The following is a 485565-nucleotide window of genomic DNA, read 5'->3' on the forward strand; positions in this document are numbered from 1 at the left end:
TCTTCCCCATTTAGCTGCCCCAGGACATCATCCTTAAGGGCTCCCAACAGCTCATCCTTTTGTCCTCAACACCCGTGCTCCCAGAATCCTGACCCTTCTTTTCCAAGACTCCCTGTTCCCCATCACACATGGGTTTCTCCAACCAAACGCCTAAGTCCACTGACACCTGGGACGTCCTACTTGTCTCTTTCCTCCGCTCTCATCCCCAGGGGTGCTTTCCAACTGGCCCCATGTGGGGCATGGGTAAAGCATCCTTCTCACCTCAGGACACTTCACTCTGAACAAAAAAAGGCCCCCTAATGGCCCAGTGGTCCAGCAGGTGTAGCCCGCCCCCTGGTGGTCCCTGTGTTGTGAGGTCCTTTTCATGTGCCCAAATGGATACAAAAGCTGGCCTCTGTCCCCTGCAAAGCAGCTCCTTGGGGCATATACTGCAGCCAGAGGGCTGGGCCCACTCTGGCTGTGGTATATGCAGTTTACCGCAGTTTGGCTTTCCCCAGAGTATTAGCAGAAGAGCCCCCCAGGAATGGGAGGGCCTGCGTGCTTGTCTGGGGTAGGGGGGGAGAGAATGTGCCCCGCTTGGCAGCCGGCCTTGAAGTAGAGATGGAACGGCAGAGTGGACGCGGGCTGCTGGTGATGGAGAGAAGGGCAGTCAGCCCGTGGTCTGGAGGACAGAGAGGAAGGGACACCTGGTCTAAAGGTGGTGGTCAGGAAGGACTAGGGAAATCTGAAAGCAAGACACAGCCTGGTCTGAGACAGACTCTGGGGTGCCCAGGAATCCAAGACACTTTCCTAGAGGAAGACACCCCAGTGACTTCCCCCTACCTCCGAAATCCCAGACCCGTCGGGCCCAGGGAACTTGGGTGGAATTAGGGAACACGTGGCTGTGCACAGGCCCTCCCTGGGAGCCCTGGGCGGGGGGAGGGCAGGGCGCTGCCCTGAAACCCATTACAGAGGAACAGCCACCGAAGCAGAGTGGGCAGGGCAGACCTGTGTGCCCTCAGCCCTTTGGCAGGAGTGGCTTTGGCTCCTGAAGGGGTAGAGAGTCACAGAGTCCCAAGTGGACCTGGGGACTCAAGCCAATAAGCCCCTGGAGGTGGGACCCCCCCCCCACTTCTAACCCCCACAGGGATTGCTCCTTTGATGCCTCTCCTATGTCCCAGGGCACATGGTATCACCTGGCCCGGCTGGTGGGGCTGCTCCTGCCTCGCTGCTGGCGTCTGGCCTCTCCCCCAGGTTTCCCCGGCCCCTGGGCTCGGGCCCAGCCACAGGTGCTCGCTTTATTCCCTGACCCGGGCTTGCAGAGCTCAGGCGGACAGACCCAGACATGCCCACGGTCTGTGACGTGAGATGTTTCGCAGGCAGGTCTGGTCACAGATGTGCATCTTGGCACACACGGCTACAGGCTAACTTGTGCACAGGTTCAAATACATGCTGGGACACGGTGTGCACGTGACAGGGTTGCCTCTGCTCTGGCTGGTTTCTCCCACCTTGGCACCGCATGGTTCTCCCTCCCTCCCCCACCCTTCGGTATCTGCGTGCCAGCACTGCCAAGCACTACCCTACCCCTTCATTCCCCTCGAACCCCGCCTCCGACCGTTCTGGTCCTCTCTGACCATCCCTCGTATATACGTGATCACAGTGAGAGCAAAGGAGCGTCTGCTGGCAGCTTCTATTTTTCACACAAACTTCCCCAGAGGCCTGGGAGGAGAGAGCGCTGGGCTATCTCCTTTGGAACTGGGAGAGGGGAGAATACAGGGAGAAAAAATAATCAATAAATCAGCCTTTCTGTCCTTCTCCACGCCCCGCCCCCAACGATCTCACTGGTCTGCACCCACTGTGCTTTGTCCTACACAGATGGCCCAGGGGCACCGATAAGCGGATTCTCAGATGGAGTTTTAGCCCCAGTGGCCCACCGCTGTCTACGCAGTCCTGCTCCGGTGCCGACATGGCCCTGTGCTCCACATCTGACTGCCGGGCTGGGGCCGGTGGAGAAGGAGGCGTGTGGGGACCCAGGGCTGAGGAGGCCCCATCTCCACCGGAACAGGCCAAGGGCACCTGCTTCCCCTCCCTAGGCCTTGCTTTTCCGGGCGGGAACATGCAGACAGAGGGTGGCTCTGGCCCTGGACTAAGTGCAAACCAGAAGGGGGCACCTCTCCCAGTCCCAGCTTGGAGATGGACAGAGGAAGTACAAGTTTTGGACATTTGGAACCATCAAAATGGTGTTTAAAATACTAAAAGTAAAATGTGTTTGAGAACTGAAGTTACCTGCCACATGGATTCGGCAAGACCTAGAGAAGGCACAAAGCTCCTTAATATTTACTGTTGCTGCAAGTGCCTGACAGCTCTCACCTGTCAGGTGGTCTCACCTGTCCTGCTTGCTTGCTGTACGCCAGCCTCTGACGGGGTGCCATACGTCCCCAAGGGTGAGAAGCTCCCGTGGATGCAAGGAATGGAGACTTTCATAGAAAAGAATCAGCACAATTATGTCTCAGCTCTTTCTCCCATCATTGCTTCTCTTTGGGCCTAACCACCCTTCCTCCTGCTTGCAACTTGCTAATTTTCATAAGCCTCACTTTCAGCTCTGGGGAGAGAGAGAAAAATCTGTTTGGCTCAGTTCATTACCATTGTTCAAGTTTCGATGGTTGTATAAAACAGTACTCTAAAACTTAGTGACTTTTAAGAAATAACACAAATACGTGCGTAGGACCTCAGGACACGGTAGGAATGGCTCATCTCTGCTTTACACGGTGTCCCTTGAACCCCTTGAAGACGTGGCAGGGGGGCTGGGCTCATCTGAAGACTCACCTCCTCATGTCCCTGCTGATACTGGCCGTGGGTCCAGACCGTCAGGCTGCTGGCTGGAAAACCCACCCATGGCTGTAGCAACCGTGCCTTTTATTTACTGTCCTCCGATGTTTCGATATCTCGGGGCCTCGCCGACTCTCGAGTGGCTGCCCCGCATTCGTAGAGACGGCATGCCTTTCCTGCGCAGACCAGCCGACCCCTCACCCCTCCTCTGCAAGGCTCTCCCACCACAGGCCGCTGTTCCCTTTCCCTAATCCCCTCCCGGCCAGCTGCCCGACAACTAGGGGCAGTCCCTGCAGCCCAGAGGGCGCTGAAATTATTCAAACTGGGCAGTCTCAGACCTGCTCACCCTGCTCACCAGCTCCTTTCCATGGAAACCACAAGAAAGCCTCTCGACACAGTTTCCCGTCTTCCCTCTGCCTCCTGACCAACACTGGGGCTTCCCCATGTGCACCTGGCCCCCACCACCATGGCAGGGTGTGCCCCCTCCTCTTGGGAACTCTGAGTATAACAGACTGTCTTTTTGGTGGCAGCTGTCTCCTGTCTGTTGGCCTTACTGCTCCTGAATAATAATAAAATCCATATTGTAAAACTTTGGTCTCTCCGGGGGCTTGGGCTTCCTCACATTATGGTGGCTGGCTGGCCAGGGTGTGTCTTCTGAGCAGGAGCAAGCCCCAAGGGAAACTGTAACACATTTTATGACCTAATCTCGGAAGTGACTCAGTGCCAGGCTACCGCAATCCGTTCACCAAGGCAATGACACAGTCCCATCTAGGGACAGGGGAGGAGAAGTCTCCGCCTCTTGATGGGACCCGGCAAGGCAGGAGCAGAACATGTAACTGGAAATACTGTGGTGACCAGTTTTGGGGAAGTAGCTTCCCAAATTACCGTCTTTGGCCTGAAGAGAATGCCAGGCCACGTTCTAGGTTAGGCTGCTCGTAGCTCAGATGTCCCACCCCAGCACTGGCCTTGGGCCTGAGCGTGAGGAGCCTTGGCCCTGGGCCTGGCACGTTAGAGCCCCTTGTCCAGCTTTCACTTCTCTCTGGGATGAGGAATTTGCAGAACAACAGGACCTGGGACTACCCGAAGTCCATGCACCCACTGACCCTGTTTTATTTTTGTAACTATTTAAAACATGTCTAATCTTTAGTGTGTTTTTTCTATTGCCATTTAGCCCCTTACTCCCTCCCCCCAGCAATCACCACACTGGAAAGTTTTATTGTTTAATGACAGTTTACATTCCATGTTGTTCTGTTTCAGTTTCAGGGGTACAGCCTCGTGGTTAGACAATCACCCACTTTACAGAGTGGTTCCCCTGGTATTCCAGCACCCACCTGGCACCGTGCACAGCTATCACAACATTACTGGCTATATTCCCTATGCTGCACTTTTACTTCCCCACGGCTGCTTTGGAACTACCCCACTGGCCCTGTTTTACAACATACTTGGGGACACCCACGACCCTGGAATTTCTCCCCAAACAGTTCTGAACCCACTTCTAAGGTTGGCATATATTTCATCACTGGGTCCTTTTCTTCAGGGCTGACCTCATCCTGGGGGAGGAATGGCCTGTTTGCAGGGTGAGGGTGGGACGGTGAGGATGCAGCTGGACTGCACGGGTAGAGGACAGTCCACATGCCCAGGCCTCGTGGGCCTGGGGGAGGAGGGAGGCAGGCTGTGCACCTGGGCCCTGGGCTGGATCATGTTCCAGGGCAGAATTTCAGGGACTCGGATTATTTTAAATGCAACCTGGTCTTCCAGTCTTACGTTTCTTTGCCGTTTCCTGGTCTGGATTGGATGACGTGGAGAAACCGCCCACAGCCCAGAACCTGGGCTTCCCCTGTTCTTGTGATCTGCAAATGTCAGACGTGGGCCTGCCCCGGTCTGGTGGGCTGTGAGGGGCAGAGGTGTGTCCGGGAGAGTGAAAGACCGGCCTCACTCCGGCCTCCCTGTTGCGGAGAGTCTGATGCAGCGGGAGGCACGTCAGGCACGGTCGTGGGGCTCTGTCTTCACCAGTGCTCACGACCACTCCCTCTCCGTGGGTCAGAAATCAAAGAGGGCAGCCTCCGGCCGGGAAACCAGGCTCACAGGGGTGAAGAGGCTTGCTCAGTCCCACGGCTGGGGCGCAGAGCTGAGACGGCTCCGGATGTCTTCACGTCTGGGGCTCCTTTCTGTCCGGGAAGCAGTGGCTCGAGATTACACTTCAAGTCATCGGCTGGGATTACTTCCAGGTCTTGCCTCTGAGTTCCCGCCATTGTTGCGCCACTGTGTGTAAAGTAGGCGGCTCAGAAGATGACTGTAACTGGGTTTATTTGAAGGGATGGCAATGGCAGAAATCTAGATAAACACTGGGATAAACACAGTGATTACTAAAACCTCCTTGGTCTGAGTGCAGACATGTTTGTGGGGGGTGAGTAGGAGGTGACCTGGGGCTGAGATGGGCACTTTTTCTGTGCTCTGGTTATGAGGCCTGAGACCCACAATCTATTAGATCTGTGCCCGGTAGGCCCTTCTGTCCTCAGGAAGCTACACTCATAACTCTAGGTTGCTTGTCTCTTGGCCTGTTCCCAGAGAGAAATGAGGATGGGGAAATGGCAAGAGAGTAGTAAGACACAGCCCCAAAGTGATGTCGTATCCGCCCTGACTCTCTTTTGCATATGCTGTTGTCTCTGTCCCCCACTCTTTATTCACCTGGAGTAATCTCTCCGCCTCCCAAGGTCTGCTCCTCAGGCAGCTTCCTCCCCTGGGATCGGTGCTCCTGGGCTGTGCTCCCTTTGGCTTTTGGACTTATTAACTGGGAAAGAGCAGCTGCAGGGTGAGGAGGGAGAGGACGGAAACATGCCCCTGGATCAGTCTGCAAACTGATTTAACACATCCCGTCTCTGGCCGGTTGGGCTGCACCCTCAGATGAGACCACCCCATATGCTGCGTGGGACCCCTGAAGGGGGGCCCTGCTGCTCACCTGGTGTCCCCTTCCTACGTAGAAAACCTGGACGCGCCGAGAACATCTCCCTGTCCAGTGTTGAAACACCTGCTTCTCCCTTCATAACTGAATTCAACTTTAAAATGCCTTTGCCCCCTTTGTTTGTGCAAACAGATCGTCTCCTACAGTGGGGTTCTGAAAGACTGTTAGATGCCCCTCTAGTGCTGTGCATGGCTGAGATCAGAAACCAGGAGGCCAGATGGCTGCACTTTCGCCAGAGGCAGCTAAGGAAATGCAGGGCGTCTGCAGGGGAAGACGGTCCTAATTTTTCTTGCTCTCTGAGGACCGGGGCTGCATTCGGATGTAACCTGCTTTATTATCAAGTCGGGCATTCATATCAGGGCTGGCTCTGCAGCTTCCTGGTTGGTGCTGAGCTGGTTTAGAAGTTCCAGACGCGGCGCCGGTAGGGGTTGTCAGCAGCAACACCTTGCTCAAAATCAAGAAACTGGGTCTCAACCGGGTCATGCAAGCTGGCAGCCCAGGGGTGAAACCCAGCCCATGGGCCCATGCTAGCGGCAAACACGGGTGGTTGTTGTCCCTGTGGTTGGCTTCTAAAAGTGTTTGTGTGTCCAGGGCAAGCTCACAATGTTTTTTTAAAGTTATAGACTTATAGAAACAATGCAAGAATAAAGAATTCCCATGCACCCTTCAACTACAGTCCCCAGTACAATTTTGTGAAACGGCTTTGTATCTGCTTGTTCATTCCTGCATCGCCAGGGCCTAAGGAGAGGGCTTGGGGCATTGTTGGCATTTGGTAATATTTGGTCAATGAATGAGTATTTATAGACAGGAAGTGAGAAGTGATCAAAATGTTTCTGTCTCCAGAAAACCACTGAAAACACATCAAGGTGAACCAGCACATCATGGGTGGGAGTAAGATGGTACAACCCTCACAGAATACAATCTGACCATCTTTGTCAAAAATCACAAATGCATAGATCCACTGTCCTCCCAGTTTTACTCCTAAAAACTTGTGCCAGAGAATGCCCACATGCAGGCAAAATGATGAAGTGCAGGGTCACCTATTGTGGCACTAATCAAAGACTGGAAAGCAATTAAATCTCCTTCAAAAGGGGAGCTGACTATATAAATCATGGTTCATCCATACACATCAGAACAATGGAAGACACAGTAATAAGACAAGGGTGCCTTCTACGAACAGAGGGAAAAACACAATTGCAGAATGGAGAATACAGCAGGCTACCTTTGTAAGAAGAAAAAACAAAGATCCTTATTTATATTTGTTTGTAACTTCATAAAGGCAATCTGAATGGACTCCGAAAAAGCAAGTAACAGTGGTTAGTTGGTGGTAGAGGAAGTACGGTGAAGAAACTGGGCCGAAGAAATTTCCCTCTCTCTGTCTCTCTCTGTCTCTTTTCATAACTCTGAGGAGCAGGTTTTAAACCAAATGCTTATATATGCATATATAATATAGAAATACATACATGTGTAGATACACACATGTAAAAAAACCCTGTTAAACCAAAGAGACAGTAGAGGAAGCCGTCGGACCCTGAAGACCACAGCTATCCAGCCAGGACTCTCTGTACAGACAACCCTGGGGCGGGGACTCTGGGTCACTCACGGGAATTGCATCCACTCTTGCTAGATAATGATGAATTGTGAGCGGTAATTCTATTTGGACAGGAAAGGCAATGAAATATGTTTCCATCCTTGCTGTCTTGCGCGCAGATAATCCCAGAGGGGACTTTACAAATTGACAGCCGATAAACCACTTCGCCCAGCGGGGAAACGGAGGAAGTTCCAGGGCGGAATGATAACACGCACAGCACGGAGGCTTCACGATAAAAAAAGAGGCGAAATGTTCCAGCCAAGGAAATTGGGAATTTTGCAGAGAAAGAATTTTGGGGGTAATGTTGTTCTAGACTGACAGAAAGCAAGATCTTTTAAATGATTAAAAAGCAAACTCAGAAAACATTCAGAGAATAACACAGATCTTATATATCACACAGGGTCTGGCACATGGCATATGATCAATGTGAAATGAATTTTTAAAAAGAAAATGTATTAAGTTGAGTGCTGCTTCTCAAATAAAGTAAATGGATGAATCAGTATCCGTCACAGCACTTATCAAACTCTTCAACTGGGGAGCCCAGAGAATAATTAGAACTAATACTGTGGTGGATAATATTTTGGATGGATGGATGACTCAGTACTTTTTTGGTTGATCATTTTTTTTCTGAAATTGCCACTGTTTCCTTAGCATTACTAGCTTCCTTAAAAACAACAACAACAACAACTTCAACAGCAAGCCATCCCATTTTACATCCTTGCAGATATCTGTCGAATAACAAATGTTCCCATTTCCAGCAGGCAAAATGCTGGTGTTTTCATTCGGTCTGCCATGGCTCCAGGTCATATATTCAAAGTAGAACAATACTAATTTTCAGAAAACTTTAAATAAACCACCTGCGTAAAGAGGCTTAAGTACCCCTGGCTGGCGTAGCTCAGTGGATTGAGCGTGGGCTGCAAACCAAAGTGTCGCAGGTTCGATTCCCAGTCAGGGCACATGCCTGGGTTGCAGGCCACGACCCCCAGCAACTGCACATTGATGTTCCTGTTTCTCTCTCTCTCTCTCTCTTCCCTCTCTAAAAATAAATAAATAAAATCTTTTAAAAAAGATCACTTCATATACTACAAAAAAAAGAGACTTCAGTACAATGAAAAGCATTTTCAACTCGGGCTCAGAGCATACACTGAAGCATTCACACAGACACACATGAACACAGCCATGGAAAATAATCTACATTAAACAGCCCAAGATATAAACAGCTGAGAATTAAAAGTATAGCCCTGTTTTCTTTATCAGATGTACTTATAATGAGCATTTTCTTTGTAACGGCAATGACATTGCAGGGAACACATGGCCAAGGGAGACTCACTGACTTAACAGCATTTCGCCCGTGGTCACATGGTGGGAAGAGTGACTCTCCTTGACAGTGACACAGTTCAGGAAAGCTGAGAGAACGGCCCCCTCTCACTATGCTCACGTTCTATGCTTCATCATGATTCTCGGTCTTTCCACAATTCTGCAACTTGCAATGAGTGCCCCGTGAAAACACTGCTTTGATAAACTATGGTGGAGGTAGTTCTTGTGTTTTTTTAAAAAAACATTTTATTTATTTATTTTTAGAGAGGGAAGGGAGGGAGAAAGGGAGAGAGAGGGAAGGGAGGGAGAAAGGGAGAGAGAGAGAAAAACATCAATGTGCAGTTGCTGGGGGCCGTGGCCTGCAACGCAGGCATGTGTCCTGACTGGGAATCGAACCTGCGACACTTTGGTTCACAGCCTGAGCTCAATCCACTGAGCTACACCATCCAGGGCTCTTGTTCTTTTAAAAGAGGCTTTTTTCCCCCACCATTCCCACTGATTGCAGAACTTAATTTCTTGATTATTGTTGCCTCTCAGCATGACTTCACTGATGTTTTAGGAAGTTAAATGTTCTGTTCCCATAAATAGCCAAAAAATACTCACACACTTTTAAAGCAGCTGTGAGGAGGAACGCTGCCCGGCATGTCCTGACCACCAGGGCACAGCCAGCAGCTGATTATCTGATTCCTTCCGGAGTGATTCCGACTCCCCATGGCTGGCCGGCGGCTGCCCTCGCCTCGGGCCTTCCCCTCCAGCATCCGAGCTGGCCGTGGGCTGCTATCGCTCCGGCCGCCGGCTGGTGGAGTCCCTGGCTCTCCTGGCCTTGCCTCACCTCAGCCCTGTGCCCCTTGGCTCCTGCACTCTGGCCGCTGCTGGGCTATTCTCAGTTTCTTGAACAATCTAGGCTCCCACCCGCCCTGAGGTTTTGCACAGGCTGTTCTCTCTGCCTGGAATGCTTTCCCCTCCTTTTTCATCTACTTATTTCTTCTTCTCAAGTTCCTTAGGGAAGCCTTCCCTGACCTCCCAGGACAGGTAACATTCTGTATGATTTCTTGACCTCATAACACTCTCTGTAGGAGGATCTGCATGGTTATATGTGTGGTTATTGTTAGTAACCCTTGTTACACTGCCTTGTGGCAGTTTGCTGAGACGGGGGGGTGTGACCCTGGAAGGCCCCATGTAGGGCCTTGGGCAGATGCATCCCACACCCAAACTCACAGCAAACTTAAGGGCTGATTTAGGACGCTTCACAGTGAGAGCTGGGACTACCAGTAGTTTCTTCAGCAACCACGAAAGCTGGAGGTGGGGGTGACTGGAGGCCAGATGCATCTGTTTCCATTTGTTGTTCAGTTTGTTTCCCCTGAAATGAGTAACTGTCTTTTCCCCCTTTTACATGGTTTTCTGACCTATTCGCCCCCAAACTTGACTCGGGCTGTATGTATCTCCTGCCCTTGTGCCCTGACACATTAGGTGCTTTTCAGCATTGACCTGTCGACCCAGCAACATCTCCCAGGGCCTTCCAACCTGCTCCGTGGGGCTGGGCCCTGCCCAGTGCCCACCACACAGCTGAGCTGGGCCCTGGTCCTTCCTGACCCTGCGGCCTTTCCTGATGGCTAAAGCCTTCTCTTCTATGGTTTGACAGTGTGACTGACCCCCAAGAGGGTCGCACTTTTCCTATACATCTGAAGGTATTGAAGGGGCGTGGGGGTCGTATAGAAAACAGGCTTCTCCATCAAGGCGATTACATTGTTATTTTGGGGTCTTGAGCAGGGCAGCAACGGCCTCATTAGACAGAAGCAGAGGGGGCTCGTGGCACCTCCCACACGTCCCCACTGCAATTCTTGGGTTCCATGCGTTTCCTCGTGTGTGCCTCTTCAACGCCCTGCATTTCACACCAGGATCTGATAATCCGAATGTAATGGATTTTACAATTTGACAACCCACAGGATTTCAGGCCTGACTTTTGGCAACCTCGGCCCTGCGGCTGCATGAACTGGAAATTCTTTTGGCCTCATCATCAATTCCCTTGTTCCCCGATCAAGACTTTAGAATTTGGGCTGCTTGTTCTTTTTCAGGAAGTTGTCCAGGGTGGTAGAAGTAACCGGCAGGCTCCACAGCCCTTCCTCTAGCGCTGAAATCTCTCCCCAAACCTTGCCTTCATTCTGGGAGGCCCGAGCTGTGAGACCCTGCGTGGGGCTGCTGGGGCGTCATCCCCCAACCCCCCACAGCTCCTCACTGCCTTCTGGCTTCACTGGATGGGATAACAAGCCCAGATCCTATCTCGGGAGGGTCTGTTGCTTGCAGTCACTCCCCAGGCCAGTGTAGATCAGATAGGGGGGTCTCAGTTGCAACACACCAGAACACACTTTGGCTAGTTGAAGCCCAGAATAACTAGAGAGACCTAGAGAATGAGGCTTGGCTGTTCCACAGCCAGGAACGGGATCACGGAAGCTCCCTTTTAGGATTTTTTTCAATTATAGAAGCATCCTGTCAGATAAAGTATAAAGTGGTCTAGACGAGACTTTGAGGCAAAGCGGAGACTCGGCAGCAGGCTTGGGTCAGCGCAGGGCTGGTGATACCTTGTTATACCCACTCTAGTGGGACGTGTGCGTTGAGTGAATGAACACGACCTCAGGGACTCAGGGCTTTGCTGATGGACAGCTGCCAGTCGGGCTGATGGTGTACACAGGGATCTAAGTAAGCACTTAGATTAATTTTATTACTAAGCACAGTAACCTGGCGAATAGACAGACTTCCAGGAGCAGAAGTAATCTGGTGGACTGAAAAACCCCTGGTTGAATAGAGGAAGACTTCGCTTCGCTAACTGGTGATTTTTCTTCCTCTTAAATTTGTGTCTTTCAATTCCTCTGAGTTTGCCAGGGCCTTTTCTGGCTTAGGGAAACAGGTTGAGCAAGCTTAGAGAAGTGCATTTAATTAGCACCAGTAATGGTGGCGGGTTTTGTTAAGCCAGGAAGCATCTGGGATTGAAATGCTTGGAATTACTTGCTGGCCCGCTGGCCCCTGTGTCAGGCTCCCCCTGTGCTCTCTGCTGCAAACAGATCTCTTCCTTTCTAGACTTACAGTTTGGAATCTTTCTCGGCTTAGTCATTCCTGCTCTCCCAGATGTATCTTTATTTAAAAAATACTTTGCATATGCTTCATTGTTACAAAAGAAATACAAGCTCCCTGGTACAATTCAGGCTAGGGAAAACAAAACTAAACAAACAGCAAGGCAAAAACATGGTCAATTCCATCTACTAAAGCCTTTTTAACCCCTTGGTGTGTATCTTTTCATATCCCCTCTCTACGATGTGGTGTGGATGTATATGAATTTTAACCATAGGGGAGTACCATAAATTTTAATAGGATCAGTAGTAGTTAATGAAATAGAAAGCAAAACCCAGAAGACTCGATTGGTACAGCCAAAGGCTTATTCTTGAAGAAGAGCAATAAAAGAGGTGTGTCTTCATTGGTCTCATCTAGGAAAAAAAGAGAAAAACACAGAAGTGAACAGCATTTGAGATAACAGCAGGGACGTAAGGAAAGGGATACTGGAGATGGAGATGAGAATTCTAAGAGAACGCAATGTTTGTAAATGTGTGAAAATGTGACCCAAAAAGGGGAATGCGTAGTGACCGCCTGATGGACGCGTGTGAAAGCGGCCTACCAGCACTGAGGAGTGTAGTCTATTTAATTTACCTTCAGGTCAAGGTCTCAGGTGTGGCCCTGGGCAGGTAGGCGGTACACAGAGCAGGTGATGGCCATGAGTGGAGGCCAAAGGTCAGGAACAGGTCAGCCACAATTAGTGGGTTGTTCATGAACGATTACATGGACCTGCACATTCCCGTCTTCAACACCCTCTCGCAGGCAGGAATGTCCAACCTTTCAGCGGCTCTGGGCCACACTGGAAGAAGAAGAGTTGTCTTGGGCCACATAGTAAATATGGCGACAGGTAATCACAAAAAAATCTCATCATGTTCTAAGTAAATTCATGATTTTGTGTTGGGTTGCATTCCTAGCCATCCTGAGCCATGAGCAGCCCATAGGCTGTTAGCAAAGAAATTTCAGACCAAACTCCCGAATCATTTGCAGCCATTTTTTTTTATTCCAAATGCATTTTTGTAAACCTGCATTCTCCAAACAGTGCAAGTGAATTAGAAGTGACTGCATAGATTTTTTTAAAACACGTGACTCCGTGAGGAGGAACATTCCTCCTGCCAAAACTCCTCCGTGGAAATGTACATGAATGTATCAGTCAAGTTCCGGAAGTGAAGTTAGCGTGGGCGCCTGCCATGCAAGTAATCACTCTTAAAGCTTTGAAACTCACTCTTCCAGTCACACCGTGCACATTAGAAAAAGAAAACCAAAACCTTAACAAACTTGGAAATCTAGATCGTTGTGCTGTAAAGCATTGCACCGCGTGGGAGGTTTGTTCATTATTCCCCCAATGTGCTGAAAATCAGAAGGACATGGATGGACGACGACCCCGTACATTAGAGCATTTCCAAAAGGACACTCGTTTTCTGCCTTTTGTCTGCTAAAGGGCCACTTCACTCAAGTTATAATCCTTCACAGTGCCTGTACATTTGGGGCAGTTTGAATCAGGTTATGTAGGTTTCACTAGATGTATGTTTCATATGTATCCTATGCATAACTGCGTTCACCTGGGCATAATGCCTTACCAAAAAAAGAAAAAGTAAAATAACCTTGTAAAACATTACTCTGCCAGGGACGAACAGGCAGTGTACAACGCATGCATCACTTGGAGGATCCACTATGCTTCGTATTGAAAACGGGCCCCAAACGTTCCCAGGAGGCCTGAAAGTTTTGTTTCTGACCTCTTTGCCTTTGGCTCAAGGATTAGGCCTCCCATGGCTTGCTTGGTGCAGGACTTCCTACTGGATTTTCTACATTTACTAGACTCCGGAATACTCCTGCTGATGTTGATGGAGTTTTCCTGAAGGACTGACTGGGAGAGCCTCAGGGGCCTCAGGGGTAAGTGGTTCCAGGTGTGTGCCTGTCCGCCATCACAAAGCCAGGGGGCCCACTCACTTCTTCTAGTGCCTTCTGGCTCCTAAACTTCATCATTTCTTCTTTGTGACAGGTTTGGGGGTCAATCTGGGGATATTCCGAACTCTTGAGTCCCAGGTAAACTGAGCATAAGCAAATCATTTTTGAAAGCGGGGAGGGGCGTGTGCTAACCTTATGCTGGACTTCTCTCTCTAGCACTGCTGTGCGGAGTGGTTACCTCCCCCGTCCCTGCAGCCCCACCTGCTCCTTGGCATGCTCAGACAAGCAGAGATACCATCTTTCACAAACAGGTTCCTGGAATGGCTGCTAGTATTTGCTCCTGCCAGTGCCAAGCATGATTTTCTCAGAACTGCCTTGTGAAGTTGTAGTGATCTCCTGGGACTGTAACTACTCATGTGGGTCTACTACCCTGAAGCAAATGGATCTGGCTCTGACATTGCCCCCAGGAGCACTCCACCCCTTGGAATGAGGCTTGACCCTCTGGCTGGCCGAACTAGGAGCCTGCGAGTCACCCTTCCACACTGTCACAAATGTGTCTGCACCCCTTCCAAGAGGCTGGTTAGTGGCTATAAAAGCATTTGGCCAAACTGCTGGTGGAGCTGGCCCAGGACTACCACCTGAGAATTTTAAGTGATTTATTAAAGGACAACATGACACAATGAACAAAAGCCCATTGAAAGAATACTGCAAGTGGGGCTTCATTTAAAAAAATCCAATCTGTCCTCCGCTTGTTTAACTTCCATTTGACTGTACCTGGGGTCGGAGCAGGCTCTAGTAAGTCATGAAGGACTCTTTGTCAGACCTTGCTCTGAGCCACATGTTTCTGCCTTATCAGATGGTTATTCAGCAGTGGTAACAGCAGCCATAGCTGCTAACAGGTATTGAGCATTCACTGTGGGGCCAGGTACAGTGCTGAGCATGCTACAGCCACCCTCTCATTGCCCTTTTAGAAAGTCACAATGCACTCAAAACTGGGCAGCACTGTGCATTGCTAACAAACACCATCAGATAGAATGCTTGGATACTGAAGGCCATCACTGAACAGTCAACCATGCAGGGAGCAGGGAAAGAGGTTGCGGCTATGCCCAAATCCCCGTGCATCATTTCTGTATGCCTCCCAAGGTGGGGGGTGCACCTGTGGCTCTCCTTGAACAGACGTACCCTGCACTATTGGGCCATTTTGCCAGTAGGAACCGAGACTGTAAAATTTACATCTCTCCAGGGTGCAAGAATGTGAAGGCTCAGCTCCCTTGCCTCAGGCTGGGACCACTCTGAGATGCATCCCACTCTCCAGAGCTCCCCTGCAGGGTCAGGCTGAAGCTACTCTCCAAGGGACCTTCCCTGACAATGGCACCCTTCCCTGGCTTCCTCCCCTCCTCTGTCCTGCTTCCCTCACTCCCATACTGCTGCCCCCTGGGAACACTTCCTTAATAAGTTACTTGCATGCAGATCCTTGCCTTGGGGTCTGCTTCTTGGGAACCCCACCAAAGACACTATTTTTAAAAGTAAGAACAGGTTGAGAGGTCACCTCTGGGAAGGAATCTACAATTACCATTAGCTGGGACAGCAGAAGTGACGGGAAAACGGAGACCTCTAAACTCAAATGACCATGCACAGGCAACACATACGACATTCAGACACAAGTCTTTGCTCGGTTGTCACTGATTAGTCCTTGTGATGCATAGACTCTGATGCATGACGTCCAGGATGAGATGCCATTCTGAGGTTTACCAGATGACCGAATGGCGTCGCTCCAAGCCTTCTTCTACTAACCCAATTGGAAGGAGGGCGAGATGTCTGCTGCGTGGAGGTGATGCAGAGCAGACTTGTCGCTGGAACCAAGCTTTCCATCCACATTCCTGTTGGGAATCTTACAGTGACAGGTACACGTGAAAAAAGCCAGTTCTTTAGCATGTGACTTGCAACTTGACTCCAGGCCATGAGGATGGGCAATGCCGGAGGGGGCCTGCCACAGCCACAGCTCACACGCAGCACTGCAAGTGTGGTGGGTTCGTGGCGTGAGGTTCCCTCACATTATTTTATCTGCAAGTCCATTCGAACAGCGAGTCCCACAGAACAATGCGATTTTTATCCTTTCAAATGTATATGAATGTACATGTGTTTCCAGGCCAGATATCAGTGCTTGAGTGAACTATATAGCTATTTAATAGAAATAATAAAACATTGATACAAATATAAAGACATAATCAGTATAAAAGGCTTATATTTATAAAAATACTTTTAGGTAACAGTTTTCCCCTGAGGGTCGACCACGCACGTTGCATCCATAAATATTGCTCGGCTCTGCAGCTCGCTTTCCCAAGTTCAGAGTTCATCTTTCAAAGGAAGTGGTGGGCTCCAGTCATGTGACCTGGCCAAGGTTGGCTGCCTCAGGTTGGCACCCAGGCTTGACAGAATGACGAGAACAGCATCAGTGGGGCCTCCGAAAAATCTGGAGAAGAATCTTTCTTCCAAATATGGAAGATACAAAGACCAAGGGCGACAGGCGAAGTGGCTGGGTCACGTGACTGGCGTGGCAGGTCACTGGTTTTTCTGGACCCAGTCCCAACTGTCTTCGTTCTCTTTCCGGTTCTTCTCAGCCTCAATGATTTCTTTGTACCTTCGGCGGAAGAAGCCCATCTGAAAGGCAGACAGAGGAGGGGCCGGGTTAGAAATGCTGAGGGATCAGCCGTTTGCGCTGCAAGGCAGCCTGGCTGAGGCAGTGGCCTGACCTATACTCACGGGTCCTGGGAGGGCCTGGAAAACTCCGCAGGTTCGCTGCATTAGAAAGGGCGTGGTGTGCAGCCGCTGTTCAAAGGGCACGGGCTCCCTGCAGGCTGTCTTAGGAGCGGGTGTTCCCCAAACTGTGTGCCGGGGAACACCAGGTACAGAGAGTGATTCCAAGGTGTCTGGGAGTAAAATGGGCTTCCTGATCAGGGGAGTTTGGGAAACGCTGCATTCTTTCTTTCTTTAAGAGACTGGCAACGTGCAAGAGAACAGTAAAGGATCTAATAAACCCTTAGAAAAGGATCTCAGCAACCCAGGCAGGGGCTGGACATTTCCTGAGCTTATTTGGCTTTGAGTAAGCCTATTAGTATCCTGAGAGGTATCAGCCACTGTGGAATAATTTAGTAATTGCTGCTCTCACATAACAGGCTTTTGACAGTGTCTGTGGCTCTGCCTTCTGCGGTGCTGTCCTCGGGTTCGCTCTCTCTCAAGCCTGTGGAACTCATGCTGTGAGTGCACCCCTGCGACCCGGCACCTCTTCCTGACCCGGGGCGGTGGTGGGGGGGCAGCTCCCTCTAGCCTGGTTCTGAGAAGACCTTCCCCTCTGAGGTTCTGGGGCTTTGCACATATGGTAAAGTAAGTTTTTGTTTTTCCCAGGCAGTCACTGCAGGTGCTATACTGCCCAATATTTAAGCAACTTTTTGTGGCCCAAAGCTGACCTCTTCTCCCACGCTCAGGGTGACCTTGCATCCCTTGTCCTTTGTCACCAGCATTAGTGGCATCTGTTTCTGAAGTCAGACATCCCTGCTGCAGGGCGACCTGGACAGGGTGCACCCAGCTCCCTCTGCCCTTGGGAGCGGCAACCCTGAGGTGCACGTCCCGCAGAGTCACCCGGTGGAACTTGCCTGCAGGGCTAACCGGCGTGACACATCCTCTCTTGGATTCCTTCTCTTCCCTGTCTCGCTTCCCTGCTCAGGTCAGTGCTTCCTGAGGCCACCTTCCAAGTCATCGACCTGCCCTCAACTCCTCCTTTCAACCCCCTTGAAGACAGGAAGTCAGACAGATGCACCCGCTTGGTTGGCAGCTCTGCGGGCCTGTGGCACCACGCTGTCATTGGCTGATAGTTCCCGTGGTCATATCTGAAAACGCTCAAGACCAGCAATCTCTACAGTCTGCTGCCAACAGCGGATGCCCAGATAAACCTGCCCTAAGCGAATCATCAAGCAAACCCAGCTCCCCGCCCACCCCGGGCACGTCTAACTTCCTTGTGGTCTGCGCATTAGTCTTCCTCCTCCTTTATGAGCCAAGTACCCGCAATCACCTGATGGGGTGAGCTCCCCAAGGAAGGGAGAGCACCTGGGGTCAGGGACTGTCTTTCTACCATCTTCCTCCCCCAGGAGGGGGCTTAGTGGTCCAGCCAAAGTTGAGAACTATTAATAGAGCTGCCAGGAAACATCTCCACCCAAGTCACCAAGGAATTCCCGAGGCCTCACTGGGTGGAGTCAGTGAGGCGGTTGCCATTTGAATGGCTGGGAAGGAACAGAAGTCTCCTGAACACAACTGCCAGGGGGCCTGTGTTGCGAGCTTCTCTCCTCAAGGTCAGGGTGGTGAGCTGATGCTGAGTTCCTGGTGTTTTGGGCCAGGGAGGCTTCCTCTCAGCGGCATCGGAACACACCGGTCAGATGTGCACTTCTCTGTCCTCCAATCCCTACCGCCGTCCCCCCTCTGCAAGGGAAGTGGAAGGGGGGCTTGGCCTGAAGGTCCTGGGCAACTAGAAAGGGTCCTTGTCACGGCCCGCCAAGCACGGCCACAGAAGGCCAGAGAAACAACCCAAGAGGCAATGGACATGTCTGACTGAGAAGTTACTGCTTGAAGTATTATTTAAAGACAAAGACGGTGGATGGGGAAAAATGTCCCGTGCCTTTTCCGCACTGAAGAGGACATAATCGTGAAAATAAGTCTGGATGCAACACGGAAATGAGACTCCTCGGCCCAGCACTCCGCCTGCCGACGGTGTCACGTTTCGGTGATCCCAGGTTACTCACTCTCAGTTCCAGCCCAGGAACGTATTTCTGCTGCCGCACTAACCAAGCACAGTTCTAACTGCCTGCTGCTCCCTTCTCGTCTTTCGCGTTTGTCTCAGAACTCCTTGAAGGCAGGCCTTGTGTGTTCTGTCCCCGGAGCTCAGCGCCTCACCTGTATGTGGCATCGGCGACGAACCGCAGTGGTGCCCACCATCCCCCGTTCCCCCCGGAACCAAGCCCTCGGCCACGTGACTCAACTCTGCAGATCTGCACTGTGACCTGCTTTGACAACCGGATGCCGTGGACGAGGTGCCGTGTCGGTTCCACGCTTAGGCCTCGAGAGGCCTTGCACACACTGCTGCTTGCTCTCTCGGGATCCTGCCGGGCCACGCAAATGAGTTTGGTCCAGCCCACTGGGGCCCCCTTCTGCCAGCCAATGGGAGATGGCCTGCAGGTGTGGGCTCACTCACCCTGTTAAACTCAGTCCAGCCCACAGAGTTGTGAGCTATGTAGGTGGTTGCTGCTTTTGAGCCACTGGAGTTCGGGGTGGCTTATTGTGCAGCGTGAGTTAAGTGAGGCAGGGCCCCAGTCGGATGCACTGAGCGCATGAACAGCCACAGGAAGGGTGGCGGAGTGGCGGCCGATAGGGTTCTAGACATAAAAGGCACCACCGTGCCTTGTCCTGCTGCACAGACTTCCCTTGTTCATCTCTAGGAATTCTGGACAGATGGAAGGACAAAGCCGGCTCACTTTCTCCTAGCTATGCTGGTATGAAGATTTGATGTGGAGTGTGCAAAAAAATCTCGCGAGGGTTTAGAGCACCTGGACACACTCTCACGTGTGCTCACGCTCTACGTGTGTCATCTTTGTTGCCAGAAAGGGAAGGGGCCGTCATCTCCCGCCGGCGCCCAGAAGCAACTTTCTTTCATGCGGAGCGATGTCGGCATTGGTCCTACAGTCGCCTCCTCCCCACCTTGGCAGTGACCATCCAGCCCCTTCTGGACATAGCCTGGCCAGCTCTGTGCCCCGCTCTGGCACTGCAGGGGTTCGAGCACCCTGTTCCCAGCACAGCCTCGGTGTGGTCTCCAGTGGAAAGACTGGAGCTGCCACTGACATTTGAACTTCTTTGGATCCAAACGCCATTTCTTAAAACACAGTCCGAGCTCAAAGTTAGGGGCTGCTGGGTGCAGTGGCGTGGGCTGTGCCCTGCATTAAGTTTGTGTTGGGTGGGGGCTGCCGCTTACATCGAAGATATACGCACGTAAATTTATTTCAACTATTTTCCAGCAGATGTCAGTAGAACGTCTCTTTTTCTGAGGAAATCAGCAGATTCTCTGAATTCGGAACAGATGGAAGTCAAGCTTCTGGAGGAAGGGGCGCTGTGTACTGGTTTGCACGGAGGTGCCGGGTAATCTAGTGGTATCTCTCAAACCCACTTTGCTTCTTACGTGACCAAACTAACTCTATTTCAGAAAAAGAGACGATCACCTTTGTGCTTTTGTTTAGAGCCTGGTTTTCGCTTTCGTTACAGAACCCAGAGCCCAGGCTCTGAGCTGACCGAACAAGGGCCCCCATGCAGCTGTGTCATGCTGGGCCTGCTCCGTGCCCCAGGAACTACGGGGAAGAGCTGTGCAGGCAAGAGACGTGGCGTGGGGGTCCCAGAGTCCTGATCAGTCAGTGCTCACGCGCCAGTAACTACCCCTTGGGCCACGGCACAGGTCGTTGGCTGGCTCTGACCCTCAGTGTCTGTGTGTCTGCCTCAGAGACCAATGACATTCTTAGAGCTCTTCCAGCCGTGAAACACAATGGCGGCTTTTCTGCTGGCTCCCAAAACCGACTCAGGATGGCAGCCCGTGGGACATGTGTGCCGCTGTGCACCCGGGACGCACACTAAGAAGGAAGGGACAGGCACAGAGTCCTTGCCCGGTATCAGCTGTCCTCCAACAGATTTTGGAAGTTTTTTTGAAAATGGAATTTTCAACTTTTCTTTTAAAGTATGAATATACTGCAAAGACTTATACAATTTTTAAAGATTAAGATAAATCGAGACTGCAAAGACACTTCTCGCCTGCAGCAGCCTTCCTTCAGCACCCGCTCCGGCTCTTGTTCCTGCGTGTGGTCACACTGCGGAGGACCCTTGAGGAATGCTGGGTGCCCACAATCCTCCCGTGTTTCTGCCGCTAGCGGGGCTCCCACTGAACATGCTGGGAAATGATTAGCGCCGAGTGTAAGCTGGACCCTCAGCAGCCCCACAATTCCAATCCAGTGGAGTCACTGTTTTCCTGTACTTTTTCTGGAACCTTCCAGAGATTCCTTTGCCACTTGAGGGGCAAAAGGCTCTGTTTATAACTGTGTTCTCTCTGTAGCAGAGAAAACGCTCATGGAAACCCTGGAGGAGGACAGACGCAAGCCGAGCGTTGCTCAACTAAATAAAAGGCTTTTCGTCTGTGAAGGTCCTGCAGCCCCCGAAAGCAAGAGCTCCCTGAGGCTCTTGACAGACTCGCCCCGTTGTCTGATAAACTTGTATCCAAAAGCTGCCAGAAAACTTCTAGAGAAACAGCAGATTCCCTCTGAGTAGCCCCAATTAGGGAGGCATGGGGCCTAGGAGGAAATCAGGCCTGACGGAGCTCTGGGGTCTGCAGCCTGCAGCCCCAGCCTTTTCCTTCCCAGCGTATTTCGGGGTGAGTGGGAGACTGGCCTGGACTCCATGGCATCTGGGCTCCTGGGAGAGCCCCGCCCCCACCTCCCCTGGCCTCCGGGCTGCGTCCAGGGCAGCTGTTCCAAGGACTTCATGCACACTCCTTCTTGGGATGAGCTCAGGGCCTCGTGTTTACGGGTCTCTTCAGTTTCTTCACTATTTACACAGTGTGTCTCTGTCTTGAGATGTCAACCATGCAGCATCAGCCCAATATTTACTTCCAAACATAAATAAGCCCCCACCAAGTGTCTCTGGCACATGGTTTTAATTGAGACAGTGTGATGGGTGTGTGTGTGTGTGTGTGTGTATGTGTGTCTGTGCTTTCCCCCCTTTCTTTGGAGAAGCAAGGGTGGCTTCCCTGGCCTAGCTGGGGAAAAGGTGATAACCCCAGTGACCCCCGGAGCGGCTGCCCAACTTTGCACATTCTCTGAGCCCTTTCAAAGATTAATTTTTCTAAGAGTTTCTGCTGGAGGTCAGCAGTAATGCTCTCAAATAAAAACCAGGAGCCCAAAGCCAGCTTGAAAGCAGCAGGCTCTTGGAGCAGCTCCAGCTGAGGTTTGAGGCAGTGCTGGTTCCGAGGGCAGCCAACAGGCTCTGCAGCCCACCTCCCCTCTGCGGGCGCAAGGGAGGAGCCAGCAGGTCCCGGGCACCAGAGGCGCAGGGAGGGACTGGTCACAGGGCTGGTGAGGCTGTGGCACTGCCCTCTGCTCCCAGGCTTCTCTGCTGGCACGGGACAGGGGGCAAACAGGGGAGAGGAGAATGGTTCCTCGGCTGAAAGCAGTACAGGCGGATGCCTTGTTTCTCTCCCTCTCTGAGTGGTGGGCTGTGGGTTTTGGCAAACTGCACAGCCGGCCGGGGAGGGAGAGAGCTGCCCGGGGCCCCTAACAAGGCTTTTTCTTCTCAATGAGAGACATCCCAGCATCCTCATTCCCTTACCACTCCACTCAGAGGCTGGCTTACTGGGCTGAAAGCCCTTCTGAAAGGTGCACGTCCCCCACGAAGCTGTCGTCCCTACTGTGCCCCTGAACAGTGAAACTTTCTCCTAGGAACAGGCCTTGACGATTTTCTGGAAGAGGCACCAGGCCCCGGCTGCGGCAGGAGACCCCGTGGGGAGCTAAGGGGAGGGAGTGGGGACTCGTTGGGGTTTTTCTCCCTTAAAAGAGTTTCACATTTCAAAGTGTTCTTCCTGCACGGTGGTTTGGCAGACTACTGAAATCCTCGTGCATGAAGTTTAAATTACGGCTCCCGGTGTCTGCGACCATCCCGCCTTGGGGCAAGCTCATTGGGATCCATTTCGGCATTTGGAGGAGGGTCTGGTTAGCTCCAGGCCCTTGTTGTGGGTTTTGTGCTGGGGTCAGGGCCTGCTGCTGCCAGGCATGAGAGACGGGCTGAGATGCCAGTGGGGGGACCTTCTGGAAGACTCCGGGATCTGACCCGAGTCAGAGGGAGAGGAGGCAGGGGGCCTGGAGTTCCTCTCCGGGAGAGGCATTGCTGACCCCAGAAGGGGTTTCTATCTTCGATAAACAGTGGACGACGGACGGGTCAGTAACACCGCAGTGACATTAGGAAGGGCCGGCAGCTGGCGGCTCAGGCTCCTCACCCTCCAAGTCCTGCTCACCTCTCAGGGTTTAGCCATCATCTCTGTTCACTTAACCGCTTTTCCCAGATGTCTGCAAGACAGAGTGAGGGCTGTGTGGTCTGCCTCTGTCCCTTTGCCCAGAGCCTGCCCCCTACTAGGGACGCAATACTATTTGCTGAATGAAGGCACCTGCCATCTTGTAAGTGTAAAGCGTGCTGGCCTGCAGGCCGGCGTGGCACAGAGAATGCACTGGCTCAGTGGGCGGCTCTGCTGTGCTTGCAGCTCATCCCAGAATTTGTGCATCTGGGACATAGTTTGGGGAACAATCGTTTTTGGCTTGTGAGCTCTCAAGGAGGTAGCAAGCGACCACAGGCAGCAATGTCAGAGCCACTGTACAGGGAACTCCAGGAGATGGGGCTCAGTGGAAGGGGAGAGGACTTGAGACTGCCCGCCTGTCTTCAGAGGCCCTAGGGGATGAAGAGTGTCCCGGTCAGCAGTGGCAACGGGGCACCACCCACTGCTTCCCTCTTGAAAGGATCTGAGGGAATTATGCATGAAATATGGTGAGAAGCCAGAATTACTAAAGCCTCCCATATAAGTCTGTAACAGGTTAGACTTCAGGCCCATAATCAACAGGTTTCCATGCATGGGGCTGTCCATGCGATGTTGGATCTCCAGTCCAGAATAATGCGTCCTTTTTAGGTTCCAGACACAGAAATCAGAGTTGACAAGAGGTCTGTAGTGGAAGTTTTAGAAATAGGTAGGTCTTCCGAGGAATCCTACATTTCACGGGCCCTCTTCCACCTCCTCTAAAGTCATCATCGTTCATGAGCCGTTTAAGAAAGAGTTTTTCCCAAGGCAACTGCCTCCGCCAACCAAGCCCCTAGGCATCGCTGCTTTGCCTGCAGAGACGGCCCACTCTGAAGGGTGAGTGCGTTCTTGGACGCGGTGCCAGGGCTTACTCTTTCGGTTTCTTTACCCTGAAGGAGCTCAGCTGTGGTTTTATCTATGATGTTATGGAAGAGGGATGAGGTTTTGTGTACTTTCAGACAACAACAGTGACCTTTAAAGAAAAGATTAGGCTTTTGCTTGTATTTCCAAAGAGCATAAATGGGCAGATAAAAGATGGTCACAAACCCTTTGCCACTCCTCCCACTGACAGGCAGAGTCTGTTTCCCCTTCCTTGACTCCAGGCTGGCAGGGCACCACTCTGACCAGCAGAGACTGGGGGAATGATGCCACGCCAGTTCTGGGCTGGTCTTTGAGAGAACTGGCAGCGTTTACCATGTAAAAAGTCAGCCCGCTCTGCTGGGAGGGCTACAGGGAGGGGCCCTGAGTTTACATGATGAGCCAGAGGGGCTCAGCTGAGCCCAGCCTCCCTGCCGTCCCCACGAAGGTGCCGGGTATGTGAGCGAAGCTGTCTCAAGACTCCTCAGACCAGACCAGCTACCTGGTAAGTGCCACGGAGTGACCACTCAGTGTCACATGGAATGGAAGCATCGGCCAGCCAAATGCTTCCTGAATTCCTGACCTACACATTTGTAAGATATGATGTAACGGTTGTTTAAAGTCAATTTGGGGGCAGTTTGTTACGCAGCCATAGCCAACTGGTGCGATCTGAAAGCCTGAAATGCCGGCCTCAGCACCACTAACTGCCAGGAAACCATGCTGCAGTGAATCTCTTTGGAGTATCTGCCTAATTCCTTCTTTCTGGGATTTGCCCGCACCCCGCCATCACCCTAAAATCGCTATCTTGCAACTCTCTCCTACCCCAGCCTCTGCTGTTTGGATTAGTGGGAGACAGGGGGCCCAAAGTGGCCCAGCCAGAGTCTCTCCCAGCCAACTCCCTGCCCTCCGCCACACGGGACAAGAGTAGACATTTGACTTGAGCTAGACAATCAGGTTCTCTCTCCCAGACTTGTAGAACTGGGGATCAGAGGTGGCCAGAGCAACCGTCTCCTCCTGTGTGTCTGCAAGCGAGGAGCAAGCTCGCTGCCACGGAGAAGAACATGCCGGCACGTAGGGCCACGGGAGCGAGGGGAGGAGGGAGAAAGCCTGCTTCGGTTCGTGGACATGTTCCGGGTCTGAACACACACATTCTCTCTCTTGCCTAAGGGGTTATGAGTCACTTTCTGTTTTTGTTTTGCTTTGTTTTGTTTTCTTGCAACTGGAAAAATGATGCCCGATAGAAGCACGTTCAGTCCCAGAAACTACAGAGAACGCTGCCCGGGCTAGAGGGGCGGCAGGAATGCCCTTCTGCCGACCTCCCCTCTGTGAGGTGAGGATGACCGGGGTGAGTCAAGCCTCGTCAAGTCTCCTGGCGGTAACCCCACTCAGAAAGCCCAACACTAATCTCCTCCTGTTCCAAAACAACTTCCAACTCCGCCTTCCTCACCCTGGTTAGGGGAAACCATTCACTGTCTAATCTAAAAACAGCAAGAGACTGATACTTTTTTCCTTCCTGACCCCTCAAGACCACCCAGTCAACCAATCCTGCCTCTTCTAACTCGGTCTCCTCCTTTGCACCCATGGAGATGGCCCTCGTCCCCAGCTGTCCCCAGCTGTCCCTTGTCAAACAGATGTGGCCGTGCCACTGCTCTGTTGACAGACCACCTTGTTCCTGGGCAGGAGGCCCCGTCACAGCCAAGGAAGGTGATCTCACTGCGGGTCATTGACTGCCACCTCACCAGGTGGCCCCCACAAAGCCTGCTGATTTTCTCACTCCCTCCGTACAGAAAGTCCACCTGGCTGTCCTTCCTTGCTTGGAACAGTCAGACCAAACCCGAGGTCAGACTCGCATGACACCTCATCTGTGGAACGTCCTCTGACTTTCACAGGCGGCGTCCACGTGTCACGTGCACTGCTGAGAATTCCGCCTGCATTACCTCCTCTACACTTCAAACCGGCGGTCACGGTCTCCCTTTCACAGAGGAGGAAACCTAGGGTTGCAGAGGGTAAGCCGTTCTCCCAAGGCCACGCAGCCGGCAGGTGCGAGAGCCAGGACGCCAGCCTGCGGCGGCCCGCCAGCACAGCCTGCGTCTCCCTGACTCTACTCAGAGGCCTCTTCACTGCCCCGGGGCCGGGCAGGTTGATGGGGTCTTATTCTCAGCATCCAGAAAAGCTGCTGCACAGCCCTCAGTTTTACGTTTACAGGTGTACGTGCTTGATGGGGAGGCATTCCAGGGCAGGAAGGGCCGAGATCACGATGCATCAGGTGCCTGCGTAGGGTTTGGTTCAAGGCAAGTGTTCAGTAAATGGGAGTTGAAATGAGCTGCTCCTGGACGTTGAGCAAAGCTCTGTGACCCACACAGCGTCATTCAACAGCCTTCTCAAAGCGGTTTCAGACCCTTTTACTCTACCTCTTCAGGCACAGCAAGGCCTTGCCTGGGCTCAGGCCCCCTGCCTGCCCCACTCTGCTTTCTCCCCCAGTGCCTCGCAGGAGGTGATGCCGGCCCTTGTGGGTCCTGGCTCTCCGCATCACACACAGCTGGGTGACCCCAGGGTCCTGGCTACCCCACGACAGCCACCTCCAGCAACCCCATTCTTTGATCAAACACAATAAAAGCAAAGCTAAGCAGATGGCGGGTGAAAGCATGTTCTGGGGAGACAGGACACCCCCCCACTGAGGGCACAGCCCAGTGGGGTGGCCAGAAGGAGGGATTCATGTCACGACAGACAGTGGGGCATGGCCACCACGCTCCCTACTCTGTGTCCCTGTCTCGTCTCGCACACCCAATCGCAGAGGATGGCATTTCCTCTCATCGCAAAGGCAGAAGGAAGGAAGGCACACACACACACACACACACACACTCCCAAAAGCCCTTACTGTCTTTTCAGATCTCAGACACTGAGCTGGCTTTGTTCTCCACCCACAGACCAGAGGTTGTCTCAGCAGGAAGGCGTCGGAAAAAACGGGAATTAAGAATCTATCTGGCCACGCTGATTAAACAAACAACAAATTGGCAGACTATTATTATTTTTTTGAAAGGTAGTATCCATTCCCGGCAAATACACAGGAAATTGGGTGCTTTCCATACCTGCTCGAGGGAGGGCATGTTGGTGCGACCTTTCTGGAGGGCAACTGGCAGTGTGCAATCCAGGGCTTAAACTATGCCTTTCTTTTGACTCGGTAATTCCATTGCTGGGATTTCACCTTAAGCACATAATGAGGGACTTGTGCAAATATTTGGCTCCAAGGATGTTCACTGTGGCTGCTGAAAGAAGTGTGAACCCTGAAGCTGTCTAAATCCCAATGTCAGACGACCGGATGGGTAATCTGCAGCCCTCTGCAGCCTTAGGCAGCGCTGGAAACTGGTCCTGCACTACATGGGAAGACCGGCTGCCACACAGCACACGGGGTGTCCGAAATGCACGGGACATAAGGGCACTTATTTTCAGGAAGGCGCTCAACATGCTTTTCTTTAATTTCCAGACACTTTTTCAGGTGAAGTATCTCTAAATTTAAAGCAATCAGTCCAACTGTCAATCTGAAAAATGTGCAAGAGAAACACTCATTTTTCTGTGTTTCTAGATTTCTTGGATAAAAATGTATTTATTATACCTTTTTCAGATGAATAAGTAAAACAATGCTTTAATTTTAGAGGTACTACACCTGGAAATATATCAAGTATGTTACCAGAAAAGCGAACATACTACTCAAAAATAAGTAAATGCCAGGAGGGTGCCTGGTCTGTGTCTATTTTGCAGAAAAAAAGGTCAAGAGGAGACGACCCTGTGCTCCCCGTGATTATTTCTGGGATGTGGACTCCTGAGCATCCCACAACTCTTTTCCCCTTATTGATATGTTACAACGTTTTATCAATAAATACAAATTACTTTGTAATCCCAAAGGAACTAATTAGATCTAAAGCATCTATTCGTGATAACGTGAGAAGCTGTTGCCACCTGCGCCCAAAAGCTGGAACACTGGGAAAGCAGGGTGTCGGTGTCGGGAGGTCCCAGCGAGGGTGCCAGGAGCTGTCCTGGGCGCTGGGACACCGTGGGAACAAGAACAGACATGGCCCCACTCAGCAGGGACACCACTATCCAGTGGGGGAGGCGGCCCTTCAACAGACACGGAATGCCTGGACGCCATTGCTGATGAATACAGAGGCTCTGAAGTATTGGGTTGGTCAGAAAGCTCATTTAGTTGTTTCCATACAATGGCTCTAGCAGTGTTTACTCGTCTTTAACGTCATTCGAAACAACTGTGTTAGACTGTATTGTGACAGCTGTCATATCAGCGGGCATTAAAAAAACTTATCAAAATTGGCGAATTTTTGTGCAGCCATTTTAACATTGAAGATGGAAGAAGATATGCAACATTTTTGGCATGTTACGCTTTATTATATCAAGAAAGAAAAACGCAACTGAAACGCAGAAAAGACTTGTGCAGTGGATGGGGAAGGTGCTGTGATGGATGGAATGTGTCAAAAGTGGTTTGTGAAGTCTTGGTATTATTGACATTTTGGGCAAATAATTCTTTGCTGTGGGGCTGTCTTATGCACTGGAAGATGTTTAGCAGCACCCTGGCCTCGACCCGCTAGAAGCCAATAGTGGGAGAGAGCCGACACACTCAAAATATCCAAATCCATAAAGTTATTGGTGAAAATGAAAAGGTGTCTTTTAGTTTCCAGAAAAAAAAAAGTCATAGATTTTTGGCCAACCCAATACAAGGACTTCAGACCTCTGAGAGGAGAGTGTGAGGCAGTGAAAGCATCCTAGACTTGGGAGCGAGGACACCCCTTTCTCCTCGAGGAAGTGACAAGAAGCAAGACACAAAGGGTGAGAAGGTATTCCTGGTCCCATGATGCACTGCTGTGGGGGCAGAGGACTTACGATGCAGCTGCCCAGGCAGGACTTGGGACTTGTAGCCCATCTCAGTCACCAAGTCGTCTGGGCAGAAATCCTTCTCTTATTCCACGTGGGAAAGGAACCATGAGTCTCTCCGTAGTTTCTTTTCTTGTTTCTTCCTCCCCTCCCCCTCCCCCTCCCCCGAGGAAATGGTAAACCACCTGAGTCCCAGCTGGTACTCCCCATGCTCCTGTTCTGGAGTTAGGTTCCCACCATCCTACCTTAGGACTGGTGGGAAGGCAAGAAAAAAGGAGAGTAAGCTTTTTGCTCTTTCTTTTAAGTGGTCTAATCCCTAGTTATAAATGACCTCAAAAGGAGCCGGGATTCCGTTCGCTGCCGGAAGGGGGCACTGCCGTCCCCCTGCTGTACCTGCACCAGGAAGGAAGTTCCAACAGGAATCCTCTCCAAGGGGCTCTGGCCCTGTTGACACAGGAGGGCTGGGCAGCCGCAGGTGGGGACCTCCTGGGGACCTGCGATCGCCACACTCACCTTCCAGAGCAGCACAGCCAGCAGCAGGAAGATGAGGATCCCCACCAGCAAACTGATGGCGATGATCCAGCCCACGACGTAGCCGCGGGGCTCCAGGTTGTGCAAGGCCTCGAAGACCACCTAGGAGGCAAAGCGAAAATGAGGACGTTTCCCACTGGGAGTGTCCGGGCCTGACGGAGCCCAGCCTGGACTTGACATTTGGGGTGGATCAGAGCAGAAACCATTCCTCCCCACCTGGAGACAAGTGAAAGAAAACTGCCTGCAAAACACAGTGGTCGCTCTGGGAATGGAAATGAGGCCTCTTGGCAACATGGGTTCACTAGCTGTGTGACCTTGGGCAAGGTCCTTCACCTCTCTGAGCCTCATTTTCCTGATCTGCAAAGCAGGGATAGAACAGCACCTCCCCAGAGAGTTTGAGGGGATAACGCAGGTAGATCCCCAGCACAGCACCTGGCAGAGCTTACCCTTGATCAGTGGACGTGCTTCTCTTAGCACTTAGCAGCAGCGTTGCTGGCAGGGAGATTTAAAACAAAACAAAAAAATTCCTCACCTGAGGATATATTTATTGATTTGAGAGAGAGAGGAAGGGGAAGAGATAGAGAAACACTGATGTGAGAGAGAAACACTGATTGGTTGCCCCATATGTACCCCGACTGGGGATTGAACCCGCAACCTTTTGGTATATGGGACAACACTCCAACCCACTTATCCCTCCAGCCAGGGCAGGAGATTTTTTTGAGGTTGTCCATGGTTGGCTGCTTTTTAATTTTTTAAAACTATTTATTGACATTTAAGATGCATAGAGAAAAATATACCTAACCTATGTGTGCAGGTCACCGAATTTTCACAAACTGAATGCTAAACACATCTGCGGAACCAGTACCGAGACCGCAAACCTGCATGTGACCAGCCCCCAAGAGGCCCCTCCCTCTCCTTTGCAGTCAGGACTCCCACTGAGGGCCACACTACCCTGACTTCTAAGAGCCTGGGTTAGCTTCACCTGCTTTTGTCCTCAGTGTAACTGGAATCCAACACGATGCTTGGGAGACTCAACCAGGTTGGGGCGTGTCTATTCTCATTGCTGTGTATTATTGACAGTATCCCCCTGTGTGGATACCAGTTCATTTATCCAGCCTGCCCACTTAGGGGCTTTTACAAAGAGTGATTTTCAGGCAGTAGGCTGTGCCTAAGGAGGAATACTTGGGGGTCGGGGGTGGTGGGACAGAAATGGGCTCTAAGATCTGTCATCATAAGCCCGCTGCTTTCTGTCTCGTTCAGAGGAGAGACTCCTGTCTTCAAAGTCAGATTCAGGCCTTTGGGTTCTTGCCCCTAAAGAGCTCCGAGTGGCATCATCTCCCGTGTGGTGTCTTGTACAGATGAACCATGGGACCCTATTGGCCAAGAAGCGTGACCTCAGGCAACCAAGATGCCACTCTCAGTTTCCTCCTCCTTGTAATGGTGGTCTGAGAGGGGAAATACGGTAGTTTATCTGAGATCCTGGTGCACGGCCATGCAATGAATCTGCTGAAGCTCCTCGTTGACAATGAAGCGCTGAGGCAGGCTGTGAGCTCAGAGGGGTCAGCTGCAAAGCCCAGCCCTTCGGGTCACCCTGGTGGCTTCTTCCCAGGGTCACTGACTGCCCCTTGGTGTCAGAAATCGGCATCCCAGCAAAGCCACGCTGGAGGCCTGGTTTTGTGGACGCAGACACAGTGAGAGCCCGCTACAGTTTAGTCTGGCAAATTCCATAAGAATGCCCCGTCACTTCCCCGGAATGCGTGCTTAATCTTTTATTATTTTTAGTGCCGCCACTCAGCTTCTTGGACGCGTGCTAGATGCTTTGGCAGAGCTGGTTCCTGCACATCGAGGCTCGAATAAACTCATCTGTGGGTGAAGATTGGAGCGCCCTTTGGTTCTAAGAAGTCACATCTTAGCTGCAAACCCAAAGGAAGGAACTGCAGCAAGGACCAAGGGGGCAGACAAGGTGGACAGCTCTTGTCTCCACCATGATAAGCTGGCAATGCTGGACAAGCCCCTACACCTGTCCCCAAATATCTTTTCTCTCTGTCCTCTTGTTCCCGTCCCCAGTGAGCTGCCCCAGTCTGGGTCTGGTCCTCTCCCGCCAGCAGTGCTCCAGAAGCCTCGGGGAGGCCTTCCGCAGTTGTCTTTTCTGAAACACAGTCTCATCATGTTGCTTCTCGGCTTCCATGACCGATGGCTTCTCTTTGTGCCGAACACATATTATAATTCAGGGTACCAGGCTCTGCACAACCAGCCTCCTTCCTACCTTTTCAGCCCCTCTCGGGATGTGTGTTCGTGACTCTCCTGTCAATTAGAGTCATCTCCCCGGGGGACCTGGCTTTCTGTCACCCTCAGTGCTCTTCTGCTCTTGTTGTCCCTTTGACAGACTCCAACATTGCTCATCTTCCAACCGTTCTTACCTTTGAGGCATTAATTCTGCACTTAAAAATTTACCCTAAAGTCTGCCCTGGCTGGCGTAGCTCAGTGGATTGAGTGCAGGCTGTGAATCAAAGTGTCGCAGGTTCGATTCCCAGTCAGGGCACATGTGTGGGTTGCAGGCCATGGCCCCCAGCAACCACACATTGATGTTTCCCTCTTTCTCCCTCCCTCCCTTCTCTAAAACTAAATAAAATATTTTAAAAAAAAATTTACCCTAAAGAAACATAAAGTACAGAAAAAGTTTTATATTCAAAGATGTTCACGGCAGGATTATTTCTATTGGTGCAGAGGGAGAAATATTCTAAATGTCCAACCACAGGCCGATGGAGAAGTTATGAGCACTCACACAGTGGAATACCACAGAGCTGATAAAACACACGGTGGTAATAAATCAGGCTGTTGAAGTAAGCTTTGCAAAAAATTAAAACGTGACTCTCACACAAAAATACAGCAAATGCGTGTCAAAGACTTATTTAATTCACTACTGAGGGAATCAGCAGGATGGTGAAGCCAGTTCAAAGTAGGGTCGGAGTGCATGTGCAATCACAGAAAAAACAAATTCTGACACTGGACACAAAACTGGTTGGTACCAGAGAGGGCAATGAACGACATTTCCTGCCAGCCAGAAATCATTCCCATCTTTTCTGGCAAAAGCCGCGTATAACTTATCAGTCTTCCATGGGTTGAGAGGGGACTTCATCACAGAAGCTGGGCTGTGGAGAGCTAGGCCAGCCTGGGACACTAGGCAGTGCTGTTCCCACACTTCAGGGTGCACGAGGAGCACGGGAGGCACCTGGAGGCCGTGCAGACTCTGAACCCGCCCATCAGAGTTGGCGCCTGCTATTCAACACGGCAAAGGAGCTCCCCGGTGACACCAGCGCTGCTGGTCTGTGACCACACTAAGATGGCAGGGGGCAGAGGATGCTCTGAGATGCCTTTGGAAGCATGTCATCTTTTTTCCCGGTTTCCAAGTTTTTCACATGATAACAATATGTGAAAAACAATAACTGTTATCATGTTAAGTGTAAAAACCAGGATATCGATTTAATACATAGAAGACTTCAGCTTTGCAGAAGAATGGTAGAAAACTTAAAAGTAAAAAGGTGCTTTCTGAGATTATAGGTGTTTTTCCCTTATTTCTAACTTTTTACTACTTAAAAAACATCTTTTTCACTTAGCATTTAAAGCCAACTTAAAAATATTAAAAAGATGTACTGCTCCAACACCTCTTCTTCCAAGAAGCCTGCCTGCTCTCCTCTTCTCAGCAGAACCAATCACTCTCTGAGCTTCTGGAAACATGAAAGAAACTTCCAATCTCTTTTTAGCAGAGAAAACCGACAGCAGCGCCCCAGTGTATAACACAGAAAAATGTGGGTTTGCTGGCTGTGAAGAAGAAGGGCAGCCAGAGCTCTGTCTGCTCAGCCCCCTCCCCAAGCCTGCCCCCCACCAATCTCCACCCCAGCCCCAGCAGCCTCTGAGCCAACTCAAGGGAACCCCCAGCCCCACAAAACTTCATTTTAAAACCACAGTGATCGGGTCGTGGTCCCAGTTTGAAGTCCTTCTCACTCTGAAAGGTAATGATGTATCTTCCTGTCTACAGGCTCAAGCAAATTGAATTCTTATAGAATGAGGATTCCAATGCCTGCCCTCCTGCCATCTAATCCATGGTAGTGATTCATTATGTGGTTCGTGAATGCATGAATTAATACAGTCAGGATTTGCTACCATAACATGAGATGAGGCACAGATATGATTCAGTCAGCAACAGAAGAGAAGACGGGATTTGAAGCTGCAGGCTCTGGCTGTACTTTTCTCTACTTCCAAAATATATCTGCAAAAGTTCTTTCTTTGGGGGGAGTCCTGGCCACCCATTTATCCATCTGCCCATCTACCGACCCATCTTTTGGTCCATCCATCTACCATTTGTTTGTTCATCCATTTGACAAATGTACATGCAGCACCTGCTATTGCCAAGAACTGTGGGGACTCACTGATGAATGAAACAGGGAGTCTATGCTCTTATGGAGCTTTCTGCTTGCCAAATAGACACACAAATGCAAAATTATAACTCTGGAGAGTGCCCCAGGGGAGGGGTTCTCGGTTATAAGAGACTGAGACGGGCATGGCAGTCAGAAGAGTTCCTCGATGAACTGCCTGAGTTGAGAGTTAAAGGGTAAGCAGGAGTTAACTACATAGTCCAGGAGGGGAGGGAACATCATTCCAAGGAGAAGGGACAGCATGTGCAAAGTCCCTGTGGCAGGAGCGAGCTTGGCAGGGGCAAGACACCGCCAGCAGACAGCAAGGTTGGAGCAAACAGACTGAACCAGAAGCCAGAGGAGGATGTGCAAGGTGGGGCTGGAGAGAGAGGAAAGGCTGGAGCCACATTAAGAACTACAGGCATCCCTGACCGGTGTGGCTCAGCCGACTGGGCATCGTATCACAAAGTGAAGGGTCTCTGGTTCAATTCCCGGTCAGGGCACATGCCTGGGTTGGGGGTTCAGTCTCCGGTCCCTGGTCAAGGTGCATGAGAGAGACAACCGATTGATGTTTCTCTCACATTGATGTTTCTCTCCCTCTTTCTCCTTCCTTTCCCATCTCTCTAAAAACAAATTAATAACATTTTTTTAAAAAAGAACGATATGTCTTAAGGGAAATGGGAAGCCAGTGCAGGGTTTTCCCCAGGGCAGCGACAAAGTTGCCGAGAGAAGTAGAAGGGAGAACGTCACGCGGGCCTTCAAGGAACAAACAGCCCCGTGAGAGAGTTGTGGGGGAAGAAGTGGTTTCCCCAGGGGAGATCCAAGCTGCTGATATGGAGAGAGAAACAAGGCTGAGTTTGGGGGTGCCTGTGTGCTGGTTTTGGAGGGTGGTGGTGGGGGGCAGAGAGCCGGGGGAGGCAGAGGTTCTAACTAGCCGAGGGGTGGAAGGCGGCAGGCCTGTGGGCTGCAGCGGGAGGGCTTAGGTGCTGGATGCCAGCTCCTAAACCCAGGAAACGAGGAGCATGGGGCTTTGCCTCAACAGCGCCTTTGAGGAGGGCAGACACCAGCCGGGGGCGATGGCGCGGCCCTGACACGGGGCATCCTGCCCGCCGCTGTGCAGCTGAATGCACCTGAAGTCGGCAAGCCGGCATCAGGAAATGACCGGGAGCCAACTTCCCGTCTGAGGCAGCTGGTGAACCTAAGCCACAGGGCTTGCTTGACTCGCTTCTGTGTTTCTGGAAGCTTCCACATGGCGACCATTGCAAATGTGCCTCATGTCACAGCTGGAAATGCTTAGGCCCCTTGCACAAGGGCTGAGGACTTGACCACGACAGGGCACCCCTGGCCTGGGGCCAAGCCGGCCCGAGGGCTTCCAGTGCTGGGGAGGGCTGCTCAGGCAGCACCGCCCACCACCCGGCCTGGGGAGCTGCAGCCGGCGGAGGCCGGTGACAACAGCAGGCTGCTCTCTGCAGTCCACGGTGCCCACGCCTCACGGAGGGGAGGACTTTCCATAAAATGAAAAGTAGAAAGAGAAGCGCATCTGGGACAATGAAAGGACATTTCCACCTTCTTCTTATCATACCTAGTAGCCTGTGGGGGTGTGAGGGAGGGGCACGGGGCCGGGAGAAACGTTCTCAGCCGAACCAAGTCGTAAACTGCTCTCAGAACATAGACTCCAGAAAGCACCATCAGCTCGGGGGAGCAGGGAGGCTTCCGGAGAAGACATCGGCGAACAGAACATAAACTGTGCGTTTGGCAAGATCAGTGCTGTGAGCCCGGGCTGTGATAAACAGAGACGTGAACCACGCCCATGCCCGCCGGGCGCTGGCTTCCAGAAATCCCTTGCTCTGTTGGAATCTGCACAGCAATAGACTGGGCCGGTGCTGATTCCTTTGTGGTTAATAATGGGTCACGTTTGTTCAGAACTTGCTATGTGCCAGACCCTGTGCCAAGAAAGAGAATGCAGCTCATGTACCTTGAGCTATCCATCCAGGGCTCTCTGCAGGAGTCCTGGTTCTCCCCTTGAGGAGTAGGTTGCATGTGCTTAGGGACCTGGCCGCAAAGGGAAGGGTTCCAGAACCAACAGACACCTAAGTCTGAACACCATGTGCTTCTGAAGCTAGCAGAGCCAAGGGTCACTCCTGTGACAGAGGACCAGCTGTCTACCACCCAGGACTGTGACTACTACCTCCCGCTCGGAATGGTGCTCCCCCTGCATGTGGGTGCGGGGCAATGGGACAGCACAGGTCGGAGGGAGGGAGGATTAGGGGAGACTTGGGGCTCGCCAGTGGGTAGACCTGGTGGCCAGTCTTGGCTCTTCCACTGGGGAGCTGCGGCACCTCAGGCTGAGTTTCCTCGCCTCCCAGAGCCTCAGTTTCCCCAAGAGAAAATGGGAGTAATGATGCTGGGTTCACAAGGGTGACGTGAGAGGGACAGGAGATCATCACATCAAACGGCCCATCCTGTCCTGGCCATCTCTTCCTGCAGGGAGAGCCACCAGTAACTGCACAGTGGGCGTACCAGGCAAGGGGCTTTGCATCAAGATGTGATTTGGTATCTCCTAGCCTTTCAGGACAGATATTCCCTGCATGTGCCTAGTACAGACTATCGCATCTCCACTCACATACATCTACCTGTCCACTTCCATCTTCCCTGCCACCAGCATCTCTCGCCAGGTGACAGTCACAACCTTCTAATTAGCTTCCTTATCTCTACCTTTCACCCCTATAATCCACTGTCCGCACAGGAGCCCGTGATATTTAAAGACTATACATTGAAACATGCCATTCCCTGCTCAAACTAGAAGCATTCAGTGGCTTCCCTGTGTAACTGCCCCCTTGGGTACAGGGCCTGGGCCCTGCCTATGTCTTCCATCGTGGGTGTCTTCACTGCCCCCCAGGTTCCTGCCACCCTGGTCTGTCGGCCTTGAATACGGCAAGCTGTTTGTGTCTTCTTACTGCTCTCCCCCCACCGCCACCGGGACACTTCCCCTGCTGGGCGAGCCCCTTCCCTCTCCTTCTCTAGGTCTCCGTTTCCTTGGAGAAACATTCCTTGACCCCCAACCAAAGCAGGTAACTCCCATAACACTAGCCTCGGTTTAAAATAAAACCCTAGCGGCCCTGGCTGGAAGGTTCAGTTGCTTAGAGCATCGTCCCAATACAGCAACGTTGTGGATTTGATTGCCAGTCAGGGTATATACAATAATCAATGAATGAATGCATAAATAAGTAGAACAACATGGAGATGTTTTTCTTTCTTTTTCTCTCAATGAAAAAATAAAATAGAACCTTTGCTTGCTTCCTTCTTTACTGTCTGTCGTCCCCTCAGTCAGCTCTGGGAGGGCAGGGACCACGTCCGTGTTGTTCCCTGTTGCGTCCCCAGTGCCTAGTACAGTGCCTGGCCCTTAGCAAGCCCTCAGTAAATAGTCAAGCAATGAATAAGCAAATGGTGACCATTAGGAAATATGACGCAGGAACTGTGGTGAACGGTGCTGGGCTTTTTCTCAGTTCTTCATGGTTACAGTTTAATTCTCACACGTGGCAGTGGTGGGAGAGGACAGGAGGACCACCACAGGAAGATCACCTTTTGATGATGGTACTGGATGGGGGTGGCGACCCTCCCGTGACCCTCTTCTTCATCCTACATCTCAGTGCAACTTGGGGCTCAAGGGGGAAATCACTCTTTCTCTGTGGAATGTAGTTTTAACTGCAGTCAGCCACATACAAGGTAAAAGACAAGTCACAATCTACCTGGTGACGGTGAAAATGGTAAGGTCTGCGTCAAGAAGCACTAGGACAACAGGACTGTGGGGGCATCACTGGGAGTCATCTTTGCTCACTGCGCTAGCTGGTGTCCCTCTGGCTGGGGTCCCCTGGCTTGCGTCTTTGGTGAGGGGCCGTGGTAGGGGACAGAAGGAGAGGGAAGCCTCCAGGAAACAGACAGCAGCTTTCCCACGAGGAAACCGAGGCTCAAGGAGCTGGCCTGATGCCCAGAGTCCAGCATCCGAACCAGAGAGGGATGCACTTGAACCCATGGTGCTCCCTATGCACAGAGGGAAGGTCAACCCAGAAGTGCCGACTTCCCAAAAGGGCCAAGCCTGGGAACCGAACCTAACTGGTTTCAGGGGAAACACGCCTGAGACTTGCAGGTGAGTCGGAAGTGAAAGCGTGGCTGCGGTCACGAGGCTTCCTTCTGGGGGCTGAGGGGGACCGAGAAGGGGAGGCCCCAGCCGGGCTAACGAGAGCCAGGTCCCATCTCAAGGAGCCGGCTGCGCTCCAAGGGCACCTGGGCAGTTCCAACAGAGATCCTTTAAAACGAGCGATTAGTTCTATTCCACGCTGGGGGCTTTGCATTGGTACACGCCCCTCTATCCTCCAAGGCTCTGTGCCTTCCTGTGGGGCTGAGTGGCTGCAGGGGAGTCACCACCGGAGAGGGAGGTTCCCATGCACCACGGCTGAAGGGCTCCAAACATTTACCCCGTGAAATCAGCAGGGAAGCAGCGCTCGTTCACGCACATCAGTTCTTACAACAAAACAAAGCAGGAAGCACCAATGCTCCCCAACCAGAAAGCCAGTACTAATCGGTGGTTTAAATGGTTGGATGAGGACTCCAGCTCACATGGGAGCTCTGAGGAGAGCCGGAGGTGGGCTGGCCAAATACCAACCCCCAGTATTAGAGAAGCCCGTGGGAAGGACAACTGTCACTTTTTAGCAGCCTAGTCCTGAACCCACTTCCAGTGCTGGGGAATCCTCTGTGTGAGTCTTAGGGTGAGGGGGAGGCTATGCTACAAAAGTGCCAAAAATGCCAGAGAGCTGCTCTCCCTGGCTTCCCGGTGCCCCAGTGCCAGGGACCTAACCTCAGCCGGGGAGAGGCTCTGGCCGGACTCCAGAGCGAGAAGCTCAGAGCATCCAGGGACGCCTACGTCCAGCGCACCATCCCAGGCTCCTCCAGGCCTCCCTGAGCCTGTGGCCCGGGTGCTCAGATTTCTTCACACCTCTCGTACCCCTGGCTCGGGTTCTCCAGCGTCTGGGCAATCCTGCAACCTGCCAGATCCCCTTCTCACCCACCTGGTCCTGCCAAAAGGAGACAGAGCCGGCCCCCAGAAGGGACAAAGTCCCGCCCCTGCTCGCACCCAAGACCTCAGCCTGGTGCACACACTGCACGTGGCAATGACTTACTCCTTTGCCTGTGGGTTTCTGTGTTTCTCACACATTCTGCTATTTCAAAATATCAAGAAAATGCATTTGCTCTGGACTTCCTATAAGCTTCTCCTGCAGCCCGAGAGGCAAGTATGGGGGTGGCAGCTCGAGGTTGGCAGAGCTGATTCCACAGATTCTTGGGTTGCCCTGGGGAAAGTTCTAACCTCAGCCGCTGGCAACCCTCCCTGCAAAGGAACAAGGCTGGAATTCTCAGGTGTGGATCTGTCCCAAGCCAAGCAAGGCCGGTGTGGCTGGTTTTGGACCCAAGCTCACACCCTACCTGGGAAGCACCCCAAGATCTATTTGTGAATAAACAGGGCGAATGCCTTCGAGACCTATTTCTAGGTACTCACCGAATTGCTCGACAGAGCACTGCTCATTCCACGGCCTAACAGGGAGAGACACAAGGAGCCACAGCGAAATTATCTGATTTCCCTCTCAGTGAAGTTGACCGCCATGTAGACTCGACGTGGTTAGGAGTCTGTTTTCCTCTTCTCGCCCCCACCCTGCCCCACACCAGCCGCGAGGACACTTCCCGCTCGTTCCAAGGCCGTAAAAATGTGGCGCCTCCTCTAAAATCCCGAGCCATCTCGCCTGATTTAAATTCGGTGGCTGCCCTCTATGGAAGTTTCCCCTTGGAGGCACGGCCGACGAAGAGCCAGGTGTTCAGAAGAATCACACAGGAGGGAACGTGTTTGTTCTAAAAAGGCAAATCTTCCTTCTCAGAAAAGATTATTTTTTTTTCCCTGCCAAAAACCTTGAGAACAGATTGCAGAACTTCATCGGAGCTCATGGATTAAAAAAGGCAAAGTCAGGGGAAGGAGGGGGCAGGGGGCGCTGTGGGGTGACGATGGGTGTTACTTTTTTCTTGTGAGTACTGACAAAAAAAAATCAGTGGAAACGAGAGCTTCTTCCAAAGAACTCTTGATAGTGAAAATATTACCACAGTGCTCCGAATGGAACCGTAATTAATGGAAGTGGCATTTGGGGGGCGTGCAGATGACTCAGAACCCAGCAATGGGAAGTTGGGTAATGCCTCCTGGATCCCACACACAGCTCAGTGTCTTAATCAGAGACAACATTGTCCATGATAGATTTTTTAAAAATCTACACAAGGGGCCCTGGCTGGTGTGGCTCAGTGAACCGAGTGCTGGTCTGTGAACCAAAGGGTCACCGGTGCAATTCCAGTCAGGGCACATGCCTGGGTTGTGGGCCAGGTCCCCATAGGGGGAGTGCACGAGAGGCAACCACACATTGATGTGTCTCTCTCTTTCTTTCTCCCTCCCTTCCCCTCCGTCTAAAAATTAATAAATAAATAACTCTTAAGAAAATAAATCTACACAAGGGATTCCACCTGTAGGAAACTCATCAATTACTTCCATTAGATCCTGATTGGGAATGCTGTGGTCCACCGGAACACACCAAGCCTCTCATGCTGGGCGTGTGTTTCTCTAGAACTTTCCAACCGGAGCTATGACGATGAGCAGTGAATCACCATCCTCCTTCACTTCCCAGGTGAAGGTCGGAATTGGCAGTGAAAGGGCCACGAAAGACCAAAGCCAACCTGAACCATCTGACCTGCCAGGAAAACTGGCCATGGGTCACGGAGGACTCCAGCATCCTTCCGCTTCATCCCTTGAGTATCTGTGAGTAAAGTGACCGCAGGGGCAATTTCTCAGTGTGACCAGAGGAGGACAGCTGTACACCTGACCATCCGTCCCGCATGAGTCTGGGAAGGCCCGGTCCCGCTGCGGCTCTGACGCCCTCACCCTCTTGCGGGCTCACACGGTGTTCATCCCGCCCCAGCCGATGGCCTCGTCTCCTGCTCACCGCCAACCGGAGCGGCACGGAGGTCTCCCTGGGGTCCCCAGAGACTCTTTTTCTACATGAACCTTCCCAACCAGGGTCTTGTAAGAGTGGGCTTGGGTCCAAGCCCATCCTAACATTTAGACACGCGGGGCCTCCATGGCCACCAGAAAATACATGAACAATCTCTTTTTGTAAGTCCGTAATCTTCATGAGCATATCCCTTCTGTGAATCTGTCACAGCAACACTGACTCTTCTGAGAGAAGGTGACGTCTCCCTTGAGACGAGGCAAACCCCAGGGAAGGAGATGCAAAAAGGCAGTCCCATCTACAACTCATTGGAAAACTGGTCACAGGCTGCTGTCTCCCCTTTCCATTTGCCTGGGACCTGAGTGTGTGTGTGTGTGTGCTTGAGGGGAGGGGGCAGTCAAAGGATGAGCTCCCCCCGTCCCCGACCCCACTAAAAGCCAGTACAATTCCAAGGCCGCCCTTTTCCTCCAGCCTCGCCGCAACCAAGTGTCCCAGTCGCCGCCACTTCCCACGTCTCTGAGGTCTGTGTGCCAATTGGGTTTGAGTCCGTGGAAAACCAGGCAGCAGGGAGAGAATGAAAGAGGTTCTAGGACTTGGCCATTTGGACGTGACCTCTTTAACTTATCCAAACAGCTTGTTTTTACCCAGTGTTTATCCACGGAGCAATTCCATTGGAAAGGCAGATGAGGTTTCAGGGAAAGGTCTGGGGAAGATAAAAATAGCCTTGGCTCCAGGGGGGAAATCCAAGCCCTGTCAAGGGCCCTTCCAGACTGTTTTCCTCTGGCCGGCCGTAGCAGGGAGCTTTCACATCGCGATGGCATCCTGGAGGACGACGCTATCACAACACGAGCAGACCGCATAAGCTCCCCGGGGGGTCTGGGAGCCAAGGCGGGCCTCCCACAAAGCTGGCGTCGTGCCTCAGAAACCATCTTTACCCCCAAATTCCGGCACTGAGTCTCCCAGATTCCCTCCCCTCTGAGACGGGCCGTCCCAGGGGTGGCTGACTCACCATCATCTCCTCCAGGTTCCCACTGGCTATCTCCACCACTCTGAGGGCAGGGTCCGCCTTCACCTTGGCGCGGGTCATGAACTGGATGACAGATGAACTGTCCTGTGGAGGAAGCGACACAGCTCACCGTAAGATCTTTCAGTGGCAGTGGCTGGGGACCAGGCTGAATGGAAATCCCAAGACTCCACGTGGACCAGACAAAGATCGTATCACCGAGGGAGCTCCCTTCCCATCTCAGGCACCCAGCGCAACAGGGAGCCCCAGCCTCTCTCTCTCGAGAATTCTCCCGTCACGGCGGCGGGTGCTGAGAAACTATGGAGCGTGCTAATCACCAACACATGCGAGCGTGTGTGCTGTGGTTTCCGAGTGGAGAGAGCCAGATATTGGGATCCTGATGCTGACAGAGTCACAAGGGGTAGAGAATAAATAAAGCTGTTTAATTGTGTAAAGCAAATCCAGGCCTGGCATTCCATAGAAGGCATTTGATTGACACCCTCAAACGTCTCCCTACCCTGACCGCAGCCCTCAAACCCTTCCCACGAGTTACTTTTAACTCTTTCCTGGCTCTTACACGAAGGCGTTTGGGGTCCAAGGCCATTTCACATGGAAAGAGGGCACCTGATGGAGACCTGGGAAAGCAGGAAGCATCTGGCTTATACATTTGGCGCGGGCACCTCCGAGCCTCGGGAAGAGCCCACCAGCCAGGCGCAGTCAGAAGCCTTGGTGTGGGCTCACACAGCCAGAGCCACCGATCCAGAAAATGAGAAAACAGCTCCAAGGCTGGGGTGGAGAAGGAATGTGGAAAAAGGCAGGGGCTGGCAAAATATGGCTTAGGAAAGGGCCAGCGCCTCGGGCCAGTGGTGTGGATGAACCACGGAGCAGAGAGGCAGCCTGGCTTCGGTCGTGGAAACAGAGGACAGACAGCCGGAGCAGTCAGCATCCCGCCTGTGGGGGTGGGGAGCTGGGGCGCTGCCATCCAGGCATCATGTAGAGCAATGCACCCACCCACACCTGCCCGGCTCGCCCGCATGCAAGGAGGCCCACTTTGGTTAAACCTGCCAGCAACAATGAAGAGTGGAGAACTCTCTTTACAGGAAACAGGTCCGAGGGGCCCTCTGTTCGTCGCTGACAGAGAAATCAGCAAGGCCTTCCTGGGAAGATGCACGGGATGTCGCTTTATGTACCTCACCTGGGCGTTATGCACTGATTATTTGCTCTTTTTTAGAACAGTAATTGCCCTGACCGGTGTGGCTCAGTGGACTGGGCACCGGTCCTGTGAACTGAGAGGTCGCTGGTTGGAGTCCCAGTCAGGGCACGTGCCTGGGTTGCAGGCCAGGTCCCCAGTGGGGGCGTGTAAGAGGCAACCGATCAACGTGTCTCTTGCACGTGGTATTTTTCTCCCTCTCTTTCTCCCTCCCTTCCCCTCTCTCTAAAAATAAATAAAATCTTAAAAAAAAAGAACAGTAACAAAACATCTTTTGAATGCTCTGGGAAGCTTGTCTCTCCAAGGTACTGCTTCAGTTAACTCCCATGAAGCAGTGAATAACTATGTGTGCAAACAACGTTTTACCGGCTTTAATAGTTTTACAAATGTGTGGTTTTACGTGTCAGGACATACTGTGTTTGCAATCTAGGATGATAACAATTATCATCATGCCAGGTGTTAATCACGGCAATAACAATCACCATAATAATGATGCTAAGTGTCAAAGTTCAAGGCTGAGCAGACGAGGAACCTGCCATGGTGCACAGGCCTTGGTGGCAGCAGCAGAACACTTTCAAAGAAATCTAAATCCTCTGATAATTAAAAAAAAATCAGATCCTACATTTCAAATGAAAACTTGTTAAGGTCAAAACAATAAGACGGCAAATTCCCTTGTCTGGGGCCGGAACCTGAGGTCAGAGGAAAATAAACACGCCAGCGGCCCAGTCAAACCAAGAGGCTGGCGCCAGTCCACGTCCTTGGGGAGGCGGCAGGGCTCTCGGAGCTGCCTCCTGCTCTGCCTCCTGCTCCGCCCCCCAAGGGAGGTCGGGGCTGGCTTCAGGGGACCGACACTTGGCGTTTCAAGCTCCGGGGGCAGCTGGGGCCCCACCTGGCCTCCCGGTCGGCCTGAAATTTCTGCTGGTTTCTGCCGAAAAGGCACTTTCGGGGAGAAGGACCCTCCAACACCCGCATAAGACACCCCATGGTTCTCTGCTCTCTTGGGTGCCGACTGGAGTGGATGGCCCACAGGGACAGCAGTGAGTGGGACGTGCTGTGATCACGGGGCTGTGCCCCAGGAAGGCGTGAGGCCTTGAGAGTGAATCAAGCAGCCGTCCGTCCGGGTTCAGGGTGAAGGGGAAATCAGATGGGTTCCCCGCCATCAGCACCAGCACCAGGGCTTGGTCGACAGGGGGGAATCAATCTGTCACCAGGGCCACTTGTCAAGAGCACAGGCAGGCTGAGTGAGCCTGCACAGTCACAGTCCTTCAGCTGACGCAGGGGCCCCCGCCAGGAGGGTGCTCGCTGTGACGTGGGGCCTCCAGCTCTCTTCTGGACCCGTAGGGTGGTCAGGGGTGCTCTAACTCACGCCCGGTCCTGTCACGACACTGTCCTTTTTCAAGGGACGAGGACGACAGGGAAGCTCTGCTGCATGAGCCCACTGTGCCCCAAACCCGCTCCCTCCCAGGACTCCAGAGGACGCAGGACTGAGCACACCCCTCTGTGGAAAGTGGGGGAAACGCCCATCTTCCCGGGTACCCGGGACTTCTCAGGCCAGCACACGGCTGCCGTGCCGAATTCAGGAAACGACACTGGAGCGACTTCGCTGAGGATATTCACTCACACACTGACAGGCTTACACGGGCTGGCACGTTCAGTTTTCCCAAAGGAAAACAAATAGCATCTCTGTGGCTAACATGCATATTTAGCTTTATCTTCACATGGGGTTATTTTGGAAGCATCTTGTTGGAGGTGGCCTTTCCTACTCGGCAGCTCTTCCGTAGAAATAAATCACAGTGAACTTGTATGATTTTTTTTAGGGCCACCGAGTCACTGACTGAGGTGTGTTTTTTTTTTTTATGACCCACTTTTGATAAACTCACAATAGCACAGTGACCTGAGGTTCAAAAGCTGGACTTCTCTGAAACAAGGGGCCACCTGAACAAGGGGTGGCCAACTACGAGCCACAGGTTCCTGTCCGGCCCGTGGCCTGTTTTTGTAATAAAAGTCCTGTAGGAACACAGCCTCCCCTGTGTGTCGGGGCCTGGCCCGTGGCCGCCTCACAACACAATGGCAGAGCGGAGCAGAGGCCAGACACGGGGCCCCACGTCTGCGACGTCCACACTGCTCGTTCGGACAGAAAAGGGTTGCCAACCCCTCGTCTAAAGCGTGGTCCCCGGACCAGCAGTCCTGGCATCACCTGGGAGCTTGTCAGCAATGCAGCATCTCAGACTCCGCCCCCAGGAACCTGCATCTTAACAGGGTCTCCAGGTGATGCTGACGCAAGCCGATGTTGGAGAAAACTGTGCAAACCAAACAGCTGGTGAACATGGACGGGCTGACGCGGCAGGTCTGGGGCGGAGTCCAAGACCCAGTGGTTCTAACGAGCTCCTGGGTGAGGCTGCTGTTGCCGGTCACACTCGGATCACACCCTGCACCACACTCGGAACCGCGAGGGTCTCGCATTTTTCCCTGGCCTCCCCCAGGGGAATCCCCAGCGGCACCGGCCAAGAACGTTTTAAAAGGGGCAGGCAGCGTTTCATGCGAAACCATGTCAAATGCTTTGAAACGCACCTCCAGGGCGCAGGTGCTCAGGACTTACCTTCTTCAATATTTCTGTGTTCAGCAGCATGTAAATGTCGATGGTACGACTTTCTTCTTTAGCAAGTGCACTCAGGTTACAGTGCATTGTTAAGCAAGAGATTCCTGGTTTTTCACAGTCCTGGGAAGGAAAATCAGAGAGCTGACAAGCGGTTTTAAGAACAAAGACAGACGCACAGCCATTTATGGAGCTGAAGGCTCCATGGGCTTCTATTCTGGAGACTTAAGACAACGGCAGGCCTAGGAACTGCATCGAAAGATGCGATCACTCCTTCTCACCACCAGAGGGCAGTGGAGGGATTTCCCACCCAGTGGGCACCAGAACCTGCCTTCAAGTCAAGCAACTGGATTTTGCAAGGAGAAATAATTATTTTTTAAAAGCAGCCCATTTACCTACACTGAAAGCATTTTTCTTATGAGTTCTGAACATAAGGTGTCTTCTTTACATTGCGTGATTTCTGCCCGTGCGGTGGCAAAATACACTTTTATGCCCACTTTGCCAGTAGGGCGGATTAGAGGACTAAGGAGTCCTAAGACTCAAGAAAACACAGAAGAAAAACACATGTTGGGTCGAGAAAATACGTGTGCATTTCAAGTTTATGTCACACAAGAGGAGTTCCCTTTTGTATTGCGGGACCAAACGTGTACACGCATACCCTCACGATGCTTCACACGTGGGGAACAAGTTGTGGCCGATACAGAGTTGTGTCTGTCAGACAACCAGACGGCGCCACACCTCCCAATTCTGAGGGCTCTTGACAATGGTTGTAGCATCAGCATTATGTAGGTAAGAAAAAAACAACACCCAACATTCCACGTGGCAAACAGCCCTACGCTTTCTAAAAAAGAATTAAGTGTGAGATGTGCCTTAAGCCAAAATAAAAAGCTAAAGAGATGGAACCAAAGATATGGGGAAAGGAGGCTTTGGAAAAACATGATTCCACCTTCAGTAACTGCACTTGAAAAAAACCGGGTAGCCCTGACCAGGTAGCTCAGCGGGTTAGAGCATCGTCCCAATACGTCAAGGTTGAGGGTTCAATCCCCAGTCAGGGCACATACAAGAATCAACCAATGGGCGCATAAATGAGTGGACTAACAAATTGACGTTTCTCTCTCAAATAAATAAATAAATAAATTGGGGTACAACCTACACAGAGAAAACAGATGAAATCTGAAGAGTCCATCTCGATGTGTTTTTACACGTGTTCATACTCGATGAAGGCGCAGAGCCTGTCCAGTACCTAAGTGGGCTCTCTCACGTCCCCTCCTGTTGACATCCCTCCAGAAGTAACCACTATCCCGACCTCCGTTGCCATGGATAGTTTTGCTGTTTCTGAACTTCATATAAGGGCAATATTATAGTGTAATATGTATCCTTTTGTCTCTAGCTCTGCCACCCAAATGTTAGGTCTAGGAGATGTATTCGTGTGGTCCTGGGGAGCAGTTTTCTAGTGCTCTGTAATATTCCAGTGTATGGCTACACCATAATTGTTTATAACAATGGATGGGTGTTTGAATTGTTCCCAGCTTTTGGCTATAATGACTGTGATTCTTGTCCCTGTCTTTTGGTGGATGCAAGTACTCATTTCTTTCAGGGACATACTGGGGAGTGGAATTCCTGGGTCATAGGGTACAAATATCTTTAGTTTTAATAGATGCCGCCCAGCAGTTTCCCAAAGTGGTTGTATGAGGAGCATCACTATTGATTAGACTCCCATTCCTTGGAGAGATGTTCTACTACTTTGTGCTCAGTGGGTTGCAAAGGTTTTTTTCCTCTTTGCCAGGCAACAGAACTTGAAATGTCAATTTAACACTTTGATTGAAACCTCAGGCTGAAAAATAGGAGCTGACCACAGTCCTTGTACCTTTCTAAGCCAATTGATTAAAACCAGGTTTGGGAAACAATCAACGCCAAGTAGAAAACTGGCCTCTCATCTCTGACTTGCCTTCCTAGGGAGGACCACCCATGGTGACCCAACTGGAAAACAAGTTCTTACCAAGACTTTTCTTCCGGACTTGGTGAAAAAAGCAAATATAGTATGGAAGATATTTTCTTGTTCTTGAGGGATGATGCAAGGGGTCGGGTTCTTCTGGAAGGAGCAGTTTCCCTTCTCTTGGCCCACCTGGAAACGAAAGGAAAGCTGTCAGAGTGGTGCACCTGGGAATGGATCGTGAGCACGGAACCTCGCACTGTGTCGGCTGTAGTGGTCAGGCCCGAGGTCGACTCTCCCGCTTGTTCCTTCTCCAGGGGGCAGTAATGGCTGCAAAGCTGAAAGGCAGAAGCATCAACAGAAAGGCCAAACAACAGAAAATGTGGACCCTCGGTCCCTAAGTAATTGAGAGGAGATGGCACGCAACACACGAATGAGATGTGTCCAGTCCAGGACACGGTAACATTTCAGGAACGAACCCAACCTATACGTCACAGTTTCTGAAGCACATTTACAAGCATCTCACAAGCGTCTGAGATAAGCCTTCATGCTCTCTCTCTGGGAGAGGAAACCCAGACTCGGGTTCAGTCACCTGCCGACCATCACTGAGTCCGAAACTCGGGTTTTGAAAGCAGGTCTTAGGAGACCTAACCTTTATGCAGGGCCCACCGTCAGAGGTTTTCCAGCTGTGTCCCACGGGACCCCCAGAGTGCTGTAAAACCCCTCGTAGTCTCCTGAGAGAGAAGAGGCACCCAATAGGCCTGCTCCAGGCCCCTGTCTCCTCTGCTCCAGCTGGAGCTCCAGTCACATATAGTGTCATTTAAAGCCAGGGTTCTGTCTCTCTCTCACACGCACACACAAAAAAGAAAGAAAGAAAAAAGGTTGGGCAGTCATACAGGAGATGATAAGCCCAGTGAACTCTGGGTGAGCTACCTGATTTTTTGCTTCTGACAGCGATAGCAATGGTGCTGAGCTACAGCAACATCAAAGAAGCCAAAAATAACGGTGGAGTGTTTTGCACATTGATTTCTTTAAAAACATTATTCTTAATGCCTCCATGGGGGAACTGTTATAAAAAACAAGATCCTCTTTATATATTATCATATCACCCTGGTTGAAGCTGGAGACTCAGAAACGACTTAAGGTCAAGTCTCAGAATTGATCATTAGTAATTTGTAGCTTAGGATTGTATTTATACTTCCATTTCCAACCAGAAGCATCTGCTTAAACCCTCCTATCTTTCAAGTCCTTGACTAAGAGACAGTGTATAGTTTGAATTTGTTGGGAAAAAAAATTCAAATTTTCATTCCTGGTAGGTTTAGTTTAAAATTTTTACATAAAGAAACTTCTAACTTAAGCTAAAAATGTTCATCTTTTAAGAATGAACTACAGAAAGTAAGAACAAATGGACAGTAACCAGAGGAGAGGTGGGAGGGAATAATGGGGGCAAGGGGGAAGGGTTGTCAGGACCGTGTATGAAGGACACAGGGACAAAGCCAAAGGGGGTAGGATCGAGGGTGGGAGGTGGGGATGGTGGGAGTGATGGGGGGGAAATGGAGACAACTGTACTTGAACAACAATTAAAAAACTAAAAAAAAATAATGAACTATAAAACAAGACCCCCCAAAATTTCCTAAATTAATCTCATTTTATCTTTGGTTTGAACCTATGTCAGGATTTACTACATAATATATACCTGAAAATAAACAAGATGAAGACCTATTTCCTCAAATTGATTATTAGAAAGGAGTGTTGCCTTTATAAATCTCTCATAGTTTATGACTTATTATTCTTTAAAAGGATCTCATAATTCGGCCTTTTCTCAATTACTTTGTTTGAACCACAAAGTCTGGGAAGACACCCAGCCTGAGAAGGTCTCAGTCCGATGGTTTGGATGCTTTTCGAGGTCGCTAGAGAGAATTGATGGGAAGGAGGCAATTAGATTTAACACATATCTGGTGATTATTCCCAGGGTGCAATTGTTGTAGGTTGTGACAAATATTTTAGGTCATTTCAGAAAGCAAAACATCGGTTGCTTATGTAGTGAAGATTGTTGAGTGATTCCCTATCAGACAAATAATACAATTGCTGCAATGTTGTACAAATGGGTATTTGTGTCTTTCAATAAAATTTCAGCATTAAATATGGATTCAAAATGTCCTGCACTTCAAATAAATTGGACGAATTGAAGATGATATGCTCTGGGAAACTGCTGACTAAAAAGTGGCTTAGTAATGATGTACACTGATCCTGAAAGATGTACATTTGCATAACATCATTTTGTGAAATGCCTGAACGGGAAGAGGGATCTAAATTAATATATTATTCTTCCATCATTTTAAGCATGGCAGTCCCTCTTTATCCATGGGGGACATGTTGCAGGATCCCCAGCAGATGCCTGAAGCTGCGGATGGTACGAATCCTACTTGTACTGTTTTTCCTGACATGCACACTTTTTCACTGAAGGGAGCACGGCTTCTCTCTGCCTTGTCTGAATCGCCAGTGTCACAAACCACTCTTACACTTCTGGGCGGTTGTTAAAGAAGGTGGACTTGAGAATAAGCACCGAAACATCAGGACAGTCGATCTGATGACCCCGATGGCTAACAGTGACTAACAGGCAGGTGACACTCAGTGGGGACACGCTGGACGAAGGGAAGACGCATGTCCCGGGTGGGAGGGAGCTGCACGGCTCGAGATTTCATTGCGCTATTCAGAACAGTGTGCAATTTCAAACGTACGAACTGTTTATTCCTGAAGTTTCCCAGTTAGTAGTTTTGGACCATGGTTGACCATGGGTAACTGAGGCCGTGGAAAGTGAACAAGCACAGAGAAGGGGCGACCACTGTGTGCAACCACCTGATGAGGTTAAATATAAGTAGATATTGTTTAATTCATCGTTATAACTTTTTATCAAGGAAAAATTTACATTCACTAAAGGGCACAGCCCTTAGGAGTCAGTGTGATGAATTTTTGACAAATGAAATCGCCCGCACAACTACCACCGCGATGAAAGTGCAGGACACGCCCATCATTCCATGAAGTTCCCGCTGGCCCCTTTCCAAAGTCAATTCCCATCTCCCCTCTCAAAGGCAGCCACAGTTTGGATTTCTATTAAGTTGGCCAAACAAGTCTGTTAAGCGTACCTCTTTGGGAAGTGGGGGGTTGGGCTATTTGGGGGTTGGTCTCTATTCAGACACAGATAGCGCCCTGCAGATGGGAAACACTTTGCTGCTGGAGCATTTGAGAATGTGGACGTGTGATCACGTTCTTAATTCAATCACCTGCCACTCTGAAGCCGATGGGTCTCCTCCATGCTCCCATTGGTCTTTGGGAGTGGACGTTTGTGGAGAGGCCACTGGAAAATGGTCCTTCTGCAGCCCCATGGCGCCCAGTCCTCTGCCGAGAGGGTCGGGCCTGGCCACCCGAACACACTCGGTCTGGGTTTGGGAAAGCAGAACCTCTGAGCCTTACAGGATGCATCCATCCTGGTTCCAATCAGGGATGAGCGCCGAGTTCCTCCTGGCTCTGCAAAATGGCACTCTGGGCTTCTAGGCCAGGACAGAAAGTGTGGGAGCAGAGCCCCGCATCAGCCAGTTGCACTCACAGGCTTTGGGGGTGAGGCCTGGTGCCGTCACCCCCACAAGACCCCAGCACAGAGGGCAGGGCAGGGCGGTGAGAAACCACCGAATCCTCACCCCGAGACGGCATGGCAGAGACCTGGCTCAGAACTTCCTTTTCCCTCCTCCTGCCGCCTCCCACCCCCGGGAGTCTCTAGGGTGGCCCGTGAACAGGGTGGTGACGGTGACATGATGTGATCGGTGTGACATCTGATCAGCCCCCATGGAGTCTGGAGACGGGGAGCGGAGACCGTTTGTGGCGAATGAAAATCTCAGCCAGTCGTGCTCCCGACTGTGGTTACATGGGAATCACTTCAATCGGGAAGGCGACGTTTTTTTCCGAGAGGCTCGGGGTGGTCCTCTTTTAAAGGGAGGTGGAAGGCAGCTTGGTGCTGCTCGGGTCTGACTCAGACCGGCCGATCCCGTTGCAGACGCTCTCTCCGCTAAACCTGAGCCCCACGGTCGCTGGCCAGGGCCGTCAGAGGGGAGCGTTTTTCCGGGTGGGTTAGACGGGCACGGATGCGGCAGGCTCAGCAACGCCCAGCACTTGTGCAGCCCTCCCTGTGTGCCTGGCTCTGAGTGCTTCACACAAATGAACTCAGCCAGTCCTCACCCCCGAGAGGTGAGGGCTATCGGGACCCCCATCTCACAGACGGAGAAAGTGAGAGGCAAGGGGAGGCCAGATGACTGCCAGAGGTCCCCCAATGGCAGGTGGCCGAGCGGGACTGGAAGGCAAGCCATCTTGCTCCGGAGACCTGCCTGTCACCACTTTTCTGCCTCTCAGATGTGGAGGATGAGGATGGGGCCGGGGCGGAAGTCGCCAAGCGGTAGGGGCGGAGGGAGGAATTTCATTCCTTTTGACAGGAAGGAATGGCTTTTGACCTTGACCTTGGCCAAAAGGAAGGAACCAGTAATCTAGAAGCCTGACAATCTGAGTCCTCCATCGTGACCCTGTTCTGCTGCTGTGGCAGAAAAAAACACTCTTGCTCAGACCACGGGAGACAAAGGTGCCTGCCGGTTGGGAGGTTCTGAGATCATGCGTTCCCGTGGTCTCGGCCGTCAGATAAGGAACCAGAGGCCCCAGATTCCGTGACTCGTCTGAGGTCGTGTGACACCAATGACAGAATCCTGTGGCACAGATGGTCGTGATGACCCTGGGCCTCAGCCTCCTAACAGCTGTGCCAATGAACGTTTCTAGGGCCTCAGTGTCCTCACGTGTAAAAGGAGGGTGGTGGCCTGTGTGGTCACTGAGGTAGGCCTCAGTTGCTAACTCAACACTTCGAGGAGTATTTGCACATTTTAACTAGACCGTGGGGTTACCTAGTCTCACATTAAATAGACAGGCAATGGCTGACCACCCCCACCCCAGGCACAACTTGGTTCTAACCACCCTCTTGGCTCAAAATCAGCGGGGAGGGACGCTTTCCTCCTGCACTGCAGCCAGCCCGAGCACCACAGCACTCATGGCCAGCAGCTTCGCTTTCTTGGCTGGCCAGGGACTTGGTGGTCACTGCCCCTGGCTCCTCTCTGCCCACTCACTTCCCATCCATTCTCCAGCCTGTGCAGGACCAAGCACTTCTCACGACATGGCTGCTTATCCTCCGCAACCTCTGGGGGCTGGCAGAGGTCCACGTCTACTGGAATGCGACTAGAAGGACTTCCCCAAACACACAGCCAAGGACAAGAGGGCGCAGGACGCGGTGTCCAGGCTGAGTGTGGCGAGGGAGGCTCTTGAGGGTTTTCTGCTGGCATTTGGTTCCCTCCCCTCTTCCCTCATCCCAACCCCAGAGAAAACATTGCGCAAGTTGGAGCCAAGCGATAGCAGTGGCTCGGGAGACTGTCGGGAGCCCCAGGAGAATGTGGATGGTGCTGAGTGGCACGTTCCCAGCCGGCCCCGGTCGGGGGAGCCTTTACGGTGAGAACTCCCGAGGGCCCGGGCCTGCCTACGAATGAAGCGTCCCCGCTAGGTGTCCTGGCAGGACCTCGCTGCGTGAAATACTGGGCTCGGAGAATGAATCAGGGCCTGTTCCATGGGCGTGGCCCCAAAAGGAGAATCCTTGCTTCATTGGCACTGTGATCACTTGAAGGGCCATCTAGCAGGGGTGTCCAACCTGTTGGCGTCTCTGGGCCACGCCGGAAGAAGAAGAGTTGTCTTGGGCCACACGTGAAATACATTGTGACATGTGTATGCAAAAAAATTTCATAACATTTTAAGTAAATTTAAGATTTTGTGTTGGGCCACATTCATAGCCATGCTGGGCTGCATGCGGCCCGAGGGCCATGGGTTGGGCGCCTCTGGCAGAGGAAACTGGGCATTTCCACATTGTAGCCTCCGGGGAGGAGGCTGCATCAGATACTGAGAGTCGTTTGCTGACCTAAAGTGAGACAGAGGACACAGGTCTTCCCCGGGGTCCCAGAACAGAGCAGTCCCCACACGATCTCTGTCCCTGTACCTGAAGACAGGAGGGACCTAAAAGTCCTTCAATCTAAGTCTCCTGTCCCAAGTGCATCATCCCGGAAACAAATTTTCCCTGTTTAAGGCCCCATCTCCCATCCCTATACTAAGTTCGAGCATAAATGGAATAATATTAGCTAGCGTTAGGGGCTATGCTAAGTGCTATGGCATACACTGAATCTGTAAAACACCCGTGTGCAGAGGGTACGGCTCGCAGTAGGAAGACCATGTAATTTATTGTCCAAACTGGACATTTCTGGGAGGTGGGGGAGTCAACCAGATGGAACAGCACGGTAGAGACACACATCAGCGATGTGCCCGGCAAACTGGAACATGTGGTCTACCTAGTTTCACCCCCAATGCAGAGATGAGTAAACTGAGGCCCAGAGAGGTTCAGTAACCTGTCTTTCACCTAGATAAGCTTTGAATCTGGTATGAGCGTCATCTCCAAAATCCCCACCAGGATGCTCCCCATCCTGTTGCAGCTCCCTGGCACCCCAGCTGCACAACCTCTGCCCCGCACACGCCTGGACCACCCTCTTATTGTCTCTCCCTCCACAGACCTCAGAGCAGGGCTCCTATTGTGATTGTAAATCTCGTCTACAAATTTCTCCCTCGGCCAGCAAGTCAACCCCTGTCACGATCTGCATTCCTGGCTGGGAGGCGGCACTTTGGGTGGATCTTGGAGGATAAAGGAACTTCTAGAGTCAAGCGAGAAGGGGGAAGGCAGTTCCAGGCAGAGAGGAACAGCACACGTAAAACCACGGAGGTGCAAACAGGAGACTAGAGTCTCCAGAGCCTGGCAGTTCCACGTGGTGCAAGCATCGGATGAACGTTGGGTTGGGGTGGCCGCAAACGAGGCGGGAGGGGTGGGCCTGGACACGGAGGGGGTGGCCACGCAGAAGGTGGTGAATGTGACTTGACTGCAGGAACCCCCTTTTACCTGGGGCATGTGCTATTACTGGTGTATCTGAAAGAAGCTAAGGCACAGATGTCCTCTTTCTGCCAGCGCTGGCCCCATTCCTTGACGGTACTCTGGCTGGTAGGGTCCTGGGGATGGGACAAGTCACCCACGTGTCCTGCCTTGAACGCAGTACGTAAATGAAAGAGAAATGGAACATGAAACTAGTGGGGGAGCCAACTCAACCACCACAGTGCTTTCCACGTGCCAGTCCCGGAGTCTTTACCAGTGTAGGTCTTGGGAGAAGCTCGATCTAGACACTTTGAATTGACTTGGATGAAAGGGGGCATAGGTTCATGTCTGAATAACACGTGTTTCATGTTAACTGACATTTCTCTGTTAATCGCTGACTGTCTGTTCTCTGTTACATCCTTGGGCCACTTTTCTGTCTCGTGTTACACCAGTCCCAGCTGATGGCAACTGGGTAAACATGACCCATCCCCGGACTCGCCACCTGTCCCTCTGAATCCTCATGCCCCGTGACTCGGAAAACCCCGAGAATGCTTTGAATGCCTGCTATGCTAATTTAATTATCTGTTGCGTACTCTCAGGACCAAGGTGTCAGAAGGAATAAGTTCCCTCTCTGCTGTGTGAGGCTGAACACTGGCCACAGTGGCTTTGGGGATATTAATTTTAGGATTCCAAGGTTTGAAGCAAAAGTAGGATTCACAAAAGGATCGAGAAATGATACCAACTGGTTAATTAGGCCGACCTAAGATATTCTCGAAGAGAGAGAAGAACTACATATTTTTCAGTCAACAAAATGTAAACTGTGATAAAGTGCTACTAAGCCTTTTATATTGTGCCTTATGTTCAATCATGTTGCCGTGATTTACTATGGAATGTTTCTTCGTATTGACTGAAGAGCACGGAGAGATGACGACAGTTTCATTACAAATGCTAAGATAAGTATTTTCATGTCGTCACCATTCATTTCAAGCCTTGACAATGACCGAGAATAACCTAGAAAGGGTGGGTCCATTCATGGGCCCTAACTTTTCAATATCAATGACATGATTTAATTAAAGGCGGAGAAACAGTGATAATAGTTTGGGTAGTTCCTCCTAATAAATAACTCTGCTCAGCTTTATGTTGCTAATGGATTCTATTCACCGGGCTGACAACACATTTTGTGTGTGTGTGTGTGTGTGTGTGTGTATCCTCTCGTTTTAAGGAAGCAGCTCTCAAAAGCATCCTTGGGGGGGACCCTTCTGAAGAGTTATAGATTCTTTCACTTTATGAAAAGGGCCCCCTTGTTTATGAGTTTCAGGAAGCTCTGATTTTCTGATATTTACCTCTGTGTGTAGCTAGAGACTCAAAAGTGTTCCTACAGATGGACAGAAAGAAAAGAATACTTGCATGAACAAAATACCAAGGCCAGTTAATATGAGGCTCGAGGTGTGGACAGCCCTCCGGGCCTTGACCCTCCAATGCAGAGCCGCATCCCCTTCTGAACTGAAGAGGGTGACCAAGGGTACCAGCCAACCGTACCACTACCGTCCATACCACCCGCGGCCGAACCTTCAGAGTCAGGGCTGGACTGGGAGGGGCAAGACGTTCACGAATGACCTTGTGTCGTGTAATTTCCAGGAAGGGAAAGACAGTAGCCTTCAAAAGCCGGAAAAGATCAGCACTTGAGATGCCTTCTCTCTTTCCAGTTGCAAATTATCTTCTAAATTAACATAGAAAGGCTTCCCTCACCCCTTACGGCCAGCACCGCTGTGAAAAGGCGTACTAGACACAGAAGGTCAGGGTGTTACTGAGACCAAAACTGGAACAGAAAATGAAGGGACCAAGCCTCAAAACCATTACGTTCCAGAGCAGTGGGAGGGCACAGTGCACTGTATAGTTCTGACCTCTGTGTGAGTCTGTCATTATTTCACTGAAAAAAAATCTCACTGCTTAGGATAAAAGCTAATGACTATAAGGACCCCCACCCCCTGCCAGCTCTAGGGTTTGGCTAAAACAATGTGGTTGCCTCCCCATGGCCCACACCCTTTTCCTCTGGGTGTGACAGGCCAACACCCTGCAAACTCAAGGGCAGGCCACACCACCGGGCTGCCGGGCTGCAGAACTCATCTATCTGCATGCGCCCAGAGAAAGACACGCCTCCCAGAGGAGGCCCACTTCGCAGGCATGGGACGCAGGCCTTTTAACCGAGTTAAAGTGATACAGATGCGATGTAGTTTCGGAGAAGCAGTGACACACAAGAATTTCCAGATGCGGTCAGATTCTCTTGAGCGAAAAAGTGAGACATAAATATGTTATCTGAGCACTTGACAGGCATGCCAAAAATGCTGGCCTTCCACAGATAATGAAACATTTGGAAGCAGACCCGTCTGTTGATTTGGATAATAAATGAGTCAGTAGCCACCCCCAGCCTCCCGTGGGACCCGACGCCGCAGTCCTTGGAATTGTACTGGTCTCTTTAAATTCTAGTTCTAGCTCTGGGAGGCATCTTAGGGTAAAGGATAAAGTAGCACACCTACCAATTCACCAATTTATCTCTGCATTTCCTCGACGGAACACTTTGCGATCACCCCTTTATCAAAAGGCAAACAGTCGTGTTCTGGACGGCTTGTTCCCTGGGTACCCAGCTGCCTAGCCTCTCACAGTGCTTTCCGAGAGCGCATCCATCGGAGCAGTGGAGAGAGGAACACAGATGCCATTGATGAAGTCTGAAGTGTCAAAGCTTCCTGGGAGGCCTGAAACACGCTTCAGGCCATCAGCTGAGATGATTACGGAGCAGGGAGAGGAGCTGGCTCGCGCACAGCTGGGGAGGGAATCGCTGCTCCGTGTCTAACAATGCTACCAGAGTTCCTTTTGGAAGAAACTTGGTGTGTCTGTCAAAGGGAGGTTTCCTGTTTTGGGGCTTCCGAAGCGCACGCAATTAGTCCTCGGCAGGTTAAATGAGAACCATGTGTTTCTCGGCACTGACCGATGAGCTCTGTTTAGCCTCAGGGCCGTTTCCCGGTATTGACTTCGGTGACAACCCCTCGCCCCTGCAATGACAGGGCTCTGTGTCGTGTTGCTTGTAAGGAACAACAACGACAACAACAACAAGGAAAGAAGGAAAGCGAACTGCGTGATCACCATCTTTCAAGGCCAGAAAACACCAGGCACCTAAGCCGGGGCCTTCCAACTGGGAAACACACCACAAGGAAGCAGTAATGCTTCCAGATGTCGCTGCTGCTGCCGCCGCCGCCGGAGCGCAGCCCCTGGGCTCCTTGATAAGGCTGGCGCCCTCTGTCAGCGCTGAATTCATGTGCTCTGTCCACACGGGTCAAAGGGCACCCTGTGGCCCGCACTGTGCGCGCACACAGCCCTGGCGGAAGCTCCTTCCCACCCCCGCCCCCCGGAACACACTCTTTCTCCCGCTCGCCAGAACTCAAATTGACCCAAGAGCCCAGGAACGTAACTCTCACTCCAGGATTCTGTCAGCCATCTCCCGCCCCTCTTTTTCAGTGTTTGGCTTCTGTTGAGAGAGAAAAAAAAAAACATGGAAGCCAACCTAATCCTGACCCATTGCAGGAACTTGACTATTCGGCTCACACTCAGACATGTGCAGAAGGAAAAAAAAATGATTTGAATCTATTGCTGAGATCAGCAGACGTGTGTGTGTGTGTGTGTGTGTGTGTGTGTGTGTGTGTATGTAGGGAGGGAGGGAGGGAGGAAGGTGGGGAGGAGCAAAAGGGGAAAGATGGAAAGAGGGAGAGAAAGAAAGGGAGAGAGAGATTTTCATGATCTCTGACCAAAACGTTTGGAGTTTAAATTTCGTCTTGGAGGCCCTTTCATTCTGATAGGTGATCCCTTATTTCGGCTTTACCGTCTTTCTTACTCCTACATTAAAATTAATGCAGCCTCTGCTGCGGGTTAAGGGAAGTTGTCAAAACATCTCCACTGCAGTTCAGGGCCAGTTACCCGAGCTCCTAGAGCACACGGGGCACTTGCTGGCTGGGCTGCCATGTGCACAGATGCCTAAGGGCTCGCCCCGGTCCTAAGGCAGAAAGTCTCCACTTGTGATGGCGGTACCCCCCGGCGGGGGTGGCCAGCCCCTTCATTTAAATGAGCACATTTTGTGGTGTAGGCACAAAACTCAGGGGAAACACAGGGAACGAGGCAGCCATGACCTTCGTTGTCACGTGTTTTGAATCTTGTGGAAGACAACAGGCGAGGAGAAGTAGTAATTTCAGGTAGTGGCCAGTGACATGAAGAAAGGAACACGCAGGGAAATGGGACGAAGAGTTGGCGGGGGCTTGCAACGTCAGCTAATGTGCGCAGGGAAGACCTGCCTACGAAGATGAGCTCTGGGCTTGGACCTGCGTCGCGAGAAGGGGCCAGCCCTGCAAATATCTTGGGGAAGAGTGTTCTCAGCAGAGGACGTGTGAGCTGGGGCTGGAGGAATGAGTGGGCGTCCCACAGCCAGAGGGCAGGGAGAGGCCATTAAGGCAGGAGGCCCGGGGAGGTGCACGGTGGGCGGTGCAGCAGCCCTCACAGTCCAGAGTGGCTGGAGGACAAGGTCGGGGATGAGGTTGGAGACAGAGGACACCGGCCTGGAAGGTGGATGGGAGGTCATGCAGAGTTTTGGACCTCGTGGCTCTGGCCATTAAGATCTCCTTGTTGATTTTTTTTTTTTTTTTATACAGAGAACCTCAGGGTGTCTCTGAGAGTTACACAGAGAAATAACTAGGAGTGGAAGTCGGCAAGTTCTCAAATGGTAAACCGGGTCCTACCTGCCTGAGTAATTACAGCTCGTGTGGAGAGGTGGGGTAAAGAGGTGTATGTAGCTGGCGCTCAGTTTTGAATTTTTATTTATTTGGACAATATGGAGAGAGCAAAGAGAGTGGCTTAGGATGGAAAACAGAGAATTAAATGAATTGTGATTTTTTTTGTGGGAGAAAAGTGGGAAAAACGACCAAGTAATAGCTCAACTTCTCCACAGAGGGAGCTAGGCAACTGTTTTCCATTTTAGCTCAGAAAAGGTCCGAGAGGGCCCTGGCCAGCAATCTCAGTTGGTTCGAGGTCATCCCTAAACCCCAAAGTGGTGGGTTCGATTCCCCCATCAGGGCACATACAAGAAACCACCAATGGATGCATCAATAAGTGGAACAGCAAAGCGATGTTTCTCTCTCTCTAAAATTAATCAATAAAAATTTTTAAAAATTAGAGCATTAAGACCTGAGGGTAGTCATAAAAAACGGACTTCCAGTGGTACCAGAATGGCTCAACTATGGCACTCACTGGCAACACGGTTCTGTTGTACTGGGGAGGTGTCCTGACCGTATTCCGTCAGAAGGCAGAGGGTTAGATCACATAATCCCCAAATCTACCCCAGGGCTAGAAGTCCACCTCCCCCTTTCTTCTCTTATTCCCTCCTCATCAGACCTAAGCTGTATTATTATCAGCTCACTTTACATGACGTCACTTAGCAACAGGATATCAAGGAAAAGCCTGCAGGTCATCCAAGGACTTTGTTTGCATGCTGGGGACAGTTTCTAAGCCTTGATTTCTGGTCTACAGGAACCTCCCACCCAGGATAAGTGCTGAGTTCGTAGAGGGTGAGTCCTGAATTTCTATAGGAAAGATGGAGGGTTGAGGAGGAGGGGGAAAGAACACGTGTTCACCCTGGGGGAGAGTAGCAGGCGTTGCGGGGGAGAAAGGGAGTTGTTGGGTTTTGCTTTGGGTTATTCGCCGGGCTGCTTCCAAGCGCCAGGCCTGGCTCGCGTACATGTTAAACCTTGGCCTCCGGCAAGCTGGCTGCAGGGGAGACTTCTTGTTGAACTGTCCTCTGTGCACAACCAAGTCATGAAACCCAGGGTGTTTCTCGTGCAAAATGGGCCTCACAACCAAGCCGCTTTGAACATCGGTGCTACTGTGCAGGGCTGCTGCCAGCAGAGTCAGGGATTCCCTTGGAGGCAGAAAGCTCCCCGGAGTCAGCCTTGATGAAGACACACACCGAGACTCCTGGATGTCCACACGGGACCCGGCGTGCGGGCAGCGTGGAGGCGGCATTGCCCAGGACACAAACCGTGCAGGGCTAAAACCGAGGGGAGGAATTTCTCAGGAAACACTGACTTGGCGAGGCCTTCATATGCAAAGAAGGTCACCTTAGGAACTCCTGAGACAGCTCTGCCCCTCTCCCCCGCCCCCTCCCTCCCCAGAGAAGGTCTCCGCGGGACCTGCCTGATTACTTAAGACTGCAGCTCTCCCACGCTTGAGCCCTTGCCTCCTCTATTTCCCCCTCCCATTTACCATCACGCATTAAGACTATGCGTTTTATGTATTTATATATTACTGGTCTCTGTCTACTTGAATGTACATGAGGCCTGGAAATTGTGACGATCTTGTCTGTTTTGTTCCCCACAGTGAGCCGGCATTGGCATGTGCTGAGTGTGACGTATTGGCTGAATTCAGCGCAGACTGGACACAAAGCCCCGGGTCTGGGGGAGCTGAGACCTGAGTGTAGAAAAAAGGAGACCCCAGGCCCTGCAGCAGTTGGGGAGATGGGAAAAGCCTGTGAGAAAGGAGAAACCGAGGGCCTGTGATGTCAAGGAGGAAGGTAGGAGCGACCTCGTGCTAGCTATCAAGCTTTTGTCGAGACAAAACCATCTACAGCTGACCTAGGACCCGGTGGAACTGCATATTCTGCATAACCTTGAGTTTCAACCGCGGCTATGTTTCATGAACCAGGGCTTCACCCTCCAGGCATCAGTGGCCCTCTGGGGGTCTGTATGAACGCTGCGGCCCTTTCCTCCAGAGCAACGCATCCAGACACGCACCGGACTGCAGGCAGCGGCTGGGGGTTCCCAGACTCAGTCAAGTTAGACCATCCCAGAGGTCAGGTTCACAGCCAACCCTCATCTCTCCCCAGAGAGCTCTTCTTAACGGCATCAATCAAACTGTCTCGATGTAGGACTTCGGGCATGGCAGGTCTCTGGGCTTCTGTGGCTGTTTCCTAAGGTTAGAACCGGTTACCTTCCCGGGCCCCCGGGGAGCGTCTAAAACGTGACTGAGCTGGTTTGGGCCCGAAAGCAACAGTGAAATGAAGGAGAACTCACCACCATCTCCTGGATGTGAAACATCTCTGCGCCTCCAGGCGACAGGCGGTTGGGGAAAGAGATACTGACGGATGACCCGGGAAGGGTGCTCGGCCCCGTGTTGTAGACCTGGTGGGCGGGGGTGGGGGACACACACGGTGAGTTTTAGCAGAAATGCACACCTCCCTTTCACGTCGTGCAACACACCCGCTGAAGCTCTTGGAAGCGGCACACAGAGGGTCTAGGGCTTTAAGTGAAATATCAACTGATGGGAGATTCCAATGGTCTTGTCTTCTTTCTGCTAAAAATTATTTTTCTGTACATGCCCAGAAATTCACTTGTCAATTTGTGGGAATTCAGACGTAATCTAGTTCAGCGGTTCTCAAATTTGAGCGTACGGCAGAATAACCAGATGGGGTGGTGGGGGTGGGGTCATGCCCGCAGTTTCTGAAGTTGTAGGGGTGGGGTGTAGGGGTGGGCTGAAGGATTTGCATTTCTAAGAAGCTCCCGGGAACCACAGTCTGAGAACCACTGACCTGGTCAGACTCTTTTCATCTTACAGTTTGAGGTAGTGGAGACCCTCATAGACAAAGCAGGTTGTCTCCAAACCAACCATTTTCTGTACTGTTTTCAGTACACTCTCCAGCTGGCTGGGTTTCTCCAAAACGTGGAGGTGATCCCTGGCTTACATTGTTCAATGTCATCAGTGCCTCTCTTTCCTGCGCCAGCATTTGGTCCTGACGACTTAGCCCTCTCACCCCCGCCCCTCACGGTCCTCCCCATTTCTGTCTCCAGCAGCCCATCATCTCCTGGGAAACGAGAGAAAAGACGGCAGCCTCCAGGAGACCGGTAAGCGAAAAGGGGCCGAGCAAAGGCTGAGCATGAAACTCAAGCTAAAAATGGGACACGAAGAAGAGAAAAGACGGGCAGATGTGCAGGACAGATGGCGGGTGAGCAGCTGCCGAGGGCTGGGGCGTGGGGAAGATGGGGAGTGTGCCGGACGGAAGAATGCCCCCCAAGACACCCGTGACCTCCACTGTGAAACCTGTGAATGTGTTCTGTCATGTGGCAAAGGGCGATTAAGGCTGCTAATCAGCTGACCTTAAAAATAAAGAGATTATCTTGGGTCATCCAGGGGGAGTGTAATGTGATCCCAAGGGTCCTTAGTAGGGAAGAGGGAAACAGGGTCAGGATCAGGGAGATGTGAGGGAGACTCTGCCAGCCGCTGCTGGCTTGGAGGACCAAGGGGACACTGAGCCAACAAAGCAGGGAGAAGCTGCAAAGGGTGAGAAGACCGATTCTCCCCTAGAGGCTCCAGAAAGGGACACGGCCCTGCTGACACCGCGATCTCAGCCAGGGAGACCCACTTCGAGCTCCTGAGCTGCAGCAATGTCAGATAATACATTCGAGTCATTAGGGACGGGGCTGGCAGTGAGCCACTAAGTTTGCGGTAATTAGTTGCAGGGACCGCCTAGCGATACGGAGATTCTTTTGGGGTGGTGGGTGATGAAATGTTCCACAATTAGATTACGGCAATCGTTGCCCAGGTCAGTTCTGCAAATGTGCTAAAAATCAGTGAACTGTACACTTGCAGTGGGTGAACATTAAGGTATGTGAATGGTACCTCAATAAAGAAGGTATTTATTTATTTATTAAAAGGTGGGTTAGGAGCATGAGAGAGGAAGAAGGGAGATGCTGCTCTGAAGCTTGGGGACTAGGGAGAGTCCAGGGACTCGGGGCATCTCGGCAGTTCAGGTCAGAAGGGCACAGCCAGGAGACCGGCTGGGAGTCTGAGCAGGTCTTCACACATGACAGAGGGCGTCGGGGTCTGGCTCCAGCCAGCCCTTCCCTAAAAAAACTGTGTCTTCATTTTTTTTTTTTTTTTTTGCAATAGTAGGTTCTGCTTCAAAGAGTAGACCAAAAAAAAAAAAAAAAAAAAGAAGACAGAGCAGATGAGCTGTCACTGCCAACTGCCCCGATTCAAAAGGAAAGACATTCACCAAGAACCACCAGCCTAAGACACAAGGACAGGAAGGAATAGCCAACCACAATCGCGGTAAGTAATTTGAAGTGAAACGTGAGAGCCCAGGCCTGAGAGGAAACCGACTGGCGTGTCTGGGGAATCCCAATTAGAGCCCGCGTCGGGGAAGGAGAGAAGAAAGGGATTCTGATTTGCATGAGTTCACCACCAGGGCCAGACAGATGGGAGAGCTTGTATTACAACATTAATTTATTTTAAACAAATGTCTTAACATTTGATTCTCTGCAAATGTTCCTGTGCAACATCTGCATCATTTTTCAGGTGAGGGGGAACGATCGACTCTTGATGCAAAAGGAAAAGAACAGGCTACGGTTGGTCAACAAATTCTTTGTCTCAGTTAAAAAAACTTAGTATGTCTGCCTTTCTGCCAGCTACATTTGCAGTGGAGTCTTCAAACAATTATGTAGCTTATTGAATAATAGCTTTTAAAAGACACAGAAACATCTCTTGGTATAAAAAGTCTCTAGTCCTGGCTGATGTGGCTCAGTGGATTGAGTGTCAGACTGCAAACCAAAGAGTTACCAGCTCAATTCTGAGTCAGGACACATGCCTGGGTTGCAGCCAAGGTCCCCAGTAGGGGGGCGCATGAGAGGCACACAGTGATGTTTCTCTCCCTCCCTTTCTCCCTCTCTTCCCCTCTCTAAAAATAAATAAATAAAATCTTTTTTTAAAAAAGTCTCTTTCTATAAAAGTCTTGTGCGCTTCAGGAGTGATGCTGCCAGGAGGAGGAAAAGCAGAAGTGATTTATCCGTACTCCTGACCCTGTGCTCCCCCATTATGTCTACCTCTCAGTCGTTATCATCATCAATGCGGTCAGCGGCCTTCCTGCAAGATGGTCATAATCACAACAATTACACGAGAAAACGAGCCACCCAGAGAATGCTCAAGGAAGCTGTCAGCTTTGCTAACACAGGACCATCTCCTAATTAATGACCCGCACCATCCATCTTGCACTCCCGGTCACCTCGCTTAATCCTGGCGGAATGGCATGTTCTTCCTCAGGCAACTGACAATCAAGGGGTTTATCTAAGGGATGTGGCGACCGCTCACTCCTTCCGGGGGCCCCCAATTCTCTGGCCTGTGTCCTCTGTCAGGTCAGGTGTCTAGAAAGCTCTTTGCCTGAACACCAAACTTCAAGCTCCCTGTGAAAATGCCTTCTGAGAAATATGACTTAACCATGGGCCCTCTGAGTTCTTTCTTTTTTTTTTTTAGCGGGTGATCAGAACAATTTTAGGGTCTTTTGTATAACTGCTCTTCCTTCTTGCTTTCTCCTCTCCAAGCCTGTATTCTCTTCATTCCGTGGCATGTGTCTAAGTAATTTTTGTGACTCTGTCTTTTGTTGTATGACACCTAAAATCTCTAAGAGTCAGTAAGTAATTAAAACTAAAGCGATTTAAGGAAAATGAAGTAGCTGGTCTTTACCCGTTTTCTATCCCATTGCAAAAAGCAATGGAGAAAAACAAATGAATTCCGAGAAGTCATTCAGAAACACAGAGATCCTATCCTGTTCGCGGCAATCCCTCCATGGCCTCAAGAGCAGATCTAACCCCATTCCCCCCTCTCCCCTGTAAATCAAGCATGGGGGCAGGAGACAGCTGGGCTTGGCTGGCCGGGAGGCGTGCTGCCTCCGAGCCGGGGACAAGCGCTATCCATCATGGCTGCTGAGGCCTCTTGCCTGGGAGAACATTTTGGAGAGAGAAAGACCATTGTTTGTGTGACCCCACAAATGTTTTACTGCCTCATTCTCTGGACCCTCACCCCATCATTATTCGTCACCCCCTTGGTCCACCTAGGAGTGGCCACAGGGAAGGAAAATAAAAATTACTTGGCCACAGTGGTGAGAGCCAGACCAGGAAACCACCTTCTCCATGGGGAAGGGTAGGGTGGAGGTGGGGAGAGCTCTGGGCGATGTGGGGTGTAGATTACAATAGAGTGCACTGAGGTGGGGGGCAGCCATCTCCTCCTCCTTCCCTCCATCCCTGCCTCCTGGCAGGGCCGGGCCAGTCCTGGCCCCAGGCCACCTTTCCCAGCTCTGGGCCTTGCAGCCTGTCTTTTCCCGGGTGGGCCTACATTTCCATGTTCCTCAATTGAGGAGAATGGACTGGACGAGGCTGAGGCCCCTGGACCCTCTGGGTTTACATTCAAAGAGTCTCATGTTGGCCCTGGCCGGGTTGCTCGGTTGCCTGGAGCATTGTCCCATACACCGAAAGGTTGCGGGTTTGATCCCTGGCCAGGGCGCACAAAGCAGGCAACCACTCGATGTCTGTCTGTCTGTCTCTGTCTCTCCTTCCCTTCCCCTCTCTCTCTCTCTCAAATCAATAAACATGTCTTTAGGTGAGGAAACAAAAGTCTCAGGTTGCACAGTGCTGGCCGGAGAATCTGTATGTTAGAGCAGGGTCATCACGCTCGGCCTGCCGGTTAGAGCTGGCCTCCTGCCTGTTTTCATACAGCCCGAGAGCCAGGAGTGGTTTTACATTTTTAAATGGTTGGAGGAAAAATGAAAAAGAAAGGGCACCAACTCATGACATGTGAACATGCTATAAAACTCAGACGTCAGTGTCCACCATGACAGTTTTGCATCTGTGCTGCCTAGGGTGGGTGGCTTTGGTGCTGCCGCAGTAGCTCATTAGTTGCTACAAAGACTGTATGGCGTGCTGAGCTTGAAATTCTTACCCAGTGGCCCTTTCAGAAAAGAGTTTCCCACCGTTGGCTTAGAGAAGGAACGGTGCCCTTCATGGTGGCCACGGTCCTCAGCAGGTGTGACAGGGAGGGCCAGCCCTGCTCTGTGAGGGGGCCGCACGTGTCTCCCCCCCACCCCCCAGGGAGCGGACATGGGCAGGCACTGCTCTGCCCTTGTAAAACTGCATGGCTGGAAGGTTGCCCTCTGTTGGGGCAGTGGGCTCCTGGCTGAGGCAGCACGGAGAACCCAGGAGGGAAGGGACGTGGCCAGTCCTCGAGGCTGCCCTGCCCAAAATGTGAAGACTGATGGAGAACAGAAAGAGGTTTTTTGGGGCCATCTGGGCTGGGCCACTGGCCTCGGCCTCAGCACCTAGAGGCCTTCTGGAAGAAAGCGGCTGGTACTCATCATGCCGCTCTCCTGCCACATGCTGGAAGGCAGAGGGGTCTACACAGAGAAGTACCGGACAGGGAAGGAATCGATTCTGGGTGTGGTCACAGAAAACGCACACGCACACCACAGTCCAGCCAACCACGCTGGGGCCAGTTTCTCTGGGACGGAGCCTGGCCCTTCTGTTGCCTTTCAGAAGACACGCCCCAGGAGCCCTCCCGTCGGTCCCCCGGGACAGAGACCATCTGCAAGGGCTGTACCTGGAGGGTGACATTGAGGGGCTGGAAATGACACTCCAGGTCATCCAGCTGAATGAAGTTGGACGCGTCCACAGACTCGCCGTACACAAAGGAGGTTGGAGACATGATTCTGGAAGAGAAACCGTGACATCCATCATCCCAACCCCTGGTCACGCAACCCACGGTCATGCCCAGCCCGAGAAACCTAAACGTCTGTCTCTGGGACCTGGCTGTCCCCGGTGCCTGCCGCCAATCGCTTTCCTTCCAGAGCTGTTACTTCTCTCTCCTGTAAACGGACACAGCCAGATCTACGCTTTCTAAACCAACCTTTCCAATAATGACATGTCCCCTTGGGTCAAATCAATGAGCGACAGCACAACTATGTACTGGGGTCACGCTGCTGAAATGAACAGCAAGGCTATGTGTGGTAGCTTTGACGTCAGTTCCTTTTAACTGGACTAGAAAACTGTACACGTCCTGTGTTGTAAAAAACTTCCTGCAGAGCGAGAAAGGAAATAAATGCATAGGAATTACATATTCGGCGCCCTACATCCCACACGGTGACAGATTCACGTCAAACTCTAAATTTGTCAAACTACCAAAACTATTAGAAATGAGGTCTTAAAAGTGGAATCCACTTGATGGCAGCATTTTTCTTCAGATTTCCAACAGTGGCTACGTGACATGTCTGTCACTGAGAGGTCAAGGTCGGCTTGCAGCGTGCTTTCCAGGTGGCCCGTACCAACCAGCCCTGAGATGAGATGAAGCTGGGACTCGCTCAAATCCCCAGATAAGTAATGGATTCTCGATGAGACCCCAGCAGCCGCTCACTCGCCTGAACGCTAATAATGTAACATTTGGGGCACCGGGTCTGAACAGACAGCAAACCATCTATTTTCGACGTCAGTGTATTCCTTCGGCAATGTGGCGAGTCCCAGCGTTATCGAACGGCAGGAACACGCCCCTGTAATTATGCTCGCCCTGTTCCGTGTTCCTGGGGAGATCAGAGGCTGGGCGGTTTGTTTAACCCAGGGCTTCATCAGGGGCTGTTCGCACCTCGCCGTGAGGCCTCCCTGGGCCCGACCACAGGATGGAGGGAGCCAGTTTTCTCTCTGGTCCCCAAGGACAGGGCCTGGTTCAGGGCACATTCTCACTGTGCCTCTGATGAGACGAGTAAATAAACTCCATGGTTAAAAACAGAGCCACGAACAAGGGCAAATCTATGCTAATTTGCAAGTAATATTCCACCGATGTCTCATGTCTGAAGACCATGAGGGAAAATGCTGAGCGTGCAGGCCTGCCCGTTCCCGGCACCCCGCAGGGCACGAGCTATCACCGAGAGGGCCCCTTCTGTGACGCATTAGCATCTCTGCTTCCAGCCAGGGCCAGGGCCCAGAGCTCTCGAAAACTGAAAAATGAGAAACTCCAGAAAGCTCAGCTTGTATCTGGGGCAAGGGTTCAATGGATCCTCATGCAATCTAAACAGATTGAGCTAAGCCTGTTCCCACTCTCCAAGAGGGACATGCTGGGTCTTCTGAAGCTGGAAGCAGGAACTGAGCTCTCAGGTTTCCAGGCCTGGGCTTTGGCTGAAAACCACCGAGTTTATTTGGGTCTGCAGCCCTGCTTTCCAACAATGCCAGCAGCACCGCGTGGCCCGGACTTTACCCGGCAGGCGGTGGGCCTGGCCTGGTGGTTCCCAGCCCACTGCAGACCAGCACCGACACTGGGCAGAGACGCTGCAGGCTCTGTGTAAGGGGTTAACAGAGCCACACAAAGCCGGTGCCAAGTGCGAGCCACCCAGAGCACCACGACCCCTCTGGCTGCGACCTCTGGCCCAGCAGCCTCTGGCTGAGAGTCTAAGTCCAGGAATCACGCTGCCTGCTACCATCTGGCACTCTGGCGGGGAGGGTGCTGGGAAAACACGCACACAAAGGTGTACAGAATGTTCAACGAAATTAAGGGGCTTCAACTTGTCATCACACTTCTTGTGTTACCCACCAGGTGGGTGGGTGGCGGGGAAAGAGGAGAAAATCAGGAGGGAAGAGGGCGTGAGTCACTGCCGCTGAAGCTCTTCCCGCATTTCAGAGCTGGGAGGACTCCAGACTACGCGTGCAACTTCAGGAAAGGCACACAGTTCCCTGCAGGGCACCTCTGTGTCCTGGCAACCTCAGCCCAGGCCACTCACCCAGTGATGGACGTGTCCACTTCGTGCATCAGCGGCACCACCAGCGTGAGGCTGTTGTCGTGCAGGGACCCCGCGCGCTCCACGTTGCCGCTGTGTGGGAAGAGGGGAGGGAACCCTGGTCAGCACCAGGTCTCGGGTGGCTGCAGCCTCCTGGGCTCCGTGTTAGAGCTCCACCTACATTCCCCAAGGGCTGGCTCGGCACCTTATCGGTCCTCCGTTCTGTTCTGCTGTTGGTCCCTGGCAGAGTCACGGTGGGCACTCAACTGTCTAAGCTGTGTTCCCCTCACAAAGACGTGAGCGCGAGTGGCAGCGTATTGGGGAGCTGACCCCGTGAAATGCCAGTTGGGAGTGGAGAGGGGACACAGGAAAGGGGAGGAAGGCCATGAAGGCGTGTGATCCAGGAGGCTTGGGCTGTGGGCACCGGGCTCAGGGACACTGAGAGGCAGTCTTCCCAACTCAGGGCACTGGAGCTGGGCCTTTGTCCACTGGTTCCTGAGTGCTGCTGCTGGGCAAGGTGGCGGAGGGGGGGCATTAAATCCCTGGCCCCTGCCCTAGGGCATGCACTCAGGGCAGCGGGCTCCGGACAGAGAAAGCCTTGTGGGGAGTGGCAGGTGCTGGGAGCTATGTGGTGGTGCGTGGGGAGGGCAATGCCGCGGGCTGTGTGTGTATGGGCACTGCCAGCACACGCTGCTTCTACACGCGCTTGCACTGTGAATAACAGACCAGCAAGACTGGGGCGCTGCAGCTGGGAAGGAACCTGCTGGACTCCACAGCTATTTCCCATCTGTAGGCCTCACCCACCCTCCAGGGACAGGCAGGCTCTGGAGAGAGGCTCTGACTGACCCTGTCGCCACAAATAACACGGGAACTCCCACCATGCACTTTGACTGCAGTATGTCCATATATAGGCATCCCCTTTGGGGCAAGAAAGCACAGGACTGGGATTCTTGGGAGGTCATCCTGGAAGGACAAAAGCAAGGGAGCTGGAGGCTATTGAGTGGCCGCTATGTGACAGACACATTTCACAGCATGACTGCCCTGGTCCTCAGAATGACCCCAGGAGGGAGGGGTCACCCACCTCCGACAGGCAAGAAGCAGCTCGGATAGATTAGGTAGCTGGCCCCGAGGACCCAGAGCAAGCCAGGTCAGTCCGACTCCAAAAGCAGGACTTCTCCTCTGTGATTCCCTCTCCTGGGGGAACCTTCCCTAGATCTGGGGGCTGGGGGGAGAGATGAGAAGAAGGGAGAAGAGAAAAGAAGAACAGAGGAGGAGGAAGAGGAGGGAGAAGACCCAGCTTCCCTTTACTATCTAATTAAATTCCAAATGCGAACTGTGATTGTTGTCCCAGGGAAGCAACCGCCATGGCAAAAGGCAGGGCTGTTGGGTGCGTGTCACTGCACCTGGGTTTACAGTTGGTTCTACCACACAGCGTGACTATGGGGTCCCAGCAGAAAGCCAAGTTCACCCTCCAGGGTGGAGTGTGAGAGTCTCCAAGACCTGCTGAGGCGCGGGCACAGCTCATTGGCATCACTTGCGTCTCACCATTCCCCAACCATGTGCAGAGTTCCTACCTGCCCCTCCTGCCTGCTCCCTGCCCTCCCTCTTCCTGACTCTTCCTCTCCCACCCGGCAACTGCTGAATGCAACAATACTTAAATAGCACTCACATCCCCTCTCCTTCTCTCCTATTGTTCTGAAACAATGGCACTCTGTGACTCTGGCCCCTGCTCCTCATCTGCCTTCCGCATGTGGGGTGACACCCATCACTCAGAGGGCAGCCAGTTTGCAGAAGCAGCAGGATCAGGTGCCCACCTGGCCTGGCTTCCTTGCCCTTCCTTTCCCAGGGGGTTAGTGAAAGCCGGAGCATCGCTGCCAGGGGCAGACAGACAGGGGAGGAGTCCCGCACGTACATGGAGAGGACCCCGGGCCAGTGCCCTTCCCCCATGGAGCGCCCTGCCGGGTCTTTGGAACTGGAATCAGTTCCTGATGGAAGCACCACCCCTTGCCCTGCCCTTTGTCCAGCCACCTGTGGCCGCTGGCAGCTCGGGCCCAACAGTGTCATCTGTCAGCAGATGACCGCTCCAGACGGAGCTAAGTTGAAAAGTTGAGATAAAGAGGCCAGACATCAAAAGGCTCCCGGTCACTCTGTAAGCGCGTGACTCGCGATGCTTTCACGAGGTTGGCGAAGCCGGGCTGCTGAGAGGGGGGCTCTTGAGGAGCTGTTTACTCTCAACAGGACGAGCTCCTAAATCCACACTGGGCAAGAGCTCTTCAAAGGGTGGTGACGGGAAGGAAGGCAGGGTTGCTAGCTTTCGAGATAAGGAGCTTTGAGGATCTTTCCCTCACGGCAGGAAGTCCAGTGCTGTGGGTGCCCTCCCGGAGAGTAAGACCAGATTTTCACCCAAGTCTGGGGAGAAACCAGTGCCTGAAAACTCTGCTGCGCATTCCACAGATAACACAGCTCCCTTGACGTCTGCGATTCAGAGAATTAGAAGGGCTGCTATTTAATAGTGGAGCTACCATGGCTAGGTTTTCCCTGACGCTATGTGGCAACAGTAATGTATAGAAGAAAATGTTCTTTAAAATTTGTTTTCTATTTATTGATTTTAGATAGAGAGAAGAGGAGGGATGGAGGGAGGGGGAGAGAGAGGGAAGCATCACTTTTTTGTTCCATTTACTGATGCAGTCATTGGTTCATTCTTGTGTGTGCCCTGACCGGGGATCAAACCCACAAACTTGGTGTATTGGAGCAATGCTCTAACCAAACTGAGCTACCTGGCCAGCGCCTAAAAGGGCGATTTCTGGAATTAAGTCATTAGCATTTTTCCTATGTGCCCTGCATTGCATCTGGTAAACAGTAGGTGCTTAATGGACATCTGCTGAGTGAAAATGCACCTGGTATAGCGTAAGGGGCTACAGACGGTGGTTCTCTCTGTGGCTGCTTGTTACCATCACTGAACAAGCCTTTTCAGAACTCCCAAAGCCCAGATCTCATCCCAGACATGAGATCACATCTCTTAGGGATGAGCCAGGCGTGGGCAGTTTTTAAAGCTCCCCAGTGGGTTCCACTGGACACCTCAGGCCAGGGCACCACTGGGCTTCATCTATTAGTGCCATTCTAATGGATGAAGCTCCCTCTGTCCTGTGTTGGCCAGCCCTCCTTCCACACCTCTGACTGGCCCTGAGTGGGGTGGGGAGGCAGGTGGTGCTTCCTCCATTGGACAAGAGAAATCTCTTCCCTATCCTATTTCCTGCTCAGATGTTCCTTCCCAGGAGTACTCGCTGCCCCAGGGGTTGAGGGACCAAGAGGTCATGTCGATAGACCTGCCCAACACTGGTGAGTCTTCGGTGGACCCAAGAAACAGCAGAAGAATGAGAATTTTCACGTTTCAATGGATGCCTGCCTCCCTTGGTTAAATTTGACAATCTCGTGCTCCGCGAGCAAACTGTTGCATTGCGTCACTCCCCTCTTCGAGAACATTCAGGGGCTCCCCGCTGCCTTTGGGATGTAGTTCAGACGTTCTGGGCCTACGTGGGCCCTCACGGCCGAGCCCAGCCTCTTCTTTCAGCCCATCTTCCGCTGCCGTGGCTTGTCACCCACCCTTCCTCCGAGATGGCTCCCGATGCCCCATTCACTCCACGGCCCGCCACCCCCATGGGTGTAACATAGCGGGATGTCCCGTGCACATTGTCACCACTGCGCCTGTGTTTCTTCACCCTGAACCCAGACAACGGTTTGAATGCAGCTCCCCAGGGAGGCCCCTCTGCACTTCAGCAGTCGGAGTGAAGCTTACCCTTTGTGTGTGTCTCATGTGTTTGTATTTCACCGCAGTCACATTTCATGTGGACGTGAATCATGTGATCTTGAAAAGAGTGTGAATTAAAAACAACAAAACCTTGCATGACTTTGAAGTCTGCAAGCCCAGTGGCTGCAGTCTGTGCTGAAATGCTCTCCCCCCGGCAGGGGCGCCGGGGCAGTGGGAGCCACATTGTGCTGGAAGGTTGCACGGGAGCTCCGGGATGGCTGGGCTACACTTTCACAGGCACTGTTGTTACCAGTTACATCTACGCTGTGGGCCCTAGAACACATATAGGATGCACTTAGCGTTCATGTGCATTAGGTCCGGCTGGCACTGAACTAAAGGCTGGCAAGTGGTCAGCTTTGCAGGGCGAATCGGACACAACACATGGCAAAGAAGGTCAGGAGACCCCTGAGACCTGCTGTGCTCGTACTGTTAGGAGAGGACGCACTCCAGACCACTGGAGGTGAGGCTGACAAGGGCAGAGAGCAGCACTAAAATCAAGCAGATGCTACGGTGGCTGCGGGCTGAGGGGCCCTGACAATGTATGCCTCCACCTGCACAGTCATTCCTTGGGGGGGGGATCATCTTAATTCCATGGATTTTAAATAGTGTTGGGGTGGAGGAAGGCCTCACATGGAAATAAGATTCAAGGGGAGTGGGAGAAGAAAATTGAGCCTGCTTGCACCTGCACCCCACGAGTCCTGCCTCTGTCCACTGCTGGGCTACGTCTGTGGGGCCCTCAGCCCGGCTTCCCAGATGCCCACTCTACGCATGGAGACCCAGGCCCTAAGGGCAAAGCCACTAGTGAGACTGTGGACAAGACTGAAAGATTCAGGGCTTGCGAAGTATCCTAGTCTAATCTTTGAGTAGTTGGTGTTTTTCTGAAAATTCAAGAATCCCTCGGGCTGAGGTGTTATAGAGGCCAAAATTCAGAGAAAAACACAGGACCAGGATTTACTACGTCTGGAAGCAAAGATCCAAGATATGACGTCAAGAATAACATGGACTCACAAGAGGAAGATTTCTGCGGACAGTTTTTGGAGAAGATTGTTTGCGATGGTGGGGAGGGTGTCCGCCTTTTAAATCAAGCGTCAAACAGTGTGGTTCTTGCCCGGGAACTATAAGGGGAGTGGGCCGCTGGCTCCCCCTCCAGTGGCAGAGTGAAAGAGAAGTGACCGCCCAAGAGTCACCCACGTTTCCAGAGCCTGGGCGAAGACGGTTGAATGGGGGCTCTATGGGGAAAGGCAGTGTGGGGTCCCCTTTGGTCCTGTGCCAAGGGTACGGTCTCAGCAGCAGAAGCTGAAGGTATTTCTGGCTGCCTAGGAGCTGAGGTTGGAAACGGGTTTCCCTTTTCCAAAGGGTAAGAGTCAGCTCTGAATACCTGCATGGCCCCGTGAGTGCGTACAACCACACCTGTTCACCTAGACCTCTCTCTTCCATGTCCCCGCTGTGCACCCGGGTGCTCAGACGGCGCTCTCGGGGAAAGAGGAGAGGGCCGGTACAGGTGGGGTCAGCCCCCCAGGTGCTTTTCCACGGAGACTCTGACTATGGGTTTGTGAACTTGCTTGGAGACGTGAAGTGGCTGTGGGACGTTGCATCCCCCAAGAGTGACCTGAGAATGCACAGGACGGTCCCAGATGTGCTCCAAGGACAGGGAAAGGGAGACAGGGTAGCAGCACAGGCAGAACCAGACAAGCACTGTCCCTGAGAGATCCGACTCCGCCCAGCGCTGTGGGGCTTCATCACTTTGATATCCTCAGCCCCCTGGGCATGGTTGAAGGGTGACCAGGGTGTGTCTCATCTGATTCCATCAGTACCTTATGTTTGGGGAAGAAAAGTTTAAATCCTTCTCACCTTTGGGCAGTAATGATGAAGCTCAGAACTTCCTCCTCCCCAGACAGATGGCTTGTATCAAAGATCACACTGAATTCATACTAGGAAAAAAAAAAAAGAAAAAGAAAGTGACATTTGGCATCAGCAGGGACTCCAAATTAAACTGCTAGCAACACTCTTCCCCAGTTTATGACTTCTGGAAACTCATTTGCATGACAGGCTTTACTTGCATGCATATCCCTGTGGCTGCCGGGCCAGGGACACAGCTGGGACGGGAAAAGCGCCCGGCCGAGAGGCACCACTCTGTCCTCCTCAACGACTGAGGCTCTTCAGGAAGTGACACGCTTGTCTCTGGAAGCGGGACTTTCTCAGTTTCACTCACGCACCAGCTTCCCAACTGCTTGCCGCGTCGGCACACCCTATCACCTGTGATATGTATTTCATATTTTTATCGCCTCATTCTTTTTGCTGAGAGACCATTTTAAAAGGAAAGTGTATGCCACTCTCACAGCCGGGACTCCAGGATCGCTTGCCATAAAAAGAAGGAAGTCACAAAAATAAGTACAGTGAAAGCAAAGCAATGCTGAGTCCTGCTGAGGGCTCCGGGCCCAAGGCCTACTCCCTTAAGGTACGAGGGAGACCAGCAAGCGATGGGGAGGTGGCAAAGATGGGCTCACCCCAGCACAGACCTTGTCTGCACGCGCTCAGCACTGAAAGGGTGTTGGAAAGGGAATGCCTTTCCCGCTGTGAGAGTCCCTGTTGGTCAGTGCTGAGGCCATATATCACCCACCGTCATCTCGGGGACCCACGGTGGTGAGCCTCCTGTGATCTGGGGAACACTGCCCTAAGCAAATGTGCGTTTCACCACGCAGATATCGGGCATGTGTGGGAGTGTGGGAGGAGCCCTTGGCTGGGGTTACAGAACCAGACCCGACCACACACTGACTACGTGATCTTCGTCAAGACACTGGATCTGCCTGCATTTCAATAAAAAGAAGAGGCCTTGGCTGGGTGGTCCAGTGGGTGGAGCATCATCCTGTAAAGCAGAAGGTTGTGGGATCGATTCCTGGTCAGGGCACATGCCTAGGTTGGAGGTTCGGTCCCTGGTTGGGGCATGTATGGGAGGCAACTGTCGATGTTTCTCTCTCACACTGATGTCTCTCTCTCCCCCTCCCTCTAAGCATGTCCTTGGGTGAAGATGAAAAAACAAACAAACAAATAAATAAACGGAAGAGGGTGGACAAAATAATTCTTAAATTCCATCAAGCTCTGAGAGGCTACGACTTATTTAATATCTAAACATTGGGGTTCCTTTATGACTAGTTCTAGGCCACGGTCTAACTTCGAGAGACTGGAATCTACTGAACTGAGCGCTGCCTGCAAGTGTGAACACCAGACCCTCACACTGGCCCATCCTCTACAGTGGCCACCAAACTTCCCTTTCTACACAGAGTTTCTGTTGCTGTGGGGCTGTCAGCCTACAGAGAGGGTGAGGCGTGGAGACAGGACAGGAAGCAAAGCTGGAAGAGACAAAGGAAGGAAAGTCAAGGGTCCTGTCCCAGCAAAGAGTCAGAACTGGCAGGAGATCTGCATCACACACACTAGAGATCCAGGTGAGGCGAGAAGCGGAAGAGTTGGGCAAGAAGCCAGAATTGGAGGTGGCGGCCCGGGAGGTGAGGTCAGACACGCACACGGCTAACCCGAGTGAGCCCACAGTGTGGACAGCATGGACAGCTGGCAGCTCGGCACGCGGTCTGGAGCCCAGTGATGCACAGGGTCCAAGAAACTGGGGAGGGCCAGCCAGGCTGTGGTAGAGAGAGCCCCCGTCCCTAACCGAGTCACCTCCTGGGCCTTCTCCAGGGAACGTGCCCCAAGACCCCCGTCTCCAGGTTTCCTCTGGTTACAAGCCGTAACCTCTGTATGTAGGAGGAAGGTATGACTATGACTATTTTGAAGGTAGATGAATTCTGACAAACTGTAATGCCCCAGATTCCAACACTGCTTTGTTTTCCTTGATTCATTTTAATGACCACCTTCTCTGTATGGCAAGGGAGCCCGGGTCTACCTGTGACAGTGATATAAATTCTCCCTTTAAACTTCAGACTCAAACTCGTAAGACCTACCTTGGGTCTGATTTGGGATGTGGACTGAATTTTATAATGAAACGGCAACTGTACAACATTGTCAATTGGGTCTGTTTTTTGTTGCTCAGTGGATTTCAATGACGTTTGTGTGTGGTGTGCCACCTATGTTACGACAGGCAGTGATGTCCCAGGTCGGGGTCTTCCTCCTTTCCCCTCACCCTCCCTAGAGTCTCGCGGGACTTGTGACCCTTTTCTAAGGGCGGCCACCCTGAGGGTTCCCTCCTCCCGGGAACGTGGGCAGACGAGAAAGAGAACCAGGAAAAGGCTCGGGAGTCACGGATGGAAGGGCCACAGTGGCTTGGAGCAAGTCCATTCAATGAGGCTGATGGGTTCGAGCAATTTTTAAGAAGTGAGCAAATCGTCTTTCTCATGAGAACATTCTCAAAATTGGTTTATATATCCAACAGCTACTACGCGCCGGGACCAGAAAGTCTCTGAGACGAAAGTGATCCGATTCTCTGACACGGGCGGGAGAGAAGGGTTAAGCTTTCACTTACTCTAGGGGGACAAGGAAGGTGGACAAAGGCATGTGAACTCCCTTCAAATCATAGCAGGGAAAATAGCTTCCATTTCTTTTCCTTTTTTAAAAGATTTTATTTATTTATTTTTAGAGAGAGGGGAAGGGAGGGCGAGAGAGAGAAACATTGATGGGAGAGAGAAAGAGCAATCAGGTGCTTCCTGGATGGGCCCCAGCTGGGGACAGAAGCTGCACACTAGGCATGTGCCCTGACCGGGAATCGAACTGGTGACCTCTCGCTTTGCGGGATGACACCCAGCCAACGGAGCCCCCCGGTCAGGGCACTAGCTTCCATTTCGTAAGGCAGACCTGGTCTTTCAGATTCTAGTTCTGCCTCCAAAAATCACATTTTTACATATCTTTGCATCTCCTCGCAATGACGGCATACGCTAGAATGCTCCGTGAACGCCTGAACGTGCTGGGCCATGTTATTGTTTGAGCTTAGAAAATTTGGCTCCTTCTACATGTCAAAGTGACTGATTTCTTTTGCTTAAAGAAAATGAAGTACGATATAATTACTTACATTTTAAGAATGTTAAGAAGTCTCTCAAGAAAATTGTGAGTGCCCAGGGGAGTCAGGACTGTAGGTCCCTAGCCCAGACCACCCACATCTTCTCCCATGTAGTCTCAGGGACTCGAAGTGGCATGCAATGTCCCAGAAAAAAAACACACAAACATTTCTAGAAGACCAGATGCTGCTTGCCCAAATGCCAAGGTCACGTTGCATCTCTCACATTTGGGACACGGCATGCAGCTCAAAGACAAGGGCTGTGTGACCACGGCCCCTCTGGAGTGTATTCAGAGCAGACTGCCGTGGGCAGGAGAGTGGCCATACCCGGCCGTGGCCACCCCAGCCCATGCAGGAGGAAACCCCAGGGGAGGCAGCTGGTAGAGTCAGAGGCTAGCAGGAAGGTCTGGGGGGCTGCCTCCCAAGGAAGTGCCCCCTCTCTGCCCCTTACCTTCGACTTGGACCTCATGAAAGGAAATCCCACACTGCACTTGAGGAAGTCCGATTCCAGCAGTTCACAGGAAATGCCCATTTCCTCCTGAAAGAGAAAGAGAAAAAAAAACCACCTACAGATGGGCCGGCCGCAGGAAGACAGATGTGTGGAAGTGACCTCCGGGGGTCGGATCAGGACGTCAGCAGACACGGCCTGTCTTTGGGGCAGTGCTCAGACAGCGGCCGCTGTGGGCTGGGGTGCAGTGAGGAATCTCGGACCAGGGCGAGTCCAAGACCCCCTCTGGCTGCCCACTCTTCCCATGGGCTCCCTGGGAAGACAGGTGCAGAGGACAAAACCACTCTTGACTGTTAACTAACACCTGGGCTCTGAACCCCGTGCTCTCCCGGGAACCTGGTCCGGGCCACAAGTGAGCAACCAAGTCGTCTTTCTGGGCCCTGTCTCCTAAGCCCACACCCTAACCTGCCTTTCAAGACCCTGCTGGTGCAGCAAAGTCAAACTCTAAGAAAATCACACCAAGGAAAATACAGGGATTCTTCCCACAGCCTAAAGAGGCAAGGGGGACTGAATTCCCCTGCAAGCCTCCCAGGGTGGGGGGTGGGTCAAAGGCACGGAGAGGTTTCCCCGTGTAGCCGGCCTACGCCAGACTATGTTCAGCAGCACGAGAGAACCAGGAGAAGGGCACAGGGAGCTGCCATCTTTCCATGGGAGCACGCGGTGTACAGCCAAGGTCAAGGGAAAGCCAGGAGGCTCTTCAAAACCCTCACAGCTTCTCCGTGGCACTGAAGCATATGGAGACTTCCAAGGGGAGCCAGCGTGCCTGCCGATCTTGGAGAAGGAGACACGGGACGGGACTCGCACTCACTGAGTGCCTCTGGGAGCCGAACATTGAAGTTCAGCGAGGCAGCGTGACTTCCCCAGGGCCATTCTTGGGTGACTCTACATCCTGTCTCCTTCCCTGTTCCACACAGTGGCGACCAAAAGGAACCAATTTGTGTGGATCTGGCTCTGAAACGCTGCCCGTGCTTCCTGCTCCAATGTCCACGACCCACGCCTCTGCTCGGACCAACTGTTCTAGTGCTGTAGACAAGTAAAATGGAAATTTTCTATTGTGTCCAGTCAGGGGGAAAAATGTGAGCATTTACTATGATAAACCTACATGAATATATTATGAACGTTATCGAACACACAAAAAGCACCAACGATAAAAGGTAACGGACCCATGGCACGAGAAGCCGCAGCAGCGACCGGGAGGCAGTAAGTGGAAGGGGTTACCGGAGCGCTGGGATGTTTTCGGGTGTGACCCCTGTGAAAATTCAATGTGCTGGGCACTTCATGATGTGCGTGCTTTGATCTGCTTGTTACATATCAATAAAACTTTACTTAAAAAATAGCAAAACGACAAAAATCCCTCCAAAATACAATGAAACAAAAAAATAGGAGACGTAGAAATAGAAAAGGAAGCTCTAGTTTATCTTTTTAGCATCCAAGCTCAGACAAAACTGATCATAGTGACTACAAAACTTCTAATGGCTCTTCGTGACCTTGGCCAGCATGCCTCCCAGGGACCTGGGACCCCTGGCATTAGAGTCAGCTTGGGAGCATCTTGAAAACCACAGATTCCTGGGCTACCCCCCAGGCGTCCCTGAGTACACAACCGAGTAGATTCCGAGATTGCAGGGCCTGGGAAAAACACTTTCAATGAATGAGTACGGATAATAAAGTGAGCGGTTCTGCTGTACAATGTCTGGGAGCCCCTGCTCCCAGCCTTCCTTTCTTTGGCCCACCTAAGGCTGCCTGAGGAACCTTCTTACAACATGCACACAGAATAAAGCATAAAATCCTGATGCTGTTGTCCATTTTGGCCCGTATTTTCTGAAACTGCCCCCCTGCCCCATGGAGCACATACATTACTGTTGTACACACACCCTTTCCCGGTATCATTTCCACACCTTCGTGTAAGCCGTTCCCACAGTTGGGGACACTTTCCCTCAGTCCTGCCTCCCAGGTTTTCTCCATCCACCTGGGTATGTGGTGTGGGATTCACGGGCCCAGTGCACCCCCGGGGGGGTGGAGTCATCACCTACCATGATCAGCGTGGAGGACACAGGTCTGAGAGATGCTGGCCCCTGCACATGAAGAGCTCAGGGAGTAGGAGGGGAAGGTCTCCCAGCAAAGAAACAGACACTTAACGTGGCAGCGTGAGGGCTGCTCTTGGAACCTAGGGGGCTCGTGCTGGCCGGTTCAATACAGAAAACCAGAGAACAACTTCCCCAATGTCTCAAGACCTGCATCCCAAAGAATGGTCCTAATGATTCATTTCGGTGGCCTTTATCACCGTCCTCTTCCTCATTCCTCACCCCAGAAGCAATCTCCACAATTGGCCCAAGTAGAAGCTACTCTAAATCCTAGCTAATTGGCCTGCGGGGCTCAGGGGCAGCGAGCCCAAGCCTAGGGTGACCCTAGCTCCTGGTTTCCCTGGGACAGTCCTGGTTCATACCTGTCATGCGGGTGTAATTACTCTCAAGAGCATCCCTGCATTTATGTGTGTGTGTGTGTGCATGCATACACACACACACACACACACACACACACACATAAACAGGGTTAGTCAACCCAGTTCTGAACTCCTTTTGGAAAGCTCGGTAACTCACCGGAAACCCCTCTCCAGCCAGCAGAGGGGTTTCCGACTTAAGTCAAAGGCTAATCTGTCCTTGAAGATTCGCTGCCTCAGACGCTTCTTCAGGTTCCGCCTGTGTGCGAAGGAACGGCTGCGGCTTCACGAGTTTACTCTGGAACCTGACGGGACCTCAGTTTACTTAGCTCTGGCTAAGGCTGCTTTGGGTTATTCAAGAGCTGCTGAATGATCTTATTTTTGCTAATTCCAAAATATGAGAAAATAACACAGAAACCAGCATTTACAGTGTTATTACAAGTCTCTCTTCCACTCGGTCTAATAGAAATAACAAAATCCTGGATGGATCTTTTGCAATACCCAAGAAGAGTGTAAAGCAAATACATCTCTCAGAATGCATGCGCTTGCTCAGCAGCTGGTCCCTGACTCATGTGATCCTGGACGATACTACAGATTGGCTGTCGTGGGTCACCGTTCTGCCACCTGTCGGCATCAGTGTAGCCCTCCTGCGGTTGTTTAAACTGCCCTGACCAAAAGACTTTAAAATTCCAAGCCCTGCTCTCCCACCACAGTCTTCTTGGAGACATTACGACGCCCTCCCCCACAAGCATTCCGCAGCCTATGACATGAGGGGGCTGGGGTGGGGGTGGCGGAGGGACAGAAGGCTGCCCCTTTGCCTCAAGGTGAGAGACCGACTCTGCTGTGGAACTCACATCCAGAGCCCCCAGGGGAAGTGGCTGAGCAGACTCTGGCTGCACGTGCAGCCCCGTGGGGCGCCTTCCTCCGCCTCAGCCTGCTCCCTCCCTCCCTCTTCTCCCAAGAGCATCACCGCAGGAAACCACTTGCTCAGGCAACCCGTCTCAGGTTCTGCTTCTGATGACTCTGTTCAGAGAGGACTTGTCACAGGCAAGGCCCCCAGAATGAGGGCCGCTGGAAAGTTCTGGGCATTTGCCCCCAGGTCGGGGGAGAACAGAAGGGGACACTCACATATTAAGAGCTCTTGTTTAAATCCATCCTAGCCAAGAGGAAGCTTTCTTAACGGTAGTTTATAAAGTGTGCAGAGCTTTCCCATCAGGGGCCACCTGCCCTCAGAGACGCTTCTGCACCCTCTTTGTTCTGCTTTCAGATCATGCCCAGGTATAACCTTAGAGACCAGGGTCAGGATGGAGCCATGTACCGCCCCCCCCCCCCCCGGGGGTCAGGCAGGCATGCCGTAGGCACAGAAAGACCCAGAGAAGCTTTCAAAAGTGAATTCTGGGAAGTGTGGCTAAACTCAGCTGCCCCCCTGCTTTAGGCAATATCTGTAGATCACACTCTTTCGGGAGGTGCTTATTACTTCTGCCAGGCAACTGGTGCCCAGCCCACCAGGTGGTATATGGGGGGGGGTGCGATCCTAGGGACCAGGCTTCTCCTCGGCTCTGGTTCCTTCCCTGTGTCAGTCACTGCTGACACTGACGTCAGCCTGGGGAACTTGACTGGAGCATTGTTGCAGAGTTTAGGATTATCTGCTCTCAGCCCTCTGGAACGAGGGCCAGTGAACACATTGCCTCTCCTTTGTCTCTGGCTGCCAGACAGGGCAGACATCTGATCGCCCAATTCGAGTACAGTGCAACTCGACCTCAGAGTAAGTCTAAAACCTCACTGCAGAAGATCCAGGCTTTCGTGAAATCACCGAAAGGCAGGTTGGGAAACTGCTCACACCACTGAGAGCCCCTGATCAATCTGGATCTGGCAGCGGCGTTAGATCAGTTCACTGTTGGAGAAACCAAAGTTTCCCTGGACGCTAGCAAGTTAAGCTGCTTCAGAAGATAAGGATTTAAGTAGGAAAGATTCAACAGAGCCTGGGGGAGAAACACACCATTGTAAAGGCGACCCTTTGGTGGGTAATGGTGCTTAAACAAATATGAAGAAAAAAGAAAAAGGTAACTTCATGACAGAGTAGGATATTCACCTCGGAAAGCTGTTCAGTTCTTCCTTCGTTTCAGAAACTGATGCACTGTTGTTTTAAAGACATTAATAAAGCAAGCATGCTCTTGCCTTGGGTCTAGGATATCCTAGACAATTATAATCACCATGTTACAAAAGCTGTTAAATGGAGGATAACATAAACTTATCTTCATAATTTTTAGTTTCGTGTTTCAAGTCAAGTTCCAATCAAAACTTAAACAAAAATTTTACTACGGAACTTTGGAGCCTACTTTGAGAAGATGCACACAGCTGGCGTTTTCCCCAGTCCCACTTTGGCTTGGCCGGCGAGGACAGCCAGCCCTATAAAAGGCTATCAGGGTTTTCCTTGGGAGATTATGTGATTCAATTAAAATATCGGGTTTTTTTTTCCTCCCAGTTTTTAACACACATTATTCTCAGGATCAGGAAAGCCTCAGTTAACATTTTGGAGAACACGGTCATGAAAAGCTTGGCGTGCACATTCACCTCTGCATCCTCACGCCTGGCATTGCGCCGGGCACTTAGTCGACCCGGAGTTTGCAATTATTACCCGAATGGGCCTTGGCTCATCAGGGATTCAGATGAAAGGGCCGCAAGGAGCAGCTCGTTTGCTGGTCTGCCTGGCATGGGAGATGCTTGCCTTGGCAAAGTCCCTCTCTTTTCCAGACATACCTCGGCTGTCCTGGCCCCAGGAGCGCGGCCGGTGGAGCCAAGCTCCGGCCCCGTTTGCAGCGTGCGGTGGTTGGCGGGAAGAACCAGATAATGAGGTTAGCGAGCCTCTGCGGCCTCCGGGATCCTTCCTCCCGATCACGCAGCGCTGGGTTGCGTGGAGGAGGGGGGCTCTGTCTGACCACCAACGCAGGGCTGCTCTGTGGGGAGCCTCGAAGTCTGGCCGTGGGCTTACGCTCAGCGCTAGGCCAAGTCTGAAATCTGACTTCCCACTTTCCACACGGGCTTGACAAGCTGAAGATGACCCTGATGTCTCCGTGTCCACTGCCAGGTGACCCCGTGAGCTGGGAAGAGCTGCCTCCCTGTGAAGTCAGCTGATACAGAATCCAGGTGAATTTTGGAAGCATTTTAGCCAAGTTCCCTGATCGACTGAGGAGTCAAGAGGTGAGCAGGGCTTCCCAACAACCTGGCCCAATCAGTGAACAGACAGAGAGTTTATTCCTAGGAAATACTTTATTGGCCCGACTCAACGATGAGTCAGCCTGAGCCTCACCAGAAAAAAAAAACAAAAAAACAGACCTGTTCCCAGAGGGGAACCCTTTGGGACAAGGCCCATGAAATTCCTACCCGTAAAGAAAAGCACATGAGCTCACAGTGCAGAAAGTGCACACGCTTTGGCATCAGTGTCCCGACTTCTGATTGCTGGCGCAGACACTAACAGCTGTGTGTCGTCGGGCGCACTCACCACGCTTTCTACGAGCCCCCATCTTCTCACCTGCAGAATGAAGGCCTAGCACCTGCCCCACGGGACCGCTGCTGTCCTGGAAGTGCCGATGGTTACAAAGGTGGGACGCACAGGTGGCCCCTACGCAGTAATGCTGACGCCGTGCCAGGCAGCCCCTCGATGGTGGCTTCTCTTTTTATGCCCATTTTTCCCAGGACGGAAGGGGAACACAAAGAATTATGTCACTTGCCCAGGGCTTCCTGGCTGGCAGTAGAAGAATGGCTCAGAGGGGGTTTGGGGTTGGGGACACCAAAGCAGGAACAACAAGGTTCCCTTTCCCCCTCTTCCCCAAAGAATCCATGGCAACGGAGATGGACCAGGCCAGGAGCAGGACCCCATGAATCTGGAGCACAGCATGACTCTAGTACAGATGTCGAGGGTGGCTGGGTGGCCCAGGCAGGCTGGGGCAGCGGTTACAGACCTTCCGCTGGTTAGGAGCTGGTGACTGAACAGTCCGGGTTCGGGGGCCGAGGGGACCAGAGGTGACTAGCCAGAGGCGTGGGGGATTTGGAGGAGCAGGGCAAAGGAAGTGCTACGAAGCAGGTTCTTCTCTTAACTTTCATCAAAACCTCCATTCGGAAGCCAAGGCCCAGATGATGCTAGGTGTGTTCTTTCCAAGTCTGAAAAGTGAAGCAAGTGTTGGACAGAGAGAGAAACCACGGAGGTGTTACAGCAGAATCCCCTCCAGAGCCAAGCATGAGGGTGGAGAGAGCCCACTCTACACAACCCGCACCCATCACAGGCTGGGGGGATGGGCCTGGCCCTGGGCTGAGAGGGTCTGATCGCCATGGTGACAGGGGAGTCTCCCTAACCGCCCTCTTGACTGAGGAAAAAAGTGGTTTGGAAACTTTAAAATAAAATCAATAAAAATCATCTTACCCTTTAAAAGCCAGTACAAATTAGGAACGACTTGAATAAATTGTCTTATTCCTGTAACATGCCTGTCTCTGGTGCATTCCATCAACCCTGTTTAGAGCTGATCTTTATACTTTACCAAATGCTGGTGTTTGCCCCTTCTGGGACCATAGGAATACGAACTTTAGAATCTAAGCAAAGACACAGAAATCAATCAACCAACCCTAATGGAAGAGCCAAAAGGGAAAAGACCAGCAAGCCGTGCCTTTGGAGGCTTGAGTATTTGACTTGCATCCAGAAAGTTCTTCCTTCTGTTAAATAGAGGCAATTAGCTTATTTTTAGATGTTTAAAAAATGGTTTCTATTCTAAGATGAAAAAATATGTATTGATGTTTCCCAGAGCCTGCAAATTCTTGATCAACAAACTAAGGATTCAAAGCTGGATTCCATCTCATGAATCAAATGGTCTTGGTTCTCTATCACTCTTCTCCTTTGCCCTGCGGGCTTGGCTGAAGAAAAGAAGGTGGGGACCTCTCCCGAGATGACTGGGAAGAATTTAACATTGTGGCACAGAGACAATTTGGGAGTGTGTTTGGATGAAAGGGATCTGTAGGAGTCAAGTGTGTGCGGGGCGCTTATGAAAGTCTTGGCCAGGGGAGCCCTGGCTGATTAGCTCAGTAGGTTAGAGCATCATCTGACACACCAAGGTTGCGGGTTCGATCCCTGGTCAGGGCACACACAAGAATCACCAAGGAATGCACGAATGGGTAGAACAACAAAAAGCAATGTTTCTCTCTCTCTTTCTCTAAAAGTCAACCCCCAAAAATAAATGTCTTGGCCGGGAAACTCCATACTAGAAATGTACTCACAGTGAGGAGTTCCAAACTACCTACAGACCCACGTATGCGCCTGTCCACTCAAAACTCACTTGTGAAGAGTCTTGCTGCTTTGGGTCTTGTCACTCGAAGCATGGTCCCTTGGACCAGCAGCATCAGCGTCACTTGGGAGCTTGCATCAATGCAGATTCTCAGGTCCCACCCCAGACCCGGGAAACGACCATTTGAGAAGCACTGCTCTGCATCACTGAGCCCACCCACACAGGAAGCTGGATGCCAGCCATGGAGACGCCCTTCCTCGCGCTCTCTGCCCTCCAGGGCAATATGTCCACACCTGAGGCTATTGGAGGGCTAGTGTCTATGTGAGGACAAACTTCTATGGAGACGGGGACCCGCCCACTCCCATGATCCTTATCTTGGCAGGCTCTGGGACAAAGATAGGGGTGCAAGTAGTTTGGAAGGTGACCTCAGGGCCCTCCATGAGGAAGTGGGGAAGTGCACCCCCAACTGGGGAGGAAGGTGGGCATCTATCCTTCAATACCTGCCACTTTTTGGCCAAAAGTTGTTCAGGGGAAGCTGCCTATCCTGTGCTTCGGGTCCCCTGGGTGCTTGAGTGCAGCACACCCCTGTTGCCAAGAGAGACACCGGCAGGCCTCAGCCTGCAGAGGGACTGTGACGGGGGGTCTCCAGGGAGGGTGGAGAGAACACAAGGGCATTGACAGTACCTCTCCCCATCCCCTCCCCTCTGCACAAGCAACTGGGGTGGCGAAGCTGTGGGCTGAGAACAGAGGCTGGAGGCGGCTCCTGATGACCCTGCCCTGGGCACAGGTGAAGACACCTCCCCCAGGTCCAGCACCCTGGAGCGGGTCTCCAGTGAGCACACTGTGGGTTCGCGGTGCCCTGTCTCAGCGGGCGGGTGCCTCGGAGCTCTTCACTCGGGTGGCACATCCACTTTGCCACTTCTGGACACATCTTGGGACTCCCCTTAAAGAACTGGGGTCCTCTTTGGGGATCATCCCTCCCTCCTTTCTCTTTCCGTGCTGCCATGACAGATCAGCTCCAGTCTCTCCCCACCCAGACCAGTGCAGAACAGCCTCTCGGTGGAAGCTCTGCCCCCGCCTGCCCCGCGGTCCATTCTGCAAGCGGCCCTGGTGAATCCTAACACACTACAGCACGTCTTCACTTAGCATCATTGACTGAAAGCAAAGCACACAACAAAACTGGCTATACTGTAGGCTGACTGACATAAACAAGGGTTCTGTTCCTACGCCACTTCAACGTTATAAGGAAATGTTGAGTGAAATGACGATGTTACTTAAAGATCTGCTGGACTATGTTCATTTTTGCTCAAAAGACTTCAAGGATTATTAACAATGAAGCCCCTTCATGGAGTCCTAGCTGGGGGTGAGTACAAAAACCACCTGGGATCCAGGGCTACCACGCTCAGCTTTGCCGGCTGCTCGCTGCACAGGAGACCTGGCTGGGGGTGGAGAGAGAGGGGCTGATGCCCAGCTCAGGCAGCTCTCGCCAAGCCCTGCACCCTGGCGGAAGGCTCTGGACCACCAGAGGGGGCACTTCTCTCCGGTTTGTACGGTGGTACCAGCAAGACTGTGACGGCTCTGTGTGGGAAGTTTCGTTAAAAAGACCCAGATGGAAGCCCCACTGTGGACCCACTGAATCAAAGCACACAGCATGGGCCAGCATTTGCTGAAAGCTCCCTGGGTGGTTCCCGAGTTAGGAACCCTGGAACGTTAGGCTGCATTGAAATCATCATTGAAGGAGCAGATCGCGTGGCCCACCCTCCAGAGGACAGCGTCCATGAGAGCAGACGCTGGGTCAGGAAACCTGGATTTTTGAATTATCTGAGGCACGTGTTCTGCAGCCAGGCTTTGAAGCACTGGTCCCCAGAGCTGGCACCGCCACTGTCACGTTGGACAGTGAGAGGCCGAGACCCAGAGTGCACAGGAAGTGCCTTCCCGGGGTTCTAACTCGGGTGACGGCAGGATACCTGCCGTGGCAGCCCCGCCTGCCTTGGAGTCCTCAGACTCCAGCCTGTGTGCTGTGCCTGCCCGCGGTCCCGCCCCACCCCTGGGGCAGTGACACAGAGAGCTGAACTCTGGAGAGCAGGGCTGGCCCCAGCACCGGAGGACGCGCATCCATTCATTCAGCAGGTGTTTCTTATTTTGCCTCAAATGGGAAACAGCTCCCATAGAAGACCTCTTATGTACGAGACACGTATGTTTTCTGTTACGTCGTACATTCCTTTGTTCATTCCCCCGGTTAATAATAATTTATTGAGCAGCCTCGATGTCCTTCATTGGGCCACATGCCTTTATAGTAGAGTCCCTGCTGTCTCCAGGGGGTGTTCCCAGCCTGGGAAGAGGGGGAAGGACCAAGCTGTTGGAGGGATGACTTCTGTCTACTGCTGTGTGAGGACAGCATGGGCACGACAGCTCAAAGGGCTGAAACCCATCTCCCTTTAAAAGAGCTTAGCTTCCCACCAACCACAGCCCTGTGGCTGGAATGTAATAGCCCTGTGGCTATTTCATAACTCATTATTACTACTACTGCCTCACCTTTCCTTTTTTAAAAAAAGAATTTATTCATTGATTTTAAAGAGAGGGGAGAGAGAGGGAGAGAGAGAGAGGGAGACAGGAAGAGAGTGGGGGAGAGAGGGAGGGATGGGGGAGGAGAGAGGAGAGATTTGTTGTTCCTCTTATTTACGCATTCACTGGTTGCTTCTTGTATGTGCCCCGACTGGGGATTGAACCCACCGCCTTGGCATATTGGGATGATGCTCCAACCAAACTGACCTACCCAGCCAAGGTCACCTTTAAATTATGGAATCTAAGACCGGACAGAGTACATGGTACATGATGTATCAGAGTCACCCCAGTGCTGACTTTGGTGGGAAAATTTAGATCATTATTCGAACACACTGATCAAAAGCTAAATGACAACAACAACAAAAAAAATACCGTCCATAATATGGCCAGGCTAGCTGGGGGCGCTCTTACTCAGAACAGTAAGTAGCAGATGAACAGGCCAAGAACAGCTCCCTGAGGCCAGCACACGACTTGTGCTCTGTCGTTATCTTACTCAACAGACACTGCTGGACGTGCCAGGCATGGAAGTACACAGGCATCTCCTGGTCCTAAGCAAGCGCTTCTGTTAAGTATCAGACACAGAGAAATGCAGAGCAGTGAGCCTGAGCCTTAGGAAGCCAAACGTGAGGCGGGCAGACAAGGCAGCACAGGCTGGTCCTTAGGATGTTCAGGTTGCGTACGCAGCAAGGGCAAGCCTGATGCACAGAACCTGGAGGGTCGATACATAGTGAGAACACCTGCAAGGCAGTGGCACAGCCCTCGATGCAGAAGGACCCGCTGACGTGACTCAATGCCAAAGGTGGTGTCCTTTCTGCATTTTCAAGAACAATATTGGGAGATCAGTTTGGTGTTCTCAGCTTACACTTGGTTTTCTCCATATTTGGTTTCAACATTTTCAGTGAATTGGCCAGTTGTTCGAAATGACTTACACCCACAGGGAGCAGGGGCTGCTTTTGGTTGTTTTAATAGTTCGGCTTTAAGTTCAATCTTGCTCGAGTTTTGGGGGAAAAATTTATGATTTTTTTTTCATGGTTCTTTACAGAGAGCCGCAGACTCGTCAGACTGCCTGGGCCCCGGTCTGTTCGTCCGGAGTGCGCTGGAATATACGGGATTTATGGCTGTGTCAGCTGCTGGCTTGGCTGTGCGGGGGAGAGGAACGGACTGACCGATTTATTACTTCCCATGCCCCGACCTGCAGAAGCAATCAATCGGTCAGCATTTTCTGGGTCTCCATCTGTCATCTGCTAGGTGTCATGTCTCTCCCTCACAGGACAGTTTTGTTCATTCTTTGTTCTGCCTTTGGAAATGTTTTCGCTTGTCTTGCTCTCCACGTTTTCTTTTTAACGAGGTTACTGACTGCTCCCGCTGCCGTGCATCACGCCCTCATGACTTACTGTAACTGGAAGTCTGTACGTCTTCATCCCCTCCCCCTTTTCTGCCCGTCCCCACGTTGGTCATAGTTTTCCTTCACATGGCTAGGTGGGCCGCACGCCACGTCCCGCACAGAGGGGCGCGGGAAGGATGGGCACAGAATGCTGGGGGCCCCGCCATGACCCCTGGGTCTCACCCACGGCCATGCACGGTGTCTTCCCAGCTACTAGCTGCACCTGTGTGTCTTCTACTGGAGGTGGGGCCCTGGGCTGCTGGAACCCTCTCTGTCTGTGAACGTGGAGGGATGGAGGAGCTTGGGAATTCATGTCTCCTTGGGGGGGACTGTTAACCAAGCTCCTTGTCCCTGATTGGGACACTCTGAGGTAGGACCTGTCCGTTGGACTGTGCCCAAGTTACCCGCCTTCTGCCCCAACCAAGGACTCCGCCTCCTTCCCCAGGCCCCTGGTGGTTTCCGTTGGGAACGCTCCCTAGTAAGTCCCTTTTACGTGGTGTCTCCCCATCTCAGGGTTTCATTCTAGGAAACTCGGACTGGGACAGTGGAAAGAGACCATCATAGACACACCCAGCTTCCCTCCTGCCTCCGTGCCTCAGGTGGGAGGGGGCCAACCTGGCACCCGTGGGAGAAGTTCAGGTGCAAGCCAATGGAAGCCGCTGGTCCTCGCTAACGCACAGAGCAGGGAAGGGTGGGGGCGGCCCATTCCAAGCCAACCAGGATCTTTTAAAACAAAGAATTCCACCCACCGAACATGAAGGATGCGGCTAGGGTGGCTGGGCAGACGTACACATTGATTTTTAATCCACTTAAGTGCCTCCGAAACATGGCCTCATTTAATTACCGGTCCTCAGCGTTTCCTCTCTGTCCACTCTGGGAAGGATGCCGCCGGCGCTGTCTGCACCGGGCTCCAGACTGGGGCTCGGAACAAAGGTTAAAGCCACTGGACTCTTCGCAGAGCTTCCCGGGGGAAGGAACTGGGACCCTGGAAAAGTCTCGGCTTGTCATTGCACATGATTTTTTTCACACTTACTTGGGTTCAAATCTTAGTTCTCTCACTTACCAGGTACCTCCCTGCAAACCCAGACTGTAGGGATTCCCATCCCACAGCCTTGCTATAAGGAAGTAACCAGTTGCTATGGCAACAGCCACTGCGCTGGTGCTTGTCACTATCAGGCTCCACAGAGGGACTTCTCAAGTGTTTCCTTTGCTCTGCCTCCCACAGTAGCCGGCAAATCCTCAGGCTGTTCAAAGCCACCCCCTCCACCTCCACAGTAAGACCCACAGCCTGGCGGGGCTGACAGAGAACTAAGAAGGCAGAGTGAAGTGTCCTGAGCTTTGACCACACAGCGGATGTTGCTCGAAGCACTCTGTTTGGGTGAACGGAAGTATGCTTCTCAACAGCCCTCCAAGGTCGGTATCAGGTCGCCCGGGCTGCAGGTGAGGGTGCAGAGGCCCAGGGAGTGCAGGAGTTTTGTCCGAGGCCACACAGCAGCCGCACGGGAGAGCTAGGACGTGAGGCTGGTGGTCTAACCCCGGGGCCCACACTGTCCCCCCAGACTCCAGTCTGCGAAAGGGGCCTTCGGGGTGAGCGGGGCACAGCAGGTTGCCCTCCTCTGCCCTGTGATGGCCTGCCTATGGCACAGCGGTTCCCAGACTCTGCCGCCCACCAGAGCCCGCTGGAGGGATGCTGAAGCGCACAGTGCTGGGCTCACCCCGGAGTTTCTGACGGCACGTTCGCCTTTCCAATCAGGTCCAGGGCGATGTGGATGCTGCTGTCAGGGGACCCCACACGGAGGGGGCACTGACCTTGATGCTTAGCAGCACATGGTCGCGGCCAGGACACACAGTGGAGGGCAGTCTCCCGGAGGGAGCGGACTGGTCTGCTGAGCCAGTGGACGCCTGGGCGGCCCTGCCAGGGATGCTGGGTAGTCTGCAGGGCTCTGCGCTGATATGTGGGAGCCTTTCACAGGCCACCCACTGTCACTGTGACACCCAGATGTCACCCTTCTCCAGGCTGCCTCCCACCTCCCTTTAAAAAATGGAGCTAGGGAACCACCTTTATAACCGGGCTGCGGTGAGGATGTGCTGAAGAGGAACTGAAAGAGGGAAGGAGGGAATGCATAAATGTACAAGAATGCCTTCTCCTGTCTGGCCCTGGAAGTGCCATTAATCCTGAGGCAGGTCCCAAGATCCCCATTTCACAGACGGGGAAAATGAGGCTCTGAGAAGTTGGGCAACTTTCTGGGATCCACGCAGCTATTAAGTGGTTGGAGTGGGATTCAAACTCAGGCCGGTTTGGCCCCACTGCCCCCGAACTTCCTCTACCCCCCGCTGCGCCCCTGCAACCACCTGGGGGGTGGACACCCTGCCTCAGACACACCTAGACAGACTGCAGAGAGAGGCCTGTGTCCCCGTGGGGTGTTTCTACGGGGAAGGTAACGTGTCACATGCAGCATTTAAAGCCACGTGACAGACTCTGTTCCCTGTGGGGTTTCCCAAGCAGAAAGAAGGAACCCAAACAGCGTCTCATCTGCTGGGATGCAGGAATCCATGTGAAGGGATCCATGGTTTGTCCTCAGCACAAACCAAAACAAAAGCGTGACTGCAGGCGGAGTGGCCGAGGGCCTCCAGAAATGGCCAGAAGACCCTCTGCCGGCAGCCCATGTGCCCACCCACGAGTCCCACGCAGCTGCTCCTTTGTGGAGGAGGCTCAACAGGCTTTTTATGAAGAGCCCAAGAGTCGTCCCTGGCACGAGGTTCTGACTTCCTGCCCTGTTCCAATGACCGCATGGAGGAGTGTGGACGCACCCAGCCCCTCCCCAGTGCCAGCAATCTCGGCTTCACATTCAGACTTTCTGATGATGTGGGGACAGAGCCTGCTTCTTGTCGTCTTAATCTGAGGCCCTCCTCCATCTGTGGCTCGATCCACTGCCCTCCTCTGTATTTGAAGACCAAAGGCCGCCCCTTTGAATGGAACCTTCCAGAAGAGGGGCCCTGGAGGAGAGAGGCTTCTCTGTCATGAACACCAATTCTGTATCTCTTCAGCTGATGCATTTTAAACTGCTGCTGAATGACACGCAGGAAGTGCTCCACATTTAACCCTTAACCATTAGGCAGCACGGAGGGGTGGGAGGAAAAGCCACGTGGACTTGGAGACAACCAAAGCTCCCCCTTGCACGTGTCAATGCTGGGAGGCTGAGTTCTTTCGGGGGTTTCTGAGAAGGGGTTCTCCTAACTGGAAATGCCGCCTGCTCCGGTCAGCGGGTCAGCACCCCGTGCCACTGTCTCCAGCCAACGGTGTTTGAACCCAGTCTCTTCTAGAGCCACTGGCCACATCCTTGAGTTTTAGATGAGCACCTCACATGGCCTCAGAGCGCTCTGAAGTCAGGGCTGGTGGACGGATGGCGAGAACCTCCTCCTTCCTTACCACGAGCAGGGCAGGAGACTGGGATTCCTCGACTCCTGGCCACGCCTGCTCTGAGCCCCGTTCCTGCCTTGGGGAACGGGGATAACAATGCCCCAGAAGACATTCGTTTCCTGCCACCCACATCCGTCCAGCTTTCTGAGACCCACCTCCACCAATCCCCTCCCTCCCCTCCCCCCACTTAGCCCCTGGGTGGCAGGCGCTCGCCAGACTCCCAGTCTGCCCAGAGGCCAGGCGTGGGACCCTGGCGTAAGCCGATTAGACCAATGAGACTTCTGCTAGGACTTCAATGAGATGAGGACTTCTGTGAGTGACCGGAGGCCACTCTGCCACCCCGCAGGGACAGCCTGTCTGAGAGTGAAGCCGAAACGAGACAGAGAAGCTGACAGATGGAGAGGGAGATACCGTGACAGTTTTCTGAGGCCCAACAGAAAGCTGTGGCTGGAGCCAACCCCAGGTGTGGGCAGTCTGCAAAACAACACGTTCTCTCTGCACCCTCGCCAGTCTGGGTTGAGTTTTCAGTGGCTTGCCACAAAAAAGCAATCAGCTGTGATACAAATCAAGAAAGATACAAATACTGAATACCTATCTCCCGGGGTTCCGAGAACCAAATAGCAGAGAAGTCCTTGAAAGAACCTAGCAGAGGGCGGGCCGGGGAACAGCCCGCGGAACAGGCCTCTGTGCTGTGGCTCCGGGGCCCGGTTCCCCGGAGTGGGAGGGAGGCTCAGCCACGAGGGCTCCCAGCACCCGGGGGCAGGGGTGCAGCGGGGAGTTTCTCATCGGGAGTTTTTGGGAGCATACACGTGAAAGTCCAAGCCCAACCCAAGCGGAATCCTCTGGCCATCTGGACCCCACAGAGGAATGAATGACTTGCATCTGAAGAAGCCTCCAGCCCTCAATCGTAAAGGTGACTCGGCTCCTCCTAGTCTGGCGGGGGTGCTCAGGCCTGCGGGACATTTGGGTCCCAGGTCCCTGGTCCCTGGTCTCTGGAGGCCCAAGATTCTTTCTGATGTTAACAAGTGCCGAGTTCCTCGCAGGCACTTTCCGTATGTACCTATCCTGTGAGTCTGTAACATCCACCCTGCGTAGGCACAGCGGCTTTCAAACATGGCCAGGGATTATCTGGTGCTCCTCCCTTCAAAAGGCAGGGCCTATTGGCCCTCCCCTAGATGGCGGGCCAGACTGGGATGTGGATGGAAGAGACGTGAGGCCGACTGACGGCCACCACCCACTCCCTGGCCGTGGGAGAAGCTACCGTGGAAGCAGGTCCTGCAGCCCCAGTCAAGCCTTTTGTCAACGGCAGCCCCAGCCAACATCCTGACTGCAACCTCACGAACGAACCTGAGCTAGAACCACACCCTGCCCCAAAAATTCCCCACCCACCGTGAGGGATAAGTGTTTTGTTTAAGCTACTAGGTTTTGAGGGGATTTGTTACGTAACAGATCGCTCATACATGAAGTGTTGTTAGGGCTGCTATGGCGATGAGGAAGCTTAGACCCAGAGTCAGACACGGGGGAGACGGGGGTAGAGTAAGAAAGACCCAGCTCTCCTGGCCCCACCGCTGGAGTCTGCCCCCCATGCCCATTTCAGGGAGCCTGGAGAGTCACCGAGCCTTCCTCATACTTTGGCCTTAAGCAGGGCAACCACGCATTCAATTTGGCTGGGACAGTCCCAATTTACACCTGTTTTCGTGGGGCTAAGTATTAGTAACGCTCACGTTAAGTCCCCAAAGTGTCCCAGTTTGGTAGCTTATATATATGGTCACCCCCGACATAAGGACACCATCTTCAACGTCCAGGCCTCCGAGTCCCTCTTGGAGGTCACCCTGAGGCCAGAAGGAGTCTGTCCAGTGTGCAGGTGAGGACCCTGCTCGCCAGGATCCACAGCACCACACCTGCGAGCGCACCCTCCAGAGGTTTCTTGTTCTCCGTGTATTTGGGAGGGAGGGCATTATTCATGTCTTCCCTGGTGTGGGGATCAGGCCCTGCCCTTCATTCTGAGGCGGAACGGCAAAGGGGACGCTCTGTCATCAGACGACAGCGTCCCACTCTCAGCACTGCCACTCACTAGCTCTGGGACCTGGGGCGAGCGGCAATTCTTCTGAGCTCAGTTCCCATTTCCGTGGAATGGAGCCGAGCACTCCAGCTCCGCGGGGTTACCGTGAGGCTCCCCTGAGATGACACGAGTGCCTGTGCCTAATACGATCCCCCTCACGCCGGGCTGTGTTCCTCCCCTCCCAGCACAGTTCTGTGCCGAATATTTGTGAAAAGTCAACCTGGAACAGTAAGTACCATGCTGTACTTGCTCTCACATCTCTATCCCAAGGAAGATCAGATGGAATCCGTGCGTCCTCCCTGTGTCGGAATGGAACTTTCATCCGGAGAGTTCCCTGGAAGCACTGGATCCCTGCTCTCTAGCCCGGACTTCCCAAAACCTCCCAGCGGTGCACTCCCCTCCCTCCCCGTAGGAGCCTCCCTTTCAGGATGCAGAGGGGAGATGATGCTGTCTCCCCACCCCCGCATTCGCCACCTGCCCCTGTATCCACACCTCTTGGCAGTTGGACCGTGCAGCGCCTCGCATCACCAGGTGGGCTTTATTCTTCCACCTTGAATCGGGGCGGGGCCTGTCGCTCAGCCCACAGAACGCAGCAGCAGTGATGCAATTATGCCTCTTCCCGCCCTCCTCTCCAGAGGCCTTGGAGCTTCTATTCACTCTCTTGGAACCTTGCCGACGCCATGTGGGCCTGGGCTGGCCTGCTGGCGGACGAGGACCACACAGCTCTGTCTCTACCTCTGCCCCAGACAACAGCTGGACCCCGGCTGCCCTGCCAGCTAACCACAGACGCCTGCGCGAGGTCAGCCAAGGGGGGCGAGCTGGGCCCACAGCTGAAAAACTACTCCGAGTCCGGAGCAATACTCAGTGGCTGTTGTATTAAGCCACTAAGCTTGGGGACAGTGTGTTACAGCAGTGGGTACATACTTGTTGTGAAGAGCACACGAGGGCACCAGGGAGGGACCTCAGGCCCGCCCAGCCACCAGGAAGCGCTCAGGAAGGGGTGGCCACGATGGTGCGGTCTCCCACCCGCTCCCGTGCCACCTGTCAAGCGAAGCTCCAGCCTGTCCACACTCCATTTTCTGAGAAGCCCAGGCTGACTCTGCCTTCTTGGTTAAACCCTAAGAAGCGGGAGAACTGATAGGCACAGGTGAAAACAGACAAAAAATCAGAGAGTAGGAAGATCATCGCAGACAGCGGTGTGGGTCTTCTGAGGCTGTGAGTGGGGAGAGGGCAGGGCAGATCTACTGGGCGGAGGGGAAGGCGGGGTCTGGGTAGGTGTGCGAGAAACCGGGACATTGGCCTGATGCAGTTCACACATGCGTGCCCTGGGGGCTGAGGAATGACCTTCTGAACACAGGAAGACATGCCCCAACTCAGGCGAATGACAAAAAACGGCCATCGATTTTTTGTCACTGCGAGGGCACTGCGAATAGGAAGAAATATAAGACCATAAACACAGTAGAAACGAGAAAGGTGTTTCATAAGCTCCTTCAGAGAACCTGGTTTCCTCACCTGCCGAAGGTGGGCCACGCAGAGAGCCTGCTCCACAGCGCACAGCTCCCTGGTCTCCTGGCTCCTCGGCTAGATATTGATCCTGATACTTATACCTCTCTAGATACTAGACACTTACTGTTCAGGCACATTTCGCTTTTCATTTGAATGGCACTGGCCTCTGTTAAGATGCTTTAGTTTTCCAGTATTAATCCTTTGGCAAAAAGAGGACACTTAACGATTAAAGTAGTCAATCCCTTATTTACCTTTTTTAAGATCTGGAGTTTATTCGTTTGGCTTAAAATAAGGTCTCTGCCTTTTCACAGTATAGTTTAAATGCCATAACTTTTCAGGCATTTTCACATTTAAATTTTTTCAATTTTACCCAGTGTCGAGAGCAGTGGTCAAGGAGAGAGCCAAGGTGTGGACTCGAACCCCCGTCCCCCTCCCCCTGGAAGACAGACTCTTACAGGCCGGGCTGTGGGAAATCTCAGCAAACTGATGGCGGCCGGGAGAAGAGCTGCCTCGGGATGCAAACAGCAGAAGGCACTGACGCCTTGAACTCGGGCTGTGGGAGCCTGCACTGGGACCGGGGTCAGAAATGGGTTTAGCATGTGACTCAGGCGCCCCGTGTCACCTCCTCCCCACCCAACTCCGATTCTGCTTGGGCGTGGCAGGCAGTCCCCTGGGCACTCCCCATTGACTGTACCCCTGCCGGAGCAGGGCGACCTCCTCCTCCAGAGGGAGCCCTCCTGTGCCCGGGGACGGGAGCTGGTGAAGAAATGCCGCAGTCTCCTGTCTGGTAGGCGAGCATTTCTGGCTGTCTGCTTCTCAAGAGGTCCAGGCCCTCCCTCCCAGCAGGGACCTCAAAAACACACCCTCAAGCTGGCTTTTCTCCCTGCCTTCCTGGGACCCGGCCCCAACAAGACACCTGCACTCCCTCTCTCCGTTCAGGCTTTGCGCAGGGCGGCAAATCTCCAGAAAGGGCCTGTCTGTAAAGAAACGCTTCAAAGGGAAAAGGTGAATCAAAATGCCCAGCAGTCCAACTGAGGCTGAGAGGAAAGATTCTGAGAAGGAATTCGTGGGCAGGGCTCACAGGCAACGTTCTCAGGGATGAATGGCCCTTCTAGAATCGGCCAGTGTGTGTGCGCCCGGTGGGGGGGTTGGAGGGCAGAGCACGTCACGTCAGTCGCCTTGAGGAAGAGGATGAACAGACGACTTCGGAAAAGGAAGGCTCCGCGTAGGACCGGGCCCTGCTGTAACACTCCTTTCTTGCACAGCGGGCCAGGTCCTAGAAAGCTGGGTGAATTGTGCCTTTTACAAAGCCCAGCTACTCAGTATGCAGACTCTCTCCTCCCGTTGCCCAATTAATGCAGGAGGCGCGAGCAAAATAAAATGGTTGCTGTATGCTTCCAGCCAAGGAAAAGAAACCCATCTCCCAAAGCCAAAACTAATACTGCGCGCTGAGACGGACTGAAAGCCCACGCAGAGAGCAGGCAGGGCATTTCGCGGAACACACATCGTAACCCTGAGCCGGGAAGCGAGCTGGGGGTCTCGGCGCCCCCCCACCCCCCACCCCCCACCCCGCGCCGGGCTCCACTTTCAGAGAGGCTGAAGAAAGGAGCAATTATTCTGAGCCTAGATTTGGTTTTCTTAAGCGAGGCCCCCCAAAACTGATAGGCCGTTTGGCTTTGTGACTTATAACAGACCGTTCCCTTTTCCAGGGGCTTGTCCCATCTGTAAAACGAAACCTTTTATAGCCTTTGCTTCTGCCCTTCGAGGATGGGGTTCAGATGTAAAGCTTGGGCTTTTTTTGTTGTTTGTTTTTCCCCTCCCCAGCAGCTGGAAGGTCGGCCGCCATCGTGAATGACACAGTAACTCTCAGACCGGGAAGTTCATGGCCAGTAGACGACTTCCGAGGAAACAAATGGTCATCGGTGTCCTTCACCCTGGGGAGACGACAGCACCCGAGACAGACATTTGGGAAAAACTAGCCAAAATGTGCGAGGCCACGCCAGAGGTCATCTTTGCGTTTGGACTCGGAACCCGTTTGGGGGATGGCAAGATGGCTTTGGCGTGACTTAGGATCCTTTGGATTGTGAAGAAACTCGAACCCAGACACAGGCTGGTCGGGCGCGGCTGCAGGAGGAGAAGAGCTCGAGGACACAGAGAGAGGAGCGCGGGGTCAGGATGGGGGAAGGTGGGGGACTGCCAAGGCCAGTGTTGGTGCTGCGAGAAGTCAGCTGGAGATGGACCGCGGGAGGAGTGAGGATTCCTCAGTGACTTCATCGGCGGTGGCTGGCAGATTTTCCATGAGAGGGTGACAGAACTAAGAACTTTATACAAAAAATTTATGCCTGGATCCATCAATCAGCTAATGACCATGTGTAAATAGTTCTTTTATGATGATAATTCTGGCATCAGTTAAAAAGTTGCTATTTTCATTAAGGGCAGCTTTTTTTGGAGGGGGCATCTTCTAAAGTAAGGAAAAAAATGATATCTGTGTACCCTCTCTTCCCCAGACTTCATTGTTAGACTAGAGCTTTATTATAAACAAGTACGCAAACGCTTCTATAGCATTTTATAAACATATTTGGAGGCGCCAACATGAAGGCCAAACTCAAGTTGAGCCGAACACACACTGTCTCGCCCTCCAGTTGGCGTGGAGACTTCCTGCTGTGGGCTCCCCACGGGGCCTGGGTCGCCTGGCCTCACCTCGTCCTCTGCCTCATTCAGGCCTCTCCTCTCCCTTCCTCTCCCCCTCCGTCTCAGCCACCCTGGCCTTCCCTGCAGTGGCCTGGGTTCCTTCCCGCCCCAGCATCTTTGCTCTTCCTGGAAACTGCCCCCAGAGTCTCAAGATAATCTTCACGGCACCCAAGCACGCTGTACCTTCCACAGCCACACCCGCCTCCTGACCAGTTCTTCAGACACCCACTTGCCTGTTGGACAGTGAGCAGGTCGAGCACAGGGCCTATGTCTGTTTGGCTCCTGCATCTCCTATGCCTAATACATTAATTAATTTCTATTTGCTGAATGAATGGGATTGTGGTCTTACTCATGATCGAGCCATTTACGTCATTCTAAGCATCCACGTTCCCATCTGTAAGTGCAGGGCTTGGAGGAGAAGTAATTCCTTTAGACCTTCAGGATATACATTAAGGGCCCTGGCTGGTGTAGCTCGATGGATTGAGCATGGGCTGCGAACCAAAGCATCGCAGGTTTGATTCCCAGTCAGGGCACATGCCTGGGCTGCAGGCCACAGCCCCCAGCAACCCCACATTGATGTTTCTCTCTCTCTCTCTCTCTCTCTCCCTCCCTTCCCTCTCTAAAAATAAATAAATAAATCTTAAAAAAAAAGATATACATTAAGGGCTCTCTCTCCAAGGGCCAGTTCTAAATCATGCGAGCAAGGGGCTCTACGTGATTCATTAAGCCTCTTGTGGATAGAACTGGACTTTGACTTATTCAGAGTAAGGTGAAACAAAACTAAGAGCTTTTGTCCCAGGGAAACTGCAGCTGTCTCTACCACCCAGCCTCGCTCCCTTGCCCACCGCTCACTAGGAAATCTGAACGTGTCACAGGGTTCCGGCAGCTCCGTGATATGGTCAGTCATTCAACGACCTACCAATTTGCTCGGTGTCTATAAAAACGTCAGACCCACTGTGCCAAAAACACAAAACCACTGGCATCTGCCAACTGCCCAACGTTCAACGGGTTAAGTGTCAAAACAGGAAGGACTGTGCTATTTCCACCGTGCCAGTCCCCCTTAAAGAACAAAGCTTTCATGTGCGATCTTCCTTTTGAGTTCACTTGGGGACAGATGAACTCCGGAGAGGCAAACCCCAGGGTGAGCCCGCTGCTAAGCTTTCCAGGATCCAGTGCGGAGACACACGGGCACCGCGGAAAAGTGCGCTCCGGGAGGAACTGGTTGGGAGCGAGGGCTGCGTGCCAGCATCCTGGGGTTACTGAAGAGAGCCTTGTTCAGACAAATTGCAGCTGTCCCTGAAAATTCATCAGTGCTTCCTTGCCCGTTGCCTCCCGCACAAGAAAACTGGTCATGATGTAATAAGAAAGATCTAATTCATGAAGCACCTGGCACTCCGGAGGGTAACAGCCGCAGAGCCACGGGGGCAGCAGCACTCCGCATCAGACAAGTCACTAAGCCTCTGTACGCGGAGGAGATGCACGAGGGCGCCCTGGAGTCGGCCAGTCTGCGCCTGAGTCCTCGCTCTGGCGCTGACCAGCTGCGGCTCTTCCGTAATGTTGCTGGAGGTGGGTTTCCTTATCAGGAAAGTGGGGATCATAATTGGACACAGCTCCCTGGGTGGTTGTGAGGGTTAAATAAACACATTGGTAGAAGTTAAGTCCTAAGCGTAGGGCCTGGCAAGTGCTCCAGTAAGGGTTAGATGCTGCTGCCTGTCAGGTATTTCCAGGGTGCAGAGAAAGAACAGAAGTTTTCTGCTTGGTCTTTGCAGATACCAGCAAAAGCCTGATACCAGCCTGACAAAGGCCACACAAGAAAGAAAACTGCAGACAAACCTTGCTTATGAAAATAGATACAACAATACTACATAAAATATTAGTGAATTGAATCTAGCAACATATTAAAAGAATGATACACAATGACCAAGTAGAGGCTAGAGCTTTTAAAATAAAATTGATCTTATTAAAAGGTCAAAAAAGGAAGCATTATGAATAGCTTAATATAGCAATACTGTAAGTCTTAATAGCTAATTCCCAAAAGTTGTAATTTCAGTGTCCCAATGGATCAAAAACTTTAGATTTAACTGAAATCGACTGGCCCTCACTCAGAACAAAATTATTCAGAACAAAATCACTCAGCATGAACACTTACAAAGTAGATTTATGGTACGCTGGGTCACAAAGGTAAGGCACTCCAACACGGTTATTTGAGGGAAAAGATTGTGGACACACACACACACACACACACACACACAATCAAAACAAATCTGACTGGTCAGATCAGTAATTTGGGAAGTTTCCCCTGTAATAATAACAAAGCCTAGTCACGAAAAAGGGGGCCTGTCTGTTTTAGGTCTGGGTGCCCAGAGATGGGGATTTACATGAAAAGATTCTTAAGAAGTATGTTCCCAGGAGACCGTTGAGTGAGTGGGGCAAGCAGGATAGTGGTGGGGAGGAAGCTCAGGCCGAATCCCACAGAGGGAGGACTCACCTGACCCCGGAGGGCAGCTCTGGAGTGTGCCACACCGAGAACTGTCCCCACCTGGGGTGGGGGGGTGCTCACTTTCATGCATCTGCACCAGCGATCGGTCAGGTGCTGCCCAGCTCGGGGCACTGTGGTTCTTCATAGTGACGGGTAAAGCGGCTCTAGTAGCCTGAGGTCAGTCTTTCCAAGAAAAGTCACAGATACTGGGTGTGAAAAGCAAACCAGAGTGGGGTGTGTGGGCAGGAGGAGGGGCGAACAAGGCAGGAAGGGTTTGGAGGGGGTCAGGGTGGAACATTGATGCTGTTGGCCACACCGGCCAACTTGGAGAACGGACTAGACAGAGTAGAAGCCTCACGTCCCTGGGGCCGAATCTCCCCCAGGCAACCCTGGTCCGTGCCCCGGGCTTGAGAAGGCAACCCTACCTCTTCTGGGAAAGTCATTACAAGTGTAGCTCCAGGGGGAAATCAGACCCAAGGTCCAAATCAGAATCAGACTAGTGACAAAAAAGAAATTTCAGTCTTCGATAGCAGCACTTGTGCACTTGGTTTTTAGCGTCAGCCTATTGATCGGCGAATCATGGGTTTGCTCTTTAAGGCATCGAAAGCATTTAAGAGAGTCTGAGAAACTTCAAGTGATTTGGCTGGTGTTCAAAGCTAAGTGGGAAAGTCTATTAGGCTGAACCGTATAAAACTGTCAATATTCCACTGTCTGACCTACAACAACACCAGTTTAATATGATTCAATATGAACCTCGTATGTTTATGTTTTTAATGGAGAAGTTAGACGAGTAGTGTGTAGATATTTGTAAAATGGTAGTTGTTTCAAGATCAGTGAACTGGCTATCAGACAACATGCCAATAAAAGTGACCACTCCTTTGCGTGTGTAACAGCTCTTCGGATTTGAAAGCATCTTGCAGGCAGACTGAGGGCCTATCTGACAAGACGTCAGCATCCATCACGTTAATGCACTTCCTTAATATGATTAATACGATACGGAACTCAGGTCGACGCCACCACCAGGCCCCGTCACAGTGGAGGAGGAGGAGAATGCTCCCTGAGCCTGCCGCTGCTCACAGCACCTTAAAGTGAGAGGCAGAGAACTACTCCCGGAGGAGCAGTGAGGTTTTAATGTTAGAAAGGAGGGAGCAACCTCATTATCTGCGTACAACAGGATTTCCACCTCTAGAAGGCCTGGCTTAATCAAACTGAAAAACGAAGGTACGAGTTCAATAAAGTCACCAGTTCAACTTATACCAAACTTGAAAGCTTTCTTTATATACATGTAATACCCAGCTATAAAACAGAATGGGAAAGGGCCCCATTTACAGCAGCAGGTACCCAGCAGTAGCCAGAACATGCAGGAGCTAAGTGGAGGAAATGATCGTACTCCTCTGAGGAACAGAAAAGAGAGTTAACAGACAGCAGATTCTTGAACAAAAGACCCTGAGAACTGAACAATGTATATATATTTTTCAAAAATCAAAGTACATATTTAAAATAATTCCTGCCCTGGATGGTGTGGCTCAGTGGATTGAATGCTTGCCTGTAAACCAAAGGGTCACCAGTTCAATTCCCAGTCAGGGCACATGCCTGCGTTGCAGGCCAGGTCCCCAGGAGGGGGAGCTCAAGAGGCAACCACACATTGATGTTTCTTTCCTTCTCTTTCTCCCTCCCTCCCCCCTCTCTAAAAATAAATTTAAAAAATCTTAATAAAAAATTAAAAATAATTCCAATCACATGCAATGGAATTTTTCTGAACTTGAAAGAATGTTTTGTTTGAAAGAATAAGCATGTGACTGTAGGCAGAAAAAGCCAAAAAGGCTGCCCACTAGGGGAGAAACTTCTTCCAGATACTAAGCTGCCACATAAAGTCTCAGCAATTCAAGTTCATGGTATGACCCTGAGGTAGACAGATCAGGAGACAGAACAGAGTAATCCAGAAGCAGATCCAAATGCAAAGAGAAACTCAGAATATGAGGAAGATGGTAACTTCAGGTCAGTGGCGGTGCAGTGAGTGCTGGGGTGTTTAATAAATCTTTTGAAGACATCTGACTATTTGGAAATACAAAGGTGGATCTCTACATGTTTTCCCCTTCTCCCAGAGTAAGGAAAATCCATTCCACCAAAAATGGATTGAAAATTTAAATGTTTAAAAAATGAAACTATGAAGTACTGATATGCTTGGGTAGATATCTGGAGATGGGGAGAATTTCTAAGCCGGCACCAAAGTCAGGCACCTATGCAAAAAGGAATAGACGGATGAATTTGACTATGTGAGTTAAAGGCTTCTGTTGGATGAAGTATCACAAATAAAGTTAAAAGACAAAGAATGAATTGGGGACAAATGACACAGGCAAAAGGTTACTATTTCTGGTATGACATGCATAAAATACTCCACATGTCCCTTCGTATAACAGGTATTCCAATATGTAAAATAAGTAAATAAAAAATATGAGAAGAAATTTTGGATGAACTTATGCCAACATTTCCGTGTGGTTACCACTGGGCTGTGGGGCAGGGCAGATCTTTGTGCTTCGCAGAACGGACACTTCTCCCAGGCAGGGGGCGTTGGGGGCGGGGGGAGTGACAGGACCTCCTCCTCCCATCCCAACACCTGGAACTTTCTGGGAGACGAGGCTCCGCTGTGTGCTCTCCAGGGGCAGGGCCAACATCTGCCCCATCTTTGGGTCTCCTGGTCCCTTATCACATCTCTGTGCAGAGGAGGCCTGCGCCGCACTAAGAAAGGCCGGGCTTTCATAATGGAGAGAGGAGGCACCGGGACAGGACACATTTCCAGCCGTGACTTTCACGAATGTGGCATGCTGAGGAGGGGCATCAGCCACTCCTCCAACCCCCACCCCCAGCGGTCTGCATGGTAAGGTCTGCAACAGTTCTCACACTTCCAGTGCAGCCCCATCTCTCCTGCCCAGAGAGTCTCTCTGCTCAACCCCAAACACCAGGAGCCCCAGTTTTCTTCCATCCCTGCTGGCAAAGCTTTGGAGAACTGCATTTGCCTGTTGGGGCGAGTCCATGCAAACAGGACAGAGCTTGCTGCTCTGCAAGGCCCTCCTACACCTCCTACACTGGAGGAAAACTGAAACCTGGGGGAGACCTCTCAATGCACAGCCCTGACCGCCTCGCCACCACAGGGACCCATGCACAGCTGTCACTGTCTCACACTGACACCTCCGTGCGTGAAGGCAAACCTTCACTTGCGAGACACTCATGCGCAGTGGACAAAACACAGGCATGGCCTCGTGACAGACCAGGCTCAAATCCCAGCAATGCTCTTTCCTAGCCGCCTCATCCTGGAGCAGCAGGATCCTCCTGGTGCCTCAGTTTCCTCCTTTGTAAAATGGGTTGTAGTGGGTGATTATAACTACTCTCATCCCCACAGGCAGGTCTGCATTTTCACCACAGAGTTCCTGTCAATGAGCTCATGCAGGTTGGAAGTCTTTGCTAAAAATTAGGCCCCTCAAGTACCGGAAACTCACCCCCCTCATCTCCCCTCCCAAATTCGCCCCAGGCCCTGAGCCATGCCTGTAGTGGGCCATGTGCATGTGAGGCTCCGCCACCTGTCCCACAGACCCTGGGAGCTCCTTGAAAGCAGAGGTGGCCTTGCTGTGTCCCCCCACATGCGGCCAAAGCTTCCAGATGGCTGTGTGCTTCGATGCCTGCCTTCACTGTAATCTCCCTGTATCGTCCAGCCAGTGGACCGCTGCTCTCCATCTCCCTTCTGTCCCAGGGAAGACCAGAAAGGAGCAAGTGCAGAAGAAAGGAGGGCGGCTAGTGACCCATGAGTCGCAGGCCAAGCTGGCCTGGGAGGTTTCCTTTCTCAGTTGCTTTCTCTTCTCTCTTTCCCATTCCCCTGCCCTTACCCTCCCACACTATTTCATCTGAATTCTTGTCTCAGGGTTTACTTCTGGGAAAAACCTACCCAGACACGGGTGTCACCCTGGGTTCATTTAAAGAACCCCCAGTGGAGAAGATTTTCAAGTCCCTGCGGTTACAGCTCACATTCTCAGCCCTCCCCAGGGCCTGTCTGCGATCCCGGGGCCACGGCAGACACCCACGAGGACAGAAGATGCTCTAGCAGGACAGAGCGTCTGGCTTCTAAGGTAGAGGGCGTACAAGGAGCCCTGTGGGCGGGCATGGCCTGGTCCATCGGCTGCCACCCCTGAAAGGTGCCGACACAAAGCTGCCCCATCAGGGATGAGCTTCAGCACCCGAGGACTGAAGTCACACCTCAGGTCAGGCCTGATCCCACAGAGAAGACTCTGTCACCAGGTGGGGGTAGCATTTCTCCACTTCTCTGGTTCTTGCTGGTTTGCCGTTCTAGGGAGATAAGAAGTGAGCATACCTCTCTAAATCTCTACACTGTTTAAAAAGAGCATTCAGGCCCTAGCTGGCGTAGCTCAGTGGATTGTCCCCCGGCTGTGAACCAAAGTGTCACAGGTTCGATTCCCAGTGAGGGTACATGCCTGGGTTGCAGGCCATGACCCCCAGCAACAGCACATTGATGTGTTTTTTTCCTCTCTCTCTCCCTTCCCTCTCTAAAAATAAATAAAATAAAATCTTAAAAAAATAAAAAAAAATAAAAAGAGCACTCAGCTCTGTAACACTACCAGTGTGATACAAAGTTCAACATAACGGACACGGGAACCATAAAGAACACAGAAAGACAGCACCATTCTCCATCTACCTACATGTCCGTTCTGCATCCATTGGTTCCCCCAACGATTTTGAGATCTGACTACATCCCAGGCAGTGAGCTGTAGGTGTCAGGGACCAACCGGTGAACACGAAGTTGCTCCATGCCACAGGGAGGACCAAGGCAATCAGCAACGAACAAAGAGCATATGGGAGTGTAGTAAATTTTATGAACACATTTTATGAAGGGTAAAGGAATTAGATGGGTGTTTGGAACAGGGTAGGGTATTTCTAATCAGGGGACGTTTGAGCTGAGACAAGAAAGGCCTGAGGAAGTGGGCCACATGCATATCTGGGGGAAGAGCCAGTGCAAAGGCCCTGAGGTAGGAACGAGCTTCGTGCATTGCACGGAGCAGCAAGGAGGCCACTGTGGCTTCCGTGGAGAGGACGGGGGAGAGTGGTAGGTGACGTGTTCAGTGTGGCAGCAATTGTGTCAGGTCTTGCAGAGCCTCACAGCACTTGTAAAGAATAAGGCTTTACGATGAGATGGGAAGCCACGGGAGGGTGCTGAGCAAGGGAGTGTCAGGCACAAGGGTGGAAATGCAGAGACCAGCTGTGAAGGAAGCTACCGCAGTCAGTGCACAGGCAGGTGGAAGCAGGGGTGCTGGTGAAAGGCGGCTGGGTTACGGATACACTCTGCGGATTCTCCCAGCAGGCCACGTGTGGAACTGACGTGGTGTGTGAGAGAAAGACAGAAGCCGAGAAGGACAGAGCTGCTACTTCCTGCCAATGGAATGGGTTTGCCGGGATCAGGACCCCATGTTTGGACTTGACAGGAATGTTCTCATTCAGGCGCACGTAAAAATTATTAATCCATATATTTAAGATGTAGGCATGTAACTCCATGCCAATTATACCTCGATTTAAAACACATGCTATTAAAGATCTTTTACAAACAAACGAAGAGGGGAAGCAATCAGCTGTGCTAATAGCTGGAGAGCTGGGGATAAGCCCAGAAAGACAACAATGGAGAAATGACCACTGGCTTCAGACAGGGGGAAGTTACACCCGTCTAGTTCATGTTAGTGACGCAGCTGGTCTCCACAGGGCCCGCCTCCGGCCTGGGACATCTCTTTCCTCTTCCTTGCTGCGGACGGAGGGGCGCACTTTCTGTATCTCAGTCCTAGTCCCTGGCAGCTGTGCTCGTGGCTCTGCGTGACCCTCTCCGCCCTGGGAAGAGAGCCCTCTGACCACTCGGAGCTGTCCCGAGACTTTCTTTGGGATCCTAGCTGTGCATTTCTGTCTTCTCCAGCACACACGTACTGGTTGGCTCCTTGCTTCCTGTGCCGGGAGCTCCCAGGTGACTGTCATTTTTAAATGGAACACTAGGGAGAAGCAGTATTCCCTCCAGTCATGGAGGCAGAGGCTGATTTCTCAGGTCAGACAATGAGTCTCTCAGCAAAGCCGCCGAGAGATTTCCTGGCAGACAAGACAATGAAAGCTGGGCCAGAAGGTGACGCTCACACCAACTCAGCCAGTTGTGTGAGCTCAGACTCCTTAACCTTTAAGAGTCTTGAGCATAAGATGATTGTGTTCCCTGAGCCTTGTGAGTCTCCGTTGCCTCCTCTACACATGGGGGATAAGAGCGCCCATCTCACCGGGCTGCAGGGAGGGTTCAGCCGGATAAAGTGCCTAGCACAGGGCTTGAAGGATGCTCCCGAAACCCCTGCTTCCCTGCCAGCCCACTCAGTGAGCGGCTCCGTGTCTGCCCAGGGGGAACACAAGCACCACCAGCCCCTTGCTTCAAGTGCATTTCGGGTCCTCTTCAATGTCTTGGTGAGTCACCAAGTTAGAGGACCTCAAGTCGGGACCTACAGCCTCCCTCAGATTTCGCTTTGCACACCAATTCCCTAGTATCTTGTTAACAAGCCAAGGTCTGGGGTCTTCGGGTCTGAGATCTAACAAACTCCTAGGCGAACGCCACGCTGCTGGTCCATGGACCGTATTCCGAGGGGCAAGGCCACACATGACACAAAGAGCAGGAATGACAAGCAGAGCAAATGCATCACGAATAAACCTAATTGCGCCGTGGCTGCCACCTCAACAGACATCTGACGTTTAGGCCTGGGGCAATAATAATTCTGCACCGGACTCATGGAGCAGCAGCTCAGGCCCGGGCTCCACATTCTAAGAAGGAAGATGCTAACCTGGAGACAGAAGAGAGGTGCATGAACCTAACAAGGAAGAAGGGGCTGGGAATACATGCCCCGCACAGCCAGAAGGACAGGGGGACTGCACCCGGCCTTCCACGAGCAGACTGGCCGAGATACAGAGCTGGGGTATCTCTGGTGGAGCCCACCGCCCAACAACACTGACATTATCATTGGACTGGCTTCATCTTGTGAAAATAAGCGCATGTGTCAATAAAGACAGGTAAGGGGGACGGGTAAGATCACCTTATACTTTATCAGGGCCTGACGTCTACAGAAGGAGCAGCCTTGCGGGGCCCTGACTGCTCGGAAACACAGGCCTGGGTCGCATCACCTGCTGGTCCACACCAGGTGTGGGCTACACCGGATGTGGCGAAACCAGATCTCCCCAACAGGTATCCCTTGAGGAAGACTTTTAAAAAATCCTAAATGCAGTCATGCAGAGCCTGAAGAACTTTGGCAATATGAAAATAAGAGAGTAATTAATCGTGCTGATCATTTTCCTGTTTTTGATCCATCTTCCCCCTGTCCCTCTTTCTGCTACGCATCTCAGAGATACACACTTGCCCAAGACCTCTTCTCCCAGACTCCTGCTGTGGCTGGCTCTGCTGATCCCTCCCTAGTAACAGGGCCTGACCGAGTCTCGGGTAGCAATGTGCCCTGCTAAGAAAACTCATCTCCCAGCCTCCCTGGAGGCCAGGGGTGGCCGTGTGACATGGTTCTAGCCAATGAGACGTACATGGAAAATGCCAAATCTCCAGGAAAGCTCTTTAAAAGGGAACAAGCCTGGTCCTGGTCTTTCTTGCTACCTGAATGCAGCTGTGGTACTGGATGTGTAAACCAAGAAGCATCATGTAGGAAGAAAGACTGAGTGGGAGACAGAGGAACTGGGTTCCTGATGGCCTCATGCACCTGCTCACCTGTCTTCCAATGTCCAATTCTAGATTTATTTTTACAAAAGAAAAAATCAAAATCTCAGTAGGATCCGCTGCTAAAAGTTAGCTCTTTTGTCCCATCCCGCCAAACACACTCCTAACTGAGTTTTAAAACCAGCTGCTGAATTCGCTTGCTTAGGAGACCAGGGAGGGCTGGCTGGTGAGCCTCAGGTGCCGGGGCAAGGACAATGCCAGTGGCCATCATACAGCAGGGGCTACAGAGCCCTCGGCTCTGTGCGAGCCTGGCTTCAGAGGGATGGGATGCCAGCTCTGCCAGCTGGGTTGCAATGGGCTGCCGCTGTGCACTCGTGTTCTCTGTGAAACTCTGCGCTGCGCTGGGCATCTGCGCTGCGTCCGGAATTCAGAGGCAGCAGAAATATCCCGTGGGCCACTGACACTCAGAACACCACACAAACGCCCCAAGAGCTCAAAGGTCTCGGTCAATATGCTCACAGCATGCCCTTTGGAACACAGAAGGAACCAGTGGATGGGAACTGCACTGTAGCAAACACTTTCAGTGGCCCCCAGGCCCCCTTGGGCCCCCTTTACATGCCCCCTCTCTCTAGCTTCAGTTTGCGTTGGCTTCCAACAGCGGCACCTGCGGACCTCCTTTGGTGGCCCGCCTTCTCGCTGCCAGGGCCGCTCTGTCCGAACCTCACCCTCAGAGGGTGGAGAGTGCCGGGGACAGAACAGACATTTATTCCCCTGTAAGTGGCCCTTGAGGGAGAACAAAAGCCCAGCTTCTAGGCCTTGAGATGGGGCGGAGCTGGGGTGGGCACTGCAGAGCCCCGCTTGCAGGCAGGGGCTGAGGCCGCCCTCTAGGGTCCTCTGCCTGCCACGGCGCCCCGCCCCGTCCTGCTCCACCATCCCCTCCACATCTCTCCCTGGGGAACCTGGCATGCATCCTCACCTCAGGATCTGCTTCGGGGAAACCGACCTGAGACACCTACCGACATCTTGATTTTTTTTTTAAAGTTTTCTTTTATTTGCCTTAGCTTAGCAGGCCATTTTCATGGCTTTCTTTTTAAGAGGTGCGATGCTGCTTTATGAAAACGACTGAAAATCCAAGACTCCCCTTTCCCCCTTAGAAGAGGAAATTATTGAATTGCCGTTGTGCAGTCAGTTCATTCGGGAAAAAAAAACACCCCGAGATTTAACACGTGTTTTCTAAACTCCCCCCACTGCGGATGTGCCCAAGTGCCACGCAGCTCTGGGAAACGTCCTTCTTAATTGATCCTTGTCACAGCTACAGTTCTGTTGACATTTCTAGAGCCAAACGCAGCCTTTCCTTCCAAAAGCAGTGAATACACAAACGGAGCTTTTCATATATGTGAAAACTGAACCCCGCCGTGGAACACTGGGGCCACGCTGTGACTGCAAACGGGCATCTGGGTTTCTCCGCCACTTCCTCGCTGCCGACGGCCGCAGGAAGGGCCCGCCCTTCTCCCGGGCACAGCTACCCTCCGGGGTCAGGATCTCTCTGACTGCGGGCCAGAGGATGCTAATTCAATGGCCACAGGTAATGCCAGGTGAGGAACTAAGAACCTGGCGTGGCCGGGGTTTGTGGTCTTGACCACCCACGCCTCTCCTCCTGAGGAAGGTCAAGGCCAGTAGAAGCAACTCAGAAATGCCACAGGTCTCTTGGGAGCGTGGGGTTTACCTTTGACAGGCCAGATGGGAAGACCCACCTTGCAAGAGGAAGGGCTGGCTGCCGTTACAGCCTCACATGGGCCAGGAGCCAGGTGAGGTTTTTCTTGCCTGGCATGAGGCAGGAAGTTCAAGGTAAAGTCACCGCGGGGTTTGGGGCACTGGATTAAAAACAGGAAGGGGGCGGAAAAGGCTTATTATTTTCTGAGTATTGATATCCACCCTTAGGGTTCCCTTACAAGGGCAAGCAGCAAGTTCATTCATCATCTTAATGGCCCGGCTGAGATGACTATAAACATGTAAGGGCTGCATTTTACTCGCGGCTACTATTAAACTTGACGAGAGACACCGGAGAAAGCAGAACACAATGGAAATCGGTTCCTGCCGTGAACAAGACCGGTGGCAGAGGGAGCAAAGGCTCTTTGAAATCTGCTTGCACAAGGGAGGGTGAGGCGCGCCCACCGCTGCAGCCGACCCCCCTCCCTCCCCTGGCTGTGCGAGCCATGTTTGACTTCCGGGCCTCCCTGAATACAATTCATTTTGTTCCCGACCCTCTTCTACCAGCCCTGACCTTCCTCAGGAGGAGAGGAGTGGGTGGTGGGGACCACACACCCCGGCCAGGCCAGGCTTTCAGTTCCGCACCTGGCATTACCTGTGCGTGGATGCGGCTTCTGCGGGGACTCTTCTGTCTGAGAACAGGCCAGGGCGCTCCCCGCAATACAAAGGAAGACAAACACACAAGTGTCTCTCTCTCCCGCTCTGTCCAGGTTAGAAACGGGATAGGTTTTATCGCCTGGCGCCATCCTGTGCTGTGCGCTTTGAAAGTGAGAAGAGAGAAACCTGGGAGAGAAGGGGCCGCCCTTGCTGCGGTCCAGGTAGACAGATACAGGCTGGGAGAGTCACTTTACAAGGAAAACAAACTTACAGGCCCCCTGTGCCTCGTGCCATGGAGAACAAGCCGCCTAAAAGCGGCCAAAGCTGACCTGGTGCTTTTCGGCTCCCAAGTCAACTCGGAGGCCGAGTTTTAGTTCAGGGCTCAAAGCGCTCACTCCTCAGAAAGAGCATAACTGAGCTTTCCTTCCAGCAACTTCTAACATCGTCACCCCCCGCCCCCCACAGGAGGCCCTGTCACGGGAGAAAATGAAGGAACACAGGGCCCGTCCCTCCATCTCCGTCTCTCAAGGAGATGAGACGGTGGTGTAACACGTCACCAGCCGGATTCAGTGGCTTACAACCACCGGAAGCTGAACGTGTTTGGAAGGCAGGCCTCTTCCCCACCCCCCTGCAACCCCAAGATGACTCTCGCCTCCTGACATCTCCTGTTTCCTCTCTTTGCTCTTCCTCCGGGACGTCTCCAGCCTCTGTCCCTCTGTTTCCTCAGGCCAGACCCTCAGTCAAAACACAGATGGCCCAGCCCTGCCCAGCTGATAAAGAACGTGACTTTCTCCGCCAGGCTGCGTGGGCCCTGCCACGCTCCCCGAGACTTTTGGGCTGGTCGACCCCCTGCCCCACCTTCAAGATGCGGGACCCCGCCCTACCATTGTTTCTGGAGTACGCCATCCTCCTCACTCTCTAAACCCTGACATTGTTTATTGCATGCATCACATATTTGAACAATTACGTATCTGGGATTTTAAAAAGTCAACATCCCCAAACCAGAAATTCCAATATTCCAGCAAAAAGCCAATGGGAAAAAAAAAATCAACAAGCCTAATTAAAAACAAACAAATAAGAACCACAAAAGCTAACACAAACATTTATGGAACTGATATACTTGGCTATTTATGTTTTACATTAATTTTCATGTAATTTTATTTTTTGAAACAAAAGTCATTCGTCAAATATAAAATATGTCCACTTTAACACGATCTCTGTTTTCTGACAGCACAAACGCATATACACACACGTGTGTGTACACACACACACACATGATCTTTTGTTAAGACCAGGGCTCTTGATTTTTTATTTGAAGAAGAGCCAACACCCTTGGATGTACAGGCTTTGCCTTATATTCTTGCTCTTTTTCCTCGCCCCCCTCAGCACTTAATCTTGGTCTGGAGTAGAGGACCGATGTACGCTTCCTGGGTCGATGAATTAAGTACACAGCACGTGCCAATGCGTACCAATAATTCAGCTCAGGCCTCATTTCATTCTCAGCACATCCCACTTTACAGAGGCAAAAACTGAGTCACAGAGAGAAAACCCTTGGTCTGAGGGTTCCACCTGAATATAGTTTTCGAACCATCACTAACTCCAAAAATTCCATGGACGTCTTTTGGGTTGACCCTCTGTAATCACCTCCGCCCGCCCCCCCAAATACACTCACACCTGAGGCCCTCAAATGCCAGATCTCTTGGGCTCGCTTATCTGCCAGCCAGGGATGCACAGGAGACACAGTCAAGGCTGCAGGCGGACTAGGTTTATGGGATGCACCGAGCCACGTGACAAACAGGCAGGCCAGTGAACGCGACTGGAACATATGGAAAACAGCTAAGCTGGGGGTCACAAATTGGTGGCCTACAGGCTGGATGCGGTCCGTCCACATGTTTTGTTTGGCCCATACAATGTTCAAAGAACATTTTAATTAGCTGCCAAAGTCATAACTTTTCACATAAAAATGTGGATTTCTGGCTTTTATTGAAAAATAGGAAGTCTGGCGGCACGGGCCTGTGACTCCCACCTGACTACCAGCAACTCTGCGGAGAGTCAGATGAGGCTGGAGTCCTCCTCTTTCCCAGGCTCCCCCGCTCCCTGGTGTCCCACACCTGGCCCCTTATCCCGCGTCCCACACCTGCTCTGCCCCGCCCCCACAGACTGTGAGGTGTGCGTCTCTAGGTCTCACGTTGGAACCGCAGTGAAGTTCTATTAGGCTGATTTACAACCTCTAGAGGTCTAGAAAGTGAGGTGCTCACGCTGGAGGTGTTTCCGATGCTGCGGGCATTTCCAGCAGGTGCTGGTGAGCCCTGCCCCTCTGAGGGCGCTCCAGCCCGTGGCTGCATCTCTGCCCCTGAGGGCATGTTCCAGAACCCTGTGGGCCGCCCTGTTCTTGCCCACGATAAGACGGAAGTACTGGGAAGGCACACCCCTAGAAGGCCTTGAGCATGGGCTCTTTGGGAGAGGGTGTAAACTCCCCAGCTCCCTCCCCCTGGAGGTTTGCAGTTTGCTCTGCTTCCCTTTGGGATTGAGCCCCATCGCACACTTCATTAGCTGCCTCCGCCTCCCTCCCAGTGTTCTCTGCACCTCCTAAATAAGCTAATTGCCCTCAGTTCCTTCCTTCCAGGTCAACATCTGGGACCAACATCGGAGACCCAACCCAAGAGAGCACTCACGGTGGAGAAGAGCCCGGGCCAAGGACTGTCGCTGTTGTCCCTTCTCTCCCAAGGGCCTGCTCTGTAACTCCACGACAAGCTGCTGTGCCCCCTTTGCACCCAAAGGCCAGCTGGGAGCTCTCTTGCACTTGACTCGAAGCTTATGCTCTGTCCACGTCTGTTTCCAAGTGCATCACAACAGTCAGTGCCCTGACGATGCACTCGGGAACCCAGGGCCCTCTTTGAGTTTCTCTCGTTCCCGGTCACAGGAACCATTCAGGAGTGCAGGAGTGCAAGGTTCTGAACGGACAAGCAACTTGAGCACCAGTGCTCCTAAAATCTCCTGAGGCCACCCACCGACAGGACTGACACTAGCCCTTTGTCCCACGTGGGCAGCCTCCTGCTGGACTCCCCCTGTCTTTCCTCCTCTGCTCGCCCCTGGCCTCTCACCCCTGCGCCAGCCCAGCTCTCTCCTTCACTACCCAAATAAACTGACCCCCACCCCCACCCACCTGCCTTAGCTCTTCGCCGCTGACACTAGCTGATACCAACTTTTCAGAGGTCCGAGCATCAACCCTAAGCCTTTAATCTAAGGATCTGGTCCAACCCAAGGCAAGCAGCCCCAATGATGACTTGCTTCACCTTGTCACACCTGCGCTTCAGAGCAGCGTTTGGAGCCTCTGCAGAGTGGGTGGCATGTCTGTGTTTTCTTGACTCTTTCTTATTCTCCCTTTCAACTGTGTGCCCCTCCCCTGCCCCTCAGAGATCCCAGTCACTGCTCCACGGGAGACTACTGTGTGACTGTTACATGCTGTGCTCTGGCCACACGGCACACGCCAGCCGGCCCATCAGCCAGCCGGGTAGCCACCAACAAACAAAGTCCCGCTTTACAGAGTGTGTTCAAGTTAGCGTTACACAGGCGAGAGCGGAGCCCGCAGATGGTCCTCCAGGTGCACACCACACCTTTACAAGCAGCCCGCCCCTGCAGGGGTGGCCAACCTTTTGGCGTCTCCGGGCCACACTGGAAGAAGAGTTGTGGGCCTCATATTAAATATATTGCGACATGCAATCACACACACACAAAAAATCTCATTGTGTTTAAATAAATGAATGATTTTGTGTTGGGCCGCATTCCCAGCCAGGTCGGACAGCCCTGCTGCCTTCAAGGAAAGAATCGGGAGAGCAGCCTGGCGTTAGGATAGAAAAACCCATCTCAGCAGGTATTTTTTCTCCCGTCTCAGAAACTAGTGTGTCCCTAACTGTGTGAATGATGACAGAGGAGACTGGAGACCCTGGAGGCCTGTGCTCTGAGCTGCTCCGTGACATTGGACGGGAGGGATGTCCATCCACCAGCCACCCACCCACACCACCTGGGCAGCCAAGGGAGGCACTGCCCAGGTGGCACCTGGGCTGAGATGGGCGGGCAGAGCCGTTCATTGAACGCAATGGGGGTGAGGGGCTTCCAGGGTAAGGGCAGCTCCTGCAATAAATTATGACTGGCTTCCAGTGTGGATGTGGGGGGCGATGAAACAAGGAGGCTGGGTGGGGGAGGCAGGGAGGTCCAGGTTCAGCACGGCCTCTTGTGGGCAGCTGCGGAGTCTGGCCTCCATCCTGAAGAATGTGAAGCAGAAGGAGTGGCAAGAGTAAGCTTCTTCTTGAATGTTTACGGTATAATTGATATTAGCAGCTTATTCTTAATCTTTTAAATTATGTTCTTTACTGTGGCAATGGTTTTCTAATATTTGCTTCATATTTTAAATATTTATAAAAATTGTTCTTGCTTATTTCTATGTTTCTTTGGCTCTGACACAGTTTTCATTCAATAATTTCTTGAGGACTTATCTGTAACAGTGTATCAGGAACAGTTTCATGGTGATTAAAGCTTCTATGGTTATTGTAGCAGATGGTGCCGGCACCTTGCCCACATTCTCCAGAGCCAACCAGAGGGCGGGTCACCTGAAGCCAGTGCCCTCCCAGGCCGATGGCTTCCCACATCCCCCTGCCTGAGCTGTTTGCTCGCCCCAGGGTGTGTGGCTCACAGCCAGAGAAGGCTCAGAGTGCTGGAGAGTTGAGACGTGGAGCGATTCTCTGTGGATGAGTGATGGGAGCTGGTGGGTCAGCCCTCACCCCTCAGGAGAACGGCTGTGAGCTGTGGTCCAGAGTCTGTCTCTCTGGGGACCTGCAGCAGGACTGAGCCCGAGCTGCCTGCAGCGGTCCCCTGCTCATCCGTGTACACTGCCCTGCCTTTTCATCCATCCCTTCCCTGTCCAAACTCACCACTCCACCCAGGGCTTCCTGAGATCACTGCCCGGGAAACTACCTGCACCTCAGTCACTGTGTCGGGGTTGGCTTTTGGGGGGATCCAGACTAGGAAAGTTAATAGACTCTATGCGTGCTGGTGCATCTGAGGATATCTTTCTTTTGCCTTCACCACAGAGGGCCAGTGGGCTGGGTGCAGAAGTCTTAATTCACAACGGAACATACTCTAATTTTTGATGTTAATGTTATAGAAAAGAAGTCTGTAGAAAACTGATGTCTTTGTTTTCTGTTAGACAGTAGTAGCACTAGTCTCGTATCCTTAAAATAAAAAAATCTCATAAAGCTATGTGTACACCTTACACTGTTCTCAACATTTTTTTTTGCCTGGAACCTGCGGCACCCGTTCAGGAAAACAGAGATCCTGCTTCACCCCCGTCTTCCATCTGCGGCGGTCCTGGAGCCCGCTCTCACGGCCGATTCTCCGGCCTCCACCTCCGCACCTGTGTTCCTCCCTGTTCCCCCTCCTCCGTTACTGTGTTCTTCCCTCCGGATCCTCAGACCTTCCCAAACATGCCCTGTGCAATAACAAATCAGCTTCCCCTACTGCTAAGTCTGCTCTTGCCCGGTTATAACCCGCATTTTCATTCTGCCTTTGCTTCCTTGGTTTCATGACCACGTTTCCTTATCCCTCCCACAACCTTGATGTTTGCTTCCCTCTCCGTTTATTCCATTCCATCCCATTCTGTTGTTCTGCTCTCTGATCTTTTGTGGTGCTCATTTTTTTTCTTGAATTTCTCCAAGAACAAAAGTGAAGGCTATGTAAAATTCACTTTTGTTTCCTATTACTAATCTTCTGAAAAGGTATGCCTTCCTTTATATCTCGAGTTGCACTTTTCCTGGTTTTCCTCTTAGAACCCTTTCGCAGGGCCCACACTGGTTCTGTTCAGGTCTGCGCAGGGGTGGGCGGGCTCTCTTGGTTTCCCTTCGCCTCGGCCTGAGTGCGGTTGGTTCTGTGCTCTGGGCTGAGCAATGCCATTTACACCCCAGTCACAGTCCGGGTTGTGGTCGTGGGAGGGGACCCTTTTGTTCCTTTCCCTTCTCCCGCCGCACGGAGGGTCACCTTGCCCATCTGCTTTTCCAGTTGGTCCGGGCTCCACAGCTGCTCTGTGACGTCTCTGCACCCTGCCACCCCCTCACACGAATGCTCACCACACCCCGAAGAGCCCCCGATGCCTTGTCAACTTTCCGCCGAAGGGAAGCCTAGGGTTCCCTGCGCCAAAGGTTTTACTGGTTGTTGAAACTCAATGGCAAAAATATAGCAGGGATATGTTCTCATTTTCTCCATAATCAGCTACGGTGGCTAATGACCTCCCCGTGTCCTCCTCAGGTACATTGTCCTTGGCTGACCAGAGCGCCGTCGCCCAGAATGCCTGGGAGCTGGCTAACCCAACTTCACGACAGTGGCCAGTGATGACAGAGGGGCAGAAGGGATGCTCCCCGCCAGCTCAAGAGAGGGCGATTCTGCTGAGTGATGTGTGTTCTACAGCAGCGGTCCCCAACCTTTTTGTCTGGCACCAGGGGCCAGTTTTGGGGAAGATGATTTTTCCACGGCTGGGTGGGGGCTAAGGAGACAGGAGGCAGAACTCAGGCAGTAATGGGAGCGCAGCTTCCTTCATTCGCCCATGAGGCCTGGTTCCTAATAGGCCATGGACCAGTACCAGTACGAGGCCCGGGGATTGGGGACCCCTGCTCTAGAGCACCCCTCTCTCTCTACCCTGTAAATCAGACCAAGGCTAGCTTTTATGACAGCGCATCTCTACTCAGCCCTGCCCCCCCCCCCCCCCGCCCTGCTTCTCTTCTCCGGGAGCATGCCTCCCATAAAGCAGCGCCCCAGGACCGCAAGCAGTGAGGGGGGAACGGGAAAATGTATGCAAACCCCCCGTGTATAGTAGGTGGTTAATAAATGCGACCTCCCTCGAATAGTTTTAAGGCTAAAAAATATAAACATTTGCTCTGTTGAAGACACTCATCACAATATTATTTAATAGAGAATAAAACTGGAAGTAATGAAATGTCTAATAACAGGAATTTGTAGGTGATCCATAGTATATCTTATGATAGGATTTTACACAGTCTCCAAGCTAGAGAGAAAGCCGTGGTGAAGGGAAGTTAAGTAAGACAGAGAAAGCTATTTAGTTTAGGAAGTAATACTGCCCGGTCCTATATCCTGACATGGTGAGGCCGGCTCTGAACATTCTAGCAGACAACAGACAGAACGAGGCCTAGTCACAAGGATGACCGTGTCCACAGGTAAAAATATGACCGTTGTTCAGAAAAAGCACAGCTATTCCTAATTCTGAGGCCAGAGAGAAATTTCTCCCATGGGCCCTGAGTGAGAGAAATCTGTGCAATATAATGACCCGGTCACCAACCACAACCTCTCAGTTACCATAGAAATGAGTTTCACAGGTCTGGTCCCTGAGCAAACCCTTCTCCCCCCTCCCACCCCTGACAGGAAGATGGCATCACAGCTCAAGAAATTTTGTAAAAGGGATTCTGTGTGTAGGCAGAGATACCGAAACCCTACAGATGTGTGGTTCATTCTTGATGGGGCGGGGCCTGAACCAGGGACAATTCTTAGGGTGTAGAAGGTGAATGGAAAGCATGCCCTTCCTGCAGTCCTTCTTAATTATTTTGGGGGCCCCTCCTAACCTTGGAGCTCCCCAAACCTATTAAGCAGCAGAAAGTTGGAGATGATCTCCTGGGAAGTCCTCAGAGCACCGCCCCTCTAGATGGCTCTACACGCTTTGGCTGCCTCCTAAACTGGGCAAGATCGGCATGGTCCTGTCAGAGCTATGGAGCCTGGCCAGAGATGCGCCTGAGCAGCAGTAAGGCTGCCAGCAGGTTTGAGGGTGCATCTGGTGCTCATCTGAGGGCAGGGCGACAGCTCTTGGAAAGTGACTTTGGTTCCATTGTAACACAGACATCAAGGCACTGCAGTTCAAGGCCACAAACACCAGGAGAAGCTGCAAGAAGTACCCAGCAGGACAACTGGTGCAATCACGGGGTAGAGAGAGGTCTGTTCCAGGCCCCCGTTCTGCCTGTTGCCCACCAAGAAGGCCTGTCCTGTCCCCCCAGAGGTGGTTCCTGGAGGCAGACCCCAAGACAAGAGGGAGCTCCGGCGCCTGTTTCCTTCCCGAGCCATGCAATCTAAACTCCCATTCAGTCAAACAAATTAATTCACTCTAAAAAGCTCACTCAATTCATGGAAATAATTTAATTTCCTCCATTCACTCAAGTGTGTCAGGAATAAATAAACACGCCAAAGTGTGGGATGATGAACATGACCCTCTAATGGAATGAAAGCATCAAGTGCGTCGCTGGCGGTAACAGGCATGATTAGCTGCAATCTGCCCTCGTCTGCTGTTGCTCACGGCTACCGACCTAACACCGGAACTCTCTGGAACGTGCGCGTGCTGGAGACAGTGACCGTGTATCACCTTAGAGAAGGGGCCGGACCTGAAACCGCATGGGGTGGGCTTCATGAGAGAGACTGGGTGGGAGACAATGGAAGACATCGATGCTGCCCTGACACTCTTCTCTGGCTGTACCAACATACCTTCTACGTCCGGGAGGAAAAAAATTCTAACAGTCCCAAATGGAGCCGTGATCGGTGCGGCTCCATTGGTTGGGCATCATCCCAAATGGTCCTCTACAGAACAAAACCATCTTTGCAGAATCCCTGCACGTTCTGAGCTATGATGAAAGTCAACATACGCACCAGCTGGACCAGAGGCTCTCTTTCGGGGCACCCCCCTTACCTTCTGCCACATGTTGATGAAGAAGAGCTCCCGGGAAACATTGAAGGACACGTTGGCATCATAGGCATCGTCGCCGAGGTTGGAGATGGAGATGTTCAGGGAGATATTCTTCACAGCCCCCAGAGCCAGATACGGGGTTTTCTCATCAATGCTGCAATGAAAAATAAACTGCAGTGAACGCCCCAAAAGCTTTCAGCTTTCACTAGTACAACACGAGCCATTGTGGGGTAGGTGAGGGTAGGGGGCAGAAACTCCTCTCGGACCAGAACTACAAGTCCCAGGAACCCCGTGAAGCAGCCGTACATCCTTCGATCCCATGAGCCTCGGTGTCTCCATCTAAGCCCAGCAGGGGTCTGGGTCGCCTATCTCACTAGGCCATTCGGGGGCTCACATGAAATCTTGTACATCAAACCTGTAAAATCATAAGACATTTAATAACCTAGACATGGAATGCGGTCAGACACTCATTCGCATATTTCTGAGTACCTCCTGACTGCCCGTGACTGCTATTTTAAGTGCTAGAAAAAGAACAGCAAACAAAACAGAGTTCTTGCCCCCTTGTAGCTTCGGGGACAGCAAACACGGACACAAAGAAGCAAACACACTGGTCAGATTGTGGTAAGAGCTGCAGCGATAACTTACCAAGGGGCAAGAAGCACAGAGAGCGCCAGACTGGCGGAAGAGTGGGATGCGGTATTAAATAGGGTGGTGGTCAGGGAAGCCTCACCGACGAGGTGACCTTAGCGGAAGGAAGCCAAGGAGCAAGATATGAAGGGATCTGGGAACGAGCCAAGGAGAAGTGGTGCCCGGAATGTTCAGAGACTGGCAAGGAGGCCGGTGTGGCTGAGACGCATGGGTGAAGGGGAGAGCAGGAGGAAATGGGCTTAGGGAGGCAAAGGCATTAGGGGCAAGCAGATCTTGTAGGGCATTGCCGCGCGTCACAAGGGCCTTGGTTTGACCCCGAGATGGAGCCCCTGCAGAGCTCCCATTGGAGGACCCACGGGACCTGACCTCCATACTGAAAGGCTCACACTGGCTGTGATGAGAGCAGTCTGCGGAGTGAGTGGTCGGGGGGAGCAGGAAGCATGGTTAGGGAGCGCTTGTAGTGATCTAGGGGTGAGAAGATGACAGACCAGACCGTGGTGGTGGAAACTGAGGCAGCGATGAGTCACTCTGGATGTTTCGAAGGTTATGCCAACAGATTTTGCTCATGGCTGGATGAGGGGTATCAGGGATCTTAGCAGGGGAGTCAAGGATGGCTTCAAGGATTTTAGATTCTACAAGTAGAAGGGGACAGTTGTCATTTATTGAGATGGGAAAGACGGTGGCTACAGAAGGTTTAGCAGAGAAAACCCAAACACCTATTGGATTTTTCAGAAGAGACTGGAGACGGTTGGGTGCATAAGTCTGGAGTTGAAGGAGGAGTCTGGGCTGGAGATATACGCCTGGGATGGACCGGCTCTGACCAGCGGGGGCACGTGTGGGTAGATGAGAGGTCTCACACTTGGGAGCTGAAGACGAGGAGGAGCCAGCAAAGGAGACGGAAAAAGAGTGGCGAGGGAGACAGGAGGAGAACCAAGTGAGAGGGTATCTAAGCGGCCACAGGAGACAGGCTGCAAGGAAGGAATAATCAATTTTGTCAAACACGGCCTATAGGCCAGAATAACATGAATGAGAACTGGCCCCTGGAACGAGCCATCCAGAGGTCACTGGTGATCTTGCTAAGAAGGATCAAGTGGAGTGTCTGGGAAGAAGGCTTGACTGGAATGGGTTTAAGAGCTGCAGGAAGAGAATAAGTGGAAACAGCGAGTACAGTCCACTCTCTGGAGGAGTTTTTCTACAAAGGGGAGGGGAGAAAGAGGATGATAGCTGCTAGGGGATGAGTGCTCAAGGGCATTTTTTTAAGATGGAAATTATCACAGTGTATTTACATGGTGACAGGTAGGGTCTACTAGAGAGAGAACAATGAATGATGGCATGACAGGGGACAGTGCTGGATGGCCTCTGAATGAATGAGGGGCCGGCCTCGGCTGGTTCGAGGTGAGAAGGAGGCGCACATGGCACAGGCAGGCACATTAATAGATGGGTCTTAGGGACAAGAAGAGATTCCTTTACGATGGCTTCCATTTTGCAGTGAAATAAAAGCAGAGTCAGATTGGGATGGGAGAGGAGGAGGAGGGAATATTGGAGGGGTGAGGGGGAGGAGGGAAACAGCAGCCCAGGAGAGTCGGGGGGTGAACAGGACACCAATGGGATGATGGTGGGGAAGAGCGTGATGGGAAGGAGGAGAAAGACAGTGATGATGTACCTGACATTGACAATTCTAACATGAGCCTTGGACAAAATAAATTCACATGGGTGGCCAACCTTTGACTGGCCAACCAGTTAATGGAAGATGTGGTTAAGCATATACATGTTTGTGTAACGGACAGTTGATACCTTTGGCCACTCAGCATCCTGACACCTCCTATCTGGGGGAAATCTCAAGATAAGTGGGAGGGGCACATCAGCAAACAGGGGTTGGGTTAGAGTTGGTTGCTAAAGTGTAGGCACCTACGTGGAGCCAGGCGATCTAAGGGTGGTCAGGTGGCCTTGGCGTGGTGAGCAGACAGGTGCTCCTAACCGAGGCCATGAATTTTGAGGGCTGCCCAAAGGCCCCAGGATGCTCTGAGGTCATCCGAGGGGGCCACAGAGGACTAAGAGCCCAGGGGTGGCATCCTGAACTAAGCTTTGCCTGCTCTGTTTCCTGTAATGACGGTTCTCCAGCCGTCCCGGCTAAGCTCCGGACCCGCCCCTATCCTTCCAATAAATCCCTCTTGTGTTTAAATGAACCAGCACATGTTCGTCGTCATTTGCAACCATGGATATAGCCATAGCAGAGCAGGGATGACAAACTATGCAAAATCTCAGGAGGCTAACATACTTTGAAATACAGATTTTAGGGGGAGGAACCCTCACTGCCCATCCAGGAAGAGAAGACCTCCCTTTGCTGCGTGACTCGCATGCCAACAATAACAACATGTGAAGGAGCGATCTGATGGTCTTGTTTTTGGAAACAAGAGCCCTAAGGATCCAAACAAGATGTGAAAAATTAACTTAGAGGAAAGTTTCGGATTCTTGAATGGCCTCCAGTAAATGACGACCCTGACCTCAAGCTATGTGGCAATTATTTATTATTCTTGGCCACTTTAATTTTCAACAATTGATGTGTTATTTCTGTCCTCTTGTTTGCTTTTGTAAGATTAAAGGAGCAATCCTCAGGCTTTGAGGAGTTATGAGAGGGAGGGTGCTAACCTTGCCTTATCTTGAGGGATTGCGTAAGGACTCACAAGTAGCCCGGTAGTCTCCAAGAATACCCATCGTTTCCAAATGGAATATTAAACAGAGGGACGATATAAAAAAAAGCACAGGACCACGGAGCAGGGAGATGCCTCTCCGCTCCAGTTTTGTTATTCATGATCAGCCACATTTCCCTGTGTACAAATGGCAAGGGATCAGGCCAGGGGTGTGTAACCTCCTGCCACCCCCACAGCCTAGACCTCTGTCACTTAATCATGCAGTGCGGTCGTCCCTGGGGCTTCAAAGTCAAGTGATTCCAACATGGCTCCGTGATTAAGGGAAGCCAGGCACCTTTCAGAACAGACCTTGAACTTGGCCTTTTTAAAAAAAGAGGCCTCAAAGCTGTTTCACTCCTCCTCCACAGCTAACACTCTGGTATAAAATAGAACATCTCTGTTTCCAAAGCTATTCTTAGACATGAAGTGCAATGTCATTTGCCTGGTGCCGGGTGCTTTTAATCATGCCGTCCTTCTGAAACCTTACAATGCCATGAGGGGCCCCTGATGCTAGTTCCGTTTTTAGATGGGAGGAAGCTGAGATGCAGAGAGACGAGGGGACTGGCCGAGGGGTGGTGCTGGGCTTAGGACGCAGTGCCTCCCGTGCCTTCGAGGCCCACTCACCCCTCACCCTCGCAGCCTGTGTTCTCCAGCCGCTCGCCTGTGCGCCCTCCTCCAGCCCCATGTGCTCCGCCGTCTTTCACAGCACTTACCCAGGTGGTGAAGACACATGGATTCATGCACATGTTTAGGAACTGTCTCTCCCCCCTATTAGGGTCAAAGCACCAGGGCACAAGGATGCCTGTCTGGTTTTGCACATCCCTGAACGCCCACTGACAGAGCTGTGTGCCTGGCACACAGGAGGTGGTCAACACACCCTTGTGGGACGGATGAATGAACACGCATACCACCCCCACAACAGATCATCAGCTCCGCCTTCGCGTCTCACGGCTGAAGGAGCTGAGCCCCCAGAAGGAGGAGCGCTCTGATCCAGGTCTGTCCGTGCCGGGGGCTGAGCTGTGGCCCGTGCCGCACTTCCATCGGCACGAGGGCCGCCCGAGCGGCAGCACTCATGTAAATGCCGTCTCAGCCGGGAAGGGCTTTGGCAAGAAATACCCGAAAAGAAGAGGACTCCGTGAAGACCGGCCTCTGACAGGGCTGTGGAAAGAGCGAAATGCCCAGGCACAGGGTTTTGGTGCCCAACATTCCCCGGGTGCTTACTTATTCCGTAAAGAACAATCCTAATTTTTGAGAAATTTCATTTCCTGAAAAAAAAATGTCCCATTAACTTTAATTGGCTTGTGCAGTCTTTTACGTGAATCACGCTACTTGGAACATCTACCACTCTGATGTACTTTTATAAGAAAAGCACTATTAATAGTTAAAATAAGAACCAAACCGCACAGCTTCCATAAAGCTTACCTTACCACACATCTACAGCCTGCTGGAAACATGTGGCTCATTTCTTATCAAAAATAACAACCGTAGCCCTGGCAGGGTAGCTCAGTTGGTTAGAGCATCGTCTCGACACGCCAAGGTTGTGGGTTCGATCCCTGGTCAGGGCACGTATAAGAATCAACCAATGAATGCATCAATAAGTGGAACAGAAAATCTGTATTTCTCTCTCTCTGTCTCTTTTTTCTCTCCCCCTTTCTCTCTAAAATCAATCAATAAAAATATAACTGTCCTAATATATCTTACAGCAGCCGTTTTGACTATGTCAGGTTTATCTTGAATTTGGCACCGTTCACTCAGGACTCCAAATGCCAGCGGTTACTGCCACCATGTTGGTGGCCTGAGGGTCACCATCGAACCTGCTGTGTGACCTCACTCATCACCTTACATTAGGAGCACACATGCTCCAAAGCTCCTTGTTGGGAGAATGCAGTGCATTCCCGTATCCGTCATCACCTGCTGAACCCCTCAGGCCACCGGGCTGGATTCTTCCCCTTCTGCCATCACAGAAACGACTTCATGCAGGTGATTTTTTGTGAAGATGCTAAGGGAAGAAACTAAAGTATCACTGTCCCTCCCTCTGGGTCCACAGTTCTTCAAGTACAGGAAAAGACAACAAAACTGTATAAAATTCACACAGAGCTTATTTGGCTATAAGAAGAAGAAAAGTAAAATTGTGCTTGTCTTCTTAGCACTTCCAATGTTTCGAATACTGGAGGGTGTCATCTCTTTACAAAGCTCTCTGAGGTGCTTACTTTTCCTCTGGACAAGTTTCCTTGGAACTGGTGGGGGCTGTTCAGGACGGTCCCAGGTGCCTTCAGCACGGTTCCAGGTGCCTTCAGCACCCGCTGGGAATCTCCTGGGTGCTTTGTTGGCAACTATCAGTTTTTCAACTATGAGTGCTTAAACTTACAAACATGGAAAACTCCACAAAACCACCATTTCTCGTGGGATGTCTTCCCACGAGGGACACGAACACCAAGTGCCAAATACACCAATCACGACATGAGGAAAATACACAGCAAAGGGAATGCAAGTCCTGCTGAAGAACAGGTGCAGAACGAGGTGCGAGAGAGACCCAGGGGGAAGAAATCCCTGTAGACCGAAGTTATCCCGAGAAGTTCCCCGGGAGGGGGAGGAGTCGAGCCACATCTTAAAGGATGAGGAACACATGGGAGGGCAGAGGAACAGGAAGTGCATTCCAGGCAGGGAAAACAATGACCAACAGATCAAGAAATGGGGGTGACTCAGAAATAAAGTGGCAAGGAGCAGGAAAAGGACATCCTTAGCAGTGAGATCAAGGGGAGGCCAGGAGGATGCGCAGAGTGCGTGCAGATTCCCACGGACTTCAGATATCAGCGTTTTGAGTGGATCCTCTAGGCCCATGAACTTAACCGTGTTACCTTGAGTCACCAACACCAGGGGTGTTGGATGTAATTTGTTCGTAAATAACAAGGCACTACAGTGAGGGTATTATAAAACCTAGTAGGCTACAGGGGGGTTGCGCCCCCGTCCCCTGGGGTTTATTTATCCTATCAGTGCAGCCTGCACAGGCTGCCACTGCATCTGCCAGCACCCCCATCTTTTGCTGAAGGACTTCTCTCTGCAGGCCAGCACAGTGCCCAAGAAGCAAGCCCCCACAGCCCCTGTAGCAGCCCGCAGTCAGTGACTGACGGCAACGGGTGTAGCATGACCTCAGCTCCCTCGCCTATTGGGTGAGACAACGCAGAAGCCCATGTTCTAGGTCTAAGCCTGGGCTGTCCAGTGTCACAGCCACGGGTCACACGTGGCTTTGAGCGCTTGAAACGTGGCAGGTCTGCACTGGAGTGCAAAATACACGTCAGGTTTCTAGGACTTAGCACAATAAAATAAAAAGGATTTTTAAAAATCTCAAGCACTGTTTAAATACTAATTCCATATTTAAGTGATTTTTGCTATACTAAATAAAATTTGTTTTACGGGTTCCAGTTTAATTTTTCAGTGTGGCTACCATGAATTTTAAATGGCCTATGTGGTTTGGATTATATTTCTATTGGTCAGGACCATTCAAGACTCCCAGTAAATTCTATGTATTTTGCTTTCAACAATATAGTATGTTTGATTTGTGATTCCTCTTCAATGGTACCTATTTGCTCATGTTACTTGCAAAGTGGAGGTCTAGGAAAAATAAAACAAATTTGGGTAAAAATAAAACTGAGTCTTTTTGAAAATGAAACTGAAAATATTTATCTTCTAAAATGCACTGGCTTGCAGAAATGATGTAATGGATATTGTGAAATGTCACAAAAGAAAAAGCAAACCACATGTGTGCTTCTGTGCCCCATGGAGTAGTTTTGAGTTTCACCCAGATCCGACCCCCAAAGCTGTACACTGGGCCCACACCTCACTGGTGAGGGAAGGATTTGTGCGCTGCCCCCAGTCAGGGGCTGAGGGCTGCTGCGGGGGGCGGGAAGGGCGCCCATTCCCAGCACCTCCGGCCTGGTGGGTGGAGCCGGCAGAGACACAGATCCCAAGCTGACTGCCAGGGTGGAAGGGATGCAGACCCGCAGACAGCAACTGCTGCAGGGCCCTCTGAACTGGAGATGGGGGTCAGGGGTCGCAGCTTTATGAATGCGAGGCAGAGCCAGCCAGCAAAGCCCGGTTGCCTCTGAACGTCTTCACCTCTGAACGGCTGGAAGGGGCCCAGGCCCTGGAGACACCCCACCGCCCCTTGTGAGCCACATCCTGGTCGCTCTCCTTCTTTAGCAACTGTCACAAAGACCCATCTCAGGTGCCACAGTCTCCATGTCTCCCAATGGTTCCAGCCCACACAGGTCTCACATTCCTGCCATATGTCATGGCGGGTAACCAAACACAGCCCTTACTCAGGGCTGACCGCCAATGCGTTATCCCTTGGGGGGGCGCTGTACTGGCTGTCCATGGCTGGCAAGTGCAGTTAAAGGCAGGTATGCCTGGGCCGTGAAGGTCGTTAATTATTTTTAACATTATCCCTGCCCTAAACTGGGGCACCACGAGGTAAGACGCACAGGACAGTACCCTTGCAGAGTCTGAGGGGTATGTAGTTTGAGCTTCCCCAGTGCAATCTGCTTGGAGAGGATAACTAGGGATAAATTGAGGAAGATACTGATGGCAGCGAACACAATTTCTGAGTCCATCTCTGCAGGGTATGAGACCTAGGGGGGCAGCTGTCCATCCCTCCACGCACACAGTGTTCATGCCATTGTGTCCCCAAACATTATTATGGTATGTCCTCCTCAGCTTCTGTTCGCCCCGACAGGCTGAGAGGTTTCACAGTCAAGCCTGCTGCTCGCATCTGGGAGGTGCTCCCAAGCCCCCGGGAGTCCTTACAGCAGCCTTCGTGTCCCAAGAGCCGGACCAGAAGCCTCTCCTCTGTGATGCCGCTAACTCTGCTACAGAAAGTCAGTGACCTAGGCCAGCAACACACACACCCATTCTCAGAACCCCAGCATTTCTGTGTCCCCAGAGAAGAAAGCCGCCAGTGTCAGCCTTCAGCAGTAAGGGGCCAGGGCGAAAGCCCTCATCAAATTCTGCACATGTTGAGTGTGACACCCCAGGTTTTCAGGTTCTTAGTCCCTTCCCCTCAGCTAGTGATGAGCTGGAGAAGCTGTCCTGTCCCCAAGACACAGACGTTCGCATGTGACAGAACTCTGGTCAAGGAATCCTTAAGGTACAGCTGGAGACTCCAGAGGCGTCAGTGCTCATGGAACGCTCCAGTGTCAGCTCTGGGATGTCTCTTTCCTGCAGTGGGGGAGGACTGCTTTGTGTTGCTGGCTCATTCAAGTGGATGGGTGCCTGTTCCTCTCCATGCCTGCAGATCTTATTGATAGGTGAAATTGTTTAGAATCCAGATGCCTATTTTCACTGCTATAAAAAAAATCACTAAAGTTTCCTGATTTATAAGGTTCTAGCTATTGTGGCAAATATTTAGGGACTTTTTAAAAAGATTTTATTTATTTATTTTTAGATTAGAGAGGGAAGGGAGGAAGAAAGAGAGAGAGAGAGAAACATCAATGTGCAGTTGCTGGGGGCCGTGGCCTGCAACCCAGGCATGTGCCCTGACTGGGAATCGAACCCACGATGCTTTGGTTTGCAGCCTACGCTCAATCCACTGAGCTACACCAGCCAGGGCTATATTTACGGACTTTTTTTCGCTAACCAAGAGCACAAAAAAAGATAGAACTTCTATCTTTTAAATAAAAACATTTCTTGGTTAAAAAAAGCACCAAGAAATATCCGGAAAGGATATTGTACCAAAAGGTGCAATTCTAAAGATACATTAAGAAATCAAATAGAATCTCATTGTATCTTTGAGTACCCTCTAGAGCGCTGGGAGTTATTACTTCCGCCCAGCTCTTAGTCCTACGGCCGCACATAAAGCCTGGCCTCGGGCAGCCTCCTGTGGTTCCCAGCCTCAGCCCAGAGCCCCCTGCTGCCTGGCCCAGGATCCTCTTGTTTTACGCCCTGCAACATGGTCCACTGTGTTTGTTCGGTGCTTGGTGCCACATCTGGGACAGTGTGTTTCTCAGGTGTTCCCGCCCCGCCTCGGCCACCACGCGGCTCCCCTTCCAGCGGTCCCACCTTTGCGTTCCCTGCTCCCCCTCCCCCTTCCCCGGTCTGGCTGGACTTCCGCCGAATCCCTGGGGTCGACGCGCTCATATGGCTCGTCCCAGACCTCCACCGGCACCTCCTGGATATGTGTCTGCTTTCAAACACACTTCTAAAACAATCTCAAGAGCAATGGTTTACATGAATGGATCTCTGCTTTTGTTTTGAGCCTGTAATTTTAAGCAGCTTTAATGTTCATACTGTTCAGGTCCTTGGATACTGCCTAAATCAATCACTGAACTATGTCCCATAGAAGGAGGTTTTCGTTTTTTCCACCCGTGGGTCATTGGCCATGCGGTTGGAGATGGGCTTCACATCTCACCGTGCTTCATAAACCCCTTCTAATCACGCCGAGCAGAGACCCACATGGCTGGTAACTCCAGATAGGGATCCTGAGGCACTTCTGTGAGGCATGGCCATTAAAGTTTATAGCGGATCAGGGAAATGATGCCTGGGACCGAGTTTCTGGTTGGAAAAAGCACTTACGCGAAGCCAGAAATACCTCCATCTCCCTCATATGTACCCACCTGGGCCAGCTTTATGGTCCTAAAGCCAGAAAGGTATTTACTAAGGTGATCTGAGCCAAAAGAGTGGTTGCCCTGGCAACATGCAGGGAATTAACGTATATTACTTTAAAGAGTCCTAGGCCTACATCCTCTCTGACGTCATCAGCCTTGATCCGGCCCCAGGTCTGACTCGTTTAATAGCTCGTGCGGGGACAGACCGGTACTTGCTTCGAAGGCCTCCTCTTTCTAACGAGGCCAACGTGAGAGGCCGGAGGGCCCTCCAGATCCCTCCAAGCGGCTCAGGCTCCTTCCCCCGGCCCTGATTGTTTCATCGTGAAAGGAATTGCTGGTTCCCAGCTAACAGAGGAATTCAGATCCTCATCAGCCTTTCCTTTAGGAGTGTTTCCGGAATCACTAAATCTCAGCACATCTGGAACGAATCAGTGAGGTTCACTCACTGTAACAACTGGATTAAAGGCAAAGAATACTTCAGGGGGCAGAGGAATTCCCAGGCTCTGCGGGCTGCCCGGGGGCCTGACGTCATCAGACAGGGATGGCGTGCAGTGATGTATGGCCTGACCCAGCAATGGCACGGTGCCACCTTATGTCACACACGAGCCGCCTGCTGAACCGAGCCACTTAACACACTCAAAATGCAAGGAGCCGACGCGCAGGTCACAGAAGCTGGCAGGCCAACGACTCGAGAGGACCGAGTCAGCACAGCCACCGGGGTTCCCTGGCTGTCGTGGTCCTAACTCTCTCCCCCACCACCGATTCTAGTTCAAGAGCCAAACGGGGGATGTAAATGGTCACAGACAACAAAACACGTTGAAATGACCAGCCTCCCTGGATTTGGAACCATTTTTTCCTGTGAGGTGAGCAGCCACAGGGGCAAGGAGAAAGGAGCTCTTTCCTCCTGGGTCCTCTGGATCTCTGGAGGCCTTGAGGGTAGAAATAAGGACGCACAGACCACGTCACCTCAAGCCACCACGAATGGGCCCACTGGTCCGTAAACTGGCTGCCGCATTTACCACCTGGCCCAGTTTCTCTGCTTGGGGCCTGAAGCACTAGATTTCTTGAGCTCATCAAAGCTCTGAAGAACAGTTACCTGCGCCTTTAATAAATAATAAACCAAGAACAAGAAATGAATGGTTACTTCCTAATCCGCATATTGATTAGGAAGCCACAGAGACAGGAGAACATGACGACAGCTTTATAATGAAGTCCAAGTTCAGAATATTATAACGAAAATCTTTCATCCACTCCATAAGCAAAGCAAAACATTTGTTTCTCCAGTAGGTATCTTTCCCCAGACTCAGGGAAAACTTCTGGAACAGGGGTTTTTAACCTGTTTTTATGCCACCAGATACTCCTGGCAGTCTAGTGAAGTGATTGGACCCTTCTCAAAATACTGTTCTTATTTTTAGAGAGAGGGGAAGGGAGGGAGAGAAGTATCAACGTGCAGTTGCTTCTTGTGCACCCCCCACTGAGGACCTGGCCCATAACCCAGGCATGTGCCCTGGCTGGGAATCGAACCTGCAACCCTTGAGTTTGCACGCCGGTGCTCAATCCACTGAGCCACACCAGCCAGGGCTCAAAATACTCTTTTTAAATGCATAAAATAAAAAAATAGGATTACAAAGAAACCAATTACAAAAAAATACAATGATCATTATATTTGAAAATGTGTGGTTTACTAATGTGTGTTATTTTTTTAATGACACTAGTAAGACTGAGAGGTAGATCTAAAACCTATGGTACCTGTGAAGTTGGGATGAATGTAAATCATATTCTGAAGTGTCTGCAGTACCGTAGCTCGGTATGAAAATGCCAGAGTCTATGTGTGACAGTCACAGGTCCTGCTGACATCCCCATGCTTTGCTGTCTACACTTGTAACTGAATAGAACGCTCCGTTCCAATCCGAAGTCAGTGAAAATAAACACGCAATCATTGTCCTATCCAGGTCCACAGGCCCCATGAGCTCTATGCACAGATCGCCGAGGGCACACGGACCCCGGTTAAGAACCTCTGTCCTACGGGAAGGTGACAGTGGGGGACTTGGTGCGGTGAGGGGAAGGAGAGGCCATGTGGACGAAGGGGGAGGGAGAGACAGTGTGCTCAGACGGCGACACTAGGAGGAAAGGCGTGTAAGGAGGTATCTGTGGGTGCTTTGGTTTCATTCATCTCAATCCCACTATCCTGGGACTGAAAACGAGTCATCTTTAAAACTGGGGAAATTGGTCAGGGAGGAGCAAAAAAATGAGAATCTTCTCCTTCTTGGCTTAGGAGGTTAAACTGTGCTCTTCCATACCAGAAAAAGAAATGAGAAATTTAAAAATCTGTCTTTCCTTGGTTTCTTAAAGAAACAGGACTGTGGACCAACACAGTGGCGTTCCCCTCTTGGCTCAAGTCTCATTATCAGACAAAACATTCTCAAAAGAGAGCCCGGTGTTCCTGGTGAGGAGGATCTGACAGCTCCGCCTGCGTATCATGCATTCCCTTGGTTCCCTCTGGGGAGGACCTTCTGCCCTGAAAGCCGTCTCACACACCGCCACCCCCTCGCCCGTCTTCCACTGGGTGGGGGTAGTCCTCTTTAAAAACGAAGTCCCAGGGACGAGCAACCAGCAGTAAACTTAGACGACCCAAAGTCTCCCTCGCCACCTGAAGGGACCTCCTACACATCACTCCAAGGCGTGGTTTTTAAGAAGCTCGAACCCTACCCTGGCTGGTGTGGCTCAGTTGGTTGGGCATCATTCCACAAACCGAAGGGTGGTGGGTTCAATTCCCGGTCAGGGCACATGCCTGGGTTGCAGGCTTGGTCCTCGGTCGGGGAGCCTATGAAAGGCAACCAATCAATGTTTCTCTCCCTCTCTTTCTCCCTCCCGTCCCCTCTCTCCAAAATCAATAAGTATGTCCCTGAGAAAGGATAAATAAACAAACAAATAAATAAATAAATACATACATAAATACATAAAATGAAATAAAAAATCCAAACCCTTCCAATTCCAAGAGAGCAGATAAAAAACCCACCAGCAACTGTTTCTCTCCATTAATACCTGAAAAATACATCAGATTTGGTTTCCTTTTGGAACTCAGTCCTAAAAAGGAACGAGACTGCCTGGCCAGGAGATCTGAGAACAAACGAACAAAACGTGAGGTCCCAGTTCGACAGGGTCTCAGGTCGGGTCCGCTGGCAGCCGTCTGTGTCAGGGATCGGTCGGATGGGACACTGGGAGATGTCACGAGGAACAGGGGGCGAGGGCAGCAGGCGGGGTGCGGGAAGCAGGCGGGGTGGGGCAGGAGCTGCTCAGGGCCGTGGTCTCAGGCAGAGTCCAGCCCCGGCCTGACTCCCACCAGGGCTCTGGAGCACCAACCACTGCATGGAATTATCCGCACTTGACACAGCGGGGGCTGGCTTTTGGTGCCTCAAATCAGTCAGTCACCGGCGAGGGCTGCCCCAGGGTGGGGGCCACCTCCCAGCACGGACTCCCGTGACGCAAGGGCCGTTCTCCAGACCAGAGGCAGAACAGCTGGGAGCCTGAGCAGCCAACAGCTGGGAACATGGCACCTGCACCGTCAAGAGACCCGGGCAGGGCTCCAGCAGCATCCACCCGGCCTCGTCATCTGTGGATCAGGGTCGCCTGGAATGGAGTCAGGGGAGAAGGCTCCTGGTAGCTGCAAGTTCTTTACACGGTACCTCCCATCTCACTGCAACATCAGTGCGCGGTGACTCCTGGGCAGTTTGCGTTATTTCAGAGTCTGCCCCCTTTGTCTGGGGGGCGGGACCAGTGACCATGGGGGGGGGGGGGACAAAGGAGAAGGCTCCTCAGCCACAGCTGTCCCCAGGTTTTCCTCTGTGAAGAGCAGCGGGGCCACCTCCCTGTTCGCCCGTGGTGACGTCAGGCGGCTCTGAACACCCTTGGGAGAGAAGCTGAGAGGAGAGGGTGCGTGCACGACAAGGAGAAAAGCTCCAGTGGAGGAAGGGTCACCTCGGAAGACAAACCTACTGCGTGTCTTCGGAACTTGGCTCTCCTTACAGTAACGCAGGCTGTTGTGGGTGGGTGAGGCCAGTGTCCGTGGCAAGAGACCAACAACACGGTCGCACGGGACAAACTGCAGGAGTCTCAGCAAAGGCGCAGCACCGGGCTCCCCGCCTGCTCTCAGTTTGAGAGGAGGGAGCAATCCAGTTGCTACATTCTCTGGATGGGTCCTTAGGGTGCGGGACCAGTGAGAAGGAAATAACAGCCATATCATTTTGACCCTGCTGGAGAGATGCTTACACATAAAACCTCCGATGGTTGGCTATATTTGGGAGCCAAGGAAAATACTACCGAATAAAATTTTATTAGGTACACCTGTGAGGTAGACCCAGACTTCCCAGGTCGCTTGGGAGGGAGGCCAGCTATGAACATGTTCCCAGCTTCTTCTGTGGTTGCCATGGTTACTCAGCCTGCCTTCCAGGCTCCTCTATGGATTCTCCACACTCTCACCATCCACATGGAAAACCTCCATCAGTGTCTGCTCGACAGGAGGAGGGGCTGTCCCTGAAATCCAGTGTGTGTTGGGATAGACTGCTGCTGCTCATGTGGGAGGTCCCCTAAAAGTGAGGTGACTTCCCCAAGGGAAAAGGGTCAGTTCCTAGGGTGGTGGCCCACTGTCCCGGCCTCGCCCTGTGGCCGGTAGGCTGCTGAGGAAATCAGATCATCCCTGAGAAAGGAGGGAATTTCCTAAATTGGACAGCAGCACATCTGCGTGGGAGCAAGAGACAGGCTGGGTTCTCCAAGCTGCCACGGCTATTTAAGGAGCGAGACCGTGGGTCTCAGGGCTGGAACACTGCACTTGCACTCAGGAACCTCCCAGCAGGTGTTTTTCCTGCCGCTGCCATTTAACTTCCTTTCTGACCTCGGATAAGTGACTCAAATCCCTGCCTGTCAGCTTCCTATTCTGTCCTCGAAATGCCACGGCTCCAAGGACGGACATGAAAACTGCCAGCCACGAAGAACGTGTGAGCTGGGCTCGTTTCCATCGGCCTGAGTTACTCTCTAGGACAATGGAGGGGGCGTCTCAGGGTCACAGAGTCACCATCTGTGCTCCTCCCAGGGCTGAGCTGGAGCCAGGCCTCCAAAGAAACACAGCTGTGTGGCCCTGCTCCACCCAGGTCCCTCGCAGGATGACGGAGGGGTCGGAGGTCTTATCCTCTCTGCCTCGGGTGTGCTGCGGACACGTCGTTCATCTGCTGTCCCCAGGGGAGTGGGAACAAAGCGCCCAGCCCTGTCCTTGGCTCATGGGTGTGCTCTGAAGTCAAACGCCCTTCAGCAGGCGGGCACGACTTGGCTGTGCTTGGGAAAGCAGCGGAAAAGGAACGAGATTCGGACAAGTGTGGTAGGAGGACGTTGGGTGTTTGGCAAAACCAGGAAAGAAAGCACTGCCAGGAAGTTCACCGGAAGAAGTCTCGGTGTCCAAAGGTGATCCTTGCTGGAAATTCCAGTGCAGACTCGTCAGCTGAGACTCCCTGAGAAAGCAGCTGTAGCAGACGCCGCACGTGCCCCGCCACCCCGCTCTGGCTGTTTCAAATGCTCTCGCTGACTCTGACCTGCTGGTGTCTGCGTCTCTGTACATCAGGGCCTTTCCCCAGAACCAGACAAGGCTGCTCGCTTAGCTTGGAAGCCAAGGGAATTAAAGGTCCCTACCCACCCAACTCCGGGGTGGTCCTCACCTAGTGACTCTGTAGTTGCCCCTTCACCCCTCAGAAGCAATAATTTTGAGGTGTGGTTTCCACCATCCCCAGCGTGTCCCTGTGGTAGCTGCGTCTGATGAGCTGACGGACAGCCTGTCTCTACTCGTATCCTTTGTCATGTGACACGTAGCTCACCCCATCAGGAAGCAGAGTTTATTTCCCTATTCCTTGAATCTGATTGGCCCTGTGACTTTGCTTTGGCCAATAGAATGTGGCAAAAGTGACAAGACAGCAGTTCAAAACTAGGCCTCAGGAGGCATTATTCACTGCTGTTCCAGTTTCTGGACCCCACCTCCCCATCTCACGCACTATAAGAGGGTAAAGGGGGTCAAATAGATGGTGACAAAAGGAGACTAGACTTTGGGTGGTGAGCACACGATGGAATACACAGATGATAAAGTTGTACCCCTGAAAATGTATACAATGTTATTAACCAATGTTACCCTAATATATTAAAAAAAAAAAAAAAAGCAGCAGCAGCAGCCTGGGCTTGCCTGCTACAGGATGAGAAACCACGTGGCAGACAGAGGCAGAACCCAAGCCAGCAATGAGCTCACCATCACAAACAGAGGCACCTAGCCAACCTGAATTTGGCTGCAGACCATGCGGGAGACCAGAGGACCCAAGCAGCTGAGCCGGACCTAAACAGCTGACCCATAGGATCTGCAGCTAAATAAATGGTGGTTGTTCCACTCAGGAGGCATGATGTTCTGGGGTGGCTTGTTACACAGCAGTAAGTAACCGATACACTGGTGTTACGCTGCACCCTTATGGGCAGGCTTCCCTGTATCCTCCTCTACCCCCTTCCTTTGCTCCCTGCACTTCTCAATGAAATCGTATAACCTCAGATCCTCGTCTCAGGGTCTGGGAGAGCCCCAACTCAGACAGCGTGGGGTGTTTCTTCTCTCTGCTTCCAGGGATCACAGAGAATTTTAGTTACTGTTTTCACGTGTGTTTCCCCTTCTAGACAAATAACACTGCAGTGCAGTACTTTGTATTTGTTCCTACCAAGCCTGGTACACACATAGCAAACACTCCATCCCCATTTGTCAGACAAATGAACACATTAGCATCACGTAACTTCTTGCTAGGTGAGTAGAGAGGGGCACCGTACCCTTCGGTACCTCTTCCAGTGTTCCAACGACTCTTTGCCTGCCTTCCTCTGCTGATCACCTTCCCAGGGCCTACATCTCACCCTCTGCCTGGGTAATGCCCAGAGGAGACCCCCGATGGACACCTGCTGCCTCCTGTAGGGAACCCGCATCAGAGCAAACGCTTATCCCACGAGGACATGAGGACGAGCGGAGCGTCATCTCCCGTTCAGGGAGTTCTCTTCACGGGAGCATCTCACCTTTCCCTCAGGGACACGCCATGGAGAGAACCGTTCCCGTGCCCAGAGATTCCGGGAACAGCAACTACAAAGGCCAGCTGCTCCCGATCAACAGATTTCTTTTATTTTTTCCTACAGATCTGGGGTAGCAAGTGAAGGCGTGAAGAAACAGAGAAATCACATGGCTAACATTCTGGCCAGGGCAGTAGTTTTCGAGGTTTCTGATCAGTTCCCACTCATCTTCCTTCTTTCCTTCAATAATAGTAGTAATAGTAATAATAATAACAATAATGGTGATGATGATGTTGTTACATTTGAGGGAACTCTTGAGAGGCCAGCCCCACAAGCTCACGGTCAAATCTGAGGCCCTCCAAGGAGAGAGCATTCCACCGACACGGGTGAAGAACGTGACGACTCCTGCAGGGACTGCTCCCAACCCAGCAGGGCGGGGCCTAGCGTCCGCGGAGTGAAAAGCTGCAAACAGGGCCCCACGGGTTGGACGGCCAGTAGGGAGCACGAGTGGGGTGGGTGGGAGGCATCTTTGATCATGGATTTTTTATCCATCAACCTCCTTTCTGAATTGGGGCTATTCACACAGAGGGGGACCTCCCCCCAAGGTCCCCAGCCTTGGTCTAGCTGGTAACAGACCCCAAAAGCAGTGGGGCCTATGGACACGCAGAGAGAAGGACGCAGAGTCGGACACTTCCAGCTTTAATTCCCCACCACCACCACCTCGAGCCCTTGAGCAAGCAATCCGGCCTCCCCGAGCCTCCGCACCCTCCCTACTAAAACAAGTGTAATAACATTTACTCCTCAGTGTTGCTGAGTGGGCTCGATGAAACGACATTAGCTCTCATCTCCTGAAGGCTTACTAAACGCCAAGCACTTTTGGAAGCACTTCAATACATTTTAATGCATTAAAAATGCTCAAAATGATTGTATAAGGGGTTGCTCTTATTTCTCCCATTTTACAGATGAGAAAGCAGAGGCCCAGAGATGTTAAGGAGCTTGCCCAAGGTTGCACAGCTAGTAAGGCTCTACAGTGTGGTTATGTATACTGAAGACTCTGTCGGGTACCTAGTGCATGTAGATACTCAATAACCAGGGGTCTCTTCCCCTTCGTACAACAAGATGTTAAATCTACCCTATACTGCAGAGTTAATGATTCTGGCCAGTTTGCCACTTTTGAGAAGGAGAACCATTTATTTCACACTCTAAATAGCTCTCTGGGTGCCGTGAGCCTCCTCTTGAAGGCTGATCCTTCATGGATAAAGCTACCCATCTCCCAGCCGAGGGTTTTGGGAATTTCACTGGGCTCCCCGCCCCGACCGTGATAACAGCATTAGTAAGGCTATAACCATAGAACCATTATGTGCGGTCACTAGATGGTTCTTCTAACTTCATAAATATTCTACCGTGCTTTTCACCTCCCTTAAGAGTTCTTTCACTATTGCAGTTGGCTGGCCAGGAGGCACCGAAATGTTCCACTGGGCTCCTATGGGATACATCAAAAAATATTTTTTTTAGCTCAGCTGCCACAGTCTATATTTCTCTTTCTTTATCCTAATAACCTGTGATACATTCTTAGGTACAGTGAGTATTTGGACAGACAAAACAAAATGTAGTTGCATCATTTTACAAACGGAATTTTCAGTCCTGTTTCACAGAAACTATCTATACAGCTTCATCCCCATTCCTGGACATTTTTGGAAATGGCATGTTTTGGAACTAGCCTCAAGACCATTAACAACTGTGGACTTCTCATTGAAGAGTTGACTGTTTTAGGAGACAACAGGCCTGCCAGAATTCGTGCTCTCTGGAGAGAAAAATAAAAACATGCATGAGTCCCAGTCACAGAGAGCATGTCCTGGCTCATTCCCTGGTCACTCGGGGTGACCCAATCACTCCCAGATGTCTTCCCCTCTTGTATTCTCCAGACAGCGGCCCCTCAGTCTGGTGGGAACTTAGCTGCTCCCAGCCACAGTTCCTTGTACCACACCACCTACCAGTCCTTGGAGGGATCTTTCTCCGTTACCTCTTTGCCTCAACTTTTCAGTACAATGAGTCACAGCCAACAGGAGAGCTAGGCTCTAAGGACGGCACGAAAGGCAAACACTGTGTCCAAACAGCCCCCGAGAAGCCCTTGGGGAGGCACCACGGTGGAGATCCACACAACATCTCTCGTAAGTCCAGCCCTGCCGAGGGTGCTCCTGCACCAGGGCCAAGGCCACTCCTCGGACCCGCGCCGGGGAGGTCGGAACTAAGGTGGATGGGGAGAACAGCTGACGCGGAGCTCCAGCGGGAACACACTTTCACTGAGTGGAACAGAGGACCAGATGACCCACACCATTCTCTCATTCTCTCCACCCTCCTCCCCACGCCTGCGCTCCATCTTCTCGTCTCTCACTATGTTCTCCTGACCACCTCCATCACCCTGCAGATCTTCATGGGAACCCAGCTCTCCACACCTCCAGTACTCTGCTCCCGTTTGCTCTCTACCCAGGTGCCTGGACCCTCCTTATGCCCCTTAGTTCCTCTGCTGGGAAGCTGCTCCATGGCCCTGTAATGGCCCATCCACCTCCCTTAAGCACTGAGTGTGTGGTGCCACCTCCCACACATGCCATACACATTGAGAGAGGGGCCCCGTGCCCAGAACTCCCCTGGCTTCAACAGTGAAGGAATGTGCATCCCACCCCAGGCAGGAATGAACCAAGGGAACTAAATAATAACCAAAGAAGCTTACTTCCAGTTCGAGCCACTGTGCCTTGGCCAATCAAATCCAGATCTTGGCTACACTACCAGGTTACTGACCACATGTACCTCCCTCCACTTTGTGCCTGGCGCAGCATGAAGGTCTGGGAAATCCAATGTGACGGAAACCACAGGTTTGGTTTTGTATCTCTACCTATCCAATTACCAAGTGGCATTTCTCTGGTAGCTCCTCTGAGGACAGCTACGGGCCCAAGAGTGTAAGGAAGGTTTTAATGGGGGATACAGCCAAGAGGCTATTTTGAGAGACCCATGGGCCTCCTTGGAAATAACATCCTAAGGAGAGACTCAGAGCTTTGCTCCAAGGACATGGCTGCCTAAGATTCAGAAAGTCTCCACACCATGTCTCTAGGTCTCCTGTCTGAGTTCTCGAAAGATGGTTTTGCAGGAAAGGCTAAAATAGGCCTGAAAACGAAAAGGCATCAGAAAAGAGGCAGAGCTACCCTGTTCTGTATGTGGGAGGGGTAGACAGCATTACTGTCCCAATTTGCCACCCTCTCTATGCTTATGCCAGGGCTGCGTGCCTTTTCAGTTCCTCTTGCTGAAGGGCCAGAGCATGTTTTCCTGTCCCTTGATTTCGGGTCTGCCCATGGATATGTTGTGAACAAGGCTGAAGTAAGAATGCATAGTTCTTGTCCTGACTGGCGTAGCTCAGTGGATTGAGCGTGGGCTGCGAACCAAAGTGTCGCAGGTTCGATTCCCAGTCAGGGCACATGCCTGGGTTGTAGGCCACGGCCCCCAGCAACCACACATTGATGTTTCTCTCTCTCCCTCCCTTCCCTCTCTAAAAATAAATAAATAAAATCGTAAAAAAAAAAAGAATGCATAGTTCTGAGCCCAGGCCTTCAGAGATGGTACATGTTTCTCCCTTCCCTCTTACACCGTTGCCAGGCCAGGAGGAGAGTACGCCCAGGCCACAGCCCATTGGTTCCAGCAGGACAATGAAAGACACGTGAAGCAGAGATGAACTGGGTCACCCACACCTGAGATCAACCCACCACCTGCTGAAGCCCAGATGCATGAGCAAGTCAACCAAGACCCAGTTGAACCCAGCCTGGACTGGCCAACACGCAGCTGACATGCAGATCCTTGAGTGATTGCTGTTTTTAACCATGGAGTTTTGAAGTGGTTTGTTACGCAGCATATTTGGTGGCTACCGCTAGCTGATACATATGAGGGTCTGGGCCCTGACCACCCCACAAGTTCTCATGTTACTGATCACTGGGCCCACAGAGCAGAACTGCTTCTGAACAACACTCTTAAGAGGCAAAGTTGTGGCAGTAGAGTCAGCTGTAGGCATAAGGCACCTCACTGATCATGAGTCTTGGGTTTCACATTTTAGTATATGAAAAGCACAATTCAATAGAGTTACATTTGGCCATCCATCACTAGGCAGCAAAAACATCAGGACTTTCCTAACCCAATATTTAACCTTGGAACAAGTGGGCATTTTCCCACCACATGAACTTATCTAGAATCCAAAATAAATTGCCAACATTTGCAGTCTGCCTCAAGACAAAACAAGTCCATATATTTTCTTTCAAGTTACTTTTTCCCTGAAACACTTCTTTTTTGGGAAGACCTATTTAAAACTAAAAGTAATGGCCTGATCATGTAGAAATCTTCTTTAGATTTGGTGTCTTCAATAGCTCCAGGAGGTCCTTCTTGCCAATGTTAAAAGTGCCCCGTATCCACTTCATCGGTCTGAAGTGATTTTTCTCAGTTTGGCAAAATGTGCAGTACTTTAATCTACCACTCTTGTCCCGGGTAAAAGTAAAGCTAATTAATATTTAAGCGGTTCAGAGGAATATTTGTGTGTGGGTGTCGGGGGATTACATCACCTTTCCCCCAATAAATGCAAACAAAAGAAAAAGAATCTCCGGATTACTTCCCTTTGATGAATAATACATTTATCATCATAAGTGTCCTGGGGTAGTCACTGGTTCATGAGGGGGGATTTCTTTCACTCCCCACAAACTGAACTTTTCACAAGTGCAAATAAGAGTATAGCACTTTGGAGAATAACTATCAAGAGGGATGACTGTTTTTGAGAAATGGTAATAAATCATATGGAAGGGCTTCCTGGCCCCGAGGCTCAAACGATCTTTCAGAAGGAATTGTCTGGAAAGGAAACCGTTCTCTGAGGTGTGGCTAAATGCTTTGGGGCCAGCGCCTGCACCCTAAAAGAAGCCGGAAATACAAGGCTGACAAAAGGGAGACAGGAGGCCTCCGTGTGTGCGTGGGGCTCACCATTAGCCTGGGGGATTCTCGTACTGGGGGGAGGGAGCCCTGAAACAATAGGGCCTGTCTGCTCACTGGGATCAGGGCAGCCTGCCCCTGCTGCGCTCCCTCCTGCCACAGGACAATTACCTGTTGTTAAAGCAGATGCACTGCTGGGCGCGGGGGGGAAAAACAAAAAGAACCTTTATGCAATGATCAGTCCGATCATGTATATTGTCCTTGAATTGTCCCGAACAGTTAAATATTGGCCACTTTATACAGTTCAACTTAATACAGTGAGGAAACAAGAAGTACACCTCCACAACATACACAAACACAAACCCTCACAGAAATTAGAAATAGAGACTAAATTGTGAGATGTGCGGAATTGCAAACAAAAACCAAACTATCCCCCCGAATATAACAGCCGTTGTTAAAATTATTGTATAATACACATTTTTTAAAAGCACAAAGTATCAGTGTAGCCCACCAACTTTACCCTCTTCACTGGAGAAATCTGCACATTCAGGCTTTGAGCTTGGAGACAAGACAGAGGAACTTTCCAGAACACTGTTGCGAAAGGGTCACTGACTCACCTGGACAGCAGCAGTTGCCCCTGAAGCTGCAGGTCGGCAGCACAGTCCTCGGAACGGCAGTTCCTTTCGAAAACAGTCTGCGAGAGAGACAACAGTAGGGTTGGCACAGGCTTTAATGAGTGAACAGCAGCCAAACATTTTCCTCCAAATCAGCAGGAACCCCCTCTCCATGAGCCCTCCAGGCCCTCGACCCCCCAGAAGCCGGCTCCCCGGCACGGCTGGGGGTCCTTCGCAGGCTCCAAGGGAACCCAGATCCACACCGGTCCCCGCTGCAGAGTGCACTCCTCCCTCGGCCCATTTTTCAGCCTGTTCAAGTGCTTCTTCGAGTGTTTTTTTCAAGAAGGGCACAGGGTAGGTCTCCTTTCCACCTCTGAGAATATCTTTCGATGCCCTCAGACAGGAGCGCATAATAATCAGTGGAGTAAAGAATTCTTAAGACTACTGCCTGGTCATTTCCCTCTGCCTGCTGCCTTGGGGAGGCAGACCATCTATGTTTGAGACAGACTCTGCCTGAGCCATGGGATCATGTTCTGATTTGTAGCTCCTGAGGGAAAAGTCAGTGGCAATCAGACAATCACACTGAGGACGCCGGAGAGGGCCGAGGGGATCCTTTCTCTCCGGAAGCGAACACAGTGCCCTTTTCTAACTAACGCTGGACCTGGAGGCCCTGGCCGGACAGCTCAGCTGATCGGGGCGTCATCCCATGCACCACCGAGGTTTCAGGTTTGACCCCTGGTCAGAGCACATACAAGAATCAACTGGTGGACACATAAATAAGTGGAAAAACAAAGTGATGTCTCTCTCTCCCGCTCTCTCTTTCTCTCTCCTTCCCTCCCTCTCTTCCTCCCTTTCTCTATCTAAACTCAATCAGTCAATCACAAGACTAGGCCAAGACAGCCAAAGCCCCGCCCAGTGCTGGAGCCTAAGGCTCTGTGTGCCAAACCAAAGTCTTTCCAGGGGCTCGTGTAGTGGCCCGAGCTGCGCCTATCTGTGGGGGTTGGCCGGGGGAAACAGCCTTTTGGGAGGAGTCACAGCTGTCTTCCCTCTCTGGCACCCAGTGGGCTTGTCTCGCCCTCCCTCAGTCTGGTGTCACCCTCTCTGGCATCTCCCATCCAGGGCCCACAGGCTCCCTGTGTCTCCGACCGACAGAGTCTCTTCACTATCATTCATCGCCTTTGAGGGTTTCAGTGCGATTCTGAAGGGAAGAGCCTGTTGCCATTTTTTAGTTGTAATTTATTCACTAGTAAACTTCTTCATCATCCCTCCCTCCAGCCCCAAACACAGTTCCAGGCGATTGATGCCATCCCACAGGGTAAGTCCAGGTGGCATCTCAGAGCGCCAACTCGGACTCCAGCAAACTCGCTGGCCAACGGGCGGTCTAGCCCTGGCCAGATGGAGCAATGCTGCCTATGGAAATTCGTATTCCTGTGTCATATTTCCAAAAGAATAAAGTGTCCCAGCCAACATTCCCTGCTTTGATTGTGGGGGAGAGCTCACGGAAGTCTCAGGCAAATGGAGAAAATTCCCATGTTCTTCTGGACGCTGCCGGGGGCAAGGAGAGTGCCAACTTTCCAGGAGATTTCAAGTTAAGATGCTGGTGCTTTCTCTGCCCCCTCAACCAAGGAAGAAACAGGAGAAAGTGGATGTGAAGATGGCACAAATATCTTCTGCCAGTGAAGACGGCTTTTTGAGGTCAGGTAAAAGTAGCTTTCCCACCACGCGAGTGAAGTGGGAGTCCAAAGGCCCCTCACAGACATGCCTTCTTGCCCCTACATTTGTATGCACAACTCTACTTTTTCTTCAAGAGCATCTCTGCACCCAGATGGTTGACCCTCAGGCCCCAAAAACCCAGCTCTGCCCCTGGCGGCAGGCTCCCCCTTGCACGTGTCTTTTCCACTCTGCAGGCGAGACAGACAGTCTGACCTGCTCACGGGGTGCAGGCCTCGGAGCCGCCATTTCTCCGACCCAAACCTGCACTGGGAAGAAATCTTCCTTCCTGACCCAATAGGGAGCGGGATTCTTCCCCTATTCCAGCGGGCATGTCCAGAAAAGGACCAGTTTCTTGGACTTGGTGATAGTAGCTTTCTTTCTTACAAAATTGCTATTGATTAGTCCCAAGGGGCAGAACACAGAACCGACAAGTTCCAATGAAGGGGCTGGTGCTGCCAGAGTAAGGGGAAGCTATGCCAGCGGCCAGGCGAACAGCTGTGGAGCCAGAGAGAGTCCAGTGATGGTGAGAAAGATGGTCCTAAGGACAAAGAGCAGGCCAGCGAGACTTCTCCCCACCACCTGCAGGAACACCCCCTCGGTGGGGCCGCAGGTATTACTTGGGTATCGGTGCCTTGTGTTTGATTTCCAAAAAACATCTCAGAAGAAAACAAGGGAGAGGCTTGTGTTTCTCCCCCAGCTAGAGACTGTCCACCGGGTGTGAGCCCTTGTTCACACACACGCTAACACTCACACACACTTGTTTGTAGACCAGGTTTTCAGTAAGGCAGGGTAGTGCAGAAGGAAACCCAATGGGCTTGAAGATTTGGCAGGAAAATAAATTCTTCTTCTAAAAAGGGTTTGTGGGGAGTGGGCAGAACACACCTTCCCCATCAATTGCAAAGGTAAAGCCTCACACTGAAGAAGAAATTTTGCAAACTCGACGGGTCCCTGTAGGATACAGCCCGACCTCTGAGAGGCAGGGGTCCTCTCTCCTTTGCTCTCGGGGTGAGCCTTGGAGGGGGAGCCTCAGACACACAGACGAGCCCCCTCTGGTCAGCGAGGAGGCCGAACTGCTTGTTTCCCTCGCGAGTACTTGAAAGTAGATGCTTTTACTGCATATCCCACCACGGTGCCCTTTCTGAGAGGTTACCCAGAAGCTGATGCCAGTAAAAGTAGGGTTGAGATGGGAGGGGGCGGGAACTTCTTCCTTGAACACCGCTTCTCCTCCTGCACAGGGCCAAACCGCTCCCCCGAATCCAGGTGCGCAGTCTGGATTCCCCAGACTGGACGAGCTCCGACACCTGTCTGGCTTGGGCGCCTAGAGTCACTCTGCTCTCTCCTCTTCCACCCCTCCCAACACCCCCTGGCTTTTCCATCCTGGGGCAGAGACTGTATATGTGATCACGAAAATAAACCTCAAAGCTGTAAATGACAGCATTTCAAGCTGGCCGGACACTTCAGCCCGGGAAGTACTACCTCCCCTCCAGGCTGAGCGAACAGTGGGTTTTTACAGGCAACGGGCTATATGCCCACGTTCCAGGCACGAAGGGGTTTGGGGTGCAAGGGACAGATGGTGGCAACTTCTAGCATGATGGGGGTCCAAAGGTTATGGCTTCAACATAGTTCAAAAACAGCTCACTTTGCACTTGAAAGATGGTAAAGGGAGTATTCTCTACCTAGCCAATGGCTCTTTTTCACTAGCTGTATTTCCTCCATCTGTTTTTATTTTTTGAAAAGAGATTCATACATGCACACGTGTACTGTCACATAGGTAAGTCCTCCTGTATCCCACGCCACGCTCTCCTGGCTGGGAGGAGTTCCTGGCAAGCTCGTGGAACACAGGTCTGCAAATTAAAGAGCTTGCTGCATCTGCTAGGGAAGAAACTCAGCTACGATGTCCAACCTTTGAAGGATGACCCAGATAACCTGGGTGCTTTCGGAAGGGCTCTTTCCCCTGAGACTGACCGAGCATCTGCCAGGCACCGTGCTGGGCTCTGGGGCTGAACAGCAAATAAGATAAAATAAATCCCTGCCCTCACGGGGCTCCCTTAGTAAGGGAGGCAGAAAAGCAGTTAGACAAAACTACGACAAACTGTGACAGATGTCATAAGGAAATCAAAAGGCCAGGAAATACAGGGTCGTTGGGGGATGGTTCTCTGAGCAGGTAATATTGAGGCTGAGACTTAAAGAACGAAGAACTGGCTGTGAGGGAAGCATGGCCAGAGCTTTATAGAAGCGGTGCCAGCCTGTGCAAAGGGCCTGAGGCAAGGAAGAACTTGGTGAGTTTGGGGGTGGTTGAAGCACAGTATGCGGTTAGCACTGAATGACGCTGGAGAGGCCAAAGCCTCCATGTGCAGGGTTTTATGGGCCTTAGCGAGAGTCCAGATTTTCTTCTAAGGGCAGAAGGAAGCTACTGGGAGGAGGGGAGCTTGTGAGGAGACATGACCTGGTCCAAGTGAGATACGATGGTGGCTTAAACTGCAGTGATGGCCGTGGAGACGAAGGGGAGGAATTTACGTATCATTTGAGTTTGTAGTGGAACAGCTGGCTCTCAGGAAAATGTGGTGATCCTCTACAGGGTCAAGTCCAATGCCTCAGCCAGGGAACAAGCAGCCTTAGACTGTATGACTGTATCTCCAGTTCCGCTGGCCCCTCTCCTTCCCTTCACTAGATATTCAGCCACGTGGGAGACCGTTAGCACCCATCAGTCCCTCCTTCCCTGCTAGTCCGTCAGACCCCTTTGGCCCTGAGCATCCAAATCCTACGTCTTCCTTTAAACTCTGGCCAATCCTCCCTTTCTCCACAGAACATCTTCCCCTCAGCGGAAGTGGTCTCTGGAGTGAAACACACACACGCTAATCTGAATCTTACCTTCTGCTCTGTACACCTCATTCCTCTATTGTCTGTACATCCACTAAAGCAGCAATGTTTTATTTATTTTTTTATCAAGGTCTTAGGTGTAGTGAACACTCAAATGATTGAGTTGCTCTTGGATTTATAGTCCTTTTAGATATTATTCTGGTTAAGACAAAATAAGGTTTGTTTTTCTACCAGATATCCCCCAAGGAGAAAGAGATGGGTCTCTGCTTTTCTTAAAATTTCCGGTGGAAAGATGCTCCTCAGGCTGTGTGTCCTACAGGAGGCTGAAGTGCTGGTGTTCCGTCACCCCCACAACACCCAGAATCCTAATCTACTCTCGGCAGTGGTAGCAACCCCGCCATTCACTCACACAGCCGAGCACTGACCCCAGAGTCCGCTGTCCCAAGACCGTTTCTTCACCCTGCAGAGGGAAGGCTTGGCCTCCTGCCCGGCTCGCTCACCACCACTCACTGCACAAAGCCTGGGGCCCATCAGTCAGCCTGTACTTCACACGCTCTCATCACTGTCTCCATGCTATACGCACTGTCTGTGCAGCTACCCCACCTGGACAAGACCACCAGTGGGGGCGGACCCTGACTCTACAGGACCGCCATGACTTCATCCACTCCATGGTACAGTGTTGTGCACCAACATGGGCTCAGTGCCTTTCCGCTGAAGAAATGAAGGCATGTAAGGCTACCAGTGCTACCTGGCCACATGCCTTAAAGAGCTCCAATGAAAGAGGCGAGATGCGATTTGTGGAGTTATCCTAGATGCACACAAAGGGTGGACATCAGCTCTGCTTCCTCGGCTGGGCCTCCCTCTCCCTCTCAGAATCTTTCTTCCCCTCAAACTGAGCCAACATCTGGAAGACATATGGAGGAAGGTAATTAAATTATCTTTTTTTTTTTTTTAAATTGTTAATTAGGAAAAGGAGAATAAGCAAGGATCACTTTCCCAGATTTTTTTCTCAGGCTCTTGGACAATCTTCCCAACCTCAGGACAGTATTTGCCTTGCATTTTAATTTCAACTGAAGAATCACACGGTCAAAGCAAAAATAATGACACCCTCTCCCCTGCCCCCACCACACACTTCCCTACTGCGTCCTGGTCTCCGGGGCAACCACTATTACCCATGTCCACTCCATGTTTCTCCTGATGATTATTTCCATATCTCTAAAAAATATGCTGATACTACTACTTCTCGATTCAACAGATTTAGACATTATCTTACAGAATTCCTGCCATGATGGACAGGAATTTATGTTGCTTCCACACTGGCCCCCTCCCATCAACCTTCCTAACTTGAACCAGTAAATTATTACTCTTCGCTCCTCTACTGCAGCGATTCTCAAATATCAGCTGCATTCAGATCACCTGGTCGGCTGGTTAAAACAGACTGCTGAGACATAGCCCCTGAACATCTCATTCAAAGGGTCTGGGGCGGTCCCGAGAACTTCCATTTCTCCTAAGATCCCAGGAGAGGCTGACCCTGCTGACTCAGTGACCACACTTTGAGCAGCGCTGCTCCACTGGTGACCTCTGCAATTTCAAGTAACAAACAGCTATTTCTTATTTCATCGAATTTCATCATATCTCTTGGCTCACCAACTTCAAAGATTAAGATATTGAGAGAACCTCTTTGATTCTATTTTTACCTCTATGCAATCATGGTTCATGGCATTTACAGTTTATACTAGAACCACAGTACGTGGGACGGATTGTAAATACTGAAAACCAACACACAGTGCCATTGTTTCTGTGGCTACATGATTACTGCTCACAGCAGAGCCAATAGGAGCGTCATGATTACAATTCCTCCTCTATAGGTTCAAAGCTCAACTCCTAGAATGCTCACCCCTTACTTAAAGGAGAATACTTTTAGTGTCAAGGTTCTTCTCTTCCTTGTACTCTTCCTCTTGCTTAAAATTCCACCATATTTTAATTTGTTTTATATTTGGACTATGACATATTGATCATGTTTCTATTTTTTTCTGGGAGTTTTTGATTGCCTTTGTTTTTTAGCCATAAAAAATATATTTCATGATTAACACGGTACCTGAATATTTTCTACTTTCTTGTCAGTCTGTCTATTGCTGACTTTGCTCTTCTTGAAGTTCGTTGACCCACTGTTCTAAATGGATTGACTGTTCTTTAGACTGGCTGCACAGCTGTAATCCTGATTTTTTTTTGTCAGTAGACTCCTGGGGGGTAGTTCCACAGTTTCTTGTATCCCACATCTTGCTCCTTCTACTTGCCCCCCTTGTTCTGTTACAGCACATCTCGGGTGATTTCCTTGGAAGGGTTACTGGAGAGGTAACCTTTCTGGGTCCTTGCTTGTCTGAAAAATTATTTCAACCTCATACTCGACTGTTAGGCTGTGTATAAAATTCTAGTGGCAAAATCACTTTCAGAAAAACACTTTCAGACTGTGAAGCCCTTATTGAACCATAATCTAGCTTCCAATCTTGCTAACAAGGAGTCTAATGGACTACACAGTGCGACTCTAACTCCGTTGTAAGCTGACGTATGTCCCCAGTATCATCATCCTGGAAGCATTCAGAATTCTCCTTACATTTTAGGAGTAGTGATGTTTCAAAATGATGTCTCTATGTTATTTTTGGTTTATCTTGCTTGTAAGTCAGTGGGCTCTTCAAATTAAAAAAAAAAACAACAAAAACTCCTTAACACTGAAAAATTTTTATTCCATTATCTGTCTTATAATTTTTTCTTCATTTTCTCTTTTCCTGATATTCAAATTACTTGGATAAAGGACCTTGTCAATTAATCCTTTGCTCTCTTTTCTATTTTTTATTTGTCTCTGTTTTCTTACCATTATCTTCTAATCTTTCTACTAAATTTTTGGCTCTGTGACCACATTATTAATTTTGGGGAATGCTTTCCTTATTCACTGATTCTTCTCTTTAAAAAGAAATAGAATTTCAATCATTTTATAATGGACTATATTCTTAAATCTCATGTTTATTACATAGAGCTTGTTGGTTTTACATTTTTATAATCACGTCTATTCCCTGAACAGTCTGTTTCCTTCTAATCAGTTCTTCTGTAGGTTTATATATTATTTTTATCATGAACCACACTTCCCCCCAGTCTCAGGTTTCCTTGATTGTTCATTCATACTCAAGACGAGGTAAAAGAGCTGATTGGAAAATCTGTGGGAGTGTTTGGGTGGGTGGTGGGAGTGGAAGTTAGCTCTTGCAAATTTGGAGAAATGCCAGAAGGCAGGCTTTCCTCTGGGGAGCCACCCTACCCCACACTATCTCTCAGGCAGTTTATTCAGTTCTTTGGAGAAGAAATGCCTGGTTGCTTGCTATTCTGCCTGCCTGCAGCAGGTAGGGGTAGGGGAAGGGGTGGAGAGTCAACTCTTCCACACACCAACCTTCTTAACCACCGGCCCCATTTCACCCTCTGTAACTAAGTGCTGATCAGGCCGTGGCTGCAGCCTCTCTGGGGTTGTGGGTAGACAGGCACCCAGACTGTGTATGGGCCAGGTCCACCCCCCAACACTCTTCCACCTTCTTTACTCACTCCAGAAAACTACCAGAACTTCTCACTGCCTGATGCCCCTTCCCCCACAGTATTCACCTTCCTGTTCAGGTTTACTCATTCCTACCCATTCCAGTGGGGTTTCAGAAAGCACAGACATAAATAGTTATGCTTGGTCAGCCATCTTGAACCAGAAGTAACCAAGAATAATGTTTTCATATTGATCTCTCAGTAAAGGCTGCGAGATGCTCTTCACTAAAGAAGGCCTACTCTGGGCCTCTGATGGATATGGAGACGGGAAGCCGGGTTCACTGCGGAAGGTGTGCCCAGGAGCAAGATGCTCAACAGAGCAGACGGCCACCTCCCTAGGGTCACTTCAGAGATACAACAAGCACCCGGGCACCCTGAAATGCCTCCCCTGAGTTTGGACCACTCATATAACCCAAGTCGATTAGGCCAGCAAGAGTCCACCTTGGAGAGCAGAATAATGCTAACACGAAGGGACTAGTTTACCTGGAAATTTACCGAGTCTGCAGCCTGATCTCTGTACCTGGCTTCACTGTTGGGAGATGACACTCACTTCTACTTCTCAGTCAAGAAAGAAGTCATCCACTTCCTGCCCAGCCTCTTCATCTTATCTTCCTTCCTCTCCCCTTCACGCCAACTCCTCCACTCACCCCCACACCCCTGCTTATTCCCCAGTGTTCTCCTGGTCTCTTTCCTCACTCCCCCAGAGCCTGCTCCCAGTATCAGTGACCAGTAGGACATACTGGCCACCTTCAAAGCACTTGTGTTTTGAAAGAGATTCATTCCAAAAGTCAGTGTTGCCAGTAGGCTGTGTGTATATGCATAGCGGGCACTGTTAGCCCTGCCCAGGTCCCTTCACAGCAGCTGCCCCATCCCCACATCTGATGTGCATGTAGGCAGCGAACAGCTCCCATGTGCATCTTTCAGACAAAGAGGGTCTCCGTCAAGAGGGTCACAGTCCACTACCACACCCTGCAGCCGGCCGATGGCTGGCTAATACAGGGTATGAAAGGCCAGCCCTGTACTTCAAGCAGAGGACAACTCTGGTGTAATTAATGCTCCAGAATTCCCCACCTCAGGCCAAGGCTAGACCTGAGCTGAGACCACATCCTGGCTCAGCCCCTTCCCCTTCCCTGTCCCTCGTTCCCTCACAGGTTTCTCCCAAGCCCACAGTCTCACAAGACCAGGTGCTCCCAGACTCCTGTCTCAGGCTCTGTTTCTGGGGAACCCAACCCAAGACCCCATGGGCAAGGCTTTGGGGAAAAACAGATATGCCTTTAAAAAAAAATCACCACTTAATTGAACATCTGGCTGGACACCTTGAACCCCAAACACCTCTCAGTGGTTCTGTTTACAACCCTAACGTGCAAGGTGTGGGCCACTGACCTGCTTGCTTCCCCTTAGGCTCAGAAGAGTGGGAAGAACTGTGGAGGGTGGGGCCGGCGGGCAATTCTGCACTTTGCCCCCACCCTGCACTGGAGTCTGGTTTAGCCAAAAGGACAGTTCTGTCTGACCTTCCCCAGGGTTCTGGACCTGTGGCGATCCTGGGTGCTAAGGAAAGATTTAACACAGGCCTGGGAGCAGAGATGCCTTGCATTTCCTGATTGGTAGTCAGCACCACACATGTCCAAATGGTTCAGGGCAGACAGGCCAGTGTGGCTGCCCAGAATCAGCTCACAGGCTCACTCTGGCCTCGTGTGGCTTGTTCCTACACCCAACCTCACTCTGAAGCTCTTCACACAACAGCACATCACCGAATCTGATGAGTTGCATGGGGTGGGTGGCCCAACGGACTGACAGTACTCCGGCTGCCAGAGACATTTAGACTGAGCATCTTTAATTCAGCAATTCTAGCAAGATGAACTTCTCAGTTCTCCATTCCACTCACTCCCCCACCAACAAAACACTGATTGAGCACCTACAGTGTGCTGATCTAAGCTCTGGAAACAGTCTAGGACTAAGGCGCAAGTTCAGGGGCCAGGTGGTCGGCTCATGACCTCCAACGGATTATAATTTCCTAACTGCCTAGAATAGCCTCAGTGTATTCAAATCACGCAGTGGTTAGAAGCAACACCCAAAGTCATCAAATTCATCATTTTGCCGATCGGGAAGGGGAGGGCCCCAGAGAGGGTGTGCCTTGGCCTCGGCCCTCCAGGCAGCTAGGGCTATGACTCCCGCCATGTATATACCTGCCCCACTTGGGTCCCGATTGAGGGCTTTAAGGTTCTGACCTGATTCTTCTGGGCAATCTTTTGTCCCTTCTTCCAGCGGAGCACTGGTGTCAGAGCCGGCAGCTCCCTCTCCTCCTCGCCAGTCACGTGCTCAGCCAGGCTATAGGCGGCCTCAAACACGATGGGACTGATGACGTCCTGCACCCTCCGCTGCAACGATAAACAGACACACATGAACTGCTGATGCTGGCTGATGTTTGCAGAGCGTTCCCCCATGAGCAGAGACCTTCCATGAGAACTGCCTCACGTGACCCTCACAGCTGCCCCTGGGAGGCAGGAGTGTATTATTTTCGAGGAGGTCACGGAGGCCAAGGACAACTAAGACCTTGTCCAGGGTCACTCTGCTAGCGACTGGGGGGCTCCTCTAGTCCACCTTGCATGGTGCTAAATCATCTTCTCTTTAGCATATGGAAGACATTACCTGACTCATCTTCCAAATATGCTTATGAGCTCGCTGGCGGGCAGGAGAGCATCTGCACGCACCCTGCGGTGTGAGCCCTTCGCGCTCGTGCTGTTGGGGTGATCAAAGCTCCTCTGCGTGGAGATAAATATGGATTTCGTGTTGGGAAAGGGCAGTGAGGGGCTCGGCGTCCTCCCGGAGCTAGTCGGCGGTGGGGCTGCAATAAAAGGCTGACTCCTAGCCCTCTGTTCTTTCCTTTGGAACCCGAGCACTTTCAGACCCAAGGGAATGATATAGGTTGATAGTCACGTCAGGAAAGCAGAGGAAGGGAAGGGAGGAAAGCAAATCTACGAAGAACACCTTTGAGATGCCGAGCACGGTGCCAGGTGCTCTAGAGAGATGAGAAACATGCCCAAACCTCGTGAGCTGGGGCTTGTTGCTCTCCACTGTCCTGTCAAGGGAAAGAAAGGAGCACAGCTAAGTGCTCCAGGGCACAAGGCTCACAGGGATTTTGAGTCCCATCTGTTCAATCCTGGAGTTCTTGGCCTTTCTGTACAAGGTGTCACGGTCTCCCAGGGACGGTGGGTCCCCCAGGCTCACAAGTTAGAGGCAGAGGAGAAGTGAAGGGGAGGGAGTCCTGCATTCCAGGCCAGGACGCTCTGTGGGAGGTAGGCTTCCAGCTGGAGCAGAGCAAGTCTGAGAAGTGACACCAACGAGCCAGGTCCCCATTGCTTCTGTCACAGGACAGATGGGGGTTGGGGAGGGTGCCAGCAGGAAAGCAGGAGTGGCCCGGTCAGGGCAAGAGAGAAGCTGGGTGGGCAGGCAGAGGCCAAGCCCAGGGCAAGGACCTTGCACTGCTCTGTGGGAGACGCTGGGAGCAGGTCAGCACTGTGTTCCAAACAACAGAAAGTTCTCAAGTTCCAGGAAGCACACAGTGAGGAGTGTGCTCCCACGCCCCCCTCCCGACACACAGCGCCCCCTCCTGGGCAGACCGGCCTGCCAGGTTCTGGGTATTCGCCCAGATGGAGCACACGTGGGCAATCGATCGGTACCTCCTCACACCCCCTGCTTTCTCAGTGCGGCACAAGTCCTGCAGATGGTTCTGCGACGGGCCAAGAGCTGTGACAGCTCCTGTTTAACGGCACACAGCGCGTCACTATGGATGTCCTCACCCACCAAGGTGCAGACTCGGAGCTGCTCTAACAAGCAGAGCGGTGGCCACCTATGCGCATCCTCCGAGATGGGTTCTATGACCCTCAGTACCCCAGGAGGACGTAAATAAAAGGGCCTGTGATCAACTAAGTTGGGGTGGGGACAACACCGGGTTAAACAAAGTTAAAGGTGGGGGTGGGGGGGCTCATCTGTTTTTACTGCAATTGCCTTTGAGAAAGAGTAGGCTGAGCCCAAGTTCATTGGGTCCAGAACTCTGTTTGCTCAGAGCCCCGGGCAGGGGTGGGGCACAGGTGTGGAGTAGAACACACTCAGGGGCACTGGAGGGCGGAGCAGGAACCTCCAGCAGCAGCTCAGGAGAGGAGAGCGGGCAGAGCCAGGGTGGTGGCAGGGGGAGACAGAGGTGGCCGCAACTGTGGCTGCCGAGCTGTGGAACATGGGGGGCAGGGCGAAGGGGCACCCATGACTTCAGGGTGACCAGCAGATGACGCACATTTGGGTTCAGAAAAGCAATTATTCAACAAAATATAAGACAGGACTTCCTCAGGGAAGTGAGCGGGGAGCTCTGGGTAAACTGCTTCTAGAAAATTCTCTTGAACCTCAGATTTTAGGAACAGATCTTTAGTACCCATGCCTGGACCCAGAACAAAGCACACACCTGGGATCCTGACCCCTACGTCTGCTGACTCCACTCTGCAGGACTAAAAGACGGTCGGGCGTGGAGAAGAACAACTAAGTTCGGTCTTCATGTTTTTACAAATAAATGCTTTAGTGTTCTCTAAGGTGGGTTATTTAAAATGTTTGCATTTAAATCATTCTTCTTGAGTGCTGGCCAGGTGGCTCAGCTAGTTGGAACATTATCCATGCACCAAAAGGTTGCAGATTCGATCCCCAGTCAGGGCACTTAGCTAGGCTGTGGGTTCGATTCCCGGTCAGGGCACATATGGGAGGCAAGTAATAGATGTTTCTCTCCTACATGGATGTTTCTCTTGCTCTTTCTGTCCCTTCCTTCCTCTCTCTAAAATCAATAAACATATCCTCAGTGAGATTAAATCCATCATGTTGAATTCAGTCAGTTGTGATGTTGTTATTCCTTTTTAAAAATTTTTTTAAAGTGTTTATTGATTTTAGAGAGAGAGGAAGAAAGATAGAGAGAAACATCAATGTGATAGAGAAACATCAACTGGTTGCCTTCCACTCGTGCCTGACCGGGAACTGAACCTGCAACCTAGGTATGCGCCCTGATGGGGAATCAAACCCCCACCCTTTTGGTGTATGAGACATTGCTCCAACCAGCTGAGCCACACACACTGGCCAAGGTGTGATGTTGTTATTCGTGGGGGAAAGCTTGATTATGGGGGTGGGGGAGACAGAAGTAACTTAATATGTCCTGGCTACCTAACGTATGCCGGAGATGTTTTCTGACTGAATCCACCTGAGCTGGTGGATCACTGCCCCAATTTTATGGATGACGTCACAGAGACCCAGGAGCTCAAATACTAAGTGCACTTCACCCTGAAGCTGGTGAGTGGTGGAGCCAGACTTGTTCTTAGAACCTGAAGCAAAACAGCTTTCCGTGAAGTCCACAGAACACTACTTAAAAATGATGCCAACCACTTTAGTCTGTAACATCACCCTTAAAAATCACCTGTTTACTTAAGAGGCTGCAGAAGGAGGTTCGCGTGGGGAACGTCTCTCCCATAAGCATGAATGTGCGTAAGTGACAACTAAGAAACAGGAGCCGGAAGCGAGGGCTGTTCCTCACTGTGCAGCCCACTCCGGCCGTGACCGCCCAGGAGGGAAACCTTGGGCACAGCGTCACCCACTCGGGATGCATCTGGATGTCGGGGGGTACAGATGCCAGGCTCTGGTCCTGAGCGCGTGAACCTGTTTTAAGTCAGCGCTTGAAAAACAGCTTCTTGTTCCGTGTCCCAGTAGCTCTGGGCAGCAGGGATCCAAACCACACTGAGCCGTGGGTGGAGGCAGAGCAGGGGGCGGCCGTTGGACACAAACCCACACCCCACAGGACAGCCCCTCCTTCCCACGCCGTTACCCCAGCTACAAAGGAAAAGCAGTGGCCACACTGCACGGTTTCCGTCTCGTCTCTGCAAGGGCGCTGCAGTTCCGTGGGGGAACTCCTGAGGGTGAGGAAGGAGGCTCAGGGTTCTGGCGCAGGTCGCAATTGCTGAGATTTTATTGCCGGTGAAAAAGAAAAAAAAAAATCACCACGACAAACTGAAGCTTCCACAGTTGAATAAACACGTATCCCATCGGGCTGAAAGGCAACAATTTTCCTTTTCCTGCTGGAAATCTACGGGGGTCTCCTGTTGTGGAACCCGGAGGAGCCCTCCCAGAGAACACCCAGGCTGGCGGCGGAACGTGCGGCGGCTGAGGTTTTATAGGGAACTTAACGTGCGCGCCGACTGGAGTTTATTGGGTGCTTACTTTATGCCAGGCGACGCGCTGGGCCCGAGGGACACCGAGATGAAAGGCTTCCAGGGGGAACAGGCAAGCAGTGACAATGCAGTGACCCAGGCCCAAGGACAGAGGCGGCTTGGGGGACACGAATGAGGGGTGCCTGATTCAGACTGCGGGTGGGTGGGCTTCCCAGAGGAAGTGTCCTAGGCTCAGTCATGAGATGGGAGATTAGACAGAGAGCAGGTGGGAGACATGGGAGGGGAGCCTCTAGCAGGGTAGCAGGGGCAGGGGGGTGGCCAGGGGAATGCATGTGATTCCCAAAGGTGGGGGAGTTGGGCTTGTGGGTTGGAATGAGGGGAGAGGAGGCTGAGCAGAGACCAGATCTCAGGGCGACTTACGCGTTGGGGTGACTGCATCCTAAAATCTAGGGAAAGGTGGGGAGGGGGTCAGGTGGTGCTAGAGGCTATGTTAGAGAAACATTTCTTTGGTTTCTTGAGCCGACAGGGGTGAGCCTGATGGCAGAGAGGCCAGGCAGGAAGCTGGAGGGGGCCGTGCTCTACAGAGACCCCTCTAGCACTAGCATGGGAATGCAGGGAGGAGGGCAGGCCTGGGGACAAGCAGGCTAGGGAGGGGGCTGCCACTGGGGCGCAGGGGACAGAGTGTGAGGGCCTGAGCCAGGACCCAGCGGTAGGGATGGAGAGAGCAGGAGAGCGGGGAGATTTAAGAGGAAGAGAGGACAGGAGTCGGTAACTGGATGTGGGAGATGAGAAAGGGTCATGAAAGATACACCCTGGTTTGGCTTAGGGTGACTCAACGCCATGGGGCACCGGGAGGAGGGACAGGTGTGCCAGGAGTTAAGGTGTGTACACGTTGAGCTTTGTGACAATACGGAAATCCCCTTCCTGTCTCCAAACTCTAACACCCTAAGAAACGTCCTCGCATACACAGATTTGGGCCTGGAATTCCATGCTTCCTTTTCTGCTCCACAAAGTAGTCCCCTGCCCCCATGCGCAGGGTCAGCCTTCCCCAGGGCTGGCTCTGACTGTGGGTCCTGCAGCTGTACCACGAGCGGGTCCGCCCCTCTTTCCAGGGACAGACTTTGCCCTCCTCTGGACCGCATCCCCCTGCTTCCTCAGCTCACCTCTCCTGCAGACGTACTCTCCCGGGGCCCTTAGAAAGGACTCCAGGACCTTTCTGCAGACTCGAGGCCTCAGGCTTTCCCTCCTCATTAATCACCTCGCTCTGAAAATGAGACAGAGGGGACTCAGATAGAAGCCCACGACGGGCAGGTGCCACCCATGCAAGGGTTTCTGCTGGAGGAAGGGCCACTCCGCCCCATTACCCTGGGCATCGAGGCAGGTGTCAGAATCAGAAGCCCCCAAAGTCTTTCATCTCCTGTTTCACTTCGTGGAGCCAGGGAACTTTTGCTGGTGAGTCTAAGTAGCATCAAATCACAAGACCCCACCTACCTGGTGGAAGCACTGCCTACTATCTGGGGAAACACCCAGGATGACGGTACACCTGAGTGGGCAGAGCTGAGCACCGTGCACCCCGACCAGCCACGGGAATTAGAAACCTGCCTCCCAGCCGCTTTTCTCCAAGAAACGAAGGGTCTTCCTCTTCCCGAGCTAACTAGCAACCACAGCGCTAAATGGAACAAAAACAGGAAGGGTTGACTTCACTGTAAGCTGGCACACAGCACAGAACGCGGGCAAATAAGCCACTGGCATTCGGCCAGATCATTGGTTTCGAGGGAAAAAAACTAAGTATTTTTTTAAGAGACCTCAGTATTTTTTCTTTTTCCAATGTGATTTTTTTTTTTTAGGCCCCTTCCATCCTGTATCACACTATTTCTCTGCTCTCCACACCCGATGCTGCTTCTGCCTACGATCCTCTTGCTGGTGCACCTAGAAACGAGACATCTTCAAAAGGGAAACGCCTCTTCTCTTATCTCTCTGATCATATCGATTAGAATGGCAGTTAACATGCTATAGATGCGTTTAACGGCCATTCTCATCAGCCTGAAGATTTGTGAAGAGCGGACTGAGGATTCTCTATCTCTGGTAATAACAGAGCAACGCTGAAGACCTGCCCTCCCAGAATGACTTGCAGAACTGGACCGAATGCACGCACACACACTTGTTTAAAGGTATCTGGGAACCTGACTCTCAAGGCCACCAGCACTGCAGAGTCTGGGGTCTCAAAGAGAAGGAACGACCACTGAAGTGACCCCAGCACGGAACGGCACTCCCCCCACCCCCTGAGCTATTTAAAGATTCCTCAGCGGTGTGGGATGGGAGGCGCACACGCTGAACGTGAAGTCCTGGCTAAAAGGCCACGTTTTCATGTTTCTGAGCTGAGTTTCTGGCAGTCTTGCGAGGGTGTGAAGACAAAACTTAAAGCTCAGGGCCAGGGCAGCCAGGACTCGAGGGCCAAGACCCCGAAGGCAGGGGGAGCACGCGGGGGCGAGCCTGACACTGAACGCCACGTTCGCTGTGGAGGCCTTCACTCATTGCACGGCAGCGCGGCGGGTGGGACTCGGCAGCCAGGCCGAGGCAGTGGCCAGGCTGCTGAGAAGAGATGATGCGGGCATTTAACTGTCGCCTGCCGGCAGCCGGACAGAAGACCAGCGATCCCCAGGGTCAGCAGAAAACACCCAGATTGAAGCATGGGGAGGAAGAAGGACGGAAAATTCAGAAATAGACATAACAGACACACAGACCACAGTGAAAGGAATAATTTACTCGTAGTGTTACAGAATAAAAAATATTTATAGTTACACAAAACACCCAGGGCAATGACTAGTACGCTAGGTAAGCAATGAATGGTGCTACTATGATTTTTCCATGATTTTAAAAATGCCAACTTTGATACGAAAATCAGTGAAAACTGCCCTATTGCAAAACGAATCCTTACTATGCACTGCATTGTGTCACGAGAAACTACTTCCCATTTTCAAGAGAGTAAACTTAGGTGGTTTCATTTAGAGTCCTGTCAATGAAAAAAGAAACAAAGAAAATTCAAACTAAAACCAAGGAAGAAAATCCTAGAAATAACTTTGTTAGGAGCTCTATGGAAAGCCCCAGTGATGGCAAGAGCCTTTAGAGACAGGAATGACACCGGGAAGAGACAAAGCTTTATGTTTGGATGAGTTCAGTTGTAGACACTGACCAGACAGAGCTCTGAAACCCAGCCAGGCTCAGAAACTTCGGAAACTCTCTCATGAGAGCAGGAAATAAGCAGCGAGCAAAGAGTGTATCTTGTTTCTGGAGGTTTCTCGATGAGGCTAGAGATTTTAATTATGACAACAAAGCACTTTAAATGCAATACCTTGTTATGCAAATGGATTTCACGATTGGTCTAAAATGCATGACCCTCGGGCAAGCACCCGTTCTCAGAACCAGAAAGAAAGCCACAATGACTCCTTAATGGACACAGCTGCATAAATTATCTACGAAAATTACATAACCTCATTGATGCTTTTCCCTCTTCAAAGACAAGGTGACATCTAGCTGGACATCTGGAAAGTGGTTTGCATGTGGGTTTGAGTTTGTGTGGGGGGTGGGGTTGTTTACACTTATGTGTCTGTATGTTTTGTGATATTTGTTTCATTTCTCTTCCTCTGACCCAGTCCAATGGGAGATCAGACCTTTTGACAGTTTGGAAATAATTGGCTAACAGCACACCACATACTTGCATAACGTTCTTTGCAATGATACATGTTGATTACACATGCATCGTTTGACAGCTACATGACATCAGCTGGAACGAGCCCAACACGGTTATCCAGCCCAGGGAAAATCTGGTGCTCCACCCTTTCTCTCTTACTTCTTTCTTCCCATCTCCCATCCTCAGTGCCCAAGGTGGCTTTGGTAAAAACATGCAGATGAGTAAGAGACTAACACAGAAGAAAGTGACCGGAGCTGTCCAGGCCAGTGTTCCCGCTCCCGCGCCTTCCCCACTGTGGTCCCGCCAGCAGTCCTGCATCCAGTGGGCGCGTCTGCATCAACCCTCGCACTAATTAGGACAAGTGCTCTGGGAGGGACCAGCGGCCTCTCTGCGGCCACTCAGTGTGATCTCCGCCTGTCAGCTGAAGGATGAGTGGAAGAATGAGACAGGGCCTGATGTGGCTCGGCCCGCATGTGAAATCCCTGGAGTGCACATCTCCTCTCCCTGCAGCCTGGCCTACTGCAGCTACCTGTGGAGGAAGGGCGCGCCACTGAGCCAAGTGCACATGCTCAGGTCCGACTGCTGGCCCCACCAGGGCCTCTGCTCACACGGTTCCCACAGCTGGAATGCCCTCCCCCCTGCAAAACACGATCCACCGTCAGGGCCCCGCCACAGGCCGCCCCTTCTGTGAGACTTCCCAGAGGACGCCAGCCCTCTAGCCACAGCCCCCCAACTCCGAGCCCCGGGGTCCTCGTGACACAATTTGGCACTTAATTATTTTCTGCCTTTTATGGCTTTCTTTCCTTGACACTAAGGACTTCTCCAGCTGCAGGAACTAGATGATTTCACTCATATATGGGACAAGTAAAAACTCAAAGCAACAAATGAGCAAACAAGAGAAACACACAACAACTCACAGATACATGTAACAGTCCAGTGGTTACCCAGAGGGAAGAGGGGGCTTGGGGATGGAAAAGGGGGTCAAATATATGATGACAGTAGATGAGTTAGTTGACTCTGGGTGGTGGGCACACAGCAACATACAGACGACGTATCGAAGAACTGTTCACTTGAAACCTGTATAATTTCATTAACCAGTGCTACCCCGATACATTTAATTCAAAAAAATAAAAAAGTTTCTGAAGCTGGGCTACATCTTAGCGTCCAATAATCCATTTATCTCGAGAATGGTTCCCACCCTCCATCCCTGCCTGAACCTCTGTCATTACAGGGTCAGCAGTGTGGGAGGTGAGGGAAGGTGGTGCTCGCCTCGGGGTGAGCCGGCTCGCTGGCGGTCAGTGGCCACAGGGCCGGACCTCAGCTCTGCCCTGAGCTGCCCGTGTCTGCTGGAAAATACTGAGCACACTCGTCTGAGAGAGGGGACTGCCGCAGCAGGGGCCGGCTCACAGCACTCAGGGGAGGGCCCAGGATGACAGGTATGTGGGGGCGGGGGAGGTGGGAGGAGGAGTGGGTGACCCTCCAGAGGAAATGCACCTGCGTTGCCTTCAATCAGCACTCAGCTGCTGTGGGCCTGTGCCAGGTACCGCGTTGGGCAGAGGGAAGCAGAGAGGAGGGACGTAGGTGAGGGGTGGGGGGGAGGTGAGCGAAAAGATGCTGAGAAGGAGCCCGTTCAAGAACGGAGTGAACCTCATGAGAGGGAACTGCTTCCGACCCAGAGTGGTCTGGGACTGGGGTGGCCAGTCCTTGGAGAGCAGGTGACCCTGGGAGGAAAACTAGAAGTTCAGTCGTCTGACAGGGGGATAGGACGAGGAGGGCCACTGTGCCCATCGGTGGCGATGATACGGTGATACGGAGGCTGAACAGTCAACCGCCTGCCTGAGGCATGGGGGCCACAGACAAGGTGGAGAGCGAGGACGGCAACACCGGACAGTCCTAGGCCTGAGGGAGCCCCAGTGCGCTCTCTTACAGACCGGGTGACGCTGCTCACGTCACTGCCTGGGACCGGCTTTCTGGGATGTAAAACGGGCTGACAGAGACAGTCGTGCATGACTACCGTAAAGATTAGAGAGGACAGATGTCAAGCACCTTGGAGAGCTCCAGGACTTGGCCAAAGTTAGCTGCATCATCCTCCTCACCACCCGCCCGCCAGGAGTGTGTGGGGGGCAGAATCACGGTGGGGAGGGGCCGGGAGGGGCTGCAGACAGGGCCAGAAAGCAGGCTGGAACCGGGCGGCAGGACCTCGGAAACCAGGGGAAGGCCCTGATTCATTTGGTGGGCAAGAGAGGCTGTCACGAAGTTTTAAAGTCAGCTTTAGGATAAGGGTCCCCGTGGTGATCTGGAGGACAGACTAGGGGTGGAAAGGGGACACAGGGCAGGACCTGGAAGTGGCTGGTGCACCCATTCCCCAGCGGCACGTCAGCTGCCGTCAGCTCCCAAGTGCCTCTCCTACAGAAAACTGTCCTTGGTTAAATGGGAGCCACGTCACCTGGGGGGTTTTATGCCCCGCTCCATCCCTTCCCAAGAGCAAAGACTTACTGCCATGGGGGTACAAAAGGGGTGCCCCTTGCCTCTAGGTGGGACAACTGTGCAGTGCACTTCATGCCCCGGAGCGCCCCAGGAGCTCCAGCTGACACACCATCCTTTCTGGGTTCCTCTCCTGCCCCTTCCTGCTCCCCTCATTCCCTTCTCCCGAGAGCACCCCTCAAAATGTCCTGTGCTAGCGAATCCCCGTCTCGAGCTCTGCATCCAGGGAGCCTGACCTCATGGTGACTGATACCAGAAATCACGGCAGCAGAAATCCATATTCCTATAGACGTACAACATGTGAATAAAATACGGACTCGGAGGCAGGGAGAGACAGGGCCCCCACTTGCTCAACATCTCACCGAAACCCTTTGGCATACCCAAGGGGACTCCCCTGTGACCACCTGGAAAAGCTTCCTGATAGAGATGAAAACACTGGGCACCGAAGAGACTCCCAAGGTCACAGAGCCAGCGTCCTGCTTCCCCCTCCCCCCCTAGACACTGTGGAGGGGGGAGAATACAGCAGGGAGCAGAGGGATGCTGCAGCCAGGGACGTCTGAACCGAGGTGAGGAGGGACACCTCCCACAGCCCCGTGGATCCCGGGAACCCCACCCCACCCCCAATGGGAAGGAAATCTGGCATAGAAGGCAGTACTCTGAGCGATGCAAATGCTCTCGAAAGTGACCAATCAGGCTCCGGGAGCACCTGGGTGGTGCTGGTCTGCAGGCGACAATCCCTCCCGTTCGGACTCTGAGATATGTGACCAGCGCTGAGTGCATGGTGTATTGTGCAGTGACCTGTTCTTGTGCCTGTCTCGCCCCCCAAACTGTGAGATCACAGAGGCATGAGGGGCAGATACCTGACTCTCTGTGGAAGGCAGCTTATTCCGCATCAGCTTTGACCTCTATGTTTAAAGCTATAGCTTCAGTCCTGGCTGGTGTGGTTCAGTGGATTGAGTGTCAGCCTGCAAGCCTCAAGATCGCAGGTTTGATCCCCAGTCAGAACACATACCTGGGTTGCAGGCCAGGTCCCCAGTTGGGGGCATGCACGAGGCAATCAGCCAGTGTTTCTCTCCTTCTCTTTCTCCCTCCCTTCCAAAAGCTATAGCTTCAGGAGAGTCCCATCGGTGGTGGTCTTGTTTGTTCCCTGCCCTAAATGCCCTTTGCCATGACCTTCCCCTAGCTGCTGCAGGCACTGGCTGCTAACAGCTCACATCTACAGCCTTCTCAGGAGGACTGCCCTTGGCTGAGCGAGGCCATCTCCTCCAGGCGTGCCTGCCAGGTGATGCCCTGGGACAGGCAGAAATCGAAGATGAGCGCCAATGGCCCAGGCCCTTGGATAACCCACCCCGCCCCTCGAGTGTGGGAAGGACTGTAGACACGATTATGTTACACTGTCTGGCAATGGTGAAGGGAATCTGCAGATGTAGGTAAGGTCCCAAATCAGTTGAATTTGAGTTCATCAAAAGGGGCCTTATCTGATGGGGGGGGGTCTACTCAGGCAGAAGAGGACTGAGGTCTTCTCTAAGTGAAGGGATTTGATGCAGGAGGGACACCCTCCTATTGACCTTGAAGGAGCAAGTCACCCTGGGCTCTTGAAAGCAGTAAAGCCATGAATTCCACTACCAACCACGTAAGCCTCGAAGATGACCCCAAGCCTTAGATGAGATCCAGCTGACACCTGGACTGTAGCTTTCAGGCCCCGAGCAGGTACTCTGTGTCCAGACTTCTGACCCACAGAAGCTGTGAGATGATAGACGTATGCTGTTTTAAGCAGCTGAATTTGCCTTTTTTTCATGTTGCACAGAGAACTAATGTGTGCCCCCTCCCCAGTTGGCTGACACGGCGGACTAACAGCCTGGCCCGCCGGCCTCTGGGCGGATAAGCTCTGCGGTACCGCAGCCCCCAGGGCACCCTCCTGGGATCAGGCTGAGGAGAGACTCCCCCCCACTCCACGACCACATCCTTTCTCAGTTTTTCCTCTGCCCCATTCTGTTTCCCTCGCTTCGGCGAGCCTTCCCCCAATAAATCTCTGGCAGAAATCCCCCACTCCGACTCTTGCTTCTGGGGAAGCGATGCACGGTACCGCGTCATAAATTCCACGCCGACTCGGTTGCCATGTCCCTGAAGAAGTGAGAAGCGCTAGATAAAGGGCCAGGGGCGACCCAGCACTCGTGAATGACCGAAATGCGAGCAGGCCCGCGTCAGCACTGGGCAAGTGTGGGAATTACACCAGGCTATCATGTTAACCATTAGTCTCCATTACTTTCAACTCAGGGCTTTACGCTGCCCTTCTTTTATTTATGTTCAGAAAGAACAGAGCCAGCGCTCCATGAGTAAGTCTTAGGGCTCAGGGGTGGATTACAGATACAGATCAGCCACAGGCCTCCTCAAGGAAAATCTTTTACTTTTTCGCTGTTTTAGAGTTGCTCAGGGAGCACCTTTGTCTCCGGTGCACGAGGCACTGAGTTTTACGAAGGACAGAGTGCGGAGAGAAAGGGGCCGGGACTTGACAATCGCAAAATTAATAACGAGCTTCTCAGCCCTGAAGGGTTGATAATCCATTGCTGCTGTCATATGGACTAGAGAATTTTTTGTTTGATACTTCACTACTTCTGATCAAAATCATATCTTAGCCCTGGCCGGTGTGGCTCAGTGGCTTGAGCTCCAGCCTGCGAATCAAAGGGTTGCTGGTTCGACTCCCAGTCGTGCCTGGGTTGCATGGGCCAGGTCCCTAGTGGGGGGTACGCGAGAGGCAACCACACATGGATGTTTCTCTCCCTCTCTTAAAAAGAAAAAAATCATATCTTAAACTAGCAGGTATGAATCTGGAATCCAGTGGTCTGTAAACTTGGATGGAGAGAAAAAATGAATCTCTTTATTTTTAGAGTCTCTTTATTTTTAACCTCTAACTGAAATTTAGCATTTCCTTTCATTATAAATGCAGACAGCAAACCACAGAACTATTAGAAATACCTGTGACTATCTTTATTAGTCCAAATCTGAGATATTTTCATATCATATTATAGTTGTAGAATCCTTGAACCATAAACATATGGTTTATGTTCATCAGTACTTCAAAATTCTAGATCTCATTACTTACTGCATTAATAAAAAGCAGGTATGTTACTATATCACAAATGTGAGTTTTCTTTTTAACATTCTGATAGCTGAATTTCAATATAATTGGTTTCTGTATAGTTTTATGTGTTTTATCACATGCCCTTAAAAATATCCAGAGACCCCTTCTCCCAACTGCCAAAGGGGTCAACATGCAAAAATGGTCAAGAGCTCTTGTCTTAGTGGTCAATGACTCATGAACTTGGACAACAGTGTGGTGACTGCTGGGGGGAGGAGGGTATAAGGGGACTAAAAGGTAATATAAAAAAATACAGTAAAGATGAATTTTTTTCCAATGGTGATACAATGAGAGGGCCCATCCTGTGGTTTCTGAAATGCTTCAAGACGTGCTTCAGAAACATCAAAAAGAATCATTATGTTGTTTCAGTCTTCATCATCATATGAACTCACTGGTCTCAGCAGTTAAAAATATACCATCCATTACATTTTATGACAGGTTCAAGGCCTGGGCTCACGATCACCCCAGAGCCCCTGGGGTTTTAAGAATTTGGTTCTGGGTAGACATTTCAGGCTGACAGTTATATGAAAGCATCTGTTTCCCTGTGTGAGCCCTGAGGAGGGGAAGGCTGGAGGGCCTGGGCTCTCCGGGCGACACGCGGAGTTCACTGCTTTTACAACACGAAGCCCGACCTTCCCAGGGCAGGCCTGCGGCTTCACAAGCCCCGAGAGGGTATCTGGAAAGCTGAGACGCTTGCCCTGGACCTTGGTGCTGTGTGAAAACCCTGAACCGTGACTGAAATGAAGGAGAGAGTCAAAATACCAACCCCGTGAGACTTCCAAGTGACTCCAAGCACCGCGGCCGAGCTGCTCAGCCCGGGGACCAGCTGAACCGGCACAATTGCTCTGACTGCTTTGCTGCTTGGCCAGTGAAGGAAGCAGCTGCCCTCAAACCAGTCATAAAACAAGGTCATTGAATTTCCTGTGGCTTCCACCAAAACTTGGTTGCTCTCGGGTCTGTCTCTTCTATTCTCCGTCCTGACACGGTTCCGCTGGTTTTGACGAGATCACCAACGGCCACTGTCTTGATAGCTTCAGTGGGTGCCCTCTCTCTGTGCCCATCTTTCTTAATGCCCCCCCCCCCAGTCATTCTTTCTAGTTGCATCTCTTCCTGCAGCTCATCCTTGACCCTCCCAGGGGATAGCTCACTCCTCCCGTTCCCACTGTTCCAGGTCCTACACGTAGAGCGAGTGCACGGTGTACATGTGAACGTCTTACCAAACGTCTACCTAGAGCATCATTTCTTTGCTCTGCCATCACTGCCTTTCCGTGTATGTACCTTACACCTCTTCACTGCTTTTCTTTCCGAATCTTTCCTCCTGCTCAACCTTGGCTATTTTAAACATCCGTAAGCTCCCAAGAAGCAAGGTCATGACTATCCACAAAAAGCCTTACTAGACCGCTTAATAAATAGCATTTATTTACCTCTCAGCTAGGGCTTCGGGTTTACTGGGTACTGTGGGATCCTAATCCGATGAAAAGACACAGACGCTGGGTTCTTACTGACGGCAAATGGACCCTCTGCGTGACCTCTGCTTTCTCTTTGCTCCTTCAGCACCAGCACCTGCCACACCTGAATCAAACTAACACTGGTGAATCATCAACGCTCAGGAGTGTGTCACATGCTTTTATCGATTATCCGGCAAAATAGGTATTTCTTTTTCCCCAAGTGGCGAAACTCAGGCTTTAACAAATTAGGTCTGTATATGTGTCATTTCAGAGTTTGCTGATATGATCCCAAGAAACTGTTAAAGTTGTAGGGAATCGCAGCAGAATACTCTGAACCATCGCCACATTTCGGGAATCTTTGCAAGTAGATAACAAAAAGAACAGTTATCATAGCTCCTCCTCACTTCTTCCTCTTCTGTCTGGGTAAGTCTTTTTTCCTTTCCCACCTGGCCGTTAGATGGAGACCAGGTACAAATTTAAGATGACTTATGAGTTTTAACTAAACAATTCAGAGAATAAAAAATGTCATCTTCCCATTGAGTAAACATAAGATTAAACAGCCCTGCCTGGAAGAATTTGAAATCTATCTGAAAAAGAAATAAGGAAAACACTATCATTTAAAACAGCATAAAAACAATATAATACTTAGGAATAAATTTAGCCAAGGAGATTAAAGATCTAAGATATTAATGAAAAAACTGAAGATGACATAAATATCCTATGTTCATAGATTGGAAGAATGAATATTGTTAGAATGTCCATACTACCCAAAACCATCTATAGCTTTGATGTAGTCTCTATCAAAATTCCAATGGCATTTTCTGAAAAATGGAAAAAACAATCCTAAAATTTCTATGGAGCCACAAAAGACCCTGAACAGCCAAAGCAATCTGACAATAAACAAAGCTAAATGTATCACACTTGCTGATTTCAAACTATACTACAAAGCTATAGTAATCAAAACCATTTGGTACTGGCATGAAAACAGGTACCAGGCAGAGGGAAATAAAGGGGAGAAAAAAATGGGACAACTGTAATAGCATAATCAATAAAATGTACTTTTTTAAAAAAAGAAAATAGACAGATAGATCAAGGAAACAGAGTTAAGAGCCTAGAAATAAACCCTTGCATATATGACCAACTAGTATTTGACTTGAATCCAAGAATACTCAGTGGGAAAAGACAGTCTCCCCAATCTGTGGGTTGGGATCGCTAGCTATCCACATGCAAGAAAAGAAAACCAGATCCTTATCCCACATCACTCATAAAAATTAACTCTAAGTGGATTAATGACTCAAATGTAAGGTCTAAAATAGTAAAACTCCCAGAGGAAATCACAGGAGGAAAGCTCCTTGACACTGATCTTGGCAATGATTTTTGGGGATTTCACACCTAAAACACAAGCAACGAAAGCAAAAATAAACAGGTAAACTACATCAAATTAAAAAGCTTCTGCACAGCAAAAAAAAAAAAATCAACAAAATGAAAAGGCAACCTATGGATTGAGAGAAAATATTTGCAAATAATATAGAGAATAAGGGGTTTATATCCAAAATATGTAAGAAATTCATACAACTCAAAAGCAAAAAAACAAAGTGAGAGATATAAAGAGATAAGCCTCTCCTAATGTTCCCTGTCCCAATTCCTCGCCCATAGAAACCAGGGGCACAACAAAATGGCTGTTGTTTTGTACTATTTAGTTTAGGGGGTCTGCTACACAAGAGTGAATAACCAAAACACCCACATTTTGTGATCATAATCATTTACAAGTGTCATGGGGGGGGACCCATGCCATTCTTTGGTAAATCCTCTACAAGAATTTTTTACTTGGCACAAGAATATGCACATGGGTATGAATTCTCATTCAGTCATTCAACAAACGCGTATTCTGAATGCCCTCTGTGCCAGGCAGAGGGCAGTAGGGATCGCAAAGATGAATAAGTTATCCTTTTACCTCGTAAGGAAGCTTACAAATATTCCTTTGACGGAGACAAGAACTGTTTACAAATACTTCTCACACAAACCTAAAGAGACACAAAGTGCTGTGGAAACTCGTGAAAGAAGAAACCCCCATGGAATGGGGGAAGGAGCGGAGTGTTTGATAGGGGCGAGTGCGTGAGTGGGCAGGAAACGAGATTGGGCTGTGTGAGAGAGGCTGGTTGTTGTGTGGACAAGCCAGATGCGACGGAGGCAGAAAAGCCCAGCGCAGGTCCCACCTCTCAGGAAGGGCGGGGAGAGGAGTGATCACGGGATCCCAGTCAAGAAGTTTTTGTTCAGTGGCTAAAAATGAAGGTTAATGCCATTTACTAGGGGATAGTCACAAATGTAGGGGACGCTGACCTACCCCCTAGTGCAACATGACCCAGAGGGCAGAGCCAGCCTCTGGGCCCAGGAACTCGAATACCCGGGAGCCCATTTCTCTGCCCAGCCCTCCAGCCCACCCCTAAGTGGAGACTGACAGACTCCACTTCCAGGACTACCCTCAGCTGAGGTTCCCAAGAAAACCTCAAACAAGCAAACAAATCCTCTAGACTTCTAAAACACACCATAAAAGAGTTGGTCCCACTAACTACACACATAAAACAGTACTTATGTCTTCAATGGGGCGTCACTGGAAAGTCCAGCAAAGGTCTTCTAACGGAGCAGGGAGGTGTCTCCAGGAACTGTAAATGCAGCACCACTTGCACCAAGGACAAGGTGGTGGGAAATGATTCCTAAGGACAGCTGGACCCTCCGGGGCCCCAAGGACAAACCTGTCCAAAATGATGCACACAGTTCTGTGAATTATCTGGAGTCTGAGAACTGCAATCTTGATATAATGAGAGCCAAAGAAGAGGAAGGTTTTTTGTTTGTATGTTTTCGTATGTCTTAGCTGGTGGAGCCATTTCCCACGACACCTCAGTCTATCTGCCTTGATATTCCATACAGTCGGTTACAACATAAATGAAACAAGGAGCAAAGAGAAACTAGTTAACACTTTTTGGTGTTCCCCTCCAAACACATTATTCCAAACCCTTCCCGTGAATAGAGAGCTGAATTTTATGTTCCTGAAACAGCACTCGTGCTGCCTTTACGATGCCTTTGATCTTGACGTTTGCAGTGGGCAAGTGAACCACACGTCTTATACGGGAAAGGGAAACGTAAGTGACTGAGCCTCCCCATCAAAGGAAATTTGGCCATAATCTTTAAAAGCGAATTTTGGAAATACAGCCATAAAGAGCCCAAAGATATCCGCCCCCCCCCCATACACACACCCAAACCACCTGTTTATAAGCAGAGCGGCTCAAACACGGGGTGTGAACAAAGATGTGACCAGTAGCAAAAGCCACAGCGGCCACCGGGATAATTACCTGCCATGGGAAACCCCTTCCCAGGGCTGGCTGTGCCGACAGGAGTGGGAACAGCTCTCAAGAGGGATCACCTGTGGTGAGAACGGGGCTATCCCCAAGTTAAAAAACGTCCCTGCAAACCTGAATTTTTAAAAAAGAACCAGCTGACCTTGCACAGGACCGTGTCTGTGAGGGCCCCGGCCCCGCCGATGTCGGGCTGGTTCTGGGCCACGCTGCTGTTTCAGCCCTGTGCTTTCTGCCCCCGTCGGTGGGCTCTGCCTGCCTCATTGCTACAGTAGAAGGCACCAGTTTTAATCTTATTCTTTCCTGGAGAAGTTGTATTCTAACTCTACAGCATGTAAAACACAAAGCTGCTCTCCACAGAACACCCCTCTGCCACCTTTCAAGCATCTGGCGCTGCATGGACTATACATGAACCCCCATATGCTGAAGGCTGATATCTTGAGGGGCAGGACATGCCCAGATGTCAGGTTCCAGAATGGGTGAGCACTGATGCCATCCACAGTGACACCCAGTCTCCCGTCACAGCCATTGTCTCCTGTCTTCCCCTCCACACCTACCGACCGAAAAGAACATTGTTGGGACATTTTGTTTTTTTGTCCAAACCCTGTTTCCCCACCTGCACCAGATTACCTTCAATGTCTCTAAGGACGGGTGAGCTCCCTGAATCCAGGTGTCCGCGGGTGCACGGCCAGCTCAGCCACCCACCCGCTCACCTGCCTTGGAGCAGCGACCTCCTGAGAACACGTTCCTAAGGATGTGGCAAACACTGAGGTTCATCTGGGCCCTGCACTGCAGTCATTAGGCCCCAGAGATCTCTCACACGGGCCAAGAAGTGGGCATGTGCCAAAAAAACCACTGACTTCCCAGCGTCTATGCTGTTGGGGACAATATTACACAAATGTCCTCCCCAAAACTGGCTGTCCTTCACAGCCACTGCTGGGGACCCAAAGAGACCAAACAGGAGAAGGCCAGAGCTTGGAACAGCACTCAGTGTGGGGGACACATTCCTGTCTGTTTATAGATTTTTTTTCAGAGAGAGAGAGAGGAAGTGGCAGGGCAGGGTAGGGGGAAGACAGAGTGAGGGGGAAGAGAGGGAAAGTGGGGGGGAAGAGGGGGAGAGGGGGAGGGAGGGGGAGAGAGAGAGAGATTTGTTGTTCCACTTATTTATGCATTCATTGGTTGTTTCTTGTATGTGCCCTGACCAGGGATTGAACCAGGGATACGCAACGGGGGATTGGCTTATTGAGACAACACTCCAACCAACTGAGCTACCTGGCCAGGGCTTCAACATCACTTTAATGTCACCAAACAGACTGTGGGGAAACACTGAGATGCCCATACCATCCCCTGTATCTAACAGGTACGTGTGCCAGCAGCCCCCAAACACAGGAGATTCAAACGCTGGTGAGGGTCTTGGAGGGCGTGGGTGGAGTCTGTGAGCTCGTAGATTCACAGAACCCTCGGGGCTCAGAGAAGGGCATTCCATGAGGGAAAAAAAAATTCCTCCAGAACTGCACCGTCCAATACAGTAGCCACGAGCCACATGAGGCCACCTAAATTTTAGCTAACTAAAATACAGTACAGTTTACAATTCAGTTCTTCAGCCACCCCCCGAGTGCTCAGCAACGGGGCACGTGGAGGACGTCTCCACCGCTGCAGAGCCTTGCAGCGAACATTTTGAAATGGGTCTCTCTGGGAACCCGAGACCCTCCTGGATGACAGGGCGGCAGATCTCAGCATCTGCCCGCGGCCGTAACGGAAAATTGCACTTGAAACAGGATACTTCCTTGTAACTTAAGGATTCCGAACGGCCCAAGCTGATGATGAAAAATCGGCTTGCTGTGTTCAAAGCCACAAGAAGCATTATGTGACTTTACCCTAAGAACACTGAGGGTCTTGGGTGCGGAGGCGGGGGTGGGGGGGTGGGCAACAGCGTAGCAATCCAGCGGACTAGGGGACAGGGATGGTCCACCAGCATGAACTGGGTGCTAGAAGCATGTGTGGTCTTCTGCCAGTGGGAGAGGGACCTCGGGAGGTTTGAGGGACCCTCGTCAGGCAGTCTCACATTCAGAGCACGTCACACCTACACGTTTTATCACACTCCCACGTCGCCCACATGAAACCAGACACCAGAGACATGAAACTAAAAGAAAAAAGGCTCAGCCATTCCAGGTTATTATTACCCCAGTAAATGGCTGTGCACCGACGACCACACCGTGGGATGTTTAACCAGTCGCCCTCCCTGGGAGAGACACTGACGGCAGTCCAGAAACAAAAGCATCTTTCTCGCCTCGGGCTGCAATAAAACGGTGCTCACGGCGGGCAGCTGAGCGATTTTTCCAACTTTGCAGGGGTCCACCTCCTTTCACTATGAATCATATTATAGCTCAGATAAGCATATGGTCCAGGTTTATAGAGGACTTTATGAATACTTATTCCTTCCAGAAACCACATGAGAAAATACTTACCCCTCTTTTATTAGGGGTGAATGCCAGAGACATTAGGAGAGCTGCCCGAAACTGCACAGTAACGAAGTGGCAGAGGCAGCGCCCGAGTTCGCCGCGGCTCCCTGGGAAGCACCGTGGTTTCTTGCCTGGCCTACCACACGCGTCTCCCCTCTGGCCCCCTGCTTGTTCTCCCGTCCGTTCTCCACACAAGAGCCAGGGCCGTCTCCCAAAACCCCAGTGGAACCACATACCCCTTGCCCAAAAGTGCTCCCAGTGCTCATCCACTGTAAACCCACTCACTGAGCCGGGCCCGCCACCCTCTTGGGAACTGGCTGCAGGGACTGCTCCACCATCACCCTCTCCAACCTCCCCCTCGCCCACCACACCCAACCGGGCTGGCCCTTTGATGCCCCTCTGAACACCATCCCTGCCTCCAGAGCAACCCACTGGCTGTTCCCTCTGCCTCCAATGCTTTTCTCCCAACATTTCGAGTGGCTGACCCCTTCTCAAACATGTCACCCTGGCCCCCTCACAGCACCTATCAACAATCAATTTCTACCATTTAGTTAATTCGTGTTTGCTTTCTAGCATCTCTACCAGACAGGAAGCACAGCGAAGAGCGATTATGTCCATTTCTTTGGCCTCTGAACACCCAGCCCAGAAAGACTCAGTCCATGAGCTGAATAAAGGGGCGAACAGGAGAGATGACCGAGTGCTGGCCCACGTCCTGCCAAGGGGCCTCGGCGCTTTCGCGCACAGGACGAGGACACCTCTCCAGACGTCTGGGAACCGCTACACAATTTCCCTCGGCTTTCTGAAACTCTCCTTTCAGGGCTGGAAAGGGGTGGGGTGGGAAATCCGGAACTCCACCAAGGACATCGGCCAACAACCACATCTGCCAGGTTGCTGTCTCACAGCGAGTAGAGAAAAGAGGAGATATTGAGGAAAGGTGGATTGTAATTAAAGGCCGAGCAGAACTGGCGTCACGCGTGATTTCTACACCCTGCCCAAACGCCGCTGCACAAAGCCCTCAGTGTGGAAACCCTCTGACTGAACGCTTGCTTCTCTGAGCAAGGTTTGCCTAGACATTGAACTCGTGCTTCTGATCCTTACAAGGGGCCACTTTTTGCTACCTTCTGGGTATACACGATAGGAAATGATATAGATTTCCATGCATTCCTTTTGAAATACACAAAGATAAGGGTGTGGGTCTAATAAATCTGCTTCTAGAGTTTGTCTGATGACTGAAATTCTCTCTCTCTCTGTAAACTGAGTATAACACGAAGTGGAAGGAAGTACAGGACACTAGCAAAGACTGCCTGGCTACAGGGAGACTCAGGTCGTCATCATTTAGTTAGCGTCTCGCTAAGCCTGACTCTTGGATTGGCCCAAAAGTGCACATGGTTTTCTTCTGTAAAATAAAAGTCACAGCTTGCATTTTCAACAATAACTTTATTGATTTGGATATTTGGAGGATGTGGGCTATCTCCTGCATGATATAATGCTGACTGTTCTCAATTAATGTCTCCATTTGATCGCCACCAACTTCAACTGCTCTACCCAACCATGGGGCATCGTACAGTGAGAAATCTCCAGCACAAAACTTCACAAACCACTTTTGACGTGTTTGATCTGTCACAGCACCTCTCCATACACCACACACATCTTTTTCTGCATTTCAGTTGCATTTTTACCTGTCTTGAAGTAATAAAGCATAATACGCTGAAAATGTTGCAAACTGTCTTCCATCTTCAATATTAAAACGGCTACAACCAAAATTCACCAATTTTGATGGTTTTTTAAAAACTTCACGCTGACATGACAGCTGTCATAATACAGTCTAACAAAATTGTTTCGGATGAAGTTAAAGACGACTAAGCATTACGAGAGCCATCTTACAGAAAGAACCAAACAAACGTTTCAGCAGCCCAAAGTTACCTACACCCAGCTGTCACCTTCTCCCCATTCCTTCTCTATTGAGGTCTCAGAGACTTAAGTGACCCCAGATGTCTCAGAAAACAAGCACAACAGAGGGCATGTGATCCGGTAGAAATGTTTGCCCATCGCTAGTCTCTGCCCATTTCCTGTCTAACTAGCCTGCTTTTCGGTTCCAGCCCAAACCTCAGGAAACCCCAGCAGTCAGGACATGGCTCACATACACTTCGAAATGGGCAAGTTCCTGATCTTTTATCCAGCACTGAGCTAGCTCCCTTGTTGCCCTGCCCCATCCTGACAAGATAAAATGATGGAGGCATGGTGCGGTGGGGAGAAGCCCCAGGTCTGACGTCTACCCTCTCCGAGCCTCAGCGCCCTCCTCCGTCCAAGGAAGAGAAATGCGCACAGATTTGACCTCATGGCGTCTGGCACCCCGGGTGAAGAAGAACTGTCACAACAGATTTAGCGAAGCAGAATCTCCCGTCACATGATCCTTCATCAGTTACGGAGAGAATCACAGGCGTTTCCAAGGAGAAAACTTAGAGATGCCCCCGCTAAGCCTCATAGCACCCCTTAATTCTCAGGCGGCAACATCACACATCACTTTCTGCTATAATCACATAGCTGGAGCCTGGCACTAGGTAGGGGAAATACTGAGCAACATAAACCCTGGTTGACAAGGCCCAGAACCTCAAAGATACCGAGCGCCTGGAATATGTGATTCTCCATGAAGTCATGGGGGAACTGGAAGGCTGGGTCAAGCTGGAGAGTGCTTTACTGACTTTGCATCCAAACCATCACATCACGGGTCCAGAGCGACACACCGCCATGGGGAGTGGGTGACCCACAGAGAAATTCTAAGCTGGGTGTTTCACCCTCACTGAAGGACATCAGAGAATGGCTGAAATGACAGCCTATGAAGTAATCTGACCCTTTGCCCCAGCTCTGCCAAAAAACAGCTGTGTGGACTGGCACAAATTATTTACCCTCTCAACCTCAGTTTCCTCCTTCGCAAAATTATGGCGATGGTGGTACCATGACACAGAGTGTTGGCTTAGCTTCACTGAGATAATGCATGCAAAACACCCGACCTCAAGCCGTTGTCAGAGAGAAACTGTTATTCGCAGTGACAGCTTGAATCCATTGACTCTGGAACTGACCTCACTTGGAAATGGCCAAGAAACGCACAAAACTAGAAAAGCATGCCTGACTTAATAAGAACAAATGAAAGAATTCAAATAGAAGGGAATCTAAGTCTTAATACAAAATTCTTCATCTCGTGAAAGAAGATAGCATTGCAAGGGAGCCAGGGACTTACTTTGAACTACATTTTTAACAAACAAACAAAAAAAGATGATAGATAGATGGGTGATCAAGTAAATATAGTAAAGTGTTCATTATAGACTCAAAGTGATGAGTACAGTTGACCTGGTAACATGAGACTTAGGGACACTGACCACCCCCCCACCTGTGTAGTTGGGGGAGAAAAATGAGTATAACTTTTGACTGCCCCCAAAACTTAACTCCCAATGGCCTACTGTTAACTAAATCCTTACCGATAATATAAACAGTTGATGAATACATTTTGTATATTATATGTATATACTGTATTCTTATAATAAAGAAAGCTAGTGCAAAGAAAATGTTAAGAAAATCATAAGAGAAAAATGCATTTACAGTATTTTTAAAAAGTACATTAGTATTGAAAAAGACTGCATGTAAGAGGACCCCACAGTTCAAACGTGGGTTGTTTAAGGATCAGCTGTATATGGGTACTCACTGTGAAAAATCTTCCAACTTTTCTGATTGTATGAAATCATTTAGAATAAAATATGGGGAAAAATAATAGAGGTAGGCAGTGGGAATCCTAGTTTAAAATTCTCGACTTATCCAAAAGAAGGTTATAACCCTTGAAGGAACTCCAATTTGTCCTTTAAGACCGTCTTGAAGTGCCACCACCTCCTCCCCGGGCCCCTTCACCGTGCTCCCACAGCGCCTGGAGAGAGTGGGAGAGTGCACTTGTGTGCGAATCCACGACTGTGTGCTTGTAATAGAAGATCAACTCTCTTCTTCGCCCTTCTCAGTCTCTGCCCCACACATGGTCGTCACGGTCAGCCTTCCAGGACTTTAAGTGTGCATTTCACACAGATACGTACATAAGGAAGTACGGGCACACTTCGTTTTACCAAGCATCACTTGACTGTGGCAATCTGGAACTGAACCCGCGACACCTTCAGAGTACGCCTACATCCGGCACTGTGAGGGCTACTTTATTGTAAATGGTATCAACTGTGTCTACGGTTCTACAACGCGACTGCCACAGCCTGGGATCTGGGGAAGCCAACTCTGAGATGGTGACTGGCATGCATGAGAGTGACAAGGGACCGCCCCTGGGATCAACACTCATGGAGGGGAAGGGACAAGAAACGCTGGGCAGGTGGAGAAGGTGAGCTGTGATGTGGTCTCAATGGAAGGCTTAGCCAAAGCTATCAATTACTCAAGAGGTCATTGATAATGATTAGTATTACATATTAGTTATTATGATTCTAGAATTCTAAATACAGAAGGTCCTCTCATGGTTTTTCCAAGTTGGGCCAAGAGACCCAGGCCTGTACTCCTCTGTGAGGAGAAGCCACTGGATGCAGGGGGCTCCAGAGAGAGGGTGTGACCTTGGACAAGGTCAGCTGAAGGGGATGCACAAAGGGAGGTGACAGCAGAAGGCCTCCCCTGGAGGAAGAAGTCCCTCATTTTTGGAGCAAGACCTGAGCTGTGAGCTATGTGTCTCAGCTTCCACCACACTGCTTTCTTCATTTCTCTTTTTTTCAATTGTAAAGTAGGATCTCTGAGAGCTTTCTGTGTTGGTGTACATAGATACCCTCATTCCTCCTACCTGCTGCAGGTCAGATTCCGTCATATTTACCACAGCTCATCTAACCATCTCCCTACGTGCAAATGTCTGGGTGGTTTCCATTCCTCCCCCACCAGAGACAACGCTGTAGCAAGAACCCCTGCTTTGAGCACGTGTGCATACATTTCTGTAGAGAGGCTGTCAAAAGCTGGCGTGAAAGTCGAAGGATATGAACAATGAAGACATTTTAGGGAAAGGCAAATTACACTCCATCACTAGTAAATGCCAATGGCTGGTTCCCTATTGTTACCAACATTTGACAGTGTTAATCTTTGATTTTTTTTGCCAATATGATGGGTGAAAAATGTTATTTTATTATTTTATGTTTCCTTGATCACAAGTGAGAATAAATTGTTTTGTTTGTTTTTTGCATTTCCTAGACTGTTTCTTACTGGTGATAAATGTTTTTCTTTATCGTTTTTTAAGAAGTTCTTTATGTAGTCTGATTAGAAATCCTTTGCCTACTATACATATATACAGGGTTGGGCAAAAGTAGGTTTATAGTTGTTCATATGGAAAATAATACAATAATTAACAAATAATAATTTAAGAATAAACTCTGCATTTCACGTACTCACAATTGTAAACCTACTTTTGCCCCACCCTGTATTTTATACTAGTGATTTTACCTTATTGACGGTATAATTGTCATACAAAAGGAGTTTAATAAAATGTACCATCTATTCTTTATAGTATTGACATTGTGTATCTTAAGAAGGCCACCCTTATTCCAATCTTGTGAATACAGTTTTCTTTTTAAATTTCTCCTATAGTCTTGCTTTTTACACTTAACTCTTTATATAATGTATAATGTATAAGTTATTTTTGTGAATGGCATGTAGTTGGCTACAAATGGATAGCTATTTCTAATATTTAATGAATAGTTTAGCCTTTCCCCCAAGATTTGAAACATAATTTCTATCACCTACTAAAATCTCATATATTGATATTTATGTCTGTTTCTAAATGCTGTATTCTCTTCCACTGATATATTTTTCTACTTTTTACAAATTCTATATAGTTTTAATACTTTTCATGCTATAGTTTGCTACATGGCTGAGAAAGTTTCTCCTTCCACTATTTTTTTCTTTTAAAGCAAGTTTGGTTCTTTTTCACACATTTTATTCTACATATAAATTATAGATCAGCCTGTCAAATTCCATGAAAAAGTCTTTGTCTAATAGTGTTTGGAGACAACTGATAGATTTGTGTGGTATATCTCTTTATTTGGTATATCTCTCTATTTAAGATCTTGTAAAAATTTTTTATAGTATTTCTTATTTAGGTCTTATAGATTTTTTCATTGGGTTCATTCTTAGATACTTTATAATTTATTGCTTTTGTGAATTGTGATCTTTTAAATGATATATTCTCACTAAGCACAGAAAAGCTAGTGACTTTTATTTATGGATCCAGCTAAATTACTGAAACCTATTAATCTAACAGTTCATCAGCTATCCTGTTAGTTGTAGGTAGTAGTGTCATCTGTAAATGGTGACAGCACTATCTTTGACCTTCCGCTATTTATACCTACTTTTCTTGCCATATTACATTGGCAAGAACCTTCACTAGACAATAACAATGATAGCAAGCATTCTTGCCTACAGTTCCTACTGTTATGCAGATTATTTTTACATTTCACCATTAAATATGATGCTTGCTGTGGGTTTCTGGTTGCTACACTTTTTTAAATTAATGAAGTTGACTTCACTCCCTGAGGTTCGTTATCTGTCTTTTAGCTCTATGATGTGTGCCCCTCTATTATTATAATACAATGGGCAGGGACTCCACAGATTCACTCGGTCTTGTATCTAATTCCTAAAACATTACTGGTGCATAAAGGGTCCATAATTAATGTTAGTTGAATAAATTGATGAGATAAAAGAACAAAGGTGTTTTTTCTATTGCTTAGTTTTTTTTTAAAGTACTTTAGAGATACTTTTTCATTTTTAGAAAAATAAAGCCATCCATTTTGACTTCAAGATTCTGATTAAAGGAAGAAAGGCAGGCTCTGATATGTGTGTGGGGATTTCATCAAAGCCTGTGCTAGTGGAGTTCAAGTCTGTTTAATATCAGAGAAAAAGCCTCTGATTGCCTATGTTGATGGTTAGCCGAAGCCATGGTATCGGCAAATCACCAATTTTCTATCTGGAGTCCTTAGGAAAATTCCTCAACGTAAGTAGCTTCTGGAGAGTGTATGAAGTTACCTCAGCAATACGCTGCTTCTGGAAATTACCAAGTCGACTCATGTCAATGAAGTGTTAAAATGTGAATTCCGACAGCGATACCCCATCACCACGTCCCCTTCATGCTTCCTGGGAGCAGCACCCGACTGGTTGACAAAGGAACCTCGGCTCTTCTGCTTCCCATGATCTGTACTCCTCTTGGCCTCCGAGTTCTCACAGGCTGAGGGAGCTTTCTTTTCCAGAGAGCTGCTGTTTCTGTTCTCATTGCATCCTCTTTTCCCCTTCAAACCCTGTTCCTCACCCTCCATGGGGCAGTTAACGCCTGGTTAAAAGTTCTTCTGCTCAGCAAACATGCCACAGAGGGAACATGGAAGCGTCCAAGGGAGGAGGGAGTCACGGCAGAAAGCAAGGAAGGAAGCATGACTCCCTGTCTCCCCTCAATAAAGCGAGGAGGTATGTGGGAAGGAATCTGAACTCTCACCAAGTTGCTGGTGCTCCTGAGAAGGGCTGGGAACTCGAAGGAGAGGGATCCCTGAGCCGTACCATGGGTCTGGGGGAAGCCATGCTTAAAGTCACCCTTCCACAGCCACGTGTGTAGTGCCCACGGACAAGTTCAACTTCCTTATGTCGTTTATTGAACTAGCATTTGTATTGTGCTACATCCTACTCTTCTCATCCAATAACTGCAAGTTCAGCAAGAAGAAGCTGGGGCAGGCTATGTGGCCACCCATTCCCTCAGATATTCACAGCAATAAGTATATATGGGTATGTGCCTGGGGTGAGGGGTGCCTGTCACTGCCTGTGCAGTTCCTAGGGAGGGGTGCACTGTCCATGGGAGGACACTGCAGGCAGAAGAGAAAGACAGTGTTTCTGCCCAGGGAGGTCCTAACAGGGTTCAGACTGGTCCACAGACTGCTTCCAGGTGGACCCTGAGGAGTGGCTGATCACAGCAACTTATGAAGGTTAGGGACATCAGTAAGGGCCTCTTGAGGTGGAGGTAACAATGTCATGTCTATGGGCTCTGAACCCCACAAAGCCATGTGCTGGTCCAGGGTCCCTACAACCAGCCCAGGTGTCCCACTCAGCCTGGCTGCTCTCCACCACTGACCCTGCCGTGCGGAGTCCATTCCTGCTCTGGTCTGCTGGGAGGAATGCAAAAGCATGGGGCACGTGCAGAACACGGGGAAGAGTCCACTCTGCGCTGAGTACAGAGCAAGAACAGGACACAGAAGGAGACCAGCATAAACTGAGACCTAAATTGAGACCATATTGTGAAGGATCTTGAATGTCTAGCTTGAGAATCTACAACGACAGAGGCAATGGTGGTCCTGAGTTTTCTGGGGAGGCAATGAAACCGAAATCCTTCAGCACAGGCGGAATGCCTGAATGCCTCATTCCTTCGTGTCTCTGGCACGTAGCACAGAGTCTAGTATATATTAAGTACTTGTGCTTGTTTTTATTCACTAAATAAATGAATGATTAGAATTACCGTGTTTATAATGTTAGGGTGTTAAGGGAGTCTTCAGGAAGGCTGAGTAATGACCACGAATAAAATGATCTTCTCCTGTTTACCTGAAAGCCTCATTTCACAGAGTCTCCAGCAAAGATGAGCCCACTTCTCGCCCCAGTCTAGTTTTCCAGATTTCCAGAGTGGGTGAATATCCATCCCTCATTGCTTTCCAAGTCTGAACTCCTGAGCTCACAGTACACCACAACACCCACTACTGCCTCTGGGAAGGGAAAATCTACAGAGACATTTTCCAAACAAAAAAAAATGAGGATATAGAATCTGTTATGAGGAAAATGCAAAATGCATAAAATGCTTTTTTTAACTGAATATTTACTATTCATGAGGTATATACATTAACTAATCCTCAGAATGATCTTTTGATCTTTTGACTTAGATACTGTTAGTGTTCCCATTTCATAGATGAGGATCGGGGATAAGTAGGGAATCCTGGGTTGACGGTTCCATGTGATTCCAGAGCCCACATGCTCTGTCCATGGCACATGGCTACAAGTTTTCACATGTCCCTACAGATATGTCCTGAAAATATGACATGGTGGCTCCTTCCATCAACAGGCAGAGTTTATTTCCCCATCCCTTGAATTTAATTTCACCAACAGAATTTATCAGAAATGACACTCGCTACTTTCAAGCCCAGGCCTCAAAGGGCCTTGACTGCTTCCATTCTCACTGTTACAACCTCCCACTCCAACTACTATGTAAAAGTCCCAGGCTAGCCTGCTGGATGATGAGAGACAGTGGCCCACTTATGCTTGTCACCCTAGCCAACTACAGGACATCTGAGCGAGCCCGTCCCCCCAGCTGACCTGCAGGTTGAACTCTAACACAGGAGTGAGTCCTGCTAAGATCAGCCAAGCCTGGCCCAGATCAGCAGAACTGACCAGCTGACCTAGAGACTCACTCACACACAATAATAAATGGCTGTTGTTTTAAGCCGTTAACTTCAGGCGGTGATTTGTTACTCAGCAAAAGCTAACTGATACACTATGCCATGCCCACACACTTCTACTGCTCAGGGAAAGAACCGAATTCATCCTACAAGAATAACGTTCTTAGTAGCAGCCATGCCTGGGGCCCATCAATGTCAACTCATCTGCCTTCTCACTGTATTGGTCATGAAAAATGAAATTTGTAAGCAGAGGGGGCTTTGCATACTTGGGGTCTCAGAGCAGGTACTCTGCTTGAGGGTGAGGGGCAAACCCCCATATAGTAGCAGCACATCTCAGGGGTAGAACTCCTCCTGGCCAACCAGTCTCTCTCTTTCTGATCTCCTCCTGTACCAAGATCTTCCTGCCCACCCTCTCTGGCCTTCCTGCTGGACTACAATTAATGACTGTTGTATCCCCAGCACCTAAAAGAAAATGTTGCACATAACAGGGGCCAACGGATGCTATTGAATGAAATAGTCACCCTTTCCTATAGTATCTTCCATGGCTTCCTAGGGCCAGCAAAATAAGATGAAAACTCTCTGGCACCACACCCCTGGAGCAGAAAGAGGGTGCAATACTGCTCCCACCCTCTTGCACTTCCCAGGCCCTTCCGTGTCTAGGTTGGCCCCCTTCTCCCTGGCCCACCTCCCCACACACCCTCTTGCCTCTTCATTCACACAGTCTTTGCACACGCTATTCCTTCAGCCTGCAATTAATTCCCTAGCCTCCCTTTGAGCTCTGTTTCATCTTTTAAAAGTCTTTTCTTCTTCTATACTCGTGCCATAGGTGGAATGATTTACCCCTCATGACAGTATAGTGGGAAGGAGACGTGGTTGCTGTTATTTCATCCTTGCTGCCCATGGAGATAGATTTTCTTGGCCCACTTTATAGATGAAGACGTTCAGGCACAAAGTGTAAATAACTCACTGAAGGTCCCGTGACTAGTGAGTGTTGCTGGTGGGATTCAAACCTATGTCTGTCTGTGGCAGAACGATTGCATAATGGTCCCGATTCTGCTTTCCTGTGCCGCTTCCACCTCCAGAAGAAGGCTCCCGCGCTGGCCTGGGGGAGGATGGGGTACGCGCAGAACAGAGCTGAGCTGCCACCGCCGCCCAGCCGAGGCCAGTCCAGACGGCCAGCAGCCAGCTGACTCCCGGCTACGTGAACAAGCCCCGCCAAAAGCAGCAGAGCTGTCAGGCCAAGCCACTGCTGACCCCAAACTTGTGGATGATGTGCTTATTATTACTTGAATTTTTTATGCAGCATTATTGTTGTAACAGATAAACGAAACAAACTCCAATGCTCATTCTTCTCACCGTATCTTATTTAAGAAATACATATTTGCTCACCTATAATGCACTGCGCACCTACCGTAGACAGCTGTAACGTATAGTGGGTCCTGGGAGGGAGAGGGGGAGCTCAATCAGACCCTGAGTTCCTCACACCATAGCATGGGGTTGGACGGCACTGTGCCCAGCCTCCTCTGCAGCGGCCCTCTTCTCCTCACCTCCACCACCAGACCACCACAAACCTCCTGGTTTCCCCACATCCACGCTGACCGTCTAATGGCCCCTCCCTAGACTGCAGCCAAAACGATCGTTCTAAAATCCAACGCTGCTTGCATCCTCCTGCGCTCCTTAAGCCCTTAGGTGCCCAGGTTGGCCCCTTTGTCCCCAGGCCCCTGGGTTAAACCTTGGGCAGGTCCCACTGTCTCTGATCACAAAAAGCCTTCCGGTCAGTTTCACCTCCAGAATAATCTCATGCAGGATTACAATGAGCGGTCTTATGTCACAGTTAAAGAGTCCAGCGTTTATTTAAACCTAAGCTTTCCTGTATCCTATTTCAGGCTCAAAGGCCGCGGCGAAGTGGGAACAGAGGATGGAAAAGCTGTGGTCACTTCCTCTGTTTTCTCCCACCTCCCAGCAGCTGCCCAGGACACACCTTTTGGAGGGGAGGGGGAAGAGGAAGGCACACCTGTCTGGAATGGCTATCGTCGGAGGTTGGTTTTCCCAGGTCACTGTAGATATTTAAAGCTGACTCCCTGGACACATCCGTGGGGTGGCAGCATTGCATGCTGACCTCTCTTGGCTTGGGGGGTCCTGGTTGACCTTTTCTCGGGCACATTTGAGGGAGCTCCTGTAGCTCTGGGACCCTTCCCTGCAGCTCTTGACTGGTTACAGTCCCGCTGCCCCTCCCTGGGGTCCTCTAAGGGAAAAATCCCTTTTAAATGGCTCAGGATGCTACGGTGGGCCACCTCTCTCCCCACGGCACACTCCCACAGCCGTCTCTAGGATGGGAGGACACTCTCTCTCTGGGGTCCACTAACTCTTCTTCACGCTGCATGTCCAACTTTCCCCGGTGTGCCCCGAGACTGTGGGAGACACCAGGGCAAGACCTCTGCGTGGTCGCCTCCTTTCCCTTGGCCTGAGGGATATACCCCGTTCTCTCCTTCAAGGGGCTCAGGTGAGAAACCAGCTCCTCAACCTCCTCTTGCCAGTGTCAACAGCTGGGCCTCCCAAGCGGCAATCCTTTGTGCGCCAGTGTCGGTGAGGGGTCAGGGGCCCAACACTGAGTGGCAGCCTTACGTTTTCCAAATCTCTATGCATCGTCGAGCATCCCAGTTGAGGATGTGGAAAGACTTGCAACCTTTTGAGGCTCAGTGGAAGCTGACCAGAGAATGTCCCATGTAAATACCCAGCTACACATGTGTCTCTACGACAGTGTCACAGCCAAAGGAGACACTGATTCACAGAGGAAACTTCGGCAGGGCAAGCACCACGTCTGCTTTTCCTCATAACTGTATCCATAGCACCACGCGCAAGGCTAACCCACGGGGCAGGGGGTGGGGGCTGTGCTCCATAAATGCTCATTGATGGACCAAATGGATCAATGAATGAATGGAAGAAAAAAACCATCTGTAACCAGAAAGCAGGAGCTCAACCTTCCTGCCACCATGCGACAAGTGGATGGAGCTTCGGATGGCCTCTCGGGCCTGGGCACAGCGACAGACCGAAACCCATAAGACAAGAAGTCCTGGCTGAGGGCCCAATCATCATCCACCACCGCGCACAGGGACCAAGGGAACACTCTTAAAAAACAGGTGGCAGGAAGTCACCCTGGAGCTTTCTCCATGCGTACATGGCCATCTCGCCGACAAAACAAACACCGAGCCAGGAAAGGAATGGAATGGAGAAGCCGACTTAACACGTTGTTCAAACACAGAGGAAAAGCCAAGTGAGGCCAGGGGGATCTGAGTCAAACTCTGCTCTTACCAGCCTTCCCAGTGCCACCTCCGATGACTCGAGTAGAGAGACTAAGTGGCCGAATTGGTTTTTCCAGTGCTTCTGTTTCTCTGCCACCCTCTGAACTGTGCACTTCAGATGCGCAGACCGAGGCTCTCAGCTCTGAGACTGCTTGCTCGTCATTTGGTTGGTTTCTTTTTCCCCTGCAATTTTGGGACTCTGATCTGGTCGCAAGCCATCAGAATTCACTGACACCTGCATGCACTTCTTGTTTTTGTGGCCCTTTCTCACCGTGTTTTCTTCTTCCCCTTAGCTTGGCCCTTGGGCCCCAAGGGTACTTACTGTCTGGCCTGGAGGGGGAACCAGCTGTAGGATGACTGTCGAGCCTGGTCTGGGGGGAACAGGCCTGCCCCCTGGCGCAGCCTGGGCCCTCTGGGGTCTGCCACCCACCGTCACCCAAAACTCGGGCATGTCTAGAAAACCAGTTGCCTCCCTCTTTCTACCCAGCTCTCTCTCAACCAGGGTACTGAAGCTGCTCTTCCTCACGTCAAAAGTCCTCCCGATTTCCAATAAGGCAAAGATATTATGGTGCCTTCTCAATGCTCATACGTTGGCTTTTCCATGCCCTACACTCATATGATGTCTTTTCAATGCCACAGAGTAGACTACCTATAGGTCACGGGGTTCCCTTTAGCAAAAGACATCTTGGTCTTCTTTATTATTTATTCTTGAGTAAGGCCCGAACTACTGAAGGCTAGGTGCTGATTTCTGGACCAGTGATAATCTGAGGACAGTTTCTGTCTGGTGGAAAGATCCCCCCAAAGGTTTCTGTTTTCTTGCCCGATAGGACACTGGCCAGTGTTAAATCCAACTTTGCGATCTTGTTCTGGCATTCCTGTTCCCTCTGACGACAGAGACCTGGGTCTCCCCTGTTCCTCGCCCCTTCTCCCTGTGCTCCGAGGGCCTCCCCTTCCTACAGCCTTGCTCAGCCTTCAAGGCACAGCCTGCACCGCATCTTCTGTTCGGGAAACTTCCGCCGTGTGGCCTTGGCCTGCGGCACTGCGGGGGAGGAACCACCCTTCATCACAAGTGGGTCCTTCTTCAATGGATTCCTGGAACCTCTTGCACCTCAATCGCTGCCTAATCCATAGCTACCTCTTTGTTTCCCTATTGTACTCGACATCCAGCAGGAGCTCAATAAACACTGAGGACAGATCATTTGAGTTCAGCTGAAGGAGAACACACAACCAAACGTCAACTGCAACAGCGTTTCCAGGGAAAGGGGGGAAATAAGTGTGGCTCTGCAGGAAGGTCAGGGCCTCCCACAAACTGGGGCATGAGGTGACAGCAGTGGGAGAACTCAGCTGGAAGGTCCAGCTGGAAACTGCCCCCTTTCGGGCCACAGCATGGAGAGAGACAGAGGCTGGGGCAAAGAGCGGGCTTTCTACCATCTCCCGAGGTCGGGGTGAGGGAGGACAGACAGGGCTGCGCCCCCTCCTCACGCCACCCCCACCTGCCCCGACTGGGCCTCTTCACAGCCACACTAAGTTCAGGGCTCCAAATCCCCACTCCATGCCTTCACCATGTTTTAAAATTCAGGATCAGATTAAACTTCCAGCCCCTCCAAACTCAGGACAACACCTGTTCCCTGTAGCCTGTCAAAGTACCTCCATGTAGGCCCAGCCCAGGTTTCAGAGTAGAAAGCAAGGCCTCTTGGGCTGGGGACGGACGAAAGTGTGGAGATAGATTCCACAGACGACTCGGGAAGGAACACGCCAGAAACAGTTCCCGAACCCCGCCAGGGCTCAGGCGGAGCCGGTGCTTACACTTTCTGCTGAGGTCAAGAGGCAGCCTGATGGAGGGGCCCCCCTGGGGTTTGTACACAGGGAGGGTCTACAGCTGAGGGGGGCAGAGGGCAGCCCAGGGAAGGTCTAAGAACTCAGCAAGCCCCCAAGTCCTCCTCCTGACTCCAGCAGCTCACAGAAGCAACTTGCACATGCCGGTGCGTGAGGTGCGTGCGGTGCGTGGGGTGCGGGGGGTGGGGCGGGGGGAGGCTCACGCCCTCACAGAACTGGCGAAGGGTGGGGGGTGGTCCCCAGATGCCAGCGGGCCTTGTTCCGCCCCAGGTTACATAACCTCCCAGCTGCAGCCAAGGTCTGAACTAAATATGAAAATGGAAAATGCTCCAGCAAATAAATTCCAGGGGCATTAGGCAAATGGCCCTTTTAAATAAACAATAGCTTTCCTTTTCACACAGACACGATGAAAGGGAGGTGGGGAGGACAATGGAGAAAAACTGATCTTCCCCCGATCACAGAGGTTACCCTACAAGCCGGGGGCCTCCGTTTACCCCCCCGGAACCCGGGGCCCTGAAGCCAGGGGGAGCCGGGTGAGCTGCGCTGCCCAGGGGAAGCCAGGCTCGGCTGCGGGCAGGGCCCCTCTCCGCAGGGCAGGGCAGGGCGAGGCAGAACAGGACAGCAGGGCGAGGACTTCCTCAATCTGAGCAACCGTGACAACCCCCGGGGCTGCGCAGAGGGGGTTGCTGTTTCCACTGGCAGAGTCTGTTCTCCCAGAAAGAGAGCTACAAGCATCCTCTGCATTTACTCAGAGCAGAGGTGGGAGGGGGTGAGCACATCAGCAGGAGGTTGGGGGGAAAAGAGGGGTGACCCAGGGCCACCCCTCACCTCCACTGCTGGGAGCAGCGAGGGAGGCGGGCCTGGCTCACCCCCGTGCGCTGTCCCCCCAGGGACCACCCACAGAGCTGTGAAGAAGGACATCTGCACCTTGGCACTGGTCCCAGAGAGAGCCTTCCAGCCCCCTGCAAGTCTGTCCGGGCCGAGGCCAAGGGCCAGGCAGATACTCCTGGAGGGTGTCTGGACGGGTGTCTGTGCCACAGCCACAGGCCGAACAAGGGCTGGCGTGGCCGTGGCTGTTTGGGCCCGACTGCACCACCCACAGGAACAATGCTTCCTCAGACTGAGCCCGAAACCCACAGGACAACCACGGCTAGGGGACGGGTCAGAGAACAAAACCCCGCCCCGCTCCCCGCAGGCTCCCTGACGCACCCACCCTCACCCGGCCGCCCCTCCACCCAGCCCTGGGAGCTCTTCTTCTCGTCTTCCTGTCCTCTATCACTGCTCACCGGACAAAGTCAGCCAGGAGATCAGGGGCCTAGGGTGGTCTGGGCACAGGCCCCAGGGTCCGAGGGGAGTCGGGAGAGCCCAGGGAAAGAAGGGTGGCCACACTGGCGCTCCTCAGAAATGAAATGAGCAGCCACGACCAGCCCCACACTGGAATTCCCACCAGTTATGTCACCCCCTTTAAAGAGGGCACCCAGAGGACAATGCGTCAGATCACTGGTGACTCCAGTCCAGCATCTTGAGGGAATGGGACCCAGGGTCACTGTGGCTGGGGATGGAGAAGGGCATGCAACACGGACCGGAAGTAGTGAGTCTGGAACAGGAGTCTGGAGCTTTGGGGGCCCAGAGTGACGATACAGACTCAGGCAGAGGGCCAGAGTCATGGGGAGGAGGTGCTGAAGGTTATGACACTGCCCTCCCTGAATACCCCCTACGATGGCCCCACCTCCCTCAGAGTAAAGGCCACGCCCTTTCAGTGGTCTTTCAGGCCCTATGTGACCTGGCCCCATCACTTCTCTGACCTCATCTATTACATTATGTGCCTGAATGTGCAGACACCCTCTTATTCGGCTCCAGCCTCTATTGGCCTCCAGCCTGTCCCTGGAGCTACGAGCGCCTCTGCCTCAGGGCCTTTGCACTGGCTGCTCCTGCTGCCTGGAGTGCTCTTCCCCCAGATCTCCCCACGTGGCTCCCTCCCCCAACTCCTTCAAGTCTTTGCTCGAATGTCCTCTCATGAGGCCTGTCCTGACTACCCTCTCTAAAATTACAGCCCACCTTAGCATGATCAAATCCCCTTCCCCTGTCAACCCTTTTTCTTCCAGGATGGAAGGATGGATAGATGGATGGATAGATAGATGGCAGTCCCTTCTCAGTCCAGGCTCTTGGAAAATAATAGCAGTAACAGCCACCATCACAGTCACGGCAGCTCACTGCGCGCGGTGTGGCACAGTCATATTCTGTGTGTAGATCTCTACAAATGTTTCATTTCCCGCCTACTCAGCTCTACCAGCAGATTCCATTCTATCCCCAATTTGCAGATGAGGAAACCAAGTCTCAAAGAGTGTAAAATATCACAAAGCTAAAAATTGGGACTATCATTGAACAATAAAAAATAAAAAATAAATTTTAAATCACAAAGCTGGCCAGGGGTACCACTGAGATGTGTCCACAGAAACCTACCCCCAAAGTGGACAGCTCTGCATGAACTGTGTTCTGAAATCACACCTCTGCAGCAGGGCCCCTATAAGATGCAGCCACCCATTCAGACCCAGCCTCAGACTCTCCCATCCACAACGCCGCCAGGACAACGTTTGGAAAAGCTCAGCCTTCGCAAACTGCATGCGAGTGGCAGGCTTCCTCTTCAAGATGCGAACAGGACACTGGCTGGGGCACCGGGGAACAGGGCAGAGCCAGCTCTGAGGTTTCCTAGCTGGGCTCGTCTCTGTAAAGTGACATGAGTGGGTCACGGGAGCTCTGCAGCCCCTTCCACCCTCTGACTTGGCAGAACTGGTATTGTCTAAGCCCCGAGCAAGAGGGGCCCTTGCCTTGAACCCCACATTCCTGAGAAACCTCCTCTAGCCACACATCTCCCCCAGGAGTGAGGACTTTGCCAGGCCAGAAGCAGAGCCCATGTTCCCCTCTGTCTGGGGTCTCCAGAATTTCTTGCCTGAACAGGCCTGAGTCTAACTTCAGGGTCTATGTTGGGTTCTTCCCCAGGGTCCATCCCCTCAGCTGAAGCTTGCACCCCTGTGCGTGTCCCTCCACACCCAAGGGTAGCCTCTGGTGGGGAGTGGGTGGATGGAGCCCGGAGCAAGTCCTGGCTGGGCTGTCCCCACGCGTGCACAGGAGGCCCACTGTGACATGGATGAAGCCGGATAGAAAGGGAGGTGGGAGGATGGGCTGGGGACCAGCTCTCCTCAAATGATCGACTTCACTAAACTCTGAGCCTGAGAAATCTGGACTTGATCTTGGACTCCCAGGTTGTTGTAAAGGTACATTTGCCAAGGTAGGAGGGTAGAACAGAATGTACTTAAGAACTACCTTGACTTACCTTTGCAATATTTAGACATTTGCTACATAGACCTCCATTTGTACTCTTGTACCCTCAACTGGCAGGGTGAGTCTGGACAGAACCCCAAGCCTCCAAGAGAATATAAAGGGCAAAGCCAAGAAACGAGAGTTAATGGGCCTCCCAGGGGCTCTGTCCTGTGTACATCGCTCTCCCTGTTTCGCTGAGAGCAGGAAGACACCCGAAGAAGAGACAATGTGACGGATGAGAGACTGTTCCAGCTCTGAGCCTGCCTGGGAAGGCTCACTCCACGCTCTGAGGGGAGCCAGGGCCCAGGCAGAAAGAAGAGTCCATTGGACGTGAAAGGGGAAAAGGCTGCTCTGGTGCTAGCATCCCAAGGATGCACCCTTGCTGTACCGTGACTGACAGGGTGCTCCAGGTAACAGACATTACCTCCTGCTCTCTCATGAAATGGAGACACAATTCTTCCCTCACAAAGATGCTTTCAACATTGGAGACTGTCTGGCAATAGGTTTTCAATAAAAGGTGCTTTATCATGCAGACACAGAGCCAGGCACCTTGTAGGAACTGGTAGATGCTGAGATGGGTGGATGGATGGACAAATGGACAGTGGACAGGTGGGTAGATTCTTGGTTGGAATCAGGAAAGGGATGTTACAAAGGACCCAGTATTCATAAAACTCCCCACCCAATAATCATTCATCCAACATTGCCCTTGAACTGAACTTCAAATACCAGGGCATAAAACTCCTTTTGTCTTTCAGAAAGAAAAACAGTAGCAAAAAGCTTGGAAGTCATCACTGGAGTTAGGACTTGGCCCTTTCTGCCTTCTTCTAAGCAGGGGTGTCCAACCCACAGCCCGCAGGCCACGTGCAGCCCAGGATGGCTGTGAATGTGGCCCAACACAAAATCACAAACTTACTTAGAACGTTATGAGAATTTTTTTTGTGTGATTATGTGTCACAATGTATTTAATGTGTGGCCAAAGACAACTTTTCTTCTTCCAGTGTGGCCCAAAGATACCAAAAGGTTGCACACCCCTGTAAAGCATGTGCTGTTAAGGTCAAGTGCGTAGGTCATAGGCTCAGTTCTAGAAGATGCACATTTCGGGGTTCATGGCTCCAAGGGTCTCAATATCTACCATGGTCTATTCTCTGCCCTTGGACATAGAGACCACTTTTAATATCACAATGATTGGTTCAATTAATTGAGCCTCAAATCTCGGTCAATGCTACGCAGAAGGAGAAAACAGATGCCATGCTGTTTTCCCATATATACAATGCAATATGTGCAAAACCAGGGATGCTGATAAATCAGCTTCAATCCAAGGTATCGGCATGAATGAGGGAACTATGTGAACACTAAAGCACGTGGGCATCACAGGTCCCTGAACCTCTGAGCTGGTGGGCTTCTATTATTCATTCAACACTGTCACAGATTTTGCAGAAGGCAGAAGAAAGGGTGTGGACTGGGGATGGAAAGGAAGTGGGGTAGCTAAGTGCTATAAACAGCATGGACAGAAACATGGAACGGTCAAAACCCTGCCCTTTGCCAGTGAGACAGTTCTTTCTCCAGTGGGTCACAGAAGAAATAACCACATGAGCGGTAAGTTAACAGGGGGCCTGGGCGGCCCGGGATCTCTAATTAAAAGTAAATAATAAGATAGTTCCCCAAATGTGTTAACTCAGAGTTTGAAGTCCCCCCGCCCCCAAATCTCAGCGTGCAATCACAACGCATTTGATACTGATGGCTGCAAAGTCATCCGACATGTGAGTGACTCTTAGTTTCACAGATATGGCTTTCTGCAGAACTGTTACAGAAACGTGAATGGCAAGGGGAGGGGAGGGGAGGAAAACACACAAAACAAAACAAAACACAACCAGCCCACCCTGTCCTTTGGAGGAGGAAACATCTGTGCTCCTCTGCAGACAGTGGTCACTCGGGATGCCCCCTTGCCTAGTGACATCTGTCTGCAGGAAAACCCTCTGCAGAGCTTTCTAGAAACTTCTCTAGCATGATCCAGGCACGGGGTAAGGTTGAAAGATCTTATCAAGAGGTCCTGCCATGGCTCTCCAAGGATGGACTAAAGGTTGTTTGCTTGTATCTTTCATTTGTATACCATGACAATTGCTGTATCTTTGCTCCTGGATTCAGCATAGTTAACAAAAACCTGCTGGTACCACTCTTTCCATTCCATTCTGCTAAAATAGTGTTGGGATGAGCAATACTAGACAAGAACGAGTCCTCAGGGAGAATATCTGTAAAATCTGGCAAACTGTACGTGATTTCTAAGTGTTACATATTCTTGAATACTATCATCCCCCCCCATCAGACTTCTCCTTTAGTTAACCGACCAAAACCTGCCAGGATCGTTAGCAGGACCCCGTGCTTCCCGCGTTTGGTTGGTATGACTCACCAGGATGCATGCTGAAAACAAATTCCTAGGCCCACCCCAGGCCCAGTGAATCTGAATCACTGGAAATCCAAATTTTTAACAGCACATTATCTTGACCAGGGAAGTTTGGGAAATATCCAGTGGTTCTCTAACTCATTTGGAAAATTGCAATTTGGGGCCTTTTTTTTTCTTGCTTTAAAAAAAAAGCAAACCCGAAACTCATTGCTGTGTTGAGTCAGGCACAGTGGTATTAATTACCCCTCCCGAATTATTATTGGTTGTTTTTACATATAGTCTCCTTATGCCGAGACTTCTTTAGCCACAGACATTCCCTGCATTCCCTTCTTGGAACGTGATATGGCACATCTGGGAAATAAAACCTCCACAATTTATGGAGAAAATGTTGAACTTGAAAGAATCCCTAATTATCCCACAGGGCATGCCAAAAATCCTTAGAGGGAAAAAAAAAAGGAGAAAGGAAAACCTTATCTTCCAAATTCGTTCTGATGAATTTGCTCTGTCTGGTTCTTACGAGAAGGGATGGTGGCCGGACAAGCAACAGGGAGAGAGGGAGGGTGCTCTGACCTGAAACCCCGCGGGGTTTTTGGGCGGAAGAATTCAGTGACCAGTTAGACGGCAACAGCTGAGTGATTGAGAAAAGCAGAGCCCCGAGAAAATGATGGTATATGAAACCAGAGTCTACAAACCAAATGCACACCCTGGAGTCATGTCTCCCAACTAGACATGAGCTGCAAAGTTGCCTCTGAGCTTCGCAGCAGCTAAGGCAAAAACAGAAACAAGATTCATAGCATAGATGAGCCAGGAGGAACTCAGCAGAAGGACCACCTTTTCCTCGGACTGAGATCTGATAGATGTGTCCCTCCTGGGACCCCGAAAGTGCCTGGGTTATATAATGAACAAGGTTCTCGAGAGAATCCTCACCAAAAAAACACCCTGAACACCACAATGATGATGATGATGATGATGATGATGATGACGACGACGAACACAACAGTTAATGCTTGCCATGCACATGTAGGTTTTCAGGTGCCCAACATACAACTAATTTAACTCCCTTCTTACTATCCTCAAAGAAACAGCAGTGGTCTTTCCTCACAATGACCCACAGGACAGCTACCTTTGAGAGGACAGGGAGCTATACAAGGGCACTCTGGGGCTTCCCTCTCAAAAGAAGTCAGCTCAACCAAAGACGTATCCCCTGGAGAGCATCCACGAGAATCCAGAAATGAAGGTTTGAAGTGAAACATTCCACTAAGCTTTAAATAACGGCAAATGTACAGGTCGACGTGGCGCAGGGCAAGAAAAACAGGCCTGGAGCAAGAGCCGGTCTGCAGGTGAGCAGTTTCGAACCTCTGGCCTCGGAACGCAGGGACGGCAGACCCTCCAGGCACCCCACTGCAAAGACAGCTCATTTCAGCCAAGGTTTCAACAGATGGGGAAGGCAGGCAGTGTGAAGTCCTACTGATTGACACTTCTGTGGGCACAGCCATTCCGTAATGTTGTTAAGTACAGAGGCCTGAGGATAACCTAGGCCGGGGGTGGGGCAGACCCCTTCCTTGGAGGGTTGTGGGACGGGGTGAAGACACCGTCCCTGCCCAGAAATGGGATAAGGAAGGTCCAGAAACCAGCCGGTCAGTCTTGGAGAGGTCACACCATCATTCCTTCAACGATGCATTTATTTCATCAACTCCGCAGGGGTGTGTGGAACCCGGGAAGACCAGCTAGGGAGACTGCCAACCCCACTCCCGAGACTGGCCACCATCAAACGTGCCATCCACACGCCACAGCTGACACCCTTCAAAATCCCGCCACCCGGGCGGCTCCCACTTTACAGAGAAAACCAAACTCTCCTGCCTTTTCTTAAGGGGAGGGTCAGAGCGATGCAGGAGGTAGGAAGGGTGAGAGAAGAAAACAAGAAATACTGTATATATTCAGCCATCTTCCTCCCATTAAAAATCAGTCCCTATTTGGAAATGTTCGCTGCCCCTTCTTAAACAAGACAAGTGACCTCAGGGCCAGAGAAATAAAATCCCCTGCCTGTCTGAACTCAACAGGTTCCCTGACAAGCTAAACACAGCTGCACTGCGGTGGTTATTTTTAGACCCTATAAATTCTGGTCTTTTTCTCTCTGAAATATTCCCTACAGATCTGCCAAGGCCTTTTATCTGAACTCTAACTCCGTGACAATAATTTCATAAGTACAAAGTCCTCACTGTGCGTACTTGTTTGCTGCCACTGCCATTGTTTTAGGAATAATCTCATAAAACACACGAAGGGGTTCTGCCTCCTCGGAGGGGGGCTGCCTGCCTCCAATTAGCCATGCCAAAAGTTGGAATTATGAACAGGATGAGGAAACACTGTCACCAAACTGATCTCCTTCCCCAAAAAAGCGGAAGGCAAAGAACCAGAGCAAGACTCATCTGGGACCCCCACCCCCGAGGACAGTGTTTCTCAAAGTGGCTCAAAACCCCAATTTCCAAGCAACGCCCTCCATCCCTCCAGAGATGCGCCATGGGGGAGGGGCCCTGCCCCACCCATAACAGCCACAGCACTGGAGCACCCAGTTTTTGAGAATGGTGCTCAGATGCCAAGGCCCTTCCGAATCCAACTCCGGATAGGTTCCCCTTTGTTCTGCCTCCGTGTGAGAGCAGACAGCCGCAGGGAGGGGACCAGTGTCGTCTAAGGTGGTATCCAGGTGCATGGAGGGGTCCTTCAAGATTGCAGGAGACTGTGTAGTGACACAGTCACTGAACTCTTCAGGCCTTGCCTCAGTACTGCCCAACTTGGTTCTAGAAGCAGCCATCTAAATGGGTGGGTGGTTGGAGCACAACGGCTTCAAAGCCGGAGCGGAAGTGGGTGTCAGCCTATCCTGCTGTGTCTGTCACCCACCTGGCCCAATCACACGCACGCCCTCTTTCCTCCAGGCACTCAAGGATCCTGCCATCCAAGCAACGCAGTGTGGCTGTCGCCCACACACACAGCCCTCTGCTAGGCTCTGTGATAGGTGCCACCATCCCCAGACCTAGGATTCCTGCTTGACTGTTCTTTTTTGCTCCCTTTTCCACATGTAAGAATTTAGCTATTCCTACCCTCTTTCTGTCTAAGAGGTTCTCAGACCTGTCCGCTCCTTCTAGCCTCACTATGACCCAACTGGTCCAGATGCCTCGCCCACCGCTCTGGCCTCTGAGCTGGGCTGCATGCTTCTGCTCCTGGTCCCCCCACCCCAATCCACTCTCTCTCCACAGAGCCAGAGGGGTCTTCTGGAAACATCTCTCACATCATGTCACTGCCCTGCTTCCCAGAGCACTTAAGTAAAATCCCAACTCTCAGCCCAACGCAATCTGGTCTCCTTCCACCTCCCTGGACTTTTATCTCATTCAACCCTCTCAACGACTCTCTGGAGCAGGAATTAGCCTCAGTTTACAGATGAGACCTGGGAGATTCAGAGAGGTGAAGTTACCCGCCCAAGTCACATGGCCAATAAAGGTCGGGCCAGAATCCACACCTGTGTCTTTCAGACACCAAACTTCATGCTTTCCCCTCGACCTCTTAGCCCCTGTCAACCAGACTCGAAAAGGGAAACACGGCGGGTGGCCTGCATGGCTTGTGGTTTATGTATTTCCAAAGATCAGAGACCTGAGTTCATTTGGGGAGAGCTGAATGGCCATACATAGAAGCCCGACTGGAATAAAAAGGAGAATAGGGAAGAGAGAGAAAGAGAAGGAAGGGAAGAAGAAAAAAATGAGGAACAGGGCAAAAAAGATGCTATGCCCAACATTTAAAACAGAATTACAAAACGTAGCTACACCACTTCATCTGCTCTTGGCCAAAGCTCCGCTGAGTTCCTAGTGCCAGAGGGCTGGGCCGACAGTGCCGTGCCCCCTCCAGAGGAGCTGCAGCCCCTGGTTACGTCACCTCTCCTGGGACCCAGCAGACAAAGTGAATCAGCCGGTCACATGGGGGGGGGGGCGGGGAGGGCTCACCGAAGACGCCCTCCAACTGAGATGCCGGCACAGTCAGAGTTTCCTTCCCGCCCCTTCCCGCCCCTTCCCGCCACCCCGGGAGCCAAAGGAAAGTCCTTCCTTACAACCATGCTGATTTTTCCAGACGCTTATTTTTTTTTTATGTGGTGGAACATCCATGTACGTCACTAGATTTTTAGAAGGATTCCCTGCCCTTTTACAAATAGGAAGCACAGGCTTGCATTTTCTCTGCAGACTCCTATCTCCCTGGGTTGTTAGCTCAGACGCAAAGAGTCAAAAGGGACATTATTTTTAAATAAAGATTTCTCCCTAATTGTCTTTTAATACTGACTAGTAGTAAAACTTGTGTTTCTTGTATCTGGAATCAGACAGTGTAATTACATATTTACTGATGCAGCCAATTTTCATGACCTGGATTTTTCCAAAATATTGCTCATTATTAGCACCTTTATCATCATGATGTATTAAACTGATACTTATATAAAAGCTCTCTGGGAAGAAGTTACTTTTTTAAAAAATGTGCCCAAGTGATTTTTTGTTAGCTGTAGACCCAGCAGGAGGGGCAGGGGCTGCATCTGATTCAATTCAAAAAAGATGCATGAGAACCCACCAGGCAGGCCCCGGGGGCGGTAGCTATGAACAGTCCAAAGATGAGGGGGATCCGGTCGGGGCTTCCAAACAACTTACCTTCTCTTTTCCCTCCCACCATAAGGAGACTTCCTCCTGCAGCTCTCTAGGGAATCTGGACACAGAAATAGGTGGAGACACGCCAGGAAGAAATATTCTTGAGATTATGAATTATGGGAGGCAGTTTCCTCTCGTCTTTCTTGCTCTCTCTCTAAGGACAGAAGGATGCCAAACAAAATCCTTGGCAGGTGAGTCTCTCTTGTCTGAACTGGCAGATACGAGTCAACAGGCCGCGGAAGCCCCAGGGACCACGGTGGGGCGGGATGGGTGAGAACGGAGCGACCCCCAAGGGCACGCCACGTCAGGGCGGAAGAGGGGCGGCTGCAGGTTTGCAAATGCATCCCAAGTAGACTGGCCTTTCTATCTGCTGCCCCCCACCCCCAAAAGTAGCAGGTCAGCCACCTCCCTCCAAGAGCACAGTCCCTTTTGAAGGAGGAAAGCTTCCCCACCCCCTTCCCTACGCGGGCTCTAAAAACACATAAATCCTGACCAAATGATCTCACCCAAGATTTCCCAGCAATGAATTAAAATTTAGCAACACCAAGCAAGTACCCTTAAAAGTTCCACAATCAAACCTGTTTTCCCCACCACAGGAAACACAAGTTTTTAAAGAGCAAAAGAAACAGGAGTCAGAGTGTCTCCCCTTCACTAAACATTTTTTCCACCTTTTAGATGCATCCCTTCCCCTTATTCTCCCCCTCCACCCTTCACAAAAAAAAAAAAAAATCCTTTCTGGAACTAAAAATACCAAGCTTTATTAACTATCTTTTCCTCACAAGAAACCATGTTTGGACTTGAGATCAAATACCAAGAATTCCCTAAAACTACATTATTTTTTATTATGGAAAGTTAAACAGAAAAACTACATTATTTTTAAGAAGTAAAGGATGACCAAGGGAAAAAGAATCCCAGATTTTTCCAATACAGCATAAAGATGACAGCACAAGATAACACCGAAGGCCCTATTTTTACTGCAAGTGACACTCGCGACTAAATTAAAACATGTTTGTGTTTCCACAAATCTATTTAGACTTCACATTCTGCTCACTCCGCCGCCATCGCTCACAGGAAGGACTTCCAAAGCTCCGAGGCAGACGTATAAGAAATGGAAGGCTTTCTTAATTGTTCCTCTTGCACTGCAACCTAATTAAAGACAGACCTGAGCAAGACAGTGCAGGAGAAGCTCCTAGTGGACAGGAGTGGGGAAAAGAGGGTTGCTTATTCCAACCATCATCGATGCCACTTCTTTATGCCTTTTAAGGAGACGATAGAAGTGAAGACAGACTGGGCTGGGGAAGAAAGAATTAAACATTTGGATCCTACAAGCAAGGCAGAAACAGTTGGTCCCACGGTTGCTCCCGGGGCTGCTTGGGGGGAGCCCAAGTCCACCCTTTCCCCCAAGGACACAAGCAGGCCATCACTCTCACAACTCGTCGGCCAAGAGGGCGCGAGCACCACCCTCAGCTCTGATGGGGCCCAAGCTGTCACTTCGTTTTTATAATTGCAGTCACCTCGGGGGCAGCCAGGACAGGTACTCCAGCCTCCCACACACCAGAACACTGAACAACTAGCTGAGGCGTGAGGGCCTCCCATCTACGGAGGATACGGAGAGCAAGGGCAGTGAGGTCGAAGGGCTCCGCCACGTGGGTCCACCGGCCACGGGAACATTCGCCTCGCCCCCAGGTCAGCGGGGCAGGCGCCCCCACGGGGAGTCAGTGAGCTCTCTGGACGTGGCCCTCGCCCCTCTGCTTTTCCCAGGAACAGAGCCCAGGGATCTACCGGCCCCCGGGAAGCGGGCCTGAGGGGCAGGGGTCAGCCTCTGCCAGACTGGCCCGCAGGGCGTCCCCAGCACCTTGGCCAGCTCTGGTGCTGAGCGACCACACTGACTTTAGGTCGGTAAGTTCCGCTTTACCTCTGTTTCTGAAAACAGGAGTGGTGGCCACGCTCCAGCCGGCCCTCCCCTTGACTCTCCTCCCACCTCCGCCTCGCGACAGGCAGGGCCTTTCCTGATGGAACGTCATCCCGAGTAGAACTTCCGACCTCCCTCGCTGTTGTGTCTGAAATCTCCTGTGACCAAACGAGCACCTTGGCGCTGGGGGCGGAGCTTCGTTAAAAGACTGCTTTCATGCCCTGGCTGCACCAACAGGAGTAAAGATTCTTCAGTGACTTTAACTCTAGTGACTGTGCAGGTTTTTCGTGAGATTAATAAACCAAGGACTTTAAAAAAAAGATTTCACCCTGGCCGGTGTGGCTCAGTTGGTTGGAGTGTTGTCCCGTAGCCGAAGGGTAGCGGGTTCAGTTCCCAGTCAGGGCATACACCTGAGTTGTAGGTTTGGTCCCTGACTGGGAGCAACCGATTGATGCTTCTCTTTCTCTCTCATCAATGGAAACATGTCATCAGGTGAGGACTACAAAAAACAGCCTACTTTCTCCATTCACAGGAAGTGCACTGCAGGAAGGTTATGAGTATTTCTGTTAAAAGACATTAAGAGGCTGCCTCAGATCAAAGCCAAGTTCATCCTCTTCTCCTCTCTGCTTCCCTAGGCCTGTGTGCGCATCACACTTTTTCACAGTCAGCTGTGTCCTCCCTGGAGGGTGAGGGCCTTGAGGACAAGGTCATGGTTTGTCCAAGTCCCTGGAGGCCAGCGGAACTCAGGCAGGTGCTCCACAAACCACAGCGGAATGAAAGCCCCCGGGGGGTCCCGGGCTCTGGGCCGCCGGGCAGTTGGGCCTTCCCCAAGGACAGAGCTGTCCCTTTCATCACTTCTTCTGAGAAACAATGATTCCAAGAGAGTCTTTCTACTTGACTCCACGTTTTGTTTCTTGAGACAGCTTTTTCAGATAGTCTAAATTTAGCACCCTACCCCCCAAACTCAATGATGAAAACCTTGACCTTTGATTAGAATTTAAAAAAATCCATTGGTGTCAGTGACTTGCTTCCACAGTGCTCAAAGCTCTTTCCAGTTAGCCCCTCTTTTGGGGAGCAGACTCAAGGGGCAGAGCGGTCTCCGTGGGGCTTGTCTGCAGCCGAGTTTTGTCACGAGGGTCAGTGCCCACCCTGTACTGGGATAGCCCCCAGAGCAGGAGTACGGGCTCCAGAGTCCAACAAATCAGGCCTGGAGCCTGCCCGCCTCACTGCTCTCTGCCTAGAAGAGTTGGAGCAAAGTCCCTCAGCTCTCTGGCCCCTTGTCCTCACGGGTAAAAGGGGAGACGGTAGCGGGCACATCACAGGGCTGTGTAAGGACCAGCGGGCAACATTGGGTAATGAGCTTCAAAAAGCACCTGGGTGTGGCAAGCATTCAGTAAATAGTAGCCATGCTCTTCCATGTTATTTTTATGACTCCTGCTCCCTTTTATTTATTCTTAAATTGGAGGCAGCAGATAACATCAAATGAAATAGCAGCCTGAGCAGAAAAGTAGCAGGTGTGGGGCTGGTGGGCTATTTGTTAAACATCTGGGGCCTCCCTCCTCCTCCCAGTGCTCTGAGCCCCCTCTCCACGAGCAAGCAGGACACCCCAGGACCTACTGCTGCTGCTGAAAATCAGGGACGCACGAGGGTGAGCTACCCCAGGGGCATGGAGTGTGGTGGGTACCTCGGTGACAGCAGTCTGTTCTTCCATCAACTTCCTCGCCAACAAGATCTCCGCCAGCAGAGGTCCTTTTTTCAGCAAATGTCCCAGTGCAACCGTGTACAGCTGCCTGTCACCCTCTCTATGAGTCCTGACTCAAGGCTCCCTTTAGGGGAGCTGAATTCAAGGAAACAGGCTCTGTGCAAAAAGACCCTGGAAGGCGATTCCAGGGTGAGGTCCTCTGGAAGGTTCTGAGAATGTGCTCCAGCTCCAAAAGGATCTCTAAGCCCGGACCAAGTGGCTCAGGTTCCACTAGGGCTCCAGTGCCAACACACGCTCCCTTCCCAACGCGACCTCAGACCTGCGCCACGAGGCAGCGCCAAGCGGAGCCCCACCAGGGGAAGCTCTCCCTCTGCATTCAAGGGACGAGGCTGCAAAGCCTGTGGCCTGGAGAGGCCTGTGAGTTAAGAGTCCCCATTCTGATGGGAACCGGCAGGGAAACATCAGGGATCTTTCCAAAGGCTCGATAAGAAATCAACTCTGAGGCTAAGAGGAGACAACTCAGGAAGTTTAGGAAAAGGTAACCACATCCCAGTGGGAGTTCAGCGGCTTTATGGTTTATTGGTTAAAACACTAAGTTTTAATTTCAGATTGGATCTTAATGTAACAATTCTTGGCTGCAAGAGCTGGATGAATATGGAATAACAGGAAAGAATAATAGGAAAAAATCAGCAAAGGTGACTCTTGGGGCTGATATTTTATTACACCACACTTGATCCTCACCCAAAGGTCAAAAAGCAATACGATTTTACTCTCTACTTAACCTGGAGTGTCTCCAACCATTATTTAAAGTTTGATGTTCTGAGGACACAAAGATGATTCAAAAATAAGAGAGAGCTTATTTTGGTGGGGAGTGGCAAATGAAGAGGAAATAGACTATTAACAGTCTTAAAAGAAATACCTACCCTATGAAGAATACCAGGACCCAAAATAAACTTCACATAAATGTAAAATAAACTTTTACAAGCAATCTTCTCCTGGTGCCGATTTTTTTCTTCCCATTTGACTTAAATATAAGCAAGACAGGACGCTGACTGAGATGAACTTTTCACTTTTTAAAAGAGCAAATGGAACTTTGTAGGTCTTGTGCTAATATAAATAAATCTTGTAATGGGCTTCAATAACGTCAAATTCTCAACAGGATGAGACTGTACTACAGGAGTCCTAGGCTTCCCATACGAAGGGACTTTCCAAAAGCCCTACTCACTCTGCCCGGCCCCAAGATAATCTGAACAAACATTCGGGAGGTGAAGGATGAGCCGGCGCCCCCTTTCTTCCTCCACTCCCTGCCGTGGCTGAACTGCCCTGACCCCCTACTCAGGATCTTCACCTGAGGCTCACTGTGCCTAGAACACATCAGCTCATATCCTCCACTTCGGCATAAACGTGTACTTCCGTCCTTGAAGTCATCTGCGTTTCCATGATGCAACCTTGGTACCCCTCCCACTGAGTGCCAAGGTCTATGTGCCTTCTCCTTGAACTCGGGAAATCCGTGACTACTTGGAACCCCAGGAGAGATGCTCTGTGACTTGGACGGGAGACCGTAAAAATGCCAGGCACTCCCACTCTGCTGTCCTGAGACTCCCACTAGGAACACCGTCGCCATGGTGGGAGGAAACCCAGGTCTGCCCACACACAGAGAGCACGTGAGAGGCCCCACGCAGGTGTCCTGGCCAACAGCCCACCTGGGGCCCCGGCCCCAGCACGGCACCTGACGGACCTGGGAGGGAAGCTAACCCACAGGATAGCAGCCCCAGCATGTGCATCTCCCAGCTGAGGCTCCACACGTCATGGAGTACCCCGTCCCTCTGTGCCCAACCCGAATGACCCTCGGAATCCACGAGCAAAATTCAATGGTTGCCTTACACCCCCAGGCTTTGGGAGTGGTTTGTTACAGAGCAAGAGTCACTGGGGCATCGACCCTCAATGAACAGAGTCACACATGTGAGTGAGAACCCACCGTGATGAACGAGCCGGGTGTCGCACCCACTGGGAAGAGGGTGGTCCCCGACTTGGAGGAGGTGGTTCAGGACCCCAGGTGCCGTTAACCACCTGTGGAGCCCGGACCAGTCACTTCTCTGCAGTCTGCGCTGTACGAATTGTAAAATGGTATTAACGGAGCCTGGTAAGACCACGGTGAGCATTAATGGAGACACCATACGAAGACCCTTTGGAAGGAGGGAAGCGTGAGCATTGCTTATGAATACCATGTATTGTATGAGGCAGCATCACTATCACACTACAGTGACATCTTCATTTCAGAGCCACAGATGTCATGGCCCTGTAATGCCTAGGAGGCCCTGCTTGAACAGTGGAATGAGAGGTGGCAAGGAAAGCAGCAGCAGGAAAAACCTGGGTGGTTTGCCCCTGCACCATTTCTCCTCCCTCCAGCTGCTCTTCTCTAGAAAGCATGCTGCAAGCTTCTGTAAAACACAACCGTGGGAAGGTGGGAAAACCAAGCATTCCATTCCTAAACGGGCATGTGCACACACAGCTTGCGTGACGGGTTTTTTGACGGCTCAGGGCTTACAGGAACAGCTAGAGTGTGTCGGCTTTTTCTGTAAGTGCGATCCTCACTGCATGGCACGTGCTACCTTATGTAGTCCTCGCAGCCCTCCCGCCCACAGGTTCTGGTGGAATGTCGGTTTGACGGGTGAGGAAACCGAAGCACAGGGCGGCCGCTTCATGCTGATGAAGTACCGACACCAGAAGTTAAACCTGGGCATTCTGAGGCAGGGCCACCCCTGAACCACTGCACTGGGCTTCCCAAAAAATGTTCTTGAGGGTGAACTATCAACTCACATTCAGTTCATTTCCTATCCAGTGACGGGGAACTTGAAAGGTGCTCTTAATAATATTCTGCCACTCAAGCTCTCTTGCAGAAACACAAGGGAAAAAACAAAAAGGACTTTCGTCAGAACAGCGGAGAAATGTTTTCTGTTCCACCCCCAACTGCCTTGGTGCATGAACTCCGCGCTCCCGTCCTCACAGTGGACATGCTTACACAGCAGGACCCAGCAGGTTCCAGATGAACATTAATGGGCCATGCCATGTGGCTCGGTCCTGATGAAACTCTGAGACAGAACTCATCAGACTACTAAAATAATTCACAAAACCACACAGTTCTCTCAAGCCCAGACCCCATCTGGCAAACAGTTCAGTTCTCTTCTTTCTTTAAAAATGCAGGGTCATAAGCCACCCTTTTGAATTTCTAAGACTAAAGGACACGTGGAAAGAGAGAATGAATGCAAGAGTGGATGGTGAGAAGTGGTGGGGACAGACAGGACACTCCTGATCACTGCACCTTCCAGCCCTGGGTGTCAACTTGGCTCCCTGGTGCCCAAGCAAATACAAAGCGGACTCCCTCCCAGGGTCCAGACCTCCCATGCTGTCTTGATCGATGGATCCCTGAGCGCGGCCCCAGAACCAGCAGCGTCAATATCTCCAGGAAGTGGTCCTGGCTCCCACCCCAGACCCACTGAATCGGACACCCTAGGATGGGGTCCAGCAATCTTTTTCAAAAAATCCTCCAGCTGACTCCGATACTCAGTACAATCTGAGAACCTCTCTTCTCAAATGAGAGCTGTGGACCCGAATTATAGGACCACGAGAGGGCCCTAGTTCATGAGGTCTGAGTCACGCCTCCGGCTAATGTCTAGGCCACGCTACTGGCCACTTGATCACTTCACATCCAAGGCCCCTCTGCGTTTGCAGGGTGGGCTCAGCCTTTTTGTCTGTCTTCTCTTTTTTTTTAATGTTAACTTTTTTTTTATATTTAGAGAGAGGGAATGGGAGGGAGAAAGAGAGGGAGAGAAACATCAGTGTGTGGTTGCCTCTCACACATTCCCAAATGGGGACCTAGCCGGCAACTCAGGCATGTGCCCTGACTGGGAATTGAACCGGTGACCCTTTGGTTCACAGGCCAGCACTCAATCCACTGAGCCACAGCAGCCAGGGCGTAACTGTCTTGCTCTTGATCAAACATCCTTTCATTCATCGACCCATGAGCAGCACAGATGTAGGACAGCTCATGCTTTGCGCATATTCTCAGTCTCTTAGGTAACACGTGTGTGACACGCCACCTGCAGCTGCTCGCCCTGCCCTGGGCTGACGACCCCCAGCCAGGGAGCAGCCACTCCGGGTACTCAGCCTTACCATGCGTCCCCTTTCACCCTTCACAAATGCCTTCGATGTGAGGCTTCCCATCACCCAGCCTTCCCAGGATCTCTTCCCTGGGCTTGCTCTTCTGTTTTAAATGATCACGTCTACATGAAGAGTCAATGTGTTTGACAAAGGTTCACCAAATTCTTGCTATCAAACGGACACATTATTATTGATAAATCAAGCTTGATGAAGTGATCACTGTCTAGGGTGGTTCGACTTACAAGTGAAGGGGAAAGCTTTTACACTGCTGATAACATCAAAATAAAGCCTTCAACACATCATCATCCCAAAGTCTGCATTTCCTTCTCAGAAAAACAAGGAAATCTTTTCCTTCTCAGAAAAGGTGCATCAAGGTTTCCGGCCTGAAGAGCCCCAGTTTCTTAGGAAACTGGAGAGCGATGGGTCCGATATACAAAAGGCCCATGGCTGCCGCACCGGTGCATCCCAGCACCCAGCACAAACCGCTCCATCTGGTCCGTACTTGAATCTTATTTCTGTCCACCTCTCATCAGTGGGCTCTCATAACTTGAATTCTCATCCAGCGTGACTTCTGGCCTATTTTTTCCTAATATTATCTCCTCTCTACTCTCTGCAGTTGTTCTGTTCCATTCTTGTTTCCCTGCTGCAATTAAAAAATAAAAATAAAATAAAATTTAAAAAAAACAGGACTAACACAAGAACATCTTTTCAGCATCTAATGGAAACTCTCACACGCCAAAGTCTGCCATGGTGAAAAGGTACAAATGTTCCCAGTGGTCCTCACCCAGGTCACCTGCAGGTCACCCTCCTCCGGGAACCCCGCATGGTTTTTGGATTAGACTTACAGTGAAACGCCCTAAAGTGAGTCTGACAGACGATGCCATGGGGCAACAGAATGGAGAAGGGAGCCACCTGCTAGAAGCAACCCAGACCTCTGCACTGCTGGAAATACAAAGCCTTTATGTGGTTTAGAAGAAACCTGTAAAACAATCTTGTTCCCAAACTGCTCGTTGCCATTCACAGCTGCATCACTCCCCCACCCCTGTCTCAAAGGGTCCCACCCAGCTGAGGTTGAGTTTGTGAATCCTTGGGATGCTCAGCATGTAAGAATAGCGATGGCCGGAATAGTCCACAGAACTCTAACGCTGTCCAGAAAAAGCCGCCAAGCACTTGAGAGGTGCATCCTGTGGGGTCTCTGCTGCACCCCGGAGCAGGAGGTCAGCCAAGGGCAGGGGTGGCCGAGCCCAGGGAAGAAATGCCGGAACTCTGCGGGGGGAATCAGGGCAGTGCTTTGGGGTTCGGCAAAAGTCGCTGACCAAGCCCACTACGGGGGAGCTGGTTTCTCACAACTTCATGGGAGTTTGAAACCTCCTGCCGGCGTGACTCAATACACATTCTCAGAGCAGCGCCCAGTGGTACCAACATTTTGTCATCACCATAAACAAGAGGCCACATCTAATCTGGCTCCGTGCTCAGCCACTGCTTTGCCCCTGGAACCTCCAATCTGTCACACACAAGTTTCTCAACATCTCCCTCGCCAACAAAAGACCTTTGCACGTGCTATTTCCTCTCCCTGGGGCAGCTTTGCTTCCCTTGATGATACCCTCACTTCCTCATCAATCAACAAACTCCAAGCCATCTGCTCTGGTCCAGCTCCTCTCTCAAACTTGTACCCTCCTGGCCTTGCAGATCCTTCTAAAACTAACCCCCTCCTCTGAGTCTCTCAGCACTTCACACCTGCATGCCCTATGCACTTACTTATATCAGAGTTGTGGGTGCGTATCCACCTTCCCCACTAGACGCTGCCCTGTACTCACAATGTCTTATTCCCCTTTGTACCCCAAGGCCTAGAACAACGCCTGGTGTTCGGGGCACCAGGATTTAATTCACATGAGCTAATTACAGCAGAAGGTGATCATTTTGGCAACTGCATCCACAGGGAGCATTGCCTGATTCACAGTCTAATCGATGTTAGCTGCAAACTCTGCAATTGAGAGAATCACGGGATGTCCGAGGAGTTAGACACTCAAGGAACATCTGGCCCATGCTCCCTCTCAGTGCTAGGGGCAGGGATTATACGGTTCACACTTGAATATCTCTGCTGATGAAAGGCTCACTCCCTCACCAGACAGTCAGTTCCATAGAATAAGCTGGATCGGCCAGGAGCACACAGGTGATGAACACCTGAGACGCGTCTGGCCCAGGTCTCTCTCCTCTGCGGCCAAGTTTTGCTGAGGACCGTGGCTAACCCAGCCCAGGACCCCTACTTACCTCTCCAAAGTGGAGCTACAATGGGAGACTCAAATGATTGTGCTGAGAATAGATCAATTCCTTTTCTTGAGCTAAGCGCTCTTTTTAAAAAATGTATGGTACTGTATTGGTGTCAGGTTCCAAGTTTTGATAATACACCAAAGGTATGTAATGTTATTGGGTAAAGAATACATGAGAAATTTCTATGCCATTTTTGCCATTTTTTATAAATAAACTATTTCAAACTAGAAAATTGTTTTAAAACACATATGTAGGAGAGAGAATTATGGGAAAAGACAGGACCCAGGGCTCACCGCCCTGAGTGTTAACTGCCATAGTGAATGCTTTGGGCAAGGACACAGTGCGATTACTCTGAGGTTCTTACCATTGACCAGCACTAAAAGACATGGGAAATTCCATCACGGCCATGGCCTGGTCCTCTCACCCACTGCTTTGTACCTGTCTTGAGACGAGGGCTGTCTGGCCAGTTTATCATGAGGCACGCCCTCACCTGTATTCATCAACCCACCTTTTGACCAGCAGCCAAGGTGACACTCAGGCTCACCAGGAAACCAGGGAAGGGAGGGGAAATGGATCCAGCCCTGGCCGGTGTGGCTCAGTTGGTTGGAGCACCATCTCCTCAACCAGGGTGTCAAACTCATTTCCAGCAGGGGCCACATCAGCCTCGCGGTTGCCTTCAAAAGGCTGAAATAATTTTAGGACTGTATAAATGTAACTTACTCCTTAACTGTTAAGGAGTTGAAATTACAGTCGGCCCTTTGAAGGCAACCACCAGGCTGATGTGGCCCCTGGTGAAAATGAGTCTGACCCCCCCCACCCCCGTAAACCAGACGGCTGTGGGTGCAATTCCCGTTCTCGGCAGGTGCCTAGGTCTCAGGTTCGGTTCCTGGTCAGAGAGCATGCGGGAGGGAACCAGTTGATGTGTCTCTCTCGTACTGGTGTTTCTCTCCCTCTCTCTTTCCCTCCCTTCCCCTCTCTCTGAAATCAGTGAGCATGCCCTTGGGTGAGGATAAAAACAAAACAAAATAAAATAAAGAAATAAGTGGATCCATAAGGAGCACCCACTACGTCGTCCTACGTGCTCTGCATACATTATCCCCATCAGTCCTCACTACCATCCACGACGTGGCCATCCCGCAGAACCCGGGAGGCAGGAACCACGCTTCAGGCCGGTTAGCGCGGAGCTGCCAGTCGCACTCCAGCTCCGTCCCTGCTCACCTGCAGCTCCCTGCAGGGGAACACTGACCCTGGGTCAGCAGTTTCACTGGACAGGTTCTCAGAAGGCCAGCGTTCAGCCTGTTGTGTTCAAACCCTTTAACTTCACTTATGCCTTGAACCCCACCACCCAGCCCTCCTCCTCTCTAGGGGTGGTGCTTTGGAATGTCCGTTAATCCCACGGGCAGATCCTTTGAGCCCCTTTCTCCCTGTTAGGTCTGGGCGGGGATGGGTGTGGCTGGACAATCAGGCCTGGGGATTTGGCTCTGGGCTCCAAGGCCCTCCAGTGGAGCTCCAGGGCCCCAGGCCTGCCCCGAGTCCACCCCCCTGGGCCTTCAACAGATGCCTGTTGAAGTAAAGGGACAAGTATATCCATCTTGGCGGTATGTCACGGTTTCAAAAAAGATACCCACTAATCCAGTAGCTGCTTCCTCTGATCATAAATCAATAATAATTTAATGACAGGGAGGAGGAGAGAGGATCGCATTTTCTTCCATTAAAGACCAGCCATCAGTCAAGCCTGCTGAAAGTCCTGCTAAATTTAGCGTGAGATATGGGCTTTCGGAAAGTCCTCCACAGGGTGGGGGGCCGCTAAAAATAAGAGAAAACTATTAAGTCCCCACAGGACCGAGAGAGGTCTGTAAATGGGTGGGGGGGCCTTGAGATTGGTACTAGGGCCCTTTAAATAGATAGGTCTTACTGATGAGAAACCCTTGGAGAGGAAAATCTCTAGATGTGAAACAAGTTCTTTCCTGATTGAAAGGGAATGCTCAAGAGCATCTGAGTCAGGGAGGAGAAAAGGAACAGGTGCACATTTGCACTATTTAGTGGAAAGTGACCTACGTTGTAGCAATATTGCCCAAACTTTAGGGGGAAAAGTGTTTGTGGTTAAATACGAGGGGAGGACCAAAGGAAATTAGAATTTACTTACAAAGCCCTGGCTGGTGTAGCTCAGTGGATTGAGTGCAGGCTGTGAACCAAAGCACTGCGGGTTCGATTCCCAGTCAGGACACATGCCTGGGTTGAAGGCCATGGCCCCCAGCAACCACACATTGATGTTTCTCTTTCTTTCTCCCTCCCTTCCCTCTCTAAAAATAAATAAATAAATAAAAATCTTTTTAAAAATTTAAAAAGAAATTTTACTTATAGAAAATTGTGTATTTATTCCTACATGTTTAAACTTCATTCACCTTCAAAGTGCTCTCCATTTGGTGCCATACACCTATCAAGATGCCTTCCCCACGGCTCACAACAGTTTTTGAACTTGATGTTGATGCCTTTCAGTGCTTTTGCCGTTTTTTGTTTCGCCTGTTCTACATCAGCAAAACGCTTCCCTTGGAGGACTTTTTTCCTCTGGGGAAACCAAAAAAAATTAACTTGGGGTAAGATCAGGTGAATAGGGAGGGTTGGTCACAAGGGTCATGCCATTTTTGGTCAAAAACTGCTCAACACTCAGCACAGTGTGGGCAGGTGCAGTTGTAAATCACCCATCACAAAATGGGCAAATGCATTTAGTCTTCCAAAAAATTCGCTGAAGCCAAATGCAGCCTCTCACAACAATGCCAGCTGGTACACTGATGCAGAGGGTTCCCAGAACACGCACGGAGTGGGGGAAGCCTGTGCTATAAGGGGCCCGCCCTCCAGAAGATAGTTCCCAGTTTCTTTTGGGTCCCCACTCACACATTTGGCAAACACAGAAAACTGTCTCCCCTCTGTGTGCACTGGCTCCTAAAGTTCTGGGAGGTCCTACCATACAGAAACCTGTCTGATATTAAATTCACTGTTTTCCAAAAGTTATCTGAACACAGAACTTTGCTGATTGAAAGGGCTGATTGAAAACGCACTGCCTCAGCCCAAGGCTGTGCCGTGACAATCCCACGTTCGGTGGCAGGGGCGGGGAGCTGCTGGCTCCACACTCCCTGGAACCGAACTTCAAATGTAGGAGCTCTCCGGTGACCATATTCTGTGCTATCAGGCCATGTGAAGGGACAGGTCTCACTTACTTATAATGACAATCAAACAACTATTTTTATTCACGTCTATTCAGTCATATCTCGGACAACACACAGATTAACTCAAAAATAGATCACTGACTTAATGCAAAAGCTGACGCTGTAAACTTCTAATAGAATACCTTGGGCATATGTTCCGCTTGGACCTAGTCCAGCTTCTTCTAACACTCAGTGAACATTTATTGAGCAATGAGTTAGTGTCACTTCCTCTGCCCAGTGCTGGGGATACGGCGGGAAATGACAGTCCCTCGTGCCAAATGTCTCACTGACGATCTTTTAGGAGCTCTCTATGGCCTTGTCATTAATAACATTATCCCAACCTCATTGAACCCCTGTTTATTTCTTGCCAGTTACAACCTTGGTTGTAACCTGAGTAGGTGGAACTTTCTGGATCATTAATTGGTCGAGCAAGGACATCGTCTGCTATGTGTGAACATAAACCACGCAGATGGGAAGAAGGACAGCAAGCTCAGGGAAGTCCAGGATGAAGGAGGAACAAATGTCAGGTTCAGGAGAGGCCCACGGATAAGCACCAGTGTCCAATCCAGGCCCACGCACCCTGGCAATGTGGTGGAGGCGTGGAGCCAGCTGCGGTTCCAGGTGGTAGGGTTTCCTCAGCCAGCCCGAGGGAACTGGCCCACAGGAAGGAATTAACACACGCATTGAACCCGCCATTGCAGGCATCTTCCCACACCGAGGTTGATAAGGAGCAAACTTGGCTGGTTTGAATTTCTTCTCCTTTACTTTCCCTGACCTTTGGGGAGGGGGTGGCTAAAAGGTCAGATACAGAGGAAGGAAGGAATGAAAACAAAGAGTGTGGGTATTTCACCACTGGAATAACAAACTGGTGACCCAAAGGAACTGGGCCGCCTGGCGCCTGGGAGGGAACAGGAAGTGGGGGGCTGGGAGGACAGACAGACAGATGCCTATGGCTGCTCAGGAGGGGGTGTGATTACACAAGGTGGACTCAGGTTCAGCACAAGGATGGACTTTCAGGTTACCTGTACCACCCAGCCCTGGACAGGCTGCCCAACACAGTGGCATCTACCCTCACCCATGGTGGCCAAAGCTACAGAATGCATGTAGTCGCCCCTGGGGCCCTATTCACGGGTCTCTGCTCCAGAACAGGGAGAATCCCACCAGCAGAGCAGCTGCTGGCAGAGGTGCTGCAGGAAGGGCCAAGATGCACTTCCCAGGCATCGCACGCAGGTGAAGAGTGTTACCTGTGGCACACAGGAAATGCTCACACCCTGGCTTCGACACAGGAAGCTCTCAGGCAGTAAGTGCTCCCTTACTTCATCCACCTGTGTACCCTCCAAGCCTCTGAGTGATGTTAACAGGGTTGACTAACGAGTCTCAGGAAGGTCTGTACCTGCATCCGTGGGTGAGGACACAGACACCAGAAACGTGGGCTTCTCCAGCCCCAAGCACCTCTGCACCCACTCATGTGGCCTCACCCCCTCTAGCAGGATCCCAGGAATCCCTACAATGTCATCAAAAGCTACGCAGAAAGTCTGACCAGCACGGGCTCACCAGCAAGCTGCCCTGATGCGCTAGCAGAAAGCAGTAATGCTGACACTGTCAGCAGCTGGGAGGCCATCACTGTGACCCGTGCAAGGCTTTCCAAAAGGCTGAATGATTGGACATGCCCTCCTCACCACGTTTACAGACACTCGGGCTCCAGGGGGGAAATTCAGAGACACGTTTCCCAATCTAAGTATGAAGACAACCTTCATAATACTAAATGGTCCTCAGAGCCTCAGGTGATAGCAGCTGTACTTCTATTACGAGTTGATTCAGGAAATGCATTTGCATATATGAATTCACGCTCCAGTCCCCCCACCCCTGCTGCCATCCCAAGGTCCCCCAAAGTGATCAGGAGGTTTGACTATAGACTGGCGCTGCCCAGTGGGGTACCCCCCACCCACATGTGCCTGGTGAGCACGTTAAACGTGACTAAAACACACACTGGGGTTGAAAGACCTAGTCCAAAAAAAGAACATAACTATCTCATGAATAATATTTATAAATTAAGTACATGTTCAAATGATAATATTTTGCATATAGACGGTTAAATAGTAGATCTTATTCAAATTAATCTTACTGGTGTAACTTTTTTAATATAGCAACTAGATACACTTCATGTGTGGCCTGCGTGGCCATTCTGTTGGACGGTGATGCTCCACTCCAGGGACAGCGCCCCTCCCTGGGACAAGTAAGGGGGCACCACTGCCCTCCCTGGGACCCAGGCATGGCTCCCCTCCACCTACTTCTGGCCACTGAGCCTCCCAGCGAGCCGCAGGCTGACTACCTGCACCAGGCGAGTGTTCTTCGTGGTTTTCTTAAAGACGATGTAGCCTTGGACCACTTCCTGAACGAGTTTGGGTCCTTCCTTCGCTCCTACCAAGGCAGGTTAAGTAACCCGGGAAGGCACATGAGACACAGAGTGTACCCGAGCTCCCCAGTCACCAGCAGGGGGGCTTTAGGTTTTAAACGGAAAAAAAAAATCACAAAGGGCTAAAAAGAGGCAGGGAGGACAACCGCCTGGAAATTCCAGCTCAGTGGACGTACAGGGGACTCTCAGGCATGTGTTTGCATATTTTCCAGGGTGCCCCAGGAAAAAGGCAAAGGTGGGCCCCAGGTCTCATTTCATTCACCCTCACACCAGCACTACGGGGTAGACATCTAGACTTTGCCTTTTCTCTGTAGCATCATATTTATGCCCAAAGAGAGAGACTATCTAGAAAGCAATTCCTTTTTTAAAAAAAAATAAATGTATGTGTGTGTGTTCATATGGTCTTATCCACCAAAATCTTTCCAAGATCAGGCACGTTTGATTCATTACATCAGGAAAATAACTCTCCTTTGAAGTTCAGTCCATTAGCTCCACTCGTCCTTTGACATGGACAGAGAGGAAGGAAAGGCACCAGGACCTAATCTGGCAAGCGTCCTGGGGGTCCTCTTCCATGTTAGGCGTGGCCCGGGGTGAGCACCGAATGCCATAAGCTCCCTGCCCTAAAAGAGCAGATAATCTAACACAAGAGTCAAAAAGCCAGTACCGGCCCTGGCTGCCGTAGCTCAGTGGATGGAGCGCGGGCTGCGAACCAAAGTGTCGCAGGTTCGATTCCCAGTCAGGGCACATGCCTGGATTGCAGGCCATGATCCCCCAGCAACCGCACATTGATGTTTCTCTCTTTCTCTCTCTCTCTCTCTTTCTCCCTCCCTTCCCTGTCTAAAAATAAAATAAAATCTTAAAAAAAAAAGCCAGTACCAAAGTGTTAGAGGCTGGGTTGTGTCCTCTGAAAACTCATGGGCTGAAGCCCCAACCCCCAGCACCTCGGAATGTGACTGCCTTTAAAGACAGGGTAATTAAGTGGTCATTAGTTAAAGTGGGGTCAGTGAGGGTGGGCCCTAATGCGGTATGAGGGGTGTCCTTATAAGAACAGGAGATGTGCACACACACGAGGGCAGAGGGAAGGCCACGGGCAGACACAGGAGAAAGCAGTCAATCCATAAGCCACGGAGAGAGGCCTCAGAAGCGACCAAACCTGCCGACATCTTGATCTTGAACCTGTAGTCTCAGGACTGTGAGGAGTACAGGTCTGTCGTTTAAGTCACCCAGTGCATGGCGCTTTGTCGTGATGGCCCGAGCAGAATGACACCCAGCAACCCAGGAGGGAGGAAGGCCTGAAGCCCGCCTGGGGACAGGGGGGAGAGGAGAGGGCGGGGAGATGAAACGGGGTGGCGGGCCGTCATTCTGGAGAGGCAGTGAGGTTTGCACAGGTGGAGCTGGCGGCAAGGGGGCAACGACAGCCAAAGCCAGGAGTCGGAAAGGCATGAGGCCACCAGACTCGCCAAGTCAGGGCTTTCAGAACAGAGGGCCACCGGGCCAACAGCTCCTTGGACCCACTGTTCGCCACCTCTGCAGGGCTGGGCACCGTGTCTGGCACGCGGTGGGTTTTCAATAAACGGAGTGCATATATAATTTGCCATCCAAATTAGAATGCTTTGAGAGTGAAAGGGTAACTATAACGGTGAACTGGGTCAACAGGTGTAACCCAGGCCTGTCCCAGGCACGCCTGGGCATGGGTCACTCCATCAGTGAAGCGTGTAGATGTGAAGTGAAAACAGAGAAGCACGAGGTGGGAGGGGCAGAGTGAGGACTGGCCGGGCCCCAGCGCAGGTGCGGCGCGATCTGAACTTCTCGGAGGCGGGCCCTGGTCGTCTTCATCTCTGTTTCCTTGGACCCAGCAGAGCCTGGCACCCGGCGTGGACTTGTACTCGACACATACTTGGGGGCAGAATGCAGGAACTGGACTTCAACGGCCTCAAAAGAGGATTACATGACATTTACTTTTTTTAAGTGGTCGGGGCCAAAGACGGGACAAAAAGACCAAAGAGAAGGAAAGGGAAGCTCCGCTCCCCCGGGCCCCTCCCTGCCCTGAGCTCGCCGACCCGCACCTGAGCTTTCCTCTCGCCACACAGCACGGCAGACACAAACACACGTGTGCAGCAGCTGTGAGTCCAGTTCTCCAACTGACACGGGAAACCAAGAACCAACTGGCCCGAAGACAGACTTCCCAGAGCCAGTGCTTGCTCGTCCTCGGACGGACTTGAAAATTGTAATTACAGTAACCACCATTTCTCGTGGGCCACGGCATCACGATTACGTTATGTACTCGAGGCTGCAGGACTAGTAAGTTCTGCCAAGTGGGATTCAAACCCAAGACTCGGCTGCTGATCAGAGGTGAGATCTTGAGTAAACGAAAGGCTCTCAGTCTCAGATTCGTCAACTCCAAAATGGGATTCTATCTTACTTTATTTATGTATGGATAGAATTACATAATACATGTCATTCTGTGTTTATAGTAATAATGTCACTGGGCTCTTATAATGACTAAACGTGCACATAAAACCAGACAGCAAATGTTCAGTGAAAGAGCTATTACCACCGTTATTAGTACTAGTTATTGTTCCTAAGTGTGTCAGAAAAAGAAGCAGTTTTATGTCACCCTCTTCACACAAAACTTCCAGGACACACATGAATAATTCTTCCCTTCTGCCCACCACTATTCCATTCCTCATGACCCAGGGCCACGCCACCTGCAGACAGCTACTTGGAACGGGCAGGGTTCTTCCCCGTGGGGGCTTCTGTGGCTGTATAAGTGCCCCCCACACTCACTACAACCAGCAAATTCCCCATTCTTATAAACAGTCGTCGCCCAAGAGGCTGGTGCCTGCCAGTAGCCTGCCGGGGAAGAAAATCACGTGACCACCATTTGCTCACGAGACCGCAGAAGCCTCACCATCTCTAAGTTGGTTTCTCATTCTCTGTTTGCCACTGCAGAGCAGACCCCAGGAAAAGAGAAGGAAAAAGACACTTCAAATTATTCTGCTTAATGAGAGCTTGCACTTCAAGGAGTTCCTAAGTCTTTGGAGAGAAAAAATAGATTTCTGACATGATCTGTCCAAGACACTCCCGGGAAATGGACCAGAGCTGGGGAAGAAGTCACGCTAAGGAAGTCGATGCCTAGCAACACCATCCTTCACGCAACAGGCAGCAAATGAGTGTAGGAGTTGCGGCCACGCCAGCCTCCTGTGAGGTGCACGCCCTCTATTACCTACCACCAAGCACCAGCATGGGCCAGCCATGGCACAAGGTCACAGCGAAGCCAGTGTCACTAGGAGCACTATGGCTCCACGGCACTGACGAGGAGCTCTCGCCATCAGTATGTGGGGAGGCGCATCTGGACAACTGTCACCTGAGGGTCTCTGTCCTTTGACTCTTGCCCAGTGACTCCTAGTACCTATGCTCCTGGCTCCTTGCTCTGCAGAGGGGGTCCATGGACCAGCAGCCTCGGCCTCAGCAGGGAACCACTTAGAAACTCACCCCAGACCTGCGGCATCAGGGTCTGCAGGGAAGCAGGTCCCCAGGTGACTGGTGTGCACGTGAAAGCTGGAAGAGCCCTTGTAAACCGGCTCATGGAGACAACGCAGCAACCCTGACTCGCTCTGTTCCAGGGGAAGGAAGGTGTCCCTTAGGAGGGTCATTACCATTTTCCCTCCTCTCATCTCACACATATTTCTTGTTTGCACACTTCCCATTTTCTATTCACCGTCTGTTTCTAATCACTGAAACAAAAATATCCCCCAAACACCTGTGAAAGGAGTCTCGCCCTAGTCCAGAGGCAGAGGAGGCCGGGTGGAGTGACAGATTTACGGGGTACAGAAGAGAAAAGGGGCCCAACGTTCCCTAGACCCCTATACTATGCAGTTGATGTTCTCCCCACTTTCAGCTGAGGGATCTCAAGTTCAGCAATAGGTGACGCAACTTGCAGAAGACCGCGCGGCAGCCCACAGGCAGCCCTGCCTGGCCCGCGCCACACCCAGTGGGAAGAGCGCTTCAATCCGGGCGCTTCATTCGTGACTGCTGAGTTGGAAAGGAATCCCCCCAGCAGTACGACAGGAAGGACGGTCTTTATATGCTAAAAGGCACTTCTGCTCGTAGGTCTCAAACCTTAAAGTGCTCTCCCTTTTGACCCAGCAATTCCATCTCCGTCCTCTATACCGCCCCGTGTACAGAGCCTCATGCCAGAGGAGAGAACGGAAAACAGGAGATCGAAGATCGTGACATCCCTTAAAAGATCGACTCGGGATGAGCCATCCAACTTCCTTACCTTCCAACCCTGCTCCCCTCCCCGCACTGTCTATGGCCTATGGATAACTGTGAAAATAGGGGGGTGTGTGTGTGTGTGCGCGTGCGCACGTGCACATGCTCCAAAAGAACCCTAGAGAGAGACTATGTTCTCTGGCATTCTTGAAACTCAGGTTTTAATCAGCGCACATAAGTGCAAAGTGAAATGGCCAGTTTGACTTCAGCCCAGTTATTTGCATTTGGCTTGTGAGGTTGACTTGTGAGACCCATACCCATGTTTTATTGCAGCAGCATCTGCCTACCCAGTACCCATCTCTCCTCTTTTAATAATCAGACTTCAGTATCTGCACTGTCCAACGTGGTACCCACCAGCCACATGCAGTTAGGTTTAAATGTAAATGAATTAAAATTAAAGTAAATTCTCCAGTGCCTACATTTCAAGTTCCCAATTGTCATCTATGGGTAGTGGACACCGTACTAACCAGTGCAGATATAGCACATTTCCACCGTTCCAGAAAGTTCTACTGGACAGTGAAGTTCTATACTGTTAGGGTTTATAGGATGTCCAGCTAAAACTGATTATCTCCTAACTTTCTTTAAGGTGAGGATGGTCAGTGAGTTGTTAGTAGAAGTCACTGGAGGCTCTTTCAAGGCATGCCTCAGCTTGGATGACAAGAGCCTTTTGCTCTTCCCTCTTCTTTCTGCATGGAAAGCAGACACAGTGGCTGCAAGTCAGCAGCTGCATTGGGGCCATGAGGAAAAAGTTCTCCTAGTGGCCTTGGAGCATCCTTGGTCCCCGTCTCTCTCTCTACCACTACCTTGGTGCCCTCGTTAAATCTCATGGTTTTAAATGCAATATATCTGCTGACAACTCCCAAACTTATACCTCCAAGCTCAGTGTGCATAAAAATAAACTCCAGACCTTCCCCCCAAATTGTGGTCTGCTCGCAACCTTCCCTATTCAAGTTGAGGACAACACCCCTGACAACGAAGACCTTAGAGTCAACTTTGCCACTTCCGTCCCTCATACCTGACAATCAAACCCTCAAGATCCACCTTCAAAATGCAGGCAGAACTCATTTCCCCGCCTCCACAGCCACCACCCTAGGCAGAGCCCCAGTCTCTCTTCCCGGGACACTCCAGTTGTCTTCTGTGTCCCTGCTGCTCCCCCACCTCCTACAGTGCCTCTCAACACAGCAGCCAGAAGCATCCTTTCGAAGTCAGGACCCTTTGCGTGGAAAGTAAGACCACGCCACTGCTCTGCACAGACCCCGTCTCACTCAGAGTAAAGGCCAAGTTCTTCCCATGGCCAGTGTGGCCTGATCTGCCCCACCCCCACCACTGCCACGTGGGCCCCATACCCCCGTCCCAGTCTGCTCCCACCCCAGCCTTGCTGCCCCTCCTGAAACACTGCAAAGCCTCGTCTGGATATGTCCTCCAGGAGTCCACTTTGCTAACGCCCCCACTTCCTTCCAAGTCTTTGCTCAAATCCCACCTTCTCAGTAAGGTCACCCTACCTGCCACCTGTACCCCCAATCTGCTCTGCCTTGCTCTGTGTGTTTTCTTGTTTCCACAGCCGACACCACCTAACACGCTTCAAGTTACTTCTTTATTGTATCTATTGTCTGCCTCCCTCCGCTGGCATGTAAGCTCCCACAGGGCAGAGACCTCTGTCCGCAGATGGAGCTGAGGGCCACAGAGCCTCGGAGGCACTGGGCACTCCGTACATATTTGCTGAATAAGTGGAAGGTCCAGGGAGTTGCACCCTCGAGCCAGTGGAATCACACCAGCAACCTCTCTTCCCCCAAGAGCCTTGTTATGTGAGAAAGGGTCATCCTGACATGCTCACACCCCTGGGGTCAGGCCTCAATTCCTGGCAGCTGAGTGGAGGTCCTAGCTGACACCTCTGGGAAATTATGTCGTATTTGCAGGCTGCAGTGAGCACTCAGAGCTCCTTCCAGACCCCGTGGTCCTGGAAGCCCCACTAACGACCCCACTTATCACCTTCCCACCAGCTGGAACGTGCCTATGCTCCAGGGAGCAGAGGAGAGAGGTGATGGAGCAAGTTATCCTATCATTAGAATCACTTCCTTCAAAGACTTAGCTGACTCAGAATCTTTCTGCAACCCCAACCCCGCCCAGTGCCACCCTACATCTGATATGGTCATCACCCTCTAACGCATATTTTTATCTCCGTCCTATCTTCACCTGCCTCACTGCACGAAGGGGAGCTCTCCCTCCCCCTACTTCCCCTTCTTGCAGTCAGTTCCTACCCAAACACAGAACTTCCATTATCAGGCTAGACTCGACTCGCCGCCCCCTCCAGCCTGCTGCCCTAGAGACAGCGCTGATGTCCGTCTGGCAAGCTGGCCCCACGGTCCAGCGCCTCTGCAGGGGAACATTGGGGTGGAGTCCCTTCTGCTCATCTGTCTTCATTTAGAGGCCATCATGAGCCCTTCCTCATGGAGCTGGAGGTGTCTCGGACACAAATGCTACACTTGGGAGGACAGACAGCAAGGGCTGTGTAGCATGGGCCGAGGCAGCCTGGGGGCTGGCTGGGGGACTCTGAGGCCTGCTGCTCCCTGAATGACGTGAGGCTCACTTATCAGGCCAGAGAAAACTCTACAAATGGCTTGGGGAATCCACGTCTCAGGAGGGAGCAAAGATGACAAGGAAAAGAGCACTAGTAGAATTTGGGCCTCCTTGATATGCTGATTCTGAGGACAGCAATTGGCAAGGAAAGGGTAGGACCAGCCCTTGGGTTCTACTGGGTCAAGTCACCAAGCAAGAAAGCCAAAGAGCTAGAGAGTGACTCCAGGAAGCTAGGTCATCCCGCACCAACCAGGACTGGGTCAGACTCAGTCTCAGCAGGCGAGGAGATCCTCAGGGACCAGACAGTCCTGTGCGAGGTAACCTCTCCTTCACCGGGGCCCTCCCCTCCTCCGCACAACTCAGCAATCAGCTCCGCATTACCCGCTGGTGTGCAGAGGGCTCCCGGACAGCATCCCAGCATGTAAAGGGGTGAGGAATGGTGAGCTTGATCAATCTAAATAAACTCTTCTCCATGATTTGAAATGGAAACTATTAAACCATCTAGTAATTTCAGTCAAAATTCAGAGTGCCTCTGAACCAAAAGTACAAATAAAAAGAGCCATGGCCCGGTGGTAAAACTGGCCTCACAAACCAACTTTCCTATTTGTCAATTTAAAAAGCCACAGGAAACAAGAAGAAAAGGGCTTCGACAACCAAACATCTGTGTGTACGGCGTGACTTGAGTGATACGACCAACTTAGGAACAAACACAACGGATACCATGGTTACTGCCAGCGGAGGAGCTGCTGTGGCTGGCTTGCAAGAGCCAACTGTTACATTTTCAGAAAGTTTACGAGCCCATGATTAAAGACAGCCATTATTAAAGTTAAATTGCACTTATGATACATGAAATAAGTCAAAGATGGACAAGTACTGTGTGATCTCACATATGTGTGAAATAAAAACAAACAAGCAAGCAAAACCAAACTCATAGATAATGAAAAAAAAAATAAACTGGTGCTTGCTGGAGGAGGGGGCTGGGAAGACGAGAAAAAGTGGTCAAAGGTATACAAACTTCCAGTTACAGAGTCAGTCCATCCTGGGGGTGTCAGGTACAGCAGGGCGACTGTGGTTGGTAACACTATATTGTATATTTGAAAGTTGCCAAGAAAGTAGGTATTTTATACTTTTAATCCTCACTCAAGGATCTGTTCTCACCCAAGGAGAGAGATGTTTAAAGGGGGGGGGGGCGGGGTTGGAGGGGGAAGAGAGAGAGGGAGAGACATGGATGCGAGAGAAATATCAATCAGTTGCAACCAGGGATCAAACCCGCAACCTGGGTATGTGCCCTGACTGGGAATCAAACCCGCAACCTTTTGGTGTACAGAATGACACTCCAACCGACTGAACCACATGGCTGGGGTGACAGTAGATCTTAAAAGTTCTCACCATAAGACACGGTGGCCAGTGTGATGCCCTAACCTTTGCCACAAAGCAGCTGTAGCAACTTAAGTTTCAAACTCCCTTGAAAATTCCTCCAGCAACATGAAAGCACAGCCTTAGCAACATCTGCAGCTACTCAGAAAGCCACTGAGCTTTTATATTCCCTTGTCCAACGCAGAGTGGCTCTTTCCCCTTGTTACATTAATCCTTGTTATTGGCTCCCTTTGACAGTGGCTGACACATGGTTTTGCTCACCAAAGGTTTTCTAACAGCCTCTAGATAGGGTGTCACTGACCCTCACAGTTGGCAAGGCACTGACCCCATCTTCGGCCTTGCCTGGGTTTCTCCACTGTCCCTGTATAGCCTCGAAACTGTCACCCCAGTTTCCTGGCTCCTGAGGAGACTCCCAGTTTACCCATCAGACACAAGCACCTCGCTTCGCAAAGCGCTGGCTTTCTCGGGTCCTGTGCAGAACTGGAGGATGGGCTCAGTTACCCCCCAGGCAAAAACGGGGCAGCAACGACAAGACACTTATGTTCGCTCTTCAGCGTGGACCACGCATCCAAAACTCTCCGCTTCACCACCTCACACCATCACTCCCCAGCTGCAGGTCCACAGAGAGGGGAGCAGGCCCCACCCTGCCCGAATGGTGACCGTGACCTCACACTCCAGCTGACCTGATTAGTCACTTCGCCAGGTTTCAGTTTGACCAACATTTATCGCGTGCCTCTCATCCTCCAGACAGGAGTCGGGCGGTTCTGAGAAGACAGGAAGCTGACAAGGGCAGCGGCTGGCCTCAGGACAGTTAAGACCTACCGACTGCCTGAGCCTTGGGGAACAGACAAACCTCCAGCGGGCAAAAGGGGTGAAGCACAGCCAGCCACAGCAGGACTTGGGACCAGGGCCAGGGCTGCCAGCAGGCTTCCAGCAGGAAGTCCTCAGGACCAGCAGGACCAGCAGGACCAGGACTTAGTGTTGCCCCAGTGGGGCCCGGGACGTGGTTTCCCACGGCACATGGGCACTGCCCTGTAAGAGGACTAACACGCGTGCAAGTTAATCCGCTGCAGTGCTTCCGACTGCATGGGGGAGGAGGGGGGAGCTCCAGAGCGGTGCCAGCGTGTCCCCGGGACTCCCCCGACACTCCAGAGTTGGCCCTCCCAGCACACCAGAGCAGGCCGCTTCTGCAGACACTTTGGCAGACCCTGAAACCCAGGCAGAATTCAATGACGTGGTTGTGTCTTCACTGTTCTTTATTTTTACAGTTACTTTCTGTTTTGGCACGCGATAACTAGTTTTCTGCTTACAGGCGGTTCGAAGTTTCTGTTTTAAATTACTTTATTTGAGGCCAAAAGGCAGCTGATTGGAAGAAGAAAGTAGGAAATAAAGTACTGCAGGCAGTATGTATTTCAGACAAAAAAAAAAAAAAAAAGCAAAAACCAGGCAGGTGGCACGTGCCTATACATGGATATGACTAAAACTGGGCCTCTGGGGCCTGGGGTGAGCGCAGGAACCAAGGTGGGAAAGCACAGGGATGCGTTCCAGGAGGGGAAAAAACAGCCAGTTGACCTTGACCAGAGCCCAGGGCACATGTGATACACTAGATGAGGCTAGGAAGGTAAACTGAGGCCAAGTGCTGGAGAGCCTTGAGGTTGAGGGGAGGCATGCGGGCCTGTGACTACGGGGATCCACAGAGATGCCCAACCCACTCTGAGCGTGGAAGCGGCCTATCCCTAAAACTGGGGCAGGAGAGGAGGGAAGTGAGGTGTGGGGGCTGTGAGGTGGCAGCAGGAACAGCCTCAGCTCCGATGTCCACAGGGAGGCCCTGAGAGTGGGCCTGGCACCCCCCCCCCCCCAGCCCGGGAAGGATGGGGCCCACCACAAAGCCTGTACATCCTGGAGGCCCCACCAGGGCATGAACAGAACAAAGCAGGGGACAAGCAGCTAGCCTGGGAGGCAGGTGTGAGGCCCGGCTGTCCTCTAGGAGAGAGATACTTACCACCATATAAGGAATAAAAACTAGGGAAAGGGAGGAAGGGGGGAAAAGAATTGGAATAAGCTTAAAGGAAAAAATACCTAAAGATAGCCTAAACAAAACACTCCCGGCCCCTAGTGCCTGCCTCACTGTCTGCTAGCCATATGGTGTGCGATAAGCCAGAACGCTTTTATTTATCTTCCTCCGCTGTCTATAAAGCCCCACTGACAAGGCCCCACTTGAGGCAAAGGCTGCGCCGTGCTCTCGGGCTGTGACCAGCGGCTCCCAGCCCTGGCTCCAGGAGGCGGCCAGGCTGTGATCTCCCCCCACCCCCCGCCACCCCGGCCTTGCTGCCTGTCTGGGCCCCACTAGAGCCATGGCCTCCACAGCTGTTCTCCCACATCTGGAGGAACGACAGGCCAGGCCAGCTGGGCCACACCGCAGACAGCCAGCCCCCTCATTAGCGTTCACCCTCGCTGGCTCCCTGGCCACTCACCGGGGTCCTCTGCTACGACCCAGACAATACCTAGTCGGGATGGGGCGGGTCGGAGTTGGGGGGGACCTCTCCTTGTGGCTGTAAGTTATCAGCCACCTCCGGTAGTGGTGGCTTCACAGGGGTGCTGCCTCTGCAACCGTAAACGTTTCGGGGCTTGTGCCTTCCTGACACAGCCAACCACCCCCATTTCCCTGCATGAGAAACGGTCAAGCGATATCTGAATTTTGCCAGGTCCAAGCTCTCTGCGCTTCCCCACCATGGCCCCAGTAACCACACACAGGTCTGTGCGTGATGGGCCCTCCTGAGCCCCAACCTCAGCCTCCGCGTGGTCTGACCACCTCCTGCCAGCCATGCGTTGGCGGAACAGGGTCCTGCGTGTGTGCGTGCGTGTGGCGCCCGGGGACTGACCAGGTGACTCTTCCACCTGTCACCAGGTTAAATGTGAATTCAGATAAACAAAATTTTTTTAATTTTTAGTTTTATGTTTTGATTACAGTTGACATTAAGTATTATTAGTGTCAGGTGGACAGCACAGTGGTTAAACACGCACACACTTCGCAGAGTGGCTCCTGATAGCCCCAGTCCCCACCTGGCACCACACGTACTTGTTACGCCATCACGGACTGTATTCCCTGTGCTGTACTTTACATCCCCGTGACTATTTCAACAAATAAATGTTTAGTATGGATATGTCACATGCACTATTTGGGATAGACAGAGTCCAGAACAAATGATGCCCCTTTTTTTATTATAAAACCTTTTATTATAAAATTATTAAGCATGTAATTCTGTAACATAACAATATCACACGCAAGCACACTGTCATTTTAGGTGAAGTGTTCAAATTAAAACTATGAATTACTACACCCATATTCTTACCCTACCAACCCACACTCAAGCAGGTGTTACTTCTGCTAGACCCTACACAGATACTAAAAAAATATTTGCTGTTTATCTGAAATTCAGCTTTAACCAGAAATGCATTGGTTTTACTTGCCACATCTGGCAGCCCTGGACAGCAGGGAGTGGCAGGACGGAGGCCTCCGCCACCCTACTCTTCACCGCTTCACCCTGCAGAGGCAGCACCGGCTTGCGCCTCTGGGTTGTGCCCCCTGAGGGCGCTCTGCAAAGGCCTTGCAGGCTCTGTGTGGTCCTAGCTTGTGTCCAGGACCCGAGGGAGCTACCTACACGTGAAGACCAATCTCAGCCAAAGCTGGAGTCACAGAGAGCCCTGAAGGAAAGCATCTGTGGAAGACCCAGCGTGACGGAGCCCAAGGGAAGATGCCCCCCACCTGCCCAGGGAGCACGGAGACCCCAAGCACAAGCACTTAAAGGCCTGGCCGTGTTTCGACAAGAGCCTGCCCTGGGCGGCCTCACACTGCCAAAGGCACCCCTAAGCCAACATAAAGGTAGTACCTACAGGGGTGGGCGGCTGGCTGGTGTACCAGGAGCATGAACTGTTATAAATGGCCTTTACCCGGGTCCCAGGGCAGTGGGTCTGGGCAGGTCCCAGCATGAGTCCTGGCAGGAGATGTGACCCAGCCCCAGCGCAGTGCTTCTCGGGAGCATGGACTCGCGGGCTCTGGGCCAGGCCAAGTGCCATGGGTGTGTGGGGCATGTCTCTGCACACAACCCAGAAACATCGAGAAGCAGCTGTCGTTCCCCTGCCCTGGCACTCAAGGCAATAATAGAATGACACTTCACCCTACTCTGGGGTCTATTTTTTGCAATCATCCAGTAAGCCACTGGCTAATAATATGAGGTTGAATGACATGAAATTGCCATTTTTGTAAGTCAAGAATGTTAAGAATACAGACCATTACATACAACCCAACCAAACAGTAATAATAATGCTTAACCCCGACTGTGTGTCGGGCTCCATGCAAGATCTCCGAAGTATATTCATCATGTAATGTTTAATTCTTACAACCACCTTCCAAGGTAAGCATTACTGTGCCCGTTTTAGAGATGCAGAAACCGAGACACAGAGAAGTCAGCGTGTTCATTCAACTGGACACCGGCTGGGTCTGCGTGACTCCCAAACCCACATTCATGGCCTGGGCCATGGGGGTCCTTCCACATCTTGTGCTCTTTGCCCGTGGGCCAGTGGCTGGTCATTCCTGTGGCACTGGGCGCTGCCAAGACTCCCACCCTGCCATCGCCTGCCTGTGCAGGGGCCCCTCTGTAGCTAACCGAATCTGGCCTCCGGAATTAGCAGCAAAGTGTATTTAACAAACAATTTCAAGAGGAGAGAAACATCTGAGCATTTATTTAGAGTGAGAGGGGAAAGAAGCCAAGACATGCACTCCTAAAATAAACAGAAAGTAATCAAGGCAGAAAAATCTAGCCCAACCAGTTTTAAAACATTGTAACCACAACTACGAGCTAACATGTAGTGGACTGCTGAGAAGGCATCAGGTGCAGTGCGATCCAGCATCACTGCAGACCCAGGGGCATGTGTTCTGCGGCTCTCCTCTGAGATCACTGAGCCTCATAGAGGACAGAGGAAGAGAAACTTCTCAAAAGAACACGTGAAAGACAGAGAGGGTCACTGGTCCCCTGGCCCACCGTAACCCTCCTCAGGGGCTGAGATCAGCATAGTAATCTAAATAAAGGGCTGTCAGACTCCAACTTCAAAATAAGAAGAAGAAAGGAATGTTCCCCTCCTTGTGAAGTAAGATTCTGGAAGTCAGAGCACACATAATGCACAATAAAAGTAGTTTGCCCAGTTCCAAGCGAACATGTGTGGACATCAAAGGTGGAGGATGAAAAGGAACACCGACCTTCACGTGGGCCACGTAGTGATGACACGTCTCCTCCATGTGGACCAGCTGCAGCTTCTCCGCGACCTGACCCACGGACTCTCCCAGCACCACGAAGTAGACCCTGGGCAACTGGCTCTTTTCCTTTTTGGCCACATCAGCCGTCAGAACGTAATTCAGGCCTGCCAATAAATAAGGTCAAAGTGTCAGCGAAACAGACACACAGGGACAAGGCCACCTCTGCTGCTCCTCACAGGATCACAAGTGTGTGTCACACGACACTGAACCCTCCACTGCACAGGGGCCTGCAGCCCCAGGTCAACACGTTCTCAGGGAGGAGCCGGCAGTCGGGTGCCAGCAGAGCTGCGAGAGAACCGAGTACCCCCCGCCTTCCCGCTGATGCTTTGTGCATCACACACGTGCCCTCCCCACGATTTCCACCTCATGAGGTGTCAACTGAGCCACCAATGCACACACTGACCCTCAGCTGTACCCGGCACAGTTCGTGTCCTGGAAAGCAGACACCACATCGAACCTAGAGAGCATCACTAGGAGCTGCAGACATGACCGGGGCCGCATGTAATTCTGACTTCTATACAGCACTGGGACGTGTGCCCAGCACAAGGGGGAAGCAATCCAGTAATTCTGACTCACATTGCAGATGTTGGGCTGTGCTCTGCAACCACTACATCGACCGGACCGTCCGGGGTCCACAGGGAGCAGATAACTCACCAGGCAGTGCGCAGGCGCAGGGGCTACATCGGCAAAACCCGAGGGCCGAACACCCTGTCCCCGCAGAACTGACACCCACGGAAAGTCAGACGAAGACAGAGGCTCTGCCCCCAGGCAGCCAGGTGTGCAGCCCACGCGTTTTGTAGCACCTGCCACTTTAACAAGGCCGTGACCACCATGGGCCGCACTGCGGTGCCCTCCTGAAAAGCACCTCTACGAGTAACCCTCACCTCTACGAGTAACACCGGAGGGCAGAACTTACTGTGACACAGCCTGGCTTTTTATTTTTCAAAAAGAGTTCTCACAATAGCCCTGACCCCCGTGTGGCTCAGTTGGTTGGACACTGTCCTACAAGGCAAAGAAGGGTTGCCGGTTTGAATCCCAGTCAGGGCACATGACTGCATTGCCGGTTCAGTCCCCAGGTGAGACGCATTTGAGAGGCAGCTGATTGATGTTTCTCTCCCTCTCTTTCGCCCTCTTTCTCCCTCCCTTCCCCTCTCTCAAAAGATAGATAAAATCATTTTTTAAAAGAACGGTCACGCTATAGAAGGCATGTTGGACAAACCCAAAAAGTTCCGCCTCCATTATATGAGTCTATTTGTGAATGTAGAACAATGTGTTTTACTAATTAGGTAAATATGGCTTTGGCATGAACAGTCCTATTTCACTACTTGTCTGGACTAAAGAACCTTGTTTCAGAGGCCAGCCCCTTTGGAACGCTTTATTATTTTTTAGCTGCTTTGTAGGTTCAGGGGGATGCACCATTTTTCAAGTGAGAGGAAAGGAACTGACTATCCAGAAAACAGTCCTAAGAGACTGCTGAGCACTGAGAACACAGACACCCCTGCCCCTGCCCCTGCCCCTGCCCCAACGCCACACCCCCGCCTCTTCGAAGCCGGGCTCTGGCAGCAACAAGCAGCAACCCCATACCTGCCAGCACTGAAGGTCGGCAAGCCGGGCCCTGGGCACGGCTCTGAATAACATCGCAGGGCTTGGCCGCCAGGGGAGGCATGAACCGGGAGAGAGGAAAGTGACCTGGACAGGCACCCCGCAGCTGCCACAGGGCGTGCTCTCGATGCATTTAATGGTTCTTCTGGGCTTCTGCCATCTCGGGCATCCTGCCCTGTCAAGCCGGTGGATTCTTGGTTAGCAAGGGCGAGTCTGCCCCAACTTGTTTATTTCAGCAAACAGCTGATTTCCAAGGCAAGGCTGGGTCACTGGGAGGGACCTGGGACCTGGATCATCCCAGGAGGTACTGTTAAGAAGAAAAGAATGCTCGCGGGAAAGCGCCTCAACAGAGAAACCACGGGAGCCTGGGCAAACACTGCTCACCAGCTCCCGTGCCGACCACAGCGGGAAAGGGGGGCCACGTGGCGATGGCAAGTCGTTACGGCCATCTCATCCAAAGCCCTCGCCTTGCAGATGAAGAGCTGGGGTCTCCTCAGGGAACACAGCTTGTTCCAGGCCAGAGAGCCACCCACCACAGAGCAGAATCTAGCACTCTCCTAATCTGCAGTGCGGCTTATTCCTCCCACCCTGGCTCTTGGTGCTTTTTTTTTTTTTCACATTATCTGACCAAAAAAACAAAAAACCTCCCATTTTTTGAATGCACCAACCACAGAAACAAACAAGTGCAAAGATCTAGAACTGAACTCTGGCCAATTGACTTTCAATCGATCACGACTGCTGTAAGCCAAACAGTAAGAAAGGGTAAGGATAAGTGAAGCGAGTTTCCGAGTTCCGTTTACCAACATCAGAGCTAGAGAGGGACACTGCTGGACGACGAGCCAGAGGCCTCAGTACCCCACTGCAGTGGTGGTGGCTGCTACGCAGGGCCTCCTCTACAGCCCCCGGCTTGGCCTCCCCCCACCAGGTGAGAATGTCACGGCTACTCTTCCTCGGGAAGGTGACCACGGAGAGAACTCAGGGTCGGAACCATCTGGCTGAGCTCCGAGAAAGCCTGGGTGGAAACGAACACAGGAAGGCAGAGCGGATGACAGCAGAGCCCCACCCGTATCCTCTTGGCTTTGCCGCTCCTCTGATGTCCAGCCCAACTTGCACCGCCAGCACCTGCATCCCCTTTCCCAGGGGCTTTCTCCGGTGGCTGTGCCCACACGCGTGACAGGCCGCAAGTGCCCAAGACTCAAGCCCCCGGGGCAGCCCTCAGTACTGCAGGAGCCCTGCTCCCTCGCCCCTTGGGTGGGGTAACGCTATAGGGTGTCCCACCCTGACTCCTAGGGTCCCTGCAGGGCTCACCTCCAACCACCCACAGTGGTGACCTGCTCAGTCACACACCTTCTAAAAACCACCTGTGAGGGTCTTTTTATGTGTCAACCTGACTAGGCCACAGCACCCAGGTGTCTGACCGAACACCAGTCTGGATGTCACTGCCAGGGTATTTTTTAGATGAGATTAATATTTAAAACAGCACAATTAGTTGGTGTTTTTTTCTTTAAATCCTCACCCAAGGACATTTTTTTCATTGCTTTAGGAAGAGATGGAGGGAGAGACAGAGAAACATCAACAGGTTGCCTTACCCACCCTGACTGGGTGGGGATCAAATCCACAACCTAGGTAAGCGCCCTGACCTAAAATCTAACCGGCAACCTCTTGGTCTATGGGACAACACCCTAGCCACTGAGCCACGGCTAATCAGTACAATTTGATAAAAGCAGATTACCCTCCTTGGTGTGGTGGGCCCCATCTAATCAGTTGGAAAAAAATCTGAATAAGAAAAAGACTAAAGTCTCCCCAAAAAGAAGGCATTCTTTCTGCTCCCAGACTGCCTCCCAGCCACCCTATCAACACACACACCTCCCCCTGTTCGGTTTCCCTGAAGAGCCCTGACCCAGGCAGCTCCCTTCCCTTCCTGTCTCAATGTCCCATTGTCCTGCTGGTGCTCCCTGGGGTCACCTCCTGCATCAACAGCGTGCCCTTGAATCCTCGACTCAGGCTCTGCTTCTGGGAGAATCTGAATTAAAATGGGGCAGCTCAGGAAAAGGGAATCGAGTTCAGCTTTCATTATGTGCCAAGCACCACGCTGGGTCCTTGACAAACACCACCTTCAGTCCTCCTAAGCCCCGCCCCACAGTGGAATCACCAACCACACGCATCCCCGTTGCGATGTCAGGGGGCGGGGGCAAGAAACAGCTTCATTACCGGAAGTTGAGCCGAGGACCTCAAGGGCGCCCTGCTCCAGGCGGCGGGTGGGCACAACAGCGCGCTCCCTGATCGGACTTTTCTAAAACTTTAAAGTGCACAGTAACCGCAGACAGACCGCATTACCCAATTCGCCGAGCACAATCGTTTGGGAAGCTTTTCATCTTTGGAGCTGCCTACTTAGTGCCTCTCCTTGGTTCCAAATTTACTTTGACATTTTAACTTGCACAAAAGGAAGCGTGCTCCCTACCGAACTCCCTCTTGTAGAAGAAAGCAGCCCCAGGGATACCAGAGAGGGCAAACCCAGCCTGAGGGAGGAGGGTCTGGGAGCTGCCGGGGTGGCACGAAGTGCAGACAGTTTTAAACGGCACCCACCTGAGTGTGTCTGAACGAAGGCCCCCATGATGGGGAGGAAGTGTCAGAGAAGCAGCTAATCGGCCTGCCTGGTAAGGACGGCTGGCCCCCGTGGGAGGGCGCCCCTAGTGCAAGCCGCCCGCCAGCCCTGTCCCAGGAGGGTGCTGGTTCTGATTAGGGCCCTCTCCAACAGCCCATTTCGCATCTCCAGGTTCTCCTCCAGCAGCTTGTGTCCATGCCATGTCGAATGATGTCACACTGATGGAAAAGCTGATCAGCCCCGAGTAACGCTTCCAGCTGCTGCCTTCCCCTGCCCCCAGCTGGTTCCCCAGGGCCCCCCCAGGCTGGGAGGGGGCCAGCTGTCTTGCATCAACTCCTGCTCTGGTGTCTCCCAGAGAGTTGATTCATTCCCTTTCCCCATCAGAACATGATTTCAGCGGTGAGATTCTACTAATAAATTCTCCTTCCAGAGTTACTCTGAGTTCCCTTAGAGTTTCCCAGAAGAAAGGAGGTGGAGGATATTTCCATTTCCATTTGATGAGCTTTCCTGAGTTTTCTCCCCGCACCACTCAAGGAACAAGTGCTAATTATCAGACCAGGTCACCTCCTCTCTCACACAACGTGGATCTGCCTCATCTCCACGCTTCTCCAGGAGCCAGCAGGAGCTAAGAGACGTGCACCCTGAACACCGGAGGGAGGGTCAGGGCTCCAGTCACCTGGTCGCAGCCCTACTTCTGTGCTGACGTGGATGACCTTGGCCTGGCCACTTCTCGGGACGCGGGCTCAGCGGCTGGTGCGGAGGAAGGGCAGGCACCTGTGCTCACTCATGGCTTTGCCAGGCTGACTGTGCGCCCTGGAAACATGGGGATGCAGAGCCGACACACACAAACACAACCACTCAGGGCTTCTCCCTTCCTGGTTCTCACCGAGGACTCTAGTGAGAGCCCGGAACTGCTGGCTGCTTCTCAGCCTCCAGAGACTGACAGGCACGTGGAGGCTTCAGCGTGGCCAGCAGGTAGGTGGAGGCCCGGCCCATGGGCCAGGGTCAGAGCCTTCGGGGGCCAAGCATTCACCACCCTTACTCATGGCATCTAGAAGGCTCCAAGGAGCCGCTCCCCAAGCCAAGAATGAAGTGATGAATGAGCCTTGGGATGGGCAGAACTCTTGCTTGATGAAATACATTACAAACTGGTTCCTGAGGCTGTTGGAGCTCAACACTGGGTCTGCCCTCCAACAGTGAGCAAAGGGCCTGCCCCACAAGGAGCTTAGACACATCCCAAAGCAGCAGCAGCAGCAGCAGCAGCGTCAGTGGTTCTGTCTGGATCATCTGCCACCTCCCCCTAGACTGAGAGCTCAGTGAGGACAAGGACTTCGCCTGGCCTGTTCTCCGCTCTGAGCCCAGGACCAAGCACTGTACCTGGCACTTTAAAGAACTTAAGAACGCTTGGCTGGCTGACCCAACAGGTGCTTCGGTAATGCCACGTGACTGGGTACTTGCTGCACTGATTTTTAAAGCTTCTGTCTCTCAGTTCCAAACCCGCCCTTCTCTCCCTGCGATGCTGATGCTGGGATGGGACTCTGCAGCCCCGCTTCTGCTGTGCCGGTGGCTCCCTGCGTGGCTCTGCCTCGAGGGAGCAGGAGGGAGGCGGCCAGGCTGGAGGACAGACAACTAAGGGGCTCGCTGCTTCCTGCTTGCTTCCCATTCCTGTCAGCCGAACCCAGCACCAGCTTTTCACGGCAGCTGGCTCCACCGGCGGTTCATTCACGTTTCAGTTCCCCCCCATGCCCCCCAGAGCCAGCTTCAGTGCACCCCTGCAGAAACACCAGCAGCAGGAGCTAGCAGCCCCTCCTCCAAGCAGGTCTCTTCTCTCGGCTTCCAGGTTCCAATAACCCCGAGGACGTGGTCCACCCCTAGTGTCACATTTTCCTTCTGCTGCCGTGGCCAGAGGTTCTCCTATCCGAGCCACCTGGAAGCCTGTTAAAACGCAGGCTGCTGGGCCCCACCGTCAGTTTCTAATTCAGTTCAAATTTGCATTTCTAACAAAACCCCATGTGCTGGTGCTGCCGCTGCACCTGGTCCGGTACAACACCTGGTGCAGACCAAGAAGCGGTGGCTGCTTCCTGTAGGAACTACCAGGTCCCCTGGGACAGGCTGTGCTGACCCCCAGCGTTAAATTCCCTTTGTTGAAATAGCTGGTGTGGTTTCTGTTTTCCTGACTGGGCCTTCCCTGCGGGGCCAGAGTCACCCCTCGAGTCTCCTCGCTGTTGCCAGAAGCCAAAGCAGCCCCTCCAGGGGCTTGGCTGACCAGCTGGCCCTGAATACTCCTGTGACCACGTGGGAACTATGGTTTTCCACTGCCAAAGCAGAACATGAAGAGCCGAAGGGGGCCCTTCCCTGCAGTCCCCTCTCCGTGTATGTTTGAGCCCCGGCAGCTCCCACGGGAGAGAAGAAACCAGAGACAAGACAGTATCATCGACTGCTCATGGCTCCCAAAGCATCCCCAGAGAGGCGCTGTGGCTAAAGGCGCCAGCAGGTTGACACCACTGAAGATACCTCTCCTGACGGCTGTTCGGAAGTCCCAGCACACAGCTGGTGCCGCCTTATTGCACTGCCCAAACACAGCCATTCCGCAGATGCTCATTTGCCAGCCATTCATGGCCAAAACCACCACCACCGTGGTTCCTCCGCAGCAATGAGCACGAGGAAGGCTCACAGTCGGAGTCGCAGCCCTGGGCTCCCCGTGCAGAGGCCGGGGTGATGGCCCTGAGCCAGCCTGCAGCACCGAGTGCTGGGCTCTGAGGAGAGTGGAGGGTGTCTATGCCCGGGACCTGCCCCGACCCCTCCTCCATCTGGAAGCCCAGGAGCTGAGCTGCCTTCCATGCCCAACTCCAGAATGTTCCATGCAGAGCTGCACTCACACAGCTCCCCAACACGCTGCCTGTCACCCCCACCTGATTCCTATCCCATCGCCACAAAGACTGCCTGCCTCCCCTTCTCAGCCTCTCCACAAGGCCACCGCCAGCTCATCTGGGGGCAGATTTCTGCACTGCCCCCTCTGCTGGGAGCTCCTTTTCCTGAATACCAGGGGAAGAGACAGAAAATGCCAGGGATGGATAGTTCTCTGCCTTGCCCTGCCAAAAGTCTTGAGTTACTACCCTCTATAAACCTGAATCTTAAAAAACTGAGACTAAAAAGAAATGCTTGATGGCATCAATGAACACTTGTGGTAGACGGAGGGGAAGGAAGTGACCTGCTGCCCAGGAGGCACCACTACCCGTCCCGCAAGCCCACCTCTGCGTTATACCCCAACACTCAAGAACCCTGACTACGCCCAGACCTTCATGACAGTCCTGCCTCCTGGTCAGTGTCCGCCTTGCTCGGCTCCTGAATTTGCAAGTTGGTTTGTTCTACCACTGTCCCGTGCTCTAAAAGCCCTCTTGCTCAAAACTCGCATCTTGGTTTCCTACCCCCTTGTTCCACCTACACCAGCTTAGCGTCACCTGTGCCACAACGGCCAGCACAGATAAGAACCTGAAAGTTGTGTGCACCGCTTCAGGATCAAAATCGTAAAACTCTGTTGTTCCCACGAGCAGCTCCACGGGGACGTGCCTGCCCCAGGTAGGTGCCTGATGAATACCTGTCAAATGAACACGCATGAACCAGTAGCCGCTCGCTTCTTTTTTTAGAGTTCTAGAATAGTTCTGCTTGTTTTTACGCACATGAAAATGGAACCTCAACGATTCCTTCAAGTGTTTCTGAATGGAGCCTGACTACTTCACGAGCTGGCGTTTGATAGAAGAACACACCCTCTAGTTACGCGGGAGACGTGGGAGTCCCAGGACCGCCAGAATCGGTTTCCCTGGAGACTGCAGTGCCTTCAACAATGAGGGAGGTGGCAGGAGATAGTTTGGGGAAAGCAAAACTAAGTACCATGAAGCCAGAAATCAACCCCTGGCTTTTACCAAAAGATCCGTGATCCTGAACCAGTCTGTTTTTCTCACCGGGCTGGCTGCTCACGAAAAAGTGTAACCCTCTCTTCCTAACCAAGCCCCAAGTTCATGCATTGTAGGTCTACGTCCAATTTTGACATTTTTAAATCCTTTAAAAAACATCTGTATTAAAAAGTACAAGGTTTAATTGTTGAGCTTACTCAATCCACCTGGAAGGCAAGACAGAGAGCCCATGACACAGTCAGCCCAGAAGGGTCGGAATGCTGTCACCTATGGTGCAGCCAAGAAACGGACCAGCACGTGGAGGTGTGCTTCTGCATGGCGGGGCGTGGGGGGGGGGGTGTGCGTGCACACATGTGCGCCAGCACAGCGCTTCTCAACATTAACTGCACGCACGGGTCTCGCAGGGATCTCGCTGAAATGTGGATTCAGGTTCAGAGGCGCCGAGGGAGGCCTGGGAGTCTGCATCTCTAACAAGCTCCCAGGGGCCAGCACTGTAAGTGGGTGGGGGGACATTCGTGACACTAAGAATGTCTAAGAAAGCCAGTGAGCCTGATCCTCATCATTATTCCTTCCCCTGAAACTTTACTCTCCATTACTCAATCAGCCCTTCAAGAAAAAAAGAAAAGCACCTATTAACCGGCTCAACTGCTCCACATGTGCTTCCTGCAGGGGATCACACGCACGCTGAACTCTAATCCGCCCTGACCCCAGCTTGTTCTGGGGCTGGACCTGGTCCCTGGAGCGGGACGAGCAGGTCGACCTGCCCCAATCAGAGAAACGGCAGGACAAACGGCAAGGCATCTGCCTCTTTTCAACTGTCTGAAACCGACAGAGCGAGGGGGCCCCCTCCTTGGAATCCGAGGCCATTGTAAAAGTCAGCATCCCTGTCCTGCCAGCTGTCCTGGGTCTCCGATCCCACGACAGAGGGCGTAAGGCGCGCACATCTGGCTGATGCTGCAAGATCGGGAAGGGGGAGCCTCCGCAACCCCACTGCTCTGTTTTTCTAACTGCTCCGAGTGTTCCACAGGACCGGCTCCGGGCACTGCATCTCCACAAGCCCCCCAGGCCTGTGCCTCCCACGACCCAGTGAGGTTTCAGTCTGGCCCTCGTACACTGGGGGACAGGGCACCCGGCCTGTGGGCCTGCTGCCGGCGAGACCAGCCGCGACGCACAGCACGTGGGAACCCAGAAGCACCCCAGGGCTGCCCTCAACTCCACGAGCCCCCTCCGGCCAAGATGGCCCCCCTGAGCCCCGACACCGTGGCTCATTACCGATCTCTCCGGGGACATGCCTGCCGCGGAAGCTGAAGCAGGCAGTGACGTTCAGGCAGTTCACAGGCTGCTGGCCGTCGTGACACTGAGGCGCTGTGATGTTGATGGAGACTGGGAGGAAGATGGACACGTCCACCGTGATGACCGGTCTCGCCCTACAGGTCGGGAGAGGAAGGCGACTTAGTCGTGTGGAGAAGCAGCTCCCAGAGCCCAACGGGAACCCAGCCGACGGGACAAACCCCAAGCCTCCAGCCCCGCGCTGAACTGAAGTGTGAAACACAGCCCAAGAGAACAGGGCCAGGATGCTCTGCACACACTTTTTTTTTCTGCTCCTTCAGCTTATTTCCTAATAAGTTCATGGTTAGCTTCCCAATAATACAGGCGGGTTAGCTGTTAATAAAACCCATCTGATCGAAGCCATAAATGAGCCCCCAGATGTTAAGTGATTATTCGGAATTTCACCAACTATGTGCCGACTTCCATTTCGTTAAAAAGACATGAAAATACTTCAGAGGAGCTGGACAGCAGAACTATGACCCAAGAAACAGCAGCCGCCCCCCACCCCCGGGCCCCCCACAGCCTTTGCTCCACCTGAAGCACAAACGTCGGAATTCCGGTCCCATCCAGTGGGTCCACCCCCACCCCCCGCGCCCCCCCAGGCCCCCCACCACCTTCTGTTACCCTCATCAATTCATTAAGTATTTTTCTCAAAGCACTTGACTAATGGCGTCCCAGCTGGAAACAGCAAAGTACTTCAGAGCTGATGGAATCAAACGGCCTGGCCTCAGGACCAAGGGAAACCCAAAGGACATCCACACTCCGCACGCTGCTGTGGATGGCCCCCGCCAGGGCTTGATGGATGAGCGTCGTTGGTTGCTGTGATTCCCCAGAGGGGCCGGACAGAAGCCCCGAGTGAGTCGCACCGTTCTGCTCTCATGGCAAACATCTGCTCGGGGACCATTCACCTAAGCCGGGGCTTAATCTTCCCCCAACCAGGCCTCACAAAGAGATCTTTTTACCTCTGGCCCTCATGCACTGGGGTGACATAACAGGATTAAGGGGCATTCACAGCTTGAGAACAATGACCTTACTTGTGTACAATGACCCCTCAAAGGGTGTCCTGGGTGACAAGACAGATGGGGACAATGGCCAACACCAACTCCAATGGATGAAAGCATTCAGGAAAACCTCGGAGAAGAAAGGAAGTGAGGGGACAAGGGGCACAGATGGGGCTGGTTAGGGTTCACTGAAGCCTCCACTGCCATGAGACAAGGGTCAAGAGAGAAACAGTGTGACCAGCACCAGGGGATTGTGGGAACCCCGGGGCAGATCCAGCTGTAGGACCAATGGAAGGCAGGCAACAGCAGAGCCTAAAAGAAATCTAGTATCTTGGTCTTCTGATTTTCTCCTGGGTTCATCCTTGGAAGGTGGTATAAACAAACAGTGACTCCTGGTCACTGTGATTGTGCGGACACCAGTGGACACTCTCTAAGCTGCACTGGCCCTTCCATAACCAGCTCAGGTGTCCCCCCTACAGGAAGCCTTCCATGGCGACCCTGGCAGTGGGATGTCCACCCCTGCTGGGGTCTCTGTGTCCCCTTACTAATTAGTGTCACTGTCTACAGGGTCTGTCCAGAAGGTATCCAGCCATGGAATATGAAAAAGAGAGGTGTATTGAAGAAGATACAAGAAACATTGCACACAGGACAATGATGCTTCAGTCTCCTTCAAGGGCGGCACCTTGGGACCTCACACAGTTCTCCCAGTCTTCACCAACTGCCCCGCTGTATTTTCCTGAATCTCGTCAGCGGCCTGAAACCTCTTCCCTTTCAAGGTGATTCAGGGCTGGGGAAAAGCCAGAAGTCACAAGGCACCAAATCTGGACTGTAGGGGGGCTGAGTCACCTGGGTGATTTGATGTTTTGCCAAAAATACTCTGCATGAGATGCGATGCATGAGTGGGCACATTGTCGTGATGAAGCTGCCAATCACCAGTTGCCCATAGCTGCGGCCTTCTGGGTCATCAGAATAGTTTCCATGGAGGAATGTTCAAGCTTAATGCACAATCTGATGCAGATTCGTTGCTCTACTCACTCAGTCATTGTGAATGTGATGTCCACACAGCACACATGCTCACTCAACATCATCTACCGCCCCCACTGACTAGCACAGTGAAGTCGTCATTGTTCATACATGCGGATTCCAGTCCACTCTCCTTCACTGTCAGGTTACACTGATATCACACAAACTGTACTCATTACATTAACAATGGCTGGACTTTTCCCGGACAGACCTCATATTTCCAAACCTGCCCCACTAGTCTGCAGACCCCCAGTGACTGGGATCCTGGCAAATTCGTCCTCATGTTCTCAGAACAGTAACTTTTCAAAAGCCCCTGTTAAACAGGTGCCAACTTCACCACAAGCCAATGGATTAAAAACCACAGGGAAGCCCCGGCCAGTGTGGCTCAGCTGGTTGGAGCATCACCCCATAAACCAAAGGGTCACAGGATCGATTCCCAGTCAGGGCACTTGCCTCGGCTGCAGGGGTTTGCTCCCAGTCAGAGTGCCATCAATATTTCTCTCCCACATCAATATTTCGCTCCCCCTCTCTCCCTCCTCCCCTACACCTTCCTCTAAAATCAATGGGCATGTCCTTGGGTGGGGATAAAAATTAACTAACTAATTAATTAAAAAATAAAAACCAAAGGAAAGCCCAAAGTTTCACCAAACAGACAAAGAGGTACCAGGGAGAGCGGGTCACCCCCTGGGAGAGCCCCGCCCTGCCCAGTGCAGGTCCTGCATCCTGGTCATTGTACCGAAGACAAGCCTGGCCCCTGCCATCATCCCAGGGGCCACCTGGGACGCCTGGTCGCTCCTCTCGGGGCAGAGGTCTGCAGAAGGCGAGGCGCACAGGAAGCAGCAGAGAGAGGCCCAGACACAGCGATGAGGGCTGTGCAAACAGAACCCCCTGACACGACCCACCAGGACCTTCCCAGGCACATCTCCCTCCAACATCAGTTCCCTCAAACGTTTTTGTTCCAACTCCAAGTATTGTTTTCGGACCAGGAAAAGCCCAGAAATCTTTCACAGGCCTCTCGGACCACTTCCTCTGCCTTTCAATGGCATCGCACCAGGCGCCTATCACCCCAGCGCAGGACCTGCCCCCTGGGCTAATCTGCGGGAACAAACTTCCTGAGGGCAGAGCCGGCCCGACCCACCCTCCTGGCAGGCGGGAGGCCAGCTTTCACGGTGCCACCTGCAAAGGTGCCAGCCTCCGAGATGGAAGCAGAGGGGCGCCTCAGGACAGCCACGTACACGTTTCCAAGTTTGCATGCATTCTGAAGAAGCGGGTGGCTGGTGCACTTCTTTCTGATGGCAGACAGGGCAAATCCAGGTGAGCGAGGAAACCAGCCAGGCTGCACTCTGACTCGGTGCTGCTCCCCTCACCCTGGGCTTTTTCAGGGTCGGCGCCGCTCACGGGGCAGTGATGCATGGGCAGATAGAGAGCCTGAAGCCCCAGGGCAGATGCTCGCCTACCGAACCTGCCCTGAAGCCACCTGCTCCACTGTCAGTAAGGTTTCCCCGGAGCTCAGGTTTAACCCGCACCCCTGCGGACTCTTCACATGAGGATATTTAAGAACAAGGAGTTGCCCTGACTGCTGTGGCTCAGGGGGTTGGGCATCATCCAGCAAACCGAAAGGTCACCGGTTCGATTCCTGGTCAGAGCATATACCCGGGTTGTGGGCTAGGTCCCCAGTTGGGGACATGCGAGAGGCAACCCATCAGTGTTTTACACATTGATGTTTCTCTCCCTTTCTGTCTCCCTCCATTCCCCTCTCTAAAAATAAGTTAATAGAATCTTTAAAAAAAAGATAGAAAAAGAATGAGGAGCCTGATGTGTTTTTTTTAAATCCTCACCAAAGGACATGCTTATTGATTTTACAGAGAGGGGAAGGGAGTGGAGGAGAGAGGAAGAGAAACATCGATGCCAGAGACAAACAAACATCGATCAGTTGCCTCTCATACATGCCCCGACCGGAGAGCAAACCCACAACCTAGGCATGTGCCCTGACCAGGGATCGAACCCGTGTCCTTTTGGTGTACAGGACAATGCCCCAACCAATGGAGCCACCTGACCAGGGCGAGCAAGGTGTGTTTCAAGTGCATGTATAGTTGTGGTGGTCCCTGGCCCTCCTCCCTTTTCCAGTCTGCCTAGCTTCCTGTCAGCTAGGGCATGATGAGGATGCAATTTCAGATTTGAGGGCTGCTACGTAGAAGGCAGGGGACCAAGAAACAGAATTTGAGGGAGGCAAGTTGAACCTAGTTCACATCAGAATGACTTGCCTTCTTTGGGCACTTAAGTCAGGCTCTGTTCTCCGCATTTTACATGGACTAATTCACTGAGTTCTCCTGAGCCCCCCATGAGGTCGGCACCATGGCCTTGTTTAACAGGAGGGACTCCTGAAACACATTACGACACTCACATCATCTAAGGGCAGAGTCAGGCTTGCAGCCCAGGCCACCGGCCCCAGGGTTTACTCTCTTAACCTGCAGCATGTTCTGCCTCCTCAACAACTGAACGTCGGGAGTTCCCCGGGGGGTTAACCGGCCCCCTCAGCGGCCACTGAGCCCCGCCCCATGGGGCCCTATCGGCTCGAAGAGACCAGTGGCCCTGCCACCGAGACTGGGAGAAAGGCACTGCTGCAAGAGAAGCACCCAGGGTGTGGAGCTACATGGCCTCTGGGATCCCTGCCAGCTCTGAGGTCCTACTAGCCTATTTTAGAAAGCCCTGCCATCAGATTATTAACAAAACCTAAGAGTTGGCTCCCACTCCAAAGTGTAATTCTGCCTCCTCTGACTCATACGGACAGAAATAGTTGGAGATGGTTCCTGGGTGGGATGGCAGCCCACTGGCCTTTGTAGGAGATCCAGGCTGCTGGGCTCCAGTGAGCCCTGGGCCCAAGCACCCTCAGCTCCACTGTCATCAGGGAGAGACGGGCCGCCCCAGGGGCAGAAGGCTCTCAGTCTCTGGGGAGCGGGGACTGACGAGGTGGGGAGGGGAGGATGCAGGGTGTGGGGGGAAGATATGGGGCAGGACAGGGCTCCCCAGGCCCCTTGAGTGCCATGGCACCCACAGAAAATGACAGTATGTGTACAGCACATTAATTAAAGGGGTTGTTCATGGCAGAAAGCAAGAACCCCTAGGGCCCAGGACACCCAAACTCTGCTCAGAAGCTCCAAGGATGCTATCATCTCACACCCGTAAGCCACTGGAGGCCCACCAGCTGGAAACTCTGGGATAGAGAATAATACAAAAGGTAGCATTGGCCTTGGCCAGGTAGTATATAGTTGGTTAGAGCAGCATCCCTATACGTCAAGGTTGTGGGTTCAATTCCTGGTCAGGGCACATACAAAAATCAACCAATGAATGATAAATAAGTGGAACAACAAATCAATGTTTCTCTCTCTCTCTCTCTCTCTCTCTCTCTCAAATTAATACATAAAAAGAGCAAGAAGGGCCCTGGCTGGCGTAGTTCAGTGGATTGAGCTCGGGCTGTGAACCAAAGTGTCACAGGTTCGATTCCCAGTCAGCACACATGCCTGGGTTGCAGGCCAGGTCCCCAGAAGGGGTCCATGAGAGCCAACCACACACAGATTTTTCTTTCCTTCTTTCTCCCTCCCTTCCTCTCTAAAAATAAATAAAATCTTCTAAAAAATAATTTTAAGAAGACAGGTAGCATTCCCACTTATTAAGCACCTCAGCCTGCAAGGGATGGGACAGAGGGAACTGCTGACCAACAGTAAATGATTCCCCTCTTTCCCCCCCACCAAATCCCACCCCTCCCCCATAAAGAAAGTAATCCAAGAGGCAAGAGAGACGCATCTCACCTTAGAAGAACCACACTGTCGGACATGAAGGCTCCAATAGTCACATCTGAAAACCAGAAGTGTACAGATTCAGAAACGGGCTGAAGCCCATCTCCCCTCCCCAAAGGTACTCCAAAGCCACGGTCAGGGGCCCGACAGCCACCCTCTGGGCTGCACCATGATGCTGTGAGAGTCCGAGCCACACGGTCCCACGTGGCAGCCAATCACATCACCAGGTGTGGCCACTGCGCCCCTGCAGTGTGGCTGCTCTGAACTGAAATGTGCTGTGCGTGTAAAAAATACAGACCGATCTCAAAGACCCAGCACAACGGAACATGAGCTATTATCTCCTTCATGTTTATATTGATTTTAGGTTAAAATGACAATATATTTGGATATACTGGGCTAAATAAAACACTGTTAAAATGAATTTCACCTGCCTTTTTTTTTTCTATGCAGTTACTAGAATGTTTTCAATGACATACGGGGCTCACATTGTACTTCTTTTGGACACCAGTGAACGAGAGAGAGGGATGCTCTCGGACAAAGTCCCGAGTTCTGTGGAACTTGCGCATCACAGTCTCCCCTGCGCCCCTCGCTCTCTGGGACCTCAGAGTCGCCCAGCGTCCTTGTCTGTACGGGTGGGAGGGAAGGGGGGATGGGGACAAGAATCCCGTGTCCTCTTCAAAAGCCAGTAACATTTCATAATATTTAAATCAGAAAATATTTATTCGGTATGTATTAAACTATTATTAAATGTGTTAAATATGCATTAAATATCATACAGCAAATCAGATATTTCATTCAGAAGGTACTTGGTAAACTACAAACCGAAACACAAGTGTTAGCTGGCAATGTTTATTCTAAATAACTGGAATTTCGAAGTATTCACTCACCCAATAGCTCTCTGCCTTTCTTCCTGTGTAACATAAGCCCCTTAGCCCTGGGGTGCCCATTACTACTTGGCAGAACCCAGCACCTAAATCCAAGAGAGTCTGAATTTCTACGTTTATATGACACCCTCCTTAGGGGAAAACAAAGAGCAAATCCGTGAACAGTAGGTATTGTAACGCTGCTACAATTCCTGCACTCGGACACGCTTGCTCATTTTGTTACTTTCCAACAGTCTTTGTGAATTAACTGAATGTTTGAAAATAAAAGCACCTGATAAAGTTGTCATTTCTTTTATGAAAAAATGTGAAATAAATTCAGATTCATCAGGAAGTATTACCGTACCTGCTCACCCTGCATTTACAGAGAAGCAGCCCGGGTCCTCGTGCACCCCAGTGTGGTCTCTGGCCCGTCCCTGAAGTTCTCTGAGGCTCAATATCCTTGGCTATAAAGTGGGAGGGGGGCTGGGAGGGTGGGGAACACCCCCATTCCACCCACCTACGGGGGTTACTATGCCCAGTGCACGTGGAAGCATGTTTTTTTTTTTTTGCATATATTCTAGTGCTAAACCAACGTTAGGTATTATTTAGGAATGGCCACAAATTGCCAGGGACAAGGAAAACTGCTTTCTCCAACTAAAAAAGACCCGTGAGGGTCTATAGGGACAAAACGTCCACACTGACCCTTTTTTATTCCCATTCCTCCCAGCTCTGTAAAGTTAAAGGGATGCTCAAAACTCCTCTGTGTACAAGAAACTACAGCATTTGGTGCCCTCCTACAGCACTTCGTTAGTTTTCCCAAATCTTCCCAAGGCATCTTAAGTGGGAAGAAATGTTTTCTCACCATAGATAGCAAGATGACCCACAGCTGCAAGAACATTTTTTCTGAACTCTGCGGATGATTGTGGCGTTTTACAATTCTTATCTTTATGTCCTTTCCTCTTTCCACTCCATCCCCTTCAAAAGCACCTGAACCGCTTGATATCGAGGTTTGACATCGTACATTTCTATTCAGCCAGCCTCACCCAACACCGGGTATCAACCCTGAAGATCAGCCAGCCAGCCAGCCTTGCACCGTGAAGGGCTGCTTTGTCCGCCAGTGGCTTCCTTTTTGCTCACAATGTTTCAATAAGTTTTGTGCAGGGCAGGGAGGCTACTTGGCTCCTTCTTCCCTCTCTAGCATAAGAAGCACCTCTGACTGTGGTTAAATAGTATCAAGAGAACATAAGGTTTCGCTCTTTATCATTTTAAATGTGGACAGCGCTTCTTTCCTTCATTAGAAAGACTTGCCGACACAGACATCGCTGTCAAATCCACCCACCTGGTGCTTCCACCCTTCAGAGCAGATCATTTAAAAAAACCCAAAAAGAAACTTCCGCATTTTTACCTTAAGACCAAACACCAGGCAAAATTCTCCGTGCTACTGTCTGAATTTTCCTAACCCTGAACAGACTGGCAACGACTCTGCCTCCTGCGTTTTCCTTCCTGTACCTCGTCTGCCTCCGAAGAGAAGCAGCTTACCCGGATAGCCGTTCCCATCCATGTCGACGCCCCCTGATACGGACTGCCCGAACATCCGCAGCACCGGGCTGATCTTCCGCCCCGACAGTTTCTGAAACAGACAGTGGGGAAACCGAGTCACCAGAAAGGAACACAGTCGTCAGTAAGAACCCGTGACTGCCTGAGCCCAGCTTCCGTAGGACAATGGGTCTTGACTTTGTTGAAAGGGGAAAAAAAATGTAGTCCTCCTTGGATTGGGGGGAGCAGGGGTGGGGGGATCTTGAGCAGGCAGCTGAAGACCACACACTCCTTTCTTATCACTTGCCTCAGCCACACGCCATCGTTTAAAACTTTTCTCAGTTCAGCACTGACGAGAAGCCTCCCTGGACTGGGGTGCTCACGTTCGGACATGTTGAATAAAGTCTGAAGTGGATAGAGTTTATCTTCCATTTCTAATGAAAGCTTGGTTTTGTTTTGGCACAGGTATAGCCGGCTGAAATTCTAAGAACATGCTTTCCCTTACATCACCCTCCCCAAATACGTACTAAACACGTATCTCTCCACTCCTAAGGGGCACACGTGAGAGCCTTTCCCTAGGTCACAGGTGGCAAACACCAGGCCCGTGGGCCGAACACGGCCCTCCACCTTGTTTCTACCCGCCTGCAGCACCGAGCTCCTTGCCCCTAGTTAAGGAGCAGTTACATTTATACAGTCCTAAAGTTACATTTGGCCCTTGGAAGGCGACCGCGAGGCTGATGTGGCCCCCGGTGAAAATGAGTTTGACAGCCCTGCCCTGGGCGGGGAGGCAGTCAGCATTCCCGGATGGACAAGACGGCCCCGGGTAAGAGCCTCCCACTGTCGGTCCAGCCAGAAGATCTACAGGCCCCTGAGCGTCGTGGACAGGATGCAACAGTTTGACCTTGTAAATCTAGACCTCCACGGTCCTGAGCCTTCCACGCACTGTAGGAAACCCCCCAAAATGAGCTGAAGCCACCGCCCTGCAAAGGGCAGCTCTCAACCAGCCACTCGGAGTTCGCAGCCCGGCCGTCACGGGCACACAAGCATCTGTGCTCTTATTCATCATCACGTTCAACAGATGTGAACGCATGCCACGTGGGTTCCAGACCGTCTATCTCCTTTACCAGCAACAGCCTTCCTCGTGCATCGGCGTTTGGGCGGCTCAGCTCCTCACAAACACGCCGAGCTCCCTGCACCGGCAAGTCCTGTCTTTGGGGACTGGACCTGTTCCTCCCTCCCTTTTGCCCACACGGGCTCCTCAAGGAGGAAGCTCGGCCGGTGACACCCTCGCCGTGGATGATAAGAGAAATGCTTTGTTTGCAGGCCATACAGCGAAATCCTTGACAGCACCGAGTGTACAGACCGCCGGGGGCTGTCTTTGGGCTGCCTTTCCCTCTCCTTTCCCTCGCTAAATCATCCTCCAGGGAAGTCACGAGGCTGGGGAGGGGAAGTTTCCACAGGGATCTACAGACGGAGATGCCAGGGACACTCAGAGCCCCCAGCAGCCGGTGACTACAAATCACCCTCCGCTCTGGCGTCTTCGGTGAAGCCATCCAACAGGAAATGTGCGAGCCCCGACAAACACAGCGGAACCCTGTAGGAAACACTAGGAAATGCTGCTTGCTAACAGGCAGAGCCCACGTCCCACATGGCTCTGTCTAAATAAGCGTGCGTGCGTGCCTGCGTATTTCGTAAAAGCCACATCTTGAAGCAGACCCTCTCGGCTCTGAGGTCCAACCATGCTGGTGGCGGCTTGCCCTGGGTTTGCATTTCTAAGGCCTGCTGTGGCTGGGGCGGAGGGGAAGAGCGGAGGGGTGGTCCATCTGGGGGTGGCAAGGCAGGCTTAAGTGATCCCACAGACATCTGCAGGCCATTATGCCATAAAGCCTGGCAGATAAGTCTGCTCGGTACTAATAACTCTAAATGAAAACCAGGAGCCTTGGAAAACCTCCGCTCGACCAGGTTTATTGGCGGTGTCCTCACGGCGAGGGAGAGATCACAGGGGCCGCCGGGACGCGCCCAGAGGGCTCTCCCATCGAGGGAGGCACGCGGGGGCTCCTAAAATCAACACTTCTCCCGGTGAGCTGGAGAAAGAGGAACGAGTTAAAGAGCAACGTGGAAGAACTTGACTCCGATCTCACAATTTATCCAGTAGAAATAATACCAACCCCGGGCCAAAGAAAAGCAATCCCCTTGCCCGGAGTTGTTTCTGGTTTCCGCCTGGAGTTCACCCACACAATGCCCGCTCTGTGCCGACCTGGGCCCTGAACGATTGGTCATGAAAGGATTTTTCCCCCCTTTTAAATCTCTGACCTTATCACATCCATATTAGCAGCTTGGAAAAGCACAATCATCGTTATTTTGTTTTAGGAGCCCCCAAACTACTTCTCTTTGTCCAAGCTAACGAGCCAGCCTGCTGACAAGGGCCGGGCGGGTCCCGCTGCTAAGCCCGGCTTCCTACTGAAGACACCACGCTAACCACAGGATTTATACTCCGGCTGCCGGCAGGATTCCACCCAGCAACAAAACAAAAAACACTGCAGGGCTGAGGGAGGGAGAGAGGGCGGGAGGCGGGGGCCCTCACAGGTTGCCTCCCTGTGTGATTAGCTTCCTGTCCGAGAACAAGCTTCCAGGAGGATGCGTGGAGAGCGACCCCATCGGGCGCCCCAGGACCGGCTGGGCAGGAGAAAGATCACAGCCCCGCCCCACCCCACCCCCCCAGCCCCGCGATATGCCCTGAGCCTGAGGGCTCTCAAACTGGGAAAGACACACAAGGATCTTAGATCAACACTTTCCGCGGGGAACTCAAGAGGAATGGGTTCAAAGGTAATGCAGAAGAACTGCCACTTGTCGCACAGACCAGAGCAGCAGCCCTAGTGACATGGATGCGACCCCCAACTGTGACTGAAGCCCTCTTCCTCCTGCGGCCACATCAGCCGAGCCACCCAAGAGCTTACTCCCACCACTGACTGTTCATTTCCCATGAAAAGGGGCGGGTCCGTGGAGACAGAGGCCCCTGGGAGTATGTACGTGTCCCCGCAGAGAAGTTTCCAGATTCCAAGTTTTCCGGCGGGGCTTCCCCGCGTGTTCTCCTCCCCAACGTGCAGCTGAGGACGGTGGTTACGAACAACGGTTTGGGAGTCAGGCTGGCAGTTGGATGGCCCCAGTGCGACGTACTGGCCGGTGACCTTGAGCAAGTTAAATCTGCTTGGGCCACAGCCACCTCATGAATAAACGGTGGGTAATGGAAGCACCCATCTCACACGGCCTTATGAGGATTAAAGGTCAGAAGAGGGCAGAGCAGGCTCTTAAGAAGCACTCCCTCCAATCAGCAGGTGCCCCCTAGAGTCACTCGGCTAAGCAGGACGCCCGGCACCGAGGGGACCCGAACCTCTGCTGGCAATGACCCTCAACCCCTAATTAGCCAGCTTCTATCTGCAGCAGCAGATCCACTATGAACACATCAACTGAACTTTATGGACTGCCTCTGAAAATCAATTTATAACGTCTTTTTTTTTCCTTACCTTGAAACATGAACAGGTATTGGTGCTTGACTGCTATTTCATTTTATAGAACATTCAGAAAATGTTCCATTTAGAAAACACTTTACAAGAACAAGACACAGTTAAACATGGTGTCTCCTCAGCAATAATCCAGACGGGAGGCACGCACGACTAGGAAGTAGGCGGCACATACTAAGTGCCTCATAAATCAATACCTGCTGCAGAGAAACGTCTCCACGTGTGCTCTGTCCCTGTCTGTCACTGACCCGCTGGGGGAAAGACGTAGGCCTGTGCCACTCGACACACAGACACCCACGAATGTCCTGACGGTGCTTCTGCTGAGAGTGTGACTTCCTTTTTTCCCAGGGGCTGGGCTCGGCACCATCAGCAAGTTTGAACACCAAGCTGATGTGACAAAAAACTGAACTCACCACTTCCACGTCCCAAGTCTGGGGCACAGGGCCAGAGCTTAATCAACTTCTCGTTTCAGTGCCAAACGCGACAATGGCCCTGTGGCGGCTTTCAGGCCCCTCCCCCGAGGGCCACGGTCTTTCTAGATTACATTTTACAATGAATTCCTTTAGCTGAGCACAGATGGTTGATCAGGGATTCACCAAAAAAGAAAAAAAAAATAGCCTCTTCTTACATAAACAGCTCTCACTCTCGGTAAGAATTTGGATCCTATCTTTTGCAGGCAGAACACACCTCTGAACGGGAACAGACTCTGGAGCCCCTAAGTGCTTTCGTATTTAATAAGCGCTATCTGGTATCTGTGTGCTTTACAAGAGGGTGGTAAGGCGAAAGGCAGAGCAATGTTGAGCACCTGCTGTACCCCAGCGGGTGGCACAGAGAAAGTCGAATGAATGTGTGAACAAAGAGTGACCACGTCACTCTCACGCCAGTTACCATGGAGTACTGAGGCACGATCCCGCCGGCGTCGCCGTGATAGATGTACACCGCCCCCGAGAAGTCATCCTCCTTGGGTGCACCGATGGCCACATCTGAGGAGAGAAAAACAACTGTGGTTTGAACAGCCACACAGAACAATGTCATAGCACACTGCCTAATTCCTGCCATCACATCTGAGTCCCTCCTCGCCAGAATGGTCCTGGTTGCAGGTTGTTCAAGCATCATATTAGGCATTAATCTATCAGCAGAAAAAAATGTAGGAAGAGCCCTAGCTGCTGTGGCTCAGTGGATTGAGTGTCAGACTGTGAACCAAAGAGTCACCAGTTCGATTCCCAGTCAGGGCACATGCCTGGGTTGCAGCCCAGGTCCCCAGTAGGGGGCGTGTGAGAGGCAACCACACACTGGTGTTTCTCTTCCTCCCCCCTCTCTCTAGAAATAAACTCTTTTTTTTAAAGACCCTTAAAAAGAAAAGAGAAAAAAGTAGGAAGAAAATTCTAGAAGCCGAGAAGAGCTTGGTTCCAGGAAGTACCTAGCTCATGCTGCTAGGGGGGAAAATCATTGAACTGTCCAATAAAGAAATACAAATATAAACCCCTGGCCTCATTTCCGTCTGTCAGAGAGGGGAATTGTATAGACAATGGTTATTGCATAGAGAACGTCAACTCTATTCCTGGATAAGGAAACTGTCTGAAACAGCACTCACTTCACGCACACACAAAATCAGCATTATTCTCACACACCGATGACACCTTCTGGAACAGAGCCTAGCTCTCCCTCCCTTTTCGCCCTTTGCATCGAACAAAAGTCATGTGTCTGCAGAAGTGAGGTCCCAGGTGAGGGGCGTGCACCCACACGACATCCACTGGAGATCCGGCCTCTATGCACGAAGCCCCCTCTGGCCGGTGGTGCGAGGGCATCAAAGCAGCCTGAGGCCAGAGCTGTCCCCGAGCCACCCCTCCGAGGGACAGGGCTCCCACAGATCCCGAGGCCTGAACCCTGCCTCTGCAGGGAGGGGTGGGGCTACCGAACAGACCAAAGAGAAAAGCGAGACAGAATGGTCCCTCGGGTACTCCCATGCCTCGACACTTGACATATTCAAAAGTCGGTCCAGCGTGCTGCCATCACCAGGGGAGAGCACGTTGAATTCTCTCCTTACTATTTCCGAGACCACACGAGAGAGCTCTGTGGAGCACCAGAGACAGAAACCAGAGGTGTTCACGCCAGGAGGGGGCTACTGCGAGCTTTGCTGCCATAAAGCCCCAGTGGGCCCGTCCCAGGGTTCACTGGCACCACAGTCCCATAGCTCTGCACAACGAGCTGGACGGGATGGGGCTGCACAGAAGGCAAACTCCACAGAAGGAAAGCTCCGCTGGGCTCAGAACTCAGCCCGAGCATCCGCACAGAGAACACCTCCTCTACAGGGTGTCCTCTCTCCCCAGTGCACGGTGATGGGCCTCCTGGGCTGGCAGGTAGACCCAGGAGTGCACCACGTGGGGGCGGGGGTTGGGGGGAGAGGGCACAGGTGGAAGGCGGGCATGCGCGCACCCACCTGGGAACCCATCGTCGTCCAGGTCCCCCAGGCTGGCGATGCTCTCCCCAAAGTGTGCGTTGTAGGCGCCGTCCCCAGTCAGGGCCAGCTGTTCCTCCAGGGCTCCCTGGGAAACAGGATGGAGGAAGACACGGGAAACAAAGCAAAAACAGAACAAACCAAAAACACAATAAAAACCAGAGCTGGGAATGCCGCTGCTCTAGGGCACACCCCTTGACAGGAAACACCTGGGCAGAATCACAGTCACCCAAACCCCTCTGTCTTGGGGCCAAGATGAGTCCCTTTCACCTGGGCAGCCTGAGGTGCCTTGTGTGTGGGGGGCGGGGGGGGGAATCTCGTGGTGGCCAGTAATTAATCTCTCCCTTGTCCCTTCTAACAATCTAGAACCCCACCAAACTCCCTCCCTCCCTGTCCCCCATCCCACAGTCCCTTCTCAGCTTTCTTTACAGCGTAACGTGCTTGCCTGGAAGTTGTTGTAAACAGGGGTACAGCCTATATTTTCCTCTCCTTTTCTGCACAAGTTTGCCAAGCGGTTTTGCAAGGTGTGTGCATTCGTGATTCGTGCACAGGTGAGACGTGTGGGTGCAACGTTCTTGCAGAAGATCTGGGGACTTTTCTGGGCCCAAGTGTCCACCCCCTGACTTAGGCACTTCGTCGGGCCGGGCTGCGGGTCTGGCTGCCCGACTGCCTCAGAGGAGTTAGCACCCACGCAAGTGTCTCGGTCTCTTGCTCACTGAGCGGCTGGCCGCCGCTGCATGCAAGCTTGCAGTTTTCATCTTGATAACGATCACCTCATTTCCCCCCCATACCCTCCCCATCCCACTTCCTGTGACGTCAGGAGGGATTCAGGCCATGAGAGTCACTTCAACAGGTAGGTGCCAGGAAGCATCGTCCTTCCGAGGCTTAGATCCACCTTGCAAAAGAGTTTGCAAACATCCAGGAAAGCCTGGGGCTCTATCTAGCGCACCCCAGCTCCTCCCTGAATGGTCACCCTCTCTCTCTGGCATCTGCCCCCCTAGTTACAGCGAAGCACCACCACCCCTTCCCAACTGGGGTAACTAGCATCTTGGTCGCTGCTGAAAAGTACACTTTTACCGATTTTTTTGATTATGAAAACATTACAGTTTTGCTCTTTGGATAAAGATAAAACTAAAAATCTCCCCAAGACCACCACCCAGGGAGATCTGTTATTGTCATTCTCTATGTATTTTGTGTATTTTTAAAGGCTGTTTGTGTATGCAGCTTTTAATCCTGTTTTTCGCTGATTATCTCATAAGCATTTTCTCATGTTAGCTCAAAGGCTGGTGGTACCAGAATTTATTCATGTAACTGCTTCCTTCTGGCCGAACACTCTTCCTTCCAGATCCTGAAAAGATGCAGCCTTCTCACTGGTCTCCTGAACCGCCCCCCCCCCCACCCCGTTTCCTGCCCCCCGCTACCCTCCACGAGGCTGAGGGGGGACAGAGGCATCTTTCTGACCCCATCACAACCCTTTCATGATTCTGCAGAATAATGACATCAGGATTATGGCCCATGGCCCTTGGCCCTTGGCCCTGCACTGGCCCCCATCCAACCCCCATGCTGAACTAAGAGCCCCACTGACTCACACCCCACCCACTTGCCCAGCGCCCAGCCCACTCCTGCCTGCCTGCCTGCCTAACTGCTACCCCTTCTTCAAGGTTCCTTCTAGCCATTGTGTCCTCTGAGAAGCTGCCTCTGCTTCCCTGGGCAGATATGTCTATACGCCCAGGAAGGCAGTACAATCTTGAGATGATGCTTTGAAACCAGCTTGCCTGGGTTCAAATCCCAGCTCTGCTACTTCTTAGCTGTGTGATTTGGGGTAAGTTACTTAACCTCCCTGGGCCTCAGTTTTTTCACCTGGAAAATGGGGACCACTGATGATGTGTGCACAAATCATTTACAGAAAAGGGAGAGGAACAACTCCTGGTACATGGTGAGCCCTCAAACCACAGCCCATTAAGATTTTTCCGAACCCCTGTATATGTTGGCAGTTGTAACATTGCCTATAACTTCCCATTAACGGAACACTGAGCTTTTTGCAGGCAGGAAGCATGACTTCTGACCTCAGCTGAGTAATGGGGGCCAGTGCGCCACCCAGAAAGGCGCTCAGACACTAATCGCTGGACAAATGTCCCTCTCCCCCCACCCTGTCCCCATGGTGCCCAGCACTGTACTCACATTTCCTCTGTTGATGTAGACGGTGACCTGCCCCTCATCCCTGATCTCAGAAAACATGGGGGCCCCCACCAGCAGGTCGGAGAGGCCGTCCGCGTTCAGGTCAACTGCGCATAAGGAGGAGCCGAAGTAAGAGCCCATCTGCAACCAAGTCGAGTTGCAACAAAGCGTTCAGTGTCTGCCCTCGCACAGGAGGCCCTCGCTTTCCTCCTGCCCCCTGGCTTTACAAACACTCATCCCTGCCCTGGCTGGCGTAGCTCAGTGGATTGAGCGCGGGCTGCGAACCAAAGTGTCGCAGGTTCAAATCCCAGCCAGGGTACATGCCTGGGTTGCAGGCTATAACCCCCAGCAACCGCACATTGATGTTTCTCTCTCTCTATCTCCCTCCCTTCCCTCTCTAAAAATGAATGAATAAAATCTTAAAGAAACACTCATCCCCCACGGGCTGTGCCGGGGGCGCTGCCCCATGAGCAAGAATGCCGAGGCTCACAGGGAAAGGCCTGATGTCCCTGCGCCTCCTCGCAGTGATGCGGAGCCCCCAGTCAACCCGAGACCAGAGTTAACTGGATCAGCTCCCTCTGTCCTGGAGCCCTACCCCAAGGGCATGACAAATGGACCGATCCCAGGGGAACAAGGCCCTGTTTTTCAAGATATAAACATGAGCTCTGACGGGTGTGGCTCAGTGGACTGAGCACCAGCCTGCGAACCAAAGGGCCACCAGTTCGATTCCCAGTCAGGACACACGCCTGGGTTGTGGGCCAGGTCCCCAGGAGAGGGGGGGCATGAGAGGCAACCACACATCGGTGTTTCTCTCCCTGTCTCCCTCCCTGCCCCTCCCTCTAAAAATAAATAAATAAAATCTTTAAAAAACAAAGATGTAAACATGAGGTTGCAAATATAGGTTACAACCATAATAAAAGTCCCCTGTAATTCAAACATCTGCCCTTCAGACATTTTACAAATTTGAGTGTAAAATCTCACAACACAAGGCAGGCATGCAAATAAGCATGACATGGGGAAAGAGATTACCCTCTCCCATGCTGTGTGCAGCTAAAGACTGGGTAGGAACACAGGAGCTGAAGTGACAGGAAGAGGGGGAACGCCCAGACAGACTGCTTAAGGGACGAGGGAACACAGCGGGTCACCCTGGTCCTTCTTTACTCAGACCTCATCCGGTCCCCACTGCTGTAAACCGGGGGCCTTAGACCCCACTGCGAATGGGACCCAGGCAGGTGATGTAACATGCGCAAAGCAAACCACAGTGCAAATACGCTTACAGGTGATGAGTGGCCCTTGGCTTCGGTATCTAGGAAACAACAGGGCCTGGTAGAGACTGCGGCAAACTGGCATCCGGAGACCCGGCCACTGCCAACAGCTGCCACGAGGGAGGCTGACCAAGGCAAGGCCAACCTTCCCGTGTTTCAAGAGAAGCCAAAACCTGAGTATTTTATTTGAAGGGCCTATGTTTTTTTTCTTTAAAGACAGCAGCCAATTCAGATTTTTAAAAAAGCAAACAGAGTGTATAAGACAAACAAAAAATGTTGCAGGCCATGTCCTTTCCAAAGGCTGCTAGCTTGCAACTTCTGATTTAAAAAAAAAAAAATCCTTTTAAAATAAATCTTCTCAAATGCAAGGGCTCTGGTCACACGGGCATGGAGGAGCACTTTCCTTCACTGTGGGGGTGGCTGGCAGCGAACCCCGAGGAGGAGGAGGAGGAGGATGCAGGCGAGGGCACCGCAGGCTGTTTCCCGCAGTAGCCCTGGGACAAGGGGACTCCGGAGCCCTTTCCTAGGCACACGCTGAGGCCACTTGCACTCAACCCGCGCCCCCTCCCAGCCCCTCGTGCCCGAGAGAGGAGGTCTAGAGTCCCAGGAGGTAGGGGACACAGACGCCTGTGGCCAGCTGCTGACTCGGTGGCTTTGCCAATCTCTCTGGGCTTCAGGAAAAGGACTGAGACGCAGGCAAGGCCCCAAAGCTGCTGTCTGCACCCCAGGGCACTATTCGTTTCAGTCTAATGGACTATTTAACTTGGCATCTGCGTGAGCGTTAAATCAGAAATCCCTATACACTAAGTTTCCTACCCACGTTCTCCCTGCAGGGGTGTCCAGCCTGCCGCCCGCAGGCCGCATGCAGCCCAGGATGGCTACGAACGTGGCCCAGCACCAAGTCGCAAACTTACTTAAAACATGATGATTTTTATGATTACATGTCACAGTGTATTTAATGTATTTGTGATTATGTGTCACAATATATTTATTCTTCTTCCAGTGTGGCCCAGAGATGCCAAAAGGTTGGACACCCCTGTATGCGTCCCATACTCCGTTCATTCCTTACAACTTCAAGGTGGCAATGCCATGCTTCGGGGTGAGCGGTCCTTGGTCAGAGACCTCCTGGAAATGCAGGGACACCAGTCTCCAGTAACCGCGGAACGGCACACGTGTTAGTGATTTCTTACATGTGCTATACACGAAGGGTGCCAGCCAGTCAGGACCCCAGTGGGGCGGGTGTGTTTGTTTTGTCCTGTGGGGAAGCTGGCAGACGGGACTACCGGGCCACACGAAAGCAGAAGCGGACCAGTGGTTTGCTGCACCAGACCCTCCTCTGGGTGTGTGTGGCCGACCAGACACAGGGGCAAAGCTAAAGGCTCCCTTGGAGAGCCCGGGGTCATGTCCTCTCCCTGTGAAATAATGGAGAAGTCAGAGAGACGAGAATGTCTCCTGTCTCCGGAAAAAAGCAGAATCAGCACAAAGAGAACAGTCATGGTCTCCTTTGACATCGGAAAGGCGACCACAGGGGTGAGGCTGGGAGACGGTGCGGCAAGAGGGCACGAGTGAGTGAGTGGCAGAGGCAGAGGCCGCTCCGGAGCGGTGCGAGGCAGGGGCGAGAGGAGCCCGCCCAGAGACCAGAAGCAGCGAGGCCACGGAGCGGGAGGCGGAGCCCGGACTGGTCCTGCCATCTGTCCCTGGGATACTCGAACAGACAAGCAAGCGCATCTCCCGGAACCCGATGTCTTCAAGCCCACAGGGCGTTTGGATCATTGGGTCCTCCAATGTTCGCTTCTCACTTCTCCCCGTCCCAAATCTATCCCCCCAAACCTGACCACCATCAGAGATGGGTGGCCCTGTGCATCATCACGCAGACCAAGAGGTTTCTGAGACGGAGAGAAGGCACAGCCATAGAGTGTTCATTACTCCAGGGTGACAGGCGTTCCCTGAGTCTGCCTTTAGTGCACGCAGCGGAGAGTTGAGGGGGCGGGGAGATGGAGGACGCGGGTGGGAGGCACAGCTGCCATCGAACATGAAAACAGTCTGAAAATAGGGTGACACGTGTGATTTACAGAGACCTTTAAAAACCAGTAGCTATGTGAGGTGATGGGTGTTCACTAACCTTACTGTGGAAATCACTTCACAACACAGACCTAACACATGGTCAGATCGTCATGCCGTGCCCCTTAAACGTACACAACGTTTTATGTCAATTATATCCCGACCTGGGTGGGGCTGGAGGACCCTGTAATTTTACGTATTCAAGCCCGGGTACAGCTGGAGGGTCACGGAGGGCGGTTGGATTGTCCATGGTAGACACACTCACCCGTCTGAAATGTGAAGGCTTCACAGCGTTCCCACCTTGCTTGTTTTGGGGGACCCTTTATCACTGATGGCACAGAGTTCTTTCTTTCTGATTTGAGGGTGCTTAGAAAACCTTTGCAGAATCCCTCAGTCATTGTCCAGTGTGGCTGCTTTGGGGTTTGGAAATGTGAACAGGCAGCCACGTTCTCAGGGGAACGCAGAGCTGTTCTCAGCGAAAGCCTTCACAAGGCTGAGTGTGGAGCTGCACTGTTCTGCTGAGAAAACGATGCCAACTATATACAGGGTATATGCATTCAGGTGGTTAACCGCACACAAAACGAGGGGGTTTCTGGCGCTCGGAACAGGAGCCCCCCGTCAGAACCTGTAATGGCGCCAGGCTCGTCCAGCCCGTCTGACTCGTAGAGGAACTGGACTGTGGCGGTGTCCCACAACCACCCAAAAAGGAAACCACTTTCTTCCCCCTGTTCTCTGGGGAGTGGTGGGGAAATCACCGTCCGACAGTCCCCTCCCGTCTCCCTCCCAAGCCTCAGATGCTGCGTTTCTCCCCAGAGCTCACTGAAGGCCACGGCCGAGGCCGCCGAGAGCTGCCCGCCTCATCTCCCAGCTGAGCAGTCCTGCTGGACCGAGCCACACTGATCCAAGGAATCCCCAACGGGCTTACTTTCAGATTACGGGGCAGTATTAACAGAAATTAGCATCAAAATTTGCAGGAGCCCTGGCCAGTGTGGCTCCTTGGGTGGAAACATCGTCCCGTAATCAAAAGGTTACGGGTTTGATCCCTAGTCTGGGTACATACGCAAGGCCACCAATAGATGTTTCTCTCTCACATCCGTGTTTCTCTCTCTCCCTTCCTCTCTCTCTAAAAGCCACGAAGAAATGTCCTTAGGTGAGAGTGAAAAAAAGACGTGCGGGAATTTGGACTAGGGACGGGGCGAGGACACTACAACGACACAGGCAAATAGACTTTGCCCGAGACTCATTCGAGGGCAGCCTTCCGAGGCTAGTTCTGTTTCAAGGCTCTAAGGGGAAATGGGTGGCTTTCTTGGGTTTTTCTTTGCGGGACAGCTGTTCCCACGGCAGTGGTGGCAGAGGGCTCGGGGTGCGAGGAGGAAGGGGCAGCGCTGCGTGGGTGACAGAGGGAGACGGCGAACCACGTGTCCGCACGCCTCCATGGAAAGGGACCAGATCTGCTGGCTGCCCATGCGCAACGGTGTGGCTCTCTTTGGAGGTGCAGGTGTGTACACAGAAGACAGAGACGGACAGACAGACGGAGAAAGACAAAGAGGCAGAGACAAGTAGAGTAGGCAGTGCTTCTGGTGACAGTGCCTGAAATATAGACAACCTTATAAAAAATAACTGTGCTAGCCCTGGCTGGCATAGCTCAGTGGACTAAGCGCGGGCTGTGAACCAGTGTCGCAGGTTCGATTCCCAGTCAGGGCACATGCCTGGGTTGCTGGCCACAGCCCCCAGCAACTGCACATTGATGTTTCTCTCTCTCTCTCTCTCTCTCTCTCTTTCTCCCTCCCTTCCCTCTCTAAAAAAATAAATAAATAAAATAGCTTTTATTTATTTATAGCTTTAAAAAAATAGCTCAATTTAAAAAAAAATAATAACTGTGCTGAACTTGGCCCTCTTGCTCCACGTCTCTGACAGCAAGCGTGAGCCCCGTGGCCCTGCAGGCTGCAGTCAGTGCTGAGCAGGTGAAGGCACCACTAGGCCTTTAACCCAATGTTCCAACGAGGAAAACCTGATTCCCACGTGATGACGTCTCTCGAACCACAAAAGGACACTTACACCAAGAATCTCACCTTTTTACCTGATGCCTGAAAAATCTTAATTAAGGTGCCTGATCTTCGGTCAGCTCTAAAAATATAAACCTATGGAATGAAAAAAAAAATCTCAGTAAGACAGACGCAATGACCAAAGACACTCGTCGGCATCCTCCCGGAGTCCCACTGAAATGCCTGACCCGGCACGGGATGGGCGCGCTGATGCTGGCGGACAACAATGGAGTCCCCACGGCTCTCTTTCCTCAGCTCTGCGAAGAAAGTGTCCTTTGACCCCGAGGCCGAAATCCCCTCCACGGCTCCTGAGCCACATCACGGGTAGAAGCCACACACAGTAAGACCCAAGGAGCTTCCAAATTACTAGTAAGCAACTCCACAGTTAGAAGAAGTGTTGTCTTTCTTGAACCATTCCCTCCGTTCCCACTAGTGACAGCTGGAGCGGGTATGCCAAGACCAGGCAGAGGGAGGAAGGTGCTTACTGTGGGACACAGCGGATCCCCACAGTGACACCGGAGAACACGACAGCCCCGGGACCTGCCGGGGCAAACAGGAGCTGAGCTGGCCAGTGCAGGAGGCACACATCGAGTGGGATGTCCTGCTGGACCGAGCCACACTGATCCAAGGAATCCCCAACGGGCTTACTTTCAGATTACGGAGCAGTATTAACAGAAATTAGCATCAAAATTTGCAGGAGCCCTGGCCAGTGTGGCTCCTTGGGTGGAAACATCGTCCCGTAATCAAAAGGTTACGGGTTTGATCCCTAGTCTGGGTACATATGCGAGGCCACCAATAGATGTTTCAAACCCTTCACTGTGGGATTTTTCAGAGCCTTCAGTGTGCGGGTTTACGCCATAAATCTCCGCCACCAAGGGGACAATCAATGCAGGACTTCCTAAGCGACATGACTGTGGAAGTTCTCTTTCAAGTTACATCTTCTGAAGAGAGGAGGTCCCATGAGAACCAGGGCCGGGGGCCCTCCCACGGGGTGAAGAATCTTGTGAATGCTTTCACGTTCAGATAACAGATGTGAATAACCAACTCCTGAAGGCCAGGGGTCCATTCTGGGCTCCTTGGGAATCGGGTCTGCACCAGCCCCCGTCCCTGGGAATCCGGCCCAGTCATCCATTTCCCAACGGTGACCAGTCGCCCCTGCGCCGCTCCTGGGGTCCCAGCAGCACTGAGGAGGCTGCCTCGCTGTGAACTGGGAGGCCAACATTTTAATCGGCGCTACAGAGGGACCTGGGCTCCCGCAGCTCCACCCCCCGAAGACATTATCAGTGTGGGGCCAGCTCTGGACACGTCTTCCCTCCACCATGGAGAGGAAGTCACATGACTCAGAAGAACACGAATCTTCCTTCAAGTCATCAGAGTTTATCTACACGGCTCCCTTGCCCAGGGCCTTGGGGTTTTTTTATCTGGTTTCATTTTCAAAGAACCTTTCTCCACAGCATCAGTGTTGGGGGGGAGGGAGGCACATGCCCCAGGAACGTGAGCGGTGGCTCCGCACAGCTGCCCAGGAGGATCCAGGGAAATGACCCTCATTCACACACCACACTCCAGCTTCGTCGGCTGACCACGCTGACACCCAGCTGCAGGCTCCGGTGGGCGGTGGTCTCGGCCCACCTCGGCCTCTCCAGCATCCAGACACCTCTCCTCTGCGCCCCCGGAGATACAGTTGGACTCTCCTAGGTCTACTCCCACGAGCTCCAATCCAAAGACCACTCCTCTGTGCAGCCTTTCCTATCAGAGAACCTACACGGTTTATTAAAAACACAGGTTCCTACCCTGGCTGGCGTAGCTCAGTGGATTGAGTGCGGGCTGCAAACCAAAGTGTCGCAGGTTCGATTCCCAGTCAGGGTACATGCCTGGGTTGCAGGCCATGAGCCCCAGTAACTGCACATTGATGTTTCTCTCTCTCTCTCTCTCTCTATCTCCCTCCCTTCCCTCTCTAAAAATAAATAAATAAAATCTTAAAAAAAAAAAAACGCAGATCCCTGACTCACGTGGACCTACCCGCCCACTCAGTTGGGATTTCCCGTAGCCTGGTGCTGGAGAACCAACAGGCACAGTGCTCCGTGTGCTGGGCACCAGCAGCGGCTGAGACCCCCAAGGGGACTCAGACAGCCCTGGGTCCACGGGGTCCTTCCGCCACTCTGGGCGGAGAGCTCAGGGCAAGTGACCCACATAGTCCCAGTCCAGCCTCTGGGCTGAACCCGTCTTGGTTCTAAAACATCGGAGGAATGAGTATAAGAATCTAGACCCAAAGATAAATAAATACATCCCCGAAGCTATCTGGGACTAGACCTGGCTCCACTAGGTCAAGGCCAGACTGGGAAAGGTTTGGGCGAGCGGAGTGTGTGACGTTAGCACTGGACACCATTCCTTTGGAGGGCGCCATGATGCCACGTTCTGCTTACTAATCCCACCCTCACCCGTGCAGGCACGCCTGCACACCTGCGTGCACACACCCACACACAGAGCCGGCTGTGAAACGCAGTCTCAGGTGTGAACGTGTCGGGAACGGAGAGGTCTGGGAGTTCTATCCACACTCTAATTTTCAAGGTCCACACTCAAAAGGGGTGGGAAGGAGACAGCAGATGTTCCTCAATACTCCATCATCACTTACCTGCCAGCCGCCCCCCTCACAACCTCAGAACACAGCGAGCTGACAAACCCCCAAACAGCGGCACCATGCTCCACCCTCCGGCCTGACCCCGCGCTGTCCCACCGACCCGTCCCCTCACCTTTCCAATGCCTTCATCCTGCGGGGCACCTCCGACCACGTCGGTGGCGGACGGGTGAGAGAAGTGGCCGGCGGTCACGGCATAGCCTAGAACGAAGGGGCAGAAACCGAGGACAGGGTTGAGAAAGAGTGATGGGGAAGAAGATCTATCAGAGGAAAACATTTCTCAGGGGTCCCCTAACGGGACAGTAACTACCCAGCTGGTCTCGGAGCAATGGCGGCTGTCCGTCTGCCCAGGCGGGAAGGGCTGGAATCACACACAGACGTGTCCACAAGGACGCTGGGGCCGGGGAGCGTGGTCTCCAAGTGTCTTCTCTGGAACAGGCGCTACGCTAAACACTCCCTGTCTGTTTCCTTCTTTTTTCTGATACGCTTTGAACTTTGATACATGTTGGATTTTCATACAGTACCCGCATTTGAAGGGTAGAGCTGGGTGAACATGTACACATGTATGTAACCACGCAATCACCACCCAGACAGAACATAACCGCAGAACCGACACCCAGGAGGCTCCCTCTTGCCCTCTCTCAGCCCATGCCCCTCACAGGCAGTGACTCATCAGATTTCCATCCCCATAGAGATACATTGTGTTTGCCTGGTCTAACACCTCACTTGAGGCAACTGGGACATCCATCAGGGTGGGGTGCAGGAGTTTCTTGTCATTGTTGACTAATGCTCTGCTGCGTGAGTAAATCACAGTATCTTTTTCCCCTCCTGTTGCTAGGCGTTTGCGTTGTTTCCAGTTTGGGGCTGTTATGAACATCTTGTACGTGTCTTTGGATACCATTATCTCTTTTAATCTCACCATTCCGGGAGGAAGATATGATTATTTCTTCCATTTTAGAGAAGGGGGGAACAGACTAAACATGAGTAAACAGCATTTCCAAGGTCACGTGGCAAGATTCAAATCCAGTCTGTGTGCCTCCCAAGCCCCTGCAGCCAACCAGGATGCCACAGTCCCTTCTAAGGGAAGGCAGAAAGAAGTTAACTGGGATGGATGGATGGATGAAGGGGTGGAGGAATGGAAGGACAGGGAGGCAAAGAATCTGGATACAAAAGCAGTCTAGAAAGAAGAGAAAACATTGTCTGAACTCAACCTAAATGTTTCCTTTCCCTTCTGAGAGCCTTGCAGACAGGCCGCCATATGGTCCCCAAACCCTGTCACCTTGTCGCCGCCCTCAGACCCTAGTGCTGTGATCGTAAGCTGTTTGGGTTTCGTGACAGCCCCACATTGGGATCAATTCCTGTTCGCCGTGTGCTGGTTTCACTCGGGCTGGAGGCCCACGCTGCCCCGAGTACCGTGGGTGCTGCCAAAGCCGCTGGGGAGCCCCGCAGAGCGTGCAGCAGGTGAGGCCCCCGTTCTGCACGGGGGGGGGAGAAGCCACTGGCCTCGGCCCAGACGCTACGGCCACCGCCCAGACCAGGCTCCCCTCTGCCTTCTTTCTGTTTTCCGACCTGACAAACGTGTTGCGTCCCTGCGGTGCACCAGGCACTACGCTGAGCCTGAACGCGTGAGACTAACGCCCCCCCACAAGGTGCTCCCCGCCAGGGCGGGTCAGTGGCGCCTCCGCAGCACACACAGGGGAGGCGGCTCCGAGTTTCCTCTCCGGGCTCAGAAACCACAGGTTTAAACCCCCACATTGCTATGTAAGAGCCACGTGACCTTGGCAAACCCCCTAACTTCTCCGCACCTCAGTGCCTTTACCTAGGTAACATGGGTGATCGTAACAGCTACCTTACGAGGTTGTTTCGGGAATGAAGAGAAATGCTATGCAGAGCCCGGCATACAGTAAGTGCTCAATAAATGCCAGTGTTGAGGACTGAGGAGCCCAGGGCAGGCAACACCCCAAAGCCTCCAAGTAGAAGTACTGTGGTCCATTCCCCGGGCAAAACACTGCAGTTAAAGGGGAAAGGCGAGTCTGCGAACCCCTACAGCCATCTCACAAGCGAATCTCCATGAAAAGGGCCGGGGACTCCCCCAGGTTTAAGTTACGAGCATCGTGTGTGAAAGAGTGTTGACGTCTCATCGCTGGGCCTGCCTAAACGTAGCTTCGTTTTCAGCCCAGGATTGCAGCACTTAGGCCGTAAATTAAAGCAAAGCCATGTAAAGTGCTCCTCGTGCATACAGCCACAGGCAGACTAGCCCTGTTTCCAAACTGGCACGGTCCTGCCTCCGCACCGGTCTCATCTGCGGGCTGCTAACAACGTAAATGGTGCCTGCCTTCTTCCTAGAAGGTTAAAGAGAGGAGACATTTTTTGGAGCCTTTCCTTAAGTGCCAGCATTAGGCGGCCATCCCTCGTGATAATATCTGGTTCTTATTGTTTCTACCTGCCCACCGTGGTGACCAGGAAGCAGAGACCCCCTCGAAGGAACGCGGTGCAAAACCAGGTTCTGTTGCACCCACGCTGTGCCCGACCCTCTGAACTCGAGGAAGCGCTAAAATATGAAAATAAAACTTTCGCTTCCCTGGAGGCTCAACTGCCAGCTCTTTGATTCCATCACAGTTTTTTTTCATTCGGTTCCCTGCTTTGCACTCCTCCACCTGTGGGGCTTGAGGGCCACGTGCCCTGGCCAACACTGGAACTCCTCAGGATGAATGTAAAAGCCAGCAAGTTCTTCCTCCCCCCACCCCCCGCCCGTCAAGCAACAGTTGGTGGACCTCACGGCCATCGCTCCCATCTCCCCTCTTACCTATGTGCCCCCTGAGCTACTACTACTCACCCAGGTACGTGTACCGCCTGTTCATGATCGCCTCGTCGTTCAGTTTGAAGTAGGTGTTGTCCGTCAGGTTCAGCACTTTGACCGTCCCGGCCCAGTAAAATGACCCCGGCGCGCCCATCACCACCAGCTCCTGCCGGAGAGAAACCCAGAGGTGGCGAGAAGAGAAGCTGAAAGGGGGAAGTGGGCAGGGAGATGAGAACCGCCATCATGGCGAGGGGCTCACAGGTAAGAGAGAGATACCTCGCCGAGCACTTTCCCCAGCTGAACAACACACAAAATACCCCACGGGCCACCGGAGTCCCCGGTGTTACCGAGTCTCTTATACACGTGGGGTTATTCGGGATAAAGACCAAGGTAACTGAGCAAGTTGACAGGTCACATGCCAGGTCCCTACACTTCTCTCCGCAGATGAGGCTGCCTCACCTTCCCACCAGGATCAAACACGGACACGGCGAAGACGTGGCATTGTCCTAAATCGCAGAACTCCAGGGAACCAGGCTCGTGAAAAGGCACCACCACCTTACCCGGCCTGGCCGCCAGCCCCGCCCTCCAGCAACCCCACCTGCCCGCTGCAGTGCCCGAGGAAAACGGGGCAAAATCAGCTTTGCAAAAAGCATGCACAAATACTCCAGTCTGCACTCGGGACTCTGCATAGAAACGGTTCTAAAGCTGGGTTTCCTGGCCATGACGGCCCACGGCAAGCTCAGGACAGCAACAGCAGGAGAGCAGAGAGGCCCCGAAGGGAAGGACGTGGGCTGGGAAGAGAAGAGGCCGGAGGCGGCAGTACGATTGAAAACAGTCCCTGACCACAGAGACACAGCCGTCCCCAGCATTTTGACCACGGGCAGATGGGCCTGCATCCTCAACAAGCCTGAGAGCGTGTCCATGCTACAAAGCCATCTAAGGGACCTGCTGGTGCTAACACCAGTGCTCAGAGTGATTCGGGCACCCAAGGAGGACAGCTTAGATGTCGGCGTGACCTTACCCACGAGGAGACGCCTAACTGCGGGAGAGAGGTTGGAAATGGCCGAGATGTCTCACCATAGGGATTCCAGGTCATGCATGGCACATCCGCTCGACAGAACTCTGCAGCAGCGAAACTACCGCAGACAGTCTACCGGCACCCGAGAGTGCCACAGGGCTCTGGAGCTAGAAAGGCCACAGTGAGCAATATCCGTGCCATGATCCTGGTTTTGTCAAAGAGAAGAAATGTACACAAACAGACCGACAAAGACCAGAAAGATAAGCCCTGAAACGGTTGTGGTTTTTCCGCTGGGTGATAGGATTTCGGGAATCCTTTTATCCCCAAAGTTTACGTTCTCTGGTTTTCTCAACTTTCCAGAACAATGGTGAACCACTGGCAATGAAGTCATCTCAGAAAACGCGACATGTGTTCCTGGGAGGATTCTGAACGGGCGCTGAGAGGGAGCCCATGTCACGAGGAGGCCGTGAGGGGCCGAGGGGCGGCCGGGCGTCAGCTGCGTCCCGGCACCCACTGGCGTCCCAGCACCCACTGGCGCCCCAGCCGAGGCTTTCACGCCTTCCTGCCCCAGCAGGGGATCCTGCTTTGTCACTGTCTGTATTTTCTCAAGTATCTACACCTCAGTAAGAAGTAACAAAAATCATCTAACAAAATCATTCACTTTTCACCCAACAAAATGAAGCACCTACTATGACGTGTGAAAGCTTGTACCAGACACACAGATCACAAAGTGTCTCTGTATGACATCCCAGAGGTAAGCCAACATGGAAATGTACAAAATGTCTTGGAAAAACTCTATCGAAAAGTGTTAAAGACAATTGCAAGAGGAAACCCCTCCACTGTGCGAAAGCCCCAACGGGTGGGCCACCTGGGCTTGTGGAAGTGAGGCCACCGTGCAGGTGGCCTCTCGTTATCTCCCTCGGACTTCCGAGTCCCCACATGGTCACGTTTCAGAAAGGCCCTTCCAGGCTGCCCCTTCGGCACAGAGCTGGCCTCGCACCGCTGCCAGAAGCTGCTGGTTTCCGACAAGCCCCCGGAGGCCAGGTCCTGCCACAAAGATTCTGCATTTCTCTTGACAACCCATGAACCCACACAGAATTCCTGGGGAGCAAATGTCTGGCAAAGCCAGAAACATCTGAAGAGGAAATGAGAGAGCAAAGCTAGAGGGTGCAGGGGCAGGGCGGGGTGGGGCAGCAACAGGGGCATCGGGGCAATAAAGCCGGGATCACCACGTGTTCGGAGGTCTGCTGGGGAAGTGCCTGTGCGAGAAGCGTAGGGTGTGAGCGCCGATGGGAGGAAGCCACCAGGTTTCTGCCCGGATGGCTTGCTCTGGACAGTGATTCAGGACAGTGTGGACCGTGAAGACTCCATGTTAAGGTTCTGAGGCCCTGTCCACCCCGAAGGAAGCGGCTGACGGCGAGCTGTGCGCTCTCAGAGACAGCGTGCCGTTCTATAAAAATGTACCGCCACCTACACTCAGGACTCCTCACCGGGAAAATAAGGGCCGTGCAGCCGCTCACGCCTTCAGGCCTTCCCCTTCCACTCACGTGCTCTGTGAAAGAAACTGCTCATTCTGAAAGGGGCACGAGAAAGACAGGCGATCCGTTCTCCAGAGGGGGCTCTCCTCGGCCTTGACCTACGAGAGGCATCTGCAGTCAGTGTCCAAGTACAGAGGGTACCAGAGCACACACAACACACTCAGGGCCGGCCGTGCTCACGGCGTCGGGCTTTCTCCACCTGCCGCTCTCCTAAGCCGAAGCTTTGAGCTTTACCAGCACACCAGGCGGCGGCCCCGCTGCTTTCGGATTTGGATTAATCCAGGATAAAAGTCGAGAAACGCCTGTTTAACATATCTCTGCCTGTTCTCTCCCAAACATCACAGGGAGAGTAAGACAAGGTAATCCCTTTCCTCTAAAGCCCTTTGAAACCAGCGGCTCTTTTCTTTTTCCCCCTCTGCTCAGGCCTCATCCCGCTTCAATTCAAACTACAGAAACTGAGGCCAAGCCTGAGACCCTGGGGCGGGGGTGGGGGCCGGGGGTGGGGGGCGGGGTTGGGGGTGCTGGCAGGGGCAGGGAAGCCGTGTCTCTCTAGAAGTCCCTCACGTTTGCCTTTTTCCATTCAATGCGGGTGACGCCTGTACCTTGTGGCACTGTCCACAAGTGCCAGGAAATGTTGCCCATGCTCAGCTCCCCAGCACCCGGGGACAGCCAGCACACGTCACACACGGAAACGCCAGCTTCTCCACGAAGCCAGGGCCACCACCAGCGGCAGCAACGCGTGGAACGCCATCAATAAACAGTGTGGACCTTTACTAGCAGACCCTCCCGAGGGATGGGGGACCTGGGGGTGCTGAGAGAAGCCTCGGGCTTTCCCCCACACCCTGCGAGGCAGCAGGATCTGGGGGGTGGAAGAATGCTGGGCACCTGCAACGGAAGTCTGTCCCCAGGCTTCCACGGGGGGCTTCCACGGGGGGCTTTCACGGTCCGTGTCTTTTCTTGCTGCTTAGAAGTACCTATCACCTCTGTTACCTTAAGCTACAAAAATACATGAAGTTCCCAGGAAACGCCCCCTCATCTTCAATGACCAGCTAAAACTCCCGGGGTGTCCACAACTCACACAGATTTGATGACCCCCGGCCACCCAGCTCCAGGCCCAGCAGGCACTTCGGGCTAGACGCCCACGGCCCAACACGAAGTCGTACATTTACTTAAAACATTGAGGGTTTTTGTGATGACGTGTCGCAGTGTATTTAATGCGTGGCCCAAGACAACTCTTCTTCTTCCAGCATGGCCCCGAGACGCCAAAAGGTTAGACACCCCTGCCCAGAGTGGATTGGGAAAATGCGGCCGTGTCCGGAAGGCCACAGAAGCACGTCCAGCCGAGGAGGCAGCTGCCCGCCCTGTGCAGGGACAGCCCAGCTCATGGCAAGGGACGGGGTCAGCAGGAGGGCAGAGGAGGGGGCAGCGCTGTTTGACCCCTTCGACCACATTTCCTGCTCGGCCTCCAGCAGCTGAAGTCCCAGAAATGAGGGCGGCAGAGAGTTCAAAGACCTTCTGCTCAGAAAGGCCAAATGCCTGGGAACCGAAGCAGAGGCCAAGGCCCAGAGTGGCCAGGAGACAGAGTGACTGGGTCAAAGGCCGGTGCCCCACAGTGGCTGCTGTTGCCACACCACACCACCCGCCCCCCACACAAGAGACCCGCTGTGGTTTGCATGGTACTCCCTTCTGGCTCTGGGCCCCAGAGGCTGGAGCTGCAATGGGGCCTCTGGTCCCTCTGGTCCCCTGGAGCTGGCATGGTCACCTGGGTTTCCCCTCCACGCCCCTGCCCTTCCCACTCCCCCTCCCAAGCCCTCCTTCTGCGTAGCCCCAGCTCATGAGACCACAGCGACACCCCCTCCCCAGGAACTCTTCCTCTCCCTTAGCGCTTCCTCAGCGTCTCCGATGAGTTCCCATTTCCGCGATGAGTCTACTTTTTCTCTCCCAGACGCCCCCCTCTGCCTCCAGGCTAAGCACACCTGGTCCCCTCAGAGAGTGACTAGCATTGGCTGAATCGAAGTTCCTCCCTCAGCCTGGTTTCTGGCCCCTGCTCCCAAACGCCTGTGAACACAGATGGTCACAGGTCCACTGAAACACCTGCGAGTGTCCCGTCTCTTCACCTCACACAGCGCGTGTGCAAAGCAGACCCCTCAGTCTCCCTGTCCCAGTGAGTCTCCTGGAAGCGGCCCCCCTCCCGCCGGCACCGCCATGCTCCAGAACCCTGGCTCAAAACCCCCTTCCTCTCCCCACAGTGCTCCACCCCCCACCCCCGACACTGCCTCCCCGTTCTCCAACTGCCTGCATCATTTTCACTCCTAAAGGGGCTCCCTAACCTGCACTGTTGCCTTGGGGCTAGGCCCCATCACAGCCCCTACCTGGCCTCCCTCCAGCCACCCCCCCTTCCAAACACCTGGGCACACCTGGCCCACAGCCTCTTACCACACCGCCATCCCCCATGTTCACCCGCTCGTGAACTTGCACTGGGTCCCTGTTGCCTACTGGGCTGAGTCCCGCTCCACCAGACCTCACTGGAGGAGGGACAGACAAAGAAGTTCCACAATCTAAACGCGTGCCGGAGGGATGGCAGAGAGAGTAACCCGGGCACGTGGCGGGACGGTATTCCCATCGGTGGGGACAGGAAACACTGTTCAGCTCACAGTATCAGAACAGGCAACTGTACGTGTAGGACAATGGAGTTAGTCCCTTTCTACCACATGGTGTCTGCAAAAATAAATCCAAGGGGCACTCAAGATACACGACTGTTTAATCTATGGAAGTGCTGGAAGAAAGCAGAGGTGCGCATGTTGTGTTCTCAGGGTGGGGAGGACACCCACCTCGGTGAAGAAGCCTGCTATTCCGGCCTGGCAGGAGCCGTGCTCTTCTCCGTACTTCTTCTTGTACTCTGGAAGGGGGAGAGGAGAGAGAAAACCACAGCCCCGTCAGCGTGCGCCCGTCGTGTGTGTGGGGCGGCCAGGCGCCAGCCACTTCCCCGAGTGCTGCCATGGGCTGGGCCCCGGGACACCATCCCGACTAGGGCACGGCGGGGGGGAAGTCTCGGGGGTCCACCAGCCCTCAAACATCCAGACTCGGGTGCCACCAGGTAGCGAGGCTGCCAAGTGCAGCCGCCACGTGCATGCAGGGAAAGAGGAGCGGCAGCCATGGTATGACCCTTAAGTGGGAGGCTGGTGACGATGATGTCGTGGACTTTAGAAAGGATGGAGAGCCCCAGGAGGAAGGAGTAGCTGAAAACATGGCCCGGAAACGGAGTGATGGGGCCCTCCCAGAGCGGAGTCCCCCTGGAAGACAACCAAGCCTCCAGAAAGACACTCCATGCAGCTGGAAGCAATATGCTTGCTGCAATAGCGTCCGACCAGAAACCAGGCAGGAGAGCCCGGGTGGAGGGTGGGGGGCTGCAGGAAGAGGGGACCCGTACACGTGCCCCAGCACACGGTTACACCACTGCCGACGGCACAGGTGACACTATGCACTGTCACCTTCATCCTCCTGTCCCACACAAGAAAAAGGGGAGGGTCTCTCCAGGTCAAAAAAAGAGAAAGAAACAAAGAAAAGAGAGGGGAGGGGAGGGGAGGGAAGGGAAGGGGAGAGAAGAAAGATAAATTCTTCCTTCCACCTCAGGTCCCAACACTCCACCCTGACAAAGGGGGCCCTGTGTCGCTGCCGCTTTAAGTTCTTGAGGAAAAGTGTGTACCACAGTCCCGGCACTATGTCAGATGTGTCAACTCACACTGTAGCACGGATCCCTCATCCCTGGAGTTAACAGGTAAAACTTCTGAGCTCAGAGAGGTTATGTGAACTGTCCAAGGTCGCACAGCTAGTAAATGGCAAAGCCCAAATTCTACCCCAAGCTCGGCAGACTCAAAAGTCCACCTTCCTTCATCTCGGTGGCCTATCCGAGGTTTGCCGGAGTGAATGATTTCACGTCACCTGAAATCACTGCTTGTGCAGAGACGTGGACATGGAGAGAGGTTCGGCTCAGGTGAGCCAGATTAATTACACGTGAAACTGACACTGCTGGGCGCTGGCTCACGGCTACCCCTGGGCACCTCCAGGCCAGGGCTACCCAGCAAAATAACCCAGGGACACCCCCTCGCCCCGCCCCATCACCCCTTGGGCTCTTGACAAGTCTATAATACCTTAAAAGCAATGTGCTTAATTTTGAAACTTTTATACTTAACTACACAATATCCTTCAATTGGAAACAAAAAAAAAATACAAAGGACTATGAAGTGGTGATTGCAACACAGTGGCACTTCCTGCAGCTCCCAGCCGCTGCTGGAGGAGAAGGGGGGAAAGGCCCCGGGGAGACATCCAGAGTAATTCAGTTTCTAACAACACTGACCGCAGAGCCTGGTAACATTTTCCAGTAAGTGGCCATTAGCCGGCTGCTAAATTACAACGGAATGTCAAGTGAGTTCCTCCTCCGCCCTGCAGAGGGCTAGAGCAGCCCCTCCCGGCCTGGCCCCAGGTCCCAAAGAGAACTCCACAGGCCTGCCAGGAGGCTGCCCGGGGCACACGGTCCTCGGACCTCGCTTGTCCTCTGCCCAGTCTCGCACTGGGGCTGGCGGCGGGCCTGTGAGAAGTCCCCGACAGACCCTGCATCAAGCTGCATGATGGCCGGAAACAACAAAAATTAATAATCATCCCAAACCATATAGTGCGATGGCAACAAGGATCAAAACGTTTCAACCTGCACAGTTACATGAAATTTGGAAGGTCACGAAGAAGCACATCCACCGGCCAACTCTGGGGACTAAACACCCATCTCTAACTCCCAGAAACAAATGGAACACAGGAAGGAGAGTCAGACACCCCCAAGGCAAACGAACTGTAGGGTAGGGCGCACCAGCTCAGCCTCAGAAATTTAAGACACGAATAGGCATTATGTGGGAATCTCTCATGGTTTAAAGAAGAAACAGGTCTCAGGATCTCTGGTGTGACAGACACTAAGAAATGGTAGGTAAGAAACTTCACACTCTCTCCACCTCACCCCGAAACTGGACGCCAGGAGCAGGGCCCAGGGTTTCTGAGGTGGCCACAGCCACACTGGGAGCTGGGAGAACCCCACTGGCGGCCCCAGGAGGTAGAGGCCAGCAAAGCGAAGCCCTTCTCCCATCAGCTCTGCCACAGGCGGCATCAAGGCACCGACGAGGCTGGCTCCTGGCTCCCCGATGGGGACCCGCCTCCTCAGAGGTCTGAGGGCCAGGGTCACACAGAAAGCAGGCACCATCCCACTGGCTGTGATGTGTCTGAAGCCCCAGAGTCTATAACTGCCTTCTCTGGATGCTCTAAAACAAGGAATCACACCATGGGGGGGGGGGGGCTCCTGACCCTCCACTAGAGGACAGGCAATGTCCCAACCTCCCAGAATCCTCTGGGACTCTGTGATGAACCCCTTTCCTGAGAAGAGGATCCATCGCCTGGATTACACAGCTTTGCAGACCCCTCCTCTGCTTCTCTGTCAAGGTGTGACCTGGCAGGTAAAAGTTGACGAAACCCTCTCCCCGTCACAAAATGTGTTCATTCAACACCAAGGTGAGTTCCTGCATCTCAGCGCCCCCAACACCAGCCCTGGGCCAGGTACCTGTGTGCGCTGAGAACAGGTGTGCGTGCATGCTATTCAGGGCGAGGACCCAGGGCCCAGGTGGAAACATAAGAGGCCTGGGTACCTTCCTCCTCCCTCTTAGCACCTGAACGCTCTCCAACCTGCTTCGTTTTGGACCTTGTCTCCCCAGCCTCCCAGCCCTGCCTACTTCTCTCCTTCAACCTGGCAGGCTGCCCCCTGAGCTTCCCCCTAGCCCTGACTGAAAAGGAATTGTGTTCTGGGTTCCAGGCCTCCTCGGTTCTCCACCCGGTGCCACCACTAACCCCACAGGCCAAGGAGGATGGTGGGTGTGACCAGAGCAAGCACCCACAGGATGGATTTTTCTGGGCTCTCCAAACCTAGAACAGCTAAGCCTACTTTGGGCAATTTTGTCCCTCCTTGGGCCTCGGGCGGATGTTCAGATTCAGTGCTTCAATCCCTGCCTATCCCCAAGCCATGACCATTCACTGACTGTACCCCCAAACCCAAGAGGACTCCTGAGTCACAGGAGGGATGGCCCAGCCTGGGAGAGGCAGGCCCATGAAGATGCCATGCCCAGGTCCAAATCCACCGTTCCTCATGCAAAGCGCCCTTCCTCCCAAGCCAGACCCCTCCGCTGGTGTGAGCAGCCTTCGCAGAAGATGTCAGCACTACTCCTGATCCACCACACACTGAGAGGCAGCGCCACTGTGCAAGCCGGGCGGCCCAAGCCCCAGGGTCTGTGCCCAGCCCCGCCTGCTCCTTGGTAGTTAAAAAAAAAAAAAATCACACTGTGCTGGCCCGCTGGACCGCCAGCGGTCCTGAGTAAGTGAGAAGTGATCTAAGAAAGCACTCAGTAAAGGGAACGAGGCCACACACAGGTAAGCCGACCCCACAGGGTGCCGTGGTGACTGTTAGGGCCCAGACCCAGGCTGTGGGGACTCTTGCGAGGTCCACTGGGCTGCTGCATACTCCAGCCGCTTCTGCTCCTGTCAGCGCCATTTCTGCACGTTGAAGACGCCACTGCTGTTTCAACCTGATTCTTCCTTTTGAGAAAGACCAGGTTGAGGTTTCTCCCTGATCCACGTCCCACGTGTCCACATACAGGCCCGGGATCTGAGTGTGGTGGGCCCCCCTGATGGGCTGTACCCACAGCCTGAAACCCTTGGTTCTGCCTGCCTGGACCGCAGAAGGCAGGAAGGCCTCTCCCCCCACAACTACGAGAAGGGCCGTGGGCTTGGAGATAAGGGGCTGCACGGGCACTGCATCCCCAAGAGACCCCCACATCTCACACCCCCCCCCCTCCATTGAGAAGCCCAGGAAGTTTGGGGTGGAGGGTGGGGTGGGACCTTCAGTCTCTCCGTGTTCCCAGGAAGAATCTTTTCCTGCACACACACAGAGGCTACGGGCCCCTCAGCAGGCTGCTCCTGGGCATGTCCACTCTGTCTCCAAAAGCCCTACGGATGGACATGGCCACTGCAGAACAGAACACTTATCCACCCCGAAGCGGCAAGGGAGAATCCGGCTTGGTGTGACAGCAGCTCACTGACTCTGCAGGGACTCTAACACTGTTGAGTTTGGGGGAACTGGCCCAGGCCCATGTGGCTCAGTTGGTTAGAGTGTTGTCCAACCAAAGGGTCGCGTGTTCAATTCCCCATCAGGGCACATACCCAGCTTGCGGGTTCAATCCTGGGATAGGACACATGTAAGGCAACCAATCAATGTTTCTCTCTCTCTCTCTCTCTCTCTCTCTCTTTTCCCCACCCCCACCCTTTCCTCTCTAAAAAGCTATGAAAAAGGAAATGTCCTCAGGTGAAGATAAAATAAAATTGAGGTAACTGAACCTGGGAGGCAAAAGATGCAGTTCAGCGCAGGGGCCTGGACGGGACTTGGAGGAGCTGGGACAGGCTGGCAGGCTGTCGGGCTGCTGTGGCTAGCTTTGCATTACTGGGCCTGCGTCACACACTTTGATTCACTAAGCTGTATGTCTCCGCGTTCTAAAAATGGTAGTATTTGCCTTCGTTCAGCTGCTGGCTTTACTAAACTCTGTCTAAACAGAAGGCAATTCAGAGAGGGGGAAAAAACGCCAGTTTCCAAATGTGCACAATCCGCAACTCAATATGCGGAGCTTACGGTAATGAATTTTAATTGATTCAAGGATAAACTTGGGTGGGGTCACTTCCTGCACCCTTCCCAGACGCTGGTGGGATAAAACCAACCCATGGAAAGACCAAGATTTATATACAGTGTAACATACAGTCTTCCTACAAATCTCTCCTCCTACCACCCATCTGAAAACGTCTCGTCTTTCAAAGCCGGTCTTTTTAACACACCGATTTTTAAATGATTTTTCCATCGTTCCTTAGCCATGAAATAAAGTATCAGGTTAAAAAAAATAGCTTTCCAGCCTTCAATTATTTCTGATTTGCTGCTCAATTTCTGAGCGAATCCTAAATCACTGGTAATTAAACAACTCAGAAGACAGTGGAGTGGGGCAGACGGCTCTCGTGATAAGAAAGGGCACTTAAACGTACAAAACTAAAGCGAGAACACAACCACCCTCAGTCGTGAGGGACCACAGTCTCCATGGAAAATAAAAAAGATCGAAATAGCTAGGTAGGAGAGGAAGGGGCAACCTTTTATCGAAATAATTGACGAGGAAACTCCGGTGAGCATTAAATGCAAGCTGCAATAAAGCTGGAAACTTACAATTAAGTGAGAAAAAAGAGGCTTTAAGAGGGGAAATGATCTTCAGAGAATGTCTATAATCCTAATCCCGTCCATTCATTTTACAGATGAAATCATTAGTGCTCAGAGACAGCAAGGGGCTTATTTCAAGCCACACAGCTAATTACCCTGAGTCAGGATTAAAGAGCGAGAGACTCCAGACTTCCCATCTGCTTTTGCCACAACATCATGCTTCACAGAGCACGTGTCCAGTACTAATAGTCCTCCCCTTTAACATACAAACTTGCCACGGATGGATGCATGGATAACCACCATGTCGTGTGTGCATTTGTTGCTGGTGGTGAGAACACACCAGGTGTGAGGCTGGTGGGGTCAGACCGGATCTGGGTGCGGCAACCTTGGTACTTGAGTTCTGGCCAGAAAAGAACTCAGGGTCAAGGCTCCAACCGTAAGAGGCCGATTCAGAAAGCCACAGAGGGAGAAGTGACCTGTGGGAGAAGCAAGCTTAGGGAACGAGTTACAGAAGCAAAGAAGCGCCCCCTTGGAGCTTAGGAGAGAAGGGCACAGGTCAGCTGCCTGAGGAGGGGAAGGAAAGGGGCAGGAGAAAGGCCCAGCCTGGGTCCTCCATCCTAAGGGCTTTTAAGGGTGGAGCTTTTAGGGGAGGTCTTAGGGGAGGGTCTCAACAGAATATTCACCAGCTTTCCAGGTGTGTCCTTGCAGGGTCCTGGGCTCTACCGATTGGTCAGACTACACTTGTGCCCAAGATAAAAATTCTTGGCACCAGGGGAAAGCTTCAGTGGGGCCCCTTGAGTCCCCAGAGCCACAGCCAGAGACTTGGCCGCCTCCTCTGAGCGTGGCGGTCCCCCCACCCCCAGCTACCCCTCCTCTCTCCCCCTCAGGGTCCTTCTCTGCCTTTACTGGTCCTCATTCAGAAACGGCATCCAGTTTATTATTTGTAAATGAACTAATAAATATTAACCATATAAAATGGAAGGAATAAATGAATATATAAAGTGAATTCCTCTGCTAGCCACGTATTTCTGTTTTGACATTCAATATTATTTTGTATTACTTTCAGGTGTATAGCACAGTGGTCAGACTATTATCTAATTTACAAAGGGACGCCTCCCCTACCCACAGTAATTCTAGTCCCCACCTGGCACCCCACACAGTCATTACAACATTGACTACATTCCCTATGTTGCATTTTACATCCCCACGGCTACTTTGTAACTACCGATCTGTACTTCCTAATACCTGCACCCTTTCCACCCAGCCCCCCAACCACGTCATCTCTGGCAGCCCCCTGTTTGTTCTCTGAATCTATGAACCTTTCTGTTTTGTCTGTTCACTCACATGGTTCTTTAGACCCCACAGATAAGCAAACTCCTGTGGTGTTTGTCTTACTCTGACTTATCTGCTTGGCATAGTACCCGCTAGGCCCATCCGTGTTGTCACAAATGATACGATTTCATTCTTTTTATGGCCGAATAACATTCCACTGTATAGATACACCAATTCTTCTTTAGCCAATCATCTACTCACTGGTAATTGGGTTACTTCTGTATCTTGGCTATTGTAAATAAAGCTGCAATGAACACAGAGATGGATTTTTTTTTGAATTAGTGTTTTAAATCTCTTCAGATACATACCCAAAAGTGAAACTCCTGGGTCATAAGGTAGTTCTGTTTTTAATTTTTTTGAGGAACCTCCACACTGTTCTTCCTCGTGGCTGTACCAGTCTGTGTTCCCACTAAGGGGGCACTGGAGTTCACTTTCTCTGTGTCCTCGCCAGCACTTGTTGTTTGTTGATTTACCAATGACAGCCGTTCTGAGAGGTCTAAGGCGACAGACATCTCACTGTGGTGTTAACTGGCATTTCTTTAATTTTAAGTGACATTGAACATCTTTACATATGTCTATTGGCCATCTCTATGTCCTCTTTGTTGAAATGTCTATTTAGGTCTTCTGACCAGTTTCTAAATCAGATTGTTTGGGGATTTTTTCTTTCTTTCTTTCTTTTTTTTTTTTTTTTGGTGTTGACTTGTATGAGTTCTTTACCAATTTTGGGTATTAACCCCTTCTCAGATGTATCATTGGCAAAAATCTTCTTCCAGTCAGTAGGATGTCTTTTTGTTTTATTGAAGTTTCCCTTGGCTGTAAACAGAAACTTTTTAGTTTGATGTAGTCCATTTGTTTATTTTTTTCTTCTGCTTCCCTTGCCAAGGAGATATATAAAAATATTACTAATATTTTAGAGAGTTTATTGCCTCTGTTTTTCTAGCAATATTATGGCTTCAGGTTTTACCTTTAATCCTGAATTGAGATGATTCTGAGCTGATTCTTGTATATGGTGTAAGAAGGTGATCTAGCTTCACTTTTTTGCGTGTATCTATCCACTTTTTCCAACACCATTAATTGAAGAAACGGTCCTTACCCTCTTGTATATTCTTGCCTTTGTTGTCATATATTAATTGATCACACAGATGTGGGTTTATTTCTGGGCTTTCTATTCTATTCCATTGATTTATGTTTGTTTTTTATGCTAATACCAGACTGTTTTGATAGCAGAGTTTGATATTAGGTAGCATGATACCTTCAGCTTTTTTCTTCTATCTCAAGATCACTGTGGCTCTTCAGGTTCTTTTGTGCTTCTGTATAAATTTTTGGATTTGTTCCAGTTCTGTAAAACATGCAGTCAATATTTTGATAGGAATTGCATTGAATCTTTAAATTGCTTTGGGTAATATGGACATTTTAACGGTGTTAATTGTTCTTATCCATGTGCACAGTATATGCTTCCATTCATTTATAGCTTCAGTTTTTTTCTTCAGTATCTTACAACTTTCCAAGTACAGGTTTGTTTGTTTGTTTGTTTTTATCTCTTTGGTCACATTTATTCCTAGGTATTTTTTAAAATCCTTACCCAAGGATGTTTTATTGATTTTTAGAGAGAGAGAGAAAACACAATTGGTTGCTTCCCCAACTGGGGATCGAACTCACAACCCAGGTATGTGCCCTGACCAGGGATCTGACCGCAACATTTTGGTGTATAGGTGGTGCTCCAACCAACTGAGCCATGCGGCCAGGGCTGTTTTTTTCATGCAACTGTAAATGGAGTGTTTTCTTTGTTTCTCTTTCTAATAGTTCATTATCGGTGTCTAAAAGTACAAGTGACTTCTGAATATTAATTTTGTATCCTGCTACTTTCCTGAGTTCATTTATCCGTTCTAGTAGTTTTTTGGTGAAATATTTAGGGTTCTTGACATAGCATATCACGTAATTTGCAAATGGCAATTTTACTTCTTCCTTTCAAATTTGGATGCATTTTCTTGTCTGCTTGTTGCGGCTAGGACTTCCCATGCTATGTTGAATAAAAGTGATGGAAGTGGACAATCTTGTCTTGTCCCTGATCTTAAGAAAAATGCCCTTAGCTTCTCCCCACTGAGTGAGACATTAGCAGTGGATCTGTCAGACACGGCCTTTGTTTCCTCTATCCCTACTTTGCTGAGAGTTTTTATCAAAAATCGATGCTGGATTTTGTCAAATGTTTTTTTTGAATCTACTGATATGATCATATAATTTTTATCCTTCATCATGTTTACACAGTGTATCACATTAATTGATTTGCAGATATTGAACCAACTTTGCATTCCAGGAATAAACCCCACATGACTGTGATACATGATCTTTTAAATGTATTGCTGAGTTTGGTTAGCTAATGTTTTGTTGAGGATTTTTACATCTGTGTACCTCAGGAATACTTGCCTTGTAAAATGAGGTTGGGAACCTCCCCTCCTTGACATTTTTGGAATAATTTTAGAAGGACAGGTGTTAATGCTCCTTTGAGTGTTTGGTAAAACTTACCTTTAAAGGCATCTGGTCCAGTACTGTTGCTTCTTAGGAGTTTTTTGATTACTGATTCTATGTCATTGGTAGTAATCTGTCTATTCAGATTTTCTTTTTTATTCACCTCTGAAGAGTGTATGTTTCTAGGTGTTTATCCATTTCATCCAGATTGTCTAATTTGTTGGCATATACTTGTTCACAGTATTTTCTTACAACCCTTTGTATTTCTGTGGTCAGTTGTCATTTCTCCTCTCTCACTTCTGACTTTATTTGGGTTCTCTCTCTTTTTTCTTGATGAACCCAGTTAAAGGCTTCCCATCTTGTTTCCCTCTTCAAAGAACCAGATCTTGGTTTCATTACTCTTTTGTACATTTGTTTTAGACTCCACTTCATTTATTTCCACTTTGTTGTCCTTTAACTAGTTCCTTCAGCTATAAGGTTGGATTTTTATTTGAGATTTTTCTTCTTTCTTGAGCTAGGCCTTTATTGCTATAAATCTCTCTTTTAGCGCTGCTTTTGCTGTGTTCCACACAGTTGGGGTTGTTGTGATCTCATTTTTGTCTCAACGTACCTTGTATTTCTTCCTTGCCCTCATTGTTAACCCGCTCATTAAAGTAGCAGGTTATTTAACCTCCATGTGTTTGTGTGTTTTTCATTTCATTTCTTGTAATTGATTCCTAGTTTCATAGTATTGTGGTTGAAGATGCTTGATATAATTTTAATCTTCTTAAATTTATTGAGATTTGTTTTTGTGGACCAACATGTGGTCTGTCCTAGAAAATGTTCCATGTGCACTTGAGAAGAATGTATACTCTGCTACTTTGGCGTAAAACGCTCTGATTAATATTAAGTAAATCCTTCTGGCCCAAGGTGTCATTTAAGACCATCATTTCCTTGTTGATTTTCAATCCGTTGATGTCAAGGGGGTGTTAAAGTCCGCTCCTATGACTGTGTTCCTGTCAATGTCTCCATCTATGTCCACCAATATTTTCTTCCTGTACTCAGGTGCTCCTATGATGGGTGCATAAATGTCTACAAGGTTCTATCCTCTTGTTGGAGTGGTCCCTTCATTATTATCTAGTGTCTTTCTTTGTCTCGTAGAGTCTATTTTGCCTTTGTTTCAAAGTCTATTTTGTCTGATGCAAGTATTGCCACCTCAGCTTTTTTTTTTCATTTCTATTTGCATGAACTACCTTTTCCCAAAAAGATAGTTCTACATTTGGTCTGTGTGTGTCTTTTCTATCTGAAGTGGGTCTCTTGTAAACAACATATATATGGGTCTTCTTTTCTTATCCATTCAGCTACCCTATGTCTTTTGACTGGAGCATTTAATCCATTTACATTAAAGTGGTAACCAATAGGTACATAGTTATTGCCATTTTATTATTCATATGTATGGTTTTTTTCCTTCTTCTTCTTAAAGAAGTTCCTTTGGCATGTCTTGTAATACTGGTTTGGTGGTGGTGAACTCCTAAAGCTTTTTCTTGTCTCAAAAGGTCTTTATAGTTCCTTTAATTTTTAAATGCTAGCCTTGCTGGGTAAAGTAGTGTTGATTGTAGGTCCTTGCTTTTCACCACTCTGAATATTTCATGCCAGTTCCTTCTGGCCTGAAAAGTTTCTGTTGAGAAGTCAGCTGAGTCTTATGAGAAAGCTCCCTTGTAGGCAACTTGTTTTTTTACTGCTTTTAAGATTCTCTGTCTTTAACTTTCACCATTTTAATGATGATGTGTCTTGGAGTGGGCCTCTCTGGGTTCCTCTTGTTTGGAACTCTCTGTACTTCCTGGACCTGTATGTTTATTCCCTTCTCTGGGTTAGGAAAGTTTTCAGTCATCATTTCTTCAAATACATCCTCAATCCCTTGCGCTCTCTCTTCTCTTCCTGGTACCCTTATGATGCAAATGTTGTTGTGTTTAATGTTGTCCTAGAGGTCCCTTAAACTATCTTTATTTTTTTTATTCTTTTTTTCTTTTTGCTGTTCTGATTGGTTGTTTTCTCCTACCTTGTCTTCCAAATTGCTGATTTGATCTTCTGCTTCATCTAATCTGTTGTCGATTTCTTCTAGTGTATTCCTCATTTGTTATTATATTCTTGATTTCTGGTTCATTATTTTTTATGGTTTCTATGTCCTTCTGATAGTTATGCTGACTATCTCTTTGTTGAAGTTCTCACCAAATACCTTGAGCAGACTTACAACCAGTGTTTTGAACTCTATATCTGGTAAAGTGCTTGCTTCCATTCCATTTAGTCCTTTTTCTGGGGATTTTTTTCTGTTCTTTCATTTGGGACACATTTTTTGCCTCCCCATTTTGGCTGCTTCTTGGTGTTTGTTTCTACATATTAGGGATCTTTGCTACATCTCCCAGGCTTGGCAAGGTGGTCTTATGTAGTAAATGTCCTGTGGGGCCCACTGGCAGCCTCCCCAGCCACCTGAGCTGGGTGCTCCAGGAGTGTCCCTTGTGTGGGCCTTTGTGTTGTAGCTTTCCTGTCAACACCTCAGCAGATGGGACTGACCCTGGCTGTGAGGACTGGCCATGACCACCATGTACGAGCTATTGTGAGGGGGGCCTGACCCCATGGTACAGGATTTGCCCCAGCAGGGTCTGGTACCTGCTGAGACTGTCCTTTGAATCTCCCACCTGTGGAGCTAATTCGGGGGTGCTCTGTTGTGGTCTGTCACCAACCACCGAGTATGTTGGTTCTGTGGCCTCTTAGGAGGGGCTCCAGTGAAGACCAACGTCAGACACTGCCTATGACTGGCCTGGGGCTACCTGATAGAAGCTATAAAGCAATCTGTAGTTGGTAGCTGCCTGTGATAGGCCTAGGTGCTCATGGGAAAGGCCACATTGCAAACTCTGGCAAGCTGCCACCAGGAATTGCCCTTAGGCAGGCCAGCAAAAGGCACCAGGCACACGGAGACCTTCCACCACCTGCCAGCCACCCATTAGTCTTAGCCACCAAAAGAGCCTCAGGCTGTATGTGAGTTGAGTGAGGAGGTCTAAGGGAATCCCAGTGTGGGGCTAGTGGTGTTCACCAGGTTAATGATTCACCTGATTTGGCCATGTCGAGGGGCAGGGAGGGGGACTCAACACAGGAAAGATGGCATCCATCAGCCATGCCCACACTGAGACAATGGCGGCCTTCCCTCCAGCCTGGCCCAGAAGCCACACAACTCACTTTCTCCCTTTGTGTCTCTGGCACCACCCCAGCTTGACCAGAATTCCTCAAGAGGTTTTAAAGAAAGACTGCAATAGGGCCTGGGCGCCAGCTGGACGGGGCAGGGTCTCAGGGAGTTGTCAGAATGGAGCTAGTGGAGCTCACCAGGCTAACTGCATCTACTTTTTAAAAATTTGCTGGTATTTACTTGAATGAGATAATGTTTATGAAAGCTCTCTGGAAACCATAAAATCCTATGTAAATGCAGAGTTCTTTATTTAATAAAAATTTATGGGGGTTTGTTCTTAAATTTTTAAATGGATCAGCTTAGACTTTTATGGTTCTTTCCAAAACAAAACACAACAAAACAAAGCCTCAATTGCTTTTCATTTGTAAATGGCTCTTGATTGATTTTTATCCCCTGTGGGGCCTTAGCCTCCAACATTAGAAGGAGGGTAAAAAAAACAACTTCCCATCTTAATGGGCGATCTATTTCCTTCCCTAGAAATGATGACTGTCTTTGGAGATGCAAAAGGAATTCGGAACAAAAGGCCAGCCACCCGCTGGTAACAGAGAAAGCAATGCAGAAATCTGGAATGAGATCATTTTAAAGCACAGTAAAACTTATAAATCCAAACCCCAATAATCCCAAACTTGACAACATCTAAACATGACACAAGCTCATCTTTAGATCGTCTACAAAAGGAGGAGAGTTGAACAAGCAAATTAATTATGCAAATATGATCTTCAAAGTATTTAAGAAATGATAACCTTTTTAAGGGGTCTCAACATCATTTTAGTAATACCCAGCTTTCTACCCTCCACGGTCCGTTCATTAAAGCAGGATCTGCTAGACACCTTCTAAGAATGTCTAAGAATACTGTTAGTTACAAGTTAATTAGAAAATTCAGCTCTGGCTGGTGTAGCTCAGTGGAATGAGTGTGGGCTGCGAACCAAAGTGTCACAGGTTCGATTCCCAGTCAGGGCACATGCCTGGGTTGCAGGCCATGGCCCCCAGCAACCACACATTGGTGTTTCTCTCTCTCTCTCTCTTTCTCCCTCCCTTCCCTCTCTAAAAATAAATAAATAAAATCTTTTTTTAAATGTCTCTTTAAAAAAAAAAGAAAATTCACATTTATTGAGTGTTCATTCTGAGGTACCAACTGTGTTAAGCCCATTATATTCCTCAAATACCTCTTAAGTGGGGTTCAGTCTCCCCCATTTCAGAGCTAAGGGCACTGGGGATCAGGGGTCGGCTCAAAGTCACCCACAGCCAGAGCACGGGAGCGATGAGTTAAACCACAGCCATGAGCAAGCAGTAAAGCCAGATTCTGAATTAGGTCGAACACACAATGGCACCCCAACTGCATTTCTTTGTCAGTGTTTTCTCTGGAGCGGTTTTTGTTAATGTAGTGGAGCTGCTCCCACATTATTCCATGTTAGTGAGGTTGTTCTACCACAATAAAAAGATGACTTGTTTACAGCCCCACTCCGGCCAGGCTCCGGCTTCCTGTCTCAATGGGTTCAAGGGCAAAGGATGAAAGAAATCGCTGTGTTTGATTTTTCTCAATGCACTGACGACTTTTGGGAGTCCTAAAATATCATGACTTGGCTACTAGGAACTCCTATTTTATAGTGCTGGCTCTTCGATTTACAAAGTTTTCCCCGTACGCCGAACCTCTCGGTTTCCCACGGAGTCTCATAAAACCAACCACACGCGGCAGTCATGATGCTGTTCTTCTGTCGAACATGAACTAAATGCTTTGACTTGAGGGTTTGCTCCACGGGTTCATTTCACTTTGTCCTAAACTCTTTTCTGTTTCCCATTCCCTCTACATTTCCCGGTTCCAAACAGGATATTCTGATAGCATGTCCCACCAAACCAGAAACAGGAAGCACCTGAAAAGTCGTGAGAAAAAGGCCCTGGTGCCACGCCGAAGACCAGTTTTTTTTTACGAATTCAGAAGTTTGAGACATCTGGACAGGTGCCCACACACTGAGAGGGTTCCTTCACTAAACCAACCTTGCTACAGTCCTGCAGAGAGCATGGCCTACCCTCACGGGGACCCACAATGGGCCCCAGTGACAGAACTACGTGTGGTCTTTCTGAGCACTTTCGCCTGGGTTTTCTCGTGACCCACCCCTCACACTAACCCTAAGAAGTACTGGGTTGGCCAGAAAGTCTGTTTGGTTTTTTCCCATACAATGGCTCCAGTAGCGCTCAGTTGACTCTATCTTCATTCAGAATAATTTTGTTAGATTGTGTTGTGACAGCTGTCAAATTAGTGTGCTTTAAAAAAAAAATTGATCAAAATTGGTGAATCTTTGTGTAGCCATTTTAATACTGAAGATGAAAGAAAATATGCAACATTTCAGGTATCTTATGCTTTATTATTTCAAGAAAGGGAAGAACACAACTGAGAAGAAAAAAAAAGATGTGTGCAGGGTAAGGAGAAGGTGCTGTGACTGATCAAATGTGTCAGAAGTGGTTTGCAGAGTTTCACGCTGGAGGTTTCTCACTGGACGATGCTCCACGGTCGGGCGGACCAGTTCAAGTGGACGGCGATCGAATCAACACATTGAGAACAATCAGCGTTATATCACGTGGGAGACAGCTGACACACTCAAAATATCCAAATCAATAAAGTTATTGGTGAAAACGCAAAATGTGTCTTTTATTTTACAGAAAAACGAAACGGACTTTTTGGCCAACCCAATCCATTCAATGGCACTGTTGCAGCAGACAGAAGCATGGAAGAGCAGGTCCGAACAAGCACCCCACCCCCTTCCATGGTCACCCCACTATTCCACAGGAAGTGCACCCCTCCCTCCCCTGCCCTGCACCCTCCACTCTCCACCACCCCCAACTACGGATTCCCACCATTCCTCCTCCATGGGCCCCCACAGACAGCAGATTCTACACAGGGCTCAGTTGTGCCACTTGTAAAATAAAACAATTCTGCCCTAATGCCACCTTGAACCTGGATGCAGCATGGGCCCTTGGGGAGAGGTGCCCAGCAGTATACACTGGCATGGAGTTCCCCATCCCACACACAGCTCCCCCACTTTTGGGACATCGTGCCCCCTCTCTGTCCTCTGCTGTAGATGGGAAAAGTCTTGACAACTGAGGCTATGTCACTTGGATTTTATCTGTCAGGCACTTAGCACAGTGTCTCACAGGTACTTAGTGAGCTTAAGTGAGTTCTCTTCCTGGTAGGCAAATTAGACACCCCATGGTGATCAACAAACACTTGCTTGGTATATAATATTATCATGTAATACGGCATATTAGCATATCAGTATACACATGCCAGGCACTGTTCTAAGAGCTAATAAATATTCACTCAATCCTCTTCAAGCCCCTTGAGGGTGATTAGGCACAAGGACATTAAATAACTCATCTGAAGTCACACCATTAACAAGTGGCAGAGCCAGGTCTTGAACTCCGGCAGTCCGGTCCAAAGTCTGTTCACTTAGCCACCATGCTGCTCTCCATTGTGTGGTGTATGAGTAACACAGTGGAAAGAAAAACTTGGCCTTGAGGAAGCCACACCCATCTCTAGATCTCAACAAAGACAGGCTGGCCTGGGTGGCATCCGAAAGGTCATGTCAGACTCGAAAATACTTCCGTTGTGCTTCATTAAAACAAGATCCCCCACCTAATGAATAAAGAGCTTACATCACTGAAGTTTTCCACATTAAAGGGAAATAGTGGTTGCCTTCAGAGCCAAACTGGGTTTAGTTTAGACCACAAAAAGGGGGAGGCGGAGGTTCCCAAAGCCAACAGAGCACAGACAAGGGCCCTCGCTGAGGCCTGCATCCCCTACCCTGGCTGGTCCAGCTTACTAGAGAAGTCTCAGCATCTGCCTCTGCCCCCACCTCTCCCAGGACCAAGAACCACAGAAACGTTCTCTTCAGTCCCCCACTGGTCTAAGGGGCTGCTCGTACACCCCCACCCTCCCCACCCCAGCCCCACCCCTTTGCTGCGCCCTGGGTCAAAGAATGAGTTGGGATACAGAAGTGAGTCCGCGCGCGTGCGTGTGTGTGTGTGTGTGTGAGAGAGAGAGAGAGAGAGAGAGAGAGAGGGAGACACTGTAGGGAAGGAGGACTGGGTGAGGGCCTGACCATTTTGCTAAACTCTTTGTTGGCTCCATTTTACCATCATGAACTCAAAGAACAATCAAAGGCAATCCTGGGGGCCCGAGCCGACCCCACAGCCACTGTTCAGAGGAATTTCAGTTCCTGAGACGTCAGTCAGCTATCCCTGTTTAAGGACCACAAACTCTCCCCAGCAAACGATAAGAAGTGCTCATTCTCACTCACACATCTACAGATCAGCAGGGTTTGGCTGATCTGGTTGGCTTTCGGCCGCAGGTTCAGTTCAGGTCAATCGTACTCATCTGTCTTCTGAGACCAGTGAGCTACGAGGCGCACAGTCTATGGCACAGGGTCCAGGCACTCAGAGCGGGGCAGGAAACACGACTCCTCTTAAGGCCCCGACGGCTCAGAGCTCACACACTCTTGTGAAGGGGGCACACATGGGCAGGCCTGCTGCTCTCCGTGGCTCCCACGGGCTCCCACGTCCCTGCCTAGCATCTCGCCAGTGCCACCGGTGGCAAAGACACAGGGAGAGCAAGCAGGGCTTCAGGGACCACCGTCACCCGCCACATTCACACTCCCCTCACCTCGAGACCACACCTTCGGGACAGTTCAGTCACCTCCCTCTCTCGCTCTGTGAGGGCTGTCGGCCGACTGACTTAACTCTCCTCTAAACTAAAAGTGCAGAACACAGACAGAAACCACTAACCACCGGGGCACAAAGAGCTTTCTGAGGTCAGACAGGGGCAAAACGCAAAGCTCGGCTCTACGACTCACTGTGTGAGTGACCTCTGGCAATTTACTTACACCGTGGAGTCTCAGCTTGCTTGCGTGTCACTGGAGGGAGGCGACCCAGAAGCCCCCCGGTGGGGGCCCTGCCCCCACCCCCTCGGCCCCTCCCACTGCCACCGGCCAGCCCGTTGCCCGGGGTCTCCTGCCCACGCACAGGGAGGGCAGAACACCCAGACCCCGGCTCCTGGGCCCTCGGGCGGGATACTTCTGAGGGGTGTTCTCTGCTGGCCGCAGCGCTCCCCGGCGACTGTGCCTCCACTGCCCACAGTGGTGCCTTGTGGGTCACATCCCTGACCGCGGCCTTCCCCTCCTGTCCTCACTTTCTACTCCCCTACTGGTGTCTTCTTGCTTAGCTTCCGAAATAAACTGCCCATATTCAAACCCAAGTGAAAAAAATCCCTATTTCCCAGGGGGCCGGTGAAGATATGAGAGAAGGTGTAGTCCCCAGACCAGCACTGGCCTGTTCCTGACCCCACGGCGGCTAATGAGAGGTCACACACAGGGGCGAGCCGTGGCTGTGGGTTCGAGGGGACGTCAGCCCCGGTGGTCTCTTCCAGGGGGCCTTCGCTTTCTGATGCCTATGGTGGGACTCGGGGGACCCGGGGGGATCACCAGGACAGCAGCACGTCTTCCGAGGAAACCGCAGTGCTGGCCCCGTCGCGTCACTAGTTTGGGCCCAATCGTCTCTGTCTCCGTGACCCCTATGGACCCCTCCCCAGTCCCCGGCCTGACAGCTACCCACAGGGCTCCGCCGAAGGCTCTCCCCTTCGGTCCTGGAGCACAGCCCTGGCCTGTTACTTGTGTATCTATGCTGCCTGGCCCTCCCTCTGATGAGCTGCAGCATCATCATCTGTGCTTCAGATAGAGCTTTTCTTCCAGCGGGGGCGATGCAGAGATGAACACGGCCGGAGCTCCATTTACCCGTGTGGCCCGGCCAGAGCTGATCGAATGCTGACTCTTGGGGAGAAAGACTCGTCCTCACGGACAGACGAGAGAGTCCGAGCCCCTGTGGGGACCCCGCCAGCTGCTCTGCAGAGAGCCCGGTCACAGAACACCCTGCTCCGGCCACCTGAGTCCCCTTCAGGGCCGGAGGGTCCTCCAGGAGGCAGGAAAGTGCTTGGGTCTGGACGGCATTTCTCAAAACCCTCTTTGGTGGCCATCGAGTTTGGGAAAACCCAGGGAGGCCCACAGGGAATGTGGACACGGGCGAGTCAAGGCTTCGTCCGAACAAATAAATTAGGGGGAGAATTAACATTTGAGTGGCCAGCACTCAGAGAGGACACGGGCTCTGGCTCCCTCAGAGCTCTGCTGAGAAAACCTGAGCGCACAAGCTATAAAGCTGAAGAAAATGACAGCATTTTCCTAATCCCTAATGCCAAATTCAACGGAGCTAAATAATGACTGGCTCAGTGGTCCCCAGGACCCCACTGTTTGAAGATTCTGAGCAAGGAGCCTGAGAAAACACATCTTCCTTCCAAGATCCCAAAAGGCCAATGGGGAGGAGCTCTTAAAACTCTGCTGAGGGTGCACCCAATTCTCAGGCACCTGACAGGGTGCATGGCCCGGAGAAGAAGGAAAGTCAGACTCCCCACGTTATGAAAAGTGCATCCTGGGACTTCTCTGACCCCTGCCTCAGGACATCTGTCCACAGGTGTGCCCAGGAGCTATGTCAGGAGGCTGACATCCATCTGGGAGCTACACGGGACTGTGGAGACCCTACGAGCCAACCTCTGGACTTTCAGGTGGGGAAACTGGGGCCCAGAGAGAGAAAGTAAGTTCCCCAAGGTTGCACAGCATCAGGAAGTACCAGGAAACCCAGAGTTCTTCTATGTGACAGCCTGGCTGAGGCCAGGTGAATGTCAGTCTCAGAGACTTCATGCCGCCTGGAAAGCACTGGGGGCTTGGGGGCAGAGATGGGCGAGGGTGGGCAGGGCCCAGAACCGCTGCCCCCTTCTCCCCCGGCTCGTTGCCTGGGCAGGACCTCGGCACCAAGAGGCCCTCTGGGTACATAGGGCTGCCCTCCTGTTACAGCCCCGGACGCTGGGGGAAATGGAGCTGGGTGGAGGTTGTCTGGAGCATGACGTGGGTAGAGGGCGAGGGAGACTCGGGAGCGCTCACCTTCGTAGCACGGGATCAGCGTCCGGCCTTTGGCCTGGAGGTTGGACGGGATGACGTAACAGAAGCCGTGGGGCAGGATGTGGTCGGTTTCGTAGTAGATGTTCTTCCAGCGGTGTGCACAGGCCTGGAAGACAGAGAGGGCTTCAGAGCAGGGACAGGAGGTCCCAGGAGGGAGCAAACCACACCCCGGTGTGCCGGGTGGTTCTGTGGGAGCAGAGGGACCAGGAAGCCGTCTTCTCTCCCACCCAGCCCCACCCGGGACCGGGCGCTGCTCCAGGCATCAGCCAACTGCATGAACGAGAACAAGGCCCTGGGAGCAGACAATAAACAAGTGCAGGACAAACAAGGACTGTAGCCGGTGCTGGGCTCTGCAGGGGGAGGGAGAGGGGGAGGGGAGGGGGGAGGGGAGGGGGAGGGGGAGGGGGAGGGGGAGGGCAGTTTTCATCCGGAGGTCAGGAAAGGCCAAAGGATGAGAGAGAGCCGACCCCACCGAACACGCAAGGAAAAGAGCTCCAGGAGGAAGGACTGCAAAGGAGATGTGCAAAGGAGGCACGTGAGGAAGGTCTGGAGGTGCAATAAGAGGATGGTGGGGCTGGTCTGGGATGACTGGTGGGACGAAGGTGAGGTTGGAAGGGACAGGGGACAAGCCACTGTACTCCTCCAGACCCTGGGGACGGCTATTATGTCAGTGGACACGCGGGTCAGTGGTCAGTGGGGAGCGGATGCAGCGTCTGGCACAGGGGAGTGGCGTGATCTGATTTACAGTGGAAAGATCGCTCAGCGGCTGCGTGGAGGCTGCGGATGGGCAACAGTACAGGTGCACGTCCAGGGGCGAGATGGTGCCGGCCTGGACCTGGACGGTGGACCGGATGGGGGCAGCGGAGGTGAGAGCAGGCAGCTGCAGGATGCATGCTGGAGGCAGGGCGGACAGGCTGTACTAGACGTGCAGACAGCGGGAAAGGAAGGGAAAGGAACCCAGGTGAAGACCAAGATGACCACCCGACACCCACTGAGTGGCCCTCACACCACGGCGGGTCTGCTGTGCACACCTGTGCGTTTATTCACAGGTCTTTGCTCGTCGGGTCTTTACTGAGCACCTAGTGCGTGCCAGGCTCTGTGTGAGGGCCTGAGGACACAGCAGGGGCCAGCCGCACCCTTCTCTTGGGTCAGCTGGTGGGGGAGACAGGCCTGGAGCCTCATGAGGAAACACGCTGAGGAGAAGCCAAGGGGACATGAGGCGGCTCCTCTGCCACACGGACAGACCCACCACTCACGACGCCCGTGTGCTCAGCCATGGGACCCCCATCAAACCCGAGACCCGTCAGGGTCACCTGGAAGCCTAACGGCAACATAGGCTGCTGGGCCCCACACTCAAGACCCTGGCTCGGCAGGTCTGGAGTGCCCAAGAGTCTGCACTTCTCACCAGCTCCCAGCAGGCCCCGAGGCTGCTGGGCTGTGGAACACACATTGGGGAGCTCCCGTGTAGGGCTGGTTCAGGGTGAAGCAGTGGGTTGGACCCTACGAAGTTGCCCACATTTGACTGCTTTGTACCTACAGAAGCACGTCAGCAGGTGTATCGTGAATGGGAGGAAATGCTTGCTGATGGTGCTTTTTGGGAAGGAAACTGAGAGCAAAGTGCACGAACGTCAAAGGTGCCACTGAATGGGCTTTGGCAGGGGGCACCCGTCCATGTAACCAGACCCTCAGCAAGATGCAGAACATCTCAGCAGGAAGTTCCCACACGCCCAGAAGTAGCTGGTTTTGACAACGGGCCAAGGAGAGTCTCTGAGGAGGTGACCTCTGAGCAGAGACCTCAAGAGGGTGAGGGAGCAGCCGAGAGGGGACCTAAGGGAAGGTTCAGGGCAGAGGGCCCTGAGGTGGTCAAGAGCTCGGCACATGTGAGGAGATGAGGCCAGCAGAGACAGACAGACACTCTGTCCAGCTCTGACCCACAGATGCTGGGCCCCCCACCCCACCCCAGAAGAGACCCAGCCTCACACCCGGACGTAACTGCACACTCCAGGTACACGCACGTGCCTGCACATCTGAATTCCCACAGGGCTGATGAGGAGCCGACGTGCTTGCTCAGAGGGCATGCACTGTTCTCAGCCCGTTTCTCATGGGCATTCACGGTCACTTCTGTTACCCGTTCAGCAGGTGCCCTTTCTTAAAAACTGCAATTTAAAATAATCAGAGTTTTGCCCTGGCTGGTGTGGCTCAGTGGATGGAGCACCAGACTGCAAACCAAAGGGTCAAAGGTTCGATTCCCAGTCGGGGCACATACCTGAGTTGTGGGCCAGGTCCCCCAGTAGCGGGTGCATGCAGGGCAACCACACATGGATGTTTCTCTCCCTCTCTTTCTCCCTCCCTTCCCCTCTAAAAATAAATTTTTGAAATCTTTCAAAAATATAATCAGAGTTTTTAGCTTCCTTTTCTTCAAACACACGGCAGGCTACACATTACATTTAGATGGTCCCCATCTGACTTCTGCAACCCTGGAAGGTGGGCAGAGGAGTCCTTACATTTCCTCTTGTCCACACAGGCCCCCCGAGTGGCACAGAGTGCTTCACCTAAGTCCCAGAACCAGTAAGTGCCACTAATAGGATTGGAACCCATCGTTTCAGGACCTTCCCGGTCTCCCCAGAAAGTGTTTTCTAGTTTAAAACTCCCACCTGAGATGCCACCCAATCTCACCAGGTGGCTGTTGTCCTGACAGCCTTTCCCACCAGACCCGAGAACCCTGAATAACCACTCTGGGGTCAGACGGAATGTGCAGGTCACCAAGCAGGGAAGGGGCTTTCTGGAGCCTATGAGCCCGCAGGTCACTCTACGAAACATCGGTGCCAGCCAGCCTCTCTGCCCCTCACCCCTTAGCGCAAAGGAAGGACAGCACCCTCAGGACGACGGGATGCCCGAGCTGGTCCACACACTGCCTCTTGCCCTGTGACGTGAACCTATGGAAAACGGTCTCGTTATGCCTCATGCTACAAACCGCTCTCATTTCCCCACATGGTACCGTTTTGTCCTCGAAGCACATTTCTCAGCTGACTGCAACTACACGGGGCCAGGAGCTATAAAAACGGATTGCGAAGCCGGTCACCACTGCATTCCGCTAAGTAATTGATTTTTTTTTTTTTAATTTTAGTTCTGACTCCATTCTCATGGCTTGCACACTTGAATCACTTATTATGATCTAATTAGCTGGTAAATCAGTTTTACTTCAGTTTATGGGTTTAGGCAAAGCCTTTATTGTATTTCTGGGTTGGAGGGGGCCGTAAAAAGAGGCGGATGTTTACGGCGACTCTCATTAGAGAGGACTTTCTGCAGTTCACGTCTAGTTTATTGTCTCCGTGTTTTTGTTAAGTGCCGTAAACTGTTTAAACAGGGATCTTAGAAAATTCCTAGAAGATGTAAACATTGCCTTTCGCAGTAAGCTAAACGAAAATTAAGGCGTTCTGTGAGGTCAGGCAGCAAAGGGTCAAAGGTAGCGTGCATGCGGGCAAAGAGCTTCTAAATACCAATTATAAAAAGAAAATGCTGTTTAGCCCCGATTATCATCTCACACACACACACACACACACACACACACACGTCCGTCTGACCCCGACATTCTAAAAAATTCCGAGGGATCGTCTCCAAAGCGTTAATAACTCCATCAGTCTCTCCAAATGAGTGCTGCTGTGAGGGAGGTAAGGGGGAGAGGGGAGCGAGCAGGAAAGAGAGAGCCTTTTCTGGAAACAGCAAGACTTGATCAAATTCAGAGCCCAAATAGTCACAACAAAGGGGAGGAGGGGCTGGCACCACCCCAAATCTTAGACTATGACATATGTCAAATTATAAAGATTGTCTTTCCTCCCAAAAGAGGAAAATGAACAATTTAATTCAAAGGTCTTTTTTTTAACAGCATGTCCTTGGAGCTGGGGTGGGTAGGGGACACCGGGCTCCTCCGGATGGCTCAGCCACGAAGGCACATAAGTCCCCACACCCAGCCTCTTACGCATGCATTTGTCATGCACAGATGGCCAGAGTTTCTACCAGGCCCTCAGGTCTCCCCCGGACCACCAAGAACATGGGGAGGGGCTCACAGCCCTATGACATCACAGATCCCCCACAGAGACACTTCCCTTACCCCCCTCCGAGGGAAGAGGAAGGGGCACTGGAGGCCCAGGGAAGGGGCTTCTGGGATGCTGGGAAAGCCCTTCTGAGAACGTTCACTAAGTGGAAATCCACCCAGGTGTGCGCTTTCCTGCACGTGTGTGTTATATAGCTCAATAAAAAGTTCACTTCAAAAAAGAAAAATCAGGAAGCAGAGCAACAGAAGTAAATGCGAAAGTGTGCCCTGTGGCTTTGAAAAAAAAAAAAGAAAAACTGGACAGATGACACATGGTGGATAGATAAGGACGGCCCTGATGTTTGGAAAGGAAACGGCAAAGAGATAGCGCCGAGAACCCAGCTCCCACCCAGAAACACTCTAGAGGCTCCCACTGTTTGTTGTCTTGGAGACTAATGAAAAGCAGAAACCAGACTCAAACATTAGGAGTTGCCCCCCCAGGTCCGAGAGAAGCGTCGGTGTCTGTGCCGCGGGTGAGGGGTGGTGACGGCAGAAGGTGATTTCCCCCTAGGCTCTCACACTGCCGCCTGCATGCCGGGGCACAGGGTGCAGGGCCACAGTGTGGGAAGGGAAGGGGCTCACCTCTAGGCCCCATTCTGAGTTCCCATCTGGTATCTTCTGTCCCCTGGGGAAAAGCTGGAAGGCTCCACAACACCTGTGAGCTGCCATGGGCAGATCTAAGCCCAGGTCAGCCTGCCAGCCCGGCCCAACGACCTGGGTCTTACCAGAGCGGGTAGTTCCACGGGCCAGAAGACGCCATTTTTCAGAGACACTGGACCTCCTGTTGCAATTCTCAAATGTTCCATCTGTTCCTTACTTTGAAATCAGCACCAGATGCCATTTTTTTCAAAGGCCACCTCACCATTCCCTGCTCCAACCCAACCTTAGAATCCAGTACTATGCTCCTTGGGGATAACATGCGTCATGCCCACTCCCCCAAGGACCACCAGGGTCCTCAAGACGTGTTTGAATAAAACATATCTTCCCATTTTTAATTTTAAGAGAAATATCTGCCTCCAAGAAACCTGTGACAGGCAGATTTGAGACAGGAAAGAAAAAGCAAACGGAGAAGAGGCCTCCAAATTGTAAATATGGTTTAGGTCGCCACTCCCTGTACCCTGTTGTCCCTGTCTCTAAGGGTCATTTCTGAGCATTTTGTCTTCGATATCCATCAGCCACCTAGAATCAGCCGCTAAGAAGAGATGGTAACTGGTTTGGTTTCTAATCGTTTTAACATTGACACTCTGCCCTGTATTATCCAAACAGACTTTTAGACACTACTCCACTGAGAGATCTTCTCGAAGCACTCAGAGCGAAAAGGGTAGAAGATTTGGTCTCTGTCCACTAGAGGTTTCCATAAAAAAAGACACATATACCTACAACAAATTATAAATATGAGATAACCACATAATGCTGAGTTTCTAATGACACAAAAGATGTTAAGCTTGTTCCAGATAGCTCTGTCACCAATGACAGACTTCATGTCCTCTCCAGCAAGGACAAAGCAGGCTAGGAACAGAGGGGACTTAGGACAAGTCTTATTGAGCAAGACCGTATAATGCACAAAAAGGCACAAGGACAACTCAAGAGCAGAAACAATTGAATTTGACAATGGGCAAAGGAATTGAACAGACATTTCTCCAAAGAAGACACAAATGAGCAATAAGCACACGGGAAGATACTCAACATCACTAATCACTAGGGAATATAAATCAAAGCTCTATGAGACACCACCTCACACCCACTAGGACAGCCAATATTCAAAATAAAAAAAAAAGAAAGGAAAGGAAACAAGTGTTGGCAATGTGAAGAAATTGAAACCCTTCTTTGTGCAGAATATAAAAAATGATACAATCACTGTGAAAAAGAGTGGTGTTTCCTCAAAAAATTAAAAATAGAATTATCATTTAATCCAGCAATTCCTTTCCGGGTACAGACCCAAAACAATGAAAAGCAGAATATTGAAGAGATATTTGCACATCCATGTTCATGGCAGCATTACTCACAATGACTAAGAGATAGAAGAAACCCAAAGATCCATCAATGGATGAGTGGATAAAGAGAATGTGTTATGTAGACTTTCGGTCAAGATGGCTGCATAGGCAGACATGCCTCTTTGCACAACCACATCAAAATTGTAACTAAAATATAGAACCACCACCACTCAGAAACATCAGAAATTTAGTTGAATGGAAGTCTGACAACTATGAAGTCAAGTTGAATGGAAGTCTGACAACTAGAGAATTCAAGAGACCACATCCATCCAGACAGGTAGGAGGGGCGCAGATGCCAAATAGGCTTCTCTCACACCCACATGTGGTGGATAAAAATTTGGGAGGGATATCTAGGGAGCAAGGAGTCCCAGCCCCACATCAGGCCCCCAGCCCAGGGTTCCAGAGCCAGGAAGATAAGTCCACACTTCTGGCTGCAAAAACCAGGGGGGATTGAGTCACTGGAAGAAACTTCTGGAGCCCCAAAGAGTTCCTCTTAAAGAATCCACACACTGACTCAATTACTCAGACTCACTCCCTCTGAGCTCCAGCACCAGGGTAGCAGCTTGAAAGGCACCAGTGGCGTACAGGGAGAAACTGGAGTGTCTGGCATCAAGGAGAACAGAGGCCATTGTCCGTTTTCTAAACCCTCACCCCACAGAGCCGGCAAGCTGGTGCCATATCTGAGACTCCATCAACCTGGCTAACACAGTTTGACCCATCTTAGAGATTCCCAGAGACTCTGCCCACCCAACTTACAGGCCAACCCAACCAGCTTTTCCATATGAAGCTGGTCTTGAATCATGCTTCACAACTTCCTAAATCCTCTCAAACAAGCAGCAGCTGGCCTCAGTGAGCCCCAGGTCTGGCACTAGCAGCAGCCAACTTAGATTCAAAGGTTGGCCTTGCTTGGGAATCTCTAAGCCCAGAACAAGTAGCAACCATCTCAGATTGTTTTATAGCTCAGGCAGGGTGCCCCAGGTAAAACACAGGTGGGGTGGGGGCTGACCTTGTCCTGCACCACCTGGGAAACCCCAGGGTCTGCACACCCAGTGAACAGCTACAGACCACATCAGAGCACCACCACCATGCCCCTGCACAGCTGATCCCCCACAGAGGGTGGAGAATGATGGTCAGTGGTCACAGCCAGTCCTTGCAGCTGACTGACATGGATAAATCCCTCCCATTGATCTGCCAACAGCAATCAAGGCTCAACTACAAGAGGAAGGTGTACTTAGCCCACACGAAGGGCGCACCTCAAGTACCTGGCTTGGGTGATAGGGGAGGCTGTGCCACTGGACCCTACAGGACATCCACTATATTAAGCCACAATGGCAAGACACAGAGTCAAAGAAGCTCTACCTAATACATAGAAGCAAACACAGGGAGGATGCCAAAATAAGCAGACAAAGAAACCTAGCCCAAATAAAGAACAGATCAAAACTCTAGAAAAAGAGCTAAACAAAATGGAGATAAGCAATCCAGCAGATGCAGAGTTAAAAACACTGGTTGTAAAGATGCTCAAGGAACTCAATGACAATCTCAATAGCATAAAATAATCGAGTCAGAAACGAATGATACACTAATTGAAATAAAGAACCATTTACAGGGAAACAACAGTAGAGTGGATGAAACCAAGAATCAAATCAATGATTTGGAATATAAAAGCAAAAAAAAAACAACAACCAATCAGGAGAAGAAAAAAGAATCCAAAAAAGTGAGGACAGTATGTATAAGCAGCCTCCAGGACAACTTCAGGAGGTCCAACATTCACATCATAGGGGTACCAGAAGGAGAAAAGAAAAAGCAAGAAACTGTAAATCTATTTGGAAAAAACAGGAAAGAAAACTTTCCTAATTTGGTGAAGGAAATAGACATGCAAGTCCAGGAAGCACAGAGTCCCAAACAAGTTGGACCCAAAAATGATCACACCAAGACACATCATAATTAAAATGCCAAAGGTTAAAGATAAAGAGAAATCATTAAAAGCAGCAAGAGAAAGAAGTTAGTTACCTACAGGGGATTTCCCATAAGGTTGTTAGCTGATCTCTCAAAAGAAACTTTCTAGGCTAGAAGGGATTGGCAAGAAGTATTTAAAGTCAAGAAAAGCAGGGACCTATATAGCAAAGCTACCATTTAGAACTGAAGGTCAGATAAAGAACTTCCCAGACAAGAAGAAACTAATGGAGTTCATCATCACCAAATCATTATTATATGAAATGTTAAAGGGACTTATTTAAGAAAAAGAAGATCAAAACTATGAACAATAAAATGGCAAAAAGTACATCTCTATTAATAATTGAATCTAAAAAACAAACTAAGTGAAGAAGAACAGAGACAGAATCATGTATACGAAGAACATTTTGATAGCTGCCAGATGGGAGGGGCGTGTGGGAAAATGGGTGAAGAATTGAAGGGATTGAGAAGTATAAATAGGGACTTCTGGTCAAGATGGAGGCCTAAGTGCCTCCTTGCAAAACCATAGAAAGAATTACATACTTTGCTTCCTTGCAAACCCATAGGAAGAATTACAACCAGATCTCAAAACTAGTAACACCCACAACCATCAGAAAATTGAGCTGTATGAAGTCCAACAATCAAGGATTCAAACAAGACACATTCATCCAGATGGGTAGTAGGGGCGGAGTCATGGGGATGGGCGGAGTCATGGAGATGGGAGGAGAGGTGGGGTGGCCGCTGCAAGGTGGTGGCAGTGGTGGCAGAATGGATGGGAGGGACACCTTGGAAGTGAGTGATCCCAGCCCCAGGAGAGACTGCACAGTCCAGAGTCCCAGCACCAGAAAGGTACATCTCCGTTGCCTCTAGCCATAAAAACAAGCAGGGGTTGAGATGGCAGAAGAAAACTGCCAGATTTTCACTACTTAAAGGGCCAGCACAGTCTTAGAACATATGCAAACCCACCCACTTCAGGATTCACCACCAGGGCAGCAGCTAGTAGGGCTTGTCACACACTGGAAGAGGGTGAAGTGACTGGAAATGGGGTGAGCTCTGGATGAACCCAGAAGCCAGGTGGCAGCATTGTCCCCTCTCAGAATCCTCCCCACACAGCCACAAAAAAGTGAAGTGGGTTGTCTGGCCCTGGCAATTTCCTAAGGCTCCACCCCACACAATTTATAGGTGCCTTTTCTACACAGGCCAGCTACTAAGACAGGGAATCAAAGCATCTCTACTTAATAAACAGAAGCAAACACAGGGAGGCTGCTAAATGAAGTAGATTAAAAAAATGGCCCAAATTAAAAAAAAACAAAAACAGAACGAAACCTTAGAAAAAGAACTAAGTGAAATACAGATAGCCAACCTATCAGATGCAGAGTTCAAAGCACTGGTGATCAGGATGTTCAGAAAATTCCTTGAGTACAGCAAAAAAATAAAGGAAGAAATGAAGGTCACACTAAGTGAAATAAAGAAAAATCTTCAGGGAACCAACAGTGGAGAGGATGAAGTCAAGAATCAAACCAATGATTTGGAACACAAGGAAGGGAAAAACATTCAATCAGAACAGCAGGAAGAAAAAAAATAAAAAAAATAAAGAAAACAATGATAGGCTTAGGAACCTCTGAGACAACTTTAAATGTATCAGCATCCGAATCACAGGGATGCCAGAAGGATAAGAGGATGAGCAAGAAATTAAAAACTTATTAGAAAAAAATAATGAAAGAAAACTTCCCTAATTTGGCAAAGGAAATAGATATAAAAGCCAGGAAGCACAGAGAGTCCCAAACAAGTTGGACCCAAACAAGACCACACCAAGACACATCATCATTCAAATATCAAAGGTTAAAGATAAAGAGAAAATCTTATAAGCAGGAAGAGAAAAGCAGAGAGTTAGCTACAAAGGAGTTCCCATAAGACTGTCAGCAGATTTCTGAAAAGAAACTTTGTAGGCAAGAAGGGACTGGCAAGAAGTATTCAAAGTGATGAAAAGCAGGGACCTACAACCTAGATTACTCTGTCCAGCAAAGCTATCATTAAAAATGGAAGGGCAGACAAAGTGCTTTCCAGACAAAGTAAAGCTAAAGGAGTTCATCATCACCAAGCCCTGATTACAGGAAATGTTAAAGGGACTTATCTAAGAAAAAGAAGATGATCAAAACTATGAACATGAAAAAAGTAGCACATTCACCACTATCAACGATGGAATATATATATTTTCGTTTATATATATATATATATATATATATATATATATATATATATATATCCCCCTAAGCAAACAACTAGAACAGGAACAGAATCATTGATATGGAGATCATTTGAAGGGTTATCAGCGGGGAAGCGGAAGCGGGAGAAAGAGGAAATGGTGCATGGATTAAGAAGCATAATTGGTAGGAACAAAATAGACAGGGGGAAGTTAAGAATAGCATAGGAAATGGAGAAGCCAAAGAACTTAGGCACATGACCCACGGACATGAACTAAGGGGGAGGATTGCTGGAGGGAAGTGGGGTTCCGGGTAGAGAGGGGGTAAAGGGGGAAAAATTGGGACAACTGTAATAGCATAATCAATAAAGTACACTTAAAAAAAAAGAAGTACAAATAGATAGTTACAAAATAGTCATGGAGATGCAAAGTACAGCATAGGAAATGGAGTAGCCAAAGAACTTACAAACATGACCATGAACATGAACGATGGTGGGGGGATTGCCTGAGAAGGTGGGGGGATTGCCTGAGGGAGTAAGGGGTGCTGGAGGGGGGCAAAGGGGGAAAATCAGGACAACTGTAGCAGCATAATAAAATAGAATTTAAAAATAAATAAAATCTTCAAAAAAAGATTTTAAAAAAGAAAGAAAATGATGTGTATATAGACAATGAAATATTATCCAGCCCTAAAAAAAAAAGAAGGAAATCCTATCATATGCTACAGTATGGATGAACCTTGAGGACATTATGCTAAGTGAAATAAGCCAGTCACAAAGAGGTAAATACTGCATGATCCCATCCATACGAGTTTTCTAAAACAGTCAAACTCTTACAAACAGCAAGAAGACTGGTAGTTAGTTGCCAGGGCCTGGGGGAGGGGGGAGGGGGAGTTATCTAATAGCCACAGAGTTTCAGTTTTAGAAAACGAAACAGTGCTAGAGGTCTTTCGTTCAGCAATGTGCCTGTAGGTAACACTAACGTACCGTACGCTTACACATGGATAAGAGGGTAAGTTTTGTTTTTGACCAAAAAAAAAAAAGTCACAAGGAAAACGGCTGCTGTTGGAGTCCCCCTCTTTCTCCAGCCCCAGCATACAGCGGCTTATTGAATGGGTGGTGTGGTCATTGTGCAACACCTGAGAAGAACAGCTCTGCATGCAATGAACTAGAACAGGCTTCTCACAGCCCAAGTGAGCACAGACGCCCAGCCGGGCCTTCGCCGCTCCCTTTGCCACATCGCCCCTGTGATCCTCACTGAGGCTCCCGTCCCTAGAGATGGCCCCTTCCTGGGCAGCAGCACAGACCCCTCTGGAAACAAGCGCTCGGGCCCACGGAGGCCATCCCTCCATGGGGAGAGGAAGTGTTGTCACAGAAACAACCCGTGGCCGCAGGCGCCAGGCTCTCCGGGGCGTCGTGTGTTGTGCGCCATCAGACCACTGCCTCCCCTGTCTGGAATCTCGACCTCCGGCCACCCCGACGTCAGATGGACCAGATTCTCCCCTCCTTTCCAGAGGAAGGTGGTAAGCTTTCTGGCCTTCTGAGGCCGAGTTGTCCAACCAGGGCCAGGCCACTACAGCTGGAGGAACATAGAGGCTGGGAGAAGGTCCAGGGCAGCTCTTGACAGTGATTAAAGGACACAAAACCGAGACAAACAGCGGGGCTGGGGGCCCTCAGCAGGACCCACGGCGCTTTCCAGCCGGGAGGTCTCATGGCATGGGTGACAGCCTCCAGCTGCTGCGCCCCTCCCCTCGAGGGGCTGACAGGGGGTGATGAGTCACTTGTGCTGAGAAGGCAGGAGGAATGCGGATGACTGGCCTCCCACGGAGAAGGTTAACATGAAAGTGGGCTCCCCCAGGAGGGGACAGAGACATGACTCCTAGGTCCTTAAGAAGAACCTCTGTCCCCTGGGATAAAATGTACGCAAACCCGCTGCTTTACGGCGTGTGGCCCAGAGGGGGCCCTCAATAAATGGCGGCTAGCATTATTTTTCCCGTCTCGATCTTTTGCTTTCCTAACAAAAATCATCACCCAAGAAAAGCCAACGGCAAGGCAAGGCCTACTGTTTCCCTCAGTGAGGGGGCGGGGCACGAGGGACCATTCTGGGGTGTCGGCAGCAGGGACACAAGCGTACATGGATATGCAAAAGTCCACCAAGCTGTTCACGTGAAGTTGTGCATGTCAAGTACTGTGGTGTGACACCTCAGTGGAAAAGTGGAAGAAAAAGGGAAAAAATGGAAGAAAACACCAAGGCAGTTAGAAATCCCTTTTTTTGTTGTTGTTGTTGGCTTCAATAAAGCTTTGTGCAGCGCTGAAAAACCTCTGTGTGCCGTGCGATAAAATAGAGCAGCCAGCAGCCACAGACAGGCGCCAACCACTCGCAACGTGGCCAGGGCGCCTAAAGAACTGAGTTTTTAATTCGGATCGACTTAAACTTGAGTAACGACACGGGGCTGGCAGCTACCGTATTGGACGGCACAGCTCTAGGATATCACGAGTCTCAGGGGCGGAGACTCCCCAGGTGCATTTCAAAATACCTAATGGATCAGAAGACATCACATGTGTTTTGGGAGCCACATAGATGACTATTCAAAAATAACGTGCATTTCATAAAACACAGTATCATACAGGAATAAAGAGGAATGAACTACTGATACACACAGCATGGATTAATCTCAAAAGCGTTATTTTGAGTGAAAGGAGCCTTACAGGCTGTGGGATTCCATTTATGGAAAGTTCTAGAAGAAGCAAAAGTAACCCAGGGTGCCACAGTTCCCAGCGGCAGTTGCCTCAGGGTGGGAGGAGTGGACTAGAGAGGAACGTAAGAGGGTTTGTTGGAATGATGGGGGCAGGCTGTGTCCTGGTGGGCAGGGGCAGTGGGGGGGGGGGCGGTGTCACAGAGGTGCACACAATTGTCAAAACCCAAACCGTATTCTGAAGACCTGTGCATTTTATGGAAATTGCATTTCAACGTAAAAAGACAAGCACAAATATTTATGTCATGAACAAGATTTACAAAGTACTTTTCCCCGTACATTTTATCGATCGTGTTTCAATAGCCACATCTCTGCACCCTGGGACAGACATTATTAACGTCTGACCGATGAAGAAATTAAAAAGGTTAGTCATCTGTCCAAACAGTACTCCAGAACAGGCAACCTCAGAGCCATGCCCTTGTCACCGCTGCCACCCAGATTTCCTAAGAGATCAAAGTCACTTCCTTGTCAGGGTGCCACCCCCTCCCCGCAGCACCCCCAGGAGGCCTTACCAGCACCCGGCCGTCGGCCTTGGGCTGCCGGGCCAGGCTCACCCCCATCCACTCATCATCCCGGTCTTCGCGGCAGGTTTTTCCGCAGGACATTCCCCGAGTCTTCCCTGGAGGGAAAAGAGAGGGGAAAAAAGTCATGCATTAAGGAACAATGTTCTTCTGGCTGCTCTGCCAAGGGTGGTCTACAGCCCGAGTGTTCAGAACCGGCTCCGGAGGAAACAAAGCGTGCAATCAACCCCATCGCTATGTACGCTGTTTAATTCAGCCGCTACTTCTTTCCTAGCAAGACTTTCTCGATGAAGGCAGCCATGCATTGGCTTATGCTCTGAAATGAGCTCCCTGGATCTGTTATGCATCGGCAATGCACAGGCCGCCCACCAGTCCTTAGGGGGAGCGCTCGAGAACACCATGGATGCCTCTCCTTTTCTAAGGAAAATCACGACAACAGTTCATCTAAAAATAGTAATAATTAGATGTCCCTGATGGGACTTTGGAGAAAGGGAGGAGCTGAAGTGATGCTGAGAAAGTAACTCCTGCTTACTGAGTGCCTACTCCATGCCCAGCACAAGTCTGTGTATTCACCTCTATTTATCCCACTCAACCTTCTCTCAAGGGCCTGCTGTGAGGTAGGTGTCTTCGTCCTGCTGCTACAGGAGGAGACTGAGGACAAAGAGGCTGTGGGACATTCCCAACAAGTCCCACTAGGAACTGGCAGAGCTGGGCTCTGAACCCAGGAAGACCATCTGATGCCAAAGATGACGTATTGTCCACGGGATCAAAGTGAGCTTTTTAACACACCCATTGGTCAAATCTTTCCCTACTGAAAATTTAAAGCCTAAAACTGATTGAGTGGCCTCCCCCTTCACACACAGAGGAAAATCCTCACACCCTTCCCCAGCCTGCTGGGCCCCATGTGATGATCAGCAACCCCAACCGACCTTGCCAAGCTCCTCTGCCTCCACGCTCTCCTGCCCACCACTCCAGCCACTGCGCTCTCGCTTTGTACTTGACCATGGCACATGCGCTCCTCTGCTTGGAGGTTCTGCCTCCCTACCTGCCAGCTAACTACTGTGCATCTTTCCAACATGTGCAGATCAAATACCCACCTTCCACTGGTCTTCATGCTCTCGAGTATTTGTTTTTTAATGTCTCTTTTGCCCGCTAATTTGTGAGGACGGCAAGATCTTTGTTTTATTCACCAGTATAGTCTGGTGCTTAGTAAGTAATAGGTACTCACTGCATGATGGATGGGTAAAAGAGAGGGAGGGTGGCAGGGAGGGAGGGAGGCCAGGCCACCCTGAGGAGAAAGAGGCAAGCGTGAGGGTCCAGAGTCCATGTGTACTTCGGCAGGGTCGTCCACCCACCTCGAGCCATGTCCAGTTCGGTGCATCTCCGGTCAGGGTTGGTGTGGATGCGGCACTTAAACACAGCCCCGGGGGACCTCACCGACGTGCTGTACTTGGAGTCTGCCTTCGGTGCGCCCACGAGGACCCTGCACGGCAAGAAGAAAGGGCATCCGTCACAACCTAGTACCCGGAGAGGGGAGGCTGATGGTTCACTCCTCACCCAGCCACGGGCGGGCTGCCCGAGTTCACTGGGAAACCTGCCCCAGCATTACCCTGCACTGGGGGGCCAAGGGGGAGGGGCTCCGACAGCGAACCTGTCGGATTCTCTCCAGACAGACGTAAAGCTTAAGTTTGTTGGAAACACACACCACCAACCAACAGTGCTTATCCAGAATCTATACGGAACTCCTACAAATCAATAAGGAAAATACAGGTAATCAATATCATAACAGGCCAAAGACTTCAATGGGTACTCGATGAAAGACCCATAACCAAATGGCCAGTAAACATAAGAAAAGGTGCTCAACTATATTCGTTATCAGAGAAACACAAGTGGCATACCACTTCACGCCGACCAGAAGGCGGAAACCAAAAAGACTGGAAATGCCAAGCGCCAGCAAGGACACGGAGCAACGCAAACCCCCATGACACGGCTGGTGGGCGTGTAACCCGTCACCACCACACCGGTGACCCACTCAGCAGTTTCTAATGAAACTGAACATGTGTTCACCCCACGATCTAGTCATTCCACTTCCAGGAACACACTCCACAGAAATGCATACGCGTGCCTCCCAGGTGACAAGCACACATATGTTCACGACTGAATATGCAATGGCCGAAAATGAAGAAAACCGGAGGTCCCCCAATGCGAGAATGGATACGTACATTTTGGCATAGAAATACGATAGGATTCTATACAGCAATGAAAACCAGTGAATATCGTTCAGCCGGAACCACATGGAGGAGCTCATTCATGAAACACTGAGCAAGAGATGTCAGGGAGCCCTGGCTGGCGTAGCTCAGTGGGTTCAACGCGGGCTGCGAACCAAAGCATCGCAGGTTCGAATCCCAGTCAGGGCACATGCCTGGGTTGCAGGCCACGGCCCCCAGCAACCTCACATTGCTTTCCCTCCCTCTCCCTCCCTCCCTCTCTCTCTCTCTCTCTCTCTCTCTCTCCCTCCTCCCCCTTCCCTCTCTAAAAAATAAATAAATAAAATCTTCTTAAAAAAAAGAGAGATGCCAGGGACAATAGTGTACTCACTGTCTGATTCCGTTGATCTGAAGTTCAAAGCAGCCGAAGTGTAACTGTGGGGTTAGAGGTCAGGATACTGGTTACCTCAGGGAAGGGTCAGGGGGGTTGTGGTTAGGGAGACAGGGCTTCCTGTGTACTTATCATGTCCATTTCAGCCCGAGCAGTGTTCACACAAATTTGGGGTAAACTCATCAGGTTATCATTCATATGATATGGGCACTCTCCGGGTGTTATACGGCTTAAAAAATAATGAAGAGAATAAATGAGAAATTCAGAGGTACCGTTTCTCTTCTGTGATCCTCTCTTCCTCCCCACTGCACATAAGATGAGCATTCGAGGGGACCCGGGAAAGACGCAGCCGTGGAGGAGAATTATAAACACCTCCTCTAGCACGACGCAAACCAGAGATGGAATCGTTCACGCACACACTGGGCAAGGGATGAAGCTCTCCGTCCTTCCTCTTGAACCGGAGATGTGCCCTGGGGAGGGGCCGACCCCAGCAGGGCCCTTGCCTCCTGGGGGAATGGACAAGACATGCCAAGAAGAAAGAAAAGACACATTTGGGCACAGAGCATGGGGGGACCAGCAGAGACTTCCCCTCCAGATGTTACAAAAACAACTGTGACCTACGGCGTTACGCATTGTTCCCGGAAAGCAGTCGAGTGGAGAGCTCTGGCGAGGAATACTAAACGGCACCAGGCAGGCGCAGCGTGTGCCGAGCTACGAGCCACTTGGAAAAGAACTTGCATGATGCGACTTTAAACAAAACCCATGCTGATGTTCAACGCGTAGAAAATTCTAAGCTGCTGCTCGGTGGGAACATGAGCTGCTCTGGACCTCTCACAGCCTGGAAAGGGGGTGCAAGTCCCCTCGAAAAGTATTAGGCACGTTATGAAATGGATCATCTCCACTTGCCCGGGGACAGAAAGCATTATCTACTAGGTATCTGTGGGAAAGGTACTAGTAGAGGTTAGAATGACCCCAGACGGGCCCCCTGGGGATGTGGAAAGTGGACCCAGGCTCCCCTCCTCAGGTTGTCCTGGAAGCCACCTTCACCTTGAGATGTTGGACACTCGCCCTTCACCCCTACCCTGGCCTCAGAATGACGCTAGTCCCCCACCAGCACTCTGGAGGAGTAACAGACGTCGGAGACCCTCAGACGGGCCTTCCAAAGAGGCTGGTGGATGTCACAAATGACACCCCCATTACTAAGACTCAGACACATGTTACCAGGTACACAGGAAGGCAGTGGGTCCCATCTTAATTGCCATGGCCCCAGCCCCTCAACACCCAGAAGGTAAAGGATCCCTGAGGATACAAGGAGCCAGTAGACTCACCCCTTCCTGGAGTTTCCTTGGGGATCAGTCTTGCAGATTCTATATTTGATTCTGCAAGGAATCAAGTCACACGCTGCTGGGGTGTGGAGGAGCCAGGACCCCAACAGCGAGGGCACCCAAGCTGCCCCTCAGCCCCTCAGGAACACCCTGGGGAGCCGGCCCTGCAGCCTCACCACGGCGGGCCGAAGCCGGGCTGGACCCCACAGCCTTCAGGAATCATCCCAAGCACTTTCCCCAACAGACCACACCGCCCCGTTTCCCACACAAGGGCAGTCTGGCCGGCCCTCGGCTGCTCTAACTCAAATGCAAGATGACACACCACGAGAAACTCCCGTGAGAAGAAAGCCATGTCTAGGGATCAATTCCCCCACCCCACCCCCGGCCCTGGCTTCTGGGGCTGAGCTTTAGAGCCACCAGGGCGAGCCAAGGGCTGCTCTCTCTAAGGCCAGCTATGTTTTCACAGGTGAGAAGAATTAGCAATTGGACAGACTTCACCAGCTGAGACACCCACGTCTTTCCACGTGTCGGCCTGTCAGACCCGGGCAACCTACAACGCCTCCTCCACTCAAACACCCCGGTGGGATGAGGCTGGGCCCCCAAATTCCCACCGACTCCAAATCTGCATTAGCACAGTGAACAAATGCCACTGGCAATTCCTTGAGGAGGCATGACCGAAGTTGAACAGAGGGCAGAGTTGATCTCACACAACAGCTGGCTGTGCGTCTCGCCATCGCGTCTCCCGAAACGGCGCTGGAACCCTGGACGTTTCAGACGGTGCTTTTGCTCCACGTTCACAGACCCGGAGTCACAGGTCACCCAAGCGAGAAGGGACCCTGGAGAGGCTGGATCTTGGGCTCTGCTTCTCGCAGCCTCGAGCGGAGACCGAGAGAGACAAGATCTACAGGGAACTCTAATGTGGAGAAAGGACCGGCCGAGTTCTTTTCACCTTCCAAGCCCAGGACACTCCAAGCTCTAACAATGGCTGGTCAAGCAGTGATATTGACCCTCTGCTTCACACCGTAATCAGCTGGGCAGATAAGGAAGCTTTTCCCCAAACCCTGTGTAATGGGAAATGAAGCAAGAGATCCGGGCGGAGGGGGTGGAGGGGGCGGGGGCACACGCACGGGCACGTGTGCGCGCAGCCCGCAGGGGTGGCAGGGCGGAGGATGCGCTCGTATCTCTGTGTTTACAGAACACCGTGGCTTCTTCCTCCGCTGCCTGGCGCTGCTCTTTACCTAGGCCGCCGGCCAGCGAGTCTGCGGCTGCAGGCCAGCCGATGAGCTTGTCTTTTCTGAAGTTAGTTCAGCTGGCCATCCGCCAGGCTGATCCCAAGAGGTAGAGAGAGCACAATGGCCCAGGGTCCCGGACAAGCCACTGAAAAGATGCCATCTGCTTTTCCTCATTATTCTCAGTCATGAAGAGACATCCCAGACACCTCCAACATCCCCCACACTCTTCCCTGGTCCTCCTGACGAGACAATAAGACGCTTCTTTCCTCTGTGCAGTTACCATATAAAAGAGCCTGCGAGTCCCCCCACCCTCCCCCCCCCCACCAGACCCCCCCCCCACAGTAAGTCATCAGGCTGATTCCGACTTTTGCTCGCTACTGCAAGTGTGGTCCTCAGCCCAGCAGCGCGGAGAACACCTGGGAGCCTGGCGAATGCAGAGTCTCGGGCCGCACCCCCAGCCCACTAAAGCAGTACCTGCATTTTAACAAGCTCTCTACGTGATGTACAGTCTAAGAGGTGCTATGTCACCACCCACACAGGTGACCAATAACCACGTTCCTTTGGAGCTGGTTGGAGCAGATGACCCTTGAGAAGTGAGACTTTCCTCCCAGGACATCCCCAGGTAGAGACACTCTCCAGCTTCAAAGACATGTTAGAGTCCTCTCATTAACTCGGAATTCTAGATTTCTGATTACGAGGGCAGCCAGCACGGATCAGGCACTTGGGGTGTGCAAGTGTTGGGCCAGGCTCCCGATGGTGGAGTCACACTGAATCTTCACAGCAGCCCTGTGGGGCGCACTAACACTCTCCCCATTTTACAGATGGAGACGCAGGTGGCCAGAGGTGGTCCCGGGGCGTGTCCGAGCCCACAAAGCCTGGTAAGATGCCGAGATACAGCACGCACCCCAGCAGTCACCTGCAACGCCCACTCCCCGATTCTGCCCGTTCCACGCCAGCCAGGAGGAGGAAAGGGGAACCACCAGGGATCAAGTGCCCCCAACGGTGCCAGCGGCTCACACATGTGGCCTGCCTGAAAACGCCCAGGTGAGGCTCCGAGGGTGGCTCCCAGTCAGCACTTGGATGTGGGAGCCCCTTTGCCAAAGGACAGACTGGGCTTTGCAACAGAAAGGTGGCTGCCCCCTCCCCATCAGGCTGAACTTCCATCACCTTCTTGCTTTTCTAAAACACACTGCTGGTGTGGTGTGGCCCAGAGACTCACCCCTCATAATGAGTGGTTCATGCACCTAATTAAACATGTGGGCCCATCAATGCATCTGCCAGTGCCAGTTATGCTCACGGGTCATCTGATTTCCTGCTCACGGCAATCCTGCCAGGCAGCCTGTGGTGTGCGTTTTCCTCAGAGATGGCAGGTTACTTGGCTGATAAGTGGCAGAGCTGGATTCGAGCCCGGGGGGTCGGTGTCCAAGGGCATGGCCTTTCCAGTCCCCCCCGACTCCCTCCTACTGCAGCAGCTGAGATGCCCTCCGTTTTTCCAACACAGCCGCTTCCGTGACCGGCCTGCGTGTGGTCCAGCTGGCTACAGAGGCTCAGCCCAGCTGCCCGTCCCGCTTGGAACCTACCCCTCACATCCTGAGGGCAAACTGCGGGTCAGTCCCCTGGGGAGCAGGTGGCAGAGAGGGGCTGGGCCGCAGCCGCCCTCTGGGGAAGGCTCTGAGTGGACAGCGTCTCAGAAGCTCCCTCCCTCCCCACAGAGGCCACGGCTGTGCTTCTGCGGGCAAAACCACAGCCAGACCCAGGACAGCAACTGGGGACTCAAAACCTTAAACCCATTAGGTTTGCTTTCAGGCATTTGATCCCGAAGCCAAAGCTTCCCCAGAGACCCATGGGGCAGTTACAGGAGTGGAATTCAATCACTGCGTGTTCGCCGCACCACATGGAAACCCCAGGAATCGCTCCACGGCCCTAAAGTGACCAACAATAGCCAAGACTTGAGCAAAAGAGAGCCACCTCTGACCAAGCCAAACCGGCCACTTCCAGAGTGAGGAGACGCCGCAGGGCATTGCTTGCTGGCCGGAGGTGTGGAGCCTGAAAAACCGCGGAGGCAACTCTCTCTGCCTGCTGGGAAACTGAGACTCTGGGTGTCAAAGTGAGTGTTTTAAACCAGTGGTGCCGCCTGAATGCTAAGCTTCAAGGGCAAGTTATTCAAGGTGGTGGAGTGTAAAGAGCACAGGGTTTAAATCCTGCCTCGACCACCGATAAGCTGTGTGACTTCAGACAAGTTTCTTAACCACTCTGAGGCTCCATTTTCTTCCTTTGTAAAACAGAAGAAAAACGTACCTCATAAGCGTTCTTATATGGTGTAAGCAAGATAAAGTCTATAAAGCACCGAGCATGGCGCTCGGCAGAAAGTAGGTGCTCAAAGAAGTGTTAGAAGGCTGGGCATCGGGCCAAAAGCCCTGGCATCCGACTCGTCCCAGCTCCGCCACTTGGCAGCACCCCAGGGGCTCACAGATCTTCAGAACCTCAGTCCCTCTGCTGACGTGTGGGCAGAAATTTATTCAGACTGTCGGCTGAGGCTGCAGAAATCCAGGAACAGCTAAGGCACTTCCACCACTGATAGATCGCGGAGGCAGCCGCAATTCTCCACCTTCCTGTGTCCATGCCCTTTCCAGTGTGACGTCACAGCTCCTTCCATCAAGACATGGGGTCTGGCTCCCCTCCTCCTGAAGGTGGGCTGGCCCTGTCCCTTGCATTGGCCAACAGAATGTGACAGAAGGAACAGCCTAGGCTTCAAGGGACCAAGCATCCTCTGACTGCACCCCTGGCACCCTGCCCAGCCAGCACGTGCACAAGCCCAGACTGCTGGAGGAGGAAAACACACAGGGAGCACCCTGAGCCAGGCCAGCTGCAGCCATCCTAGACCGACCAACCAGCCAACCAGCCAGCCAGCCAGCCAACTGACCAACCAGCCAGCCAACCAACCAGCCAGCCAGTCAGTCAATCAGTCAGTCAGTCAGAGAGCCAACCAGCCAACTGACTGGCCAGCCAGCTAGCCAGCCAGCCAGCCAACTGACAAACCAGCCTGCCCACCAGCCCAGAAGTGGATGGTAGATGCATACACAGAGCGCCCAGCTGAGCACGTAAGAACCACCCAGCAGAACCCAGTCTAAACTGCCAACCACAGAATCATGAGCTAATAAACGGTGACTGGTGTAAGCCACTGAGCGTTAGGGTGGTTTGTTCTGCAGCAGGACTGCAGTGACCGAAAACAGACGTATCATCGAGCGGGGGCATCCACCCCCGGAGAGAACTGGACTGTGATACCTCAGTGCTCCCCAGCCCAACTCAACTGTCCAGCTCTGTGGCTCAGAACTGTGGCTACTGCTCCTCCAGCTCCCTGATGGCCTCTCCTTACCGTAAAGGAGTCTCCCTGCCAACCAGGACTGCAAGGCTCAAGGGCCCTAATATGAGAAAGGCAGGGAGGGCTGGTAGAAACAGCCCTGAAGAGTCTGCCAGCTCCTGTCCAGCTGTGTGACCCTGGGCCAAGTCCCCAGGTACTCCTTTATCTCTAAAACAAAGCCACTAACAAATGCAGGGTACCCCCCCCCCAGGGCATGGAGAGGCACGAAAGGAAATGGCAAAGTGTTTGGGGAAGGGGCCCTGTACCCAGGAGGGCCAGACATCTGAGAACAGAGTGGGATATTTCATGTGCCAAGGCCAAGAGCAGAAGGAAGCGGAGCCCGGGCACGTCTCCCAGAAGCTGCATCAGGACACGTTCTCGTCCCCCTCAGGAACCGGAGACCTTGGACAGGGACTTGACGGGCTGGGTGAGGGCACAGCAGCACGGCTGACCCTGAGAACAGCCAGAGGAGCACTAGGTCAAACTCACCTGCACTCTCCAATTCTAGCTGGGTAACCTTGGACTTGGCACCGGCACCTCCCTTTGTAGCAGCATCCGGGTGACTGTGAGCCTAGCACCTCTGGCGCGTAGGAAGTACTCGTAAAAGGCTGGCAATGGTTATTTTTATTCTGGGAACCCCAGGCTGGAGTAAATACAGGGAAGGAAAGGGGTGTGATCCAGCCCAGAAAAAAATGACTCCGTAAATGAAACAGGGGGTGTGCCATGTCCACCCGGGAAAGAGCAGAGGTATCAGTGGGGTCCCACCTTCCAGTGTCACAGCCCCATGGCTGCCCCACCAGAGAGTAAGGGGCCTCAGAACTGGGCTGCAGCCCCGGCCGGGGGCTGGGGGCCCTGGGAGATGCCCCGAGGGGAGGCAGCTGGAGAAGGAGAAATGGCAGAAGGACTGACACTGTCCTTCCCCACCTGAGAACACCACGTCAACAACTAAAATCCGAGCGTTGGAGCAGACTGCAGACCTCTGGCAGAGCTGAGCAAAAACCTTGAGGTCTTCCTGTTGGTTTCTGATCATTTTCTTCTCCAAGAAAAACACATCAATAATTTAACATTTACCTTTTTTCCTTTTTTTTTTTTTTTTTTTGCAAAAATGCTCCCCACCACCCCACCTTGGAACTGTAGACCGACCTCCTAGGTTTCTCTGGAGCCTGGGCTGGGAGCCAGGGCTCCCCACAACAGAGCGGCCCCCGACGTCTCTGAGAGAAGGGAAAGGCACGCAAAAGGCTCGGATTTACAGTCCCAAGGGTCTCCGATCAACGCAGCCATCTCAGGTCCTCTCCGGAAGCACGCAGGACGCGAATGACACGCCGAAATGCACATGCACGTAGACCCTGACCGGAAGTCCGGAGACCACACATAATGGAGAGTGCGTTTCATGTGAGACCATCTCACTCATTTCTGTACTGAGTGTTGACACTCAGACTTTGGTAAATGAGTAACTGAATCAACAGAGGAACGAAAAGCACACTCTTAGCCTCTAAATTCAGGATGAAGACGGCCATGGGCCGGGAAGTCAGACCAGAGCAACAACACGAGTAACCGCTAGCATTTATCGAGGGTTTGCCACGAGCTACAGGTTGTGGCCCAGGCTTCGCTGACGTCACTTCGCTTACCTCCCCGACAGCATGATGAGGGAGGATATTTTTTTTTTTCAGATTTTAGTTTTAGAGACAGTGGAAGGCAGGGGGAGAGGGAGGGAGAGAAACATCGATGTGAAAGAGAAACATCAGTTGGTTGCCTCCCATACTCACCCCAACCAGGGACCAAACCCGCAACCCAGGCGCATGCCCTGACCGGGAGTCAAACTGGTGACCTTTCCCTTTGCAGGACGATGCTCAACCCACCGAGCCACGCCAGGCAGAGCGAGGGAGCGTTCTCATTATCATCATTTTGTAGAGGAGGAAATGAGACTCAAACAGCTGGAGGACCTTGCAGAGACCCCCCAGCTCCTGCATGGGGGCGCCGTCAGGGCTGACGCTGGAGCCCACCCTTGTGACAGCCCCCCCCCATTATGGCATGGAGACCACAGGTTTGGTTGCTGCTGGGGATCGAGCCCCAGCAAAGGCAGAGCCAGGAAGAGCCCTAACCCCAAGTCTGGAACATCCACTATCTAGGACCGTCCTGGGGGAGAAGAGGTGCCAGGCATTGCTGCCACCCCTCCTTCTGGTGTGTTCTGCACGCTGCTGGCTCTGCTCTGGGGTGTGCAAACTACAGCGTGTCACCACCACTGCACGCTGCTGGCTCTGCTCTGGGGTGTGCGCACCACAGTGTGTCACCACCAGACGGACAGGGCAGGGTGGAAGAGGCCACTTGGGCTGACAGAGACAAGACCGGTTCCATGCTCTTTCATGTTCAGATTTCAGGGGTCATCCTCGCTCCCACATTGCTGGCCACTGGTGCACAACATCTGACTTCGTGTGAGTTTCTTCAGCAATGTTACAGATCCAGGGGTAAATCCGAAAAGCCTGGCCACCATGCTACCTTCCCCCTCCACTCTCCAACTGGAGCCTCTTAAATTAGCGGTGGGAGCCAGGAAGACTCAACGGAGCCGCTGGAGGGATGGTAACAAAAGCAGCCCAGAGAGGTTAGGATGGGTACATGGAATATTCCAGAATCTCCCATCTTTCCTCGGACATGTATGTCTGAACAGCAGACAGACCTGGAGTGAGAGCAGGCCCTGCAAACGTCCCTGGCGGGATCACTAGATCCCCGTGTACTCAGTGACCATCAAGCGACCCTGGAAAGCAGGACCCCAGGACCCGCACCCGAGCCAGTGGGCCAGGAAGAGCACCCCCAAAGTGTCACAAGGAAGCCCCCACCCCTGTAATGTCAAAAACGTGTCCAGCAGGACCAGCAGGACAGAACCTCACGAGACAGAAGTCTTGGGTGCCTTGTAGCCCCAAACTCAGGCTCCTAACTTCTTGGGGGGCAACATCACAGGCCCCAGCTCCACCACTCCCTTGCCATGTTACTTGTGCCTCAGTTTCCCCCTTTGTGAATGGGGCTACCATGACAGCCCACTGAAACAACCGCGGGGAACATTGAATGAGCTGGTATGCATAAAGGACAGCATGTAAGGACAGCAGTCCTTGAGGTGTGCTAAGTACTCCGTAAGCTTTGCCAGTGTAGCCACTGCTGTGAATCTAAACTCACAACACACATCCTTTCTGTCCTCCCAAAACACAGACACTGGGGACCAAGTGAACCTGTGGTTTCAAGGACTAGATTTCTTTTCCCCACACCTGGATTCACTTTTGCTTTCTAAGGCTCCCTCTGGCAAAAAGGAAGGTCATGATAAAACACTTTATTCTGCTTTAGTGAGTTGCCAAATCCACTCGGCTCAAGGCTGGTTCCCAGGGTACCTGGGATGCGGTCTAGTCAAGAGCTCATCCAAGCAAACGCTCGGTGGCTCAAGGTTAAGGCGGAGTGCTCTCCTCCTCCATCCCGCACCTGCGACCTCCCTGAGATCCGCTGGCAGTGAGAGTACTCTGGAGTCGGCTTCGGGGCCAATTCTAATGGCCCGGTGCCCCAGTGCTCCCCATGCCATGCAGCGGGATGAGCCAAGGCAGAGTGGTCCCCAGTCACAGACACGGCCACGCACCCGTGACGGGCTCCGGGGTGGCCATGGAGGTGTGTCCCCTCATGGCGCTCCGCTGCCAGGGGGCAGTTGACCTTCGGTCTCCAGCTGCAGCCCCTCAGCGTGGCCACAGCAATCAAGCTGAGGCCACTCTTCCCAGGCTCCCGCTGACTGTGATGGGGGGGAAGGGGGGGAGTCCCTGTTGAGTTGGCTAAGACTTCAACCAGATCTGCATGGAAGCCTGAGGCTCTCCCTGCTCACAGGCCTCCCCCACCCCCTCCCCTCACCAATACTCCTCTTGCACCTCTAGCTCCGTCCTGGCATCTGCATGAGCCCCCGGTTGGCTGAGGCTGGGTGGGCCTTGGCCGCCACCCGGAACCCTGTAAGCCTCGGTTCCCTGACAGGCAAACTGGAACCACTCCCCGGACTGTCCCAAAGAGCCGATTAAAGACTGTTATGCAGAGCCCTGGCTGGTGTAGCTCAGTGGATTGAGCACAGGCTGCGAACCAAAGTGTCTCAGGTTCGATTCCCAGTCAGGGCACATGCCTGGGTTGCAGGCCATGACCCCCAGCAACTGCACACTGATGTTTCTCTCTCTCTCTCTCCCTCTCCCTCTCTCTCTCTCCCCCCCTTCCCTCTCTAAAAAGGAATAAATAAAATCTTTAAAAAAAAAAAGACTAGTATGCCCGTGAAAGCATTTAACCTCTTGTACACAGATGCCCAGCAAAGACCGTATGATGGCATCGCTCATTTCGATGGCTTACGGTTCACAGCTCCCTTGAAAGCAAGTGATTTCTGAGGACACCAAGGCTGCTTTTAATAAACATGAAGACATTTTCCCTGGACACATCGCAATAGGAGTCACCAGAAGGAGACTCTTCCTGACCGGCAGCAGGCCACCGGGGAGTCAGAGCTGGCTGGAGCCAGGCCCTTCACACCCTCACACTCGGGGCTGTTAGCGACCGGCTGAAAGCAGCCTGTGTCCTTGCCCTGGAAGCTTCTCCCCTGGGCCACGCAGCCGCCTCTGCCCCAGACAGACTTCAGCACCAGCTCGGGAAACAGCACCCTCGCCAGTTTCGGGATTTTGGGGGAAACTCCTGTGTAACCCCAAGAGATGCTTTCTGGGTCCCCTTTGACCTGGGGCCTCGTAGACGTGTCATCCCCTCCCCGAGCAGGCTCCGCGGGGCCAGCAAGAGCCAGGAACAGGATCTGAAAAGGCTACTTCCAGAAAATCCAGATGGGGAGGCGGAGCTACACCCACGCCTGAGAGCGGCCTGGGACAGAAGAGCTGGGCGAGGACTTCCCCCTGGGTGGTTACGGGAAGGCAGCTGCCCCGCCGCTTCTAGGTATCTCCTCAGTAGAACGGGGGCGGCAAGGCCCATGGCCCTGGGGCCCCCACGCTGAATGTTGTACCTTCACAGGGGGCTCCCCTCTGCCCCCCCCCCCGCCCAGCAGCCCGTGCCTGCCCGAGCTGGGGGGACAGCCCTCTCCCCATTGGAGCTGCATCCTACATTCCACCTGAGATACCAGACCGGAGTCCCACGATCTTCTCACCCAGCAGACCGGGAGTGGATCCTTCATCCCGGAGTCCCTGCCCCTTAGCACACAGCAGGCCCGCCAGCGTTTGAGGAATGGAAAAAGAATTCAGCCGCTTTGGCTGGCCACGCTCAGTTTTTAGTCAGAGTCAAGCACCTTGGTTTCAGTTTTAGACCTCAAATCCGCCAAGGATTTGAGCTTTTTTTTCTTTTTCTTGTAATGCCTTCTGGTCTCTGCCTAGCCCTTCAAGACTTAAGTCACTGCTCTGAACCGGTGCTGTCCAGTAGAACTTTCTGCGGTGATGATCACGTTCTCCCTGTGGGTGATCCAAAACGGTAGCCACGAGCCCCATGTGGGCTACCGAGCACTCGACATGTGGCTGGTACGACTGAAGTGCTGAATTCTTAATATTCTTGGGTTGTGATTAACTTTACTCCAAACAGTAACACACTTGGCTACCGGCAACACACTGGCAGGACAGCAGAGATGTCTAGCTTGCTCTCTCCGTGACCCACCTGAGTGCACAGAGAGGACGCTGTGTCCTCCTCGGACCCGAACTTCCCCCTGCTGCACACGGGACGACGCCCTGACACCCTGAACAAGGCAGACAGCCCCACGTCTCCCATCTCCAAGCCCCTGCCCTGTGCCTGAGCGCGGCCGTCTTGCTGTGTCCCAGCAAATGGGCGGGAAGCAGGTCGCCGGAACGGAAGCCAGGGCACCCAGCCAACTCCAGGGCGTCGGGGGGCAGAGAAGAGCGGAGGGGTGTCAAAGAAACCCCCTCTGGGCGCTGGAAGCCAGCTGGGTGGCATTTGTTTGTACCGCAGGGTGTCAGGGCTCATCTGCCCTGCAGCCTCGGGGCCCGTCCGCGTCCAGGGGGAGGGCACAGAAATCGGCTTTGTCCACGTTCCCTGGCACCCACTGCTGTTGTTCAGAGACCGCAAGACGATGGGGGCTGGGGTGGGCAGGGGGGTGCACGGGAGGAAGCCGTCCCTGTGCAGGCAGACGCTCTCTGGGTGACGCTGCAAAGGAGGAAACGGAGTCGCCTGCATGACTGCATCCAAACTGCAGCAGCGGACATCTGTAACAGTGCCCACCTGGTCATGGGGACGCCCCCACTGCCTAGAGCGCGGTGGCCCAGGGGCCGCTCCAGCCAACCACGCGGAGAGAGGAGGAGCCTGGGGCTGTCAATGCACTCTGGGCGCGGAAGCTGGCTCAGTCCCTGGAGCTCGGAAAAAGCCAGATCACACCCCTTCTCTTATGGAGATTTAGGCCCTCCTGGTCCGTGACAGGTTTCAAAGAACTGATGGGAATTCACAGGTACGGGATGGAAAAACTAGGGCTGGTTCTGGCACAATACACACATGTGCCTTGTGACATGCACCTACGGCCCCTCCCCACCTTGAGCTCTCGCCTCTGCGCCTGCGCGGGCTGGCGGCGCTGACCCTGGTGCGGGAGCCTTGCCCCTGCCCCTCCAGCACAGCCCCCTCCCTCCCTCGCCCTACACACAGGCAAGTCACTCCACCTGTAAAATGGTGTTGAATTAGCAGGAAGCCAACTCATTCAACTACTAATACTGAGTTAAGCAGCTAAGGAGCGATTTCCTCTCAAGAAGGAAGACAACCGGATACAAGACTTAACATTCCTGCCTTCTTTATTTCTCCTTTTCATGTGTGTCACCCGCCTCCCTCACCCACTCTGACTATTTGTGACCTGTAAGTCCCCTCCTTCAGGCTGCCAGGCTCATCCACTGCTCTGCGGTGACCCGTTGGTAAATGACTCCAGATCTCCAGGGACCCTGTGAGTTCATTCGTTTCTCTGGAGTACACACTCTCGCTTCTCTGGCACTCTGGAAATGCACAGAAAATGACTTAAAACCTCCCTTCCTCTCTGGCCCAGCCACTCTAAGCCCAGGAATTCATTCGGAGGAAATAATTACAGATGCTGCCAAGCTTCAGCTGCAAGGTAAGAGGAGGAGATGCTGGAAATTTCTTGCTTCCGAGGCCACAGCCCACCAAGGCTGGACAGCAGAGTTGGCAGAGAACAACGTCTGAGGTGTAAGATGAGGAGTACGTGGAGGGAGGGAGAGGAGAGAGAAAGGGTAAGGAGGGAAACACTTGGAACAAGAGGACAGAAATCAAGGAGATGAGCCAAACGAAGATAAAATAAAGTCAGGGCAGGGTGGGGAGGGGAGAGAGAAAGTTGCTTCAGAAGGTCTCCTAGAGGTTAGGGACAAGCACTCCAGTACAAGGAGTGGCCCACTCTGTGTTGGAAGCAAAGAGGGCACCTTTGTGGCCAGCAGCCTAGCTGTGGACGGGTTCGTGGTGACCCCTGAAACATCTGCCCCACGTCTCCATGGGCACCAGGGCCACGCACCAGCGTTACCACCCGGCCCCACCTCCTGTCTGCCATCTGCCCGGTGCCGACCTGAGAGCCGGGCTGTCTTTCCCTGCACGTGTCTGCACTTGTCCGACGTCTTCATCATCCCCTTTTCAAAACAAAGCAGGCTCCACTCTCTCCCCGTATCAGAGGTCAGCTCTCGGGTCCTCCCAATTGGAGGGAGTTTACACCTACAGCCTATGCAAATCCAGGCCAGAGGGTCTTAACCAAGCTGTGTAATGAACTTAAAGAGCTCGGAGCGCACAAGCCCGCACAACTGCAGGTCCCACACACTGCCCCCGGGGCTGCTGCCTGCATCTCCACCGGAGCCCCCAGCGCAGAGAAGCCCTTCTATTTTAGACAGCTCTCTCCACACGCCTCGGGCAAAGATCACACCGTCCAGGAGTCCGGCACAGTAGTACCCTGTGGTGTGCTCTCCAACCGCTTCTGCCCAGGCTGCATCCTCTACCACCTCCCCATCCCCCGGTGGACTCTGAGTGTGGAGGAGGCATTCAGCCTGCTCCGATTTCTAAAGGGGATTATCAGCAAGTGCAAGGAAAGACAGCCTGGCCTTAAACTCAGCCACTGGGGTAGATGGTGGGGAGGGAGGCGGGAAACCAGACAGGAGCTACGCGAGGTTCTCCTGGAGGCAGCTCGGTAAACAGCACGAGGGTTAATGGGCTGGCTGGTCACGGAGTCCCCACTTTTCCAGGAACTTGTGAGTGCTTGATCTGCAAAGCCACTCTTTTGCACCAGCCTCTGTCCAAACCCAGAGCAGCGGCTCTCTGGCAGCACTACACGCTGAGAGTGCAGACATCACTGACCTTGCCCTCCCAGCCTGCACCCCCGAAGGATGCTCACACCGCTGACCACACAATAAATAGTCCCCCGGACCCCCAATGGGCCAGGACCTTGAATAAGGGAACTATCCATGGGCCTAACTCTTTGATGAAGAGGTGACGTGAGTGGCTGCTTCGTTCCCACTTGTGCAGGGAAAAGGGTCAAGGAGGGCCCAACCTCTCCTCCGTGCTTCTCCTCTGGGGCTGCACACTCAAGCTCTGCATGCCTGAGCGGATGAATGGTGCTTAACCAGGGAGAGTTCCCCACCCCTTGGGGCCCTCAGGGGGGCAACTGGACTGGTGACCTCTAAAGACCCCATCCCTCTAAGACTTCTGGTGCTTGTGTCCAGGTCAGATGACCCGTATGAAATGAGGCCCAGGCTATGAGAGGAATCACGCACCGGCCCCCTGTCCTTGTCACTTGGGCTCCTGGACCATCCTCCTTTCCTGCACCCCAGACCCTCTCAGCTCACTTCTGCAGCGGACCTTGTGAGGGAGGGAGGGGGCCTCTGGGCTCCTATACGTCCCTGGGGTACCAGACACTCAGGCCTCTGGGGACCCCTGCATGCCCCGCAACCTCCCACCAAAGCTGCTCACACACAGCCTGTTCTCACATCCCGGGGTCACTCTGCTTCCTGCGCGCAGTGGAGCAGGACAGGTTTGAAGCCAGGGAGAGGTGGGTGGGGTGTCACTAGGAGTTCCCTGGAACTGTGGAATCTGCATCTCCAGTGCCCTGTCTCCCCGGCCCTGCGGCGTTCGGGATGCAAGCCGGGCCAGTGGCGGCCGAGGAGCCAAGTTACTGTGCGATGGAGAGAGTTAAGCAGAGTCTGGCTGGGAGGCCAAGGGCCGTCCTCCCCGCACACTCCAGGCTGGGACCCCGAGGAAGCGTCCGGCCCGGCCCCCTCCAACTCCGGGCGCCACCCGGGACGTCTGGAGGACCCGGGACCGGCGCCCTCCCGCCCTCCTTCCGCGCCTTTCCTCCGCGACCGCGCTGCGCGCAGCGGAGACATTTAAATCGCCCCCTCGGGACGGCGGCGTGGAAAAGGCCGGAAAGGCGGCGGCCGGCCGGGGAACTGAGGCCGGCGCGGCGGCCGGGCAGGGGTCGGGGAGCCGCTAGGGCACTCACCAGCGCGTGTTGTCGTGGAAATGCTCCAGCACCGCGTAGCCGAAGAAGGAACCGGCGGGACCCTGGAAGCGCACGGGGCGCTGCGGGTCCAGGTTGTAGGCGCCCGCGGGGGTCCCCGCGGCCACCAGCGCCAGGAGCAGCGCGCGGAGCCCCCCGGCGCCCCTCCGCGTCGCCGGGCCGCCCATCCCCAGCCGGCCACCGCCCTCCCTGTGCCCCGCGAGCAGGGCGCTGAGCGCGCCGGCGGCGGGGCGGCGGGGTCCGCCGACGGCCGGGAGGCTCCCGGGGGTGGGAGCTGTGCTCTCGGGCGCAAGTGTGCTGCGGTGCCGGGCCGGGGACGGAAGGCCCTGCGGGCGCAGGAGGCGAGCACAGGGGCGGCCCAGAGCGGGCGGCGTCCTCGGTCCGTCGGCCGAGAAGTCTGAGCGCTCGCTGCGAGCGGGTCCCGGGCCGGGCGGCTCTGGACTGCGGAGAGGCGCGCCCGCGAGGTGGGCGGCCGGGGAAGCGGGACGGCGCGGCAGCGCCCCCTGCGGGCCGCGGGCCCGCCACGCACCTCCGGGCCGGAATAGCCTGGACAACCGCCAGGCGCCTCTGGCTGCCCTACCTCCTCCCCACCGCGCCCAGGGCGCTCTGGTCGGGAGGCGACCTTAATCCCCTCCGCAGCTGTGCGCTCTGCCGGCGCTCCTGGGTCTCTGCTGGTGTCTCCCCTTCCCTCGCACTCTCACACCAAGGCCAAAGGGAGCCAGGGAAAGGATTGAGCTTTGCCCATCTGCTGCCCCTTTCCCCAGCTGTGAGATAACCCGTAAGAAGCAAGCACTCAATAAATGGCAGCTGTTGGTAATAACAACAGTATCCACGTGGGAGTGAGCAGAGTAGCCCCCACACCGGGTGTTACACTCACCTGGTCTGCGACACCACTGATCCCTAACTGGGGCGCCACGCCAGCGGCAGCTTCACCTGGGAACTTGCTAGAAACGCAGATCAGTAGGTCCCGCTCCCCAGACCTGCTGAATCAGAAGCTCTGCGAGTTCGGGCCCCCGAAGTGGGTGGGGGGGTGTTAGATTTCAACAAGTTCTTAAAAGGTAAGGTAGTTGGGAAAAGGTTAGGACCCACTGATCTAAAACACACATTTCATTCTCCATAAGCTAAATCCTACAAGTGATATCAGCTGAAAACTGGAGCCCTAGTCTGTGATTTAACCAAACAGAAGCTCCCGAATCCAGCTATAAATCAGATCCTCAAGCAATCACTGAAAAATACGGGTTTACAAGCTCCCCTCGGGGTCAGAATCTGTAAGGGAGAGAGAGGCCCAGGAATCTGTCTGTCAGACAAGTATCAGGAGACATACTGAGTAGCGGGATCTGGGAGGCGCTGTCCTTCCGGAGAGGTTCCGAGCTCCGCCTCGAGCTCCGGTGCACGGTACACCACCGCTCGGGATTTGGCCTCCCACGGAAAGGATTTCATTCCCAGGTCTTGGGGAAGCCCAGGAAACAGTGATGCTAACAATCAAATAAACCTATGGATGGGCTTCTTGGGACAGCGTTTTCTAACTGTAAAAATCTCAACATTGGCTAGTTCTTTGTATCATCAGACATCAAGCAGGAGCTCCGTTTCCCAGGAGCCAGAATAAGCTCTCTCCCGCAGAGACTTGACCTGAAGTGTGTGTCTCCAGAATGACCAGCTGCGGGCACGCAGTAATTCCAACCTGGCTGTGCAGGATGCAGCGTTGCTTCCCAGGGGTGTGCCTTTTCAAAAAAGAAATGAACCTCTTGTCCAGTTTTCTAACTGATATGACAACCCACTGCTCTTTCTCCTTTATTTTCTCACTTCAAGAACCAACCTGAAGGTTTTCCGTTACCCCGGGGGGATTGCAGATTGAACAATAGACCACATCAGCTCACCCATCGTTTGCCTTGTCTAGAATCCCCCGTCAGTTTCCCTACAGCAAAGCTGACTTCCGTCCCCAACGCGCGGGATTGCGGGGGCAGATGGTGGCTGAGAGCATCCTTGGCATAATGATGCGAAAGAAATAACAGTTTTGCCCTCACTCCCTCCCCAGCCACTGCACAGAGGAATATTAAGTGAGTAAATGTCCTGCAGAAACAGTGTTGCTTTTTCATAAGCCCTGAAAAAGCCTTTAAGATTAATTGGTCTATTTTTTCACCCTTCTTTCCTCAACCAACTTTTTTTTTTTTTTCATATAAACTCTTAAGTTTTTGTCTGCCTCTCGTTATTTCCTAACTGCTTACCCACCAGGTCAAAACTAGGGACATTTTTAAGGTTCTCAATACATGCTGATTGTCTCAGTAATCTTTATGTTTAGGATATCATCTTTCATTTCCGAAACCCCAGATTATAACAGAAAATAACACACAGTTCTTCCAGTTAAGACGCCAGCCCTGGCTGGTGTGGCTCAGTGGGTTCAGTGCCGGCCTGCAAACCAAAGTAGTCACTGGTTCGATTCCCAGTCCGGGCGCATGCCTGGGTTGCAGGCCAGGTCCCCAGTAGAGCACATGAGAGAGGCAACCACACATTGGTGTTTTTCTCTCTCTCTCTTTCTCCCTCCCTTCCCCTCTCTAAAAAAATAAACAAATACAATCTTCTTAAAAAGAAAAAAACTAGTACCATGAGCGTTTTCAGGCCTGTCTTGAGCCATACCTTTGCCCAAAATATTTTTCCTGGAGTGTGCTCCCCCTGGTCTCCAACAGAAAATGCTGATCCCTCCCCCGATGGAGCTCCCCCAGGGTCACTCTCCAACATCTCCCTTGGCTCCACCTCGTGCGTGCTCCCCTTCCTAGGCTCTGCCTGAGTGGGGCTCAGCAGGGCGCTGAGCAGAGGCTGTGGGCGCTTGGTGCCCAGAGAGAGCTGTTGGGAGTGCAGACAGCGAGCAGGGCAGGTGCCGCTGGGAGCTGATGGGCATTCCCGGTGTGTGCACCACGGCACCGAGCGCCTCACAAATCACCGTACATCATTCCAACCACGCAATGGCCCACCGAGGCCACGGTCAAGTCTCACAGGCCAAGACTTTATCTCAGTTCAAGTCTACATGACAGATCCACAGTCCTTGTCCAAAACTCTTGACGCTGGACATGTTGCTGAATTCAAATGTTTGTCAGAATTTGCAAGATAATAGAGCCTCAATATTGTACACCCAACACATAAAATAAGCTTAGAAATCAGTAGCAAAATGTGTGAATATTCACACTTGTGATCAGCAGAATGCTGCCTGCCCCCAAAGATGTCCGTGTCCCCGTCCTCAGGACGTGTGAATATCTTACCTCACAAAAGGGACTTTGGGCCCTGACCGGTGTGGCTCCGTTGGTTGGGCATCACTCTGCAAGGCAAAAGGGTGTGGGTTCAATTCCAGGTCAGGACGCAAGCCTGAGTTGCAGGTTCAGTCCCCGACAGGGGAGAGATGGAGATGTTTCTATCGCATCAATGTTTCTCTCCCTCTCTTTCTCCCTCCCTTCCCCTCTCTCTAAAAAGAAATAAAATCTTTTCTTAAAAAGGAGGGTGGGACTTCGCAGATGTGATAAAGTTCAGGATCTGAGGTCGGGGAGAGGACCCTGAAATACCCAGGTGAATCGGATGGAATCACAAGGGTCCTTACAAGACACAGAAGAGGGTCAGAGCCCAAGCAGAGGCGCCAGCAGCAGCAGGGGCCGAACCACGTGAGCACCAAGCAGGCAGGGAGGCAGCGCTACGGCCTGGCAGAGTGGGCAGAGGAAGGGATTCTCCAGAGAGAACACAGAGGCTGACGAGGAACTCAGCCCCGCTGACCCATTCTATGCTCCCGACCACCGAAACTGTAAGACAGTAAACCTGAGTCACGTTCGGCCACTAGTTTTGTGGCAATTTGTTACCAGAGCAACGGACACATTAATGCAACACTGTAGGAGTATATCAGCTTGGGTAAGGTTTCTAGAACTTTTTCCCACTGTAGAATTGTGAATCTCCCCTCCCACCTCACTTCCTTTGTTGTTGTTGTTGTTTTTTAAGATTTTATTTATTTATTTTTAGACAGAGGGGAAGCGATAGAGAAAGAGGAAGAGAAACATCAATGTGCGGTTGCCTCTCACACACCCACCACTGGAGACCTGGCTCGCAACCCAGGCCTGTGCCCTGACTGGGAATCGAACCCATGACCCTCCAGTTCACAGGCAGGAGCTCAATCCACTGAGCCACACCAGCCAGTGCCCATCCTCACTTTCTGCATGAGAAGAATAAGGCATAGAGGAGTTATGCAAAATATAGATACTAATAATAACATACTTACATGTTTTCTGTAATGATTAAATAAAATAAAGCATATACACAGCACAACACAGTACATGGTACGTAGGAAATATTTTGTGAATATTAACTATTTCTCACTCATTCTTTAGACTACATCCTGAGAAATTTCTTCAGTTTTATTTTCCAGTTCGCTAACTCCCTCTCCAGTTGTGTGTCATGTCTCGGGATACCACGTCTTTGAATTTGCCGTTTTCATTATTTACATGTTTTCACCTAAAAAAAAAACTCTAGGCGGTTCTTCTTTCAAAAAACTGCCGTGTCCATTTTCACAGAGTCTTACTTCTGAGTCGTATTTCCAGCGTCGCCCTCGCCGTCTTGAAGGAAATCGCGCTTGTTTATTCTGCGTCCTGTCTCCGGTGACGCGGTGTCCGCAGTCCGCGCGTTAACTCCTGCAGTCCGCGGCCTCCGCTCGCTGTCTCTCCGCGGCGGCGCGTTCCCTGTCTGTTATGCAATCTTTGGCTGTGAGGTCGTGTTTCTTGGAAATTTATCTTTGTTTAGAATACGTTTCTCGACAAATGATTTGTGTTTACGGCTGCCAATTGCCTGGGGCGCTGCTGCCTCACCGCGTCTTTCGCCTACATTTCTGGCTCAGGTTTATTCTCTGCTCACATGTAGTACATACAGCGCAGATTTACGGTTCAGTGTTTCTGTGTTCTCAGGGGATGGCTTCTCCTTTTTTTTTTTTTTTTTAATTCCACTAACAGCCAAGGAGGCCAAAGCAAGAAAGACTCCTTCCAGTGTCTCTCTGTGGGGAAGGTGTTATCCTGCTTCACCCACTAAAGAAGTCCAGCTCTATTCAACCCCTCCAACCTGACCGCACCCAGGCCAGAGCCCCAGGCTCTGCCTGGTGTCCGCTGTGTGGGAGCCAGCTCCCTAAATCCAGACGTGCCCGAGGTGAGTGCTGACGTCAGCACTCGCTCCTTCTCCTAGATTAGAGTTTTTCTTTTTATTTTTCCTGGCTTCTGAGCACTGACTTTATTTCTTGCCAGCTTCAAAATCCATTATTCATTCTGATATTTTATTCAGCCATTTGAGGTGTTCAGAACCAGGAAAGATTCCCAGATAGCTGGTCATTTATTTTTTACCATATTGCCAGAAAGAAAACCTCACTGATTTTTAAGTCACCAAACAACCTAATCACGTTGGGCACCTTTATTCTTCTAGGAGGTTTGATGTTATGGCAAACCCTGAAAGAAGAGCCAGGGGAAGTGTGGGGCCCTGGTAGGGTAGAATAGCCCTTGCACATCTAGTCAATGGCCTTTGGAATGAAAGGGCTTCCCAAGCATCCCTGCTCCTCGTTGCCCAGGATCAGCTACGGCAGGACATCTGCAGGTGGACCAAGGGTTTGACAGTAAAGTCCTCTATCTGTTCGTTTGCTTATTTATTTACGTTCTCCCATGGATTGGATTTACTCCCTAGTTTAAGCTTTTTCAAGCAGTGAACAAGCGGTCTCCCTTCCCCTCCTTTTCTCCAGCTCCACTATTCCCCGAGAATAGACTGCTATTCTAGCAGTTTCTCAGTGTGCTGCTAGAAATATTTTGTACATGTTCAGGTAGAGGGCTTCTTTACACACACGTTAGCACACCCCACATATTGTCCCTTTTTGTGAGCGTAGCAGTGAGGGAGAAATGCCCCATGTTGACACAACTCATGTCTCTAATGGCCGCGTGAGTGAGTTTCCTTCACGTGGGTGGACGGGAACTGATTTGAACAGCTTCCCTCCCCCCTGCCCCCACTCCCGGTTGGGACGCGTTGTTGATTGTTAGGAGTAATGCTGCTGCCAACATTCCATGCTGGCACCTATATCTTGTCACCATGGGTAAGTATTTCTATAAAATAAGTTCCTAAAATTGGAATTCCTTTGTCAAGGAAAATGTATATTTTAATTGTTATGGCTATCACTACATCGCCCTGCAAAGAAGTAGAACCCATTTATAGACCCAATAGCGTGTATGAGAATGCCTGCTTCTGAGGGCTCTTTTTAAAACTGTTTTCTCTTACAGTTGACATTCAATATTATACTGGTTTCAAGTGCACAACATAGTGGTTAGATACTTATATGACTTACAGAGTGCCCTCCCATAGGTCTAGCGCCCCCTACGTAGTTACTACATGTAGTGGGACCCTACTTCCCGCGGCTGCTTTGTAACTGACAATTTGTACCTCTTGACCCTTCACTGGTTCACCCAGCCCTTAGCTCCCCTCCCACCTGGCAGCCATCAGTCTCTTCTCTTATCTCTGGATGTTTCCATTTTGTTTATTCATTTATTTTGCTCTTTAGATTCCACATGTAAGTGAAATTGTATGGTACTTGTCTCTGCCTGACGTGTCACTCAGCACGATACCTGCTGGGTCCATCCACGCTGTTGCAAAGCGTAGGATTTCATCCTTTTGGGGGCCCAGCGACATCCCGTTAAATGTATGCCCCGCCTCTTCTTTATCCAACCGTCTATCAACGGACCCTCAGGCTACTGTATACAATGTTGTAAGGAACAGGGCGGTGCATATATTTTCCCAGTTAGTGTTTTGGATCTCTCTGGATAAATATCCACAAGTAGAATTGCTGGGTCATATGATAGTTGATATTTTTTAGTTTTTTGAGGAATTTCCATATGGTTTTCCATCATGGCTGCACCAATTTGCAATCCTGAGACCTCTTTCTTAGTCTACTTCAATCAATGTATTCTTACTTTTTTAGTAAGTTAACAGTTGGTCCAGTTGATTGAATTCAACCAGAAAACCTCTCTATAAGTAAATTATTTTATCAAAATATATCGTGCATCATATATCATGCCTACTGGTGAGTATAGAAATGCCTCTTTGTACATGCATAGCTGGAAAGTTGCATTTAAATTCCATGTAAACTTAATCATGTTTTATTTCTAAATTACTTCTGGTCCTGAAGATGCTCTACCTATACCGCACTGGCTGATAGTCAACTGGAGCTAGACCCTTACACTCAAATCACTTCCTCTTCCCCCTCCACCTCTTCTCCGCACAAACAACCTGAGTCTCTAAGTGTCAAAAACCCAGTTCTATTTAAAGTCCTGTCCTCCCTGGCAGTCACCGCTGAGGAATTTATCGTAAGAAAATCATGGCATGTGAGATTTTTAAACATTTGCATAACAACGTTCATGGCAGTTTTGTAACAGTAAACAATCAGAAATCACTTAACGACTAGATGCCTGAAAAACTCTGGTTCCTTAACAACGTACCCGGTATGATCTGAAACACGCACATGCTCATGCATCTAAGTGTATCCATGCACATCAAAGGAGGAAGTTCACTGCAAATGTTAGTAACAGTTGTGGTTGAGATTGTGGGCTCTTCTTCCCAACAGATCCATCCATCCATCCATCCACCCTTTTGTACATTCTGAATTGTCTACGGACAGCCAGCAGGGGATGTTGAAGATGCTACATCCATTAAGGCCAAAGTACTCATCAGAGGGAAGGCCGGTTAGAAACCGGGATGTGGATCAAGAACAGCGCACACAGTCCTGGGCTGGAACATCATCCCATGCATCAAAGGGTGGCAGGTTCAGTTCCCGGTCACGGCACATACCTAGGTTGCATGTTTGATCCCCATCGGGGTGCATGCAGGAGAAACTGATATCTCTCTCTCCCCTTCTCCCCTCTCTTATTCTCTCCCCCCACTCCTCTCTCTCTAAAATTAATAAATATATCCTCAGGTGAGGATTTTTTAAAAAGTAGCACACACAAAGCTGTCTGCACAATCTCCCCGCGCCCCCCCCCCGCCTCCACCACCAAGGGAAACAGGAATGGGACCTTCCTGCAACAAGGGAAGAAAGAGGAGCCAAAGGCAGCCCACATTATCCATCTACTGGCAAATCCCTGCCCACAGCCCTGTCTTCTGGGGAGGGGCCGACACCCACTCCCTGCGAAGGGGCTCTGCCAGCAGAGGTAAGGCGGAGACCAGCCAACATGTGGAAGAAAGTGGTCCACAGCCAGACAGCAGCTCACGGTGTTTTCAAAGCAGGGAGAGGAGAAGAAGAAGGCCAAGAGCGTTCGCACACCAGACAATCATTCTCTCGACGTGAGATACTCAGCTAAAGGCACTTCTTGGTGTCAGTTCTTCAAAAGTTCCCTGACCTTATTTTTTTCTGTAAGACAAACTACATTTCCACATGGTTTCGAAACCCAGAAAGTTCAGGCGAAGGGCAAATACTATCACCAAACCTTCAACTATAATAGCAGGCAGAGATTTAAGCAAATACTTTCCCACTTAAGTATTTCATAAACCGTAAGTCCAACTACTATTACTGGGCGCAACATTTCCAACCTGCTTTCATGCTCAGAAAAAAAAATGTTTTTCCCCCCAAGGTCCAGATTTAGTGAAATGGCTTTAAGGAATAACCATGATGTTAGAATAGGCCTATACACCACGATACCAAGTTTTAGATCCACTTCTCACCTCAGTTTAAATACTGACACTAGTAGTGCCACTTGTTGAAGCGCAGACACGTCTGAATGGGTGATGAATGAGGTATCTGGTGCTTACGATCCCCGTGTCAGGCTGTCAACTGGCTTAGCTTGCTCGGGCGGCCGTGGCCACACCACAGACAGGCTCACACAGCAGACATGAACTTCCTCACAGTTCTGGAGGTGAGAAGTCCAAGATCAAGGTGCCAGCAGGGTCGGTGTCTGGTGAGAGCCCCCTCCTGGGGAAGCAGACAGTCGCTTCCTTGCTGTGCACACTCTTCCTCGTGTGCCCGCACGGAGAGCCTGCCAGCTCGAGGGTGGCTCTTCTTAGAAGGACACATTATCGCAGACCAGAGACCCACTCTCGTGACCTCGCTGAGCCGTAATAACTTCCTTGCTGAAAATACAGCCGCACGGCCACGGCTGGGGTGGCTCAGGTGGTGGGAGCGCCGTCCCATACATGAAAAGGTCATGGGTTTGATTCCCGGTCAGGGCTCATGCCTAGGTTGTGGGTTCGATCCCCAGTTGGGGCATGTATGGGATCAATGTTTCTCTCTCTCTCTCCTTCCCTTCCCCTCTAAAATCTATGAACATATTTTTTTTTTAATTTTTAAAATACAGCCACACTGGCAATAGGACTTCAACATATGAATTTGTGGGGACACCTAAATGGAGTCCAGGTATGTGACCTTGAGAAGTCATGTAAGCTCCCCAAGCCTCGATTTCCTTATTTGTAAGGAGAAACTCGTGGCCAGGGGTTGGTCGAGAGAATTAAATGAGATGCAGAATGTCTGGCACATGGGAAGCCACTGATAAATGTTAGCAACGGAATACCATTAAGATTGTGCTATTTACTCTGCTCTTTTTAAAATAGCCATTTTTATTTGGGATGAAACAAAAAGCAAGAAAATTCATAACACTGCCCTGAAGGTGGTTTCATTTTTAAGGAGGGCCTCTTGGAGCCTTCTTTAGCTTAACGGTTCGAGGCCTTGCCACGCCACATGCTGCAGGCGCCCTGTGGGGAACACAGATCAAAACCACAAGGAAATTTGACTCTGCCACACACCTGTTGAGACGGCAAAAATCAAAAAGCCTGGTTGTTCTGCGTGCTGACGAGGAGGAACTGGAGTGCCCACACGCTGCTGGCGGGAAGGAAAATGGTGCCACCACTTCAGAAAACATTGTAACAGTTTCTATAAAGTGAAACATATCCTTGCCATGTGAGTTAGCCATTCCCCTTGTAGGTATTTATCTAAGAAAAAAAGAAAGCTTATGGCATATAAAAACTTGACTATGAATGTTCATAACAACTTTATTTGTAATAGCCCCCGAACTGGAAACAACCTAAATATCCATCTATCGGTGAACAGAGAAACAAATTCTGGCACATTCCCACAAGGGAATACTACTCAGGAATATAAAAGAACAGACATGCAAGAAGATGAATAAATCTCAAAGTTACTAGGCTGAGTAAAAGAAGACGGGCCAAAAAAAAAAAAAGAGCACATGTGATTCCATTTCTATAAAACTCCCAAAAACGTAACTAATCGACAGTGACAGAAAGTGTAAGAAAACCCCTTCCAGTTTTCCAACGTTATTATGGATCAAAAACACATTTCGCCTCATTTGTAGAGGGAGACTCAGACATAGTGTCAGCGGTTGTCTGAGATCGGGGTGAGGGGGGCGGGGCGGGGCTGGGATCTCCGAAGGGGCCGGGGAAAACTTTTGGGAGTGATGGATGTGTTCACTATCCTAATGGCGGGGATGGTTTCACAGGCATAGACGTATATCCAAACTTATCCAGCTGCCTGGTTTAAATATATATAGTTATTGCATATCAATGATACCTCAGTAAAGCTGTTGTTATGTTCTACACATCAGCATTTCTCAAACTGATTTGACCAGGACTCTTTTCCTCTGCTCATATGTCGCCCCCGTTTGCAGAAGCGTGGGGTAGGCAATGAGTCAGCCCTAGAACTGACCCACTGTCATGCTGGCTGTGCGCCCTTCAGGGAGTGACTGACGGACACTTGCAGAGCCTCGGCTTTCTCACCTGTAAAATGGAGCTGCAGTCAGGACTAGTGCAATGAATGCCTGCCACAGAGCAGGTCCTGAAAATCTGCAGTCCACTCCCCACCCACGACATCAAAGCAGCTGTATCTGCTGGCTCCCCCGCGGCACTGACTTCATTGTAAACTAGAGAAACCAGCCCTCGGTCCCCTGGAGCCCGAGGGTCCCGGGGAAAGGACGTGAGGATGCTGCGCGCTCCCCCGAAAGGCACATCTGCTCCGCATTAGCTGCTCTTCCTCTGTTTGTTATTCCTGGTGTTAAATCTCCTCCGATTCTTGTGTGAAAAGTTCGGACGCACAATAACCTCTTTATCACGCTTTCGAAATCAGTGCCTGTTAGGGAAAGTTTGCACCTTTTTCTTGTTGCCATTGTTTTCGTGTGGGTTCGGATTTCTGGAAGAGGCACTCGCAGCACTTTACTGCAAACATTTACATGTTCGCTGGATGCAGGCAAACAGCACCAGGGGATGGAAAGGACATGTAACAGGAATGTGGACCGCGTCGTGGGCTCTGCGTTGCTCACCGAGGCTCCAGCTGGCCAGCCCCTCCCTCGGCCTCTCCTCTTTGGGGGTGAAAATTAAATAATACCGGAAAGATACACAGAAACATGGCAAAGCTAGGATATAGAATTAAACGTGTGCAGACCTCTATACAAAATGTCATAAGAACAGTATTGGTTACCGTTCATTGAGTATTTATTTTTTGTATGCTGTTTTATTTAAACCTCGCAGCAAACCTGTGAGTTAAATATAAGTCAGGGAGGACTCTTTAAGGCACAAGTGACAGAAAATGTCCCATGAACTGATTCAGAGTAGTTAAGAATTTTTATTGGGTGTGTTCATTCAAATCCAGATTTATCAATAGTTCTGGCTTCAAGTGAGACTCGATCTAGCAGTTCCAGAGGATGTCTCCAAAGACTCAGATTTCCTCCCGCTCCTTTCTGCCTTTTTATTGGCTTTCTCTTGGGCTTCCTGCAGTTGGCTCAGAAGTTCCAGGCTTTCTCGTGGCAGCAGAGTGGCTGTGGCTGTTCCAGTCCTCACATCTGTGTATCACATCACTCAAGAGAAAGAGAGAGCAGGCACGCCCTGGAATTCCCTCTCTCTCATTGGTCCCAAAGGAGTTCTGTGTCTGCCCCTGAGCAAATTACTGTGGTGGGGGGGGGATGGGAGAAAAGAAGAGGTGTTGATTGGATGAAACCTTTGGGATGTGGGCGTGGCCCATACCCAGGAACAAGTGGTTGGGCCAATCCCAGCCAAAGCTCTAGGGAGGGAAATTGGGAGAGGTGGTTTCTCCAGGGTAAATAGAGAGAAAGTGTTGATCAGAAAACAGAAGATGGATGCAGGGGACACACCCAGCAAATGTGCATTCTTGTATTTGTTTACTCATTCATTTATTACAAAAATTTGTCAAAGACATTTTAGCTACTGGTGCTGCATCAGGGAATAACAATTAAAATCCCTATGGCAGATGCTGTGGCTGCCCCCGTTGCATGGCCCCCTGACCCACCTGCAGCTGGAGGGGCAACTCCCATTGGAGGGGGGGCACTAGTGTAACCCTCTGCTTCTCCACCTGGGGATTTTTTCTGGCATTCTGGAAGCTTGCTCAGCCCACACACGGGCTGCCTACCTGTGTCTGCTTGTGCTGGATGTGGATGCCCTCAGGGCAACCTGCAGCCAGTAAGGGCCGGGAGTTGGGGACAAATGGGACAAACTCCTCTTTTTCTGTCTCTAGATATTTCTGAGCCTGGTTGGACAGGACTTCTCAGAGGATCTCCAAAGGGCTGAGCTCCAGCTGTCCACAGCAGTCACATGCTGAGTAATAATGCGTCTTTGACCGGTTTTACTCCCTTCCTTCTCTCTCCTCCCTGACTCTCTCTGGTGCTGCCCAGGGCGGCCTCTCAATGAACAAATGGCCCCCAAGCCCCTTTCTCAGGATCTGCCTCCCGCAGAACCCAAAGTCAGACCATCCCTGACTTCATGGGCCTGCGGTTGACAGCAACGGGAGACGGACAATAAACAAAGCCAATGAGCGAACCCTATAATGTTAGCTGGAGACAGACGTTATGGAAAAGTAGAAAGTGAGGAAGGGGCTGGAACGTCAGGGTGGGTGTGTTGTTTTATACAGGGGGTCCGTCAGGAAAAGGTGACGTGTGACTCCGGACCTGAGGAAGGTGTATCAGTCAGGTCCAGCTGCAACAGGCTTAGTTCACAGGTAACCCCCAGGTCACCGTGGCATAGAGGCTCATTTCCCGGTGAAACTAGTGCCCCCTGCAGGTCAGCAGGGGACCTGGCGCCGCACATCTTCACGCAGTAGCCAGCACAGGAAACATTGCTGGTTGACATGGAAGACAGAAAAAGAATTCCAGAAGGTCTCCCACCATCGAGTGAAAGTTCTGCCCTGAACCTTTAATTCCATTCATAACCCACATCCAGAACGGGTCAGAGGCTTCACAAATGACAGAAGATTAGAGAAATACAATTACTATGTGTCTGGGAGGGAGAGAGCCGATAAGTTGTGGAGAACAGACCTAATAACACCACAGGCCTCCTTTCTGATCACCAAACAGTCGGGGAAAATATGCTCGCCCTTTCCCTAAGGGGAAGAAAGTCAGCCATTGCATCAGACTCTAAATCCATCGGGGCGTGATTTGTCTCTGCATCAGGTTTGGCAGGGTTACTCTTGACCGAGTTGGCTAGAAACTGAAAAGACAAGGTGTCAGAACCCAGCGTGCAATGCACGATGTCCAGCTTTCAACAAAAATCACAAAGCGTACTGAAAGGTGTCATACACAACCTGAAGACACATAGGGAGGCATCAGAACCAGCCTCCAATAGGGCAGGGATGTTAGAAGGATCAAACCAGGGCTTTAAAATAACTATAATTACTATGTTAAGGGCTCTCATGGGAAAGTAGATAATTGCAGATGGGTAATGGAAGCAGAGCTAGAAATTCTAAGAAAAGAAAATGTCAGAGATAAAGAATACTGTAACAGAAATGAAGAATTCCTGTGATGGGCTCCTTTAGTAGACTGGACATGGCGGAGGAAAGACTCCCTGGCTTGGAGGGTGTAGCAATACAAACTTTCAAAACTGAAAAAGCCCTGGCTGGCATAGCTCAGTGGATTGAGCACGGGCTGTGAACCAAAGTGTCGCAGGTTCGATTCCCAGTCAGGGCACATGCCTGGGTTGCAGGCCATGACCCCCAGCAACCGCACATTGATGTTTCCCTCTCTCTCTCTCTCTCTCTCTCTCCCCCTCCCTTCCCTCTCTAAAAATAAATAAATAAAACCTTAAAAAAAACTGAAAAAGCAAAGAGAAAAATGACTGAGGAAATGGAACAGAATATCCAGGAACTACGGGACAACTATAAAAGGTATAATATGCACATCATGGGGATGCCAAAAATAGAAGAGAAAGAGAAAGAAACAGAAATATTTAAAGAAGCAGGACCTTAAAATTTCTCCAGATGAATTCCCTAGACATCAAAGCTCCATGAACACTAGAATAATAAGCAGGATAAATGCAAAAGCCCTACTAGAGAAAATCAAAGATAAAAAAAAATAGGTGAATCCACTCTCGTAGTTGGAGACAGCCACGCCCCTCTATCAGAAACGAACAGATCCAGCAGGCAGGAAACCATATTCGAACTGCACGGCCCCAAGAGGCCGACTCCAAAAGGTTGAAAGAAGAGAAACAGCAGACCCTGCTCTGAAATTCTAAGCAACTAATGCAAGGGCCTCCCCAGCCTGGAGGTACAGAACATTCCATGACTAGCTCCAGTTCTGCTCCCTGGGAAGGGCTCCCCAAATACTGCTTTTTGGCCCCTCAACCCCATGGTCTGGGAGATTCTTCCTTCTCCATTGTCCTCCTGGGTCCTATCTAAAGCGCACACTGGAGAACACGCCCCCTGCACTGGAGCACGAGCCCTGAGCAGCTCCTCGGACCCTCTCCTCCAACCACAGCTCCAGGAGCCCACCCGGAAGATACCGTCCAACGTACACAACAACACGCACACAAGGTCACTCATCGCAGCTTTATTTTAACAGCAAAGGGCTGCAGACAACTCCAATGTTCATCACTAGGGGTCTGGTTGCATAAATTACATTCGTACAGTGAAATTTATTTTGACAGAATTTATTGGGGTGACACTGGTTAATAAAATTATATAGGTTTCAGGTATACGGCACTATAATACGTCATCTGTATATTGTATTGTATGTTTGTCAACCCAAGTCAAGTCTCTTTCATCACCATTTACCCCACTTTTACCCCCCTCTACCTGCCCCTACCCTCCTTTCCCTCTGGGAATCACCATACTGTCGTCTATGACTTGTTTGTTTTCTTCTCTGCTTCATCCCTTCCTTCTTCACCCAGCCCCCAAGTCCCCTCCCCTCTCACAGCTTTCAGTCTGTTCTCTATGAGTCAGTTTCTATTTTATTTGTCAGTTAATTTTGTTCATCAGATTCTACATATAAGTGAAATCATGAGGTGTTTGTCTTTCTCTGACTGGCTCATTTCACTTAGCGCCATAACAATGAAATTCTTATGCAGCTGTGATACAAATGACAAAGTCTCTGTGAACTGGAGTGATCTCCAGAACATATTGAATGAAGAAGAAAGATAAAAAGCAATGCATGTAGTATGCCAACTTTGGTGTAAGAAAAAGGGGGAGATACACATATTTTTCAAAAGAAACATTGAAAAATGCAGTAGAGGGTATGGAAGGACGGACACTTCTCTAAGGATGCATTTTCATCTCATTTTGATATTAAAACTTTGAACTACATAAATGCTCTACATATTCAAAAACAAAGTGAAACCAGGGAGGAAGACATGCAGCCCCAAAACTGAAGGATCCAGTGAGGTGGCGTGCAAGAGAGAGGAATGCTAGCAAGGAACTGGAAAGATCACCTTTAACTGGCATGGGGGCAACAACGGGAGAAAAACATTTGGGGGACAATCAGGGTTCAGCCCCGGATGTGCCAAGTTCAAGGCGCCAATTACACATCTGAGAGGAGATGCTGGGTGAGTCTGGGGGCCAGGGAAGAGGCTGGGCTGCAGATGTAAATATGAGCGCCATCGGCACGTGGCTGGTTTTTAAAACCATGAGGTCAGATGAGCTCACTGAGGGGACGTAGATAAAAATGATGAAAGTCCTGGTCGTGCACCAAAACGTTGCCCGTTCGGTTCCCGATCAGGGCATGCACCTTGGTTGCGGCTTTGACCCCTGGTCTGGGTGCATGTGGAAGGCAACTGCTCTATATTACTCTCTACTCCCATCAGACTCTCTCTCTGTTTCTTTCTCTCTTCCTTCCTCTCTGAAAACCAAAACATACCCTCCAGTGAGGACTGAAAAAAAGGAAAGAAGAAAGGTATGGAGGCTGAACCTCAGGACCTAAGTAGTCAGTGATCCGGGAAACGAGGCCGCACCAGCCAGCGAGGCGGGAAGAGAAGGTGGCAGCCCTGGACCCCAGCGGGGAGGGTGTCTCAGAGGAGAAAGTGACCCCCTGTGCACGTCAGACAGAGCCCTAGAGCGGCCACTGGCCTTAGCAACTGACCTGGCCCAGAGCACTCTCCAAGGAGATGTCTCGACCAGAGATGTTTTAGGGGGAACGGAAGCAAACATATCAGGGGTAGTGCGCACAGTTGTCTCTTTGTAAGGTCTCTGAAGAGGAGGTGAGCAACGGAGTAACAGGTGGAGGGGGTGGGAGTCCCCAGAGCATGCTGGTTTAAGGTAGGAACACAGAGCACGTTTGTGTGCTGTCGGTAATGGCCCAGAAGAGAGGGGAAAGCTGGGGACGGCAAGGGAGAAGGATTTTTAAATAGTTTTTAAGATGAGGGAAATGATGCTCAGGGAGCAGTTAGTCGAGGCTGGAACAGTGACTTTCCAAGGTCACCTGGCAGGAGGTGACCCACGCCTCCAACCCCAATGCGTTCTGCAGGAAACACAGCAGGGTGCTGGCTCTGCCCATAAATGGCCACAGACCTGGGAGCGGCTTCTCCTCCAGCCGCCAAGGAGACAGGTTGCCTCAGAGGGACAATGAAAGCGAAACCGCCTCCATTAATCAGGGCCGGGGATTAGATATGAATGGCTAAAGCCTTGCCAACAACTCCAGCCCTGACAGCTGACCGGAGAAATCAGGAGGCCCTTAAGCACAAACATGCCTTTGAGAGCTTCCACGAAGCCTATCTGAAAGGTTGGTCACATAGCTCACATACCCAGCGGTCAAACCCAAGGTCAGAGGACAGAGGAACACTCAGACCCACCGCTGCCAGAAACTGGAGCAGCTAAGGAACTATAAAAACTAGAAAATGTGCTACCCTTGGATGAAAACCCTTCCCTATCTTTTTCTTTTCTTTTTCTTTTTCCTTCTCTCCCTTCCTTTCTTTCTTTTTCTTTTTCTTTCTTTCTTTCTTTCTTTCTTTCTTTCTTTCTTTCTTTCTTTCTTTCTTTCTTTCTTTCTTTCTTTCTTTCTTTCTTTCTTTCTCTCTCTCTCTCTCTCTCTTTCTCTCTTTCTCTTTCTCTTTCTCTCTCTCTCTCTCTCTCCCCCTCTCCCTCTCTTTCCTTCTAAGATGGTGTTCATTTATTTTTAGAGAGAGGGGAAGGGAGGGAGAAAGAGAGAGAGAGAAACATCGATCAGTTGCCTCTCGCACACTCCCCAAATGAGCTGAACTCGCCACCCAGGCATGTGCCCTGACCAGGAATCGAACTGGCCACCTTTCACTTTGCAGAACGTCGCCAAACCAACTGGGCAACACCGGTCAGGGCGCACCTCTCCCCGTTCTTGCTCTCAGGTGTGGGATGTGTCCGCTGGCCCACTGCCGCACAGAGTCTGTAGAGATGGGCCCGATTTCCCTAAGGCGAGGAATAAGAGAGGGATGTCCCAGAAGCTGAGAGGAGAGAATGGTCAACTAAGTCACACGCTGCTTCTAGTTTGAGCAAGAGAAGCACCAAGAATGAACCATTGGGTTTGACTCTTTTGAGGCCACTAGTCACCTTGAAAAGAGTCCCCTTAGTGCAGTCGTGGGGAGAATCCCTGGTTGAAGGGAGCGAAAGGAAAGAAAGAAGTTGACCAAGTCTGGAGACAGTGACTACTGGCCACTCCCAAGGCGGGCTGCATTTAGGGAGGTAGAGAAATGAACCGGATGTTGAAAAGCGACACGCGGACAAGGCGGAAAGCTTTTGATGTTCCTTTTGGTTTGCTTTCTAAGCCGGGAGCCATTACAGCACGTGTCTGATGAGTGAGTGACGGGGATGAGCCAGAGGAGAGGGGCGGGTTGTTCAAGCAGGTGAGGAGCCACTTCCTAGAGTTTTATACCTGAGTAGGTGACGGGGTTCAGCCACAGCAACAGGAGCGAGGGCGGATGCACGGGCCAGCTGAGAGTGTTTCATAGGTTTGTAGACGTGGAGGGGGCAGTGTGGCCGCTCCCCGGGTGCTTCTGTCTTCTCGGTGAAGGAGGAAGCGCAGACCTCAGCTGGGAGGGGGCTGAGAGGTGCTGGAGGTCTGTGTGTGGGGGGGGGGTGTCAGGTGGGGACTGTGAGGGTGGGTAGACAAAGGAATGTGATCACAAAGGCGGGGGCGTGAGCACAAGGGGCCCATGTGAAGCTGGTGGTCACGGATCTCAAGTGAGCAAGCGAGCATGGTTCGGTGGATTCTCCAGCCTCCTCCGGCTGCCAGGGAGCAGATGGGGAGTCCATGGAAAGTGGATGGAATGGAGGCAGGAGTTCTGTCAGATGAGTTATTGGAGAGAGACAGGCGTGGGAGTTGGCAACGAGTGACAATCACGCTGGGCCACGGAACCCAGGCTGGCTAAGGAGAAGGGCAAGGGGATCAATGATAGCGATGAGGTTGGTGATGAGGTCGTAGAAGAACTGATGGGTCTTAGATCTTAGAATTGTTAGTTTTGAAGGATTCCGGAGCTGCGCCAACAGAAGGAGACGGTTGGGAAGCGGCAGGTGTGAGGAGGACATGATGGAGGGGTGCGGAGGCGAGAGCTGCAGAGCTCCAAGGCGTCAGGGCGGGGGGTGGGGGGAAGGGGCAGATACGATGTGGAACAAGGTGGACGTCGGCTCCACCTTCAGGCCCAGTATCCAGGAGCATGGGAAAAAAATGCCCCCAACCATCCACTCAGTCACCTACAGAAACTCAACCCCAGAGGAGTATAAATGTTTCACTTAAACTAGGCAAAAGAAGGGTTCCGCCCTGGCTGGGTGGCTCAGTTGGTTGAAGCATCGTCCTATACACGAAAAAGCTGCAGGTTCAATCCCCAGTCAGGGCACATACCTAGGTTGTGGGTTTGTTCCCTGGTCAGGGCACATCCTAGAGAGATGTTTCTCTCTCCCATCAATGTTTCTTCCTCTCTCTTGTTCTCCCTTCCTCTCTCTCTAATATCAATGAAAATATCCTTGGGTGAGAATTAAAAAAAAAAAAAGAATTCAGAGCAGAGATGGAGGGTACTGGGAATTTTGCTAATGATTCAGTGGGAGTTTGAGAGGGCCCTGTGGTAGGTTTCGAATCCTGCCTTCCAGGTTATTGACTGTGTTCATTTGAGCATGCTTCTTGATCTCCATGGTGACCCTGTTTCCTCACCGATGGCTGCTAGAAGTCTGAAGAAAATAAGGCGCGCGCAGTGCCCGGCGGAGGTGACAGCCAGGGCAATTCTTTTCCGCCCCATTTTTCTGACACCTGAAGTTTCAGCCACAGCTTCTGATGATCAAACACATTGCAATGACCATCTTATCAGCTGTCCTCAAAGCGAGAGCTCTTTCTGTCTCCAGATTGCCCCTCTCACTCGGACCCGCCCTCCCCACCCACCTCTGGTTGAACAGCTCTAACACGCTCCATGCCTCCCAAGGCAGGAACCCAAATGCACTCGTGCCTTGTCCCGGGACCACAATGCACCTGACCTTTTCTGATCCTTGCGTGTTTCCTTATTGAAGCTTCTAGCCTCGTCGCTGCCCAATAAAACCTCGTGTGCACATGTAAGACAATATATAATGTGGCTAAAAGTGAACCCTAGTTGTTAAAATGGGGGCCACGGTGCCTGCCTCCCTAGGAGGGCTGCAGTGGGCCAACGTGTCGTGAGTCCCTCACTGCGCCTGGAAGGTGCTCCAAACGCTTGTTTCCCCTTCTCGTCTTCCCCCTGCAAAGAGAGCCGTGATCTCTGTGGGTGCCCTGAAGCTAATCTCACGTTGCTAGTGTGGATGGAAGAGAAGAAGACAAATATTCTTGTAATCATATAAAGAGGAGAGATCCCCAGCCAGGTGGCTCAGTTGGTTGGAGGAACGTCCTGTACACCAAACGCTTGCGGGTTCGATTCCTGGTCGGGGCACATAAGTAGGTTGCAGGTTTGATCCCTGGTCAGGGCACACACAGGAGGCAACCAATCTCTCCCCCTACCCCCAACTTCTTCTCTCTTTAAAGTCCATAAACATATCCTTGGATGAGGATTTTTAAAAATTCTTTTTTAAAGAGGAGAGAAACTATCAAAGGAAAAGATGTTAGAGTGGGTTGTCAACAGGCCCTACCACTTGCATGGGGTACAGAGGTGGCCCTTCCATTTGGGGACCAACTGGGAGGCAAACAGACACAGACAAGCTTGTAGGGAAACCCCTCCAGCCCCGGGAGCGGCCTGCCTGGTCCCTCGCTGGTCGAGCCAGGACGCCAGGCGCCGGGAAACACGGCTCACATAAAGAGAGAACGTAACTCACGGGACAGCTGCTTCCGGAGACACAGGGCTGTAGGATAAAGAGGAAGAAAAGTTGTGTTTTTAAAATTCTGATTAGCATCTTCACAGAGATTTAATAGTAGGTTTCCTTGGATGATTATTTTAGTTACAAAAAATATACTGAGTTTATTAACATCACCAGTGTAGAACAATGTTAAGTTCATCTTTAACATCTCATTATTGTAATTATAAATGTACCAAATTTCAAGAAGTTAAGGAGGTTTTTATAATTTCATGAAATTCTTTTCAATATTTGAAATTATGGCATTAATAAATTTATCACACTTGATTTCCTTTATAACTATCCATGTATTTGCCTGACTCAAGAATCCTTCCAATTACTTAAATCATTCCTTATTTACCCAAGGTCGATACATCAAACCAGTTAATCTTCTAAGTAACATGTATCTTCAATTTCCCAATATTGTTTATAAACAATGAAAGTTCGACTTAAAACCAGAAATCCAAATCGATTCTTCAGTCATAACTTTTAAGATGAATCCAGGGCTGAGCTGAACCTGGGTCCGTGCTTCTCGCCTTCCTCCCGGAGCGACGTGAACTTTGGCGCGTGCTCCAGCTTCTCCAGCACCTCCCAGGCCCCGCGCTCCAGGCCGTCACCCAGCCAGCAGCGCGACCAGCGTCTGTGCAGGCGCCAGGGACTCAGGCTCCCGGATCTCCGTGTCTTACTCCACCAGCTTCCAGGGCAGCTGAGGGTCTGGGGACCTGCCTGGGGGGGTGGCCTGGGGCCTGGGGGGGGGCAGAGGGGGCACCCAGAGTGAGAAGGGGATGAGGCAATGCCTGAGTGACCACCTGTCTTCCTTCCTGGAGAGGGCGAGGCACCTGGAGGCTGATAGTCGGAGATTGGGGAGCAAAGTCCCGGAACACCTGGAGAAGAAGGGACTCTGAGTCAGAGGCTGAGGACATTACTTCAAGACCATCAAGGGCCTGGGGGCTCAGAGCTTTGCAAGGTCATGGGCAATGCCCTCATCGTTCTGCAGATTGCCAATGCCCTTGATTGCTGCTGATGACTTCACAGTCAAGTATGAGACAGAGCTGGCCACGGGCCAGTCTGTGGAGAGTGACATCAGTGGGCTCCGGAAGGTCCTTAGTGACACCAACATCACATGGCTGCAGCTGGCAGAGACAGAGATCAAGACTCTCAAGGAGGAGCTGCTCTTCATGAAGAAGAACTACGAGGGGGAAGGAAATGGTCTACAAAACCAGTCTGCCAGCTCTGGGTTGACCATGAAGTTGGATGCCCCCAAACCTCAGGAACTCAGCAAGTTCATGGAGCACATCCGAGCCTAGTATGATCAGATCATTGTAGAGGATGATCATGTCCTTCTGAACAATGCTTGGTCAAGCCTGAGTATCGAATTAACCTCAGAGAGCCCTGGTTCCCCCACCTAAACTCCACAGTGCCCCTAAAGTGAAAGACCTCAGTGCCAGGTGGTCAGGATGCTGCAGGGCACTTAGAGGGCAGCGGTGTTTTCTCCACGCGAGTCCTGCTTCCCTGAGAGCCCCGGGGTGTTTGGCTCTGCTGGCCCTCAGGCCCAGTGTCCACGTCCACATCAGGCACCCTCCCGGGATGCTCACTGGGGAAGACACCTGGATTCTCAGCCCACAGACCTGGAGCACCCTGACCCCTCTGCACCTCTGCTGAGCACCTGCCTTCTCTCCAGGCTGGGGCCCCAGACCAGCCAGGGGGCCTTCCACTGCCCTCACTGGCCCTGGGAGCAGGCCCTTCCCCATTGCCCATTTGGGCCTAGGAACAATCGACTCTATTTTATGAAAGTATAGTCAGGGCCAGAGAAAACCTATATTAGAATCAGAGGGCAAGTCCGGGATAGAGAAAGAGAACAGAAATAAAGCCATCAGGGACAGCCCAGTAGTTCAGACTGGAACAGCATCTCTGTGATTGAAGCCTTGAAATCGGTATTTCGAAATCCCCTTGGGCCATTCTGGTTTTAAATTATTAAACTGTGGCCTGAAGTTGGCACCAAGCTTCCTGGCGGCCAAAGTGAAAAGGGAAACATGTTATATATTACATAAAATAGTTCTCATTATCCAAGAGAAAAAAATATATTAAAATTTCCCCTAGCACTTGGCTGGGAAATAAAATTTTTAGATAGAGGTGACACTCATAAAACAGGCATAAATAACATATAATCATTGATTCCCTGAATTCTTTCTTATAGCGGGCCTCGAGGAAAATCTAAGGTACAGCCTGTTACATAGTTGACGAAGAGCCCTTCTGCAGGGAGGGACCAAGGAAACTTGTGCTAAGCATGCCTCTGCCTGTTGCTCTGCCTCCATCCAAGGACAGGAAGCTTCCTAAAGCTTTTTGATGGCAGAATCTTTTCTCAAACAAAATCTTATGCAAACCTTCAATATACAAAACAAATCCAAGTGGAACAGCTCTACGCGGGGAGTAGGGCCCAGAGTCCTTCCATTTCATCCTCCCCCCACCCTGCAGCATTCCCTGGAGCGCCCGCCCCCTTGGAACCTACAAGTGCCACAAAACCCGGTTTGCAGACTGCATAGTCACAGGTGCGATGGCAAGCAGGTTTGGTGGCAAGTGTGAACGTAACTGTGGAACACTGAATTGGGGAGTGTTTTGGTCAATTATTTGCGTGGAGGGCCCCAAATCTGCCCTCCCTCACTCAATTCACACCCATCTAGTGTGACTCACTGGATTCTCCTCTCAAGAGATAGCGTGGATTTCCCAACCCTGAGCTCTGAGCCTGGCCCGGGTTCTGACGTGAGCAGAGAGCTTGCAGGTTGCCGTTTCTGCTCTAGCGCCTGTACCTGCACCACAAGAACATGACTGGCTGGCCTGCTGGAAGGATGACGGAGACCCGGGCAGCAGAGCCAAGTTTCCCCTGCCGAGCCCCAAGCCGACAGCCCACCGACTCCCAGACCATGTGAAGGAAGGAGCCTAGCCAAGGCCAGAATGGTCCAGTCTGAATCGCTGACTCACAGATGCTCTTGCGCTAAAGAGATGCTTGTTTGAAGCCCCTGAGCTCTGAGCGGCTTGTTCTGCAGCGTGACTGTGGCAACAGATAACGGAGACAAGTGCTGACAGTGAGGCCTGCCACGGGTGCAGACAGCAAACAGTGCGTCCCTTCCGTCATTCTAGGAGCATCGACGGGCCGTGTGGGCTTCCAGCCCGTCTCCACATCCCACCATCCCTGGTGCCTGATCCCAAACAGAAGCCCCATTTCAGAGATTCACCTCAGATCAGCCACCCAGGGGCAGAGTCTGAGGGTGAATCTACCCAAGGGTCCCCTGTGAGACGCTGGGGAAGACAGGGGGTGAGGGCCAGGCAGGACGAGACGCCGGCCCCTCAGCCATCACTCCACAATCCAAGATGGGAAAGGGGAGGAAGAGTCTACATGCTCTTGCAAGGCACAGACAATGCCCTCCCTCCCTTCAGATCACTCTGCAGTCATCAGCTGGCTGGGTTCCAGTCATTCGCACCTTCAGCTGGACCTGGACCTGGACCAGCCCTCCCCTCTCAAGAGTGGGACCCACAAGCAGATCCTCGAGGAGCAGCTGGCCAAGGAGTCTGCGATCTGGTCTATATCCTGGCCTTTGAAGCTGTTTAGACTGTGGGTTTTGGTGACAAAGGCCAGTTGGCTATAACTTCATTCTCCTGGGCCCAGTGAGCAAGCAATGGGGTGCATGTAGCGAGCTCCAAAAAAACAAACTTGACTTCAGACGCCCTTCGTCCCGAGAGGCCCAGACGACCCCGTGCATTGCATTTGGCATGAGCAATGCAACACCCCATGTGCGTTTCATTTTTCAGAGTCCACCCTGGCAAGAGCTGCCGCTGCTAGATTCCTGGCAGCGAAAGTGGCCCTGAACTTTCAAGGAAGGAGATAAATGGCTTTGAGCTGAAAACACCCAAGACTATCTTGAACTTCTCTCTTGTTGCTGCTTAGAGGTGAAGTCTAAGAAATCCGCAAGGAATACGCGGCCTTGATCGCCTGGCCCCGTTTGCCTCTAGCCTCCTCTCCCACACCTGCCCCACACCTGCCAGCACCTCCCACTTGCTGCGGTTCCACACGCATTCCCTGCCGTTCCTTGCCTCCAAGCTTTGCTGCCCTTCTGTCGTGGACACCTCCCCAGACTCCAGGGGCTCCCTCCTGCTCCCCGCAGGACTCAGGCCCGGTGTCAGCCTGGCAGGGCTCAGGGACGTGCCCCTCCTCCTTGTTCCCAGGACACCTGTGCCTCCTCTGAGCAGCCACACTAAGGTCTCTTCCGGGCTGTTCCCCATCTGGCTCTGAGGACGCAGCTCTACGTGTGTGGCTTCTGCTGCGCTCGCTCTCAGGGATTTGCTTCCTCTCGGGATCCTTCCTCTAGCTCATGGTCGGGGTGATTCCCTGTGGGAGCCCCAGCAGGCACCCCTACGGGGCAGCTTCTCGGTTTCTAACGCTGGGGTTCAGTGGGCTCCAGTGGGGTTCAGGGCTTCAGTTCCTTTCCCTGCTTGGGGTTTCTGCGTTGCTTGCTCATGAGCTACTCCTCCTCTATCTGCTCTCCTTGGCTAGACCAGCTTCTGCTTCCCCAGCCAGAGCGTAGAGTGTGTCTACTTCTGGTTTAATGGGCTAACAGGCCTCACTGGCTCCTGGGTTTACGCAGGACGTGCGGGTCTAAGTTCCCACCTCTCGGGGGCTGAAACCTTGTAGCAGATCCTTCTGGGGACCACTCTCATCCCCTGGCCTCCGCTGTGACCGGGGTGGGCAGTTGTGTGTGGACTTAGGTTCGTTTTACACCCAAGCACGCAGGCCAGGCCCCTTAGCCCGTTCGTTCCCTCGGCGGGAGCCTTGCAGCCCGTGATGGGGCAGGATCCAGAGGCCAGGTCCGGACTGCGCAGGATAACCCACCCTGGGACAGCTGGGATCAGGCCCAAGAGGTGGCTGCGGGTGCCAGTCGAGGAGCCCGGGGGGTCAGAATTAGGGTTCCCCCTGAGAGATGCGATCGAGAGTCAGGGCAGAAGGGCGAATGCGAGACCGAGCAGAGCCCACGCAGAGGGGAAGGGCCAGGAAGGGGAGACCCGGTGGCCAGGGCTGCCCATCTGATTCAGGGTGACATGGGCAGGACCGAGGTGCGGGCGATCCTCCTCACCGAACACCGGCAGCAGGAGTCCTGGGCAGCCGGCGACCTTGAGGGTCCAGGACAGAGCCGCACAGGCCCTGATTGTCCCCGGGGAATGCGGGAAGGTGGGCGCTTCCACGACAAACAGAACACCTGATGGCAATGCCTGTTCTCTGGCCCAGGAAACCCCGTCTTCTCCCACAGACACGGAGCCAGCGTTGAGGGCGGGACTCCCCACTGGCGCTCAGCCTGCCCGAGACCCTCCAGAAAGCCCGCCGGGCCCCACCCATGCAGGGCCAGACAGGGAGGGGAAACCCTGCTCTGGACGCAGGGCAGCCTGTGGGGAGGAGGGCAGAGACGGGGGAGGCCACCCCTTGGTGAAGTCCTCACTGGCTCTGCCTGTCTGTCCTGGGAGGCCACCTCTTTGCCCGCTTCCCGCAGCATCTGGGCAGCTGTTTGGGCTTTGGCTGCTCCCTGAGAGCCTCATGCAAGCACTGCATCCGGCACCGTGTCCAGGATCTCGGGATCCCCACCAGGTCTTGAGTCAACCTCTTCTTTTGGGGACCAGCAAATTAAGAAGACAAATGACCTGCCCTGCCCACTCCCAACACAGAGCAGCGAAACAGAAAGCGGGACGGACGGAGATACACGCTGCACACTCCCCACTTACAGGGGGAAGGCAGCCTGACCGCGGGTGGGGCACCCAAGAGGGAGCCTTCCTGACGCAGGGGCGTGAGCTATTGGATTAGCGACGTGCCCACAGCTGCATGCCAGGCTGACTTAGAGAAAAACCTTGAGAGTCAATTTTTAGGTGGCTGCATTATTTACTGTGATGTTCATATATGCTCATGTATGTGTGGCGTTCGAACACTTCTGAAGAATGCAAGAACATCGACAAAACCCAACGCGAGAGGACCCCACATGAAGGCAGGAGGAAACTGTTATTACAAGGGAGGGTGGAAGGAAGGCGGCTGCTGCTCCGCCTGCACCCACGCCCCCATGGAAAGTACGCTTTAGGCAGGGCTGTTTCAATTCGTCCTTGACCTTTCCAATTCGGGGGAAGCCCAGTCTTGAAACGCAGCGCTCACTGACTCAAAACGTTCGCCCACGCATCATCACACCTTCGGAATGTCAGGGAGATGGCGCCAGGCCAACCTGGAGCACAGCAATCTGAGGTGTGTCCACTCGTTTGGCCCCGAAGGAGCTGGAGAGGACAGGTTGCTCCTGGGCTGTTTTCGCACGAGTGCCGAGAATGCAGACAGTAAAATCACCACGGGGTACTGAAGAAAAGGGACTGACTACTCACGACCTGAATGTCCCGCAGTAAAGACAGGGGTTACATGATGTCACGTCCACAGGATAAAATAGTATGCAGCAATGTTCAAGTTTCAAGGAAACTTCGATGGCCCGCGATACATAGACACTAAATGTAGGCATGTACGTATGTACACACATACTCCTTCCATCTATCCACTCACACGTTAGAAAAATATTCTGTGATTACTCCTGCCCTTCGCAACAGCATGGATGGAACTGGAGAGCATTACGCTAAGTGAAGTAAGCCAAGCGGTGAAAGACAAACACCACATGATCTCACCTATAAGTGGAACCCAATCAACAAAACAAGCAAGCGAGCAAAACAGAACCAGAGACATGGGAATGAAGAACAAACTGACAGTGACCAGAGGGGAGGGGAGGGGAGGGGAGGGGAGGGGAGGGGAGGGCGGGATCACAGGGGAAGGAAAGAGAAGAGTCAAGTCAAAGAGCAAGTATAAAGGACCCACGGACAAAGACACGGGGGTGGGGGGGACTGACAGTGCAAGATGTGGGGGGTTAAGGCAGGGGAGAGTAATGGGAGGAAATGGGGAATCTGTAGCTGAACAACAATAAAAAAATATTCCATGATTAAATGCACCAAAGTAACAGTGGTAATTTATTTTTTACTTTTTAAAAAAATTGTATTGAATTAATTGGGCTGACACTAGTTAATCAAATTATGTCAGTTTCAACTATATAATTCTATAGCACAGTGGTAATTTCTTGGTGGGAAATTCTGGACATTATTTTTTTAATGTATATCCTCGGAATCATCCACAATGAGCCCAAATTTCTTTCAGAATCATAAAGAAAACAAAGGTCTTCTCTGCTTGTTGGCTTTTTTAGAGGTTAAGAAAAAACTTCAGTCTGAACACAGCATGTGAGCCTTCTGCCTCTTGGCTCCCGCTTGCTGGGAGGGCGAAGCAGCTACAGCTGAGCCAGGCGCACCTCCCGGGTGCTGCTGCTGCTGCTGCGAGGGAAAGGCAGGAACACCTACTCTACCCGCAGTTTTGGTAGCCGGGGAACTTTTGCAAGGAAAGTAAGCACTTAAACACCAAAAAATCCTAAGAGAGGTTCTAATCCTTTAATTTAGGAATGCCTAACCCAACAATTTTCAAGTTGCTCTGGATTGAATGTTCACATCCCTCCAAAAATTAATGTTAAAACCTACCCCCCAAGGTGACAGTATTTGGAGGTGGGCCTTTGGGGAAGCAATTAGGCCACGAGGGCAGAGCCCTCGTGAATAGGATTAGTGTCTTTATTAAAAACGCCCAAGAAAGCTCCTTCGCCCCTTGTGCCCCGTGAGGCACCATTGAAAAGAGAGCCCTCTAGGAACCGGGAAGCAGGTTCTCACCAGATACCGAAACTGCTGGCACCTGGATCTCGGACTTCTCGGGCCCCAGAACTGTGAGAAACAAATGTTTGTTGTTTGTAAGCCACCCAGTGCATGGTGGCTTTGCTGCAGAAGCCCAAACGAACTAAGACAAGTCAACAACAAGGTGCTTCTCTACCAGAATTCGCAAGCATCTGACCTGGATGTAAAATTGACTGTAACATCGACTCTGGTCACCAAATGCTGGCTAAAGTAACATCTTTCAATGAAAGGCTTGTTTCTCGGCAATCCATTTACTGTATCAACCTTTTTTGTGTGCTTCGGCCATGAGGTCTCGGAGACAGCCTCAGTCCAGAGAGCCAGGGTCTGGCGCTAAGCACTGGGGTCACAGCGCTCTTCGCGGCCTCCGCCAGCCCTCAGCCGCCACACACCTGTTTCTTCGCCTGCAAGTCACCGTCAGAGAGCGGGAGGCAGAGTGCTCAGCAGGCTGTAATTTCCGACGCGAACGTGTCCTGTAGGTACCGCTGGAAAAGCTCTCAGGTCCCAGGCATCAGTCAGGGACAGGTACAGGGGATCATCAAGAAAAGGTCTCAGATGTGCCTGAGGCCCCAACCCTGCCCACAATGTAAGGCTTTGTTCTTTTTGTTGGAACAAGTACTAATAGAATGTCACCACTATTTTACTTTAAATTCTCACCCAAGGACATGCTTATTGGTTTTAAACAGAGGGGAGGGAAGGAAACAGAGAGAGAAACATCTATCGGTTTGCCTCTCGCATGCACCCTGACCAGGGATGGAACCTGAGACCTGGCATGTGTCCTGATCAGGAATCGAACTCATGACCTTTTGGCTTACAGACGATGCACCAGCTGACTGAGCCACACCAGCCAAGGGCATCACCACTGTTCTTAACCATGCCTGAGCTGAGGAAAAATATGAACAACTCCTGTCCATTCCTCCCCCAGCTCTGTGTTTTAAACTCTAGCTTGTGTGCTTTCTCAGGGATTGGTAAACCATAGCCTGCAAGCCAAATCCAGACTGCCACCAGCTTTTATAAATAAAGTTTTATTGGCCCTGGCTGGTGTGGCTCAGTGAATTGAGTGCCAGCCTGCGAACCAAAAGGTCACCAGTCCAATTCCCCGTTAGGGCACATGCCTGGGTTGCAGGCCAGGTCCCCAGTGCAGGGTGTGAGAAAGGCAGCCACATATTGATGTTTCTCTCCCTCTCTTTCTCCTCTAAAAAGGTAAATAAAATCTTTTAAAAAAAGTTTTATTGGAACACAGCTATGCTCATTTATGTATTATCTGTGGCTGCTTTTGTGCGATAATGACAGAGGCGGGTGGTTGTGACAGCAACTGTACGGCCTATAAAGCTGAAAATGTTTACTATCTGGCCCTTTATAAAAAAAGTGTGCTCACCCCTGTACGCTCTGCTATGTTGTCTCAAGAAATGGGTTAGGGAGAAACTGTTAGAAGCTGTATGTGGATTTCACTGAGATTCTACAATCTACCCTAGGGAAAGATATTAAAAGGGTAGGAAGTCACGTCTGTTGTCAGAATTTCTCCAGTGGGACAAAATTTTGCTACTTAAGAAAACCTTGATTTAATAAGAAAGATGGGATGGAAAGAAGGAGAGAGAGAAAAAAAAGGAGGAAGAGAGGGAAGGTAGGAAGGAAAGAAGGGAAGGAGGAAAGAAGGGAAAGAAGAAGGAGGGTGGGAGGAAGACCCTCTTCCCTTGCTGGAACAGTAGCCTTCAAAGAAGTCAGCTGTGGGCTATAGGAAGACCCCATGGTCACCCACCGACCCCCGACTTCCAGAGCTCCCACTCTTTATTACAATGTGATGCAGCAGCATCGCCAGGCTGCAGACTGTCTAGAAACTGAGATTCCACTTTGAGACAGAGGTCAGATAATACCTAGATACCCATGTTGTATTTGCTAGATGTAAAGAGTGTGTGAAACGCTCTGAACAGTTCCCATCTTTTGGGTCCAGAAATTTCTAAGTTCAACAGGAATCGAAGCACGGTGCACTGAAGAAAGAGAAGGCGCCCCCCAGCCGGCAGAACCCCAGCGCACACCATGAGGTGTGTTGTCCCCGTACTCCTTCTAACTGGTCATGCTAATTTTGAACACAAAAAACTCCTTCCAAATACTCATCTTTGCAAACAGGTCATTATATTCACCCAGACAGAAAACAAATTCTTAACGACTTTGAAATAGATTTCTAAATAGAAAAAATACAATCAGCAAATTGTATACAGTAAATAAACTTTATTTTTCTGTTCTTCCAAGATGACACTGCCAACAGTCACAGGTTTGCATACAATAGTTATATATTGACTATTTACAATTTACAGTAGTATTTTTTCTTCTGAAAAATATAAGTACAAAAGCTAAGTAAACAATGAGGTACTGCTGTTTGGATTTATCATATGTCATAACTTAAAGAACTAGTTTTTAGTAAATATTCAACAAATCATTCTGGATAAAAGTCAATTAAGTGATCTAATTTATCAGATAAAATCTACTATGTGTCACCTCAAAATGTATTGCACAAGTCTTTTAAAAAATCACTCTAAAAATAAATAGAAAAGGCAAGCAGTTCTTTTGAAAGAGGGACAAAAAGGATGGAAGAAAGGAACATCAAGTGAGCCCATAAATCAGGTGAAGTCATTTAAAAATTTTAAACAACATAAAACTCTTCCCAACCAAGAAAAAGGAAAAAAGGAAAAAAAACCGTCATCATGTCAGCACTGCGACAGCGTCCTGTGAAGGCCGTCTGCCCGCGTCAGCGTCCGGGGGCCAGGGTCAGGATCCTCTCGGTCTGGCGGCTGCATGGAGAGCCCCGGACGGACGGGCGGGCGGACGGGCGGACAGGCGGACGGACGGCAGCCCCCTTCTCCAGAGCAGCAGCGCGCAGCTCTCCGCCCCTGCCCGGCGCTGCTCTCCCCATCTCTTCAGGGTGAAGATCGAAGCCATGACTGGAACAAGGGAAGGAAAAGAAGATAAAGGCAGGGAAAAACACCTTTAACATCAACTGTCTGGGAAATCGGTTGTTTCAAGTTAAAATTAAATTATATGCTATGGCCTGGGGATTGAAGGAGAAATATTCCAAGTATTAAACTACAAAAATCTCAAAATCAATGTTCTTGGAATGATCTGACCCAGGGCCAGCAATCCTGAAACACGGCATTTTCAAGTGACACTGACGTCGTAACCCTTCACCACGTACAGCATGCTACCAGGCCCTATCAGAGAAGGCCGGGGTAAACGTGCTGACCCGGCAGAACGTCTCTGGGAGGCGGCAGTGCCGACTGGGCTACAGAGCAGGAAGGGTTCCGCCCTGTCCCCAGTGTGCGGGTTTTCCTACAAATCGCGGTTCTCCAGGACGACAAGCTGGCAGCACGGGACAAACAGCATCTTGGGGTCAAAAGCTGTGCCTCATCTGAATTTAACAAACTTGATTTTTAAAACTTAAAATGGCCCTGGTTGGCGTGGCTCAGTGGATTGAGCACTGGCCTGCGAACCAAAGGGTCGCTGGTCAATTCCCAGTCAGGGCACGTGCCTGGGTTGCGGGCCAGGTCCCCATTAGGGGGCCCATGAGAGGCAACCACACATTGATGCTTCTCTCCCTCTCATTCTCCCTCCTTCCCTTGCTCTAAAAATAAATAAATAACCAAATAAATCCTTTTTTAAAAATTTAAAATGTTATGAGAAATGATGCTAAACCTTCCTAATCAGGTTTTTCTGCTTAAAATGCTAAAAGCTCATAGGTCAAGTATGAAGTTTAAAAAAATGCCATAAAAATAAATTGCTGAATAACATTAAGTAATACAAACTTTCATATATGTAGTGGAAAGAGAAACTTCTAAAATCTTCTCAATTTGTAAACGAACAGTATAACCCACTACTGGTGATATATTTCCAATAGCATATTATTTATAAAACTAGTTCAACAATCATGTTGGCCCTTGAGATCTAGACAAGAAAAGAAAAAGCCTCCGTTACATATGACTTCCCTGGTCCGCTCTCATCTCCGAACCTCAGACCGAGCTGTGCGGGCAGGATGCCGTGCACGACCCCGCAATGCTGTGCAGTGTCGGAGCCGTAACGGAAAGAAAAGCTGGAAGGTTTCTCATTCAAAGGAGAGGCTCGGAAAACACAACTAAAAATGGCAATGTGCAATCATTAAACAGATCTTGGAATTTTAAAAATTATGAAGGACGTTATTTGGAAAACAGGAAAAATATATTTACAATATACTGAATAACAGTATTATGTACATATTACGTTTCCTGTGAGTGATTATTATGAGTATGCAGAAAAAGCCCTTGTTCTTAAAGGTATTTGCTAAAATACTGAGTTAATGTTTGCAAGCAACTGTCAAAAGTTACAGAGGGAAATACACAGAGAGAGAGAGAGAGAGTGAGAGTAAGTGGGAAAAATTGGCAAAATGTTAATAACTGGTAAATACAGGAGGGTACATACATATTTATTGTTCCATTTTTGCAAATCTTATGTTTAAAATTTTTTAAACTAAAAATTGAGGAGACAACAAATTAATCAGTCAACAGAAATGCTGCACAGTAATCATTTCCAGTGATTGGTGACAATATTTAAATGCAGTAATATAATAACAAGAATGATGCCATATTTATATTATTAAAAAAGGAAAATTTATGACTACTGAGTTTGATATGGGATTTATATGGCTAAAGATAATTCCACGTCATCCCTAAGGCAAGTTAACTGATATATATTAAAATCAAAATGAAACTGAAATGTAGGCATGAAGGCTTTTTAAAGCTAAAAGCCTTACCGTTAGCAGAATACTAGCTGAATTAACAATCACAGAGAATCTTTAATTATAAATAAGCTCTATTAATTGTGATCCAGGTCATTTGTGATTTGTAAAAATCCTAGCAGAGTTTGAGGTGGAAATGTAGCCTGAATCTTTAGGGGTATGCAATCAGCTCACAGCAGGAACAGTGCGTGGAGGTGATCTGGGGAGGTGTTGGAACAGTGAGGGCAGTCAGTGCTTTGGAACACCGTGGATGCCCCCACGCGCTGTAGGGCTACATTCACAGAAACGGCCACCTTCCATTAACGCAGGCTGCCTAAGGGGCTCCTCAGGACACATGTGTTATTTTGTTGAGTTTTATGACCCCAGGAAGGAAAAAGTGCATTTATTTTGAAATCAACTTCATTAGTTTTCATTATTTCAGATTAGCCTTGACTCTAAGGAGCCTTCCCAATATTTTAAATTCTGGATTTGTGACATATGTCACTTTACTTTTACCTAGAAAATGATTTTTCATTTCTCACAATCTTTATCAACGTCAAAGAACATTCTTGGGAAATAAAAAACTAAAAAGAATACAAAATACATAAATACTTTTTTGGATTCTTTAACAAAATTTCAAAGAGCAATTCTGAAATTTTCAAGTACTATTTTAAGAGATAAAATTTCCAAAAATTACGTAACATACTGGTAGCAGTGATTATTAATCTACAGATTATAAATCTACAAAACAGAATTAATGGAAAATACCTTTATTAACCCATAGCAAAATCATATATTCATTAAACAAAAAAAGCAAAAGAATTCCAATAAAATGGTTAGTATCATGCAATACATTTGATTTTTGCACAGAAGACACAAGACATTATTCTTCACTCACCACATGCTAACTAAGCACAGACTGATGGTTTACTCAGAAGATACCACTGCGAGGTGAAGCATACTACAAAGCCAGGAAGAAAAAAAGCTTATTGGGTTAGTTTTAAGACTTAATATAACACACAGAATATATGTGTATATGAACTTCAAAGGATTAAACAGATTGTACTTAAATTTTTCTCAAATCTCCCCAAATCAAGGAAGTATAGGCAAAGTATAAAGCATCTGGAATCCCTCCCTCCTACCCCTAAGTAAATGTAACACTTTTGTAGCTGAGATTTTACTTATAACTTTAATTTAAAAATTTAAACAACATAATTAACAATGTACTTCACACTTTTAGTACATATTTATGCGCTTGATTAATTAGATTATGAGTATTTGCTTTATAAAGAGTTCTTTCATAATCCCATTGCAGTACATGTTCAGATTTTATTTACATGATCTCAGCTGACCATCAGCAGGTTAAGGGGAATGTCATGACTATGGCTACAGTGTATCTGTGAGTCACCCCGTCATTCCTAAAATTTGCCGAATTTACTGCCAAATAGCTCCCTTGAATTCCATAGTACATCAGAAGTGGTTTCAGGAATGAAGACCCACCCAAAATTTCCATTCAATGGGACCCAATTTCAAACAGTTTTTAATGCAGCAACCTTCTTAAATGATTTCTATGTCCCGTCTTAAGATGGTCATAATCCAAGATTATTAACTAGCTTCCTGGTTTGCTTTAAAACAGCATCAGCAAAAACAGGTGTTATTTATAAAATCTGAGTCTGTTCTTAGATAATTTGACCAACCTCAGAAGTATCATTTTATTTATTTTTTATATTTCACGTGGGGTTAGTAAAAAGCAGCAAAACCAAAAGGCAAAGAAAAAAACATTTATTAGCAGCACACACAACACAGCAAGGCCAGTACATATCCTATGGAAAACTTCAAAATATACGTGTGTGGATGTTCCCCCCGTCCGCGCTTGCAGGTACTCAAAAATGCGACACCGTGTTCGGTGTCCACGAACAGGAAACCGGTGGACGAGACTGTAGGACATCCGTACACTCGGACAATCAGCCATTAAAAAGAATGAGGCAGGTCCATTTGTAATGAGGCGGCGTAATGTAAAAATACAGCAAGTGAGAAAGGCAAACTGCTGCACACTCTCATTTTTGTAAAATAAGCGAGAAAGGAATAATCGTTAATATAATAATAAAGTTCAGCAGAGTTTAGAAACCCGGGACACCCGGCACGGCGCTATCGAAGAGGGCCTTGGCGAGGTGGGAGCAGCTGGGAGGCTGAAGGCCACGAGGACCTGGCTTCCCGGCAGTGCTTCTGAATCGCACGCAATGTGCTTCGACAAAGATCACTCCTTACAAAATTCTAAAAAGAGCCGAAACTACTTCTAAGATAACAAGCCCATATTCTACACGTGCAGCATCTTTCGCTACGCATCAACTCACTGACATTGTTTCCTGAGCCCGCCCAGCAGGCGTCTACTGAGCCGGTACAGGGGAAGACAAGCCTCCGCCGGAACAGAAACCGATCGCACCCAACAAAATGCCAAGAAGTTGAGGACTTTATTAATTCAGAGGAGATACTTAAAATTCCAACCAAAAGGAGAGACGTGAGAAACACTAACTGAAGTACAAGACCAGTCTAAGGCAGAGACTAATCAAGAACTTGACAGAGAGCAAAAGACCTGCATGAAAGCACAGCCACAACAAAGTCAACAGAAGATGATTCTTTTTTTAAGGACTAGAGTGGATGGGGAAAGGAAATAAGCCAAATCTTTTGGATCAAGAAAAAAATATTCTTTTAATGGAGTCATCAAGAAAATAGCCATCTACATTAAACATGTCATTAAGTTTGCTAGCACTGTGAAGAGAAAAATGTATTTGTAAAAATACTTTTTAAGGTTTCTAAATAACAAAATCTTTTCAATTCCAAGAGATGATTTAGCAGCTGCTTAGAATAAACTCTAATACTGTACTGTCAACTATATTAATGAATAAACTTTCTTAATGAAATAATTCTAAATAACCAATAACACTCTCCTTTAAAAAATAACTCTGAGGGTATACTTCTAGGGCAGTTTTACTAAGCAAAAAAAACCCCAAAACAGACAAGCCAAAGATGCTTGTACCCACGCCAGCGTCCAGTCTAACCCCCTGGCCATATAACCCACCTCAACCATCACAAAACGAACTGAGGGGCACAATAAGCTGAAAACTGGGAGGAGCGAAGCGGCCGTTCTGGGGAACACAGGTATGTGCACATCTGATACGTGCATTTTCTTTTTAACTTCTTCTGCTTGCTGTCTGTAGGCAATTTTTCCCACTTGAAACCAATCTAAAACTTTAAAATGTACAAATATGTACTGCTTTGGAGGGAAAAAAAACCTTAGAGATAGACTAATCCAACACACTCGTTTTATCAACGAAGGCTGGAACTATAAAAGACGTTTGCTCAGAGTCACGCCAGGGGCCAAGCTGTCCAGGGGTCGGCTCTGGCCACAGCAACGCTGCATGTGGCTGACGGTCTAGGGTGGCGGAGGTGGAGGTAGGGACATTTTCTGAGCTCGTAACATTCTTCTAAAATGACTTTACTGTCCTGCTGTGGCATTTAATGGTTTACCTTCCCAAGTCACTCTCTAGGAAGGACTAGTTCCATACATTGCTACGTGCCAGCTGAGTGCTCACCACCTCCGGCCCCGCATGCCGCCAGAGTCCCGCACAGGCACTCTGCTCCGGTTGCCCGACACCCCCGACGCGATGGTGTTGGCTTTGTGAAGACACAGAGGCTCCGAGGCTTGCCTGAGTTCCCACACTACGTCAGTGAAGGACTGGGTTCCTTCTCTGCACACTGTGACCCTCAAACCAAACTGCAATTATGCTCTATAATTTACTCTTCCTTAACAGATGACTTCTCATATATAAAATATATTCTTGAAATTAGCTTAAACTCTGAAACTACTTTTTAAGTACTGACTGCTATTCTACAGTGGGATTTTTCAGAGTATAAAGCTCACTGGGGGCAGAGAGATATGGTAAAGGAGGGATATACCGAAAAACACCTTACTGGCAGTCATGGAGAGCTTTTGATCAAAGCCACAGAACAAATGTGTAACATCAGAACCACAGAGCAACGCTTTCGGGACACACTCCTCCTGTAACACCCGCCACACAACACCAACACGGACGGGGCTACTGCGTCAGCACGGAGCGTGATGCACGCTCTCTCCCCAGCACCCCACAAGTGTAGGGGCAGGGCAAGCTCCACAGGTGTTCGGGGTTTGTGCTGGCTTACTGACACCAGCTTTTCACCCCCGAGCCGAAAAGAACAAAACACTCAAGGCCGCTGATTTTAAAGAAGGGAAACGTGTAGCTCCACATTTACAACAAATTTCAGAAGAGCCACTGGGAACATACATTTAAAGCTAATGTAACTAAATAGCTTTTAAATGATTATTTAACAAATCTTAAAATGCTCTGTTTTCTGTACACTTACATATCCTTCTACTGGAAAGATATTTTGTATAATGGCATTGAGAAGATATGCATGTATCTTTCTATTGGATATCTTCTCTTTCCATTGGAAGAAGAAGTCACTGTTCTCTGCAGAGTTGTGTGCCAATCAGCCACCTTTCACGGACAAGGGTGTACGATTAGCTGAAAGTTCTTCAAGAGACTTGTTCGAAACAGTAATTTTTACTGCTCATTTTATGAATAATAGCAATCTTAATGCACATGTGATTCTTGCTGCAACTTTCTCAATCACCAATGATTAACTTTTCATCGAATACAGAACAATTGTGAGTCACTCCATCCTGTACTAAGAATCTCCTTATACTGACAAAAGGTAACTCAAGGTGATTTCTAAGTCCTCTTCAGGTTCATTATAGGTCATTTCACATTTCCTAAGCATTTATTTTTATTATGTGAATTATATTATTTAGGTATATCTTTTATTCATGTATGAATGGATGAGTAGTACCTCTTTCCCCTAAAATATCTTCCACGTCTTCAATTTTTCTATATTCTCCACAATAAGTAGAAGAATAGGTGATTATTGACTCCATTCATTAAGCAAAAAACAATAATGGCGTGGGCTCTCCTCGCAGAAGCACGCCCACGCCTCTCCTCCCTCTCAGTGTGCATCTTTACCTTGCTCTCCTGCCCTCTAAGGGCCCCCACGAGACCTGTGACCGGGGAGCAACGGGCAGCGGTGGCTTGTCCCAGGCTAACCCCGAACCTGTCCCCAAGGCCTCTTTCCTCTGACTTTCCGGGGAGCCAAAGCAGCCCCGCCTGAGCTCTCTCCTGTTGCTGCTTCTGCCCTGAGCCCTTCCCTGTTTCACTGTGCCCAGCTTTAGTAAACATACTCTCAAAGTCAAAAAAGAAGGTAATGGGTGAGACTGCTTAAAGTCGTAGAGGAATGGGGCTTTCTTTCCGAACAAGTCAGCCTCTGGGATAAGGGAGGGATTATTTCAGGAAGGATCCACCACCCTTTCGTCCCTACCTAAAATGAATTCTACTTGACTCAGAAACAAAAAGTGTAATTTTTCAAAGATTTGCTTTCAGTTAAATATAAAAACCCTCAACTTTTCTGTTTAAAAATGTTTTACATGGTTCACTGTCTACATGTATCAATTCTATTAGTTTCCCTCAAAGCAAAGCAAGCTGAGGCTGCACGTGGACACGGGGTGAGGAGGCGCATTCCCTGACACACCTGCCCAGCAGTGACTCGGGATGAACCTGCACTTCAGAGGACATCCCGGCCCAACGGTCAGGGGAGAGTTCGCCACGCTCAACATTAGGATGGTAAAGAGGCCATGGGAGAATGAACAAAGATAATAAAAGATATGGAGAAGAAATGTTTCACAAAAAACCAACGCTAAAAGAACTGCAATCATCCCAGAAAACACATGATAGGTATGCGATACGATACACAGTGGAGGCTGGAACAAAGACCAGGGACGCTGGGGTGGCCGCAGAGGAAGCCTGGAGGTCAGACTGTGCCTGGGACGCCTTCGGGACGGACTGTGCGCAATGGGGCACAGGGAAGGAACTTCAAAATGGCTGAGGCGAGTGGGGGTATTTATTTAGCCTGGAATGGAAAAAGCCTTCCATCTAGACCATCTCCAGATTTTTGGTTCAGTTCCATGGGTTAGAATAAACTGATGACCACTACAGAAATGGAGATTTGGGCTCAAGATAAGCAAGAACTTTTCTAAGACACACAGTCTGTCTAGACAATCCGGGAGGCTTATTGGCTCAGTCCTTCTTACTGGAGGTACTTGAACACAGGCTAAGCCATCACTAAGGAGAAGAGCTTTCCTTGCTCCAGTGAGGAGAGAGGAGAGAAGAGCAGAGCAGTACTGAGACCAGGACACAAGTAAAGGAACTGCGGGGGGGGGAAGATGGAAGGTACTGCAGGCTAACAGCAAGGAAAGAAGAGGAAGCAAAAAGAGAAAGCCTGGGGCAAGACACAAAATTTCACACGTTTCACTCTGCTTAAAATGGATCTTCTGAATTACTGGTTCAGGGCAAAAAGAAGTTAGGTGTAGAGAATTTTGCATAATTCATGAAGTCGCATATTTGCTTATTTTAATTACAGCAGACTTTACACAAAGGTTTCTAGTAATTCAGTTATCTATATCTCCCTTGTAGGGTATGTCGAAAGCTCAAAAATGCATAAATTCTTTCACGCAGGATTACTGTAGAGACTTCCGGCCAAGATGGAAGCATAGGTAGACACACTGTGCCTCCTCGCACCACCAAAAGGACAACAACAATTTAAAAACAAAAAACAACCAGAAATGACAAAAAAAAACTGAACTGTATGGAAGTCCGACAACCAAGGAGTTAAAGAAGAAACATTCATCCAGACCAGCAGAGGGGTGGAATCGGGCAGCGGGGAGAGGACCGGGGAGGGCAAGGCAGCAGCTGGTAGACCTGGTGAGGCAGCAGCTGGTGGAGTGGGCGGTCCCACATTTGCAGGCAGATAAACTGGGAGGAACAACTGGGGAGTGAGACAGACCATGCAACCCAGGGTCCTGGCGCAGGGAAATAAAGCCTCAAGCCTCTGAATGAAAACACTGGTAGGGGTTGAGGAAGCAGCTAGAGAAACTCCCAGCCTCACAGGATAGTTCACTGGAGAGACCCACAGGGTCCTAGAATGTACACAAACCCACCCACCAGGAATCAGCACCAGAAGGGCCCAATTTGCTTGTGGGTAGCGGGGCAAGTGACTGAAATCTGGCAGAGAGCAGAGCAAGCACCATTGTTCCCCCTTGGACCCCTTGCCCGCATATGGCGTCACAATGCAGCCACATGTATTGCCCGCCCTGGTGAACACCTAAGGCTCCGCCCCTCACTACATAACAGGCGTGCTGAAACAAAAAAAGTGGCCCAAATGAAAGAACATGTCAAAGCTCCGGAACAAATACAACTAAGCAACAAAGAGATAGCCAACCTATCAGATGCATAGTTCAAAACACTGGTAATCAGGATGCTCATAGAATTGGTTAAATATGGTTGCAAATTAGATGAAAAAAAAATGAAGGCTAAGCTAAGTGAAATAAAGGAAAATGTACAGGGAACCAACAGTAACGGGAAGGAAACCAGGACTTAAATCAATGGTGTGGACCAGAAGGAAGAAAGAAACATCCAACCAGAAAAGAATGAAGAAACAATTCAAAAAAACGAGGAGAGGCTTAGGAACCTACAGGACATCTTTAAACATTCTCATATCTGAATCATAGGGATGCTAGAAGAGGACGAGCAACAAATTGAAAACTTATTTGAAAAAATCATGCAGGAGAACTTCCCCAGTTTGGCAAAGGAAATAGACTCCCAGGAAGTCCAGGAAGCTCAGAGAGTACCAAAGAAGTTGGACCCAAGGAGGAACATACCTAGGCACATTATAATTACATTAGCCAAGATGAAAGATAAGGAGAGAATCTTAGAAGCAGCAAGAGAAAAGAAGACAGTAACCTACAAAGGAGTTCCCATCAGACTGTCAGCTGATTTCTCAAGAGACCTTACAGGCAAGAAGGGGCTGGAAAGAAGTATTCCAAGTCATGAAAAGCACAGACCTACATCCAAGGCTGCTCCATCCAAAAAGCTATCATTTAGAATGGAAGGGCAGATAAAGTGCTTCTCAGATAGTCAAGTTAAAGGAGTTCATCATCCCCAAGCCCTGATTATATGAAATGTTAAACGGATTTATCCAAGAAGAAGAAGATAAAAAATATGGACAGTAAAATGACAGCAAACTCACAACTATTAACAACCAAACCTAAACAAAAACAAACTAAACAAACAACTAGAACAGGAACAGAACCACAGAAATGGAGATCACATGGAGGATTATCAGCAGGGGAGTGGGAAGGAGAAAGGGGGAAAAGTTACAAAGAATAAATAGCATAAATGGTAGATAGAAAATAGACAGGGGGAGGTTAAGAATAGTACAGGTAATGTAGAAGCCAAAGATCTTACATGTACGACCCATGGACATGAACTAAAGGGGGGAAATGTGGGTGGGAGGGGGTGTGCAAGGCAGCAGGGAATAAAGGGAGGGGAATGGGACAACTGTAATAGCATAATCAATAAAATATATTAAAAAAGAAAAAAAGAATTACTGTATATTTGAAAATCAATGGAAGTTGAATAAAGAACTATAATATGCAAAACATCATAATATACTTACTGGATATACCTGAATAAATGCCTTTTCTATCCATTCCACAAATAGCCCAAATTCTGGACTCCCATAAGGCATGTACGGACGTGACCCTCATCTACACTAGTAAACAAGACTGTTCCTTCCTCGAGGGCGCCAGTTCATGTTTGCCCTAAGTTAAACTTTCTTACTGTGGATCCACCCTCATTCTTCAGGCTATATCACAATAAAAATAAAAAAATTTAACTTCTCTTACCAACTCAAAGTTATTGTAAATGAGCCAGAATGGAAATGGATAAAAAAAAGTCATCCTCTACCCATAGCCCACTTTTAAAGCTTACCATTAGTCGAGCATCTTCTCTTTCCAAAATTTTCTGGGTCTGATCATCGGGGAACTTCAGCACGGAGGTTATAACTTTCGCCATGGTCTACAAGGGAAGTTAGGAGATGATCACCAACAGACGTGAGAGCGGGAGCGTCGACCCATCTGACATGTTCTGCTGGTGAGATTCTTAAGTGCTCTCAATGGAAGCCACAACCAAAGAAGTATGATGTGAAGGTATCGGTCAAGGAAATGACAGCCAACACTAGCATTTCAATTTAAAAAGACTCCTCACAATGTCTGGCTGATGTTGTTTTAAGATGCATTTACAATAGCATGAAGCTATACAAAGTTCTAATGCTCTTGGCCCTTCTTCTTATTAAGATGAAACTTTATTACTCATTCATTTTATAAGACTTTTTATTTGTAGAAATCTGTCTAGTAAGTGATGTGTTGCCAAAACATATGCTCTAAATAATCAGAATTGGATACTCCCAGGTTCAGCTTCAACTAAATCACATCATATATCTCATAAACATGGGCTACTGCATGAACATGAACATGCTTAGTAGGTATCTTTAAGACATGCAGCACATCAACCTAATAGAAATACAAATTACATTTTAAAGAAACACAAGATGTTTTGTTTGGTAGAAAACATGATGAATCAAACATTACACATGGTGGCTTGCAAAACAAGATCATAAATTGTGCAGATCTAAATAAATATACCGTAAGTCAGACTGTCACCCACAAGCTCGCAGAAAATTCTCCTCAAAGGCTGAAATTGCCTATTTTGTGTCAAGATGAGATGTTTTGAGGGAGACAGAGAGGAAAGAAGATACCACTTATGAAATAAGTAGGACAACAAGTTCAGAGCTTACACATAAATGCTGGCGCTGGCAACTGCCCTGGGGCCCCCCCCAGAGAAGGGGAGGCTCGCCCAGGAACCTGACTCTCACTCTATTCACGGTACCCGGACTGTGTGGGGGTGGCGGTAGGGAAGAGGGGGTGGAAGGGACAGGCCAGAGAAGGTCACTGAGGATAATGTGACACAACAGAGTTAACCAAAAATTCTGGAAACTCACATCTTTAGGGAAAAAATACCATTATTTCCAGGAAGGAAAGAAATGAACATTTTTAAAAATTCCTAATATGATCTAAGCCTAGGCAAGGCACTTCACATATTTCTAATACTTCTTTGAGCTAAGAGATCAACTAATACCACAAACCCCAACACAGCCGGATGTTAGTTTCAGTCCCTATCTTTCTTCTTATTTTCTGCCTCTGCCTTTTGATGATTAAAAAAAAAAAATACCATTTGAAACGACTTAGTTCTTGGAGAATTGGAATTCTTGGAAAATTCCAAAGGCATTTTACAAAAACCCTCATCCTTTTCATTATATTGTTATACTAAAGTCTAGAAGCAAAGCATAAATGCAGCATGAAATGGCAAGAGAAATATGAAGTAGTAACTATTTCAGTATTCTTTTTATTAAAACACTGAAGCGATTTTAAATGTTTCCTGGTGTATTATCTTAAAGGCTAGTTTTAGGAAATAACAAAAATCTAAAATTCAGAAATTTACAATTGTAAGACTTTTTAAATTTGAATAGCTTATAAAGTTCAAAGTACCCCCAAATCCAGTTATATCCACTATGAAACCACATATACAAGGATATACAAGCATGTCTGTCAAAAACCAAAATAACTGTGGCTAGTGTCTCTTCACATTTCTAGACAATGGTAATTGGGAAGCCCACCTCTGAATTCATCAGCAACCTCACCGGAATTTGCAGCTGATTACCCAGTAAAGGCTTAAAGCTCTGGCCTGGCATGCTGGCGACCACTTTGGTGGAGGAGCCCAGCTCTCTGCCATACCATGGGGAAGAAGTCAGACTGCTCACTCCACACACAGTGCCTTCAGGCCCTGGGAGTGGGCAAAGGTCAAATGAGCCACCTGGTGCAGAAGTGGCTCTGTTGCCAAGTTTTCTTTAGGGAGAGGTTTCAATAAAAGTTAGGAAGAGAGACAACTGCTATTGAAGAGAACAGGCTGACTTTTAGTATCAGTAACACCACAAAGGATCAAAACCCAAGAAAAAGAAAGTGCAAGAACAGAAGAAAGAGTGGGAGCTTACTTTTACTTCACACTGTAAGAATGTGTGTACTATGTGTGGTCTTAAAACAGTCACCCTCCTCATAAAACTGAAAACACTGTGTGCAAAGGCAGACGAAGAATCACAGGTGGGGTGACACACAGATCCTGCCAGAGAAGAAACACCTGCAGAGCAGGGTCAGCCTGCAGCAGCCGTACCAGAACGCCAGCTCATTCTAAAGCCATAATCTGGCCTCCACTTCAAATTCTTTATTAACGTGTAAAAATTGGACAAATCAGCAAAACATATGTCTAAAATAGCGCTGACCTTGTCAACCCCTACTCAAAAATGTTCAGGGCTACCCCCAACACCGTCAGGTAAAACTAAAAGCAGGCCAGGCCCTCCACACTGCCCAGCCCTAAGCCGTCACTTCCCCGGTACAGATCCAGTGTTTCGGTTGGACCAGACCACAAGTCTTCCAAAACCCACACTCAATGTCCTGCCTTGGACCTCTGTCTGGGCTTCCCTCCTATCTGAGGTCATCTACCAAAATTTAAGCCACGCCTTCCCACCTTCAAGCCCAGTAGATACACCAGCTTCTCCAGATGTCTTCCTTGACCTGCCTGTAAGAAAACGTGAAGACTCCGTGCCTCTCTTAGCATCACATTATGTTTAACTGGGAACAGCTCCCCTTCCCTACTACAGATGGCCCTTGACTTACAATGGTTCAACTTAAATGATTTTTTAACTTTATGACGATTCAAAAGCAATATGCATGATAATAACATGAAATATTCAACACTTTATTATAAAACAGGCTTTGGGTTAGACAACTTTGCCCAACTGTAGGTTAATGCAAATGCTCTCAGCATGTTTAAGGTAGACTAGACCAAGCTAAGATGTTCAGTATGTTAGGTGTTTCAAGTGTATTTGCAATATAATATTTTCAACTTATAATGGGTTTATCAGGAAGCAACTCCCCCAAAAGTAAGTCAGGGAGCATCTGTATATGGTAAACCTAAAGTCAGGGATAGTATCAAATTCCATCTCCCTGTCCATCTTGGTGATAAACAAAGGGCCACAGGTACACAGTAAATTAAATGGAATCTCTGCTACCAATTTTTAATATTTACTTGTAAAATGTGAATGATAGCCTACTCATCATCTGTAGGAACTAGAAAAACACACTGCAGGAAGATCATGGAGACCAGAGAGAGGGCTCCCTGCCTTGAGGACATTCCCTTCAGCTATCTCCAAAGTCACAGCCTACAACCAACCGCACAGCCTGGAAACACCAGCTTAGACGTGGCTGAGTGGGCGAAGCCCCAGACGACACCCCACGATGTGAGCTGCGTCTTTCTCCAGAAGGACTTACACTCTGTAGAGATCTCATCCCACATACGTTCGCAGCCTCCAAAAGAAACACGTTGAGGCAGGCTCTTCATTTCACAGACCAAGAAAAGGTTAAATAATTTATTTAGCAACAACACTGGGATGATAGTTTTAAAGTCACAAATGAACCAAAGTAGCTAACGTTCTAAGAGGCTATATTTTTTTTAAAGTATGCCTTTCCCCCTCCTGTGTAATAACTAGGCAACATAAACTACCTCACCCCAAACACGGGCTGCTATCCAATAAAGACATAATAAAAGAAAGTTACATTTCATTAGCTTTGTTTTAAGAAGATAGGAGAAAGTTAGGTTTAGCTATCCCTTGAATAAAAAGAAGTCCTTAGGAAACAAAACCACGGAATCGATGTGCATCCTCCGGTGACGCACACTCAGGACCACACTAGTCACGACTTAATCTGAGACTATCTGATACGATGAAATGGGGTTCCTACAGACATCGAGGACTCAAGTGACTCTAGGCCTGTAACTTCTAGTTTTAGTGGAATCTATAATCCATAAATTCACAGCATTATTTTAAGAAATGTTTTTATGCCCTTACTTTTTACGTTTTAAATAGATTTCAAATCAATCCCTGAAATGGCTTAGCAACCTATGACTCAGTAACCCCCAGACACCCACAAATTAAAACACTGACTATTTCTAAGAACAGAAAACTCATTATCCCATTCTCAGCCATACAGACTTTGTAAAAGTTCATGTAGGTAAGAACTTGAAACAAAATGAGAAAAATAAACTGCTTTAAATAGAAAATTTTGTTTGAAGAAAGACTCATGAATTTCCCTAAATGCATTTAATTCAATTCAAGATATATTTGTCACAAGATCAACAAAACCGTAGGGGATATAAATAAGACTACACTCAAGGACCTTACAATAAACTTAATCTCCTAAAAAACAAATTAGCCAAGCATTATTATCATATGATGTGATAATTTTTAAATGATCAATATTCCTTATGTGAAAGAATGATTTTCCTACAGTGACTAATGTAAAATATTTCTAAATACCCCTAAGTAGTCATTCTTAATTATGACCATTTCCAGTACTTTTATACTATTAGTCCTTAAGTCTCCATGAAAATAAAATCTATTATCTTAACTTTAAGATCTGCAGGTCAAAAATTAAATAGCCACATGCTTCACAAAGTATTAAGTTAATGAAATTTTAAATTTTAGTATTTCGCATTATCCAACAGTCTTTTTAAAATCAGTATTTTATAAATGTAGAACTATAAGCAAAATCTGGCCATCAACCTCAGTAAATTAAGAGCAATGACACCCATCAGTTACCATTAGCATGTACTGTGTTAACAGTAAACGTATGGAATCAGTATGTGTACTACAAATGACACATTCCCTTTTAAAGCAAGCCACATGCCAAACCCCATCACGATTTATACCTTAGTCTCACGACCCATCATATATTCAAAAAGCACTTTTCGCAAATACTCAAACTCAGTAGGTTCTCCGAAGAGCGAGACATTAGTATGGTGCACATTGCCACCTGTCAAATAAAAAACAGATCAAACTGTAAAGACAAAACTAGATAAACTCATTATTACTTAGAAAATAGACAAACTGAAAAACAACTAAACAAAGAGATGCACCATTCCTATGCTAATTAATTGTATTGCATGGTATTGTATTGTATGTACGTAAAGCATTCCAAATGGTATTCTTCCCTTGTAGAGAAAACAATAATTATTATAGTAACCTTATTATTTCTCACATTTTTTCCCTCTTCCTTCTTCCAGAATGACAAATTTAAAGACTATACTTAGGGAATACAAATATTCCTAAAAACTGGTTTTCTTTCTTAAATATTATGGGTTGGCTTCTACGATGATTAAAATTAACAATCATTTTTACTTTATTAAGAACTTAGTATTTCAGAATAGTATTCTAGCTTTTCTAGTATTCCAAGTTTAAAAACACTCTAAGTTTAAATCAAATCTCCAAAACTGTCTCTGAATACACAGGATAAGCAAAATAACTAAAAAATGCATGATTAATGTCATTATAATGGTTTTCAAATATTATGATTCACATCTTTAAAAGCTGCCATAAAGAGTTATAGTGCAGCTATTAAGCTCCATTCAATCTAAAAGTAAAGAATGAATACAGTTCAGGTATATGAAGTAACACTATGACAAACTTTAATCTGAATAAATTCATAATATGCATATGTGATGTCTATGCTTGCATCAGCCTCCAGGAATGTGGCCCACTAGGTAATCTGAAAAGCCCTCTGCTATCAAGAAACATCTAAACGCTGCATGAAAGCTGCGTGGAAACATTGTAGGGTCGTAGGAAATCCCTGAAGGGGTAGAGGAACACAGGGAAATGAAAGCAGTGATTTAACAGGGAGGCAAACGGCAATCTGGGGATGCCTCGACAGTCAAACCCACATGGAGAGCTTTCTCAAGAAACCAGAGACTGGGCCTGGGGCCCCCGCAGAGGGGAGCTGCACTTACGCCATAACATCAGAACAGCGGGACAGAAGATTCAAGAGCAGCACGAGGAGCCTCAGAGGCACTGCAGTGCTCTGGATGGCGGCTTCCAAGGTGTGAACTAGCCTCCGCACTCAACTTTATGTCACGTGTATGTATATGTTTGGACTACTTTATTTTTTAAAAGTATATATTTTTAGAACACCCAAGTCACTCAAACCACACTTTGCAAATACAAAGTACCAAGAACCAAATAATTTCCTCCTCAAAAAATACATGTTTCATCCCTCTATATCAGTGATTTTCAACCTTTTTCATCTCATGACACACATAAACTAATTACTAAAATTCTGCGGGACACCAAAAAATATATTTTTTGCTGATCTGACAAAAAAGTAGGTATAATTCTGATTCATTCACACAAGATGGCTACTGTTGTTTTGGCTGTTGTCATTTTTTTTACTTGACCAGCTACGGATAAAGAAGCCCGTGCCCCCGACTGAAGAGTCGGGCGCTGCGTGTTCTGAGAACCCCTGCAGCACGGCAGAGCGCCAGCCGCAGCACGCTGCTTGAGAAACCACTGCTCTAGGGCAACACAAAATGCAAATGTCTGCAATGTTTTTCACTTTTCAGAAAATAATCGATTTTATTGTTTTAAACATTAGGTAACTTATTTGTTGCTGTTTTCCTGGAGAAGAAATTAATACTTTTTCCTGCATGATGGTGCACATTTTACTCTTTAAAGAAGTGGCATGGTGAAGAGACTGATGTACATATTCAACCAGACGACTCGGCTTGTTGAGAGGATTAAATAAGTTGATACGCAAAGTGTACTTTATAATAGTGCGTGGCACTTGACATTGTGTATGTTATTAAATAAACTGCATCTGATCATTTTACAACTTAAAACTGAGAAAAAAATTATGTATGAAATTCTGACGTTGAAACTTACCAAAAAGAATCGATACTATCTCTAGGCACTGCTGAGCACTGCCTGAGCAGTTCTGCGCTGAGACTCACATGTGCTGACTGAGCTATGAGAGGCAATCTTTGTGGCAGGAGTCTCCTCTGCAATAAGCCATAGGAAACTTCCAAATCAGTTTTCCCTTCATTTTGAAAAGCATTTTGGAAAGAATCCAAAGCAAGTCCTTATTTAATTTAATTAAAAACTGTATAGTATCTTAATGTTATTTCATAGCAATTAAGCACTTTCAAAAATACACAAAGGAATGCAAAATGGCTTAGCTTCATGTCCTAGTACCTCCTGCAAAAAAAGCAGAAAGCTTTACAAAATATTTAGCAAAATAAAACTATTCTGAATGCAGTGAGGCAGTAAAACTGAGAATGAAAAATTGTTATGAGATTATTCAATGATGATTATCTCGAGGGAACAACTACACACAAACCCAAGCTCAGCTTTAAAATCCTCTGTATGTAGTACACATTATTTAAATTGAGAATAGTATTTCCAAATCATCCTTCCCCAACTTGCATGTAAGAATGTTTACAAAATTATTTTCTCCTCTAATCCTGGTTTAAAATTTAGTAATCGTGTCATTGTTGTAATAGTAAAAACAGAAGCATGTAAGATGTGTCACTGTGTCTGCATGAGCGTGTGTGGCAGATTATACACAGGAGGGTCTGGAAAAACACACATAAGCCGACAACCAGGCCCATCCGGAGAATGGAGACTGGAGAATGGAGTGGGAACTTGTAGTTTCACTTGTACACTGCAGCATTATTTGAATTTTTAAACAACAAATATGCATTCATTGTTTTAGATTACCACCATTATTTCCTTAAAACCAGCTACTATTGGTGAATCACAAAGGTAAATATATTCATTAGAAAGAATAAAATTAGAAAGAGAAAAATAAAAATCATCCATTGATACCCCAATTGAGATAACCACAGGCAACATCATGTGAGAGGTCGGTCTTACCTTTGTAAGGGGGGACCCCAGTTGTTGCATACACATTCTTTTCATATTTCTTCAAACGGTCTTCTAAATTGTGAATCTGAAATAATACATATTTAAATCAACCGTAAAATTCACATGGAGACCATCTGGCACCAAAAGGGACTGCTGTAGCCACTCAATTTTTTTTAATGTTGAAAATGCATCGTCAAATAAAATTAACACCAATGGTTTCTCAGGTATGACACCAAAAGCACAGACGACAGAGGGGACAATACATAAATCAGACTTTAACAAAAGTAAACTTTTGGGCCTCAAAGGATCACATCAAGAAAATGAAAAGACAATCTATAGAATGGGAGAAAATATTTACAAATCATGTATCTGATAAGGGACTTATATCCAGAATATGTAAAGAACACTTAAAATTCAACAAGAGAAAAACAAATAACCCAACTTAAAAATGAGCTAAGGCCTTAACAGACATTGCTCCAAAGAACAGACACAAGCAGATGATAAGATGCCCGACATCATTACTCATTAGGAAAGTGCCAATTAAAACCATAATGAGATACCACTTCACACTAGGAGAGCTATAATCAAAAAACTTGGTGAGGATATGGAGAAATCAGAATCTTTATACTGTTAGTAGGAATGTAAAATGGTGCCATTATGTAAAACAGTTAGGTGGTTCCTCAGAAAGTTAAAACATGTAATTACAGTATGATCTAGCAATTCCACTCCTGGTAATACAATCCAAAGAATTGGAAACAAGTGTTCAAACAAAATTACAAAGCCAACTATTGAATCAGTCCTTCTGTAATTAGTTGAAAGAGATCCAAACACATACTAACATAAACCAAGGAAGGCAGTTAAAACACAAAGCACCAATCAGACTGGTACCTGTTCTCTGAACTCCTGCTCTTTCAGCTTTGCGTCATTGACCAGAGTCGTCTTCTGCGCAAGTTGTGTCTGAAAGAGCAAACGCCAAGTGTGAAAGCCATATATATGGGTGTCATCACTGTCTGCACGCTTTTCTGTACTGGCTGGGGATTTTTTTCTACTTAAAACAGTTCCTTTATATTTTAACTTAAAACTCAGGATGCTCCTAAAAATGCACTATTTTCAGTCAAATTCAATGAAAATTTAGTCTTACCTGTAGCTCCATAATTGATACCTGAAAATTGAAAAGAAAAAAAAATGAGTGTATACAATAAAATTTTGAAGAAACAATAAAATGAAGTAATACGAAATTACAAGGAAATAAGAATTCAATGTTACAGTCTTAAGAGAGTGGTCAGATTTGAAATGACACCACTTTAAATTATTTGCTTTTAAACCAGACCTATTTTGCTGTACAAACTATTATGGTATAAATATACACTCACCAAACTTGTAACAATGAATACCACTTAGCAGGGGAGGGTTTACTGTGTGTACTTCTGTATTATCTGATTCTCTTATAACAAGAATATATTCATATATTCATATTCTTGTATAATTTGTAAAATTAACAAGAATATTCATATTCTTGTATAATTTGTAAAACATTAAGCATATTAATATCTATTTAAAGCATACAGGCCCTTTAAGGAAACTTCTACAAGTATTTCTGGGAATCCACTCTTAGCTATAGTCACAAATAATTTTTCATTGAACTCAACACTGATATGCAATGCAAGACACAGCAGAAACAACAAAAGGAAGGAATAGGATAAAAATTCAGAAGAATAAATTTAAAAAGTATTTCTTAGAGTAGAAATAAAAATTAAGGGTATTTCCTCTCCTTTCTTATGACACAAGGACTCAGAAAACCTAAATATTAATTTCATAATCTTTCAATACTCTGCCATCCCAACACAGGTCAAAATGTCACTGCATGCAACACCAATACTTATTTTGATGCCAAGGAAAAGAACATGTTAGACAGTAAAATACATGTATTCTTCTTAAAGGAAGTAATATTTTGTAGCGCCTAATATATTCACATCATAACCAAATGGGGCGGGGAGAGGCCTCCTCTGTCCATTCTGGGAAAGTGGTCCGTGTAATTGGTGCCCAGAAAATTGCGACCTGGTAACTGACATTCTGTAGTGAATTCCCTACAACTCTCAATGATGAAGACATGAACAGTGCTCACCTCCTTTCCCAAGCCCCTCATGACAATGCTATGAAAAGACCATACTGGACGAGTGAGAATAGTTTAGGGAGCAGAAGGGTACACTGATTGGCTTCTTATACTCGGGACCCACGTGTCCTGTGGGTGTGCACGTGTCGAGGTGCACAGTGGAACAGGAAGCCACAGGGTAAACAGGGCCTCTCTGTCACAGCATCAACTTTACTTAAAGATTGGGAAGAGAGCCCTGGCCAGGTGGCTCAGTTGGTTAGAGCGTCGTCCCGTACACCAAAAAAAAGGCTGCGGGTTCAATTCCCAGTCAGGGCACATACCTAGGTAGCTGGTTTGATCTCCAGTCAGGGTGCACACGGGAGGCAGTCGACTGGTATTTCTCTCTCACACTGATGTTTCTCTCTCTCCTTCTCTCCCCCTCTCTCTAAATCAATAAACATGTCCTCAGGTGAGGATTAAAAAAATGGGATTATAAAAATGCCTAGATACACAGTGCCAGATCGCTTTGAATGCAGTCCAATCTCTCAAACTAACTCATTACATCTGCATCTGACTCAATAACCAAGGAGGAAAACAGCAACTGTTTTTCTTCATGGTATATAACTAAAAATATTTCTATGCAACTACAAATGAGGCTATATTAGAGTAGCATATAAAATTTACATGAATTTTTAACACAAAAATATAAAAACCTAAAGGCATCACACTTTCTGCGGACCACTCTGGCTCTGCCTCAGGCTGTGGGGCTCACGGGCCTCTGCTGCTCTCCCCATAGGGAAGGTTGAGAGGCCCTAGTGTAACGGAAATGTCCAGGGCCCAGGGGTATCCCACCTCTTGGTGTCTCTGGGCCACACTGGAAGAAGAGTTGTCTTGGGCCAAATTAAATGCACAAACACTAACAAAAACTGATGAGCTAAAGAAAGCTTGTAAGTAAATGTACGATTTTGTGTTGGGCAGCATTCATAGCCATCCTGGGCCGCATGCAGCCAGAGGGCTGGACACCTCTGGCTAGGCTTTGAAGCCTGGCAGATTGGGTTTAAATTCCTAATACAACATTGATTTGTCAGCTTGAACATTTCATTTAACCTCTTTGAACCTTAGTTTCACTGTGTACAAAATACAGGCAAAGGCTTTTGTTCAGGTTAAATGAGGTAGGTATGTGTGTGTTAGGCGACTCAAATGATGGAAATGATGATGCTTTCAAGAAATACTGTGAGGCCAAGTCCAGTTCCTCTCACTTTATCACTGCCAGGGTTGTCCTCCTGCTGCTGCAGCCTTTGCTGGCATTTCCTCTGCAGCTCCTCAAGCTGAGCCTGCAGGTCCACTACTTTTGCAGTCATTTCTTCTTCACGAGCCTTTAGGATAAAACAAACGTGTTAATAAACTTACCAAAAAGAACACAGTAGAGAGACAACACGGTATAGAGAAAATTATCTCTGCAGGACAAACCTGAACATGTTTGGAGTCAGCATCTGTGCTAAAAGAACATTTGGAATTGGAATATTGATCAAATTTAAGCAATGAAGACAGGACGAGGGTCTGCTGAGTAAGAGTCACGCAGGAAAAACCACTGTAAACAGGTATCTGATTTGACAGATGCTGACTTGCCAGAACCAAGGAACAGCCTCAAAAACGAACAACAGGCCCCCTGGCACAAAACAAGGCAATGAACCACCACGGGACACATGGAAATCTGACTGTAAATACCACTTGTCCTGAATTGAGGCCACCTGAAAAAGAATGAACCCCTTCTCTCAACATAAGCAAAGCGGGGGTCCCCTTCAACATCTCCCCACTGAGACCCACTTTAAGCAGCTACCACCCCCTAAACCACCATTACCCAGAAACTGTCGTAAATACATTCCTGCCACCTCTTGGTTTTCTGTTTTTATTCTGCCTTCTACCATCCAGTGTGAATATCTTTGTCAATGTGGGTTAGCCTTGTTTGAAAGAATTGTGTCTTAGCTATTCAGTACAGCCCAGACTTCAACATGGCAATTAGCTATGTCTAACGATTCCTTTGACAGCTGTGGGATGCCAATCTAAAGCAAGCCCTCTAAGAATTACAAAAGAATCCTTGATGTGTTATTTTTAATTTAAGAAACAGGTCTGTAGTTCCCTTTGTAAAAACTTTCTAGTCTTCTTGGGAAAATAAAAAGCAGTACTGCTTGCTTTGAAGCAAAAACAGTAAGAAAAATTAGACTGAATACATATGCACACACGGAAATTATGTTTGAAGGACTAGTTATTATGCCAAAGACAAATCACTAAAACACAATCACTGTCAAAAAGAAACCAGCTTTGCAACCCGTGTAGCTTTAGGAGTTACTCCCTCCCAGCGAAACTGCTCTCAGGCTAGGACTGAGGCAAGTAGGCAAGCTCCTTTACTCGTGCCTGTTCGACTTGCCGCCACCTCTCTTCCCAAATCAAGTCTCCCCCGCCCTACCACGTGTCACCTCCTTCAAAGTGCCCAGCAGGAGCCAAGCACTTGGCTAGGTTCTCAAGATTAGAGATGAGTAACAAAGCCCCTGCCCACAAGATGCTTATAGTCTGGGGGAGAGGACAGATGTGTGAATACATCTACACATGCATGCATGTGTGTGTGTGTGTGTGTGTGACAAAAATCACATTATAAGTGAAGTAATTCATATAGATGAGTACAAAAGAAAACAGAGGCAATTAATTCCATTTAAGAGGTCTGCAAAAAACTGTGACAACAATATGATGCAGAAAAGTACACTTAAAAAAGCTAACTTTGGGTTGGAAAGAAATAAGAATGTTTCATTTTTGTTTCAGTTCACATCAGGAAATACTGGAATATTAAGTAGGACACTAATGGCTACCTGTGGAGGAAGAAGAGGGACTGGAGGTAGAATACAGAGAATAGAAATAGGTACAATTTTCATTACAGACCATTCTCCAACTATACTCTTTTATATTATTTGGATCTTTAAACCACATGAATACACTCCACTCAAAATCATTTTTTCCTAAGTGAAACTTAAATTTTTAAATGTTTCTTTTTAAAAGCAAAACGAGAGGTGGCCCACAGCTGCGCTGACTGACACATGGAGTTCGAGAACGAGACCTGCGGGCACACCGAGGAGCGCAAGCAAAGGTGGAGGACGGTGAGGAGTAAGCTAAAGCTGAGTCTGGCTGGAACACAGGCTGAACCGGAGGAGCTGCCACCTGAACAGTGGGAAGCCACTGGAGACATTTAGGAGGAGAAGTGATGGATCACATTTGTCTCAAGGTAGAAAACAATGGCGAAGAGATGAGTGACTCAGCAAAGAAATATCAGCAGCAACGCTGACCGGACCAGATGAAAGACGGCAGCCCAGACCGAGGCAGCGGTGGTGGGGTTATCCAGGAGAGGAGCACGCACTGCAACTCAATAAAAACACTCCGTCCTAAGAGCCTACTCTGTGTTGTGCTGGAGATACACAACTGAAGGGAGAGAGAGGATTTCTCTGCCTGTGAAGTCAGAGGACACAAGCAGATTCCATGTCCTGAAAGGTGTACGGATACATACACATATGTGAGCAGCGGAGAAGTGACTCAAGGGTGACAAGTTTCTATATTCTTCAAGGAAGGAATGGGAACGATGTCATTTAGATAGCAAAGGCAGGAAAAGGAAAATGCTTCTGTACCCCATTTTGCTACTAACAAATCACAGAATTATTTTAATGATGGCAAAAATACAGCATTCAATAATGTCATCATTAAAACAGATCATCAATCTGATAACAGCTTTTCAGGGGTGGGAGGACATCACTACATAATATATACAAATCCCATATAAAACTCCAACTCCAGGAGTTTCTAAATGGGAAAATGGTAAGAGAATGCCTCAGAATAAAAGCAGTATGGTGTGTACTGAGAATGTTTACATTTTATAAAAGAAATTCTTCAAGACAGAGCATGTATGTGGAGTGTTTAGATGAGGACTGCCTGCTCAACCACAAACTCAACCCCAGGCCTGGCAGCTGCAAGTCTGCCCACGAGCACCTGAAAGGTGGCTAGTCCGAACTGAGATGGGCTGTAAGTGTGAAAACACACTCGTCTCAAAACTTCATACATATATTTTATACTGATTAACATATTGAAAAGATAATGTTTTAGATATGAGTTAAAACATTATTAAAATTAAATTCACCTGTTTCTTTTGATTTTTTGTAATGTGGTTACTAAAATCTTTAAATTACCTATGTGGCTCACATTTGTGGCTTGCACTGTATTTCTAATGGACAGTGCTGGTCTGAGACACAGGAAGGAGCTTGGGCAAAAGTCCATCCAAGTCCTTTGCCCACCCTCCACTTCCTGCCCACCTGCTCTGCTACTCTTAAGTCTAAAGCTTGAAGGACCATTTGCTTAGTTTTCTCTAATAAATTAAGCAGATTTTCAAGGATGAACCATACCAAAGGCTAATCTCCCTCCCTGCCCCCTCACCCCTCTACCTACACATCTGTCATATCCAGGGAAACCTGCCAACTGCTACCCCACACATCCGGATACAGAGTAGTAGTTCACAAAAGGGAACTCTATAGCTCCCTGACTTGATTATCCACGGTAACTGCTGCCTTCCCCACGTGCCTTTCTTAAGGAAAAAAAGTCTTTACGAAATATACAACGCTGATGAAGAGTGGCTGCTCTAACACCTACTAGGTAGTTTTGGGAAAATCATTCAACTATGCTAAACTTGCTTCTCCTTCTAGAGAAACCCCCCGCCCGCAAAAAAAAAGGTGAAACTAAACTAGCTTTAATGTATCTTCCAATTCCAACATTCTCTAAGCATTCAAGAAACAACCGTATTTTTAAAAACTTCACACATATATGCTCTATGGAAGTATAAAAGATGTGAAATTATTCAGAATGAGATCTAAAGTTCAAACAGTATAAAAAAGTGCCATTTATAAGCATGTGTCATCCCCTGGAATTTCAGCCTTTTCAATCACATTTAAAATTATTAGAATCTATTCCTGGCTGAGACTTTTACTGCTGCCAAAGTCAGCTGAGGCAGGATTCACTGATTCATGCATTCTTAGTCATCAAATGGTTCTCAGAATATAGTGAAGTAAGGCTTGGAGTAACCAAAGAATCTGCAACCCAGTGAAGAATAATTTACATTGTTTTACATTTGGAAATGTTTTGGAGTCTAAAATACTCACTAGCATTCAAGGCTTATCTTCACACACAAAAATAATGATAATCCTCCAGTAGTGGAATAAGGACACTGAAATAGTCTTCCACTAAATATAAAAAATCTGGCTGGTGCATTCCTTTTTTTCCCCATCTTTTTCATCCTTTGAGACCAACGAAAACCATGTAAATTGGGTAGGGGTGAAGTAAAGGGAACTGGCCCCCTGGGAAAGCTCTCAACTAAGCTAAGTGGCCACACCCAGGCAGACACTCACTGTTCTATCACTTAGACACCATCTAAGCACAAGCTCTCGTTTCTTAGCCTGGGTCTCTCACAATTTAGCCTGATTTTGGGAGAAATACAAATAAGAGAATAAATTCTTCCCCTTAGCAACTCACTGTTGCTTCAGTACCTTCCAACTAGACTGTACTGCCTGGTTAGCAGAACCTGATCGGGAAACTACAATCCTGGCATAAGTCCGTTAGACTACTTATAAATCTACATAGAGTGTAGAAATACTAATTTGGATAAGGTTGAGCCAAAAGAAAAAAAAAAGTCTGACAGCCCAATCTTCTCTAACACTATCATGAAATCTCTTATAGCTAAATTTCAAAACAGAGAAAATAAGGTACATCAAGGATTTCTTCGTATTTTTCCGCTGTTCTTTTCAGATCATCTTCTTTCTCTGCAATTTTTTTATATAACTGGTTTGTCTCTTCTTGATGGCTCTGTAAAAGTTCAGCCTCCACTTCCTGGGCTTTATCTAGTAAATAAAAGTGGACACACACAAGACAACACATTAGGTAAGAATTAATATCTGTATCCCAATTTCAGCAAAAATCCATGTTTCAAATCAAATGTTATAAAAATCAGCTGATCAGATGTGCCCTTCTCCCAGAGCAGAAGTGTCTCTACGAGGTGATCAATTCGCCAGGGTTTTCGGGTTCATTCCCTGCGGCTCCCCTCAGTAAGGCACGGCAGTGCCAGGCAGCGAAGGTTCCCATGAGAGAACGTTCCTGGGCAAGAATCATTTTTCCTCCAATTTAATTACTTAAAGCACTTAGCAGCATAGTGTGAAAAGATTAAGCTTAAATTATAAACAGTCTCTGCTGATACTGCTTGTTCTTTACTGAATTTAAATTTTTCCTTACCTATGGTTTCTTTTACAGCTATTTCCAGTTCCTGTTCCTTTTGTGCCAGCTGGGTGTGGAACTCCCTCATCAGCTGCTTTAACGTGGAATTGTGCTTCAACTCAAGGTCCTCCTGCTCCAGCCTGAATAACAGAGACACGAAGTTAACTACTATTGTACAAAAGCAAGCTGTAAAGAGAGAACTGGTTTTCAAAGCAGTGTACACAGGATTGGGGGGAGGGGAGTACAACTGCGTGTGTGTGAGTGTGCGTGTGTGTCTAGGCACAGTAAAATTTGAAAGGATAAGTAAACTATGATTACTTTTAGGGACTGGTCCTGGGGATTTGAAATTTTTCCTTTTCCACTTACAATTCCTTGGATATATACCTAACATCATGATCTTATATGTTATAAGAGCTCCCCACCCCCCGACAAATGGACACAGAGAAACATTCCCTCTGCCTGAAATTGTTTTTATTTCTCCTCAGTATTTAATTTACTAGATTTATGTTTAATACTTCAGGTAGGTGAAACTCAACTGTATTAGGCACCTAAAAAAGGGACTTAATTAAGGAAGACTGCCTTATAAATATTTATGCTAAAAAAAAACTTACTTGATTTTCTCTTCCATTTCTTGTTCATGTTCTTTCCTTGTTATATCCAATTCTTGCTGATGCTCCTTCCGCAACATTCGGATATCTTTCTGCAATTTCACAATCTCCTTGCCCAGCTTCTGCTTCTCCTGCTCTGCCGCTGCTAATTTAGACTCCAGGTCGTGGTGCTCAGCCTCCATGTTACTAAGCAATTTGGGTTGGACCACATGTGATTTGGACTTTTCTTCAGCACTTTCTTCCAAAATTTCTGTGGGTTTACTTTTTCCATTCCTCTGTTGTTGCAAAGCCTGTAATTTTTCATATTTTGAGGTCAACGCTTCCATTTCAACTCTATGTTCTTCCTTCTCTCTAACTAAGCAGGAATCCAGCTCTTTTATCTTTTGCTCCAAAATCTGACAGGCTAGTTCCTTCTCCTGGAGGGTTTTCTGGACATCATCAACTACATTTTCCAAGTTTTGCTTTGCCCCTATGTTATTTTTACCTCTTTCTTCTTCCATGTGCTGGGATACTCTCAAGGAATATTTGTTTTTTAATTCAAGTTCTTCTTGAAGATGATTAATCATAACTTGATCCTCATGTTGTTTTGCTTCAGCATGTTCTAGCTTTATTAAGAGCTCCTGGTATTTGCACTGCATTTCAGAATGAGAAGACACTGTCTCTTCTTTGTCCTGCTCTAGTCTCTGTAATAGCTTTTCCTTTTCTATTAAATTTCTTTGTAAAACACTGATTTTTTCCTCACATTCCTTCTGCCTACAGCCCTGGGAATCTGCTTCTTCTTGCTCGGTACATGCTGCCACATTTTTTGCTGAGCTGGGTACAACTGATGTTTCTGATTGTGGTGAGCTTTCCGTTGACTTAAGTTTTTCTTCCAAGATGTGAATTTCTCTCTCTCTTTCCTGCAATTTTGTATTTAGCTCACTCAAATGGCTTTCTGTATCTTTCTTATACTGCTGTTCTTTCTCTTCCATTTGAGATAACAGCTGCTTCTTGATGGCAGCAATTTTTTGTTCAGCTTTCTTCTTCAGTTCCCCTAATTTTGCAGCACTCTCTAACTCAAGTCTATCCTCCAATACCTTTAACGCCTCTTCTTTGCTTTTCACCATTGAATTTACATGTTCCAATTCTTCCTTCTTAGTTTCAAGTTCAGATTTCATGCAAGCCACTTGTTTTTCAAGTTTTAAGACCTTTTCTTCAGTCTCTTTAACTCTGTTGTCCTTTTCTTCTCCTAACTCTTGAATGTGCTGCAGTTTCTGAACCATTTCATTCTGTTCAACATCCTTTTGTTGATTATAATTTTTAAGAACTTCATTTAAGGACACAATTTCATTAGTTTTCTGAGTAACATGCTCCTCTAATTCCAAAATTCTTGCTGTTTGAATTTTTAACTCAGTCTTTAAATTGCATTCCTTTTTCTCCATTTTGCTCTTCTTATCTTCCATTTCACCCTTTAAACATTCAAATCTTTTATTTTGCTGATCAAGGTCTTCCTTCAATAAAGTTATCTGCTCCTCCTTTTCACTGGCGTCCTTTGCTTTTAACTCAAGCTGCGCCTGCAATTCTTTAATAGTATTTTGATACTGTGTGAATTTTGCCTGGGCTTTCTTCTTCCATTCTGAGAATTTGTTAGATGAGTGATCTACCTGATCAAGGGCAGAAATTTTCTCTTTACTCAGAGTTTCAACTTTCGAAGATAAATCCTGCACCTGATCCAGCAGTTTCCGTTGTTCCTCCTCGTGTCGCTGACTCAGTGATGAAATGACTGCATCTTTTTCAGTTAGGCTGATACTATTCTGAAGTTGAGCATTCAAATCAGCTAGCTGTTTACTAAGACTACTGATCTCAGATTTTTTTTCTTTAAGCTCTTCTTTCATCAATGTGACAGCATTGATGTTTTCTGATAACTCTTTCTTCAACTGTGTGATACAAGACTCCTTTTCAGAGGCAGCCTGTTGCTGATTGCCCCCCTCCTTCTGTAAGGCCTCTTTGTCCGTTACAAGGCCTTCGATATCTGCCTTCATGCTCTTAATTTGATTTTCTTTTTCCTCCAACTGGTGGGTAGCCTGTTGAAAAGAACTCCTTAGTGTATTTTGCTCTTCTGTTAGCTGTCTAAGTTGTGCTTCTAATTCAGAAACTTTGCAAGTTTTAATTTGTAGTGCCTCCTTAACTTTAGTTGTATGGTGTTGACAATGGGAAATTCTAGAGAGAATGGCATTAATTTTACTATTACTAAGGTTGATTAGTTCATTTGTTTTAGCTTGTAATAAGGCTTCAGTTTTCTTAGCATAAGTATTCAGCTGAACTGCTAGTTCCTCAGACAGTTTTTTGAATTCCAAGCTTTTATCTTCTAGGCTTTTCTTACTTCTTTCATGTGAAGATTTTACACCCTGAAATTCTTCATCTGTGGCTTTCAACTTGTCAGTCAACTCAGAAACCATAAGCTTATCTTTTTCTGACAGCGTCTTCAGTTCAACTACATGCTCCTGAAGAAAAGCATTTTCCTTCAGAGAATGCTTCAGGTCAGCTTCCAGCTTTTCAAGTTGCGCTTTCAGTTCAGTTTCATTTTGTGAGAGAGAATTCATATGAGCAGATTTCTGGTTGACTTGCTCCTGTAACTCCTTTAGTACTGTATCCTGTTTAACCTGTTCCTCCTTTAAACTTGCTATTTCCTTGTTCATCTCTTCCTTTTCACATCCAAACGTGAGGACTTTCTGCTTCAGTTCCGCTACCTCTTGTTCTTTTTCCCGTAGTTGGATTTCGTGTTTCTCCTGAAGTTCCTCAGCTTGCTGATTAAGTTTCTTTTCCCAGTCTGATATCACATCCTTGAGTTCTCGCCTATGCACCTCAGTAAGACTTTCCATTTGCTCCTTTTGGTTTGTTTCCAGTCTTGACACTGCCTCACTGACTTCAGCTGAGTTAGCCTGTGCCAGTTCCAGAATCTTGGCATTGAGCTCTTTTTCTTTCTGACTAAGCTCTAGAACAGTATTTTCAAGCTCTTTTTTAAGCTTGGCCTCCTGATCCAACATTTTCTTCTTTAATGTTTCTTGCATCTCCTTTGCTTTCTGTTTAATTTTTTCCATTTTCTTCTCTTGATTTTGAAATTTGGTTTCATATTCCTCATGTAACACCCTAATACTGTCCTCCTTAGCTGATAATTTCTGTTTGAGTGTTTCAATTTCTTTGCTCTGTTCTTCTCTCATTTGTAAAATTAAATTCTCCTTCTCCATCAACATTTGCCTTGTCTGTTCCTGCTCTATGTTATTATCTTTAAGTTGGGACTCATAGAATTGGGTTAAAGATTTTACTTTTTCCTCCATTTCACTATTCTGTTTTTCAAGTTGCTGCCTTAAGTCCTGTACCTGGATTTTGTGAGTGTCTAATTCGGTACAAACATCTTTCTTCTGTGTTTCAACGTCAGCTATCTGTTTGGTAAGACAAACTCTTTCTGCTTCCAAATCCAACAACTTCTGCTGCAACTGGGCCAACTGGTCCTCAAATGCCTTTGCCTGCTCACGTGTGGTACTCTGGTGTGACTGAAAAAGATCCAGCTTAGCAGATGCCTGCTGGAGCTCCCCTTCTGACCTTTTAATATCTGCCTCTAAATTTTCCACATGAGCCTGATGTTCTTTCAAATGCTTATCCTTTTCCTGCAAAAGAAGCCTAAGTTGATTAATTTCATCTTTCAATGCCTTCTCAGTTCTCTGGATAGATATCTCTTGTTCTTTAATAATACTGTCAACTTGTTGCTGGTGATGATTTTTCTGTTCATCCAGCTTGGCTTCTAACTCCTCCTTCACTTTATTTGCTTGGTTCTTTAGGACACCGAGTTCCTCTTCTAGCTTGTTGCGGGCATTCAATACTTCCGACAGTTCAGAAGACAATGATTCCAGTTCTGTTTGCTTCACATCAAGCTTTTCTAATGTCCTTTCATTCATCTCTTCTATATGGGCCTGGAAGAGATTCTCTTTGTCTTTCAACAATGTTTCTTTTTCTTGTTCATACTTTTCTCTAAGTTTTTCCATTTCAGTCTGATGCTGTTGCTTTAAGACTTGGAGTTTTTCAGTCCAAAGGTTATCCTGCTGATGCTGAAGCATTTCCAATTCTGTCTTGTGTTTTTCAACCATGACTGTAATTTCTTTATTGTGCTTATTTTTTTCAGCTTCCAAATGAATAGCCAAATCTTCTGAGTGAATTTTGCTTTCTTGTAAGCTTTTTTCCAAAGAACTTTCTAATTCAAGAATTCTCTGTTAATAAAAACAGATGTATTTTTATTAAGTACAGACATATTAGCAATGATATATGTGACATGATGTCTACACCTATTTAAAGATTAAAATTTAGATAAACTACATATACACAAAAAACTAGAAATGACCAAAAAAAAAAAATTCTGTGCTCAACGCTTAAAGGAGTTATATAACAGAGAAAAGATTCTATTTTTAACATAACTCATAATTTCAGATTCTTTCTACTTACATGGGTAACTATTCAACTACCTATATCTTAAGAATATTTTGTATGAATAGTCAATAAGAAATCATAAAAGTAGCTAATAGTAACTGTTGGTAGAAAGATGGGTGTTTTTCTGTGTTTTTTTAAGGTCTATAATAGTATCCTATTACTTTCATAATTTAATTTTGGAAGATAAATAATGTAACTGATTTCTTGACTCCAAAAATTATTATTCAGAAAATAATTTACAAAAACAAACAAAAGGAACTTACACAAATCTGACCAAAGATTACTATTATCCCATGAAAATATCAATGTTGACTCTGAAGGAAAAAGGCTGTCAGAGCTACAGAATGTCAGAGCAGGTCTTAAGGAATTACCAAATCCAATCTCTTTGTTAAACAGGTGAGAAAATTAATTTACAAAGCTAGTATTGGAAGATCTAGGACTGAACACCTAGTCCCCTCCACCATGCCATCTTATGTAAATGATGGAAATGGGAAAATAAAGCAGCTTGGAACTATAGGTAAAAAGCATGACTGTTTCACTGTCTAAATCAGAACAAAAAGACTAAATAAATGACATCAGTCAGTTTATTCAAAATAGGGTGTACATTTCATATACTTCTGAGGGAAGGGCCAGGGGCCTTAAAAATGTACACACTGAGACATATATACCGACGTTTTTTATAGGACTATGTTTAATATGGGAAAATTGGGAAAAACTTAAACCTACCTGAACTGTGATACAGAGAATAAACTATGTCCAGGACCTGACATGAGATGAAGGGGGACAGGCAGGAAGGTACCAGGGCAAGGGCTGCCCACAAAGTGAGGCCACTTGCTAAAGGTCAGGGTCGGTAAGCGATGCAGCGGAGAGGCCACAGAGCCCAGGTGCAAAGAATCAGCGTGAGTGGCTGACAGACACACGGCCAGCTGGAGGCAGAGTCAGGAGCAGCCTGCAGCAAACACCAGACCACTGTCAGGAATCGCTGTTACTATCAAAAATGAAGTGCACAGGTACGTAAATCTAAGCCAGTAGCACAAAAGCTTCTCTACAACTGGAGAGAAAACATAGTTTTCATATTCAAACAATTTCACAGCTCTGGAGCCTGAATACCACATGAACTTACAGTTCTGTAAGCCTCTGCTTCTTGCTGAGCGTCCCGAAGTTTATTTTCACTCTCTGTGAGGATTGCTTTTTTCTGCAACTCTAACTCTTCCAGGGCCAGAGATTCTTGCTGTTCTTTTTCTTGGGAGATCTTCAAATATTCTGATTGACATTTTTCCTGTGCCAACAACAATACCACCTTAGACCCACATACATCTTCAGCATTCCCAAAGCACTTGCACAGAAATCACACATTCCACTGATCGGCTCACCAGTCCTGTAAGGCAGGCACACTACCATCACCTCTCTCTTCCCACACCGGAGTCCAAAGAAGCAAGGCACTGTGGCTTTTACAGTGTGGTCTGGCCAATATTTGCCACAATTACTATTGATATGAAAACTCCTGTTCCAGTGACCCCACTACATCTGCTATTTTTCCACTACGTAAAACGCTTCAGAAAACGCTGCTGAAAGTGACAGGTCACACAACTGCTACTACCTCTTCTCTGCACTCCAGAGTTTTCTTTTTAAACTCTAGGTGGAGAAACTAGATTATAAGCTTTTATAATTTGTGAGAAACACCTCATTGTAATAGGGAGCCCCACATGGAAAACCAGTCAAAATCAGAGGATTACATATGAATACATGGATTAGATCCATAAAATACTACAAAATCCAACAACTTCAAAAGCCTACATAACTCCTTCCAGACAATCTGGGCTCTTTCACCATCCCATCAATCCTGAGAAGCTTCTTCTTTGGTGCCCTTATTAGCTATCATTCACCATCTGAAATGAGAAGCTCTAGAGAGCACCTATAACACTTACCGGCTTTGGACTCTTAATTAAGTATACCTATCCATACCTGACGCTGAGGGCTGTGCTACCAGCAACACTATTTTCAGTTCACCACACCCTGGGGAAGCATATCGCTTTAAGAAGATGTTGTACCATACTATAAATAGATTGATAAGAAAATATTCATTTCTAATCAATTTTAAACATACTATACTATTTAATGTAAACTGTATTTTAAATGCAAGTCTATGTGCCCATAAAAGTGAAAGAGGAAGTTTTAATAGTCTGTTGAATTTTGACTCAACTAGAAGCTGACTTCTTTAAGAAACCAGGTGGAACAGGGGATGGACGAGGACAGTGGCACGTGTGCACACTGTGTGCTCTTCAAGTGTCTGTGACCTGCTCTCTCTATTCAGAGTATGCCTCAATGTATCAGTGCCTACAGCACAGTTCAAGGCTCAGTGTCCCCAAAAGCCAACTACACTGGCATGAAAATGCACAGTTCTTATGACAAGAGTTTTTAGCATCATTCCTTTTAGCTTCATTTTTGTCCCGCTGTGTTGCTTCATTTCTATGCCACTATTTTCCCTCTTTTACCCAGCCCTCCAACCCCCTCCCTTCTGGCAGCTATCAGTCTGAGCTGTGTCTATGAGTCTGTTTCTATTTTGTTTCTTTGTTTTGCTCTTAAGATTCCACGTATAAGTGAACCCACATGGTATTGTATTTGCCTGACTTATTTTACTCAGCACAATACCCTCTAGGTCCATCCATGCTGTTGCAAATGTTAAGACTTCATTCTTTTTTATGGCCGAGTAATATTCTACTGTATACATGGACCACCACTTTTAATCCATTTGTCTACTGACGGGCACTTGGGCTGCTTCCATACCTTGGCTATTGTCAAGAACACTGCAATAAACATAGGGGTGCCTATATTCTTTCAAATTAGTGTTTTAGGTTTCTTTAGATATATATACCCAAAAGTGAAATTGCTGAGTCATAAGGCAGCGCCATATTTAATTTTTTTAAGATATACCATACTGTTTTTTATAGTATCTATGTCCCTATTTTAATTTTATGCTGTCCTGTTATAATTTAAGTATTCTTATAAACAAAATACTTTCTGGACCAACAAAGAATATAAATATGTACCCGTAAATATGTACATTTCATGACCACAGACTAAACCCCTAACTTCAGCCAACATTACTATCAATCCATGTGCCTGTTTGCCCCACGGAGATCAGAGAGAGGGCTCTGACTCAGTTCAAGAATAACTGCTGCTGGGAATTTTCGGAGGCCTAAATCCAAACGACAGTGGGGAAAAAAGGGTATATATGTAAAATAAAGGAGATTAAAGTTATGAATACTGTTTCTCATTCCTTTGCACTGAAAGCATTTTTAAATTATGTGTATCATCTTACGCACAATAACTTCATATAAAAACAAACCAAATTTTTGGCATTAACACTTTTCTTATGATAACTTACATAAAAGGCTTTCACAATTTTAAAAAATGTTTTTTGTTTTAAACTTTCAAATTATACTACTCTAAAAATCTTTTTGCTTCCAGTTAATGATTTGGTTAGTTCAGTCAGTTGTTTTTTATTTTACTTTATTTATTAAACATCATATGGACTGAAAGTTACTAGTGAAATTATTCTACTTAAAATGAAAAGTACTTGGTCATTTTCATTTTTTCTTCTTTAAAATGCATTTTAGACAAAAATGTCTAAGTCTTGAGCTCTGCTACATTCAGTCTGGTGAGATTTTAGACTTCTTCCTGAATTATGCAGTCACTAGTTCATTCACAGCTTCAATTAACCTATCTTCTCCTTTCCTTCTCCCTAGTCACAGCCCACTGCCTGGGTGAGAAAGATGATTTACAAACTGGTTAACGAAATCTTGTTAGATCAGTGAATGTAATTTTCACACAATACTAAGTTAATGAGCTCTGACAGCCTCTTTTCTGCCTACATCCTATCCCTTCTTAACTCAAAGGTCAAGGCTGCCAGTGGTCCGACCTCAAGGTGGGAGCCAGGGGAGTGGAGATAACAACTTTATAACACTGAAAGTTTACCTACAGCAAAAACAAAATAAATACTTACAACAGCTACTTTCATTTGCTCCTGAAACTCCCTTTCTTGGGTCTGAAACTTCTTGGTCAGCTCTTGCTCTTTGCTGGCCAATTTTTCTTCATGAAGCTTCTGTAGTTTAGCAATTTGTTCTGAGGATTTCTGAAAATCAGCCAGATAGTTAAAGTGAAACACCCAGAATAAAATATGTAGTACTACAACCAAATAATACTTTGTTATGGTTTAATTAACAAGCTATAGCTTTTTAGGAGGAAAAATCAGAACATATTTCCCACATAAATCAAGAGTCACTGAAGTCTTGATGGTTAAAAGAGAAACCGGTATTGCTCCTCATTGGAGACAGGGAGACCTGCTGCAGCAGTCAGTCCCGTGGGGCTGAAGCCCTTTCTGCATCTTGCAGGGATTCCTCACCAATCAGGACTGGGAAGCACCGTAGGGGAAATAGAGATGCTCTTAGAGAGGACACTCCACTTTGGGGTCAAGCTGCCCAGGCTGCACCGATCTAATTATGCCTGGCTTTCTGCACATGTACTATTTATTTAAAGAATTACTGACTTTGTTCTACCTCTGACAGGAAGGCTTGATTTTATAAAAATGTCAAGTCTCCCTAAATAAATCTAAAAATTTAATATAAATATACTGTATTTTCAGACCATAAGACACACCTAGGTTTTAAAGGAAAATAGGAAAAAAAATGTTGAAGCAAAAAATGTGGTAAAATCTTTAATAACATAAATAACATAACATTTCACCAATGTAAATGTAAATAGAACTCAATAGCAGCATTAACAACCATTATTCCTCCCAAATGGAGGTGGGTGTCTTACAGTTGAAAATACGATAATCAAGTAAAGCTACCAACAAACTGGGAATGGGGGGGCAGTTCACTAGACAAAATAAACATGCAAGAATAGCCAATACTCTTCTAAAAAATAAGATTATCACATAGTAGAGCATATTATAAAACTTAGAGTAATTGTAACAGTGTAATACCAGCACATGGCCAGGAAAAGCAGTGGAATAGCACAGAGAATCCAAAAAAAAACCATATGTAGCTTTATACTAATTCACTATGTAATAAAGATAGCATGTCATTTCAGAGGGAAAACATGGATTATTTTTTAAATGATTTGGAAACTACTTGGTAGTCATCTGGAAAAAATTAGAGTTGGCTCCCCCCTCACTCCTTACACTAAATAAATTCCAGTTGGAGCAAAGATTTAACCATAGAAAATAAAAGCATATAAGTGCCAGAAAAAAAAACACAGAATTTTAAAAAATGTTTTCAAGTGAGAATGTATTTTTAAAGAACAAAATTCTAAAGAGCATTTTAAAAAAAGAAAAATTTCTGCACAGAAACAAACAAACAAACAACATAAAAAAGTCAGTGAGTAACAAACAAGAGAAAATTATTTGGATAAAAGCATCTTATATCTGAAGAGGTAATTCCTACCATAAGTAAAGAGTTTCCACAAATCAGTAAGAAAAAGATCAAGAGCCCAATAGGAAAATGAGTCAAGAACTTGACCAGGTAACTCAAAAAGAAAAACAAAATATTTTTTAAACATATAAAAATGTTTTTCATGCTGGTAATATATATATATGAACATTAATACTACAATGATGTCATTTTTCTAACTGATGAGCTTGCAAAGATTTAAAAAAAGTTAGGCAGCACCGTGTCTGTGAAGCAGGGAACACATTCTAACGCGCTGCTGCGAGAATGTAAACTGTCCTCCATAGGGTTTGTAGCAACTCTGCAATAATTAAAAATACACACAAATCTTTGCCTTAATAATATTCCAATTCTAGGAATCTGTGAGCATATATGATAAGGATACTCATCATTTGCAGTAATGAAAAATGACATAAATATCCACTGGTAGAAGAGTGATTAAATTATCAGGCATTTATACACTGAAATCCTGAACAGTCTTTAAAACAAACAGCGTCATTATAATTACCGATGATAAGGAACAATCTCCAAGACAGATTATTAAGTGAAAAAGGAAAATACAGAACAGTATCTATAACATGCTATCTTTTGTATTAAAATTTTAAAAAAGGATTTTAAGACATAAAAGAGAAATCATATGCACAGACCATCTCTGGGAAGTATATCCAAAGAGATTTAAGTTCTTTCCCCTATCAAATTGCTTTTTTTCCTATACCCTGAATATCGTGAAATGATTATGGTCTAAAATACAAAGTAACTCTTCTTCATGGTCAAAGATTGTCAAAAAATAAGACAAGTTTTAAAACGACTGTAACTCATTTCAGTTGAAGATTAGTCTTACTTTCTTTACATCGACGACCTCCTGTTTCACCCGACTTAACTCCTGCTGAAGACTGACGCGCTCCTCCTCACTCGTTTTCTCCATGGCTTTTATTTGTTCATCCATCTCTGCCTTCATTTTCCTCCGTGATTCTTCTGCTTTCTGGGCTGTACTCAAGGCTTTTTCAAGTTCCTCAAAAGCTATAATGAAAGCAGCAGAAAACAAGTATCTCAAGAAATACTATCATTGAGCTTAAGTGTTTTACATTCAATTTGCGGAAACTAAGAGCAGCAGTAGCAGGACAGGTTAAAAAACTCGTCAGTGTTTTAAGCCAGGAGATATTTGAGTGGTTCTACAAAGCTGCAAGAAATGTTCAGTCACTGAAACCAATCTGTCACTGAGTTCTGGATTAAGATCTTACAGTTGCTTATATGAACTTAAGCTCAGAAGTTTGAAACAAATATATCAGTAATGGTTCCCTATTCCACCCACAAGTGACCTTATGGATAGCAAACTCAAAGAAATAAAAACATGTACCTACTTCTGAACTATATAATTATAATTGATTTCTTGTTTGCTATGCAGTTCTTATCTATTATCAAGAATCATCTGCCCTGGTTGGTGTGGCTCAGTGGACTGAACGCCAGCCTGCAAACTGGAAGGTCACTGGTTTGATTCCTGGCCAAGGCACATGCCTGGGTAGTGGGCCAGGTCACCCACTGGGGACCTATGAGAGGTAACCAATCAATGTTTCTCTTGCACATCAATGTTTCTTTTCCTCTTTTTCCTTCCCTTCCTCTCTCTCTAAAGAATAAATTAAAAAAAAGAATTAGGTACTATTATACATTGCCTGAAACATTTTTAAGAATGGAAAAATTACTCTTTGACTAATCTTATTTTTATTTTTTTACTGATTGATTTGGGGAGGGGCAAGAGGGAGAGAGAGAAAGAAACACACTTTGTTATTTATGCATTCATTGGTTGATTCTTGCCTGTGCCCTGACCAGAGATAGAACCCGCAATCTTGGAGTATCAGTACAATACTCTAACCAACTAAGCTACCCCACCAGGACTTGACTAATCTTATTTTTAGAAAGCTGTTAACCACATAATAAAAGAACAGAGCTTTTTAATTTTTTTAACATGCACTGGCCGAATCACACAATTAAATAATGTATTTTAAAATGAAACCTACTTCCTGTGTAAGCTTCAACTAGGGCCATTAACTACAAACTTTACCTCATTCAACAGTGTATAGAAAAGTTTTAGTAGCAGGGAGTTCTTAGGTGAAATAAGAATTCAGGGACTGCAAAAATAAACATCTAGCCTAGAGTATTATTATCGTTACGGAGGCCAAACAGCTCACCCAGCAACAAACAAAATCAGATGGGTTGGGGGAAACATCTGGGTAACCCAGAATCCAAAATATGTGCACATGTATGTTTGTTTATGTGTGTCCACATGCACTGATATGTTTGTATGTGTGCACTGTACATGTGTGTCTGCATCCATACACTCTCACTCTACTGTCATATGATAACCCGTGAACACCCTATTGCTATTACCACCCTACATTATTTCCTCTGGTCCTCACAGAAAGGACACGTCCAACTTCTCCTTCTGTAGAGGTGGACTATAAATAAAACACCAATGATCAAGATGGGTTTTTAATCCTATCAAGAAATATGTGTCGAGGAGACGGTTCATTGACATATGTGTGGTATTTTCACTCCCAGTGGTATAAGAAATGTGTGACTTTAACCTATGGCATCTCAGGAAAAAAGCCCTGTTATTAACCACACCATGGCTTAACAGACAGTGGTTTAAGCACAGAAATGTCACACCTGAAGACAAAAACTGTTCAAAAGCACTCTCTTAACCGCAAACTGCATGACTACAGAAAAAGGTCAAAGAAAGGTTGAAATCTAACAATTGGGAAACAACTTAATTCACATTTAAACAAAAACTTCCCCAGGCAACCATGTATCTTTGATATATTGGGTTGGCTAAAAAGTTCATTTAGTTTTTTCCCATGGCTCCAGTGGTCCTGACTTGCCTTTAACTTCATTCGAAACAATTCTGTCAGACTCTATTGTGACAACTGTCGTGTCTGCATGCATTTAAAAAAACACACATCAAAACTGGTGAATTTTGTGCAGCCATTTCAATATTGAAAATTGAAGACACGCAACATTTTCAGTATGTTATGCTTTGTTATTTCAAGAAATGTAAAAATGTAACTGAAATGCAAAAGAAGATTTGTATATTCTATGAGAAGGTGCTGTGACTGACAGAACATGTCAGAAGTTGTTTGTGAAGTTTCCTGGTATATTGACATTTTGGCCAAATAATTCTTTGCTGTAGGGCTGTCTTGTGCAATGGAAGATGTTTAGCAGTACCCCCGGCCTCTACCCACTAGAAGCCAATAGTGGGAAATAGCTGACTTCCTCAAAATATTAAGATCAATAAAGTTACTGGTGAAATGAAAAATGTGTCTTTTATTTTACAGAAAAAATCTAAATGGACTTTTTGGTCAACCCAATAAAAAGATATCTATCTGATTTACTCATTTTATATGCCCAAAGCATAAAATTAGTGCTCAAATATGCTCTAAATTTCAAAAGAACATGCATTGGCTGAATTTTTTTTTTTTTTTTACAGATTCTTATACTAGCTTTACTGGTATTTGCAACCAGTAAAATACCAAAATGCTAATTCTTAAGTGTAAATATGTTGGGAAATAAAATATTTCAAGGAAAATGTTGTCTTTGTTTTATTTAGATATTTCTTTATTATAAATTTTCATGTTGAGCATAAAGGAATATCTCTTACTTCTAACAAGAAATTTAGTTTCCTAATTTCTTAAAAATCAAGTACAGTGATCAACTGTGGGCAGGAGATTATGTAAGGGCGCTCACTGCTTAGTTTGTGCCAAAGGTTTAAACGTGGGAAAGGAAAGAATGGAGAAAGGAATGACAATACTTTTTAATGCTTGGATGTCTTCAGCATCTTCACATTACTATTTTGTTCGGCGTGTAAAACTGTGTCTTAGCATTTCTAAGTACTTCACAGAAATATCTTAAATCAGGCTCTGGAGAACCCGAAAATACTTTTAATAAGCTTTCAGCAAAGTAGAGTTTTACATGAAAAGCTTCTGTCAAGCAAAATAAAATAAAACTGTATACAGTCAATACCAAGTGAATTTTCCTTGTTGTCATTTTTAAAATTCTAGAATGTAGTACAGTATAAAAATAGATGTAGCTCTCATTTTTTTTCAAACAAAAAAATCCATGCCGACACTAAGTTCCTATTTAGATATAATTTTCCAATAATTAAGTTTTCTAACCACACTCAGTAAATTTTCAAATATTCTTCTGCATTACATTTTAATTTTAGTGTTTACTCCATGAAGTTTTCCTAAGTCAATCTGATTATCCCTTATAATAATTAAGTTAGAATAGATCTGGTTCCACAGTTCTCTTCGTCTGACTTTAGTCTTCTCTTCCACTTTCTGCTACCAAGTCAGAGAGCCATATGACTTTATACCTAGAAACCTTTTAATTCAATGTTCTCATTCAAAAGGAAGAACTGAGGCATCCCAATTTTTTTCCTCAGATGATATATATAGGAACGATGGTAAAACTTTAAATGGAATTTAAGGAACAACCCTTACCTTGCATTGTTTTTAAGAACTAAGAGTGCTGACATTGATCAAGCTCCGGTGAGCAGTAATACATCTTACTAAACCAGAATTTATGAGCCTTACAATCACTGATGGCTTCTAACTCAACAAAGTGTAGCATGTTATACCTCTGACAGACATTCAAAAACTCAACTGCTTTCCATTTCCATCCTGCTTTACAAAAATGTTAAGTACAAAAAAAAGGCATTAGAACACATTGCATATATCCACATATAGAAAACATATTTCAAACCCATTCAGGAAGTCTGTCTCCAATGAGTCCCATTTCAGTGCTGAAGGGGGATGCAATGAGAGCTCACTTACTAACCAGAAACGTCTCACTTTCTGATGTTGCAGCCACAGACACAGTCAAGTGGTGTCCAAAATGAAACTATGCTAGGATTTCAATGCGAGTACTGAAGAAATATGTTCCGAATGCCTGCATAATTTATTTTGCAATTACCAACAAAGGGTAAGTGAGTGGGGAGAACAAAAGCGTGCATCAGCCACAGCTGACAAGTCTTCTGCCAACATGCAAGAGTGCACGGTAAAACCACGGTCACAGCACACGTAGTGGGGAGGCTAAGCACAAACTGCCGCCAGATGTTGCAAGAACACACTGTGTTCTTCCAAAGCAAAATTCAATGTATCTCAGGCAATTTTTATTAAATTATAAAAAAACTTTGAAAATATTTCTAGGCAAAAACTTAATGAACCTTAAAAATGTAAAATGTGGAGGACGCCTTTTATTGCTAGCTCCTCGCTTTCCACTTTGGATGAGGGTCATTCATCTCTTTGGGAATTATAAAATGGACAAATGCTCACTGTTAAGAGTTAAATGAGAAAGGTTGGCAAAAGCTCAAGAATCCAACTATTCATTTATGACATATTTACTGGATGTTTGTCATCTGCCAAGCATATAGGGCAGGTGCTGGGTGACATACAGAAAATATTTCACACGCACACATACACAACAGTTTAAGTAGTAAGATGGGGAGAAAAACAAGAACTAATTCTTAGGTAAAGGTAGGAGAATGTGGCATTTGCTTTTGCCACTTCACCACCTTTTCCAGTCTTCATCCTCAGTGTCCCTACTAACCGTGTAACAAATGCCAGAGTTCTGAGAGTGTAGGTAGCATAACAGCTGTGTTGCACTGTTCAAGAGGACACGGTACTATAATGGTAACAAGACCCACTCTTCCTCCCACTACAGAGAATAAACAAACATGTAGAAATGTGGAAGGTCTCTCAATTAACTGTTGATCTTAAGAAGCTGGCTAAGAACGTCAAGAAATGAATAAGTAAGCTAGTGCCTAAGTCTTTATTCCAGGAAAAAAAAAGCTGCTAACATGCATGTGATATTAAACTAAATAAAAACAAGAAACACACAGGACTTCCAGCCAAGACAGAAGTGTAGGTAGATATATTTTGCTTTCTCACACAACCAAAAGGACAACAACCAATTTAACAACCAAAAACAACCAGAACTTCCAGAAAACCAGGATGATCACAGAAATGGTTGAGTATGGTCACAAAATAGAGGAAGAAGTGAAGGCTATACAAAGTAAAGTAAATAAAAATACACAGGGAACAAACAGTGAAGGGAAGGAAACTGGTACTCAAATCAATGACTGGGAACAGAAAGAAGAAATAAACATTCAACTGGAACAGAATGAAGAAAGGAGAATTCAAAAACATGAGGAGAGGCTTAGAAACCTCTGATACAACTTTAAATGTTCCAATATCCAAATCCTGGAATGCCAGAAGGAGAAGAGGAAGAACAAGAAATTGAAAACTTATCTGAAAAAATAATGAAGGAGAACTCCCCCAAGCTGGTGAAAGAACTAGACATGCAAGTCTAGGAAGCTCAGACAGTCCCAAAGAAACTGGACCCAAAGAGGAACACACCAAAATACATCATAATTAAATTACCCAAGATCAAAGATAAGAAAAGAATCTTAAAAGCAGCAGGAGAAACAGAGACAGTTACCTACAAAGGAGTTCCCATAAGACTATCAGCTGATTTCTCAAAAGAACCTTGCAGGCAAGAAGGGGCTGGAAAGAAGTATTCCAAGTCATGAAAGGCAAGGACCTACATCCAAGGTTGCTCCATCCAGCAAAGCTTTCATTTAGAATGGAAGGGCAGATAAAGTGCTTCCCAGATAAGGTCAAGTTGAAGGAGTTCATCATCACCAAGCCCTTATTATATGAAATGTGAAAGGGACTTATCTAAGAAAAAGAAGACCAAAACTATGAACAGTAAAATGACAACAAATTCTTAAGTATCAACAACTGAACCTAAAAAAACAAAGGCAAAAACAAACTAAGCAAACAACTAGAACAGGAACAGAATCATAGAAATGCAGACCACAGGGAGGGTTATCAGTGGGGAGCGGGACAGGAAAGAATGGGAGAAAAGGTACAGGGAATAAGCATAAATGGGAGGTACAAAATAGACAGAGGGAGGTTAAGAACAGAATAAGAAATGGAGAAGCCTAAGAACTTATATGTATAACCCATGGACATGAACTTGGTGGGTGGAGAATGCTGAAGGGAAAGGGGGGATGCAAGGCAGAGGGGGATAAAGGGTAAGAAAAAAATGGGACAACTGTAATAGCATAATCAATAAAATATACTTAAAAACACACAGGCAATACAATAAAATGAATAAAGTGCAAATTAACAGAAAAAGCAACAAAAAGAATTTTTATCACAACTCCTACCCAATCATCAAGCCTCACTTGTGAGTAAAAGCAAAAGTCTAGGGTGGCAGTTTTCAAAGTGTGGTACAAAGATCCTTGGGTCCTGAGACCCTTTCAGAGGGCATATAAGGTCTCCCCTTTTCCAAATACCTACTACATGAGGGGGATCTGCTCATGTATTTCAACTAAAATAACATATCACGACAGATTAAATGCAAAAACAGATATAAAGCCAGCTATCTTTCATTAAGCCCAACAATGAGGTGAGTTAAAATGTAAAACAAGGCCAGTCTTTATGGTTAATTTTGTTTTGGGAAATACAGGTAATTTTTGTAAAAGTATTTTTACAAAAAGAACTAACATGTAGTAGACATATAATTGTTATATTAAAATGAACTAAACAAATGTTTTTAAAATTTCTAATACAATAAATATCACTACACATAACCCACACAAACAAAAGCTCTTTGGAATTCTCAGTAAGTTTTAAGAGTGTAAAGAGGTCCCTAAGACCCAAAAATTTGAAAAACAACTCCTTTAGAGTTTAAATGAAAATAAAATAATCCTGCCACCCAGCGGCACAAACCAGACATTGCAATATTTATATATAAATTGGGAACTTCAAATATTTAATAAACATCAGATTTACAATGGGAATCTATTTCTTAAGCCACTGTCCAAAATATATAACAAGATTCATTTTGTAGATCAATTACGCTTTGACTTTTTTAAATGTATAGATCTATCCAAAATCTCATGCACTTTATATTAACCATATAAATGTACCTAATGAATACCTTAAAAACATCAGAACGACCTTAAAAATATTAAACTAAAGCTAAGTAAATTTAATTAAATTGAAGATATTCTTTTGTTTGCCAGTATTTCCCAGTAACAGTGACAGGCACATAAGTAAGTGCAGGGTGACAATGCCTATCTAAATATATGGATGATGTCCTGGCTGGCGTGGCTCAGCGGATGGAGCGCCAGCCTGCAAACTGAAAGGTCACCGGTTCAGTTCCCAGTCAAGGCACATGCCTGGCTGCAGGCTAGGTCCCCAGTTGGGGTGTGCGAGAGGCAACCAATCGATGTTTCTCACATCTATGTTTCTCTCCCTTTCTTTCTCCTTCCCATCTCCTCTCCATAAAAATAAATATGATCTTCTAAAAAAATAAAATGTAACCATCTCTTTAAATAAATAGACATATGGATGTATAGCTACTACTATAGAAATGTATCAAGCGCCTTACAAATACATGACTATTAAGTAAACAACCTATAATAAATGAAAACCTAGTTCCATTTAAAATAATACATTTTTTCCATCAGATATTCATTTAGTGCCAAAATAAGTACATACCAGGTAACATGGCAAACTTAAATTCTACTTTAATTCATACTTTTTTGCCTGAGAAACATGGAATTTTCTTTGTAAAGCTTATCCTAAGTACCCATGATAAGAAAATAAACAGCCCTTACCCCAGTCCTGTTCATACAAGGCTTGGGAAAGGCACCATGATTCACTTATTGGCATGTGTGGATGCACAAAAATAAGATGTTTTGTGAGACTTAAGACTCCAAGAAAACGTCATTACATAAATAACCAACAACTAACAAGGCACTAAAGTATACATGTGATTTTTGTTTATTATATAAATATGCATAAATCTGACGCATTTAAATATATAAACTCTATTTTAAAGGTCCTTCAAACTCAAATAAATATGCTCCACTGAATGTCTTGGGTATATCAAGCCTATACTAAACAAGTGAATAAAAAACTTATTTCCTGCACAAACACAACATGGCAATAAAAAGCAAAGAATGTTATAAGCTAATCTAAGTTTTCAAATGCAGCCAATTGTGTAAAACACATATCTTCAGCGAAGACAGGGTGCATGAAAGGGAAACAGACTTTACGAAAGACAGTGCACTCTGTGAACTTTCCTAATCCAAGCAGAGTTATTTTATCCATCTTGCATAACTGTAGGCAAGAACATTTTCAAGGAGGGGTGGTAGGTAACAGTGGTATAATTTCTCTTTTTATACTGGCTTTATTTAAATCACTAAAAGGTAACTAACAAAAAAGCAACTGGAAGTCTATGGGTAAAAATTTACCCTGAAAAAATTCAAATATGAAATAGGCTGTATCACAAAGTTGTTACAGTAGTATTATTCATAATAGCGGAAAGAGAAAATAATGTAGACACAGATCGACAGGGAAGTGGTTAAGTAAATGATGTACATGCATTCTGACACAGCCATTAAAATACGTTAGTACTTTAGCAACATGTAAAAGTACTCCTAATATAATACTAAATGGAGAAAAAAGGAGCATACAAAATTGTATAAATAATATGGTAAAATATTATTTACAGTAATATAAAAATAAGGATCAGGAAAAAGACTAACTGGAAGTGTATTGAAAAAACAGTAATTGCTTTCATTTTCTCTTTTTTCCAAATGTTTTTTGTAATATACTGTATTGATAACTAGCCAGCTACCCCAACCTCCTACCCTGGTTAAAACACACACACACACACACCAGCCAAGACCTAGTGTGAATATAAGTAGCACTGATATTCTGCACTGAAGCTGCACTGGAGAAATAATATTCTAGGCAATTAGTAAAAATTCTAGCACTTATAAAATACAGCACTATGCACTTATGCTAAATCACTACACTTCTCCAATTTTAAAAATCTGGTTACTTAAGAATGACTACCTGTTCTTAACTAACACCTAAAAAGGAATACTATCGACAGTTCTAGTAAAATGCTTACAATAAATATATCTATTATTTAATCCAATAAAAGAAATAATTTTAACACAACAAGAATGATATAATCAAAAACATTCCTAGCAAATACACTAGGAAGTCAAATAAGTACTACGGGTTGATGATATAATATCCTGAAGTAGGCATGTCAACATATTCACATAGTATTTTGTAATAAGAATTGTTCTTTTAATAATAATAAAGATTCAAATTTCCTTTGTCCTCCAACATATGGAAGGCATCACAGTTCATCTAGAAAAACTACAAAGGGCAGTGTAATAGTCTGTTTTCCACGAGTAGTGGGGAATGTAGTTGAACCAATTTTGACCTCCAGAATAAGTAAGCCAAAGAAATTAGTTATTTGTCTACTAATATCTACATGTCAAAAATTACTAAATACATCAGAGTTAAACTTTTTACAGTTGAAAATACATTGGGAGAGTTTGTATTCTTTGGTAATTATTTTATGTAGACACGTTTACTTCTAAAAATCTTAACAACCGCAAGCTTTAAAGATGTTAATGTTGCCTTCACATGGCCAGCTCTTATGTAATTAGATTTCGAATTTTAAGTCTAAGAGAAAGACAAATATTTAACACAGCAATTGAATTCTCCAAGAACCAGATGATGTTCACAAACTATTTATGGAAATTTGACTTCCTTTCAAAGACCTTTTCTTACTTTTAGTAGTAAGTTGGAGTTTTCCTGTCAACTGGCATATCCATTTCATAGTTGAACTGAGAACCATTTTATACTTGAACAGATTAGTTCAGACTCAAATGAGATGATTAGATGAAATGCAGTTTGTGTGCAAAACTAGTTTTCATAATATACTAAAAAGGCAGCATCTTCAATACGGAATCCAGTCTGTTACAACTTTCTATTACAGCCCTTAATAATTATGGCTAGAAGTAAAATTTTAAATATCTATAAAAGCACAAAGACTTTCCAAAGTGAATATATATTAAATAACTTTCTTAAATCTCTAAGTATTTATTAATTAATTTTTAATATTTTGACAGCACTATTAACAGAAGTTTCTTAATTTATAGGCTATCGATTATTTATAAAAATATTGTTTCATGAAAACCATATTTAAAAACAAAAATATCTGTCTTCTGAAGAAGCAACAGAAGGATGCCTATATTATTACAGTTGTCTAGAACAGTTACCTGGGAAATTTTTATCCTACATGTGAATTAACTACATTTTGTCTACCTTTTCATCATTTACCCCTTTCAACTTAATAATTATTCAAGGGTCCCTAGTTCCTGACAAGATACACCCCAATTTTAAAGGAAATTTAATCCCTTAACCAGCATTATTTTTTCTTAACTGGCTCCACTAGACCAAAGCAGTTCCAAAAATGGAAAGGTCTGATATGAGAAGCTGGAACCACACATCGGTCTCACTAACTGCTTTTCACTGAGAGCAAACCTGTTTAACAATGTCTCACAGCTCTCAAACTGCTTCCAGTAAGTCTTCAGAGATTACATCCTGAGAGATGTCCATTAATGTTCTCTGAAAGGAAATTTTCTTAGGTTTACCAGGAACAAATTCACTGAATAAATTCCCCAGCCACTTAACAAAATTGAAGGAGATGGGGAGATACTTATGAACACTTTTGGTGTCAGCCCAGCACCTCCCTCATCCACAGCCATTCCCCTCCTTAGACTTGACCATCTGGTTTCTACGTTTCTCAAACCACATCCTGGAAATCAACTCCTCACCAAGTTCAGATCTTTTCAAAGTCTTCTTCCTGTCTCCCTCATTTCTGGAAACACCTCTGATATTCCATCTAAAAGTATAACTTTCCCTAATTCTTATGGCTTCTTGGGTAACTTTTTTCATCGATTTCTCTCTGCCAAACTCAGTATTTCTCTGTTTAAGAGCACAGACTCGGGACTCAAAATGCCTGAATTCGAATCCTGACTATGCACTTACTCTGTGAATGTAGGCAAGCTACTTAACTTCTACGCTCTTAGGTTTTCTTACTTCTAAAGTGAGGATAACAATAGTACCTACTTCATAGGAACTGGGAATACAAGCGCACACACAAGTAAGTACAAGTGGAGCATTTAGAACAGAGCCTTGTGTAAAAGAACTAGGTGCCGGCCGTCAGCAGGAGCAGCAGCAGCAGTGCAAGCACGCTACTGCTGCCACCCCTGTCACTGCAGCTGTAAAACCGCATCTTTTAGAGAAATCCGCCCCCCCTACAGACTCAACCACAGGCTTCAATGTTAGGCTAATGACTCCTGAAAGATGCTCCATTTTCTTATTTCCAAATTTCTGCAAGTCAATTCCATTTGGGAAGCTTGTGATGGGCTCAAATTCAAAATATTTAATAAGCAAACTCATCATTTCGCCCCATTCCTCAACCTCCCCATGTAGATTTCCTATTCTGACTTCACACCATTCATTCAGTCTCCTAAACTGAAACCCTCGGAGTTATCTTAGATCCCTGCTTTCCTTCTGCCCCTCTAGGTTTTTGAGATACCAAATTCTGTAGACTGTCCTCTTCCTCTCCTTCCCAAACCCACAATCCTAACTACGGTGGCCAAGGCACTCAGTCCCTCAAACCGGGATTTCTACTTTTGCTTCTAAGTTTGACTTCCCCTTCATCTCTTTTCTCCATAAAACACCAGCTTCCATACATTATGTTTCCCCACTACTGGTTTCCTTTTGCCTTGCACACCAAATGTAAACTCAGCTACTCACCTTTTAAGATTTTAACAATCAGTTCCTTCACAATCCAACTGTACTCCTCACTATAGCAAGGATGGTTTTCAGTTGATTCACACACCCACTACGGTCACTGTGCCTGTTTACAGTCTTGTGGCATCTGAAATGCGTGCCGCCCCCCCTCTCTGCTCAGGCCCATTCCAGTCATTGGAGGTTCGACTCAAAACTCACATCCTCACTAACCTGAAGGTGCTGGTTCACTGCACCATCTTAACTTTCTAACACCCTTCCATTCTCTCCTAGCATTCCTCGGTATTGTACCTGTTGAATACAATGCTGGCCTCTATCCTTTACAGCCTAGCATTTATTGTATCAAAACATAATGCTATTAAGTATAGCATCGAATTATTCATTATTCCTTTAAAAAGCAGATGATACCTTATACTTTGTTTACTCTGCAGCATCTACAAAGTAGCACAGTTATTTAACATGTACTATGCTGTGCCTTACTGGGAGTTCCAAGATTGCAAACCCAAATTCTGAAGCTCCAAAGCAGTGGTCAGCAAACATTTTCTATCAAGGGCCAGATAGTAAATATTTTAGGCTTTGCAAACCACAAATGGTCTCTGTCACATATTCTTCTTTTGTCCAGCTACTTGCAAATGTAAAAACACTAACTAGCTGAGAGCCCTGTATAAAGAGGCCATAGTTTACCAACCCTGGACTGCTCTAAGGAATCAGTGTCTTATACAGAATCTCTAGAGTTGAGCATTTCTATCAATATTTAAGTGATTGTTCTAAATATCGGTTGGGCAAACACTTTACATGACTTTTGACCTCTAACACAAAACGAGTAACCCCTGAGTTCTTACCAGCTCTTTCAGACTTTTCTTTCTGTTCCCGCAATTCCTCTCCCTGGGTAGTCATCTGCTTGATGCGACCACAAAGTTGAGCAATTTCTTCTTCTTTCATCTCCAGGGTTTCATGCATCTGACGTTTTGTCTCTGCTATTACCATTCCCTAAACAGGAGCACAGACTCTCAAGTGTTTGCAAAACAAAACTGCATCATCATCAGGGTGTCAAACTCATTTTCACCGGGGGCCACATCAGGCTCACAGTTGCCTTCCAAGGGCCAAAGGTAGAGCTCCTTGCACCTAGTCAAGGAGTAGTTACATTTATACAGTTCTAAATTTACATCCAGCCCTTTGAAGGCAACCGCGAGGCCGATGTGGCCCTCGGTGAAAATGAGTTTGACACCCCTGCTCTAAAATGTTTGCATAACAAAACTGCATCATTCACAGCATGAATCAAGCTTACTTTAAAAGGCAGAAAACAAAGTATTTCTTACTAAACACACCATAAGAATTTTTTTCATTATTTCGCAAACTTAGGTCTGTGTTTTTTGTTATATGCTACACTATCTACTCTAATAACCTAGGTTACCTGGTTTATCAGAGTATTTTTGATATTAAAAATTATTTTAATAGCCCTTGCTAGTGTGGCTCAGCTGGTTGGAGCATCATCCCGTAAACTGAAAGGTCATGGGTTTGTTTCCCCCGTCCAGGCACATGCTTAGGTTGTGGGTTGAGACCCTGTTCAGGGTGTGTGCAAGAGGCAATCGATTGGTATTTCTCTCTCACATCGATGTTTCTCTCCCTCTCTTACTCCCTTCCCCTCTCTCTAAAATCAATAAGCATGTCCTCGGGTGAGAATTAAAAAATACATATATACTATTTTAATAGTAAGTTTAATTGTTTAAGTGTTAAAAATATTTTAGTTTAAAAATTTATTTTATAATCTTTCTATAAATGCTTGCTATAATTTTCCCTATCTTTCTAAATAGTTTATAACGAGCAAAATACAGCCTCTGACACTGGCTCAGAGCCAGCAGGAACTGGAACGAATCTGTGCTGCGCAGTGCACAGAGCCTCAGAGGCTGCTGAGAATGCGCGGTCACAGCTGCCACACCGGATGAACCAAGGCTGTGGAGCAGATCCACCCGGTTTTTCCCTCTCCTCTAGTGCCAGTTTACGGTCCCACCACTAATCCTTATATGTCAGTGAGGAACCCCCATTACGCCAAGGCTAATTGCTACTATCTTCCCCCTCTCAGATAATCTAGACAAGAAATGAAGGTCCCTAAGTCAGTCATTCATTACTAACAAAAAAATGGGGTGGTTCAACTTATCCTTGTACAGTAAGATTTTGTGACATGTATTTTATGGTCTTAAGAAAATTACTACCTCATTTCCAGGGTTTGTAAACCCCTGCTTTAAGGTATGATTCTCACAGATGGCTAATATCAAATGGACAGATAAAAACTGGGTAAGTGGGGTGTTATTACATAAAATTTCAAAAAAAAAAAATCTTCCACCTTCAGTTTCTTCAAAAATCAAATCACAACGAAAAAAAGGAGAGAGAGAGTAGAGGGCAGTGAAACCTATAGATTAAAAGAAGTTTTACCTGGCTGGTTTGGCTCAGTGGATTGAGCACTGGCCTGCAAACCAAAGGCTCACTGATTCAATTCCCAGTCAGGGCACATGCCTAGGTTGCGGCTCCAACTCTAAACCACCAATCTCATTCTGTTTATGCTAATTAGACAGTACCACTTCTTTACTTTTTTTTGACAATTTATCTGAAAGATTATTCTGTTTCCATTATATTTGAGAGACAATACATTCATCATTCACATTTAGCAATGCTTTAATTATAAATAACTTATCTCTGAAACATATACTATAAACAGATTTCCTTTGCAATATTATTCTAATCTATAAATCAAAATACTGACTAGGATCCAGAAATCATAGAGAATAAGCTTCACATGATACAAAACTAATGCTAACAGTTATATAAATCTAGAAATTAAAAAGCACTTTCATGGAAGCAGCTGCAATAATTTTGGAAAGCAGAACTCTAAATGCTTCTGATTGCTTCCAAAAGTGTATTTTAGGGCACCCTGCCAAATTTTAGTATCATAAGTATTTTTTTTACCTTATCTTGTTCAAGCTGTTCAATTAAGTTCTTTGCATCACGTAACTGAGTGATAAGTTTAGTCTTCTCAGCCATATGAAGCTCCTAAAAATTTAAAAAATTTTAAAAATTCATTTCCATTTCTAATAAAGCTTCTCTTCATATGAAAACTCTAAACATTTTATCTAATTCAGATGCTTCTCGCAGCCTAGAAAGGAAGGACACATGTATCTCAAAAGTACAGTGAATGCTAAGAAGCCTAGGGCACTTGGGAGCCCTCACCCACGCCACCCATGGAGGACGGGGAAAGCTTTGCAGGGAGGTGCCGGCCACACTGGGGCCTGTGGACCTAGCTTTATGGGGCCACCTTAAACAAAACTCGCTGCTCTGTTACCTTCATCTTTTCTAACTCCTGAAGTCTTTCATCCAGTTGCTCCTGCAGTGCTTCTTTTTCACTGGTTAACAGCGTGCACTGTTCCTTATGTGACTGAATTGTTTCCTTACAACGCTGCAGTAGGTTCTCTTGACGCTTAACTCTCTGCTGAAGTATTTCCAGTGTTTTAGCAGAAGATCCATCTCCAGCTATTAACAATAAAGCAGCATAAGCAGGGGCAGTCAGTAAGGAATGCAAGGACTCCCTGGGGACAGTTAGTTCTGTCAGCACACAGCAGCACTGCATTCGCATCCCAACACTGCTATGCCCTGGGCCAGGTCAACAACAGTGTCTTAGATCCCATCCCCACAGGATTAATAAAGTATCCCTTCCAATGTATTCTAATCTCCTCCAGAAAAAGAGTTCTGGTAGGTACACCTTTCTCCATCTCTTTACCACTATAAGGAGAAGTTTTCACACCTTGAGAAATTCAGGGCCCCTTACGGGCTGGTTACTCAGACAGACAGCTGCTCAGCACCTCACTGTGCCTCTGGCAGGACCAAAAGTTTATCACAAATCTCTTGCAAAGAGCTGGTAAATAAAAAGTGAAATTTCACTGACTATGTACCTCAAAGCCTCCAAGAGTTCAGAGGACTAGAACTGGATTCTAAGGAAAGGTTTAACTATTCTTCTCCAGTTACACAGCAAACAATAGGGCAAACATGGACATCTTTGAATGCAAAAATATGTAAGTAATACTACTTGAAAACTTATAAATAATCACAAACTGCATATTAACTAAAGTAGAACTAACCTATTTATATGAAATCTACTATTGCTATCAACAAACAGTGTAAGATAATAAACTGATTTCAATTACAATGAAAAGAGTGAAGCTACTACTCAGACTTTCAAGTCCTAAAACAATTACGTAGTTACTGTCTCCTGAATAACAACCACCACAAAGATCCAAAAAACAAAAACTCTTGCATCTTTCTGGAAATGTCAGGAGCAAGAACACTTACTTCCATCTCTCAGTCCATGTTTACTAGCTCCTGCCCTGGAATCCCTCAACATCCTCCTCTAATTTTTGAACTACCCTCTTGACAAGATGAGGCTTACCCGCTGCCTCCGCATCGCTCTCTGAGTTCTCTTTAGGGGCGCCTTCAGTCGGTGGTTCCATCTGAGGGAGCGGTTTTGGCAAATCCACACTCATCGGGCCATTTCGTAACCGCTGTTTCAGCAGAGAAACCTAAAATAATGTGCTTCATCAGAAAGACTGATTCAAATGAAAATATGGCAGTAGTACTTTCTTTAAAACAGAAAAGATAAAGTACATTATATCCTTTTTGCTATATTGAGGGAAAAAATTAAAATAAAAAGTTTATTCCCAATGCAGTGGATTTTTATGTTATTTTCAATATCAAAATATTAGCCAAAAAACAATAGATGAACAATTATCCTTAACTGAGGAATAGCAAAGTTTTAAAAATATGCCATTTTTTAAAAACATCTGGAATCTATTACATAACCCATCAAAACCTCTTTATTTTTCTTTATCCAAACACTCCATGTTCTTAATCTTTTACCTGAGTCTGGAGAACACTGATATACTGATCTTTTTCCTCTAATGATGCATCAAACTCCTCTTGGAGATGTTTCTTTGCTTGCTGGTCCATTTGAAGCTCCTAAAACATAAAGGATTTTACAGACAGTTTTCAGCATAAAACAAAAAATATAGACTTGAAGTTTTCAAAATTTAAAAACATAATCCAGATTTGCACTTCTCTTGCGATAAAGTATCAGCAACAATAATTTAAAAATAATCCACATTTAAAACATTAGTGTTTATGCCAGCAAATAATTTTGATCCTTAAAGAATATGAAGATCCAAGAACTATATTTTGTAAGTATAATGACTGCTAAATTGAGAATAAAAAATCACTTAAGATAAAAATAAAACTTCATCGTACTCTAAGACTTTTCACTACTGTGCTACCTTATATTCACTTTATCTAAAATTAAATTATTATATTCCAAACAGAGGGCCAATGGAGCCTTCCTTCTTCCAATATATGAAAGTGTTCAAAAGCCAAAATCAGAAACTCCCTCATCTATAAAATAAAAAGGTTCAACTCGTTCATCACCAGACAGTAAAATTTCAAGTTCCTGAATTACTCAAAATGCTTCTTTCTTCAGGTCATCAATGCGCCTCCCTAACTGAATCCGATGACCCGGGCCTCCGTGCTCCAGCAGTCACCAGTGATGACCTCCTCCGCGTACCTGCTTCCCAGGGCTCCCGGGCTCCGCCTGTGCTCCTGTCTCTTACAGTGTCCTCTCCGCCCTTCCCCGGTTCTGGGGCATGTCCCTCAGGCCTCAGTCCTGTGCCCGCAGTGCTTCTCCCTTCCACCACTCCACGGGCATGCCAGAGACTAACTTCCAGAAATCCCATCAAAACACCTCTGTTTTTCTGAGATTCCTACTTTTCTTACCTCAAGTCTTCCTAACTTGACCATCCATCACACATTTGCTAGAAAACGTGCCTCAAAAAACATTTTCAAGGACTTATGAGGAACGCCCTCTTCTTACATTGTTTCAAATATACTAATTCTGAAAACACCAAGGAGGCACTGACTGATCACTCTTCTCCACCACACCCACGCTTCCCAAGATCTCTAAGCACATTATGTACTGTTTCTTTTTTTTTTAAAACTTAAGACTCCTTGCTTGACTTCCCTTCACCGCAGCAGTCTCCTAATTAGAACGTGTCCAACATGAAGTTTTCACAGACCACTGGTGAAACATGAAACACAGGTCAATTAGAGAGCTTTCCTTAGATTCAAATCTTTCATTTAAACACCTGAGAATATGTCCTTCCTAATTTTGTGTTATTGATAAGAACTTTCTTTCATGAAATGACAGCAGAAGAATCTGGCTCCTTCTTCTTGATGTCCACACTTGAAAAAATAAAAGCAGCCCTGTGACAACTCTCCCGTCCCCCATTCTGGAAGGACCTGGAGATAATTTTTCAGTCCATGAAACCACAAGACTGGAAAGAACTGTCTTCCATGAATTGGCACCGGCCAATTCTCAAGTCTGGAACCTCTGCGCACCTCCTTAGCAATAATGCGGTCCTTCACTTCCTTTAAAATTCATTTCTTCTCAATAATTCTCTATATTCGACCATACTAGATGCTGATACACAGCATCCCTCATGACCCATAAAAATGCCTCAATTTGCGTCAGTTTTCCAGTTTTGAATTTTTTTAAACACTCTAACAACCTGACTAAATCCTTAAAAAAAAAAAAGCAATGCCTAGTACTGATTCTAAAATCCAATCTTTTAAAAATGTTTATCTATTGACTGACTGGTTTCAGGGAAAGACAGAAACACTGCTCTGCTGTTCCACTCATCTACGCATCCACCGGCTGTCTCCTGCATGTGCCCTGGCGGGCAGAAACCACAGCCCTGACCCATCAGGACAACACTCGAACCAACCGGGCTAGCTGACCAGTGCCCCTAAAGTCCAATCTTAAAATCCAGTTATCTTACTAGGGGGGGAAATCTGCATGTTAGCCGCTTAGAGGTGAGAAAATATGTTCAAGATTTCCTATCACCTTACAGTTTACATATCAACTTCAATCACCCAAACTATTTTATTAAAACTGTAAGCCTATGGGAGAAAAGTAACTCTTTCAGAAGTCTAAATAAAATGTAGTTCCAGTTTAGGTTTAAATCAATAAAGATTTACAAAATATTTCAACTTAGTTTATCTGCCATTCCTTCAGTTAACTACTTAAACTAACCCCTGTTCAAGTCACAAGAATAAGATATTAAATATAGTGTAATTAAGCTTTTTAACAAAATGAGAAATGACTCTATAATATTACTAAACATAACAACTAATTCAGTAATTCTCCTACTGCTGACCATTTAGATGGTTTCCAAATTGTGGCATACCCTCGGATCAACATTTTCATGCATAAGTTTTGCAAGTTCTTTCTGATTACTCCCTAAGAGAGAAATTCTGATGAGTGGAATGTATCAAATACCTTTATTTCACTATTTTTTAAAATCTCATCCTATGTTACCCATTATGTTCAGAAGTGACTTCGAACTGCAGAAAAACGAACCCTCTGTCCCTGAAGTCAGCTTTGAGACAGGGACTACTTAGAACAAACGGCATTTGGATGAGCCTCGAGGCTCACAAAGTACATGCTATACCCAGAGAAAGGACAGAGAAAGGAGGACACATCCAAGACAATGTCTTGATTCATTCCCCATTTTAACTGACCTTAAAAGGGAATCAGAGAACCTCCTCTACTCCGATGAGCTCATAATTTGCATAGCATAATTACCTTTTTAATATCTGTTTGCGTTGTAAGTTTCAAGATCAGGCAAAGAAAGTTACAGGGTATTTGTTGGAAATGTTTCTACTTACCTTTTTACTTCTTTATCTTATTCATTAAAAAATACCTAACATGCTAGGTGCTGACATATTATTTGCCTATATAGAAAGGTTGTTTTGTTTGTCCTCCAGAAAATACTAGAAGAGATACATGTTCATGGATTCTAATCATATATACACTCATAACCACAAGGGTGGAAATGAAGTACTAAAAAAATACTTTCTGAATATCTTAATATAGCAAAATAAAGGTATTATACTCATTTTGGCCTATCTAAATCAATAAAGTACTAATGAAACTTTGTATAGCTTCTATTCAGAATTTAATCCCAAAGAAACAAAACATTTTATGATTTATATCATTACAAATGTTTAATTTAGTTGTAATCATGATTTCACTGGTTACATTATCTGGCTGAAGGAAATTTTTCTCTTCATGAACAAGATTAGAAGTATCTAAAACTCTCCCTTACTTTGTATTCACATATAAATTACTGGGTAAATTTTTTCTTTGTGTAACTGGAGCCAGGGTTAGAGTTGAGAAATACATCTTAGCTACTACAAAAGTAGTTTAGATATGTACCAAGGCAGAATGTATTCCATGTGCTCTAGGCTCCTTGCTTCTCCTCCTTTTCTTACTAGCTGTCTCCCGGCCAGCTCACTGATTACTTCCACCAGAGGCAGTGTGGTAGGCAGGAGAAAGGCCTCCGGAGACTCCACGTCCTAATTCCCGAAACCAAAATGTCTTATAAAAATTTGCAAGTGTGACTCGGTTAAGAGTCTTGAGACAGACAGATTCTCCTGGATTATCTGGGCAGGCCTCATCTGATCATATGGGTCCTTAAAAATCCGAGAACCTTTCCTGAGTTCAGAGAGAAAGGAAGAAGTGACTGCAAGTGTGGGCAGGGAGAGGCAACAGTGCTGGCTTTGAAGATGGAGGAAGGAGGCCACAGGTCGAAGAATATGAGCGCCTCTACGAGTTGGAAATGGCAAGGAAAGTGACTCTCCCCTGGAGTCTCCAGAAGGAATGCAGACCTACTGATACCTTGATTTTAGTCCAGTGAGACTTGTGTCAAACTTCTCATGTAATACATGCATGCTATTTTAAGCCATTAAGCTGTGGTAATTTGTTGTAGTACAATAGCAACAGAAAACTAAAACAGATAGGCAGGTAACAAAAAAAGTGCTGCTCTGGCCACGCAGATCAGCTGGTTAGAGTGTCATCCCCATAGACCAAGGTTGTGGGTTTAACTGCTAGTCAGGGCATGTACAGGAATCAACCAATGGATGCAGAATGCATAAATGTGTGGAACAAATTGATGTTTCTCTCTCTCTTCCTCTCTCTCAAACCAATTTTGTAAAAAAAATTTTGAAGTACTGAAACTCAATCTGTGGCTAAGTATTCCCTAAGAAAGGAAGATAAAGTTACTGAGCACAGTTATGGATTTATCCTATGCTATATACTTTAGTTCTATATTACTTCATCTCTGCATGTTCCCTCAACCCCTCCCCAGCTCCCACAAAGGGGAGGTAGAGCTGCAAATCTGATTGGCGGCATCCAGATTATTAAAAGAGCCCCATCTTCTTTGAAGAATAGGCACATCTACTTCTTGCCATAGATCCTGGCAGGGTATGCCTTTCAGCCAAGTCTCTCTTCCAGTTTTCTAAGTCCCTCAACACCCGACCGGAGTAGGCAAGCTTAGCTGAAGCCTGCTGACAAAGCAGGCCCTTTCTCTTTTCCCACTGACACACCTTAGAATCCCGGTTCTATAATTTAAATGAGAGAAAACACAGAGAGGAGGCCTATATTTACTAAGAGCCAGCAATGAGAAACATCGCATGGGTACTTATCCATGTATTAATAAAATAGAAGTCTGTGGCCCACTCAGTATTTTCTTGAGAGTAGCTCCTGCCGTCAGGGACCCCTAGTGGAGGAGGACTGAGCAGCAGAAGGGAAAAAAACAGGTGACTCCTATGTCTCCAGCTGTAATACTATTACTATAAACACCCTCAAAACCCGATGCCTAACATCTACTCTACACTCCATGAATTTCAATATTCCTGCTCATTACTACATATAACTACATATAAAATCTAGCCATTTAATTTCTTAAAGAAATAGAACATACACCTACTCTTTAGTTAGCACACTTCCTTTATTTCCAAAATATAAAACAAGCAAAAAAAAATAGTAGTAAGAGAAAAGATATTAATTTAATAGAAAAACCACGGCAGGGGAAGGAAGGCACCATACTATTAATCCCTCTAAGTTCTAAAAGCACCTTCTTTCTAGTAATGCACAGTGACTGATCAGGAACAAAACCTAACTCCCACTCCACTCAAGACTCCACGTTTCCAGTTTACTTGGAAGAGAGCATTACAGGCACGCTGGTACTCATGCGTGAGAGTTAGGGGGCGTGCAGGGGAGAGGTGGGGGGAAGTGAGAGAATAACACAGGGCATCCTCTTTTTTGGCAAACATTAAAATACACCACCAGATTAACAGTGAAAGAATACATATGTAATGGCTTATGATCTAACAGTATAGATATGAAAAAAGATTTTTTAAATGGTGGAAGAACGGGAATATCATATAAAAATGTATGTAACTAATTTCAGTAATCATAATTGATAGTGGCAGTACTAGTATTGCTATTTCAAGACTGCTCCTTTATAATGTTAGGATAAGGCAAATGAGTAATTTTAGACATTCTGATTTATCAGCAGACTCATCAACAGATGAAGAGTAAAGAAAACAAAGGGATGCAGAGATGTGTAAGCTCTAAAGAGACTTAAAAGATATTATTGAAAATATTCCCAGCCCTGGCTTGGTGGCTCAGATGGTTGGAGCTCCGTCCAGAGCATGGCAGGTTTGGTCCCGGTCAGGGTGCAACCTAGGTGGTGAGTGCAATCCCCAGCTGGGGTGCGTATAGAGACAAAAGATTGACGTTTCTTTCTCTCTCTCGCACTCTCTCCCCCCTTCCCTCCCTTTCTTTCTCTCTAAAATCAATAAATGCATGCTCGGGTGAGGATTTTTTAAAACCATTTTTATGTGGACAGGATGGTAGTGTCTGGGGGCACATTTAGGTGATAAAACCAAAGAGACACACGAAGTACGACAAAAGTCAGGACAGCAGTTACTTTTAAAGAAAGGAGGAAAGTTGTGGCTGGGCTGGGCAACATAGGGGGCTTTGGGGTGGCTGGCTGTATTCTGTTCCTTGACTTGGGTGGTGGTTACAATAGTGGTCACCATATACATACAAGCTATAGATTTGGGGGCAAGATTTTCTCTACTGTTTTATGACTTCACTGTAAAATTTACCCCCCAGAATTATAATGAACAAAATTTTTGTTTTATTTTACCAAAAAGATTGTTGGTTAGGAAAAACAAAAAGAAGCCCAAAATACCTAACAGAAGGGACAGTTTAGCCTTGGACATTGCCACTGACTGTTCACGCAGGCAAATGATATTATTCTATTGCTGAGTAAGACATTCCTATTTCCCTAACTCCAGCAACTATGTATATATACACACATACATATCTGAGGAAAACCACACAAATAAAAACTGTAAGACTTGATCTCTGATCTTGTAGGACTGGGCTGGTGAGCTATTAGTATAACTACTGAAGTACATGTGAAACTATTCCAGCATAAACAAAAGGTCTGATAAAAGTAAGAGATTTAGTTACTGCTCTGACTGGTGTGGCTCAGGAGGTTGGACATCACCCCACAAAGCAAAAAGTCACCGGTTCAATTCCCAGTCAGGGCACATGCCTACATTGCAGGTTCAGTCTCTGGTAGAGAAGCAACTGATAGAATGTTTCTCTCTCACATCAGTGTTCCTCTCCCACTCTTTCTCCCTCCCATCCCCTCTCTCCAAAAATAAATAAATTCTTTTAAAAAGGGAGAGAGATTTAATTACTGTTCTCAAAGTACTAGTCACTACAACTTACCTCTCTTAATTCTGCAATTCTCCGAAGTGATTTATCCTGGCTCTGACTCAATATATCCTTTAATTAAAATAAAAAATAAAGTTAGGTCAAACAACTGCTTGGCATAGTAATATAAAGCGAGTCAAAAATAATTATTTTTACAATATTACAACCGCTTATCCAAAAATAACGTGAGGATGGAGAACAGGACTGAGAATGTTAAGGCTTAGCCATGTTGAAAATGTGTTAAAAGTTAAATTGTGATGTTACAGACCTGTTCTGCATCCTGGCTGTGGTAGTGCTTACAGAAGCCACATGTAAACCAAACAAAAGTCAGTTTCACTGTATATTAATTTTAAAAATTAAAAAAAAATTTAAGTTACATCAAATTCCAAATTAATTATTTCACTGTATCCTGTAAGTGTGGAACAAGTCAATTACCAGCCTGTTTGAGAGAGGTTTTTTTGGTATGACTTAAACACAAAAATCTTTTTCTATATTTAAAAAAAAATGTCCAGAAGAAAACTGAAAGAGAACTACAGACTGCTAAATTAGTAATCATACATAAATCAAGAAACTAAAAGAGTAATACTAAAAGATAAAATGATTCATCCTTTCCTGGGTGGGGGGGACCAGGAAACGGGTGCCTTTCACTAGTTACGAAATTAAATCTGAAAAGTTATGGTCAATGGAAACAAAATAACTGTATTTTCTTATACAATATAAATACAGAGAGGTCAAGAAACGGGGGGGATCTGAATCTTCACTGGCCTGTGCAGACTAACAACAAAAAGCGGAGACAAAGGTGGGCAAATGGTTTGCTTATGGCCCAAGGGAGTGTGACTGGATTGCATCTGTGAGGCCTTGTAAGTGAACAAAACCAAAACCAAAGGCTTTTTCCCCCTGAAGGCCACGAACACGGGCTTTGTTTGGTATAATACACAAACGTTAAATGCAGGAAGATGCAATGCTGAGAAGGGTGAAAAACTGCAGCGCATTCTTTCCAAGCACACGCCCTGCAGTCTAACTGCCAGGAAGGGGCCCCGGCTCTCCTCCCTACCTCTGACAGATGGGCAACCATGAACAAGTTGCGTCTCTTCCTCATTTCCTCACAGGAGAGGTTTAAGGACTAAATACACCATAATGCCTGGCACCCAGTAAGAGCTGAAAAAATGTTAGGTAGTGTGAATAGCACTGGTAATAGTGTTGGCAGTACTTATAATTTTAAGTTCATTGTCTATATTGAAAGGATATTTGTCTAATAAAGAGGTTTCTAGGCATGCAGATGTGGGCATATACAAACATACAGAAAAGAGCAAAAATCATTGAATTTTTATCTCTAATACCCTTTATATTTGGGTCTACACAACCACAATTCTCTATCGCCACTTAATGGTAGAAACACATACACCTAGAATAAAAATCCAGACAATTTAACATACCCTCAGAATTTAGGAATGAGATGACTTTTTGAGGGTTAAACCAGAACCATTCCCCACTCCTATATAACTCATTTTAGAAAATATTTTTTAAAATTAAAAACTCTATTTGTAATAATCTCACACATTACAATTAGAACAATAAATCCACAATAAATAACTAATGTTGCCATTCTGATATTACATACCAAAGCCATAAAATGTAATGTACTTAATGGAGATTAATATTTAAGACACATTAAATATTTTTAAATAATGTACACAGGGAAATTAATTAAGTTGACCAAATTTTATAACTTTTGGTTAGTATCTTTAAGTGGCACAAAATGCTAGACTTTTAAATAACTTCTACTATAAAAAACAACACTGTATTTTATAAATAACAGCACAATGATAGCACCATTCAAAGTAGAATGGATATTTCCCTTTAGCTCTGACATGTGACTGACAGTGGAAAATTTCTGCCCATGAACCGGATGACACAGTAGGGCCAGGGTGGGTCACCCGAAGAGCTATAATAGCTTCCTCTCTCCTCACTTAACCAAGAGCTTCCCAAAGGAAACAGAATAGAGGATGCTTGGGTTTGGACCCTGATACAATGATAAGAAACAGGTGTCTGCAGATATTTAAAAACAGAAGGGAAAGCTTTGAAGGCTACATGTCTCTTTACTACTGAAACAAAAATGCAACCTGCAGACTGAGATGCTAGGATACATGCTTGCAAGAGGCAAACATGCCTTCCAGCCAAACTGCTTAGGCACTGCAGGGATCCAAAACTGAAGGAAGCCCATCCCTACCAGGTAAAATCTCTGGAATCCTCCCCTCTCTCTCTCTCTCAAATCACCAGTAATGAATGGTAAAGCAGGTTAAACACTTTACCATATGGAAAATTATTACCAGTGAGGATAGAACTATCTTACCATAAGATCCTTTCTAATCTTAAAATTACATATGAATCAATATCACAGCCAACAAATCACTTACCTGTAGCTTTTTCTTCTCTCTCTGAAGAGTCTGATAAGCTGTTACAAGCTGAAATGAAGAAAAAGTCATCAATAACATTTGTCATTCCTAACTAAATGCAATTACTTATTCTGAACTACACTAAAACATCTTGTTCTGAAAGTCAAAAAATGTATCATAAGAATCCTTTCATATAGGACAAATTCAACCTAATTAGATGCATATACAGCCAAGCTAAACAACATAGGGAATATATTTCTAAAAAATAAAAGGAAAACTCAACTCTATACAGAAAGATAGCAAATCTTCTTTTGACTTCACCTTAGGCACGTGCCTCCTGAAACTTCAGTGCCTAACTCACAGGTGGGAATTAGAGACAACTTGCCTAAAGGCAGAAGACAGCTCACAAGGTAGTCACAGACCAGCAACATCAACAGCATTGGGCATTTGCTAGAAACAAATTCTTGGGCCCCACCCCAGACTGACAGCAGGATGACAGCTATTGTGAGGGTAGAGGGAGGTTAGGGGTGTGGAGGGATTGAGCAAAATGGAGAAAGGATTCATGGACCTGGACAACAGTGTGGTGACTGCTAGGGGGAGGGAAGTATAAGGTGACGAAACAGTAATGAGAAAAAAAATACAATAAAGATTAAAAACAAACAACCAGTCCAATTAAGAAATGGGCAAAGGACCTGAAGAGACTCTTCTCAGAAGAGGACATACAGATAGATGGTCAACAGACACATGAAAAGGCACTCGATGTCACTGACCATCAGAGAGATACAAATGAAACCCACACTGAGATACCATCTCACACCTGTCAGAATGGCCGTCAATAAATCAACAAGTGCTGGCGAGGATGCGGAGAAAAGGGAAACCCAGTGCACTGTTGGTGGGAGTGCAGATTGGTGCAGTCACTGTGGAAAGCAGCATGGAGTTACCCCCCCAAAATTAAAAATGGAACTGCCTTATGAAAAAAATAAAATAAAATAAACCAATTACTGATTTAAGAGAGAGAGAGAGAGAGCTGGGGGAGGAAGAGCAGGGAGACACAGGACTGCGTGTTTTAACAAGCTCTCCGGGTGATGTTTCGCTTGACCATGTAATTCATCTCTGAAAGTTCTTCTGGCCGAAGGATCTGTGACTATAGCTGTGTAAAAACTCTGAGGAAAAGAACTCATGACCAACAGACGAAAACTGGTAGCCCTGGCTGGCGTAGCTCAGTGGATTGAGCATGGGCTAGGAACCAAAGTGTCCCAGGTTCGATTCCCAGCCAGGGTACATTCCTGGGTTGCAGGCCATAACCCCCAGCAACCGCACATTGATGTTTCTCTCTCTCTCTCTCTCTCTCTCCCCTCCCTCCCTTCTCTCTCTAAAAATAAATAAATGAAATCTTTAAAAAAAAAAAAAAAAGAAAACTGGTAACTCAGGCCCTAAAGAAATGTTTGACCACTTAACCTACATAGGGTATTTAAACATTCTAGCCTAACTTGACGAAAGCATGAATTAACAAATCTTTTACACCTGTAAATTGCAGAGCATTACTTATCTGAAGGCTAGCACATGGGTCCAGTTAATTATTCAGACCTTACTTTAGGAGTGCCAGAGGTCTCTGAAGAGACAGGCTGCAGCTTTAAGGGGAAGCACTCCCCTATGCTGCGCCTTGCCGCTTTCCCTGGGAAGCTGCTCCGCGCCCCTAAATGCCTCTACTGATCCCTTGAATGAAGAGGCAGTTATCAATGAAAGTTGCCTCGAAAACAGATTAACAATACAAAAAAAAAAAAATTCTGCCTAAGAGAAGGACCCTCAACTTCTTATTACCTTAAGACCAGACAGGTGAGGAAAGGTAAAGGCAAAGTCTATTCTGGACTCTTCTCCCTAATGAGCTGTATCACTCTACCCTCACGAGGCGGCACAGACTAGCAGAAACCACCGGGCAGACACAGAATCAAAGCAGACTCTGTCAACTGCTACCTATATGACCTCAACTAAGCAAGTTCCTTCATCTCCACCATGAAGTCTCTGTGAGTCTCTAACCCACAGGTGGCAAACACAAGGCCCGTGGGCTGAATCTGGCCCTCCACCTTGTTTTATCCATCCTGGCATCTTTTCTACCTGACACCTTGTTTCTACCCGGGGTCAATGCCGCGCTCTTGCTTAACTGTTAAGGAGTAGTTCCATTTATACAGGCCTAAAATTTCATTCTGCCCTTGGAAGGCAACCTCGAGGCCGATGTGGCTCCCAGTGAAAATGAGTTTGACACCCCTGCTCTAACCCCTATTCTACAAAATAGAGCTGACAGCACTTCACAAAGTGATATCTACTTTGCAATGATGCAAAATTAAATGGCACCATAAATATCAAATGCATAGTGTCTTACGCACTTAAGTACTAATTAAACTGTTGTCCTAGCTTCAAACATAAAAGCCATGAATAAGTTTGTGAAAATAAATAAATCTGGACCAATAAAAATCAAGACCTTTATTTACTTTGATAAAATTAAAGATAAAAATTAGAAAATATTTTTAAAGGAAAAAGTTGCCTGACTCTACAAGTGCCCCATGAGATACATGGCTTTCACACCCTGTTTACATTTCTGGGTTCCAATAGATGTTAGCCTAATAATTCCTTCCTAGTTTGTCAGTATTTTATAGTTTTTAAAAGATACTTTATATATTTCATCTAGGGTTTTTTTTTTTGTTCTTTTGGGTGCAGGGTAAAACTACCCATTTTGTAGCCACAATTAGAAATAGAAGTTATGGCTAACTTTATATATATATATGTGTGTGTGTGTGTGTGTGTGTGTGTGTGTGTGTGTATTAATCTTGAAGTTTATTATTCAACAATTAAAATGAACTACAATGCTGATTTACAAAATGGTAAGACAATAACATTTGAGCATTGTAAAAAACACACAAACAAACAAAACATGGGCAACTTGCTCTAGAAGGGTTTTCCTCACGAAGGACTGTTTCAGCCGCACAGGATGGGGAGGACAACTAATACAACTCAGCCTGGAGGGAAGGTGATGTGTCGCTGAAGGACAGAAAAGGCACTACTTCTCCTCCTGACCAAACTGAGAGTGTCATCCTCAAGGGGGTTAGACATTAGAAGATTCATTTGAGGCAAAGTTTAGATGTAGGTACAATGAGAGCGAACCAATGTGTCCGAACATCAGACCACTTGCAACGTCACTGGGGTGATAATGAAAGTCCGGTTGGCAGAAGAGGTCACATTAGAGGCACCAAACTTAGAGGATAAACAAGGGAGAGGACGTTAGAAGGAAAGATGGTAACTCTGCAACGGGTGTCCAAGCAGAAGGGCACAGCATGTGAGAACCAGAAGGCTACGGACAATAACCTCCAAAACTTCACCAAGCGCCCTGCCACCGAGCTGCTGTACCACTGCAAGTCACTAATGAGATAGTGCCACAGATGACCCACCATTAGTGACCAGCACATCTATGGAATCAACGGTGTAGCCAACCACAGGAGTAAAAGCTCCACAGTAAAACCTCGTATGAATTAGAGCACAAGGGGCAGAAATTTTCCTTCCGACAAAAAAGTTATGCTCCTACCTCAGAATATTTTCCTCTGTAGCTATGCAACCTTCGTTCCATTCTTCGCAAGCCCTGAATCAGCTGGTCTTTGTTGACGCTGTCCAAATTCCCTAGGGAGTCTTCGGCCTCGCTCTCCATGTCAGAGGGTGGGTCAAAGGTGGCAGCAGACAAGTCTAGGTCAAGTCGATTCAGGGATTCTCTGGAAGACGTTCGTACCAAAGACTCTTTAGAAGAAGATCGGAACAGAGATTCCTTGATGGGACTTCGAAACAAAGACTCCATGGAAGGCACCCGGAGCTGCAGTCTCTGTGCCAAAGTCTGTGTGTCACCTGACTGTAACGGAAACCCAACAGAACACGTGGGTTAAAATACACATTTCGACTTCCATTATTCCCTGTCACCAACAATAATCTATTAAAAGCTCTAGCATATTCAATGAGTATTCCTGACCTTTAACATAATACACTGTTTTCTGAAAAAGAAGAGACACCTGGTTATTTCTGAAAAATTGCTGGACCTGGAATGAGAGCACTGGGGTGTAGGTCCCAGGTCTGCCGCCAAGCAGTGGAATGACCTTCATTCACTAAGTCACTTCCTTTCAGTTTCCACATCTGTAAAAAAGAAGGAAGCCATACTTTCCCAGCTGACCTCACTGGTCACCAAACTGTAAGATCCTTTGAGGCAGTAGCACCAGTATATACCCAGTGCCTAAAATGGGTATACAGTGTGCAGTATGAAGTTGTGGCCAAAATCAAGTGGACTTTATCTGCAGTCTTTATAGAAGACTGCCTCCTGATCACTCTTCTCAACAAAAGAGGGAAATGGGGGAGGGGGTGATAATGTATAGGGAGCCCGTTTTGTTCCTAAGAGAATGCCAGGCAGAACTGCCTAAGTGACAACCAACTCTGCTCTACTTACCATTCTGTCTACTGGGAATAGAAATCAGCATTACAAAGTCATGAAGGACAGGCGAAAAGTCTGAGCTAGAACCCTCTGCACAGATCAGTAAGTCTGAGGTTAGAAATATGATAAGCAAGAGCTAGTCTCTTAATTAGCTTCAATGATAACATATTAATTTGAATAAAAACAATAAAGCAATATAACAATTCAAAAAACTGTTCCGAGTTCCATTATTCTTCTTTTAAAATTTTTATTTATTGACTTTAGAGAAAGGGAGAGGGAGAGCAAGAGGGAGGGGGGAAGATGCAGAGGGAAGAGAGAAAGACAGAAATATTGATTTGTTGTTCCACTTATTTATGCATTCATTGGTTGCTTCTTGTACGTGCCAAGTGGAGATCAAAGCTCCAACCTTGGCTCACAGTAACGACACTCTAACCAACTGATCTCCCCGGCCGGGGCCATCCAGCTGCAACAATATTCTGGTCACATGACAGCAGTTGGTATTTTTTTTAATTGCATTTTTTAAAATGTTTCAATTACAGATGACATTCAATATTATTTTATATTAGTTTCAGGTGAGCAGTCAGTATTTAACAAGTGCTTCCTAGAAACTCTTCCTCATTAGTGCAGCAAGGTCACCTACGAGATCTCAGTGATGCCAGCAACGAAATGCTCAGGGGAGACTGAAGTCATGTGCAGGCAAAGATTACAGGAAACCAAAAAGATTCTCTTCAGCATACGATTTCAAAATCAAACCAGAAATGCTGTACTCAGGAATTTGAGTCTACTAATGGTGCTCGGCAAGGTGAGAGGGGGAGGGGATAACTTGCCGCACTCCCCACACGGGCACCGAGATTTATCTCAAGTTGTTTACAACGGTGAACACCAGAAACAACCCAAATGTTCACGCCAGAGGATGCTTTCTAGAAGAAGGTTCAAGACATACTGTTAAATTGAAAAAATAAGTTACTATGAACTCATTTTGATTTAAAGTAATCACACATAATTTTAATTTATATGTATATTTACACAAACACCCCTAGAACCAGGTCAGAGTGAGTGGTTCTGAAGGTAAGATTTTAGGTGATTTTTATTTTTATTTCTTCCTGTACTTTCGGGTGTTTTTCTCATAAGGTGTAAGTTTTACCTTTGTGTTGGGGAGACAGAGATGGTCTTAGAGTAAAGGAGGGATCCTCAAGTTCAAAAACTTTAAGGACACTTTAGTAATGTCCCATTACCAGCTACTTCTGACCCAAGCAAAAAGTGCTTTCCAATTCATACAATCTTCTTGTAAATTGCCCTATAACAAGCAGAGCAAGTTTGAATGACACTAGCAATAGTTGTTATTTAAGGATCGGAAGCTAGTGAACAATATCAAGGACATATATTTGCGGAAGCTGACAAACTCAGTAACTGCCACATCTATGTTTGTGAGTAACATGTTTGAGTTGGTGATTCTCAGCCTGTGAGCTGTCCAGTAAGGTGTCTGAAGGGAGAAGGGTACTTTATGACTATCTCCAAACCCTCTGATGTATGAAAAATTAAACTGTCTTTGGCAGCTACTGTCAGGTTTCTAGTACCAAAGATACTCACTGATTTATGTATAATTCATTTCAAAATTAAAAAAAAAACCTGATGGGGGTTAAAGAGGGGAAATGTATAAGTAAAACTATATAGACAAAGCCCTGACCAGTGCTACTCAGTTGGTTAGGTGTCATGCCGCAAAGTGAAAGGTCGAGGGTTCGATTCCCAGTCAGGGCATATGTCTGGGTTGCAGGTTCAGTTCCCAGTCGGGGCACATACAAGAGGCAACTGATTGAGTTTTCTCTTACACATCGATGTTTTTATTTTTTCTCTTTCTCCTTCCCTTCCCCTCTCTCTAAAAATAAATAAAACCTTTTAAAACTAAATGGACACATAAGTTACTTTTAACTCCTTTCTGTCTCCCTCATTTTAACCTCGTTTTCAATCCTTTCTTTTTATTTACCTAACACTGTTCTTATTCAGACCTATCTCCAGCTGCCTTCTGTTCTCGACCCAACTCTCTTACCGACAAACCTGCAGGTCACACAGTCACCAGTCTGTGGTGCTGAGAAGGGAGAGGGGTGGGGAGACAGGTGAAAAAGGTGAAGGGGAGTATGGTCAATAATAATGCGCACAACTGTTTAAGGGAGCTGAACTTTTCTCAAGACCGAGACTGGTTCAACGAGATACAGAACAATTTACCATCACAACTTCTGGGACCTGAAACTTCCAGGGAAGTTCTCTCAGAGGAGGGAACTGTGAGGGTTCAGAATGAGTCATCCCAAGACGTGCCTCTGTGGTAGGCAGACTCTTTTGAGCTAAAGGCAACTTTAACCACAGGCTCAAGAGAAACTTCTGCCCCTACCTTAACTACCTAGAAGAACTTAAATTAGAGGTCTTGCCCATAATAAGAGACTTTCGGAGATAACCTCTTCTGACCTACCCACAGGGCAGGACAAACTTCTACTTACTGAGCATCTGCTCTTCTCATCCTGCAGTGACCCTTGAAGCCTACAAGGCCCCCACCTCATTCCCAGCTCAGGCTGTCTTACACCCCCGTGTTCCACTGCTGCCCCCGAACCTCTCCTGCGCGTGGGGTCTCAGACTCTCTCACCTATGTGGGGGGGTTCCGCGCACGTGTGTATATTAAATTTGGTCATTTTCCCTTAGTAAAAAATAAATGATGATAATACCGTGGTAAGTTTGCATAGTGACAAGTGATTATTAGCCTTAGCATGGTGATCACATTGTAAGGTATACAAATGTTGAATCACTGTATTATATACCTGAAACCAATATAATATCGTATACCAACTATACTTAAATAAATAAAAGTATCCTACCTCTTAAAAACAAGCAAAAAAAGTTAAAAGTATTGCGGGATGGATAGGAGCATGTATAGACGGACAGGTTTATGATAAAATAAGTACAATGAAGTATCAATGATAAAATGTAGGTGGTGGGTATACAGCTATTCACTTTAAAGTTCTTTCAACCTTTCTGTATGTTTGAAAATTTTCATAATAAACTATTGAAAATAAAAGAAAAAATATTCAAAAAATAGCAACAAAAATTCAAAATTCAACTTTAATACTATAATTTATCTTATATTTTAAAATTCACACATGGTTTTCAAAAGAAGAATTTTCCCCAAAATAGCATGTGAGAGCAGCCATTTAAATATCTGTGTTTTCCTCTACTGAATTTAATATATTCGGTTCTCATTCTGTTTTAATAGCATATAAATTCAAATGAAGCAAGCAATATATGGCAAAAAATTTTATCTAGACAGAGTGATATTTTGTGTCTGTCTATGATAATTCCAAAGTACTATGAGCAACGAGACACTGGTCCTTGAGCAAATAATTTAAGATTTCATGCTTGAAATCTCATCTCTACAATAAGAGAATAACTCTAGGTCCCAGGCTCCTCCTAAACTGCTAAAGTACTAACACTATGATTCAGTAAAACCATTTCACAGCTCTTCAGATAAATGCTCAAATACTTACTGTTTTGAAAAATGTGTTTTTCTCTATTATGTGGTGACATAACTAATTATCTTCAAATATCTGAGTTTTATGTTTGTTTGAAGTTAAAGGTCAGCTCTGTGCATTCTTTTGGAGATGAATGAAGATCATATTCATTAGCTGAACATTATGAGCTGCATTAAGCAGTTCTGTATTTAAAAGAAATTTTTCTGACATACACACTTTTTGCCTTCTTAAATAAGGACAATGAATGAGGCTTTATAATGATATCCCTGCCATAATCATTGTATTGTGGGCCAAAACTATTCCTTTACACAGGTCATTCTACTCAGTAATAAGGGGGTCACGGGCAGCTGTGCCTCATGAACTCCTGGGTGTGCTTTCGCCGCTCCGGCTTCCTGCAGCTGCCAAGATGCCCAGCCACAGCAGGCACTCCGCCTCTGACGGACGTACCCTGCCCCGAATTCGCTAACAACCAGCACACACCTTGTCAGAAACCTGCTTAAAAGTGAACACTCACTAAGTGAAAGCATCTCTTCATTATAAGAATTAACTGAGATTATATACATGCAATGGTTAATAATACCTGCCTGACACAGTAAATACTCGGTAAATACTCTTACTATTTTTCAGGAAAATATTTGTTTTTTCTTTCTGAAGAAAGTTTAAAGCCTTTAGTAAGCTTACTTCCTAAATATCACCCATGTTCATTATTTAACCTAATTAAAACTTAAGTATCTCCCAAATTTGTTATAAAGCTGGTTATCATTCATTATCACTTTGCATTCATAACTGTATTTAGTCTTTCAGACTATTCTATAAAAGAAGAAAAAGGGAATTTGAAATAATAATATTCTTTAACAATTTTCCTTAAACCTCACTGGATCTGTCCAATACCACTTAAGCCGCTGCCTCTCAATATTTTACCCTGACCTCATGGCACTATTTGGAAACGATGTATTTGTAAAAGACTTGGCACTAATTAGGGATGCAGCTCAAGGCCAGAGTTAACAGGCCCACGGACTTGGACTATGGCCAGAGCCTCATCATCATCCCTGAAAGGAAGGAGGATTTCAGCTCACAGGTAACCTTTTCATGGAGTTTGGGAAGCTGTAATTTATGTATTTGCTAGACAATACTTTAGAATGTTTAGTCTACATAATTTAGTTCATAAATCATTTAGCTCACAAGTGGTTTATGTTCACGTGCCAGATTCACAGAATTAGAAATGTTATTTCCCTACATTTAGAGACTGCTGACAACAGCCAGGTTCATGAAAATAATCATCACTAAGCCCAAGTGACAAATAATCATTTCAGACAGTTACCATGATATATTTTTTCATTTTTTCTCTCTTTTTTGGAAGGAGTCAAAACAACGTCAATTAGCCCCAATCTCCAAATAACTTTTGAATATCAAAGATAATCTAAATTCTCTAGCAGAAAAATACACTGCATTAGCACATTTAGGAGCAAACTTTAAAAGAGATTTCATTTCCTTCATATCTCCCTTTAAAATTATGTAATTTAATGTGTCTTTCAATATGACTTCCTCTTACAACTATAAAGTTATATTTCTTTTTTCAAAAGGTTTTCTCTTTACCACCATTAATTCTTTAAATGAGTAATAATAGAATCTTACATGACTGGTATACATACAAAACCACTTTCATTTAAAACTTTTTCCAAGAAACAATTAACAAAGCTGGATTTACCATACACATTGCATCAACTGTTTGGACACCGCTGTTCCAATGTAAAGTCAAATGCTAGTAATGCAGAGGGACCAACATTCTGAAATGATCTGCTATCTTTTAGAGTAAAATTAATGACAGACCTGAGGAGTCACTGGTTCACTTCCATTAACACTGTCGGGAGACTTTGTAGCTTGGATAGATGCATTCTAAGAAAAAGAAACATCAAAACATCATAAAAAAAGGAGAAAAAACTAAAGTTTTAAAACTATCAAGAGCAAAGGCCTTGTACCAAGACCTATTAGATACATTTATCAAACAAAATTAGTAATTGTTCACTTATTAGAATGTCTTCATGCAAGGCAAAACTAGTCTGGTAAGTATTTTAGAAAATTCATTTTGCTGTAACACATAATAATTAAATAGCGAAGATTAGTATGTAGCAAAATTGATTTCAAGCTATTCACACATTTCTTTCCCTACTATAATGTCCCCAGTTTGTCCTCCACAACAAAATTAACATAACAGTTTCAATTAGCAAAACTCATTCAAATGAAAACTATCCAGAAAAAGAAATAATAGCAATAGTTCCCTTCAATAAAAGAATATTCAAATTGAAGTTACTTGAGCTAAGCTCTGAAAAATATCTTGGTAACAAGAAATAGAAAGGCCACTCTAGCTGGTGTAGCTTAGTGGATTGAGCGCAGACCCGTGAACGAAAGGGTCACCGGCTCGATTCCCAGTCAGGGTACATGCTGGCACTGCAGACCAGTTCCCCAGTAGGGGTGTAGGAGAGGTGACCACACATTGATGTTTCTCTCCCTCTCTTTCTCCTTCCTTTCCCTCTTCCTAAAAATAAAAAATCTTAAAAAAAAAAGAAATAGAAAGGCCTCATTCGAGGCAGCAATATAAATGACATTGTTACGACAACTTTCAGAAAAACTTACAAGTAAAAATAATCTTATTCCACATGTGAAAGTTTTTTTATTTTGTACCATTGGTATGAAAAATGGTCCAGGTTAAGCAACATTCTATTGCTTGCATCATACTGGCATAGGTTCCACGATAATGAGATTCTTTGAGATTAAAAAGTCTATATAGTGTCTTCATTTAGACACAAAGTGTCTAAATGAAATTAGTGATTTAGAAGTAGCTCATGATAAAATAACTCCTGATATTTTAAACAAGAGCATTTGACCAAATACTAGTCACTGTGTTTCAGTAACCTGGTCTTTAAATAGTACCTTTCCCTTACAACTCTACAGCTGACCAAGAAAAGGTCAGCCCTGCCCAGATGGCCCAGTTAAATGGAGCACCATCCCGTATAGCAAAAAGGTTGTAGGTTTGACTCTGGGTCAGGGAATGCACCTAGGTTATGGGTTCAATCCTTGGCCAGGGCACAAGCAGGAGGCAACCAATTGATGTTTCTACTTCACATCGATGTTCCTCTTTCTCTCAAATCAATAAACATATCCTTGGGTAAGGATTTTTTTTTTAAAAAAGGTGAAATATCTGACCTCACTTATTCTAAAACAGCTTTGCAAAAGTGTTCTCAAATTCTTGAGCTTTCATTAGGTATCTGATACTAAGAAATTACTAATTTTTAGGTTAAATATATTGTGGTTATATTTTTTAAATCTTTACTTTTAATAATATATACCAAAATATTTAGATGCAATATAATTTCTGAAATTTGCTTCAAACAATCCAACAGGGACGGGGGTGGGGGCAGGCTGCATATATGGGGAGGGTGGTAGTAGCTTGGCAGGGAAGTCGGGGAGCGATCCTATTAAGATGGCCATGAGTTATAATTGTTGACGACCTGGTACTAGAAGAGGGGAAGAATTCTTATACACCATTACTACTATTCCCACTTTTGTAATGTTTGAATCTTCTCTGAATAAAAATTTAAATACCTCCTCCCTCTAATCAAATTTTATCAGTCAAAGACATTCCTTTAAAGTTACCTAGGGCAGAAAGGTTGGGAGTACATAGGAATTAACTTTTATCTTCCTGTTCCCCTCCATTTCAAGAATTAAAAGTTGTATACATGGCATATATTTGTGTAACACCACAAGTAATGCTTTCTAGCCCTAAAACTATACTACATACTTTAAAATTAAAAACATATTTTATAGAGATCAACAAGCCTCTCAGCCAGTCAGTATACTGAAAAGTAATATTTAAATTATGGAGAAAGAAAATGAAAGAACTCCATGAATTATTTAGGTTAGGAGGATAGTGGCAAGAGAGTCCATATTCTATTTTTAAGTAAATTACTTGACACTTGATTGTAGTCCATACAAAAAAGCTATTCCAATTGCTTGAAATATCACTGTATCAAACACAGTGTAACATTTAAAATTTTTCCTCCCTGTGTTAATATTTCAACTTATATGTTACACCATGTAGCTAAATAAATGCAGGACAGCTAAGGGAAGTATTGGCCTATGTTTCCCTATAAGCTTAAATTAAGGATCTTTAGGAGCAAAATTAGAGATTCTGTCACTGCCTGTAATGCCTTCTCTATTTCTGTCCAGCAAACTCCTGTTCATCTTTCAACTTCCAAACACCCCTTCTCTTATGGCACTTCACCTGACTTAGCCGGAGGGCTAACACATTCTCTATGCCTGTATTTTCTTCTGTGAAGCCTTAATTTCTTTCTTTCTATTGTAAGTGTAGGTTGATATTTTTGTCTCCATACTAACTTATAAAGTCTTGGAGAGCAAGAACCTTGCCTCTTCATCTTGGTCCCCTGGACCTAACATTTTGGCAACTGGTAGTAGAGGCTCAGTAAATGCTTGTTGAATCCAACGAAGTTACTTCCTTCAGTGTAGGAAGACTTCTGAAGGACTTCTCCCAGGCAGAAAGAAGCCTAAAGAACTAGTCAGTTCTCAAAGTCACCAATTCTCCTGGAGGCAATTTTTAGATAACAGAAAAACTCTTCTAAAGTACATTTAATTTAGAAGCACACACAGTTTGTCCCCTGCCAGATTTAATTTCAATTATGTTTTGTTCAGTCTTTTAACAACTACCAATTGCTGAGCACTAAGGATATAGCAATTTTTAGAATTAGAGGTAAATATTTAAATACAAATCTTTGAAATATATTTTTCAAAAAAAACTAAATTAAGGAAAAGTCAGTAGCTGGTAAACTCTTAATGTAATGAATTAGGCCCCCACTAAATGTTTATTCTGCTATAGGTTATGCTATGGTTGTTACATGAGAAAAAGTTCTCATCTGAACATAACTCAATTTAAATGATATTATAAAGACTTTTAGTCTATGTAAATAACTTTTAAAGCCTCCATTTAAAAATTACTAGCATTTTTTCACAATAGGATAGGAATCAATACAAATCAGTACTTAAGGGAGTGAGCCTAAGAGAACAATTCTTCTCCTTCCCCTTCCCCTACCTCTTTCCCTTCCCCTTCTCCTTGTTATTCTAAATCTCTATTGCTACTACATGAAGCATAAAGCAGTATCATTTTCCTCTCAGGCCAGTTTTGAAAACAGTGAGGTGTTACTTGTAGCCAGAACCAAGGAGAGGCCTCTTTCCCTGAGATCTAAACTAAGGAAGGCATCACCAGAATTCTCTTCTAAAACCGAAGTTAGAAAATAGTTTAGGGCTGCTAGTGGCTATACACAGGCCCAGTCTTTACAGGCTGCATGGGTTAAGTACAGAACTGTTTTTTATCACCAGCTACTTAATAAGTTAAAGCAATGCTCACTGTTTAAAAAAACCTCAATTCCAGTCCAGCGTCCAATTTAACATCAAAAGCTATCCTTATTAAGCAAATATCTCTAAATTTTAATATGCTACATTAAGAAGTTACATACTTTAGGGAAGAGTCCACTTTCCCAAAGTGAAATTATATACAAGGTTCAAAATTATATGAATTCAGTCAGTTGAAAAATGAGATAATTATTTCCTTTCAGATATTTAATACACAGAAAACTGGCATTCTCCCAAAATAAGTTGCAATTATTTGTTATAGTAAAATCAACCTGCCTACTCAATGTTACTTAATTGTGGATTTATACAAAATGTATTTTTCCCCTAAAAATATGAGTCACATCTCAAAAAATTCTTGGCCTCCTACCAAACAGAGATTTCTAACAATACATACCTTTCTAAGTCAGTAAGCAAAAATTTCCTAGGAAGAAAACTTAGAGTTTAGGCCAAGTGAAGGTAGTCTTCACTACATTAATGAAAACAGTGTTATTTTGTTGCTGTTAAAAAGCTGCCAGAAAACACGCCAGCCATCAGAATTCAGCAATTTATTCTCCAATTTTTTAGAGCAGGGTTAGCAACAGGGCACTGAAGATACTTTGCAAGATGGTTAAGTGACAAGCAACCCAAGATTTGCTTCTAGAATTACCAAGTTACTTTGCTTCCCCACGAAGGGAAGGCAGAAAGCGGTGGAAGGACTCACCACACTGTCAGTCTGTGTTTTAGGCTGTTGGGAGGAATCCAAAGCAAAGATAGTATACTCAGAGAGAAAAGCAGGCTCTGCTATCATCCCGGCTAGTAGCTGTCTCATTCAGTGTAATAAGCAGAGGTATAAAAAATAAAACAAATGATGAAAAACAAATCATAAGGGCATGTTGCAAAGTTCTCACCACACAGCACGCACACCACTGTAATGGCCTTGCACCTCCACCACCACCACCACCATTGCTGCCACTACCCCACCCCCACACCCAAAATAGTGAGTTGCTGGGAAAGGTCAGGAATGCAGATGAACTGAACTGTTCAGTTGTTTAGCCCAATTTTAAACAACTTGCTTATTGGCATATAAATAATATATGCAATGGGCACCACAATACCAAGCATGTTGAGCAATTTGGTACAGGAGTCTACACCAGTAAGAACCACGCATGGTAAAGAACACAAAGCATAACATAAATGCTGAGCCAGCCACTTTTATACATTCAAAAGGACAGGATGAAAATTTATGGGAGAATCAGACATATAAAACTTTAAATAATCATTTATTTGTATGTATATACAAAATAGTTTCCTCCAATGTGTACAGAAGAAACTGTTGAAAGCTAAATCTGTAAGTTTTAAGGACAAATTCTATTTATGTCTACCCCAAGGAGTACCATGTAACATAAAAAAATGACTTAAAAAACGTGTGCCCTATCTCTCAGTCTCTAATACAGGACCAGGTTGGGTTTCCCGGCCTAAGCCAATACATGGGTTATCACTTAGTGATGCAATCCTGAAACCACTGTGAGGTTTGGTTCAGTTCTCTATCATGAGGCTTCCCTAGGGACAGAAGCTTCACATAATGGGCCAGAGAGAGAGCTCTAGGCGGCAGTCAGCAAAAGCATTTTCGACCTCCTTTCACTAGTGGTGGGAGCTCCACTTTAGCCCCTGGCTTGTAGCCCTAAATATAACTCTGGCAGCACAGAGCCATCCCATCCTTCTTAACCAGAGTTCAAAAAGAAAATAAAGTCCTAATGCCTGCCCTAAGGCATCCGCTAGTGTCCACTGTATCTAATGAATTAATGTGTCTCCTATGATTAATGTATCTCCTATTAGGGTTGGTTTATACTGCACTTTGTGGTCAAAAATACCTTTTAAAGTTGTCAGAAAAATACTTAAAAAGCAAGGAGATAAAGTGATGATACTGCTTTGTCTTTCCTTCAGACATCATTTCTTAAGCTAGACCTATAAGCACAGAATCTTTAGTAATAAAATTTGGAATTTGGAAAGAAATCTTTAAAAACTTAGAAAAAAACAAAGAAAGTAACTTTTAGCTTACTTAGGCTATTGTAAAGAATGCTCAAATCATCCCTTTCAGAAAAAGTTACTTCGTAAAGATATATTCAATTAAATTGTTTTAAAGCACCACAGATAAATCGTTTTTATAAAGTAATAGAAGTGATCAAGTTATTTCCAGGGTTTCAGCTGTACTGTCTTAAATCAATATATTACCATAATATCAACCAATATACTGAGTATAAGAATGATACCATTAACACTGATGGTAAAAACAGTACTGAAGCTTTACTTAAATTGGTTACATGAATAAACTAAGTTCCGTAACATTAAACTTAAAATCATTAAGCTAAAGAAATGCAATATTGCAAATGCACAAAAAAATGAAATTAAAGACATTGTATACATACTTTATACATTTATATAATATTGTCAGATCATTTAAATATATGCACCAAGGATATAGGGTATATGCCACTAACTTTTAATGCAAAATCTATACTATAAAGTCCTTAAGTTTATTTTGCTATCAACATCTACTAAATAAAGGTTTAAAAATTTTTGTTTTAAAGTAACTTTCATCAAGACAATTTGGAAATATCTTTTGAATTTTTAAAATGTGTGTACATCCTATGACCTAGCAATCCATTCCTAGAACTCTGTCCTCCAGAATAGCACTATAAATGTTTATGTAAAATGCTCAGTGCAGTACTACCTGTAATACTGAAAAGATGATAAGATTTGATTTATAATTTTAAGATTTTCTCCAAACTAGCCTATAGAGTTAATGCAATCACAATCAAAACCTCCAATAGATTTGTTTCATTGTCATTGTTGTATGCTGTTTTTAATTGTGAGAATTGAAAATCTGATTCTAAAATTTACCTTATTTTACCACATATAATGTGCTCCCATGTATAATGCACGCCCACTTTTTTGGCCCAAGCTTTTGGCCAAGCTTTCAGGAAAAAAAGGCAAACAAAAGGGCAGCCTTTTGTTTCAATTTTTCAATTCAGTTTTTCATTTATTTAGAAACAAAACCGATGATCATATTCCAGGGTATTATTCTGCATATGGATATTGCTATTGCTTTCCAGAGTTACACTTTTAACACATAAGCATAACAAAGTAATTAAAAACATTTATATAGATATGGAATTAGTACTATCCATGTAAAATGAGCATCCTTATTTTTCCATCAAAAATTTGGGCAAAAAAGTGGGCATTATACACAGCAAAAACACATTATATGGAAAGGAATAGGAATAAGTGAGCCACTCAAGAAGAACAAAGTGGGAACTATGGAGTGAGTGCCCCCCAAAGTGATAAGCTGAGGCCATAACCCTCCATGTGATGGTATTTGGAAACAGAGCCTTTGGGAGGCAGAGTCAGAGGGGGTCATAAGGATGAGGCCCTCGTGATGGAATTTTTGCCCCTTATTTGAGACATGAGAGCTGCCCCCCACCAAATCCCCCGCACCTCCATCTCTTCCCTAGGTACATGCACCAAGGAAAGGCCACACTAGGCTATAATAATAATGGGAGAGCTGTCTGCAAACCAGGAAGAGGGCCCTCACAAGACACAGAATCTGCTGGCACCTTGATCTTGGACTTCCCAGCTTCCAAAACCATGAGAACTAAATGTCTGTTGTTTAAGCCACCTAGCCACTGACAATTTTTACAGCAACCCAAATTAAGACAGGGAAGACCTGCTCTATGAAGGCAAAATGTAATACAAAATTAGGTATTAAGACAGTGTGGTATCAGGTCAAAGACAAAAGAACAGAATAGAGAGCTCAGAAACAAATCTACTCAAATACAGAAACTTAATTTCTGAAAAACGGTAGCATAGTAGAGCAATGTGAAAAGAATGAGACAACTAGATAATGGGGGGGACTTGATCCCTTCTTCATACCATATTGAAAAAAATCATTTCCAAATGGAGTATAGATCCAGATGTGAGGAGTAACACAGGATAATACAGGAAAACACTGAGGATCAGGAAAAATTTCTTTAATACAAATATACTAGACATAAAATAAAATACTGACAAATTGGAGTACATTAAAACTAAGAAATTCTGTTCATCTAAGAACACCATTAAGAGCTTAGTAAAAAGCAAGCTACAGAGTAGATAAAGATTATCTGCAAGGCACATATATATATATATCTCCAATGAAAAAAGGAAAACCAATTATCCACACTATATAAAAAAAGGCTCCTACAGAGCAATAAAAAAAACCAACAGAAAAATAAACAAGAGACTTAAGCACTTCACAAAAGATGATATCAGCCCTGGCTGGTATGGCTCAGTGGATTAAGCGCAGGCCTGAGAACCAAAGGATCACTGGTTCAATTCCCAGTCAGGGCATGTGCCTGGGCTGTGGGCCAGGTCCCCATTTGGGGGCACATGAGGCAACCACACACACTGATGTTTCTCTCCCTTTCTCTTCCCTTCCCCTCTCTCTAAAAATAAATAAATAAAATCTTTTTTAAAAAAGAAGCTATCAAAGTGTCCCAGGTTCGATTCCCAGCCAGGGTACATGCCTGGGTTGCTGGCCATGACCCCCAGCAACCACACATTGATGTTTCTCTCTCTCTCTCTCTCTCTATCTCCCTCCCTTCCCTCTCTAAAAATAAATAAATAAATAAAATCTTTAAAAAAAAAAAAAGAAGCTATCAAATGGCCAATACACAGATAAAACATGCTCAGTCTTATCAGATGTGAGAGAAATGTAATTAAAACTATAAGAGAACATTACACGCCCACTAGAACGGCTGAAATTAAAAAGGCTAACAAGGATGTAGATCAACAACAACTCTAATAAACTGGTGAGAAGGTAAAGTCTTACAACTTTTCTGAAAAATAATGTTATTATCTTCTAAAGTGTCAAAATTCTGCATACTCTCTGACCCAGTGATTCTACTCATAAGCACATAGCAAAAGAAATGCAGGCACAAGTGCACCAAAAGAAATGTTCAATAGTGTTCACAGCAGCGTAATTTATAACAGACAAAACCTGGAGAAAACACAAGTGTTGGGCTGTAACTTGACAACGGAAAGCATACTGAAGTGGTACTAAAAAGAAGGCAGGCAGCAAACACGAAGTCAGGGTGATGGTCCTCTTTTTGTGAGAGCGGGAGGCAGCGCTATAGAGCTGACACTTCTTTTTCTAGATCTGGGTGGTAGTTACACGGGGATTCTCTTTGGAATAATTCCACAAATTTTTGTAAAAATGTGTGCCTTTATGTTTTACCTTCTTTTCTGTTACCTGTGTCAAACTTCACAAAAAGATAAAAAGTTGAAAAAAATCTAATCTGAGCTGTGGTGCCAGCCACAAGTCACATGGCATTAATGAAGTTATTTCAGTTTCCAATCATTAGCTTGAAACTATAGGACAAATTGTTATGAAATCATTCTAAAAACTTCACATATTAAATGCAGAGTATATTACCCTTGCAAATTAAGATCCTGAAAGAACATTTTACAAAACATACTTTACAAAAACATAACCACTATTTGCAAAAGAAAAAATGTTACTAATAAAAACAATACCTAAGAAATAACTGACCTGTCAAAATAATTTCCCATTTTGTTATCAACAGTAGCATTACATTTTAGATTAACGACTTCCTATGAGAGGTTTATTAAAGAAGAAATTCCAGGCTTACCTCTCTGTTGGGTGTACCTTCATCAAGCTGCTCCGTAAATGAAGATGTCCTGCTCCTGGCTCCTGTTGGCGTTGAGGAATTGGAGGAAGCCTAGATTTAAAGTTATTGCACAATTAGAAAGACTGCATTGACTAGTACACTCTGTGCTTGCTGGGCAGTCATCCTCTCAATCCACGACCAAACCCCAGCAAACGGAAAAGAGCAAGTACATGAAAAACAGAAAAGGGTAACTAAAACCTAATCCACTAGGAGACCCAGGCCATCTCCTGGGCCGCTGGTCTGACTCTGCTACCAACCAGGACTATGATCTTCCCTGAACTTTTTGAGGGTGTGGGTCCTCTTCTATAAAACAAGGTTGTGATGGTAAAATAAGATGACAGCACTAGGGGAAACTAAAGCCAGGTGAGGGGTGTATGAGCACTCTCCATAACTTTCCTGTAAGTCAAACTTATTCCAAAATAAAAAGTTCATTTAAGAAAATAAGGTTGTCAATCCAATCTTTCCAGTGCCTCTGAGCTCTAAGAGTCAACACTATAAGCATCTCTCCAGCAAGGGCAGGCCTTGCGTTGAGCAGAGCTTACACACCACCGCTAGGTACCGGGAAGCTAGTCCATTTAGTTCCATAAAGGACAGAGAGCCTGACTCCTAAAATCCTCAGCCACAAAAACACTCAGGAGAAAGGGCCCATAACTGAAACTAGGAGTTTGAGGCCTACTTAAGGTGAGCTATGGACAATCCTAAAAGTACAGAGCCAAATTTCAGGACATTTCCCTGATATTAATACCAAATAATACTGAACATAGACCTTAGCCGAAAAATAAAGTTTTAAATATAATTTAAAAAAGAGAGAGATCCAATAAATGGTGTTGGGACAGATGGCCATCCACACGAGAGAGAAACACCAATCAGATACTCACTTCGTGCTTAAGCCACACTAAAGACTGAAATGATTTTTAAAAATTGAAATATAAAATGTAAGAAGTCTATTTCTATATCTCCGAATAGGACAAAGATTTTTATGTCAAAAGCAGAAATCAAAAGGAACAGCAATGGGGGGGGGGGGAGAACATCAACAAAACATGGCATAAGTTTAATATCCTTTTTTTTTCTTTCTTTTTTTAAGATTTTATTTATTTATTTTTAGAGAGAGGAGAAGGGAAGGAGAAAGAGAAAGAGAGAGAAACATCAATGTGTGGTTGCCTCTTATGTGGCCCCCACTGGGGACCTGGCCTGCAACCCAGGCATGTGCTCTGACTGGGAATCGAACCAGTGACCCTTTGGTTCACAGCCCGTGCTCAATCCACTGAGCTACACCAGCCAGGGCTTCTTTTTTTTTTCTTTCTGAACAGCTCTTCTAAATCTGTAAGTTACAAATCAGTAAACTCATTGACCCAGTCTTCTTTGCGCCTAGGGCTGGTGACCAACGAGCGCACCCACATGAGACTCTGAGTCGTAAGTGAGTGGTGTGAGGAAATAAGCATGCAAAATTAAAGTTGTCAGCTGAAGAGGGTGGGGACAGCGTCAGACAGCCCTGGGCAGGAGCTGCTCAGCGGGAGGCCGACGCTGGTGCCCTCCAGAGGCAGCTGCAGCATTCTCCTTGGTGCAGCTCTGCCACTGTGGCTGGGCACAGTCATCAACCCTGACTTGCAGGCCGTCCTGGAAATTCTGTAAGCTACCAAATATTCTTTAATAAATTCCTTTTCTGCTCAACTAGCTGGACTGAGTTCTGTTGCTTACAACTAAGAATTCCAACATATACAACACATACCAGAAAAGTCAACAAGTGATACATGAAATTAGCTGTATGGAGAATTTACCTTGAAGAATAAGATATCCTTCCCCAGGATAAAAACAGAAACAGTAAGATCTAAAAATTCTAAACAAGAAAATGAGTGAATGTGAAATAAAACTAAAGCCTTATCAATGTCTTAAATGTCTAGAAAACGTATGGCTAGAAGTCAACGCTGCGCTTAGAAACCGGAAACGGGAAGCACAGTCACTGGACGCTGCTCGCCCAGAACTGAGATTGCACTGTGCACGCTCCGAGCACTTCACAAACAGGGTCTCTGAGGCTGAGAGAAATTCAGTAAGCCCCTCCTGCACCCAGATCCACAAATTTCAAACCAAGCCAGCTTCAAAAGGCTGCAGATGCTTCAAAGGCTGTCACTATAAGGAGAAGCTCCATTTCTATCTACCTACTTTTAAATGGTTATATGTAATATGTCCTTTAATAAAAGGGCCACTGGGGGAGGTGCAAAAAGATAGGAAAGTAGCTAGAAAGTGCCACTAGGCTAGAAGGAACAGCTCTGACCAACCATCCCTGCTGTGATTCCATCGCCTCCAAGTGATCTTCGGGTTAATAATTCAGCTTTCCAACTGCCCAGGTGCCAGAAAGGGCTGCTCTAGACAGTGACCTTCTGATCACTTGAAAAATACACCCCCACTGTGAATTTTAAAAATCGGCACTATGTCTCAGCACCTTGGCCTCATGTGCGCCTAATCAGTAATTCAGAGCCTTGTCAGCTCTGGATAAACCGGCAAAATCAAATGTTGGGGTTTATAAATTTGAAGACTGGGTTCTAAAACACACTGTCCCCAGAAGAAGAATACCACCTCACAAGGTTTGGCCTGATAATTCTAAGCCTTCCTCTGGAGTTGCAAGAGTGCAGAACACATGAGAGAATGGATGTGACTACAAAGTGTAAAACATGCATAAAAAACGAACTGTAGCTGAGCATTTATCCCAAGGTCCTGGATCTTTGATGGGCTAGCCTCAATTCCAAATATAAAAGGATTTAGATTCCTTCAAAATAAACTTGGTCTAATTAATTATCATAGCCATGAGAAATCTGAAGACAGATTTCTAAGCTATTTGTCGAGAAACCTGATGGTTATATCCAAGCTCACAATTAATATTTTTATTGTCAACTGACTATTATTATTATGAGACCAAAGGCCCCAACTTCAGTACATAGAAGAAAAACTATTTTAGGCACGGCAGTATGCAGAATTCTAAGATGACCCCAGATGACCCCAAATGACCCTGCTTGTGAATGTGATGAGACATCACTTCCCTGATTACCTGACCTCACATAGCAAAAGGAATTTTGCAGATATATTTAAGGTTACTAATCAGTCGACTCTGAATTAATCAAAAGGACATTACCTAAATGGGTCCAACCTGATCACACAAGCCCTTCGGATATGAGCCCAGAGCGCAGAGGCGGGCAGACAGCAGAGAGATGCACCCCTTCTGTCCTGAAGAAAGCAAAGTGCCTGTGGGAGGCCCGGGGCAAGCAGCTTCAGGCAGCAATCAGCAGCTGAAAGTGGTCCCTGAAACAGCCAGCCAAACGTAAGGGTCTCAGTCCTACAACCACACAGGACAAAATTCTACCACAACCACAACAGCAATGGAAGAGGACCCTGAACTCCAGATGAGCACACAGTCTGGAAGACGCCTTGATCTTAGCCTTGTGAAATCTTGAGCAGAGAACCAGCCACACCACGCCAGACTCTGACATGCAGACTGTGAAATAACAAGTGAGTTATTACTAAGGCTGTGGTAATTTGGTATGCAGTATCAGAAAACTAATACAGCCACCTTTAGGAATAATAAGGCTTGAATGCTTTGCCCAAATATACCATGGCTTTTCATTATGCAACCAGACTCTACTCAGATGCCACCCCAACTGACCCCTCCACAAATACCTTCTCATAGGCACACATGGCACCCCGCGCACACCGCCACCATGCCAGGAGTACTGTCTCTCAACCCCGTGGTACAGAGAGTACATCTACCCCTGAAGGCAAATGCAACGCCCAGCACTGCACCTTAGCAGGCTCTGTTAAATAAGTAAGTGCTCTCTATAATTACAAATGCTTTCAAATACTGTATCTCTTTCGAGCCTCACAAGTCTGAAAGGTAAGCAGGGCAGATAGTATTATCCCCGATTTCCTAATGAGAGAGCAGCAGCTCAGAATGCTTACGTGGCCTGTCCAGGTTGCACACTGTGAGAGCTGGGTTGGCACACAGGTCTTTTCTGACACTGCATCCACTTCCCCGATATTCTTTAGATCACTGTTTCTCAAGTTTTTTTTCACTGGGACCCATAGTTTAAAATTTGCTTAATTAAAAAGAAACCATTTCACACACAGACACCTCTAAAAGAAAAGTTTTATAGGACCTTAATCTTTATGACAAAAAAAATGCCATATTTTCTGACCTAATTTATTCTTTCATAAAAATAGGAAAAAGCTGATCCCAATGCTTTCACCATTAAAAAAAAGAAAGGTGGGTATACAAAAAAAATGTACCCTGAAAAACTAGTAAGATTTTTTTGAAAAGGAAAAAAAAGAGGGAGCTAAAAAATTAAAGGAAAAAAAATGAAATTTTCTAAAATCAAAAGATAAAGAGAATATTCAAAGATCAGGTTAACTACTAATTAAGAAAGAACAGATTTGAAATTAGGCTTCTCTTCTGTAACACAGATGAGGGAGAAATACATTCAACCATCTGAGGGAAAATTTTCAACCTAGATAAAGAGCAAACAAATAAATCCTCCTGAGTGAGAAAAAGGCCTTTCGCACCCCATTAAATTTTTTAGGGCATGGTGCCTTCAACACAAAATAATTTATATTCAAAAATGAAAAAATAATAAAATATACAAAGTCAAGAGCCTTTACTAAAGAAAACAAGAATTTGTGTCATCTATTGCAAAAGCACTGTCATCAAAAAAGGTTTTTCTGTTTTGTTTTTTAATTCATGCATGAAATAAATCCTCAACTCTGAAAACAATAACCCAGAACTACTCATCCTGAAGGGTTCTGAACAGATACAAAATCTGAGACCAGACAGAAACCAGGAGTTGACCAGTGATGCCTTCCTCTTCCATTGTGGATAAATGTACATATCTAATGGGAATGTTTTAAATCTTTCGTACACACACGAAGTGATTTTCTTTGATCCAGTGACACTGTCTCATCAGAGGCACCAACCTATCGAAACTAGGAACTCTGCTGTGTTAGCTTGTAACTAGCTTTTTATTGTTATTCTAAAAACAACCTCTTTGCCAATGCATGAAAGCAATTAATTTTCAGAAAGAAAAACTAAACTTTACAAATAAGAAAAAATACTCATCTCACCAGCACGTTGGAGCATACCCTTCTTAAATTATTTTCACTGTATGTAAATGTACTCAAATACATATTTCCCCCACAAAACTGGGACCACATGCTGCTTTTTAATCGGTCTCTCAAAACAATATCTTTACATGTTAATAATACTTTTCTGTGGGCTCTAACACTAGCTGTGTATTACTGGACAACTTACATCTTTGAGCTTCACTCCATCTACAAAAGATGATCTACGTTGTAGGTTTACGCACGACTAAATAAAATAATCCATGTAAAACAGTAAACAAAATGCTTTGCCCATAGTGAGAACCCAGTAAATTTTGGCATTTTTAAAGGCTGCATAATAACTCACTGCCTGATGCAACTTTCTATTTCTACTGTTGAACGGTTTTAGGCAATTTTTATGTACTAAAAAACAATGAAATGAAAATCCATGTGACTAAATCTATAACATCCTAAATTTTCTTAGAATCAGTCTCCAGAGATGGCACCCTGGATCAGTGATATTTCTTTACACGTCCCTAAACGTACAAGCCTCACATTCACTAGCAGGACCACTTCCCCACATCATGCTATGCTTCTTAAATAACGGTGCTTTGTAAAGTCAGAAAAGCCTGCAGTAAATGGTATGAAAAGTGAAATGTTTACTATTTAAATTTGAGTCACTATTTACATTTTACATTAGGGAATGAACAAGCCTTCACTGTCACGTTCCAATGTATTTCGAACAATGTTTTACTCTCACGAGCTTTAAATTTAAGAAAACAACTTCAACTTGTTGTAATTCAGAACTAACTCAATGCAATAGCTGTTTAATAGTTGTTAGATGTTTAAAAGTTACATAAGATAAATGTTCTGTTAAAAATGTATTAGAACTGCCAAATTAGTCAAACCTCAGCCTCCTTGTAAAAACTAAAATTAAGAGAGAGTTTTGCTCAATCTGCTGAAATTCAGAAAGGACAGGCAATTTCGCAGAAGCCCTCCTCTTCACTGGAGAGACCACGTGCTGCCAGAACCAAAACACAGTCTCACTGGTGCTTAGCAAACTGTTTCTTAAACATTAACACGCCCCCCTCTTTCCTGGAAACTGTCGTTTCCTGAAGCAACAGTTTTTGTGAAAAATAAACACAAGACTCTTGAAGAAGAAGAAGCTGGGCTGCGAACAGGCACAAGCTTGGCCCGGCCTCAGAGTGTCAGCCGCTTTGCCGGTCCCGGATCAACCAAGTTATGCGAAGTGACTAACTCGTGACAGCCTCGGGCGCTGGACGCCGGCCACACCACCACCTCTTTCAGGTCCCAACGCTCCAGCAAGCAGCCCGGCCTGAAATGGCTCGACCCCTGGCCCTCACCCCAGGCCCTGGGATTGGATTGGACTTCCGCCACGGTCAGGAGTCCTGCGGGATCCTGGCCCCTTGGGTACTCAAATCTCGGGTCGGGGATGGGAAAGGGGACTCCTGTCAAGAGGTCACATATTACAAGGGCCCTAAGTTTTCCCATGCCGCCCTCACTCCTGAGTTGGGATCTCGGCTTGGTGGGGGAACTTTCGATATGGGTCAAAAATCATGCAAGACCAGAGCCCCTCTCGCTCGTTCTCAGGTCGGGGGAGAGGGCATTAGGGAAAAAACTCTTAACAGAGGTCAGCAGCTATCACGACCGATCCGGCCATCCCCACCCACTCTCCGCAGCGGAGTTCTGGGACGGAGGACCTGGGCCAGCTTGAGCTCATTCCCTGGGTGTGGGGGGCATCCTCAGGTTAGAGATCAAGGGTCACGGAGAACCTCCCCTCTTCTCTGCCCGGGAGCCGGTGTCAAGAGGTGTCGGAACTAGGGGAGGGCGGCAGCCATGGTACCTGAGTAGAGGCCAGCGTGTGCTGGAACTTCTGCTCCTCCTCGCTGATCTTTTGCTTCAGTTTCTTGAACATGGTGCGGCGCGGGGGGTCCTGAGTGTGAATGAGACCGGAGGGGCGAGAGCCGAGAGAGACCCAGCACGGCAGCGACAGCGGCTTCTCTACACCAGGGACCGCGGGGGCCGGGCCTCGCTGCCTACTCCTCGGGCTCGCGGGCGGATCGGGACTCTCGTCCTGCGGGTGTCTGCGTCGCCGCCGCCGCGTCTCTTTCTTCTCGGTGCCACTGGTTGGCCTCGGCCCCCCATCCAGCCCCGGCAGCAGCGGCGGCGGCGACAACGGCAGCAGGTGAGCGGCGTGCCCAAGACGCCTGCGCGGCCTACGTGGAGCTCGCCGAGGGGCCTCTACGGAGCGCCGCAGGGGACAAGCACGAAGTCGGGCCTGCACATGCGCGCTCGGGTGTCGCTCCCAAACGCTGGAGCGTGCCAGGAAGCGCAGGCTTCAGGGCTGCCGACACGCACTGCACGCAGAGAGGTGTTCAGAGCCTGGAGCCAGAGCTCGTCTGAGCCCTGCTGTGACGCGCACCCGGGCTTCGGCATTGCGAAGTTAGGCTGGGTGGGTGCTACTTCGATTGAGCGGGCCCACAGTGAAGAACTGCGTGTGTGAGCGTCGGGGTGGGAAAAGGGGCAATCAGGGAACCTGTCATGGGCTCTAAGGGACAGTGTACTTTTGTTCAGAATTTGTGGTCATGATTTTGTATCTTCAGTACCTAGTGTTCCGACTGCTCCCCAGAGGAGTGCCTGATACTGGGTTCCCAGGGTCCAGATATTTCAGGACGATACTGTAAGATCTCAATCATTTAGACATGTGCCTTTATTTTTTTACTTCACTGAAATAATATATTATCACACATTCACTCAAAAATCTGTGTCATTCTAAGTGCCAGGTACTTGGGGGAGTTAAAAGAATTCACAGCCTGGTGGAAGACACAGATTCCTGAAGAGTACACATTTAAACTCTGGCATATGCTATCATCCTAAGCATTTAATGTTGATCTATCTGATTAATCCAACACCCTGTACTTTGCGCATCTTGAACCCTCAAATCTCTCTCATCAACCTACTTCCACATGCTATACGAAAGTGCTTCACATTGCCTCAGGTGTCGGAGCCTGGCAGAGTACACGTGGATCACATTTTAGTGAATTTTATTTACTAGCAACTACAGGAGCAAGTTACTCTCTTAAGGTTCCATAGCCTGATCCCTAAATGTTTTAGAGCCAGAGTAGGGTCTGGGCTGAACAACAAATTGACAACTGGGCTAAGTCCTCTTGTATTTCGTAATGAACATCTGTACTATAATTACTAAGAGAGTTTCTTTCTCTTTTTTAAATTATTTTTTTAAAGAAGTCTTTCTTGGCCCTGGCTCGGTAGCTCAGTTGGTTACGAGCATTGTCCTGATATGCCAAGGTTGCTGGTTGAATCCGCAGTCAGGGCACACAGAAGAACCAACAAATGAATGCATAAATAAATGGAACAACAAATCAATGTTTCTCTTTCTCCTTTTCTCTCTCTCTTTCTCAAATCAATTTAAAAATTTTTTGAAAAAAGACAAAACTACAGAAAGAGAGAACAGATAAGTATTTGATATTAGCTGAGTGGAGCAGAGGTGGGTGGAAGGGGGGTATGTTAAGTACAAAGGGGCAGACTGAGGGAATCTTTGGGATGATGAAACAGGTCAGAGCTTAACTATCATAGTGGATATACAACTCTGCATTTGTCAGAACCCAGAAAACTATATATTGCAATCACTGAATTTCAGTTTAAAAACTTTGAAATAAAAATTAAAAACCTGAGGCTCAGAGAGGTTAAGAATCTCACCCAACGTAACACAGCTTGAATATAGTACAGGCAGCATTTGAACACAGAGCCTTCATGGTTCTAAAGCCTATAGCCACACGACTGCCCACACTGACCCTGGATCCCTTACTGCGGAGGCAGCGACTCCCATTGACACTGATTTCTCTATATTCAACTCCCCACTCCCAAACAATCTACCCATTCATAGGGCCCTCACTAGCATCATTCTTTCTTAATTGCAAATATGTATGTATTTTTATATTATACATTCAGAGAATTACCCTCAAATGGGAAATTGCTACAGCTGTATTCTTAGATGCCAGATTTGCTAACTTCTTTATTCCTCCCCTGAGGATACATTTATTCATTTTAGGGAGGAAGGGGAGAGAGAGAAACATTGATGGGAGAAAGAAACATCATTCGGCTGCTTCAAGTATGCCACCCTGACCAGGGATCAAACATGCAACCTTTCAGCATGCAGATGACATTACAATCAACTGAGCCACACCTACCAGGACAAGATTTGCCAACATTTGTTATGTGGGGTGGGGAAACATACACACATACACTGGCAGTCATAAGTACCGGAGATCCAGAGTAGATAGAAATATTTGTCACCACATCCACTGCTTTCATGTACTTCATTAGAACACTTTGAAACATACCATGTTTTTATATTTACTTTGCAAAACAAAACACTAGGGCTTATAAATTAAAGTTATAAAACAGTTGTAAAAGCTCCCATGAAAGAAAGGTCTACCCATCTGTGTCTAAACTTAGACTGTGATTCTCCCAGGAGTTGAGCCAACTTTTCAACCTAAATTCTTTAAAGATTTTTTTTCATATCTTTGTTTTCAATGTAATTCTCATGGTAGGCAGAACGTAAGTAAACTAGGGGACAGTGAAGGGATACATTATTGTTGCTATTGGCCGTGTTTGACCAATAGGCACAAAGAAGAGCAAAAAAATGGCTTTCCTCGCGTCATCTGATCTCAGTGGTAGAACTGGAACCTGAGCTCAGGCCTCCTTGCCCTTTGTCCTGATCTCCAACTAGAACACGTTTAACACTTCCTTCTGTTCTCTGAGACACACCTCACTCATTTTTAAAGCAGTTCAATTTCATTTTTAACAGTTTCATGAGTGTTTACATGACATGTCCTGGAGCTGTTTACACAGCTGATGACTCAATGTAATAAGAAGAATCTTTTGAAGGGAAAACCCAACACTGGGCTGAGGGAAAAAAACAAACATATTTTTCCCCTGGCTGGTGTGGCTCAGTGCCTCACTAACCGAAAGGTCACAGGTTCCATTCCCTGGGTTGTTGGTTGAGTCCTCAGTCAGGGCATGTAGAGAAAGCAGCCCATTGACATTTCTCTCTCTTTGTCCCTCCCTTGCCCTCTCTCTAAAATAAAAAATAAATAAAAGTAATTTTTAAAAAATCTTATTTCAAGAATGAGGCCTCTTGGAAATAAATGGGTTGATGAAATGAAGATAAGGTATCAGATTCCTTGCTCCTTACTAAGTAACCACTTGATAATCAGACACCTAAGTAAACGAATTCACTATTCAAACATTCGGATATTGTTTTTGTGTTGTAAAAAAAAAACAAAAAAACTTGTTCATATTCAAGATGTGTGGGGGGGTTCTTCCAATGGGTAAAGACTGGGTAGTGTAATGAATAAGCACATAGACATTAAACTCACTAGTTCAAATCCCAGCTTTGCCATTTATTGGTTCTATGATGGGGAAAATTACTTAACTTCTGTGTATTTCAGTTTCTTCATCTGCAAAAAGAAGACATGTCATTGTACCCACCACAAACTTCCTGTGAGAATTAGATGAGTTTTTGAATAATAAGCTAGTATCTTGAGAGAAAAAAAAGTTGGATGCATTTCTCACACCTAGAAAATTAAAGTACTGGAAAAAAAACATGGGAAAATTTACTTTATACTCTTAGAGTGCTCAAGGCCTTTGTAAACATAACCCAAAACCCAGAAACTATTACAAAAACGTAATTTAATTTATCAATCCAAACAAAAGGTTTTTTTTTTCCATTCTGCATGTCAAAAATGCTGTGGTATAATGAAATAGTGTGCAATCCATTGCTTTATTGTAATCACATGACAACAGGAATAAATCTGGGAGCAAAAAATGGCAAGCAAAAGAATGTATACTACGTGACTTCATATAGGCAAAACTAATTAGGTGTTAGAAATCAAGGAAAATGTTGTCTTGAGGTGTACAAAGGCAGAGGAATGGGGAGCAGGGTTGAGGGGAGATTCTGAGGTGCCTGCCAAGTAGGTAGTATTCTGTCTTGCCTGCCAATAGCATCCTGTCTTGGTCACTGGTGGTGATTACAAAGATGTGTTCAAAATCTTTGTTTCCTAATTATGGTGGTGGGTATACAGATCTATACATGTGTTAAAACTCATGCACACTGGAAGTAAGATTCAATTTTACTCTATACAGATTTTATTTTTATTTATTCTTCAAATTTGTATTTATTGATTTTAGAGGGAGAGGTAAAAAGAGAGAGAGAGAAAGAGAAACATTAATTCGTTGTTCCACTTATTTATGCATCATTGATTTATTCTTGTATGCACCCTGACTGGGGGTCAAACCTGCAACTGTGGCGTATGAGGATGATACCCTAACCAACTGAGCTTCCTGGCCAGAGCTATATATAAAATTGTTTTTGTAGTTTTAGCTATGTTCTAGCTTTCAATCATCTTTCTTTTTTTAAAAAAAGAGTTTATTTATTTATGTTTTAGAGAGAGGGGAAGGGAAGGAGAAAGAGAGGGAGAGAAACATCAATGTGTTGTTGCCCCTCGCATGCTCCCAATTGGGGACCTGGCCCACAACCCAAGCATGTGCCCCGACTAGGAATCAAGCCAGCAAACATTTGGTTTGCAGGCCTGCGCTCAATCCACTGAGCTACACCAGCCAGGTAAACTTCTAAATAATACTTTGCCATGAAAAGAAATAAATAGGCACAAATTAAAAAAAAAAAAAGAATGAGACAGCTCTATGCATACAGATATGGGAAGATCTCAAGATTTTTTGTTAGGTGAGTAATCAAAATGCACAATGTATATAGCATGCTACCATTAGTATGATTAATAATTATATTCAAATATACATATATGTTAGGTTGAATTTCATGAAAATGCTGATTTTTTAAAACTTCAAAAATGGAAATTTCATACAGTTCAACAAATGTATGTATGTATATTTGTAAACACAGATATCACAAAATGTATCTGGAAAGGCATAAGAAATCAGGGACTTGCCATCAGTGAAGGAAACGAGGCAGCTTGAAGTATCAGCACCGAGATTTACTTTTATGTCTTTTTCATCTTTTGAATTTGTCTGGGAGGAAAATTGCCATCTCTCTATTCTGCTTTAGCTCTTATGGATGGAATAATAATAAAAACAATACAATTGAAACAATACTAGATTAACAAAAAAATGTAACATGTTCATGGGAGAATCACAAGATGATGCTCAGATCATAATATGAGGCTCAATAATCAACCAGGTATCCTTTTACAATTTTTAGACAAAGAAAACAATAAATGGGTGAAGGATGGATGGGAGAAATGGGAAAATAAGTTAGTGCTCCTTAGAAAGGACTGTAAGCAAGGCTTGGGTATTCATTAATGAGGAAGTTAAAGTAGTAAATTAGAAAAGAGGCAACAAGTCTTGGCTCCGAGTTGTTTAGCAATAAAGGGTGTCTCCCAGGTGTGGGGAGGACACCTGTCACGTGGCAGATTTATTTCCTGCATTCAGGGAGGCAATGGAGAGTCCAGGTGCCCTTCTGGCAACAGCTGCTTGTCAAGTAACTTTAATTCAGAGTAATCAATGTGCCACTGCGAGATATTTCCAGGCAGCCTGTCTTGGGCCCTGATACATTCACATTTTAACACCTTAAAGAAGTAGACAATGGAGCATTACGTTCAAAATTTTAAATGAAAATTGTTTTCCACCTCAAATTCTTTTTGAGCCAAAATACCAAAGGAGATACACCAAACTATTAGTTGTGAATACATTAACCCTGAAGAGTGTAATTAATCAAAACAGAGGGAGTGCAAATTTTACTTTTCACTTTGTGTGTTTCAGTATATTTTGAATATTTAGTATGTGTATGTAACAGTTATTTATTTTTAGAGAAAGGGGAAGGGAGGAAGAAAGAGAGGGAGAGAAACATCAATGTGTGGTTGCCTCTCACATGCCCCAAACTGGGGAGTTGGCCTGCAGCCCAGCCATGTGCCCTAGAGTGGGAATCGAACCAGTGACCCTTGGATTTGCAGGCCAGCACTCAATCCACTGAGCCACACCAGCCAGGAATAAAATGCGTATATAACACTTTTATATAACCAAGATGTGGCTGAACCCCAAAGGGAGGTACCACCCCTTCAGAACAGAACGATACTTTAACTGACTCTCCAAAAGAAAATAGACTCCCTTGTGCAATAGAGAAACATGGATATTTTACTCCAGAGTCTAGAATTTCTAGAACATAGATTTTTTTTAAGTCCTCACTCAAGGATATGTTTATTACTTTGGGGAGGAGGGAGACAGAGAAAGAGAGAAGCATCGATGTTAGAGAGAAACATTGATTGGTTGCCTCCTGTATGCACCCTGACCAGGGACTGACCCTATAGCCTAGGTATGTGCCCTGACCTGGATTTACATCATCTAGGGCACAGTACTTTACTCCGAATATACTTATGAAATATACATTTTCTCCCGAACCATCCTACTCACTGACCTGTGGGTCGCTCCCAGCCTCCCCATGCAGACGTCCGCCTTGTTTGACTGAGCCTCCTGCACCTGGTCCAGAGACGTCCAGGGCCTCTGGCATCTCTGTCTCTCCTTTCCTGAAGCGCAGCCTGCTCTGCGCTCCTTCCAATCTTACATTCCTGTGTCTGTCTCTTAACCCCGTCGTCCTGGGCAGGAGAGGCAACTGTTACAAGGGAAGCTGCTTTTGCACGTAGCAAACAGAAGATCCTCTGGTTACTAGACAAGTCCTCCTCAGAAGGAAGGGAAGGAATTGTAAACAATAAGTCTTTTTCTAGCATCAATAAATATTTAAAGCATCACACTTGGAATTTAAGAAAATTAGAGCTAAGCCCTGGCTTGTGTGGCTCAGTGGATTGACTGCCGGCCTGTGACCCAAAGGGTTACAGGTTTGATTCCCAGTCAGAGCAATGCCTGGGTTGTGGGCCAGGTCTCCAGTAGAGGGCACGTGAAAGGCAACCACACATTGATATTTCTCTCCCTCTCTTTCTCCCTCCCCTCCCTTTTCTCTAAGACTAAATAAATAAAATTGTAGAAAAAGGAAGAAAATTAGAGCTAAAACATAAAGCTTTTTCCTGACATTTTCCTAACCATGGATATTTGTTTTCAACACAGAAGCTAAGGCTCTTTATATGAACAAGGTTTTCAGGGCACTGGCTCCTATAGGGATAAAGAAAATTAAAGTCAATGAGGGATATTAAAAGAATCAGGTTTTGCCCTGGCAGGGTAGCTCAGTTGGTTGGAGCATTGTCTCAATAAATCAAGGTTGTGAGTTTGATCCCCAGTCAGGACACATACAACAATCAGCCTATGGCCCGGGCCAGGTGGCCCATTTGGTTACATTGTTGTCCAAAGGGTTGTAGGTTCAATCCCTGGTCAGGGCACATACCTAGGTTTTGGGTTCAGGGCACATGTGGGAGGCAACCAATTGATGTTTCTCTCTCTCTGTCCCTTCCTCTCTCTCTAAATCAATAAACATATCCTCAGATGAGGATTAAAATTAAAAAAAAATCAGCCAATGAACAAGAAATCGATCTCTCCCTCTCTGTCTCTCAATTTAAAAAAATCAGGCTTCACTTTGCAACCCAGGGACAAAAGAGCAAGTGTTCCACAATTGTAAGGGTCTGGGATGCTCGTGGCTGCACCTGGCAGACCCTGGAAAATAAGCTTGTGTGCCCGCCTTCTACCCGGAGTAATTACCCGCCAGCTGCCCTCCAGGGTTCCCATGGCAGCCAGGAGAGTGTTGGGGCACTCTCCTCACACTGGACAGACAAGTGGGGCCTCCAGTCCAAGCCAAAAGCTCCACCCGCCCCACCCACCCCACCTCCAGGGCCAGGCTGCTTCTCCAGTTTGCGAAAGGTGGAGAAGCATTCCTTTCTGGAGAGTGCTTCCACCTCAGGCCACGCCCCCAACACCCGTTGGGCAGGTCTCCCCACACACCAGGGGCACTCCCCATTTCCAGATTCAGCCTCTAGAGAAACCAGAGACGCACCTTGCTGGACTCTCTGCCTCAGGATTGGCTACACTCACAGCACAGTATCATTGTCACCTTCTGTCTTGACTGTGGGACAGTTGAAGGGTGACGGATTTTAACAAACTTTCATGAGATACTCTGATGGAATACATTTTCTTTATTTCAGGGGTTGAGACTTCCATTTCGTTATAAAATCAGCCTGCAAAAAAAATCATACTTGGTAAACTGCCCTTTCTAACTGTCCCAGAAGTGTGATTCTGGAATTCTGTTCTTTCTCCCTTTATTCAGCATGCACTGGCCGGCCACTTGAACAGTCTCTGAGGGAAGAAAGAGTCTCTCTTGCATCTTTTCCCATTGTGGATGAAAGAATTGCCTGTCCTCCCGGGGCCAAGGGACAGATGCCAGGGTGAGCTACAGCTCAGCAGTGTGGGATGACTGTGAAAATATTGACATTTGACAATAGGTCCCAACCGCCAACTGTGACAATTCGGCAGCGGGCCCAACCCAGACAGGCTATGGCTGCAGCCAAAAGACGTGGTTCCCCAGAGGAACCCCACCCTAGACACCTGCATGACAGCACTGACTTATTTGTGACTTACTGGCAGTAGCCAGAGAGAAGGCTGCTGTGCAGGGAGCCGGGCTGTCCTCTGAAACGCCCTTTGCTCCATAAAACTCTCTCACACCCCCTAGGGTGGAGGGCCTTTGCTTTCAAAGGAAAGCACGGTTAGAGTGATGGTAGGTGAGAGCTCAGGACACCACATACTGCCATTGCCTCCTGGTCTCCACTGCTTCCCCCCATGTGCCTTGACTTCAAGGTAGTCTACCAAGTCAAGTGATGTCGGCCTGTTTCTGAAATGTTCCCCCTCCCCCAGCTCCCGTTTTCTGATACCTCCCTATATCAGTCAGGGTCCACCCAGGAAAACATACCAGGTGGGAGGAACTAGTTGCATAGGTATTGGAAAACCCCAAAGGCCAAACAAGGGATGGTGAGGCCATCTGGAGCTTAGCAAGAGCAGGGAGCTGCTCCTGTCCCCGTCCCCGGGGCAAGGGGGCACAAGGGCAGGAGGGGGTGTTAGCAGAGTTCAGGAGCAGGACAGGAACCACACAGCGCAGCCACCTCATCGGACACACTTCTCCCCGCCCACCCTCGGCCTTCCTGCGCTCACTGGCAGCACCCAGTTGGCAAAGGAGCCTGGGACCTGGAATTATGGGGTCAGCCCCTTGCAGTTCCAGAAGTGGAGAGCAGACCTGTGAACAAATGGGAAAATGACTGTCACTCTCTGAAAATGTCATTGCTGCAACAAACGAAAGCTCAAAATCCCCGACCAGAGGACTCTGCACTCTGATCAGACCATCTCACATAGTGCAACATTCACAGGGCAAGAGACGCAGGTGCTGTCCCCAAGGTGGGGCCAGTGACACTCCCCAGAGTTTACCAAGGGGGATTCTTGGAAAACTGGATTTGGGGAAATGTTAGCAGTTGCAAGAAAGAGGTAGAGGGAGCAAGAACCTGGGAAAACAGGTGTTTTTAGCAGAGATTAGATAAGACCTGATTTGCATTTTTACAAGAGAAACCTGGTGTGGTTTAGAGCAAGGCTTCTAAAACTTTAATGCGCATACAGATCACCTGGGGATCTTGTTACACTGGGGGTAATTTAGCAGGCTGGGGTGGGGCCTGGGGTTCTGCATTCCTAAAAGACTCCTGGCTGCTGCTGCTGGTCCATTGACCATGTTGGAAGCAACGCTTTAGGGAGATTTGCGTTTATGTACATGCCAATTGGAAAGATCCAGGAGGGCGAAAGTGTTGATGCAGAAAGAGATAGAAATAGAAGATTCCTCACTCTGGCTGGTGCAGCTCAGTGGATGGAGCGCCAGCCTGCAAAGCAAAAGGTCGCCGGATGGATTCCCAGTCAGGGCACATGCTTGGGTTGCAGGCCAGGTCCCCAAATAAATATTAACAAATTCCTTCTGCTTCAACTAAGGAATTTAGTCAGGTCCCTTTATAAGTGACAGAATCCTGACCAGTATACCTAGAATGTAACTTGTCTGGATCAGGCTAAATTTGGAGCACCTGGTATTCCCTCATAATTCACGAGCCTTGACAGAGAAGATGAAAGACACCAGCTGGGCAAAGCTAACATCTGCAAAACCCACAAGAAGAGACTGAAGAATGGCATCTTCCTCTCTGTGGCTTGACAAGGGACACTGTTGGTCCTTACAAACAGGAAGCGTGGAAGTGAGCTAGTCCTTTAAATGTTCGGTTGCAGAATCCATCAGTGCCAAGCCTGTTTCCTTAGTTGCTGGTTCTCTTCTGCCCACAGCTACAGCCCAGGTCCAATCATAGTCTGATGAAGGAGGCATCCGACTAGCTCCCACCCACAAGCTGTGCATCAGTATGATGTTACTTTACTCTGGTTGCAGAGACTCAGTTCCGATAACTGAGCTCCAGTCTCATCAACAGGATCCATCCCCAGCATTCCTCAAGTGTTATGCTATGTATCTGGCTTTTGCTTGTCTCTGTTCCTGAATTCTTATTTCGATATGCCACCTAGCATCTCCTTCTCCCTTCTCCTCCATGAACTATACATAGACTTGCTCCTTCCCTCGGGCCAGTGGCCAGCACCTTGCCCCTCCCTGACCCATCTCCCTGGATTTCGCTCACTCTGAGTTCCCATCTTCCTGCCATGCTTATTGTAACAGCCTCGGGAGGCCCCACTAATAAACTGTACTCTCCTTTCAGGTTCTGAGCCAACAGAGAGATAAACACAGGAGTCAGACGGATGGGAACAAAGTATCAGCTTTATAACTGATAAGAATGATAGGGAGCAGGTGGCCTGTTGCACGCCTCATGCCCTTGCTAATAATCTCCACTCCAGAATGAAACGAGCTATTCAGCAGAAGCAGAGGCATGGCATCCTACTGCAGCCTCTGTGCCCTGATGATGGTGCTAGGGCTGGGGCTGGGCACCTCCCCATGCTGTGTCCATATCACCCAGTTTCTGGTGACAACTGTCCTGGTTGACTTCACCTGGCATCTTCATCGGGGTCCCCCAGAAGCAGAGGCTGAGACAATGGCTCAAGTGCATGTAGGTCACTTCAAAGCAAAAGAAACATAGGGAGGAGGGGAAGTGTGACAGTGTGGGAAAGGCAGGCAGAAAAGGAAACTTGGACATGATCAAGCCGACTACCATGGGGACAACCGGAGCTCAGTTGTGATTCTGGAGCCAGTGTATACTCACTCTCAGGTATCCCACCCAAGGGAGAGGAGCTTTGGTATTCATACACTAACTTCCATTAATCATTGGTTCAAGGCTTGTGGGGAGCAGGGATGGAGCGGAGGGACATTCATTCCCAGACACCTGCAGCCTGCCACACAGGTGAGCAAAGTGGGCTTCGGTGGCCAGGCAGGGAGCAGCCCTCGGACAGAGTGGCAGGAGCTGGCAGCTGGAAGCTGGGCTTCTGTGTACTGAGGAGAAATGAATAAACCGCCACTACCACCGCCACCCCGTCGTTTAGCCTCTGGACTCTATCTTTTATCCCAAGAGAAGAATCTGAATGGGAAGCTCCTCTGCTTCCTGCTCAGGCATGACTGGGACTCAGCCTCATGCCCCTCCCCCAACCCCACTCCCACCAGCTCCAGCACCACCCACAGGGCAGTGAGGACCTGACCTGAGCGGGGACTAGCCCCTTTGGCAGCAGCAATTGAAAGACCAATGACAGTGCGATCACGTGGCTGTCATCCGAGGGCTTTTCCCCCAAACGAGGAGAAACCCCTGATCAAGAAACTGAGGAGGAATTTAGAGAGGGGTCATTTCCCATAACAAGTTGTGAAGCAAAGAGAGATGTTTCTAAAGTAGCTATAATTAAAAAAAAAAAAACAACCTAGCCCTGGCTGGCGTAGCTCAGTGGATTGAGCATGGGCTGCGAACCAAAGGGTCTCAGGTTCGATTCCCAGTCAGGGTACATGCCTGGGTTGCAGGCCATGACCCCCAGCAACCGCACATTGATGTTTCTCTCTCTCTCTCTTTCTCCCTCCATTCCCTCTCTAAATAAATAAATAAATACCCTAATTCATTTTGATCAACTATGCAAGAGAAAGGACTAAATTACCTCTGTTCTGTTTATGGAAGATGGCATTATGAAACTGGTGTCATATGAAGAGGTAACCAAGGAGTAGACAGTCATAAAACATAAGCACATGTACTACAGAAGCTTCGTGAGCACTTGGTAATGACTTATGCCCTCATCTCCTTTCTGAAAGGATGCAGAGGCTGGAGGAGACAGTCCTGGCAGCAGCTCTGGGCTCTGCCCGGTGTTGTCACCACTGTTTGGCATCAGGTACTTTATCTAGGTCTGACTCACGGGGCCCTTTCCCTTTCTCTCTTAGAGTCCGAGCTCTGAGCCTCCATTGTCCCCCTGTAATCTGAGTATCTCTGGAGTGACTCACCCATCAGATATGTTGGTACAGTTGATGTGTGTCTGATGTAGGAATGGATAGGGATCCAGGGTGCTCTTGGGAAACGATCCCAGGAGGTCCTGGATTTGAAACGCGGATCCGTGGGAGGGGTTGCTGCCTGATCCCTCTGCAGAAAGCACTGCATCGAAGCTCAGGCCCACGGGACTCCAAGCTGGTAGTCACTGCTGCTCCTCCACCCAGACCTTTTCGCCTGGTGGTGAATCTGGAGTTGTTGTGGGTACTGTGACCTTCTCCTGTGCTCTGCCCTTGGCTGATAGGAGCCACCTCTCTGGAGTCACCTCCCTGGATCTCTCTGGGAGGCTATCCCCACTCCCCACGGTGGCAGCCAGAGATGGACCGTCACTGGAGGGCAAAGGCAGCAGGGCAGCGTGGCTCTGTGTTGTGATTTCCACTCTACAGGAAGGGCTGCTCAGGCTAATCTTCTGTGACGATGGAATGGCTTGTGTCTGCTCTGCTCGATACGGTGGCCACTGGCTCCACGTGGCCACCAAGTACTGGACACGAGGCTGAAAAACTGAATTTTAAATTTTAATTCCTTTCCCCCCAGTATTGATTGATTGATGGAGAGAGGAAGGGAGGGAGAGAGGGAGAGAAACATCAATCTGAAAAAGAAATATTGATCAGTTGTCTCTTGCACGTGCCCTGACTGGGGCTGAACCCACAACCCAGGCATGTGCCACGATCAGGAATCGAACAGGTGACCTTCCGCTTTGTGGGATGATACCCAACCAACTGAGTCAACTGGTCAGGGCAAATTTTAATTCCTTTTCATTAATCTACGTTTAAGTAGCTACATGTGGTTACTGGATACCACATTAGACCACACAGATGCAGAACCTCCCCTGTATCAGGCCAACCACAGACATTGCCTGAGACCCCATCCCTACTCATCCCCTCCCCTTTTCCTATCCTATTGCACTTCCTCCTGGCTTCTCCTGAGAGCCAGACCTCAGTAAGTCACGTGCACTCCAACCCCTGTCTCAGGACCTGCTTCTAGGGAATCCACCTGAGAAGCTATAGTGATTTAATAGTAAATCACAAAAAGCTTAAGCTCTGAATCAAAAGTGCACACACAAATTCAATACCAGCCAGAGTGTCTCAGCAGAAAGTATAAAAGCATCTCAAATTCATTGGGCTAAACAACAAGGGAATGATTGTCCTGCACCTGGGAGTTCAAGAGCAGGACAGCTCCAGGATTGGGTAAGACAGTGGCTCGACAACATTCTCAACATTCTTTCCATCTTGCTGTTCTGTCACCCTGGTGGACAGCCTTCATTTTTGGACTAGCCTCCTCCTCATTGTCTTAAGGTGGCTGCCTTAGTGCCAGCCTTCACATCTAAATATAAGCATCTCTGGGGGTGGGGGGAATATCATCTTTAGCAATGTGTCTTGTATTGGGAACAGGACAGTCTTTCCCGGAAGCCTTCTATGGATTTCCCCTCAGTGTCACTGGTCAGAACATCATCACATGGCCATGTCTAAACCATACTTAGGCCTAAGGCCTTGCCTGACACATGGCAGGAGCTTAATAGATATTTGTTGGATGGAGGGAAGGTGGGGAAGGAGAGAGGGATAGATAGAGACCTATTGAGTTAGGCAGTTTTTCTGCTCACTAACCCTGGAGAACCACTAACAGAAGCTGAACACTGAAGATTCGCGTCTAGTCCCTTCATTCCCAACCTCCCGGCAGAGGGGAGGCAGAGGGTGACTGTGCTGCCACACAGCTCCTCTTGGCCCTGACACGTTCAGGGATGTTGAGATGACAAGAGTGCCTCGCACTTGTACTTACCATACATTATTAACGGGGCTTTCAGCTTCACCCGCCGAAGCCACGATTCCTGTTACAAGACTTCATGAAAAATAAATGAGAGCGATAATGGCTTCCACTTTGTGGACTGATACATTGAAAAACATCTAGGCAGACTTCAGCATGCCGTTCTCGAAAAGCGGCATCGGGGGCCACGTTTTAATGAGATGAAACATCTCAGGGGTGATTCTGGCATCTGGAAAGCAGCTTCCCCGGCAGTCAATTGTTTATCTCCTAGATGACTCTCAGTGGAGTCTGATATAGCACTGAGTCTCAAGTTCACAGGCATTCATCACCAGGGAAAAGAAACCCTGGGCTTTCTTAAGCAGTCATCACCCCCTTTTATGGTGAAGAACTTCACTCTTTTTTGCAGAGTGCCTGCTTAACTTCAGTGGATGTCTAAGGATCATTTCAAATTTTATATATATATATATACACACCTATATATACCTATATATATCTATATATATCTATATATATCTATAGATGTATATATCTCCAAAATAAAATTTTTGATTATCCCTTCACTGTCGATGTTCCTGTTAGTTTTTCTCCCTTCCTTGTCTCCCTGTCCCCACTCCCTCACTTCTGGTCCCCGGTCACCTCCCTAAGAAACTGTAGCTAAGCCCTTGCCTCAGTCTGGTTTTGAGGAGACCCAAACTAAAACAGGTGATAGGAAAGGAGTGAGGATTTCCTAAAACATTACTAGAACACTGTTCCCAGGAAATTATGAATATAGTATGTACACAGCACACAGGACATGTGCCTTGAGGGACAGGCGTGATTAAAGAGGCACAGACACTGGTAGCGTTTACCTCTGGGGACAGAGCTGGGAACCGAGGGAAGGGATAATAAGGGAACTTAGTCTTCACCGTGACCTTTTCTAACTGAAATGCCTTTTGCCTAGTAAAAATACTTACGGATTTTGTTTGTTTTTATTTTTTAAAGATTTTATTTACTTTATTTTTATTTTTTTAGATTTTATTTATTTATTTTTTAGAGAGGGAAGGGAGGGAGAGAGAGAGAGAGAGAGAGAGAGAGAGAAACATCAGTGTGCGGTTGCTGGGGGCCATGGCCTGCAACCCAGGCATGTGCCCTGACTGGGAATCGAACCTGCGATGCTTTGGTTTGCAGCCCGTGCTCAATCCACTGAGCGAACCCAGCCAGGGCTTACTTTATATTTTTTAGAGAGAGGGGAAGGGAGGGATAAAAAGAGGGAGAGAAACATTAATCTGTAAGAGATACATCGTTCGGTTGCCTCTCACACGTCCCCCAACTGGGGACCTGGTCCACAAGCCAGGCATGTGCCCTGTCTGGGAATCAAATCAGCAGCCTTTTGGTTCGCAGGCCGGTGCTCAGTCCACTGAGCCACACCAGCCAGGGCATACTTACCAATTTTAAATGTAGACAGACACAGTGACTCTGAAATCCAGGCCAAGTCATCCTGGTATGGCATTTGCCTTGTTCCTACCTTTGGGGGCAGGTGTTCCCTAGCCCTGGAATCTGCTTAATGTCACAACCACAATTTAAGTTGTTTGTAAAGAGAACCCAAATATGTAAAGACCTACTCAACTTGGTGGACAGATTGACAAATGAAATAAGATTTATTTTATGTAAATAAAGCTCCAAGACTCTAACTAGGGGGAAAATGTATTTCACAGTCCACAGGTAGTTCACAGAATAGTTTCTACTGTGGTTCCCAGTACGGAGCCTCATTACCCTCCAGGTTTTTAGGTGTTTGATCTGGAAGAGACCGAGAGGGTGACAGGACGGAATTTCCACAATTAGATGATCCTCCACTTCAGAATATAAGCCACAAGCCACTGTTTCCCAAAGGGCAGCCAGGACACGCATATCTCAGGAGTACAGGAGGTGATTTTAGGTGGTCCTTGGCCTTTGCTATGATCTGCCTTTCATGGTGACCCTTCTCATCCATGCTCCTTGTGGGGAAGTGCTTGCCAGCTGCAGACAAGGCTGGCGGGGAGAGCTCTGGTTGCAGGACTGGCTCCTTCTGCTGACGGAGGCCTGGGGAGAGAAGGCTGGGCCAATCACCTCGATCAGGGTCCGAGAGGAGGGGTGGCCTCCGCTACCCCCGCTGCTGGGTGGAGGTGGGGAGAGAGCATCATGCTGCCTACCTTCTCTGGGTCTGATACTGAAAGTGGTGCTGTAGTTGGATACACAGAAAACATTATCCCAGAGGACGGATGAGGGTAATTTTCAAGGATAAGTCTCTACAAGTTATAAAGTTCAAGGCCATCAGAGCCCACTGTAGAATGCATTGAAATAAGTTGGATCTTAGTTAAATACATTCCCTGAATTATTCTCAGACGCATCTCCACCTTCTGTCAAGCTACCAGAGGCCAAAGCTACTATGCTGGTGTTCTTGAGTTTTCAGGATTGGTCACCCAGCATTGCCTCCTTAACTGCGTGGGTTCCAGGCTGTCTTCTTATCTCAGACACAGGTTTCTGGTACACCTGGGCTGACTCTCTGGATCACTGGCCCCAGGCCTGGTCCTGGACATTGTTAACCAGAGTCAAACGGGGATGCCGAACGGGCAGCAGCAGAGAAACTGTGCGGCCTGGACATTGAGCCAGACCTCAGAAGAGATAGATATTAAGAGATGAGCAGCTGTTAGATGTCAAGAAGAGACAAGAACATTGAAAGTCACCAAAGAGAGACCCTTAAAAGTCTGCAGGTAACAGCAGAGAATGCTGGATTAGACAACCAAGTTGAGAGTCAGAGAGAACTCAGTTGGCTAGAATGTGAACTCACAATAGCAACATGACATTTTAAAGTAACCCAAGTGCTTTTCCCTTATGGTATTGCCATGCCATAAGCATCAATAGAAAACTCTTGGTTTGGGACCAATGTTATGTGAAAAACATCTTGGGGTTTAGATGAGCACAGCCCCAGCGTGAGCCTAAGCTACTAACGCTGAGGGGAAGAGAATGGGATTCAATGGTCCCCTGGAACTCTACTCGTCAGACCACAGGTGAGATGGGTGGGTCCTGGTCGGGGTATAAGGACTGAGGTGGGATCTTAGCAGAAGGTATACAGATCCCCTTTCCCAGGCAGCCACTCCCCACACGCTGTGACTGTTGGCTGGTGAGGACAACTCATAGATGTACTCTGCTCAGACGGGATGCACTTTGCTCAGGACGGTTACTCCCACCCCCAAGCTCCCAGAGCCAATGGCTGAGTGACACAGAGTACAAAAAGGTGAGCCACAGGTTTCGAGGTGCATTAACTCAGTGGTGCTTTTCCCACCCCAGACCTGCTCCACCATCAATCAGCCTGAGGCTCCTCTCCAGCTGAGACCACATCCTTGCTCAGCTCTGTCCCCTGCCCCATCCTGCATCCCCGCTGCCCCTAAAGGTGCCCCCTGAGGGCACCCCACCCACACACCCTCAAAATCACCTGCACTAGAATCCTGATCTCACACTCTGCTCCCAGGGAAGCTGACCTAAGAGAGAAGTACAGAATGATGGGGTCTCCGGAAGTCATATCACATGAGAAGAGAGAAAGGAGTTAAAATATTTAGCCTAGGGAAAAGTATGTGGAAATATGATAAGCAGCCACCTTCAAATATTAACAAAAAAAATTAAATGATAGAAAAAGAAGGACAGGTTGCACAGAAATTAGATCGAGGCAGAATTTGGCTCCGTAGCAGAAAGAACTTCCTAACAACCAGAGCTTTACAACATACGTGTAGACTGCCTTCCAAGTTGGCAGCAGGCATGGGAAATAGTCACCCAGAATCCAGACAACCATTGGATGGGATGGAGGAGGAGGAACTGGGTGATCGGGCAGGCCCGGGCGGTGATTCAAGGGACCAGAGGCAACACTCTAGTTGTTATTGCTCTAAGTGGCCACGAGATGGCAGCAACAGAGAATTCACTGAAACATCATTGCCTAGCGAATTCTAGTTGTTGACACAGATTGAACTCTCAACTTCAGACATTATAGGAGGTGTTGTGTATGCCGTGATAAGCCCTTATATATTTATGACACACAGACTTGCAAAGTAATAACATTTCCCCCAACTGATATATTTTACTATGGGAAAAAATGGAATCGTAAAGGTAGAACATCCGTTAAGGTTACACTGAATCAGGGTAAGCACACTTCTTTTATTCTGATAACAAGAGAGATCTCATTGCCCAGGTTTCTAGGTACAGGCATTGTGTGCCTGCCGGGGGATCTGTGTCTGAAACGGGCTCAGCAGCAGGGCTGCACGTTGGGCCTCAGCCTGTGCTGGCCTCTGGTCCTCACAGGAAAACATCCCCGTATTGCTAGGCCCTTTCCTACCTCAGCCTCCAAGTCTGCCAGAAGGAGGTGCTGCCACAGAGGGCCCGACTAACAACTCTGTGGGGAACCCACGTCCGCCCCGGATTCCATGAAACATAATGGAGCCCTGTTCGCAAGCCCGAGGCCAGTGAATCCCACTGGGCTCACAACCCCGCCTGGTCCCATTGGGGGCTGCCACCCTCCAAGATGTCTTCTCCCCATGCCCCGTCCAGGGATCCTTTCCTGCTGGTATCTGTGCCATCATATTGTCCCCATCCACCCTGCATGGTGGCTGGTCTGTGTGGCCGTCAGGACACTGCAGAAGTGATGGCGCATATCTTCTGAGACTAGGTCCTAGCAGACATTGGGCCCCGGGTTGTACTCTGACCGGATCAGCCCCCTGGAAGAGGCCAGCTGCCCTGTGGTTAGGATAGCCCAGCAGCCTCATGGGGAGTTCCTCCAGACAAGACTTAGGCCTCCTGCCAGCATGACTTGCCACCCACCTGAGCGAGCCATCTTGCTGGCTAGGTCCTCTAGCCCTAGTTAACCCTGTAGATGACCACGGCCCAGCCCATGTCTTCGTTGCACCTCGTGCAGGACTCCAGCTCTGAACCACACAGCTACGCCGCTTCTGAATTCCTGACCCCCAGAAGCTATGAGATCATTTTTAAAAATTAATGTTTATTGTTGTTTTAAGCTAGTACTTCCGAAGGAATTTGTTGTGTAGATAACGAAGAGAACACCCCAGATGCCCGCTTCCCTAGCCATAGACACTACTTTTCCCAAGATCTTCCTCTCGACGCTCTGGCTGCTGTCCTCCCAACTCTGGTTAAGAAACAATGACCTGCTAACTTTTTTTTTAATCCTCACTGAGAACATTTTTGCATTGCTTTTTAAGAGAGAGGAAAGCAGAGAGAGAAATACCAATGTGAGAGAGAAGCATGAATTGGTTGCCTCCCATACGCATCCAGACCAGAGATCAAACCCACAACCAAGGCATGAGCCCTGACTGGGAATTGAACCCGCAACCCTTCAGTTACCAGATGATGCTCCAACCCACTGATCCACAACGACCAGGGCTAACCTGCTAACTTTGAAATGCAACAAGTGTTTTCCGAGCCTTCCTGAACCTCTGCTTCATCTGGCAGTGGGATCTCCCTGGCTTCCATGACACTCTACCGACTCGGTGCTACCGATTTTCTCTTTCAAGTCTTCCTTCACCTTCAAAGAGGCTTCCTTTTCACATGACATGTAAATGTTGGTGTTGCATCAGAGTCTATCCTTTGTTCCCACCCTTTGACCCTGAACCAGCTCCGTGGTCATCCTACTGTGAGGTTAATGCCCTCACGTCCAGTGGCCTGCAGGCAGAGGTGTGCTGGAGCCCACTCACGGCGGCTCTCGAGAGGTCCCTGCACTCGTCTCTCCCCAGCTCTGTGTTTAGCAATGTCACGTTGGTGGCTGAAATCAGCCACCATGGGAGGATTTACGCCATGGCATTCAGTAAATGCTACCCATCAGGTCTTTGTCGAGAGCCAGTTAATAAACATGTATCAGCACATAGTTGTTCAATCAGATGCTTCTGCCTTCTGTGCTACAGCCACCTGCCCTCCTTGCTGTTCCTGGCACACGTCAGGAAGATCTCTGCCCAGGGCCTTGGCACTGGGTCCTCTGTCTGCCTGGAATCCTCTTGGCCCACATAGCCCATGGTTCAGTCCCTTGTGACCCCGAGAAATGGCCCACTTGTCAGCATACCATCATCACCCAAGGGCTATGCCCATGCCTTCCAACTGTCCTTTGGGATAAAATATCAGTTCTGGGGGAGGACACACTGTGTTTAAAACTCAGAGATCCTGGGAACATCTGGATAAAACTCAGAGATCCTGGCAACATCTGGATGAGGTGGAGAAGGGGTGAGATGAGGGTGGTTCAGGCAGAGTGGTCCACATTCAAAGGTGGAGGACAGATGTGCACACCACGGTCAGGAGATACTAACATGGGAGAGCCGGGCTTTGAGAGAATAAATCACTCCCCATAAGTCCTAAGAGGCCGCCTGTGGACTCCCGGACTTCTGGCTCCTTGGCCAGCACTTTCTGCATCCCTCCCTGTTTGTGAAGAGTGAGACATTTGCCGGTCTGGTTCCTCGAGAGCACTGAGTAATTTGTGGACCACTGTGCTTCTGTTTAAGCAGCATAGTCTGTCTTTGCAACCAGATTTTGAGAATCCTATCAAGACAGAAAATATCCCAGGTTGTTATCCCGACTCTGCCAGTCACCTAGGTCCCTGTCCATTCTATAGGTCCGTGTCTGAGACCATCATTTCCCTTTTATCATAATGGTAGAAGTTTACACCTGTTAGATCTTCTTTTAAAAAAATATTTTATTTATTTATTTTTTTAAGAGAGGGAATGGAGGGAGAAAGAGAGAGAGAGAGAGAAACATCAATGTGTGGTTGCTGGGGGCCATGGCCTGCAACCCAGGCATGTGCCCTGGCTGGGAATCGAACCTGTGATACTTTGGTTCAGAGCCCACGCTCAATCCACTGAGCTATGCCAGCCAGGGAAAATGTCAGCCCTTAGTTAGATCTTTTCTTACTGACTTTGTCTCGGGTGTATTAATGTGTAATTTCAGGCTGGGCCCCAGGAGTATTTCTGTGTGGTTTTTGGGTGGGTGGTGTGCATACAAGGATGGCCTGTGGTTTTCAATCTGAACTTTAGCAGGTAATAGTAATAATAATGGTTAATCAACAATTGGATCAATACAACCAAATTTTATTGATAAAAAATAATATCACTAAGCCATCATTATTGAGCACTTGTTACTTGCAAGCCACTAAATTAAATCGAGGCAGGGGGCATTTAAGGGTAAGGAAACCCATCGCACAAGGTCAGCGACGGAGCCAGGGTTCAAGGCTGGGCAGACTGACTCAACAGCTTATTCTGTTCTTTACAAACAGACACCCATCCTCACATTCTCCCCTCTTCCTTCACACTTGCTTCTGTTCAGTAATGGCTGCTAGTTCTTTGCTGCCTCAACTGACCAGATGGATGATACTTCCTTGCACAACTCAGTCCCTGGGTCCACCTCCAGTTTCTCCTGTGTTGTGTACGCATCTCTGTTGGCTGGCCCTAGCTCCACCCGCAGCTCTGAGTATGGCCCAGAAGTGTGTCCAACAACGTCACTCTCAGAGAAAAGCTGTTTGCCCCCCAGGCAAGTGGGAATGGGCTTTCCCATTCTAGCCCCACCCGCCGTCTTCCACCTGAGTTCTCATGCTTCCTTGAAGCCTCCCCTTGAGCCAGGCCAGGCAGAGTTCTCAAGAGGCTTTGCTGATGACGTCTTCCTCCCCTGAAAAAGCTATTCCTCCTCCCAGCTATTCATGGAAGGCTGTCATCTCACATGGTCCAGGAACGTTTCGTACAAGGCAGGACTCTGACCTTTAAAAGACCTCACTGGAATGACACTGGAACGAAAGCTCACAGAATTTACACAGGTTGACCTGCCAGGCCCCTGGAAGAAGAGAAATAAGGGTAGTCTGGGTAGCAGGAGTTCACGGGCAGTCTCTTGAAAGAGCGTCCCTGAGGACAGATTTTCTACCCTTAAGGTCCCGTGCTCAGGGTTCAAGTTTCTGGAAGAAAGAATGTGAATGACCTGGTTTGGGTTGCTCAGTCACACACACCTCTTGGCCACAGCACTTTAACGGACAGTCCCACCACCGAGAGGATGTGCCGTGCGTTAGGGCCAGTTTCTCAAGGGGTAATCGAGGTGCTGCCCTCAGACGAAGGGGGAAGGGATGCTGAGCAGAAGGTCTCCCCCCCTTCTCGCAAGCCTTAGCCCCACCCTGCTCTCTTCCCTCGTGGCGGCCTCTCACCCACCTGTCTTGCTTATGGTCAAGGTTGAAATTAGGAGCAGCAAAGTCAGTGTCCTAGCCATCATTGTTCCTGTTTCAGGTGCACTTGTGTTACCTTCCCCCAAATTTTGTAAACTCCTTGGAGCCAGTTGCCGAGGCTCCTAATTCCCTAGGTTTGCTCAGCACCTCACTGTGGGCCAGGTAACAGCCGAGTAACAGGCTCCGTGTCAGGTGGGGGAAGGGGACGTGAAGGCGGCAAGAAGCTCTAGGTGAGTGGGATGCTTTCCCTGGGGAGCCCTTTACCCCTAGAATATGCCCATTCTCAGGTGGGAGCAACAGGCTCAAGAGGCCCTGGGAGAATTTGATCATGCATTGCACCCAGCTTGGGGCTGCCTCCACTAGGTGGTCAGGCTCCGCTAGACCGCCATCACGGTCATATGGGCTTTTAAAAACTGTCCCTGTCATTGACTTTCCTGTTGTGCTTTATTTCCTTCTTAGCTTTTTGTTAAAAGCCCTTGTGGAAAACACTGACTTTCCCTTTGTCCACTTACAGTTTGGGAAAGACCCTGGACGGGATGCAGGACCAGTGACGTCTGAGGCAAGTCTGCCCCTGACTTCTTGGCTGCTCATTCATTCGTTCATTCATTCATTCAACAAATAGGTGTTGAGAACCTACTATGTGCCAGGCTCTGCTCAAGGCTCTGCTGGCGATACAGCAGTGGCCAAAGAGTCTAAGTTCCTCCCCTGCTGGAGTGAATATTCGAGTGGAGGATGAGACAGAAAGCAGGTTATGAGGCAGGGAGCAAATTCCCCACCCGCCTGGGTCTCCATTTCCAGCCTCTTTCTTGAAGGTAGGAAGCCTTCATCAGCTCTCATGGCTTTTCCGGAGCTAAAATTCTAGAAGTACATGTGAAGAGGCAATAAGGAAAAAGTTGTCCGTATCTTGTTCAAAGCAAAGGGGTATCAAGGTACCTTAAGAGGTAAAGCAACAAAGGCACTGGCTGGGTAGCTCAGTTGGGTTAGAGAGTTGTTCCTCTATGCCAAGGTTGCGGGTTCAATCCCTGGTCAGGGCACAGACAAGAATCAACCAGTGATTGCACAAATAAGTGGAACAACAAAAATCAATGTCTCTCCCTCTCTCTCTCTAATCAATTTAAATTTCTTTTTAAAAAAGCAACAGTGCTTGACACATAATGAACACTTAACAAATATCTGTTCAGTGGATGAATCACTGGGAAAGGGAGAGTTAAAGAGTAATTGAGAGGGAGAATTTCCGCATTGACTTAAGCCCTCATATATGCCTCTTTCTCTCTCTCCTACTTTGGGGATACTGCCCCTCCAACACAGCCCCAGCTGTAACCCCCTGAGTTTGTCACGCATTTGGGCCCAAGTGGGGTCCAGGTGCGAAAGTCCAGCATTGAACTGTGGGATCTGCTTCTTCCTACTCCCCATGGTGCTGAGAACAGGCCCTGGCTCATCACTGACTATCACTGAGCTCCCCCTCTTCTGAAGGAAGTCTTCCCCTCTTAGTCTTCCTATTTTTGTTTTTTTCTCACGGAGGAGAACGTTGGCTTCCCTGGCACCTAACATAATCTCCCATGATGGGTCTAAGCCTGGGGCACACAGGTGCGCATGGACAGAGGCCAGGCCCTGGCCAGTGTGGCTCAGCTGGCTGGAGTGTCGCCTCGCGGACTGGGTTGTGGGTGTGATTGCCAGTTGGGGCACATGCCTAGGTTGTGGGTTCAGTCCCAGTCAGGGTGTGTGCGAGGGGTGGCCGGTGGATGTTTCTCTCTCATATCCATGTTCCTCTCCCTCTCTTTCTCTCTCTCCCTCCCCCTCTTTCTGAAACCAGTTGGCATGTCCTCAGGTGAGGATTAAAAAAACAAAAGATGAAAGAGGCCAGGCAGGTAATGTCAGGTGTGACAGACAACAGGGAGTGTCGGCAACTGTGAAAAAATGAAAGCTGAGCCCTATGTGAACAAAATTGCACTTTCAGTAAGAACCGTGTGGGCCAAACCAACGTCATCAGTGAGCGCTCTGAACACAGTGCGCCACCAGTTATTAGGGACGAGCCAGAAAGCCTTGTCGACTTTTGACTGTTCACTCTGCAGCATGTCCGCCCTGAGACTGTCTGCACGGAAGGAGGGAGGGGAGAGGAGGCCAGGAGGCCGGCTGCAGATCAGACTGTAGGCTAATACCTTCAAATACCGTTCTGCTATAATTGCAGTTGGCTTGGATTGGAACTTGTCTTGGGCTGAACTATTCCGATACGTAAAATTGCTATTGAGGCACAAGGACCGGCTCCAACAAAAGCTGCCTTTGACTACAGAGAAGGGAGAGTCTGGGTCACGGGGATCAATTTCCTGATGAATCAGTGAATAATTCGGAGCGGAACAGATCAGGCTTGTGCGGTGTCGCCCCAAATTCATACTTCAGTGATTTGAAATCTGACTGCCCTTTCGTGGCTTGCCCACCACCTCCTCCTCCTGCTTTCCTAACATGTATGTGAACTCACTGCATATTCACGCACACACATGCACACGGAGAGAACGAGGTGTAGAAAAGTGGATTTCAGTGATAAGAAGGCTCAGAGAGAATCTAGAGCCCTCCTGAAGGAGACTGGAAACAAACAGCTGTGCCAGAGCGTGATGACCAGTGGGAGAAGTTCAGCTCCCCTTAACTTCAGGGAAACAGGAAGGTCTCAGGGAAACACAACCCTGGGCAGCAAATGAGCTCCTCAGCAAGGCGAATTCCTGAAGAACCAGAGGATGGGAAGCCTTCCCAGCAACACTTGCAGGTACTGATGTCAAGGGAACAGGAAAGTAATCAATTAATGTCTTCCTTAGGATTCCAACTTATTTCCCTTATTATTCCACCAGGCACTGGGTCATATCTCCAAAGCTATGTTAGGTCAGGCCTGGAGTACCCATTTTATTAAGGTTATATGGGTTTCAGGGAAGCAAATGGACTTGGGCTGATTTAAACTAAAAAAAGGGGGGGTTTATTGGGAAGTTCTTGGGGTTTTATGCAATCAAAGGAAAGCTGAGAACCACAGCTCAGCAAGGAGCAGAGCTTCAGGGTTCATGGTCATGTTGCCATTGATATGATGGTTTCAGCATGTCTAGGCCCTCTGGCTCTTCGGGAAAAGAGATCTTATGGTCCCTGTAGCTTTGCTTATGTTCCCTATAGAGATTCTGGTGCAAGTAATTTCTGGGGCAGTGCTCTCAGGAGGGAAGCAGGATGCGGCAGAAGATAGAACTAAGCAAGTCTAGTTTCAGCCTGATCCCACAGTGGGATCTGCAGCGTGAAGGACATTGCAGAGTTATCCCATCTTGAAGCAATGGGGCCTGCCTTTTGTACCTGTTTTTCCATCAGTTATTGGCTGTGGGTTGTGCCCAGGGGAGGGCATAGTTTCCCAAGCATACTGGGGCAAGGCGATTCACTAGAAGGGAGCAGCTGTGAGCTGCTCCACAGCCAACATTCACAGCAGCTGGGCGACGGTGCACTGCCTTGCGAGGAGATCTGGGCAGAGCACCAACTGCATCCATGGTGCCAGGCATGGGTAAAGTGTCTGTCCAAGAGCAATCAGCCACTGGGGGAGAGGCAGAGCCTTGAGGTCTAGACATGGTGGCAGGGGCTGTTTCCAGAGGAAAGGAAATGGAAGCGTGAAGGGCAGCTATGCCAAAGGGTGTCCAGTGCATACACTTAAATCACCTCCACTGGAAAAGCCCTCTGGCTAGCAATTACTTGCCTAACCTTTCTCCATGGATTTGAACTTGTGACCCTATGTCTAAACCTATTAAAAAAAGTTAAGTGCCTAGGTATGCACCTAGAAGTGGAATCTATAGGTCATAGGGTATGAAGGTGTTCAGCCTTAGTAGACATTACCAAAGAGCGTCCCAGAATGGTTGTGTCATTTGGTAATACCTTTAGCAGTGTGTGAAAGTTCTAGTTGCCCCATACGTTTACCAGCATGTGGTATTGCTTGTCTGTTTCATTTTAGCTATGCTCGTCGGTATGCAGTATTATCTTATAGTGGTGGTCAGATCTGTTCCATGGGAAATAGGCTGCCAACTCATGTGCTTGTAGTTTCCCAGTTGAAAGAGAAGAAGTGGTGCTTGACTTCATTCTTATTGACTTATGGGAACTCATTATATGAGGTCTGTCCAGAAGGTGTCCAGCCATGTAATACGAAGAAGATACAAGATACAAGAAACGTACATAGGACAATGACGCCTGAGGACCTCATGCAGTTCTCCCAATCACCATCAGCTGCTCCATCATATTTCCCTGAATCTCATTAGCATTCTGAAACTCTTCCCTTTCAAAGGGGATTTTAGTTTTGGGAAAAGCCAGAAGTCATGGGGCACCAAATCTAGACTATAGGGGGGTGAGTCACTTGGGTGATATGATGTTTCACCAAAAAATTCTCCACAAGATGTGATGCATGAGCAGGCATGTTGTCATGATGAAGTTGCCCATCACCGTTGCCCATAGTTACAGCCTTCTGAATCATCCAAATAGTTTCCACAAAGGACTGTTCAAGCTTAACACAAAATCTGATGCAGATTCGTTGTTCTACTCACTCAGTCATTTTGAGTGCAAGGGCCACACAGCACACATGTTCATTCAATGGTGTCTATTGCCCCCACTGACTAGTACAGTGAAGTTGTTGTTCACGCATGTGCATTCCAGTCCACTTGTCTTGGCGCCCAGGTTACATCGATGTCGCACAAACTGTTCTCATTATATTAACAATGGCTGGACTTTTTCTGGACAGACTTTGTATATCATGAGTTTTCTGTCAGATGTATATTTAGCAAATTATATATATACATATATACACACACACAAACAAATATACATATATAGATATGTGTAATTTATATATCAAACAATTATATATAATTCATATTTTAATACAAATATATTTGTATTACATAAATATATCAACATATATTTGTTGATATATTTGTATATTTATCTATATACGTATTATTTATAAATCCTATTTAATACATATTATACATAAAGATATATAGTTGTCACGTATTTCTTCCCTCACTCTGTGGCTTGCTTGCTTTTTCACTTTTTTAAAGATATATATATTTTTAAAGATTTTATTTATTTATTTTTAGAGAGGGAAGGGAGAGAGAAAGAGAGAGAGAGAGAAACATCAATGTGCGGTTGCTGGGGGCCTGCAACCCAAACACGTGCCCTGACTGGGAATCGAACCTGTGATGCTTTGGTTCCCAGCCCGCGCTCAATCCACTGAGCTACGCCAGCCAGGGCTTAAAGATATTTTTAATGAATATCAGTACTTAAATTTAGCTTAGTCTAATTTAGTTTAGTATCTTTTTTCTCTTTATTTTAGCATATTCGGTGCCCTACTTAGGAAGTCTCTGTCCATATCACAGTTGTATAGATGTTCTATTTTTTTCTAAAAGCTTTGTTTCCCTTTCATACTTAGAAACACAGTTCACCTGGAATTTGTTTTTGTGTTGGAGGCTAGGAGTTAACTTTATTTTTCAAACATGGATCGCCAGCTGTCCAGCACCGTTTATGGAAAGACCATCCTTTCCTGGAGGGACCGCTGCTGTGCCATTTTTGTCACAGTCACAGGGTGACACCTGCACAGGGCCACTTCTGGTGTCTTTGTTCTCTTTGACTGGTCTGTTTGCTTATAGTTGTGCCAGTGTTACGCTGTCTTAATGACTATAGTTCTGTACTAAGTCTCTGGGTGACTGATGTGTCCTGGCTTCCCCAGTGCATTCTGATTTTCCAGTGCATTGTGATTTCCCCCATACCCTAGTTTTGCTGAGACACCATTGACATATAACATTGCATTAGTTAAAGGTGTACAACATAATGATTTGATGTATGCATCTTTCTGGGTTTTCAAACAGAAACCACTACATCCCAGGAAACCCCGCAGTCCCTGGCAAACAAGGACAGTTGGTCACCCTACTAGGTTGTGATATCTGGTGTCTCAGCTATTCTTCATCATTTGCATTTCCACCAAAAAAAAAAAAATCTCCTGGGATTTTCATTGGGGTTACATTAATCTATAGATTATTTGAGTAAGTTGGCTGCACATTTTTCATTGCATTTATTCCTACATATTCAATGTTTTCTGATGTTTTAAATAGTGCCATTAACTTTTTTCATTTTATTTTTGTTACTGTGTTACTGGCATATAAATAAAATAAAATTCTGTGTATTGACCCTCCCTCAGTGACATACCTGAATTCATTTATTAATTGTAATAGTTTATAGATTCTTTAAATTTTTCTTTAAAAAGGTTTTATTTCCTTATTTTTAGAGAGAGGGGAAGGGAGGGAGAAAGAGAGGGAGAGAAACATCAGTGTGAGAGGGAAGTATCTATTGGTTCCCTCCCCTATGTGCCCCAACCAAAGACTGAACCTACAACCCAGGCATGTGCCCCGGCTGGGAGTCAAACTACCGAGCCCTCCCTTCATGGAATCGTGCCCAACCAACTGAGCCACGCTGGTCAGGGCTAATTTACAGATTATTTTGAATGTTATATGTATACAATCATACCGTCAGCGAAAAAATAGCAACTTTTTTCTTTTTTTACAATTCCTAATGTCTCTTATTTCTCTTTCTTGTCTGATTGTGCTGGCTGAAAACTCTAGTGCAGTGTTGAATGGAAGTGGTAATTGTGGTCACAAAATTATCTTTCAGTTTGACCCTTTGGAAGATACTATTCTTTAACTTTAAAAAAATGTTGAGCCCTGGCTGGTATAGCTCAGTGGATTGAGTGCGGGCTGCAAACCAAAGCATCGCAGGTTCAATTCCCAGCCAGGGCACATGCCTTGGGTTGCAGGCCATGGCCCCCAGCAACTGCACATTGATGTTTCTCTCTCTCTCTCTCTCCCTCCCTTCCATCTCTAAAAATAAATAAATAAATAAATCATTTAAAAAAAAGACTAACATTGTCGTTTAAAAAATGTTGAGGACAAGAGTTTTAAGTGCTGTGGTGAAAAGTTTTATGGCTTGTGGGTCTCATTGCATGCCTACTTTTAAACAAACACAGACTGGAAGTTCTGCTAACTGAAGCTGAAAGAGATGACTTCCTCCCTCTCATCCATGTGGTGCCGAAGTTAGGATTAAAGTCCCTGTTTCCCAACAAACTCCCTGTTGGGAGTTTGAGAATATCTGTTGGCTTTTGTCTGCCTGGCATCCCTTCCCCTTCTTACTTCCTTTTTGTTTTTCCTTCATTCCAAACATGGGATATCACTGAGGACCCCAAACACATTACTGTGTCCTGTAAACTGGGCCCATCAGTTTTTTTCTCCCCAACATTCAAAGGCAAGGCTCCTGAGGTCTTACAGCAATATCTTGAGAGCAGGCCCAGGATCTCTTGCTGCTGAAGACCTGGAGCTTTCCGGTCCCGGTCCTGCTAGAAGTCACGATCTCCAGCACTTCCTTCCGTTCTGGAATGGTTCAAGAACCCTCTTTCCAGCGGACTCCCTTTCTCCTTTAGCCAGAGTCAGTTTCTATCGCCTGCCAATCAGAGAATATAATTATTCTCTTTACCCTGCCGCCAACAGTGAGCCAAATGGGAACATCTTTTAAAGGATTTGATTGCATTCTATTCATTTATATTTTACTACATTTTATAAATAAAATTTTAATGAACCCAAATCTAGTCATTGCATAGTAAAACCCTAACTGTGAATCTCTCTTATTGCATATGCATAAGTTCAGTCCATATATTCCAGGTTTATTTATCCTAAGAGATAGCTAGCAACCTCATTTTTTAAAAACACTTCTGCCCCTGCGAATCCTCTGTTCTAGGACAGGCAAACTCTTCTGTGAAGGGCCAGGAAGTAAATGTTTCAGGCTCTCTGGACCATATGGTTTCTCTCACAACTCAACTGCCTTGGCGGCCGTAGACAGTACACAGACAAAATGGGTGTGGCTGTGTTCCAATAAATAGACACTGAAATTTGAATTTCATGTAATTTACATGTGCTGTAAAACACTGTTCTTATTTTTTTTGAAAAAGCGTTTCAAAACAATTCTCAGCATGCAGGCTACACAACACCAGGTGGTGGCCGGATTTGTCCCACGGACAATAGTCCGCCCACCACTGCTCTGCAGTTTCCCCGACTGTCACAGAAGAAATACCGACTTGTGAAACTGAGATTATAAAATAGCAATAGGCGTTGTTTCTGGAGTATATAGCAACTTCTTTGTCTCCTCAAAGGTATTCAAAGACATAACTACAGAATATCAACTGGATAAGGTTTTTCTTATTCCCCGGAATTCCTCTGTCACGTAGGAGAAGTCAGGAAGATCACGCTCCATGCTGAACTTCTCTGTAGTTGTTTCCTATTATCTAATTTTATAATGTACTAATTAAACATTCATTGTGAACATAGAATAAAAGGAAATAAGGGGCTTTCAGATATAAATCTTCTAGTCACATATGGTAATAATGCAGCCTAACATCTGTATAGCATGTGATAGATAGTTCCCAGAAATTATAGTTCCGCATATTATCTCTGAAGATCCTCACAGCAACTGTGTTGGTAGAAAGGCAAGGCCTTTATTAACCTAATTTAAAGAAGAACAACCTGCCCAAGATTACACAAGGGACAAGGGAGTGGGAGGAACACTCTGGTCACACCTCTGAATCAGAGTCAGAGTTAGGTGTTTCCATAAGCCGTAATGACACAATTGTGCAATTTGAGAGCCGGGTAATGAGTAAATCCTGCTTCACCGACTGAAGAAGGCACCATGTCTCACCATAGGGATGTCTCTGGTTTGTCATCGCAAGCCCCGCGTGCCTAGATCGGAGGGAGACCTAGACCTCCTCTTCTCTCTTTCTCGAGCTCCACCCCTCTCCCTCTCCTGACTAGGAATCGCTGTGCTCACGATCATGGCTGATTGCTCTGGAAGGTGTTACCCTAGCTGCTGTGGAATCTGGGAGCTGACTCTGAAATATTCCAGAGCTATGACCTTGAAAAGCAAACAAGGCCCGTGTCAACTTCCACTGCTGCCCATAGCAGTGACCTCATACCCAATGAAGCCTCAGCTGAGAGCATTATACCCCGACTCAGACCTGAGCTCCGGGTGTCCGGGCAGGGAGAGCTTCAGCTGCCTCTGCTTTGATCACCTCTGGACACACGGGCCATCCGAAAAAGTGACTTGGATGGAGCTTTCTGTCCTCCCAGGAGCTGTTACTATCCTCAGGTTGATACAGATAAGTGCATCCACACCTACTGGCTCGGGGACCCCAATGTGACGGTTCATAGTCACTCAGTGTCTTCCGCAGGGCACAAGTCAGGTATAGAAATGAGCTGTCCTGAAGCTTTTGTGTATGTAACTAAGTACGTCTGTATTTTGGATTGATTTAAAGCTTAACTTCCCATTCTGTAATTGTAGAAACACACACACAAACTAGACTATGGGATTGTACCCCACCCCGTCCTATCACTCAGCTTTAACACTTACTGACCCTTGTCACCTAATATTGTTTCCTCTGTCCTGACACTTCCCCCATTCCCTCCGAAGTGATTTTGAAGGAAACCCTGGAGATCATAGAATCGCATTCTTAAATTATATAGTGCATGTCTCTAATACACAAAAGACTGGTTTCAAAAACACAACCACAGTATCATTATGACACAGACAATTATTAACCCTTCAGTAATAATAATTCCTTAATGTCACTTAATAGCCAGTCTGTGGTCAAATTTCCCCATTGTCTCAAACATATCTGTCTATAACTGGTTAGTCAAATCAGAATTCACATGCTATATTTGGTTGTTAGGTCTCTCACATCTCTTTTAATATATTAAGGTAATTTGTATGTTAAAGAAATCCTGCCCTGGCTGGTGTAGCTCAGTGGATTGAGCATGGGCTGTGAATTAAAGGGTCGCTGGTTCAATTTCTGGCCAGGGCACATGCCTGTGTTGCGGGCCAGGTCCCCAGTGGGGGCCACGTGAGAGGCAACCACATATTGATGTTTCTCTCCTCTTCTCCATTCCTTCCCCTCTCTCTAAAAATAAATAAATAAAATTTAAAAAAGAAAAAGAAATCCTGTCATTGGTCCTGCAGAACTTTCCATATTACAGGTTTAATTAATTGCATCTTCTTGGTGTTGACACTTTCCTCTATCGTTTCTTCTCCCTCCTTCTCAAACACCGATAGCTACGTGGAAAGGCTTGATTGGATTCAAACTCAAAATATTTGGGGGAGTGGCAAAAGCACTTCATAGGCGATTCAATGTATCTTTGACCACACGGCATCAGAAAGCGTACGATGCGTTGCGGTTCCACTTTTAGTGATGCTAAAATTGATCAGTGCGTCCAGAGGCTGCCAACCTGATTCATCCATCATAAATTCTATCCATCACCTGGCTGGCATAGCTCAGTGGATTGAGCATGGGCTGCGAACCAAAGTGTTGCAGGTTTGATTCCCAGTCAGGGCACATGCTGGGTTGCAGGCCATAGACCCCAGCAACCGCATATTGATGTTTCTCTCTCTCTCTCTTTCTCCCTTCCTTCCCTCTCTAAAAATAAATAAATAAAATCTTTTTTAAAAAAAGAAAAAAGAAAAGCCGTCTCAACAACACGAAACTAAAAATATTAACATAATAAATAAATAAATTCTATCCATCAATCTTTCATCTAATGGTTTTAGTAGCCATTGGTGATTGTTATTTAAATCTGTTATTTTATTAGATGTCTCCCCAATGATTTTTTAAAAGACATCTTATCATTCCTTTTACATGTGTTAGTTGGAAATATTTGATGCAAAAGGACTTTTCCTTATCACTCTTTGACTACTCTCAAATACAATTTGTACAAAAAAGGCGGAATAAATGTTTGCCTCTTCCTCTTCATTTACCAATTATCATTACCATATAATTAAACCGTAGCAACTTTTACAGGTGACATGTAAATTCTTTTCTCAGTACCATTATAAACTTGTGGATTTTAATGTCATTGATGTGACAAATGATTTAGAATATATTCTGTAGGCAGTGGTGAGCCACCACAGGCAGTTTCCAACTTTCGATCCTAAAGCATGCCTAAAAATATATCTAAAAATAAAATGGTAAACTTACACATTTTAGGAGGAATCTTTTCCTGAAGAACTAAAAACATCAAAATCTCTAAACACATCTAAACTTCTAGGTACAACTTTTAAGAATAAGTCTTTCCAGGATTCTGCTTCTGTTCTCCAATGATCTTCTTTTCCTTCTCACAACCTACCGGCCTTTGTTTCAGGAACATCTGGTTGTGTGATTGAGGCTGAAGGTTTTCTGCTTCTGGCACACCTAATGATTTCCGTCTTTATGTCACTTGAGTTGCATTGCTAAGACCTGCATTTCCTATAACTAGTACTTGCACTTTCGCTTTTGTAAAATAAGAACAAATAAATACTCAAACCATTGAACAAGGATGGGGATGGGGCGCTGGCCGGAGCACTAACAGTGAATGCCGCTGTGTGAGCTCAGCGTGCTGATCAGCTGATGCGCCCCAGCCAGATCTGATGTGTAAAAGGAGGGCTAGGTGTCCTGATAGAGAACGCACAACATTCTGTTAGCAACTGTGACGTGCTGGACCGTTTCTGTCAGCTTACTTGTTATGTCTCCACCAGACAGCTGTAGCAGGGCAGGAGCCACACCTGCATTGTTCCTTTACTCCCAGCATCTAGTACGTAGTATTTTGAAAGTGAAAGAACACATGATGTATGCGAGGTAAGAGGAAAATCTACAATGGCTCTACTTTTTGGTTATATCTTTTGCACATTTTGAGTGGGGTATTGGTATGGTAAGCTATTTTTCTTTAAAGGTTAATTTATCTGAGTACAGATACAATATATTTCATCTAGGAATATTTTGAAAAGCAAACAATGGAATCAAATCAAATCACTGATAATCCACGTCCAGGCAAGATGGAGGCATAGGTAGACACGCTTCAGCTTCACCGCCTCACACAACCACAGAGAGAATTACAATTATTTCTCAAAACAAAGGACTACGGGAACCGCCAGGAAATCAAGCTGTATGGAAGTCTGACAGCCAAGGATTGAAAGAAGCCACATCCATCCAGGCAGGTGAGAAGGGCAGAGTTGCAGAGACAGGCGGAGCTGTGCACATGTTGTACGGTGCACAGAGGTGGTGGCGAAATGGTCGGTCCCACATTCACATGTGGTGGATAAAAATCTGAAGGGATGCCATGTGAGTGAGCAATCCCAGCCCCAGGCCAGACCACACTGCCCAGGGTTCCAGCCCCAGGAAGATAAATCCTCATGACTTCTGGCTGTAAAAATGAGTGGGGGTTGGGGTGGCAAAAGAAACTGTCGGATTTTCAGGAGAGTTCATTTAAAGGGCCCGCACAGACTTAGAACATATACAAACACACCCGCTCTGGGATTCTCAACTAAGGCAACCACTGGAACGGTCCCAGTCGAATATGGGAAGTGGGAGAACTGGGTGAAGTGACTGGAAATGGGGTGAGTGCCAGCAAAACTCCAGCAACCAGGCAGCAGCATTGTCCTGGCTCCGAGCCCTGCCCCCAAAGACAGCCACAAAGCAGTGAAGTGGGTTGCTCCACACTGGCGATTACCTAAGGCTCTCCCCTACATAATTTACAGGTGCCTTTTACAGGGAGTCAAAGTAGCTCTACCTAGTACATAGAAATAAATACAGGGAGTCTGTGGCATTGAAGAAACAAGGAAATATGGCCCAAATGAAAGAACAGACCAAAACCCCAGAAAAAGAGCTAAATGAAATGGAGAAAACCAACCTATCAGATGCAGAGTACAAAACCCTGGTGATTGGGATTTTCAAAGAACTCACTGAGTACTGCAAAAATATAAGGGAAGAAATGAAGGTCACACTAAGTGAAATAGAGAAAAATCTACAGGGAACCAACAGGAGAGAGGAAAATGCTGAGAAAGCAATGATTTGGAAAACAAGGAAGGAAAAAGCATTCAATCGGAACTGCAGGAAGAAAAAAGAATTAAAACAACAACAACCATAGGCTTAGGAACCTCTGGGACAACTTTAAATATATCAACATCTGAATCACAGGGGTGCCAGGAGAAAAGGAAGAGCAAGACATTAAAAACTTGCCAGAAAAAATAATGAAAGAAAACGTCCCCAATTTGGCAAAGGAAATGGACATACAAGCCAGGAAGCACAGAGAGTCCCAAACAAGTTGGACCCAAAGAGGACCACACCAAGACACATCATCATTAACACACCAAAGGTTAAAGATAAAGAGAAAATTTTATAAGCAGGAAGAGAAAGGCAGAGAGTTAGCTACAAAGGAGTTCCCATAAGACTGTCAGCAGATTTCTTAAAAGAAACTTTGCAGGCAAGAAGAGACTGGCAAGCAATATTCAAAGTGATGAAAAACAGGGACTTACAACTTAGATTACTCTGTCCAGCAAAGCTATCATTTAGAATGGAAGGGCAGATAAAGTGCTTTCCAGAGAAAGTAAAGCTAAAGGAGTTCATCATCACCAAACCATTATTACAGGAAATGTTAAAGGACTTCTTTAAGAAAAAGAAGATTAAAACTATGAATATTAAAATGGCAACAACTTCACAACTATGAACAACTGAATCTAAAAAAACAAACTAAGCAAACAACTAGAACTGAAACAATCCTAGAAAAGGAGGTCATTTGGAGGGTTATCAGCTGGGATGGGGAAGGGTGAGGTTAGGGGAAAAGGTGCAGGGATTAAGAAGCATAATGGGTAGGTACAAAATAGACAGGGGGGATGTCAAGACAGTATAGGAAATGGAGAAGCCAAAGAACATATATGCACTACCCATGGACATGAACTAAGAAAGGTATTAATAGAGGGAAGGGGGTACCAGGAGGAGGGGCAAGTGGGCAAAATTGGGACAACTATAATAGCAAAATCAATACAATATACCTAAAAAGAAGAAAATCACTGATAATTCATTTCTTAAAGTTAACATATGGGCGTCTTTTCCAATATTTGTCTATGTTCATACAATATTAAACAATATTGGAATCACCTAGAACATACTGTTTAATAACTCACTTTTAATATCTAAATAACATGGTTAACACTATCCCTATGCTACCTTGTCCTACAATAGAAATGTTAATGGCTACATTCCACCCTTTCTATTTCTAAGATAACCAGGCCCAAATCCAATTTCCAAAGACAAAATTTCGACAAACAGGACAGGGCAGTGATTCTGAGCAGAAGTGTGCCTGTTAGTAAAAGCCAGCTGTTCCATGGCATGCACAGCTCCAGGATGTGAGATCAACTTCACCGACTATTCATTTGGTTTGGTTTGCTTTTCTGCCAGCCTCATGACCAACCTGAAACAGGCCCTAGAACAGAGAACGTTAAGTTTGGTGTCTAGGGAAGCAGCAAATTAGAGGAGCCATTCCAACTTCCAGAATAATAACAGACAGAGCCATTCTCTTTCCACCAAAGTTATCCATTTTCTGCAGCAAAATCTGAACTAAAATGTTTAGAAAATGCATATAAGTTAGGTCAAGCATCTTATGAGGAAAGTAACCTGTTAGTGTTGAAAGGAATAAAAATGGTGAAGCTGAAGAGGAACCGGATATATATCTAGAGATACATTTTGCCGTGAAGATCTACAACACTGTGCAAATGTCCTTCCAGAAGATACACTTAAGCTGATTCATTGTCATTTGCTTCTGCAGTGGTTTCCCAGGCATCTTAGCTAGCAGCCACCCTGGCCCCAGGGTACTGAGGGCAAAGAAATGTTTTGGGCAGCCTGACAATAAGAAAGAGTTGTAGGACAAGCAACTACCTGTAATACCTTGGTGGGAGTATCCTGGAAAGTGATGTGCTGAAATACTGACCCTTCCAGCTGGTTAGGTTCTCCTTACTCATGCACTTACTTTTTGTGACGTCCACTCACCAGTGACAGGTGAATATTTTTCCTTAATGATTCAGGGGAAAATGCAGTAATGTGTATGGAATTAGAAGGGATTCAAAGTGAGTACCATGACATTAGCTTCTTTTAAAAGCTTTAGGGAGGGACAACGCCCAGGCCTTTGAGTTACTTGGCATAGTATGTATTGTTTTTTGACCATTAGTATGTTTCCTTATTTTGGTGACAGTACTCCATTTTTATTTCTAGGCAACCACTTCTCTCCTACAGTCTCTCCTACAGTTCTCTGTTCTCCTCTGTTCTGGTTCACCCGAACCAGAGGTGAAGCATGTGACTCGTATTTGGCCAATCACAGCACAGAATTTTCCCAGCTGCAGTTATTAATAATTTCTTCAGGGATGGGCAGGTCATCCACGTCGGTTCAATTAGTGAATTCAGGAACTAGTAGGAAGGGTCTCTTTCCAGCTGGACTGAAATCTTGCTGGGCATAAAGCTGGAGTGTGAAGCCAATATAGAGGAGGAGAAATGAATCTTTTTCTTTTTCTTTTCTTTTCTTTTCTTTTCTTTTCTTTTCTTTTCTTTTCTTTTCTTTTCTTTTCTTTTGATAAGGTCTCTCTTATCCCCAAAATGGGCATGAGTGGCAAAAGATCAAAAAATGCTAACTCTACCCTTATTTTCACAGGACAAGTAGAAGTGTCTAAATTAAAATTTTGTAAGAAAATTGATGCTTTATAACACAAGGGACAAAAAAACTCCACATTACACTAGTTTATTGTATGAGCATTATAAAGTGTCTTCTAGGAATGTGGCACTGTAAGATTTTTTTTTGAAGAAGTGTATAATCTGCTTGGGAAGACCCAACATTAAAAATCTAAACTCTACCCTGGCTGGCGTAGCTCCGTGGATTGAGCGTGGGCTGCAAACCAAAGTGTCGCAGGTTCGATTCCCAGTCAGGGCACATGCCTGGGTTGCAGGCCACGGCCCCCAGCAACTGCACATTGATGGCTGTCTGTCTGTCTCTGTCTGTCTCTCTCTCCCTTTCCTCTCTAAAAATAAATTAATTAAATCTTTAAAAATAATCTAAACCCTTTAGAATACAAGTGAATTGCAGACAGTAATGCCTAAACATTTCTGAAAGGCAATATAAAGTAACTGATAACTATCTACGCACAAAGCCAGCCTACAACAGAAGCATGAGTAAGAGAGGCTTTAGGCTAAACTCTGAATATTCTCAATGTGATTTTCAAGGTATAGGCACTTGTATTTCTATTATTTATGTGCATTCATTATTTGTAATTCCTACCTGGATTATTTCCTTGGAATTACTGACTTTTATATGAAATTGCCTCTTTGATATCTCCACTTAGAAGTCCGACAGGTATCTCGAGCTCACCTTGTCCACAAAGTCTTTTCCTCCAAAGCTGCTTGACCTAGACTGCCTTTTAGTAGATGGAAACCCCATCCTTTCAGTTGCTCAGGTCTAAAATCTTACACATTATCTTTCATTTTTCTTTTTTTAAATTAAAAAAAATATATTTTATTGATTATACTATTACAGTTGTCCCATTTCCCCCCTTCACTCCCCTCCAACCTGCACACCCTCTCCCACCCACATTCCCCCCTTTAGTTCATGTCCATGTGTCATAAGTTCTTTAGCTTCTACATTTCCCATACTATTCTTACCCTCCCCCTATTTTCTGCCTACCTTCTATGCTACTTATTCTCTGTACCTTTTTCCCCTCTCTCCCCATCCCACTCTCCTGTTGCTAACCCTCCATTTCTGTGGTTCTGTTCCTGTTCTAGTTATTCGCTTAGTCCGTTTTTGTTTTTGTTTTAGGTGTGGTTGTTAATAATTGTGAGTTTGCTGTCATCTTACTGTCCATGTTTTTTATCTTCTTTATCTTAGATAAATCCCTTTAACATTTCATATAATAAGGGATTAGTGATGATGAACTCTTTTAACTTGACCTTATCTGAGAAGCACTTTATCTGCCCTTCCATTCTAAATGAAAGCTTTGCTGGATAGAGCAATCTTGGTTGTAGGTCCTTGCCTTTTATGACTTTGAATATCAACTCTAATGTCATCTGACCAGGTTGACCCACATAAACCTAATGTCATGCTGAGGTTAAAAAAAAATGATGTAGAAAGATCAATGAATTTCTTGGGATTCAAGCTAATAGCAACACCACCTTATCCTCTTCTTCTTACCTGGGCTCTTTGTAGCCCTTGTCATAATGTGTGCCATTTGGGTATTATCTGTAAGATCCTCAAAAATAGAGACTCTGTCCATTTTGTCCACCACTATGTACCCAGTGCATGGAATAGTTCTTGGCCCACAGTGGGCAAACAGGACATATTTAGATTCTTCACACTGAAGCCAAAATGATATTTTGGAAACACAAATCTGATCATGTTGCTACCACTAAAAACTTTTTGTAATTAGTTTGCATGGCTTTCTAAACAAAGAGTATAGGTGGTGGGCAACCAAGCCTACAAGGCCCTTACAGTGAGACCTTATTTCTCCAGACTCATCTCCCACGCTCTCCTTCATTGCTTTTCAGTCTCTGAGACTCCGCTGGTCCCATCATGGGGTCTTCATGTTCTTCCTTGCTCTTCCCCTGCTTCTACAGAGTTTCTGAGGGGGAAGTTTTAAACCTTGGCTCAAAGCACCTCTTGCTAGAAGCCATTTCTGACTCCTTTGATTGGGTTGAGTTCCACTTTAATGTCCTAACGCTCACCCTTAGTAATAACTATTAGGACTATAAAGTTACTTTGGCGTAATAATTTGTCTGTTACTGGACAGTAAGTTTTACAAGAAGGAAACACAGCTTTCTTTCTTTTTTTTTTTTTTTAATTGCCATTAGATCCCTAGCATCTGGCACATAGTACCAGCTTGATACTCATTTTAAGAACAGATCCTGTTGCCCTGGCTGGGTAGCTCGGTTGGTGAGAGCGTCATCCTGATCAACCAATGTTTTGAGTTCGATCGTGGGTTAGGGGACATACAAGGAGCAACCAGTGAATGCATAAATAAGTGGAACATCAGATGTTTCTCTCTCTAAAATCAATCAATAAAAGTTTAAAAACAGATCCTGTTGTCCCTGTGTTACTTAGTGCCTAACTAAGTGCCGGGTACACAGTAGGTGAATAAGTTTGCTGAATGAGCCATAATATGAAGGTTGTTTTATTATTCATTTACAATGGTTACATAACCCGGAAACACCATCACTTGATTATCTGTGATTAGGCATTCATACACAGTTGATATCTACACAAAGTCCCAATTTCTCCCCTCTCATTAACCTTTTCTCACCACTAAGACTGAAGAAAATAAGTCCCACATCTTTCCTTTCCTTTGTTTACTCTCTGGTGGAGTCAAGGGTAAGCTCCTCTGGCTGAGGTCTCATCTAGAGTCAGAATTAGCTAAAAATGGGATCTGGCTTCCGAACCAACAGACCATGGCACAGCCATTTAGATAGTAAGATGATATGTTTTTTTGCCAGTCATATGAGGGGCTTTTCTTTTTCCTTTTACTTTAATAGCAATCTCTTTAAACACATTCCAGCGGCCAGAGTCTGTATAAAATACCTACATACGCAGGTTGTATGCATTTATAGGGTTATTAGGGCAGGGTAACATAAAATAGTGTAAGCAGAAAAAAGGCAAACAATCTTACAAATGAATGATTTTTAAAAAAAGATTGTATTTGTTTATTTTTAGAGACAGGGGAAGGGAGGGTGAAAGAGAGGGAGAGAAAGAAACATCTATTGGTTGCCTCTCACACACCCCCCAACTGGGCACCTGGCCCACAACCCAGGCATGTGCCCTGACTGGGAATCAAATAGGGGACCTTTTGGTTTTCAGGCCGCCACTCAATACACTGAGCCACACCAGCCATGGACAAATGAATGATTTTTAAGCATGTTGATCCACACAAGCTTTTAGTAAACTTGTAATTCCAGATGAGGCCCATGCAAGCTTATTGACTTTGTCATTTGCTACTTAGGAAAGGGAGAAGAGCCAAATCAAATGCAATAGAAATGAATTGTAGCAAAATGGTAATTTTTTGATATGAGACCAAAATAAACTAAAAACCTAAAGAAGGTAGCCAGATGTCAACTTCATGTTTTAATAATTTCCTGTTTTTATTTAACATAGATATGTAAGAGGCTGCCAATGAGGGAAGGCTCTCTATTTTTGCAACTTCTTGTGAATCTATAATTAATTCCAAATCAAAAGTAAAAGGAAAAAAAAGACAGCAAGAAAAAAATAGTGAATCCAGATAAGACATTTTTAGAAAGAGAATATTTGTTATATTTAAAACAAATATACACAGTTGCTATGTTTGCATAGTTTTGTAAGGAGTTAACCAAAATGTAAAAAATGCTTCCAACACACACACACACACACACACACACACACACATGCACACACGCACTTTACAAATAAAAATACTAGGCTCTGAAAAGTGGCAATTATTTTTAATGTTTGAACCAATGTTTTTCAGAGATGTGTATAGAGTGAAACATAGTATTATGTTTGCAAAGGACAACTTAATTTTGTAAGAACCACAAAAATGAGTGTTTGCTCTTGAGAAAGGAAAATTTTTGTTTCTTCACATCATCAAAGAAAAATGTGAAGGATCTGATATGAAAGGACCAAAAATGTACAAATCCTACTACCTCATTCCTCAAAACTGTATAAACACTTGCAAAATTTTCCTTCATCTGTTAATTTTTCCCTAAAGCGGCTAGCCCACACAGACCTGGGGGCATTGCATGTCAGAATATTCCATCAAGATACGGGAACACAATTTTCGGAGGAAAGGTCACTAAATGTGCGGGGAAAGTCTGGTTATGAAATAACTCAGAGTGATGCACTTCGTCAGACCACCCCCCCACCCCCGGCAATGACAAAATGTGGCATCATCCTTTGTAACATTCCTGGGAGTGTTCAAAGGACACAGGAAAGTATGAACTCTTAAAACAAGTGGAGCAGTTTTGACCGTGCCAAACAGATGGCAAGTATGCTATACAGGAAGAAGTAAAACACAGCGATGTTCCAAAATGGACTCATTCACACTTGACGTAAAAGTATGTTTTCATAATA

The 485565-nt window shown here is 48.5% G+C and overlaps 2 protein-coding genes, 1 long non-coding RNA gene and 1 pseudogene across 5 annotated transcripts; 1 reads left to right on the forward strand and 3 right to left on the reverse strand.

The window, feature by feature from the left end:
• Positions 1-12760: 12760 nt before the first annotated feature.
• On the reverse strand, positions 12761-321939 carry ITGA9 (integrin subunit alpha 9). Its single transcript, XM_045856800.1, has 28 exons — positions 321468-321939; positions 304838-304965; positions 303474-303580; positions 289949-290072; positions 270504-270571; positions 265153-265282; positions 262432-262517; positions 259709-259777; positions 254314-254451; positions 252115-252220; positions 250563-250657; positions 246157-246247; positions 243767-243812; positions 237877-238031; positions 228427-228587; positions 153766-153915; positions 143432-143508; positions 120857-121007; positions 78149-78235; positions 74550-74629; positions 68894-68983; positions 66730-66838; positions 61383-61490; positions 47355-47480; positions 45359-45478; positions 41556-41657; positions 29080-29199; positions 12761-16349 (listed from the first exon to the last, which is right to left on the reverse strand). The coding sequence occupies exons 1-28, from the start codon at positions 321650-321652 to the stop codon at positions 16251-16253; spliced, it is 3108 nt and encodes a 1035-aa protein (XP_045712756.1). The 5' UTR covers positions 321653-321939; the 3' UTR covers positions 12761-16250.
• Positions 305757-306620, reverse strand: LOC123830493. The gene is made up of 3 exons (XR_006787777.1): positions 306353-306620; positions 306081-306124; positions 305757-305857 (listed from the first exon to the last, which is right to left on the reverse strand). It is a non-coding gene; the product is annotated as an uncharacterized LOC123830493 (long non-coding RNA).
• Positions 321940-340315: 18376 nt separating the features above from the next.
• Positions 340316-343304, forward strand: LOC123830739 (annotated as a pseudogene).
• An 8692-nt stretch (positions 343305-351996) lies between these two features.
• On the reverse strand, positions 351997-443585 carry GOLGA4 (golgin A4). 3 transcript variants are annotated; one of them, XM_045856517.1, is made up of 26 exons: positions 443019-443585; positions 436037-436126; positions 431071-431169; positions 426777-426842; positions 420547-420861; positions 416991-417038; positions 414589-414645; positions 407814-407912; positions 407347-407476; positions 406246-406433; positions 405873-405956; positions 403751-403898; positions 391055-391233; positions 388770-388898; positions 385887-386042; positions 380306-384546; positions 379713-379834; positions 379194-379324; positions 374660-374776; positions 372450-372470; positions 372197-372265; positions 371318-371393; positions 368326-368429; positions 363439-363525; positions 355422-355484; positions 351997-352721 (listed from the first exon to the last, which is right to left on the reverse strand). In XM_045856517.1, exons 1-25 carry the CDS (start codon positions 443088-443090, stop codon positions 355455-355457), a joined length of 6858 nt encoding a protein of 2285 aa, XP_045712473.1. In that variant the 5' UTR covers positions 443091-443585; the 3' UTR covers positions 351997-352721; positions 355422-355454. The 3 variants fall into 3 exon arrangements, with proteins under 3 accessions (XP_045712473.1, XP_045712475.1, XP_045712474.1); XM_045856519.1 differs by lacking the exon at positions 431071-431169 and having other exon boundaries at positions 443019-443583; XM_045856518.1 differs by lacking the exon at positions 355422-355484 and having other exon boundaries at positions 443019-443583.
• Between the last annotated feature and the right edge of the window lie 41980 nt (positions 443586-485565).

This window comes from Phyllostomus hastatus, unplaced genomic scaffold (assembly GCF_019186645.2).
Source record: "Phyllostomus hastatus isolate PE091 unplaced genomic scaffold, TTU_PhHast_1.1 phas_scaffold_129, whole genome shotgun sequence".
Taxonomy (NCBI): domain Eukaryota; kingdom Metazoa; phylum Chordata; class Mammalia; order Chiroptera; family Phyllostomidae; genus Phyllostomus; species Phyllostomus hastatus.

What these genes read in the sequence shown, in the direction of transcription:
- GOLGA4 (XM_045856517.1), bottom strand. Translation starts at nt 443,090, where the DNA reads ATGTTCAAGAAACTGAAGCAAAAGATCAGCGAGGAGGAGCAGAAGTTC. An exon ending in GTGAACCAGTGACTCCTCAG is followed by an intron (nt 420,862 to 426,776) that starts GTCTGTCATTAA and finishes TTTCCGTTACAG; the next exon opens with TCAGGTGACACACAGACTTT. An exon ending in TGGGGTCCCCCCTTACAAAG is followed by an intron (nt 368,430 to 371,317) that starts GTAAGACCGACC and finishes TTTATTTGACAG; the next exon opens with GTGGCAATGTGCACCATACT.
- ITGA9 (XM_045856800.1), bottom strand. Translation starts at nt 321,652, where the DNA reads ATGGGCGGCCCGGCGACGCGGAGGGGCGCCGGGGGGCTCCGCGCGCTG. An exon ending in TAGCAGGCTTCTTCACCGAG is followed by an intron (nt 265,283 to 270,503) that starts GTGGGTGTCCTC and finishes TCTCTCCGGCAG; the next exon opens with GAGCTGGTGGTGATGGGCGC. An exon ending in ACACAGAAATATTGAAGAAG is followed by an intron (nt 41,658 to 45,358) that starts GTAAGTCCTGAG and finishes CTTCCTCCACAG; the next exon opens with GACAGTTCATCTGTCATCCA.